We start from the raw sequence: 576716 nt of genomic DNA on the forward strand, positions 1-576716 counted from the left end.
AACAGTTTAAATAACATGACCGGTTAGCCGACAGGGAAATTAGAAATCATGTTGTCAGTACTTCTGAATTGAACTTTTTATTCTCAAACAAATATTTACTTAGGTAAGTTGACACATTTTAATGCATTTTTATAGACAACCATAAGGTATGATAGCATGCATTGTAATATACAGTGTACAAAGTTCTTTCAGAAAAACTTCAGCACTTGATCCTCACAACCACCCTGCGATGAAATGGAACAATAGTAGGTTTATTTCATGAAGGAAGAGACTCAGACCGAAAGTTCAGTGGATTGTCCTGAGTTTCTAGCTCCTACTTAGTGCTTTTTCCACTATATTGTGCTCTCATAAAATTTGAGACCATGAAAAGGCCCTTTTACACAAGGACATTTCTTTAATAAGCCTACCATGACACCTAAAATTATGCTATTATGGAATCATTCATTTTTTAAGTTTAAGTATTATGTCCCCAGATATAAAACATAAAGCCATAATCATGAGAAATAGTTCTAGCATAGCTGACTGTTATCTTTGATAGCTGCAAACAACGCAACTAAAGATTGAGATATAAGTCCCAAAACTACGAGTTTGTTGAAACACTAGTGGAAAAAAAAAAGAAAAAGTCCTTGAAAAATACGTATGTGTCCTGTCTTCATGACCTGATATTTTGTGATCTTGGACAAATTACCTTTGAACATCAGTTTTCCCATGAGTCCAAGAGAGATAGTAACAATACCAAAATGAAATAAAGTACTGAGACTGTACCCTAGTACACTCTGCAAACTGAAAGTTACTACAAAAATGTTGGTTCCCACCACCATAATAAGTTAAACTATCATGATCTCCTTGAAAGACTGAGTCTTTATAATCTAAGATGATCTATGGGATTTTAAAAGATCACCCTTGTAAATAATATTTAGAGAATTTACAATATTTAGAGAATAATATTTAGAGAATTTAGGGACCAATCATGATGGCAAACCTCTTTTTTGCTATCATGTTAAGTCCCTAAACCACAGAGCATTTTACTATTCCATGATTAGACATCTGCACTCACAGTGTGTTCCAAAGACTTAGGTCAGAATGGAAACAGACCTGGGAAGTTCAAAGCTGCTTTATGAGATAAGTTCTAGAACCAAGCTGAGCAGAGCAGGGCTACTTACAGAGCTTCCAAGGATCTCCAAGTAACTCTGGGAAAAAGGCAAAGCAAATCTGGCTGAAGGCACAACCAAGATAATTTTCGAGATAATCATTCAACCTCTTACTTATTCATTTATTCATTTGTACTTTTAACAAATATTTATTAAAAGTCAACTATGAGGGACTTCCCTGGTGGTACAATGGATAAGACTCCACACTCCCAAAGCAGGGGACCTGGGTTCGATCCCTGGTCAGGGAACTAGATTCCATATGCATGTCGCAACTAAGACCTGGCTCAACCAAAACAAATAAATATTTTTTAAAAACGTCAACTATAAGCTGGGTATTCAGTAACCTTGGGGACTTCATGAGTGAATGGAAGGGCCTGGTTCTTCCCTCAGGGAGCTTCATTTTCTAGTTTTCATGAATGTGGGAAATACTCCAATCACATAGTTCCTATAGTACTTCTTCAAGGCTTCTCAGAACCTTGTCCTGACACCTTAAAACAATGAAAATGCTCACTGAACTCTTCCCATCATATGTTTCCATTTCCTTGCCACCAATAGCCCTTCTCCTGCCCACCCTATTCATTACCCCCTTGACCTTGCTCTCAGGTATAAGACAGAACCACTCCCCTGTATTAACACACACGCATGTGTGCAAGCACACATACACACGCATACACTATGCCCTCCAACCTTGGCTAAGTCCTATTCATCCATCAGGCGTCAGTTTAAATATCAATACAAGAAAAATGGATGGCAAACAGGTACATGAAAAGATGTTCAGCATGGATAATTATTAGAGAAATGCAAATCAAAACTACAATGAGGGGCTTCCCTGGTGGCTCAGTGGTTGAGAGTCCGCCTGCCGATGCAGGGGACACGGGTTCGTGCCCGGGTCCGGGAAGATCCCACATGCCACGGAGCGGCTAGGCCCGTGAGCCATGGCCGCTGAGCCTGCGCGTCCGGAGCCTGTGCTCCGCAGTGGGAGAGGCCACGGCAGTGAGAGGCCCGCGTACCGGAAAAACAAAAACAAAAACAAACAAACAAAAGAAACTACAATGAGGTATCACCTCACACCTGTCAGAATGGCCATCATTAAAAGTCTACAAGTAAGAAGTTACACGAAGAGGGACTTCCGGGAAGATGACGGAGGAGCCATCTGTGGCGCTTCCTCCCCACAGATACACCAGATATACATCCACACGTAGAACAACTCCTACAGAACACCTACTGAACGCTGGCAGGAGACCTCAGACCTACCAAAAGGCAAGATACACCCCCACGTACCTGGGTAGGGCGAAAGAAAAAAGAATAAACAGAGGCAAAAGGATAGGGACGGGACCTGCACCAGTGGGAGGGAGCTGTGAAGGAGGAAAGGTTTCCAGACACTAGGAAGCCCCTTCGCGGGCGGAGACTGCGGGTGGCGGAGGGGGAAAGCTTCGGGACCGCGAAGGAGAGCACAGCAACAGGGGTGCGGAGGCCAAAGCGGAGAGATTCCCGCACAGAGATTCCCGCACAGAGGATCAGGGCCGACCGGCACTCACCAGTCCAAGAGGCTTGTCTCCTCACCCGCCGGGGCGGGCGGGGCTGGGAGCTGAGGCTCGGGTTTCAGTCGGAGCGCCGGGAGAGGACTGCGGTTGGCGGCGTGAACACAGCCTGAAGGGGGTTAGTGCGCCACGGCTAGCCGGGAGGGAGTCCGGGGGAAAGTCTGGACCTGCCGAAGAGGCAAGAGACTTTTTCTTCCCTCTTTGTTTCCTGCTACGCGAGGAGCGGGGATTAAGAGCACTGCTTAAAGGAGCTCCAGAGACGGGCGCGAGCCGCGGCTAAAAGCGCGGACCCCAGAGACGGGCATGAGACGCTAAGGCTGCTGCCGCCACCAAGAAGCCTGTGTGCGAGCACTGGTCACTGTCCACACCTCCCTTCCGGGGAGCCTGTGCAGCCCGCCACTGCCACGGTCCCGGGATCCAGGGACAACTCCCCCGGGAGAACGCACGGCGCGCTTTAGGCTGGTGCAACGTCACGCCGCCCTCTGCTGCCGCAGGCCCGCCCCTCACACCGTGCCCCTCCCTCTCCACGGCCTGAGTGAGCCAGAGCCCCCGAATCAGCGGCTCCTTTAACCCCGTCCTGTCTGAGCGTAGAGCAGACGCCCTCCGGCGACCTACACGCAGAGGCGGTGACAGATCCAAAGCTGAGCCCCTGGGAGCTGTGAGAACAAAGAAGAGAAAGGGAAATCTCTCCCAGCAGCATCAGAAGCAGCGGATTAAAGCTCCACAATCAACCTGATGTACCCTGCATCTGTGGAATACCTGAATAGACAGCGAATCATCCCAAATTGAGGAGGTGGGCTTCGAGAGCAAGATTTATGATTTTTTCCCCTTTTCCTCTTTTTGTGAGTGTGTATGTGTATGCTTCTGTGTGAGATTTTGTCTGTATAGCTTTGCTTCCACCATTTGTCCTAGGGTTCTATCCGTCCATTTCTTTTTTGTTGTTTTCTTTTTAATTTTTTTTCTTTTTTTCTCTTAATAATTATTTTTTATTTTAATAACTTTATTATATCTTATCTTACTTTATTTTACTTTATCTTCTTTCTTTCTTTTTTTCCTTCCTTCCCTCCTTCCTTCCTTCCTTCCTTCCTCCCTCCCTGCCTCTCTCCTTTCTTTCTTTCTTTCTACTTCTACTAATTCTTTCTTTCTACTTTTTCTCCCTTTTATTCTGAGCCGTGTGGATGAAAGGCTCTTGATTCTCCAGCCAGGAGTCAGTGCTGTGCCTCTGAGGTGGGAGAGCCAACTTCAGGACACTGGTCCACAAGAGACCTACCAGCTCCACATAATATCAAACGGCGAAAATCTCCCAGAGATCTCCATCTCAACACCAGTACCCAGCTTCACTCAACGACCAGCAAGCTACAGTGCTGGACATCCTATGCCAAACAACTAGCAAAACAGGAACACAACCCCACCCATTAGCAGACAGGCTGCCTAAAATCATAATAAGTCCACAGACACCCCAAAACACACCACCAGATGTGGTCCTGCCTACCAGAAAGACAAGAACCAACCTCATCCACCAGAACACAGGCACTAGTCCCCTCCACCAGGAAGCCTAAACAACCCATTGAACCAACCTTAGCTACTGGGGACAGACACCAAAAACAACGGGAACTACGAACCTGCAGCCTGCAAAAAGGAGACCCCAAACACAGTAAGATAAGCAAAATGAGAAGACAGAAAAACACGCAGCAGATGAAAAAGCAAGATAAAAACCTACCAGACCTAACAAATGAAGAGGAAATAGGCAGTCTCTCTGAAAAAGAATTCAGAAAAATGATAGTAAAGATGATCCAAAATATGGGAAATAGAATAGACAAAATGCAAGAAACATTTAACAAGGACCTAAAAGAACTAAAGATGAAACAAACAATAATGAACAACACAATAAATGAAATTAAAAATACTCTAGATAGGATCAATAGCAGAATAACTGAGGCAGAAGAATTGATAAGTGACCTGGAAGTTAAAATAGTGGAAATAACTACTGCAGAGCAGAATAAAGAAAAAAGAATGAAAAGAACTGAGGACAGTCTCAGAGACCCCTGGGACAACATTAAATGCACCAACATTCGAATTATAGGGGTTCCAGAAGAAGAAGAGAAAAAGAAAGGGACTGAAAATATTTGAAGAGATTATAGTTGAAAACTTCCCTAATATGGGAAAGGAAATAGTTAATCAAGTCCAGGAAGCACAGAGAGTCCCATACAGGATAAATCCAAGGAGAAATACACCAAGACACATATTAATCAAACTGTCAAAAATTAAATACAAAGAAAACATATTAAAAGCAGCAAGGGAAAAACAACAAATAACACACAAGGGAATCCCCGTAAGGTTAACAGCTGATCTTTCAGCAGAAACTCTGCAAGCCAGAAGGGACTGGCAGGACATATTTAAAGTGATGAAGGAGAAAAACCTGCAACCAAGATTACTCTACCCAGCAAGGATCTCATTCAGATTTGATGGAGAAATTAAAACCTTTACAGACAAGCAAAAGCTGAGAGAGTTCAGCACAACCAAATCAGCTTAACAACAACTGCTAAAGGAACTTTTCTAGGCAAGAAACACAAGAGAAGGAAAATACCTACAATAACGAACCCAAAACAATTAAGAAAATGGGAATAGGAACATACATACCGATAATTACCTTAAATGTAAAAGGACTAAATGCTGCCACCAAAAGACACAGATTGGCTGAATGGATACAAAAACAAGACCCATATATTTGCTATCTACAAGAGACCCACTTCAGAACTAGAGACACATACAGACTGAAAGTGAGGGGATGGAAAAAGATATTTCATGCAAATGGAAACCAAAAGAAAGCTGGAGTAGCAATTCTCATATCAGACAAAATAGACTTTCAAATAAATACTGCTAGAAGAGACAAAGAAGGACACTACATAATGATCAAGGGATCGATCCAAGAAGAAGATATAACAATTGTAAATATTTATGCACCCAACATAGGAGCACCTCAATACATAAGGCAAATACTAACAGGGTTGTAAAAAAAAAAAGTCTACAAGTAGCTTTCCGTGCTACACAGACAGGGGTCCATATGGAGTTGTTCTGGATCCCCACTGTAAATTTTTTTTTTAACATCTTTATTGGAGTATAATTGCTTTACAGTGGTGTGTTAGTTTCTGCTTTATAACAAAGTGAATCAGTTATACATATACATATATCCCCATATCTCTTTCCTCTTGCATCTCCCTCCCTTCCACCCTCCATATCCCACCCCTCTAGGTGGTCACAAAGCACCGAGCTGATCTCCCTGTGCTATGCAGCTGCTTCCCACTAACCATCTATTTTACATTTGGTAGTATATATATGTCCATTCCACTCTCTCACATTGTCCCAGCTTACCCTACCCCTCCCAGTGTCCTCAAGTCCACTCTCTAGTAGGTCTGAGTCTTTATTCCCATCCTGCCCCTAGGTTCTTCATGAACATTTTTGGTTTTTTTTTTTTTTAGATTCCATATATATGTGTTAGCATACGGAATTTGTTTTTCTCTTTCTGACTTACGTTACTCTGTATGACAGACTCTAGGTCCATCCAGCTCACTACAAATAACTCTATTTTGTTTCTTTTTATGACTGAATAATATTCCATTGTATATATGTGCCACAACTTCTTTATCCATTTATCTGTCAGTGGACACTTAGGTTGCTTCCATGTCCTGGCCATTGTAAATAGAGCTGCAATGAACATTGTGGTATGTGACTCTTTTTGAAATATGGCTTTCTCAGGGTATATGCCCAGTAGTGGGATTGCTGGGTCCTACGGTAGTTCTACTTTTAGTTTTTTAAAGAACCTCCATACTGTTCTCCATAGTGGCTGTATCAATTTATATTGCCACCAACAGTGCAAGAGGATTCCCTTTTCTCCACACCCTCTCCAGCATTTACTGTTTGTAAATTTTTTGATTATGGCCATTCTGACTGGTGTGAGATGATATCACACTGTAGTTTTGATTTGCATTTCTCTAATGATTAGTGATGTTGAGCATTCTTTCATGTGTTCGTTGGCAATCTGTATATCTTCTTTGTAGAAATGTCTATTTAGGTCTTCTGACCATTTTTGGATTGGGTTGTTTGTTTTTTTGATATTGAGCTGCATGAGCTGCTTGTAAATTTTGAAGATTAATCCTTTGTCAGTTGCTTCATTTGCAAATATTTTCTCCCATTCTTAGGGTTGAATTTTTGTTTTGTTCATGGTTACCATTGCTGAGCAAAAGCATTTAAGTTTCATTAGGTCCCATTTGTTTATTTCTGTTTTTATTTCCATTTTTCTAGGAGGTGGGTCAAAAAGGATCTTGCTGTGATTTATGTCATAGAGTGTTCTAGCTCTAGTAGTTTTCTGGTAGCATCTTGTAGGATTCTCTATGTACAGTATTATGTCATCTGAAAACAGTGACAGCTTCACTTCTTCTTTTCCAATTTGGATTCCTTTTATTTCTTTTTCTTCTCTGATTGCTGTGGCTAAAACTTCCAAAGCAATGTTAAGTAATAGTGGTGAGAGTGGGCAACCTTGTCTTTTCCTGATCTTAGCGGAAATGATTTCAGTTTTTCACCATTGTGGACGATGTTGGCTGTGCGTTTGTCATATATGGCCTTTATTATGTTGAGGTAAGTTCCATCTATGCCTACTTTCTGGAGTGTTATTATCATAAATCAATGTTGAATTTTGTCGAAAGTTTTTACTGCATCTATTGAGCTGATCATATGGTTTTTATTCTTCAATTTGTTAATATGGTGTATCACGTTGATTCATTTGTGTATATTGAAGAATCCTTGCATTCCTGGGATAAACCCCACTTGATCATGGTGTATGATCCTTTTAATGTGCTGTTGGATTCTGTTTGCAAGTATTTTGTTGAGGATTTTTGCATCTATATTCACCAGTGATATTGACCTGTAGTTTTCTTCCTTTGTAACATCTTTCTCTGGTTTTGGTATCAGGGTGATAGTGGCCTCGTAGAATGAGTTTGGGAGTGTTCCTCCCTCTGCCATATTTTGGAAGAGTTTGAGAAGGATAGGTGTTAGCTCTTCACTAAATGTTTGATAGAATTCATCTGTGAAGCCATCTGGTCCTGGGTTTTTGTTTGTTGGAAGATTTTTAATCACAGTTTCAATTTCGGTGCTTGTCACTGGTCTGTTTATATTTTCTATTTCTTCCTGGTTCAGTCTCAGAAGATTTTGCTTTTCTAAGAATTTTTCCATTTCTTCCAGGTGGTCCATTTTATAGGCATAGAGTTGCTTGTAGTAGTCTCTTAGGATGCTTTGTATTTCTGCGGTGTCTGTTGTAACTTCTCCTTTTTCATTTCTAATCTTATTGATTTGAGTCCTCTCCCTCTTTTTTCTTGACAAGTCTGGCTAATGGTTTATCAAGTTTGTTTATCTTCCAAAAAAAAACAGCTTTTAGTATTATTGATCTTTGCTATTATTTCCTTCATTTCTTTTTCATTTATTTCTGATCTGATCTTTATGATTTCTTTCCTTCTGCTAACTTTGAGGTTTTTTGGCTCTTCTTTCTCTAATTGCTTTAGGTATAAGGTTAGGTTGTTTATTTGAGATGTTTCTTGTTTCTTAAGGTAGGATTGTATTGCTATGAACTTCCCTCTTAGAACTGCTTTTGCTGCATCCCATAGCTTTGGGGTCGTCGTGTTTTCATTGTCATTTCTTTATAGGTATTTTTTGATTTCCTCTTTGATTTCTTCAGTGATCTCTTGGTTATTAAGTAGCGTATTGTTTAGCCTCCATGTGTTTGTATGTTTTACAGGTTTTTTCCTGTAATTGATATCTAGTCTCATAGCATTGTGGTCAGAAAAGATACTGGATACAATTTCAATTTTCTTAAATTTACCTAGGCTTGATTTGTGACCCAAGGTATGATCTATCCTGGAGAATGTTCCATGAGCACTTGAGAAAAATGTGTATTCTGTTGTTTTGGATGGAATGTCCTATAAATATCAATTAAGTCCATCTTGTTTACTGTATCATTTAAAGCTTGTGTTTCCTTATTTATTTTCATTTTGGATGATCTTTCCATTGGTGAAAGTCGGGTGTTAAAGTCCCCTACTATGAATGTGTTACTGTCGATTTCCCCTTTTATGGCTGTTAGTATTTGCCTTATGTACTGACATGCTCCTATGTTGGGTGCATAAATATTTACAATTGTTATATCTTCTTCTTGGATTGATCCCTTGATCATTATGTAGTGTCCTTCAATGGCTCTTGTAATAGTCTTTGTTTTAAAGTCATATTGTCTGATATGAGAATTGCTACCCCAGCTTTCTTTTGATTTCCATTTGCATGGAATATCTTTTTCCATCCCCTCACTTTCAGTCTGTTTGTGTCTCTAGGTCTGAAGTGGGTCTCTTGTAGACAGCATATATACGGGTATTGTTTTTGTATCCATTCAGCCAGTCTATGTCTTTTGGTTGAAACATTTAATCTATTTACATTCAAGGTAATTATCAATATGTATGTTTCTATTACCATTTTCTTAATTGTTTTCAGTTTATTATTGTAGGTCTTTTCCTTCTCTTGTGTTTCCTGCCTAGAGAAGTTCCTTTAGCATATGTTGTAAAGCTGGTTTGGTGGTGCTGAATTCTCTTAGCTTTTGCTTGTCTCTAAAGGTTTTAATTTCTCCGTCAAATCTGAATGAGATCCTTGCTGGGTAGAGTAATCTTGGTTGTAGCTTTTTCCCTTTCATCACTTTAAAATGTCCTGCCACTCCCTTCTGTCTTGCAGGATTCCCTTGTATGTTATTTGTTGTTTTTCCCTTGTTGCTTTTAATATTTTTTCTTTGTATTTAATTTTTGATGGTTTGGTTAATATGTGTTTTGGCATATTTCTCCTTGGATTTATCCTGTATGGGACTCTCTGTGCTTCCGGACTTGACGAACTATTTCCTTTCCCATGTTAGGGAAGTTTTCAACTATAATCTCTTCAAATATTTTCTTAGTCCCTTTTTTTTTCTCTTCTTCTTTTGGGACCTCTATAATTCAAATGGTGGTGCATTTAATGTTGTCCCAGGGGTCTCTGAGACTGTCCTCAGTTCTTTTCATTCTTTTTTCTTTATTCTGCTCTGCAGTAGTCATTTCCACTATTTTATCGTCAAGGTCACTTATCCATTCTTCTTCCTCAGTTGTTCTGTTATTGATTCCTTCTAGAATATTTTAAATTTCATTTATTGTGTTGTTTATCTTTGTTTGTTTGCTCTTTAGTTCTTTTGGGTCCTTGTTAAATGTTTCTTGTATTTTCTCCATTCTATTTCCCAGATTTTGGATCATCTTTACTGTCATTATTCTGAATTCTTTTTCAGATAGACTGCCTATTTCCTCTTCATTTGTTTGGTTTGGTGGGTTTTTACCTTGCTCCTTCATCTGTTGTGTATTTCTCTGTCTTCTCATTTTGCTTAACTTACTGTGTTTGGGGTCTCCTTTTCACAGGCTGCAGGTTCATAATTCCTGTTGTTTTTGTTGTCTGCCCCCAATGACTAATGTTGGTTCAGTGGGTTGTGTAGGCTTCCTGGTAGAAGGAACTGGTGCCTGTGTTCTGGTGGATGAGGCTGGATCTTGTCTTTCTGGTGGGCAGGACCACTTCCAGTGGTGTGTTTTGGGATGTTTCTGAACTTATGATTTTAGGCAGCCTGTCTGCTAATGGGTGGGGTTGTGTTCCTGTCTTGCTATTTATTTGGCTTGGGGTGTCCTGCACTGTAGCTTGCTGGTCAATGAGTGGAGCTGGGTCTTGGCATTGAGATGGAGATCTTTGGGAGATTTTCACCATTTGATATTACGTGGAGCTGGGAGGTCTTTGGTGGACCAGTGTTTTGAACTCGGCTCTCCCACCTCAGAGGCACAGGCCTGACGCCTGGCTGGAGCACCAAGACCCTGTCATCCACAGGGAAAAACAGAAAACGAAAAAAAAAAAAAAAATATATATATATATATATATATATATATATATATATATCGTTGTTCCAAAAGTCCGCTGCCTCAATTTGGGATGATTCGTCGTCTAGTCATGTATTCCACAGATGCTGGGTACGTCAAGTTGATTGTGGAGCTTTAATCCGCTGCTTCTGAGGCTGCTGGGAGAGATTTCCCTTTCTCTTCTTTGTTCACACAGCTCACAGGGGCTCAGCTTTGGATTTGGCCCCGCCTCTGCGTGTAGGTCACCCGAGGGCACTTGTTACCGCTCAGACAGGATGGGGTTAAAGGAGCAGCTGATTCGGGGGCTCTGGCTCACTCAGACCGGGGGGAGGGAGAGGTACGGAATGCGAGGCGAGCCTGCGGCGGCAGAGGCCGGCATGACGTTGCACCAGCCTGAGGCGCGCCATGCGTTCTCCCGGGGAAGTTGTCCCTGGATCCCGGGACCCTGGCAGTGGCGGCTGCACAGGTCCTGGGAGGGGAGGTGTGGATAGTGACCTGTGCTCGCACACAGGCTTCGTGGTGGCAGCAGCAGCAGCCTTAGCGTCTCATGCCCGTCTCTGGGGTCCGCGCTTTTAGCCGCGGCTCGCGCCCGTCTCTGGAGCTCCTTTAAGCAGCGCTCTTAATCCCCTCTCCTCTCGCACCAGGAAACAAAGAGGGAAGAAAAAGTTTCTCGCCTCTTTGGCAGCTCCAGACCTTTTCCTGGACACACTCGCAGCTAGCTGTGGTGCACTAGCCCCCTTCAGGCTGTGTTCACGCAGCCAACCCCAGTCCTCTCCCTGGGATCTAACCTCCAAAGCTGGAGCCTCAGATCCCAGCTCCCACCCGTCGCGGCGGGTGAGCAGACAAGCCTCTCGGGCTGGTGAGAGCTTGCAGGCACCGATCCTCCCTGCAGGACTCTCTCTGCTTTGCCCTCTGCACCCCTGTTGCTGCTCTCCCCTCCGTGGCTCTGAAGCTTCCCCCCTTCGCCACCCACAGTCTCCGCCGCCCGCGAAGGGGCTTCCTACTGTGTGGAAACTTTTCCTCCTTCACAGCTCCCTCCCACTGGTGCAGGACCCGTCCCCATTCTTTTGTCTCTGTTTTTTCTTTTTTCTTTTGCCCTACCCAGGTACGTGGGGAGTTTCTTGCCTTTTGGGAGGTCTGAGGTCTTCTGCCAGCTTTCAGTAGGTGTTCTGTAGGGATTGTTCCACATATAGATGTATTTCTTATGTATTTGTGGGGAGGAAGGTGATCTCCACATCTTACTCTTCTGCCATCTTGAAGCTCTAGCCCTCCCATCGTAACTTAAAGGGAAACTTCCACAATGTCTGGAGCCCTTGATGTCCTGCAGATGAAGGAGGAGGATGTCTTCAAATTCCTTGCAGCAGGAACCCACTTAGGTGGCAGCAACCTTGACTTCCAAATGGAATAGTACATGTACAAAAGGAAGAGAACCTAGGAGAAGCTTCTGTTGGCAGCTCGTCCCATTATTGCCATTGAAAACCCAGCTGATGTCAGTGTCATATCCTCCAGGAATACTGGCCAGCGAGCTGTGCTGAAGTTTACTGCTGCCACCGGAGCCACTCCTATTGTGAGCCACTTCACTCCTGGAACCTTCACTGACCAGATCCAGGCAGCCTTCCGGGAGCCAAGACTTCCGGTGGTTACTGATCCCAGAGCTGACCACCAGCCTCTCACAGAGGCCTCTTACGTTAACCTGCCTACTATTGCTTTGTGTAACGCAGACTCTCCTCTGTATTATGTGGACATTGCCATCCCATGCAACAAGAAGGGAGCCCAGTCAGTGGGTCTGATGTGGTGAATGCTCGCCGAGGATGTTCTGCACATGCGTGGCACCATCTCCCGTGAACAACCATGGGAGGTCATGGCTGATCTCTGCTTCTACAGAGATCCTGAAGAGATTGAAAAGGAAGAGCAGGTGACAGCCAAGAAAGCTGTGACCAAGGAGGAATTTCAGAGTGAATGGTCTGCTCCAGATCCTGAGTTCACTGCTTCTCAACTGAGGTGGCAGACTGGTCCGAATGTGTGCAGGTGCCCTCTGTGCCTATTCAGCCGTTCCCCACTGAAGACTGGAGTGCTCAGCCTGACACTGAAGACTGGTCTGCAGCTCCCACTGCTCAGGCCACTGAATGGGTAGGAACAACCAGTGAATCATCTTAAGCTGTTCTTCCACACTCTTAAAATGGAAATAGGTTGACGGAAAACAAAAAGTTTAAAAAAAAAAAAAGTCTACAAATAACAAATGCTGGAGAGGGTGCAGAGAAAAGGGAACCCTCCTACACTGTTGGTAGGAATGTAAGTTGGTGCAGCCACTGTGGAAAACAGTATGGAAGTTCCTCAGAAAACTAAAAATAGAATTACCAATATGATCAAGCAATCCCACTCCTAGGCAAATATCCAGACAAAACTATAATTCAAAAAGATACATGCACCGCTATTTCATAGCAGCACTATTCACAATAGACAAGACATGGAAACAACCTAAATGTCTGTCCACAGATGAATGGACAAAGAAGATGTGGTACATATATACAATGGAATACTACTCAGCCATAAAAATGAACGAAATAATGCCATTCACAGCAACATGGATGCAACCAGAGATTATCATACAAAGTGAAGTAAGTCAGAAAGAGAAAGATAAATACCATATGATACCATTTATAAGTGGAATCTAAAATATGACACAAGTGAACCTATCTACAAAACAGAAACAGACTCACGGACATAGAGAACAGACTGGTGGTTGCCAAGGGGGAGGGGGTTGGGATAGGGATGAAGTGGGAGGTTGGGGTTAGCAGATTAAGCTTTTATATATAGAACGGATAAACAAGGTCCTATTGTATAGCACAGGGAACTATATTCAATATCCTATGATAAACCATAATGGAAAAGAGTATTTTAAGAAAAGAATGTATATATATGTATAACTGAACCACTTTTCTGTACAGTAGTAATTAACACAACATTATAAACAACTGTACTTCAATAAAAAAAGAAAAGAAAAGAAAAAAGAAATGCAACTAGATGCACACCAAACATAAAAGAATGTTCTCAGCAGCAATGATGACCAAAAACTGGGAAAGATCCAAATGTCCATCAAAAGTAGAATGGATAGGGACTTCCCTGGCAGTCCAGTGGTTGACTCTGCGTTTCTAATGCAAGGGGCACGGGTTCAATCCCTGGTTGGGCAACTAAGATCCCACATGCTGCATGGCATGGCCAAAAAAATTAAAAATTAAAATTAAAAAAAGTAGAATGGATAAATCCTTATGTATTTATACAATGTAATACCATATGACAGTGATAATCAGGGAACTACAGTCACATGCAACAGCTATGAATGATTGTCATTGAGTGGAAGAAGCTACCACAAAAGAGTACATGTTGTAGAAATTCATTTATAAAAACTCTAAAAATTAGGAAAAATAATATTTGGTGATAGGATCCCAGTTCCCTTTGGGTATTGGAGGTCGGGGCTGGGAGAGGACATTACGGGGGATTCTTGAGTTCTGGTGATGCTTTACTTCTTCATCTGTGTAGTTACACCCATCTGTTCACTTTGAGAAAATTCATGGCAATAAACACTTAGAATTTTTTAAATAAATAAAATATCACTTCCAAGAAGGTGTCAACCCCATGATGAAGGTTAGCTCTTCTTGTTTTATACTTCTGTATATCGCATATGCTGTCTCTATATAATCTGTTTTATGACCCTCTTCACACTCATAGTCACTTGTTCAATATTTTTCTTAAGCTCTGTAAGGGCATAGAGTTTATGCACCAACACCTAGCACAGTGCCCACAAAGGTAGATAGTTAATAAATATTTTTCGCATGATTAAATGAATCTCAATGACACCTTGCACTAAGGTGAATTTTGAATATGCCTGCTCACTCTTCTGAGTTGATCTCAAACTTTTCTGCTTGCTTGAAAGAGTACATTCCTCCACACTAGTCTCCTGAGAGCACAACCTTTTTTTTCTTCCTCCAAGTGTGATTTCCCTGTCATGTACATTCATGGCACCCATAAATATTAAAAGCATGACCAAATGTTCCGCAGTTGGAATATGTTGAGTGAATGACTCAGTGAGAAGTGTCCTTCTGTTGTGTGATTAAACAAGACACATAACATTACATGTTGTCAGAACAGGGTGAAGTCAACATAGTCTAGATTAATGTGGATGTTACTGGCTTGTCCATGGCCAGAATGGATGGGGAATCTGGCATTGTCCCTGGCCAATGGAAAAAAACTTAGACAAGTTCTGAAGCTAATATTTTTTGATCTTTCCATACCCTGAGCAGCATTTCTTCACTACTGTGGATTGGGGAGAAGGTAGGATTATTCAGAACACATGGAGCACTTGGGGAAAGAGAACACGAAACACTTAAAACTCGACTCTGATAAACATAAAACTTGTGTCCTGCCAAGTTCAAATGCAGTTTTTCCAAGATACAAATTTCATGGATAAGTTCAGGGAACCAAAGGGACATTTGATCAGTTGGCAACTGAGCTGAAGCTGGTTCAGGATCCAAATTCTTTCCTCACATCTTCACATCCAACCCCTCCCCCCACTCCACTACTACTTGGGTATCCCATGGTGTCATATTTAGCCTTCAGATTCTTTCGCACAGGCTGTCTTTACAGGCCTTAATGAGGAGAGGAAAAAATGACAGAAAACAAAGAAACACATGAGCTGTTCTTTCACCTCTCCACCACCTGAATGGATCCAGTGTCCCCCCTCTTTATAAAATTCTGCCCCAAAATGGTGCTGCATCATACGTGTGCCAGCGAAAGTAGGCATGAGGGTGGGGGAGAGGAGAATTGGGGGTGGATGGTTCAGGTTATGGAGACAGTGTGTTCTTTCAAAAAGAGAAAGAGGGCTTCCCTGGTGGCGCAGTGGTTGAGAGTCCGCCTGCCGATGCAGGGGACGTGGGTTCGTGCCCCGGTCTGGGAGGATCCCACATGCTGCGGAGCGGCTGGGCCCGTGAGCCATGGCCGCTGAGCCTGCGCATCCGGAGCCTGTGCTCTGCAACGCGAGAGGCCACAGCAGTGAGAGGCCCGCATACCGAAAAAAAAAAAAAAAAGAGAAAGAAACCCGGGCTTCCCTGGTGGTGCAGTGGTTGAGTCTGCCTGCCGATGCAGGGGACACGGGTTCGTGCCCCGGTCCGGGAGGATCCCACGTGCCGCGGAGCGGCTGGGCCCGTGAGCGATGGCCGCTGAGCCTGCGTGTCTGGAGCCTGTGCTCTGCAACGGGAGAGACCACAACAGCGAGAGGCCCGCGTACCACAAAAAAAAAAAAAAAAAAAAAAGAGAAAGAAACCCTTTAAAAACAGGAAGAAGCCAGTCTGAAAGTCTGTAAAATGACATTCAACTGAAGTCCCTTTCTTTAAACATAAACAGATGTATAATGTCCAGAAGTCCTCAAATGGAATAATGCCTAAGTACCTAAAGGCAGAATGTGGCTGGATATCCAATAAGAAATTATGATTTAAAACATTGCATTGTCTAAAGAGCGATAGTAAAGATAATCAAATTCATTCTTTCATTCAACTAACATGCATTGAATATCTACACTGTGCCCAGAGACTGTGCGATGTGCCAGGGTATTCACATAGGTAAGAGGCCTGTACCCTGGAGGAGTTTACATTTTAGTGGAGGAGATAAGATAATAAAGAATTGTACTAACACTGTGAGCATAGATGGAAGGAAGGAAAGAAGGAAGAGGAAGACAGGTAAGGAGATGGTAGTATGGAAGAGAAACTGCCTAAATCTACCCGGGAAATTCTGGAATGACTTTAGTGGATGACACTAACATGAATAATTAATAGTGGCATTAGCAATAATTGTTATTGTTATTTTTATTGTTGTATCCTGGTGAATCTGGGGTGACATATAATGGTATGAATAATATGGGTCAAGTACATTAAAATAATCCCTTTTTTTTTTTTTTTTTTTTTTTGCGGTACGCGGGCCTCTCACTGTTGTGGCCTCTCCCGTTGCGGAGCACAGGCTCCGGACGTGTAGGCTCAGCGGCCATGGCTCACAGGCCTAGCCGCTCTGAGGCATGTGGGATCTTCCCGGACCAGGGCACGAACCCGTGTCTCCTGCATCGGCAGGCGGACTCTCAACCACTGCGCCACCAAGGAAGCCCCATCCCTTTTTAAGTTAGGAAGTTCATTGTATTACGTAAAAATATCTAAAACAGGCAGTGACATATTGTCAAAAATGATTTTCAGTGAATAGGAAGGTCACTGGACAACAGAATCCCTGACAAAATTACAAGAAAGTAAAGTTGTGCTGCTAATTGCTAATAATTAACCCTTGGTATTTTATAAGACAGTTTAAAAATAATAAAACATTAGAATTAGAAGAGACCTAGACAGACATCTAGCTTAATATTAGTATTCCTTTACTACACATATTTGTCTACCCTTCTATCTGCCCTATTAGCCTGTAAGCTCTTTGAGGGTAGGGCCTGTGTCTTATTTATTTTGTGTCATAGTACTAAACAAGAAACAAGAGCTCAATAACAGGGGCTTCCCTGGTGGCACAGTGGTTGAGAATCCACCTGCCAATGCAGGGGACACGGGTTCGATCCCTGGTCTGGAGAGATTCCACATGCCGTGGAGCAACTAAGCCCATGGACCACAACTACTGAGCCTGCACTCTAGAGCCCGAGTGCCACAACTACTGGGCCTGCATGCCACAACTACTGAAGCCCACATGCCTAGAGCCCGTACTCTGCAACAAGAGAAGTCACTGCAATGAGAAGCCCGCGCACCGCAGTGAAGAGTAGCCCCCGCTCGCAGCAACTAGAGAAAGTCTGCACACAGCAATGAAGACCCAACTCAGCCAAAAATAAATAAATTAATTTTTTTTAAAAAAAGAGCTCAATAATGTTTTCCAAAGGAAGAAACTAAGAGGATATTTATTCAACCCTTTTACTTCAAAAGAATGGAAACTGAGCCTCAGAGTTATGAAGGACTAAAAGGCAAAACAAAATTTTTTAATAGTAAAGACAAGCCTGGAACCCAGATCTCTTGACCCCAGGCCAGATTACTGTCCATCATATCATATTACCCACCTACAATCAATCACTAATCAGTGGAACATGTAGAGAAGAATGTTTTGGGGTCATAGTTTCTAAAGTTCTGTTATCTTCTTGTAGCGTTCCCCTACATCTTTCACCTCCTCCATGTAGATGCAAAAAAAAACAAAAAACAAAAAAACCCCAGAGAATATAAATTTGAAACCCCATTTTTAAAATGCTGCTAATCATTGAAACCCTAAGTGTCACCTCTGACATTGTCCCCAGACCCCATAGATCCCTAAGACAATTGGAAGTCTCACAAAGTATGTGAAACTAGCCCAGTTTCCCATGTTTTTTTTCACTTTCTACTGTAGGTCATTAGCAGGATTCTATTTTAGGACAGAAATGTTTTTACTACCCCTCAAATCATACCAAAGTAGGTAGTTTTCTACTGAATTGATTCTGCATAGCAAAAAGCACTGCTGGCTTATTTGTTCTTCCAAGCAGTAGAGGGCCTTTCTCTTAGCCTGATATGTTTTTTTATCCCTGTATACCTTGTACTGTGATGTTGAGGGTGGTGATGGTGATGATGGTTTTTATTTTCTATTTGTCTTTGGTTAACATTGATTGAGTTTTGCCTTAAGGATTTCAGGTTAAAAGTTAAGACAGTAGAGGAACTAACTTTTTGAGAGTTTCCATTCATAAATAAATAAAGCAAAAATTTAGGTAATGATCATGGTGCTGTCAGAATACCTTGACATACAGTCTTTCATCTAATCCACCCAGGGCAAGAGGTTTTTATTCTTATTTTACAAGTGAGAATACTAAGCCTCTGGTGATTACCCACACTCACGTAGCTAATGAACGGTGAAACTGAGACCCCAATCCAACACTTTGGACTCCAAATCTACTTGGAATTTTGCCCAGCACAAGACAGGGCAAAGGGTAATCAGCAAAATCCAGCAGGTGAAAATTAAATTTCCTTTATGAGGAAATTAAAGAACTAAAATCAAATAGATCAAATTAAACCAATTTTGTGTCAAGCTCCCAGAATTAAAACTGAATTCTTTTCACTCTCTATATAGGGCCACCGTATTGACCTTGGAAAACTATAAAGTTGGATTATTTTCATCATTTAGCAAGGAGGAAAAAGAAGCTGAAAACAATTAGGAAGGCCAAGCAAGTAGAAGGATGTTTTGACTCCAGTTGGTATAGAAATAGATTCAGAAAAAAATCAGAAGATGTGAGCCATTCCTTATGAGGCTCCAGTACTCATTTGTCGGGGTTAAATTTGATATTGTATCATAAGTGTGTATTACATAAGATTCTGAAAGCTCAGTGTTTCTAAGTGGTTGTTCCTTCTAGAATATCGTTCTGGCTGCAGAGGTGTACAGTCCTAAAAGCAGAAGGATACTTTATCAAGAAAGCAGAAACTGATTCACCATATTGAGTTTCTAAATTTTACAGAGTTTTCAACACCATTCTTTTTTAATTATGAGACATTGAGATAAATTTGAATCTTAAACTTATTTCACTGGTGTCAGCTGTTGATCCTTTTATGAGCAAACAATCTGATATTCTCACTCAATAGGGAGGCACTCTGACAGGGATCTTGTCCCAAGAAAACTTACTCTTTTTTTTTTTGACTCATTAGAGATCTCAATACATCTCCTAAGAGCATTACTTATTTTCCAGGGTCACACAGACCTTAAATATTCAATTACCCAGAAAAAAAAATCAGTGACTGGCATTAAAAACAACTGAATCTACAGATGGCTTAAATGAACATTCTGGGAATCACTAGAGCCACTCAGTATTCTCCAGGGAGCATTAATAATGTAATTCCTAACTGCTGTAACTTAATTCATTACATACTACTGAGCACCAGGTATATGCAAAGTACTACACTCAGTGTAATAGAGAGAAAACAGTGGTTGTCGTTCACAAGGAGTTCACTGTGTAACAAGAGACAGTAGATATGCTTATAAGAGACTATAAAACAAGTACCATAAGAAATGCCACAGGACTCCGATAGTCAATTTCTGCTCCTATTTGCTAACCTCAGATTACTTCCAGCAAAGCTGATGTTCATTTCTGCTATACTAAGAGCATCAAGAATCTTCTGACCGGGTCAGATTCTACCTCAGAGTCAAGGTTTTGTTCTTTGAATCTGTTTTCGCTCCTGCTTTGGTCTTCCTTCTTGTCCCTGACCCTTTCCCAGCTCTTCCTCTATCTCTACCTGCTAAGACTTTAGGCTATTGGTCCTGTATTGCTCTATACTGAGGGTTCTGTGCTCTCTTGATTTCTGTTCCTCTGCCCAGGTTTATTCCACTGCCAGGTTGTGACAACATGTCTGTGACACTGTCAGACTGCTCATCTGAATTCTGCCTCTTGAACCTTGACCCTTAGATGATCTGGTCTACTCTTAGGACTATGTCTGCCTATGTCTTTTCAACCCACACCTAATTCCTGTTCCCTACCAAACTCTTTGACACTGTAGGTACATTGATAGGATCTTAGAGATAAAGAATAAAATCACTGAGTAATACATCTAATCAAATTGTTTGAACAAAGATAATGAAAATTATTTCTGTCAGTTAAATGACTGACTTAGAAGAACCTTTTGAAAAGAGGATTCATGCTGTGAACTGACCCATGTAAAAGACCAAAATCACCAAATTAAATACCCTAACAAGAAAAATGTGTGTTATGTAGAAGTAGCTACTTTCTGAGAATTTTTTTTTTTTTTTTTTCGGTATGCGGGCCTCTCACTGTTGTGGCCTCTCCCGTTGAGGAGCACAGCCTCCGGATGCGCAGGCTCGGCGGCCAAGGCTCACGGGCCCAGCCGCTCCGGATCCTCCCGGACCGGGGCACAAACCCATGTCCCCTGCATCAGCAGGTGGACTCTCAACCACTGCGCCACCAGGGAAGCCCTACTTTCTGAGCATTTTATCTCAAGGTCCCCAATATAGCATAAAATCATGTATCTAAGAGCTAGAAAGAACTTTAGAGGTTGTCTAGTTAAACCTTGTACTCGTTAAAAAAAAAAAACCTTCTGTAGATAACCCTCTTAGGAAGGTCTTCAACCTCATTTATCCAACCCACACTTACTGATCATCCACTATGGGCCAATCTCCTGCTACAGCAGAAGATATAAAAATGAAACAAAGATCTAGGCCTCAAGAAGCTTCCAACCAGGCCAGGGATAAACAAGAAACAAATAATTGTAATACTGTGTGATGACTATTATGATAGAAACAAGTTCAGGATTCTGTGGGAACTCACAGGAGTAAAGAATGGAACCTCACTGAGATCAGCATAATTAAAAGTATGAAGGGAGATTAGAACTGACTTTCCAGTACTGGAGACTCTTGGGATGAGCTGGAATCAGCCAAGTCCCAGGAGGTAAACAGGTATACAAGACTGAGATGAGAGCATACACAAGAGCAAGAAGGCATAAGGAAGGAAAAGCAGGAGTGGTAAGCAACAGCTAGATAATAAAAGGCCATGTTTATTCAACAAGAAGATTGGATGGTACCTTGAAGACAGTGGGGAACCAATGAAGGACGATGAGTGGGAGAATACATGAAAAGATTTGCATTTTAGAAAAAAATGACTTTAGCAGTAATGTAAAGGATGGACTAAAGGAGTATGAGACTGAAGTGGTAGAAAAACTAAGCTAATGCATCTAACGTAGAAAAGTATGGCAGGACTGTGTGAGCTCAATCCCAGGGCCAAAACAAAATCCTGAAAAATAGATAGGAAAAGGAAGTAGTAGCGCCTGGGTAGTGTAGGAAAAAAACAGGATGAGTCATAACCTCTGATCAGAACCCAGTTAACTTCACACCTTCCCTTAAGTCCATACAAGTGCCCAGGAATACAGAAACTATATCATTCATGGTACCAAGGTATCTTTCTTCAAGTCTTTGGTACAGATGTGCCCAACATTGTATAAATATTTCCATCCCTCTCCAATTCCCTTATACATGCCTGCCAGACCATTGCTGGTCAATCTTACCTCCCATGCTTACAAGAGAATGTGAAATTTTATAGTGGCTGGGAATATCAATCTTGCATTGGGGTCCCATGTTTCTACTTTTGTCATGGAACTGGAGTTTACTGAGTGAAGAGACAATTACAGTAATCCAGATTAGAAATGACGAGGGCCTAAACCAAAGCAGGTTAGGTGTGACAAAGATAGAGAACAGATTAGGGTGGCCTTTTAAAGAAAGAATTGGTAAGACCATGGATGACAGAGACGGGAGAAGAAGGCTGACTTTGTAAGTGTCTCTGTACTGGTTACCTGCCTAATACCTCCCCTGAATGGAGACAGTGGTAACAGGAAGGCTGTCTAGACATTGAATTACTGTGAAGAGAAAGAGAAAGTGCTTCCTCCTGAGGGCTGTAGATTCTCTGTTGGTTTTTGATTAGGTGTAACACTGATAATCTTTCACTGAAGATGGCTTAATTCAGGCTCATCTACACTTCAGAAAAGGAAACGTAGATATCTTCATACAGTTGTTTTTAGCCTTGTGATTCTGTCTTTGGGCTTTACACCCTATGTTAAAACATTCACATTATGTACTGACAGCATTTGATCCTGTAGAACTGGTTTACAGACATTCTAATTGTTGAATTTCTTGTTATATGCATGTATAATGCACTCGTTATTACCCTTTGCTTTTTGTTGTATGCTGAATTCAAGGATTTCATATTAGGGGAGTAAATACATTTAAAAAAAATCTCCAACCAACTGATTTCCTTCCAGCCTTCAATATTATCTGGGCACAAGGTGAACCTAATGCTTTCTATCCAAAAATCTGTTACAAAGGAGCTATCCTGGATGGGCCTCTCTAGGCCTCTCCAGGCAGACTGTGATGGAAAATTCTGTGCTGGGTTTCAGAGGTCACACAAAGAAATGCATATGTGTCAACCCTGGAAAAGTATCATCTGCATTCCAGCAGCAAACTGTTTTGAAAATGTCATCCCTCAGAGAGTTCACGCCAGAGCCAATTAAAGTCATGGTAATAAAGAGTGGAAAGATGACACAAGTGGCCAGAAAAAAATCATAAAGCGATAGAACTGAAAGACTTATTAGACATGATCTAGTCTAACTCCTTCATTTTTGATTGTGGAAACTGAGACTAAAAGAGCTAAAAAGCAATGAGTTTGTGGCACTAACAAGACTCCAGATCTCCTGAATCCAGGTCCAGTTTCTTCCTATCACACATTATCACTTCATGGGATCCCAAAGTTGTATGTAGCAATGCACTCTGGCTGAGATTCAGATATGCTAGCATGTGGAACTAGGCGCCCTCCTGTCCAGAGGTCATCTATGTGCACCAGGCTATTAAGGGTAACTGTCACGGAATGTTTGTGGACACTTAGATAAGAATCTAGCTGCATCCTTTTACTGGTATGGGCCTAGGACCCCCATGGGAAAGAACTTGAACTGTGTTCATAATTGAGGTCTAGACAAATACAGACATTTCTGATAGATTGGGGAGGTCCCAAGGGAAGCTATGCTCCAAACAGCAACAAGCAGGCCACTGAAGGAAAAGTTACCATAAGTAGGGAGGAGTCTCAGGAGGGAGAGACTTAGTATCAGGGCCTGAGTGTAGAAAAGGGAACTGTTATTCTGGGTACAATATGAGGCTATTCTTAAAACACTCTCCATCTAACCCTAACCAGCCCCCTGGGATGTCTATATATCCAAGGCAGAAGAGAAGTGCATGAAAACAAATATACAAAAAAATCAATCACTCAAAGGCGTCTGCGTTTCTGACAAGAAAATGACCTCCACAGAGGGCTGGATGATGAAAATAAAAGCTTTTACCACTAGGGAAAGACCCCCATAAAGGAGAAAGACACAAGAAGGGGAACAGGTTTCCTCACAAGCGAAAGATTCAGAGAACAAATATGGGCAAAGATGGAGATAAGCTTCAATCAGACAGCAGTGAAAAGAACAGACATATCGAGGGAAGTAGAGGTTGAGAACAGGTTATCAACAGGGTCTAGCATAGCTAGCATGGCAGAGCCAAGCCAGTAGCATCAAGGTGACTAGTGGCACAGCCATAGGCAGTGATGAGACATGCCCAAAAGTACAGGGGCTAAGAGAGGTGCAGCAGCAGGACCCTGTGAATATCCGCAGCAAGGTTGACCTGTGCAGGCAGCAATATATTTTAACCAAGTCATAGCCTAGATCGGGGAAGCACAGTAACTGGAATAGATGAACTACTGAATTGTAGGCTCTTTTCTCACTGCCATATTCCGTACACTTAGCACTTGCTTGATACCTAAATTAAGACAGCAAGTATTCACGTTGCAGTTTGGGTTCTCTAGGATGAAGAAGACTTCTGAGACAGCAAGTCATATGCAGGACCTTTGCTGTGGAGTCCTCTTGGGACTGTACCTATGGGAACAGATGGAAGCAACACTGAACAGATAGAAAAATTGGTTTGTGGTGGGTCACAACAAAATCCTCAGCTGATCCTGGGACTTCCCTGGTGGTCCAGTGGTTAAGACTCCATGCTCCCAATGCAGGGGGCATGGCTTCAATCCCTGGTCAGGGAACTAAGATCCCACATGCCAGCATAGTGTGACATAAATAAATAAATAAATAAATAAATAAATAAGCTTTAAAAAAAAATCCTCAGTTGATCCCATGGGGAGATTTGGAACTGGGATGGCTCTACAGAGTGATCTCAAATTGGGGCAAATCGTGGGCCTTTATACCTCTGTATCAACCATGTGGGTTGCCTCCAGGAAGGAAGCATCACCTTGGGTGAGGAGACATTCATCAGAGGACAGTCTCTGGTGAGGGACTCCACTACAAGCCATAAGTTTCCAACTCTCAACAACTTGAGGAATGAGTGTTTCAGTCCTCAAGGAAGGACCTGGGCAGCATACCACACATGCACCACAATTTGTTTACATAAATGAAGGGCACAGCCTAAATTACATGAGAGACCACACCATCTTTCTGAGGATTCCTAAAGCCATAGGAAATATGAGATCCAACCATTTGATAGATGGGTATTATTGATCACCAGACCTAAGGACAAATTGTTCAAATAATATCAGCCAGATTCTGTAAATGAATGGGGACTTAAAGCATCCAGGCTCCATTAAGACTCTGAAAGGTTAACAGAGTCATTTAGTCCAACCTTCTACCTCTAGAGACTAGATGTCTGAGTACCAAGAGAGCCCAACTGCTAGTTTCCTTACATCACTCAATGAAAAACAAATATGTATGGATTCATGGGCCTACTACTCAGAACATGGGCCTGCTCTCCACCTCAGAACTCTGTCTGATAATGGAACTTTTAACCAAACAGAGATCCAAATATCAGCTTCTTAATGGCCTGGAAAGCATTCAGTGATCCTCAAAGCAGGTGTTCTAATAACTGTGCTGGAGAATACAGTTTATACCAGATGCTAAATGGGGCCCCTATTTTCCATCTTCAATATATACCTTGGCGCCTACACATTTGTGCCATGGGGTCCCACAGAGCAGACCCTGGAGACCCACACCCATCTGGATAAAGAGCCTGCATGTCTGACTCATACAGTCCTCACCAGCCTCTTTAAAAAAGCTTTATATGATGACCTGCCCATAGCAAAGCATGGCCTCAAAAATACCCCAGACTCTAACAAAACAGACCAGTCTCTCCCATGAGGAGAAGTGAGCAAGTTGAGAGAAAGGGGATAGAAGCATTGGTAGAAATGTCCCTCTTTGTGCTAACATGGGTCGTAGAATGAGAGGCATGAACATTCTTCCCCAAATCCCAGGACAGTTTCTTGTCAAGGCTCTTTTTGATCATCTCCAGGATAAGAAGTGCGCTGTTCAATAGGAAACCTATTCTGTTACTGAAACCCCTATTGTTAGAAAGTTCTTCACTGTTCTGAGTTGAAAACTGATCCCATTTAATTTCTACTCCTCACTTGTGCTAATTCTGCCCTCTACAACAACCAGAACTATCTGTGTTCCCTATACTATTGATACATGGCAGACAATCAAACAGACTCTGATTCTCCTTCCCATATGCTTCCTAAGCACATTAGACAAAACTCCACAACAATGTTTATCCAATTATGTTGCTAATATGTGTGATCCTAAAAAATGTAGCTTTCCAGACCTCACCCCTTAGGCTGATTCAGTAGATCTGATGTGAAGCCTAGTATGCTACACTGTTTGACAGATACCCAGGTTGTCCAATGATCCTGCTTTTAGAAACACAGCGTTAGACTATGCGGTTCTTAAGGGCAGAGATCTTATCTTATTTACCTCTGTATCCCTGGCACTTAGTATAGGGTTCTGAATAAAACTTTATTGAATGAATGATAAATTGAACATTAAAAAAATGAACAATTTTAAAGATAGCTATCATTAACAAATTATCTGTAAGTCTTTTCCTTTTCAGAATAAATATATCTAGTTTTCTTCACAACAGATTCTTCATAATCCTGTCACTCTCCTCTAAAGCGCTACAGTTGTCAATATTTTTGTTAGAATGTGGTGCTACTGTTGGTGGGAATGTAAATTGATACAGCCACTATAGAGAACAGGATGGAGGTTTCTTAAAAAACTAAAAATAGAACTACCATATGACCCAGCAATCCCACTACTGGGCATATACCCTGAGAAAACCATAATTCAAAAAGACAGATGCACCCCAATGTTCACTGCAGCACTATTTACAATAGCCAGGACATGGAAGCAACCTAAGTGTCCATCGACAGATGAATCGATAAAGAAGATGTGGCACATACATACAATGGAATATTACTCAGCCATAAAAAGAAACGAAATTGAGTTATTTGTAGTGAGGTGGATGGACCTAGAGTGTGTCATACAGAGTGAAGTAAGTCTGAAAGAGAAAAACAAGTACCGTATGCTAACACATATATATAGAATCTTAAAAAAAAAAATGGTTCTGAAGAACCTAGGAGCAGAACAGGAATAAAGATGCGGACGCAGAGAATGGACTTGAGGACACGGGGAGGGGGAAGGGTAAACTGGGACAAAGTGAGAGAGTGGCATGGACATATATACACTACCAAATGTAAAATAGATAGCTAGTGGGAAGCAGCTGAATAGCACAGGGAGATCAGCTCGGTGCTTTGTGACCACCTAGAGGGGTGGGATAGGGAGGGTGGGAGGGAGGTTCAAAAGGGAGGGGATATGGAGATATATGTATACGTATAGCTGATTCACTTTGTGATACAGCAGAAACTACCACACCATTGTAAAGCAATTATACTCCAATAAAGATGTTAAATAAAATAAAATAAAATAAAATGTGGTGCTGAAGTTCAGTTCGTCTTCCACACGTGGTCTGTGCAGGGAATAACCCCCTCCCTTGATCAGAACACAAGAATGCTTCTAAGAGAGCGTGAGATTGCAGTACATTCTTTTGGCAGCCAAATGACACTGTTGGCCTACATTGCACTTACATTCAGCTAAATCTACAAACCACCCCATCTTGAATAGAAGCAGTTGATTTTTTTTAATTAATCGTAGTATTTTTCTCCTACTTCTACTAAAGTTCATCTTATTACTTTCAGCTCATTGTTCCAGTCTGTCAAAAGCCTTTTGAATCTTGATTCTATCATCCAGTGTATTAGCTATGCCTCCCAGCTTTGTCATCTGAAAATTTAGTAAGAGGCTTTCTGTGCCTTCGTCTCCAATTCAATTATTAAAATATTAAAAGTGACAGTGACAGAGCCAGAAACCTGAAGTATACCATTATAGATTTCTTTTCAAATGACACAAATCTCTTAAACATTTTTGGAGTGTGGCTATTGCACCAACTATAAACCCACCTAACTATGCTTCATTCAGTCCTTACTTCTTCTTGTCTACAAAGATATCATGAGAAGAACCTGATGTTCTACAAAGAACTCAGACTAGGAAACTTGAGTTTATTCCAAGCTCTATCTGCCATAAACTTACTGTGTGACATTAGGCAATATAGTCATTCTTTCTGGTCTTCCTTTTTCACTTACAAATGAGTAATTTGAACTAAGTGATCTCTGAGATCCCTACCAGCTCTCCAATTCCACAATTCCTGGTATCTTGGTGAAATATGATACTCTCAACACAAGTAAACCCTCAGAAAGTAAAAGAAGTTGCTTTGGTATGACTTGCTGCTAGTGCATTTCTACTGGTTCCCAGTGAAAATAGCATACTTTTCTAAGTTCCTAAAGCTATTTGTTTGCAGTCCTATCTCCTCTCAATGGCAAATGGAAGCCAAGAGACTCTGATATTGGGCTGAGGTTCAAGAATTCCGGGGGCTGGCATGGGGTTAGGGCACCACTTACCTGCCAAGTCTTGAACATGGGCATGGACAGAACCAGCGTAGAAAATTGTGTGAGTCAACTTCAAAGTCTCCCATTTGTAATTTCTGATGTTTATCTTTTCCATTATAAAAGTTAAAATGTTTGCCTCCCTGAAGTGATTGGCAGTATTCTGCTTTGACTTTCTTTTTTTTTTTCTCAAAGATCATTAGTAGCAGCTATATGCATACTTTTCCAGGTTCATGATTTACTTCCTCTTGGTCTAAAGATTTGAGTATATTTAAAGCAGTCAGATGCCCTTTTGCTTTCACTCATTCATCTCAGTCTTTAATTCTTTATTCTATCTTTCAATTTGTTAATTGTTTTCTTTAAAAGAGAAGGAGGAAAATAAGAGTTAGGCAGGTCTGCATTATCCTCAACAAATGTTAACATTATCTCACCTACTTTTAAATAATGGAACAATCTTTTAATATATTTCTTGCTCCCAAATTCCATTTTTTTCAATCTTCATTTTACCCTTTTTTTTTTAGTCCTTTGGGATATGATGATCTTCCGTTTGGTGACTTGAAAATGTGCATGAGAAAAAGACTGGACCTTTGTAGACTCCAAGCCGAAAAGCAGAGCCATTAGGCAGAAAGGAGGACTCTAAGTTAGAGCATTAAGACCAAGCAGCTGTTTGAGAAGGACATTTCCGAGTGCTCAGAGAAGCACCCAGGAGACTAAACCACACAGAGGCTCTGAGCCTCAGATGGCAGACCAATAAAGAAATGTGGCTACCAGGAATTAAATCCACTTGTTCTCACAGAATAATAGGCATTTTAAAAGCAATTTAGTCCTTTCTTCTGAAAAACAACCAGATTCATGTTTCATTTCACCTTTGCTCTGAGACTTTTTTTAATTTATAAGGACAAATAAAATCAAATTATGTGTTGTTTATTTAACAAAGTTGTCAACATAAAATAAAAACCACAGGATGGTACAATCTAGTGTTATATCCCTGACTCTGTATTACTCATATCTAAAGAAGGTCTACACAGAGTCTAGTCTACTTTCAACAAGCTCCATTAATAATCTATTGTAACTGTGCACAAAACAGCATAATTTCCGAGAGAAGTTCATTTTCTAAAGAGTTAGTCTAACCCCTTTTAAAGTTATTTTAGTAATGAACTGTCACAAAGATGTTAACTATGTATAGCATAAAATTTGGATTTGGTAACCAAAAGATTAGCTAGCAAGGAAACTATAAGAAGACACCAAAACTTAGAAAGATTTTCATTGTTTTTTCTTACTATCTTCTTCCTCTTGAAGCAGCATAATTGCAGTCATCTAAGGGAAATTCTAGGTGGTATATTTTCCGATTCTGATCCCGGATGCCAGAGATTAGAGAGTTTCAGCCTGATACCAGATTTTTTTACTTATAAAGTGACTCTAAATTATTTTTATGGACCACATAGTTGTACAGAAAGTGGAGAGCTATACTATTTTATTCAAAGACCTCTAGATTTCAAATCTTTCCCTCAACTCAAGAGGAACAGTATAGTTAGTTTATACTGATTTTTCTTACACTGATACCAAGGTGGGATAGAGGACTTTGTTAATTAATTAATCAAAACACATATGTTATACAAGAAACCTATAAAAGCAATTATACAAATAAAGGCCCAAGTTCATCATCTTTAGTAATAACCATAAAAAAACTGGACTTCAAATAACTGATGTTCTTACAGAGTAGAAGAATTACTGTCTGACAAGAGGGATTTCCTTCTTCCAGACAACTATTTTAGACAACTGTGTTCAGTTTTCGTGACCCCAAAAAAGATGTGTCACTAACCTAGGAATAGAGGGGAACTTCCTCAACTTGATAAAGAATACCTGCAAAAAACTTACAGCTAACATCATACTTAATGGTGAGAAACTTGAAGTTTTCCCACTAAGGTCAGGAACAAAGCAAGGATGTCCCCTTTCACCAGTGCCTTTCAACATCATACTGGAGCCCTGGCTAATGCAATAAGATGAAGAAAAAAAATAAAAGGAACACATAAGGGAAGAAGAAAGAAAACTATCTTTGTTCACAGATGATATAAACATCTATGTAAAATATCCAAAAGAATCAGCAAAAAAAAAAAAAAAAACCCTCCTGGAACTAATAAATTATTATAACCAGATTGCACTAAATGACGAGGAGGATGTAGAGCAACAACAAGAACTCTCATACATTGCTGGGAGGAATGCTAAGTGGTACAGCCACTTTGGAAGACAGCTTGGTCATTTGGTTGTTTTTTTATAAAACTGAAAATCTCTTATCATACAATCCAGCAATCACACTCCTTGATATTTATCCAAAAGAATTGAAAACTCATGTCCACAAAAAAAAAAAAAAAAAAAAAACCTGTACACAGATGTTTATAGCACTTTATTCATAACTGCCAAAACTTGGAAGCAATCAAGTTGTCCTTTGGTAGGTGAATGGATAAATAAACTGTGGTACATCCACACAAGACGTTATTTAGTACTAAAAAAGAAATGGACTATCAAGCCATGAAAAGACATGGAAGAAATAGAAATGTATATTACTGAGAGAAGTCAATCTGAAAAGGCTACATACTATAGGACTCTAACTTTATGACATTCTGGAAAAGGTGCAACTATGGAGACCATAAAGAGATTAGTGGTTGCCAGGCATTAAGGGGAAGAAAGGGATGAATAAGTGGAGCACAAAGGATTTTTAAGGCAATGAAACTATTCTGTATCACTGTAATGGTGGCTACATCATTATAAATTAGTCCAAATCCATATAATGTATAACACCAAGGATGAACTCTAATGTAAACCATGGACTTTAGGTGATAAAGAGGTGTCAACATAGGTTCATCAGTTGTAACAAATGTGTCACTCTGGTGGGGGATGTTGATAAAAGGGGAGGCTATGTGTATGTGGGGACAGGGTGTATATGGGAAATGTCTGTATCTGTTCAACTTCTCTGTGAACTCAAAACTACCCTAAAAAATAAAGTCTATTTTAAAAATAAGTAAATAAATAAAATTATATATATATATATATATATATATATATATATATGTTTTTTAACTTCCACATTCTAAACTATGGAACTTGTGAATATAAATTTATTTGGGAAAAGGATCTTTGCAAATATAATTAAGTTAATGATCTCAAGCAGAGATCATCCTAGATTATCCAGATGGGCCCTAAATCCAATGACAGGCGTCCTTATAAGAGACAGAAGAGGAGAAGACACAGACACAGAGGAAAAGGCCGAGAGAGAGGCAGAGACTGGAGTTATGCAGCCACAAGCCAAGGAACGTCTGGAGTCATCAGAAACTGGAAGAGGCAAGGAATGATTCTTCCCTAGAGCTTCAGAAGGGGCACAACCCTCCCAACATCTGGATTTCAGACATCTAGCCTGCATAAATGTAAGGGAATAAATTTCTGTTTTTTTAAACCACTAAGTTTGTGATAATTTTTTGCAGTAGCCACATGACGATAATATACCAATCTAGCAGAATAATTTGGATTCGGCACGTTTCAAAGACTCAAGTCTTCCTTTCCTTTCTACCCGGGACAATCCCCTCTCTCCATCATCAAAGCCAGCAGTCAAGTCTTTCTTATATCACATCGCTCTAAAACTTTGCCTCCAGCAACATTTTCTTCTCTGGCTCTTCTACCTCCTTCTTTCACTTATAAGTACCTTTATGATTACACTGGGCCCACCCAGATAATAAAGTATAACCAACCTCCCTATCTCAGGATCCTTAACTTCATTACATCTGTAAAGCACCTTTTACCAAGTAAGGTAACAGATTCACAGGTTCCAGGGATTAGGATGGAGATACCTTGAGGGGAGGTGAATATTATTCTGCCTAATGCACGTAGCTAAAAATGTGCCCATGGATAAATTCACCACAAAACTAGATGACAGGAATTACCACAAGCCACAAAATAAAAAATAAGAGAGAGAGAGAGAGAGAGAGAATCAGCAACAACTACAAGGCCTGCATGGCATCAGTATCTACACAGAGGAAAATAGCAGGGTGTCTTGAGCTCCTGAGAATATGAGAACTCCAAAATCCCCAATAGACACTCACTGGAAAGGGCAATGGGCCAATTTAAGGTCAGTAGCTGAACTGGGAGAGGTTCAATGCTCAGGGTGAGTACAGGAGTACACGGTAAATTATGAAGAATGTAGATCAGTCTAAGCTATGTGAAATCTTGAAATTAACAAACTAAATACTTATCCAGGACAAATCCCAATAGTAAGGAGAAATTCCTAAGTCTATTCAAATACAGCATGACAGAGAAACAGTAGCAAAAGGGGAATGGGGGTAGGGGAAAACAATCTCAGAAAGTATAAGTCTATTTATCACTTTGTGAAAACAACAGAAGATGAAGCTCTTGAATCATGAAATTTGAAAAGTTATCTTGGCCCATTCCACTATCTTCAGGAAACACAGAAAATTTCATTTTGCTTAAAATGAGACCCAAACAAGGATCATGACCAAAACCCATTTTTAAAAAGAAATAAAGAGGAGAATAACATCCTTTTAAACAACAAAAGCACTCCAAAAGGTTATGTGTACAAAACAGATAAAAACTGTAACCTAATATTTCAAAATGAGCTAAAAATCAATTAAGAAAATGAAGGAAGTGTTGAAAGAACACATACATCATAACTAGAATCCTTAGAAAAGAGAATACAGAACTCTGAAAAGAATATAAATAAAATAATATATAATCTCAGTAATTATGACTAAATTAGAAGGGACAAATGAATAGATAAATAAAATAGATAATGCATTAAGATAAACATAAAATTTAAAGAATGAAATTTTTAAACTAAAATATGAAGAGTTTAGAATCTCCAATACCAGCCTAGATGGAATAAGAGGCCAAATTTACCATCTCATATGAACAAGTAAAAAAAAAAGGCAAAATATATAAAACAATGGTTATCAAGACATCAGACATCTAGCAGTGAAGGGCACCAATCTCTGAAAAAGAGGGAACAAATAGTAGCCCTACTATTGTCCCAGTGTACTGCCCAAAGACAGTATCCAGGCCACAGGGCATGTGGGGAACACTCAAGAATATCTCAGAGTCCTCATGGATTTGGGTAGAGGTGGAAATCTAGGGAGGTCAAGGCAGCCGGAGTTCACAGGGCAGAATACTAGACAGGAGAGGGGGGAGAGAGAGAGAGAGAGAGATAGAGAGAGATCTGTAAAGGGTCCTCCTTGAGTTTTCATATGAATACTAATCAATCCATTCATATAAGAAAACTACGCAGGCAGGGAAAGAGACACCTAAAAGCATTAGACGAAACAGTTCTTGGGGCTCTTGGAGTTTCTCTTCCCACCTGTCAGAGTGCAGAATTTAACACAGGGCATTGTGTAGAGTACTCAAAAGAGTTTTGCCACAGTATCAGGGAAAAACTAACCCTATGCTAAATGCTGCTCTGTCTCACCAAAAACAAAAGCAAATAAACAAAAAAACTTAAAATTAGGCATAAACGATGAAACTGTTTCCAAGAATTTAAATGGTGTCACCGAACAAGAGGCAATAGTATTTATAATAGTTCAAAAATATCCAGTACCCAAAAAGGTAAAATTTACAATGCCTGCCATCCAATCAAAATTACCAGCCATCAAAAGAAAGAAGAAGGTCTGACCCATAGTGAGAGAAAAATTCAAGCAAATTGACCCAGCAATGACACAAATAGAATTAGTAAATAAAGATATTAAGAGCATTATTATCCAGTGGTGTACTGAAGTCAGGTCATACTGGCTCAGGAGACCCCATTTTTCAATTATTCTCAATTACTGGGAATTACCATTGTTTAAAATTATATAGACATAACAGTTAAATAATTTATATTTAAAGCAAAGGTAACAAATACAAAAACTCATCACTTGCTAATTATTTTGCTACATTTTAGTATGATCTATGCTTCTGAGGTTAAGGTTATTGTATTTGTATGTTATGAACAGATACTATCAAACAGTGTGCTCCTATTGTGCATCTGTTCTCAACTCTACATTCAGTGATGACACATTGGTAGCTTGAAATTAGCCAGCGTGGGATAATATAAAGCATAGAAATTTTCAGATGTGACAAATCAAGGCTGTGTTATTTTTTTTGGCCAAAAAGCCAAATATTTTCCAGCACAACATAAATTATAACTGTATTCCCTATGTTCAAGAAGCTAGAAGAAATATGGAACATATTAACATCATGAAAAATCATATTAACATAAATATGGAACATAGAGACACAGAAGATGTAAAGAGAGATAGATGATAGATAGATAGATAGATAGATAGATAGACAGATAGATAGAATACTGGATAAATATAAGAGTAGGTTAGACTTTGAAGAAGAAAAGATTAGTGATCTGGAAAACAAAGCAATAGAAACAATCCAAAATAGAATGCATAGAGAAAAATATTTTTTTAATTAATAAATAAATAAATACATCATCAGTGAGCTCTAGGACAATTTCAAGTGACCTATATGTGTATGGAATATATGTGTGATTCAAGTCCCAAAGTGGCATAAAGGGAAGAAATAATTTTTTTAATAGTGGCCAAAAGATTGTCCACATTTGATATAAACTGAAACTCACAGGTCAGAGAACCTCAAAGAACCCCCAAGAACATAAAACATTAAGAAAACTACAGCAAGGGACATCATGATCAATTGCTTAAACTAGCAGTAAAGATGAAATATTAAAAGTGGTCAAAGAAAATTGGCACATTATATACAGAGGAAGAGGGTCTTTTCAGAAACAATGCAAATCATAACAATGGAGCAATATAACTGAGAGAAGAAACCTTTCAACCTAGAATTCTATAACGGGTAAAAATATCTTTTGAAAGAAGAGTTGAGAGACTTTGGGAGTGACATCAGTAAAATGATGGCATAGGAATTTCTAGTTCTCCTTCCCAAAAGAAAACATCAGTTTGAACAACTATCCACATGTGAAAATACCTTCACAAGAGCTAAGGATTCCAGGATTACAGCACCTGGATGAAGCACAGAAATAAGAAAAGATGCATTGAGGAGAGTAGGAAAGATAGATTCACATTACCCCCATCATCCCTTTCCCAGGCAGCCCAGTGCAGCAGAGAGGCACCATCCCCATGGGAGAAAGAGAGTGAAGTAAACACCCAACTTCACGATGGATGCCAGAGCCAGCCTGTCCCAGCACCAGGCCCACTCCTGCAGCCCTAGATGACTCCCATGAACACCAGTCCCCAGCCCACTCCAGTGCCAGGCTGGCCCCTGACTCCAGAAAGGGTCCCACAGACCCTGATCCCCAACCCACCATAGCACGCCAGCCCTGCAGCCTCAGCCTCCAGGCCAAACCCCAGGTTACAGGCTGACTCCAACAACCCTAAGCTCCAGGCTTATCCTAATGCCTGGCTAGCCCCCATGGCACCAGCTTTCAGGTCAACTCCAGTGAAATCAGGTTCCTAGCCTGTGCTAGTACCAGACCAACTGTCACAGACCAAGACCCTGGGGCCCACCCAAGTGGTCCCTAGCACCTGATTGACCCCTGTGAACCCAGAATCCAGCTGCACTCACAAAGACCCAGGTCCCAGACCCATTCCCTCAGACTCAAGCACCAGGCCCACTTTAGGGAACCTAGGTTTCAGGCCTGCCCCTGAGGACCTAGGCACCAGGCTGGTCCCCATGGACCCAAGCACCAGGCTGGCTCACCTGCTGACCCAAGCACTGTACCTGCCCACCCATGGACTCCAGCCACCCACAGACACCACCAGACAGCCTACCCAGAATCTCTGGAGGGGCTGACTGGTGAAGGACGTTGCCTGTCAAAGCTAGTCTGTAAAGCCTGTGAGAGGTACCTGCTTCTTCAAATGCACAGACACAAATGCAAGATGATAAGGATCATGAAAAATCCAGTAAACATGACACCACCAAAGGAAACTAACTAAACTAAACTAACTAACTCCAATGACTGACTCTAAAGAAATGGAGATCTATGTAAGTTTCTTATAGTATACTTTAAATGTTTAGTCACTTGAAGGTAAACAGTTGTAATTTAAAGATGTGTACTACAAACTCTAAATCAATCTCCAAAATAAAAAGAAAGAAAAGAAAACAATTATGGGTAAGAAATCAACAAAAAGATTAAATAGAATTATAAAAAATAATCAGTCCAAAAGATGGCAGGAAAAGGGAACAAAAACCAGATTGTATAAATCATATTCTGAGCTATTAAACTAGTCTCAATAAATTTAAAAGTACTCAAAGTATCTTCTCAAACAACAGTGGAGCTATATTAAAAATAAAACACGGAAACTATATAACAGAAACTATCTAAATAACCTATGGGTAAAAGAAGAAATCAAAAGGGAAGTTAAGAAGTATTTTAATTGCATGACAATGAAAAAACACCTCAAAATTTGTGAGTTGCAGCCAAATAGGGATTAGAGGGAAATTTATAGTAATAAATGCCTTTACTAGAAAGTAATAAAGGTTTCAATTAAATTACAGCTCCCAACTTAAGGAACTGAAAAAAAAGAGGAATAAATTAAACCCATTGTACACAAAGAAAGATAAATAATAGAGATTAGAGTGAAAACCAGTGAAATAGATAGTAGAAAAACAACACAGAAGATCAATTAAATGAAAAGTAGTTTCTTAGAGAAAACAAATAAAATTGATAACCTTCTAGCCAAACTGATTTAAAAGAGAAAGAGAGAGAAGGAAAAAATTGTTAATATCAGGAATGAGAGAAGTAACATTACTCCAAAATCGATAGACATTAAAAGAATAATAAGGAAATATTACAAACTACTTTATGCCAATAAGTTTAACAAGTTCGATGAAATGGGCTAATTTTGTGAAAGACATAAACTCGAAGTTCACTAAAGAAGATGCAGACAGGGCTTCCCTGGTGGCACAGTGGTTTAGAATCTGCCTGCCAATGCAGGGTACACCATTCTATCCCTGGTCCAGAAGATCACACATGCCTCAGAGCAACCTAAGCCCATGTACCACAACTACCTAGCCTGCTCTCTAGAGCCCACGAACCACAACTACTGAGCCCGTGAGCCACAACTACTGAAGCCTGAGCTCCTAGAGCCTGTGATCTGCAACAAGAGAAGCCACTGCCATGAGAAGCCTGTGCCCCGCAATGAAGAGTAGCCCCCCCTCGTCACAACCAGAGAAAGCCTGCACACAGCAACAAATATCCAACACAGCCAAAAATAAATAAATAAAAATTTTAAAAAAGATTTGGAACAAGAAAATAATGTACATTCTCACTTGTATTCAACATTGTACTGAAAGTTCTGGCCACTACAATTAGACAAGAAAAAAAATATCTATATTGGAAAGGAAAATGTGAAATGCACTTGTTCACAATTACAATAAAGTGCAAACATTTCTAAATACCAAATATATATGTATACTATAAGAAAAAGAGATTAAAAATAAAAGACCACATAGTGAAATATTATTTATATAAAAGATTTGTATAGCAAACATAAAATGAAAAGATAAGTCATAATTTTAAAAAAATAATTACCTATAAGTAAAGAATATTATGGAGTGGGCAGAGAAATTCAGGACTTCCCTGAGTATATTTTGTTTTATAAATTTAACTTTGGACACATGTACAAATTTTACATGACTGTAAAAAATTAAATTTAAAAATTCATTCCAAAAAAAAGTTAAAATAAAATGAAACTAAAGAACCTAAATGTGTATCCAACTGGTTACATAACCGCATAGAGAGAAAAACCAAAGGAACTTTAAAAATAGACTCCAAATCATATTGTTGGTGAAAGGGCTGGTATTATTATTCTGAGACTGTTGTGTGTGTGTATTGTGGGATAAAGCAAATGGGTAACTGTATGATATTCTATCATTCCTGTTGCAAACCAAGCGTTCTCAGAATACTTAGAGAGAGTATTGGACTTCCTACAGCCACATAACTCAGGGTCTCCAATTATTGCCATTCAATATCAAAGAAATCCAAAGTTTGCAGAGTCTAGAAAATTTAGGAATGTTAAGTTACATTTGGCTTCTAGGTAAATGTGAGTTTACTATCTTTGGAAGTTTTCTAAAAGTAGACTAATAGTAGAAATAAAGAGATAATGACATAAGATGTTCATTGGCATGGTAAGCTCCATTCTCTTGGCTGTATAAAGCTGTTTAATAATGAGACTTGATTGAGTTAAAAATAACATGGTAAAAGGAAAGAGTCAAGAACCCTGGTGTCAAGCCCTGGATCAGTTAAGGCTGACTCTGAACTGAGGGTTGTGAACTGGACAATCTCTATGGTCTCTTGACATTTTCAAACTCTGTCATGGTCCCAGTAAGCATATGAAATGCCATCAGCAGCCTACTCTTTCAGTCCTGTAGTTTCATTAGTAAATAAGCTGACTCATCAGCAAATGTCCAATCTCACTTGAAAGGTGTATAGTATACATGTAGATATATTTTTAAAACATTAATGATATCCCAAGCTTCAACAACCAGACCACAACAGAACATTGGCACCAACATGTTTATCTGGAAGAAAAAGTAACAGAGAATATATCATTAGAGAGGATAACTACAATAAAAATCTCAGGATTGGAAAGCCTGAACAATACCAATTTACCACAAGAGTCCACAAATTGAAGGCCACATTTGCCAGACATGGAATTCCTAAAAGGATTATCTCTGACAATGAGCCACAGTCGTCCTCAAAGGAATTTCCACATTTTGCCAAAACATGACATTTTGAACACTTCACAGGCAGTCCACATTACTACAGAGCCAAGCCCTTTGCAAGGGGTTAGTGGTGAAAAGCTGAAAGAATGAAACTCTAAAACACATTGGACCATGCTAAGACTAATGATGAAGGCCCCTGCCTCAGACTATTTGGAGCAAGGAATGTATTGTGGGCAACTTTCAATTCCCCTTTCCCAGTTATTATAGTCTTAGCATCTCCCCTCAACACTATTATCTATGCGTGGAATGCAAGGGCCTATGGAAGTGAATCTGCTCCTCACACAAATATTGTAAAACTGAATAAAAACAGATATGATAAACAACTCACACCACCAAGCCCTGGTCTAACCCCTCAGTCTGTGAAATCCTATCCCTTAGAAATTATGGTTGACACCAAACACTGAAATAGGAGATATTCTTGCTGGTGATGGTTTGTGTTTAAGATTACCCCAGAGTCCCACAGGGAACATTCTAGAAAAGATTGACATTTTGTTTAATTAGTACAAGTGTGGTTTGAAAATCTAATATGGGTCTAGACCTGTGCTGATGAAGTACAATCCTGCCTTAGTCAAGGCTTTTTCAGTGGCAAGTAACAGAAGTCACTCAAGCTATCTTAAGGAAAAAAATGATAATTTATTGCATAGATCATAGGGTTATATTATGGAAGCCAAGAGCAAGTCATGCAGTTGGTCCTCATTTTGAAGACTATAGTTAGGAACTGGAAAGGTATTAGAGTCAAGGCAGAATGTGGTCCTTATCTCTACATTTCTTGTACATTTTGTTTCTTCTCTCTCCCTGCTTATAGCATAAGATGGTTGCCTGTGATAGGTGGCCTCCAAAATGACCTCAATGATCTCCACATCTTCATATTAACACCCTTGTGTAATCCCTTAGACCTGAGTGTGGACTGGACCCTGTAACTCCTAGTATAGAATACAACAGAAATAATAATATGTCACTTCCAAGATCAGGTTAAAGAGATATCCTGCACACTTTCACTCTTCATTCATTCTGAGTGAAACCAGCTGCTATTTTAAAATCTGATCCATGAAGAGTCCCACACAGAAAGGAACTGAGGGAATCCTCCAAATAACAGCCAATAAGAAAATGAGACCCTGTGTCCAACAGCTCATGAGGAATGGAATCCTGTCAACAACCACATGAGTGAGTAGTTGGAAATGGATTCAACCTCAGGTAAGCCTTCAGATGAGACTGCAGCCCCAGCTAAAATCCTGATGGAAACCTTGTGAGAAATCTTGAGGCAGAGGCATCTAAACAACTTGCATGGAGATTCCTGACCCAAAAAAACTGAGTTAGTAAATGTTTATTGTTAAAAGCCATTAAATTGGGGGGCTAATGTTTATGTATAGATCCATAATACAGATTTTCGTACCATAACAAATACCCCAAAATATGGGAGTGGCTTTAGGCCCAGGAGGTGGATGGAGGCCAAAAGGGTTATAAGGAGCATGTTTAGAGAAAACCTAAATTGCCTTGAGCACATTTTTAGTCAAAATCTGGACTTTGGGGATGCTGCCAGTGAGGGCTCAAAAAAATTTAGGGGCATGTTATTGAAAACTGAAAAAAGGAGATCTTTATTACGTAAGGGCCAAAAGCTTAGCAACACTGTCATCTGTAGTTATGTGGAAAGCAGAAAATGTTCCTAATAAAGTGTATGATCTGGTTAAGTAGATTTCTAAGTAGAATGCTGAAAGCACCACCTGGTTTCCTCTTACAGATGTGAGAGAAAAGAAATAAATAGAAGGACTATTAAACAAAAAGAGACCAGGAATTAATAATTTTTAAAATTTGAAGCCACTTCAAATGGCAACCAACTCTAAAATTTAAAAACATGGTTTCCAAGTAAGGAGCAAATAAAGAGCACTGCTAGGAGAACATGGTTGAAAGATGAAGTTCAGAGTATGACTGTAAAACTTTTTGTTCAGACCTCAGAAAAAAATAGGCGATGCCTAATAGTATTATTCAATCACACAAAAGTGCCTTTACAAAGACTTTTGTAAAGAGTTTCTCAAACAAAAGTTCTCCTAAGGAGCTTACATATACTGTCCCTTGTTCATTTCAGCAGAGGCTCAATGTGAAGAAAGGCTTTTCCCAAAGATATTTATGAGTATGGACTTTATCTAATGGCAATTCTAACTCCAATGACATTCATGGGAAGCCCACAATATTTCTGAGAGAATTATATCAGCAGACTGCCATCTTAGACTCAAAGGGACAGAGGCAGTACAAAAAGAAAAGAGGGAGTTCAACACCCCCAAGTTAAACTAGTAGGAAGCAGGCTGAGAAAATTACTCAGCTGAAAAATGTTACCTTTTATACAAAAAGAAGAATGATCCACAGGTTGCATCCAAGATCCCCAGAAAACAGAACCATGGAGTACTATACTCAGGCCTTGAGACATAGTCAAGGAATTCCAACATTTGCTTGTCCAGATTTCAGAATTGCTATAAACTAGTGACTCCTTTGTGGCTTCTATTTCCCCATGTCTTTTTGAACAGGAATGGACTGGTTAATCTATGCCTGTCCCATAATTGTGTATTATGTGTAATGAGGGCAGATAATTTATCTCTTTAGTCTTACATGTCTACAGATTGAGAGGAACCATACTCAAGGAGCTGTACTTAAGGAACTAAGGTGCCTCATCCAAACCTGGAACTGATTTAGATAATGAGGTTCTAGACTTTGAACTGATGCCGTAATGCCATACTTCTGGGAAGGGGTGACTGTACTTTGCATGTAGGAGAGACAAGAATCATTGGGGGTCAGAGGGTAGACTGTGGTAGGCAACCTCTAAGATGACCTTCAATACCTGCTTCCTGATAATTACATCCTTGTGTAATCATCTACCCTTTGGTGTGGAACGGACCTAGTCACTTCCTTTTAATGGACAGAATATGGCAAAAGTTATGAAATACCACTTCCAAGATTAGGTTACAAAGAGACTGTAGCTTCTATTTTGTGCATTCTCCCTCTTTCATGCTCTTGTTCTCTGATCAAAGCCAGCTTCCCTGTGGAGAGCCCTATAAAGCAAGGAACTCAGGGACGCTCCTAACCAACAACCGGCAAGGAACAGAGACTGCCTGTCCAACAGCCCATGAGGAACTGACTCCTTCCAAAAACCATGGGAGTGAGAAGACAAACAGATTCTACCTCAGCCAACCCTTCAGATAATACCACAGTCCTGTCCAGTCAAAGTATATAGAACTTGGATTGCAGCCTTGTGAGAGGTAATAAGGTAGAGGTGCATATCTAAACCATCCCTTAGATATACACCTAGATAATCAATGTTTCTTGTTTAAAAATGTTAACTTTTGGGTGATTTGTTATACAGCAATAAATAACTATTACAATGGCCCAGCCCTGCGGCCCTGTGCCTATTGCTCTGGCACCACCAACTAATAGGTCCCAGTATCTGATTCCCAAATTCCCAAGAGAAAGATTCTGATTGGCCCAAATTGCCTTGGGTGCCTACCATTGGTACAAAGAGCTATGGCTGTGGAGACAACAAAGTTGTTTGGTACAGTTATAGCCACAGGGTTTCAGTCCTGTGAGTAGAGATCAGTTCTTAGAGAAAAGGAAGTAAGCCAGTAAAAAGTTTCTTTGAAAAGGAAATCCACCTCTAGTTGGGAAGATGAAACACTTGAAGTAAACAAAGACTTCTGAGGGCAATAAAAGATTAATTACAGGCCCCATGTCCCTATCACCTCAAACACAGTCTAGGGCTGTACCTACTGTGATGCTAAAACAACCAGGAAGTTCTGTTACTAGAATTACTTTGTTTGCTAGGGTTTTTTTCTAATCCATTAAGCTAGCTGTTGAGCAGAGTGCTGAGAAAACAATCAATTGATTGAATCCATTTGTTGACATAAAAAGAAAAGGAGGAAAGCAGGCGTCATACTAGCAAACAAATGCTCCTCTTTGATTGAAGGAAAATCTCTAAAATGTTAGTGCTCTACATGGCATGACTGCTCCAATAAATCCTCTTAAAATTGGTATCTTGTTATGATTGAACAAAAAATTGTTGGAAAGAGGATTATTAAGGGCTAAAGATCTCTCTGAGACCAGAAACATCATGGTTGGATGATGCCAGGAAACAAGCTTCTTATTCCTAACCTTGATATTAAAGTTTTCCGACTGATAAAGACTATATATTACCAAAATGCTGTCCCATAGATTACAAAAATAAGAAGTGAACTAGCAAAGGTGAGGACTGACAGTACAAAGAGGTGGGAGAAAAAAAAACAAAACTAGAAATAGGTCAGAAATGGGCTTTAAGTCTAGAAGCAATAGAGAATATAATCTGATTATTTATAGCATTAATTTATACCTAGAATTTTAAAAGTGAATTTAAAAGTTAGAGATAGAAGTTCAAAGAGTAGTGCTTCCAATCTGTCAACAAGGTAAACTGGGACAGAGAAAAGCTACAATCATTAGCTGCACAATCACACCCCATCTCCCCCACCACTACCAAAAGTTGTTTTCTCCAAGTCTTTGTTACAACCCTGTTCTGTTACATCACTGAGCAACTCACAGTTCTAATACCACTATTACTAGTAATATCAGCAACAGTTACTATTTATTGTGTCCTGGCCAAGTCTTAAGCAATGAAGTAAACACCTTTGGTACATAACATCACTTAATTCTCATAACACTTAATTCTCTATAATGTGGGTACTATTAAGTTCTTCATTCAGTAGATGAAGAAACTCATCTAAGGCTGAGGGAGATTTACAAAACTTGTGCAAAGATGCACAGCTGGAAAGTGAAAAGGCTGGAATTTGAAATAACTTCAAAGTCCATGACCGCTATGTTAGACAGCCTCCCATGATGTTTCATTTGCTAAGCACTTATATGCTATCACTGTGCTACAAGCTTAGCTTACATTATCTCATTAGGTTATCACAACTGCCTATAAGGTTTGATTATACCATTTTACAAAACAAGAATCTAAGTAAATGCACTGGTCACCAGACTATTGTCTATTGACCCTCAAGCTAAAATGAACTACTACTTAAGTAACTTACGTGTGCAAAGTGACTATTTAATAAGAACCAGCTTTGGGACTTCCCTGGTGGTGCAGTGGTTAAGAATCTTCCTGTTGATCAGAAACAAGAAAGAACTACAATCCTGCAGCCTGTGGAAAAAAAACCACATTCACAGACAGATAGAAAAGATGAAAAGGCAGAGGGCTATGTACCAGATGAAGGAACAAGATAAAACCCCCCCAAAACAGCTAAATGAAGTGGAGATAGGCAACCTTCCAGAAAAAGAATTCAGAATAATGATAGGGAAGGTGATCCAGGACCTCGGAAAAAGAATGGAGGCACAGATCAAGAAGATGCAAGAAGTGTTTAACAAAGACCTAGAAGAATTAAAGAACAAAAAAACAGAGATGAACAATACAATAACTGAAATGAAAACTACACTAGAAGGAATCAATAGCAGAATAACTGAGGCAGAAGAACAGATAAGTGTCCTCGAAGAGAGAATGGTGGAATTCACTGCTGCGGAACAGAATAAAGAAAAAAGAATGAAAAGAAATGAAGACAGTCTAAGAGACCTCTGGGACAACATTAAATGCAACAACATTCGCATTATAGGGGTCCCAGAAGAAGAGACAGAGAAAGGACCCAAGAAAATATTTGAAGAGAATATAGTTGAAAACTTCCCTAACATGGGAAAGGAAATAGCCACCCAAGTCCAGGAAGTGCAGTGAGTCCCATACAGGATGAACCCAAGGAAAAACTCACCGAGACACATAGTAATCAAATTGGAAAAAATTAAAGACAAAGAAAAATTATTGAAAGCAGCAAGGGAAAAACAACAAATAGCATACAAGAGAACTCACATAAGGTTAACAGCTGATTTCTCAGCAGAAACTCTACAAGCCAGAAGGGAGTGGCATGATATACTTAAAGTGATGAAAGGGAAGAACCTACAACCAAGATTACTCTACCTGGCAAGGATCTCATTCAGATTCGATGGAGCAATCAAAAGCTTTACAGACAAGCAAAAGCTAAGAGAATTCAGCACCACCAAACCAGCACTACAACACATGCTAAAGGAACTTCTCTAAGTGGGAAACACAAGAGAAGAAAAGGACCTACAAAAACAAACCCAAAACAATTAAGAAAATGGTCATAGGAACATACATATCAATAATTACCTTAAACGTGAATGGATTAAATGCTCCAACCAAAAGACACAGGCTTGCTGAATGGATACAAAAACAAGACCCATATAAATGCTGTGTACAAGAGACCCACGTCAGACCTAGGGACACATACAAACAGAACGTGAGGGGATGGAAAAGGATATTCCATGCAAATGGAAATCAAAAGAAAGCTGCAGTAGCAATACTCATATCAGAAAAAATAGACTTTAAAATAAAGAATGTTACAAGAGACAAGGACACTACATAATGATCAAGGGATCAATCCAAGAAGAAGATATAACAATTATATAGATATATATGCACCCAACATAGGAGCACCTCAATACATAAGGCAACTGCTAACAGCTATAAAAGAGGAAATCAACAGTAACACAATAATAGTGGGGGACTTTAACACCTCACTTACACCAATGGACAGATCATCCTGACAGAAAATTAATAAGGAAACAGAAGCTTTAAATGACACAATAGACCAGATAGATTTAATTGATATTTATAGGACATTCCATCCAAAAACAGCAGATTACACTTTCTTCTTAAGTGCACACGGAACATTCTCCAAGAGAGCCCACGTCTTGGGTCACAAATCAAACCTCAGTAAAATTAAGAAATTGAAATCATATCAAGCATCTTTTCTGACCACAATGCTATGGGATTAGAAATGAATTACAGGGGAAAAAACGTAAAAAGCACAAACACACGGAGGCTAAACAATACGTTACTAAATAACCAAGAGATCACTGAAGAAATCAAAGAGGAAATCAAAAAATACCTAGAGACAAATGACAATGAAAACACGATGATGCAAAACCTATGGGATGCAGCAAAAGCAGTTCTAAGACGGAAGTTTATAGCTATACAAGCCTACCTCAAGAAACAAGAAAAATCTCAAATAAACAATCTAACCTTACACCTAAAGCAATTAGAAAAAGAAGAACAAAAAACCCCCAAAGTTAGCAGAAGGAAAGAAATCATAAAGATCAGAGCAGAAATAAATTAAAAAGAAATGAAGGCAACGATACAAAGATCAATAAAACTAACAGCTAGTTCTTTAAGAAGATAAACAAAATTGATAAACCATTAGCCAGACTCATCAGGAAAAGAGGGAGAGGACTCAAATCCATAAAATTAGAAATGGAAAAGGAGAAGTTACAACAGACACCACAGAAATACAAAGCATCCTAAGAGACTACTACAAGCAACACTAGGCCAATAAAATGGACAACCTGGAAGAAATGGACAAATTCTTAGAGAGGTATAACTTTCCAAGACTGAATCAGGAAGAAACAGAAAATATGAACAGATGACTCACAAGTAATGAAATTGAAACTGTGATTAAAAATCTTCCAACAAACAAAAGCCCAGGACCAGATGGCTTCACAGGTGAATTCTATCAAACATTTAGAGAAGATCTAACATTCATCCTTCTCAAAGTCTTCCAAAAAATTTCAGAGTAAGGAACACTCTCAAATTCATTCTATGAGGCCACCATCACCCTGATACCAAAACCAGACAAAGATACTACAAAAAAAGAAAATTACAGACCAATATTACTGATGAATATAGATGCAAAAATCCTCAACAAAATACTAGCAAATAGAATCCAACAACACATTAAAAAGATCATACACCATGACCAAGTGGGATTTATCCCAGAGATGCAAGGATTCTTCAATATATGCAAATCAACCAATGTGATAAACCATATTAACAAATTGAAGAAGAAAAACCATATTATCATCTCAATAGATGCAGAAAAAGGTTTTGACAAAATCCAAAACCCATTAATGATAAAAACTCTCCAGAAAGAGGGCATAGAGGGAACGTACCTCAACATAATATAAGCCATATATGACAAACCCACAACAAACATCATTCTCAATAGTGGAAAACTGAAAGCATTTCCTCTAAGATCAGGAAAAAGACAAGGATGTCCACTCTCACCACTATTATTCAACATAGTCTTGGAAGTCCTAGCCACAGCAATCAGAGAAGAAAAAGAAATAAAATGAATACAAATTGGAAAACAAGAAGTAAAACTGTCACTGTTTGCACATGACATGATACTATACATAGAGAATCCTAAAGATGCCACCAGAAAACTACTAGAGCTAATCAATGAATTTGGTAAAGTTGCAGGATACAAAGTTAATTCACAGAAATCTCTTGCATTCCTATACACTAATGATGAAACTTCTGAAAGAGAAATTAAGGAAAGACTCCCATTTACCACTGCAACAAAAAGAATAAAATACCTAGGAATAAACCTACCTAGGGAGACAAAAGACCTGCATGCAGAAAACTATAAGACACTGATGAAAGAAATTAAAGATGATACCAACAGATGGAGAGATATACCATGTTCTTGGATTGGAAGAATCAATATTGTGAAAATGACTCTACTACCCAAAGCATTCTAAAGATTCATTGCAATCCCTATCAAATTACCAAATGGCATTTTTTACGGAACTAAAACAAAAAATCTTAAAATTTCTGTGGAGACAAAAAAGACCCCGAATAGCCAAAGCAGTCTTGAGGGAAAATAATGGAGTGGGAGGAATCAGGCTCCCTGACTTCAGATTATACTACAAAGCTACAGTAATCAAGACAATATGGTACTGGCACAAAAACAGAAACATAGATCAATGGAACAAGATAGAAAGCCCAGAGGTAAACGTACGCACCTATGGTCAACTTATCTATGACAAAGGAGGCAAGGATATACAATGGAGGAAAGAGAGTCTCTTCAATAAGTAGTGCTGGGAAAACTGGACAACTACTTGTAAAAGAATGAAATTAGAACACTCCCTAACACCATACACAAGAATAAACTCAAAATGGATTAGAGACCTCAATGTAAGACCGGACACTATAAAGCTCCTAGAGGAAAACATGGGAAGAACACTCTTTGACATAAATCACAGCAAGATCTTTTTTGATCCACCTCCTAGAGTAATGGAAATAAAACCAAAAATAAACAAATGGGACCTAATGAAACTTCAAAGCTTTTGCACACCAAAGGAAACCATAAAAAAGACGAAATGACAATCCTCAGAATGGGAGAAAATATTTGCAAATGAATCAACGGACAAAGGATTAATCTCCAAAATATATAAACAGCTCGTGCAGCTCAATATTACAAAAAACAAACAACCCAATCCAAAAATGGGCAGAAGACCTAAATAGACATTTCTCCAAAGAAGACATACAGATGGCCAAGAAGCACATGAAAAGCTGCTCAACATCACTAATTATTAGAGAAATGCAAATCAAAACTACAATGAGGTATCACCTCACACCAGTTAGAACGGGCATCATCAGAAAATCTACAAACAACAAATGCTGGAGAGGGTGTGGAGAAAAGGGAACCCTCTTGCACTGTTGGTGGGAATGTAAATTGATACAGCCACTATGGAGAACAGTATGGAGGTTCCTTAAAGATCTAAAAATAGAATTACCATATGATCCAGCAATCCCACTTCTGGGCATATACCTAGAGAAAACCATAATTCAAAAAGACACATGCACTCCAATGTTCATTGCAGCACTATTTACAATAGCCAGGTCATGGAAGAAACCTAAATGCCCGTCGACAGATCAATGGATAAAGAAGACGTGGTACATATATACAATGGAATATTACTCAGCAATAAAAAGGAACAAAATTGGGTCATTTGTTGAGACGTGGATGGATCTAGAGACTGTCATACAGAGTGAAGTAAATCATGAAGAGAAAAACAAATATACTCTATTAAGGCATATATGTGCAACCTAGAAAAATGGTACAGGTGAACCAGTATGCAGGGCAGAAGTTGAGACTCAGATGTAGAGAACAAACATATGGACACCAAGGGGGGAAAGCTGCGGGGTGTGGGGTGTGGGTGTGTGATGAATTGGGCGATTGGGATTGACATGTAGACACTGATATGTATAAAATTGATGACTAATAAGAACCTGCTGTATAAAAAAATAAATTAAATTAAATTAAAAAAAAAAAAAGAATCTGCCTGTCAATGCAGGTGACACAGGTTCGATCCCTGGTCTGGGAAGATCCCACGTGCCACGGAGCAACTAAGCCCACACACCACAACTACTGAAGCCCGCGCACCTAGAGCTGGTGATCCGCAAGAAGAGATACCACAGCAATGAGAAGTCTGTGCACCACAACAAAGAGTGGCCCCGCTTGCCGCAGCTAGAGAAAGCCCAAGCGCAGCCATGAAAACTTAACACAGCCAAAAATAAATTAATTAATTAAAATAAAGTTATAATGATACTTAAAAAAAATAAGAACAAGCTTTGTAGACAATGTGTTTTATGATGACTATAATTGGTGAACAATGTACAAATATCATACAGGCAACCCCTAGTTTCATGGAATACTAAACTCACAGTAAACTATTTCTCTTTGTCTTATTTTAGAAGTCAAAGAAGACTCCTTTTTGCTGGGTATCCATTTATATATAGCCCCTACACAGAAGTCAATGGGTGTTTCAAGCACAAGCAAGAGAGATGTAGCTGCTGGGGTGGGATAGAAGATGATTAGCAGCATGCAGACTGTTATGCTTATGTTGTTATGCTTATGTTGTTCTGTGTTGACATCTGATAAGGCTATTCTTGTCTGTGTTTACATGTCCCATTCATCTGGTTCAACCAGACGGGGTTTTATTAATATTATTGATGGTTACTATAACAACAAGCATGTGAATGTACTTTAGCTATGAAATTGTGACAAGTATTTGGTTGATCACAGTCCGTAAATTTCATCATAGGGATGATCTCCAAGGGTGAAAGGAGATGGAACAGGACATCACCGGATGGACACTTGCTTTGATCTCATTGAGGAAACTTACATAATGATTTCTCCTAGAAAAGTTCCTTTCCAGGGGCTTCCTCTGGAAATTTGGAGCTGTTTGACCCTTGGAGAAAAGCCAGTAACTCAACCAAAGATTCTTCCTAGACCATAAATAGCATTCTGAGTTTGCATCCTCCATCTTCATTACTTTTCCTCTCCTGTCCCTCTCAGCCCCTTCACTATTCAGGACATTAATGGAATAAAGTCAAATACTGGAAACTGGGTGATCTTCTTTGCTGCTTTTAGCTCTGGCATCTTAGGTGACATTCCTTTGGACTGCAGATACGTGCTAAAATAAAGTTTATGCTGGATATTGTGAGGAGGGAAAAGAAGGGGAAAGATGGTGGATATCTAAGACAGGTAAAACAATCTCTGCCGTTGAGGAATTTGTGGTCTTGTTTAAGGGATAGGATGACTGAAAGGGTTTAGGTTTAGTTTAGGACTTTGGCTTTTATAACCAGGAGAATCCAGGCCAAACCAGGATGAGTTAGCCACTCTATGAAGTTAGTCTGGGAAATTCACTTCATCTACATAGAACTCATATCTCCCAACTCTAAAAATGAATTTAAAATTTTAACTTCTTTGCCTTAATTCACAGTAACCCATATCCAACAGGAGAAAAAAAATGCATGAAATCTTTAAAAGACAGAGTACAGAGATGCCAGCCATGTCTGATCCTAGAGCATTGGCTCCAGAGAGACAGGAAATCGGGACATCGCAACGTCCATGACCTCAAAAGCTTAGTTTCTCCCTGTGGTACCCCTGGTCTCTTTGAAGCAATGGAGTACCATTTAACAGATTGACTCCATGAAGGTATCTAGTGATTCCCAGGATGTAGCTTATACACTGGAAGAAACTGGTTCAACCAATATTGAACAACCAATCTTAAAACTCCCAACACACAGCTGCATGTTTAGGATGAATGAGATATGATCGGTAAGGTATTTTGATTTTTGAGGGGTTACATCTTTAAATACAGCAAAGAAGATACCACATTGAGGTGTTCCATTTAATGTATTGGTTAAGACACATTGGTTAAGTGTATTGGTTAAGTGGGTGAGAGAGGGTAAGGGAAAGAGACAAGTCATCCTGTGTTGATTTCACATCACCATCCCTCTTCTAGTGAGAGAAGAGCAGTCACTGAGCTTAGAAGCATCTATTATTCATTTTCTCCAAAGAAATAGGAGTGCTATGAGAATTAAATGTTGGTGCAGGGGAGGAGTACACTAAAAGCCTCTCCCTCTTCCAATTTAGAACATAGTTGGGAGAAGGTAGGAACAGAGTCTTCTCCTCCAGGATAGTAGCAAAGGCAACACCATCCATCCATCTTGGCTCAGCTCAGCCAATAAAGAAAAAGATACTCTACCCAAACCATTGTCAGAGCTTATGGGCTCTGTGTGAATGAGGCTGAGGAGACAGCTATGACACTGTGAGGCTACACAGATGATCCATCACGTCCCTTTCTGTGGCCAGGAAGGCTGGGTGCATGTTATGGGTTGAATTGTGCCCTGCAAAAAGATACGTTCATGTCCAAACTCCTGGTACCTGTGAATGTGACCTTATTTGGAAATAAGTTCTCTTCAGATGTAATCAAGTAAAGATGAGGTCTTACTGAATTAGAACGGGCCCTAATCTAATGGCTGGTGTCCTTATAAGAAGAGGAAATTTGGACACAGAGACACAGAAGAACAACATGTGATGACAAAAACAGAGATTAGAGTGAGGCATCTGCAAGCCAAGGAATGCCAAGAATTACTGGCAGCCTCCAGGAGCTAAGAGAAAGGCATGGAACAGACTCTCCCTGAGACAGAACCTTTCCGACACCTTGATTTTGGAATTTTGACCTCCAAACTGCGAGAGAGTAAATTTCTGTTGTATTAAGCCACACAGTGTGTGGCAGCTTTTTATGGCAAACCTAAGACACTAATACAGAAGTCAAGGGTCTGTCCTTGGCAAAACAGTGAAGCAGGTATCTCTGGGAACTGAAATTCTTGCCTGATTTATTGTACTCACCTCATTCCACCTTGCTCACCTTCCCTCCACCCTCCATATCTATGCTACAGACATACTACTAAAATCCAAATCCTTCCGTGGCTCTCCACAGTTTGCCCACGGTAGAAGCAGACCTACAAACACTGCCGAACATGGACACCATCCATCTTTGTAGCCCTCTCTTGCCTCCCTCATTGTACATAGTCCCTTAAAGCTACACTTCTTTTTTACTCCTTGGTGATTTCATGCAGATGTGTTCTTTGCCAATCTAAAGATTCAACTCAAATATCACCTCCCTTGGAAGCCTTTCTCCACCTCTGTAGGTGAAGAATTTGATCTCCGTTCTCTGGCATAGAGCGTCAAAAACTCTTGGAATTTCCTGAGTGACAGAAGTGTCTTTGTTATGCTAATGTGTGACTCTTGGTAGGTCCCTAGATAGCTCCGGGATGGAGGCAGGTCACCAGAAGAAGGTTGTAACTTTCAGTCCCCAGACCTTCAGGGAGTGAAGTAGGACTGGAGATTGAGTTCAGTCATGTGGCCAATGACTTGATTAATCGTGCCTATGTAATGAAACCCCAATAACAACTCTGGATATCAAGCTCATGGAGCTCCCTGGTTGGTGAACACACTAATGTGCTGAGAGGGTGATATACTCTGACTCCACCAGGACAGGGTGTAGAAGCTCTGTACTCCCTACCAGAACCTATCCTGTGTGTATTCTTTATAATAAAACTATAATAATTATAGTACTTTCATGAGTTCTGTGAGTTGTTCTAGCAAATTTTCACACCTGAGGAGATTATGGAGACCCTTGAATTTACAGTTAGGCACTCAGAAGGGCAGGTGACCTGGGACCCCTCAAAATGCAGCTTGCATGTGAAGTAAAGGCAGCCTTGTAGAGGACTGACCCTTTAATTCGTAGAGTCTGAGTCTAACCCCAAGTGGTTGGTGTCAGAATTGTATAGTAGTACACCCAGTTGGGTTTTGAAACAGGATAACCTTCTATTCCTCCTCTCCACCTCGTCTGCAGCTGGTGTTAGAATCTGTGTTGCTTTTATATGTCCACAAGAAATCACCTCCGTAATCAATCCATGTTGTCTGATTGGGACTAATCCCATTTCTTCAGCTCCAGAATAAGCATTTGACCCAGACCTGGCCAATAAGAGTATTCCATTTTCCCTGGTTGCTTCAGAATAGGCATGTGATCCAAGTCAGCTCAAGGAGATCAGTTTGACAGAAAAACACCCTCTTTCCATTAGGGTTGTTAAGCAGATCAGCAAGACCACAGCTGCCTGACCCATCCTTGGCACTATTTGCAGAAAATTTGCCTGAGAATGATGTCAACACACACAAAAAAGAAAAGCTAAGAGACAATTGTCCTAATATAGTTTTTGAGACCCTGAATATAGCTGTGTTTGAAATACCTCCTGAACCTCCTAATTATGTTAATCAGTAAATTCTCTCTTTTATCCAAGTTGTTTTCAGCTGAGTTTTCTGTCACTTGCAACCAAAAGAATCTTGACAATAGACCGTCCTTCCAAAGCTCACCCATGCCTCTCATTTCTATCATCACACTCATTATAATTGTCGATTTGTTTGCCTAGCTCAAGAGAAGAATGATTATGTCTTATTTGTCTTTACAGTCTGCAATACCTACTTCAATGCCTAGAATGGTAGTGTCCAAAACATATTTTTTGCATGAGTGTTGGGTAACTAACCACCTCTTTCACAAGTGCTCATTTCCTCTCTCTTGGCATCCCTTTCTCCCTCTCATCATCACCCCCAGCATAGTCTCATTCACAGAACAAGAGAGGGGACAAAGGTACCACTCTAGAAATTGAAAAAAATGAATTGTAGCCCTTGTTCTGCTTTTTTCAAGATATGTAACCTGAGCTGATCCTCTTCTCTCTGTCTAGCCTCAGTAAAGTGAGCAATATCTGAAGACCCTCTAAGGGAAAACCTTGTGTGACTCTAATGCCCTGCTAAACTACTAGTTAAGAAGTAAGACAATACCTTACTAAGGACTAAGCTATGAGTTTTCCCTGGAATTGCTGCACTTTAATAGATGATTCCTGAAGACTGAGAAACTTTAGAGGATTAAAGAGATGAAACTACAAAGGTGGAATGATAAGCTATAGATAAAACTACCTGGTAGGTGTGCCCAGCTTAGTGGCCCCATACATCACCTCTTCCTTGGGTTTTGCCATTGAAACCACTATTGGAAAGATACAGGATAGGATTAACTGCAAAAGATGGAATCTGGTCAAGTCTCTCCAATATGTGCACTACCCTACTCTCAACTCAAATCATCAGAATAAAATCATAATCCAGAACTTGCCCAAAACCCACAGATTGGGTAAGTGGCTCATTCCAGGACATTGACACTATGTTCCCAAGCTCAAAAGGAAAACAGCTGTTACAAGAAAAAGGCAGAAGGACCCAGTGAAGAAAACAGGCTAAACTATGTCTTTCAACACTTACCAAACAGGAATAAGACCTATTGTCCACTTGGGAGATTGTCATAGGCCTCTAGGTTCTTATGGACAGCCATGTCTTTTTCTCCTGCAGGTATGAACTTAAATGTCTTTATTTTAGGCCAAATTGCCCTCAAGGGTAAAGCTAGAAGAATTTCGAGAGAACCATTGAACAGGACACATGTAATGAATCTGGTGTTCCCCACCTGCACCTGCCCACCCAGACTGAGTCTTAACAGGGCATCAAGAAAGTGAGCTTTGACTGTATGGAGTCCACTTTTGTTTCACCCAAGCTCTGAGGCCATGCCTAGTAGAAGCAAGTGGAGGCAAAGAGGATCATCTCAATTATTCAGGCCTTGGATTACTCCTGATACCCTCCCCGGGGTTGAGAGAGGATAGTTATTGTAAAGGGTGGCGGGGTGGGCCAAAATACAGAGGAAAGAATATGTTTTCAAATTATCCAGGCCAGATTATCACACAGTTTTTACTTTCCTCCTGAATAGACAACAAATGACACAACTAGGAGATTCCCAGAGATAACTATAAGGTAAAGGCCAAATACAAGACTGCTCACGAAAAAAAAATGACTTTTTAAAACTCCAGGGAGAAACTACTGCCCACCGATAGCCCACCTCTCTGTACAAAAAGACAAAATAAAACAAAATTTTCCCCACTTGCTCCATGTATCTTTAAAACTTCAATTCCTTGATTTAAGACCTTAATTTCTGTTACAGTACAGGATCTCCTAGGAAGGTAACATTTTAAGTCACTATCAGCTACCTTAACCTTAAGGGGAATGAGTTCCTATTCTTTACTGGAGTAACTTTGATGAGCGAGGGAAGCCAGAAAAGAACTAGAGGAAGACAGGAAAGGAGTGAGAGAGAAGGAGCGTGATCATGAAGGAAGCTGTTCACAGAAGAGAAAGGGAAGGCTAAGACTACTGCCTGCATAACTTTGCAAAGGAGTTGTCCTAGTGAGGCGAAATCAAAATTCTTAAACATGATCCTTTGAAAGTACTTACAATGAGGACCTACAAATCAACTAAGAATCATCCCTGGAAAGAACCCTAGAGTTCGTGGAAATAAATCCTGCATTAGCATAGCAGGAAGCACTCCTTCCATCTTCAATCACCGTAACAGCTTTATTTCTGAACTGTCTTGCTCCTCCCGTCCACACAGGCATAATCTGGATTTCTTTCAGAGAGAATTAAGCATCTCCCTACCAGTCTCATCTCTCTGACACAAGGTGTGGAAGGCTACAGGTCATTGCTCTACAGTTTGCAGTTCTTGGGCTACTGCCCTCAGGTTCTTCACACTGCAGTTTCTAAAGAAAGAACCTCAGAAAAGAAACACATTAGCAAAAGTTCTTAAACTGTGGGAAGAACTGCCAATTTTCTCTTGGGTAAGAGCACCCTCTGGTGGTGAATATCTGTATTGTGGCCTAGCATCTCCATCTGGACGTATGCTGGGCTCAACCATAAATCCCTCCAGATGGAATGTATTCCAAGATCTCTCTTGGTAGCATAACAATCCACTGAAATTGAAGTTATAAGGTCTTGGTCTATGGCCTTGCTCTATTAATCCTAGCGTGTGACTTTGGCTTAGTCCCCTTTCTCAGCCTCACTTCCACTATTAAAAGTAGGAAAACAGGGGCTTCCCTGGTGGCGCAGTGGTTGAGAGTCTGCCTGCCGATGCAGGGGACGCGGGTTCGTGCCCCGGTCCGGGAAGATCCCACATGTCGCGGAGCGGCTGGGCCTGTGAGCCATGGCCGCTGAGCCTGCGCGGCTTCCGGAGCCTGTACTCTGCAGCGGGAGAGGCCACAGCAGTGAGAGGCCCGCATACCGCAAAAAAAAAAAAAAAAAAAAAGTGGGAAAACAATGACAACATGAGGATCAAATGAAAATGCTTACTACTCAGTAAAGTACAATGTACATTTAAAAAAAAAAAGAGATGCCATTATGGTTTACCAGCTACACACAGATTACAATAGTAAGTTCTTAATATTACATTCTTATCCTTGCCAACTGCTCCCCTGTTAATCCTAACAGCTATGTTCATTGAGTCACTCCCCAATTTTGGGACCAAGGACAACCTCCCATGGCCTTGAGCAGGGTTCTGCAGGAACCAGAAGTGGCACAAACAAACAGACCTTCCACAACATGACCGGAGGCAGCCTGATGTTCCTCCCTGGCATCCCTGATGTGATAGGATGCATCCTATCCTTTTCTCCTTCAGACTACCAGGTAGTTCCTGGTAAGGGATACAGGGCTTTCATCATCTGGTCCCTGGCTACCTCTCCTACCTCATCTGACTTTGTTCCTTCATATATATATACATATACATATATATGTATATGTATATATATTGCAGTCCACCCAAATCAACCTACTTGTAGTTCTCCAAACAAGTAGATTGCCTCCATAACTTTGTACGTGGGTTTCCTCTGCCTAAAGCAAATTCATCACACTTCTAGTTAATCCTTGCCCACCTTTCAACGTATTCCTCCTGGAGGCCTCCATTCACTCCTTATGTCCAAGGCTGGATTAGGTATATCTCCCCCATGGGTCCCTGAGGCTGCTACTATCACAGTACTCATCATACCATATCCTAATTGTCTTTTACTTGTCTCTCTTCCCCTATGGCCAAGCATAATGCTTGGTATTCAATAGGCACTCAGTATAATTTGGTGGATAGATGATGGCTTCTGTGTTACCGAATTCAAAGCCTGCTTTTTTGTTCTAATCTTACTCGATCTCTCAACACCACTGGCTGACTACTCCACTTTCTTCCCTTGACCTTCATGACACCAAATCCTCCTGGTTTTCTCCCAGTTCAGGCTCCTCCACTGGAATCCCATATGTTGGAGTGTCCAGGGCTTTGCCTTGAGCTCCCATTCTTCTCTGGATTCATGCGCTCCCTAGGCGACCTCTTTTATCTCACAAATTTTAATGCCACCAATATGTTGATGACCACTAGCCTGTGTGTCTCCAGCTCTTAACTTTCCCAGCAACTCTATGCTCATATATCCAAATGCCTATTAGACAGCTTTGAGAAATTCTTATTACATATAGATCTTAAAGTCAATGTGATCTAAACCAGGGGTCCCCAACCCCTGGCCTGTTAGGAACTGGGCCACACAGCAGGAGGTGGGCAGCACGTGAGCGAGCAAAGCTTCATCTGCCACTTCCCATCGCTCGCATTACTGCCCGCACCATCCCCCCACCCCCACCCCCGTCCTTGGAAAAACTGTCTTCCATGAAACCAGTCCCTGGTGACAAAAAGGTTGGGGACCGCTGGTCTAGACAGAACTCTCCATTTCCAATCTCCCATTCCCAGCTTACTCTTGTCTCGAACTTGCCAATTTCAGTACATGGCCCCAGCATCCACCCAGATGTTCAAGTCAAAACTCAGACAGATGGTGGTGCTAATTTTGATCACCTGTTAAAGACGGTGCCTTCCAAGTTTAAAGTTATTGTACTTCTTAGTTTTGACATGTGAGAAAATAAGTTGAGACATTGTAAAATCTCACTTCTCACCCCACTAGTTTTAGCATTCACTGATGTTTCTTATGTAAATTAATTATTCCTCCGATGGTTGCCAGCGGTGATCATCTAATACCATCATGCCTTCTACACTAGTTGACTTTCTACTATAAGGAAGAGCTTTCTCTTCTCTCCTTTTATTTATTAATTCATTTGTGTATATCAATGCAGACTCATGAGTTAACTGTTTCATTCAGAAGGTCATAATCCATAACTCTCATTGTCATTTTGATGTTTAACTTGTTCTAGATTTGGCCCCTGGGCTTCTGAGGCTAGTTTCTGCATCCTTGCCATGCCCTCATCATTCTTTGAGCATTTTTTTCTTTCTAACACAACAAGATATTCCAGGTTCATCTTACACTTTTCCCCAGCCCTGGAATCCACCATTTCTTCAAGAAGAGAGTGGTGTTTGGAAACCAAGATCTGGACTCTAGATGCACTTTTACTACTTCTGAGGAATTTCTGTTCCTAGTCTGTTTCAGTGAACAGAACTAGAAAATTATGCACGTGAATACATACATATATATACACCTATGCAAACATATACCTGTGTGTATATGTACATGCATATATGCACACACATATATACATAAACACACTCACTTTACACTTATTTTACATATAGCCATAAGTTCACACCAGTACCTTCAATTCTAACCCAATACCGCACGGTCCATTTCACTCTAGCTGTGCCCTTTCCATATTTGCTTCTTCCTTCTCTGACAATGAGAAATGCATTTTCTCAAACTCTCATTTTGTAGCTAATCTCCTGACCCTGCCAAGCTGCTGCTCCCCTCTAGCCAGGATCCTGACCCCCACTTGTGCCTACCTGCCAGCCCCATTTTGTGCTATCCTCACATACATCACCATATTTTGATTCTCTGAAAAGTGCTTATTTTCAGTCTACCTTTACTAGAGCATAAAGGTATCCTCACACAATGCTTGGTGTATGGTGTGTCCCCTGTAAATATTTATTGAGTGAATGAATGAACTCCTGCATGCATGCTGTATATGCAGGATCCTGAAATAAAAATTAACTTGGGGGATCATGGTGGTAGAAGAAGGAGGAGGTGGCAAATTGTTGATAAGTAGTGCTAAAGCAGGTCCTGAAGTCTAAATTCCAGGAAAGTGAGCAGGTGCTATGCTCTCGTGGGCTCCTCTTTACGGAAAGATAATCATGTATGAAAGCAAGTGAAAATCTTTATACATTAGTGTAGTTAAAATAAAAAGGATGAAATGTGTGTTCCAGAACACGGACAGCAATCTTCAGAAAGTGAGAGAATTTCTAAAGCCAGTCAAGAACAATATGCAGGGCTTCCCTGGTGGCGCAGTAGTTGAGAGTCCGCCTGCCGATGCAGGGGACGCCGGTTCGTGCCCCGGTCCGGGAAGATCCCACATGCCGCGGAGCGGTTGGGCCCGTGAGCCATGGCCGCTGAGCCTGCGCGTGCGGAGCCTGTGCTCCGCAACGGGAGAGGCCACAACAGTGAGAGGCCCGCGTACCGCAAAAAAAAAAAAAAAAAAAAAAGAACAATATGCAGAGAGGATGATGAGAGGGGACTTCCCCTCTGAAAAAAAGAGTAAAAATTAAAAAAAAAAAAAACAGAAAGCTCCTGAACATGGAGCTGGTGGCCAAGCCAGTGAGACCTCTCAGCCACCTGGGAAGACAAGGGCCCAAATGGACACCATCACTGAAACCAAAAAAACATAAACAGAGGTGAAGTTAAAATTTCCTGAATAACCAAACCCATGACTTACTGATGACTTGGTTACCAGACAAAGCTGCTTTCCTCAGTTTACCAGAAGGAATGTGGGTCATCTTGAGGATTATGCAGATTATAAGAACTCTCAAGGAAATATAGACAATAAGGAATATGTTGTTAATGAAATTACGACATACATAAATGCATATGCAGTATAATATTGGACACTCAGCACTCTACGACTTTGAGACCACAGTATTCTGGAATCCTTGCAGATTATTCTGATATGGTCTAGGTGTATGGAACACCACATCTACTGAGATTATTTGTGTGCATCCAAGCAACATTGGCCTGCGTCTCTCTGGATGTAATCTCTGGATGAGAAGAGCTTTGATTTAATAGTAAACTATCTGCACAATTTTCAAATACCTGGCAGAGATTTTTACAACTCTGAATAGTGCCAGCAATTATGAGGTATCATCAGAAAGTTGTGATCTGTCGACACTCATTTATGTTTGGATCTCAGTGGTACGCAGGAAAATGTTTAACAACCTACTCTTTGGATGGGGGGGGCGGGGGGAGGTGTTGATTTGTAGCATTTGCCAATTTCCAAGGCATAAATACTCCCACCATGATAAATTTCACTGAAGGAGGAGTGGTCTCTCTGGAGCAGGTACAAGCCAACTCCATTCACCACCAGCCTACTATTGTGTATAAACTTTTTTTTTTTTTTTTTTTTTTTTTTTTGGTGGTACGCGGCCCTCTCACTGTTGTGGCCTCTCCCGTTGCGGAGCACAGGCTCCGGACGCGCAGGTTCAGCGGCCATGGCTCACGGCCGCAGCCGCTCCGCGGCATGTGGAATCTTCCTGGACCGGGGCCCGAACCCGTGTCCCCTGCATCGGCAGGCGGACTCTCAACTACTGCGCCACCAGGGAAGCCCTGTATAAACATATTTTTGTTCTTGATCCTTTGGTACAAATGGTGTACTTCAAAATTATTAGTGTAAACAGGAGTGATGTTTAAGCTTGCTTTCTGTTTGTTTTTAAATATAAAATTTAAAAGATACAGCTCCTTTTCTGATTTCATAATTGCTACCCATGTATGAAATGATAGACACAGTGGGCTTTACTGTCTAGTTGATAACGCTGTTCTTGAAAGGCTGGTGGGTCCACTCCTCATATACCACGTATTTTATAATATGTTAATGCTACATGACCAAGTACTGTGATCCCTAGTGCCCAAAGTTTGATTCAATGTATATAACTAAAAACATATCCATTTGTGCTCATTTTAAGTAAATAGCCCTTCCTTTGTAAGTCATGAAGTTTACTAAGATTATTGAATAATAATGGCTTATTTAGTGGTTTTTGCTGTAATGTGGTAATATGTAGTTAGTTTCCTGGTAAAGTTACTTTTTAGCAATTTTTCTTCATATATTCAGTATTTTCCTTGAAGTGTACACATAGGGGGGTGTGTGTGCTTGTGTTGGGTTTTCTCTTGTTTTTTTATGTAATCAGTAAAGAAGCCAGACATGAATGTGCGGTAAACCATTTTCACGTTGGCATGCTGGGATGTTGTTACTAAATTCCTGAAGAAGCTAAGCCTATGAACTAAAGTAAAACACACCTCTTCTGCAGCTACCAGAATCGTGAACCTTCTAATTCTAACATTAGCCCTCACTTTTACAGGGTTTTACAGTTTTCAAAGGGCTCTTAAATGCACGGCATCTTCCGGTGGATGCTTACCAATGTATAATCTTGAATCTAAGGTGCAACATCCTTTTCTTGCACGTTCCAGCATGTTAGCAGAAAAGCTGCCCAAAGAACACAAAAACAAATACTAAGAATTCAAAATTGAAAGAAAGAATGAAACAGGTTATTCATTTCAACCTTGGCTTTAACAAAGCAGGTACAATTATATATGGGGAGAGCAGCCAAATATGTTCATTTATTTATTAAATAATCATCATCTAGATTAGTCTAAAGCAGCAGGAATCGTCATCTCATCACACGTAAGAAGGGTGACCTCACTGGACAGTGCATGTAGTTGATTGGCATAACAACAAAGAAAAAGGCCAGGAGAAAACGAGTTTTGTAAATTGACAGACTCCTAGAATATGACCAGATTATGATATAAATAATGAGATTTCACGTTTAACTCAATGGAGCTTAAATTTCCAGGCAACCTCCAAGGGCAAAGTTGTGGCAGAAGTAGAAGATAAGACAATAGAAAAAAAAAATTCTGTGACTTGACCTCAAACTTTAAAGGCAGTTAAGAACTGGTACCTAGAATTCCCTGCAGTTGGAGCTATGGCTTATAAAGACTGCTGTGATTTGTTTTGGAGCTAGGTCTACTATGCAGCATTACAACCAACCAATGCAATTCTTCATCTGCCCCTGAGAGAACTGCCTAATCTGAACGATACTCTTTGAACCAGCGGTCATAGGGAATCTGGTATGTGCAGGGGGATTCAGCAAAATACAGAGATTTCCCTTGCCTTCAATGAAAATACCATCTTGTTGAGGAGATAAAGCAATCACACATTTAAAACTAAACAAAAGGGCTTCCCTGGTGGCGCAGTGGTTGAGAGTCTGCCTGCCAATGCAGGGGACACGGGTTCGAGCCCTCGTCTGGGAGGATCCCACATGCCACGGAGCAACTGGGCCCGTGAGCCACAACTACTGAGCCTGCGCATCTGGAGCCTGTGCTCCAGAGGCCGCGACAGTGAGAGGCCCGCGCACCATGATGAAGAGTGGCCCCTGCTCGCCACAACTGGAGAAAGCCCTTGCACAGAAACGAAGACCCAAACACAGCCAGAAAAAATAAAAATAAATTTTAAAAAATAAAAATAAATAAATTAAATAAAACTAAAGAAAATACGACATTAAAAGTTTAAGGGAAAAAAAATTTTAAGGAAAGGGGAGTGAATTCAGAGAGAGTGTTCAGAAAAGCTCCAAGGGACTTGATCTGGGTCTTGTAGGGCATCTGGACTGAGATGGACAAACAAAAGGCGAGGAAGGACTTTGAGTCAAATCGGAGCAAATGTGCAGAGGTGGAACATGCAGTGGGCACGTGGAGAACATTAAGTAAACCATGGAGTGGACACTGAGGCTTATTTTTCAACTAATGGTGAAAATATAAAGAACAGATGTCTTCTAAGTAGTTCCTATTCCTCTACCAGCTACAGCATGAAACTCTGAAGGCTGGGTGTATTCAAAGTCCCCAAAGCTTGAAGCATCCTCATTCCTTCATGGAACTGCGAGCAATGGCTGGGACAATATAAACAACAAACAAGCTATACAGCATGTCAATAATTTCTGAGTTCTTTCTAATAAACAGTACAGAAGGGAGAAAATATTGTAACTGCATCCCATTCTACAGTCCACTTAAGAAGAAAAATGGGTGATGGTAGCAACGAGGACCATGTTGTGATGGTGATGAGGATGATGATGATGATGACACTTAGAATTTACTGAGTGTTTATAATATCTCAGGATTTGTGTTTTCCCTACATTATTTCACTTTATCCTCACAGAAGCTTCAGGACTTTTTTTGGTAACAAGCAATGTAAAACTGGCTCAAAATAGCTTAGCATTAAAGAGAATTAATTGTCTGGCATAACTGGAAAGCCCAGGGGTAGATATTCTTGGCTTCAGAAATAGCTGAATCCAGGGGACCAGATAATGTTATCAGGATTCTGTCACTGTTTTCGTTTCTCAGATCTCTTTTACTCTGACTGTGGCTTCATTTGCAGCTAGTCACTCTTGGTATACCTGGGGAGACTGACTGCCTCCATACTTATTCTTAGAGGTCAAAAGAAGCAGACCTGGGCCTCCCTGGTGGCGCAGTGGTTGAGAGTCCGCCTGCCGATGCTAGGGGACGCGGGTTCGTGCCCCGGTCTGGGAGGATCCCACGTGCCTCGGAGCGGCTGGGCCCATGAGCCATGGCCGCTGGGCTTGTGCGTCCGGAGCCTGTGCTCCGCGGTGGGAGGGGCCACAGCGGTGAGAGGCCCGCGTGCAGCAAAAAAAAAAAAAAGCAGCAGCAGACCTTCGTCTCTTGTTCACTCCCTCCCTCTTGCTCTTCCTGCCCTCTCCCTCTCCTTCTCTCCATCATGGAAGGCTTTGGATGGCCCTGCTGAGTCATGTGCACAACACTCAGACCAAAGGCTCCAAGGGCCTTGAGTCCTGCAGCTAGCCCTTTCCACCAGAGATGGGCAGGTAATGGGATTGACAGACCCCTGGCACCATATGAGTCAGGGAGAGCCGTTCCTTGTGGAAAGCAAGCTGCCCGGCAAATGTCCACTACAGGTAAATACCAACATTATCCCTATTTGGCAATGAGAAAATTGAGGCCTTGGCTGGTTGAGTTTGGAACCAGGCTTTGGAATTAAGACTGCCCGTTGTTAAACCAATGGCTGTGAAGCTGAGAAACCTTTGAAAAGGACTGGGCCTGAGCCTCACCCAGATAATTAACCCAGAATCTAGGTGGTAAGAACTGGGTGGTAAGAACACTTTTTTTAATCTCCTCAGGTGGTTCTAACACTAGAAATATGAGAAAGCAGCCAGTATTGAAAACCTCTGTCCTAAGCTCTAGGCTCCTGTTAATAATAAACCCCAGAATACACACAGTACTCCCTTCAGCCACCTTTATCAACCAGCTCGTAAGAATGACCTGATGCTTTACCTGCCTGTCTCCCTCACTCACCTTTATATCATCCCATCTTTACAGCTGCAGTCCCTGGTACCTCACCTGACGTAGCAGGCATCCAATAACTATTTGTTAAACTGAATTGATGTAGCTCCCTGGATTTTCATGCAAACACTCATGCTGGAATGAAGGGTTCAGAGGGGGGAAAACAGTAAAACTATCTTCATGTCGTAGTAGCGATAATGATAGGAAGGAGAAAAAAGGAAAGGGGAAAGTAGTCCGTTGTCCATATTTTCTCAGTCAAAAAGAAACACAAAAATAAGGAACTCAGTAGGTAAAATTACCATGTGGCATACATTACATTTCAAGTTAACATAACCCTTCAAGGCGGCATTTCAGCTTTCATTCTACCGGGTTCCTTAATTACAATATCCGTATTCCCCAATTAAAGGCTCATTAAGCTTGTCAACACCTTTTTAGAATATTAACTATTTTATTCTTTAGAAATCTAGGCATTATTAAATCAGAATCCTTTATGGAAAAGCATATTCTAATGACTTCTTGATCTCTCATTCCATTCGATGACACCATGTTAAACAATCGCTTTAATCTGATCAAGTTTAATTTTTCTGCAGTCAAGTAACTGCCCTTCAGTTAAAAGCTTCTGTTAGAAGTACACTAACATAATAGCTCTTGGTTCTGTGTTCCTTTTGGTGATTTCTGTTTTTTTCACACAAAACAACTTGCTCTCAAACTTCCATTTTACCCTGTAGAAACCTGAGCCCACGTGTTTCATCTCTATCTGGGTGTGGAGGCGGGTGCAGGATAACTTTAATTTTTCCCTACTTGGCTGTCTGCTTCCTAGAATCTCTCTATTTTCAGCTGCCCTGGGATTTCCCTTTCCACTGCACCTGCCCTGACTCTGGGCTCTACCCCAGCACTGGCCAACCTTGTGAATGTTTTATGAGACTGTCTGCAGCAGAGACCCTTGGAGCCAACCAAGAACACCTGTTGTTTCCTTGCCCTTCTCCAGACCTTCAGTGCCCACCCTCTGCTGGGCTCAGGCATTCCTTCCATCCAGAAGGTTTCTGAGGTTTGCATATCTGCATAAGCATCTAATCATCAGTCTGCTGGCGAGCTTACTTCCAGAACAATGATTGGGCACTAAAGTGTGTTTCAGGCAACTCAGCTAGGCCTTTAGGCTAAAGAAGTATTTGCCTAAAAGGACACTTTATATGAAATCCAAAGGCTTGCTGGCAATCATATCCCCTTTGGTAATATTTTTTTCCCAAAGTTCTTGTTCTTCCATTTTTATTGTCAGTAACCACTAAAGAAAAACAAGGTCTGATTAGAGTCCAGGGGAAGAATGCATGTTTCTTCAGAGGAAGAATCTAGAATTTCCTTTAGGAACCTGACGTTCATGTACTCACTGCCCCTATCCCCATGACTGACACTGCCACCACTCTAGGACTTTAGACTTGGAAATTTAGGAATCTTGATCTCTTTGCTTAATTCTTTATGGACTCAAGTATTTCTTTCATCAGATAGTTTTATGTGTTAGTAGCACTTGAGTTCAGTAGACTTTGAAGGGCCAGCATGGGAACCTCACCGTTATTTGCAGTACTGCACCTATGGGAAAATGTGTTACACATACACAAAAATAAACATGCAGCAATAGCAACCTGTCTCCTTACCTCATCTCCACACTCAGGCCCTGCCCTTAACCCTACGCAAGGCACTGGACATCCAGCAGCAGTAAGAGGAAACACAGACTCATTTGCTCACCACTCCCTACACTTTTCTTCTTAGTTCAATTTTCTTTCTCCTGAATTACATCTTTCAACAGTTCCTTCAGAAAGGTTCTTTTGTGCTAAATTCTTTCAGTTTTATTTTGTCTGAAAATGTTGTTTTGGAGGGAGAGGAGATTTTATTCTTAAAGTTTAATTTGCTATAGAATTTAGGTTAATATTTATTTTCTCTTAATAATTTGAGGATATTTTTCCACCGTCCTTTGACTCCATCAGTCTGTTGAAAAATCTCCAGCTAGTTGAACTATCATTCCTTTGTTAACTTGTCTTTTTTCTAAAGTTGCCTTTATTATATATTTTTTGTCTTTGATATTCTGCAGTTTCATTAAGATGGATCTAGATGTGTATTTGTTTTACTTATTTTGCCAAGAAACTTGTTGTGCTTCTTGAGGCTTAGGACTCATGTTTTTAATCAACGAAAAATCAATGAAAAAATGCTTAGTTTCTCTATCTTTGAATATTACCTTTCCACCATTCTCTTTATTCTTTCTTATTGAAACCCCTAGTAGATATATGTTTCATCTTCTTATATCTTCAAGGTTTCTTGATGTCTCATTTTTCCAACATTTTCTTTTTTTTTCAGCACTTTCCTGATAATTTCCTCAGATTTATCTTCTGGTATACTAATTCTCTTTTTAGCCAGCATTTTTAACCTGTCTACTAATTTCAGTGTTTACACGTTTTCATCTCTAAGAGTTTTTTTTTTTTTAATTAATTTATTTTATTTTTGGCTGCGTTGGGTCTTCGTTGCTGCATGCGGGCTTTCTCTAGTTGCAGTGAGCAGGGGCTACTCTTCTTTGCAGTGCACGGGCTTCTCATTGCAGTGGCTTCTATTGTTGTGGAGCACAGGCTCTAGGCACACAGGCTTCAGTAGTTGTGGCTCGCAGGCTCTAGAGCACAGGCTCAGTAGTTGTGGCGCACAGGCTTAGTTGCTCCATGGCATGTGGCACAGGGCTTGAACCTGTGTCCCCTGCATTGGCAGGCAGATTCTTAACCACTGTGCCACCAGGGAAACCTTCTAAGAGTTTTATTTATTTTTAAATATGCCTATTCTTTTTCAGAATCTTATGCTTTATGATACTATTCCTTCTTTTATGTCACTTTAAGCATATATATTTGATAGTCTCCACCTAATAGTTCTATTGATGCACTGTCATTCATAAGGAATTGTTTCTCTAGTATTTGATAATTTTGGAGTATGAGCTTATCTTCATTGTGGCTTTATCTGTGGAAATCTTGCATACCCTAGGTTGAAGAAGTGTTCCTCCAGAGAGGTTTTGCATTTTCTTCTGCCAGCTGTGAGGCCCTAAATCATTTATATACTCTTCTCTCAGTTTAGGAGTTCCTAGCCAACCATTCATTTTCATAAGGTTTTTGTGTGCCCAGTGTTCAAAAGTAAGGACTGGCTATCCTTGCTTTGAAAACATTTCAATAAAGAATAAAAGTCCTTCAGCTGAAAGGTTCTCTGTAAAGAAGCCCAGTTTGGCCACTTCGTGTAGGAAGAAATTATACCTAAAGCATACAATGCCATTGGCAAGCTTCTAGTAAATTGAAATAAAACCAGATTTTTACTTTATTCAAATAGCCAAAATTAGGGCCTGAAGTTTCTGATCCTCCTACCTCTATGACTGGTCATAAAGATAAGTTATATAATTTAAATCCATCGTATCTCTGGGCAATACTACCATCTAAGTTTTTATGAGGATTAAATGGGATTGTCCATGAACAGTACTTAGCACAGTACCTGACACATAATAAGTACCCAATAAATGTTATCTATTAATTTACCATCTAATTCTCAATGAATCTTGTAATTAGGTGCTCTTTCTGATACCTTATCTGACTGTCCCTCCTCTTCTAGCAGATAATAACATCTTCCATAGTAATCTATCACATGATTGAAAGGTTTTATTCTTTATGCTTTAATCACTGAGCTTCTGCTCTTCTACTGTTCTTTTGCCATTTATTGAATTTACTTGAAGAGAAGTACAAAACTAGACTCAATGCTAAAGGACTGACAGACACTGAGTATAATGGGAAAATTACTATAATTCTGGATATATCACAGCTTACTCCATTTGAAATGTCCACGTATAACACTTGCTTTTATAATAAAACTATTGTCGACTCGTATTTGGCTAATAGTCCACCATGACCCTTGGGTCTTACTGGGTCTAAACATGCCATTCCCCTTCAGTCGTTTTTTCACCACTATGTGTTTCCTCCTGGTTGATCTGCGGTAAGTGTTTACATTATGTTCCACACAAAATAAAAGACATCTTTCAGAGAACTGCTTCAGATGCCTATGAATAAGAACATCAAAAAGAGAAATCTTGCTGTACAGCAGAAACTAACACAACATTGTAAAGCAACTATACTCCAATGATAATTAATAAAAAAAAGAAATCTTTCAAATATAAAATTTCATCAGCTTGATATCACAATATTTTCTTTGCAATTATATATAACTCTCAGCAATGATGCAAGGAATGTTACTGAATTATGTATGCGTATTACATGTCGATTAAAAAAAGATATTACGGGGCATCCCTGGTGGCGCAGTGGTTGAGAGTCCGCCTGCCGATGCTAGGGGACGCGGGTTCGTGCCCCGGTCTGGGAGGATCCCACATGCCGCGGAGCGGCTGGGCCCGTGAGCCATGGCCGCTGAGCCTGCGTGTCCGGAGCCTGTGCTCCGCAACGGGAGAGGCCACAACAGTGAGAGGCCCACGTACCGCAAAAAAAAAAAAAAAAAAAAAAAAAAAGATATTGCTACAATATCCACATCTTAGATGAGTGAAAAATATATAAATCATCCTAGTGTTTCAAAAGTTTTGTGTTCTTTAAGTGTTTTGCGATGACTTCTTTGAGCAATTCCTCAAGATAATTTTAATAACGTCATCTTTGTAATTAAGGCTGCATGGGACAATAGAAAGATCCCTGGCCTGGGAATTAGGTGAGATGGATTACAGCCTGTTAACTGCTGATCTTCTGTGCAGCCTCAGGCAATTGATGTGTTCTTTTTGAACCTCAGTTTCCTCTTGGTCCATACTGAACTTCGTAGCTCTGATGTTCTAAGCAGGGCTGATTTGGCCAAACTTAGTTGCATCCTGGGATTTAAAAATCTCTTCACAGGGCTTCCCTGGTGGCGCAGTGGTTGAGAGTCCGCCTGCCGATGCAGGGGACACGGGTTCGTGCCCCAGTCTGGGAAGATCCCACATGCCGCAGAGCGGCTGGGCCTGTGAGCCATGGCCGCTGGGCCTGCGCGGTCCGGAGCCTGTGCTCCGCGGCGGGAGAGGCCACAGCAGTGAGAGGCCCGCGTACCGCAGGGAAAAAAAAAAAAAAAAAAAATCTCTTCACAGCCCTGTGCTCATGCAGTGTCCACTCCAGTGAGGTACTTGGGGTGCTCTCCAAGCACGCATGCAAGCTCCTTCCCTTGGCAGTCTGCATCTGAGCTGTGTCTGTGTGATACCCTTTTGATCCATAGCTGTGCTGTCTGCTTTTATGAGTCAAAAGAGTAGTTTCTGGTGTCTTTTGTAGATGTGCTTCAGATACATGGAAATGCAACATTAGCAACCTCTGTTAATAAATACCTAAAGAAAGTATCTCAGCAATTCTGATGATGAAATGGCGCAGGGTCCCAGAGATCACTTAGAAACCCTCCCTCCATAAACATCCCTCATTTTTCATGTAAGAAAACATTGCTGCAGCAGGTTAGATACGGAGTAAGACTGGAATCCAAATCACTTGTCTTGGAGAGAGTGGAATTTTCACTGAAGCACGCTACTGCTTCCAAATATACCACAGCGTCAACATCAGGGATTAGGCACTGATATAAATAGAAAATAGAAAAATATGTTCACAAGGCTTTATGGTGGACAAGCAACTTACACCTCTATTATTTCAAATGAGCCTCACTGCAAATTGCAGGAAGCTGACACTTGAAAGTGTTAAGTAACTTGCCCAATGTCGCTTAGCCAGGTGGTAAAAGAGCCAGACTTAGAGGCCAACTCCTCTGATCCCGGTCTTGTATGTTTCCTGGACTTAGCCCTGCCTTCCATCAAACAGGCTGATTACCAAGGAATGAAGTAGATCTTTCCACTGCCTCTGGCTGCTGAGGGATCAACCTGAAAAGGGTTGGTCCAGTTGGCAAAATACTCCAAGCTATTCACATGTTCTAATCTACCAAGATCAACACTATAATTAAGTTTACTTTTAGGAAACTTCTGAACAGGAAACCAATCAGAAGCTACATATTCCAGCTGATCTTTTCTTTTCTTTTTTCCTTTCTTGATTCTCTGAAATGGCTCGTTTCTAAACATTTAGTCATATTAATATGCAATTACATGAATGGGTTGTTCACACAGGCAAAATCACTAGATAAGGTATTTTTGATCCAAATTTTTTCATCAGATAATATTAACAATTCCTTATATTTACAATAAGGAGCTACAGCATAGTGGTTAAGCAGGAGAGCTCTAGTGGTCACATCAGGGTTCAAACCACGGCTCTGTAGCCTCGTCACAGTTTTTGTTCATATAATGGAGATAAAATTGTCGCACATACCTCATAAAGTCATTAAGAGAATTAAATGTTGTAATACCTATAAAGGGCTTAACATTGTACCAAGCACACAGTAAGCACACAATAATGCCAGGTATTATTATTATTATTTATACAGTGGGGTGTCATATTATTCTTATTTTACAAACTGAGATTCAGAGAGGTTAGTGATTTTCCTAAAGTCACAAAGTTTTAAGCGGCTTTATGGGAATTAAGTTGCTAAAGCCTTATTAAACTCTAATTCGAAAAGATACATGCACCCCAGGGTTCATAGCAGCACTATGTATAATAGCCAAGATATGGAAGTGCCCGTCAACAGACAAATGGATTAAGAATGTGATGTATATGTACAGTGGAATATAACTGAGCCATAACAAAATGAACTTCTGCCATTCTTAGCTACGTGGGTGGACCTAGAAAATATCATGCTTAGTGAAATAAGTCAGACAGAGAAAGACAAGTGTTGGATGAGATCACATATGTGGAATCTAAAAAATACAACAAACTAGTGAATAAAACAAAAAAGAAGCAGACTCACAGATACAGAGAACGAACTAGTGGTTACCAGCTGTGGGGGGGAGGGGCAATCTCGGGGTGAAGGAGTGGGAGGTATAAGCTATTGGATGTAAGATAGATTCAAGGATGTATAGTACGATGCGGGGAATATAGTCAATGTTTTGTAACAACTAAATGGAAAGTAACCTTTAAAAATTGTATAAAAATTTGTTTAAATTATACAAATAAAAAATTTTAAATAAGAATTAAAAAATAAGAATAATACAAATGAACATATATGCCGAACAGAAACAGACTCACATCCAAAGAAAACAAACTAGTGGTGACCAAAGGTGAGAAGGATGGGGGAGGAGCAAATTAGGGGTATGGGATTAAGAGACACACACTATTATGTATAAAATACATAAGCAATAAGGATATATTGCAGCACAGGGACTTATAGCCATTACCTTGTAATAACTTTTAATGGAGTATAATCTGTAAAAATACTGAATCACTATGCTGTAGTGATTACCTGAACCTAATATTGTAAATCAACTATACTTCAATAAAAAATAAAAATTAAAAAAAACTTATTAAAGATGAATTCACATCAGGCTGAGAGCAAAAACAAGAATGGGGGAGAGAAGAAGAGAAATGACAGATTGGCTGGGTGGCAGGGACCCCTGAACGACCGCATGACAGAGCTCTGAGCTGAATGCTGCCAACGTCATACTTTTGCTATATTTAATAAGTGACCAGTCTGTGCCGCCCTGCTTTACCTGAAGTGACTTGGTTTTCCCTCAAAGCACGACAACCACAGAAGAATCAGATCAAACAGAATGACACATTTATTAAGATAGCCTCTAGGCGAAAGGCCAGTTGTGTCTAAGCCTCTACCGTGTGACATAAATCTGTTTAAATTTGAAAGCACACCAGTCATGTGGGCACAAACTTCTTTTCTGAAGGGTCAGGAATACTCTTAGCTGACAGTAAGAAAAAAGTCCACTGAATTATCAACTAAACTACCAATGGCATTGTTGTTGTCCTTTTAATTTTCAATCCATCTTGGACTGGTCAGTACTTTGTTCAACAAGTCTACTGTTGCTGGTTTAACAACAATGTCAAACAATGTACTATGGAAGTATCTAAACCCTTATTCTCAATTTCTGTTCTTATCTCTTTACAGAGCAGTAAGAAACAGTTTGTGTACTGACACATACTTCTAACATTTTGAGAAGCATTGGCATAAATAAAAGGACAGTTGTTATCAAGTTCATGAGAAATTCAGAAGTGATCCCAGGGTTAATTTGGAGGCTCCATGTCATTAAAAAAGACCCAGGCTTTTTTTTTATTATCCCATTTTGCCAGCCACAGGGTATTGGTTTCTATCCTCAGGCTTGTAATCTAATGGCCAAAAGCTCTCTGAGGCCCAGACAGCACCTCCTCACTCAACATCATTCAAAGCAGGAAGAGAAGAATGAGAGCAAAGGGGCTTTCACCTCATGTGGTTCTGTATTCACTCAAAGAGGAGTATCTTGTCTAGAAGGTCTAGAAGCACCCCCCAAAGATCCCCCAACTCATCCAGAACTGCCCCTATACCCAACATGCAAAGAAGAATAGGATCTCTGTGGTTGAATGAGGCCAACAAGGGTCCCGTCCCTTGAGGCTCCACAGCACATCGCCACATGAACAAAGCCAGGGACTCTGGCAAGGAAGAAACAGGAATGGCTGTTAGGTGAGAAAAGAAGTGCCTGCCACAGAAACCTTAGCTCTGTCCAGACCACAGGAGGCTTAAAGAAGTCTGCCCTCAGGGAAAACGTGGCTTTCTGCAAGGATAAAGTAGGTGCTCAACTTTTTTAACGTGATATACCTTCTTATCCTCTAGAAACTTCTGGAATTCAGAAACAACCAGAAGGCAGATCTCCCATCCATTACCTCCTGAGCTGATTTTTTTTTTAACTTCATAAGTCTCCTTTTCCTTGTTTTTAAAAGGGGCTTATAACAGGACTTTCCTCAGGGATGCGTTATGAGGATTTTAAAAGTTAATAGAAAGCACTTAGAAAAGGTCTTGGCATGTGGCAAGCTCTAAATAAACCTCACCTTACTGTTATTGCTAAGTGATTACTGAGACTAACTGTGAGTTTCTACATAACCCGGGGTCAGTGTTAGAAAACCCTGAGGGCTTGAGAGTTTGGAGACACGTAGGGCAGTTTCTGGGGCTCGTTTCACATGAACACGTGATAAGGAAGGACTGAGCACGCAGAGGGAAATGTTATGGGCAAACGTGTGACTTCTGAAAGAAGAATATCAAGGTACTCACTCTGAATCAGCAGAAACTCAGGAGACCCAAATTTGTCTTAGAGTCCAGCAAAACCCAGTGTGAAATTACAGGCCCTTACAGAGTCTTGCTTCCCCTAAGTCACTTTGGGGGCTTATTTGAAGAAGTTCCACGAAGAGCTGTGGAGCACTAGAGCTGTGATCTGCCCTTAGCGGTGGTGCTGAGGTTGTGACGCTGTGCTGTCTACTGGCCAATGAGCTATTCCAGGAAGGAAGAAATCCTGGAATGGCCCAGAGGACCTTGCAAACGCTGTTGACAGGAACAACTGGGAGTTACCACAGCCAGCAGAAAATGCTGCCTGGTGTTACTGCGTGCAACGATATAGGGTGGAATGGTCACCAGGAGCTGGGGCTACTGGCCTCTCCTATCACTGAGGGCCATAGACCACAAATTTCTAAAAGACAGTTCTGGAAACTGCCAATGGAACTGACTCTTATTATTCAAAGCAGCAGACCCTAGGTTGGAACTGGAGATCTTATCGCTCAGAAAGTCTTGCCCTCCTCACCATCAGTTCAGGGGATCGAAGTGGTGGTAATTAAATAGCAAACTGTAGAGGGAACAGCGTGGGCTCGGAGTCAAAAGACCTGGACCTGAGTTCTGTATTTTTCATTCTGTGACCTTGCTTAAGTCCCTTAATCCTCTGTGCTTCAGAGTATTTAATAGATTAATATATATATGAAAATGCTTTATAACATATAAAGTACCAAGAAAATTTAAAACATTGTAATCATTATTTTTTCAGTATGTTCTTAAATGAAGAGCAAGATTAACAATTTTTCACAAGAGAAAATGAAGGGAATAGAGCCCTAGAAAAACTGAGTGGGGCCCCAAGCCAGTTTTAGAGACCCTTAACAGGAGCCTAGCTGAAAGTTCAGGTGAGGTTTGGAGAATGAGAGCCTCACTAATGACTAGGATCAGATTCAACTTTGTGATCTCAAGTCCTTGAGCTTCTGCATAGATGTGGTACGAGTTTTCAGTTGCTTAATGGGCTTGAAATCCCATTTTGTTTCAAATGGAAAACTACCTGAATGTTTCCTGAAGAGGGTTTTTTAGAAAAAAAAAACCAAAAACTTAAGCATAACATATCTGTGGTTGATCTTCTGTCAGTATAGTTCCTTCCAAAGTTCCCTGGGGAAACCAGAAGGCAGCAATGCTCCAGCAGCTGGGAGAGAAGGACACATTACAAGATGTGATCACAGCTGCTGTGTTGAGTCAGGACGCCCTTTTGAGATGTGCAGACTGGTGCTTCTGTGAGGGCAGCCGTGCTCTGCACCCTCACCACTAGTCTGGAGGATTTCCTGCACACATCCAAGTAGTGACACTACCTACTTCCTTGGGCACCGTCTTCTGTTTTGGAAACTAGTGGTGCTTCTGAAAGACTCCATCTGCCTATCCACTTTGAGTTTCCACTGCACTGGCATCTGGGATTCAAAACTATTCAATCTACTGACAACAGAGTCTTTCTTTAAAAAGAGAGAAAGAGAGAAAGAAAAAGAAAAACAACCACTCAAGAATCCAAACACTATCTAAAATGAAACAGAGAAACAGCATTCTTTCTGTCTTGTTTTTAAATATATCTTTCCACGCCCCACATGTATATGCTATAATTAGAAAGTGTGTTGTAGAAAGGGTGTTATGATCACCCTCTAAAAATCTTGTTTTGTAATACTGACTTTACCATATGATATTAATTTGGGGAAAGAAAAAACAGGAGAGCAGCTACAGCACAAAGAGGTCTACAATGCAGTGCTATGGAGTATCAGAGATAAAAGGAGTAGCCAAAATAATAATAATAATGTCTATTAATGTTTTTAGGCATGAAAGGGATGAAATTTAGTTTAAGTCCACATTGACTCTTCTCCAGACTATTGCAATAGACTGAATTGATTATCCCATTCTTTCCCTCCTCTGATTCAATCTCCAGAAATCATTGTCCTGAATCCCAAGTCTGCTCGTGCCCTTGTTCTGGTCAGAATCATTTTTGTAGATGCTCACCACCTACAGAACTAAGGACTGCTCCCAAATTTGGAATCCAAGCCACCTTCAGTCATTTTCTTCAGAGGTGATACTGCCTGCCCCAGGATGTGTTTGAAAATCGTTGGGGATTCTTTTCAGTGGTCAAAATGCCATGCAGCACTGATGGCTTTTAGAAGGCTGGGACCAGAGATGCACACTCCCTAAGATGACAAAGACCCATCCACCTCAAAAAACCAGTAGCATACCCACTGAGAAACTCTGAGACTAACTTTTCAAATTCTCCAACTTTATTTTCTACTCCTTCCTTTGTCATATCCAACTCTGCAGCCACCTTGACCAGTCCCATCTCTAACCTCAATTGGTGTACCCACAGCGGTCTCTAGTCTGAAATGTCCTTCCCAACTCAATGATCTTTGCCATTCTCAATCTTTCAAAACCCAGAATAAACTATTCCCATCGTACAATCAACATTAATTTCTCCATTTCTGTGGTCCCACATCACTTTGCTTATACCTCTACACTTATTGTATTCTGCCTTATATTATTGCCATTTTTATTACTCTATCTCCACTACCAAATAATACATTTCTGGAGGACAGGACCTGCCTTATTCAGCTTTATATACCCTGAACACTAAACACTGACTTAGTGTCTGGTACTTAGTAGATTTGTTGAATTTAATTGAATTACACTCATTATTTGTGAATATTTTTTTCTGTCAAATGTATGTGAGGACATCCTAAATTTTTTAAACTACTAGTGGATTTAACATGTAAAGTCTTATTTTATTAGTTCTTCCTAGGCAAAAAACTGTTTGAATAACTTGAAAAAAAATGGTTGGTTTCCTGCCCCTGTAACTGAGACAGGGTTAAATCCTTTTAAAAGAAAGAGCCAAAGGATTTAGTCTCTCAAAAGTCACAAGGAAAAGGAAAATATATTTTTCTGTGTGTTACCCACTGAGATCTTTGTGTACACATACCTCCCCAAATGACTAAACTTTACAAATTTCACTTGACTTTAATTCAACTTTCCAAAAAAGAAAAAAAAAAATTTTAAGTCACCTTTGGACTGGGATGAAACGTGGAAAATTTCAACTCAAAGTCAGATTTTTTTTTTTTTCCCTAGGAAGCTGTGAGCAAATAAAAACGAGGTTTGGTGGTAGTATTTTACCCATCTACCATAGACGGGTCACTGCCAGCACGATACTTGTTGATGAGACATTTGGCAAAAGGCCTGCTGCAGAAATACAGTCTGTGACTTTATTTTGCTGGAGATTTCATCTGAGAGGATTTTCTTTTCCAGTTACAAAGTTCTCCCAAGAGGGACATAGCTTCTTTTTGGAAACCTGTGAAATGTTGGCAAGTCTTGCCCTGTTTACCATGGAAATTTGTACTTGGATGGAATTACAGTGTATGACCTGGTACAAACATAGATGGACGTCTGATGCCTGCTATTTTCTCTTCATATTGATTTGAAAATTATAAGTCATAGAATCAGATCAAGTAACTTTGATCTTTCCAGTTCATTCGTTCACCATGGCATACAGTCATACCTGTATAGACTTGAGAATAGATTGGCAGATGACAGAACATATGTTACTATTAAAATTTACGGGATTGGTTCTAATTAAACTACAAAGGGTTGCCTGAAAAGGGAGTAGACTGCTTGTAAGCATGGATGATTTAATATTGGCTTATCCATTGTTTTTTTCTTAGGAAGTTCTAAAATATCATATGGCTTCAAAATTGCATTGATGGGTTATATTGTTTTTAATGAGAAAGAAAAAAATGAACTAGCTTTGCCTGTAAACAGAAATTATCTGCTTTCCTCTAAATAACTGTTTAAAGCATCTGGCCCAGAATTGTGTAAGAAATTTGTTTTTATGTCTTTGGGAAATAGTTAACAGTCCCACTCAGGACCTCATCACTTCTTGCCAGGATTACTGCCATAGTTTCTAACTTGATCCTAGACCACGGTTCTCGCACCCCACCCTCAATCTATTTGCCACACTCCTATTGGCACTGTCATTCAAAAATCAGATCTGATCACCCCCAATCCAGTGGTTAAAACCCTTCAAAGGTTTTAGGAGGGCTTTTAGGAGAGAGTGCCAAATTAGCACGGCATGCAAAGCTCTAGCCTCGCCTTCCCCCTTGCCTCACACTGCTCTCACTCGATAGTCCACTGTATACATGTCACTCTCTAAGTTTTCACTCAGTTGTGCCTCTCTGCCTTTGAACCAGCCGCTCCCAAGCATATAACGTCACCTCTGGAACTCCCTGCTCTATCCATGGCTTGCTCCTATTCATCTTACAGCTCACGTGCTACTTCCTCCAGAAACCAACCCAAATTTTCTCATCTAGCCAGGGTGATGTCCACGAGTGTTCCAGTAACACTTGTGCTTATCTCCAGAATGGCAGCTATCACACCACATTGTATTTTAATAGCATGGAAATTCCAAGAGACCACATTTTATCCAGAGCCTAACAAATATCCTGGCATGTAGATGGTACTCAATAGAAACTGATCAAATTGTGAATGAACAAGAGGAGAATGAAGGAAAAAAATGTTGAGGTTTACATTATACTTGTTTTTCTAGTTATACTTTGAGACACTGATAGTCTTGAATTTGCCATTTTGAAAGGATCTCAATGATCAGAAATTATTTTTTCTCTTTTTACCACTTTGAGAAAACGATGTGAATTTAAGAACCAAGTTGACTTCAAAGAAAGTTTAGGCAAGCTAAAAAGGATTGAAGAATGCTCTTTTCATGGCTAGGACAGCCATGACTCATGATCCCAAGAAACATCTATAGCATGTAACAACTCCAAAGCATTGGATGCTGATAAACTGACCAATGTGTTCGTTCCTCGTCCATCTACCAGTCCTCACAAGCCTGAGAGAATGTCTCCCCCTCATCATTTTCTAAGGAACAGACCTAAGTATGCTCTGACAGGAAATGAAGCAAAGATCTGCATGCAACAGTTCATTAAGACTGGTGGCAAGGTCCAAGCTGATATAACCTACCCTGCTGGTTTAGGAGATTTCATCAGCCCTAACAAGACCAGAGAGCATTTCCATCTCTCTATGACACCAAGGGTCACTTTGCTGTTCATTGTAGTACACCTAAGGAAGCTAAGTACAAGTCGTACAAAGTGAGAAAGATCTTTGTGGGCACAAAAGGAATCCCTCATCTGGTAACTCATGATGCTCATACCACCTGCTACCCTGATCTCCTCATCAAGGTGAATGACACCATTCAGATTGATTTGGAGACTAACAAGATTACCCATTTCATCAAGTTTAACACTGGTAACCTGTATATGGTGACCAGAGGTGCTAACCTGGGAAGAACTGGTGTGATCACCAACAGAAAGAGACCTCCTGGTTCTTTTGATATGGTTCATGTGAAAGATGCCAAAGGCAACAGCTTTGCCTCCTGGCTCGCCAACATATTTGTTATTGGTAAAGGCAGCAAACCACAGATTATCTCTTCCCCAAGGAAAAGGGATCCACCTCACCACTGCTGAAGAGAGAGAAATAAGAGACTGGCAGCCAAATAGGGTGAAATCAGCTCTAGGTTATGTGATTGAAAAGGTCTTTGTACTTAACTGAAGATTATATGGCATTATTATTATTATTTTTTTTTTTTTTTGCTGTACACGGGCCTCTCACCGTTGTGGTCTCTCCCGTTGCGGAGCACAGGCTCTGGACGCGCAGGCCCAGTGGCCATGGCTCACGGGCCCAGCTGCTCCATGGCATGTGGGATCTTCCCAAACCGGGGCACGAACCCGTGTCCCCTGCATCGACAGGCGGACTCTCAACCACTGCGCCACCAGGGAAGCCCTATATGGCATGATTAAAAAACAAAAATAAGAATGGCACAAACCATTTAAGAACTTAATTATTAATACAATCATCATTCAAATGATTTTGTGACTCTTTGCACTGTGTACATTATATTGACCAACCCCGAGCATCTAAAATAAAAATGTCAACTTTACTTTGTGATGAATAAATTGCCTTTAGTTATTCCATAGATAGTGGAAACTATCAGGATAAAATCATTTTAAATTCACTTGAATATAAAACAATTAACATAAGTGATCTTGTTTAGCATTTTTGGTAAAAAGTATTTTATTAACTTGAACCAGCAATAGGGTTTACAAATCCCCCTCAGAATTGAAACAATCTGCTTGCAGGATCTGTGACTTTTCCACTTGTTTTGTTTCATTCCTGCATATGCATTGACAGTTCAAAAGCCCAGTCTTTAATTCTAGTGGCAATAAATTCAACTCCAGTCCAGAACTTGTACTACCTGACATCTTCCACCCAGTCTCCAAGGGATAAAAGCAGTGTTTGAAATCAGCCTTCTATGTAAAAAAAAAAAAATCTACAGTGTGATATGAAATGCTAGAATGCTACAGTGTGATACAAAATGCTAGAATTTCTAGCCCCCAAAATACATCCCTCCCCACCTCCTGCCCTTACCAGTCAATATCTGAAACTACTTTACCAAACAGAAACACACGGTATGAGGGAATAGTCTTAAGATGTCAAAGAGATTATTCACTGATTTAAATTCACACTGCCTATTATGTTTCCCTTTTTGCCTTATTTGCCAGGAGGCTCAGAGCCAAATTTATTATTCAGTTGTAGTAAAACTTTTCTATTTCCTGCTTCTGTTAGAAGTCCCATCCCCTTTTCTATATTTTATGGATTAATGTACCCTCAAAAAATCATATGTTGAAGCCCTAATCCCCCAGTGTGGCTAAATTTGGAAATAAGGGCTTCTAAGGAAGTAATTAAGGGTAAATGAGATCATAAGGGTGGGGCCCTGATCCTACAGGAGTAGTATCTTTACAAGAAGAGACACTAGAGAGCTGGCTACTCTCCTCTCTCCCTCCCTGCATACACACCAAGGACATGTGAGGACACTGCAAGAACACAGCCAGGAAGAGAGCTCTCACCAAAAACCAAATAAGCTAGGACCTTGATCTTGGACTTCTAGCCTCCAGAACTATGAGAAAATTTCTGTTGGTTAAGCCACCCACTCTACAGTTATGCCCAAGCTGACTATTACATACACGATACATGTCTTCTCTTGTTATCTCTTTATTGCTTACCTGGCACCCACTCTCATCTCTGGTCACCATAAACTCTGCTATGCTGCATCTCCTGTCACCCACTTACCAGTTACGAAAACTTTGAAAAAATATTTCATAAACTGAATGAAATTAAGAAAGATAATAACTCAGCACAATAATTTGGAGTCTACCCTCAAACTATACTTGCAACCTTAAAATTAACCTTGTTTATTGCTTTCCTAAGAGTGACCTCTATAATTTTATAAAAAGCAATGATGACTTTTTTTTTATTATACTTTAGTGTCCAGTTTTATAAGTGATGTTTCTGTAAAACTGGCAAAATTAACAAGCATGATACTGTGGCTTAATTTCATGGGATGATGTGTCCTTATTGAACACAGAAACCACCTTACTCCTACTCCATTTTCTTTTCATGTTTTTCCATTTTATCTAATGTTTAATGTGATCCACAACCCTGCCCCACCCCTCCATTCTCAGGCCTCTCCCTCCCAACACACACTGTCAGCAAATGATCTCAGTATTGCCTATTTCTTTGATATCATTCAGCTTAACTTGTGAAAACTGTCTTCTTCTCATAAGACATACGCCAGATAGCCAGACTGTAAGCATTATAAACTACAAGCTCTTCTAAAGGAAGTACAGAGGTTTAGAGCTACAACAGGCTAGTAGTGTTTGATTAATAGTTTTTGTGTCAAGAAAAACAAAAATCATTAAGATAATGTTTCCACTATAGCTCACATGCTTAAAACTTTCTTTAAAAATTCTGCTTGTAGGGGCTTCCCTGGTGGCGCAGTAGTTAAGAATCCACCTAACAATGCAGGGGACACAGGTTCGAGCCCTGGTCTGGGAAGATCCCACCTGCTGCGGAGCAACTAAGCCCGTGAGCCACAACTACTGAGCCTGAGCTCTAGAGCCCGTGAGCCACAACTACTGAGCCCGCATGCCACAACTACTGAAGCCCACACGCCTAGAGCCCATCCTCCGCAATGAGAAGCGACCGCAATGAGAAGCCCACACACTGCAACAAAGAGTAGCCCCCGCTCACCACAACCAGAGAAAAGCTCACGCGGCAACGAAGACCCAATGCCGCAAAAAATAAATAAATAAATAAAAATAAAGTTCCCTTTAAAAAAAAAAAGAAAAAACGGCCACTCTCCTACACCACTCACAGCATAGCATTTCTTGAGAACAATTTAGCATTATTTATTTAAAAAAAAAATTCTCCTTGTAAGTTAAAATGTTCTGTATTTGCATTGAATGAAAAATTGTATTACTGGAATATTTGAGAAAAATCCATTGAGACATTTTTTTCCTTAGGTGTGGAAGCAAAGAAATAATATTAATTTTTTCAAAATTCAGTTATTTTTACAAAAACAACTGAAAAGTTGTTGAACTTTGTTGATTCCCGTGTGGATAGACTTCAGTGTGAGGTAATTTTCGTGAAACACAGGAAAAGTAATAAACTAAAGTTGAATGTGATTTGAAAATACTTTATGAGCAACTAAAAAAAAATTCTTAAAGCTCTCTTGGATAAGCTTGTCAAGATTAGCCTCTTGGTATTTAGAAATTGAATAAAGTTAAATGACTCAAGATGTAATAGTGCCCAAATAGAGAATGATTATTTCCACTTAGCTGTGAAGCATGGATACAAGTGTTCCTCTATACAGGGTATTAGAAAAGACCATTGGTCAGGAAAGTGAGCACCAGATATCACTTCTTTAAGAATTAAAGTACTTAGTGTTTTCTAGAAATGTCCCAGAGGAGCTTACCAGGCCTGACATTCACAGTCATTGACTCTCCCATACAGATCTTTTTAGTTTTCTACCCGACAGTCCTATCACAGAACCTAATCTCCAGAGAAACTGAACCCCTCCCTGACAGCACTATCTAATGTCTTCTACCCAATTTATGCCCAATATCACCTTGCTCTTTTCTTCATAATACTTATCACTGTCTGAAGGTATCTGATTTATTTGTTTACCATCTGTTCCTTGTCTCTCAGAATGAAAGTCTCATGAGAACAAAGATTTTTCCTTGTTTAGTGCTGACTATCCAGGGTCTAGGACAGTGTTTGTCACATAGTAGGTACTCTATAAATATTTATGGAATGAATGGATGCAATTTTTATTTCCCATAAACATCTGAACTTCACTGCTTCTGTGTCTTGGCATATAAATTTTCCTCCATCTAGAACGCCTGTACTCTCCTTCCACTCTACATCTTCACGGTCCAATTAAAATTTTATAGCATCTAGGCCTGTGTGGGAATTAACAATGTGCAAGCTTCAGCTCCCTTCAAAGAGTGGAGGATATTTAAGGGATCAGCCTGTGACGTGTTCTTTTCACACACACAGACACACAAGTGCACAGGCACACACATACATACACACAAACTAGCACAGTATCACTCAGTAAGCATTTATTACATTAATTAATGAGACTAGTGTACCATTCAAGTTCTAAATGTGATTTCATCTTAGCTAGAAATATAACAAGAAAAGTGGACCCATCATTTGGTTAGTGCTGTGGCATGGCAGGAGAAATATATCAATTACTTGTGTTCAGTTCACACAGAAACAGCAAGGGTGGCAAAATTCTGATGTAAATTCAGATCATTAGTTAATAAACTTTTGCTCAGTTGTTCCCTGCCAGGCTCCTGGGACATATCCAGGACTCCCTACGGCATTCCATGAGTGTTTGGAAAGAGAGAAGGAAAGAAGAAAAAACAGAATCTTCCCAAATCTACATAAATCTTCAGGGGCCTCCTGTCCATGGGTTTATGTCAGGGTGACCTCTGTTTTGCCCTGCTTGGAGAATCCACCTTGAATGGGTCAGTCGTGGTTTATGAAGGCAGAAAGAGAAATGCATTTGCTCATCTCTTGGACTGAAGGATCTTAGTACCAGGTCAGTCATTCTAGTCCCACTTATTTTTCCAACCACCAAATTCTCTTTTCTCATCCCTATCCCTCCATGCACTCAGTGTCTAACAGCCTATTGAGTAATAAGTTCTTTCAACTACACTCTAAGAATTCTCATGACTTGTAATAACAGCGAGTCCTCTGACTATAAAAAGGTCGATGTTTAATCTCGTCTTTTTCTCTGTGTTACTTCTATGCTCATTCTTTGCCTTATAACACAAAAGCATGACCTTTTTATTTCAAGTTGCTATGTAAGATCTGTGGCTGGGTCTAGAGGTGAATGTAATCTGCAGATGATAGCATGGTTGGTGCATTTATTTTGTTTTTTTTTTGACAAGTGTGAATGGTGAGTTACAAACTCGCCAATGATTCCCAAGGTTCATTTTGTGATACCTATGTTGTAATACCCCAAAAGGTATCTAAAAACTCTTAAAACTAAATTAATTTGGATTTACCTTTAAATTTCTGAAATAAATATGGAACGATAGCATTCCTTGACACAAAACATAACAAAAGTTGCTGTATCTCCCAACAGATTAGGAACTGTTTATTGTTCTCAGAGACAGACTCAGTCCATTTCATGAATATTGTTCGGTTACTTAGCACCGAGTTTAAATGTTTTCTGATGATAATAAATGAATTTGTGTTTGTTGCATTCAAAGTCATTGTATTTTAAAATATTCACTCTCCTTTAAGCCCTTGGTTAGAAAGCTGATGCGTGGAAAGGTTACAGAGGCAACTGTTAGGAGCTGCGTCCTTACCTCCAGGCTTCAGGCTGCCTTGCAAACATTAAACAGTACAAGAGTTACCTTGTAGTCAAGGAAGAGAGAGCCATATCCAGTGACACTAATCCCTTCTACTGATGATGGTTAAGAGTGAGACATGACTATGGCCTGCTCACAAGACTGTCTTTAAAAATGGTTTAAAACAGGGGTTCCGCGGCCTGTTAGGAACCGGGCGCACAGCAGGAGGCGAGCGGCCGATAAATTTCATCTGTGGCTCCTCACCGCTCCCCATTGCTCACATTACCCCTCACACCCCGCTGTTCGTGGAAAAATTGTCTTTCTCGAAACTGGCCCTGGTGCCAAAAACGTTGGGGACCGCTGGTTTAAAACATCATATACAAATTGGAACATGAATTAGAAGAAGAGATAGGGAAAGGTTATTTGCACAGCCTGAGCCAACTGCACGTACACAGAGCTGGAAAATATTTTGCTTAGTACCAGTGCACTCAACACAAATAACATTTAGTACTTATTCATGATATTTAGAACTTATTACGTACTATTTATTTAGTACTTAGTATCTGCCAGGAATTGTTCAAAGTCATTTAACATATTAATCCTTTAAACCTCCCAGGAGATAGTAGAAGGTAGCTACTTTTATTGTTTTCAACATTTTACAAATGAAGAAACAGACACAAAGAGAATAAGCAACTTGCCCCAATGCACAGGGTTGCATTGCTGCAGACAACCTCAAAGAGGCAGCAGACTAATCTAGATCAGTACAGACTAATGTTACCAAAAAGGGTACAATACCTTCATCATCACTAGAGGAAGACATTCCACAGTTCCCAAAATAAGAAGCCATGTAAAACCATGCAGAAAAAAATCATGCATTTGTTATGGACAAATCAAATTACCAAGAAACTTGGTAAATACTATAATGACGGATTTTCCTCAATTATATTTAAGAGGGAGTTAGATATAACCTTCTTAGCATGTCAGCTGCAAACAGGTATGCAAGAAAGAAAATGAACAAATATCAAGTAACACCATCAGGCATCATTGAACAAATGTCACAATGATCATGAAGGTACTAGAGGTGTTTTGAAGAATCTTCAATTATTCCTTCAAGTCATTCATCTCTTAAGAATAATGGACTACCTCCAAGTCCAGCACAAAACCTCCTTCAGAAAATGTGAGAGGCTATAGCTACATAGCGATAGCTATATCAGCTACTTAGCTGTAATGGCTATAGCTACGTAGCTATAGCTATATCAGTTACTTAGCTATAATGTAGGTCAGAGTTCCGTTACGGGTTAATTGCTTTCTTCGTTTTTGTACGCGAGTTAAGGAAAATGAATGAAAGGAAACACTTGCCTTATGAGATACAGGTTTGATGTTATACTCAATGAAATGATCACAGGAAAGGCACCATTTCTAATCTATTCAATTTCTTAGCAGATCACTTGGACAAATATATAGCCTTAACTAAAAATCCTGTTTGGCACATAAGAACTACAAATATATCATTAATACTGATTAATTTTTTAAAAGGAAAATACAAAAGTAAAAATTGAAGTAAACCTGCAAATGAAAAAATAAATGATATAAACATATTTAATCATCTAGAAGCAATATTAAGACACTTGGAGATATGCAGAATATTTAACCATAATTTCAAATAACTCCTTTGTCCATGGCCCATGAGTTGCTAATAAATATTACATTTAATGCCTAACGACAGATGAATGGATAAAGAAGATGTGGTATATATATACAATGAAATATTACTCAGCCATAAAAAAGAATGAAATAATACCATCTGCAACAGCATGGGTAGACCTAGAGATTATCATACTAAGTGAAGTTAAGTCAGAAAGAGAAAAACAAATACTGTATAATATCACTTATATGTGGAATCTAAAATATAACACAAATGAACATATCTACAAAACAGAAACGGACTCACAGATACAGAGAACAGATTTGTGGTTGCCAAGGGGGAGGAGAGATGGGGGAGGGAAAGATTGGGAGTTTGGGATTAGCAGGTGCAAACTATTATATATATAATGGATAAGCAACATGTCCTACTGTATAGCACAGGGAACTATATTCAATAGCCTGTGATAAACCATAACGGAAAAGAATATATATATATATGTATAACTAAGTCACTTTGCTACATAGCAGAAATTAACACAACATTGTAAATCAACTATACTTCAATAAATTCTTTTAATTACATGTCTTCCTTATTTTTAATAAATTCATAAACTTAAAAGTTCAGCAACATAATGTTTTAGCATTTACTAACTTGCTCATGCCAGTGATTATATAAACTAATAAAATTATAAAAACAAGTTTTTTATTAGTATTAAAATCCATTAAGATAATATACCATTATTCTGACATATATTTCTTTATAAAAATAATTTAAAAGTAATAATAATGCTGAATTATATGATATTACAGCTAGGACAGGAGGGAGGGACAGTACAGTCAGATTAAGCTGCCTGAACTAAAAATGTTATGTTATAAAATCTTTCTGAGGAAATAATGTATTTCATTCATTCAACAAATATTTATTGAGTACCTATAAAACAGTAAAACATATGCTGTACTACAACTTTTGACAAATATTAATATATTAATTTATTATATTTTTTATGCACATAGTCTAAGCATGATAAACATGTTCTTCTTAGATATATTTAATAAATTCAATGATGAAACTCTTGAAAAAATTCCATATAGTTCTCCCAAAAATGTTGTCTCTGGGACCAATTTTTTTTCTGTAAAAAACACACAGTAAAAGATTTGGGGCAATGGGCCACATCAACAACTTCCTTACTCCCAAATATTTCAAAGAAAAACATTACTGTGCTATACTTGAACATTTGCTCTGTGAGATTTCTTTTTCAAAATAATTTTTTACATATTGAAAAAGGATAAACAGACAGGCTAGACATTGCATCCTTTGAGACTTTTGAGTAGTTCCACTGTAGAATTAAACCTTGAGACTCTAAGCCTTCTTGCTCTGCCTTCCACTTGATAAATCCTTTTCCACTTTGGGACCTTTGCACTTGCATTCCCTCTGCCAGATATTCCTTCCCCTGATTATGTCCATGGCTTTGTTACTCACTGCACTCAGGTCCTTGCTCAGATATCATCTCCTCTGGCAGTACCCTCCTCCATCACTCTCCATCCTTTTCCCTGCTGCAATAGACTATTATCTGAATCTGCCTTGGACCAGTGTGCTTGAAATAACAAAAAGAAATTCATGTGTAATAGATTCAGCATTAAAATGGCTCCATGACATGGATCCTGAAACAAATTGTAGCATTACTCATCCTTATACATCAATAAAGATTCTATTTCCAGACAACAACATTTATTGTTTTGAAAACTATTTTCACCTTAATATTAAAGAATATTACTTTTATTGGGACTTCTCTGGTGGCACAGTGGTTAAAACTCCATGCTCCCAATGCAGGGGGCCCCAGGTTTGATCCCTGCTCAGGGAACTAGAGCCCACATGCCACAACTAAGGAGCCCACGTACCACAACTAAGCAGCCAGCGAGCCACAACTAAGGAGATTGCTTGCTGCAACTAAGAGACCTGGTGCAACCAAACGACTAGACAACTAGTTCTCTTTTTAAAAAATAAAATAAAAATAAAAGAATAAAGAATATTACTTTTTAAAAAAATCTCTTGGAGGTCCAATGACATTTGCTGATTGAATTTGAAAGTCAAGTACAAATTGGGAGATTGGGATTGGCATATATACACTAGTATGTATAAAACAGATAACTAGTAAGAACCTGCTGTATAATTAATTGAATTAAATTTAAAAATTAAAAAAAAAAAAGAAAGTCAAGTACAATAAGATGTTCCCTCTCAGGCACTATGAATGTCAGTTTTAAAGTTAGACAGACTTGGCTTCAAGTCTCAGGTCTGCAGCAAACTAGCTATGTGAGCATACTTTTAAACTACTCTCATTAAAAGCACCAAAAACCTTTTTTTGATTCAATCTAATAGACACATTCCAGTTCTTATGTTATTGGACCACTCTGAATCATTTGATAAAGATGACAACCCTTTTTTTCCAGAAATTTTTTTTACATTTTTAGCTGCTCCTTATCAGTCAACTTTGCAGACTCCTTTCTTTGTCTTTCAAACACTGATGTTTCTCACTGATCTGAATAAGGCCCTCTTTTCTCCTCACTCTCCATTCTTTCTCAGTGCTATCATCCTCTCTCATGCTCAGACTTCCAACGCATCAACTTACCTTACAGCTCTCTCTTAAGGGCCAGATCCAGGTATACAGTTATCTACTCAATACTATCTTGTAAGTTTCCCAGAGATACTTCAAATGGATTGTGTTCAAACCGGAACTTGGCACTTCCTTCACACCGACCTGATATTCTCTTGTTCCCTGTGATACTCTCTTGTTCTCATTCTGTCACCCACTTCATAAACCTGGATCATCCTCTACTCCACTCTCACCTTCACCCTTCTGTTCTCCGATCAGTCACCAAATCTTGTCACAGCTACCTCTTATGTGTCTCTCAAATCTGTCCATGTCCCTTCACCCCCACTGTCATTGCCCTTGTTCAGGGGAAAATAATCACCTCTGTCCTGGATCACCTCTAGAGAATAGATGCTTAAACCTGTAGCACTGCTACAAGTAGTAGTTAATGAGAAACTTCAGGTATTTGGAGTAAATTAATGTTTTACTCTAGTGGTTTCTGACTCTCAGGGAAGGTGAAGGTACCCCAAAAGGCCTTTCTTGGGAGTCAGAGACCAGGAGCCTTGACAAGATTGCTTTATCAATCAATGCTGAAGCAGAAAATAAAAGCACTTACCATTCAGGGACACTGACTTGATCACCAAATGACACTATGCAAGTCCAGACAAAATCTAGCCAACCTGACTCTACTGGGTCCAGTTGGTTAAACTGAGTATATTAGCAGTTAAGATTTAGTAAGAGATTTAGGGCTAAACATATTTATAATAAAATGCTAATACCATTAATGATTGTGCCTTCATATTAATTAAAATGCAATGTCTATGCCTCTTGTGACTGACTCAAAAGCATCAAAATAACAATTATATAAATATCCCACTTTGTTTAAAGTATATTATGTTTTAGAAATAGTTGCTATTTAAGTAACTACTTAAATAGTTACCACTCTTACAACTTAATAATAAAAAGACAACCCAATTAAAAAATAGGCATAAGGGACTTTCCTGGTGGCCCAGTGGTTAAGAATCTGCCTTCCAATGCAGGGGATGAGGGTTCAATCCCTGGTTGCAGAACTAAGATCCCACATGCTGCAGGGCAACTAAGCCTGCACACCACAACTACTGAGCCTGTGTGCCACAACTACTGAGCCCATACGGTCTAGAGCCTGATCGACACAGCTAGAGAGAAGCCCGTGTGCTGCAACGAAGAGCCCATGCACTGCAATGAAGATTCCGCATGTCACAATGAAGATCCTGCATACCGTAACTAAGACCCAATGCAGCCAAATAAATATTTAAAAATAAATAAATAAATGACAAGGTATATTTTTTAAAAATAGGCATAAGATCTGAATAGACATTTCCCCAAAGAAGATATACAAATAGCCAAAAAGTCCATGAAAATATGTTCAACATCATTTTAGATGTTTGCATCATTAGAGAAATGCAAATCAAAAACCACAAAGAGATACCTACTTCATAACCACTAAGGTGGCTATCATCAAAAAAAAAAAAAAAAAGAACACTAACAAGTGTTGGTGAGGAGATGGAGAAATTGGAACTCTCATATATTGCTGGTGGACATGTTAAACAGTGCAACTTCTTTGGAAAACAGTTTGGCAGTTCCTCAAAATATCATCATATGACCCAGCAACTTCACTTCTATGTATATACATAAGAGAGATGAAAACATGTCTACACAAAAACCTTGTACACACGGGGCTTCCCTGGGGGCGCAGTGGTTGAGAGTCCGCCTGCCAATGCAGGGGACACTGGTTTGTGCCCTGGTCCAGGAAGATCCCACATGCCGCGGAACGGCTGGGTCCGTGAGCCATGGCCGCTGAGCCTGCACGTCCGGAGCCTGTGCTCCACAACAGGAGAGGCCACAACAGTGAGAGACCCACGTACCGCCCCCCCCAAAAAGAAACAAAAAATCTTGTACACAAATGTTCATAGCAGCATTATTCATAATAGTCAAAAAGTGGAAACAACCCAAATGTCTATTTATTCTTAGGGAATAAATAGGGAAATAAAACGTGGTAAATCCATGTAGCAGAACATTATTCAGGCAAAAAACAGAATGGTTTATATGCTATAACACATATGAACCTTGAAAACATGAAAATGTTTTTTCATTTCTAATTACTTTTCTTTGCTAAGTAAAAGAAGTCAGACACAAAAGGCCACATATTATATGATTCCGTTCATGTGAAATGTACAGAATATGCAAATATATAGAAATAGCAGGTAGATTAGTGGTTGCCTAGGGCTCCGGAGTGATTGGGTGAGGGAGGAGATAGGGAACGACTGTGGATGGATAAGGGGTTTAGTGGGGAGGAAACAAAAAGGATCTAAAATTAGATTGTGGTGATGATTGCACAACCCTGTGAATACATTTTAAAACACATTGAACTGTACCCTCTAAATGGATGAATTGTATAGTATGTTAACCATATCTCACTAAATCTCAATTTCTTAAAAAAAAAAAAAAGAAAAGAAAGAAACAATCAGTACACAAAACCTGTTTGTCAATAGTGTTGGTTAGAAATGCGTTCAACTACAAGTGTCAGCATTCAACTGATAACAAATGAAGCCAGAAGGAGTTGACTTTTCTCACAGAGCAAGAAGTCCAAAAGTAGGTAATGACTCTTGGCTCTATAACACCTTCATGGATCCAGGCTCTTGGATCCATGGATCCTGCTGTTTGACACCTGATAATTACGAGATGAATGCTGCAGCTCCAAACATCCAATCAAAGCAGGAATAACAGCAAAAGGGCAATAACAGTCACTTCTGTCCCCTGTTACCAAGAAAGCAAAGCTTTCAAAGACACACTGGCTGACCCCCACTTATATCTCATTGGTCAGAACTATGTCACATGGCCACCCCTAGCTTCACAGGAGGCTTAAAAGTACGTGATTTTCACAGAACAGCTCCATTCAAAGTAAGAGTTCTGTAGGCAATGAAGAAGGAAAGAAGGGATATTGGGCAGAGAAATAACAGTGTCTGCTGCAACATCTCTCTTCAGGCATATACCCTGAAAACTCTACTAATAGAGAATTACATTAACAATCTTAATTTTTAAAAACGAAAAACCTATATTAATGCCCTGGTTGGTACAGGACGTGAGAAAATCTCCCCTCCTTTCACCTTTCCTCATCCCTCTCCTGACCACTGGGATGGCTTTCTTGCCACTGAGACCGCCTTCTAGATGCTTTACTTTCTAGTCTGTGGAAATCCCCAGTTTGAGTGTCTGTCGACTAAAGAAGAAAAAAACAAAACAAAACAAACATCCTGACCAAATACGAAATGCTCTGATTTTCTAAGGAGGAAGAAAACTTGATTTTTCTTCCCATAATCTGTTTGCTTCATACCCTCCAGCCTCTCACCCCCACACATACAGACCCACAAAAAAACCCTTTTACTTTTCTCTTCAGAGAGTCACCTTCAGTCTCTCTTAGGGCTGCTCTCTTCACCTACTTATATGGTGGTTTTCTCACAGGTACATTCCTATATTTTAGCCATGTTAACATAGTTCTAACCTTATAGGAAAAGCAAAATGTGGTGGGATTATGGGCTATTATCAGTTACACAGGTTTCTCTCAGAAACCATTCTATTTCAGATGTTCGTGTGGACCTGACAGTTTCCACCATCATATTTGGAAGTTTACCTTTTAATGAGGAAATACCATGTGCCAGACACTATGATAAATGCTTAGGATACATTATCACTATTGCTCACATTACCCTTTAAGATTAGTGTGCTAGACCCTGAGTAGTTGAGTAACTTTCCCAAACTCAAACAACTAGCTAGTTGCAGAGCTGAGATTTGAAGCCAGGCCTGTCAAACTTTAAAATCCATATTATAGTGCCTGAGAGGGAACATCTCATTGTACTTAACTTTCAAATTCAATCAGCAAATGTCATCGGATCTCCAAGAGATTTTTAATAAAAGTAGTATTCTTTAATATTAAGGTGAAAATAGTTTCCAAACCAGTAAATGTCATTATGTCTGAAAATAGAATCTTTATTGATGTAAAAGGATAAGTAATGCTACAATTTGTTTCAGGATCCATGTCATGGAGCCATTTTAATGCTGAGTCTATTACACATGAATTTCTTTCTGTTACTTCAAACACAAAGGTCGAAAGCAGATTCACATAAAATCCTCTTCCCTAAAAATGAAATACCAAATGTATTTACGACATAATGTAAAATAAAAATTATCCACCCAGAATAACTGTATAACAATTTCCCTGATTAATTTTTTTTAAAACCTACTCTATTTCAAAACATAAGTTCACTGAATGTGTATTAAAGGTTATTTCCATAACCTTTAAGTTATAAAGGGATTTCAAGCAGAAGTTTATGAAAGTTAATTAAATAGAATGCCTTGGTAGATTTTTTTCAATTATTCAATGGCTAGAGATTTAGGTATGAAATATATTCCGTAACCTCATAAAGTATGAAGCTATTGACTTCTTTATTTACCAAGATAGACAAGTGTGCAGCTCATTTATTCTTAGAACAAAGCCTACCTTTGACATCTCGTATTATGTCACATTTCATTATATTGTAGGAAACAACCTCTAAGATAGAAAAGTAAAACAAATCTCCAGACGTTCCAGTACCTTTTTTAAAAAAGGTACAGCTAGGTCAGTATTTTAGAACTTGAGATGCTCTTTTACATGAGAATGTGATCCATATTAGGACAAGCCAGGTCAGCCCACAAATGCTATCTGGGAAATATATAACATTCCTGAAGCCAAGACCAAATGCTTCTAGTAAATCTATTTGCTGTACTATAATGTTTTAAAGGTAAAATACATTCTTAGTGATCATTTAGTCTTTTGAGGTCACAAGTTTCCCCACTGTACCTCCAAAATAAGATCAGAGTCACACTTTCAATGCATTTCATTTTAAGGAATATTTCTCAATCATCTGTACACCTACCCCTCCTTTCTTCACCTCCTACCAAATGAGCAAAGAGAGAAAGAAGTCCCTTAACACAGGTTATGGTTGAAGGCCCAAGAGTGCTGATTCTTGAGACTGTACTAGTCAAGTTTCTTTTCATTACAAATGTCCGACACCCAACTCAAATTAACTTACATTTAAATAAAAATTTTTAAGAATCTATTGGCATATGTATCCGAAAAGTCAAAAAATAGAACGAGATTTAGGTGTGACTTGACCTAGGGATCCGAATGATGTAATCGGGCTTCTTTCCTTTCCATCTTTTACTCTGCTTCCTTCCACAAATTGGTCTTCTCTAACCACAGGCAGTCTTCCTCCCTGTGACTGGAGAAAATGGCCACTGGCAACCCTAAACTCACTGTATCCTAGCACCATTACAATAAAGGAAAGAGACAGTCCTTTTTTTTTTTTAATAACCTAACTTTCCAGCTCATTTCTTGTATCTTTTTTTTTTTAAATATTTATTTAGGCTGCTCTGGGTCTTCGTTGCAGCATACAGTCTTCTTAGTTGCGGCATCCAGACTCTTAGTTGTGGCATGCGTGCTAGTTCCCCAACTAGGGATCAAACCCCTTGCATTGGGAGTGCGGATTCTTACCCACTGGACCACCAGGGAAGTCCCCGGAAAGAGACAGTCTTCTCCCACTTTTTCTAGCAGAAAAGTCCCAATTTGCTATGTCAGTTTGACTAACATACTGACACCCTCCAAGGAAGCTGGGGTATAATATACACTGATTGACAGTTCTTATATGATCCCATAGAATAAGAAAGGATGTTTCCCCCAAAAAAGATAAATGCTGGGTAAACAAATAAAATGTATGTAGAACAGAGAGTAAGAAGTGGAGGCAGAACTCTCTTAAAGAGATTAAATATGTAATTTAAAACTGTCCCACAGACAAAAAAAAGACCCTCCAGATTCAGATGGCTTCACTGTCCTGAATTCTACCAAACATTCAAGGAGGAAGGAATAACAATCTTACATAAACTCTTTATGGGAGGAAGAAAAACTTACCAGTTTTTTTTATGAGGCTAGCATAACTCTGATACCAAAACCTGAAAGCACACTTAAAAAAAAAAGAAAATTACAGGCCAATATTTTTCATGAATACAGATTCAAAAATCCTCACAAAGTATTGGCCAGTGGAATACAACAACATAGAACAAGGATAATATAACCATGACGAAGTGGGGTTTTTGTCTTAGGAATGAAAAGTTGCGTCAACATGAGAAAATCAATCAATGTAATTTACCACATTTACAGAATAAGAAAGGAAAAAAGCATAATCATCTCAATAAAAAGCAGAAAAGCATTTGACAAAATTCAGTACTCATTCCTGATAAAAATCACAGAAACTAGGAATCAAAAATAATTGTCTCAGTCTGAAAAAGGACACTAGCTAAAATCCAATAGGGGTATATTAAATGCTTTCCTCGTAAGACATCTGCTCTCATCACTTCTATTCAACACTGTATTAGAAGTCCTAGACAGTGCAATGAAATGTCTTCGTTACATTTTAAAAAAGGAGTTGTGGGTTTTGCATTAATGTGCTGTTTCCCCTGTCATTTTAATGTTATACAGTCTTGAATCTGTTAACTCATCCATCTTATCCACAAAATTATAGATTAAGGAAGCTATTCCACTGAAACAATTTTCAATGAGGTGAGATGGGATTGGATCATTTTGGAAGCACATATGATCCTTTATGTTTATCTAGCAGGAGGAAATAAAAATAACTCCTCCAAGAATAGACTGACTTTACTGCATCAGTGTAATTTGCCTACAATTGCCCCTTTGTCATCAAGCACATTCACATCATCACCTTCTGTGACCAGGGACAAATAATGAATATTTCAACTCTTCTTCCATTTCACCTTCTCACTTTTTACAAGCTTCAAATATCTACTTGAAAAGTAACAGTTCATTATCAAAAACTGCCTTGTTTTTTATTTTTACTATGTCTACATTTTATAACCAATTTATTGTTGTGTGGCATTTGTTGTGACTGTAAAGTTTATGGTAAGCGTGTAAACTTTAAATGTTACTGCATTCAAAGCAATTGTTTTTCAACAACAACATTAGTTACTTGGTAATTGGGAAGATGTTTTCAGCATGTTACATCCTAATATGATAGTTTGTTATGTGTGCATGAACAATGGACCAAATTATGATACATAGATAGATGATAGATAGATAGATAGATAGATAGGATGGATGGATAGATAGATAGATAGATGATGAGAGACATAGAGACACAGACAGAGACAGATAGAGATAGAGACAGACAGAGACATCCCGGCCAGATGGTGGGCAATGCTGCTGGACTGGCAAGTCTTTGAACCTTGAACAAGCCAGCAGATGCCCAGCACTCCCGGCCCTAAGGTGAATCCAGAGAGCCTCTCTGCACCAAGCTCTTGCACACCTGAAAAGGAACTCTCCATTTTGCTGAGATGATATTGCGCTTGTCAGTTCCCATCTGCTTCAGTGCCTTGCACAGTACCCAGGGTACTTCTCCCTGTCCGTGGTTGAGGAGGTTCTTGCTGCTTTCTAAGATACAGCTCATCAAGCAGCCCTGGAGTGCCGCCTTCTGAATCCTCAGAGCCGTGAACCTCTACCTGATCATTTCCATTATTGACCTGGTTAAAAAAGGAAACCTGTCCAAAATCGTCACCTGGATGCCTAATCACCACAGCCTCTTTGGCTGTGAATGGCTACTCCATCTTTCCTTTGGGACAGCAAAGACATACAGTAGGCTCTACTGCCTCCGCAGGCGGTGAGTAGGCTAATGCCCCTCATTTCTCTGAAACCTGCAAATAACTCCTCCGTTGGCAATAACTCCACCCAGAGAATTTGAAAAAGAATAGATACATGTATATGTATAACTGAATCACCTTGCTGTACACCTGAAACTAACACAACATTGTTAATCAACTGTACTCCAATATAAAATAAAAAGTTAAAAAATAAATACATAAGTAAACTCCGCCCAGCTCCAGCAACGCTCCCTGCCCACTTCCAGCCCACTACTGAGATAAAAGTGCCTTGATAGAGATAACTTGGCTTCCCATTTGTGGAGCAACCGTACCCTCCCAGGTGTGGCCACCTTTAGGCCTCAAGGAGATACCAGTTCTAGCTGGTTCCTGCCCCACCTAACCCACAAAAAGAATGGAGAGGGTGCCTCGGATTTTCGACTCCAAATTCTAGGCTATAACCCCACTTCAAATAACCTCCTCTGTGTAAGTGGTTCTAGAGAAGGATAAATAAACAATAAACAGATGGTTCTGCTTAGAAAACGGGATAATGAATAAACTAATCCTTTGCTATAAAAAAGAAAGAGTTCTACCAGAAGAAAATTTAACCAGAAAGACATTCATTAGGGTATACCTGCACTGCTTGCACTTTGAGGGAGAGGAAGGAGCAGAAAAAAGCAAGAAGACATTAACTAAATAGCTAACTATTCTGACTGAATGACTGGCTCTTTGTTTCACATGCCTATGTAAAATAGGCATCAATGGCAAAAGGACTTACCTACAAAAAACTGGCTTAAAATATAGTCCATTTTTTAGAAACTGAATTCAGTCAAATGCCAATTTTTCCCCTCCCTTCTGAGTCCATATTTCTCACACTGAAATAGATGGCTATGTCGCCATGTACTACACATACCCTTAAAAGTATAAACATTTCTCCCCTCCAACATCACTATTTCAAATTTAATTTCAAGTCTATCTAACAATGGACCAATGTTTGCAGTCCAATGGCTAATCCCTACTTCAGTCCTGGAAATGACCTCCAAAAGGCTGAGAGCAAAGGATCAGATAAAGACACTGAAAATGTGGACTTTCTTTACCTCTTTCCTTCTATCCTTATTACCACTCTCACCCCACTTTCCAATCATCTTATCTGGAGAATTTTCTCCTCTGAAGAGCCACACCAAAAGTGGCTTATTCTACAAGTCTAAGGGGAAATAGGATTGGAGTGAAAAGTCTGATCTTACACTCTGAAGTTGATTTCTGGCCATCACAAATGCATCTTAGGTCAAGTAAAATGGGATTGAATCGTAAAATGAATCATAAAAACTTGGTTACAACTACAAAGGTGTAAGTGAGTCACTGAGATATTTTATGATATGCTTTATTTGTAGAGTGGCCATTCTGGAAAATCTCAGCGAGATGGCTTTTCTCCACAGGACACCAGATTTCCTAAGATGATCAGTACTGTCAAGAGTAATTTGTTTATTCCTTTTTTTTTTAAATCAAATAGCACGCATGCAGGGGGAAATAACTTAGGGAGTTCCTTCCTACTCCAGGCCCTTGGCCAGTTCTGCATCTCAAAATTCCCTCCAACTGAAGTTTCTTATCTTTCCAGAGTTTCCATACATATATATGTATATGTGCTTTAATAGCAATCCATCTAATTTTAGTGTTTTATACAAATAGAGGAATATGATTTATTCTGTATTTTTAAATACAGCTATCCCTTTTTAAGAACTGTGTAATATTTCCCTATTGCTGTATATTTAGGTTGTCCCCCAATTTTTTTCTCATTACCAATTATGCTGCAACAACTTGCATATGCATCTTTTCAGACCTGTATGAAATTGGATAAATTCCTAAAAGTGGAATACCTGGATGAGAAGCTTTGTGCATATTGAATTTTAATGGATATTGCTAAATTGTCCTCCACAGAGTAATTTGCACCAATTTGTATGTATCTTATTATCCAATTTAAATCCTTTTCAATAATCTGATAGGTAGAAAATGACATCTCCTTTGTGTTCTTTTCTTTGTTTGTTCCAACATGCTTTGTTTTTTTTTTTGGCTGCTCCACACGGCTTGCAGGATCTTAGTTCCCTGACTAGGGATTGAACCCAGGCCATGGCAGTGAAAGCGCTGAGTCCTAACCACTGGACTGCCACGGAATTCCCTCAATATGCATTTTTTAATTTATGAACGAGGTGGACCTTTTTTGATGTGTTTATAATCTACCTGCATTTATTTTTCTGTAAAATACCTATATTATATGATAATTATTTTTTCTTTTTTATAAGCTTGTATTTTTCTTGTTAATTCTTGTTATAAGAATACTTGTGGGGACTTCCCTCGTGGTGCAGTGGTTAAGAATCTGCTTGCCAATGCAGGGGACACAGGTTCGAGCCCTGGTCTGGGAAGATCCCACATGCTGCAGAGCAACTAAGCCCGTGCGCCACAACTACTGAGCCTGCGCTCTAGGGCCCTCGAGCCACAACTACCGAGCCCACGTGCTGCAACTACTGAAGCCCACGTGCTCTAGGGCCCGAGCTCTGCAACAAGAGAAGCCACCGCAATGAGAAGCCCATGCACCGCAAAAAGAGTAGCCCCCACTTGCCGCAACTAGAGAAAGCCCGCACATAGCAACAAAGACCCAATGCAGCCAAAAAATAAATAAAATTAAAACAGAACATATTTCAATAACGTTAAAAAGAAGAATACTTGTGTACTAAGAAAATTAGTATTTTGCCTGAAATGTTAGATATATTAGAAATTTGCAATTTTCCAATTATCTTTTGAATTTGTTTAGAATATTTGTTGCTATACAGAAAGCTTCTTTTTCTTTGCTATATAGGCATTTATCAGTATTTTTCTATCTTTGTTTTTGTATCTTCATTAGAAAATTCTTCCTTACCCCAAATTATTAATTTTTTAAATGTACATATTTTTCTTAAATACTTTGTTTTACTTATTTCTGACAACTTAGGAGTTGATAGAGATTCAGCTATATTTTTCCCCAAATGGAAAGTCAGTTGTTTCAATACCAAGTTAATAAATAATTTATTTTTATTATTTATAATAATATATATTATATATTAAAACATATTTAAAGGCTATCCTAGGTTCAAATCCAGGCTATCTAGGTTCAAATCCAGGCTCCATCCTTACTGGTTGTGTGACCTTAGGGGGTGAATTATTAATTTACCTTGTTTGAAAGGTAATTAAAGCAATTTGCTATTATTATTGCTTATTTGCTTTTGTTTTCTTAGGAATGGATGTTAAATTTTATCAAATACCCATTCAGCATCCATGAAGATAGGCCTGGGCTTCTCTGGTGGCACAGTGGTTGGGAGTCCGCCTGCCGATGCAGGGGACACGGGTTCGTGCCCCGGTCCGGGAAGATCCCACATGCCACGGAGCGGCTAGGCCCGTGAGCCATGGCCGCTGAGCCTGCGCATCTGGAGCCTGTGCTCCGCAATGGGAGAGGCCACAACAGTGAGAGGCCCGCGTACCGCAAAAAAAAAAAAAAAAAAAAAAAGATAGGCCTATGTGTTTTAACCCTTTAACCTATTAACATATGAATTAAATCAACTGGTTTCTTAACATTGAAGCAAATGGTCATTCCTGGCAGGAACTTTGCTTAGTATGTATTATTCTTTTAAATTACTAATAGATGCTACTAGCTAATTTTTTTTTAGAGTTTTGATATTCAGAAGTTACATTTGTCAATGATTTTCTTTTTCTCCTGTACCACCTTTATCAAGTTTTGGAATAATTGCTTTCTGGCACCATAGAGAATATTTGAAAGCTGTCTCTATGCATTGGAACTGTTAAAATAGCATTATTTGTTCTTTGGAGGTTTGAGACATACCATATGTGAAGAATTCTGTGCTTAGTATTTCTTAGTAGGTAACTCTGACAAATTCCTCTATTTCTTCTAAGAAAATCAGTCTGTTTACATTTTGCATCTTCTCTCTCAACAATTTTGGTGATTTAAATTTTCCTAGAAAGCCATCTATTTTGACAAGCTTTTCAAATAGTTGATCAAAGAAATCTATGATAGTTCTTTTAATTTCCTCTGTGTCCATGGTGATATTTTTCATCCTGGTATACAGTGAAGTTGCACACCCATTCATATAATTTCTAAGCTAACTTTAGAATCTAACCCCTCCAACAAATCTATTGAGGTTACAAACCTTAACATTATAACTGAATGGAGTAAACCTAGCAAAACTCTAGCATTTTCCTTTTATCTTTCAGGATTTAATAATTATATTAGTCAACAAAATTTTTAATGAGTATCTGCCCAATACTGTTGTGGGTAATAGTAATAAAGTGGAGAATATGGTTTAAATATCCAAATGTAATGGGAACTTTGCCCATAGCATTCCAATAATCAGATTCATATATATCAGTTTACTGAGAGATATTCAAATTCAAACCATTTTAAAATAGGGCAAAAAAAAGATGTCTGCTGACTGGATTTAGTTTGGTGCTAACACCCTCATGTCCCTTCATACCACAAAGACACACCATCTGGCAGTCCCCAATGACAGCAGCTTGCCCAAGACAAGACTTGTTATATCTAAGGATCTACCTACCGACTTCCTCAAATACCTTCCTGGCATGTAAAGTACAAAGAGCACTTTTCTTTCTTCTTTCTTTCTTTTTTTTTTTGTTTTGCCGTACCTCACGGCATGCGGGATTCTAGTTCCCCAACCAGAGATGGAACCAATGCCCTCGCGGTGGAAGCGCAATGCCTCAACCACTGGACTGCCAGGGAAGTCCCTAACTAGCACTTTTCTTAAATACCATGCTCAACTTCATAGAATTCTTCTTTACATGAAAAATTCAACTCAACAGAATACTTATATAAATATTATACTCATAGAACTTGTTGATGACCTTGAGTGCCTGTCCTTGCAGGGTTCCCGGTCTGGACATCCCCTCTTACTATATTTTCTGTCCCATTTCTTCTTCAGTGACACTGATGGTAAAGACATTGAAACTCCTTTGCCTGTCGTGCCAGTTATTAATTCATTGCGTTTCCTCTCCTTCACTGCCTGTTCTATGACAATTAGGATGGACGTATAAATACTTTTCCTTTGTCAGTGGGCACACTAGAGGAGAAAGGGGTTTCTCTTCCTGGTTCCACTGTGCTTTTCCAGGCAGGCCCCTGCAGCACATGCAGCTTCTGCAGTGCCCTGATCCAGCAGCACACATGGTTCCTCCAGGAGCAGGTTCCAACAGCTCTCAGCAACAAGAAGCACACGGCACCTCTCGCCAAGGGAAACTTCCCCTAGAACGCTCTGCCTGCCCAGCACCTCGTGGTGGACAACTTCACAGCCTCAGTGAATTTGCTTTGCAGTGAGGCACAGCACACCCTCTCCACGAGATCTGGATCTCAGACCTGAAGGGAGGGAAAAGAGGTCTTCTAGAGCTTGGGTAATCTATCTTCCTCCACTCATATACCTCATTCCAAAGGGTAGTAACTGCCACCTGTATCTTCTATTTAAGTATTTAGAGTTCTTTTTACTCCTTCTTAGCTATTATGGGCTGAATTGCGTTCTCACAAAATTCATACTTTGAAGTCTTTAACTCCCAGTACCTCAGATGGTGACTATATTTGAAGATAGGATCCTTAGAAAGGTAATTAAGTTAAAATCAGGTCATTAGGGTGGGCCCAAATAAAATATGATCAGTATCCTTGTAATAAGAGGAAATGTGGACACAGACACAGAAGACAAAGGGAGAAGATAGCCATCTATAAGCCAAGGCGAATGGTCTCTGAAAAAAATAAACCCTGGTGACACCTTGATCTCTGACTTCTAGCCTCCAGAATTGTAAGAAAATTAATTTCTGTTGTGTAAGCCATCCAGTCTATAGTATTTGTTATGTGGCAGCCCTAGTGAATGAATACACTAGCCAATCCCTCATTACTCCAACCACTTGTCATACTTAATGATTTGTTATATTATGCTTTCCTAGCGCCAATTACTCTCTAGTTTCTGCTGCATGATTGGACCCTGTCTCCCATACATATTGTTTTCTTGAACATTTTATTTTTATATATATATATATTTATTTATTTATTTGTTTGTTTATTTATTTCTGGCTGTGTTGGGTCTTCATTGCTGCTCACGGGCTTTCTCTAGTTGCGGTGAGCGGGGGCTACTCTTCATTGCGGTGCTCAGGTTTCTCATAGCAGTGGCTTCTCTTGTTGTGGAGCACCGGCTCTAGGCGTGCGGGCTTCAGTAGTTGCAGCACGCGGGCTCAGTAGTTGTGGCTCGCGGGCTCTAGAGTGCAGGCTCAGTAGTTGTTGTGCACGGGCTCTAGAGCGCAGGCTCAGTAGCTATGGTGCACGGGCTCAGTTGCTCTGGGGCATGTGGGATCTTCCCGGAGCAGGGCTCGAACCTGTGTCCCCTGCACTGGCACGCGGATTCTCAACCAATGCACCACCAGGGAAGTCCCTCTTGAACATTTTAAACTCTTTATTCTTTTAATTACTTTTTGTATATGTTTTTTGCAAAATTTTCTTGAATCTGTCTTCCATACAGATTTCTCAGATCTGATTTCCCTACAAATTTTTTATTTGTTTTTAAAACTACTTTTATTCCTGGAATATGGTTTTTTTCACCCTGCCATTTCTTTCCTGCATGCTTTCAGATCACGTTTCATCTCTTTATGTTGTCTTAGGAATTATTTCTTTAATGCTGGTAATTCTTCCTATGTTCTTGTTTCAAAAACATCATTTAAAAAATTTCTTTGATATCACTGAAAAGTGTTTATTTGAAATGTTCGACTACCGCTTAACACATATTCTGCTGCTACGCATTCATCTGCTACCTTTTGTGCATTTGGTTCTTGTCCTCCTTTATACTCATTGCGCTCCGGTTTAAGCCCTGTGCTTTCTAATCCATTCTCTCCAGGCCTATTATTGGCAGAAGAAAAAGCCAGGGAGTTGTGTTGAGTTGCCACAACAGGCACGTTCAATAACGACATGTTTTGCTCAGATGTTTTCCCACCACGCTGAGTGCTCCACAGTACTCAGTACTCTACCTCTGTGCTCTCACTGTGCCTCAGGCCACATAAATAAGATGATTTTTATACCAATTGAAAGATCATTGTTTGCCCTCTTCAAGTCTGAGCCATCTATTTTGGGGAATCCTGAACACTGTTCAAAAATACAGAGCTAAAGTATCTCTTTCACATTTTTCCTTTCATCTGATTTTACTAATTTGTCAGTTATCCTTTATCATTAGTGTCGAGTGATTGTTATTTCCATCAGTGAAGATGTTTCCTACTCTTTAACCTCTGCGTTGCTTTTAATTATTTAAGAGATGAAAATGGGGTAGAATTACCTTTACCATCTTTTAACCACAATTCTTGCATGATTAGCAATTTGAACCATCACCCACACTTCAGACATTCAAGCCATATTTAAGCACAATAGAAATGCAAGCATGCTATCTCCCTGTTGCAGTGTGTTCCCTCTGATCAGTCATATAGCACTGGGATTGCACTTAGTCTTAAAACCCTTCTCAGCCTAGCTTTCCAAGCACCACTACCAATTGATCAAAGTTGGCACATGACAAGAAAATCATTTGCCATTCTGCGTCTACGTTTGTGATACTTGCATAAATAAAACATTTAATTGTGAAATTCCTCCTTTTTAACTTCAAAGAGCGCCGTTTGTCCAGTTAACCATAGGGAGATTTTTCCAGTGACGTTACTGGTGTATGATCTTTGCCGATGTTTGGACTCACAAAAGTCCCACTTGATTCATAGTTTTGACTGCCAACATGACCCACAGTCAGAACAAGTTTTAAAACTTCTGACTTAACGGCACAGACACATATCAGAGAAATTTGAGAGAGGAGCATTCCCAGATGTGACCCTAAGTGTCTTCCTCTGTGAGTCAGAGTCTAGTAAGTTCTACTCTTGCACAGTCTTCACAGACTCAAAAAGTTTTAGCTGGAATGTATGATCTGCAAATGGATGGGACAAATTACTAAAATAAACCAAATTTCCTATTTGTTCTGGAATGCCTAGGATTAGCAAACTTCTAGTTTTGGATTTATAGCCTTTGGTCCCTGAAAAATACATGTATTTTTTAACATCACTATTGAAAGATGATCCACAAGCTTTGTATTTATTCTATTTGTAAAAGATAATTTTTAAATTCATTCCCTCTGTCTCTGTCTCTATCTTGCTTCAACAGAAGTTCCAAAGGTTGAGAATATAACAGATGCCATAGATATATATATATATATTGCACAAACAAGGTGTTTGACTGTTTCTTCATTCACTCATGTGTTCAGCATACATCTATGGAGTGCCTACTATGTATCAGGTATTCTTCTAAAACCCAATGATACTGCAGTAAACAGAACAGACAAAATAGCCTGCTTTATTACTGCTTAGGTTCCAGTGGACATCGGAGACACTGTGAAACTAGCTCTTCAGTCACTCACCTCTTGATTGAGAGATGACTAAGAATCCATTGGGAGGGTGAAGAGGCTGCTAAGGAGGAGTTGTTTTTTGTTTTTGTTTTTTCTTTTTGGAAGACTGTTGTTAGATGTTACAACACAGATGAAGAGTGTTGTAAGTTTCCTCCCTTCTCACAAAGGGATACTCCCTCCTCACTTTAAGCCCATTGAAATCTCAAAAGAACCATTTGAAAAGCTAATATGCATTCTCTGGAATTTAAAGGGACATAGGAACAAATTACCTGATCCGTGACTGACCCGAAAAGCAAAGGTAAGTATAGCTAGAGCTGCCTAAAGAAGAAAAAGTTAGTATCAATATTAAGCTACACATGTACTGACAGCAGGGCAGGGGGTCTGTCTTCCCCGGATCAGATACAAACCCTGCAGAGTGGAGTGACTGATAGTCAAGTTGATTAGCTGGCCAGGAATCCCACCAAAATCCCCTGCCAAGAGTGAGGCAGCCACAACAATGAGAGGATAAAGATGCCCCATGGATGCCGAAGTGGAGTGGAGGGATGAAACTGGCCACAAGGAAGCAGCATCACTCCTGCCAGGAATTGCAGATGAAGGTCTCCAAGGAGAGCATTGCTAAACTAAAAGAGGCACCTCAGGGGGAAAAAAAAAAAAAGGGTAAGCCTTGGATTCCATCATGCTCACATGGCATCATTACCACATTATAACTTTACCAGTCCAGAAGGACTTTTCTGCCCCTTGCTACTCTTTCCCCTATTCTAATATTAAACAGCAACTATTAAGCGTAGAATGCAGTGAAGCAAGAAAAGGAAAAAAGATCAAAGCCTCTCCTTTTCCAAACCCTTCAATCCTCTAAGGCTGAGGTACACCTAAACTGGCAAAGAAGAGATCTTAAACTGAATGAGAGTTTGGACTTCTGATATTTGACTATAGGTGCTGTTAATTATTTAGTGAGACAGAAGAAACTTGGGACCCAGCTGAGATTTTATTCCAGGGGCTGGAAATATGTAACTAATCCAAAGAACAAGGGAAAACAATAATGGTGCTTTCTGCTTCATTCTACTGAATGTAGCTCGTTTAATAAACCAATTAAATAAGTTTAGCTTGTCATAGTAGGAAGAAATCCCAGTTAGGAAAAGTTCTGACCTAGACTTACTGGGAGAACAGGGTGACATAACTGTGAAGTCTTTTGATATGAAAAGTGAAGCTAAACAAAGCCTCCTTGACCAATTTCCAAATACCCTATGGCAATAGAAGAGTAGAGATTCATAGAAAAATAATAACATGTACTCCACTGTTGGGCATCTTCCTGAGTTTTTCCAAATACCACTAATTTTTTCTATCATCTAATCTCAGGATAGGGAGATTGTGACCTCTGAACTACAGAGCTCCTGTGTGGGTAATTGTTTTTCTTTTTTTCTAAAGCTGAATTTGAGTAGGAAGCCTGTAAAAAGGTTCAACTGTGGTCAAATAAACAAAGTTTCTACCACATTTGCAATAGGATACAAAGTTCATCCACAATAGGAGATAAATGAGTCAGGGATTAAATACAGTGTATGTTTTCAGATCAGCATGCCCTGATAGGTAGATCCAGGAATATTTAAGACATGTCCTGAATTTATCATAGAAACAATCTTTCTGAACACATGGTAGACAGCTATGAAGCCTAAAAACAATAAAGAACATGGGTAGGGCCTACTTCTAAAGAAGAAAATAAAGTAATAACCCTAAAAATTATAGCCTGGTCACCTTAACTTTGATACCTGAATAGACCAAACTCATCAATCATTTCATTTATAAAACACTAAAAGATCACAAGATGCCAGTGAAGAATAAGCAGGACTTTGGGAAGGATAAATCAGTCAGACCTGTGTAATATCATTCCATGACAGACTGCCAGGCATTTTGATAGAAAGGGGAGAAAAAAGTCTTTAATCCTATTGTTAAAGGACATACTCATAAATAAAGCTGGGAAAATATTTTCAAAGTATATCACTATATGAATTCTCAATTTATTAGAAGGCAGAACAGATGGAGTTTTACTCTCCCCTTTTCTTTCCTGGAGAGAGGACAACAAGAGGTATGGTTACGTCTTAATTAAATATACAAGAAAAAAAAAAAAAAACCTCCACCAATTTTTTGTAAATTGGGAGGGTGTCATTCATTCTGCAAGGGGAGAAAATGTATTTGAATTCACAGTATTCAAAGTCTGTAATATCCATCTGTAAATGGCTTTGCAGATGGATTTATTTTATGAAACATTAATCTAAAAAGAATCAAAGGCTAGAGAATGTTTCTCCCAAGAGAAAATGAGAGTGTGTCAAGGTAATTCAGAAAAAGAAAGCTAACTGGGGAAAACCAAAACAGACTGAACAAAAATAGAGGAATTCTTGGGATCTGAGTAAGGTTTTTCATACCAAGGAAATGGAAAGAAATTTAATCTGTGTTGATAGAACCATGTGAGAACAGGAAATGAGTGCTAGATTCCATTGACTCTGAGACACTTTTAATCTGAAGCCAAAGGGGTACATTCCTACATGGATCCAAGACACCTCAAGGGAATTACTCAAATTGTGAGAAAGACTAGTTTATATAGTCTCAGAATTTTCCACAGTTGTTTCCTCAACCAAAACATGGCTTTGCTGTGATAATACAGCTACCTCATGAATTCTTTTAACCAATGGAAGTCCCTCTCGTTAATTGGATGAGAGGAGATTCAGTTCTGAATGTTTCTTGCTCCAACCCACTCTATCAATTTATGACAGCTTTTCACCACGCTTATTACCATCACTTACAGGTCATACCCCCATTCCTGATGACTTTGATCAATGAGCTAATCTTTCTATTCAACCGATCCCCTACACAATACCATTCCCATTCTTATTGACTTAACACCTACTGCCCTGGCCACAGAATTCTTCAGTTCCAATGACATTAACTAACACTTCACTTCAGTTACAAGATGACACAGGCACACTCTGGATTTTATTATACAATGTTGCTCCACCTCCAAATTCATAAAACCTGGTTTCCTCTATATGACTTTAATTCCCTCACTTGTATTGAACCCTTTCTTAAACTTCATTGTGACTCTTTAACCTTGGACATTAAAGTAAACAAAACTAAATTTAAATACAAATGTTCACATTTACAGGCCCTATGACTTTATACGAGTTACTCCACAATTCTCGGTGTGCTTCGCTGTATAGCAATGTAACAGCATTGCCTGATACAATTCAACTCACACCCAGCTCACCATTAAAATATCAACGACAGGGACTTCCCTCATGGTGCAGTGGTTAAGAATCCACCTGGGGCTTCCCTGGTGGCACAGTGGTTGGGAGTCCGCCTGCCGATGCAGGGGACACGGGTTCGTGTCCCGGTCTGGGAGGATCCCACATGCCGCGGAGCGGCTGGGCCCGTGAGCCATGGCCGCTGAGCCTGCGCGTCCAGAGTCTGTGCTCCGCAACGGGAGAGACCACAACAGTGAGAGGCCTGCGTACCCGAAAAAAAAAAAAAAAAAAAAAAGGATCCGCCTGCCGAAGCAGGGAACACAGGTTTGATTCCTGGTCCGGGAAAGACCCCATATGCCACGGAACCACTAAGCCCATGTGCCACAGCTATTGAGCCCGTGTGCCACAACTACTAAAGCCTATGCGCCTAGAGCCCGTGCTCCACAACAAGAGAAGACACCGCAATGAGAAGCACACGAACTGCAATGAAGAGTAGCCCCCACTTTCCGCAACTAGAGAAAGCCCACGCACAGCAATGAAGACCCAACACAGCCAAAAATAAATAAAAATAGATTTTTTTAAAAAGAGCCAATCATCTTATTTATTTTTTTTAATATTTATTTGTTTGGTTGCACCGGGTCTTAGTTACAGCAGGTGGGCTCCTTTAGTTGCATCTCGTGGGCTCCTTAGTTGTGGCGCGGGACTTCTTAGCTGTGGCATGAGAACTCTTATTTGTGGCATGCATGTGGGATCTATTTCCCTGACAAGGGATCGAACCCAGGCCCTCTGCATTGGGAGCTCGGAGTCTTAACCACTGCGCCACCAGGGAAGTCCCGCAAATCACCTTTAAAAAAAATCTACAATATACAAAATGATAAAAACTAGCTACAACTTTGTCATATGAGAAGACCAAAGGACAAGTCCAAGGGGAATTTGCATTGCCAATCAAAATGGGTTAAGAAACATTTTTGGACTATAAATCACATTTCTATAACCAAAATAAAATACCATAGAAAATGCCCCCCAAAAAGAGAGGAAAGGTCTTCACCTCTCCCTCACTACGTGTCTCCAACTCTAAGACACAGTGAATATAATAAGCAGCAAAACAAATGACTGTCCATCAATGATATCAGCCAAAGCCAGAATCACAAATAGCCATGTTCTTTGATTTTTCTACTTTATTATTTCCTCTTTTTGTATATCTATTCAAAAACTACAATCTTTAGTGCTCAATTAGGTAAAAGCAGACAGGATATTTGGAGATACAGTCATCTAATCATTCTTAGTTGTCTATTTAGGTGAAAACATTATTGATAATATAACTTTTCATATCACACTATTCCAGAGAAAAAAAATGTATCTTATGCTTTAGTAAATCAGAGAACCCAATTGTTAAACCAAGCAAAGATCTAATGACAGTTCAGCCGGCCCACATAAGATAAATGTCTGCTAGTCATTGTACACACCAACCTATTTAATGTTTAAAAAGCACCAAATCTTTTTTTTTAACATCTTTATTGGAGTATAATTGCTCTACAATGGTGTGTTAGTTTCTGCTTTATAACAAAGTGAATCAGCTATACATATACATATATCCCTATATCTCTTCCCTCTTGTACCTCCCTCCCTATCCCAAACCTCTAAGTGGTAACAAAGCACCGAGCTGATCTGCCTGTGCTACACTGCTGCTTCCCACTAGCTATCAATTTTACATTTGGTGGTGTATATATGTCCATGCCACTCTCTCAATTTGTTCCAGCTTACCCTTCCCCCTCCCCGTGTCCTCAAGTCCATTCTCTAGTAGGTCTGAGTATTCCCATCCTGCCTCTAGGTTCTTCATGACCATTTTTTTTTTTTAGATTCCATATATAGGTGTTAGCATACGGTATTTGTTTTTCTCTTTCTGACTTACTTCACTCTGTATGACAGACTCTAGGTCCATCCACCTCACTACAAATAACTCAATTTTGTTTCTTTTTATGGCTGAGTAATATTCCATTGTATCTATGTGCCACATCTTCTTTATCCATTCATCTGTCGATGGACACTTAGGTTGCTTCCATGTCCTGGCTATTGTAAATAGAGCTACAATGAACATTGGGGTACATGACTCTTTTTGAATTATGGTTTTCTCAGGGTATATGCCCAGTAGTGGGATTGCTGGGTCGTATGGTAGCTCTATTTTTAGTTTCTTAAAGAACCTCCACACTGTTCTCCATAATGGCTGTATCAGTTTACATTCCCACCAACAGTGCAGGAGGGTTTCCTCTTCTCCACACCCTCTCCAGCATTTATTGTTTGTAGATTTTTTGATGATGGCCACTCTGACTGGTGTGAGATGGTATCTCATTGTAGTTTTTTTTTTTTTTTTTTTTTTTTTTTTGGCGGTACGCGGGCCTCTCACTGTTGTGGCCTCTCTCGTTGCTGAGCACAGGCTCTGGACGCGCAGGCTCAGCGGCCATGGCTCACGGGCCCAGCCGCTCCGCGGCATGTGGGATCTTCCCGGACCAGGGCACAAACCCGTGTCCCCTGCATTGACAGGCGGACTTTCAACCACTGTGCCACCAGGGAAGCCCTCATTGTAGTTTTGATTTGCATTTCTCTAATGATGCTGAGCATTCTTTCATGTGTTTGTTGGCAATCTGTATACCTTCTTTGGAGAAATGTCTGTTTAGGTCTTCCACCCATTTTTGGATTGGGTTTTTGTTTTTTTTGATATTGAGCTGCATGGGCTGCTTGTGAACTTTGGAGATTAATCCTTTGTCAGTTGCTTCATTTACAAATATTTTCTCCCATTCTGAGGGTTGTCTTTTCGTCTTGTTTATGGTTTCCTTTGCTGTGCAAAAGCTTTTAAGTTTCATTAGGTCCCATTTGTTTATTTTTGGTTTTATTTCCATTTTTCTAGGAGGTGGGTCCAAAAGGATCTTGCTGTGATTTATGTCACTGAGTGTTCTGCCTATGTTTTCCTCTAAGAGTTTTATAGTGTCTGGCCTTACATTTAGGTCTTTAATCCATTTTGAGTTTATTTTTGAAAAAGCACCAAATCTTGATAAAATAAGATTTGCCAGAAATTTTGGAGATGAAGCTAGAAAGGGGAAATAAATTGAAATAAAAGAGGAGGTAAAAAGAAGATAACTGAAATAAGAATGACAGAAGGAAATGTGAAATACAATGCCAAATTAAGATCCACATCTAAGATGGCAAAGAAAAGAATAAGTATTTTTTTTTTATAAATCTATTTATTTATTTTTGGCTGCATTGGGTCTTTGTTGCTGCGCATGGGCTTTCTCTAGTGGCGAGCAGGGGCTACTCTTCCTTGCAGTGCCTGGGCTTCTCATTGCGGTGGCTTCTCTTGTCGCAGAGCATGGGCTCTAGGCACGTGGGCTTCAGTAGTTGTGGCACGTGGCTTAGTAGTTGTGGCTCGCGGGCTCTAGAGCGCAGGCTCAGTAGTTGTGGCGCACGGGCTTAGTTGCTCCGTGGCATGTGGGCTCTTCCCAGACCAGGGCTTGAACCCGTGTCCCCTGCATTGGCAGGTGGATTCTTAACCACTGCACCACCAGAGAAGCTGAGAATAAGTATTACAGGAACTTGAATCAACAAATTTAATCCATCAATAACAAAAAGGATAACACTTCTCAACCAATTGAGGTTCATACTAGGAATCCAAGTTTATTCCAATATTCAAATAACAATCAATATAGTTATATTAATAGACTAAATAAGAAAAATCATATGATTATCTCATTAGATAGAGAAAAAGCATTGAACAAAACTCAATGTCTATTCATGATATAGACTCTCAGCAAATTAAGAATACAGGAAAACCTCCTTAACTTAATAAAGGCATCTACCAAAATGCCTACCACTCTGTCACCACTCCTATTCAACAACATGTGAATGGTTAAAGACTGAATGTTTTCTCTGAAGATCAGGCAAAAGGTAAGATGTGTTCTCTCACCATTCCTATATAACATCATACTGGAAATCCTGGCCAGTGCAATAAGACAAGAAAAATAATACAGATAGAAAAAAAGAAATAAAACTTTCTCTTTTCACACATGACAAGATTATGTAGAAAATCCCAAAGAATCTACAAAATATCTCTTAGAGCTAAAAAGTAAATTTAGCAAGGTTGCAGAATTCAAAGTGAACATACAAAAGTCAATCATATTTCTATATATCAGCAATGAACAGTTGGAATTTCAAATTACTAAAAATACGAATGACCATATCACAAAAAATTAAATACTTAGGAATAAATCTAACAAAATATGAATAGTTTCTGTATGTTTAAAACTACAAATCATCAATAAAAGAAGATCTAAATCAATGGAGAGAGGGATCACACTGATGAACCGGAAGACTCAATATTATTAAGATATTAATTCTCCCCAATTTGATCTATAGGTATAATGCAATCCTAGCAGATATCCCAGCAAGGTTCTTTTTTTTGAGATATTAACAAGCTTATTCTAAAATTTATGTAGAAAAGCAAAACAACTAGAATTTCCAAGACAATTCTGAAAAGAAGAGTAAATTTGGAGGACTCAAAGTTATAGCAAATCATGGCAGTGTGGAATTGACAAAAAGAATATAGTTGCCATGATAACCCAATAGATGCTAGAGACATGAAGTTCAGTTCTCTCACCATCCCAGACATATGAGAGAAATGATCTGAAACACTTTATATATCCCAACGATCCCACCATCTGACTGCAGTCACATGAGTGAGCCCAGGAAAGATCAGCAGAACCATCCAGCAGAGGTCAGCCAAAATTACTCACCCAGAGAATTTTAAACTAATAAATGATTTTTTTAATTTGGGAGGAGGTTTTTTTTTTTTTTTTTTTTTTAACATAGCAATAAATAACTGATATACCACAGTAACTCCAAGGCCAACTGACAGTAATAGAACTATGATAAAGGGGAAGCCAGCCTGGAAAGAAATGATGGTGATCTTAGCAAACTGTGTTTAAATATCTTACTTTTGCAAATTTTACAAAAATATGTGATCATGTGAACACACTGCCCAGGGTCTTGAAAGGGACATGTGTAAGTGGGAATCTCTGCATCTGAGGCTTCATTCAAGGTAAATGTACCTCTGGTAAGCATCATGTTTAATTTTGAAGCACTAATAACATCCTCTTTAGTGCCATAGAGAATAAAGGAATGCCTGCTACAACCTTACTGTATAACTCTGTTCTAGATGTCTTGCCCATAAAGTAACAATGACAGTATATTTAACACTTATTATGTATCATGTAGTACACTAAGCATTTCACCTGAATTGTTTCAAGCATTTCACCTGGATTATTATTACAACAAGATCACGCAGTAGGGACTTTAATAACACTCTTCAGATATAGAAACTGAAGCTTAGAGTGGTTGTTAATTACCCAAAGTTGCATAGTTAGTAAATGTAAGGTCTGTGTTAAAATCCGTGTTCTTAATAACTATACTTTGTAATGCAGGTAAGATAAGTGATATAAAATCATTAATCTTTCCTGCATTATATTCCTCCATTAAAAGGAGAATATTTTATTTTTGGTTATTACACATTTTTTTTGTAACTTGAAGGGGATTTTTCTAATATATTTTCTAGATATAAAGGAAAACTATGTATATTAAATTTATTTTAGAGATAACCACTTTACTGGTCTCTCCAATAATTTTAAGCAGATGTTCTGGGACTTCCCTGGTGGTGTAGTGGTTTAGAATCCACCTGCTAATGCAGGGTACATGGGTTTGATCCCTGGTCCGGGAAGATTCCCACATGCTTTGGAGCAACTAAGCCCATGCACCACAACTACAGAGAGTGAGCTCTAGAGCCCACGAGCCACACTGCTGAGCCCACATGCTGCAACTACTGAAGCTCGCTTGCCTAGAGCCTGTGCTCCACAACAAGATAAGCCACCACAATGAGAAGCCCATGCACTGCAACAAAGAGCAACCCCCGCTCGCCGCAACTAGAGAAAGTCCACGTGCAGCAGTGAAGACCCAACACAGCCAAAATATTTAAAAAATTAAAAAAGTAAATTAAGCTCATGTTCTAGGATTATACTGGTAGACAAACATATCATCTAGAAATAGAGATGAGAGCATTCATTTTCTCCCACACAGACAATTCTAGAGAAACAAGTGGAAAATGTGTTAGAAGTATTATAACTAAAAGATAATTTATTAAAATGAAATACACATATCTTCCATTGTTCTCTTAAGCAAATAAAAATATGTACTCTTATTTTCCCCCTTTCTTACTGAAAGGCCACATGCCATAAAAAAAAAAGTGAAATATACAATACAATTATTTTTTAAACTAGTTTTCTTCAAAGGCAGTAGTAAACAGTGAAAAAATATAATAGGAACATATGGTATTTAGAGTAGCATTAAAATATAATGTATCTAGGAATAATACATGAAATATACAAAGCCTATTAAGGAAAATTTCAAATATTAAGTCAGACATTAAAAATCCTTCAAATAAATGACTTTACATAATTTCCTATATGTGAAGTTTGAATATTACAAAGTTGTCAATTCTTCCCAAATAACTGTATGAGTTTAATTACAACCCAATAAAAGCCTCAATATTGTTTATTTATTAGTTTTCTTGTTTGAAGTTTTTAGAGGTGATACATTCATAGGGTTCAACATATCAAAGATACCATATGATGGATCAAAGAACCTAAATACAAGAGCAAAAACAATAAAACTCCTAGAATAAATCATAGGGGAAAAAGCTTCATGACATTGAATTTGGCCATGATTTCTTGGATACGATACCAAAAACACAGGCAACAAAAATAAAAACCAGGCTTCCCTGTTTTTCTTTCTTTAAAAAAGAAAGAAATTCTGACATATACTATAATGTGGATGAACCTGGAGGACATTATGCTAAGAGAACTAAACCAGTCACAAAAAGGCAAATACTATATGATGCCATTTATATGAAGTATCTAGAGTAGTTGAATTCATAGAAACAGGAATTAGAATGGTAGTTGCCAGGGGCTGGGAGAAAGGGGAGATGGAGATCTTTTTAATAAGCCTATAAATGTTGATTTTACAAGATGAAAAGAATTCCCGGAATTAGTTTCACAACAATGCAAATATACTTAACATTATTGAACTGTATACTTTAAAAAGATTAAGACGGGGAATTTTATGTTATCTGTATTTTACAACAATGAAAAAATTGTAAAACATACAAACACATGGTTCAACATAGCAAAGATACCAAATGATAGATTAAAAACTTAGACATAAAAGCTAAAACTATAAAACTCTTAGAAGAAACCATGGGGATAAATCTTCATAACCTTGAAATGGGCAATGGGCAATGGCTTCTTAGATATGACATAAGAAGTATAAGCAACAACAACAAAAATAGATAAATGAACTTTGTCAGAATTTAAAACGTACGTGCATTAAAGGACACTATCAAGAGAGTGAAAAGACAATCCACAGAATGGGAGAAAATATTTATAAATCGTATATCTGATAAAGGTCTAGTATTCAGAATATATAAAGAACTCTTACAACTCAACAACAAAAAGACAAACAATTCAATTTTTAAAATGGCAAAGGACTTGAATAGATATTTCTCCAATGAAGATGTATAAATGTCAAATAAGCACATGAAAAGACGTTCAAGACCTTAGCCATTAAGGAAATGAAAATTAAAGGCACAATAAGATATCCTACATTGTCTATCAAAAAAGTTAAAATATTAAAGAGTGACAACACCAAATGATGGTAAGGATATGAAAAACCTGGGTCACTCATACATTGCTGGTGAGACTGTAAAATGGTAAAGCCACTCTGGAAAAGTTTGTCAATTTCTTATAAAACTAAATATGTGATTATCATACAACCCAGCAATTTCACTCTTAGGCATGTACCCTAAGGAAATGTAAAATTATATTCACACACACATGCACACACACAAAGTGTACATGGATGTTTATAACACTTTTATGTGTAATAGCCCAAAGCTGGAAAAAATGCAAATGTTCTACAACAGCTAAATTGTTAGACAAATTGTGGTACATCTATACCAAGGAATACTACTGAGTAATAAACAGGAGCAAACTATTGATATATACACAATGATTTAGATGGCTCTCAAGGGAATTTTGCTGAGTGAAAGAAGCCAATCTCAAAAGGTTATGATTCTATTTACAAAGCATTTTGAAATGACTAAATTATAGAGATGAAGAACAGATTAATAGTTGGCAGATTTTGAATGACCAGGTGAAGGAGAGAGGTGTTGGTGACTATAAAAGGATAACACAAGGGATTCATGGATGGAACTATTTTGTATCTTGACTACAGGTAGTAATCACACAAATCTACACATGTAATAAAACTGCATAACTAATTATACACACACACACACACACACACACACACACACACACACATAGAAATCAGTGCATGCTGAATTGGTGAAAACTAAATATGATCGGGCTTTCCTGGTGGCACAGTAGTTAAGAATCTGCCTGCCAATGCAAGGGACATGGGTTTGAGCCCTGGCCCGGGAAGACCCCACATGCTGCGGAGCAGCTAAGCCCGTGCGCCACAACTACTGAGCCTGTACTCTAGAGCCTGCAAGCCACAACTACTGAGCCCGTGTGCCACAACTACTGAAGCCTGCGTACCTAGAGCCCATGCTCTGCAACAAGAGAAGCCACCGCAATGAGAAGCCCGCACACCACAACAAAGAGTAGCCCCCGCTCATCGCAACTAGAGAAAGCCCGCGCCCAGCAACGAAGACCCAACACAGCCAAAAATAAAAACAAATAAATAAATTTATTTTTAAAAATAGTATGATCAATAGATTATATTAATGTCAGTTTCCTGATTGTGATATCATACTGTATCTGTGTAATACATATGTAATACATGTGACCCCTGGACTAGCAGCATTACCAGGAACTTGTTAGAAACACAAACTTTTTGGTCTCAATTCTAGAGCTACTGAATCAGAAACACTGGGGTGGAGCCCAGCAATCTGTTTTAACAAGCTCTTAGCTGATTCAGATGAATGTGAAAGATTAATAATCATTGCTTTAGTTTATAAGTTGCTGAACCCCTGGAAACCATATCCCAGATAGAAAGAATTGTTTATCACCTGGAGATTAAGGTTTTCAGGCTGGAAGCAGTAATTGCACAGACTTTTGGGTTGTTGAACTTGGAGTAGTGATAACTATGTTCCATGAAAAAGGATAAAACGTGTGTAGAAAAATTGTATAGCCATAGGGATGGACTCCATTTGTTGGCTTGGCCAATTTTTTCTCCCTTCCTACCTTCAAGTTGGGAGTGGCCACTTGACACTGCTCTAGCCAATGAGATGTAACAGGAAATCTGTTGTGGGATTCCTAGGAAAGCTTGTTTTCTTAATCCCAATGTTGCCACTTTCCTTTTTTCAATCTAGTGAACCCACATGTAGGGGGGTCTATCCTAAGGAAATAATCAGATACGTATATAAAGATTTAGTTCATGTTGTTCATCATTGCGTATTTTACGGAAATAACCTTGATGTTTAATTATTGGAGAATAAATTAAAAATATTAAATAATTTCTGGTGTTTTCTCAAGATGGAATTTTTATGGCCATTAAGGATGATGACTACTAAGAATTTTGATGACATGGAAATACTTAAAATATTAGGTGAAAAAATCAAAATTAGAAACTATATACATATTTGATAAACAATTTTATACATATATATTCACATATATATAACCTTTAAAAATAAATGTATATTATTAATCAATCTTTTGAGGTAGGAGTGAGGATCATTCTTTAAGCATTGTTCAAATGACTGCAGTTTCAATGCTTCTTTCTTACGTAGAGCAAACTGATAATCATTTTTTTTTAACTTTCATTATTGTTACATATATAGTGACATTAATAATGATTTTTAATGTGCATCCAGGATTGAGAATTATCAGTATACTCTGTGTATGGATGTGTGTGTGTGTGTGTTTGCTTTTAACATGTAAGAACACTAAAATGTTAAGAAAGCTATAACTGGGTATAATTTCCCCATTCCAATGCATTTTATATTTTTGTGTACTTTTATAATTTTCTACCCCATAAGTATCATTATTTTTAATACCCCCCAAAATAATTTTTTGTGTTTTTTTGGGGTTTTTTTTTGCGGTACGTGGGCCTCTCACTGTTGGGGCCTCTCCCGTTGCGGAGCGCAGGCTCCGGATGCGCAGGCTCAGGGGCCATGGCTCACGGGCCCAGCAGCTCCGCGGCATGTGGGATCTTCCCGGACCGGGGCACGAACCCGTGTCCCCTGCATCGGCAGGCGGACTCTCAACCACTGCGCCACCAGGGAAGCCCCCCCAAATAATTTTTTAATATTAAAAGGGGAAGAGGAAATAATTCAAGCTCAAGTTAGACCAACAGAGCCATAGAAGCAGCTCAAGGAGTGAAACAAGTTACCTGAGAGGTATTAAATACCTGCCCTCAAATGGTAGCATCTCCTCACCAGGCTCCAGTTTATGGACTGACAGCTGCCTCCCTGTTTACTTGCTCTTCCATTGGTTCAGACAATGGAATTGTATTAATTTACTGAGCCATTCCAAAAATTACAGATAAAAAGGTAGATAGATAACACAGATATAGATATATAGATACACACACGCAGAATAAGTTTCTTTTATGCATGCATAACTTTTTCCCTAATTTGAGATAAATCCTTTCACTAACCCATGTTTTTGCCTTTAGGAAGCCCCTATTTTAAGATTCAAAAAAGGTAGAAAATAAAAAATGCATTGGGAAAAAAAAATAGCTCTTCGAGGAGTGGTGTGATCAATGATATTTCCATGCACCACCTCTTGGCTCCAGTTCCACTTAGAAGATGTAATATGGAAGGATAAACCAGACCCTTAATATTTTATCAGGTATTTCTCAAGCAGTTTATGATTCTAGAACTCAAATTGATTTTTTATTATAGAATAAGGATTTAAAACCATTAAAATTTGTCAGGAGTTTCCACTGCAGAGCTGGTGATAATGACTGATCATTGAAGTAAGAGCCACTCCTCCCAAGGCAACACTCCTGCCATATCCAGTTCATTCAATGACCATAGGAGTGAGATTTTGTTTCCCTTACTACCTAAGAGTCTTACCATTGATTCCAATAGAGAGTCAAACTTAAAAGGAATGCAGTTCATGGTCTGCTTTTTGCCATTGGTAGAATATAGAATATATATTGAACTGAATATGTAAATTCTAAAATGAGCCTTATTGATGAATTTATTAAAACACTGAATTATTAGATGACTTGTGGGAAATCAGGGTAAGTCCAGCATTACTGAACACAGAGCACAAACCAGAATTTAAAGAGGAAGGAAGAGATGATGAGATACTTACTACTATGCATACCTAGAAGACACAGATTTATTGATGTATATAGATGTCCAGAGCCACAAAATTCAGATGGCTGTTTATTGAACTTTTCTGTTCTTTTTGAAAAGATGACCTCAAGTTCTTGAATTTACATGACCAAAAAATACCTAGCTTTTGAGGAAGGGTATATTCAATTTGTTAACAGACATATTTTTAGAAAATAATGACAATTTTGCGAACTTTCAAGGCAGATATTATCGAAGTCACCTGAAAGCCAAACAGTTGCTGTCATTTCCACAGCGTGAGTCATGGGAACCAACTAGACTGTTTGAAGGTCATTTTTTCAAGACCAGGGATCTTTCAGAAACTCAATCACCCTACCCTTGGCTGATGCTTCTGACAGGCCGTACATTTATTCTTTTTAAACATCTTTATTGGAGTATAATTGCTTTACAGTGTTGTGCTAGTTTCTGCTGTATAACAGAGTGAATCAGCTATACGTACACATATATCCCCATATCCCCTCCCTCTTGCATCTCCCTCCCACCCTCCCTATCCCACCCCTCCAGGAGGTCACAAAGCACTGAGCTGATCTCCCCGTGCAATGAAGCTGCTTCCCACTAGCTATCTATCTTACATTTGGTAGTGTATATATGTCAATGCTACTCTCTCACTTCATCCCAGTTTACCCTTCCCCCTCCCCGTGTCCTCAAGTCCATTCCCGACGTCTGTGTCTTTATTCCTGCCCTGTCCCTAGGTTCATCAGAACCATTGCTTTTTGCTGTTATTTTTTTTTTTTTAGATTCCATATATATGTGTTAGCATACGGCATTTGTTTTTCTCTTTCTGACTTACTTCACTCTGTACAACAGACTCTAGGTCCATCCACCTCACTAGGCCATAGACTTGCCAGGGGATTCATGAGACTAATTAACTAGAAAATCTTTCAGTCAGCTAAATTCAGCGTGCCTTCTACCGTTATGCTTGTTCTGTCATGAAGCTGCTCTGGTCATCTATGCCTTCCTACTACACTGCTCTTAGCCTCCCCACTGATCCAATGCCTATTGCTACCCTTTCTCCCAAACCTTTCGACGGTGGCCTCTGAAATCTCCAGACCATGGAAGACAATCTTTTTTACATTATCAACAGTGAATGTTCCTCATGGACATTTCTTCTCTTGAATCCTTCTTAAATGGGTGCTTCTTATACCCCACTAACCCCTAAATCATGTGTAGAATTTGTGTTCTCCTTACTCCTCAATGTCATTTGAAGACCTTTTCCTTTGCCCTCATGTAATACATCTTTCTCTTGGTGTAATCAGGAATGTTGGTATGTGTTGGTATGTGTTAATGATAAAAGGTAGTATATAAGGACAATGCAAACTTCAGAAGGGTGTAGCCTTCGTTTGAATGTATTCACTATTTTTTATCATTCCATACTCCCAATTAGTTTGGAAATTATATATTGTTTTTGTACTTTTTAATAGTTACGCTAGAGATTACCACATCCCTCAATTCACTATAGTCGATCATTTTAACCTCTTCCAAGACAAAGCAAAGTCCTGATCACACTTTAACTACATTTATCTTCATTTCCCATTTATAAGTTTATTTCTGCATGTATTTATTTCTCTAGCTAGCTAGCTAAATCCTAAACACAAGACAATTATTTTATGCAATGTTCATTTAATGAATATTTCGTTGCTCTTCATTTCTTTCTAAATCTCTGACCTTCCATCCACGGTTATTTTCCTTAAATCTGAAGAATACCCATTAGACTCTCCTTTTTGTATGATTATCTCAGTTTCTGTTTGTTCAAAATTTTCTATATTTTTTCCTCATATCCGAAGGATTCTTTCACTCTGTAGAGTCTTCTAGGTTGGGTGCCATTTTTTTCATCACCTTGAAGATACTGCATTGTTTTCTGGTGTCTATTTTTGCTTTTGAGAAGTTAGCTATAACTCTGTTATGCCTTTAGGTAATATCTCTTTTCTTTAGCTGCCTTAAAAGGTTTTCTATTTGATTTGTTTGATGCAAATATTTGAAAAGATAATGGCTGAGATTTTCTAGAACTTATGAAATACATCAATACAGAGGAGTTCAATGAATCCCATGCTAGATAATAAAGAAATACACATCTAGATATTTCATGGAGAAGTTGCAAAATGTCACTCTTCATAGTTGTTAGTTTTATATTTTTAGATGATGCTTTTATTTATGTATGTGTATATTCTACTTATTTTTAGTTGTCTTCAGTGGGAGGGTTTGTCCAAATTCTCTAGTCTGGTATTACTGGCCTTTCTTGTCTACAATTAAACTCATCTTGATTTTGTGCCTCCATCCTCTAGGTAGTGACGGGAAGTAATGTAAACTTTCCAGCTAAAGGCATCTTAGTCTCTTTGGCTTTAAAACAGTAAATTCAGTCTCTTTTAGAAAAATTTGTCTTTGAGGGTAAATATTGAGTGCTTTAGGATTTCTCCTCACCCCCTCTACCCAAGATGTAATCAGGTGTATTTGGAAGATTATAAATCCTTAAAGAAATGAGGGAGGTGCCTTGAGTCCACATGTATGACTTTAGGTTAGACTCTGAAACTCTGAAGTCCCTGGGTAATGAATCAGTTGGTGTGTTTTCTAGACACAATCAGGGTCTGATGGTCCCACCTTAGCTCTTTCTGGGGCTGCAGATCCTCTGAGTCTCAGCCACATCCTCCATCTTGCCCTCAGATAAGACCATGAAACCAGAGGTGTCCACTGTAGAATCACCCTGTTCCTTGCCAAGGTGGCCCCATTGCAAGGGTACCTGTTCTCTACTTGTCTATCTTCTATGTTTTCTACATGAAGTACACTGGGATTTCTAAATCTTCTGTACCACACACAAGTCATGAAGCCCCTATCTTTTCCAATGCTGCTCTCTTGCTCCTGAATCGTTTTAGGTGTGGCCCCGTCTGAATGTGGGTCAAATTGGAAAGTTTTCCCTCATGTACTGCTTATGCCTAGAAAAGCTAGTCACTAGCTCTGATGTCTTCTGATTTCCCTATGCCCATCTATATGTACTGCCATGTCTTCTGATTCCCAAGATTTGACCTGAAAGGGTATATGATGATGCTAACTTCTCACTTCACTTAGCCTTTTTTTCTCTCCAGACCTCTTAGGTGGAAACGTTCCTCCTTTTCCTGACTATTGGATGTTTCTAGCCTTAATCCTGTTTTTTTCCATCTTACACTTATGAGAGACTTCCTATCCAGTGCTCCAAGTCTTGCTTTTGATAAAGAGAAGTGTTTGCTTGTTTGTTTAGAAATCTCTTTAGACACTTAACTCTCGCTGTCAGATTAGTGTTTTGCCAGAGACTCCAAAAAAATCAGCTATGAACCTTCAAGCTGATTGACTCTGTTTTAGATGGAATCTTCCCTGTTTCTGAATAGGAACAGTTTCTGGGCAACAAGGTTTACAATCAATGAGATTACACCTAAAAATACCTCAAATGTAGTTAGCTCAAAAATGGAATAATTAGCACTGAGATGTGCAAAACATGCAGGTTTCTTTTATTTTCCATAACAAATCCAGTGCTCCTCTTGTATACCTATCCTGGTGAGTGGTGCAGGAAGGCAGAGAGAAGATAAACTAGCCAGTTTAAAGTAGCTCATTCTCTTTTAATCATTTTTTTTTTTTTTTTTTGGCTGCGTGGCACAGCTTGTGGGATCTCAGTTCCCCGAGCAGGGATTGAATCCGGGCCACGACAGTGAAAGGCCGGAGTCCTAACCACTAGGCCACCAGGGAACTCCCTTAAAATTTTTTCTTTCAGCTTAAATACCTCATTTACCTTTTCCTGCTCCTCCTCCCAAAACATAAACTCTGGATTTAGTGGAAAGCTTAAATGCCCTCAAGCAGTGGAGAAGGGAATAGGGAATGGTTCCAGATGTTTCCACGTCAAAATGGGACAGTCACTCCAAAGTGAAATCAGCAGAATGAATTCGCCAAATGGATAGAAAGCCAGAGATAGTGCTAATATCCTAAAGAATCCAGAGATTCCTATGTGCCCTGTGGAAAGTTGTAAAATGTAGATGATAGTGAAGTTGCCGAGGGATTGCTACAGAAGGGACCAGCAAGAAATGTGGTTGAGAACCTGCGGGCAGGTTCCAAGAGGAATCACATGAAAGTCTTAGCCAGATCTCAGAGGGCCAGAGGCACCAGTAAAGGCTGAAGAAAGGCCTACTCATGTGGAAGTTGGTCAAACTCCCTGCAGATAATCCCCACACTGAGAGAGGAGACCAGGAGTTTCACCAGCAGAGCTGAACAGCAGAGTCCCCTGAAGAGCCAGGACAAAGCCTTCCCCTTCCCCATCACCAAAGAGCACAGTTTTCCAGTCAACTATATGCAGATGCTACCTTTGGGAAGAAGAGAGGTAAGAAACTCAGAAAGACCAAGCTTTTATCCAAAAGCTCCAGTTTCAAAGAAAAGAGACTCTTATCTTGAAGATAATAAGATATTTTTAAATACAAATATACGTTTACTTTTCCATCATTCACTGGTATATGAATTTATGAAAATACTCAGATCACTTGTAGAAAATAAAGAAACTATAGTTTTCAAGGTTTATAAAACTTGAAGCACAGTATATAAATTTCAATACCATTCCACATTTTTCAAATTTATTGAGTTATAAAAAATTTGCCTATAATTTCTTTCTTTTTTTTCCATAGCTACCATTTCTCCATCTTCATCCTGAGTTTTATGTGTTTGCATTTTCACCCTCATATCTTGATAGGTTAAACTAGTGAGTTTTCTATTTAATAAAGTTTGTTCTCAAGAAAATAGCTCTTAGGTTACATATTTATTCTATTGTTTCTAATTCATTAATTAGTACTTTTATTCTTACTTGTTCTTTCTGTTTTTGTTAGGTTTAGTTCATTATTTTCCCAACACCTGAGTTCAATATTAATTTGATTTATTTTAATTTCCTTGGTGCATGCAGGCAGAAAGAGAGATCTTGTGTCTTTTCCTCTGTATAAGAGCATTAATCCTATCATGAGGGTCCCATCCTCATAACCTAATATAATCCTTATTACTTCCCAAAGCCCTTACCTCCAAATACCATCACATTGAGGATTAGGGTCTCAATATACAGATTTGGGAGAAGCACAAATATTCAGTCCATAGCAATATTATATTGGAGGTTATAGCTACTGCAATAAGACCAGAAAAGGAACAAAAGGCATAAATTGGAAAGGAAGAAATAAAATGGTTTTTGTTTGCAAATGACATGATTGCCTACATAGAAAATCCAAAAAAACTGACATAAAAATTTCTGGAATTAAGAAGTAATCATAGCAAGCTTGCACGATACAGGTTAATATGTAAAAGTCAATCGCTTTCTTATACACCAGCAATGAACAGTTGGGATTAAAAAAAATTTTTAAACCACATATAACAGCCACCCCAAAATAAAATCCTTGGCTATACATCTAACAAAATATGTTCAAAATCTATATGCAGAAACAGCAAAATTCTGATGAAAAAATCAAAGAGGCTCTAACTAAACAGAGAGATATTCCATGTTTATATATTACAAGCCTCAATATTGTTAAGATGTCAGTTCTCCCCAACATGATCTATAGATTCAATGCAATCCCAATCAAAATCCCTGTAAGTTATTTTGTAGCTACTGACAAAATGATTCTAAAATATACAAAGAAAGACAAAATACCTAGAATAGCCAACATAATACTGAGGAACAAAGTTGGAGGACTCACATTACCTGGTTTCAAAACTTAGTATACAGCTACAACGGTCAAGAGAGTATGTTATTTCTTCAAAACTTAGTATACAGCTACAACGGTCAAGAGAGTATGTTATTTCTTCAGCAAGTGGTTTTGGGAAAGCTGGACAGCTACATATAAATCAGTGAATTAGAACACTCCCTCACACCATATACAAAAATAAACTCAAAATGGTTTAAAGACCTAAAGAAGACATGACATCATAAAACCCCCAGAAGAGATCATAGGCAAAACATTCTCTGACATAAATCGTAGCAATATTTTCTTAGCTCAGTCTCCCAAGGCAAAAGAAATAAAAGCAAAAATATACAAATGAGACCTAATCAAACTTACAAGCTTTTGCATAGCAAAGGAAACCATAAACAAAATGCAAAGACAACTTACACACTGGGATAAAATATTTGCAAATGGTGCAACTGACAAGGGCTTAATTTCCAAAATATACAAACAGCTCATACAACTCTATAACAAAAAAATCAAACAACTGAATCAAAAAGTGGGCAGAAGACCTAAATAGACATTTCTCCATAGAAGACATACAGATAGCCAATAGGCACATGAAAAGATGCTCAACATCACTAATTATCAGGGAAACGCAAATCAAAACTACAATGAGGTACTATCTCACACCAGTCAGAAGGGCCATCATTAAAAAGTTCACAAGCAATAATGCTGAAGAGGGTGTGGAGAAAAGGAAACCCTCCCTCCTACACTGTTGGTAGGAATGTAAATTGGTGTAGCCACTATGGAAAACAGTATGGAGGTTCCTTAAAAAACTAAAAATAGAGTTACCATATGATCCAGCAATCCCACTCCTGGCCATATATCTGGAGAAAACTCTAGTTTGAAAAGATACATGCACCTCAATGTTCATAGCAGCAGATTTACAACAGCCCAGATATGAAAGCAACATAAATGTCCATCTACAGATGAATGGATAAAGAAGATGTGATATATATATAACACACACACACACAATGGAATACTACTCAGCCATAAAAAAAGAATGAGTAATGCCATTTGCAGCAACATGGATGGACCTAGAGATGATCATACCAAGTGAACTAAATCAGAGAAAAATAAATACCATATGATATCGCTTATATGTGGAATCTAAACTATGATACAAATGAACTTATTTACAAAACAGAAACACACTGACAGGCATAGAAAACAAAAAGAATAGATATATATATACATATATACAGGTATATACATATATCTGAATCACTTTGCTGTACACCAAAACTAACATGACACTATACTTCTACTATACTTCAATTTTAAAAAAAGCAAGTAACAAACAAGACAGAACTAAATCCAACCATATCAATAATATCTTTAAATGTTAGAAAAAATAGGTTAAAAAGAATGAAAATGATACACCATGTAAATGGTATGCAAAAGAAAGCTGAGTTTTCTTAATATTAGACTTAATGGACCTCAAGACAAGAAGAATTATCATAGATAGAGACATTTATAATGATAAATAGGTCAATCCACGAAGAAGACACAGCAAACCTAAAATGTAGGTGGCTAATAACTGAGCTTAAAAATAGATGAAGCAAAAGCTGACTGAACTAAAGAGACCAACAGACAAATTTACAAAGTAGAAATATCAATTTCCTCTTTAATAACTAGATAAAAATCTAGAAGGATGTGGAAGATCTAAAAATATTAACCACTTTAACCTAACTGACCTTTACAGAACAATATATCCAATAAACCACAGAATTCACATTCTTTCCACATGCACATAGAGCATTAACCAAGACAGATCTTATGCTGGGACATAAAACAAGTCTCAGTATTTAAAATCTTAAATTTTACAGAATATTTTCTCTAAGCACAATGAAATTAAATCAGAAATCAATAATAATTAGATATTTAGAAAAGCCTCAAAAAACTAAACAACAAGCTTCTAAATAACCAAAGAAATCAGAAGAAATTAATAAATATTTGAAACTAAATGAAAATAAAAATACATCAAAATATTTTGGACAGAGCTAAAGTGTACTTATAGGAAGGTTATCAATCTGTCTTCAAGTTTGCTAATTCTTTATATTCTGCCATTCAAATCTACTGTTGAATCCCTCTAGTGAATTTTTAAATTTTAGTTACTGTAATTTTAGTGGACATGGACTGCCATATCAGTAAACAAAGGATGTTGTGGCCATCAGACACTGCAGCTGCCCCCCCCCCCCACCGCCCCGCTGTGCATGCTGAGGGGATTGAGGATGGAGAAAAACAGGATACTGGCCCTAGATAGTTAAGGTACATATCAAAGGAATGATTTCAATGAACCCAGACTTTTGCACCTTCCCATACACAGAAAAGCACAAAATTCATTCACTTGAGATGTCTGGTTTTCTTTAATTAGCAGTGATCTTTTGATGTTTGACTACTAGGTTTGTTTGTTTGTTTGAACTCCTATATATCCTGGCTCCTCCCTTACCTCTTCAGTGTAGCCCCCAGAGCTATCTGAGAGGTTGCCTCCTGTAGCTGAGTCTTCAGCAAGTCCATCGAATAAAACATAATCCTCAGCTTTTAGGTTGTGCATTTTTTTTTCCATCAACGCTTTCAACTTCAAATTCAAAGGAATTTGCATTTGGCTTTTCTTTATAATTTCTATCTCATCACTGATATTCTATTTGATGCCACACTGTCATCATATCTTCCTTACATCTTTAATCATGCTTTCGTTTAGTTCCATGAGCATATTTATAATGGCTACTTTGAAGTCTTTTTCTCTTAAATCTCTCATCTACTTACTCTTGCAGACAGTTTCAGTTGTATGTATACGTCACAATTTCCTGTTTTTTGCACACCACAAACTTTTTTGTTGAAAAATAGACATTTTTCATAATATATTGCAGCAACTGCAATACTGCAATACTGGTCCTCCCAGCCCCTTTCCAGGGCTATTTTTGTTATTATTATTTTTTTCTTTTCTTTTTTTTTAAGAGAGGGGTGGGTACCAAATTACTCTATTTGAAGGAATGGTACTAACGAAAAAACGTAGGTAGATGTTTTGGTACAACTTATAGAAAAGGTAAAGGAAACTCAGACATGCATGCACTGCCTTGGTGACCTGGGAAGTCACCCATGGCTACAGGAAGCCAGCCTAAAGCTTAGCTCTCGTTGTTGTCACTGTTTCCCAGGGTGTGCTTGTCAAAGAGATAACTCTGCCATGCCAGATTCGGGAAGGCCCCCATCCTTCGCAAGTTGGTTACATGGTTACTCAATTCTTTAATGGATTTCACCTACTCACTCAGGTAATGAGTCTCAGTAAAGTCACACAAATGGGGGTCATTTTTGTCAGTGGCCATTTTGTGCAGTTCCAGTAGTGACTGATTTACATTTTTTTCCAAGTGTAGCGCACATTCCATTGCATTCAGCCCATTCTCCCAGTCTTCACAGTCTGGTTTCTTGATATCCTGAAGGAAGATTCCGCCACCTCTCTGGTTCTGCAGCTTCATCAGTTTCTCTGCATGTTCCCTCTCCTCAGGAGATTGGTGAAGAAAGTATTTGGCAGAGTTCTTCAAAGCCACATCATCGCTGTCAAGGTAGTCTGACGTGGACAGGTGGCATAGAGCTCCAGGTTGATCTGGCGGGTGATGGCGGCCTCCGAGTCCAAATGGCAGCTCTGGCGCACCTGCGAGGGGGCCGCGGTCCTCTCTGCAGGCAGCTGAGGAGATGAGGCTCCGGGGCTGGAGCGGACGTGAAGGACCTTGAGGCAGTGAGAAGGCGGGCTCCCTCCAAGCACTGTTGAAGCAGGAAATCGAGGCGACTCTCCAGCGAAGACTGTGAATTGTTTTTTGTTTATGTATATAAAAGTCTTCTTTACTCACTACTCACTGAATACTTGTGTACTTTCAGTACTATTTCACTTTTAGTCGCCGTATTTGGGAGTTTCCCCACAGCAAGCAATTGTGCAAGGCCAGCTGGGTGTCCTACAATTTAATTCAGTTTTGTATCTACCCGGAGTCAACAACAGATTCCACAGGTTAAGGACACAGTCTCACAAGACTGCCCCCCTCCTTCCCCACCTCACTTTAGATACTACTTACCAAGTCCAGCATATTAGCTGTACTTCTGAAGGACTGACTGGCTATAAATCAGAGGGTTCCACAACCTCCTCAGGTTTGATTAATTTGCTAGAGCACCTCACGAACTCAGGAAACCAGATTACTTACTAGATGACCAATTTATTACAAAGGATGTTAAAGGATACAAATGAACAGCCAGATGGAGAAACATGTAGGGCAAGGTCCCAAAGGGTTCCAAGTTCAGGAGCTGCTGTCCCCATGGAGTTTGTGGTATGCCACCCTCCTAACACATGGATGTGTTCTTGTTCACCAACCTGCTTTTCAACCCTCTAATTACCCTAGTTGGTTCCCCTGGCAACCCGCCCCCATCCTTATCCGGAGGCTTTCCAAAAATTTCCTCATGCACATAAACTCAGGTGTGTTTGAAAGGGTTTGTTATGAATAACAAAATGCACCCACTTTACCTTTATCACTGTAAAACCATTGCAGGAATCAAAGGCAAAAACCAAATAAAACAAAAGATGCCCCCACTGCTCTAATCACTTCGGAAAATACAAGTTTTTAGAGCTGAGAGGCAGGAATCACAGACAAGCACCAAAATATATATTTCTTATTATATCTCAGTATCACGGGCCACCCCCTAGTTTTTGAACACAGGTCCCTTACAGCAAAATGATCATACCTATCAAAGCACTTACATTTGGTGTAACGTTTATATTATAGAACAGTTCTTGCAATAGTACTTACTGTTAAATAACAAAAATTCAAATGAGGAAATTTGAAGATCCAGTTGGCTTCATTAAATGACTCATGAAATGGGCACCATCCAACCTAGCAAACAGAAGGAGCTTCATCTAGCTGCAGAAAAGGAAAGGTTTTCAGTTTTTTTAAGGCAGAGAGGGAGCAGGAAAAAGGAAATTATTAGCAAAGAATGCATTGTTTTAGGTAAGGCCACTCTCCTAATGGGAACGGAAGGGCCTGTTGGCCGAATACCCAGCGCTAACCAGGTAATTCCAGGTTGACTCATTAAAGGTTACACTTCTGCGGGAGGTTGTAACTGCAGTTAGGTTAGGTATTAAGGCTTGGTTTGCTGATATGGGCTTGAACACAAGTGACTCCGTTTCAGACCTGTTGTTTATTTTTAACGGAACCAGTACAAATATGCCTAACATTTGAAGAAGCCAGTGTGAGGTAGGGACAGATTTAAGGAAACAACTAATTCAACTAATTTAAAGAAACAACTAATTCAACTAATTCATCCTCTAAAGCCATTATAAACATCTTCATATTTCATATTCTTGCACTAGTTTGATTATTTTTTTCCCTTGAGCTATTGCTATTTATACCTTATGATAAACGTGTGCAGAACTATTTAGCACAGAAATCAGCTTATGGTTAGCTAGATCTAGTTCCTCCTTAGGTATTACATCCCGAGGAGGCTTTAACTTAATCTCGCAATACATTTGATCATGAGTATCAGTATCATAGGACACACTGACATGAGGCAGTTACATCTTTCCAACAATACCACACTGCCATATGGTCAGTGCAATTCAGCTTCCTTACAGAACAAATCGGTAAGGATTACAGAGATGTATGCTTTGTGCACCCAACAAGATCTACCCTTGCCCACATAGCAGAAATTATTACGAAAAGACAGGTATCAGTACAGCTGGCCATGGCTTAGTTTTATCTGGGTTAATTCAAGTTAATTGGAGGGAAAAGTCAATCACCCTCCCCATCTCGTAGGCTTGTACTGAGACTGGTTTTCATTGTGTGTAAATATAGCAGAGCCCATCTTCCTCCCAAGGGGAGGATACGAGCAGTATTTAGAATAGTTCCTATCCCTGCTAACTATACTGCAGGATATGTTTTATTTCAACTTATTCTGGGGGCAAGCACAGTCATTATACATTGGTGTAAGTTACAAGTGCCGTGCCCACAGAGAACTTCCATAAGCTCGCAGGCCTTAAGATTTCCACAGGTGTACCCCCTTGAGGCCCAGGGACTAGGATAGAGGACCATTGTTTCCTGGCCACTTCAGCCTCTATCCATATTAAAATAGTCAAGAGGACCTGTCAGTTCAGGGTGCAGGCCCTTTCCCAACCCTGGGTTCTAGCATTACCAAGCATTACTTGTGGAGTCGGCCTGATGCAGTTTGCTGGTGCTTCTTTATCTCTCCAAGCTGCTTCTTATCCTTTACCTTCTGCCTGGAAGAGAACTCCCTCTAATATGTCTATTCTAGTGAATAAATCTTCTTTCTCTGAATGCTGCTCCTCATTAAAAGCAAACTCTGCTTGTCCCAGAATACCTAGACTGGCATCTATCTCCCCTTTTCTGACTTGTGGGCCATTGTTGTTTAATCCACCATGCACGTTGTTGCTATTGCCTATTAACAGCCTGGGTGCAGTTAGGATACATATTTTGTACCCAAAAATATCGGGCACCCCATAATAGGGTTGGTCGGTCAAAGCCAGCTGTAAGTTAGTTTGAGTATGTCATAAGTCCTCCCACAGCCTTCCTGTCTGAGTGGGACTGTTCCCCAGGGGACCCAGATCCACCACATGATGCCCACTGCTTTAATCCCAGTAGGAACCCATTGTTTTTCCCCATTCTGCTTATAGCTTTCCAATCCACAAAAACCAGGACGATTGTGTTTGTGCATAGCACACCACACTGTGGCATGTTGGGCAGGCTGCCATTGTATTCTGTCTATTATAACCAGGGACCTTTCTAAGCATCTGCTCATCAAGGTTTATAGCTACACGGTAATCAGTCTGCTGGGAGCCATCCACCACAGGGTCTGAAATTCCAGTAGGAAGCAGTTCTCAGAAATCCCTTCCCAAATGATATCTTTTATAGTATTGATAGATGGAGCCTGAAAAATAGTCAAAGATACTGGAACATTATTAGGGCTTGATTTAGTCAGTAACATTGATCCTGCTCGTCAAATATATCCTATGACCAGAACGTCTCCCAGACTCAGGTTTTCAGGCTGCCATCTGACTTTGCAGGATCAAAAGCAGGGGTGGTCTTGGCAAACATAGCTTTGCCCGTCTGGGCATTTGGTATAATTCTGCTAAGAAATAATATTATTCTCGTTCTCTGAGCCTCTCTTGAGGTTGGATTTCTCTCATTGCATAACCCACTTATACACTCCTTTACTCTCAGCTATTATTTCTCCTTCTCTCATTTGTCATTTATTTTCATCCAAACTTTTCCACATTTGGAAGGGATATTAAGTTCAGCCACTGTGCTGGCCCAGATTGCTAGCAGCAACACTAGTCTAGCAAGTGCCTCCCCACTCAATTTGTTTCGTGATTGGCTGGATTATTTTAGTGAAGTCTAGTCTCCCTGCCAACTCATGTGCATACACGCACACATAAACACACATATACACAGTGTTAAACTTCTCATATTGCTCCTTAAGGCGTGACAGTTTTGGATATGCCCACAGTCACTCTGGGATGAACTTGTTCTCTTCCTCTCTTTCCCTGACCACACCCAGATGTCCAACTCCACTAATCGCCCGTTAGCTGCTTTATTTATTTAGTTATTTTCATCAATGTCCTGGGGGCATAAATTGCTCGATAAACTAATCCCATCAAACTGTAACTCCTTTAAAGAAATAGTTTCTGAAGGCAGTGTTCTATATATTTTTCTGACTCCAAAAGGAGTCCTCCCAGCTATCCTGTTCCTCAGTCCTCCTAAACCAGCCAGCCTACAGTCTGGTCTGTATCCTTATTAAATGCACGGGTCTCTATCTAACTTCCTCTCATCACAGCCTCTACTGTTCAGGCTCTCATCACAGCCTCTACTGTTCAGGCCCGTAGACTTGAACTCTCCAAACTCTGCTACAAATGAAGTCATTTCCTTTGGGAAAAGATCAGGAGCTATCTGTTTTATGGCCCACTTCTCTCCCCAGGAAAAATTTCTGAGCCCAAGCTCTGAAGCTGGAGTTGGGAACAATGGCAAGTTTCTCTCTGAGCGACACCCCTGCTGTAAAAACTGAGTGCTCAGTGACGTTGGGGGGGAACCAGCAGCCTGAGACCCTCTCAGCTTGCCTCTCTTGGCATGGAACAATTGCTCCTAAGCTGGGGCCAAGACAAGTGGGCCCCAGTCTTCTCAGCAAGCTGTGACAAAGGCCCTGGATTTCTCTTAACTCACACAATAGCCCCTACTTCCTAAGTTGGCAGTCCTTTAAGTCCTTAATACGTCATTGCCACAGCAGTACCATAGACACCTACACAGATTCCTTTGATATTAATAGAATGTCTCAGTTCACTCTCTTTCTGCCTACTGCCATCAGGATGTCCACATTTATAAATTATTCCCTCCTAACAACCCAAAATTCTCCAGTTAACTTAGTGTAAGTTGTGGGAAGTTGGCTTTCCTGCCTGTTTCCATTGGAAAGTATGAAAAAATCATGTCCTCACTGACATGCAAGGCTTTCTCTTACCAGAATGAGGGATCACTTTCTCCCCAGGCTCTATTATACTTATCCATTCCTAAAAGATAGTGAAACAGAGCAGGCCCCTGTGGGACCCTCCTGAGTAAAAAAGCCTTTCCATGTCCCCTGTTTTCTTGCTTATAGGAAAAAGGCTTCAGCCTCCTAGAGCTTCCCTGAGTTCCAAAGGTCAGATTCAAACAATTACTAATTATGGAGGGAATGCAGAAACAAAGGAAAAGCAGTCAAGAAACAATAATGGAGAAATAAAGCAGAGTCCTGGCTCCTCCTCAAGGGATATACATAACAATAGATCTTTGAGTTCTTCTATAGGAACTAAGCCCTCCACCCAGGTGAAGGTTGGTAACTGCAGGCTGAGCACAAGATTTCTGGAACACCACCCTGTTACCTACCAGTCAGAAGAAAGTTAGACACCCTGTAGCCCTCACCCCAAATTTTGCCTTTAAAAACCCTTCTCTGGGGACTTCCCTGGTGGTGCAGTGGTTAAGAATCTGCCTGCCAATGCAGGGGACATGGGTTCTAGCCCTGGTCCGGGAAGACCCCACATGCCGCAGAGCAAATAAGCCTGTGAGCCACAACTACTGAGCCCACATGCCACAACTACTGAAGCCCACGCACCTAGAGCCCATCCTCCCCAACAAGAGAAGCCACTGCAATGAGAAGCCTGCGCACCGCAACGAAGAGTAGCCCCTGCTCACCACAACTGGAGAAAGCCCGTGTGCAGCAATGAAGACCCAATGCAGCCAAACATTTAAAAAGTAGAATAAAAAGTAAAGAAATTTATAGTAAAAAAAAAAAACTCTTCTCTGAGATCCACTGGGGAGTTCAAGTCTTTTGAGCATAAGCCACCTGCTCTCTTTGCTTGGCCTTTACAATAAACTATTCTCTGCTCCAAACTCTGACATTTGTTTGGCCTCACTGTGTGTTGGACTCTTGAACTTGTGTTCGACAACAATAGGACTTTCTGAGGTTTATTATAATAAAAACAAGGTAACATTTTGAAGGGTAGCAGAATATGTCATCCCAAAATATGCCTCTTTGGCATAAGGATTAATGTGAACTGATTATTTTTAAGAAACTGTAGATATAGGAGAAGCTCTGAAAACAGAGTAGAAATACCCTTTTGTAAGAGACAGCTACATTTATAAACGAAATCTACGTTAGAAGTGGAGCATACACCAGGAAGAGGCCTATTTCTAGAGATAATTTTTTCACTTGAGAGACTTATCTGCACGGCAGGGCAACCTTTATTTACCAAACACTTTCACTTGTCAACTAACCAAGAATTGACTTTTCCTCTTTGAAGCCCCATAAGTATATAATTAAAATCATTATGTTTCCTCCTGTTAATCTGTCTCCTTACTCCAGGCCCCTACACTTTGGCTCACCCTCAACCTAAGCCAGTATACATCCTCTCCTGAGAATAAACTGGCCTCAGGTAAAATAAAATATTCCCTGGTCTACTACCTGAATGTGCCACGCATTCACACACATCCTGTTCCCCACACCTAGTTCTTTCTAGCTTTGTTTACTCTTCTCGTTTTGCCTAACTCTGGAGTTGCTTACAGACCTTATGGTCAAAGCATTCTTTCTCCCTGTAAGGCCAGCAGGTCCGGGGAAGGGCCCAGGGAGCCAGACGGAAACCCCGCCAAAGTGGCTGATGCAACCGACACCTGACATTGCCACACCACTCGGTCCCGGTCTTCCCGCTCCCCGAGGGGCGGAACCAACAGCTCTGAGGCTGATGCAACCGACACCTGACATTGCCACAACACCCGAGAGATTACCAAAAAGGGGCTGCTTCACACAGCAAGCACCTCCCCTGCGTCCACCCCTATAAATTTTGTTCGCGCCCACACCCGGGCGGGACTTCTCTGGCCCCTTTCTCTCGGACCAGTGAACCTCGACCGGGAGCGTTCCCAAATAAAGCTTGTTTAAGCTCTCCTCCATTTTTCGTGCCGTTCCTTACACTCCCTGTGGCAATAACCTCCCTCCTCAATTTGCAATAGTTCATTTCCCTCACTTGCAATAATCCTTTCGAATACAGTCTCAACTTTACTAAATCCAGATTTGATTTTTATTCCAGTCTCATCAATGATTTCTCTTGGTATTGCCTACTCTGTGACATCCCAAACATAGGGTTTTATGTTTTATGGTTAACCTTGAGTTAATACTCAGGATAAAATAATGAGACACCACATAGAGTAGAGCAGATTGCTGCTGTTCCAGCTGAGGTCATCATATACCATCTAGCCTCCAGCCAATCCAGCAGACACAGGAGGGACTCCAAGTGAGACCTGAAGAACTTCCCAGTGGAGCTCAGTAGAAATTGTCAGCTTGTAAAGTTATGGACTCAAGTGACTGTTAGTGGTATTGTTTTAAGCCTCTAAGTTTGTGGGTATTTGTTATGCAGCAGTAGACTGATGATACATTGACTGAACACATGAATGAAAGAATGAACAAATGGATGAATGAACAAATGAATAACAACAGTCTGGAGACTGTATTCCTTCCCAAGTAGGAGGAAGGCAAACAAGGACTTCCAAAAGAGATCGCAACTGGGGCTTCTGATCTGAGATGATATATAGTATATAAACTGACAAGGATGAAAATATGACTTTTGAGTGTATTTTTGAAACTTCAGTTGCTATGGGGGTGTTTGGAAGTGTATCAAATATATCACCCACCAAAAATACGGAATCATGATACTAAGAGGATATTAGTTCTTTGAGTCATGCATTCACACTAGACTAGAAAATATCTTCATGATATTGTAAAAACTCAAAATCACAAAGGAAGTTGGATAAGTCTTTAAGGTATCTTGAAAATATGGGAGCATCTTAATTCAATATCTATTTAGTAAAAAATATATGAACCTTGTCCTCTATATACCACACACTTTGCCAGATGCTGGGAATAGACCAGAAAAGACATAGTCATTGCAATCAAGAATCTGACAGTCTAAATTTTAAATACATAATGTATACAAAATTTTATCCATGTCCAAGAGATCCAAGTTTTAAATTACCATTTATTTTGTGTAGGAAAGTCTATAAATTCCGATCTCTATCATAAACATCCGAGTCAGGTAATTCAAACTTTTCATGGATCTGGAGAGAGATAGAAATGGGGAAGATCAATGGGCTTTTGTCTCATTAAAGCCAATGCTGTCCCAAGCATTATTTTTTTTAATTAATTAATTTTTTTGGCTGCATTGGGTCTTCATTGCTGTGTGCGGGCTTTCTCTATCTGCGGCAATCAGGGGCTACTCTTCATTGTGGTGTGCAGGCTTCTCATTGTGGTGGCTTCTCTTGTTGTGGAGCACGGGCTCTAGGCATGCGGGCTTCAGTAGGTGTGGCACACAAGCTTCATTAGTTGTGGCACATGGGCTTAGCTGCTCTGCAGCATGTGGGATCTTCCTGGACCAGGGATTGAACTGGTGTCCCCTACATTGGCAGGCGGATTCTTAACCACTGCACAACCAGGGAAGTCCCAATCATTATTTATTTCACTCAGTGTTTTATTTCAAATTTACTCTCTGAGTTGTAATATGCTATGACCATTGTTAGTATACTTAATTTACCGAAGTCACTAATTATGATACCACATTGCCAAAACCACTGACGAGAAATTGATTTAAAAAAATTTTTGTTTCTTCATCACTCTAAGCAATCAGAATGGATGATTGGTCAAACTAAAACTGTTATTTTTATGTCATAAATTATATTTTTCTGGAGCTTTGTTGACAGAGAGTTCCTATAATTTTACATATGAATCAATAGAGAACCAGAAAATTTAAATGGCCTTCCCATGTTCAAACAGCTAGTGGGTAGTAGAACTGAGGAGGGGATCGAATTATTTTCTCTTGTCATGAGAAGTGTTGTCTCTTTTATATCATGTTTTCTCTGATTGTCTAAGGTTGCCTACTTTATGGTGACTTCTCCCCTTCAGAGTACAGTATTAAAAAGTGGTAACTTGGCAAAATATAATAAAGATGTAAATACATTTATATTCATTTATACTTTCTGGGAATGTGCTTTCAGGAAATAAAAGAGATGCAGAAATTTTAAAAAAAAAGAATCTGACAGTCTAGTTGAAAGGTACTGACGATTATAATGTTAAGTGCAATGAGAGCAGTAAGAAATTTATTGCCTGTGTAACTAAATACTTTGGGTTAGTGCTGATATCAGGTATGGCACGATTCAGGGCTGAAACGACTGGTTAGAATTTCATTTCTCTCCGTTTATTAATTTTGCTTTCGTCTATGTTGATCTCATTCTTGGGTTCCACATGGTAGCAAGATGGTACCAACATGGTGGCAACAGCTATGACTTCTTTGGCTTCAGATCCAAAGAGAAAGGAGCAAGCTCTCCTTCCTAGATGTCCCAGGAAAAGCTCCTCTTTCTTGAGTAATTTGTCCATTCCTGAACCAATAACTCTGCTGGGAAGGGTGGGGGAGGCACTAAGAATGTGATTCACTGATTTAAGTCTGGATTATGTGTTAAATTTGCTGGAATTTTGAGTTTTGGCTCTCTCTCCCATGGACCCAGTCTCATGGACCGAAAAGGAGAAAGGGCACAGATCCACACATGTCACCCGCTTACGGGATCTTAGTTCCCTGACCAGGGACTGAACCCATGCCCTCGGCAGTGAAAACGTGCAGTCCTAAGCACTGGACCACCAGGGAATTCCCACCACATCATTGATTATGCATTCTTTTCTCATGGGAAAAAAATGGAAATAAACTGTGAGTCTTAATACAATATCATTCTCTGGAAAGTCCCACCAAGTACACCATTAAAACAAATGGAACATATAATTTTGCACAGTTTCTATGAATAAAATCTCTATTCAAATTTTAACAGTTTACTATTAAAAATGGCTCCTGGCCACCTATTAGTTCACTAGGGCTGCTATAACAAAATACCACAGACTGGGTGGCTTAAAAGACATACATTTATTGTCTCACAGTTCTGGAGGCTAGAAGCCTGTGATCAAGGCATCAGCAGGGTTGGTTTCTCTTGAGGCCTCCCTCTTTGGCTTGTAGATGGCTGCCTTCTTGTTGTGTCCTCACGTGGTCTTTCCAATGTACATGCCCCTGGTATCTCTGTGTTTCCGCATTTTCTCTTCCTATAAGGACACCAGTCCTATTGGATTAGGGCCCACCCTAATGGCCTCATTTTAACTTAATCATCTCTTTAAAGACCCTATCTCCAAATATCATATTTTGAGGGATGAGGGATTAGGGCTTCAACATACAAATTGGAGCGGGGAGGAATATAATTTAGCCTCTAATATTACCTTTCTGACCTCATTTCTTCTCTCTCTTTCTCTTACTTTCTCTCTCCCCCTAACATGCTGCTCCAGCATACTGGCTTTTGAGTTTCAAATACTAAGCATTTCCCCTGCTCAGGGCCTTTACACATGCTCTGATAATCCCTGCCTAGAATGATCCTCCCCTGCTGTTCCCTTGGCCCACTTCCTCTTTTATTTCAGATCTCTGCCCAAACATTAGTCTCAGAGATGGTTTTGACCAACTTAAGAAAAATAGCATTTCCCTCAGTCAACTTTGTTTCACAGAACTTATCTGATTTAAATGTTAACTTATTTTTTTTACTAACACATAAAACACATGAGGAAGGAACCTTGTGTAAGTACTCTATCTCCAGAACTCAGTATAGTGGTTGATACATGGTAAGTGTCCAACAAATGCTTGCTGAATGAATGTATATAATTACTGAAGAATAGAGAAAGACTGACCCACTGAACCTCCTACAAATGAGTAATTAATTTATGATTGGATGTTATTTACTAATCATATCTGTCTCAGGAACCAAAAGTTATAAAAAAGGAACCAAGTGAAAATATTTGGTAGGAAAAGTATAATAATTGATAGGATAATAGCAGATGGATGTAGCCATAAAACACATTAGTGAGATAAGATAGAGAAACTCTACTAGAAGGTAAAAAATAAACAGAGAGAATATAAGTATAAAATTATATACATATATATATATGTAAGAGGTAGAGAGGATAGAAATAAAGTACTTAACTGAAATTTCAATTAATCGAAATCTTAGAAGGAAAGAAAAAGGAGGAAGTATGTGATGAAATATGCAATGATCAATTTTCCAGAATTAAGGAAAAATAAAATAACTCAGATTGAAAAGGTACATAGATTGGTAAATGAAAGAGATAAGAAAAAAGGATGTATATTAACAAACTGAAGGATAAAAACCATATGATCATCTTAATGGATGCAGGAAAAGCTTTCGACAAAATTCAACACCCATTTTAGGAACTTACCTCAACATAATAAAGGCCATATATAACAAACCCACAGCCAACATCGTTCTCAGTGGTGAAAAACCGAAACCATTTCCACTAAGATCAGGAAAAAGACAAGGTTGCCCACTCTCACCACTATTATTCAACATAGTTTTGGAAGTTTTAGCCACAGCAATCACAGAAGAAAAAGAAATAAAAGGAATCCAAATCAGAAAAGAAGAAGTAAAACTGTCACTGTTTGCACATGACATGATACTATACATAGAGAATCCTAAACACGCTACCAGAAAACTACTTAAGCTAATCAATTAATTTGGTAAAGTAGCAGGATACAAAATTAATGCACAGAAATCTCTGGCATTCCTATACACCAACAATGAAAGATCAGAGAGAGAAATTAAGGAAACAATACCATTCACCACTACAACAAAAAGAATAAAATACCTAGGAATAAACCTACCTAAGGAGTTAAAAGACTTGTACTCAGAAAACTATAAAACACTCATGAAAGAAATCAAAGGTGACATAAACAGATGGAGAAATACACCATGTCCTTGGATTGGAAGAATCAACATTGTGAAAATGACTATACTACCCAAAGCAATCTACAGATTCAATGTAATCCCTATCAAACTTCCAATGGCATTCTTCACAGAATTAGAACAAAAAATTTTACAATTCGTATGGAAAGACAAAAGACCCCGAATAGCCAAAGCAATCTTGAGAAAGAAAACTGGAATTGGAGGAATCAGGCTCCCTGACTTCAAAATAGACCACAAATCTACAGTAATCAAGACAGTATGGCACTGGCACAAAAACAGAAATATAGATCAATGGAACAGGATAGAAAGCCCAGAGATAAACCCACACACATATGGTCACCTAATTTATGACAAAGGAGGCAAGAATATACAATGGAGAAAAGGTAGCCTCTTCAATAAGTGGTGCTGGGAAAACTGGACAGCTACATGTAAAAGAATGAAATTAGAACACTCCCTAACACCATACACAAAAATAAACTCTAAATGGATTAAAGACCTAAATGTAAGGCCAGACACTATAAAACTCTCAGAGGCAAACATAGGCAGAACACTCTGTGATATACATTACATCAAGATCCTTTTAGACCTACCTCCTAGACAAATGGAAATAAAAATAAACAAATGGGACCTAATGAAATTTAAAAGCTTTTGCACAGCAAAGGAAACCATAAACAAGACGAAAAGACAACCCTCAGAATGGGAGAAAATATTTGCAAATGAAGCAACTGACAAAGGATTAATCTCCAAAATTTACAAGCAGCTCATGCAGCTCAATATAAAAAAAAAACAAATAACCCAATCCAAAAATGGGCAGAAGACCTAAATAGACACTTCTCCAAAGAAGATATACAGACTGCCAACAAACACATGAAAGAATGCTCAACATCACTAATCATTAGAGAAATGCAAATCAAAACTACAATGAGATATCATCTCACACTGGTCAGAATGGCCATTATCAGAAAATCTACAAACAATAAATGCTGGAGAGGGTGTGGAGAAAAGGGAACCTTTCTGAACTGTTGATGGGAATATAAATTGATACAGCCACTATGGAGAACAGTATGGAGGTTCCTTAAAAAACTAAAAGTAGAACTACCATACGACCCAGTAATCCCACTACTGGGCATATACCCTGAGAAAACCATTATTCCAAAAGAGTCATGTACCACAATGTTCACTGCAGCTCTATTTACAATAGCCAGGACATGGAAGCAACCTAAGTGTCCATCGACAGATGAATGGATAAAGAAGATGTGGCACATATATACAATGGAATATTACTCAGCCATAAAAAGAAACGAAATTGAGTTATTTGTAGTGAGGTGGGTGGACCTAGAGTCTGTCATACAGAGTGAAGTAAGTCAGAAAGAGAAGAACAAATACCATATGCTAACACATATATATAGAATCTAAAGACAAAAAATGCTTATGAAGAACCTAGGGGCAGGACAGGAATAAAGATGCAGACATAGAGAATGGACTTGAGGAAACAGGAAGGGGGAAGGGTAGGCTGAGACAAAGTGAGAGAGTTGCATAGACATATATATACTACCAAATGTAAAATAGATACCTAGTGGGAAGCCACCACATAGCACAGGGAGATCAGCTTGGTGCTCTGTGACCACCTAGAGGGGTGGGATAGGGAGGGTGGGAAGGAGACTCAAGAGGGAGGAGATATGGTGATATATGTATATGTATAGCTGATTCACTTTGTTATAAAACAGAAACTAACATACCATTGTAAAGCAATTATACTCCAATAAAGATATTAAAAAGAAATTACACTGTAAAAAAACGAAAAAGGATAAAGGATGTGATCTCAGGTTTAAATACTAAAAGAGGGTGAGAGATGAAGGTGGGGAATGATGCAAATACAGGCAGTCTTGCTCTAAAGCCTGAACCCCATTCACTGTGACCTAAATGTCACAGTACCCTGATATCACAAGTTATGAAAAAGGTTATATTAGGCTCAGTAATTATATATCAAAAATATTAGCTATTATTTGATAATTATTTTATATTTAAACTTCAATTTATGTTGAATATATATATATATATATTTTGCATGGTGTGAAGGACTTCATTTATAATCCTTTTAAACAGACAATTTCCCCAGCATGATTTATTGAATAATATTAGCACTGTCTCTGTCTAATATTTATATATCTTCCTTTTTTTTCAGTGCTTGCTAAGAATTTGAAAAGCATATTGAAATTTTGGTGAATTATTAGCTAGGGTAATTTGCACTAGTTGCTGCAATAAACTTTCACATTTCAATGACTCTTCCTCATTCTGTGTGAGCTTTGGGAGTTGTCCCCCTGGTACTTTGGGTGGTTCTTTCCCTAACTATCCTCAGGCAGTTTCCTCACATGCTTGTCCTAATCAGTATTGAGCTGAAGACTTGAGGAAGAAACTCTTCAGATTGTTGGAGCTCTCTCTTTGTACAGCCCTTTCCTCTCTGCAACTCTGCCCTGAAAACTGGATTCTCAGCCACTTCTCAGACTCCCACTTCTCTTTCCTTATCTGAGACCTGGGTCCCCCTCCCTGTAGTGTGGCCTGGAGCTGTTCTTCAGGCAGTAAGCTGGGGCAGTTGTAGGGCTCACCTCACTTTCTTCCCCTTTCTCAGGGATCACTGTTCTGTACTACCTGATATCTAATATCTAAAAGCATTGTTTCATTTAGCGTGCCCTTTTTAGTTGTTTCATGTGGAAGGACAAATTTGGTTCACGTTACCCCATACTGTTCAGAAGAAGAAGTTCCCTGAGTGTGTAAATTGGAGTTCATTCTTAAGCAATCTTTTTTTTTTTTTTTTTTCCCAGAATGTGTAGAGCATGAGATTGTGTTCCCTAGAAGCAGAGCCTGAGATGGGAATTCTTATGAAAGTGATTTAATGAGGGTTTGCTCTCAGAAGAACAGGAGTGAAGGAAGCAGGATAGGGTAGGGGAAGAAAACTAGGCAAGACTGAGGTCTCAACTGGAGACTACTTTCAGTCTAGTCCTCCAGGGAGCCTGGGAGCACCAACTACACTGCAAAGTTGGTCCCAAGGAGGATGGATTTTCATTTACCCTCGTGTCAATCATTGGCCATTGGCTGCCAGTGTGGGCGGGGTGGTAGAGGGATAGGAGCAGGTTAGTAAGGTTAACATTCCAATACACAGAAGAACAATTTTCCAGAGCCCTTGCTCCCAGCTCCAGTATCCACAATGGCAATCCTCCAGAGAAGGCAGCTGTCAGCCATTAGCAGCCAACACTCAGCAGCTGGGTGCCAGGTAAACAGAATCTGGGTTGGGCACCATCAGTATCTACAATACGTGGTAAGCATTTCATGTACTTTGATGTGTGAAAATATTTTTATTTTGCCCTCACACTTGACTGATAATTTAACTGGTTTAAAAACTTCAGGCTCAACATAGACTTCTTTCAGAACTTTGAAGGCATAGTTTTCTATTAGCGTGTAGCTTATAAGACATCTGTCTTAGCTTGGGCTGCCATAACAAATTTCCATCGAGTGGATGGTTTAAACAACAAACATCTATTTTTCACATTTCTGCAGACTGGGAATCCAAGATAAAGGAGCTGGCAGATTTGGTGTTTGATAGGAGCCCAGTTCCCGGTTTGTAGATGGTTGTCTTCTCCTTGTATTTTCACGTGGCAGAGAGCAGGGAGAGAGAGAGGCAGCAAGCTCCTCTATCTCTTCTTCTTTTTTTATTTTTATTTGTTTTTATTTTTGGCTGTGTTGGGTCTTCGTTGCTGTGCACGGGCTTTCTCTAGTTGCAGCGAGCAGGGGCTACTCTTTGTTGTGGTGCGTGGGCTTCTCATTGTGGTGGCTTCTTCTTGTTGTGGAGCACGGGCTCTAGGCGTGCGGGCTTCAGTAGTTGTGGCACTTGGGCTCAGTAGTTGTGGCTCACGGGCTCTAGAGTGCAGGCTCAGTAGTTGTGGTGCCCAGGCTTAGTTGCTCTGCGGCATGTGGTATCTTCTTGGACCAGGGCTCGAATCCATGTCCCCTGCATTGGCAGGCGGGTTCTTAACCACTGAGCCACCAGGGAAGCCCCTATCCCTAATCTAATTAGCCCCTAGCACTAATCCCATTCATGTGGGCTCTACCCTCATGACCTCCTGATCATTTCCCAAAGGGCCCACCTCTTAATACTGTCACACTGGAGGTTAGGATTTCAACATATGAATTTGTGGGTGGGCACACAGGCATTCAGACCATAACAACATGCAGTGTCAATCTGATTCTCATTATTCTTTTTTTTAATTCTGTATTTTTAAATTTTTGGCCACATCGTGCGGCATGTGGGATCTTGCCTGGGAGTGAACCTGTGCCCCCTGCAATGGAAGTGCAGAGTCTTAACTACTGGACCTCCAGGGAAGTCCCTGATTCTCATTACTCTTAAGTAATAGTTATCTTCCTCTATATTGAAAATAATTTAGTATTTCCTTTTTATCTCTGATGATCTGAAATCTCATTGGCAAAAACATTTTTTTCATATTTTTGCTTGGCACTTTTTGGGTCATTTGATCTCACTGTAAAGTTTTTATTCTGGTCTGGGAAGTTTTCTTCTAACATTTCTTTGTCTCTTTTTGCCCTTCAATTATCCCGTATCTAATACTCAAACCTCTGGAAATTTATTTTTATTTCCATGTGTTTTTAAAAATTATTAGACCTCATTATTTAGAGCAGTTTTAGGTTTACAGACATATTCAGCAGAGAGTACATACAGCTTCCATATCTCTCCTCCCTGCCAACAGTTTCCCCTACTATTAAGGTACTACATTAATGTGCACTTTTAATTTTATCAGTAGATTATGGATTATGTAGTAGGCAGATTAAAGCCCCAGGAAAGATGTCCACGTCCTAATCCCTGGAACCTGTCAATTGTTAATGGTACAAGGTAAAAGAGATTTTGCAACTGGAATTTGTTGACTTTAAGCTAGGGAGGTTGGGAATTCCCTGGCTGTCCAGTGGTTAGGACTCCATGCTTTCACTGCCAAGGGCCCCAGTTTGATATCTGGTTGGGGAGCTGAGATCCCACAAGCCTCCCAGCATGCACCGCCCCCCCCCAAAAAAAAGATAGGGAGGTTAATTTAGGTTGGTTCAATGTGATCACACAGGCCCTTAAAAAGTAGAGGAGGAAGGCAGAAGATTCAGTCAGAGAGATACGGTGTAAGACGGTCTTGACCCACTTACTGGGGCTGGTGATGGAGGAAGGGGGCTGTGAGCAAAGGAATGCAGGTGACCTCTAGAAGCTGAGGCTTTTCTTAGTAAAGAAAAACCAACATCAGTCCTATGACCACACAGAATTCAATTCTGCCAACAACCTGAGTGAGCCTGGAGGCAGAATATTCCCTAGAGTCTCCAGAAGTAAAGTAGGCCTGCTGACACCTTGATTTCAGTCTTCTGAGATGCAGGCAGGGAAACCAGTGAGCCTAAATTCTGTTACTATAAACTCCTAAATTTGTGGTAATTTGTTTTGGCAGCAATAGAAAAATCATACACTGCTATTGGTCCTGCAGTGGATACCAGTACTCAATTAGATTTTCAGCATGGAATTCAGCTTGTAACTTCTTCAGAGGTATTATCAACATTGGTTACATCTTGGTACCAACCAAACATTTGAGAGTTACGTAGTATTACACAGCAAAGGAAGAATGAAGAATGGTATATGATACTCAATTTTAATTTATGATTTGGGTTTAACTGACTCAAAACCATTACATGCTCTTGTATCAGTTCAACTATCATCAGAGATCACCCAGATTTAGCAAACCTCAGCTGTGGAACATAGGGTGGAGTGCTGGGATTTTGGCCAGCAGCTTTACTGCTTTGACCTAATTTTTCTAAACTGAAGATGAGGTAATACCAGTTTCTACTATTTCACAATAAATTGATAAGTGCAAATGCAGTTGATGAACTGGTTTAATGGAAGATGCCCAGGGCTCTGTGTGGGAGGACTCAATGAGTGTTGAGAAAAGAAATACCTGCTATATCTGAGTATTCACATTTAGAATATAAGAATTACCATAGGAACTCAGGAAAAAGAGGAAACATATTGGCAGATGGAATATTTTGTTTTACTTGACATCACCTTCAAAGGTTAAGAATAGACTCCCAAACTAACTTCTCTTCCAACCTGATATAAATCTAATTATTATATCCAAATACTCTTCATCCTTCATTCTAGGCTGTTTACACAAATTCATAATTCAGTGCTACTTTAGCATTCCCAGTTTCTTACAGAATTCAATGGGTGATAGGAGTGGGTATTGGAGGAGATATCATAGTATGATTTGCCAGCAAATACATCCTAGTATACTCAGGGTACTTGGCAGAAAGAAATATCACTCATGATCTAGGAAGAGACTTGATACAAATTACAGTGGATAAGGTACTGTTTTAAACCTTTCTTGATTCTAGCTATACATACGTTCCCAGATCTCTTAGGTATGTGACACTACATGCATGGATGGTCAAATCCCAGGGGCAAATGACCTGCAATGTTATATGCTTCAGTTTCAGTGTGAGGTGTTTTTTCTTTGGCTCTTTAATATTACCTGGTCTCCACCTCATGATGACATCAATTGTTCTGTTTTTGCAGAATGCATTAGACCTCATTTTGGTTTATGATCTTTAAGTGGATCTAAACCTACCCATATATTCATAAAATCTGTACACATTCACCACACATAAAACAAGTTTATGTTTTTCTAGTCAATGTTGGCTTTTCCCAATCTTGCTTTGTTTTTTTTCAGCTGACTAAACCTATTCAGTAACTTGCATTCACATTCATACAGCTCTACCTATAATTCTTCATTGTTACAATACTTCTGATTGGCTTAGGCCGTATTTTACAAGTACTTTGACTAAAATTGCTAGCAGTGGGTTGCAAAAGGAAATTAACTTCTTTTAATAGGGTGACTGACTTACTAAGGTATTAATGTTGTTAGTTTACCTTCTCTAAAAAGTGCTTGTAATTTTATACAGAAAGACTAGAAGGGCATAAAAGCTAATGATGCAATTCCAGCACTGAAAACAGCATGGTAGACATTTTCAGAAAAGAGTTGTCCTCAAATTATAAGAAATTAGCTCTCCACAGGTAACAACCTACCTCTGGTTTTGATGTATAAATTGGAGCTTTTAATTTTACCAGTGGATTATAGATTATTTTCTGCTGGATGCATTACTATGTTATTGCATTTCATAAACTCTTCTATTTCTTTCCTTCCATTCACATGGACAGAAAATATTTTTCTCCTTTTTCTTCTCAATTTAGCTGTTTTAGGTAGGATCTTTTTGGGAGATTGGTTACCAAAGGGCAGGGTTAGTTGAAGATGGAAACCACTGGCCATATTTCCCTAAAATATTGTATTTAGGTAAGACACCTTAGAAACAGGTCTGGGAAGTTCAATCCTCTTGGTAATTCCAATCCATCCTTAACTACATGAGACTTTACTTCAGAAGTGTTTTTGTAGAAGACTTTGGAATTATTAGGGCTTAGTTTTTATTTCACTTTTACTTTTATTTTTCAGTAATGTTCTCTTCTCTTCTCCTGTTAGCTACCTCTCCTGAATTGGCTGACTTCCTGTGTGTGTGTATGTGGGTGTGTGTGTGTTTTGCCATTCTTCCTCTCTTCTCTTCTGCTTTCCCAGAAGATCTTGCCATTAGAAACTAAAAAGGACTGTGTACTTTCAGAATAGTCTTTATACATTTATCTGGTATAAAAGGGAAATTCTATTGCATCACATTCCCTCAGCTTCCTTTTGTGAATTCAGATTTTACTGAAGATAGGTTCCAAAGAGATACAAATAAGCATTGATAATTTTTTCCTAGGAGACTTCTCAGCTGGGGTCATATCACTTTCTGTCCCCTGAATAAGATAACTGGAAGGAAGAGGCTATTTTACCTATTTCTCCTATACTCCCTACAATACTAATCACAGTATTTCTCAAAAGGTTACCTGCATCAGGTTCACCTGGGTGATGATAAGAATGCATATTCATAGGTCCTAGCCCAGAACCATAGATTCAATATCTCTGGAGACAGAGCTCAGGAACCTGAAAGTTTTATTTCTGTTACGTGCTGAATTTTCTCCTGTGCCTTAGCCTGAATTTTCAGTCACTGGCTAGATATGCTTACTTGAATGTATTTTCATCCCACGCTCACTTAACACATTCAAAATTAAACCATCCACTGTCCACCTCTAATTCTGTCATGCTGGTATACGTGAAGCCATCATTGGAGTCACTCATCCTCGTGTTCCCTCATTTTTACTTAATCAATTTATTGGCCTCTGTGCCAAGCACTGGGAAAGACAGTGATGAACAAGACAGACATGGGTCATGCCCTCAAGGATCACGAAGATTCTTTTACAGAGAGCAACTTAATCCTGTAGATTCTTTTGTGGTTTTGTTTGTTTTGCTTTTCAGAATACTCCTTTACTTTCCTAGTCTGCACCCTAATCTAGAATCTCATCAATTATGCTTGGACTGCTATAATCTTTTCCTAATTAGTCTCTTTGCTCCTAATCTCCCAGCTCTTCTCAAAGATTAATCTGCTGAAAACGTAATCTTCAAAACACCACTTTCAATATATTTATCCCCACTTAATGGCTTCATTATTTCCAACTGCTTGTAGGTTATTTTTCAAAGTAGAGTCAAGGCTCTTTACAATATGGCCCCCAAATGAATTTTTACTGAATGAACTCTTTTACCCCTATCAAATAGACATCTGAACTTGATGTAAGCATTTTTTACTTATTTATTTTCTGGGCTCATGACTTTAATTACACTTTGACCAAACCATACTTTTCTCTTCAGGCCTAACTTTTCCTCCCTCAGCATGGCTGGCGCTAAGCACTTGCTCTTGCTTCAGTTCCTACGTTGATTCTCTGCTTTACTCATTAAGCATGTGCACCCTGGTAATATTACTTATCTTTCTATGTATTTTTCTAATTCTTCAATTATTCCATAAACTTTCTGAATGTAGAAGCAATGTTTTATATACGTCTTTATCTCCTCCTTGCCTAGTCCAGGCCTATATGTAATAAATGTTCAATAAATATTCATCAAATTCTTTATATTCATTTATTCATCCATTCTTTCATAAAAAAATTATGGAATGCCCACTGAGAATATAGTCCTCTTTTGCATGGAGCTTAAATTTTAGTGGGACAGAGTTTAAGCAAATAATTAAGATAAAAATGAGATCAATTGCTTTATTTGTTTGCCAAGAAAAATTTAACAAGCACTTACCATAGGCCAGGAATTGTGTTACGTGCTGAATTCGCTGGGAATACAAAGCTGAAGTTGATAGGCTAGTAGAGGAGAATTATACATATAAGCTACTAAAATACAATGCTTTAAGTGCAAACAAAATATCCTAGGGGCACAAATGGGGGCAACTCTTTCTGTCGAGGAGTCAGTAAGGCTTCGTTTAAGACCCATTCTAAAATGGGTCTTAAAAGTGAATTTAAACAAACGACTGGATAACACAATATTCATAAAAGGAAGGGGGTTGTTGGAAATCTGACATGCCCATTCTTATATCATTATTCTGAGCAGAAACCTGAGCTGGGAACATGAAGGTGATCAGCTAAGGCAGACTTGAGCCTTACGATGGTTCACTGCCAGGTGAATGGCTAGCTATTGTTGCTGGGCCTTCATCTAGGCCCTTCCCTGGCTCTGTCCCCTCAGCATGGACAGCTGTTCCTAGGGAAAGGCCGTCTAGTTGCCCCTATAGTATTCAATACCCAGAACAGAATTAACTCTGAGATCTTTCCCTCTGAGAATCATAGAATGATAGCGTTGTAAAGGATACTGAAATCACAGTTTAGTTGTTTCTAATTTACATCCCCCAGAATCTTAGGGAGTCTCAAAATGGCAAAAGAAAATCTGAAATCAACTTTCAATATTTCAAAAAGCCTACCATAAATTGCATCTTTTGGTGGTATTAACTGCCAGGTTTCCTTGTTTTGTGCTAAAAATCATATCAGACTCACCTTAGACGGAGATTTTAACTGAGCTGTGGTCCGATTAGGCATGATTTGTTTTCCCATTATTATTATGCTTAATTTGGTAAATAACTTTTCAAAACAAGATATCATGGTCGAATGCATACAGTTGGTGACACTTGCTACAATGTTTGCAATTTACAAAGCACTAGTCACTGATTTCAATACTGTGGAACGGCTAACAGCAAAGCCCAGAGTCCTTGACTCTCAGTCCAGTGCTCTTTTCAACTGCTCAGAGCCTCTAGATTCTTTCCGTGTGCCCCAGTCTTCAGGGCCTTCAATCCCCGACTCGGAAGTACCTGTCGTACCCTCGCCACTGGGTTATACTGCCTGCCTCTCAAGCGACAGCTACCGCTCCCGGTTAACGTTCAGGAATGCGGCTCGCCCTCACGCATGCGTGGTGCAACTGCCCCGCGCCGGCGCCGCTCTTCTTGGCCTGGAGCGGGAACCTTGGGTAACCCGCAAGGGTCGGCGCCCAGGGCGCGCGTGCGCAGTCGCTTTTGGAGCGCTTTCCCCCCCTCCCCTTTCCCCAACCCCTTGCGCCACCCCTACCATCCGTTTCTCTTTCCGCAGCCCTGTCACCCACTGAGACGGCCCTACCCTCGGGCAAGTCACGAAGGAAACCAGCTCTCGACGAGGGCGGCGGTCGCTACTAGGCCGCCGCCGCCGCCGCCGCCGCCTAGGGCACGTTGAGCTTGTCTGAGCGCCGCCCGCGCCGTGTCTAAAGTTGTATCCCCCGCCGCTCCCGCCCCTTCCGCCGCTCGCGTGCGCGCACGGCCGGCCCACGGAGCGCCCGGGTTGGCTGCGGCGGCGATCGCGGCGGCGGCGGCCTAGAGAGCGGTAGTGGTTCCTGCTCTTGTTTTAATAGTTCCCTCCGCCCCCTCCCGTCGGACGCTGTTGTGTGGTTGCCGTACAAAAATCAACTTTATTGTTCCTCAGCCCCACCTCCCGGCGCGGCGCGCCTACTCAGGATGTACTGAGGCAGAGGGGAGGGAGGCGGCGGCGGGTCGCAGTCGCGGTCCCTCTCCTCCGAGCGCCCGGCCGGAGGGGAGGGAGTCACGATGTCTGGGAGCCGCCAGGCCGGGTCGGGCTCAGCCGGGACCAGCCCTGGCTCCTCTGCGGCCTCCTCGGTGACTTCCGCCTCCTCGTCCTTATCCTCTTCCCCGTCGCCTCCTTCCGTAGCTGCTTCGGCCGCGGCGCTGGGGTCCGGCGGGGCGGCCCAGGCCGCGGGCTCCGGCGGCCTCGGGGGCCCGGTGCGGCCTGTGCTGGTGGCGGCCGCAGTGTCCGGCAGTGGCGGCGGGAGCGGCGGCGGGGCGGTGTCCGCGGGCCTGTCCCGGCTCAGCTGCGCAGCCAGGCCCAGCGCCGGCGTAGGAGGGAGCAGCTCCAGCCTAGGGAGCGGCAGCAGGAAGCGACCTCTGCTTGCCCCCCTGTGCAACGGGCTCATCAACTCCTACGAGGACAAAAGCAACGACTTCGTCTGGTGGGTTGGACGAACAGCCTCCTCGCCCTCTCTGCGTTAGGAGTTTCTGCTCTTGGGGCTGCTGGGGTCCGGGGTGAGGGAGGTCTGTTGGGCGCTGTGGCGGTGTCTGCAGAGGCATTCGAGCGTTTGCAGCGGTTGGTGGGCTGAGGTGGGGGAATGTTGGAGTGCTGAGGCAGGGTGGGAGTACTAAAGAGGTCAGTGCTGGTGGGGAGAAGTGAAGGGAGATTAGAGAATAATAAATAGGGGGGGAGATGAAAGGCCAAATAAATGGCTGTGCATAAAAGGAGAAAGCTGGGCACGGAGGTTGGGCCTTGAATTTTCTGCCTCGCTGGTGAATTAGGTACCCTGTCAGTCCGGATTTCTCGTTGAGGTGAATTAAACTTGTAAAGGGAGAGGATTAAGCTTCCCGGGATGCTGAGGGAGGGAGCTGTGGGTCAGAATCTGCTTATTGAAGCATAGTGGATGATGCTCTAAACATGGGTATGGCTGTTTTAAGAAGTGGTAGTTGATGTAAATATCCATCCTGTGTACGTGTAAATTATCTCCTCCTGCTTCAAAGGCTGGGTCACTTTTAAATCTGTTGTTGAGGCTCCTGTAGTCAAGAAAGTCTGTTCACAACTTCCACCTCTCAACTGAATGTCTTGAAAGAGGGGACCACGTTTATTAAGTATCATCCATGTGTCAGATGTGACTGCACTACACTTGTATTAACGCATCAGCGTATATACTGGAACTTCGGATTTGAGAAAAGCTAGGAATTAGACGTGTTGTCATCGTAGTTAGCATCTTGAATGCTACGCAGTAGTCCTCCGTTATGACATTTGGCATAGAGGGATTATACATATTAAGTGAAAAATGGAGTTGATTGTCTTGCTTGAGAGTGTTTCCATTTTCGTTGGGTTTTGTGTTCAAAATCCAATTCAAATGGTAAGATTGCAAGAAAGGATTTGCTTTTAGCTGAGTGAGAACTGGTAGGATTTTGTGCTTTTCCTCTGGAGGAAATTGTTGATAGAATAGAATACTAGTGATGTAGGAAGTTGGCTTGCACTGTCACTATACGGGAAGTTGATTCACTTCAGGGTTGAAGATGGTCCGAGTTGTCATTAAATATGATAAGACTAGAAGTTGGGACTCTAGGAAAGTTATTGATTAGACTTACAGTTTCTAGTTCTTGCAGTAAAAATACCTTTATTCATACTTTTGCTTTCGTCATAAATTATTCTGGATTCAGAACTGATTCATTTTTCACTGAAACTGGGCTATAATTGTAATTTGTAAATAATTTGAGCAGCTTATCGTTGGGTATAAGATGTGTTTGTGTTCATAGCCAGTAGAGAATCCCATAAGATAAAGTAGAAGCTAGTGAAACAAAGTGAGGGTTTTCACAGTTTGTCTTTTTAGCCACCATTTGCATTTTACTTTTTAGTAGGTTAAAAGAAAACAAACATGCCAGCAACCATATAGGTATACTAAGATAGTGTAAAAGGTGTGAGAAAGAAGGAAATTAATCATTCATTCAACAGATATTTCTTTGGCACTCACTGTCTGCCAGGCACTGTATGCATCTCATTATACTTACTATAAGCCATTTTATAGAAAGTTGGAGAGGGATGGGAGAGTATAAGCAGCTGGCACTAATTTTTATTGTTTAGGGGTAAGATTATTAAAATTTTTATTAGTCTGTCAACTAATTTTTAAAAATTAAAATCCAGTCTCTTGAGTCTTAACCATGTTGTTTAGATTTTTCTGCTTTCTTTTTTTTTGCGGTACGCGGGCCTCTCACTGTCGTGGCCTCCCGTTGCGGAGCACAGGCTCCGGACGCGCAGGCTCAGCGGCCATGGCTCACGGGCCCAGCCGCTCCGCGGCATGTGGGATCTTCCCGGACCGGGGCACGAACCTGCGTCTCCTGCATTGGCAGGCGGACTCTCAACCACTGCGCCACCAGGGAAGCCCCTTCTGCTTTCTTTTATATTCCAAGAGGAAGTGTCCAGTGAGAGTCATGAGTTAAAAATTCCGAATATTTCACTTTCTAAGAATTTCATAGTCCTCTGTTTCTTTATCTGGTGAGGTTGAATATTCAGAAGAATTCATTAATGGAAATCAGTTTTCCTGATTCTCCAGCTAGATTTGATTTGGCCAAGCATTTGGGGTAGGGAGGTGAGGATTAGGCAAGGCCCAAGGAATCCTTTTCATTTCTAATTGGCTCTGGGTGGTTGGTCTGTCTGCTTCAAGGTCAAACTGTGAACCAATCCAAATTATTCTAAGCTTTTACATCTAAATGAGGCTTAAGTTTGAATAATGATAACAATTCCTTATTCATCATATTTTAAAGATATGTTTATACTTCATGTTTCATTTTATCCTAGAGCAATTCTGTGAAGTTATATAGAACTTCCAACTTTATATAATACTAATATAATTGTATTCTCATTGAGGTACAGAGAAGTTAAGTAACTTGGTTTCAGATTGGGTAGCTCAAGGACAAAATTAAAACTCATATCTCCGAATTCTCAATTTTGTGCTTTCTTTGTATGGAATTTAAAAATTTCATATCTATAAGTTGAAGTACATGTATTTAGCCTCGTGGTTGTTAAATGTGGTAGACTGAAGGGAAACAGCTGTTTCATAATCACAGGAGATAAATGTCTTTATCCTTAACTACTCTCTCCTCCTTGCCTGTCTGCTTGCCCATATCCCAACAGGACAAAACTGAATTGGAGGCTGGAGTGGGCAGTGTAGTTTGCAGAAGCTCCCTTGTTAATGACATGTCCTCTTCCCCTCCTTGAGAATGGTTGATTTAAGGTCAAATGCCTAATATCAATAATACATATTGGCCTCTCCTGACTCATATTTGAAAGTAAGTTTATATTTAATTGCAGAATTGATGAACATTTTAGGGATTTATAGTTTTTACTTTAATATTTCTTTCAAACAAAGGATTGAAAGTATCGTCAAGTTGCAGATAATTCTAACAGTGTTTTATAGATGGAGAATCTGTAGTACAGTAGAGAGTAGTATATAGCTTGAAGTTGGATAAATCTCGGACATTCAAAGGAAGTCTTCGTTACTTTGATTTTTCAAATTTTTCTTACATGATTTGTTTAAATTACGATTCGTTTAAATTCGTTTAAATTACGTTTAAATAGCCTGTGTTTGGAAGACAATTTCTTTCTTTTATGTTATCATATTACTACTGCCTCTGCATTAGCTTTTCCAACCCCCTGAAATAACCTTTTCTACCTCTTCAAGTCCCAGATACTCTCTGAGTTGTAGCAGAAATAAGTATTTTTAGGTAGATAGTAAGCCCCTTGTGGGAAGGTTACCTCTGCCTGATAAAATGTAGGTAGAATCTACATGAAGTCCATCTACCATTTAATAAATTCTCATGTCAGCTATTAAAAATGGACTATCCTGAAGGAGCTCACGATTTAATGTGAAGAAAGACTTTTAATCACATAATTATAGTATCACATCCTGGCATTATTGCTTCTCTTAGTACCATGGCAGATGCTAAATACTCTTCTGAATTCAGATGTTGTCTCACAGTCCTCAACATAGCACTGCAGGCAGCCACTACCTATTAATTACATTTAGCCCTAAAGATGAAATCTGTTGACCATTCTTGCTACTATAACTGTTTTCCAAACTATTAAAAAGTGAAATAAAATAGCAGGTATCATAGAACCTGTCATTATAAAGATAGTTTGATGAAACTTTTGGTTACATATTTATGTACAATGTATAAGTACTTACTGGGTATGAGGCCTCAGTTTAGTTTAAGGATGGGCTTTTGGCTCAAAGCTCAGTTCATATAGTTAATAATGGTGGTATCAGTATTTATATCCAGACGTTTTGGCTCAAAGCTCAAGTTCTTAACCACTATATTGCTTTGCCCTTCAGAGGCTGGAGATTTTGTTTAAAATCAGCTTTATTAAGATATAATTTGCATACCATAGCAGTCACCAGTTTTAAGTGTATAGTTCAATGAATTTGACAAATGAATACATCTATGTTACCACCCTAATCAAGATACAGAACATTTCCATCACACTAGAAAGTTCAGTGTACTACACCTTAGCACTCTGTCTTCGAACCTCATCTCTGACACCTGGCAACTGGTCATCTGTTTTCTATCAATATAGTTTTGCCTTTTCTAGGATATTATATTAATGGAGTCATTCAGTATGTTGACTTTTGTGCCTGACTTATTTGGAGTAATGTTTTTGAGATTCAATAATGTTGAATGTCTCACTAATTTTCTTTTAATTGCTGAGTAGTATTCCATTACATGGATATAACGTGATTTCTTTATATACTCATCAGTTAAAAGATATTTGAATTTCTTTGTTTCTAAAGTTTTCAGTGATTGTAAAGAAAGCTGTTGTAAACATTCACATTCAGTTTTCTGTGTGGACCTGTCTTCACATCTCTTGGGTAAATACATAGGAGTGTATTGCTGGGTTGTATTGCCAAGTGTGTATTTAGCATTATAAGAAACTGCAAAACTGTTTTCTAAAGTGACTATCATTTTGCATTTCTACCAGCAATGTATGAGTTTCAGTTCCACATTCTTGCCAACACTTGCTGTTTTCAGTCTCTCAAATTTCAGTCATTCTAGTAGGCGTGTGTAGTAGTATCTTATTGTCATAATTTGCATGTAAGTCCTAAATATTGTGATGTTTTCTCCCAGTCTGTTGTTTTCTTTTTAGTTTTCTGAGCAGTCTTCTGAAGTGCAAAAGTTTAAAATTTTAAGTCCAATTTATGGACTTTTTTCTTTTACAGTCTATGGCTTTTGTGTTCTATTGAAGAAATTGTTGTCTAAGTCTTCTTGTATATTCTAGAAGCTTTATAGCTTTTTTGTGGTTAGGTATATAATCATTTCATGTTAATTTTTATATACTGTGTGTGGTAAGGGTTGGAGATTTTTTCCCTCCACCGTAGATGTCCAGTTATTGTAGCACCCATTTGTTGAAAAGACCATCTTTGTTCATTGAATTTTCTTGGAACCTTTCTCAAAAATTAATTAATATGTATAAGTTTATTTCTGGAGTCTTTATTCTGTTCCATTGATCTATGTGTTTATCCTTATGCCAGTACCACATTGTCTGGATTTCTGTATCATTGTTGTAAACCTTGAAATCAGATAGTGTAGTTTTGTTCCTCTATTTCAAAGTTGATTTAGTTATTTAGGATGTTTGCATTTCCACATAGATTTTAGCTTACCAATTTCTTAAAAAAAGCATGCTAGGATTTTAATTTGAGTTACTTTGAATCTATGACCCAATTTGGGAAGATTTGACATCTTAACAATATTGAATCTTTGAGCCATAAACATAGTATGTTTCTCCAGTTATTTAGGTCTTTAATTCCTCTTAGCAGAGTTTTATAGTTATCAGTTTTTGGATCTTGCACATGTTTTGTTAAACTTACTCCTAAGTAGTTCATGTTTTTGATGCTGTTGTGTTATTTTAATTTCTAATTAAAAATTGCTAATTTGCTATTCAATTTCTAATTGTTGCTAATATAAAAATAAAATTTATTTTTGTGTATTGACCTTGTGTCCTGTGAATTGTTAAGTTCACTTATTACTTCTAATAGTTTTTTGGTAGAACCGATGTGATTTTCTGAGAAGACAATCATGTCATCTGAAAATCAATATAGTTTTACTTCTTTCTTTTCCAATTTTATGCCCTATTTACTGATTTTTTTAAAAAGATATTTTGTATTTTTATTTATGGGTGATATTGGTCTATGGTTTTCTTATAATATACATATATTTACTTTATATATTTTGGTTTTGATATCAGGGTGTATTAGTTTGCTAGGGCTGCTATAACATAATTACAGACTGGGTAGCTTAAAAAATAGAAAGTTATTTTCTCAACAGTTTTAGAGGCTAGGTGTCCAAGATCAAGGTGTTGTCAGGTTTGGGTTCTTCTGAGGCTTCTCTCCTTGACTTGCTGATGGCCACCTCTTGTTGTGTCTTCACATGGTTGTCCCTGGGTCTGTGTGTTGTGTGTGTCCTAATCTCTTATAAGGACACCAGTCATATTGGGATTAGGTCCCACATATATGACCTCATTTTACCGTAATTAGCTCTTTAAGGCCCAGTCTCCAAATACAGTCTTCTGAGGTATTGAGGGCTAGGATTTCAATGTATGGATTTGGGAGAGGATACAGTTCAGCTCATCTTTGTCTTCTGAAAGAGTTTGTGGATTGGTATGTTTCATTCTTAAGTGTCTGGTAGAATTCATCAGTGAAGCCATAGTTTTTGTGGCAAGGTTTTCATTTACTATTTCAGTTTCTTTACTTGATAAAGGGCTATTCAGGTTCTTTATTTCTTAAGTGAGCTTTGGTAATTTGTCTGCTAAGGGATTTCTCCGTTTCACCCGAGCTATTGAATTTGTTGGCATAAGTTCATAATACTTTTTTTGTTTATTGGAATTTTATTTTATTTATTTATTTTATACAGCAGGTTCTTATCAGTTATCTAGTTTATACATATTAGTGTATATATGTCAATCCCAATCTCCCAATTCATCCCACCCCCCCACCCCCCGCTTTCCCCCCTTGTCCATACATTTGTTCTCTATACCTCTGCTTCTGCCTTGCAAACCGGTTCATCTGTACCTCTTTTCTAGATTGCACATATATGCGTTAATATACAATATTTGATTTTCTCTTTCTGACTTAGGCTTTAATACTTCTTTATGTTTTAAATGTTTGTAGGATTTGGAGGGATGTCCCTTCTTTCATTCCTGATACTGGTAATTTGTGTTTTCCCTTTTTTTTTCCTTGAACAGTTTAGCCAGAGGATTGTCAGGTTTTTTTTTTTTTTTTTGGCGGAACGCGGGCCTCTCACTGTTGTGACTTCTCCCGTTGCGGAGCACAGGCTCCGGACGCGCAGGCTCAGCGGCCATGGCTCACGGGCCCAGCCGCTGCGCGGCATGTGGGATTTTCCCGGACCGGGGCACGAACCCGTGTCCCCTGCATCGGCAGACGGACTCCCAACCACTGCGCCACCAGGGAAGCCCAGGATTGTCAGTTTTATTAATCTTTTCAAGTAACTGGTTTTGGTATTATTGATTTTCTAAATGTCCATTTTCTATTTCCCTGATATTTGGCTTTATTTTTATTCTACTTTGAGTTTCATCATTTTCTGGCTTCTGACTACAGAATCTTAGATTATTTTGGCCTTTTCTAAGGAAAACATTTAATTCTATTAGTTTCCCTTTCTAATCCCTGCATTAATTTTCATTCAGTTTAATATATCTTTTGTCATTTCCACTGATTTTTTTTAAAACTTTTTTTTGGGTTATTTTTTTATTTATTAATGGCTGCGTTGGGTCTTCGTTGCTGCGTGCAAGCTTTCTCCTATTGTGGCGAAGGGGGGCTATTTTTCGTTGCAGTGCGCGGGCTTCTCATTGCAGTTGCTTCTCTTGTTGTGGTGCACGGGCTTCATTAGTTGTGGCATGTGAGCTCAGTAGTTGTGGCTCGTGGGCTTTAGAGAGCAGGCTCAGTCAGTAGTTGTGGCACACGGGCTTAGTTGCCCCGTGGCATGTGGAGGCTTCCCGGACCAGGGTTCTAACCCGGGTCCCCTGCATTGGCAGGTGGATTCTTAACCACTGTGCCACCAGGGAAGTCCCCATTTTGATTTCTTATTTGAAGAATGGGTTATTTAGAAATGTTTTAATTTCTAAATGAGAATTTTCTGGATATTCTGTTATTAAGTTCTAATATAATTCAGTTTCATTCAGAGAATATGAATTGTGTGAATTCAGTCCTTTTAAATTTATTGAGACTTGTTTCATGGTTCACGGTAAGCTTTATCTTAATGTTCCGTATGCATTTAAAGAAATGAGTTTTTTGCAGTGTGTAGACTGGTATATTCTATAAATGTCAAGTTTGTTGATGTGTTAAACTCTGTATACTCCTACTGATTTTCTATATACTTGTTCTGTCAATTACTGAAAGGGGTGTTAAAATCTTTAACCATTCCAAGTGTAATTGTGGGTTTTGCTATGTTTCCTTGCAATTCTGTCAATTTTGTTTCACGTATTTTGAAACTTTATTAGTAGGGCACATGCATTTAGAGTTGGTGGATTGATCCCTTTATTATTTTGAAATGTCCTTGCTTACTCCTGGTAATATTTGTTGTTCTGAAATCTATTTAGTCTGATAGCATAACCTCTCCAGCTTTCTTTAAGTGTTTACATGGCATGTTTTTTTGTCCTTCACTACTTCTTTATCTGTTTTAATTTTTAAAGTAGGTTTCTTGTAGATAGCATATGTTTGAGTCTTTCTTTTTTATTCATTATGACAATTTGCCTTTTAAGTGGCTTGGTTAGACTTTTTGCATTTTAACATAATTATGATGTGCTTGGTTTTATGTGTATGTCTTGCTTGCTCTTTGTTTTCTGTTTGTCCCCTCTATTCTTCTATTCCTTTTCTTTTTTTTCCTTCTTTTCCTGCCTTCTTTTGGATTAATTGGGTGTTTTTAAGATTTCTGTTTTGCTGCTACAGTTGACTTATTAGTGATAGCTGTGTGGGATGTGTGTGTGTTTTGGGGGGGAGTGTTTGCTCTAGGGTTTATAGTACTCATTTTTAATTTTTTATATTCTAAAATCATGTTATGTCATTTCACATACACTGTAAGAATCTTGTAATAGTATGCTTCCATTCTGTAGGATCCATTCCAGTTACTCCCTCAATCGTTCTCTATTCCTTTTTTTAAAAAAATTGAGGTAAAATTCATACCTCATAAAATTCACCATTTTAACCACTTAACCTGTGCAATTCAGTACATTGACAGTGTTGTGAAGCCATCATCACTATCTACTCCCAGAATATTTTCATCACACCAAAAGGAAACCCTATATGCATTAAGCAGTCACTCTCCTTCTCGTCCCTTGGCAACCACAAATTTGCCTTCTGACTCTATAGATTTGCGTGTTTTTTGGACATTTCATATAAATGGAATTATACAATATGTGGTCTTTTGTGTCCGGTGCCTTTCATGGCCTATGTTGGGTGCTCTTCTGAATTAATGACTAAAATATAGCAGTTAAATCTTGTTGGAATTGGCTTGAAACAATATATTGGGTCAATCATATTTTGTTTAAGGAATTTGAAATTAAAAAAAACACTTGAATTGGCCTATATGAAAAAAAAAATAAAGTTCTTGTTGTAGTGCTGGTGCTGGAAGGGCTATATAGTTGACCCTTGAGTAACGCAGAGGTTGGGGTGCCCACCTTCTGCCTAGTCGAAAATCCACTTTAACTTACAGTCAGCCCTCCATATCCGCAGTCCCTCTGCATCTGTGCATTCAACCAACTGCAGATTGTGCAGTACTGTAGTACTCATTATTGAAAAAAATCTGTGTGTAAGCCGACCCACGCAGTTCAAACCTGTGTCATTCAAGGGTCAGTTGTATACTGCAAGCTGATATCCTTGAGAAGCAGAAAAAGAAGCATTAGTCACATAAAGAGTAGAGCACTAGCTTCTCCATAAAAACACCAAATGGCGGATGACGCTGGTGCTGCGGGAGGGCCTGGAGGCCCCAGGGGCCCTGGAATGGGAGGCTGCAGTGGCTTCTGCAGAAGCTTCAGCGCTTGGCCTCCTGGCCCAGGGTCGTGGTCGGGGCCGAGGCCAAGGAGCTTGCAGAGGCAAGGCTGAGGTTAGGGAGTGGCTCCCTGTCACCAAGCTGAGCTATCTGGTCAAGGACATGAAGATCAGGTCCCTGGAGGAGATCTGTCTCTTCTCTCTGCCCATCAAGGAATCCGAGATCATTGACTTTTTCTTGGGGGCATCCCTCAAGGACGAGGTTTTGAAGATTATGCCTGTGCAAAAGCAGACCTGTGCTGGCCAGCGGATCTGGTTCAAGGCATTTGTTGCCATTGGGGATTACAACGGACATGCTGGTTTGGGTGTCGAGTGCTCTAAGGAGGTAGCCATTGCTATCAGTGGGACCATCATTCTGGCCAAGCTCTCCATCATCCCCGTGCGGTGAAGCTTCTGGGGGAACAAGATCGGCAAGCCCCATAACCGTCCCTTGCAAGGTGACTGGCCGCTGTGGCTCAGTGCTGGTGTGCCTCATCCCTGCCCCCAGGGCCACTGGCATCGTCTCAGCCCCTGTGCCCAAGAAGCTAGTGATGATGGTTGGAATTGATGACTACTACGCCTCTGCCGGGGCTGCACCACCACCCTGGGCAACTTCACCAAGGCCACTTTTGATGCCATTTCCAAGACCTACAGTTATCTCACTCCTGATTTCTGGAAAGGTGGTGTTCACCAAGTCTCTGTATCAGGAATTCACTGACCATCTTGTAAAGACTCACACCAGAGTTTTTGGGCAGAGGACCCAGGCTCCAGCTGTAGCCACCACATCGTTTTCTATGAGAAAAATAAAGTGAATGAAGCCAGTTTAAAAAAAAAAAGTGGAGCACTAGTGAAGATGTGTATTCCATATAAGTGCACTGAAGTCCCTAGATCCACCTTGAATCTAAGACTAGGTCCTGTGAGCCCTGGTCATGGTGTTTGCTATGAGATAATTCTAATTTTTCCACTTATATTATAGCTACACAAGCCTAATTAACATTATTCGCCAACTCTAAGCCTTTAGTCATTAGAACTGATGCTCTGTTTGAGTAGAGGAATGTTGGGAGTGTGTGAGTAGAATAAGATCCAGGAAGAGATTGAGAGCGTATTGCAGTCATTTCACACTGGGAGGAATCAGTAGTGACACTCTTTGGCCATATTTGGTTTCCTGATCCAGTCTACTTTTTGTTGGGGGGGGGGGTTGGGGGACAGAACACCAGAGATTGCTTCCCCTGCTTATCTTTTTTTTTTTGCGGTACGCGGGCCTCTCACTGTTGTGGCCTCCCCCGTTGCGGAGCACAGGCTCCGGACGCGCAGGCTCAGCGGCCGTGGCTCACGGGCCTAGCCGCTCCGCGGCATGTGGGATCCTCCCGGACTGGGGCACGAACCCGTGTCCCCTGCATCGGCAGGCGGACTCTCAACCACTGTGCCACCAGGGAACCCCTTCCCCTGCTTATCTTTTCATGCCTATCACTTGTATTGATCATGGTGTCCTTTTTCCCTATACTATGTGGTCTCTTTTTTTTTTTTTTTAAAGAAAACTCTGCCCCTGAAGCTAGCACACAGCTATTTTGAATACACTCCCCCCTCTTTTTTTTTTTTTTTAAAGATTTCATTGTTAAATTAGAGTCTAAGAAGTTTGCCTTCTATTCCTTTTCTTCCTTACCTTTCCTATCCTTATTCATAGAATCCTGTGACATAAACCAAAGTTAAATACAGGTCTTAGTGGAGATAGGAAAAAAAATCTCATTGCAAAATACCAAATAAACTTAATTTTTATTAAAAGAGACTTTTAAGATTTTTAGGGCTTTTTATCGTATCAAATGAAACTAGGAAGGAGTGAGATGAATGGACAGAGGCTGGAACTTAACTGCTGCCTGTGAAGATTGGTGCTGGGGATTTAGTGTTACCAGTGTAGGTGTTAAAAAATGATTTGAGGTTTATTATTTTCCTTTTCATTTATTTCCTTGTCTTTCAGTTCTGAATCCACCTGGGGCCAGTTGAGAATGGAGGATGGCTTGGGGATGGTCACAAAGCAGCTGGTTTAAGGGGAAGGAGGCAGCTAGAGAAATGTCAAGTTTTGGACATTTTGAGAGGAAAGAAGAAACATTTCTGTGGCTACTGACTTTTGCTGCGTGTCTTTCACTCTTGAAAGGATGTATATAAATTTCAGCATATTCAAAGTAGTTGTTTCCAAGGTGTTCTATATGTTGATAGTGATTTGAAATTTCATGGTCACAGTGATGCATGTAAGTATTTGTTTCCTTTCTCTTCTGAGATCATAGCATGAGGCAAAGGGCACTGGACTTGGCATTAAAAGCCCTGAGATTTAACTTCCGGCAAATATATGTTTGACTTAGAGTATGTTTTTTCATTTATAAATTGAGATACAATGGTATTCCATTATAGGATTGTGAGGTTTAGATTATATAATACATGTATAAAGACATCGTAAATTATAAAATCATGGAAAGGAATCAGGTGGTGTTTGCCAGGATTTCACATTTGGTACCAAAATATGAAAGTGGTTCTTTGGTCCTGTTAGGTAAGATGTAACCACTCCCTATTTTCCTAAATAACTCTAAATTGTACCTGGCTCTGATTATCTTGATGTTATGTTTTTTAGTACTTAACCTTTGAAAGATTGAATGCTTGGTTACTTAGAACCAGTACTACCATGAGACAATTGACACATTTTGTGGAACTGTAATGGAGTTAGTGTCAGTACCAAAATATATATGGATTGAGCAATGTCCTTATTATTGTACCATTTATTATTACTATACCATTTGATAAGTTTGGATACTGCTTTTGAAGCAGGTAATACATTAAAAAGTTAGGCAGAGTATAAATCTCAAGGCACTGATTAAAAGTTTAACTTGAGAGTCAAACTGATTGCCATAAGACCCTTGCTTAACTGAGATGATGTGCCTTATAAATAGAAAATAGTAGAATTAAATAATTTTCTGTATCTATATCTGTTCTGCATTGTTGGTTTCTAAATGCAGTTAAATGACACACATAGCCTTTTGGCAAGCTTAAGGTTGTGCAGTATATCTACCTTTAGTTTTGGCAGTTGGTATGAAAATGTCTTCTTCACAAGATTGAACTGAAGATCATTATTTTAATAAAACAGTGACAAGATGAAAAGTTCAAATAATCACTACTAATAATGGTTTGAATAGTACTAGGTTCACTTTGTGGTCTATCTAAAGTTCTGTGGTAAGGTTGCAAAATCAGATGCCTAAAATGGCCATCTAATTTTCTCTTAAATCAGTATCCATTGTGCTTATTTGCTCTTATGTCTTTCTTTTTCTTTATTTCTAAGTTTTTCTGAGTTCTTTCACCTCTTTTCAAATAAGCTTTTCTTCCTAATACTTGGTTTCTGAGGTTATCTAATTGAGAATTTTCTTTATCTTTCAATGCTTTTGTCATTTTCTTTATTTTTTTTAGTACATCTTAAAAATATTAGATTTTAATTTCCATTTATCTTGTTTTCCTGTTGTGCTTTCGTTGTTTCTAGGGATGGTATTATGCTCCATATTCAACGGTGAACTCTTTGTGCTGCTTATGTTTTAGAGTGATTAAACATAAAATATGTTTCATGCTTATATTCATTGTTAACCATTTTTAGAGCTCTTTATTTATTTATTTGTGTGTATTTGCTGTCCCACTTTGTATTCCTTCTTCCTGTAGAACTTACATCAATATATCATACAGTGAAGGTCTGTGTACGATGAATTCTTTAAGTTATTTGTATTTGAAAATTACTTGTTTTGCCTTCATATTCAAACATTTTTTTTTGCTGGGTATAAAATTCCAAGTTTAAAGTTTTTTTCATGTAGTATTTTGAAGATGTCACTCCATTGTCTTTGGCTATATATATACAGTGTTTTTTAGTATCAGGTATACAGCAAAGTGATTCAGTTGTACGTATATATATATCCTCTTTCAGATTCTTTTCCATTATAGGTTATTGCAAGATATGGAATACAGTTCCCTGTGCTATACAGTAGGTCCTTGTTGTTTACCTACTTTATGTATAGTAGTTTGTACCTGCTTGTTTCAAACTCCTAATTTATCCTGCCCCCTCCCCACCCCACTATCCCCTTTGGTAATCATAAGTTTGTTTCTATGTCTGAGTCTGTTTCTGCTTTGTAAATAAGTTTATTTGTATCATTTTTTTAGATTCCATGTGTAAGTGATATCATATAATATTTGTCTTTGTCTGACTTCACTTAATATGATAATCTCTGGGTCCATCCATGTTGCTGCAAATGGCATTATTTCATTTTTTATGGCTGAGTAATATTCCATTGTGTATATATACCACATCTTCTTTATCCATTCATCTGTTGATGGACAGTTGGGTTGTTTCCATGTCTTGGCTATTGTAAATAGTGCTGCTGTGAACATTGGGGTGCATGTTTCTTTTCAAATTAGAGTTTTCTCTGGATATATGCCCACGAGTGGAATTGCAAAATCATATGGTAACTCTATTTTTAGTTTTTAAGGAATTTCCAGACTGTTTACCATAGTGGATGCACCAATTTACATTCCCAACAGTGTAGAAGGGTTCCTTTTTCTCCACACCCTCTCCAGCATTTATTATTTGTAGACTGTTTAATGATGGCTGTTCTGACTGGTGTGATACCTCATTGTAGTTGTGATTTGCCTTTCTAGTAATTAGTGGTATTGAGCATCTTTACATGTGCCTGTTGGCCATCTGTATGTCTTCTTTGGAGAAATGTCTGTTTAGGACTTCTGCCCATTTTTTGATTGGGTCTTTTTTTTTTTTTTTTGATATTGAGTTGCATGAGCTGTCTGTCTATTTTGGAAATTAATCCCTTATTGATAGCATCGTTTGCAAGTATTTTCTCCCAGTCTGTAGGTTGTCCTTTTGCTTTGTTTATGGTTTTCTTTGCTGTGCGAAAGCATATAAGTTTGACTAGGTCCCATTTGTTTGTTTTTGTTTTTATTTCCATTTCTCTTGGAGAGGGATCCAAAAAAATATTGCTACGATTTATGTCAAAGAGTGTTCTGCCTGTGTTTTCCTCTAAGAATTTTGTAGTATTTGGTCTTATATTTAGGTCTTTAATCCATTTTGAGTTTATTTTTGTGTATGGTGTTAGAGAATGTTCTGATTTCATTCTTTCACTTGTATAGGTTTCCCAGCACCGCACTACAGCCGTTTAACGATTGTCACTGGGCAGGCAGTGCCTCTAATACTGGTTATGCTAGAGGTGATGTTTTTGGTAAACAGGCGGGGTTTGTGTTTGCCGAGTTCCTTTTACTTTTTTTAATCTTTCCTTAATGCAAGCCTGTGTTGGGTTAACAGTGTTTTTAATAAATAATTTAGTGTTGGGTTATATTTATTAGCTGTTAATTATCAGTGTACTATCAGTTACTGATGTAAGCTTGTGCGAGGAGAAAAATTTCTTGTTACTCATGTTAACAGTATTGCTTCTATAGTTATATAGATTAGTCCAATAGTCAGGCTAGGAGTTGATTTACTTATTGTTGGAATTAAAACATTGTTTTATTGTTGAGCTTGAATGCTTTTTCAATTGGTGGCTGCTTTTAGGCCAACTATGGTTTAAGTTTATTTTACTCTCTATTTAAGGTTGTATCCATTTCTAAAAAGCTGTACCTTTTTAGACTAACGATTAAATATACGTTGAGACTTGATGTGGTTTTTAGTATTATTTAGCATTGAACTGAAATTCTTTTCTTGGACAACCAGCTATCACCAGGCTCGTTAGGCTTTTCACCTCTACTTATAAGTCTTCTCACTATTTTGCCATATAAATGAGTTCGTTCTAGTTACTGCTCGTAAGTAGCTCATCTGGTTTCGGGTAGTTTAGCTTATGGTCTCTTTGCTAAGTTGTTACTAGTTAAGTCATTATGCAAAAGGTACAAGGGGTAAGCTTTGCTTTTTTTTACTTTTAGTGTTTCTTTCATCTTTCCTTTATGGTACTTTCTCTATAGCGCCATTGGTGGTTGAATTTCTATCTCCTATACTTTAGATGTATAATGCATGTTTTATTTGATTGGTTTATGGTAGGAGCGGTGGGGGGGTGTGGGCTAGATTTAGTTCAAGATATACACAGGTTGTGGAATGTTCTAGGTGTAAACTAGATGCTTTGTTTAAGCTACATCTTGTTTTATCCAAGCACACTTTCCAGTATGCTTACCTTGTTATGACTTGTCTCCTCTCGTATAGTTGCTTAGCATGGGTTAGTAAGCTGGGGCTTTGCTGTGGTACTTGAGGAGGGTGACAGGCGGTGTGTGCGAGCTTCATGGCCTTATTCAATTAAGCACTCTGCTCTTAATTTACTACTAAATCCTCCTTTGGTTTTTAGATTTCATAAAAACTTTCGTGTGAGTATGAGGGGTGTTCTTAGTATAGAAAATGTAGCCCATTTCTTCCCATCCCATAGGTTACACCTTGACCTAACGTTTTTATGTAGGGTAGTTATACTTACTTTCGTTTCCTTTTAGGGTTTGCTGAAGATGGCGGTATATAGACTGAAGTAGCAAGGGTTGGTGAGGTTGATCGGGGTTTATCGGTTACAGAACAGGCTCCTCTAGAGGGATATGAAGCACCGCCAAGTTCTTTGAGTTTTAGGCTGTTGCTAGTAGTGCTCTGGCGAATAGTCTTGTTCTGTGACTATTTAGGTTTACGACTAAGCATAGTGGGGTATCTAATCGCAGTTGGGGTCTTAACTGTCGTGTAGTCAGATTGTATTAAAGTCACTTTCGTGGTTTAGCTTAGTTTTAATTATGGCTTTTTACAGCTTAATTAAGATTTGACTTTATTCTGTGTGATTCCTTAACGCTCTTTACGCCGGGTCTCTATTAATTTGGGTCAGTTGTATGACTGCGGTGGCTGGCACGAAGTTTACCAACCCTAGTTATCCTGACATAGTCAAACTTTCGTTCGTGGCTTAATTTTTATCACTGCTGTGTCCCGTGAGGGTGTGGCTAAGCAAGGTGTTGTGAGCTGCTAGTGTAGCGTGCTTGATACCCGCTCCTTTTGATCTTTGTGATTTGGAGGGCATTCTCACTGGGATGTGGATGCTTGCATGTGTAAGTCTGTTAAGAATTAATAGAAAGGCTGGGACCAAACCTTTATGTTGATGGGGCTGGCGAGCCCATCTAGGCATTTTCAGTGTCTTGCTTTATGAAAAATTTAAGCTACATTAACCTATGGGATGTGAAAGATGTTCATATAATTTCATTATGGGGCTTGTGTCAGATTTAGTATTGATTTATGAATAAAATGGTTTGTAGATCTAGAGAGGAACCTGTCTAGGGGTGTGGTGAATATCTAAGCAGATGGTTAGTTTTGTATGGGATGAGGGGGGTTTGATCCACTACGAGATACAGTTTTTTGAGCCCGGGGGGGAATAGTGGAGTACTATGTCCTGTAACCATTAATTTAATTGCACATGTTGGTTGTGCTAGTCAAATAACAAATACATACAAGTCCAGCTACAATTTGCTTGACTGTGACGAGACCTTTTAAGGTCATAGCTGAGTCTGTGCAAATCCCCCCCCAAATATAAAAAAATACCAAATGTATGAAATCTCAGTTATGTGTGAGCATGGGCTGATTAGTCATTAACCCATCGAGATGTCTTATTTAAGGGGAACAAGTGGGCGATTTTAAGTTAAAATGGTCCTGAAGTAAGAACCAGATGTCTTATAAAGATCACCATTAGCTACCCCCACGGAGTATGGGCCCCGTGCGAGAAGAGGGATCCCTGCCGAGCGGGTTGCTGGTTTCACGCGGCATGCTGATTAAGCTCGTGATCTAATGGAGGGGCCATAATGTTAGTTGACTTAAACTGATTTAGGGACATGTTCTATGTACGACCAATAATTTATACGTAATATGTAAAATTAATGCAATTCAATACGAGCTTCAACTGCTCGTGGGGAAAATAATTGAATGCACAGTTATACATAGCATGTACATATATACATTTACAGGAAGACGCTATTATTGACATGTGGGAGTACATGTGTGTATGATTTATATGACAAAAGTATTATAAAATAAATTATTTTCAGTACTGACATAGCACTGTAGCCTTGTGGTTATTCTACAATAAACCTTTTTCAGGGAATAGTTTATGTAGAATTTCAGCTTTGAGTGCTGGCGGTGAGGTGTTAATGCTTCTTCCTTGAGTCTTAGGGAGGTGTGGTTTTCTCCTTTTCCGGTTTACAAAGTCGGGGTATTTTGCTACACTACAAAGACTCTTCATTTTAGGAGTTTATTCTCAATAAGACTAGTTACTAGGATTAGGAGAAAATATAAGATGGATGCTAATTGGCCTACAATTATGTATGGATGTTCTACGGGTTGGCCTCCAATTCATGTTAGGGTCAGGAGATCTGCGACTAGTACTCAGAATAAAAGTTGGCTGAAGGGTCGGAATATTATGCTTCGTTGTTTGGTTGTGTGGAGTATTGGGATGAATATTAGGATAAGGATTGAGAGTAGTAGGGCTAAAACTCCTCCTAGTTTGTTGGGAATTGATTGTAGGATTGCGTATGCAAATAGGAAGTACCATTCTGGTCTAATGTGTGGTGGGGTGTTGAGTGGCTTTGCTGGGGTGTAGTCGGGGTCTCCTAGTAGGTCAGGTGCGAATAAGGTTAATGTAAGTAGGGTTAAGATTAGTAGTAAGGCACCCAGGATGTCTTTGATTGTGTAGTAGGGGTGAAATGGGATTTTGTCTGTGTTGGATGGAATTCCTGTGGGGTTGTTAGATCCTGTTTCGTGGAGGAATAGTAGGTGGATGGCTGCTAGTGCTAGGATGATAAAAGGGAGAATGAAGTGGAAGACAAAGAAGCGTGTTAGTGTTGCTTTGTCAAGGGAAAAGCCACCTCAGATTCACTCGACTAGAGTGGTGCCGATGTGGGGGATTGCTGATAGAAGGTTGGTAATGACGGTTGTGCCTCAAAATGATATTTGTCCTCAGAGTAGGACATAGCCTACGAATGCAGTAGCTATAACTGTGAATAGTAGGATTACTCCAATGTTTCATGTTTCTTGGAAGGCGTGGGAGCCATAGTATAGGCCACGTCCTACGTGGGCGTAAAGACAAATGAAGAATATGGAAGCTCTGTTTGCATGTAGATATCGAATAATTCAGCCGTAATTAACATCTCGGCAAATATGTGTGACAAATGAGAAGGCAGTTGTCGTGTCTGGTGTGTAGTGTGTTGCTAGGAATAGGCCTGTTAGGATTTGTATGATTAGGAAGAGGCCAAGTAGGGAGCCAAAGTTCCATCATGAAGAGATGTTTGATGGGGTGGGAAGGTCGATAAATGTGTTATTGAGAAATTTTATTAGTGGGTGTGCTTTTCGAATGTTGGTCATTAGTGTTCTTGTAGTTGAATGACAGCGATGATTTTTCATGTCATTGGTCATGTTGAAGTCCATGTGAGAATAATGATGACATACATTGTTTTCATTATAAGCATTATTTTTGTAATTAGTTTTGTGGGGGTTTCTTCAAAGCCTTCGCCTATTTATGGGGGTTTAGGGTTGATTGTGAGTGGTGGTGTTGGGTGTGGGATTGTTTTAAACTTTGGTGGTTCATTTTTGGGTTTAATAGTATTTTTGGTTTATCTGGAGGGAATATTGGTTCTGTTTGGTTACACGACAGCTATGGCTACTGAGCAGTACCCTGAGGTTTGGGTTTCTAACAAAGTTGTGTTAGGGGCATTTCTTTTAGGATTAGTGGTAGAGTTTTTGGTAATATTATACGTTTTAGAGAGTGAGAAAGTGGAGATTGTGTTTGAGTTTAATGGGTTGGGGGATTGGGTTATTTATGATACTGGAGATTCTGGGTTTTTTAGTGAGCAAGCTATGGGAATTGCTGCTTTATACAGTTATGGTACTTGGTTGGTGATTGTTACAGGTTGGTCATTATTTATTGGTGTTGTGGTTATTATGGAGATCACTTGGGGTAATTAAATAAGAGTATACTAAGAGTAATAGTGATAAGAAAGATAAAAAGTAGAGTTTGATAAGGCCTTGTTGGTTTGAGGTTAGCATGGAAGCCTTTAGTTGAATAAAGGCTATGGTTTTGGGTAGGATGATTTCTAGTCAGGTTAGGTCTAGTAGGGAGGTTGCTAGTTTAGTGGAGTTTGAGGAGTGTATATATTTTAAGTTTTGTGTGTTGAGGTTGATTTCGAATGTGAGGATAAAGCCTAAAGTCGTTATTACGAGGGCGGTTAGTTTTAGGTGTAAGGGTGTGGTTATTAAGGGAGTGTTATTGGAGGAATGTTGTTGGATAGAATGAAGCCAGCAAAGATGCTTCTGATGTTTGATAGGGTTAATTAATAGGGGATTGTTTTCATTAATGTTCATGGAGGCAGGGAAGCGAGGTTGTCCTAGTAGTGTGAAAAAAATGATGCAAGTGCTATAGATAGCTGTGAGGGAGGTAGCGGTTAGAGTTAATAATAGGGCTCAGGCGTTGGTGTAAGATGAAGTGGCGGCTTCAATGATGGTGTCTTTAGAGTAGAATCCGGTGAAGAATGGTATTCCTGTTAGTGGGAGACAGCCAATGATAAGGGCAGTTGTGGTGAAGGGAAGGGCTTTGTATAGTTCTCCTATTTTTCGAATGTCTTGTTCATTATTTAGGTTATGGATGACAGAGCCGGAACATAAGAAGAATATAGCTCTGAAGAAGGCGTGTGTGCAAATATGTAAGAATGCTAAGTAAGGTTGGTTGAGACCAATTGTTACTATTATTAAGCCTAGTTGGCTGGAGGTGGAAAAAGCAATAATTTTTTTGATATCATTTTGGGTGAGAGCGCAAATGGCTATGAATAAGGTGGTGAGGGCGCCTAGAGAAAGAGTTATTGTTTGAATGAGTTAGTTGTTTTCTATTAGGGGGTAGAAACGAATAAGTAGGAAAATTCCTGCTACAACTATTGTGCTTGAGTGGAGTAGGGCTGAAACTGGGGTGGGGCCTTCTACTACTGAAGGGATCAGGGGTGAAGTACGAATTGGGCTGATTTTCCAGCTGCGGCTAGTACAGTTATTGAAGAGACTGTCTTTTCTCCTGTATACTCTTGCCTCCGTTGTTGTGGATTAAATGATCATAAGTGCATGAGTTGATTTCTGAGCTTTCTATCCTATTCCATTGATCTATATGTCTGTTTTAGTGCCAGTACCATACTGTTTTGATTACAGTAGCTTTGTAGCATAGTCTGAAGCCAGGGAGCATGATTCCTCCAACTCTGTTCTTTTTTCTAAGGATTGTTTTGGCTATTTGGGGTCTTTTGTGTTTCCATACAAATTTAAATTTTTTTTGTGAAAAATGCCATTGGTAATTTGATAGGGGTTGCATTGAATCTGTAGATTGCCTTGAGTAGTATGGTCATTTTAACAATAGTCTCAACCTTGGAGAAGTGACCCTCCGTAGGAGACGTCTTACTCATCCCAGCAGTGCACTCCCTTCTCATCACCCAAGGGCCAGGTGCCAGACGGTCCCAGGGTAGAATCTGGCCTGCCTTTGCAGACTAGGTCTGCAGGCTGTGGGACTGTCATTTTCTTGCTTCTGGTGTCTGCCTTCTGGTGAGTGAGGCTGGTCTAGAGGCTTGTGACACTTCCTGGTGGGAGGGGCCGATGCCTGCCTCCTGGTGGGTAGAACTGGGGCCCTCTGGTGGGCAAGACTGTGTCTAGGGGCATGTCTGGAGGGAGCTGTGTGCTTAGGAAATCTTTAGATAGCTTGTCTGCTGATGGGTGGGGCTGTGTGCCCACCCAGTTTGTTGTTTGGCCTGAGGCATCCCAGCCTTGGAGCCTATAGGTGTTAGGTGGGACCAGGTCTTGGTGCCAAAATGTCAGCCTCCAGGAGAGAGCTCTCTTGCCCTTGGTCCCAGTGCGTGTGAGGTTTTGTTTGTGCCCTTTAATAGTGAAGTCTCTATTTCCCCCAATCCTGTGGAGCTCCTGTAATCAAGCCTCACTGGCCTTCAAAGCCAAATGCTCTGGGGGCTCTTCTTCCTGGCGCTGGACCCCTGAGCTGCAGGACCCAACTTGGGGCTCAGAACTTTCCCTCCTGTGGGAGAACCTCTGTAATACAATTATTCTCCAGTTTGTGGGTCACCCACCCGGGAGGTATGGGATTTGATTATATCACGAATCTGCCTCTCCTACTGGTCTTTTTGGGGTTCCTTCTTTATGTCTTTAATTGTAGAAATTTTTTCTGGTACGTTTCAGTCTTTTTCAAAGATGGTTGTTCTGCATATTGTGATTTTGGTGTGTTCGTGAGAGGAGGTGAGCCCAAGGTCTTTCTATTCTACCATCCTGGCCACTCTCCCCAACCCAGTTTTTTTAAATGGGCAAAAGAGTTGAAATAGATACTTCCTTTATGGAGTATTGCAGCAACCAATTCCCCTCTTTGCAGATGATCCATCACCTCTAGAAGTTGGATAATGACTATTACTGGTTTAATATGAAAGGGTATAACTCAGGAACAGCCACATGGAAGAGATGCATAGGACAAGGTATCGGGAAAGGGTGCAGAGCATCCACGCTATCTCCAAGTGTGCCACTCTCCCCGAATCTACAGGTGTTAACCAATCTGGAAGCTCTCTGAACTCTCTTGGCTAGTATAGTTTCTGATGAGAGGTCTGCTGTATTCTTATCTTTGTTCCTCTATATGTGATGTGTCTTTTTTCTATGACTGCCTTCAAGATTTTCTCTTCATTTTTGCCTTTATCAGTTTAAATGCATTGTATGTGTCAGGGTGTTTTTTTGTTTTTTAAAATTCTGCTTGGGCAGCAAAGGAAACCATAAACAAGACCAAAAGACAATCCTCAGAACGGGAGAAAATATTTGCAAATGAAGCAACTGACAAAGGATTAATCTCCAAAATTTACAAGCAGCTCATGCAGCTCAATAACCAAAAAACAAACAACCCAATCCAAAAATGGGCAGAAGACCTAAATAGACACTTCTCCAAAGAAGATATACAGACTGCCAACAAACACATGAAAGAATGCTCAACATCATTAATCATTAGAGAAATGCAAATCAAAACTACAATGAGATATTATCTCACACTGGTCAGAATGACCATCATCAAAAAATCTACAAACAATAAATGCTGGAGAGGGTGTGGAGAAAAGGGAACCCTCCTACACTGTTGGTGGGAATGTAAATTGGTACAGCCACTATGGAGAACAGTATGGAAGCTCCTTAAAAAACTACAAATAGAACTACCATACGACCCAGCAATCCCACTCCTGGACATATACCCTGAGCAAACCATAATTCAAAAAGAGTCATGTACCAAAATGTCCATTGCAGCTCTGTTTACAATAGCCAGGACATGGAAGCAGCCTGAGTGTCCATCAACAGATGAATGGATAAAGAAGATGTGGCACATAGATACAATGGAATATTACTCAGCCATAAAAAGAAACGAAATTGAGTTATTTGTAGTGAGGTGGATGGAGCTAGAGTCTGTTATGCAGAGTGAAGTAAGTCAGAAAGAGAAAAACAAATACCATATGCTAACACATATATATGGAATCTAAGAAAAAAAAAAAAGTCATGAAGAACCTAGGGGTAAGACGGGAATAAAGACACAGACCTACTAGAGAATGGACTTGAGGATATTGGGAAGGGGAAGGGGAAGCTGTGACAAAGTGAGAGAGTGGCATGGACATATATACACTACCAAATGTAAAAAAGATAGCTAGTGGGAAGCAGCCGCATAGCACAGGGAGATCAGCTTGGTGGTTTGTGACCACCTAGAGGGGTGGGATAGGGAGGGTGGGAGGGAGGGAGATGCAAGAGGGAAGAGATATGGGAACATATGTATATGTATAACTGATTCACTTTGTTATAAAGCAGAAATTAACACACCATTATAAAGCAATTATACTCCAATAAAGATGTTAAAAAGGAAAACATTTGTGCTTGGGGTTTTCTGAACTTCTTGGATATGTGGTAAAATGTCTTTTTTTGTTGTTACTTAAAAAAATTTCAGCCACTGTCTCTTCATGTATTTTGATTCATTTTATATTGACCCACAGCCCACAGATGCTCTGTTTTCTTTTTTCCCCTTTGTGTTTTAATTTGGATACATCTTCTGATTCACTGCTTCTTTTCTTAACTTGTATTTCATGTTTTAATGAACCCATGGAAATGATCCTTTGTCTCTGATGTTGTGATCTTGTGGAGTTTTACCTTGGGCATGTGTGACTAGTATTCAACAATGAACTTGATGAGAACACTATGTAGACTTTTTAGGATTTTCTTCTTGTAGCTCGTCCGTCTCTGGTGTTCTGCCCTGTAAATTCTTTCCCCTTTATCCTTCCTGAACTCAGCAAGATTGTGGTGCTCTGCTTGTGTGCTCCCTCCTTGGGCCTGTGAAACTTTCTGTGAAGGCAAAAAGCTGAATCTATGATAGTGTTCACTTCATTTGTTCCCCTTCCCTCAGAGATCTCAGTACTGTGTTGCTTAGTGTCCAGTGTCTAAAAGCAGTTGCTTCATTTATCTTATCCCTCTCCCCCATTTTCTAAGTGGGTATAGTAAGAGGGTAAGTTCGTGTCAATTAAATTTTGACCTCCAGTGCTAATCATGAGCTAATCATGTTCACATTGTTCATTCACCACCCAAGCCTCCTCTGCTTTGTTTTACTTTGTCATATTTCTTTGATTCTAATTTTTGCTTCATTTACTTTGACATATTTGAAAATTGGGTTATATGTTATAGATGATGGAATTAAGAAAAATTCTTCTTGGCTAGGTGGCAGTTGGAGGTAGCTATCATTTCACACAGATGTGTCAACAGAGAAAAATGCCTGCCTCAAAATATGAATATATATTTCAGCAGATTGGAAGAAAGTCTCTCAGACAATTGTGAATTACTGTTTTATTCCCTGTGAACTAAATGTTTGAATGTGGGAGAGAGAGGTGGAGGAGATTTTGGAATTTGGTGAATTAGAAGTGTTTAGCAGCATTCCTAAAGCTGGAGTCAAATGTAGGTGAGCTGGCTGAACGTAAACTTGGCTTACAATCCCAAGAACAGTAGCTTTTAGTTAGTTCTATTATGGATTCTCTCAGTAAAGGATACTTTACCAAAGTAATAGACAATATTATGTGGAAAAATCTGCATATCAGTGACTTAGTCAAAAAGTGATTCAGAAAAGCTAGACCCTGAAGAATGAGAATTAGTTGGAAAACCTAATTATTATTATTATTTTTTAAATTTCATTTTTATTTATTTATTTATTTGGTTGGTTGGTTGCGTTGGATCTTCATTGCTGTGCGTGGGCTTTCTCTAGTTGCATCGAGTGGGGGCTACTCTTCGTTGTGGGGCGCGGGCTTCTCATTGCGGTGGCTTTTCTTGTTGCAGAGCGTGGGCTCTAGGTGCGTGGGCTTCAGTGATTGTGGCACATGGGCTCAGTAGTTATGGCTCACGGGCTCTAGAGCGCAGGCTCAGTAGTTGTGGCCCACGGGCTTAGTTGCTCTGAGGCATGTGGGATCTTCCCAGACAAGGGATTGAACCCGTGTCCCCTGCATTGGCAGGCAGGTTCTTAACCACTGCGACACCAGGGAAGTCCCTGAAAACCTAATTATATATAAGTATATGTGTGTGTGTTTTTTCCACAAGAGTGGTGTATGATAAAACTTGTTTAAGTCTAAAAGAACTTTTTAGAAAAGGGTAAAATTCCTAACTGATAAGAAAGTATTATCATAGTTTAATTAGCAGAGTTGTTTCTTTTTTAGTTGCATATGATGGTACAGCTTATTATTGATGTCATTTTTAGATTCTGTTGAATAAGGTATTGTATTCCTCCCCTTACTTCATTTCTTATTCTCCTGACCTCTTCTCTTGGTTTTCTATTCTATTGTAATTTATATATGTTTTTGAATGTGTGTATACCTGTGAAATATATTTTTTTGTATTTTAATTTTATGTAAATTGTATTGTGTCACAGATCTTATTTTAATTTCTATTTTCACTTGACAAAATATCCAGCAATGGTGCTCCATGTACCTTTGGTTCATTCCTTTTGACTGTTACATGATGTTTTGTAGTATTTATCTAGGTACATTTTATTTCTCCATCCTAGTAATTTTGAGCATTAAGGCTGCCTCTAATTCCCTACTGTAACAAGAAGTATCCAGTTTGTTGCAAGTATCCTCATAGGTATTCCCTGTTGACAGATGTGGATGTTTCTCTCTTAGCTGTACACACACATGCACAGACACACATATATATACATAAATGGAAACACAGCTATACGTATATATTTACATGTATGTACACACATGCTACACATATACTCCAGGATGTGTATATATTTATATCTGTACCTATTTACAAATAATCTCGAGAGTGGGATTGCTGGGTCATAAGTATATGAATATGCAATGTAAGTTGCTAGTTAGAGTAACTCTTCATGAAGATTCTTGTTTCTCCATATCCTCCCTAACATACTTGATATTCTAATTTTCTAATAACTTAATGGGGATAAAGTGTTATTTTTATTATTTTAATTCACATTTTTTGATTACTAGTGAGTTGGAACATCTTTCTACGTACTTGAAAGGCAGTGTGTTTTCCCCTGCTGTGAATTAGGAATTGACATTCTTTCCCATTTTTTCTATTGGATTTTCTGTCTTATATGTTGATTTACAAGAATCGCTTGTGTTATGGTGCTACAAGACACATGAATGGTCACAGCAGGGGCTTTAATCCATTTGTGATTTCTTCCCCCTTTTTGATGCTGCCACTTTGTCAGATGTCCATAAAAAGTTTTGAGGGGTGTCCATAAACATTTTGGGGGGTCTGTATAAAGTTTTGGGGGTTGTATAAAATTTCAGGTGTCTGTGTAATGTTTGGCCTGGCTGCCAATTCATATACTTGCTATGCTTGTACTTATGCTTAGGTCTTCTGGCTCATCGTCCTTCAATGCTATTGATAGGCAGAGTAGAAGGGGTTCTAAATTGTTTGTTTACAGTTTTTCCCAGAACCTACTCCGGGTATGTTCTTGCTATTCAAAATTGGGAAGAGCTGGGAGTTGGGAATTCCCTGGCAGTCCAGTGGTTAGGACTCACGCTTCCAACTGCAGGGGTCACGGGTTCAGTCCCTGGTTGGGGAACTAAGATCCCACCTGCCGCACAGCATGGCCAAGAAAAATAACAAAAACAAAAACAAAAAACAAAATTGGGAAGAGTTAGTTGTGTTTTGTTAGGATCTCCTCTGTATTTCTATATTTCCTGCATATTTCAACCCTTTCTTGGGAAGAGGAGTGATCAGTTAGTCCTTTTCTTCCTTTATTCTATCGTAGGTATTTCTTCAAAAAAAATTTTTTTGTTTTTGAAGTACAGTGTCTATTGAATGTGTACCATAAAGTCAAAAAATTGTAACTCAAATCACTGTAAGTCAGAGACCATCTGTTCAAGCTTTTTGCCCAGTTTTTTAATTGGGTTGTTTATTTTTCTGTTGTTGAGTTGTATGAGTTCTTCATATATTCTGGGTATAAGTCCCCTCTTGGATATGTGATATGCAAATTTTCTCTCCAGTTATGTGGGTTGTCTTTTGAGTTTTATGACAATGTCCTTTGATGCACAAAAGTTTTAAATTTTGAATAAGTCCAATTTATCTATTTTTTCTTCTGTTGCTCATGCTTTTGGGGTCATATCTAAGAAACCATTGCCAAGCCCAATGTCATGAAGATTTATTGTTCCTTTTTCTAATAGGAAAATTCTTCAGGTTTTTAGCTTGGGTGGATTCTACTCTTCCCACATTTGTATCATTGCTACAGATTTTTCCATTTTTTTTTCTTTTTGTGTATTCTGCCATTTATTTAATATTGTATACCAGGAATTGTACTAAGTACTTAGTAGATATTTTGTTAATCAGTACAGTGATTCTGTGATGTAAATATCATCCCAGTTATACCAAAGAGGAAACAGGGTTAGAGAGATTAAACTACTTGTCCAAAGTCAGAAAGTTGTAGGTAGCATAGCTAGGATTAATTTCAGTTGAATTCCATTTTTATTGGCAGTCTTGACCTTTAATGTGGTTGAAAAGCTAGCTTTTGGTGAAAAGAATGGAGACTTTCTTCTCTTTAATTCACATGGTATTCAGAAGCCATTCCTTAAAAACTACTTATTGAAACTGATCTGATAGTAATTTTTAGGTACTGCATGCAATTTTTACTATTAGTGGAACATATTATATGACAAGTTATATCATGTCCTGCTCTTCGTTTTTTTTTAAATAAACTAATAGGTGATAGAGCTCTATGTGAAACAAACCTATTGTCAATTCTTTTTGTTTTCAGGCCAAAATTTTTGATTCATTTTTCCCTCATACCCAACATCTAATCCATAGGAAACCAAAGCTCTACCTTCAAATTATATTTAGATTCTGACTAACCCTATTGCTATGCTACCCACTTAGTTTAATCCAGCACCCAAATTATTATAATAGCTTCTGTTTCTACAATTGCTTTCCTTAAGTCTTTTTTCAACATATAGGGTAGCGTGATCAAGTTCATCAGTGTCAAATCATATCACTCCTGTGTTCCAAATCCTTCAGTGAATTTCTGTTTTATTCACTGTAAAAGCCAAAGTCCTTAACTTGATTTAAGGAAGTTCTTTGATATGACCCCTTGTTACCTCTCTGGCTTCCTATTCTACTATTTTCCCACTTGCTTATTCTACTCTAAACTGACCATCTTGCTAGTCTTTGAACATGGCACCTCAGGATATTTGCACTTACTCTTACTGCTAGGTTGTGGTTGCCCCAGATTTTTGTGTGGATCATTTTCCTGCTATCTAGAAATAGTTACTCAAATGTCAACTTCTCATTGAAGCTTCTCTGACTACTCTATGTAACCCAACCCAACACTTCCTATCCCCCTTCCCTACTTAATTTTTTCCTTATCATTTATCACTATCTAGCCTTACTGAATAAGGTCATTCTTATTTATCTCATTTATTAAATGTGTTTTCCACTAGATTGTAGAACCATGAGGGACTTTTGTTTGTTTTATTCACCTCTCTGTCCTTGGTATCTAGAACAGTGTCTGGTATATAGTCAGTACCTAATATATAATTTGTTGAGTATATGACTGTTTTAAGATTTTTGGAATTTTCTGAGAGGGTATTGATAAGTATTCACAGTTGATTCATTCTGGTTGCTGAGGCCAGTCCTAAAAATACTTATTGTTGGCACTGTTGGAAGTCTAGACTGAGAGATCAGTCTGTTAAGATATTTTGCATCTTGCTTCTAAGCTTCATTTAATGCAGTATAAAACAGATGTGATGATATTGTTACTCAGACTTACAAACATACTTACTTTGGGAACAGAAAGATCTCTTCCCCCAAATCTTAAAAATACTTTATTAGTGGTTTAAAAGGTCGGTGTATTAATATCTAGACCTTCTGTAATAGAAGAATTGGAATGTTTACTCTTGTTCACTTAACAGCTGAGTTTTAGAAATTAACCATTATTGGGACAACAGAGTTTCATCCAAAGGAACAGTTCTTTAAAATCAAAATAATATATGGAGTTATTATGACAATGTGGTGTTGGCAAGAGTAGACAGTTCAATATGAACGAACAGAGAGTCCAGAAATAGACCCACGTAAATGTAGTCAACTGATCTTTGACAAAGTAGCAGAGGCAAAACAGTGTAGGAAAGATAGTCTTTCTAGCAGATGGTGCTGGAACAACTGTTCATCCACATGCAAAAAAAAAAAAAAAATCTAAAAACAGACCTTATCCCTATTCACCAAATTACCTCAAGATGTATCACAGACCTAAATGTAAAATGCAAAGCCATTAAATTCCTAGACAATGACAGGGGAAATCTAGATAACCTTGAGTTTGGTGATGACTTTTTAGACACAACACCAAAGGCATGATCTATGAAAGAAAGGATCAAAAAACAAAACTTCTTTAAAACTAAAAATTTCTCCTCAGGGTGAGAGACACTGTCAAGAGAATGAAAAGATAAGCCACAGATTTGGAGAAAATATTTCTAGAAGACAGATCTCATATAGGATTTTTATCTAAAATATACAAAGAACTCTTAAAACTCAACAGTAAGAAAGCAACCTGATTTATTTATTAAAAATTTTTTTAAAAAAATGTTTATTTATTTATTTTCTTATTAGTCACCCATTTTATACACATCAGTGTATACGTGTCAATCCCAATCTCCGAGTTCATCACACCACCACCACCACCCCCTGCCACTTTCCCCCCTTTGGTGTCCATACGTTTGTTTTCTACTTCTGTGTCTCAATTTCTGCTCTGCAAACTGGTTTGTCTGTACTGTTTTCTAGGTTCCACATATATGTGTTAATATACAATATTTGTTTTACTCTTTCTGACTTACTTCACTCTGTATGACACTCTCTAGATCCATCCACGTCTCTACAAATGACCCAATTTCGTTTCTTTTTATGGCTTAGTAATATTCCATTGTATATATGTACCACATCTTCTTTATCCATTAGTCTGTCGATGGGCATTTAGGTTGCTTCCATGACCTGGCTATTGTAAATAGTGCTGCAATGAACATTGGGGTGCATGTGTCTTTTTGAATTATGGTTTTCTCTGGGTATATGCCCAGTAGTGGGATTGCTGGGTCATATGGTAATGCTATTTTTAGTTCCTTAAGGAACCTCCATACTGTTCTCTATAGTGGCTGTATCAATTTACATTCTCACCAACAGTGCAAGAGAGGTCCTTTTCTCCACACCATCTCCAGCATTTGTTGTTTGTAGATTTTCTGATGATGCCCGTTCTAACTGGTGTGAGGTGATACCTCATTGTAGTTTTGATTTGCATTTCTCTAATAATTAGTGATGTTGAGCAGCTTTTCATGTGCTTCTTGGCCATCTGTATGTCTTCTTTGGAGAAATGTCTATTTAGGTCTTCTGCCCATTTTTGGATTGGGTTGTTTGTTTTTTTAATATTGAGCTGCATGAGCTGTTTATATATTTTGGAGATTAATCCTTTGAATGTTGATTCATTTGCAAATATTTTCCCCCATTCTGAGGGTTATCTTTTCATCTTGTTTATGATTTTCTTTGCTGTGCAAAAGCTTTTAAGTTTCCTTAGGTCCCATTTGTTTATTTTTGTTTATATTTCCATTACTCTAGGAGGTGGATGAAAAAGTGTCCTGCTGTGATTTATGTCAGAGTGTTCTTCCTATGTTTTCCTCTAAGAGTTTGATAGTGCCCAGTCTTACATTTAGCTCTCTAATCTATTTGGAGTTTATTTTTGTGTATGGTGTTAGGGAGTGTTCTAATTTCATTCTTTTACATGTAGCTGTCCAGTTTTCCCAGCACCACTTATTGAAGAGGTTGTCTTTTCTCCATTGTATATTCTGCTTCCTTTGTCAAAAATAAGGTGACCATATGTGCATGGGTTTATCTCTGGGCTTTCTATACTGTTCCATTGATCTATATTTCTGTTTTTGTGCCAGTACCATATTGTTTTGAATACTGTAGCTTTGTAATATAGGCTGAAGTCAGGGAGTCTGATTCCTCCAGTTCCATTTTTTTCCCTCAATACTGCTTTGGCTATTTGGGGTCTTTTATGTCTCCATACAAATTTTAAGACTTTTTGTTCTAGTTCTGTAAAAAATGCTACTAGTAATTTGATAGGGATTGCACTGAATCTGTAGATTGCTTTGGGTAGTATAGTCATTTTCACAATATTGATTCTTCCAATCCAAGAACATGGTATGTCTCTCTATCTGTTGGTATCATCGTTAATTTCTTTCATCAGTGTCTTATAGTTTTCTGCATACAGGTCTTTTGTCTCCCTAGGTAGGTTTATTCCTAGGTATTTTATTCTTTTTGTTGCAGTGGTAAATGGAAGTGTTTCCTTAATTTCTCATTCAGATTTTTCATCATTAGTGTATAGGAATGCAAGAGATTTCTGTGCATTAATTTTGTATCCTGCAACTTTACCAAATTCATTGATTAGCTCTAGTAGTTTTCTGGTGGCATCTTTAGGATTCTCTGTGTGTAGTATCATGTTACCTGCAGACAGTGACAGTTTTACTTCTTTTTTTCCAATGTGTGTTCCTTTTATTTCTTTTTCTTCTCTGAGTGCCGTGGCTAGGACTTCCAAGACTGTTGAATAATAGTGGTGAGAGTGGACATCCTTGTCTTGTTCCTGATCTTAGAGGAAATGCTTTCAGTTTTTCACCATTGAGAATGATGTTTGCTGTGGGTTTGTTGTATATGGCCTTTATTATGTTGAAGTAGGTTCCCTCTGTGCCCACTTTCTGGAGAGTTTTTATCATAAATCGTTGTTGAATTTCGTTGAAAGCATTTTCTGCATCTATTGAGATGATTATATGGTTTTTTTCTTCAGTTTGTTAATATGGTATATCACATTAATTGATTTGTGTATATTGAAGAATCCTTGCATCTCTGGGATAAATCCCACTTGATCATGGTGTATGATCCTTTTAATGTGTTGTTGGATTCTGTTTGCTAGTATTTTGTTGAGGATTTTTGCATCTATATTCATCAGTGATATTGGTCTGTAATTTTCTTTTTTTATAGTACCTTTGTCTGATTTTGGTATCAGGGTGAAAGTGGCCTCATAGAATGAGTTTGGGAGTGTTCCTTCCTCTGCAATTTTTTGGAAGAGTTTGAGAAGGATGGGTGTTAGCTCTTCTCTAAATGTTTGATAGAATTCACCTGTGAAGCCATCTGGTCCTGGACTTTTGTTTGTTGGAAGATTTTTAATCATAGTTTCATTTTCATTACTTGTGATTGGTCTGTTCATATTTTCTATTTCTTCCTGGTTCAGTCTTGGAAGGTTATACCATTCTAAGAATTTGTCCATTTCTTCCAGGTGGTCCATTTTATTGGCATAGAGTTGCTTGTAGTAGTGTCTTAGGATGCTTTGTATTTCTGCGGTGTCTGTTGTAACTTCTCCTTTTTCATTTACAATTTTATTGATTTGAGTCCTCCCCCTCTTTTTCTTGATGAGTCTGGCTAATGGTTTATCAGTTTTGTTAATCTTCTCAAGGAATCAGCTTTTAGTTTTATTGATGTTTGCTATTGTTTTCTTTTTTTCTCTTTCATTTATTTCTGCTCTGATCTTTATGATTTCTTTCCTTCTGCTAACTTTGGGTTTTGTTTGTTCTTCTTTGTCTAGTTCCTTTAGGTGTAACATTATGTTGTTTATTTGAGATTTTTCTTGTTTCTTGAGATAGGTTTGTATAGGTATAAACTTCCCTCTTAGAACTGCTTTTGCTGCATCCCATAGGCTTTGGATCATCGTGTTTTCATTGTCATTTGTCTCTAGGTATTTTTTGATTTCCTCTTTGATTGCTTTAGTGATCTCTTGGTTATTTAGTAATGTATTCTTTAGCCTCCATGTGTTTGTGTTTTTTATGGGTTTTTTTCCTGTAATTGATGTCTTATCTCATTTCGTTGTGGTCAGAAAAGATGCTTGATATGATTTCAGTTTTCTTAAATTTATTGAGGCTAGATATGTGACCCAAGATGTGAATTTTCCTGGGGAATGTTCCATGCGCACTTGAGAAGAAAGTGTAATCTGCGGTTTTGGGATGGAGTGTCCTATAAATATCAATTAAATCTGTTAGGTCTATTGTGTCATTTAAAGCTTGTGTTTCCTTATTAATTTTCTGTTTAGATGATCTGTTCATTGGTGTAACTGAGGTGTTAAAGTGCCCCACTATTATTGTTACTGTCGATTTCCTCTTTTAGAGCTGGTAGCAGTTGACTTATGTGGTGATGTACTCCTATGTTGGGTGCATATATATTTATAATTGTTATATCTTCTTCTTGGATTGATCCCTTGATCATTATGTAGTGTCCTTCCGTTTCTCTTGTAACATTCTTTATTCTAAAGTTTATTTTATCTGATATGAGTATTGCTACTCTAACTTTCTTTTGATCCATTTGCATGGAATATCTTTTTCCGTCCTCTCACTTTCAGTCTGTATGTGTCCCTAGGTCTGAAGTGGGGCTGTTGTAGACAGCATATAATGGGTCTTGTTTTTGTACCATTTCATGAAGCCTGTGTCTTTTGGTTGGACCATTTAATCCATTCACATTTAAGGTCATTATCGATATGTATGTTCCTATTACCATTTCCTCAATTTTGGGGGCTTTGTTTTTGTAGGTCCTTTTCTTCTCTTGTGTTTCCCACTTAGAGAAGTTCCTTTAACATTTGTCGAGCTGGTTTGGTGGTGCTGAATTCTCTTTACTTTTGCTTGTCTGTAAAGCTTCTGATTTCTCCATTGAATCTGAATGAGATCCTTGCTGGGTAGGGTAATCTTGGTTGTAGATTCTTCCCTTTCATCACTTTAAGTATATCATGCCACTCCCTTCGAGTTTGTAGAGTTTCTGCTGAGAAATCAGCGTTAACCTTATGGGAGTTCCCTTGTATGTTATTTGTCATTTTTCCTTTGGTACTTTCAGTAATTTTTCTTTGTCTTTAATTTTTGCCAATTTGATTACTATGTGTCTTGGTGTGTTTCTCCTTGGGTTAATCCTGTATGGGACTCTCTGCGCTTCCTGGACTTGGGTGGCTATTTCCTTTCCCATGTTAGGGATGTTTTTGACTCTAATCTCTTCAAATGTTTTCTCAGGTCCTTTCTCTCTTTTCCCTCTGGGACCCCTATAATGCGAATGTTGTTGCATTTAATGTTGTCCCAGAGGTCTCTTAGGCTGTCTTCATTTGTTTTCATTCTTTTTTCTTTATTCTGTTCTCCAGCAGTGAATTCCACCATTCTGTCTTCCAGGTCACTTCTTCGTTCTTCTGCCTCAGTTATTCTGCTATTGATTCCTTTTAGTGTATTTTTCGTTTCATTTATTGTATTGTTCATCTCTGTTTGTTTGTTCTTTAATTCTTCTAGATCTTTGTTAAACGTTTCTTGCATCTCCTCGATCTCTGCCTCTATTCTTTTAACGAGGTCCTGGATCATCTTCACTATCATTATTCTAAATTCTTTTTCTGGAAGATTGCCTATCTCCATTTCATTTAGGTGTTTTCCTGGGGTTTTATCTTGTTCCTTCATCTCGTACATAGCCCTCTGCCTTTTCATCTTGTCTATGTTTCTGTGGCTTTTGTTCCATAGGTTGCAGGATTGTAGTTGTTTTTGCTTCTGCTAGCAACCTGATTTAAAAATGGACCAAAGGCCTTGACTGTCACCTCAGAAATATACAGATGGTAAATAAGCATGTGAAGAGATGCTCCATATCACCATAGCCATCAGGGAAATGCAAATGAAAATAACAATGAGACATCGCTAAAACACCTATCAGAATGGCTAAATCTTGAGCACTGACACCACCAAATACTGAGGAGGATGTGGAGCAACAGAAATCTCATATTTTGTTAGTGGGGATAAAAATGGTGCAGGTACTTCGAAGACAGTTTGGTTGATTTCTTACAAAACTAACCTACTCTTAGCATATGATTCAACAATTTTACTCCTTGGTATTTACCCAAAGGAGTTGAAAACTTAGGACTACACAGAAGCCTGCACAAAGATGCTTGTAGCAGCTTTATTCATAATTGCCAGATCTTGGAAGCAACGAAGATGTCCTTCAGTAGGTGCATGGATAAATAAACTACCGTATACCCAATCACTGGAATATTATTCAGCACTGAGAAGAAATTAGCTATCAAGCCATGAAAAGATATGGAAGAACCTTAAATGCATATTACTAAGTGGAAGAAGCCAATCTGAAAAGGCTACATACTGTATAGTCCCAACTATATGACTTTCTGGAAAAAACAAAACTATGGAGACAATAAAAAAATCAGTGGATGTGGGTAAGGGGAGAGAAACGAATAGGCAGAGTATAGAGGATTTTTAGGGCAGTGTAAATAATATGTATGATATTATAATGGTGGGTATATGTCATTATACTTTTGCCTAAACCCATAGAATGTACATGAAGAATGAACCCTAAGGTAAAATTTGGAGTTTGGGTGATTATGATGTGTCAATGTAGGTTCATGCTTGTTTAAGAAAAATGCCCTGTTCTTGTGAGTGATGATAATAGGGGAGGCTGTGCACATGTGGGGGCAGGGGAGATCTCTATACCATTCTTTCAGTTTTGTTGCAAATGTAAAGCTCCTCTAAAAAAATAAAGTCTTTAAAGTGGGGGATAAATATTGCCTCTACTCTGGGTTTTGGGTGTTAAGATACCTGCTTGAGCACCCACTGTACCAGTGTGAAATAAAATTTGTCTATCTCAGATCTGTTCTTCAGCATCGTTGTAGTTGCAAACTGAGATCCCAGAGCAGCCTCCACAGCTCATCCACATGTCCTCAGGAGGGAGCCCCACCCCTGCTTCCTTAACTTCATCAGGCAGGAGCAAGATGGACTCTGTTCCAAAAGAAAAATTACCAAATCCCCACATTTAGGAGATTTCCCTTTATTCTGAGTCTGGGAGAGTAAAGACTGACAAAACCAGTGCAGTCTAAGCCAGCACACTATACATGATGAAACTCTGAGCTTGTGCAACATTGAGATTTTATAACTTATTTATAACCTCACATTCTAAGATAGTATTTATGCCCAGGAAACTTTTCTTGAAGGGAGTGGGTAAATTTTCATTTACAGTTTAATTGTCCCGTGACATCAATAAGCATTGGATTTGTATACCAGTAACAGGAAACTCGATAATTACTGGCTTAAGCAAGTTAGGATTTACTTTTTCATGTAATGTGTAGTCCAGAGATTGACAATCCATGGATGATGCAACTGCTGAAGGATGTTATCAAGGAACCCATATCCTGTCTTCTTAGCTTATGTTTGTTGTCTTCATGATCTCAAGATGGCTGTTGTATCTCTGGAGACTTCATCAGAGTTTTTGGAGGAAGGAAGGGGGAAGGATAAAGGGAAATTGCTTCTTAGAAGGCTTTGCATTCTTCTGGTAGACGGTACCCTCTCAGAGATTGATAACCCCCTTTCCTTGGCCAGAACATGTGGCATAGTTGGTATGACTTAATATTTATCTCATGGTATCTGGAAGTAGAATAGAAGAGTGGTTGAGAACATGGATCTGAGTTTGAAAATTGGCTGTGTTACTTCCTAGCTGTGTGACTTTTAACATTCTGTGTCTCAATTTCCTTACCTATAAAGTGGGTCTAGTAATAGGTAGGTACCTATGCTGTTGAAAGGATTAAGTGAGTTAATATATGTCATTGTTTTAATGGACATGCATAGTTTGTGTTAAGTATTAGTTATCATTAGCATCTTCACTACCTAGAAGAGTTATTGAGATTGGAACTAAATTTTTCACTCAGGAAATTCGTTTTCTTTGAGATAGGAAATAGAGCATTTAGATGGTTTTGTACCAGGGATGATTGAAAAAGATGGTAGAACTTAAGCACTCGTGATTGCATTATACTATCAAAATTTATGGTCAGGGTAAAGTATTGGAGTCAGTTAAATTATTCATTTAATTCATCTTAGAACTTGATGGTGCTTAGGGCCATCTTGAACAAATTGTCATTTTACCAGCAGTCCCCTAACGTTCATTCAGCTCAATAGAAATTTCATCTCATCAGTAGAAAGTTTGAAGACTTAGCTATGTATTGAAATATGATTTTGTTGGTATTGTTACTGACTTTTTCCAATTTGTAATCACTCTACTTAAAAAAATGTATTAATTATTTTTCTATTCTGTTTTTAGCCCTATCTGCTTTGATATGATTGAGGAAGCATACATGACGAAGTGTGGCCACAGCTTTTGGTAAGATGATTTAATTTAGTGACATTGTCTTTTGGCAATTTTTAACTTGTGTGTAAATGTAGCCAGTGAGAAGTTATGCTTTTAAAGCTACTGTTGGTTATTTTGAATCATATTTCCTTGACCGATACACCTTTACAGGTTTGAGAGCTCAAGGCAAACATGTGGTTGCTGGTATAATTTCTGTGAAATACTTAGATTTACTATCAGCCTTATAGATGAAACTATAATAATAAACTTTTAGGTTTCTTAATTGTTTAAAGAGCTTTGACTGCTGTTTTAGGAAATTGGGGGGTGCTGGGTAATTAGGATGAAGCATGAAGCACCTTTAACTCACTTGTGGCGGATAGATGCGAGGGCCATTAAAGCAGGGTGGAAGGTCATTGGAAAAGGATATTAGAGGATTAAAAAGTTCTGTGTTCTTTAACACTTTGCTCAGTGCTGTCTTTAGGTTATATGTCATGCTAATCTGTATATTTTAAAAGATTTTCAGTTGTCATAAAATATACTTAACATTTACCATCTTAACCATTTTTAAGTGGAGTACTATTGAGTATTGTAACATTGTTGTGCAAATCAGTCTCCAGAATGTTTTTATCTTGCAAAACTGAAACTATACCCATTAAACAAGTGCCATTTCCCTCTTATCCCAACCTCTGTCAATCACCATTCTACTTTTTGTGAATGTGACTACTCTGGATACTTCATATAAATGGAATCAAACAGTATCTGTCTTTTGTGACTAGCTTATTTCACTTAGAGTGTGCTCAAGTTTTATCCATGTTGTAGCATGTGTCAAAATTTCCTTCCTTTTTGAGGCTGAATAACATTCCATTGCATATACAGTTGGCCCTCTGTATCTGCGGGTTCAGCATCTGTGGTTCAACCAACCACGGTTCCAAAGTATTTGAAAAAAAATTCCAGAAAATTCCAAAAAGCACAACTTGAATTTGCAGCTCACTGGCAACTATTTACATAGCATTTACATTGTATTAATTATTATAAGTAACCTAGAGATGATTTAAAGTATACAGTAGGATGTACAGTAGGTTATATGCTAATAGTACACCATTTTATATAAGGGACTTGAGCATCCTTGGATTTTGGTATCTATGGGGGTCCTGACAGCAATTCACTGTGGATACTGAGGGATGACCATATATATCATATTTTGTTTGTGCATTCTTCTCTCTATGGACACTTGCATTGCTTTCAGCTGTTAACTATTGTTAATAATGTTTCTTTGAACATTGGTGTATAAATAGCTTTTTGAAATCCTGCTTTCAGTTCTTTCAAGTATATACCTGGAAGCAGAATTGCTGGATCATATGGTACATCTGTGTTTAATCTTCTGCAGAACCTCCATACTGTTTTTCATACCTGCAGTACCATTTTACATTCCCACCAACAGTGCACAGGGTTCCAAATTTTCCACATCCTTTCCAACACTTGTTATTTTCTGTTCTTTTTTAATAGTGGTCATCCTAATGGGTATGTAATTTGTGTATGTTTAATTCCTTTAGTTTATTTACCTATTTATTTGATTGGAGGTGGTATATTCTACTTGTAGTCAGTCATCTCCCTAAATTATTTACCCTCTTTGTTTAGTATTTCTGTTGTGTTCTAATATATCTTATTATTCTAATTCATGTTGAAGTTAGACCCACAATTTTATACTGAGGTTGAATATGATATCTGGTAGGTTGATATCCATTAGTGAAGACGAGTATTGTCACCAGTTTGTAAGTCCTTTAGTTTGATCTGGAGTGCAGTGCTTTGTTGATAGGTATATCCAATCTGCCAGTCATTGAGAAAGAAATTTTAGAATAAAAATAGCTTCCTTAGCTTGCATTATCTATGTCCTTTATTAAAATAAAAGTTATTAAAATGATAAGAACAATGTATACTGTTGGCTATAAAAACTTTCATTGTACAGAAAGGTATAATATGAAATGTAAATGTTTCCTTTCCCCTAGCCTTTCTTTTCTACTTTCTCAAAGATTATCTCTGGTAAGAAGTGACTGTGTATTCTTTCAGAATCTTTTTGTTGGTTTTTTAAAAAAGGCCATCTTGCCTTCTTAAATAATTTTTATTTCCTGGTATATATTGCATTTACATTATTATCATTTGTGAATCACTTTCTTCTATATATTGCTACTGAAATTCTGGTCATGTGGGTCTTGACACATGTATGGGCTTGGTCTTTTCAGGCTGATTGTTTAGCAGTAGTGTTCTCTTTGGTCCATTAATTGATCCAGCACCTTAGCATTCCATAGGAAATCATATACTTCTCTTAGAGACATTGGGTTTTGATTATTCTGGAAAATCGGGTGATTTATGGTAGGCTTTCTCAACCTTGGTAGTATTGACATATTAGACCAGATAATTCTTTGTTGTGGGTAGCTGTCCTTGGTATTTTAGATTGTTTAGCAGTATCCCTGGCTTCTGTAGTAACCCAGTAACAACTCTTTTACTCCAAGTTGTGACAACCAAAAATGTCTCCAACCATTGCCAGATATCCCTTAGAGGACAAAGTAGCCCTTAGTTGAGAACTACTGATATAAAGCTAAAAGAGCAAGTTCTTGAAGTTGGTGGACCAGGAATCTAGGTCTGGGTCTAAAACTTACCTTTGTCAAGTCAGTCAATATATCATCTTCTTCTGCTCTCTGGCCCCCAACCCCCATTGTCTTCCTACCCTTTCACTTCTCTTCTTTCATAGATTTGAAGGTGTTGAAGTGTGAAACAGATTGTAAAGTGAGGTTTCCATTTTTCCTAACTGCCCTTGTCTAACATATTCACTGTGGCATTTAAAAAAGCTTAAGAGTCTGCTGAATCAGTTCAATGATCTTGCTTCAGTATGTTGTGAAGTACAATAAATTACTAATTGACTTTATAACTAGACAGGCCGGGCCTTTTCAGTGAGTCCTGTAATCTTCATGGTGTGAGTTTAGTTCGTTGGTTTCTTAAATACCTTCTTTTTACCTTTAAATAAAAATAAAGGTTAGATCTTTGTTACAATTCAAGTTACTTTGTTACACTCTGATGTGATCGTGTTTTTTTAAAAAAAGTATTTATTTTTTTATTTTTAGCTGCGTTGGGTCTTCGTTGCTGTGCGCAGGCTTTCTCTAGTTGTGGCGAGTGGGGTCTACTCTTTATTGTGGTGCGCAGGCTTCTCACTTGTGGTGGCTTCTCCTGTTGTGGAGCACAGGCTCTACGGTGCGGGCTTTAGTAGTTGTGGCTCGCGGGCTCTAGAGTGCATGCTCCGTAGTTGTGGCGCACAGGCTTAGTTGCTCTGCGGCATGTGGGATCTTCCCGGACCAGGGATCGAACCCGTGTCCCCTGCATTGGCAGGCAGATTCTTAACCACTGTGCCACCAGAGAAGTCCCTGTGATTGTGTTTTAAAATACCTACCAGAAAGCAGGTGTTGGTAGGATAGGGATGATAACATTGGTAGGAGCCAATAAACCTGGAAGCTGACAGTCCCATTGCCAGGCTTGATGAACTGTGAGACATTTTGTTCTTTTGTTGAAAGCAAAAGCTCTTAATTATTTACGGTGAGACATGAGAGGCCTGTGGAACTTCAGTCATTAACAGTAGCCTGTTGTATCAACTGTTTGCTAAGTTGAACCCTGGCTGGTTACCTGGAGCCAAGCAGAATACCACTTCAAGGCTCCATCCAGATTATTAACACTAAATCAAATTGGGCCACATCAACTGTTTATTCCTTGTCCCACTTAAAAATGATATGTCTTTCCTAGTAACAGGTTGGAGACATTATAGCGGGAAGTTCTTTCACTTTAAATCATTCCCACTTCGCAGTGAGCCTGCTATTAGCTATAATCTAACTGAAACTCAATGATATAATTTTAAAAATCTGGCTTCTGTATGACATAGAGGTAAGGTTTGCTCTTTTTCTTTCCCCTTTGCTGCCTCCAGCTTGTCCCCTGCCCTCTGCTTCTCAGACCTCATGTACGTCAGCTCCTGATTTACTGTTTGCTTCAATAGAAACTAGTTATAATTAACAGGGTCCCTCAGTGTTGTCATCTTGCAGCATACCTGTGATCAAGCCTGGGTGTCAGTTTGCCTTTTGGGACTTTTGACTAATCCATCACCTCATACCTTACTATTAGTCTTTTTTTGTACCTGGTTCTTATATAGAACCACTGGTACTGATTTTTTTTTCTTTTCGTTTTATAGTTCCTTCTTTTTTGAGAATTTTCTAATTATTCAGTTTTCTGTATCTACTCATCCCTGTTGACACAGACAGAAAAATCAATTATATTTTGTAGGTAGGTATATACTTAATAGAAGAAACAGAGCAACTGTATACATCTGTGGAGGAATATTCATTCTTTGTGGTCAGATCTACACTTATCAGGGGACATAGGTACCGTTAGCACACTGTGGTACTGAATAAATTTTTTTAAGAGTTGCAGTGTGAGTAGCTATTGAAAATTTCTCAGGTAGACCCAAAATATATATCCTTCTTATCTCTTTTTGCCCACCTATTTTGATCACTAGTTTAGGCCTATACTCTTCTTTTGGAATCCAAAACATTGCATTTGGGCTGGTGATGGTCAAGGCGATAGATGAGTGAGAATGAATTAGAGTTACTGTATTGAGACTTTCTCGCAGTGTTTTATATGACCCAGAAGGCAGAAGAAGTACGTTTCTTTTTTGGTTATATCTATTTTCTCATGCATTCAGAATTTATTGAGTTCCAGCTCTTTAACAGGATATTGTGCTAGATATTGAGGGTACAGAGATGAGTAAAACAAATCTCTGCTTTTAATGAGCAAACAGAAGAGGGGCTGACAAACACATACACGGATTAAGTACAGAATAAGACAGTTACTATTTCTCAGACTAGGGAGGGTCTACCCAAGGTGGTAGTGAGGCAATAGATGTTATAAAATAAACTTGATGCATCTTGTTATCACTGCAGTTTTATACAGTGGCGTGTCATTTGATTCATTTAAATTTTATAGTATAGATGGTTATTATCAAGTACAATGCAGAAAAGTCATTTGAGCTTCTGTTTCTGAGGACAGTTCCTTCTGGTTGTGTCCTAGACTATCTTTTTCTTCTAAGAGAGGATGGTATGGTAGTAAGCTTACTGACAAGGGATATGATTAGGATGCTGAAGAAGGGAGAGGAGAATGTTCTATTGGATTCAGGAATAATTTCTTGTATATTGACAAACTCTTTATCTGGCTTAACAATTTAGCTTGTTTTTCTTGTCATTTTATTTGCTCATTTTCTGACTACCATTTCTTTTCAAAAGCCATTTGCTAAAACTCCAAATGTCCTTCTTCTGCTTATCTGTCAATCCCTGTCTCCTGTCTTTAATAACCCTCTCATAGTCTCTCCTCATGACTTGCTTTATTTGAACTTGCAGGTTTTTTTTTTTTGGTTGCACAGCACAGCTTGTGGGGTAGTAGTTCCCCAACCAGGGATTGAACCTGGGCCACGGCAGTGAAAGCACTGCTTGAGTCCTAACCACTGGACTGCCAGGGAATTCCCTGCAGGTTTTTTTTTTAAAGGATTAAATCTTGTCATGTATTCTGGTAATATTAACTCATTTCCTTTTCCCCTAAGCAGACTATAAATGTTCCCATGTTGGAGCTCTTAATCTATTGTATTTACATATCTTCTTTATGCTTTTCCCTTGCAATAAAATGAAAAAAAAATTTAGAATGTTATTTCTTTCATTGAAGTTTCCATGTAGGAAGTTTCCTCTCAGATATGGAGCCTATCTTTTGGTAATGTGGTATTCCTAGCCTTGTCATAGTTGCAGGAGCTGAAGATATTGTTTCTGGAACACTGTGCAAGTCATTTGTTCTGTATGTAATATTTGAGTACCTGTTATATGCCAGGTGTTTAATCTTTGGGCCCCTGTACTGTGCCAAAGACCTCACTACATTGATTCCCTATAATGTCCTTCTTTTTGCTTGTCTTGCAAGTAACAAATGTGAGATGAGAAAGTAGATGATAACTAGAACAGAGCAACCTGATGGATGTAGCATTTTGTTTTGATAAGGTGGAGGGAAGTAGGTAGATATAAAAATCTGCTTCAGTTTATGAAGCTGAAGCAAATTTATAGTAATTTGGACACAGGATAAAAGAGTTACTGTCTTTTTAGGAATCATCTTATATGTAAATCACCCTTTAAATTTCTTAGAAGTAATTTTTTTTCCTGATTGTTAGGAGCAGTACATGTTTACTATAGAAACTTGTAGACACCTACAAAGAAAAAGTTTCCCATAATTATATTACCCAGTGGCACATACTGTTAACATTATGGTGAATGTCTTTTTCGGTTTATTTTAAATGTTCACATTTAAATGCTTTCAGTTTTTGTGTGGAATCTTTAGGATTTTCTATATAGAGTATCATGTCATCTGCATACAATGACAGTTTTACCTCTTCCCTTCCAATCTGGATACCTTTTATTTCTTTTTCTTGTCTGGCTGCTGTGGCTAAAACGATTAGAACTAGTAAATGAATTGCGCAAGGTGCAGGATACAAGATCAATATACAGAAATCTGTTCCATTTCTGTACAGTAACAATGAAATATCAGAGAAAGTAAAAAAAAAAAAAAATTCCATTTAAAATCACATCAGGGCTTCCCTGGTGGCGCAGTGGTTGAGAGTCCGCCTGCCGATGCAGGGGACACGGGTTCGTGCCCCGGTCCGGGAAGATCCCACATGCCGCGGAGTGGCTGGGCCCGTGAGCCATGGCCGCTGAGCCTGCACGTCCAGAGCCTGTGCTCTGCAATGGGAGAGGCCACAACAGTGAGAAGCCTGCGTACCGCAAAAACAAACAAACAAACAAACAAACTAAAAATAGAGTTACCATATGACCCTGCAATCCCACTCCTGGGCATATATCTGGAGGAAACTGTTAATTCAAAAAGGTTCGTACACCCCAATGTTCATAGCAGCACTATTTACAATAGCCAAGGCACGGAAGCACCCTAAATGTCCATCAACAGATGAATGGATAAAGAAGATGTGGTATATATACAGTGGAATATTAGCCATTAAAAAGAGTGAAATATTGCTATTTGCAGCAACATGGATGGACCTAGGGATTATAATACAAAGGAAGTAAGTCAGGCAGAGAAAGACAAATATTATATCACTTATATGTGGAATCTAAAAAAATAATACAAATCAACTAACTTACAAAACAGAAACAGACTGACAGACCTAGAAAACAAACTTATTACCAGAGGGGAGTGATAAATTAGGACTATGGGATTAACAGATATACATTACTATATATAAAATATATAAACAGCAAGGATTTGCCATAAAGCACATGGAACTATATTCAATCCCTTGTAATAACCTATAATGGAAAAGAATCTGAGCCTGTTCATCTGATACTAACACAATATTGTAAATCAAACTACAGTTTAATAAATACAATTTAAGAGTTTTAAAAACTGTACACGTACGTAATTTTTTAAAACAAATGGAATTGTATCCACTGTGTTAGAGGTTATTTTTATTTACTAACATAATTATATAGTGACTTTTTTCCTAATGTCGATTTGATATTTCTCTGGGGTTAGTTGAATGACATTTTCAAAGTTTTTTGTTATAAGACAATACACAATTGTAAAAAAACAAACATTACAGAAATATATAATCTAAGAAGGCAAAAATTTCTCATAATCATATTTCTCCAGCTGTACCTATAAATAGTTATTAGATTATTTTTCATGGTGTATAGTTACATATTACAGTGTGACTTTTATTGGCTGTATACATTGCATTGGATTGATGTTTACAAATTTATGTAATCAATTTCCTAGTGTTTTGGTTGCTTCTAATTTATTTTGCTATTTACAGATAACTTTGAATGGGACATCTTTCTACATATATATATCTGCTTATTTCCATAGGATAAATTCCTAGAAGTAAAATCACTACATGAAAGAGGATACACAGCCTTAAGTTTTTCCATACAACTTGCCTTCTAGAAAATGGCAGTTCCTGCAGCAGTGCATGAAATTATTCATATCTACATGTACTCCTTAACTCTGACAGTTTTTTCTTTATTTTTCTATTCTGATTGGTAAAAACTAATATATAATTTTAAATCAATTTTTCATCCTAATGAAAGTGATGATTTCCCATGCTTAATGACTAATTTTTGTCTTGCTGATATTTCTGTTCTTCTCTTATTTTCTTTTCATTTGAATGAGCTCTTTTTGTATTGAGGATATCAGCACTCCAAGGATACAGATAGTCTGTTTGCTTAACTAAATTACAGGCATTTGTTTTTCTTGGTGTTGTTATATACTGTTTAAATTGCATAAACTTAAAAGTTAGTATATCTTTTAAAATTTTATATCTAGTAGGCTTGTTATTTGAGTTTATTTTTAAATAATATTTTTAAACAACTTTTGTATACTATTATCTAATAAATGCCCTATGTATCTTCTAATATAAAAGTATAAGCTGAAATAAATTTGGTAACTGCTAGATAACTTATGTTGAAAATGAGGAATAGAAAACTAATAGGCATTATTTTGTGACTAGTTTATTAATTTATCACTGATTTAATCAAGCTATTTTATTTTTTCTCTTGTTTATAGCTACAAGTGTATTCATCAGAGTTTGGAGGACAATAATAGATGTCCCAAGTGTAACTATGTTGTGGATAATATTGACCATCTGTATCCTAATTTCTTGGGTGAGTCTTTGGAATGATTTTTAATTTTTAAAAATATTTAGTTCCCAAAAGGGTGTGTTAGCACTAATTTATTTAGAGAACGTAGCTTAGAGGTAAGCAGTCTCTCCTACTCAGCAGGGTGCTTTTCCCAGTCTTCCCCGGGTTGTGACATTGATTCTATACCATATGTACCATATCATATTATATTTAAGTTTCATTAAAAAAAAAATTGACTGGTACAACTCTTAGATTCTTACATTGATGGCTGGACAGAATGTGAGGCTAAAGGAGAATGCCAGAGTTCCAGATACCTGTCTGTATATCATGTTGTGCATTCCTGTTGTTTCTACTTCTGGGGCAGAAGTGAGAAGCAATGGAGGAAAAGGTTAATGGAGAGGCGGAAGGGAGATAAAACTTGTATGTGAGGACTCCTAGATGGAGGAAGAGAGTCTATCACCTGGGGAGGTGATTGAAAAGTAAAACTGGGGAAAGAAAGACAATGGATATGGAATTTTTGAGGGAAGAATGGTGACTGGAGAAGAGAGGCACAAACAGGGAACCCTTAAGGTAAATGGTAAGTGATTGGGAATAGTATCTAGTTAGAGGCCAATTATGAAAAATCTAAAAATTCTACATGTTGAAAAGCCTAAGATATTGTGGAAAATCTTTAGTTTGAGTTTTTGGAAATGAAGATTAATTTTCCAAAGATTAATTTTCAGGTATGGGTAGACATGAAGTAGGGCACTACTGGATATGTATATCAGAAAGGATAATTCTTCATTCTAAAGAGTAACACACTCAGAGTTAAGGATGTGGTGTCTACTTGTGTATTAGATTCTGACTTGCCAGTGCTTTGGTTGCAGTTTGATTTGTTTGGTGGTTTATAATACATCATGAATTGGAACCTTTTCAGCCATGGCTTTCCTTTTTTATCTCTGCTCTAAAATTACATTGGCTTCAATCCTTTTTTCTCTTTCACTCTTCAGTACAATCCAATATATTTTCATACAGGAAAATCATCAGATGATTGCATAGCAGAAATGAACTCTGAAGGAAATATTTTGAAGATTTTCTGTTGGAATACCAAGTTCTTCTAGGTAGATAAAGTCTTGTGGCAAACTAGGAGAATGAACTTAGGAAAAGAAGAAACACTGAGTGGTATGATACTCTGTGGGACTGGACTTCATGAGCTAAGTTAGGTGAAATGGAAACCAAAGTCCCACAAAGCAGAACCCTTTGTCCGTGAACTCACAAACATGGATTGATGCTGCTTTGTGCATCTAGAATCACTCTTCTATGAGTTGTCATAACTTTCGAAAATTACTTCTTCTTTTGGAATGGTTAAATACAGAAAGGAATCCAGTGGTCTGAAGATTTTGGTATTGATATTTACCAAATTTAATGAGTCCAAATTCTGTTATGTGAATTTCTAAATAGTGAGATAGAGAGAAAGAGAGAGAGAGGAGAGAGAGAGAGAGAGAGAGAGAGAGAGAGAGAGAGAGAGAGAGAACACCATTATACTGATATGGAAGGAATATGAAAATACAGCCCTAAGATGTAAAGTAATTTCATACTTTATATATTCTCAAATGTATATATTCAGTGAATAGAAGTCATAATTACTGATTTCCTAAGCTAGAAATTATCTTGTCAATGATACAGTTTTTTAAAAAAAATATTTATTTATTTATTTATTTGGCTGTGCCAGGTCTTAGCTGTGGCACAAGGGATCCCCACTGCCGCACACGGGATCTTTGTTGCGACATGTGGCCTCTTAGTTGTGGCATGCAGTATCTAGTTCCCTGACCAGGGATTGAACCTGGGCCCCCTGCATTGGGAGCATGGAGTCTTAACTGCTGGACCACCAGAGAAGTGTTTTTAACCTTCTCTTTATATGGATAAAAATTTTTGGTTTTGGGTAATTGGAGTGTGTTTTATGCCCATATCTGAAATTTTTTAATTATAGTGCAGCTTCCAGTGTGATTATTTATGTCAGCCATAGAAATAACATTTCATCCTGATACATCTGTTTCTGTTTTACTGCCCATCACCCTTTCCAGTCTTTAGCTTTGTACAGTGATGGTCAAATCCTTTGGTTCCCATGCACTCAGGATGCTACTGAGATCTATTTCTGAAAGTGGAATATCATTTGTTTTTTCTGTACTGAAAAAACTATTCCCATTGTTTTAGTCTGATTTACATGATTTGTATAGTGCCTGTAGTTCTTGGTTGGATTAAAAAGACCTTGAACCTTTTAAAAGTAATTTCAGATTTCCTCTTGAGCATGGTGAAAAAAGTATAAGTTCTATGATTCTGAAGTGTTCTAGGTAGACTTGCACCTTTTTTATTGCTAGGTTAGGACCCTTCACTTTTAATGCTTTACGTTTACCTTAGTCATGGATAGAGGGCTGGGCTACCCATTTTCTGTAGCAGTGGTCTTCAAACCTTTTTGCTTGGGTGACCCATATAAAAATTCTGAAAAATAATGTACTTCTTCCCACATTGATGCCACATTTTAAATGAGCATCCACATTTTTTCTTTATAATTTAAGTGTTTGTAAAGGATATAATTTTAGGAGTATTGTAAATATGGTTATTTAAAAATAAGCTTTATCTCTTTTTAAAATATATCCAGTAGAATCTGAATAGTATAGTGATTTGATACTTATCATTGATTCAAAAATAAATACTTTTCATTAACAATGGGAAATTTCATTCTTTGTCTCTTTGAACTTATTCTTAAATTGCATATTGCTCACATAATTTTATCCTTATATAATATATTTCATGCTTGAAATTCTTATTGATTTATCTGTCATACTTTTCTGTAACAGAAAATAGAACTTATAGACCTTGAAGTTTCTTTTGAACATAATTTTATATTAAGTATTTTAAAAATCTTAAATGTTTTATCTGAGTTGTTATTGTAATTATTAGACATGCAATTGATCAAATAAATATTTACAAATTTTATAAAGTATTAGACATAAAAATTTATTGAAAATCGGCTGCTTAATGTGTGATGGTGTCCTCAATTAGTTCCATTGCCATTTGTGGTTATTACTAGGACAAGGACTCAGTTTCATTTGTATTCTTTTTATTTATTTATTTAGGATCATCACAGCTTTTTAAAAAATTGAGATATAACTGACATATAATATTATGTAAGTTTAAGATTTTTCCTTTTTATTTTTGAAAGGGTAAATCATGAGAAACTTTGCTTACATAAATAATTTGATGGGGATTGAAGGAACTTTGCTCCTGCTACATCACTTAGTTCTTTGATCTCCTTCTGAATTATGTGCTTCAATAAAAGCACTTACTTAGTCAAAAAAAATTTTTTAATACCCTATTAGTTAACAAGTCCACTCCTTTCTTCACTTTTAATGAAAGCAAAGAATTGGAAGCTAAACACTCAAGTAGGATAAGGTTTTTCTGGTCATTAGAGTCATGCGCTTTTTTGTCAAGACAGATATTTTGATTTTTCCTTTCATGCCCTAAGCACTACAGTAAAGTCCCTCGTTTTTCTTCTTTCTCTACCCCCGCCCCCCCCGAAAAAAGGCTCACTCTCACTCTTCACCTTTCTATCCCCTTGGTCTTGAGAGCTCTCTTTCTCTCTCCTGATCCTGGAAGGCTCATGTGGGGTGAGGGGGTGTCTCTCCTCCCACCTCTGCAGTTGCTCTCCTACACTCTTGCCAAGGCTTAGCTCTCCCAGTCCCTCCATGATGCATGATCTCTCTCCAGCTACCAACCCCCGCCCCCCACCCCCCAGCAATCTCTTTTCTAGTGTTCTCTGTGTATAAAATTTGCAAATTGAATATTTTTATCTCTCTAATGAATGACCCTCTTATTCTTTAATGTAAAAGGTAACGTACACGCAAAATTTAAAATCCTTGTTTAAAAAGATGTAGGCAGCTCACATAACGTCTTTACTACTGCCAAGTGCTTTCCCAGGTGCTTTATGTGAGTTAACTCATTTAATTCTCAGTCCTATGACATAGGTAATTGTTGTCATCCTCATTCCTCCAGCGAGGAAATTAAAGCACAGAGAAGTCAAGTAACTTGTGTAAAGTTCTACAGCCAGTAAGTGGCGGAATTGGGATTTGGTCCTAAGCAGTCTGGCTTGAGTATGTGCTTTTACTATACTATCCTGCCTCTGAAAAGACAATTGCTAGAATGAAAGCTTTAGCAGTAGAAAGGCATTGTTTGTTCTTAGTACTATGGCTATTATAAGGATCCAGAGAATTATAATTATGGATATAGAATATTCACGTTCAGTGGTATATGAGATTTCTTGGTAAAATCCAATGTGGTGTACATATTTAAGTATTACAATTATTTAAGTTACAATTTTTATTTAAATAGCTAATTCTGTAACTGAAACATTAAATTCTTATTCACACACTCCTGTTTATTCCCACTACGTTATTTCAAGTTCTCTCCTTTCTTCCCTGGATTATAATAACAACTGCTTGTGAGATAACAGACTCCTCAGAATCAGGCTCTGATCTGTCTATAGTTCCAGCCTTAGTTCTTAGCCCCTGTTAATCACTGACAAAATCACTCTGATCCTGTGTTTCAGCTATATTGATTTTAAATCATCTTATATCCTGGTATTTGATGACTTTACCCCCTCCACGTACACACCATTTTTTTTGGCCGTGGAATCTTAGTTCACTGACCAGGGATTGAACCCAGGCCCATGGCAGTGAAAGCGCTGGGTCTTAACCACTGGACAGCCAGGGAATTCCCCCCACACACCCTTAATGTGAGTTCTTTTCCACTTTTCGTCCTGTTTAGTAAGTCCCTGTGTGCCTGTTATGGCCCAGTTCTAATGTCACCTTCTGTGTGAAGCCTGCTTGTTAATATTTTAATTGATCCTTGTCCTTTGTTCTTTTAAAATCTATTTCAATGATAGTACTGATTATCATATTATAACTGCTGCATCACATATATTTCTCTTCCTACTCTGAGTTGCTTGAGTCTTGGATTAAGTCTTACTTAGGTTGAGTCTTACTTAATCTTTAAAGCTTGGCTCCTAGTGTGGCCCTGGAACCTCTCTGATTTGTTCGAAAATATTTGTAGTAGATTGTGGTATAGTGGGAAGTATTAGATAGTTGGGTTTGTTTCCCAGCTCTGTCTTGTATTGTATGTCACCATGAGTAACTTCCTTATGCTCTTTCTAATATTCCCTCATCTCTAAAATGTGAAGAATAACCCATAGGATAATGTCTATAAATTAAAGGCTAATAAGGTAACAAGCTTAGTGCTAGTTGTCCTTTTCTTTATCAGTTTATTTTTTTTATCAATTGGGTGTTAAACACAAAAGAATCCAATTAAAAGTGGTTTGAACATTAAGGAAAATGTATTGATTTATACAAAAAGAATTTTTAGAATTGGTTAAGTTGGTATCTCAGTGATATTATCAAGTTCTTTCCATCTTTCTGGCCTTCTGTCTCCAGCAGATGTGTTGGTTCTTTGGCTAGCTCCCCTCAAGATTGCAAGATGGCTTTAAGCAGTTCCAGACATCATCCCTTAATGAAGGGAGAAAAAGAACTTGTTTTCTTCTATCCTTCTCTTCTGAAAGACAGCATACCCTTCGTTGGTCAAAATTAGGTCACATAGTTAACCCTCCGTCAATTGCTGGCAAGAGTGTATGACTAGATTGGCTTAGGTTAGTCAAGATTCATACCATGGGGCCAGTGAAGGATCTAGCCTCTCTGAAAGTATGTGACAGTTGGCATTCTGACATTTGGAAAAAAAATCCTATTTTTATTTTTAAAAAAGCTTAGAATGGTTTATGAATAGGTAACTGACAGTGTTTGCCATGAAATTTATGGAAAAGTCACAAACAAAAAGAACAACAAATAAAAATCTTTAGTGCCTACCTCATAGAATCGGCCAGTTACCCTGTAGAGCATGGGACGATCTCATACAGTGAAGACTTGTCTTTCTCCAAGTGCTGATAGTGTCATCATTGAGACATGTAAGAGAAAGTACATATTCTGAAGAAGTCTCCTCTCGTAATAATAGTAGTGGTAATAATAGTAGTTGTAGTAGTAGTAGCTGCGGCAAAACTGTTTCTAATTTGAAGTAAAATAAAAACTTAGCATTTTCTGCTTAGCAGTTTTTAAGGTTTGGGACTTTTTAAAGTTAAATAGAATCCATGTAAACAGAACAATTGGACGATACATTTAATAAAAATATAGATTTTGTGTGCTTTTTGTTTTGTTTCTGTTTTCAGTGAATGAGCTCATTCTCAAACAGAAGCAAAGATTTGAGGAAAAGAGGTTCAAATTGGACCACTCAGTGAGTAGCACCGTATGTTTCAACTCTTACTACTATTTTTAATAAATCTCAATTTGCTGTTTTTATTGGTTTAATATTAATTAGGTATTAAAGCTTAGCATATTATTGATTTTTCTTAAAGGAGATTTAAGATTATTCTATTCAATAAAGAACTTTCTTACCTGCATTGTCTAAAATTTACTCTTATCTTTTGAAAGGTCTGGTGAGATTACATAGAGTCAGAGTTGGCTTGTAATACATTACATTTGAAGAATTATATGACAGGGTGAAACTATGGGTGGTAATTTGAAAAAAAAGACTCTCAGTTTAAGAGGATTAGCCCAAATTATTGAAGCAAATGAGCTTAAATTAATACCTTACCAAATACAAAGTTGCAAATATGGTTAGACAAGTAATTAAAATCCAGGCACTTATTTTGAAGAGAATTATACCTTTAGAGATGCTGACTTAACATGTCTTAAATATGCCTTTCATATCCATTGTTTAAATTTATTTAGGGGAGAAATAGTGATTAAATTATAATTAGAAGGCATTGGGGAGCCACAAGCTGGGGAAGGAATAGGTTGGAATGTCATAGTTTATTTTTGATACGTTATCTAATAAGCATATTAGGAAGTAGCAAACATTTATTTTTGACTCTCTAAAACAATTGTCTTAGGAAGTTGTTGTGTTTCTTCTTTTCTTTGTTTTTAGAATGGCCACAGGTGGCAAATATTTCAGGATTTGTTGGGAACTGACCAAGATAATCTTGATTTGGCCAATGTCAACCTCATGTTGGAGTTACTAGTGCAGAAGAAGAAACAACTGGAAGCAGTAAGTGGCCCCTGAACTTTAAAAAATTTTGTTTTAAATGGTGCTCTGTCAGTTGCATTGAAAAAGATCTAGAAATGTTTAAAAATAATAGGGTAGGATTACTCAGTCCATCCAGTTTTATTCAATAAGAAACATCTGCAAGCTACCACTTCTAACAGGTTCCCCTTTTTCAATTCAAAGAAAGAACAAATTCCTTATAATACAACTTACTGGCAATGGCCAGTTTGTATTAACAAAAGCTGAATGTTAAGATCATGAGAAAGTACAGTTTCATTTTGAAAGGGAACAATTACATTGGTTATTTTTTCTTCTAGTGAATCTTCCCCTCTTCACATATGGGATTTGGAGGAGAAAACAGTGATTATTTCTACCTACATAAAATCCTTCCAGCAGGTGTTGATTGGCAGTAGCAGCAGTCTGTGGCTTAACTAAGGGTATTTAGAAAGATGGGAACTGGAAAGAAATTATATTCTGTTTCATGTAATGGAATCTAAATACATGAAAAATTGCATTTATTTCTGGTAAATAAATGTAAACAATATAAAATGGGAATTTGCATGTGTTCGTTAGGAATTGAGTATGCTTCATTATAAAGAATATATACCTTAGCACAAGCAAATACCCAACCTGACCTAGCTTAAACAAAAATGGGATATAAATTGACAGAATAAGGGACTGAGTAGCTTACACACATAAAAAGGAAGAGCTTAACAACCAAATGTTGGGAAGATTGGAACCGTCACTTCTCTGGAGACTATATGCAAATGAAATCAGATACTTGAATGTTGTTGGGAGTTTTTCTTTTTTACTTTTCATGACTGTTTCTTTAGGACAGGTCTGATTTTCTTTTCTCGGATTTTTATTATGTGGCGGATAATGTGGTCACCTGTACTTCCTCCTTTATATTTATGTTTTTTTGATCAAAGAAGAAAAAGAGCTTTGTAGCTTGATTTTAAAAAATTCTGTGGATAGATTCTGATTAACATAGCCTGGATCTGGATACCACTTAATAGAATGAGAATCTCTTAGGAGGAGGAAGGAGTAGGTGAGGTTGAGCTGACCAAAATGAGTCTGCCATGCTGTGTCTTTTTTGTGGTGGGAATTTCTCCTGTGTTTTTGGTGGGGGGGTGGGGGGGACTTTACCTTTAATTTATTTTTTTCTTTCAGTTTTGTTGAGATGTAATTGATATATAGCACTGTGTAAGTTTAAGGTATACAGCATAATGACTTCATGCATATATTGTGAAAGATTACCACAGTAAATTTACTTAACATATATCATCTCATATAGATACAAGAAAAAAGAGGAAGAAAAAGTTTTTTTCCTTGTGATGAGAACTTTTAGGATTTACTCTCTTAGCAACTTTCAAATATACTTTACAGCAGTGTTAACTATAGTCATCATGTTGTATGTCATATCCTCAGTACTTATTTATCTTAAAACTGGAAGTTTGTGCTTCTTGACCTTCATTCAATTCCCCCATCCCCTGCTTCTAGTAACCACAAATCTGATATTTTTCTGTGAGCTTGGTGTTTCTAGTTTTTTTGTTTTCTTCTTTTAAGCTTCCACATGTAAGTGAGATCATGTAGTGCTTGTCTCTCTTTCTGACTTACTTCATTTATACTGCTCATAAAGTCCATCCATGTTGTCACAAGTGGCAGAATTTCCTTCTTTTTTATGGCTGTATAGTATTCCATTGTATATATACCACATCTTTATCCAATCATGCATTGATGGACACTTAGGTTATTAACATATCTTGGAAATTGTAAATAATGCTGCATGAACATGAGGGTGCAGATATTGCTCTGACATAGCAATTTAATTTCCTTTGGATATATACCCAGAAATGGGATTGATGGATCATATGGTAGTTTTATTTTTAATTTTTTTAGGAACCTCCATACTATTTTCCATAGTGGCTATACCAATTTACATTCCCACCAGCAGTGCACAAGGGTTTCCTTTCCTCCACATCCTCACCAGCATTTGTTCTTTCTTGTCTTTTGGATGGTGGCCATTGTAACCTGTGTGACGTGATGTCTCCTTGTGGGTTTTTTTTTTTTTTGCAGTATGCAGGCCTCTCACTGTTGTGGCCTTTCCCGTTGCAGAGCACAGGCTCTGGACATGCAGGCTCAGTGGCCATAGCTCACGGGCCCAGATGCTCCGTGGCATGTGGGATCTTCCCGGACCGGGGCACGAACCCGTGTCCCCTGCATCGGCAGACGGACTCTCAACCACTGCGCCGCCAGGGAATCTCCCTCCTTGTGGTCTTGATTTCTATTTCCCTAATGAGTTGTGAGGTTGAACACCTTTTCATGTACCTGTTGATCATTTGAATGTCTTATTTGGAAAATCCTTTGCCCATTTTTAAATTGGATTATTTGGGGGGTTTTTTGCTATTGAATTATATGAATTCTTTATATACAGTATTTTGGATATTAACCTCTTATCAGATATATGATCTGCAAATATTTTCTCCCATTGCATTGGTCGCATTTTCACTTTGTTGATCATTTCCTTCGTTGTGCAGAAGCTTGTATGTTTGATATAGTCATACTTGTTTATTTTTGATTTTTTTGCTTTTGCTTTAGGTGTCATATCCCAAAAATTGTTGCCAAGGCTCTCCTATGATTTTAAACATAGTTTTCTATTAGCATCTACCGTGTGCTAGATGTTGTGTTAAGTGTAGTGGAAAAGACAGGATCCTGCTATGTGTGTGTGTGTGTGTGTGTGTGTGTGTGTGTGTGTGTGTGTTGGGGGGGATAGGGTGGAGTAGCTGAGGAGATAAACTAAAGTAAATATTTTCACATAGTGATAAGTGATGTAAAAATACTTCTCTATGATAGACTGAACAAACAGTCTTGCTCCCTTAATGCTATTAAAATGACAGTAGAGAGGAACTTCAAGATGGTGGAAGAATAAGACGTGGAGATCACGTTCCTCCCCACAAATACATCAGAAATACTTCTACATGTGGAACAGCTCCTACAGAACACCTACTGAATGCTGGCAGAAGACCTCAGACCTCCCAAAAGGCAAGAAACTCCCCCATGTACCTGGGTAGGGCAAAAGAAAAAAGAAGAAACAGAGACAAAAGAATAGGGATGGGACCTGCACAGCGGGAGGGAGCTGTGAAGGAGGAAAGGTTTCCACACACTCGAAGCCCCTTCGTGGGCGGAGACTGTGGGTGGCGGAGGGGGGACGCTTCGGCGCCACGGAGGAGAGCACAGCAACAGGGATGCAGAGGGCAAAGCGGGGAGATTCCCGCACAGAGGATCGGTGCCAACTAGCACTCACCAGCCCAAGAGGCTTGTCTGCTCAACCCGGGATGGGTGGGAGTTGAGAGCTGAGGCTCCGGCTTCGGTCGGATCCCAGGGAGAGGACTGGGGTTGGCTGTGTGAACACAGCCTGAAGGGGGCTAGTGTGCCATGGCTAGCCGGGAGGGAGTCCTGGAAAAGGTCTGGACCTGCCTAAGAGGCAAGAGACTTTTTCTTGCCTCCTTGTTTCCTGGTACGCAAGGAGAGGGAATTAAGAGCGCCGCTTAAAGGAGCTCCAGAGACGGGCGCGAGCCACGGCTAAAAGTGTGGAACCCAGAGATGGGGATGAGATGCTAAGGCTGCTGCTGCAGCCCCCAGGAAGCCTTGTGCAAGCACACTTGTGCAGCAAGCCACTGCCAGGGTCCTGTGATCAAGGGACAGCTTCCCTGGGAGAACACACGGCACGTCTCAGGCTGGTGCAAAGTCACGTTGGCCTCTGCCGCCGCAGGCTTGCCCCGCATTCCATATGCCTCCCTCCCCTCAGCCTGAGTGAGCCAGAGACCCCGAATCAGCTGCTCCTTTAACCCTGTCCTGTCTGAGCGGGAAACAGGCACCCTCAGGCGACCTACACGCAGAGGCGGGGCCAAATCCAAAGCTGAACCACAGGAGCAGTGCGAACAAAGAAGAGAAAGGGAAATTTCTCCCAGCAGCCTCAGGAGCAACAGATTAAATCTCCACAATCAACTTGATGTACCCTGCATCTGTGGAATACCTGAATAGACAACAAATCATCCCAAATTGAGGAGGTGGACTTTGGGAGCAGCGATATATATATATATATATATATATATATATTTTTTTTTTGTGTGTGTGTGTGTGAGTGCGTATGCATATGCTTCTGTGTGTGATTTTGTCTGTATAGCTTTCTTTTTAACATTTGTCCTATGGTTCTGTCTGTCCCTTTTTTTTTAAGTATAGTTTTTAGCACTTGTTATCATTGGTGGATTTGTTTTTTGGTTTGGTTGCTCCCTTCTTTCTTTTTTTATTACTTTTTAAATCTTTTTTGATAATTATTTTTTATTTTAATAAATTTATTTTATCTTATTTCATTTTATTTTGTTTCATTTCATTTTATTTTATTTCATTTCATTTCATCATCTTTCTTTCTTTTTTTCTCCCTTTTAATCTGAGCCATGTGGATGACAGGATCTTGGTGCTCCAGCCAGGCGTCAGGGATGTGCTTCTGAGGTGGGAGAGCCAAGTTCAACACATTGGTCCACCAGAGACCTCCCAGCTCCACGTAATATCAAATGGTGGAAATCTCCCAGAGATCTCAATCTCAACGGCAAGACCTAGCTCCACTCAACGACCAGTAAGCTACAGTGCTGGACACCCTATGCCAAAAAACTAGCAAGACAGGAACACAGCCCCACCCATTAACAGAGAGGCTGCCTAAAATCATAATAAGGTTACAGACACCCCAGAACACACCACCAGATGTGGACCTGCCCACCAGAAAGAGAAGATCCAGCCTTATCCACCAGAACACAGGCACTAGTCTCTTCCTCCAGGAAGCACAACCTACTGAACCAACCTTAGCCACTGGAGGAGGACACCAAAAACAATGGGAACTACGAACCTGCAGCCTGCGAAAAGGAGACTCCAAACACAGTAAGTTAAGCTAAATGAGAAGACAGAAACACACAGCAGATGAAGGAGCAAGGTAAAAACCCACCAGACCTAACAAATGAAGAGAAAATAAGCAGTCTACCTGAAAAAGAATTCAGAATAATGGTAGTAAAGATGATCCAAAATCGTGGAAATAGAATGGAGGAAATACAAGAAACGTTTAACAAGGACCTAGAAGAACTAAAGAGCAAACAAACAGTGATGAAGAACACAATAAATGAAATTTAAAATACTCTAGAAGGAATCAATGGCAGAATAACTGAGGCAGAAGAACGGATAAGTGACCTGGAAGATAAAGTAGTGAAAATAACTACTACAGAGCTGAATAAAGAAAAAAGAATGAAAAGAATTGAGGACAGTCTCACAGACCTCTGGGAGAACATTAAATGCACCAACAATCGAATTATAGGGGTCCCAGAAGAAGAAGAGAAAAAGAAAGGGACTGAGAAAATATTTGAAGAGATTATAGTTGAAAACTTCCCTAATATGGGAAAGGAAATAGTTAATCAAGTCCAGGAAGCACAGAGAGTCCCATACAGGATAAATCCAAGGAGAAACAGGCCAAGACACATTAATCAAACTATAAAAAATTAAATATAAAGAAAAAATATTAAAAGCAGCAAGGGAAAAACAACATACAAGGCAATCTTCATAAGGTTAACAGCTGCTGTTTCAGCAGACACTCAGCAAGCCAGAAGGGAGTGGCAGGACATTTTAAAGTGATGAAAGAGAAAAACCTACAACCAAGATTTCTCCACCCAGCAAGGATCTCATTCAGATTTGATGGAGAAATTAAAACCTTCACAGACAAGCAAAAGGTAAGAAAACTCATTACCACCAAACCAGCTTTAAAACAAATGCTAAAGGAACTTCTCTAGGCAGGAAACACAAGAGAAGGAAAAGACGTACAATAACAAACCCAAAACAATTAAGAAAATGGTAATAGAAACATATATATTGATAATTACCTTAAATGTAGATGGATTAAATGATCCAACCAAAAAACATAGACTGGCTGAATGGATACAAAAAAAAGACCCATATATATGCTGTCTACCAGAGGCCCACTTCAGACCTAGGGACACATACAGACTGAAAGTCAGGGGATGGAAAAAGATATTCCATGCAAATGTAAATCAAAAGAAAGCTGGATTAGCAATCCTCATATCAGACAAAATAGACTTTAAAACAAAGACTATTATAAGAGCCAAAGAAGGACACTACATAATAATCAAGGGATCAATCCAAGAAGAAGATATAACAATTGTAAATATTTATGCACCCAACATAGGAGCACCTCAATACATAAGGCAAATATTAACACACATAAAAGGGGACATCAACAGTAACACAATCATAGTAGGGGACTTTAACACCCCACTTTCATCAATGGACAGATCATCCAAAATGAAAATAAACAAGGAAACATAATCTTTAAATGATACATTAAACAAGATGGACTTAATTGATATTTATAGGACATTCCATCCAAAAGCAACAGAATACACTTTCTTCTCAAGTGCTCATGGAACATTCTCCAGGATAAATCATATCTTGGGTCACAAATCAAGCCTTGGTAAATGTAAGAAAACTGAAGTTGTATCCAGTATCTTTTCTGACCACAACGCTATGAGACTGGATATCAATTACAGGAAAAAATCTGTAAAATGTGCAAACACGTGGAGGCTAAACAATACACTACTTAATAACGAAGAGATCACTGAATAAATCAAAGAGGAAATCAAAAAATACCTAGAAACAAATGACAATGAAATCACAGTGACTCAAAACCTATGGGATGCAGCAAAAGCAGTTCTAAGAGGGAAGTTTATAGCAATACAATCCTACCTTAAGAAACAAGAAACATCTCAAATAAACAACCTAACCTTATAGCTAAAGAAATTAGAGAAAGAAGAACAAAAAAAGCCCCAGTGTTAGCAGAGGGAAATAAATCATAAAGATCAGATTAGAAATAAATGAAAAAGAAATGAAGGAAACAATAGCAAAGATCAATAAAACTAAAAGCTGGTTCTTTGAGAAGATAAACAAAATTGATAAACCATTAGCCAGACTCATCAAGAAAAAAAGGGAGAAGACTCAAATCAATAGAATTAGAAATGAAAAATGGAGAAGTAACAACTGACACTGCAGGAATACAAAGGATCATGAGAGATTACTACAAGCAGCTGTATGCCAATAAAATGGACAACCTGGAAGAAATGGACAAATCCTTAGAAATGCACAACCTTCTGAAAATGAATCAGGAAGAAATAGAAAATATGAACAGACCAGTCATAAGCACGGAAATTGAAACTGTGATTAAAAATCTTCCAACAAACGAAAGCCCAGGACCAGATGGCTTCACAGGCGAATTCTATCAAACATTTAGAGAAAAGCTAACACTTATACTTCTCAAATTCTTCCAAAATATAGCAGAGGGAGAAACACTCTCAAACTCATTCTACAAGGCCACCACCACTCTGACACGAAAACCAGACACAGATGTCACAAACAAAAGTACAGGCCAATATCACTGTTGAACATAGATGCAAAATCCTCAAGAAAATACTAGCAAACAGAATCCAACAGCACATTAAAAGGATGATACACCATGATCAAGTGGGGTTTATCCCAGGAATGCCAGGATTCTTCAATATACGCAAATTACTCAATGTGATACACCATATTAACAAATTGAAGGAGAAAAATCATATGATCATCTCAGTAGATGCAGAGAAAGGTTTTGACAGAATTCAACACCCGTTTATGATAAAAACCCTCCGGAAAGTGGGCATAGAGAGGACTTACCTCAACATAATAAAGGCCATATATGACAATCCCACAGCCAACATCGTCCTCAATGGTGAAAAACTGAAACCATTTCCACTAAGATCAGGAATATGACAAGGTTGCCCACTCTCACCACTGTTATTCAACATAGTTTTGGAAGTCTTAGCCACAGCAATCAGTGAAGAAAACGAAATAAAAGTCTAAATCGAAAAAGAAGAAGTAAAGCTGTCACTGTGTGCAGATGACATGATACTATACATAGAGAATCCTAAAGATGCTACCAGAAAACTACTGGAGCTAATCAATGAATTTGGTAAAGTAAGAGGATACAAAATTAATGCACAGAAATCTCTTGCATTCCTGTGCAGTAATGATGAAAAATCTGAAAGTGAAATTAAGAAAACACTCCCATTTACCATTGCAACAAAAAGAATAAAATACCTAGGAATAAACCTACCTAAAGAGACAAAAGACCTGTATGCAGAAAATTATAAGACACTGATGAAAGAAATTAAAGATGATACAAATAGGTGGCGAGGTATACCATGTTTGTGGACTGGAAGAATCAACATTGTGAAAATGACTATACTACCCAAAGGAATCTACACCTTCAGTGCAATCCCTATCAAATTACCAATGGCATTTTTCACAGAACTAGAGCAAAAAATTTCACAATTTGTATGGAAACACAAAAGACCCCGAATTGCCAAAGCAATCTTTAGAAAGAAAAATGGAGCTGGAGGAATCAGGCTCCTGGACTTCAGACTATACCTCAAAGCTACAGTAATCAAGACAGTATGGTACTGGCACAAAAACAGAAATATAGATCAATGGAACAGGATAGAGAGCCCAGAGATAAACCCATGCACATATGGTCACCTTATCTTTGATAAAGGAGGCAGGAATATACAATGGAGAAAGGACAGCCTATTCAATAAGTGGTGCTGGGAAAACTGGGTAGCTACATGTAAAAGAATGAAATTAGAACACTGCCTAAAACCATACACAAAAGTAAACTCAAAATGGATTAAATATCTAAGTGTATGGCCAGAGAGACACTATCAAACTCCTGGAGGAAAACATAGGCAGAACACTTTATGACATAAATCACAGCAAGATCCTTTTTGACCCACCTCCTAGAGAAATGGAGATAAAAACAAAAATAAACAAATGGGACCTAATGAAACTTCAAAGCTTTTGCGGAACAAAGGAAACCATAAACAAGGTGAAAAGACAACCCTCAGAATGGGAGAATATATTTGTAAATGAAGCAGCTGACAAAGGATTAATCTCCAAAATTTACGAGAAGCTCATGCAGCTCAATATCAAAAAAACAAACAACTGAATCCAAAAATGGGCAGCAGATGTTAATAGACATTTGTCCAGAGAAGATGTACAGATTGCCAACAAACACATGAAAGAAGCTCAACATCATTAATCATTAGAGAAATGCAAATCAAAAGTACAATGAGATATCATCTCACACTGGTCAGAATGGCCATCATCAAAAAAATGTACAAACAACAAATGCTGGAGAGGGTGTAGAGAAAGGGGAACCCTCTTGCACTGTTGGTGGGAATGTAAATTGATACAGCCAGTATGGAGAACCGTATGGAGGTTCCTTAAAAAGGTAAAAATAGAACTACCGTATTACCCAGCAATCACACCTCTGGGTATATACCCTGAGAAAACGATGATTCAAAAAAGAGTCATGTACCACAATGTTCATTGCAGCTCTATTTAGAATATCCAGCATATGGAAGCAACCTAAGTGTCTATCGACAGATGAATGGATGAAGAAGATGTGGCAAATATATACAATGGAATATTACTCTGCCATAAAAAGAAACGAAATTGAGTTATTTGTAGTGAGGTGGATGGACCTGGAGTCTGTCATACAGGGTGAAGTAAGTCAGGAGAAAAACCAATACTGTATGCTAACAGATATATATGGAATCTAAAAAAAAAAAAAAAGGTCATGAAGAACCTAGGGGCAACACTGGAATAAAGATGCAGATGTACTAGAGAATGGACTTGAGGACACAGGGAGGGGGAAGGGTAACCTGGGACAAAATGAGAGAGTGGCATGGACATATATACACTACCAAATGTAAAACCGATAGCTAGTCGGATGTAGCCACATAGCACAGGGAGATCAGCTCGGTGACTTGTGGCCACCTAGAGGGGTGGGATAGGGAAGGTGGGAGAGAGGGAGACGCAAGAGGGAAGAGATATGGTGATATATGTATATGTATAACTGATTTACTTTGTTATAAAGCAGAAACTAACACACCATTGTAAAGCAGTTATACTCCAATAAAGATGTTAAAAAGAAAATAAAATGACAGTAAAGGGACTTTTAAAAGGCCAAAGAATGGGAGAAGAGACAATGGCAGCAGTGGATGAAAAGTAATAGATTAAGACATCTGAGAAAGCTGAGCTAGCAGTGAGGAAGATCTAGGAACGAACCCTTTTTATATTGTTAAACAAAGGCCTTGGAATTGGTAGCATGAGATAGCTCATACAGCAAAGGCTGAAAACAGGATGATTTGTTGAGGATCTGATCAAGAAGCAGTTGGATTCCCTGATCCCTTCTTGTACAACTCATAGCAAATGATTCTCCCTTTTCTACCTTAAGAGAACAGTAGAATTTTTTTTCCGTGGTGGTGGGTAAAGAGAGACTTTCTGGGCTATTGCACCACAGGCTCACTTAAGGGTGTGTATAGGCTATTTACTGAAGATAGGTAAGTTTACATACTGAATGTGAGAGCTGTTAACCTTATTCCCCCTTTGACGTGTCAACATTAATCTTTGCATGCTTTTTTTGTCTCTGTCTTAGAATTGAGGAAGTACAGGTATCTTAGTTTTAGAACTCAGGTCTTTTCTGTTATTTTTTGATGAGGGAGCCAGTTCAGAATCAAACTTCCTGTTATAGGTATTATAGCATTTTTCATTATTGTTTTCCTGTTTTACTTTGCATTATTATTTTACTTGATGAATATTTCTAACATACAGAAAAGTACAGAAAATAATGAGACTCTTGACTTATCTTGCAGTTTTAATAAATTGTAACACTTTACCATATTTGTCTTAGGTCTGCCTTTTGAGAATTAAATATTTTTTTATACTTAAAACCCTCTCATCTCATTCCATTCTCCCAGAGTAACCACCATATGAAGTTGGAAAGGATCCTTCTCAAGCGTGTATAAGCTTTTTTTAAACATATACTTGTATCTACAACTGTATATAAAGTATTGTCTGTGTAATTTAGAATTTTATATAAGGAGTTTCAAACTGTAGTTATCTTTTTGACCTATGCCTTTTTGTTTACTTTTTGAGGTTCCTGCTGATAAATGTAGATCTAGTTTAATTATTTTAACTTCTCTATAGTAATCCATTGCATGAACATTTCTATTCGCCTGTTGATGGACATTTAAGTTGCTCTGAATTCATAATTGTGAGTGTCAGTGCTGCATTTAGTATTGTTATTCATGTCTCCTTGTGCTCATATATATATACTTAGTGATTTAAGGAGTGGAATTGCTTTTCATAGGGTTTGAATGCCCATTTTAACCATATTAAATATTGCCATATTGCTCTTCTGTGGGTTTGTACCATATCGACACTTGGTATTTTTTTTTAGTTTCTGCCAGTCTGATAGTTGTCAGATGCTTGTGTTTGTGTGTGTGTATGTGTGTGTTTTGTTTTGTCATTTTGTATTTTTTGTATTTCTGTGATTACTAGCGAAGAGAGTTTCTTCATTTGTTTGTTTATCTTGGTTTCTTATTTGATGAATTGCCTATTCATAGCCTATAACCATTTTCCTAATAGATTGTTTCTTTTTTCTTATTGATTTGTTAGAAGTATGTTTGTGTGTGTGTGTGTGTGTATTTTGGATATTGCTACTTTGCCAAATGCTATTTTGGTAATTGAGTTCTAGTTGAATTGTATTGTGAGACTGATTTATATGATTTTTAGATTGAGTATTTTTCATGATTTCATTTATTTGTCTCGTTGGCTTGTCAGATAGAACATTTTGTTTGGTTTCTTAGTGGTTGCTTTTGGGATTTTAATATAATTGCTATTACATTGTACTTTTGAGTAATATTATCCTACTTCATCAGTATTATAAGAACCTTACAACAGTATACTTCCATTTCTTCTCTCTCAGCATTTGTACTATTTTTTGTCAAATGTTTTACTTCTATATATGTTATAACCATCCCCCCATAAATCATTATTAATTTTGGTTTAAACAATAAATTAATGTTTTTTGGAGATTTTTAAAAAGTTCTGTATATACATGTATTTATCATTTCTGGTGTACTTCATTGTCTTGTTTTCCATTCACTCTTTCATTCATTCTTTCGTGTGTGTTTTTAAAAAATATATATATATATATTTAGGGCTGCATTGGGTCTTCGTTGTTGCGCGTGGGCTTCCTCTAGTTGGGATGAGCGTGGGCTCCTTTTCTTTGTGGTGCATGGGCTCCTCGTTGCGATAGCTTCTCTTGTTGCAGAGTACGGGCTCTAGACACGCAGGCTTCAGTAGTTGTGGTGCACGGGCTTAGTTGCTCTGCGGCATGTGGGATCTTCCTGGACCAGGGATTGAACCCGTGTCCCTTGCATTGGCAGGCGGATTCTTAACCACTCTGCCACCAGGGAAGTCCCCATTCATTCTTCTGAATTCCATCTGTAATTTTCCTTCCACCTGAAGGACAGCTTTTATCATTTCTTTAGTGTAGATCTGGTGATGAATCTTTCACCTTCTATATCTGAGAACGTCTTTATTTACCCTTTATGCCAGAAAGGCAGTTCCAAATGAGTATAGAATTCTAGATTTACTTTTTTTCTTTCAGTATTTTAAAGATGTTGCTCCATTGTCCATTGTCTTGCATTGTTTCAGATGAGAAGTCTTCATCCTCAGAATGAAATGTATTTCTCAGTTTAAAATGTTCTTTTTGTGGTTTTAAGTATTTTGACTTTGATATACCTTGGTATAGTTCCCCCCCCCCCCCGCCATGTTTCTTGTTCTTGGGGTTCTTTGAGATTCTTGGATTGGTAGGATTATAGTTTCCATAAGATTTGGAAAATTTTTGGTCATTATTTCTTCAAATATTTTTCTGTCACCTTTTCCACTTTGGGAACTCCAATTACACATCTGTTAGGTTGGTTGAAGTTATACCACAGCTCACACATAAACAGTTCTGCTTATTTATGTTTTATCTTTTTCCCCTGTCTAGTTCATTTTGGATAGTTTCTATTTCTGTTGTCACATTCACTACTTTTTTCTATAATCTGTTGTCTCTCCTTAACTTGGAGAACACATATAGGTAGTTATAGTAACTTTTTTATGACTGTATTTGCTTATTTTATTACTTGTGTCATTGCTGCATCTGTTTTTATTGATGGATTTTTTTCGCCTTATTTTGGGCCGTATTTTCTTTATTTGCATGCTTATTAATCTTTTGATTGGATGCCAGAAATTGTACATTTTAACTTGTTTAGTGTTGCTATTTTTGTATTCCTTTACACATTTCTAAACTTCGTTCTGGCATGTAGTTAAGTATTTTCAAAACAGTTTGATTATCTTGAAGCTTGTTTTTTAAGCTTTGTTAGGTAGAGATAGAATAGATTTTTGGCAGTCTCATTGAGTGTTCTACCTGATGCCTGTGTATTTCGAGGTTTTTCTGCCTAGCTCCTGGGATAATGTATTATTTCTGGTCCTTTGTCTGAAATTCATCCATTCATATAACTAGCCTGCTGTTTTGTTGATTAAAGTAGGAATTCTATCTTTCTCATTGCATTTTAGCCAGTAACTTCAATTTGTTTGCTTTTGGTCCATTGAAATTTATTGTGATTTTTTTTTTTTTTTTTATGGCTCACTATATGGTCTGTTTTGTTAAATGTTCACCTTCATTTAAAAGCAATGTGTTATTTGCTGTGCTTTATAAATGTAGAGTTTGTTAATATTATTCAAAAACTTATTTTCTCCTTGCTCCATCAATTATTGATTGGGGTATGTTAAAAATACAATTTTTGATTGTTTATTTTTCATTGACTTCTATGATTTTTACTTCATGTATTTTGAAGCCCATTATTAGGTGCATACATGTTTAGGATTGTTACGTCTTCTGGATGAATCATCCCCTTTGTCACTATGAATTGTATATGTTTATTGCTGGAAATATACTTTGTTCTGGAGTCTGCTTTTATATTTTCTGATGTTAATATAGCCTCAGTAGCTTAGTTATGACTAGAGTTTCTATGGTATATTCTTCTGTACCCTTTTACTTTTCTTCTATTGTTTTTATATTTTAAAAATGTGTCTCTTAACTGTATGTAATTGAGTTTTTAATGCAATCTAGTAAGCTCATTAATTCAAATACTTAAGTTCATTTAAATGTAATATATAATAATTATCAATGTGGTCAGGCTTGAGGTCTACCTTGTTGGTATTTGTTTTCTGTTTTTCCATATATTCCTTATTTACCCTTTCTCCTTTCTTGCTTTCTTTAGAGATCATTGAGTTTCCAGGGTTTCATTTTAGTATAGCATCTTCTCTGTTTTTCGCATATATTATTGTATTTCTAGTGGTTTCTCTAAAGATTGCAAAATGCCTTTTTTACTTTGCACAGTCAACCTTGAGTTTATAGTATGCTACTTCAAGGACATTGTATTCACAGTCAACACTGAATATACAGTTGACCCTTAAACAATGCAGCTATTAGGCATGCTGACGCCTGCGAAGTTGTAAATCCACATCTAACTTTATAATCAGCCCTCCATATCCACGGTTCATTATCCATGGATTCAACCAGCTATGGATCGTGTAGTACTGCAGTTTGTATTTATCAAAAAAAATCCATGTATAAGTGGACCCATGCAGTTCAAACGTGTGTTGTTCAAGGGTCAGCTATATACCATTTTATGGAAAGTGCAAGACCTTATAGTATTTCAATTTACCAAGCTCCTGCCTTTTGTGATTCAAATTATATTATAAACCCCACCAGTTATTTTTGCTTTAAACAGTTAATAGTTTTTTGAAGAAATGATGCAAAAAAAGAAACAGAAAAGACCCTTTTAAACCAAAATATTTACCCTTTGAGATGTCTCCATTTTCTCTTGTAGATCTGAGGTTCCATCTGAGTCATTTCCCTTTTGTCTGTATAATTTTCTTTACTATTTCTTGTATAGACGATAGTTTTGTTCTGTATAGAAGTCTAGTTTTTTTTTTCTTTTAACACTTTAAAGACATATTTTCATTTTCTATTTGCTCCTTTGTTTCTGATGAAATTTCCAGTCATTCTTAATCTTCTTCCCCTAGTGTATCCTTTTTAGCTGCTTTTAAATGTTCTTTTTGACATTAGTTTTCAGTTTGACTGTGATATTCCTAGCTTTCATTTAAAAAATATTCATCCTGCTTCTGTTTCACAGAACAGGAGGATCTGTTTGTTGGACATGTGAACCATTATTTATTCAACCCTGTGCTCTCTCTCCTTTTCCTTAGGATTCAAGTCATATGTTTTATTGTTTCATTTTTCAAAAATAATTTATTTATTTTATTTATTTTTGTCTGCGTTGGGTCTTCATTGGTGCACGCAGGCCTTCTCTAGTTGTTGAAAGTGTGGGCTATTCTTCGTTGTGGTGTGCGTGCTCATTGTGATGGCTTCTCTTGTTGCGGAGCATGGGCTCTAGGCTCACGGGCTTCAGTAGTCATGGCACGCGGGCTCAGTAGTCGTGGCACACAGGCTTAGTTGCTCCGTGGCATGTGGGATCTTCCCAGACCAGGGCTCAAACTGGTGTCTCCTGCATTGGCAGGCAGATTCTTTTTTTTTTTTTTTTTTTGGCAGGCAGATTCTTAACCACTGCGCCACCAGGGAAGCCCTTTATTGTTTCATATTATCCCACATATTTCTGATGCTCTGTTTTTATTTTTTCTCTCTCTGAATTGGATTGAGTAATTTATATTGAACTGTCTTTGAATTCATTATTCCTTTCCTCGGCTCTGTCCATCTGTTCCTAACTGCATTCATAGTTTTTTTATTTTTATTTTTTTATTTCAGACTATTTATTCTTCATTTCTAGGTTTACACTTTGTTCTTTCAATTCTTTTCTAATTCTCCTTTTTTTCGCTCATTTTGTCCATTTTCTCAATTCTTTTTTCTTTTTTTTATACAGCAGATTCTTATTATCTGTTTTATACATATTAGTGTATATATGTCAATCCCAATCTCCCAGTTCATCCCACCAACCCCCCCTTAATTCTTTAATAATATAGAGAAATATTTTAAAGTCTTTTTTGCTCATTCCAGCAAGTGGGTCACCTGTGAATTTCATTCTTTTACCTGTGTTTTTTTTTTTAAATTTAATTTAATTTATTTATTTATTTTTGGCTGTGTTGCATCTTCGTTGTGGTGCATGGGCTTCTCATTGCAGTGGCTTCTCTTGTTGCAGAGCACGGGCTCTAGGCATGTGGGCTTCAGTAGTTGTGGCACGCAGGCTCAGTAGTTGTGGCTCGCGGGCTCCAGAGCACAGGCTCAGCAGTTGTGGCACACGGGCCCAGCCACTCCGCAGCATGTTGGATCTTCCCTGACTAGGGTTCGAACCCATGTCCCCTGCATTGGCAGGCAGATTCCCAACCGCTGGGCCACCAGGGAAGTCCCATTTTGCCTGTTTTTTTCTCTTGACTTTTCCTACTTCTTTCCCTGTCTTGTAATTTTAAAGTTGTATTCAAGAGCAGTAAAGAGACTAAAGTAGTTAATACTTTCTTTCTGAATGGTCTTGTCTTTCCCTTTGTCAGGGAGCAAGGATAAGAGACTCACCTCTTTGGTCTAATCAGTAATTTAGCTGAGTTGGTGCTCAGTTGTTGCTTGAGCTAGTTTCAGTTCATTGAAAGTGAAGTTGGGAATTCTATGACAGTCCAGTGGTTAGGATTCTGTGCTTTCACTGCCGAGGGCCTGGGTTCAGTCCCTGGTGAGGGAACTAAGATCCTGCAAGCTGAAGTGGCCATGCTTTTTTGTAGTATGTGCAATATCTCAGTGGGTCTTCAAATTTTGACTGGCCTATTCTTATCAATCTATAAACATATAGATTCCTGGAATCTTTTCTAGAGTAACAGAATCATATAAAATCCATCCCAGTGTCTATTTTAAAAAATGCCTCAAATAATTCTGTTGCATAGCCAGGTAAATGAAAGTTTTATTAATCTTTCTTATTGTTGTTTGTTTTAGAAATGCTCCGCTGGACTTTTTTATTCTTTTAAAATATGTATAGGAAAGTTAGAATTGTAGTTGTTCATAAACCATGTCTTATTGTTATTCCACTTTTAGCTTTTGATATTCTTTGTATGTATAGTTATCAGATGTAGCTGAAATTCATTGGTTCATTGTGTACATTTTAATACTAAAAGGTATCTTTTTGTAATTTTATTTAATTTATTTATTTTGGCTGTGCTTGCGGAATCTTAGTTCCCCTAACAGGGGTTGAACCCACTCCCTTGGCATTGAAAGGGCAGAGTCCTAACTATTGGACCACTAGGGAGTTCCCCTGTAATTTTATTTTTTGATAACAAAAAATGTTAAACTTATAATTACCATTTATCTATTACATCTTTGTTTCTGTTACCAATGTGTGTTATTTTACCCCCCCTCCACTTGATAATATTAAAATTTTGTTTTTAAATTTTTGAGTTTAACTGAAATCTTTCATAGAAATATATTAATTCTCACATCTGTGTGAGTAATTAATGACCAGAAATAGTAAATTAGATTTCTGAAAAGCATGAATTTCTTCCTATTTATTATGTTTCTTACTCCCCTGCAAGTTAAATTCTTATGGGGAAAGTGATTTCAGTGTTTAGAAACTACATTGGCTCCACTATGTTTTTGTTTTTTAAATTAAAAAAAATTTTTTTGGCCACACCACACAACATGTGGTATCTTATTAGTTCCCCAACCAGGAATCGAACCCCCACCCCCTGCATTGGAAGCACAGAGTCTTAACACTGGACCACCAGGGAAGTTCCTCCACTACAGTTTTTGTCTTGATGTTTTATTAGTTTGGTTGGGGAAGAGAAAGCCAGGACAGATAACAGAATTGCCATTTCCGATAAATAGTTTTTTCTGCATGGTCGATGAGAAATGTAGTTGAAAACACCCGTTTACCCGTTTTTTTCAAGTTAGTTTTAGGGGAAATGGCTTGCTTTTAAAAATGCCAGTTAGCAAGTGGAAAATGACTAAATAGAAATAAGAGACTAACTTAAGTGGATGAGTTAGGTTGCTTCATACTGATTATACTGTGGTGTTAAAGAAAACTTTGAACTCAAAGTTATGTTTTTAAAAGAACAATTATAATTTTCTATTATAGGAATCACATGCAGCCCAACTACAGATCCTTATGGAATTCCTCAAGGTTGCAAGAAGAAATAAGAGAGAGGTATATTATTTTGTGTATTTTACGTAATGTGTCATTTACTATTGTTGACTCTTCCCATTTTTTTCTCCATTTTTGTGAAGGCATTTCAGGTTAAAAATTTTATTTAAACATTTAAAAGCATTTGAGTTTTCAGGAGTTTTATTTCTTTTTAAACTTTGTTATTTTAACTTCTTTTACGTTTACAACTTGATATTTTAAAAATCCCTTTCTGGAGGTGTGCTAAAAAGTTTTCTATAGGAGTGAATATAATGATGTTACCTCAAAGCTATAAAGAATAGATAATAGAATTATCAAATGGCAGCCTAAATTTCACCCTGAAAAGAAAACGTAGGAAAATTTAGATAATGAAGTCTTAAGTAGAGAGGGTTACAATTTTCCTATGATTAAAATACATCGTGGTGGGGGGAAACAAGTAAAAATATAGCTACCTATTTAGAACTTGGAAAGTGTAAGTCATGCAGGATAACTAACATAACTTTTTATTAATAATTTTATAACAGAATGTCCTAATTTAACATTTATAAGATTCCTCAGTCATTTCACAATAGTATAAAATATGGGAAAATGAAAGGCAAAATCCTGTGTTCTTGGTAGCATGCTAAAATAACTTTGAAAACTGTTTTATATTTAAATTACCAACTGTTATATTTTTACTTTCAGCTGTCTAATTAGGACATTTTTACTCAAAAAAAAAATAACCTTATTTGTTAGGTTCCAGGCCATCTTTATTATTATTATTATTACTTTTTTGTGGTACACGGGCTTCTCACTGCTGTGGCCTCTCCCGTTGCGGAGCACAGGCTCCGGACACGCAGGCTCAGCGGCCATGGCTCACGGGCCCAGCCGCTCTGCGGCATGTGGGATCTTCCCGGCCCGGGGCACGAACCCGTGTCCCCTGCATCGGCAGGCGGACTCTCAACCACTGAGCCACCAGGGAAGCCCCATCTTTATTATTTTTGAAAATAAAAAGATGAGAACTTGTTTTGATGAAGTACTTTAAGTGTGCAGTGCCAGAACTTTACATTATCTTAGTTTGATATTTCTGCTTTTTTTGGACTATTCATGATGTCTGTTTTTAACTTTTTCTTACTTTGTTCAGATTGGATTTTTCTGTGTTGTGCTAGTGTTGATAGCTAAATGTTCTTTACCTGGTTTATGATTGTATGTTTCTTTAACTTTTACTGAGGTAGCAGTTGTGATTTTAATGTTTTAGTATCTATTAAAAGTTATCTTCAGTATGAATTTGAGTTTTATATATTCTTCTTGACTTTTAATTTTATTTTTTTGGTGGGTACTTTAACTTCAATTTGCATAAGAATAGCCTGAGGATCTTCTTAGAATCCAAATTCTGATTAAGAGGGTGTGTGTTTGAGCCTGATAATCTGCATTTCTAGCAAGCTGCAGATGATGATGCTATTGGTCCGTGGACCACACTTTGAGTAACAAAGCTGAACATTTTATAGCATACGGAAACAAAATTATTAATTCAGTATGTACACTCAACCGTCTTTGCTATAGCAAATTCTTTGAAAAGTGATAATTTTTTATATTCCGTACATACCTTCTCTCCTTTAAAAACAGAATGTGAAATTGTTTTCCAGTAGTTTTATGTAGTTCTTTTCACCTTCGACTTTGAACTCATCTAGTGAGATTTGGTACATAGGAAATAACCTGATAATGAATCAATTAAGTGAACAGTCCAAACATATGGATATCTGGGGGTTAAATGAAATGGCTGATCACTGTGTATGATCTGAATTATTTAAGGTTTTCATTAGCCTCTGAGGTTTTTCATACTTCTCTAGTGTCTGTTAATGCTTGCAATATATTTAGATTTGAAATTTTCTTAGGTAAGAAGGATGCAGCATATAACTATAAAATAAACAACTATGAATATTCTGGGATTTTTACTAGCAAGCTGACAAGTTAGTCCGCCACAGTTTCATAGATGCTGGCAGAAGACATGAGACTTCTGGGTTGGAAATAGTCTTGACTACTCATGGCATATCTGGCAGCATCAGCTTCATGACCTGCAGGTCCCTCAGGGGCGGTTTAGAGATGGGCCTTGGTAGATTCTGCATATACAAAGGATATATATTACAACCAAAGAACCTTGAACTTAGGAAACCCCAGTCTTTTAAAGGGGTCTGCTAGCAAATCTGTTCAGTCTTTGCCCTGCAGGGAGACACTATTTTTATCTTATTGATCAGAAAACAAATATGCCCCCTCTCCTGGAGGAAGTCAGTATTTCTGTCTTGCCAGGGTGTTCACTAAACAGACATCCTTGAAAAGATAATTTGGAACAAAAGTTATCAAAAGATGTGCAGAAATGGGAGAGATCAGTGGAGAATGTTTCCCAACGATAGCTCTTCCTTCTTATATTAATTTGTTCTCTCTCTGATGCAGTGGCCTCCAATAGCTTCTTCTGTGATATTGCCTTTGATCACATAGCCCTTAGTATCAGTGTTCCTATATTTTTGTTATTATGTCTGGGTTAATTGTGCTTTAGAATTTTTCAACTTGAGTTTAATTTGAATCTTACAAGATCCTTGTGAATGATAGATTTTTTTTCTCTCTTGGATCATATTTTCTTATGATAGGCAATTTAACCTAGAAACATACTGGTTCCAAGTACTTCTGGATATTGGTGCCTCTTAATATGCAATGATTATACTGTCATTAATACATTTTGGTTTTCTTGTTGTTAGTGTATCCATAATTGAGTGATTCTGAGTATATCAGGTTTAACTACACAAGGGACTCTGAGGAGCTAGGTTAACAAAGTTTTAAAACTTTGAAAATTTGGAGCTAGGATAACAGACTTAAAAACTTACCAGTTTGATTAAATTTCATTAATTTTTCTGTGATTGGAGTCAGGTACACTAGTGATTTGGAAATAGTAAACTTTAGTCTAGAAAATGTAGTTGATTAATACCTCATGATTTAGTACAGACAGAATGAAGTGAGTGGTTACTTTTTTTGCATATATTATAAAGTATATATTGTGTGTTTAATCCTCAAAGTGAATATGGTTGTTAAAGGTCTTATCTCCTGTAGTATAATTTATACTTGAACTTATTCAAGCAAAATACAGACTGACCAGGAGACAAACTACTATTTCTGATTTTCTTTTCCTAAGATTAACATTCAGACTTTGAAAATTAACTTTGTGATTTTATGCTTGACTTTTAATTGCAGTTATGATGAGTCTAAACCAAGACTCTGAATCTGCTTTTCAGATTTAACATACTTATTTGTTCCAATGTCACATCTTGCTCTTAGAATCCTACATTTAATTTTTATTTGTGATTTATTTTTTCCTTGACTCTCCTTTGAATATTAAGAGAAAGGAATGTGCAAGGCACATAGTAGGCATTTTCATTAGTTATCTGTTGCTGTGTAACAAGTTACCCTCAAATTTAATGGCTTAAAAACATCATTTAATATCTTGTGTCAGGAATCTTGGTGCAGAGTAACTGAGTGCCTTTGCTCAGGGTTTCTCACCAAGCTACGCTCCAAGTGTTGGCCAGGGCAGCAGTTATCTTAAGGTTCGACTGGGATAGGAATGCTTCCCAGTTCACTCGTTGGCTGTTGGAAAGAGATATCATATTCTTACCACATGGGCTTCTCCATAGGATAACTTACTGTGTGGCAGCTGACTTCCCTCACAGGGAGCAAGAGAGGGTTTTGAGGACAGCAGTCACATGCTTTTTGTAGATTAATCTTGAAAGTTACATCTCAACAAGTGTTCTGTTTTTTCCATTAGAAGCAAATCTTTGGGTCCAGCCTATACAAAGAGAGGGAATTACATAAGGGTGTGAATTCTGAGGTGGGAATCTTTGGAGGCTTTCTTACAGCCAGCCTCCCACAACACTTAATAAATATATGTTTTTAAATGAACATGTTATTCTTTCTTCATGGTCAGGTTGAACAAAAGGACTTTAGGTTCCATGTAAAAGCCAGTCTCCTCTGTGCAAATTTGTACCAGCATTTGAACAATTGCCTTATATTTCATACGATTTAATTTTAAAATATACTTTTGGATATTTGTGGTACCTGTTTAATTCATTGTAATAGGACAGTTTTGATGAGTCTTGGTTTCCTTTTGCTTTTTTTCGGAATTTTATTTTGAATATTTGAAAGAATTGAATTTTACAATGTTTTCATATGAAATAAAGCACAGAAAAGTTCGTAAAACGAATTTACAGTGTAAAGATTCATAGTAGAGTGATCATCCGTGTGACCATCATCCTGATTAAACAATAGATTTTTGCTAGGCTTCCTGAAGCTCCCTCCCTACCCTTTCCAGATTATAGCCTTCTCCCTTGCCCATTAGGTAGTCAGTATTCTGATATTTATGGTAATCACCTCTCTGTTTTTCTTTATTGTTTTGATGCCTAAGTATTTATAAGTCTCTTCTTTTGAACTAATATAAATGCACTTCTGCATTATATAATGTTTTGTTCTTGTCTTTGGCTCAGTGCTAAGATTCATCCCCATTGTTGTATATGGCTATAATTGATTCATTTTTGTTGTTGTATAGTATTCTATTAAATGAATACACCCCATTTTTGTTGTTGATGGACTTGTGCGTTGTTTTTGGTTTTGAGCTATTTACAATGTTACTATCTTATATATGTATCCAGGTATATATTAGTATATATCTTTCTGTGCTACACATGTAGAAGTGGAATTAATGAGTCATAGGATATGTACATCTTCAAATTTAATAGATAATGCCAAACAATGCCTGAGCAGTTGTATTGGTTACTCTTCCTACAGGCATTGTAGGAATGTTCCTATCGCACTATATTATTGCCAGTACTTGGTGGCAATAGACTTTTTTCAGTTTAGCAAATCTTAGGATATGTATTGCTATCTCTTTGTGGTTTTAAGTTGCATTTCCCTGAGACCAGTGAGGTTGAGTACACAGTACTATGAATTGGCCATTGGGATTTTTGTGTATGTGTGAAGTACTTGTTTAAAGCTTTGTGCATCTTTTCTATTTAGTTGATTTTCTTATTGGTTTATTGTTTATATATTCTAGATAAAAGTTCTTTGTTCTATCTATCTATCTCTGTATCTACTTATCTATAGCAAATCTTTTACCCCTCTAATTGGGCTGCTTTTTCCATTGTCTTAATGATGTCATTTGATGAGCAGAAGTTTCTGTCTATAATAGAGTCAAATTTATTAGTCTTTCCTGTTATAATTAGTACCTTTTATGTTAGGTAAAGAATTCTTCTCCACCTGAGGTCATGAAGACATTTTACTATATTACCTACTTGAATCTTTACCTTTTATTTTTCATACTCGCATCTATAATCTACTTGGGAATTTTTCATATGGATGTCCAGATGTCCAAGCATCCTTAATTAAAAAGTCCATCCTTTTCCCATTGCTTTGAAATACCACATCTGTCATACATCATGTGTCCATACATGTGTGGGTCGGTTTCTAGGCTCTCTTCTGCTCCACTGGTCTGTTTGTCTATCTTTCTGGCAATACCACATTGTATTAAACACTAGAACTTTAAAGTAAGTTACTGTTCTTTTTTAGGAAAGTCTCAGCTATTCATGGCTCTTTGTATTTCTCTATAAATATTAGAACCAGCTGATACATTTCCATGGTACACCTGCTGTGATCTTTATTGGGATTACTTTGACTCAGTAGATGAATTTGGGAGACTATCTTTACAATATTGAGTCCTTTAGCCTTTGAACGTGGTATTTCTTTCTGTATATCTAGGTCCTTAAGAATGTCCTTAAAAATTTTGATATTTTTCAGGGGATTATTCTTAACATGTCTTTATTTTAGAGTTGTTCTTAGGTCTTTAATCATTTTTATGCTATTGTAAGTGATGTCTGTGTCTTTAATTTCAGTTTCTTACTATTTGTTGCTGGTATATAGAAATGCAGTTGATTTTGACACATTTCTTTTGGTATCCAGCAACCTTGTTAAGATCATTAATTCTAATAATTTATTTGTAGATTATTTTATGTTTTCTGTGTACGCATCATCATCTGAAAATAATAACAGTTTAGTTTCTTTCTTTATGATCCTTATATCCTTTATTTATTTTTCTTGTCTTACTCTGCTGGCTAGGACATCCGGTACAATGATGAATAGAAGTGGTGATAGCGGGGCATCCTAGTCTTGGTGCTGATCTCAAAGTGAAAGCTTTCGACGTGTCACCATTAGGTATGATGTTTTCTGTAGGTTTTTGGTAGGTATTTTTTTTTTATCATTCAAGGAGCTAAGTTTCTATTCCCAGTTTCCTAAGAGGATTTTTTTTTTTAAATTATAAGTGGGGGTTGAGTATTCTCCAAAATTTTTGTGCAGTTGAGATGATATTTTTTTTCATTATGTTAAACTGGATAATTACATTGGTTTAACATTAAAAAGTCAATCAACTTTGCACCTAGGGTGACCAACTGTCCTGATTTGCCCAAGAGTATTCTAGTTTTATCACTGAATGTTCTGCATTCTAGAAACCCCACCAGGACAGTTGTTTGCCCTACTTGCCTTCCTTATTGCATCTGTATTCATTAATGAGATTGTTCTTTAATTTTTTTTTTACACTGATCTTGTCCAATTTTGTTATAAAGATAGCTTTATCAAATGAGTTGGGGAATGTACCCTCTTTTTCTATTTTCTGGAAGAATCTGTATAATCTAGGATCGATGTCTTTGCTGAATGTTTAAGGATTTTGCTGGAGAAGCTGTCTGGACCTGTTGTTTGCAGAAGCTTTTAAAGTATTGATTCAGTTACTGCTTATTCAGGTTTTTGTTTTAGATACCATTTTTGACATGTTATACTTTTTCTAAGCATTGTCTGTTTCATCTAAATTTTCAAATTTATTGCTATTAGCTTGGTCTTAATACTAAGTTTTTGATGTCCCCAGAGTTTTTAGTGATGTCTTTCATTCCTGACTCTGCTTATTGGTGCTGTGCATTTCTTTCTTTTTTCTTGATCAGTTCTTGCCAGGAATGTAACAATTTTGAGTTTTATCTAGGAACAAACTTTCAGTTTTATATTCTCTATTTTGTTTTCCATTTTATTAATACCCTCTTTATAATTACAGTTTCCATTCTTCTACTTTCTTTGGTTTTATTTTGTTGTTTCTTTTCTAATTTGTTAATTTGGATATACATATTAGTAGGCAGACTTTTTTCTAATATAGGCATTTGAGGCCACAATTTTTCTTTTAGTTGAATCTAAAAATTATGGTATGGCATTTTGTTTGTTATTCCTTAGTTCAAAATAGTTTCTAATTTTCATTATAGTTTTTCTTAGGCATGTGGGTTATTTAGAGATAAACTTATTACTTGGATGTGGGGATTTTCTTTTTTTTTTAATTCTGGATTTCTGTTATAATTGCATTGTTATCAGAAAATAATTAGTGTTTTTCTTAATATGATATTTGCATTATCACCCGTTAGTTCATTAAATTTTGAAATATTTGTGCTTGAAAAGAATGTGTTTCCTGCAATTGCATGGTGTGGTGTAAAGTTTGTTAAATATATGGTGAGAATTTTTTGCATCCTTACTGAGTCTTTGGTTCCTTGTTATATCACTTATTTATTTGAGGTGAGTTTCTTATAGACAGCAGAGGTTTTTCATTCACTTTGCCTGACTCAGCAGTCTTAGAATTTTGTATTTAGGCCATTTACATTTAATGTAAATTTAGAGTTTAAGCCTGCCATTTTATTATTTGTTTTATGTTTCTTTTCTCTTTTGATTTTTTGTTCTTATGTTTTTTCTTTGTTACTTGAATGTATTTATATATTTTTAAAGACCTTGTTTTTTAGAGCAGTTTTAAGTTCACAGAATTGAAAGGAAGCTACAGAGATTTTCCATACATGCTGTAGTAATATGCATTTAAGTTTCCTCCATGTCTTTTCATGGATTGAAAGCTCATTTCTTCTTAGCATTGAATATTATTCCATTGTCTGGATGTATCACTATTTATCCATTCATTTTCTGAAGGACATCTTTGTTGTTTCAACTGTTGGTATTATGAATATAGCTGCTATCAGTGTGTTTTGGAAATCTTAAGATTTCAACTCCTTTGGGTAAATACCAACAAGTGTAATAGTGGATCATATGATAAAAGTGTGTTTAATTTTTTAAGAAACTGCCAAACTGTCTTCCAGAGTGGCTGTACAATTTTTCATTCCTACCAAGAATAAATGAGAGTTCTTGTTGCTACACATGTTCGTCAGCTTTTGGTGTTGTCAGTGTTCTGGGTGTTGGATGATCTGATCGGTGTACAGTGCTTTCTGTTTTTTGAATTTTTTTTAGTGCTTTCTTGTTTTTATATCCATATATTAATTTTGCTACTCTCTTTTTAACCAACTTTTTTTCTGAAAGTATATCAGTATTCTTTTGTTCAGTTTTGAATATGTCAGATAATTGAAGAAGTCTTGGCAGCTATAATGTATTCTAATTATATTAGCTCTAAAAAACAAAATACTGAATTTAATACTTAAGCATATTTTTATCAAATCATAGTGATGGTCAAATAAATGAGTGCTGATGATACCTACCTGCACCAAAGCTAATGTCAATAAAAGGGGGCTCTATTTTTGAATTCTTTTCTGTTTTAGTCTTAAGGGTTTCTGAGACTTTCTTTCTTCACTTTTTAAATTTAAATTGTTTTAAAATTTTCTTTGGGTTTTGGTACAGTATGCTGTGTTAAGAGAGTGCTTGCTGTTGATGGCTTAGGACTGTGTTCTCAAATAGCATTTCTCCATCTTATGTATTTATTATTATTATTTTCAGTAGCCCCCAAACTCATAATAGTGTTAAGGCAAATTTGATCCAGAGGTTTGTTTATTATCATTCCCAATTTGTGATCGATTTTCATTTAGATAATGACAGTTCAGCTTTATAAGGACTTCCTTCATATATCTCCAAAACATTCTTGGACTCTGGTTCATGCTTTTATTCTAGATTCTGCCTCTCTGGCTTATGAAACATATTTGCAGAGTGAAGTTAGCCCAGTTTTCTTTCTGCTTTTTAAAATGGTTATCCTTTGTCTTTCTTCTGTTTCCTCATACTATAATGTCTTATATTGATGCCTGAAAGGAGAACACTTGTTTCCATTATTCATCACCACTCTCCATATTGCTGGCCACCGAATGTGTAGATCATTTCCCACACCAATTTTCCAGTTCTCTTTGGACACCAACTGAGTGTCCTATAGTTCAATTCAGTTCAGTTCAATTCTATCTAACACTGTCTACCTGGAGTTAGCCCCGGATTCCACTGGTTAAGGATTCAGTCCCACAAGACTGAGCTGCTCCTTCAGATGAAAATTGCAAGTCCAGGAAGTCACATGTGCATCTGACCTACTGGCTATAAATTGGTAGTTCCCATGTCTGCCTCCTTGGGTTTGATAATGTGCTAGAATGGGTCACATAACTTAGGAAAATAGTTTACTTACTAGATTACCAGTTTATGGTGAAAGGATGCAACTCAGGGGGCATGGAACTTCCATACCCTCTCCAGGTGTGCCATTCTCCAAGCATCTCCATGTGCTCACCAACCTACATGTTCACCAACCCAGAAGCCCTTTGAACCCCTTAAATTAGTGTTTTTTATGGAGGCTTCATTCCATGGACATGATTGATCGGCCATTGTTGATTCAACTCAGTCTCCAGCCCCTCTCTCTTTTCTGGATGTTAGAAGGTGGGGCTGAAAGTTCCAATCCTCTAATCACATGGCTGGTTCCCCTAACAACCAATCCCCATCTGGAGGCCCTACAGGAGGCTATATTTCTTATTATAAATCAGAATAACACAATGTCTTAATAATTTAGCGCTTTAAACTTCTTCAGAATTTCGTCTTGAAATGTAAACACCTCATTTAACATGTGCTCTCTAAATAGTTTCCATTCACTGAAATTTAAGAAAAAATTTCTTGTCTTGACACCTTTTCAGACTTTTTCACATAAGTAGGTTACATCATTTTGTTTTATCGATACACTATACCTATGTATTTATTACGGCAGCCCTTGTACCTTGGTTGTTTTATTTTAAATTGAACCATATGAAATTGCTGCTTTTGGAAGTAAAAATTGTTTGAACATTGGTAGTTTTATGTAGTTCATCTAATATACGGCCTTCATATATAGTAATGGATGTATTATCCAGCAAAGCTTTGGGGCACTGGAAGGATGGGACATTATCTTCAGAGGGTTGGGCATTAGCATTTAGTATTTTGAGATTTCAGGTGATACTGGATTTTTTTTTCTTGGTACTTCAATTGCAGAAGTGGAATGAAAATTGTTAATTTGATCTTAAATATGTATTATGTATCATACAAGTGATATTGGCTGTCTCTGGATGTTGATATTTTAGATGTTTACTTTCATCCTTCTCTTTAAATGTGTTTTGAAAACAATCATACTAAAGACCCCGTCAGCATTTGTTTAAATAGGGGTTTCAGCAGTGGAGCATTTCAAGCTAATTAAATGAAAAAAGTTAAGGGGTGACCATGGGATGTTTTGCTGAATTAGAGGTTAGGGTCAGCGGAGTCGAAAATGGCTATGGACCAAAAGGCAAAAGGATTTAGTGATGGTAGGAAATAACTGGGATATTTGTAGATGTCTTAGATCTGTTGACAGTGATTTGGCTGCTTGGATTGAGCCAGACCAGAGTGTTTTTTATGTTAGAGTGGAAGACTAATTATTGGGAATGGCCAGTGAATGCAGTAGAAGTGGAAGTCCCCATCTAGTCTGGGGCATGAGAGAATTTATCACTTGACCAACTTTTATTTGAAAGAGTTCCAAGGCAGACTGTGTCCTTGAGGGAGAGCAAAGTTTCAGTTAAGGTAGGAGTATTGTGTGAAAAATTTTAGGGTGGAGTAAAGTTTATTAAACTAGATGGAAGAATTGAAAGAATTTGACAATGCTAATCACTTTTTTTTTAACCCCCTCCCCCTGTCCCAACCATGGTTTCTGTGATACTGTGCTATCGTTTCTCCTGGCTTTTGCCCTTGCCCTTATTGATGGTTGACATAGAGCTGCTCCTTCTTCCTTTGCCTATCTCTTAGCTGTTGGTGTTCCCTACACCCAGTTTTTGTTCTCATCTCTTCTGACTATACTGATTGACATTGGGTGATTTCATTCATTGTCATAAATTCAGATTTATTATTTCCCTTTCTCATAGCTTTTAGGTCTTTGTGTGTTTTATTATTTACTCTGTTTATTCTGTCTTTTCCCACCTTTTTTCCACCTGGCAAATTACTGTTAGTCTTTTGATGCTCAGCATTTCATTTAATTTCAGATCCTATTTCAGTTATCCAGTTGCCTTTTCCCTCTCCCCAAGTTTTCCATCTAGGTTAGGGGCAGTCTGTGTACCTTTAATTCTTTGTACATACCATCATCATAATGTTTTCTATGATATTTCAACTATTGGTTTACTTTTTGCCATCTTCCCTAGACTGAGTTCCATGAGGGCAAGGGCTAGAGTTTTCTAAATCCTGTTTTTCACAGTGCTTAGCAAAATGCTTAGGATTGGCAAATATTTGAATTAATATGTTATCAATTGTGTATATATTGCCACAGAAGAAAAGGCGCTTAAAAATCTGTTTGTCTGCCATGTATTTGCTGAATAATCTTGGACAAGTCACTTAACCTTCCTGTGCTTCATTTTCCTGTGTAGTAGTTCCTATTTCACACCTGGCAATAAATATTATTACATAAGTATTCACTATTGTTATTTTACATTTTAAAAATTGGCTCAATATATTTGGGTTAGATTAAGACAGCCACTTATACATAATAGTGATAGAAATTTAAATTTGATAGTGTTTCTGAAAAGCAGTTTTTTTAATGCAGTGAAGATTTGCTAGCTTTTTCTTTTGATCGAATAATTTCATTTTTAATAATCAATGAAATTTGAAATGCAGACTAGTATGTTCCAGAATCACTTATGATAGTTTGCAAACAACTTAAATCTCTGATGGTTAAATATATTGTTGAATGTGATGCAACAATTAAAATGTTTGCATTTTAATGGCGTGGAGAAAGGTTATGGTGCAGTAGTAGGTAAGATATCAAAGATAAAAGATTATCTTAAATATGTTTTAAAAAATGCTTAAGAGGCTAATTTGTGATTGCTTTGGGGTGGTAGAATTTAATCTCTGAGACTTTTTTTATTTTTAAAATGGGGTTAACTGACATGCTGACGTTAATTGCTGACAGTTAAATGAGGTAATTTGAAAATTCTTCGGATGTCTTCTGTTTTTATTAAGTCATATTGTCATTGTTGTTCATCTTTAATATTTTTATTATAAAGCCAATCCTTGTATTAAAGAAAATACTGTTTTCTTAAATATTAAGTCTTTACATTTACTTTTTAACATAGGAACTTACAGCACTTTTTGTCTTCAGTATTTCACCCTGACAACCATTAGTGCAGATTTTCCTAGAAATCATTTTGTAAATGTTAAGTTATTTTATGATTGTGGTGATGCTTGTGTGGTTTGGTTTAGGCTTTTTATTTCCTCCTCTTTAATCTACAGCAACTGGAGCAGATTCAGAAGGAGTTAAGTGTTTTGGAAGAGGATATCAAAAGAGTGGAAGTAAGATATCAAGAATTTCTCACATCTCTAGTAATTTTTCAGTTTCATGAAATTTTTGCTTTTCCTTTAAATTGCTGCATTAAATTTATGGGATTGGTCTCCATTGTATAGAAAGTCACAGTCATAATTTATGCAGTAATAGTTTATTAGGAGGCCTTTTCCTCTAGTTAATGATCAAAGTTAGAGTTTAATCCATTGTTTACTAGAAAGCTAATATTTGAATCAAGAGGAATGCTACTTATCTTAATGTTTGCAGAGAATATTTTTGAAGTAGAGACTGACATATCATGTTTTTCTGTGCTTTGCAGAGTTGAACCTAATGATCCAGTTGCCATACTGTCATATTTATCGTAATATTTATCAGTAGGGTCTCACCTGGATTAATGATTAGCTAGTTCACTATTCACATAGTGTACTGTACATCTCATTCAGATTATTTACATTTGTCTTTTTCTGCATTCGGGAGCTTCATTAGTGATGAATATTTATTAAAGTGTTTCTGGTTCTTTAAGAATGTGTATCATACAAAAGGCTTGTCTCTTAACTTTCAGATATCCTTGCTTTTGTACTCTGTGGAAAGGCAGTCTTGAGAAATTTGGGTGTTGAGACAAAAAGGGACTGATAAAACCTGGGATTGGAAAAGAATATAATATCATAACTCCTTTTGATTTATACATCTTCTCTTTGGAGTGTCTGTAACTCTAATAATTGTGCTTCCAGGAAATGAGCGGCTTATACTCTCCTGTCAGTGAGGATAGCACAGTGCCTCAATTTGAAGCTCCTTCTCCATCACACAGGTACAAATCTTGAAACTTGTAATTGCTTAGGATTTATGTTACAGAGTGCACATATGGTATTAATCCTTAGGAGCCTTTTCCATGTAATGTACAAAAAACCCTGAGAAATTACTTTGGTTATGATCTAGAAATGAGATTGAGATAGCCTGTTTCCTTAATGCTTTGAATTTTCATGCCAGGGACAGTTAGTGAGTAGAATATTATAATACTGTGAATTCACTGTTGGATTAAAAGTTTGGTGGATTTCTTAAAATAATGGCACCTTTAAATACTTTGTGAGTTAAAATAAGATGACATTAGAAATCTACAACTGGAGAACATGAAATGGTAATATTAGGGGAGAATTAGATAAACTAATACCTTTAACTTTTCCACTAACCGGTTGAATTTTCTTGCAGATCTCATTCCCCAGATTTAAAATGAGGCCATTAGATAGATCTGTTAGTTTAGATATCCCTGGTATTTTCTTTATAACTCCCCATTATTAATTTGTCTTCCCTTCTGTACCCTCTATTAGAGCAGGAATTACATTTGTCTTGCTCGTGACTGTTTCCCTAGGTTTTTGAGTAGCAGTAGTGACTGGCCTCCTTCAGTAAGTTTTTGTGAAATAATAGTGAATGTCTGTGGTCCCTATATAGCTCTAAAGTTCTATTTGAAATATCTACTACCTAAAATTTGAATTTGAACTTTTTTGTTGTGTTCAAAGCGAGAGCCATTTTACATGTTTTTAACTTGCTAATCCATTTAGGATAGTGGTCTAATGTAAGCTTTTCGGACAGATAGTTTTAGGATAACACATGGATTATCAGGCAGTCCAATGACAGTACAAGAGATTACACTAACCTTCAGAGCCAGTGTCAGTTCAGGAGAGCTATTTTAGATCTAGTTTGGGACAATATGTGGGGAAGGGGCACAAGGGATATTCAGTTAAAGAACATTCCTGGGTTGTTTGAGATTTTTCATTAACCATTTTATGGAGAATCCTCGTGAGTACTAGGTGATTCTGGGGTCACTTTACCTGTGTAATTCAGCTTGTTTTTGTCCATATTTTATTTTCTTTAAAACACTTGGGAATGACTCAGCTGTGGGATATTATCTTTAAGCTTAACATTCACTTCCTGATACACATGGAATCTTTGTTAGTAGAATATTTATTATGTGAGTGCATGCAGGCAAGAAAAAGTTGTCATATCACAGAATCTTCTCTAATAAACTGATAGTTCTCATCGTCATATGACTCTCTGTCATAGCCTTTAACAGTAGTGTTTCTTTCTATCTGTGTGTCCAGGTCTTTGTTAATCTTACTGACGACTTTTAATCACTTGTTGACCATATAGTATTATATTCATTTAACTGGCTCTGTTTATTTAATGCCTCTGATGCACTGGGCACTGTTCGAAGTGTTGAATCTAGCTGGCAAATTTCCTGCCTTTATGGAGCTTACCTTTTGGGGGTGTGTGTGTGGAGGTTGGGGCAGATGCTAGATAAGCAAAAATATAATATAGTAGTAGTACAAAATATGTAAGTAGTACCCTAGGAAGGAAATTAGGTGTATTAGAGAGCTGACACATGAATGAAGTGAAGTGAAGAGATAATAAAAAGTCATGGGGGAGTTTTGAGTAGGATCTGTTTTAGATTTTAAAATATTTACTGGGGTTCCCATGTAGAGGATAGAGATTCTGTGTCCCTGTCAGCCCCCTGCCATTGGAAGCTAGAACAAACGTTAGGAACATTGCAAGAGTCCAGAAGAGAGGAAATGGTGGAATTTTATTGGATTTTATAGGATTTTATTGGTGGAAGAGAAGGGAAGTGGTTGTATTATAAAGTAAAATAGCTGATCTCATAAAAGATAGAGGATTTCATGATATCTATGAAAACTTTGTTGAATCGCTAAAATCGTATGGAACACTATTGTCAAATGAGATTTGGGCAGAGGTGAGACTGGTTAACAGTTGAAGATGAGAAAATAGACAAACATGATATTTTCTTCAAAAGAGTGTTTTGATATTTTCTTGAAACGAGTAATTTGATTATCACTCAAGGTTTGAGCGAGACACTTGGGAAAATGATGTGGCTTTAAATATTCTTGGGAAATGACCCTTAAGATTTGGATGTGAAATTAAACATGGGAAGAATGTTATGTTATACTATCAATATTTGAGTTTTTTTTATTTTTAAGAAATAGCATGTAGTTGAATTATAATTTTTCCCTCATAATTATTAGCTTCATTATTTAAATGCCAGACATATTTTTTTTATTTCTGTTGATCATAAATTTAATTCATTTTTTAAAAGATGCATACATAAGTTTAAATTGTGAATTGCTTATTGAACTTTTCTGTGGTGTAGACCAGGGATATTTATAAATAAAATATATAGATAAGACATTTATATAAGACACTTTTGATTATATTTAACTACTCTATCAGGTATTTTTGAGACTTAATCTTTCATTTGTGTGTCTGTCATTTTTTAATAAATAAATAAATAAATTTATTTATTTATGGCTGCGTTGGGTCTTCCTTGCTGCGCATGGGCTTTCTCTAGTTGTGGCGAGCGGGGGCTACTCTTCGTTGCGGTGTCTGGGCTTCTCACTGCAGTGGCTTCTCTTGTTGTGGAGCACAGGCTCTAGGCGTGTGGGCTTCTGTAGTTGTGGCGCGTGGGCTCAGTAGTTGTGGCTCGCGGGCTCTAGAGCGCAGGCTCGGTAGTTGTGGCGCACGGGCTTAGTTGCTCTGCTGCATGTGGGATCTTCCCGGACCAGGGATTGAACCCATGTCCTCTGCATTGGCAGGTGGATTCTTAACCACTGCACCACCAGGGAAGTCCCTGTGTGTCTGTCATTTTTGACAAAGGTCCAGATGAATCAAAATGAAGGAAAAAGCAAGGGGTCACTTTATGGATGTTACAAGTATTTAACTATTATAATATATATATATATATATAAATATAAATATATATATAATGGTGAGTTAGTACCTTGTGAATTTGTATATTTTATCATTTGAGTGAATAAACTAGTAAAATTCAAGGAATTTGATATTGTGTAATGGCTCTTGGACTAGGTTAAGAAATTCCTCTTTAACTCACCCACACAACTCTATGCAGTTATACTTACCCCCGTGACATGCCCCCTCCCCCAAGTTATTAAAAAAAAAAATGTGTGTGATGGGGAGAGGGTGGGTGGTGGTTAGGGATGGCTCTTTGGTATAGTGGATGAAAATGGACCCATCTTCTCTGTTATTGCATATTGGGTCTTTGGCTGGATTATGATCACTGACCAGAGCAGTGTTAATGGCTTCTTCTTCACATATTAATGCTTAAGTTTTTGGTACTTTTGGGCAATTATTATTGGTTTAACTGATTTGTTTTACTTGGGAAGATAACTTTTTAAATTTTATTTTATTTATTTATTTATTTTCTTATTTCATTGTCTTTTATTTATTTATTTTTTCACCACACTGTGTGGCTTGTGGGATCTTAGTTTCCCAGCCAGGGATCGAACCCTGACCCTTGGCAGTGAAAGCGCGGAGTCCTAACCACTGGACTGCCAGGGAATTTCCTAAGATAACTGTTTTTAAAACATAGGAATTGAAATGTTCTTACGGTCAGGTCTAACTCTAATCCTTACAGATTTGTCCCTAATTTATTATATATTTTAAACAAATGTTCTACATAAACCTAAAGAGTTTTTCATATAACATTTATTTCCCTTTATTGAGGAGGGGAATTATACAATATAGGAAATTCTCCATACACAGCCTGACACTATTTTCCATACAGTAAGTCTCCTACATACGAACGAGTTTCGTTCCTAGAGGGGATTCGTAAGTCCAATTTGTTCGTAAGTGCAAGAAAGTTGGCCTAGGTACCCAACTAACGCAATCGGCTATATAGTACTGTACTGTAATAGGTTTATAATACTTTTCACACAAATAATACATAAAAAACAAACACAAAAAATAAAGAAAACATTTTTCATCTTATAGTACAGTACCTTGAAAAGTACAGTAGTACAGTACAACACCTGGCATACAGGGGCTGGCATCAAGGGAACAGGCAAGAAGAGTTACTGACTGGAGGAGGGAGAGGAGGTGGGAGATGGTGGAGCTGAAGGATCGTCAGCAGTAGGAGTCGGAGGGCAAGCTGCTCACTCCTGACGTTGATGGCACAGGTTCTGGTTCCTTGCTGGATTCAATTCTATCTACTCTTGAAAAAACGATCCAGTGATGTCTGGGTAGTAGCTCTTTTTTTCTTTTCTTGTCACATGGTAGCACTCGATTGCATTCTGAATGGTAGCTGCAACCTTTGTGTACCGTTCTACATTCAGGTCTTATGCCTCAAAAACTAACAGTGCCTCCTCAAAGAAAATCCCTTTGCCATTTCCTGTATCGTGAATCTCTTCGGTTCTTCAGTTACTTCTTCTTCCTCTTGTCTCTCTTGGTGATTCTTAGCGGTATCAGCTACATCACCACTGCTTTTACCATTGCTTCTGGACATCCTGGGCTTGAAATAAAGATACTGTACTACTGTACGCTATACAGTACTGTACAGTAAAGTACACAAAAACACAACCACTTATGGAGGAGGCATGCGTGTGACAGTGTACACCAGACACGTGAACTAACTTATGTGATTGGACATGCGAACACGTTTGCATCTTTGAAAGTTTGCAACTTGGAGGTTTGTATATAGGGGACTTGTATTTCCAAGGTTAGATGATTATGAACAGATCTTAAGAAATCTCTGCTACACTTGTATTTATTGTTACGAGTACTGAGGATTACTTGCCTTAACTCTGACCCTATACCATGCAGAGGAGTTGAATTTGATGCCATAGGCGATGGAGGATACTGAAGAATCTTATGGAATTTTCAACTTGAACAAACACAAAGAAACGCAAACACAGAAAACAAATTTCCTTGGCAATAATGTAAAGGGTACTCTTCATACATCTGTAGTTTCTCATTAATTTGATAGGTAATAGAATTGCAGCAAGTAAAGAAAAATGTTTTTGAAATAGTTCAATTTCCTTTATTTAGAATATTTGAAGAATTCTTCAGTCACTAAGCCAGTTTTTGGAGGTGTATCAGGCATGTATAAAACACAGTTTTAGGCACTGGAGATACAGTTGTGAATATGACAGACCCTAGAACTCTGCTCACATGGTTATATAAAGGACGGAAAATAAGTTATGCTGTCAAATTAATTATTCTGCTTAAAATATGGTATAAATAGACTTTTTGATTCCAGTAATTAAAATAATCAAAATACATTTAAATTATGTTTGATGAGTAGGTATTTCAGGATTTTTGAAAAACATCTTTGGGTTCTTGTTATAAACTGTAATTGTCACTGCTTGATGAAGATACTACCAGTCCTTTCTAATTCTGAAATCTGAGGTGTGAATAGGACAGATTTCGATGTGCATGAGTATCAACCAAACCTCTTGTTTGACATGCAGATTTTTGAACCCCACCCCCGAAATCTGATCATTAGGTCTGAGGTGAGTTCCTGAGATTCACATGTAGGCCTGGAGGATCATACTTTAAAAATATGTAAATACTGGTTTAGTGGGTAGTGAATATGTCTGTATTACTGACATGTTTTAAAAATCTCTAAGTAAGATATATTTATTTTCTTTTTCATAAAAGAAAGCTCTGACATTCAACACTAACGTTTTATAACTATCTTAAGTTTATTTCATTTTTGGGGAAGATAGGGTAAAATTTTCTATTTACTCTCTACTTTGTAAAGTTACATATCCTTCTGTAATGTCTTAAAAATGCCTCGAGTTATGTTCCTGGGCTTGAGAGAGCCAAAACAGTTTTAAGTTTCTTGGAAGGAAGCAGATTATTGGTATTTACCAGCCATTCCCTGTTGGTTCCATTCATATTACTGTGATTAGACCCTCTTGCTTATGGCCTTTTGTGCTTTCAAGTTAGAGTCATGTAGGAAACTTTTCACCCCTTTGCTTATTATAGGTGTACCTTGATTCTGGGAGGTCAGGGATGGGAGAAGCTGGGAAAACCAAAGCTATACATTGTAACCCTAGCCTAGATGTAAGAATAATTGAATGCAAGCATAAAATTTCATGTGCTGTCACCATTTTCTGTTTCTGCTGTTTACTGTCTCTCCTCTACCCAAGTTCCAGTATATTTTTCCCATTCAGATCCTCTACCTTTGAATCTTTTGTTGCTGTTTTTGGAATGCTTCCTCTACTTTGTTTTTAAAACCTTTTTCTGAGATGATTTCAGAGACCTGGGTTTTTGTAACACTAAGATTTATGGCAGTTACATCATCTGATAATTAAAAATTTCTCCTCTGTGAATTATAACTAAATTGTAACTATTATAACTATTCCCACTCATTGATAAGTGGTTAGAATATAATGGAGTCAAAGGCAGTACTTAGCCTAACAAACTGGGACTTTTATTAGCTTTGTTGGAGACAAATGAGTTTTGTCAGTCTTTTTCTTTTGAGCTTATTATTCTGTTTTTGAAATTCTACCAAGCAAATTATTTACTTCCAAAGGCAGTAAGCAGTAGATTCAGACCTGCTCCATCTTTCAGAAATTTTCCGTCACATGTGCTTTTCACATCTGCCAGCAGTAAATTTCTCCCTGAGGAAGCTCTTATAATGAAAACTTTAAAATGAATTGCCCTTTTGCTTTTCTTTTTAAACTTTAGTAATATTATGGAATTACAGACCTTTTAAAAGGCAGCATAATATGAGGTTCATACAGTCCTCCTATGTACTGTATATCTACAACCCTTTCTAACCATCTACCATTAAAAGGGGACAAAGGGTGTTGGAGGAAGTTTTTCCTGGATATTTGAAATACTCTGATAACTTCTGTTCTTTGAAGAATAAATTAAATCTCTTTTTCCTAAAGATCATAGGTACGTACTCTGGAGCCCAATGTTTTTATTATTGAACTACCCTTACGTTCCCAAAGTAAATCCAAAGCTTGTATGATATATAGGTTTTCATAACCTTTTTGGGAAACCTTTGGAGTCAGATGTGTTTCATTATGTGGTGTTATGTCTTGCCCCCATACCCTTCCCTCCGCAATTTAGAAAGGTAACACAGTACATATGCCATATATTACATATACTGGAGGAGGAGTAAAACGCGGTTCCATATAATCAAGCACATTAATATTTCAGCATTGAAGCATGCATATTAGCAGTCAGTGAGATAAACGATATCAAAATCTGTTCAGGTCAGGTTTTCACTTCAAAAAGTTACAAAAAGTGTTTGATTTTCATAGTTTTGGGTTTTAGGAATTGAAGTTTTCTGTAATCTTTTTTGTTGTTGTTTAACATCTTTATCGGAGTATAATTGCTTTAAAATGGTGTGTTAGTTTCTGCTCTATAACAAAGTGAATCAGTTATACATATACATATATCCCCATATCTCTTCCCTCTTGCATCTCCCTCCCTCCACCCTCCCTATCCCACCCCTCTAGGTGGTCACAAAGCACCGAGGTGATCTCCCTGTGCTATGTGGCTGCTTCCCACTAGCTATCAGTTTTACATTTGGTAGTGTATATGTGTCCGTGCCACTCTCTCACTTTGTCCCAGCTTACCCTTCCCCCTCCCCGTGTCATCAAGTCCATTCTCTAGTAGGTCTGCGTCTTTATTCCCATCTTGCCCCTAGGTTCTTCATGACCATTTTTTTTTTCTAGATTCCATATATATGTGTTAGCATACGGTATTTGTTCTTCTCTTTGTGACTTACTTCACTCTGTATGACAGACTCTAGGCCCATCCACCTCACTACAAATAACTCAATCTCGTTTCTTTTTATGGTGGAGTAATATCCCATTGTATATATGTGCCACATCCTTCATCCATTCATCTGTCAGTGGACACTTAGGTTGCTTCCATGTCCTGGCTATTGTAAATAGAGCTGCAGTGAACATTGTGGTATATGATTCTTTTTGAGTTATGGTATTCTCAGGGTATATGCCCAGTAGTAGAATTGCTGGATCGTATGGTAATTCGATTTTTAGTTTTTTAAGGAACCTCCATACTGTTCTCTATAGTGGCTGTATCAATTTACATTCCCGCCAACAGTGCAAGAGGGTTCCCTTTGCTCCACACCCTCTCCAGTATTTATTGTTTGTAGATTTTTTTGATGATGGCCATTCTGACCAGTGTGAGATGATATCTCATTGTAGTTTTGATTTGCATTTCTCTAATGATTAATGATGTTGAGCATTCTTTCATGTGTTTGTTGGCAATCTGTATATCTTCTTTGGAGAAACATCTGTTTACATCTTCTGCCCACTTGTGGATTAGGTTGCTTGCTTTTTTGATATTGAGCTGCATGAGCTGCTTGTAAATTTTGGAGATTAATCCTTTGTCAGTTGCTTCATTTGCAAATACTTTCTCCCATCCTGAGGGTTGTCTTTTCGTCTTGTTATGGTTTGCTGTACAAAACCTTTTAAGTTTCATTAGGTCCCATTTGTTTATTTTTGTTTTTATTTCCATTTCTCTAGGAGGTGGGTCAAAGAGGATCTTGCTGTGATTTATGTCATAGAGTGTTCTGCCTGTGTTTTCCTCTGAGAGTTTGATCGTGTCTGGCCTTACATTTAGGTCTCAATCCATTTTGAGTTTATTTTTGTGTATGGTGTTAGGGAGTGTTCTGATTTCATTCTTTTACATGTAGCTGTCCAGTTTTCCCAGCACCACTTATTGAAGAGGCTGTCTTTTCTCCATTGTATATTCTTGCCTCCTTTATCAAAAATAAGGTGACCATATGTGTGTGGGTTTATCTCTGGGCTTTCTGTCCTCTTCCATTGATCTATATTTCTGTTTTTGTGCCAGTAGCATACTGTCTTGACTACTGTAGCTTTGAAGTATAATCTGAAGTCCGGGAGCCTGATTCCTCCAGCTTCATTTTTCTTTCTCAAGATTGCTTTGGCTATTTGGGGTCTTTTGTGTTTCCATACAAATTGTGAAATTTTTTGTTCTAGTTCTGTGAAAAATGCCAGTGGTAGTTTGATAGGGATTGCATTGAATCTGTAGATTGCTTTGGGTAGTATAGTCATTTTCACAATGTTGATTCTTCCAATCCAAGAACATGGTAATCTCTCCATCTGTTTGTATCATCCTTAATTTCTTTCATCAGTGTCTTATAATTTTCTGCATACAGGTCTTTTGTCTCCTTCAGTAGGTTTATTCCTAGGTATTTTATTCTTTTTGTTGCAGTGGTAAATGGGAGTGTTTTCTTGATTTTCACTTTCAGATTTTTCATCATTAGTGTATAGGAATGCAAGACATTTCTGTGCATTAATTATTTTATCCTGCTACTTTACCAGATTCATTGATTAGCTCTGGTAGTTTTCTAGTAACATCTTTAGGATTCTCTATGTATAGTGTCATGTCATCTGCAAACAGTGACATCTTACTTCTTCTTTTCCAATTTGGATTCCTTTTATCTTTTTTTGTTCTCTGATTGCTGTGGCTAAAACTTCCAAAACTATGTTGAATGAGAGTGGTGAGAGTGGGCAGCCTTGTCTTGTTCCTGGTCTTAGTGGAAATGGTTTCAGTTTTTCACCATTGAGGACGATGTTGGCTGTGGGTTTGTCATATATGACCTTTATTATGTTGAGGTAAGTTCCCTCTATGCCTACTTTCTGGAGGGTTTATCATAAATGGGTGTTGAATTTTGTTGAAAGTTTTCTCTGCATCTGAGATGATCATATGGTTTTATGTAAGTTTTTTGAGCCATATATATATATATATATATATATATGTTTAATTTTATTATTTATTTATTATTATTTTAAGAAATATTTATTTAGTTATTTATTTGTCTGCTTCGGATCTCAGTTGCAGGATCTTCGTTAGGGCATGCGGGATTTTAAGTTGTGACATGCAGGTTCTTAGTTGCGGCATTCGGGATCTAGTTCCCTGACCAGGGATCGAACCTGGGTCCCCTGCATTGGGAGCGTGGAGTCTTAACCACTGGACCCCCAGGGAAGTCCCAAGCCCAGTATTTTTAAAAGCAAACTGTATATTGCTGAAAAGGCCATTTTAATCACTGATGTTTATTTGTATAAAATCTTTTGTATGGAATTTGTTGTACTATCTTGTTGAAATTCTTACAAATACCACAATATGAGTAGTAGTACTGTCTATTCTAATGAGTCCGAGACACTGTAGAAGAAAAGATTTCACCTTAATTTTCAATTGAATTTTGCATCAAAATTTTCTCTTAGCTTCTTATTCATTTATAGATATAGCTTATATGTGAAACTGAGTTAACAGTCTTTTAAAAATTATTTATTTAAACATATTTTTTATTTCTTTTTTTTTTTAATTGAAGGATAGTTGATTTGTAGTGTTGTGTTAGTTTCAGGTGTACTGCAAAGTGATTCAGTTTTATATATATATATGTATACACACATGCGCACATATATACACATAATACACACATATACGTATATACACAAATACACACATAAATACGTATATATACACATAAATACATATACATATATATTCTTTTTCAGATTCTTTTCCCTTATAGGTCATTACAAAATAGTATAGTTCCCTGTGCTGTACAGTAGGTCCTTCTTGATTATCTATTTTATATATAGGGGTGTGTATTTTTTAATCCCAAACTCCTAATTTATCCGTCCCCCCCATTTCCCCTTTGGTACCATAAATTTGTTTTCTATGTCTGTGAGTCTGTTTCTGTTTTGTATATAAGTTCATTTGTAAAAGTCTATCTTTTAATTACAAAGTATATCTTTGCTTTTGGAAGCAAATAATTTAACTGACAGTAAGTAGTTTTGTGACATCTACTTGCATAACTGTGAATTTCCCTTGTAACATGGATTAACAGCTGTATAGTTTTCATATGTTTTTAGCTGAGCTCCTCATTGTCACCAGCAAGAACATTAAGAATTTTTTTATCATCTTATTTTCCCCATCATGAATAAAGAGTATTATTCCTAACTCAGTTTTAGTTACTATCTTGAAATTTTCTTCTTGCCCTTGCCATTTTTTGGTGGCTTTATTTGTGTAACTTATTTGAAATAATTTGAAGTTATTTATTTGACATTTATTTGAAATAATTGATGACTCTCATATTTATAGGTTGCCATTTTTTTCACTTTTCTCCTTAAATTATGTCTATGAAGTGGGTTGGGCTAATCCAGGATTTCCTCACTCTTCAGTTGTAGAATGTGATGTGCCTAAGGAGCATAGCATGGTGGTTCAGTGTAGACTCTAGAACCTGACTCCATGGCTTTGAATCCTAACTCTGCTATTGACTAACTTAGTTAACTTGGGCCAAATGTATAATCTGTCAGTGACTGAGTTTCCTCACTTGAGAAATGGGAATGATAATAGTGTCTACCTGAGTTATGAAGTTTAAATTACTTAGCTCAGTGCCTACAGCATGGTAAATGCTCAATAAATGATAGCTGTTAATACTGCTGTTGTCATTACCATCTGTGGATTGTGGCTAACTCAGAGATAAGCAGTAGAATAGCACCAGAATCAAGAGAACCCAGCCCAGGCAGTGCTTTCTAATATTCTCTTCTAATCATGTTACTTTATACACACATAGAAACACACACACACACACACACACACACACACACACATTTTAAAAAGCAGAATTAAAGGGATTTATTTTTTCAGATTGCTTCTGTTGTGGTTGTATATGCAATAATAAATTTCCTTAGTGAATAAGATTAAGATCTGAAATAAAATAAATTTCAAACTCTGCAGTTATTATTAATAAAATACTATTTAAAACCTGTAATTTCAATACCTTCAACAATCTGATGAGTACTATTTTTAAACATGTATTTGAAATGCAATGTTATCTCACTATATACACTGATATATCAATATCATCGTTCCAGCCTGCAGTCAAAGAAGTCTGAATTATAACACCATAAAATAATCATATCTAGAAATAGTTCTGTTCTATCAACCTCTAAATGTGCAACTTCATAATTTTATTAATATTTATACAGATAATAGGGAATTGGGTTTCATTAGTGGAAGGAACACAGATTTTTTTTTTAACATCTTTATTGGAGTATAATTGCTTTAATGTTGTGTTAGTTTCTGCTGTATAACAAAGTGAATCAGCCATATGCATACATATATCTCCATATACCCTCCCTCTTGCGTCTCCCTCCCACCTGCCCTATCCCACCCCTCTACGTGGTCACAAAGCACCCAGCTGATCTCCCTGTGCTATGCAGCTGTTTCCCACTTGCTATCTGTTTTACATTTGGTAGTGTATATATGTCAATGTTACTCTCTCACTTTGACCCAGCTTACCCTTCCCCCTCCTCATGTCCTCAAGTCCATTCTCTATGTTTGCATCTTTATTCCTGTCCTGCCCCTAGGTTCATTAGAACCTTTTTTTTTGTTTTTTAGATTCCATATATATGTGTTAGCATACGGTATTTGTTTTTCTCTTTCTGACTTACTTCATTCTGTATGACAGACTCTAGGTCCATCCACCTCACTACAAATAACTCAGTTTCATTTCTTGAGTAATATTGTATATATTGCCACATCTTTGCCACATTGCCACATCTATTGCCACATTGTATATATGTGCCACATCTTCTTTATCCATTCATCTGTCGATGGACACTTAGGTTGCTTCCATATCCTGGCTATTGTAAATAGTGCTGCAGTGAACATTGTGGTACACGTCTCTTTTTGAATTATGGTTTTCTCAGGGTATATGCCCAGTAGTGGGATTGCTGGGTCTTATGGTAGTTCTATTTTTAGTTTTTTAAGAAACCTCCATACTGTTCTCCATAGTGGCTGTATCAATTTACATTTCTACCAACAGTGCAAGAGGGTTCCCTTTTCTCCAGATCCTCTCCAGCCTTTATTGTTTCTAGATTTTTTGATGATGGCCATTCTGACCGAGGAACACAGATTTTTGAATGCATGACATTTCTTCATTTTTAGCCCTGTTAGTCCCTGGTTAGAGTATACTGAAAATAGCGTGTGATCCTGTCATACCAGTTCATGACTCTGTGCAAGGAAAGTGAGCATTGGTTACATTTCATCAAAAGAAATTCATTACAAGATTGTGTTAATTCTTTAATTTGTAGTATAAGTGCTTTGAAGGGTCTTTCTTACATAAGTCTTACTATAGGAATGGTTAAGATCACTGAATATCTATTATTATGTATTGCTTTATAAAAAAAGACTACTGTGAAGACAGTTGCATCTCACTTATTACATTTTTGAAAGCATAAGTTTGTATGTTATTGATGAATTTTATTCATAGAGGGTAAAATTTATTGAACATCTACCGTTTTTTGGCATTGTACTGAGAAATTAACCCACTTAACTAAATCTTATACCTCTCTGAAGTATCTTACTCATTTAGCAGATGGAGAAGCTAGCAGCCAAATAAGATCAATAACTTGCCCAGAGTCATTTAGCTGCTAACAAGTGAAATTCAAACCCACTCTGTACTCTTAAGAGTGCCTCTCATATTATAACCTTTGTGATTATTTGAGTACTAAAGTGAATAATGATTTTGTATATTTATGTAAAGAGACACACTGAAATTAGTATACTTAATTGCTTAAATTTCATTAGGGTAGACAAAAATATAAACATTTCTATAGTAGAAATAGGGAAGAATTTTTAAAAATGTAAAAAACTGTTGATCTATCATGGTTGATGTAGAAGTTATATCATTTTCAGGTGTTAATAGTCTTCATAAGCTAATTTATTTAAAGAAGGGAGGGAGTTAAGAGTGACGTGATAAGATAGATATGGTAAGATGGAACTCTTAGAAAGAAAAGCTAGTCGGGACTTCTAGAGGTTTTTCTAGAGTTAGGTAGGAAAATGCACAGAGAATATATATAATCAAATAGAAAGAACCAATGGAGAAAGTAGATTCTGTTCCACTAGGGCAGAGGTAATTAGAATATAGATTTTGGGTTATGAAAGAAAGATTATTGGTATTTTACCATTTCTTCCATTCCTTTGATAGTTTTCTTTCACGTGAGGTGATTATCATAACATTTTGGAGCTTGAAGGGACTCTAGATATAGCTAGAGATAGCTAGTCTCCACTCATCTTACTTTTCAGTTAAGGAAACAGTTATTATAAGGTATTTGTCCAAGGGCACTAGCTCTAGTGTCATAACAGGATCTGTTAACCATAGCTTTTGATTGCATGCTTGTGCTCTTTTCCCAATATTCTAAGTCCTCTTTTCCTTAGAGTTCAAACATATTAACCTATCTGAAAATGAAATTGTAGGAAATACTTCTGTATATACACCTATCTTATGATTATTCCCTACTGACATTCTTTCAAGGTGGGTATATTTAAGGTGGTGGGATGAAGGGGTAAGTTGTTTAAATATTTACTAATTTTTTTGTTTATGGGATATGTATTTATTTGATGTCTAATTAAATTATTGGTAATAAATATTTGCTTAGAAATTAGAAATATTGGATTTATATATGATATATTTTAGATTTACTTTTTCTGTTGCTAAGAGAATGTAAAAACTGAAATCACATTTTTCTTTCTTCATTTTGCAGTAGTATTATTGATTCCACAGAATACAGCCAACCTCCAGGTTTCAGTGGCAGTTCTCAGGTAAATGATACATCTAACAGTACGTTACAGTGGTACCATAAATATAATCACCTGAGTTGTAAAATCACAGATGAGTTTACTGGAATGTCCTGTCATAAAGACAGCTGTTTTGAATGCTGTGGCATTGATTAGGACTTGAATAGCTCTGATACATAATCAGATATATATTTGCTCATCACTGAGTTTAAATTTTTTTTTAATATACTGGTAACATCAGACCTTGAGAGGAAGGAAATACTATAAGAGGAAATTATGAGTAATCAGGGCATTGTTTCTCTCAGATAAGAAAGTTGTAATTTATTGATGAATTACCCATTATTATGTTGAAACATGTAGCTTTTCTGTGGAAAGTAAACTACAGGCTTGAGTAAAATAGACTCTGGCTTCTCCTTTTCTTTAATTAATTGTATGATTATTTTGATTTTTACTGTCTTCATCTCTGACTTGGGGATGTTGATATTTGTCAAATATAGTTTTGAGGCCAGACTTTTTTTTTTTTTAAACTTTTCACATTGAAATAACTTCAGACTTAGAAGTTACAAGAATGGTAAAAAATAATTCCTTTATATTCTGTATGCAGATTATCCAGATGTTAACATTTGATCACATTTGCTTTATCATTCTCATTCTGTCTCTCTTTTATATATACACACATAAAATTTTTTCTTTGGATGTTTGAGCAGGGTTCAGACATAATGTTCCTTTATCTCTAAATACCCCAGTGTATATTTCCTTAAAAACAAGGATATTGTGCTATGTAATCACAGTATAACTTTAAAATTCAAGAAGTTAGTGTTGATATGGTGCTATTATCTAATCCCTATATCTTACTCAGATTTTACAAATTGTCCTTCCACTATCCTTTATAATATCCTGTTTTCCTTAAAAGGAAAAAAAACATAAGGCATTCAAATGAGGCATGTTCATTTGTATATTCATTTTATGTAATAGTGCAGTTATTTTTATCAAAGTGGAAAGAAAATTCTTTCGGATCATACAGCTTTTATTTGTGTTTTTCTTTCCCCACTACTTAAATAACTGCCTCTATTACTTTTATGGTTAGTTTGTATAACTACTCTGTATATCCTGTGTTATCTTCAACTGCATGCTTGGATTTGGCCTGTTGTTTTTTTATAGTAAGTTTATAGATTGGTTTGTATCTGTTTCTGAACAGCCATGAAAACACCAGATCTAGGTGGTTTTTTTTTTTCCTTTTTTTTCGGTACACGGGCCTCTCACTGTTGTGGCCTCTCCCGTTGCGGAGCACAGGCTCCGGATGCGCAGGCTCAGCGGCCATCGCTCACGGGCCCAGCTGCTCCGCGGCATGTGGGATCTTCCCGGACTGGGGCACGAACCCGTGTCCCCTGCATCGGCAGGCGGACTCTCAACCACTGCGCCACCAGGGAAGCCCTAGGTGTTTTTTTAATAAGACAATGGGATATATCAGGAGAAATTTTTAAGAATTAAATTGAAAAAAAAGAAAAGAAAAAAAAGAATTAAATTGAAACATCCTTAAGAACTTGAACAGGAAAAGCAGTCTCTGAATCTGGAAACAAGCTTGGCATTCACAGCTGGGCCTTGATGTTCTCCTTTTAAACATAATCTCACAGAACATCAACATCAGACATAGTCACTCTGGGACGGTGATGAAATGAAGCAAAAACCGAGATCACTTCATAAATTTATTAAGCACATACAAAAAGAAGTCACTGTGTAAGCCACATAAAATACCAAACACACTTCCATCATGGCTAATATGAGCAGTTGCTGTTTCTTTACTAATTACAACTTTAGTCTCACTGTAGTTTTCTGTTTGTCTAGGTAAGATATATTAAGGTACTCAATCACAGAATTATCCCCACTTCTTGATAGTGTCCAATCTAGAGCAAAGCCTTACTTCCTTGAACCCTCCCCCAAATCACTTAACATGGGCCTATATCCTATAAGTAGTTTGTAACATCCTCTTACCTTAACCTGTAGTGTGCTGTATTCTTTGTTGCAATGAGCAATAATAAAATTTGTTCAACTACAGGTGTGTTCCTATTGGTCTTTGGCTGCAGGGCTTTGACAAAGTCTACATAGAGGAACAGAGAAGATTTTCTACTATTGCCATTTATAGAACATTGATTTGGAATTTCTAGCAAATTCCATAAGCTAGAAATAATAGAAATTGAATAGAAAAAAAAAGCAATCAGAATAGTTGTTTTTTTTTAAATTTTTACTGTTTGCATATAATAAAGGAGACTTCTGGTTTGAGATTGTACACTAAGCCAATGTAATCCCTCCAACCTCCACCCACTAGAAATCCCATTGACATATTGCTATTCTCACACTGAAAACTTAAAAAGAATTTGTAAAGATAAAAAGAATACTTAGGAAGTCCACCTAACATATGAGTCACTGTATGCAGAGTAAAAGTGTGCTTTTGGATGAAGTAGTCTGGGTCTCTCAGGAGACTACAACCTTATTATCTGCTGTAGGACAGGGAAGTTGCTGAGGAGGAAAACCTACTAGTGCTTATGGGACAGAACTAATATGACATATTGTGCCGAAATCCTTAGGCTTCATTTCTAGGTATACTCTTTAGAAGAGACAGACTTAAAACAGATTGACACAGAAAGACTTGAAAACAAAGGAGTAGTTGAGGATAAGCCTGGCAAATATAAGAATGGTAAGGAATACAACAAAAACAAACAAACAACAAAAAAGGAAAGAAGAGTAGACCAAAGTAGAACTCAAGGAAAAAATCATAGAAGACAGATACAGGTTTTCACATAATGAAAGGTATAATCCCACAAAATAGTAATTTGTGTGACATAATCTAAAGCATTGGTATTTATATAAAGCAAAACCTATTAGAAATTTTCAAAAATTGATTAAAAGTTAAACATGGTAAGAGATTTTAAGGTATAGTCATCCTTCAGTATCCATGGGGGATTGGTTCCAGGAACCCCTGCAGGTACCAAAATCCAAGGTTGCTCAAATCCTTGGATAAATTGGTGTATATTTGCATATAACCTGGGTATCACATCCGCCTATATACTTTGTCATCTCTGGATTACTTGTAATAACTAATATAATGTAAATGCTATATAAAAAGTTTTAAATACAATGTGAATACTGTGTAAATAGTTGCCAGTGCAGCTGCAAATTCGTTTTGCTTTTTGGAACTTCCTGGAATTTCTTCTTCTTTTTTGGGGGGAGGGTGGCGTGTGGATTTTTTTTGTCTGCATTTGATTGAATTTGTAGATGCAGAACGTGCGGATATGGAGGGCCTACTGTATAATTCAAGAAGTAATTGAAGTAGAAACAAAAGTATTTAGGTAACATTTATTTTGCATTTACTATTTATGGACATTGCTCAATGTACTTTACATGTATTAACTACTTTAATTCTTAGAATTTCCCTATGAGATAAGTACTATTACTATTATTTTCTGTTTTATTGAGGAGGAAACTAGGGCAAAGAGAAGTTGAGGAGGTTGCCCAAGGTAATATAGCAGAGATTTTAACTCAGGCATTATGGCTTCAGGGCAGGTTCTTTTAAATATTAATTTATTCAACCAAAAGTTTTTTTGAATACCTCCTATTTACCAGACACTATTATAGGCTCTGGTTATTGAACAAAAACAAAACAGACAAAAATTTATGTTGTAGCCAAACTTACAGTCTAGTTGGAGTGATACTAATAGTAATAAGAATAGATTACCTTTGAACAAAGAGGAGGTGAGGGAGCAAGCTATGTGAATATCTCCGAGAAGATCTAGGCTGAGTGAAAATAAGTACATGAGCCTTAAGGTACAAGAATGCCAGACACAGTCCAGAAGTCCAGTATGACTGGAGAGGAATGAGGAAGGAGGAGAAAAATAGAAATGAGGTAAGAACCATGACAGAGGCCACTTTGGTGCATGATTTTCTTATGTCATTATAAAGACATGGGATTTTTTCTTTGTTTGAGATGAGTCAAACTTGGTTTAATAGGTACTTGTCTCACTTTATACTTTGCATCAAGGGATATACATTATTTATAGTAATCTTAGAGCATTTAGAAAACTGGATTGATTCTGAAACAATAAATTGTACCATCTACATTCTCTGAATCAGAAGCTCAAATAAATAACTACTTAGACAATCTGGAAGAGAGAAAACTAAATACTTCTCTTAATACCTTTGTGTCAAAGAGTATACAGACGTTGCTACAAAACAATTCAGAAAATAATGCTAGTGAAAATATTATATATCAAAATTTATGAAATTTTGGTCAGAATTTTCCTAAAAATTGTATCATTAAATGAATTCATTTTTAGATGCAAATAAAAATAAATGAACTAGGCATTGAACTCAAGACACTGGGAAAAACTTAAGGCGGCAAATGTAGAGAGAAATAAAAAAGATCCTGTATGTTACAATATATAATTGAAATTGGCTATTATAATATTGAGTAGATTAAAATAACTTAGTGCTGATGCATATTAGTAAAAATAGCAGTCTTAATAAAATGTATAAATTTCAAGGAAAATAAAAAATATTAAAATAGGTTAAAGCAATTGTTAAACATTTTGAATAGACCAATAACCATAACTTAATGTGATTCCAGTTAAAAATCCTCAATATTTTTTAAAGGTCAGTAGAGAGTGTGACCAATTGACTTTAATGGTTATTTATAGAATGAATGCTGCGGAGGTATAATAATTACAAGGGCATTTACCCATTAAGTTATTATAATGTATTCTAAGACTGCTGTAACAAAACGGGCACAATAAAAAATGTAAAATCTAACAGGAAGGTAATGAAGAGTTTACCCTATGGTGAAGGTGGATATGCAGATCAGTGGTGAAAGGGAAGACTTTTTTCTTGAATTTTAGTTTATTTTTTTATAGAGCAGGTTCTCACTAGTTATCCATTTTATCCATTATACATGTTAGTGTATATATGTCAATTGCAATCTCCCACTTCATCCCACCACCACCACCCACGCACCCCCACTGGCACGTTCCCACCTTGGTATCCATACGTTTGTTCTCCTCATCTGTGTATCTGTTTCTGCCCTGCAAACCAGTTCATCTGTACCATTTTTCTAGTTTCCACTAATATGCATTAATATATGATTTTTTTTCTCCTTCTGACTTACTTCACTCTGTATGACAGTCTCTAGATCCATCCACATCTCAACAAATGACCCAATTTCGTTCCTTTTTATGGCTGAGTAATATTCCATTGTATATATATACTACATCTTCTTTATCCATTTGTCTGTCAATGGGCATTTAGGTTGCTTCCATGTCCTGGCTGTTGTAAATAGTGCTGCAATGAACATTGGGATGCATGTGTCTTTTTGAATTCTGGTTTTCTCTGGATGTATGCCCAGTAGTGGGATTGCTGGATCATATGGTAATTCTATTTTTAGTTTTCTAAGGAACCTCCGTACTGCTCTCCATAGTGGTTCTATCAGTTTACATCCCACCTTGCAACAGTGCAAGAGGGTTCCCTTTTCTCCACACCCTCTCCAGCATTTGTTGTTTGTGCATTTTCTGATGATGCTCATTCTAACTGGTGTGAGGTGATACCTCATTGTAGTTTTGATTTGCATTTCTCTAACAATTAGTGATGTTGAGCAGCTTTTCATGTGCTTCTTGGCCATCTGTATGTCTTCTTTGGAGAAATGTCTATTTTGGTCTTCTGCCCATTTTTGGATTGGGTTGTTTGTTTTTTTAATATTGAGCTGCATGAGCTGTTTATATATTTTGGAGATTAATCCTTTGTTGATTCATTTGCAAATATTTTCTCCCATTCTGAGGGTTGTCTTTGCATCTTGTTTATAGTTTGCTTTGCAAAAGCTTGTAAGTTTCATTAGGTCCCATTTATTTAATTTTGTTTTTATTTCCATTACTCTAAGAGGTGGATCAAAAAAGATCTTTCTGTGATTTATGTCGGAGTGTTCTTCCTATGTTTTCCTCTAAGAGTTTTATAGTGTCTGGTCTTACATTTAGGTCTCTAATCCATTTTGAGTTTATTTTTGTGCATGGTGTTAGGGAGTGTTCTAATTTCATTCTATTCCATGTAGCTGTCCAGTTTTCCCAGCACCACTTTTTGAAGAGACTGTCTTTTCTCCATTGTATATCCTTGCCTCGTTTGTCATGGATTAGGTGACCATAGGTGCATGGGTTTATCTCTGGGCTTTCTATCCTGTTCTATTGATCTATATTTCTGAGTTTGTGCCAATACCGTATTGTCTTGATTACTGTAGCTTTGTAGTATAGTCTGAAGTCAGCGAGTCTGATTCCTCTAGCTCCGTTTTTTTCCCTCAAGACCGCTTTGGCTTTTCGGGGTCTTTTGTGTCTCCTTACAAATTTTAAGATTTTTTTGTTCTAGTTCTGTAAAAAATGCCATTGGTAATTTGATAGGGATTGCATTGAATCTGTAGATTAGGTAGTATAGTCATTTTCACAATGTTGATTCTTCCAATCCAAGAACATGGTATATCTCTCCATCTGTTTGTATCATCTTTAATTTCTTTCATCACTGTCTTATAGTTTTCTGCATACAGGTCTTTTGTCTCCCTAGGTAGATTTATTCCTAGGTATTTTATTCTTTTAGTTCCAATGGTAAATGGGAGTGTTTCCTTAATTTCTATTTCTGATCTTTCATCATTAGTGTATAGGAATGGTAGAGATTTCTGTGCATTAATTTTGTATCCTGCAACTTTACCAAATTCATTGATTAGCTCTAGTAGTTTTCTGGTGGCATCTTTAGGATTCTCTATGTTTAGTATCATGTCGTCTGCAAGCAGTGACAGTTTTACTTTTCTTTTCCAATTTGTATTCCTTTTATTTCTTTTTCTTCTCTAATTGCCATGGCTAGGACTTCCAAAACTATGTTGAGTAACAGTGGTGAGAGTGGACATCCTTGTCTTGTTCCTGATCTTAAAGGAAAATGCTTTCAGTTTTTCACCATTGAGAATGATGTTTGCTGTGGGTTTTTCATATATGGCCTTTATTTTGTTGAGGTAGGTTCCCTCTGTGCCCACTTTCTGAAGAGTTTTGTTCATAAATGGGTGTTGAATTTTGTGAAAAGCTTTTTCTGCATCTATTGAGATGATCATATGGTATTTATTCCTTAATTGTTAATGTGGTGTATCACATTGATCGATTTGCATATATTGAAGAATCCTTGCATCCCTGGGATAAATCCCACTTGATCATGGTGTATGATCCTTTTAATGTGTTGTTGGATTCTGTTTGCTTGTATTTTGTTGAGGATTTTTGCATCTACATTCATGAGTGATATTAGTGTGTAATTTTCTTTTTTTGTAGTATCTTTGATTTTGAAATCAGGGTGATGGTGGCCTCATAGAATGAGTTTGGGAGTGTTCCTTCCTCTGCAGTTTTTTGGAAGAGTTTGAGAAGGATGGGTATTAGCTCTTCTCTAAATGTTTGATAGATTTCACCTGTGAAGCCATCTGGTCCTGGACTTTTGTTTGTTTGAAGATATTTAATCACAGTTTCAATTTGATTACTTGTGATTTGTCTGTTCATATTTTCTATTTCTTCCTGGTTCAGTCTTGGAAGGTTATACCTTTCTAAGAATTTGTCCATTTCTTTCAGGTTGTCCATTTTATTGCCATAGAGTTGCTTGTAGTAGTCTCTTAGGATGCTTTGTATTTCTGCAGTGTCTGTTGTAACGTCTCCTTTTACATTTCTAATTTTATTGATTTGAGTCCTCCCCCTCTTTTTCTTGATGAGTCTGGCTAATGGTTTATCAATTTTTTTTATCTTCTCAAAGAACCAGCTTTTAGTTTTATTGATCTTTGCTATTGTTTTCTTTGTTTCTATTTCATTTTTTTCTGATCTGATCTTTATGATTTCTTTCCTTCTACTAACGTTGTGTTTTGTTTGTTCTTTCTGTAGTTCCTTTAGGTGTAAGGTTAGATTGTTTATTTGAGACTTCTTGTTTCTTGAGATCGGCTTGTATTGCTATAAACTTCCCTCTTAGAACTGCTTTTGCTGCATCCCATAGGTTTTGGATTGGCCTGTTTCATTGTCATTTGTCTCTAGGTATTTTCTGATTTCCTCTTTGATTTCTTCAGTGATCTCTTGGTTATTTAGTAAAGTATTGTTTAGCCTCCATGTGTTTTTGTTTTTTATGTTTTTCTCCTGTAATTGATTTCTAATTTCACATTGTTGCGGTCAGGAAAGATGCTTTGTATTATTTCAGTTTTCTTATATTTACTGAGGCTTCATTTGATGTGATCTGTCCTGGAGAATGTCCCATGCGCACTTAAGAAGAATGTGTAATCTGCTGTTTTTGGATGGAATGTCCTATAAATATCAGTTAAATCTATCTGGTCTGTTGTGTTATTTAAAGCTTGTGTTTCCTTATTAATTTTCTGTTTGGATGATCTGTCGTTTGGTGTGAGGTGTTAAAGTCCCCCACTATTATTGTGTTACTGTCTATTTCCTCTTCTGGAGCTCTTAGCAGTTGCCTTATGTATTGAGGTGCTCCTATGCTGGGTGCATATATATTTATAATTGTTATATCTTCTGTTTAGATTGATCCCTTGATCATTATGTAGTGTCCTTCCTTGTGTCTTGTAACGTTCTTTATTTTAAAGTCTATTTTATCTGATATGAGTATTGCTACTTCAGCTTTTTTTTGATTTCCATTCACATGGAATATCTTTTTCCATCCCCTCACTTTCAGCCTGTATGTGTCCCTAGGTCTGAAGTGAGTTTCTTGTAGACAGCATATATATGGGTCTTGTTTTTGTATCCATTCAGCAAGCCTGTGTCTTTTGGTTGGAACTTTTAATCCATTCACATTTAAGGTAATTATTGATATGTACGTTCTTATTACCATTTTCTTAACTGTTTTGTGTTTTGTTTTTGTAGGTCCTTTTCTTCTCTTGTGTTTCCCACTTAGAGAAATTCCTTTAGCATGTGTTGTAGAGCTGATTTGGTGGTGGTGAATTCTCTTAGCTTTTGCTTATATGTAAAGCTTTTGATTTGTCTGTGGAATCTGAATGAGATCCTTGCCGGGTAGAGTAATCTTGGTTGTATGTTCTTCCCTTTCATCTCTTTAAATATGTCATGCCATTCCCTTCTGGCTTGTAGAGTTTCTGCTGAGAAATCAGCTGTTAACCTTTGGAGTTCCCTTGTATGTTGTTTGTTGGTTTTCCCTTGCTGCTTTCAGTAATTTTTCTTTGTCTTTAATTTTTGTCAATTTGATTACTATGTGTCTCGGTGTGTTTCTCTGTGGGTTTATTCTGTATGGGACTCTCTGCACTTCCTGGACTTGGGTGGCTATTTCCTTTCCCATGTTAGGGAAGTTTTCAACTATGATCTCTTCAAATATTTTCTCAGGTTCTTTCTCTCTCTCTTCTTCTTTTGGGACCCCTATAATGCAAATGTTATTGTGTTTAATGTTCTCCCAGAGGTCTCTTCAGCTGTCTTCATTTCTTTTCATTCTTTTTTCTTTATTCTGTTCCATGGCAGTGAGTTCCACCATTCTGTCTTCCAGGTCACTTTTCCATTTTTCTACCTCAGTTATTGTGCTATTGATTCCTTCTAGTGTAGTTTTCATTTCAGTTATTGTTCATGTTTGTTTGTTTGTTCTTTAATTCTTCTAGGTCTTTGTTAACCATTTCTTTCATCTTCTCAATCTTTGCCGTCATTCTTTTTCCGAGGTCCTGGATCATCTTCAGTATCATTATTCTGAACTATTTTTCTGGAAGGTTGCCTATCTCCACTTCATTTAGTTGTTTTTCTGGGGTTTTATCTTGTTCCTTCATCTGGTACATAGCCCTCTGACTTTTCATCTCATCTGTCTTTCTCTGAATGTGTTGTTAGTTCCACAGGCTGCAGGATTGTAGTTCTTCTTGCTTCTGCTCTCTGCCCTTTGGTGGATGAAGCTATCTAAGATGCTTGAGCAAGTTTCCTGATGCGAGGGACTGGTGGTGGGTAGAGCCGGCTGTTTCTCTGGTGGGCAGAGCTCAGTGAAAATTTAATCCACTTGTCTGCTGATGAGTCGGACTGGGTTCCCTCCCTGTTGGTTGTTTGGCCTGAGGTGACCCAACACTGGAGCCTACCCACACTCTTTAGTGGGGCTAGTCGTGACTCTGGGAGGGCTCACGCCAAGGAGTACTTCCCAGCACTTCTGCTGCCAGTGTCCTTGTCCTCCTGGTGAGACACATCCACCCCCCGCCTCTGCAGGAGACCCTCCAACACCAGCAGGTAGGTCTATTCAGTCTCGTATGCAGTCATTGCTCCTTCCCTTGGGTCCCGATGTGCACACTACTTTGTGTGTGCCCTCCAAGAGTGGAGTCTCTTGTTTGCCCCAGTCCTGTCGAAGTCCTGCAAACAAATCCCGCTAGCCTTCAAAGTCTGATTCTCTAGGAATTCCTCCTCCCGTTTCTGGGTCTCCAGGTTGGGAAGCCTGACATGGGGCTCAGAACCTTCACTCCAGTGGGTAGACTTCTGTGGTATAAGTGTTCTCCAGTTTGTGAGTCACCCACCCAGCAGTTATGGGGTTTGATTTTATTGTGATTGCACCCCTCCTAGCATCTCATTGTGGCTTCTCCTTTGTCTTTGGATGTGGGGTATGTTTTTTGGTGAGTTCCAGTGTCTTCTTGTCGATGATTGTTCAACAGTTAGTTGTGATTCCAGTGCTCTCGCAAGAGGGAGTCAAAAGCGAAGATTAAGTAAATTATGCAGTGTTAGCCAGGAAACATTTGAAGGAAATTTAGCTTTCTGTTTTATCTGTTACTGTAAGAGTCCAGATCAGCTAAATAATGATTTAAATAATAATAGAACTGTAGAAAAAAAGAGGGCTGTATATAAGAAAGCACCATAAACAAACTTTTAAACCCAAACTGGGAAAGGTTTTGTCAGTTGCTTCACATTGCTTCAAAATGAAAAAAGTTTCTTAAACCAATTTCATTCTTTTGATGAAGGCTCCAAAAATATTTTTTAAAAAAAGATAAAGAACATGGGGGAAAAAGGCAAATTCAGATGGTCAGCTCATATATGAAATAATACTCAACTTCCTAAATAATAAAAGCACAATATGAAGTAGTGTAAGGTACCAAAGAAGTCACCTAATAGTGGCTAAGGATGTTTCAAAATGGGAAATCTTCTTGCTTGCTGTGTGCATGTACATGTAGTGTTGAGGATGGGATGGGGGACTGAGAGAGGGGGAAAAGGGGAGGGGGGAGAGAGTTGGTTGTCTTACAGGAAGACTATTTGGCGATATATACATATGAGAAATGCTAAAAATGTGTGATTTGGTAGTGATAAACATAGGAATTTTTTATAAGAAATGATTCAAAGTACTATGTAAAGATTATATACCAGTATTATTTATAAAAGCAAAAATTCTAGAAAAATAAATATGCCCAATCATAGTAGAATAGCTATAGAAACTATGGTATAGCTATTGGGTATATTATTTTACTACTCTTAAAAATAATGTTTATAGTTGTAATTGAACTGAAAAAAATGTTAACAATATAATGTAGGTGAAGCCAGAAACAATTTTTTTATACCACTGAAGTTTTATAATTGCCTGTTCATTTTGCTTTAGAATTTTTATATAAGCTTAGTACAGTTAGTAAAATCAGGAAATTTAATGTTAATGCAATATTATTATTTGAGATAATATAGTTAAATTTTAGCAGTTTTGCCACTAATATTCTTTTATAGCAAAAGAAAAAAATTTTCCTTTTCCAATATGAATCCGGAATCACTGGTTACCTTTAGTTGTCATGTTTCTTCAGTCTCCTCTAAATTGTTATAGTTCCTTAGTTGTGCGTGATGTTGACGTTTTTGAATAAGTTATTAATTTTGTAGAACGTTCCTTAATATGAGTTTGTGTGATATTTCCTTATAACTAGATTCAGATTATCCATCTTTATCAGGAATACTACAGAACCGATGTGGTATCCTTTGTTAGTTTGTCATATCTCGAGCCATATTATATGAGTTTGCTCAGTACTGGTGATGTTAACTCTGATCACTTGATTAAGGTAGTGCCTGCCAGATTTGTCCTCTGTAAATTTACCATTTTCTCCCATTTGAGCATCTATTAATAAATCTTACTTGAAATAATTATTAATGTGTTTTGCCCAAATGATAATTTTTAATTCGTTTTTTCTTCCACATTTATTTTTTAAACTTTTTTATTGAAGTATAGTTAGTTTACAGTGTTGTGTTAGTTTCAAGTATACAGCAAAGTGAGTCACATATATATATGTGCACTTTTTCAGATTCTTTTCCATTATAGGTTATTATAAGATATTGAGTATAGTTCCCTGTGCTATACAGTAGATCCTTGTCATTTACCTATTTTATATAGAGTAGTGTGTATATGTTAATCCTAAACTCCTAGTTTATCCACCCCCACTCTTGTGCTATCCCCTCTGGTAACCATAAGTTTGCTTTCTATGTCTGTGAGTCTATTTCTGTTTTGTAAATAAGTTCATTTGTATCATTTTTTTAGATGCCACATTTAAGTGATATCATACAGTATAAGCTTCCTCTGTCTAACTTGACTTAATGTGATAATCTGTAAGCCCATCCATGTTGCTGCAAATGGCATTATTTCATTTTTTTAAATAGCTGAGTAATACTTCCACATTTATTCGTTAGCATTTCTACTGAAAGGGAGGATCTTTCCCTCCCTCCCTCTTTGTTTGTTTATATGGTTATGGAATCATGGAATTTTAATTTTTTCTGTTAATCATTTTGAAACTGAAGTTGTTCCCTGTTTGTCTAGTTGGAACTCCTTCAAGCTGATTTTCATGTTCTTATCATTCTTTAAGTGACTTATTACATTCTTAGACAACAAGATATACCAGCATCATCTTGTACTTACCTTGCCCCAGTCCTGGAATCAGCCGTGTATCCAAGAAGCCCTGTTTTCTTTTTTTTCTTTTTGCGGTACGCGGGCCTCTCACTGTTGTGGCCTCTCCTGTCGCGGAGCACAGGCTCTGGACGCACAGGCTCAGTGGCCATGGCTCACGGGCCTAGGCGCTCCGCGGCATGTAGGATCTTCCTGGACCGGGGCACGAACCCGTGTCCCCTGCATTGGCAGGCAGACTCTCAACCACTGCGCCACCAGGGAAGCGCAAGATCTGGGTTTTAAGTGTGCTCATTGCACTTAGGGCATCATTGCTTGTAGGTCTTCTCGGTGGACAGAGCTAGGAAATATGTATATCTGTATATGTAACATATTATAATATGTATCCATTAATTATATATTATTCACCTTAAGTGTTTGATGAAAGGACTCACAGGAATCAAGCAGTTTATACTTCTGGAACATCATTATAGGCAATGGATATAGTACAGCCAAGCAGAAGAAGGGTACTCATTGAAAGGGATATGAAGACTTCAGGCACAGTCTTCTTTGTCCTTCTACCACCGAGTCACAGAGGAATTGCTTTGTTTCCAGGTTCAGAACAATTGCTAGCTTGCATCTCAAGCACCTTAGTAATGGGAAATTCAAATTTGGCTTGAGGTCGGATCTCTTATTTTAACCTAGTCACATGGGCAGTGCATTCTAGTTATGTGACCAGCCATTAAGTTACAGGCTCCACTGAAATCAGGTGAATCATAAATTCACTTATTATTACTAAACAATGCTGACAGACTGATACAGTCTGCTCCCAAACAACTCACAGGCCCATGGTTATGGTATATCATTTATCTTCATTTAGTACATTTTGTGGGCTTCCCTGGTGGCGCAGTGGTTAAGAATCCACCTGCCAATGCAGGGGACACGGGTTCGAGCCCTGGTCCAGGAAGATCCCACATGCCACGGAGCAACTAAGCCCGTGCGCCACAACTACTGAGCCTGTGTTCCAGAGCCCATGAGCCACAACTACTGAGCCTGCGTTCTGCAACTGCTGAAGCCCACGCTCCTAGGGCCCGTGCTCTGCAACAAGAGAAGCCACCGCAATGAGAAGTCTGTGCGCCGCAACGAAGAGTAGCCCCCACTCGCCGCAACTAGAGAAAGCCTGCATGTAGCAACGAAAGACCCAATGCAGCCAAAAATAAATAAATTTAAAAAAAAAGAATTGTTAAAAAAACCCACAACATTTTGTAATGTAGGTAAGAGTCAGCTGTTCTGGAGATAACCATGTGGGCAATACAGACTAGCTGAGATTAATCTATGCTATTCAGTTTATGAACATAATATTTATGTAATCATATATGTAAATAACATGTCTGTGTTTCTGCATCTGTCATAAAAGCTATGAGTTCATACTGATGAGCTCTCATTGCAGTTCACTATCACAGGGTTCGTTGTAGCTTTACATTGTACCCTTTCTATATCTCTATTTCTCTTTTCTGACAGAAACCTAGCTCTCATTATCAAAATAAATTTTACTTATTGTCATAGTCTTAGAAAAAATATATATATAAACTAGTATGGAAGTTACTAAGAAAACAAATCTACTAACTAGTGATATTTAAATTTCTTTTTGTCTTTAGTCTGAGAGAATATAGTGTGAAAATATAGTGTGTTCAAAGTTTACTTTGTTTTGATTGTTAATTTTCATCAGTATAAACTGTGATATTTCTTTGAAATACAGTTAAATTCATTTGCTTCTGTTTGTGTTCCACCACCCCCCATTTTTATGACATACAGACTTTTTTGAATATATGAAATATTAACCTGATTCTAAAAGTCAGAGCTGTACAAAAAGTCATACTCAATAAATACCACCCGTCTAGCCCTTCTTCCAATTCCCATATCCTTTATCTTTTCCCACTACATTGTTTCTTACCCCCTGTTGGTAACCAGTTTTATTAGTCAGGTTTTCATGATACATATTCATATTCTCTCATTTCTTTTTTCTTACACAAAGGGTAGCTTTCCTAGTGATTCTCTTCTGCACTTTGCTTTTTTATTTTAACAATGTATCATGAAAACAAATCCACAGAAGTTCATAGAACTCTTCCTCATTGTTTTTATAGCTGCATAGGATTATTTAATCAATTAGTTACATAAAGACAGGTAATTTACATTATCTTGTAAATACAAGTAGTGCTGCAGTGATTAACTTGTGCATATGTATTTTCATATTGTTGGACAATGTATCTTAAGTGTAAATTCCTAGACATGGGGTTTCTGGGTCAAAGATGTAGATGGATGAATGGATGGATGGATGGATGGACGGACGGACGGATGGAGAGAAAGACAGAGATTGATATTGCCAAATCATCCTCTTCCCCCAAAGAATTGTACCAATTTGCATTTTCCCCAGCAATATATGAATGTGCCTGTTTTCCTACAGTCTTTCTCAGAGGCTCTCTAAAAGAATGAGTTTTACTTTAAAATTTTTGCCAATCTTTTAGGTGAGAAATATATCTCAGAATAGTTTTATGTTTCTGTAATTATGAATGAAGCTGAACAACCATCATATGATTACTTGTATATTAATATACTTATTAGTGGATTATGTATTCATATTTCTGGCCTTTTTTTTTTTTTTTTGCGGTACGTGGGCCTCTCACTGTTGTGGCCTCTCCCATTGCGGAGCACAGGCTCCGGACGTGCAGGTTCAGCGGCCGTGGCTCACGGGCCTAGCCGCTCTTCGGCATGTGGGATCTTCCCAGACCGGGGAACGAACCTGTGTCTCCTGCATCGGCAGGCGGACTCTTCAACCACTGCACCACCAGGGAAGCCCTGGCCTATTTTTTCTATAAAGTTTTTGATCTGTTTTGTTCAATTTTTAAGATTTGACGGTATATTAAGAATATTAGCCCTTTATCTGTGATAAATGTTGCCTATATTTTCTTCTGTTTTTCTTTGAAACTGTTCAAAATTTTTAAATTATTATTTAAAGTTACCAATCTTTTGTTACCTCTGGGTTTTGAGTCATAGTTCAAAATGTCTACCTGTAACTAGAATATAGAGAAATTTACCCATGTTTTCTTAAAATACTTGTCTCGTTTCATTTTTTACATTTAGATTCCTGTTCTGTTTGGAGTTTATTGTTGTGTATGTTTTGAGGTGTGGATCTAATTTTATCTTTATCCAAATGTCTAGTCAGTTGTCCCAGCCCACTTTTTAAAAATCTATCTTTGATCGAGAGTTGTGATATGCAGCCTTTCTCATATCAAAAATTCTGTGTGTAAAATGGATTTATTTCTGGTCTTTCTCTTCTATCTGCTGATGTGTTTCCCTTTTCACTATCACCTCTTTATGGTATGTTTTAATGTCTGATAGAACTAATTCCTCCAACCCCCCAGCACTTCTTTTTCAGTGTTTTACAGAATATTCTTTCCTGTTTGTTTTTTCACATGAACTTTATTATTTTTTTAAATTTATTTAATTTATTTTATTTTTGGCTGTGTTAGGTCTTCATTGTTGCACATGGGCTTTCTCTGGTTGCAGAGAGCGGGGGCTACTCTTCATTGTGGTGCGTGGGCTTCTCATCACGGTGGCTTCTCTTGTTGTGGAGCACGGGCTCTAGGTGCTCAGGCTTCAGTAGTTGTGGCTTGCAGGCTAAGTAGTTGTGGCTCGCGGGCTCTAGAGTGCAGGCTCAGTAGTTGTGGTGCACGGGCTTAGTTGCTCCGCGGCATGTGAGATCTTCCCAGACCAGAGCTTGAACCCGTGTCCCCTTCATTGGCAGGCGGATTCTTAACCACTGCGCCACCAGAGAAGCCCTCACATCAACTTTAGTATCAGTTTCTCTAGCTGCATAAAAAAGCTTCTTGGTATCTTTATTAGAACTGCCTTTAACTTATAAATTACCTTACGAGGAATTGATATATTTATGATATTAAGTTGAGTCTAGGTTTTATTTATTTCTTCATAAGTTTATTCCTAAGTTTCTTTAGAGTTGTAAAAATAAATTTTTAAATTTTGAGATAACTGTAGATTCATATGCAGTTGTAAAAATTAATACAGAGAGAGCCCATGAAAATTCCCTGGTGGTCCAGTGGTTAGGACTCCATGCTTCCACTACTGGCAGCCTGGGTTCAATCCATCCCTGGTTGGGGAACTAAGATTGCACAAACTGTGTGGTACGGCCAAAACAAAACAAAAAGCATTAAAAAAGACAACAAACCAGAGAGAGCTCCTGTACCCTTTACCCAGTTACCATAATGGTAACACACGAACAATATTGAGCTTTCCAGTCCATGAATATGGTATATCTTTCCATCTATTTTGGTCCTTTAAAAATTTCTCCTGGCAGTGTTTGTGTTTGTAATATAGAGGTCTTCCATGCTTTCATTAAATTTCTAATTCTTTTTGATGCTATTATTGATACAATTATTTTAAAATTTTTATTTTCTACTTTGTTGTGAATATATAAACGTAGAATTGATTTTTGTACGTTAGCCATATATTCTTATTAGCTTGCTAAATTTATTAATTTTCTTTCTAAATTTATTAATTCTAGTAGTTTTGTAGATTCTCAGGAATTTCTATGTAAAATCATATGATCAGCAAGAAGATATTTTTACCTTTTCTAATCTTTGTGTGTTCTTTTCTGTTTCCCCTCACCTCTTCCCCCCTTCTCCTCTCCTTCTTCCCTCCTTCTCCTCTCCTTCTTCCCTCCCCTCCTCTCCTCTCGCCACATCTCCCTTCTCTTCTTTTTCTTCTTTTTCCCTCCCCTTTCCCCCTTATACTTCAACTTACATGTTAGCTCTACATTTTGGTAGATGCCCTTTATCAAGTTGAGGAAGTTTCCTTCTGTTCCTAATTTGTTGAGAAATTTTAACATGTATAGGTGTTGAATTTTGTCAGATGCTTTTTATGCATCTCTTGAAAATTTTTTTTAATTTAATTTATTTATTTATACAGCAGGTTCTTATTAGTCATCCATTTTATACACATCAGTGTATACATGTCAATCACAATCTCCCAATTCATCACAACCCCCGCTGCTTTCCCCCTTGGTGTCCATATGTTTTTTCTCTACATCTGTATCTCAATTTCTGCCCTGCAAACCAGGCAGAAGTTTTTATATGGATATCTCCTTTATTCTGCCCACTTGATGAATTGCGTTGATTGATTTTCTAATATGAAAACAACCCTGCATTCTTGGACTGAACTCCATTTAGTCATGATGAGTTATTCTTTTTACATGTTGTTGAAATTGATTTGCTGTTATTTTGTTGTGGGTGCTTGTTTTCATGAAGGCCCTTATTCCCCTTCTTCTTTCCTTCCCTTCCCCAGTGTCCTCGCTGGGTTTGGGTATTACAGCTATGCTGGTCTCAGAAGACAAATTGGGAAGTGTTTTCTGAAATAGTTTGTGTACAATTGATGTTATGTCTTCCTTGAATATTTGGTAGAATTTTCATGTAAAAGTATCTGGGCCCTCTCTTCTGATGTGTATGCTGGTTTTCAGTGTATTTATTGTCTTATTCTTGAACCCCATAAATTAGATATTATAATTAATGTATGTAAACAATATTTAAAATCACTTACTTGGTTACTAGTTTCCTTACTTCTCTTTCATTTTGTGTCTCAGACCTTCTGGTTTGTGTTGTTGAACTTTTCAATTACATGGTTTCAGAAATTTTTTAAGAAGTAGCTTATTGGTGACAATCCTTGTTTTCATTTACATGAAAAAATATTTTGCTCGTGTTGTTGCAGGACAGTTTTGTTGGAATCTGAATTTTAGGTTGGGGTTATTTTATTTCAACTTTTAAGGATAACCAAAGTTTACTTTGTTCTAACTTCTCTTATTGCTTTTGAGAAGTATTTTGCTTGTTTAATTGTTCCTGTTAGGTGAATTAACTTTTCTGTTTGTCTCATTTTAAAATCTTTCTGTTTTGTAAAAAAATATACTTTTGCTTTAGTGTGTCTAATTGCAGATTTCTTTTTTTTTTTAATTAACTTACTTTTATTTATTTTTGGCTGCGTTGGATCTTTGTTGCTGAGCACGGGCTTTCTCTAGTTGGTGGCGAGCAGGTGCTACTCTTTGTTGCAGTGCGCAGGCTTCTCATCGTGGTGGCTTCTCGTTGTGGAGCATGGGCTCTAGGCGTGCAAGCTTCAGTAGATGTGGCACGTGGGCTCAGTTGTTATGGCTGTGGGCTCTAGAGCGCAGTCTCAGTAGTTGTGGTGCAGGGGCTTAGTTGCTCTCTGGAATGTGGGATCTTCCCGGACCAGGGCTCGAACCCATGTCCTCTGCATTGGCAGACACATTCTTTGCCACTGTACCACCAGAGACGCCTTGTGGATTTGTTTTTAATTATCCTTCTTGGTAGGAATAATTTCTATGTCTGTATTCATGTATGTTTTCAGTTCTGGAAAATTGTCAGCACCAACTCTTCAGATATGTCTTCTTCAGTCTGTTACTCTTTTCTGGGTCTCTGGGGGCCCATATTTTAAACCTTATTATTCTTTTTTTTTTTTAACGTTTTTTTTTTTTGGATTTAATTTAATTTATTTTTTTATACAGCAGGTTCTCATTAGTTATCCATTTTATACATATTAGTGTATATATGTCAATCCCAAGCCCCCAGTTCATCACCCCCCGACTGCCCACCCCCGCCACTTTCCCACTTGGTATCCATACGTTTGTTCTCCTCATCTGTGTCTCAATTTCTGCCCTGCAAACCGGTCCATCCGTACCACTTTTTAGGTTCCACATATATGTGTTAGTATACGATATTTGTTTTTCTCTTTCTGACTTACTTTACTCCGTATGACAGTCTCTGAATCCATCCATGTCTCTATAAATGACCCAATTTCGTTCCTTTTTATGGCTGAGTAATATCCCATTGTATATATGTACCACATCTTCTTTATCCATTTGTCTGTTGATGGGCATTTAGGTTGCTTCCATGACCTGGCTATTGTAAATAGTGCTGCAATGAACATTGGGGTGCATGTGTCTTTTTGAATTATGGTTTTCTCTGAGTATATGCCTAGTAGTGGGATTGCTGGATCATATGGTTATTCTATTTTTAGTTTTTTAAGGAAACTCCATACTGTTCTCCATAGTGGCTGTATCAGTTTACATTCCCACCTTGCAACAGTGCAAGAGGGTTCCCTTTTCTCCACACCCTCTCCAGCATTTGTTGTTTGTAGATTTTCTGATGATGCCCATTCTAACTGGTGTGAGGTGATACCTCATTGTAGTTTTGATTTGCATTTCTCTAACAATTAGTGATGTTGAGCAGCTTTTCATGTGCTTCTTGACGATCTGTATGTCTTCCTTGGAGAAATGTCTATTTAGGTCTTCTGCCCATTTTTGGATTGGGTTGTTTGTTTTTTTAATATTGAGCTGCATGAGCTGTTTATATATTTTGGAGATTAATCCTTTGTCCATTAATTCGTTTGCAAATATTTTCTCCCATTCTGAGGGTTGTTTTCTCATCTTGTTTATAGTTTCCTTTGCTTTGCAAAAGCTTTTCAGTTTCATTAGGTCCCATTTGTTTAATTCGTTTTTATTTCCATTACTGTCGGAGGTGGATCAAAAAAGATCGTGCTGTGATTTATGACAAACAGTGTTCTTCCTATGTTTTCCTCTAAGAGTTTTATAGTGTCTGGTCTTACATTTAGGTCTCTAATCCATTTTGAGTTTATTTTTGTGTATGGTGTTAGGGAGTGTTCTAATTTCATTCTGTTCCATGTAGCTGTCCAGTTTTCCCAGCACCACTTATTGAAGAGACTGTCTTTTCTCCATTGTATATCCTTGCCTCGTTTGTCATGGATTAGGTGACCATAGGTGCATGGGTTTATCTCTGGGCTTTCTATCCTGTTCCATTGATCTATATTTCTGTGTTTGTGCCAGTATCCTATTGTCTTGATTACTGTAGCTTTGTAATATAGGCTGAAGTCAGGGAGTCTGATTCCTCCAGCTCCGTTTTTTTCCCTCAGGACCGCTTTGGCTATTTGGGGTCTTTTGTGTCTTCATACAAATTTTAAGAGTTTTTGTTCTAGTTCTGTAAAAAGTGCCATTGGTGATTTGATAGGGATTGCATTGAATCTGTAGATTGCTTTAGGTAATATAGTCACTTTCACAATATTGATTCTTCCAATCCAAGAACATGGTATATCTCTCCATGTGTTTGTGTCATATTTAATTTCTTTCATCAGTGTCTTATAGTTTTCTGCATACAGATCTTTTATCTCCCTAGGTAGGTTTATCCCTAGGTATTTTATTCTTTTTGTTGCAGTGGTAAATGGGAGTGTTCCCTTAATTTCTCTTTCAGATTTTTCATCATTAGTGTATAGGAATGCAAGAGATTTCTGTGCATTAATTTTGTATCCTGCAACTTTACCAGATTCATTGATTAGCTCTAGTAGTTTTCTGCTAGCATATTTAGGATTCTCTATGTATAGTATCATGTTATTTGTAAACAGTGACAGTTTTACCTTTTCTTTTCCAATTTGTATTCCTTTTATTTGTTTCTTCTCTGATTGCTGTGGATGGGTCTTCCAAAACTATGTTGAATAATAGTGGTGAGAGTGGACATCCTTGTCTTGTTTCTGATCTTACAGGAAATGCTTTCAGTTTGTCACCATTGAAAATGATGTTTGCTGTGGGTTTATTTTATATGGCCTTTATTATGTTCAGGTAGGTTCCCTCTTTTCCCACTTTCTGGAGGGTTTTTTTTAATCATAAATGGGTGTTGAATTTTGTCAAAAGCTTTTTCTGCATCTATTGAGATGATCATGTGGTTTTTCTTCTTCAGTTTGTTAATATGGTTTATCACATTGGTTGATTTGCGTATATTGAAGAATCCTTGCATCCCTGGGATAAATCCCACTTGATTATGGCGTATGAGCCTTTTAATGTGTTGTTGGATTCTCTTTGCTAGTATTTGTTGAGGATTTTTGCATCTATATTCATCAGTGATATTGGTCTGTAATTTTCTGTTTTTGTAGTATCTTTGTCTGATTTTGGTGTCAGGGTGATGGTGGCCTCATAGAATGAGTTTGGGAGTGTTCCTTCCTCTGCATTTTTTTGGAAGAGTTTGAGAAGGATGGGTGTTAGCTCTTCTCTAAATATTTGATAGAATTACCCTGTGAAGCCATCTGGTCCTCGACTTTTGTTTCTTGGAAGATTTTTAATCTCAGTGTCAATTTGATTACTTGTGATTGGTCTGTTCATATTTTCTATTTCTTCCTGGTTCAGTCTTAGAAGGTTATACCTTTCTAAGAATTTGTCCATTTCTTCCAGGTTGTCCATTTTATGGGCATAGAGTTGCCTGTAATAGTCTCTTAGGATGCTTTGCATTTCTGCAGTGTCTGGTGTAACTTCTCCTTTTTTCATTTCTAATTTTATGGATTTGAGTCCTCTCCCTCTTTCTTGAAGAGTCTGGCTAATGGTTTATCAATTTTTTTTATCTTCTCAAAGAACCAGCTTTTAGTTTTATTGATCTTTGCTCTTGTTTTCCTTGTTTCTATTTCCTTTATTTCTGCTCTGATCTTTATGATTTCTTTCCTTCTGCCAACCTTGGGTTTTGATTATTCTTCTTTCTGTAGTTCCTTTAGGTGTAAGGTTAGTTTATTTGTGATTTTTCTTGTTTCTTGAGGTTGGCTTGTATTGCTATAAACTTCCCTCTTAGAACTGCTTTTGCTGCATCCCATAGGTTTTGGATTGTCGTGTTTTCATTGTCATTTGTCTCTAGGTGTTTTTTGATTTCCTCTTTGATTTCTTCACTGATCTCTTGGTTATTTAGTAACATATTGTTGAGCCTCTATGTGTTTGTGTTTTTTACGTTTTTTACCCTGTAATTGATTTCTAATCTCGTAGCATTGTGGTCAGAAAAGATACTTGATATGATTTCAATTTTCTCAAATTTACTGAGCTTGATTTGTGACCCAAGATGTGTTCTATCCTGGTGAATGTTCTGTGTACACTTTAGAAGAAAGTGTAATCTGCTGTTTTTGGATGGAAAGAAATCAATTAAATATCTATATTATTAAATATTAAATATCAATTAAATCTGTGTGGTCTGTTGTGTCATTTAAAGCTTGTGTTTTGTTATTAATTTTCTGTTTGGATGATCTGTCATTTGGTGTAAGTGAGGTGTTAAAGTCCCCCACTCTTATTATTATTATTTTTTTACATCTTTATTGGAGTATAATTGTTTTACAGTGGTGTGTTAGTTTCTGCTTTATAACAAAGTGAATCAGTTATACGTATATTCCCATATCTCTTCCCTCTTGCATCTCCCTCCCTCCCACCCTCCCTATCCCACCCCTCCAGGCGGTCACAAAGCACGGAGCTGATCTCCCTGTGCTATGCGGCTGCTTCCCACTAGCTATCTACCTTACGTTTGGTAGTGTATATATGTCCATGCCTCTCTCTTGCTTTGTCACAGCTTACCCTTCCCCCTCCCCATATCCTCAAGTCCATTCTCTAGTAGGTCTGTGTCTTTATTCCTGTTTTACCCCTAGGTTCTTCATGACATTTTTTTTTCTTAATTCCATATATATGTGTTAGCATACGGTATTTGTCTTTCTCTTTCTGACTTACTTCACTCTGTATGACAGACTCTAGGTCTATCCACCTCATTACAAATAGCTCAATTTTGTTTCTTTTTATGGCTAAGTAATATTCCATTGTATATATGTGCCACATCTTCTTTATCCATTCATCTGATGATGGACACTTAGGTTGTTTCCATCTCCAGGCTATTGTAAATAGAGCTGCAATGAACATTTTGGTACGTGACTCCTTTTTAATTATGGTTTTCTCAGCGTATATGCCCAGTAGTGGGATTGCTGGGTCATATGGTAGTTCTATTTGTAGTTTTTTAAGGAACCTCCATACTGTTCTCCATAGTGGCTGTATCAATTCACATTCCCACCAGCAGTGCAAGAGTGTTCCCTTTTCTCCAGACCCTCTCCGGCATTTAGTGGTTCTAGATATTTTGATGATGGCCATTCTGACTCGTGTGAGATAATATGTGTTTGTCGATTTCCTCTTTTATAGCTGTTAGCAGTTGCTTTTTGTGTGGAGGTGCTCCTATGTTGGGTGCATATATATTTATAATTGTTATATCTTCTTAGATTGATCCCTTGATCATTATGTAGTGTCCTTCCTTGTGTCTTGTAACGTTCTTTATTTTAAAGTCTATTTTATCTGATATGAGTCTTGCTACTCCAGCTTTCTTTGGATTTCCATTTGCATGGAATATCTTTTTCCATCCCCTCACTTTCAGTCTGTATGTGTCCCTAGGTCTGAAGTGGGTCTCTTGTAGACAGCATACATATGGGTCTTGTTTTTGTATCCATTCAGCAAGCCTGTGTCTTTTTGTTGGAGCATTTAATCCATTCACGTTTAAGGTAATTATTGATATGTATGTTCCTATTACCATTTTCTTAATTGTTTTGTGTTTTGTTTTTGTAGGTCCTTTTCTTCTCTTGTGTTTCCCACCTAGAGAAGTTCCTTTAACATTTGTTGTAGAGCTGGTTTGGTGGTGGTGAATTCTCTTAGCTTTTGCTTATCTGTAAAGCTTTTGATTTCTCCCTCAAATCTGAATGAGATCCTTGCCGGGTAGAGTAATCTTGGTTGTAGCTTCTTCCCTTTCATCACTTTAAGTATATCATGCCACTTCCTTCTGGCTTGTAGAGTTTCTGCTGGCAAATCAGCTGTTTACCTTACGGGAGTTCCCTTGTATGTTATTTGTTGTTTTTCCCTTGCTGCTTTCAGTAATTTTTCTTTGTCTTTATTTTTTTCCAGTTTGATTACTGTGTGTCTTGGTGTGTTTCTCCTTGATTTTATCCTGCCTGGGATGCTCTGTGCTTCCTGGACTTGGGTGTTTATTTCGTTTCCCATGTTAAGGAAGTTTTTGACTCTAATCTCTTCAAATATTTTCTCGGGTTCTTTCTCTCTCTCTTCTCCTTCTGGGACCCCTATAATGCGAATGTCTTTGCGTTTAATGTTGTCCCAGAGGTCTCTTAGGTTGTCTTCATTTCTTTTCATTCATTTTTTTAATTCTGGTCTGCAACAGTGAATTCCACCATTCTGTCTTCCAGGTCACTTATCCGTTCTTCTGCCTCAGTTATTCTGCTATTGATTTCTTCTAGCGTATTTTTCATTTCAATTATTGTATTGTTCATATCTGTTTGTTTGTTCTTTAATTCTTCTAGGATTTTGTTAAACATTTCTTACATCTTTTCGATCATTGTCTCCATTCTTTTTCCAAGGTCCTGGATCACCTTCACTATTATTATTCTGACATCTTTTTCTGGAATAAACCTTATTATTCTGTCTCCTATGTCTCTTTTCTTGTCTTACAAATTTTTCTTTCTTCTTGGCTTTATTCCTTCATTTTGAGTAATTTTTGCAGATTTGTCTTCCACTTTGGAAATTCTCTTTTTATTCTCCAAATCTAATACTTGTTCTTTCGTAGGTATTTGTCCTCAAATCAGATTGTCCCCTTGTTTCCCCTTTTCTACACTCTTATATTTTGTTTACTGTTACCTCTCTGAGTTCAGCTTACTGTTCGGTTGTTTATCTTTTGGAAAATAGTCCTTTTTTTCTTTTGATCCAAGCGCAGCTTTAAAATATATCTTAGTTACCATTTACTTTTAGCAGGAGTTCACTTTAGATAAGTGTTTTTTGTTCATTGTAGTAACTTAATATTTCTTACTTAATACATTTGCAGTTCTGGTATTCTTATTGGTGAACTTGTGTCATCTCAGGATCTCATTTTGTGTCTTATCTCTTTATCTGTTAATGTGCCACAAGCATAATAGTAACCATTTGTGGAAGGGTTTTCATACCCTTTTAATTAACATGGTGTTGGTAGTATTATATATTTAGGATTATAAACTTTTTAAATAAGATTTATATGCCAGTATATTTCAGATTTGTTGTTGTTCTCTAAGTATGTGTGTGTGTATATATATATATATATATGTGTGTGTGATTTAGTTATTTGGGTCTTCTAATGTATATGTCAAACTATACCTATTAACTACCCCTTAACCTAATAATCAGTGTTAATTTAAATACCTATTCTGTACAGCCAAGCAGTCTTCCTGTTATTCACAAGGTATAGGTTGCAATATAGGGATGATGCAGCAGTAATTAGTTTTCTTTTGGTAATTGTTTTCTAACAATTGATGCATATTAAAGTAAAATTCTCAAAATTATACTTTTTAGAATAGCCCTTATAATAGATTCTATCTTCATTTATTTTGGAGAGTTGAAAGAAGCTTCTCATTTTATTCTCATAAAATTGACCTATTTTCCCTTTAAAATAAGAATTCGAAATATGGTCTAAGAACTATGGGATTTTGCTATTTGTAAGTATTTTAATGTGAACTTTTGAAATTAAATATTCAAGCATTTGGATATTCTGTGCAGAGAAATAGTATGATTTGTTCTGAGTTACAAGTGTCTTTTCTTGTTATCACCTTAGACAAAGAAACAGCCCTGGTATAACAGCACATTAGCATCAAGACGAAAACGACTCACTGCTCATTTTGAAGACTTAGAGCAATGTTACTTTTCTACAAGGATGTCTCGTATCTCAGGTACATTCAGGACTTCTTAAAATATCTCAGATTCATGTTTCATATCCAAATCTAGCTTCTTATGCTGGATTTATGGAAAGCAAAAGTGTCTGTTTTCAACATAGTCTAGCACAGTATTGTGTAGGTTCTTAGACATCTTGGAGAACATTGCTTTTCCATATCTATTTTTGTTCTCTTTCTTTATTTGGGAATTTTTTATCTGTATATAGTGAGCTGTATAAAGTTAAAAACAAATCAGCCATGAATATGTAGCTAGCAAAAATAAGTTCCATTCAGTTGCCTTCTATTCTTCAACATTTATTAAGTTGTAAGCACTATCCTCTGTGCTAAGAATAAAAAGATGAAAGTACTTGTTCTTGTCGTCAAGCAGTATTATGAATTTAGTGGGGGGAGGCAACAGGTAAATAATTCTATGTGTCGGGCTTCCCTGGTGGCGCGGTGGTTGCGAGTCTGCCTGCTAATGCAGGGGACATGGGTTCGTGCCCCGGTCCGGGAGGATCCCACATGCCGTGAAGTGGCTGGGCCCGTGAGCCATGGCCTCTGAGCCTGCGCGTCCGGAGCCTGTGCTCCGCAACAGGAGAGGCCGCAGCAGTGAGAGGCCCGTGTACTGCAAAAAAAAAAAATAATAATAATAATAATAAGTCTATGTGATATTTTATGTTATATACATATGAAAAGGGCATTAAGGGAATAGAGAAGAATATCCACTAATATAACTGGGAGTGAAAAAGCCATGCCATGTTGAAAATGGAGAAATGTGAGAAAATGATTCCTGTAGGGATTTCAGAGATGTTGTATTTAGTCAAGGCTAGTATTAATTAACTAAAAAAGGTAATTAGAAACATATTCAAAGTAGAGGAAATAACTTATGCAAAGATTTGTACACAATAGTATAGAATATTTTTATTGCTATAGAAAAGTAACCGAGTTCTGTTCCCTTTTTGTTAGTTCTCTGATCTTTAGCTTTTCTTGGTGTCTTTGCTCACCAGTGCGGTAGGGACATTTATACCAACCCAGCAGGGTTTTTTTTTTTTAAGGTTTATAGATGATGCATGTAAAATACAATGCTTGGTATAAGTTAGATTCTCAATTAATTGATGTCATTTGTAATACACCTGCTCAAAATGAGGACCACCAAGGAAAAAATGTCTGTTATTTTATTAATTGTTAAAAATTTTTCCTTGGTTTTCTCTTGAATAGGCATGTTTGTATTATAATCCACACATTATAGAGAGAGAATCTTTGGAGAAATTTGCCTCAGGACTGGAGGTGGCAGAAAAATGTATATAGATTCACATAGCATTTTTCCTCTGAAGACTAGAAGAAAGCCAAACTTTGTTTTTAAGTGTGTTTGAAATTAATAGTCAACAGTTTTCATACAGATGCAAAGCTCTCATTGCATTGTCTTGAGAATTGAGCCCCTTATTAAACTTCTGTAATAGTCTGTAAACTACAGTAGGAAGCTGTTACATTGAAAGTGGTCTTAGACCTACATTCTACTGACTGGCAGAGGGTTCATGTTAACCCTTTCAGATGTTATTTGTTGGTATGATGTTGAAATACAACCACAGGCAAATGACAGACATTAAAAAAAGAGAGAGAGCAAGATGGGAAAGAGAGATTGGAGTAGGCTATTGATTAATAATTTGTAAATAACTATAGCATAAGCATGCTGTGGGATAGTAAAGGTAATCACAAACCAATTTAATTTATTTTGGAGATATAGCTTTATAGGGAGGTAGACTAGTAAGCTAAAACCAGGAGGAAGATTAGATTTTTATTTTTGTAGACATGGCTGTATTGTACTTAACACATGTTGTCTTTAGTTTTTAGGAATCTCAAATTTAACTTAACAAATTTGCAGTGTCTACACTGATCATATTGCTGAATATGGAGTCCCTCTTAGTGTCCTTGGCTGTCAAAGAGGAAATTTAAACTTCTTTGTAATGGGGTACCTAAGAGTTTGATTGTCCTTTTGTATATTTTCAAATGAGAACACACTCCCCATCCCCAACTTTTATTTTCATCTATGAAAATGAGACATGAAGACTAAGAAAAAATGCTTTGAACTCTTAATTGTAATTGAAAGAGAAACTAAATTATAAAGCATTAGAAGAGAGAAGAGACACTGAACACACTTTTACAAACTGATCTGTAATTAGAATAGGAGGGGTGATACGCCATCAGATATGTATGGGTATTGATCAGAAACCAACCAAGCAAACAAAATCCTACCTTTTTACAACCAGATAAGTGAAATCTAATCCCTGTGCTTTCAGATACTGAAATAACTGCTTTTAGTGTTATTTTTATAACTTCTGTTGAAAGTAGGTGTTAAATGAGTGGATATGATGGCTGGAAGTTCAGCTACCCTAGAAAAGGATTGTGATCTTCTGCAGAATAGACATTCTTGAATGCTTGTGAATTTTATATACTTAGGGATTGATGTCAAAATGTTGAAAGAATATATTAATATTAAAACAATTTTTAAATGGTTAGCTATTAAGTAACTGTCTTTTCAGTATTTACTGCATTACGTAGCTCACAGTAATAGGGTTATATATAAAAAGAACCAGTTACATGGTTGGATGCATGTTGTATCCAAACCACTTTGCAGTGCAGTTGATACCCCCCCCCCTTTTGCAATAACCTATGTTTTATTTATCATTTGTTGAATTTCCTGAGAATAATTTTTGTGGACCAAGTACTTTAGCTCAATAACATCTTGATATTTCATGCTAATTGGGTTTGTTCCTTTTGTGTTTTCTAGAATGGAAACACTACAAAATTGAGCCCTTTTAATGTAGGTTGTTAGATGACTATGTTAAGTTAGTGTTTAAATCTTTAAAATGTAAAATATTAGGGACAGAAGCTTACTTAGTTTCCTCAAATAATTGTTTGTTTTTCTTTATAATAATTGTTAGATAAAGTACTTCATGTCAGCAATTCAAGATAACTGGAAATCTCCAGATAAAATAAATAAATTCTTCATTATATATCATATAGTAGAGTAATAGTAACTCTTTTGACTTAATGATTCTTACAGCTTAATTTCTTTTTGCTTACTAGTATTTTCAGAGGACATTTAAGAAAGGAAATCACAAAAGTTTACCTTAAAAATGTTCTGTGTGTGTATATGTATATGAGCTAAGAATAAGGAAGAAGGTATGAAAACACTGTGTTATAACAGGCTTATTTCAAGTTTCAATATAGAAAGCTAACTAAAGTAATTGTGTTCTTTTCTTTCTTTGGAAGGGAAAACGCAAGTCCAAACTTTAAGCAGTTTTGAAAAACAATGTTTTTATTCATGCTTTTACTGTAGGCCTGTTTCTACATTGGAGAGTAAATTAGCTGTCTTCTCAGGTCCTTTATAACCTGATTTTGTGATTTAAATTCTACATCATTTAGTTATGAATAGTTTACTGAAATGGACTTTACTCAAAGTATTTGTAAAGAGTTCTATTGGATGGAATTATTGTTTTCCATATTCACCAAGACATTTGAGTGAACCAATTTTTATTTATTTATTTAATTTTATTTATTTATTTATTTTTATTTTTATTTATTTATTTATTTTTGCGGTACGCGGGCCTCTCACTGTTGTGGCCTCTCCCGTTGTGGAGCACAGGCTCCGGACGCGCAGGCTCAGTGGCCATGGCTCACGGGCCTAGTCGCTCCGCGGCATGTGGGATCTTCCCAGACCGGGGCACGAACCCGTGTCCCCTGCATCGGCAGGCAGACTCTCAACCACTGCGCCACCAGGGAAGCCCGAGTGAACCTATTTTAAGTTTGATTTTGAAAATTAATAATTCATACACTGCAGTTTTTACTCTCGTCCCATAATTGGATTTGAAACACTTCGAAGTATTATGTGAACAAATATTTCACTTTCTTTTTACTTAAAAATCTATTTTTAATCTAAATTATGTTATTATTGTGTTTTGACTATAAGTAAACATGAACATGAAGATGTATCCCTGTAAACATGTTCCTTTAACAAATACCCTGTCCAGTATATGTACTTGTCTCTCCACCCTCACCTTCTTCATTGATAAGGGATTTTGTTTTAATAAATGATTTAACGTCTCTTGATCAGAGGTACTTTTTTTTTGTTTTTGCAAGAAATTATTGCTTAAAAAAGAAAAAGAATTCACAGTATGTTCTTACTGGTGTTGAAAGAGACTGTGTCTTTCAAGAACCACTGAGAAATTTTTTTTAAAAGTTGAAAAATCAGCTCAATAATTTGTGTATGTTAGTCCTCTCTAAGTACTCTTGAAGAGTTGTTGTTTGTGTTTAGTATATAGTTTTTAGTCTGTGGATATTGCTGTTTGACTTAGTTTCAGTTCAATTCATTTATTTTATTTTGTTTTCTTCATATAGATGACAGTCGAACTGCAAGCCAGTTGGATGAATTTCAGGAATGCTTGTCCAAGTTTACTCGATATAATTCAGTACGACCTTTGGCTACATTATCATATGCTAGTGATCTCTATAATGGTTCCAGCATAGTTTCTAGGTAAGTATGGGGCAGCATACTATTTTCTTACTATTTTCTTTTGCAGGAGTGTCTAGAATTTAATTGAATTAGAGAAACAGTTATAGTGTTATGGTTAAGAGCCTCTGTTGTGAAATCCAGCTTGCCTGCCAATTTTTAGCTCTGCGGTCTTAGGCAAGTTTCTAAATCTCTTTAGTCCTCAATTTATCTCTAAAATGTAATGATTGTTAGTATCCACCTCATAGGGCTGCAGTTTGTTTTCTTGTAATTCTTTTGTGTGGTTTTAATGACAAGATGTGCTCTCCTAATAAATGCTCTCTCCTCTTTAGTTTTTTAGAAGAGTTTGTAAAGAATTGGTGTTAGTTCTTCCTTACATATTTTGTACAATTCCCCAGTGAAGCCATCTTGGTCTTGAGTTTTCTTTGAGGGAAGATTTTTAAATACAAATCCAATTTTTAGGAGAGATGTAAGGCTAATCAGGTTATCCATTTCTTCTTGATTGAGCATTATTTTTAGTTTGTGCCTTTCAAGGAATTTGTCCATTTCATCTAGGTTATTGAATTTACTGGCATACAAGTGTTTATAGTATTCCTTTATTATCCTTTTGATTTCTTTAGATTCTGTAATGATTTTTCCTTTCTCATCCTTGATTTCAGAAATTTGTTTCCCTTTTTTTTTATACTTAATAGTCTGGCTTAGAAGTTTTCAATTTTATTTATCTTCTCAAAGAACCAGCTCCTGGTTTATTGATACTGTCTATTTTTCTGTTCTCTGTTTCATTGATTTCTACTCTTAACTTTATTATTTCCCATTTTCTGCTTTCTTTAGGAGTAATTTGCTCTTATCTTTCTAGTTTCTTAAGGGAGAAACTGAAGTGATTGAGTCGAAACCTTTCTTCTTTTCTAATATAGATAATTTGTGTTATAAATTTCCCTCCAAGTGTTGCATTAACTGCATCTCACAAATTTTGATATGATTGATATCTTGTCTTTTTTCCAAATTTTTTTTATTCTGGTAAAATACACATGACATAAAATTTACCATCTTAATAACTGTTCAGTGGTATTAAATGCATTCATAATACTGTGCAACTGTCATCGCCATCCATCTCTTTAATACTTGACATCTTGTAAAACTGAAACTCAGTACCCATTAAACAACAACTCCTTGTTCCCTCTTGCCCCTAGTCCTGGCAACCACCATTCTACTTTCTTTGTCTATGATTCTGCCTATTGCAAGTATCTCATATAAGTGGAATGGTGCAATATTTGTCTTTTTGTGACTGGCTTATTTCACTAGTGTGGTGTCATCAGTGTACATCCATGCTATAGCATATGTCAGGATTTCCTTCCTAAAGGGCTGAATAACATTCCATTGCATGTATATAACACATTTTGGTCATCTGTCTGTCAATGGATACTTGTGTTGCTTCCATGTTTTAGCTACTGTGAATAATGCTACTGTGAACATGGGTAAGACTATCTCTTTGAGACCTTGCTTGCGATTCTTTTGGGTATATACCCAGAAATGGAATTGCTGGATCAAATGGTCATTCTATTTTTAATTTTTTGAGGAACTGCCATACTATTTTCCACCAGGGCTATACCATTTTGCATTTCTACCAGCAGAGCCTAAGGGTTCCAATTTCTCCACATCTTTGCCAGTATTTATTTTGGTTTTTTGATTGTAGCCATTCTGCTGGGTATGAGGTTAGGTTTGATTGCCTAGATTTGATTTGAATTTCTCTAATGATTACTGATGTTAAATGTCTTTTCACATGCTTATTGGTCATTTGTATATCTTCTTCGGGAAAATGTCTTTTCAAGTCCTTTGTCCATTTTTAAATTGAGTTTGTTTTTTATTGTTGGTTTCAGGAGCTTTCTATATATTCTGAATATTAATCCTTTATCAGATTTATAAATATTTTCTCTCATTCTGTGGGTTGCCTTTTTACTCTTGATATTGTCTGTTGTCAATGCATACAGTTTAAAAATTTTTATGAAGTCTTATTTGTCTATTTTTTCTTTTGTTGCTTGTGCCTGTGGTGTCATATCCAGGAAATCATTGCCAAATCCCAAGTTGTGAAAAGAGTTTTATGGTTTTAGATTTAGGTTTTTGATCCATTTTGAATTAATTTTTGTATATAGTTTTAGGTAAGGATCTAAATTCATTCTTTTGCGTGTGAATATCTAGTTTTCTCAGAACCATTTTTTGAAAAAGCTGTCCTTTCTCCAGTGAATGGTCTTGGCACTCTTGTCAAAAATCCTTTGACCACATATGCAAGGGTTTATTTCTGTGTTCTCTCTTCTATTCCATTGGTGTATATGTCTGTTTTTATCTATGTTTTTTGATTACTGTAGCTTTGTAGTAAGTTTTGAAATCAGGAAGTATGAGTCCTCTAGCTACTTCAGGTCCTTTGGAAGTCCGTGTGAATTTTAGGATGGGCTTTTCTATTTCTGAAAAAAAAAGTCATTGGGATTTTGATAGGAATTGCATTAAATCTGTAGATCACTTTGGGTAGTATTTGACAACAATATTCAGCCTTCCAGTCCATGAACATGGGGTATGTTTTCATTTATATCTTAGTTTCTTTCAGCAGTGTTTAGTACTTCTCATTGTACAAGTCACCTCCTTTGTTAATTCCTAAATATTTTTTTGATGCTCGTGTAAATGAAATTGTTTCTGTAATTTTCTTTTTAGATTGTTTATTGTTATTATATCAAGGATATGATATTTTTCATTTTCACTCATTTCAAAAATCTTTTAAATTTCAAATTTCATTTTATTTTGACTCATGGATTACTGAGACATTAGTTTTCAAATATTGGGGTTTTCTAGTTATCTTTTTGTTATTAATTTATATTATTTTTATCTTTATCATCTTGACCATTCTTTAAAATTTTTAAATAAATTTTCTAATATACATAAAGATGGAAAGAATATAATCCTTTATACAGTCATCTCCCAGACTCATCAGTGATCCAAATTTTGCTATAGTTGCTTTGTTTATACTCTTCATTCCTGATTTCTTTGCTTAAGTATTTTGAAGCAAATCCCAGGTATTACGTCATTTCAACTGTAGATTCTTAAGAATCTCTATGTCTTAAAATATGGATATTGTATAACCACGGGGCTTTATCACCTCTAACACAATTAGCAGTAGTCCCTTGGAATCATCAAATTGCTAGTCCATGTTCAAATTTTCTAGACAGAATGAAGAAGCCTTAAAAAAAATGTTTTTGATGTGTATCAGGAATTTGACAATTTTTAGCTTTTTAAAAATTACTGAAACTACATGTGCTTTTCCATTTTCATGACTGAGATTTTTATTTATGTATATGAATATTGATCTTGAACTTCAGGCCATTAGCTAAAGAGACTATTGCATTAAATCTTTTATTGTATTCAAGCTTGTTGTTTAACTTGGTAACAAGACAAAAATCATACATTTATTTATTTTTCTATATGTTGGCAGTGTAAGTTTTCCTAATCAGGCACTGGAGTGATTAAAGTTTTAAAATGCAGTAAATTGTGGGTTTTGTTTAATTAATTAAATTAGTAATTAACCTATTTAACAAAAATTCATTGACTACCTAGTGTGGGAGAGGCTAGGAGTGTAATCATGAACAGGCCAGCTTTGATGCTTGGATTCAGGAGACCTCTCAATTTTATTTCAGTGCCTTTATAGAAGAAATAATACTGATCTGGTATGTACACACTTATAATTATATGGCTCTACCCAACTGAAATGTAATGCAGATTAGAACTCTGTTGTAATAACAATTAATGTCCCTGACCATTGTGAATTCATCCTATATTGTATTTTCTTCTCCATTTAAAAGTGAACAAAAAACCAAAAACAAAATAAAAATTTCCTTCTTAACTTCATATTACAAAAGCAGCATTTCTAGTTAGAAAATGTAGGATTGGTTATACATCTCTAGGTATTCAAAAAAGAGTAAGAGCTAGCTATTCTTCATTCCTGAAAGCCATTTTAGCTTGATATAATGTAATTTTGTTTTTTAAAAAATAAGTAAACCTTGATCATATAAAGACATTTATATCAGAGTGCTATGTTTTCTGAGGCAGACATTTACTGTTATAGGAAGACAAGATTTCAGTTTAGAAAAATAACTTACTGAAGGTGAGATTAGTTATATCAAAATATGTCAAGCAAAATAAAAAATTTAAAGGTACCTTTAGTTTTTTCATCTTCATGTTGACATCCATTCTTTTCTCCTATTTACATTGAATTAACATTTCTGAAGGAAAAATTTCCAATTCAGGAAGTTTATCAGGCAGAACGCTTGAAGGACTATAGTAGGCAGCAGCAGAGGAACATAGTATCCATAGTATTGAAGGGACTTTGAAACTTTCACAATCCTGGTGATTTTTTGCTTTTTCTAGTTTCTCACATTCAGACACATCATTGATAATAAATTCATTTTAAAGACTTTTAATTCCTTGCAAATTAGGACATTTAATGAATTTCTTTTGGAAAGAGGGGTGAAGACTTGTTAGAGATGACAAATAATGTTGAATTTGGTGCATTATTTCATTACATTGTAAAATAAATTATTCTTACTGTAAAATGGCATGACATGTATTTAGTATTGGTCATTTATTGCAGTGAGAATCTCACTGAGAGAAAAAGCTGAACCGGAAACTTTCACTTTTAAAATTTGTCTTCCTTTGCTTATGGATCACTTTGGGTTATTTAACACCATACTCATGAGTCCACAAGGTGGCAGCATTTGTTTACTTTGACAATGTCTCAACTAATAGACAATAGACAAGGTATGGAAATCACTGGCTTATAGTGAAGTTCATTCTCATAAATACTAGATGGTCCTAGGTTAACGTCACCAAATAATAGAAAGGATAGAGAACTTTTCTTACACATAGCAGTAATGGAACATTTTGCATTTTTTTCTTGAATTAGGTATTCATGACCACCAGAGAGGAATGAAACTGTATTGTTTAAACTTACTGAATACTTAGTAGCAATGGCTGTTGAATTCTTGGTTTGAACGTTGCATACCTAGATTGTTTTGGTTAAAATTGTTATACACTCCCTCTGTAGTTTACAGATTATCTTAACAGTTTTGCTTATATTTTCTCAAACTCTTGAAATAGACTTAACATCAGGCATTAGTAAATTCATAAGAAGAAAATGATTATATATTGTGGCATTTTTTTGCTGCTGGTAATGTAGTGTTTGATTACTTTTCTTCAGACACCATTGTAAGTATTTTACATGACCTTGTAAGTTCACTAACTCATTTAATCTTTACTGTGGAGTAAGGCATTGCTGTTAATCTCATTCTACAGATGAGCAATTGAGGTAGAGAGAAATTTTCTAACTTGTCCAAGATCAACACAGTGCTAGTAAATGACAGAACTAAGATTTGAACTAAGGCATTCTGGGCCCTGTGTTCTGCTGTTCTTTTGTCCCTTCTGGATCTGTTGAAACCTTGGGAAAAGTTTCTGAAAGCACTTTACTTTTGAGACAAACAAAAGAAGTAATTCTTTTGAGTTTCTGATACTTTGTATCCTTATTACTGTCTTGTCTAACTTGGCCTCGATAATGAAAATTTTTTATTTTTAATTTAATATAGATACGACGTTCCAGTGTCACTTTTGCCATAGTTTGAAAGTATTCAAGTTAAATATTTATTTTTTTTGCAGTAGCCAGTTATAAGGATTGTTTTTTTTTACTAAACTTCAGTTTATAATGACAGTCAGTGCTGATCCAGGTTTAGGGTACCTTTTAATATATGCTTTATTGTAGAATGCTGTGAGTTTTAAATTTGTACTTAAAAATAGGTTGTCTCCAGGTAATTAACTACTTGGTAAGGATGTATGATTTTTAGGATGACTTATGCACTTCTCTTTTTGTCAGAAGATATTTCTGTTATTGTCTAAAGAGTTATCGGGCCATCTGGGGTTGATGAGAAATGGGAGGAGTGGGAGTGCAGAGGAAAGGATTTTTTTTTCTTCAGAATTTGGCCCAGGACCAGTTTTTTAAAGCAGTAATTTAAAAAATTGTGTTCTAGGCTTGAAGCTTCATCAGGGAGGGCATCTTATCTGCCTTACTTCCCGCTGCATCTCCATGCCTGGCACATGGTAGGTGCCCATTAGTAAATAGTTGTTGAATGAATGCATGAATGAATGGAAAACATGCTGCATGCTCTGGGAGGACCCAGAGCAGGCGGGGCTCTAGCAGTTGTCTACCTTAACCTGCTTTTACATATTTGCTTTCTGATAAGTATTCCTTTGAAGAAAGTATCCCTAGGCTAAAAAAGAAGTCTGTAAATCACCAATGACACATGACAGAAAAATAAGTTAATGTTAACAACTTAAAATAGAAGCGTCCAAGATTGTCAGCATGTGTTAATGAGTTTCCTACTTCTGTGACAATTCAAGATACAGGCTAAAGATGAAATACGCACAGTCTAAGTTTAAGCGTTAGAAATTGCTACATCCTCTCCCTTCCCCATAGCCTCTTTCCTATCTTTTTCCTCTTCTCATCTCAATTCCTCTTATTTTTCCTGTTTATTTTCCTTTGCCCTTGCTTATGCTGAGGCTTGTCAGTAGTACATAGTGAAACCATAAACTCAAATCATTTTACGCTTATTACCACAAAGAAAGTGTTAGTTAGGCTAGCATTTGAGATTTTAGTAGACTAGTAAGTTTGTCACTAATCAGAACATAAAACAGATGCCTACAACAAAGGCTTAGAATTAGAATGCTGCCTTTTATTCATGATAAAATTATTTACCTGGAGAAGAGTAGAGTTTGTTAACCTATGACTCTCTTCAAATAATCAAAGTAAAAGAGGAAGTAGAATGGTTCTGTTTGGTACCAAGAGATAAAAGTAGGACTAACGGCTGGAAGCCACATTTTAAGGTTAATATAAGGAAGATCTTTGTAGTCAGCAGTGTGTAGAAGTGGAATAGGCTTCATCGGGAGGTCGTTGCCGTATGCTCTTCTTAGTTTTAAAACTAAGCTCTAGTTTTTCTTTTCTTTTTTTTAATCAAGAAAAATTTTCTGTAATCCTGAGATCAGTTATATGTATATGTTCACCTGTATTTTTCTAGGATATTGTTTTTGTTTTAATTTTTTAAAATTGTACCTATTCATAACAGATATTTTAAGTGCTGAGAGTACAAATAAGAGTGATACACAGAATAGTGGAAAGGCAAACCTATAAGCCAATATATAGAATAAAGTGTTGTAAGTGCTATGAAAGCATCTAGTGGGTACAACATGGAGAATGGATTTGAAAGAAGCAAGAATAGGAAGTAGGGAGATCCAATATATAGGTGATTGTTGAAACTGGCCAGGCATAGCATCAGTACATGATGATGGCCTGTGACCTGTACTAGGGTAAGGTCAGTGGGGCTTAGGTGAAGAAGTATTTAAAAAATATTTGGGGACTTGGGACTTCCCTGGTGGTCCATTGGTTAAGAATCCTTCCTTCGGACGCAGGGGATGCGGGTTCATCCCTGATCAGGGAGCTAAGATCGTACATGCCCCGGGACAACTAAGCCCATGCACCACAACTACTGAGCCTGCGTACCACAACTAGAGAGCCCAAATGCCACAATTAGAAAGCCCATGCACCACAACTACTGAGCATACATGCGACAACTAGAGAGAAGCCCATGCGCCACAGCAAAGAGCCTGCGTACTGCAATGAAAGATCCCACGTGCTGCAGCTAAGACCTGATGCAGCCATAAATAAATAAATATTTAAAAAAATATTTGGAGACTAAGGTAGACAAAACTTGATGATTGATGGGTGTTGTCCTTGAAGGAGAGGAAGATACCTTCCAGGCTTTAAGCTTGAGGAGCTAGGCTGAAAAATATTGGTGTTATTTACAGAGATAGGGATACTGGAAGAAGAGTAGGTTTAAAGGTAAGGAGGCACATGGGAGATTATGCATAGGCTCTTTGGTTGTACAGAGAAGAGGTCTATGAATATGGGAATTTGTACAGTTGATAATTGACATCATGGTTGTAGACTCATAGAGCTCCAACATTTAAAGATCAGGTAGGCGAGGAGGAACCCATAAAGCAGATCAAGAAGGTTCTCAGATGAAAATGAAAAGTAGGAGACTTTATTGCCATGAAAACCAATGAGGAAACATGAGATAATTTGTAGAATTAGATCATGTGCAGGATTGAATCCAAAGCAAAGTAAGACTTTTTGCTTTCATTAGAAGGGAGGACACTTCCCCCTCCATAATAGGAGGGAAGGAGCAGAGAATGGGTTCAAAGGCAGGCATGTTTGTATATTTAGTGACAAGGAGATAAAGGAGTTCTTCTCTTAAGAGTTTATGCTTTTTCCATATGTCATCTCAGAGTGACAGGTAGAAAGGGTGGTTAGTGTTCATGTTTGACTGTGAAAGAAGAAGATATTAGATGACGAAAATGATTAAACTTATGAACCGTGGAATTTAAACTGCATACTGAAGGAAATAAAGATAGGAGAGGTCTGAGAAAGAGGCAGAAGTGGTGGAATCACCTTTGTAGAGGACAAGAATGAAGGGTTGTGAGAATAGAGAGCAAGTGGCGGGGGCGGGGGTGCTATGGAGACGGTGGTCAGAGAGGTAATTGCACCTTTGGCAGGGAATTCTTTTTCATCTTTGTACTTGTAACACTGGGTAGTTTACCTGATATCTAATGGACTCTCCTGTTTGTTGACTCAGTTGTAGAATAAACTAAAATGCAAGGTAAAAAATAAATAATAAATGCTTGTGGGGATCTGATAAAATGCTGAGGGAGTTGACTAAAGAGGGAGTTCACTTTAGGCTATGACTTTCAGGTTCCTGGAAGTATTTGAAGTGGTTCTTTTAAGTTTTTTCTTCTGAATTTCTATAGATTATTATTTCTCTACTTGATTTTTAAGATAGGAAGTGCCATTAATATACTTTTTGCTGTTACTTCATTGTGTTCAAAATCCTGTCTTTCATAATGTCTTGCTAAAGTTTGTGGTAGAAGTAGTAATTGTTGTTAAAGGCTGGCTATCATTGTACGTGCTTCAGTTTAGGGGGAAGATAAAGCTTGGTTTGCAGCTTCTCTGGATAAAACATGTGGAGGAGAAATAAGGGAATGTAATTATTCACACGTGTTGAATGATAGAGAAGAGAATACCTCTATAGGGGAAGACCTTTGTAAATCTTTATAGTAAAATTACTAATTTGGAATGGGGACAAAGAAGACCAATTTGAATGAGTGAAATCTCATGTAGTTTAAAAAAATAATTTTATTTATTTCAGCTATCTAGCCTAATTAGCAGTAGTTTCAATTCATCCTTTTAAAATGAGATGAAATGAGAACTTATTTGAAATTTTTTAGCATTTTGTGTGGCACACTGTAACTACTAAGTAAATGTTAGGCAATATTTTTACTGTTTCAGATTTACCAACATGCCTAAGGACAATGGTTCTCAAACTTTGGTAGGCCTCAGACATAGCTGGAGGGCTTGTTAAAACACAGGTTGCTGAGCCCACTCCCAGAGTTTCTGATGCAGTAGTCTGTGCTGGGGCCAAGAATTTCTAACATTCGCAGGAGATACTGATGCTGCTAGTCTGAGACAGCACTTTGGGGACACTGTCTTAGGTTAAGAGCTTTACAAAGAAGATATTTACTTCCAGTAGAAGAAATTTACTTCTAATAGGAAATATTTATCATTTTAATGCTTTAGGAGAAGACCATCATTATTTATTTTTTATAGTTCATGAATCGAAGAAAATAAGGTTAAAAAAAACCCATTTAGTCTATAGTTTCCTAACCAATAAGTTGTCATAGTGTGCTGTGAATGTGTTGCATTTGTACCAAGACATTTATTCCTTCTGTTCTTGGAACAGTTGAGTGAGGGCTGGGTTAGAGAACCAGCTTATAATCAACTGTCCTAAGGACAGAGGGGATTAATCACATGTTTAACTTAATTTGTTTTACCTGCTGCACAGTGATAGGGAGACTCTAGCTTAGAGAACCAAGAACAAATAAAGTATCTTTTTTTCTCTCCAAGTTGTTGTAGTAATTTTTGGTGAACAAAGTTTATAGTGAAAATTGGGATTGAGGTCTTTAACATATAAAATATTGATATTTCATGTTAATAATTAACCTGCAAAGCTGAGTTCTTAAAAGGAAGCCTACTCTTACTCTTGCTGGAGGACCATCTCACTTTGATATAGAAGTGAGTCACTGGGCTGCCAGTAAGTAGGGTGCACATTTTGTGGGGTTGAGAGGGAAGTTTTGAACCTTTTAAAATTTGAAAAAAATATGTTCTTAAATGTAATCTCTTTATTCACTGTTTCTTGCACTTTTGACTTAATCAGGAGGTTATGTAGGGGAGGAAAAATCCTTTTCCATCTACTTTTCTGAGATTTTGGCTGGGATCCCTATAACAAAAGAAAAACAGAAGTTTATTAATATTTATATTTCATATATACATGGGAGAAACGCAGGGAAGTGAGTAACTCAGAGAGGTGGCTTAGAACTCTGGCTTACATTGCATCTTTAACAAACAACAATAATCCGTAGAATAAAGACAGGACAGAGGAAAGCAGTTTTAGGCTTCCAAGGACAGCAAGCTGTGGGAAGGTAAATATACAGAGGGAACTAATTTGTTTGCAGATTCCTCTAGTGCCATCTGTGGGCTTTTAAGAGTCTAGAGTGTCCAGTAAAGAGCATTTATACCCTGCTTTTAGGCAGAAAGAGGGGAAGGATGGAGAGAGCTTTTTCTTCATTTGCTGCCTTTTAGTTGCCTTCAGCTCAAAATAATTTGTATGTCAAAGAGGCATATTTGGGGGTGACATTCTGGTTTCCTTCAAGTAAAATCAAAGTCTCTGTCCATCTTGTCACTAGTGTGAATTTAGTAGGACTGCAGTTTACTGCAACTTAGAAATAACTATGGTATCAGTATACAGAAAACAATCTGGTGAAGTGTTTTATAATATAAATATTTGACAAAGGCAACTTCAGTGTACCATTATTTGTCTTAGATGTGGTAATCTGCCTATATATTGCTAATATCAGACATTTAAAACTTAGGTAAGAATGGCTGTTACTCTAGGAGCAGTTGTACACATGTACTATTTTGATTTTTTTCCCCTTTATCTGAGTTAAATCTAGTGTTCATAATAGTTTGATATTATGCTTACACTTCACCTATACAGAATTTAACCTGTGGCAGTCTCATATGGCTAAAACGTAGTCAGTAACCAAGGCTGAAATGAAAAATAAAAAGGCTTTAGAACAAAATAAATGCTATTAAATTAATGACTAAAGCTCATACATTCACAAATGGCCAGCTTCTTGGGTTACTTCATGTCTATTGACTTTTTTATATACAACCCCTGTAATCTTAGTTGTCTGGTTTGTGTCTCTTCAAATTATAAAGGGAAGGGAAATTTCAATAGATAGGTTCAATGACAGCAGCAAGAAGTGATAGCTCTTAGCTTGACAAAGGGAAGAAATGATGAAACTGCAAATAGGAGCTAAAAAATAAAGCAGTTTGTTTCCATTTAATATGAGGTCAAGTGGTTTGCCGTATCTAAATAGACTCTGCAATCACTGAGATGTAATAGAGTGAGTGTGGTAACTAATGTCAGTAGGGCTGTTCACCTTACTATGCTCAGTGTGTTCATATAAAGATAGTAAGGAATATATTACATTTGACAGATTACACTCATAGGGAATCAAAAGTTGGTTCTGAAATGTATTTAACTAATATTTACTGGGCACATACTCTGTCTTAGAGCAATAGACACGTATGTCTATAGACAATGTCCAGAAAATACTATTCTATTATCCTTTAAAAGTAATTTTAAATGTAAATACTGCCATTGGTATAAATGTATTATGAAAAAATTCATATTTCTTTGTAATTACTTTAAAATTTTTGGTATTTGTAAGTTTCAAGCTTTGCACTGGTTCTACTTATATAAAAGAAGACATTATGAATAAGAAAAATACTGACTTTCATACCTAGTACAGGAATCAGCAAACTATGGCCCATGGGACTCGAATTTGGTCCATCACCTATTTTTGAGTGGCGCATGAACTAAGCATGGTTTTTATATTTTTAATTGGTTGAAAAATCAAAAGAAAAATAATAACATAATGATGTACAGTAACATGATTTATAATAATGACATGAAATTTAAATTTCAGCATCCATAAGTAAAGTTTTGTTGGAACATAATCATGCTCATTCCTTTACATATTGCCTATGGCCGATTTTGAACTGCAACAGCAGGGTTGAGTCATTTCAGTAGAGAACTGCGCAGCTTCTCTGACCCTTTTACAGAACAGGTTAGCTGACTCCTGACCTCGTAGATTTGCTGAGGCTCTAAGGACATACTACATTTGATTAAAGTTCTGTCATATTGGGGGGGGGCCTTAGTGTGTCTATGGGAAAAAAAGGGGTTTGTATCGGATTTTCTGATCTCTTAGTGATGACTAGCTATTTTATATGCTTCATATTACTTAGCACAAATGATCTATCACTCAGCCTGTCGATTGGTTGAGTGATAACTACAGATTTTTTTTTTTTTTTGTGGTACGCGGGCCTCTCACTGTTGTGGCCTCTCCCGTTGCGGAGCACAGGCTCCGGACGCGCAGGCTCAGCGGCCATGGCTCACGGGCCCAGCCGCTCCGCGGCATGTGGCATCCTCCCAGACCAGGGCACAAACCCGTGTCCCCTGCATCGGCAGGCGGACTCTCAACCACTGCGCCACCAGGGAAGCCCAACTACAGATTTTTAGTACTCTTTTAATAACAAATCCTGGTTTGTTCAGCGGAAAGTTTCCTGTGTCTTTTAAAAATTATTTATCAAGTGGAGCTGAAAAATACCTTGAAATAAGACAAAAGCTTGCACTATTATGATTAACTATATCATACTAATCTTGAAACACGGATGCTTTTCTACTACTAATGGTTTTTGTGTTTACATTCTTTCTCTTACCTTTTCCTCTCCCACATTAATAGGTAATTTTTGTTGATAGCATCTAAAATTATAAAACACTGTTCTTTGATCCATCTCTGAGAGGGCTTAATTTGTTGTTCTGTTATTTACATAACTTAAGTTTAATAAATGTAGAATCACAAATTGGGTAGTTTTAAAAATCACCCTTGCTGAGGTACAATTTACATACAATAAAGTATTAAGTTTTAATTTTGGCAATTGTATAAACCACAATCAAAATACAGAACATTTCCAAAAATTTTATTTCCTGCCACTTTGCCTTTAATTCTCCAGACTCCTGTCCCAGGCCACTGGTTATCTGCTTTCTGTCATCATAGAATAGTTTAGTCATTCTGGAGTTTCTTATAAATGGAACCATACAGAATGTACTCTTGTGTGTCTAGCTTTTTTAGCTCAGCGTGTTTTGAGATTCATCCATGTTTTCTGCATCAGTAGTTAGTTAATTATTTAGCAATATTCCATTTAATGAATATTCCACAATTTGTTTATCCTTCATGTGTTGATGGACATTTGAGTTATTTCTAATCTTTGACTATTATGAATAAAGCTGCTATGAATATTCACATACAAGTCATTTGGATATTCACATTCATATTTATTTCTCTTGGGATTGAAATTGCTGGGCTGTATGATTAGTTTGTGCTTAACATTTTAAGAAACTGCCAAACTGTTTTCCAAAGTGATTGAGCTATTTTAACATTCCAGTCAGCAATGTAAGAGAGTTCCATCTGTCCCAAATCCTCAGTAACTCCTGGCATTATCAGTCTTTTTATTTGTGGGTATATAGTGATATTTCCTTGTTATTTTACTATATGTTTCCCATACGACTAATGCTTTTTAATGTGCATATTGGCCATTTGTATATCTTTTATGAAACATCTATTCAAATCTTTTGCCTATTATTTAAAAATCAGGCCCTTAATAGCATTGAATAGTCAGAATTTTTTATATATTCTAGATATCAGAAATATGTATTGATAGTATTTTCTCTGAGTCTGTGACTTGCCTTTTTATTAATGGTGTCTTTCAAATAACGTATTTAATTTTTATGAATTCCAGGTCATCAGTTTTTAAAAATGATTTAAGCTCTTTCCTTCAGAAATGTTCATCTGCCCCAAATTGTGAAGATTTTTCTCCTTTTTTCTTCTATAATTTTAATAGTTTTAGCTTTCACATTTAAGTCCATAATCCATTTCAAGTTATTTTTTTTAAATTAATCTATTTATTTATTTTTGGCTCGTTGGGTCTTTGTTGCCATGCACGGGCTTTCTCTAGTTGCAGCAGCAGGGGCTACTCTTCGTTGTGGTGTGTGGGCTTCTCATTGCGGTGGCTTCTCTTGTTGCGGGGCATGGGCTCTAGGCACACGGGCTTCAGTAGTTGTGGCACATGGGATCAGTAGTTGTGGCTTGTGGGCTCTAGAGCGCAGGCTCAGTAGTTGTGATGCACGGGCTTAGTTGCTCCAGGGCATGTGGGATCTTCCTGGACCAGGGCTCGAACCCATGTTCCCTGCATTGGCAGGCAGATTCTTAACTACTGCACCACCAGGGAACTCCACAAGTTAATTTTTATTAGATTGTGAAGTAGGGGGTTGGAGTTCAGTTTTTCCCCCAATATGGATATCCACTTGTTCCAAGCATTATTTCTATAAAAGATGAATTTCCCATTGGCTTCTATGTTTAAAATCAATTGAGCAGATATGTATGAATGTACTTCTTGACTCTGTTCTATTGTATTGGCCTATATGTCTGCTCTTAGACTGGTACCACACTCTGTTGATTATTGTAGTTTTATAATAAGCCTTTAAATCAGGTAATGCAAATCCTACAACTTTGATACTCTTTTTCATAGTTGTGTTTGCTATTCTAAATTCTTTGCATTTCTGTAAATATTTTAGAACAAGAGCTCTCTCCCTCTCTATTTTTTCTGTTGTGATGGTTTGAAAGGACTAATCTAGTAAGAGTCAAATTTTCTCTTTTACATTTTTCTTCAGTGGTTTTGTCTACTTGTTTCTATAAGAAATATGAGATGAGTTTCTGATTTTATTAAAGTCTGTCTGGCTAACTGATATTTTGCGGACACACTTTTATATATTCATTATGAAATTTTTTCTAGATTGTACATTTTCACTTCAGATTAGCCCTCTGTAGCATTGAATAGTTTCTTTTTATCATAGTTATATTGTTTTGTGATGAAGCATCACAGCAGTGACATTAATGATTTAATATTGTAAACCTCATTGGTTGCTTGTAAATGCTACCCAAGGATACAGAACTGAAAAGTTAGATGTATCTTCTACTTCAATTTCAAAAGTAAAGAATTGGAACTTTTACTTGCATATCGTTCCCTCCACTTTACTAAATATAGACACATTGCAAAAAGGACAAAATGTCATAGTAGCTTTGGGGACAAAAGATATTTTGTTTTTTAACTATTGTTTTTTTCTCTAGTAGATGTTTTTATAAAATCTTTCTGTTAATCTTTGCTTCATAAGTTATTTTCAATTTTCCAAAGTTCTCTAATAAACACCATCTATCATAGGATATTGTTATACTGTGCACAAAAAGGTGTTTTAGGACAGATGAAGAGTCTACAACTAAGTTAATTTAAGTGAGTATAAATTATAACTTGCTGTAGACTTAGATGAGAAAAATTTGATAATCAGTATATTGATCTTAAAGTGCCTCAAGTTGCATCTTTAAATTTTTTTTTTTTTTTTTTTTTGCGGTACGCGGGCCTCTCACTGTTGTGGCCTCTGCCGTTGCGGAGCACAGGCTCTGGACGCGCAGGCTCAGCGGCCATGGCTCACGGGCCCAGCCGCTCCGCGGCATGTGGGATCTTCCCAGACCGGGGCACGAACCCGTGTCCCCTGCATCAGCAGGCGGACTCTCAACCACTGCGCCACCAGGGAAGCCTGCATCTTTAATTTTAAATGCTTCAGTAGAAAGACATTTTATCACAGTGTAAACACTTGGCATTCACAAAACTGTTCCAGAATATATGTCAGATAGTGTACATATTTGTTCTAGCTATTCAGTGATAGCCAGAGGGGACAGAAAGATTAAAAATTTTAAAATAGTTGTTTTAAAGCAAGATCTTGTGGCTTTATATGGGATTAAAACTAAAACCAGCAGCTAATGAAAATAATCATACAAATATATATGTAGACTTTAAATGTGGCTTCACTTTAGTGCCTGCAGAATAAATTCAAGTGTATCCATTCATTCAAGACAGGGGTCAATAAATTAAGACCTGCAAGCCAATTCTGACTCACTGTCTAATTTTGTACAGCAACAAGCTAAGAATAGTTTATATATTTTTAACATGTTGAGAAAATATAAAGAATAATTTTTTGTGACATGTGAAAATTATATGAAATTCAAATTTCAACATCCAGGAATAAAGTTTTATTTGAGCCTTGACGCTCTTCTGAAATAAAATTAATAGATATTGCAACCTATACACACATTAAAAAAATTATAGTGTCCTAACTGTAATATAAGGGAGAAATAAAAGGAAAATAATTTAAAATCGAATGTATATTTTAATACATAAATTTCTTGATATGACTGCATTAGATAGTATAATGGAGTCGTCAGATACTTGAACCTACTTACAATAAATAAGTTTGAAAGAGTCAGTGAACATTAGAAATGCATGGCTAGTTTGTCTTTATATGTATAATGGGATTCATTTCTATGCTCAGATAATTATTTATAGGTTTTTCACTTGCACAAGAATGAGTGGTAAAAATATCTTTGAATATATATATTCTAAGATAATCAATGTAATCAATAGGATGGGAAGAGGGAAGGCAAAAATAATTTTGTCCTCTGTTCAGATTAGAGACTTAATAGATACATTGAATCCTTTATTTCTTTCTATAGTAATTCATAAAGTCATAAAAATAGCCACTAGACAGAAATACTACAATTCCCATTTATGAGAATAGCACACAGAAAGCAGAAAGAAGTCAAATGGTCAAAGATATTTTTTAATTAAAAATGCAGTTGGGGACTTCCCTGGTGGTCCAGTGGGTAAGACTGCACGCTCCCAGTGCGAGGAGCCCGGGTTCAATCCCTGGTCAGGGAACTAGATTCCACATGCATGCCGTAACTAAGAGTTCGCATCCTGCAACTAAGAAGTCCTCATGCTGCAACAAAGATCCTGCGTGCAGCAACTAAGACCCAACGCAGCATGCATAAATAAATAAATAATCACAAAAGAGAAATAAAAGCAAACATGTCCTTGATAAATAAATGTAAATAGGCTAAACCTCCCATCCAAAGGGAAATACTTTCACATTAGATCATAATATGAAGCATAAATCTGTACTATATATAAGAGTTCCTAAAACTTGGAGCTGTGAATGTTGAAAAGTAAGGTTTACTTCAGGCTAGAAATCATTAAGGCTCATTTTCTCTCCACAGCTCCCCATACCCCGCCCCCCACCCCGGCTCTGGCACTTCATAATGAACAAGATTCAGTCCATGATGAAGTTTAAGTAGTTGTAAATATTATTATGCATTGGAAAATTTCTTTGTTAACTGTAAGACAAAATAAAAACACTAGTTGTATGAGACTTTAAATCAGATCAGATCTTAGTTCATGACAGGCCAGACACTGAGTGGACTAAAAATAAAACTGTAGAAGCCCTAAATAACATAACAAGTTAGAAGATACATACAAACATATATAAAGAAGATGACTTCTTTTAAAATGTCCATGTCAAATTACAGAAAACAAAAATAAAATAAAATAAAAATAGCAGATCACAATACAGTAAGATGAGACATTTATAACTCAATAGGAAAACAGAAAAAAACCCACCACATAGAAATTTAAAAGCTGTTTTGGCAACTCTAGAGTTAAAGTGGAAGTGAAGACACTTTGGTGAAGCTTTTATATATTTGAACCTATGGGATGCAGCTAAAAGTGCTCAGAATAAAATTTCTTGTTTTATGTTCTTAACTAATAAAGAAGGAAGTATGAAAATAAATATTTAACTGAAGATATTAGAGAAAGAACAAAATAAACCTAAGTAAACTAGAAGGAAACTAGTAAGGTAAATGTGAATAAATGAATGAATTATTTAAAAAAACAATGATTTTCAATCAACAAGCTTTTTAAAAGAAATAAAAGATGCATGTTAGCCTAATCAAGTAAAAACTAGGAGAAACTTCAAGTACACGAAATAAGAAATGAAACTAAGGAAATAACTACAGGTACACTGAAAGAAAAAGTAATAAGGAACTACTTTGCTGAAATCTATTGCAAATAATCTTGGGTTCTTAAATGACAGAGATTATTTTGTAGGCAATGTAGATAATCTGAACTGGTTGTAGAAGGGACAAAACTCCACACAGGCTAATTACAATGGGAAAATTAGGGGAAAGTTGTCAAATAGAAAATAATAAACCTAACTGGAAATGTAGGAGATCTAAAAGGAGAAAAATTTTAAAATACTGCTGAGGAAACAAAATTTGAACAAAGGAAAGATACAGCATATGCCTAAATGGAAAGGCTAAGCATCACAAAAATACTATTTTCCTTAATTAGTGTATAAACTTAACATGATTGCCATGAAAATATCATATAGGATACATTTTTTTGTTTTTTGGAAATAACTTGGTGTTAAAAATACAGTTACAAGATTCTTGGGAAAATTCTGAAGAAAACAGTTAATAAAAGGACACTAGTTCCTACAAGATGCTATAGCATATTTTGATGAATCAGTAATTAAAACTGTGTGGTACGAGTCCATGAACAGAGAATGTCTACAGTTATTCTTATAAGAACTTAGTTTATATGATATAAACTGCATTTCTAATAAATGGGGAAAAGAGATTATTCAGTAAATGGGGTTACTAGGTAATGATGTGGGAAAATATAAATTTACATCTCTTCTCATAGTTTAAAATAAATTCCAGATGGAATGAATATTTAAATGAAAAAAAGCAAAAGAAACTGGCAAGGTATTAAAAGAAAATACAGGATATAAGTGTTTTAAATCCTATGGAAAAAAATAAAGCAGAGGGAGATAATTCAGCAAAACAGGGGGTAGAGTGTAGAAAGCTGAAGTTTGAAACAGATTATACCACTTCAGGGTCAGAGACTATCAGGTGCATTGGCCCTGAGGTGGGATTAGGTTTGGAATTTCCTAGGGTTCCCATAAGGCCAGTGTAACTGGAACAAGGGAGAGGGGGAGGCATATCACATACACCGTTTTATAATCACTTTACCTTTTTCTTGAGACCAGGTAGGAGGCCATTAAATGATTTTGAACCAAAGGAATGTTGATTGGACCTGTTTGAAAATAGATTGTAAGGGTCAAGTATGGAAGCAGGGGTACCAGTAAGGAGCCTATTATGATAATACAGACATGCGATAATGGTAGCTTAGATGAGAGTGGTGGCAGTGAGAAGTGGTTAGATTCTGTGTGTATTTTGAAGGTTGGGCTGAAAGATTTGATGTTAAAGTTAATTAAAAGAGGGATGGGGTTAGTTACTAAGATGAAGAAGATTTTGATGGGGAATTCAGAAACTCATTTTAGGACAGATTAAGATGCCTGTTACATAAAATTGGAGCTGTCAAGTAGGCATGAACCAGTAGTGCAGAGAGAGGTCTTGTATGTGAGATAAACATTTGATAGTCATTAGTGTATATATTTAAAGCTTCAAGATTAGATGAGATTCCCCAAAGAAGTCCATGGAGATTAAAAGGAGGTGAGGGACAAGGGCTGAGCTCTGGGATACTTGAGTGTGAAAGTGGAGACAGGAGGAGGAATGAACAATGCATACTCTGATGGAGCTGCCAGTGAGGTGGGAGAAAAATCAACTCTGTTGAGGAGGAGGGAGTGATCATCTAAGTCAGGTGTTGCTGATATTCAAGTAAGATAAGAACTCAGACTTGACTGTTAGATTTAGCAAACTGAAGGTCATTGTTGACCTTGATACAGCATTTTCAGTGGTGGAGGTGAAAGCTTCATTCCAGTGGGTTAAAGGGAAAGGGAGGAGAGGAATTGGAATCGGTGAGTATGGACAACTCTTTTGGTAAATTTCTGCAATCAGAAAGGAAAAGAATAGGATGGTAGCTGAACAGAATTAGCTAAGAGATGTTTGTGTTTCACTTAAAGGAAGAAAACATATTGAAAGGCTTATTGGAAAGATCCAGGAGAATGGAAGAAATGAATGATATAGGAGAGAGGTAGAGAATTGAGGAAGCAATCCTAGAGTAAGCAAGGAAAGCTGGGATCTAGTGTACAAGTAGACATGTTGGTCAGGTCTAGGAGCGTGGATCCTTCACTCAGCGACCAGAGGATGTGATGGTGGTAGCCTTTGGAAATTACCTTCTCGTTCTTTTGTTTGTTTGTTTTTGATAAACTAGAGAGCAAAATAATCTGTTGAGAGTGATTGAGAGGAAAGAGATATGGGAAATTTGAGAAGAATGAAGAAAGTATGTACCTTTCTTTTAAGCAAATGGGAAAGTATATGGGACAAGGGAAATTTACCATAAACCTAGGCAGTGTTAGGGCTCCACCTGAGGATGGTGATCATGCATTTAAAATGTGATGGGAGAACATGTTTTTTTCTCTAGCCATGTTCAACTGTGCCAGTTCAAGCGTAGAGTGAGTAGAGAGCTAGATTTAACTAGGGTTAGAGTTTTGCCAAAGAAAACTTTTCTTAGGTATAAGAAATAAGAGAATTAAAAATGGTAAAGGAGTACAGAGTTATATGTGAGGGAGTCCTAATTATTGACTACATAACTTGTGGTGGGTAAAGAAAAAGTGAATATGCAAGGCATGGAGGGACAGTGGTGATAAAATCTGTGAATTTTTAGGTTCCCATGGGCTTAAAGGTCTGAAGGATTGTTGGAGCCAGCGAGTTAGCTGGAACAAATGGAAGTGGTTGTCAGAAAGCAGTGTGTCATATATTGAAATTATGGAGGGAATGAAGTTATTGGTAATCAGAAAGCCTGGGGTATGATCATGGTTGTGTGAGATGGAAGTGAGCAGAATAAAAGATCTTTGGAGAAGGGAAAGTCAAGAAACTGATAGACCAGAGTATTAGAATAATCATCTATGTGATTATTGAAATGATTAAGAATTATGACAAGGGTAGATTTGGAGAGAGTGCTATTGAGCTGAAAGTTAAAATTTCCAAGAACTAATGCATTGGTAGAAGGAGTAACAAGGACCAAATTGCATGATATAAGTTACAGGAGATTTTGAGCCTGGGAGGTTTTAGGGAGGAGGGAGAATGGCTGGAAGAAGCTGTGCATAGCAAGGAGGACACTGACTTTATTTCCAAGTCTATTTGAACATGGAACATGAGAGGGCTTTAGGGGAATCGGCATTTTCAGGGAGGAGCTGGGTTTCAGTTAGATTTAGAAAATAAATGGAACATTCAGAGACGAAATTGAAATTATTAGTGGTGTTAATCTGGATGGAGAAAGGTTTAGCTTTATTTAACTATATTAAAAAGCACGTGATTTTTGACCTAGCACTTCATAATCCAGGTATATTTAAGGATATTCTTGCATATGTGAAAAATGACACACATAGAAGGGTATTTATTTTATTGCAGCATTTTTTAACAATGCTAGATAGTAAATGTTCCTTGCTAGACTGGTTAAATAATTTATGATATACCTATATGTTGGAATTCTGTGCAACCACTGGGGGAAAAAATGACGTAGCCCTAATATGTACTGATGTGACATGATTGTCAAGATACTATTAGGGGTGGGGGGAAGAGGGTGATGTGCCAATCTGTATGTACAATATCATCCAATGTGTTTGTTTAAAAAAAAGAATATGAATACATATATGCTTATTCATGCATAGGGTAACTAGTAGGATGCACAAACTGTAACTATTAATTGTCTCTAGGGAGGCCAGTCGGGTGCTTATTTGGCAAGATTGGGAGGGAGAATTGCTTTTCTCTATACTTTTTGAACCATTGCCTATACATATATGTATTTTTTAAAATAAAATAAGTTTTAAGAAAAGATTCAAGCCAGGTTGTGAAGGATCTTCGGTAATGGAGTTTGGATTTTTCATGGTAGTAAATGAAGATAATTATGTGAATAGAGCTGTGTTTTAGGAAATTTTACCTAATATCAGTCCTTCAAATGGATTAGAAAAGATAAAAGTCAGGACTGGCAGACTTGTAAGGAGGCTATTGCAATAGTCCAGGTTTGTGTTAATGCATATTTATGCAAATTTATCAAATGTGTTTTGGTTTAACGTCCTGGTTTTCCATCAGCTAGGTCAATTTTTGGCACATAGCAGGCACGCTGGTTATTTGATGGATGAGAATATTCAAGCATTATCCATTTTCTTCCAGTGGGCCTTCGTAATCATTGACTCTTGACTCCTCTGGCATGTTTTGTTCTTATCATTTGGCATTTGCTTATTTTAATAATAATAATAAAAAAATTTTCCCACTAATTATAAACCCTGTGAGGCTACTTTGCTCTCTTTTTTTCTCCCTCTATTTAAATTGTTGCACAGGATGAATTATGATATGTCATTACTGTCATATATAAAATGTAGTAGGTACCATTATTTTATGTTGTTATTACTGTTTATCTTGCCTTTGTGTGTGTTCCTTGAAGACTAGCTGTTTTGTTCTCATTAAAATGGGAGTTTTGCTTAGTGATTGAGAGCATAGACTCTGAAACTAGATGACTTGACTTGGAATTATCCAGTGAACATTGAGCAAATTACTTAACTTTAGTATACCTCAGTTTCCTTATCTATACAGTAGAGATTTGAAGATTAAATATATTTTATGTAAAGTGTTTAAAACAATGCTTGACACATAGTGTTAATTATGTTATGGAAGTTTTCGCAGGTACTACTGATTTGGAAGAAAGTCAGTTGAATAACCTCAATTCTTAAGTACTTTCCCTGTGTTTGTATTCTTTAAAGGTCTGCTCATTTCTTTTCATTAAAAAGGCCATTTCTGAACCTTTCTTTGTTTCCTTGAAATTATAGCAGCCCCTGTCTCTTGGAGCACACTAACATGGTAATGAATTGGACCTTTAACAACTTTGTTCACTTTACATTTTCTTTTTTTAAAAATTTGTTTTTTATTTCATTCTATTTTTTAAATTTATTTTTGGCTGCATCGGATCTTAGTTGCAGCATGCGGGCTCTTCCTTGCGGCGCTCGGCTTCTCTCTAGTTGTGGCGTGTGGGCTTCTTTCTAGTTGTGGCACTCAGGCTCCAGAGCGTGCAGACTCAGTAGTTGCAGTGTGCGGGCTCCAGTGCACGTGGGCTCTGTAGTTGTGGCACACAGGCTTAGTTGCCCCGCGGCATGTGGGATCTTAGTTCCCCGACCAGGGATCGAACCTGTGTCCCCTGTATTGGAAGGTGGATTCTTAATCACTGGACCACCAGGGAAGTCCCCACTTTACATTTTCTTTTGATAAATTGGATTCTAGTGTTCAGGGATATTAATTCACCTTGTTCGCTAATACATGTTTTATAATTACATAAAAATATGACAGTGGGAATACTGACAAAATTCCCTTCTTGAGATATTGACGTCTTTACATTGCTTTGTGCTCCACGGTACTAGATGTATGCATTTATCAGGTGTCCTGTGTGGCCTGTTGCCTTGATGCTTAATCACGTGACTGATGGCCCTTTTGACAAAGAACATAGCCAGTTTCCCACAGCTGAATTACATTTTATAACTGCTTAAATAAATCACTTTTTAAAAACAGTTGAAACATTCCAAGTGTGAAAGACAAATGCAGTTTATTTTCATGTTTAAGTCCACATTCATATAATTTTTCAAAATGTCTTTTAAATTTAAAAAATTCTATGAAACTCAATTTATTATTGCAATTAACTTTCATAAACCACTTGTTTTATTACTGGTGATAGTGGATAGCAGAAATGAATTTTGTATAACAAGACTTCTTATAGTTCTTTTTTGAATTTCATTGCACAAGCAAGTATGTTTTAATTTGTTTACCTTTTTGTTTTTATTTCAGCCTAACTAATCATTGTTTATTATTTTTGTTTTATCAGATTTCATAAATTAAAACAGTTGAAATACTGTATTGTGAAATAAGAACCCATCTATTTTGAATTAGCTCTCTGCACCTGAAAACTACATTATTCTTTTGAGTTATTCCATGATCTATTTCTAGAGTCTAACTTTGTTTTCTTTGGGAACAAATATGATTAAATCTGTGTGAGGTTGGGAACAAATGATTCATGTTTGGAAGTACTTAAATTCTGAGTCTTAATTACGTGGAAGTACTTGCATTTTTTTTTTTTTTAAAGGAAGCTGTTTGTCTTCTTTTTCCTTTTAACCAGAATTTACTAGCAATAATACTATTCTTTATACTTTTTGATCAGTATTTCTATTAAAATCTTGTTTTCAAACTACAGAAAACCTCAATATCCTAGAATATTAAGAAAGGATACTATCTAGGTCCTTGTAATACTAACATATTAAGAAGAAAACAGAACCAGAATGTAAGAAAACGATAGCAGTAAAGTCAAAACAAAAAGTTAATTTTTTAGTATGGGAGTTAATAATGATCTGATATAGCTAAAAAATAACTTTGTTGAAAAAAGAGAGCTGTGTGGAATAACGAGGTAGCAAAGGAAGAAATAATAGACTCAATTTCTTATTTAATATCATCAAATCCATTCCTTTGACAGCATTTTAATTTATATGCCAGTTTTCTTCCTGCAGTATCTTTTGACTTTTATTTTAATAAGTTAGTGTTTAAACTTTTTTTGTATTAAAAACAAATAATTTGGAAGTGGCATGTTGACTTTTACTCGTACAACATTTGGAATGTTTTTGACTTATTAGCCATGCATGTTTGTAGGAGGAGGAAAAGTATTTAGAGATAACATAACTGGTATTCCCTTGAAGTCTCAGCCATAACAAAATTTCCTGTTAAGGATAGGATTTCTGATAACTCTGTCCTTTGACAGACACAGTAATATTTCTCCTTCTGTGGCATGAGGCTGTGAGTATAAATTGAGTTGGGATAGATGAATAGTTGCCATCAATACAGTTATGCTGGATTAGAGTCCGCAGGGCAGATGACATTAGCTGAGACAGCAGTTCAGCTGAAATTGTTGTACAGATAAATCTATTGCATTGCTACATAGTCATACTGTATTGGAGGGAGCATTTGCCGAATTGTGCAATAGTCAATGACATTTAATCAAATTCCTTTAAAAAATTTATAAAATTAAGGAAGGATTTAAAGCTATAATGAAAACTGAGCATTTAAAAGTGTATTTTTATGGGAAGTATTCTTAATGTGTCCTTATTTTCCTTATTTATTATCAGCTTAGCAAAGATTCTTACTATATTATTAACTAACCATATATTTTTTGGTAAAAGGATATCACAGTTAATCTATGCAGTAGAGTATGTCATGTAGGTATTTGTATGCATTTAGTAAATGCTTGAAATATGCAGAGTACTAGCATATCATTTTAGCCACTTACAAGATGCTTTGGGCAGGTTACCTCAACTCTAGTCCTCAGTTTTCTCATGTGTAAAATGTGGATAAATTAATACTTATCTCATAGGTTATGATGAGAGTTAAATGAGTTAATATGTGCAGTGGTTATAGTTAGTGAGTGGTCAATGAATGTTTATTATTATTATATAATTAGTTGAAGATCAATAAGAATTCTTTTGTATTCTCTAATTTTATGAATAAGCTTCTAGAAAGATGCTTAACTCATTGAGAAATAATGTATTTGATGATTCATTTTACTCTTAATTCCATTAGGTCACTTAGTATTCTTGCTGATTATGTAGCAACTTTTTTAGGACTCCAAGTTGAGGTCTATAAAGGTGAATAAAGCCTTGTGCTCTGCTTTGAAGTAGCTTATTTTGAAACTTCTATTAAAAAGTCAGTAAGAGGGGTGAATTTCCTAAGTAACTTGAATTGGAGAGATTTTTAGTTTTTCCCTTGTTTGTTTGTGGTTCATAAATCAGAGAGATCATATCTGATTGGGAGATTAGAAATGGATTGGGGGAAACATAATGATTATTCAAAGATTCCATTCTTATGTGTATTTTATCCTTTTGTCGTCACCTCTTCCTTAATCGCTTCAGTAATTCAGCTTGTGTACTCATTTATTTATTAAATAACTTTAAAAATTGTGAAATCCTATCATCCCCACAGTATGGTAGGAAGGGAAATAGCTAGAATTTATGGAAAGATTTATTGGCAATTCTCTTTTGACGTATTTTTAATGTGCCAAACTATTGAATCTTCCCTCACTACTTTTACAGTATTACTTGTTAGCCTTGACAGTTGGGTGTGTCGTTTGTAATATGGTTACTAAAGCCAAATTGAAAAACACGTCAAGTTACTAGGAACACAAGAACCATCTATGGTTCAGAATTGTGTAGCTGTGCACAGTTCTCCACCACTTGTAATTTTATATGCCTTGACAATGACTTAATCTGGACATAAGGTCTAGTACAATTTGAGGGCATTTCAAGTAGATCTATTATCCTTGTAGACAGAATCACTTTAGAAATAGAAAAAAACAAATTCTGAAATGTTGTCACTGTAAACATCACAAGGGTAGGTAAATAGTCTTACTGACCCACGTATGTACTTTTTCCCTTAGTATTGAATTTGACCGGGATTGTGACTACTTTGCAATTGCTGGGGTTACAAAGAAGATTAAAGTCTATGAATATGGCACAGTCATTCAGGATGCGGTGGATATTCATTACCCTGAAAATGAAATGACCTGCAATTCCAAAATCAGGTATTTACATTATTTCCTTGGCCTAATGCAGTGTGTATATAACAGTTAGTATCTATAATTAGTATGAGTTTGTTATGGTACCTTTTCGTGAGACTCCTTACTCATTCATGGTGAACACTTTAATTGTATACAGAGGATACGTCAGAATATCTTTTTTATAGACATGGGTTGCTTTTTCCCTGTGGGGGTTAGTAGTTAGTGTTTTTCTGTTTGCCAGATGAAAATCCTCTTTCTTTCACTTAATCAAATAAAGGTCTTTATTGTAGATGGCCTTTCATGGGGTATTTTTTTTTAACATCTTTATTGGAGTATAATTGCTTTACACTGGTGTGTTAGTTTCTGCTTTATAACACAGTGAATCAGTTATACATATACATATGTTCCCATATCTCTTCCCTCTTGTGTCTCCCTCCCTCCCACCCTCCCTATCCCACCCTCCCTATCCCACCCCTCTAGGTGGTCACAAGCCACCTAGCTATTTCCCTGTGCTATGTGGCTGCTTCCCACTAGCTATCTATTTTACGTTTGGTAGTGTATATATGTCCATGCCACTCTCCCACTTTGTCACAGCTTACCCTTCCCACTCCCCATATCCTCAAGTCTGTTCTCTAGTAGGTCTGTGTCTTTATTCCCGTCCTACCCCTAGGTTCTTCGTGACCTTTTTTTTTATTATTCCTTAGGTTACATATATATGTGTTAGCATACGGTATTTGTTTTTGTCTTTCTGACTTACTTCACTCTGTATGACAGACTCTAGGTCCACCCACCTCACTACAGATATCTCAATTTCGTTTCTTTTTATGGCTGAGTAATATTCCATTGTATATATGTGCCACATCTTTACCCATTCATCCGATGATGGACACTTAGGTTGCTTCCATGTCCTGGCTATTGTAAATAGAGCTGCAATGAACATTTTGGTACATGACTCTTTTTGAATTATGGTTTTTCAGGGTATATGCCCAGTAGTGGGATTGCTGGGTCGTATGGTAGGTCTATTTGTAGTTTTTTAAGGAAACTCCATACTGTTCTCCATAGTGGCTGTATCAATTTATATTCCCACCAGCAGTGCAAGAGTGTTCCCTTTTCTCCACACCCTCTCCAGCATTTATTTCTAGATTTTTTGATGATGGCCATTCTGACCGGTGTGAGATGATATCTCACTGTAGTTTTGATTTGCATTTCTCTAATGATTAATGATGTTGAACATTCTTTCATGTGTTTGTTGGCAATCTGTATATCTTCTTTGGAGAAATGTCTATTTAGGTCTTCTGCCCGTAGCCCAATGAATAGTGTCTCAGAGTTAAGAATTTTTCCTCTAGCATGCGTATATCTAAACATTATAATTGTTTACAGTTTTAAGAATTCTTTTCAGAAGAACATTTTGCTTCTTTTCATGAGGGCATAGTATTTAAGTTTCATGTGTTAGGGATTAGAGTTCATAATTAGTGCTTTTTAAACCCTGAGTACTGTTAAGGCTGCAGAAACTGGACCCTACTTCTGATCTCCACCCCCGCCCCATGCCCCACCCCCAAATCTTGGAGGAATCCTAGAATCTGTATTTTTAAAACAAGCTTCCCTGTTTTCATAGGCACTGGCTTAAAAGGGAGTGATGTAAGGAAATCACTTAATAATAAATTTATTTAGAACTTTCAACATTTTCCAGTCATCCTTGTACCTTTTTTATCTGGATGAATGACACATATAGTCAGTGTGTATATGTACTCATTTTAATAATGTTAATAATGTAGCAAGTATTGTAGTCTTTATTTGTTATAGCTTTCTTTTTTGTTTTCTAATTCGTTCATAAAAATGGTAGGCTGATAGTGCTCATTCATCAGTGGTGCTCATGATTGAGAATCTGTTATAGTTATTAGTTTATATACTTTATTCCTAAGTGAAAAGAATACAACGTGAGTAAGACATAACTTTATTGAAATCTAATGTGGCAGGCATTGTCCTAAGTGCTTTGTCTTAAGCTGACCGTTGTTGCCCCATTTTATACACAAGGGAGCTGAAGCACAAAAAGGTTCATTAACTTGCTTAAGATTGCACAGCTATTCTCTGGAGGAGCCAGGATTCAAACAGAAGTAGTTTGGTTCCAGAATCTGTGCTTCTAACCATTTCATGCTACTCATTTATAAAATAGGGGCTCTAATACTAATATGTATTTCATAGGATTGTACTTTAAGTAAATCCACATAATGCACTCAGCACAGTACTTGGCCCACATCAAGTAAATGTTACTATAATGAAAATATGGATTAGAGGGTTTACCTTTTCTGTCTTGACATATGTAAAAATTATGGCAGTACTCTATGCATCTTGGAATAAAGAGAAGGAAACAGTTCAAGGCTGGAAACTATGGGCTTGGGGCTGAAAGGATCAATATGTAAGCTTGCCTAAAACCAATTTGGAGCACACCAATTGTGAAAGTGAACTAAATTACCCAAAGCCGCAGCTAGTAAGTTGCAGATCTGGAATTTAAGCTCAGGTCTATCTAAATCCAAGGCTCTTAACTGTTTCATATAATTTCTCCCAGAAATTCTAACAAGTATACTTAAAGTTGCAAATGAACTCTTCCAACCCCTAAAATTTAGCATGAATGCAACTAGTAGAGAACAAAAAAGCTTTGTGTTCAAATGCTTGGAAATCACCTAGGTTAATTGCTTTGCTTTCTAGGTGACTTTTTTCTATAATATACATTAGCTTTACTGTATGCATGATGTGCATATGTGTCTAACCAAAAGAGTGTATTTTTAGATGTCGCATTCTCAGTTTTGAAACATTTGAGAATAGCTGAAACCATAAATGTTAAAAGTTTATTTAATTCTAACTGTTAAATGCATTTAATTGAAATTTCAGTCATACACTTACATTAGTTAAGATTTGGGTGTAAATACAGAAATCCAATTCAAAACCAGTTTATTGGTTTATATGATTGGGCACAGCTGGATCCAGGGGCCTAAATAGTCTGATTAGGTCTGTCATTCTGCCATGGCATGTTATTGCCCCCTTGGCCTCTATTATCTTCACTTACAGACGTGCTTTTCTCATGTATCAAGGATGGCCAGTAGCAACTTTAGGCTCATCATATCCATCTTCAAGCTCGTGACGAGCATGAAAAGTGGTTACAGGTCATAACTTGGTAGTTTCAGTTGAAAAATCTGGGAATTATTTGATACCTTTCTTCCCAGATGTATTGTGGGCAGAATAATGATTGTGAACTCATGTAAACCATTTTGAAAGGGTTCTAATCTTTCTGAACACATCAAAATTCTTTGTACCCATTGTTATTTATTTTTATGTAAAATGAGGCTTAACAGTATTCCTTTCTTTCAGCTGTATCAGTTGGAGTAGTTACCATAAGAACCTGTTAGCCAGCAGTGATTATGAAGGCACCGTCATCCTATGGGATGGATTCACAGGACAGAGGTCAAAGGTCTATCAGGTAAATAAGGTTACTAGTTACTTGTTTTAAGTATCACATTTTCACTTTTTAATAATTGTAGAGCTTCATGTGTTTTATAGTTACAAATTTAAAGTCATTATTTAGCATTTTCTATACCTATGTAATTCCAAAGAGATGCTTCTCTGAAGCATCTCTTCAGACTTCTTGCATTTGTAGAATGTATCAAATGAATTTCCAAAAGCAGTAATTTTGTAAATGTGTATATAAAAAGTTTAGGAACTACTTTGCATCTCATTTGTTTTCATAACCAGTTCTTTTCCCTCCCACCATAGTGATAAATTGGTATCAAGTTTGTTTGTTTTGCTTTATTTATTTTAAGATCTATATTCTGTTTGAGACTACTTTGTCTTCCTTCTCCATCCAGGAGCATGAGAAAAGGTGTTGGAGTGTTGACTTTAATTTGATGGATCCTAAACTCTTGGCTTCGGGTTCTGATGATGCAAAAGGTACTATTTGAGTTCCCTCCCCCAACTTAATTCCTTTTACTGACAGAGATGCAGATATTTATTGAAACTCATAACAATCCTTTGTGATTACTGATTATTCTAAACATAATCTACTAAGCACAAAAATCTATATTTCTTGGAGTGAAAGAAAAATGAATATGCTGCATCTTCATTATGATAATGTTTTCTGGGTTCATGCCACACTGTGACATTTTTATAACCAGTTCCTTTATATATACCATGAAATGAACTTCAGACATCTCTGTATTTTGAATTATATTAAATTCTGACTGCATACCAGAATCTTTTAATGAAGTTTATCATGTTTCAAGGCAAAAATTCTACATCTCTTTCTGCCAATTTTTTTTAAAATATAAATTTATTTATTTATTTTTGGCTGTGTTGGGTCTTCGTTGCTGTGTGCGGGCTTTCTCTAGTTGTGGTGAGCGGGGGCTACTCTTCGTTGTGGTGCATGGGCTTCTCATTGTCATAGCTTCTCTTGTTGCAGAGCACGGGCTCTAGACGCGCGGGCTTCATTAGTTGTGGCACATGGGCTCAGTAGTTGTGGCTTGCGGGCTCTAGAGCGCAGGCTCAGTAGTTGTGGTGCATGGGCTTAGTTGCTCCATGGCATGTGGGATCTTCCTGGACCAAGGCTCAAATCCGTGTCCCCTGCATTGGCAGGCGGATTCTTAACCACTGCTCCACCAGGGAAGCCCTCTTTCTGCCAATTTAATTTACCTCTCTTCTATTTTTTTTTTTTTTATTTTGGTATATCCATCTTTACTATTCATTCTTTTCTGTTAACCTTACTGTCTTGTTTTGGCCTGGTTCTTCTCATCATTATATTTATAAAGTCCTGTTAACAGGTTTCCTTTATCTTAATAGCCTTAATTTCTTTGCCCTTTCCTTCTTTTCAACATGTAACTTGCAGACTAGTGGATAGATAGGCAAGGGTGGCTCTACCATTGAAAACTTTATTTCACAATGATAGAGCTGTCCTATTCTGTAAAAGGGAAATGACATGACTGGCTTGACCCCAAAAAAGTTTTAGATCAGAAAGTAGCAAGTTGTTTACCCACAGTATATATAGATTGTAATACTTCGCTTCGCAATTGCTTTAAGAAATTATCTTCGAATTTCTGAATTATTTAGAGAATTGTGCTACAATTGACATTTTTATGTTGGAATACAAAGCTACATTAATGAAACTTTTTTTTTAAAAAATAATGTAGTGGGGTAGCCTTTATTGAGAATACTTGTGTACTTCCTCAGGAAAATAGAAGTAATTTAAGTAGGAAGAGCAATTTAAGTAGGAAGAGATTTTTTTTTAAATTACTTACTGATTTTATTTTTTTTAATTTATTTTTGGCTGCATTGGGTCTTCGTTGTGGCAAGCGGGGGCTACTCTTCTTTGCGGTGCGTGTGCTTCTCATTGCAGTGGCTTCTCTTCTTGCGGAGCATGGACTCTAGGCGCATGGGCTTCAGTAGTTGTGGCACGTGGTCTCAGTAGTTGTGGCACACGGGGTTAGTTGCTCCGCGGCATGTGGGATCTTCCCAGAGCAGGGACTGAACCCGTGTCCCCTGCATTGGCAGGCAGGTTCTTAACCACTGCGCCACAAGGGAAGTCCCTTGATTTTAAATTGTATTAAGATACACATAAAATAAACCATTTTAACCATTTTAAAGTATACTGCTCAATGGCATTAAGTACCTTCACATTGTTGTGCATCCTTCACCACTGTCAATCCATAGAACCTTTTTCGTATTGCAAACCTGAAACTCTGTGTCAGAAGCTGTTTCTGTTTTACTGAAACAGTAACTCCCCATTCCCCCTTCACCAGCCCCTGGCAATCACCTTTCTAATTTCTGTTTCTTGTGACTGGTTTATTTCACTTAGCATAATGTCTTTTAGGTTCATCCATGTTGTAGCATGTGTTAGAATTTTGTTCTTTTATAAGACCAAAAAATAATCTATTGTATGAATATACCACATTTTGTTTCATTCGTTGATGGATAGACACTTGGTTGCTTCCCCTTTCTGGCTATTGTGAATAATGCTGCTATGAACATGAATGGCAAAATATCTCTTCATATCCCTGCTTTAAGTTCTTCTGGGTATATACTCAGAAATGGAATTGCTGGATCATATGATACATACTTAATTTTTTTAGGAACTGCCATTCTGTTTCCCACAATGGCTGCACCATTTTATATTCCCACCAACAGTACCCAACTATTTCCATTTCTCCACATCCTTGCCAATACCTGTTCTTTTATTTTTCCTTTTTTTTTTAATAATGATTTTAATGGGTATGAAGTGGTATCTTACTGTGGTTTTGCTTTGCTGGCATTTCCCCAGTGATAGTGATGTTGAACATTTTTTCATGTGCTTATTAGCCATTTGTATATCTTCTGAGGAGAAAGGTTTATTCAGGCCCTATGCCAATTTTTTAATTGGGTTTTGTTGTTATTGAGTTTTGGAGTTCTCTATGTATTCTGAATATTAATCCCTTATCATGATTATCAAATATCCATTATATATGATTTATTAATATGTGCTTTGATGCACACAATTTTTTCATATTGATGAATTCCAAATTGCCTATTTTTTTCTTTTGTTGCCTGTGCCTTTTGTGTCATATTCAAGAAGTCATTGCCAAATCCAATGTAATAAAGCTTATGGCCTATTTTTCCGTCTAACAGTTTTATGGTTTTAGCTCTTACATTTGTGGCTTTGATCCATTTTGAGTTCACTTTTGTATATGGTGTAAAGTAAGGGTCTGACTTCATTTTTTACATGTGAATATCCAGTTTTCCCAGAACCACTTGTTGAAAAGATTGTCCTTTCTCCATTGAAAAGTCTTAGCACCCTAGTTAAAAATCATTTTATCATATCTCTGAGGGCTTATTTTTGGACTCTGTTCTTTTCCACTGGTCTATATATTTGTCATTATGCCACTACCATACTGTTTAGATTACTGTAGCTTTGTTTTGAAATCAGGAAGTGAGTCTTCCATTATTTTTTCTTCTTTTTCAAGATTGTTTCGGCTATTTTAGATCTATTAAGATTCCACATAAATCTTAGGATGGATTTCATTCTATTTCTGCAAAAAAAAACTTCATTGAGATTTTGTTACAGATTGCATTGAGGCTTATCGATTTAATTGATCTTTTCAAACCAGCTTTTGGTTTCATTGGTTTTCTCTATTGACTTCCTGATTTTAATTTATTGACTTTTGCTCTAATTTTTATTACTTCCCTTCTGCTTACTTTAGATTTAATTTGCACTTCTATTTCTAGTTTCCTAAATTGGAAGCTCAGATTATTGATTTTGCATCTTTTTTCTTTGCTTAATATGTGCATTCAGTGCTATAAATATTCCTCTGAGTGCTGCATCCCACAGATTTTGATAAGTTATATCTTCATTCTCATTTAGTTCAAAATATTCTTAAATTTCGCTTGAGGTTTTTTATTTGACTTATGTATTACTTAGAAGCATGTTGTTTGATCTCCAAGTATAATTCCATTGTGGTCTAAGAAATACACTGTATGATTTCCATTCTTTTAAATTTGTTAAGGTGTGTTTTATGGCTCAGAATGGATGAATGTTGCATGTGACTTTGAGAAGAATGTGTATCCCACTGTTGTTGGATAAAGTAATATGTAGATATCAATTATATTCAGTTGATTTATGGTTCTGTTGAGTTCAACTGTGTCCTTACTGATTTTCTGCTTGCTGTATCTGTCCATTTCTGATAGAAGGGTGTGACATTTTTTAGATTCTACATTAATCTGTGTATTTCTTCTTTTACTATACCACATTGTCTTGATTTGTAGCTTAAGTCTTGAAATCATTTAGTGTGAATCCTTCATCTTTGTTCTTGAAAATGATTTTAGCTCTTTACTTTCTCTGCTTTCCCATAAACAGTTTAGAATCAAGTTGCCAGTACCTACAGAAAATCCTGCTGGAATTTTGATTGAGATAGTATTGAATCTATAGATTAATATGGGATGAATTGATATCTTAATGCATTGAGACTTCCATTCCATGAACGTGGTTTATCTCTTCATATTTAGTCCTTTCTGGATTTCTCTTATCATAGTTTTATTGTTTTATAGTTTTTGAATGCAGATCTTGCACATTATTACAACTAAATAGTTTAATATTTGGTGCTATTGAAAATGGTATTTAAAATATTAATATCCATTCATTTTTTACTAGTTTATAGAAAAACAATTGATTTTTTAAATATAAATTACATTTCAACAACCTTGCTAAAGCACTCTTTACTTTTTTTTTTTTTACATCTTTATTGGAGTATAATTGCTTTACAATGGTGTGTTAGTTTCTGCTTTATAACAAAGTGAATCAGTTATACATATACCATATGTTCCCATATCTCTTCCCTCTGCATCTCCCTCCCTCCCAACCCCCCTCTCCCACCCCTCTAGGTGGTCACAAAGCACCGAGCTGATCTCCCTGTGCTATGCGGCTGCTTCCCACTAGCTATCTATTTTACGTTTGGTAGCGTATATATGTCCATGCCACTCTCTCACTTTTGACTGCACTCTTTACTTTTAAGAGATTATGTGTGGCGATTCCTTGGGCCAATCATGTTGGCAAACAGAAACATTAATACCTTTTCATTTTCAACATGTGTGCCTTTCTCTTTTTTTTGCTTGCTTTATTGTACTTGCAGGAACTTCCAGAACAAGAGTGGTGACAGCAAATATCCTTGCCTTGTTCCTGATCTTATGCGGAAAGCTTACAGTCTTTCATCATCAATATGATGTTAGATTTAGGTTTTGCATTAGGCATTTTTTTGTGTCAAGTTAAGGAAGTTCTGTTCTAGTTTGCTGAGAATTTTTTATCATGAATGGATGTTGAATTTTGTCATGCTTTTTCTGTATCTATTGAGATGATTCTATTGTTTTTCAGTATCATGAACTATAATGATCTGGTTTTTTTTAATTAATTAATTTTATTTTATTTATTTTGACTGTGTTGGGTCTTTGTTGCTGTGCGCGGGCTTTCTCCAGTTGCGGCAAAGGAGGGCTACTCTTCATTGCAGTGTGCAGGCTTTTCATTGCAGTGGCTTCTCTTGTTGCAGAGAACGGGCTCTAGGCACGCGGGCTTCAGTAGCTGTGGCTCGTGGGCTCAGTAGTTATGGCTCGCAGGCTCTAGAGCGCAGGCTCAGTAGTTGTGGCGCACGGGCTTAGTTGCTCCGCTGCATGTGGGATCTTCCTGGACCAGAGCTCAAATCCGTTTCCCCTGTATTGGCAGGCAGATTCTTAACCACTGCGCCACCAGGGAAGCCCTGTAATGATCTGTTTTCAAATCTTGAGGTAGCCTTACATTTCCAGGAAAAACCTCATCTTGGTCATGATGTATTATCTGTCTTTTCTATATTGTTAGATTTGATTTGCTAATTTTTTGGGGGGGAATTTTTACATCTATGTTTATGAGGGTTATTTTTTCTATGCTTGTAATGTCTTTTTGTATCAGGATAATGCTGGCCTCCTAAAATGATTTTCCTTTTTCTGTGTGTGTACCCCTGGGTGGGGTGGGTGGAGGGAAGTGATTATTTAGAATTGTTACTGTTTTACTCTTAAATGTTTGGTAGAATTTGTTATTGAAGCTTTCTGTCCTGGAGTTTTCTTTGTTTGAAGGTTTTAACTAAGAACTTAATTTCTTCAGTAGATTTAGAACTGTTCAATTAATCTATTTCTTTTTGAGCGAGTTTTGATAGTTTGTATCTTTCAGGAATTAGTATTTTGTGTCCTTTCTTTTTTTATTATTTATGTACTTAGATCAGTGTGATGTTAGGTTTATCAATCTTATTGATCTTTTCAAATATCTGATTTTATTGGGTTTTCTCTTTTCAGTTTCATTGATGTTTGTCCATTAATTTTGTGTTCTTGCTTTGGGTTTAATTTCTTCTTTTTCTAGGTTGTTACAGTTGAAGTTTATGTCATTGATTTGAGCATTTATCTTTTCTAATATAAATATTTTTTGTTATACATTTCCCTTTAAGCACTACTTTAGCTGATCCCACAGATTTTCGTATAATGTGTTTTTCATTCAATTTAAGATTACATCTGTGACTTCCCCAGTGGTCCAGTGGTTAAGACTCCGTGCTTCCACTGCAGGGGGCACAGGTTTGATCCTTGGTCAGAGAACCACATGCCACGCGGCACAGCCAAAAAATAAATAAATAATATAAAAATAAATAAATAAAATACATCTAATATCTCTTGTGATTGTCTTGCTTGGCTAAGAATTATTTTAAAATATTTTAACATTTTCCATCTTTTTAAAAAAATGTCAGAGCTCTTACTGTTATGGATTTATAGCTTAATTCTTTTAAAATTACAGAACATATTTTTATATAATTTTAATCCTTTTAAATTTGTTATGATTTGTGGCCCAGAATACAGTCTACCCTGGTAAATATTCCAAGTGCATCGAAAAAATCTATACTCTTGCTGTTTGATGGAATGTTCTATAAGTGTCAGATCAATCTTGTTGATAATATTTTTTTGGTTTTCTATTTCCCCCCTTTTTTGGTCTCCTTGTTTTATTAATTATGAAACAGGAGTGTTGAAATCTAGTTTTATTTCTCTTTTCAGTTATCTTGGGGAGGAGGGTGTTTTGCCTCATTTTGGGGGGAAGTTCTATTGTTAGGGTCAGGAACATTTAGAAATCTTATATTTTCTTGGTGAACTGACCCTTTTATCAGTATTTAGTGTCACTCTTCATCCCTATTGATATTCTTTCTTCTGAAACTGCTTTGTTAGATATTCATCAAACCAGTAATTTCATTCTTTTCTCCTTTGGGATTCCAACTGCATGAATGTTAGACCTTTTTATTTTGTCTTATAGGTCCCTGAGACTCTGTCCTTTTCTTGTCAATATTTTTTCCTTTCTTCAGATTGAGTAATTTGTCTTCTGTCTTCTCGTTCACTAACTTTTATGTGTCCATCTCCCTTTTGCTATGAATTTACCTCAGTGAATCTTTTATGTAAATTACTGTAATTGTTTTAAAATTTTCTATTTTGTTCTTTTTCACAGTTTCCATATCTCTCTGAATACATCTCTCTTTCCATTAATTTTAAACGTTTATTACTTTTACCCCATGGAACATAGTTACAATAGTTGCTTTAACATCTGTTTTATAGCATTGCTCTGTTGATTGCATCTTCCTTTGAAAATTCTTCACATTTTCCTGGATTTTTGTATGTTGAGTTATTTTGAGGTTATATGTTAAGCATTTTGAATATTATTTTGTACAACTCTGGGTACTGTGCAGATTTTCTGGAGAGTGCTTTGTTTTGTTTTTTTAAATCGGGTAACCAGTTGGTTTAGATTTTGACTGTGAGTTCTATCGTGCCTATGTGAGTGCTTGTTTTACTGTCAGGTCAGTTTTCAAAGCCTTTGCTGTGCTCCATTGGTTTGTCTGATGCATATGCCAGTCAGAGGTTAATCTGGAAATTAGTAGGTCTTTTCAAACGTAGTTCAATGCTCATAGCCTTTGCCATTCTACTTTGTGTCCATCTTGCACATAGAACTCAGAAGTAACTATAAGCCTTATGCTGTTCATACACAGAAGTATGGGATCTCCTTTTCCAGTGCTTTCTTTTTGAAGTTTCTCCTGCACACTCTTCATCCCCCAGAGTCTTTTTTACTGAGGGTTTCTCCAGAAAGTAGGGTTTTCTGTACAGAGGAGTTACTCCTTTTTGTGGCCGTGGAGATGGAGTTTCTCTTGGTGCATTAGCTTCCCATGCTGATGCAGCTCTGTGACTAAAGCCCTCCCTTGGGGAAGAGTTGAAAGAGAAAAAGGATGAAACAAAAGAAAAACAGTGAAAATTACTCCCAAACCTCTGGCTTGCAAGAACCCCTTTTATTAGTCTTATGGCCAGATACACAGGGATTTTCCTTAGTTTTTGCTGATTGAGGTACTGACTTTGCCTCTCTGTGGGAGAATAGAGGGAGGAGCAAAACAGTATTCTCACCTCCATGTTGGTCACTTCCTAAGTCTTGAATTTCCTCCCCCGCATGACTGGTTTTCCTTATTATTCACATTCCTCAGAGAGTCACTTTCTGTTTTCTTGATAATTGTCCAGAGTAAACTCACAGTGAGAGAGACTGACAGATTACTCTGTCTTGGTTGGTACTAACATTCCCAAGTGCATTTAAGCCTTTCTCAGAAGTGTTACAGACATACCTCGTTTTATTGCACCTTGCTGATACTATGTTTATTACAAATTGAGGGTTTATGGTAACCCTGTATAGAGCAAGTCTATTGGCGCCATTTTTCAACAGCTTTTGCTCATTTCATGTCTCTCTGTCACATTTTGGTAATTCTCACAAAACTTCAAACTTATTCAGTGTTTTTGTATGTGTTATGGTGATCTGTTATCAGTGATCTTTGGTGTTTCTATTGTAATTGTTTTGGAGTGCCACACACTGCACCTATATAAGATGGCAAACTTAATCGATAAACGTAGTGTGTGTTCTGATTGCTCCACCCCTGTCTGTTCCTCTGTCTCTCTCCTTCTCCTCAGGCCTCCCTATTCTCTGAGACATAACAATGTTGAAATTAGGCCAGTTAATGACCCTCTGTTGGCCTCTAATTGTTCAAGTGAACAGAAGAGTTGCACATCTCACTTTATTATTTATTTATTTTTTATAAATCGAAGTATAGTTGATTTACAATGTTTGTGTTAATTTCTGCTGTGCAGCAAAGTGATTCAGTTATACATATATATACATTTTTTTCACATTCTTTTCCATTATGGTTTAACTATACTGAATATAGTCCTCTGTGCTCTACAGTAGGACCTTATTGTTTATCCATCCTATATATAATAGCTTACATATGCTAACCGCAACCTCCAACTCCATCCCTCTCCCATTCCCCTCCCCCTTGGCAACCACCAATCTGTTCTCTAAGTCTGTGAGTCTGTTTCTGTTTCGTAGGTAAATTCATTTGTGTCATACTTTAGATTCCACATATAAGTGATGTCATATGGTATTTGTCTTTCTCTTTCTCACCTCGCTTAGTATGATGATCTCTAGGTCCATCCATGTTGCTGCAAATGGCATTATTTCATTCTTTTTTATGGCTGAGTAGTAATCCATTGTATGTATGTATGTATGTATGTGTATATATATATATATATATATATATATATATACCACATTTTCTTTATCCATTCCTCTGTTGATGGACATTTAGATTTTATCCATGTCTTGACTATTGTGAATACTGCTGCTTTGAACATAGGGGTGTATGTATCTTTTTGAATTATAGTTTCATCCAGATATATGCTCAGGAGTGGGATTGCTGGATCATATGGCAACTCTATATTTAGTTTTTTGAGGAACCTCCATACTGTTTTCCATAGTGTCTGCACCAACTTACATTTCCACCAACAGTTTCCACCAACAGTTCCCTTTTCTCCACACCCTCTCCAGCATTTGTTATTTGTAGATTTTTTGATGATGGCCATTTGACCACTGTGAGGTGGTACTTCATTGTTGTTTTGATTTCTCTAATAATTAGTTATGATGTTGAGCATCTTTTCATGTGACACATCTAACTTTAAATCAAAAGCTAGAAATGATTAAGGTTAGTGAAGAAGACATGTTGAGAGTCAAGATAGGCTGAAAGCTAGGCCTCTTGCACCAAACACTTAGCCAAGTTGTGAATGCTAAGGAGAAGTTCTTGGAAGGAAATTAAAAATGTTATTCCAGTGAACACATGGATGATAAGAAAGTGGAATAGCCTTATTGCTGATATGAAGAAAGTTTTAGTGGTCTGGATAGAAGATCAAATATTCCCTTAAGCCAAAGCCTAATCCAGAGCAAGGCCCTAACTCTTCAATTCTATGAAGGCTGAGAGAGGTGAGGAAGTTGCAGAAGAAAAGTTTGAAGCTAGCAGAGGTTGGCTCATGTGGTTTAAGGAAAGAAACTGTCTTTACAACATAAAAGTGCACGGTGAAGCTGCAAGTGCTGATTAGAAGCTGTTGCATAACTGATTCACTTTGTTATAAAGCAGAAACTAACACACCATTGTAAAGCAATTATACTCCAATAAAGATGTTAAAATAAATAAATAAATAAAAAGCTGTTGCAAATTATCCAGAAGATATAGCTAAGATAATGAAGGTGGCTCCACTAAACAACATATTTTCAATGTAGATGAAACAGTATTATATTGAAAGAAGATGCCATCTAGGATTTCCATAACTAGAGAAGTCAGTGCCTGGTTTCAGAGCTTTAAAGGACAGGCCGACTCTTGTTGGGGCTAAAGCAGCTGGTAACTTGAAATTGAAGCCAGTGCTCATTTGCCATTTTGAAAATTGTAGGGCCCTTAAGAATTATGCTAAATCCACTCTGCCTGTGCTCCTTAAATGGAACAACAAAGCCTTCATGACAGCACATCTGATTACAACATGGTTTGCTGAATATTTTAATAAGCCCACTGTTGAGACCTCCTGCTCAGAAAAAAAGATTCCTTTCAAAATAGTACTGCTCATTGACAATGCTCCTGGTCATCTAAGACCTCTGATGGAGAGAGACAATGAGACTAATGTTGTTTTCATGCCTGCTAATACAACATCCATTCTACAGCCTATAGATCAAGGAGTAATTTCAACTTTCAAATCTTATTATTTAAGAAATACATTTTGTAAGGCTATATGTGCCATAGATAGTGATTCCTCTGATTAATCTGGGCAAAGTCAATTGAAAACAGAGAAATTGTTCATGAAAGGACGAGTTAATAGATGGGGCAGACTTCACTGCTGTCTTACTTTAAGAAGTTGCTGCAGCCACCCCAAGCCTTCAGCAACCACCATTCTGATCAGTCAGCAGCCATCAACTTAGAGGCAAAACAGTCTACCAGTAAAAAGACTCAGATGATGGTTGCCATTTTTTAGCAATAAAATATTTTTTAATTAAGGTGTGTAAATTTTCTTTTTTTAGATATAACGCTACTGCACATTTAATAGACTGCAGTATAATATAAACATGGATTTTACATGTACTGGGAAAACAAACATTTTGTGACTCCCTTAATTACAGTACTTGCTTTATTGTGGTGGCCTGGAACAAAACCCTGTATACAGGAATGCCTGTATTTACTGTTTCTTAAATATATTTATCACTCCGTGACTGGTGATTTTACTTATAAAATATAGCCTTTATAATAATTTTATAGTAAGAATATTTTTTAAATTACTTTTAATGTATTTTACACAAAAATATTTAACATTTTTTATATTTGTTGTTTGATCAATTTTTAACCATTATTAACAATGGAAGTTATTTTTTCATTGCATAATTAAATACTCAGTCCTTACAAATGATATTTTTCTGATCTGTATATTTTAACAATAGTTTAATTCCTCATAAATGATGACTGAACTTTTTTCCCCGACAGATCAACCATGTTGATCTAACTTCTCTAAGCCAGTTATAAGACAAAAAGTTAAAAAATAAAAGTAAAAACAGTTTACTTCCAATTATATGTGCACATATTTGCATGTTAAAGAACTGTCAGTACCTAGCAAGGTAATCAGAAAAGAGTTTCATGTGCCATTTTATAAGTTCTTTTGGGAAAATGTATTTTCCTTTTAAAATACATAACCTAAGAGTCATCCAATAAATAATCTTGTTTTTGAAATAGAATAAGCACATTCTTTTTTTGTTTGTTTTTTGCGGTACGCGGGCCTCTCACTGTTGTGGCCTCTCCCGTTGCGGAGCACAGGCCCCGGACGCGCAGGCTCAGCGGCCATGGCTCATGGGCCCAGCCGCTCCGCGGCATGTGGGATCCTCCCAGACCGGGGCACGAACCCGTCCCCTGCATCGGCAGGCGGACTCTCAACCACTGCGCCACCAGGGAAGCCCAGCACATTCTTTAAAGGTTTTTTCCCCTCCACATATGAGTTTTAAGAATTTAGGCTTTAGGACACCCTAAATTTAGCCTGATTTATTCCAAATTTTCATAGTTGTATATGTTAATGTAAAAGTGCTGAATTTGAAATCTTGGTAAATTTCAAAAATTAATTTTACTTAACTCATACTGAATGAAATGCTTCCACTTCTTATCATCAGAGGACTAAAAAATGAACTGCAACATAATAAATAAACAGCATTATGATTAACAGTTACATTCCCATAAGTTATAACTCTACTAAGTATAATATCTCCTGGATCCAAAAGAAATTAAAAGGCTTGTGTTGGCCAGCATCCCAGATGGACCCCAGTGATCTTTGGTTTCTATTATTCCCACACTTGTTTAGTTCCCCTGCTTCCCCATTGCTCCAGTCTGCATGATAGCAGAATACTGTAGAAATGAAGGTATGTCCCTTCTGAAATTAGTTTATCTGTCTTCATTATTCTCTTTCCATTCACTTGGTTTGGGAGAAGCTAGCTGTATCATAAGCCCAAATGGTGGGGAACCGAATCCTCACGCCAAGAGCTGTGTTGAGTGAACTTTGAAACGAATTCTTCAGCTCAGCTTTACTGTGACCTCTGAGCCTTGACACGGGGAGCCAAAAGCACCCAGCCAAGCTGCCTGGAGATTCCTGATTCTCAGAAACTATGTGACATAGTAAATTTTGTTGTTTTAAGTTGCTAAGTTTTGGGGCAATTTGCTGTGCAACACTAGCTAACTAATGTGACAAGGCCTGTTTTCTCTCTGATGAAGTTTAAAAGAAAAACTTACGTTTGATAATTAGCATTGTCAAAGTACACATCTTTGTGTTTAATCTTTTACACTTTTTTAGGCTTATCAGATAGTATAGATGTTTATGATAGTTTTGGGTGAAGCAGCATTCTCCCTTTTAATTCATTCTGTTTTCTGTAGGATCTAGACAGTAGTTCAGAATTGGGTTCAGTAGTACCAGATATGAATCATACTCATACTTGCACATTCTCACTAAAGACAGGCTTTCTTATTGTGTCAAACTCCTGGGCCTGTTTCCTTTATCTTTTACAATGAATTCTTTCTTAGGAAGCTTTGTGCAAATAGATATACAGTGGACCCAGTCTGAAAAGCTCAGAAACATAAATCCTGCACATTGAAATTGGTACTGACATTATTATAGATATGTAATGTGTTCTGTTTTTGGAAAAAATAATTTTGAACAAAAGAACTTAGGGAGTGTTTAACCCAGACTTTAAAGATTTGTAGATGATAAACCTCACCAATCCTCTAGGGTAGTTGGATTTTTTTAAATTCAGGACTTTTTAATGGGACTTAAGATTCAGGTGATACTCAAAAAACCAGAAAAACAAAAAAACAAAAATTTTTCTTTACCTATTAACATTAATCAAACTTGTAATAAAACAGTTATAAGTAAAAAATTCATTTCCTAAAGGGAGCTAGATAGTACTCAGAACAAGTTTTTTTTTTTTTTAGTCTCCTACATTTTGACATGATTTTCCTAGGAGTCACTATTTTGATTTTTTTCTGAGTGTCACAGGAGACTAAATAAGGGCAGTGTGTTTTGTTTGATTTAATTGCTTTAGCTCTTCACCTTGAGGATATTTTCTTTTAAATTCGCCTTTGTTTTTTCTTGCCAAAAGGAATTTTCACAATAAATGTTGAGACTGTAATTTTGTAGTTAAAAGAAATTCTTACTATCAGACTTTTACGGAGAAAGGAACCATAGTTCCTTATTGTGAAGAACATCTCATTTATATTTGTCTTAGACATTTTTTTTTTTTTTTTTGGCCACACCATGCAGCTTGCAGATCTTAGTTCCTCTTAACAGGGATCAAACCCAGGCCCCTGGAGGTGAGAGCGCCAAGTCCTAACCACTGGGCCGCCAGGGAATTCCCAGTCTTAGACATTTTCTTCCGGTACTTTTATTGATTTCTTTCTCCAAAAGATTATACTATTTTACCTTTTGACCTATGACGTTATCTTAGGATATTAAGTTGATTTTAATGTTATTTCATCATATCTGTTATATTAGTTCCCTAGGGCTGCCATAGCAGCGTACCACTACATGCCTGGCTCCTACAATAGAAATTTATTCTCTCACAGTACTACAGGCTTAGAAGCCCGGAGTAAGGTATTGGCAGGGCCATTCTCCCTCTGAAGACTCTAGGGAAGAATCCGTCCTTGCTGCCTTCCTAGCTTCTGGTGGTTACGTAGCAGTCCTTGGCATTCTTTTACTTGTAGCTGCATCCAATTTCTGCCTCTCTCTACACATTGCCTTCTTCACTCTTTGCCTCTGTAGCCAAGTCTCCCTCGCCTTATAAAGGTATCAGTCATTGGATTTAGGGCCCATCCTATTCCAGTATGACCTCATCTTAACTTGATTACATCTGTAAAGACCCTATTTCAAAATAAGTTGACACTCATAGGTACCTAGTGTTAGGACTTCAACGTATCTTTTTGTGGAGAACAATTTAATCCACAATACCTGTTCTCTTTAATAACTAATAACTTAATAACAGTATTGTATTCCTTGTGCATTTTTCTTTTCTATGCTTTATATATTCAGTGTATCTTTATAGTATTTTAAACCTTAGGTATCCTTACAGTTCAGACAGTTATATTAGATTCTAATATCTTATGTGTTGAAAATTATAACCATGGTGGTTACCATTATGTCTTATTTTTAAAATGTAAATGATTACTCCATTGAGAAAATTACTTTGAAATAAAAAAGAAGACCTCACTTCTAAGTTAGCTGTTGTTCTGTTAGTTCTGGTTCATTTTTATGACTACTCATATTTAATAGTCATGAAACACTGATATATAATCCTTGTTTTTAAAGGTTCTTAGTGATTAGTAGTGAGGTTATGGGATTAGTAGGTGCTTCATAAATATTTGTTGTGGATTAACTTTGGCTTGCCACACTGGTAGAGTACAGTCCTACCACTTGATATTCTAATCTATAAGTACTATTTGACATGCAGACTTTTAATTACAGCTAGCCATCTCATCTCAGAATTGTGTATCTTAATTGCCTGAACAATTGTATGTTGACTGAAATAGCACGATTCCTATTGGAAAATAACATGAAACAAATCAAACATTTCTATTTAAAACTGTTATTTTTTTATTTTAGTAATGAGTATCTTATGTTTCTCTGGGAAGGCTAATAGATTCATCAGGTATTTTCTTTGGTTTTTTTTTTTGCGGTACGCGGGCCTCTCACTGTTGTGGCCTCTCCCGTTGCGGAGCACAGGCCCCAGACGCGCAGGCTCAGCGGCCATGGCTCATGGGCCCAGCCGCTCCGCGACATGTGGGATCCTGCCGGACCAGGGCACAAACCCGTGTCCCCTGCGTCGGCAGGCAGACTCTCAACCACTGCGCCACCAGGGAAGCCCAATTCATCAGGTTTTAAATAATTTTTTTTAATGATTAATTTTTATTCAGAGGTTTCACATATTTAAAGAAATTTTCTATTCTTGTGAAATTCTATTCATAGAAGATAAATGATCCTGTTCACACAGAGGAAGTCTCTATTCTTACGAACTAACATTCATAGAAGTGGTAGTTGTTGGAACCATTTTTATGTTTTTCACTCCTATTTAAAGATCACTGTATTAATAATCCTAAAAAGATTCTAAAATTTTATTATGTCTCCAGCTCTATATTTTGGTTTTCAACTCTGCTTTACACATTAGAATCACTCAGAAAGCTTTTTTTAAAAAATTAATTTATTTATTTTTGGCTGCGTTGGGTCTTCATTGCAGTATGCAGGCTTCTCATTGCGTTGGCTTCTCTTGTTGTGGAGCACAGGCTCTAGGTGCGCGGGCTTCAGTAGTTGTGGCACATGGGCTCAGTAGTTGTGGCACACAGGCTTAGTTGCTCTGAGGCATGTGAGATCTTCCTGGACCGTGTCCGCTGCACTGGCAGGTGGATTCTTAACCATTGCGCTACCAGGGAAGCCCCCGGAGAGCTTTTTAAAAAACCACCAATACCTGGACCCCATCTGGGCACTGTCCTGATGAGACATTGGGACCCATAGAATGATGGGTTAGGAAGGCTTTTGTTGTTGTTGTTGTTGTTAATGTTTGTTATTAATCCTAATGTGCAACCAGGATCGTAACCTGTATCTTGAAAGTCTATTTGTATTCTAGTGTCTACTAAGATATTTTTGTTTAAAAATGATATGGTTGCTCTGGTAACTCACAAGATAACATCTCACTTTTATACTTCTGTTTTCAGATCTGACCTGCTCTGATCAGTCAGCTTTTCACTCCCTAATCCTTACAAATCTCAATATATACCATTGGAATGGACTAAATATCAAATATTAAAGCAAAATTTTAAAGTTCAGCTAAGCAATTCTGTCATCTGTTACTTTAGACGTACTAAATCATACAACTAAGTTCCCATGTAAAATTTTAAAATCATGGAATTCTTAATTGAAAGATGAAATAAGAACTGCTCCCAGGTACTTTAAAAGATATTTGTGTTTATATCATATATACAATCTGATATATATCGTACATGTGAAAATGTGTGTGTATGTGTGTATGTGAGGTTCTCAAAAGTGTAATAGGTTGGACGATAAACCATGTAGTTGCCTTACTCATACACACACACACACACACACACACACACACACACACACACTATTTAAAGAATACTAAGGCAAATACACATGTATTTCAGATTGCTTTGTTTTAACCTGTCTTTTATGCCTTAGTTATGAGATATATTGATTATGTAATATTTTCTGACTTTGAAACTAAGTTCTGTTGGTTTAAATATACTGTTCTATTATTCGTTCATTCAGGTTAAACATTTTTGATCCTAGTAAACCAAAATGCTTAGATTAGCATGAAAAGACAGCTGTAGCAATAAGCAGACTTTCTCAGTTACAGAAGCACTGGCCTATGTATTGTTTATTTTCATTTTTATTGTTCCTTACTCTTAGTGAAGCTATGGTCTACCAACCTAGACAACTCGGTGGCAAGCATTGAGGCGAAGGCTAACGTGTGCTGTGTTAAATTCAGCCCCTCTTCTAGATACCATCTGGCTTTCGGCTGTGCAGGTAAGAAATGAAAGATTTGTCTTCTTTTGTTGTTGGTTTTCATGACTAAGATAAAAGAACGTTTTAAAATGAATAACTTTCTTTGTAGGTTTAAACTTTGTTTTCATTATTATACTCTAAATTAGAACTATGTGGTATGCCATTTTTACTCATTAATTGCTGTGCCTTAATTTCAGTGTTCTGTCTCCCATGTCTAATACATAGAGATGGGTTTGTTGATTATTTTTGTTGCTGTTCCTCTGAGTCTTTGCATGCATGAATAATGCTTATTTGTTTACAAACTTAGGTCATAATGATGTTTAAACAATGAAGCTGTATTGTTTAGACACAGGAAACCTTTTTTTTTTTAATTAAAGGAAACCTAATAATTCCTTCAATTTGTCTTACCATCATAATTACTGATAGGGCTTTCTTTCATTCTCAAAAGTGTTATGGGTTGGAAGATAAATTATATGGTCACTTTTACTCATAATTCCTTTGTCTTCTATATCTGAATTCCTACCTTGAATGTTTACTAAAGCAGTAAACAACTGTAATTTAACTTTAGCATTGTTAAATCTCCTTGATTCTTGATTCCTTTTTTTATTGATAATCTTGAGTAAAAAAAGATAATCTAGCACCATATCATGAACACAATATTACCTTGTAAAAAGGTAAATTTAAATCTTAATTTGTCATAACATCTTTTCCTTATTCCAACTTACTATTTATTTCACTTGCATACTGGCATAATTTCATAATTAAATTCCAGGAGGGTATGGATGAACATGTATATGTGGGTAGAATTCTCTTTTCATTAGCAGATAGATTTTTTTTCCCCCTCACATGCTGCTCTTTTCCATTGGGACCTACTATTCCCTTATTTAAATCCCTGTTTTGTCTCTGACTAGAAATGTTACTTTGGGCAAATTGATTAACTTCTCTCCGCAAGTTCCTTATCTTTAAAATAGAGATAGCCTTTTGGGTCTCTTATGACGATTATGAAAGGAAGATGCTGTCTGTAAAGCTCTTCGAAAATGATGCTCAATAATTATTTAGTTATTATTATTAATTTTTTATCAGTGATTTAATTAGAGTAGCTTTTTGAGTTTTTAATATTATAAACATACTCACCAATGGCCATCAATTTTTTTTTTTGGTTACGAGTTTTTATTTCTTTTTTAACATCTTTATTGGAGTATAATTGCTTTACAATGGTGTGTTAGTTTCTGCTTTATAACAGAGTGAATCAGCTATATGTATACATATATCCCCATATCTCCTCCCTCTTGCATCTCCCTCCCACCCTCCCTATCCCACCCCTCTAGGTGGTCACAGAGCACTGAGCTGATCTCCCTGTGCTATGAGGCTGCTTCCCACTAGCTATCTATTTTACATTTGGTAGTGTATATAAGTCCATGCCACTCTCTCACTTCATCCGGGCTTACCCTTCCCCCTCCCCGTCCATGTCCTCAAGTCCATTCTCTACGTCTGCATCTTTATTCCTCTCCTGCTCCTAGGTTCTTCATAACCTTCTTTTTTTTTTTTTCTTTTTAAGATTCCATATATATGTGTTAGCATATGGTACTGTTTTTCTCTTTCTGACTTACTTCACTCTGTATGACACACTCTAGGTCCATCCACCTCACGACAAATGACTCAGTTTCGTTTCTTCTTATGACTGAGTAATATTCCATTGTATCTATGTGCCACATCTTCTTTATCCATTCATCTGTCAATGGACACTTAGGTTGCTTCCATGTCCTGGCTATTGTAAATAGAGCTGCAATGAACACTGTGGTACATGACTCTTTTTGAATTATGGTTTTCTCAGGGTATATTCCCAGTAGTGGGATTGCTTGGTTGTATAGTAGTTCTATTTGTAGTTTTTTAAGGAACCTCCATACTGTTCTGCATAGTGGCTGTATCAATTTACATTCCCACCAACAGTGCAAGAGGGTTCCCTTTTCTCCACACGCTCTCCAGCCTTTATTGTTTGTGGATTTTTTGATGATGGCCATTCTGACTTTTGTGAGGTGCTACCTCATCAGAGTTTTGATTTGCATTTCTCTAATGGTTAGTGATGTTGAGCGTCCTTTCAAGTGTTTGTTGGCAATCTGTATATCTTCTTTGGAGAAATGTCTGTTTAGGTCTTCTGCCCATCTTTGGATTGGGTTGTTTGTTTTTATGATATTGAGCTGCAGGAGCCGCTTCTAAATTTTGGAGATTAGTCCTTTGTCAGTTGCTTCATTTGCATCTATTTTCTCCCATTCTGAAAGTTGTCTTTTCATCTTGTTTAGTTATTCCTTTGCTGTGCAAAAGCTTTTAAGTTTCATTAGGTCCCATTTGTTTATTTTTGTTTTTATTTTCATTTCTCTAGGAGGTGGGTCAAAAAGGATCTTGCTGTGATTTATGTCATAGAGTGTTCTGCCTATGTTTTCCTCTAAGAGATTATAGTGTCTAGCCTTACATTTAGGTCTTTAATCCATTTTGACTTTATTTTTGTGTATGGTGTTAGGGAGTGTTCTAATTTCATTCTTTTACATGTAGCTGTCCAGTTTTCCCAGCACCACTTATTGAAGAGTCTGTATCTTCCCCATTGTATATTCTTCCCTCCTTTATCAAAGATACGGTGACCATATGTGTGTGGGTTTATCTCTGGGCTTTCTATCCTATTCTGTTGATCTATATTCCAGGTTTTGTGCCAGTACCATACTGTCTTTTTTTTTTTTTTTTAAGGAATTCCTTTATTTTTATTATTTATTTATTTATTTTTGCTTTGTTGGGTCTTCGTTTCTGTGCGAGGGCTTTCTCTAGTTGCGGCAAGCAGGAGCCACTCTTCATCCATTTATTGAAGAGACTCTTTTTTCACCACTGTATATCCTTGCCTCGTTTGTCATAGATTAGTTGACCATAGGTTTGTGGGTTTATCTCGAGGCTGTCTATCCTGTTCCATTGATCTTTATTTCTGTTTTTGTGCCAGAACGATATTGTCTTGGTTACTGTAGCATGTAGTATAGTCTGAAGTCAGGGAGTCTGATTCCTCCAGCTCTCTTTTTTTCCCGCAAGATTGCTTTGGCTATTCAGGGTCTTTTGTGCCTGCATACAAATTTTAAGATTATTTGTTCTAGTTCTGTAAAAAATGCCTTTGGTAATTTGACAGGGATTGCATTGAATCTGTAGATTGTTTTGGTAGTATAGTCGTTTTCACAATGTTGATTCTTCCAATCCAAAAACATGGTATATCTCCTCATCTTTTTGTGTTTTTAATTTCTTTCATCAGTGTCTTATAGTTTTCTGCATACAGGTCTTTTGTCTTCCTACCTAGGTTTATTCCTAGGTATTTTATTTTTTGTTGTTGCAGTGGTAAATGGGAGTGTTTCCTTAATTTCTCTTTAAGATTTTTCATCATGAGTGTATAGGAATGCAAGAGATTTCTGTGCATTAAATTTGTATCCTGCTACTTTACCGAATTCATTGATTAGCTCTAGTAGTTTATTGGTGGCATCTTTAGGATTCTCTATGTATAGTATCATGTCATCTGCAAACAGTGACAGTTTTACTTCTTTTCCAATTTGTGTTCATTTTATTTCTTTTTCTTCTCTGATTGCTGTGGCTTGAACTTCCAAAACTATGTTGAATAACAGTGGTAAGAGTGGACATCCTTGTCTTCTTCCTTATCTTAGAGGAAATGCTTTCAGTTTTTCTCCACTGAGAATGATGTTTGCTGTGGGTTTGTCGTATATGGCCTTTATTATGTTGAGGTAGGTTCCGTCTGTGCCCACTTTCTGGAGAGTTTTTATCATAAATGGGTGTTGAATTTTGTCAGAAGCTTTTTCTGCATCTATTGTGGTGATCATTTGGTTTTTCTTCTTCAGTTTGTTAGTATGGTGTATCACATTGATTAATTTGCATATATTGAAGAATCCTTGCATCTCTGGGATATATCCCACTTGATCATGGTGTATGATCCTTTTAATGTGTTGTTGGATTCTGTTAGCTAGTTATTTGTTGAGGAATTTTGCATGTATATTCATGAGTGATATTGTTCTGTAAATTTCTTTTTTGGTAGTATCTTTGTCTAGTTTTGGTATCAGGGTGATGGTGGCCTCCTATAATGAGTTTGGGAGTGTTCCTTCCTCTGCAGTTTTTTGGAAGAGTTTGAGAAGGATGGGTGTTAACTCTTCTCTAAATGTTTGATAGAATTCACCTGTGAAACCATGTGGTCGTGGACTTTTGTTTGTTGGAAGGTTTTTAATCACAGTTTCAACTTCATTACTTGTGATTGGTCTGTTCATATTTTCTGTTTTTTCCTCGTTCAGTCTTGGAAGGCTATGCCTTTCTAAGAATTTGTCCATTTCTTCCAGGTTGTCCATTTTATTGGCATAGAGTTGCTTGTAGTGGTCTCTTAGGATGCTTTGTATTTCTTCGGTGTCTGTTGTAACTTCTCCTCTTTCATTTCTAATTTTATTGATTTGAGTCCTCTCTCTCTTTTTCTGGATGAGTCTGGCTAATGGTTTATCAATTTTGTTAATCTTCTCAAAGAACCAACTTTTAGTTTTATTGATGTTTGTTATTGCATTCTTTGTTTCTATTTCATTCATTTTTGTTCTGATTTTTATGATTTCTTTCCTTCTGCTAACTTTGGGTTTTGTTTGTTCTTTCTTTAGTTGCTTTAGGTGTAAGCTTAGGTTGTTTATTTGAGATTTTTCTTGTTTCTTGAGGTAGGATTGTATTGCTATAAACTTCCCTCTTAGAACTGCTTTTGCTGCATCCCATAGGTTTTGGATAGTCGTGTTTTCATTTTCATTTGTCTCTAGGTGTTTTTTGATTTGCTCTTTGATTTCTTTATTGATCTCTTTGTTATTTAATAATGTATTGTTCAGCCTCCATGTGTTTGTGTTTTTTACGTTTTTTTCCCTGTAATTGATTTCTAATCTCATAGCGTTGTGATCAGAAAAGATTCTTGATATGATTTCAATTTTCTTAGATTTACTGAGGCTTGAATTGTGACCCAAGGTATGATCTATCCTGGAGATTGTTCCATGCGCACTTGAGAAGAAAGTGTAATCTGCTGTTTTTGGATGGAATGTCCTATAAATATCAATTAAATCTATCAGGTCTGTTGTGTCATTTAAAGCTTGTGTTTTCTTATTAATTTTCTGTTTGTTTGATCTGTCATTTGGTGTAAATGAGGTGTTAAAATTCCCCACTATTATTGTGTCACTGTCGATTTCCTCTTTTATAGCTGTAAGCAGTTGCCTTATGTATTGAGGTGCTCCTATGTTGGGTGCATATATATCTATATTTGTTATATCTTCTTCTTGGATTGATCCCTTGATCATTATGTAGTGTCCTTCCTTGTCTCTTGTAATAGTCTTTATTTTAAAGTCTATTTTGTCTGATATGAGAATTGCTACTGCAGCTTTCTTTCTTTCTTTTTTTTTTTTTTAGAAGATGTTGGGGGTGGAAGTTTATTAATTAATTTATTTTTGCTGTGTTGGGTCTTCGTTTCTGTGTGAGGGCTTTCTGTAGTTGTGGCAAGCGGGAGCCACTCTTCATCACTGTGCACAGGCCTCTCACTATCGCGGCCTCTCTTGTTGTGGAGCACAGGCTCCAGACGCGCAGGCTCAGTAGTTGTGGCTCACGGGCCTAGTTGCCCTGCGGCATGTGGCATCCTCCCAGACCAGGTCTCGAACCCGTGTCCCCTGCATTAGCAGGCAGATTCTCAACCACTGCACCACCAGGGAATCCCTCCAGCTTTCTTTTGATTTCCTTTTGCATGGAATATCTTTTTCCATCCCCTCACTTTCAATCTGTGTGTGGTGTGTCCCTAGGTCTGAAGTGGGTCTCTTGTAGACAACATATATACGGTCTTGTTTTTGTATCCATTCAGCAGAGCAAGTTTTTTGACCTAACGGTAAAGGTGTTTATTAATTGTCTTGTTAGCTGATTACTACATGATGTTTTCTTATTGAGTAGAAAAAGGTAGAAAAACCATTTCTTTCCAATTCATCTTCTCTAAAGCCAGTTTGAGAGAACATTGTAAGACTAAAATAAATAGAACTACTAACCATCTGTGGTTTTAATAGAATGGTAGAGTTGCTTGCTTACTAACTTGAAGCATTTTGCAAGTTTTAAAACTGTAATTAGTATAACAGATAGGAAATGTGGGTACTCCTAAGTTATATTCTTTAAAGTAATAATAGTTGTGTTTTTCCCCCCAGAAATTAGTGATATAAATCAAAGGTAAGATTCATATTATTCTGATTCAAGATTGATATTTATACTAATAACATATTCACTGGGAAGGAATAATGTTTCTAGAACAAACAAACAGGAATTCTGAAATATTCTATTTAAACTGTGTTCTCAACAAACATTTTCAGTTTTGATTGCTGTAAACTCTTTGTTACTGTCAGCAAACTAAACAGTTCATACACATAAACATATACCATTTGTTTTCCCATTTTCAATACTTCCTAGTTTTTGCGATTGATATGTGATAACTCTTAGTCTTCAAAAGGAAAAAATGACCTTTTTGGTTGGTTTGGTTTTGTTGATTAATTAATTTTTAAGTACTGATATTACTTTCCTGACTCTCAAACTTGCAGTGGTTTCTTATTGTTTAAAGAATAAATACAGAGTCCTTTGCTTCCTGTTCTAGGCACTCCATGATTGCCTTCAGTGTTCCTTATACTTCACTTATGTTGTTTATTCTTTGAAAATTTTCACTGAGAAGAATTTTTATAAAGCTTCGTCTTTCATAAAGATTTCTTGATTCTCAGTAAAGTTGAGACTACGTATCTTACATATGTATCTTCTACTTTAAAAAATGTATGTAATCATTTAAAAATTGTTTATATTTAATTATACAAGTAGTACAAGGTTAAATCCTCATTCTCAACTTTGATATGTTACAGATAAAGCTTAAGTTCCCCTTGATCACACATTATTAAATTGTCTCTTCAGAGGTACTTCTTAAAATACTTTTACCAGTGTCTTTCCATAGATAGGGAGCTTTTTTTGTGGAGATGACCAATAAGTATTTCTCTTTTTTAGAATATTTGTTGTTTTTTAAAAATCAAGATGGATTCTAAAAGATGAACATGTACATTATGTAAAATACACATAGTTTTAGGTTATCTTTAGATCTCTGATGTGAATTTTTGGACTACCTTCTGCTCTTCCATGCCTTCCTCCTATATCTGTCCCCAAAATATAATTCATCCCTTTCAACTTAAGAACCTGGTGTTTAGTTTAGTTTCATTTTATAGAGCTAACATGGAGAAACTTGATAGATATGTAAGTGCTCAGGATATCTTAAACATTTTTTCTGTCTTCTTTATTTAATGGGAAATATTTTAGGTTTGTTAGGTTCATAAATCTGCCTTGTTTTTTATTTTATATAGTGGTTGCCAGTGGGGATGTCTTTTCCTTCACATTTAAATAAATTAAATGTCTGAATATTTATTTAATAAATCTTAATTAGCATCAGAGCATTCATGAACATGTGTTTCAGTTACCTATACTACATCAAGGACATTTTGTTTTCAAGTTTCTAAGTAATCTGTGTGAATGCAAATGGAGGTGGCATGCATAACGCCAATATTCAAGAAACAAACTATTCTATTATTTTGTTGTAAAATCTACTTTTGATAGTCTAGAATTTAAGAACAACTTTGAGGCACCTAGTAAATCTTTCACCTGTTTATGTCTGTCTTGCCTTCCAGGCTGTAAGTGTCGTTTAGCTAGATCTTTTTAAAAAATGTGCTTCACAGGAAATTTTATATTCATATTAAATGCAGAGATATTTTAAAGTCAGGCATTTATTATTCAGTTGTTACTAATATGATAGACATGATCATTCATTTTTTGAAACTAATATTGAGCAGTCACTACAAACACGGGAAAGTACGAAATACATGATACGCTTTCTAGAAAGATCATTAAAATAATAGAAGCAAAGCACAAAATTCAAATTATTACTGGGGTCGGGGGGGAGGAGTAGAATATTTGGCTAATCCTAAAGGAAATGAGAATGGAAAGGGGGAGAAGCATAGAATATTTGGGATAGCTAAAAAACAGAAAATAAGCTGATAGAAATTCAGATGTATCTAATTATTGTAAATGGAAACGACTTAACAGCTGCAAGTTAAAGGTGCAGATTAACAGACTAGTTAAAATGTTCAAAATGCAATAATATACTCTTTACAAGAGACACATTTAAAACAAGGATAAGGAAAGATAAATGAAAACAGTTTTATTTTGGCACAGGAATAGATAGACTAGTGGAACAGAACCAAAAATAGACTTACAAATGCATGGATGTTTGATACCTGGCAAAGATCATATTGCATAGGAGTTTGGAAAATATGGAATTTTCATAGTTGGACAATTGGTGTGGGAAAATGATGTTGTAATTCATGCGCCATACAATACACAGTCGATTCCAGGTCACCACACAACCTAGATGTGAATAGCAAAATATAAAGTATTTAGAAAATGAGTTAAGAGAGAATATCTTCATGATCTTGTAATAGGGACGGCTTTAAGATACAAAAAGTATAAGCCATAAATAAAAGGTAGATAAATTTGGCTACAGTAAAATTAAAAACTTCTATTTACCAAATAATACCTGGAAAATAATTTCTTAAAAAGTCATTAATTGGGAGAAAATATGTAGAACACATATAAATGACAGAATTCTTCATATCTATATTACATGAAGAACTCTTTCAAATAAATAAGGAAATGATAAATACATCCTACAGCTTTGCTCTTCAAAGCGTATTCTGCACAGCATCAGCATCACCTAGGAGCTTGTAAGAAATGCAAATTCTAACACCCTGACCAAGACCTACTGAATCAGAATTTCTGAAGGTGGACCCCAGGAACCTGTTTTTTAACAGGCTCCCCAGGTAATTCTAAAGTTTGAGAAACCTTGCCCTAGAGAAACATGTATTTAAATAATGTATGTAGTTGCATATTCACACTGTAGAACATTCAACAGTGAAAATGAATGAACTGCAGCTCCATGAACTGATGTGGATGAGTAACAAGCATAATAAATGTTGAATGAAAGTCACAGAAAAATGCACAGTACAATTCTATTCATGAGCATGTAAAACAAACTACAGTGTTTAGGAATATGTACGTTGACCATAGGAATATGTGGTCAAACCACTAAAAAAAAAAAAAAAAGGAAATAATTGTTCTAACTTCAAATATAGCAGTTACCTCTCAGAAGGAGGAAAAAAAAAATGTGATGTACAGGAGGCTTTAATATTGTAGTTGTAATCACTGTAGTAGTTACAAAGATGTTGAAACTTTTCACATGTTTATAAACTGTCTATATGCAGGCTACTTTCCAAATCAGAAAGAAATTTTTTTAAAAAGATGGAAAAGATGTAGACTAATTTAAACAAATGCTAAAAATTTAGCATATAGAAAATTCATAAAATATATCATTAAATACTTTTAAGATATTACAACAGAAACTTCTTATAATTGAGCTTTTGGCAGTTATAAGTGAAAATGGTTTAAGTGAATAAAAATACATGGTAGTCTTTCTTTTTTTTTTTTTAATAGAAGATTGAGACTTCATCAATTTTTGTTGTTTCTCTTCCCAGTAAGCCACTAACACTTCAGTTTCAGCTACATCATTTATGTTCCTTTCTGCAAGCACCTACAGACAGCTAGGATGGGTTATGTTTAAGGGAATTTTTAGAATAAGCTTAATGCCAGAATAGATAAGATTGTCATTGTTTATTCAGATATTCACTCAATAAGAGAAGGTTTTTACATCCTGATATACGTGATTTACTTAAAGCGTTCCAGAAAATGTGTTTTTCCTCATAGAGGTTTTAAAAAATTGACTTCTAAATGTGGCTTACTGTTTTAGATCATTGTAAATCTGTCATATGAAATACTTTAAATATTTTTGAAAAACCTATGTTAAAAAATTGAAATCATTTTTTCTGAATTTAAATATTTATTTGGTGTTTTCACATTTTGTTTGCAAGGTTAGTTTTTTTTTAATATATTGATACTTAACACAGTAGTAGAGTGATGAATCATGTAATTTATAGATTATTTCTTTAGTGGGAGAATTAGAATGAGGATTGGAGAATAGGCTATATTGTAAAGGGCTGCTCCAGAAAATATAAAATTTAGGTACTCGTGTCTGAGTTAGATATCACTAGACAGAGACCATGGTTAAAATATTATCTTAAAGGGCTTAATTGAATTAAATAAAATGTGACTATTCTTTATCCCCCTAGAGATCTTAGTTTAAAATAGAACATATAGATTGCATGTGAGTATTACAAACCAAAAGCTCGAAATCCTATCTAAGCTAGCTTTCTTTCTGTTTAGTGATAATCATTTCATCTTTCTGTGACCGTCTAAGGTGAAAATTCAGTGCTTGCACCTCTTAGTATTTTAAGAGTCACTTCTTCCTCTAGTGGTTCTGAATTCATCTTAAGCTATATAAACTGTGTTTTAGACTCTACAAATTTTACTTTAACAACAGAGCCAAGAGCCAATTTAATTGGTCTCTATTAATCAATATTAAGCTATTATAAGATGCTGAAAGATTTGTTTCAGATTTTAATATTTATATTAAATTGCATTTTTGGTTTCAGTTCTTTATCCTTCCCTGTATTTATGTACTTTGACACTAAACAATGCTTTCCCACTGTGGGAAACAACTCCACCCTGACTCTGGACTTGGCCATGTGACTTGCTTTGGCCCAAGTGATGGTTAGGTGTGAAATTGACCAGAAGTTTGAAATATGCTTTCACAGTTGGGCTTGCTTACTCTTCCCCCTCTGCCATCACCATGAAGAGAACATACTCAAGCTAGCTACTGGTCCCAGGGGGAGGAAGAAAGCCACTTGGGGTGGTACTGACTTGCCCCAGCCAAATCATCCAACCTCCAGACAAATAAGCTCTACTAAAATCAGCCAACCCTAAGCTGTCCCTCAGATCTGTGAAAATAAATGACTGTTCTAAGCTACTAAAATTTAGAATAGTTTGTTACACAGCAATTTTGTGGCAATGGCTAATTAGTTCACTGTTCTGGGAAATTTTATGATATTGAATGAATAAAGGCTATTTCTCTACATAATTATCAAGGCTCTAATCATCTTCTGTTTATAAAAAATCATCACTTATAGAGTATCAGTGTACTTTAGCCAACTATATCACATTCACTGGATTCCACTTGTCTGAAAGCACAGGAAAAAAAATCTATGTAAAAATACTCTGCTACCTTTAGGCACATGCTTTATAAAATCTTCACATATAGAAGTACATGCTTAAATACTTGACATGTAATCTGAAGCAAAGGTCTCCAAACTGGAGTAAGAAAACCCTGATGGAGCACTAAAAGCATTTAGGGTTTGTGTAGAAACTTACAGATTTAAGAACATCAACTTTTAGGTCCTCAAATTTCATACGTAAGTTGATATGCCTGATAGTGAAGCCTGAGGTATCATTCCAGTTCTCCTTTTCCACTTCAACTATTTTTTTTTAAGTTTTTTTTTTTTTTTGATGTGGACCATTTTTAAAGTCTTTATTGAATTTGTTCCAGTATTGCTTCTTGTTTTTTGTTTTGCTTTTTTGGCCACGAGGCATGTGGGGGTCTTAGCTCCTCGACCAGGGATCGAACCCGCACCCCCTGCATTGGAAGGTGAAGTCTTTTAATTTTTTAAATTAATTAATTAATTAGGCTGCATTGGGTCTTCATTGCTGTGCGTGGACTTTCTCTAGCTGCGGGGAGCAGGGCCTACTCTTCGTTGCAGTGTACAGGCTTCTCATTTTGGTGGCTTCTCTTGTTGTGGAGCACAGGCTCTAGGAGCGCGGGCTTCAGTAGTTGTGGCACTTGGGCTCAGTATTTGTGGCATGCAGGCTCTGGAGCACAAGCTTCAGTAGTTGTGGAGCACGGGCTTAGTTGCTCTGCAGCATGTGGGATCTTCCTAGACCAGGGTTCAAACCTGTGTCCCCTACATTGGCAGGCGCCACCAGGGAAGTCCCCAGAAGGTGAAGTCTTAACCACTGGACCGCCAGGGAAGTCCCCATATTTCAACTTTTATAATAGCTTTTTTCTGTTTTACAAGAGAAAAACATATTTCTCATTATCATGAACCTTAACATCGTACATTTTACCAGGTTGTAAAACCCTCAGGATTATCTGACAAAGGGATGTTTCTTCTAAATGTTACTAGAGTAACTTGCTGTCATTCTTTGTCTTACAGGTATTTCTATTAAGAAACATGGCATTAGAAAAAATATATTTTGTACTTTGAGTTCTTTTACTTTAGGTATTTGTTGAGTAAGAGAGTGAAGGTGGGTGAAGTTTTTTTTTTCTTTAAAGGACTTTTTTCTTCTTCTGAGTATTGTCAAAAAACGTTTGCATTGTTCCTTATTCTCAAGCTCCATGGGAGCAAAGCAAAGAAGCCATTAGCACCAAATATTGAACGTAGATCTTCTTACTTCAGTTGGACAAATAAACAGGTGTAATTAATACTGGTCCATAGTCCATTATCTGCGATTTGAAAATCTAGAAAACTCTGAATTCCAAAAACTCACTTTCATTTGATGGCATGATTAAATATAGAGCAGAGCTACTTATCTTTATATATCCTACTTCATGTAATTGTTCATAAGTTTTCCAGTAGAAATATTAATGTATTTGATTACAGAGTGTGGACATAGACCTTACTTGGAGTGTTGCATAATATGAAGCATATTTCCTTTCAAAGTCTGAAAAATTCAGAATTATGAAACTTATCTGCCCCAAGTGCTTGGGATAAGGGATTGTGTTTCTGCACATTTGATTTGATGTTGGTAAACCCTTTTTAGTACTTTGCAAAAATTCTGATTTTAAAATACTCTTCATTACTAGGTAGCAAGGTAGATGGTTCCAGTTCTTTGTATTCAATAAAAAATTAAAGACTGGTCCAATAAAGATGTCAGATCATTAAAAATATTTTTGATAATAAGTGGCTGTGTGAATTTTGGCACAAACTTGGGATTTAAAAAATTGAATGACATTAGTGAGGAAATTTTACATTTCTATGACTGTATCTGTATAAATATATAAATGAACTATAGGAATAGAATTAATGCTGAACAATAAGAATGGAATTCTAAGAGTAGGTAATATTCATTTGTAGTTACCAGAACACAGTCAGTACAAAAGGCAGAGAGAGAGGGTGTGCCACAACCTGTATTTCTAATAAAATATTACTTTTGTTTAATAATTATCAAGATTTGTTGTTTTTTATCAATTGTATACTGATAATTTTAATAGTAACTCAAATGGAGAAAATATCTTACAATTAGAGCATTTTGGTCACAGAAAATTAAATTAATGTTTGTATTATATACATCCTTTTTTCAAAGAAGAGAGAATGCTAAACAAGACTTAGCCTAAAAAGACAGTATAGGGCTTCCCTGGTGGCGCAGTGGTTGAGAGTCCACCTGCCGATGCAGGGGACACAGGTTCGTGCCCCGGTCCGGGAAGATCCCACATGCCGCGGAGCAGCTGGGCCTGTGAGCCATGGCCGCTGAGCCTGCGCGTCTGGAGCCTGTGCTCCGCAACGGGAGAGGCCACAACAGTGAGAGGCCCGCGTACCGCAAAAAAAAAAAAAAAAAAAAAAAAAAAGACAGTATAAAATCTATGGGATACATTTTATTTTGCAAGGGGAACAAAAATACAAATTCAAGGAAAAGATTATGTGAAGTTTTCCACTCTTAAAGAATATCTTGTTTCTGTATATTTTTTAGTGGATGATGTTTGACATCAAATTACTGTGATGTTTAGATTTCATTAGATATACTTAATTCATATTTTAAAATGTCATTTAAATATGTTATAAATGGCAAATGATGAAAAATTTTAGACATTGATTTAAAAATTTATGAGGGTATAGTTTTTTAGTATTCTTTTAGAAAAAAATTAGAAGTCTACTTGGTTAGTTAATTTTGGGACAGATATAGATAGATCATTGTAGGTGGCAGAGAATCAATGAGTGGCTATTACTAGTCAAAAATCAGGTGCTAAATGCTTTAATTGTTAGATTAGTCTTTAAATGAGTTATTGCACAACATTAAATAAAAAATTAAATATTTTAATTGTAAAGAAATATGTATTTTTATGATATAAATCAAGGAGTTTTAGTAAGATGTGGATTTTTTCATAAATTCATGCATGAATCTGAAAACCTGAACTCTCTCAACTATTGTAGAACCATCTGTGGTTGTAGAAAGAAGTTCAGAATCTCAGAAACTTTTTTCCTTGCCTGTACATGCGCTGACTCTTGCTTGCTCATGTTCTCTAGTGCTTTCTCTCAACTCCCCTTACTTCTTTTTCTCTTTCCTTCTTTTTCTCTTCCATGAGAAATGCTACCCTCATCTTAAAAACAGAAAAACTATATGAGCTACAAAATTATAACTTTTCTTGACCCCTGCCTGTCAGAGAGCTGAAGTCACAAGGCAGGGTAACTGAATTCCAAGGAATGCCAAGCCCCTCCAAGGAAAGATAGGACATATGAACATTTGCAGACCACAAGAGGAAGAAGTAGCCACCATAGAAGCTGGTAAGAAGAAATGAGCTAAAATGTTAACGCAGTCTTAAAGGCCAAGTGTGGGCTGGCATAGCAGTGTAGAATAATTAGAAGTCCAGAACAAAAGAGGAATGCACACTTACTCATAAGCTTTTCTCCATGGCCCTCCACTGGCTGCTCACAAAATAAATGAGGCAAGACAGTAACCTGCATCAGTGACAGTCAGAAGTTCATGAAGTGATGAGTTCTTGATGAAAGACCAGCACAAAATATCACCTTTTTCTCCAGACCCTCTTCTCATATCGAGCAGAAGCTTTAAGCTCTTAGGAGAGAAGCAGGAAAACTTCTTGGGCTCAGGATCCTGCATCATACAAAGCAGAGATCTACTACTACTGATTGAGTGGCATGAAAACTCTCTCTTGTCTAAGACCTGCCTCAGATGCTGTGTAGAATTTGCCTGCCATGATGGTGAGGGGTTGGAATGCTTAAGAAGCCCCATACCAGAAACTCAGGCATTTGCACCCTTCCTAGGACTCATGATGGAACAGAAGAACTGAGAACCCCTCTCCAAACAGAATCCTATCACCAGAAAAACAAGAAAGAGTCCTCTACCACCAGGGGAGGGGCAGTAACATGGAGAAAGACCCTCTCCTAGGCTCAGACATGCAGGAATTGTTGAAAAGTAACAGTAGAGCAGGAATACTGAGAAGAGTTTCTCTTGCCCCAGGACCACACTAAGCACAAAGTGATGACAGCTCATTGCTGGAAAAATTTGAAGCCTGTGATGCACTTAACAACAGTGAGCTTAACAACCAAAACCAAAACTCAGCTCAACCACTGACTAGGATAGTTGATTCCATCACACTAATTGCCTGACAGAAAAAGAGGTCCTCATTTCCAGGCAGAAATACTGTTTACCTCAGAGTCTACTGTTCTATGTATGATCTCTTACCTTTAATTTAAAAGTATGTGGTATACAAATAAGTAAGAATAAGCATCCTGTTGTCAAGACTCAAAGGACTCATTCGTTTTATAGATAACGCAGATGTTGGGGTATGAGACAGAAATTTTAAAATAAATGATTACATGTTAAAGGATCCAGTGGGAAAGATAAACAATGTGCTTGAAAAGATGAAGAATTTCACCTGAGAAATGCAAAGTATTTTTTAAAAGTGAAATGGAAATACTAGAAATACAAATCTTAATGTCGGAAACAAAGACTTCTTTGATGTGCTTATCAGCAGATTGGATACAAACTAAGAAAAAACTAGATGAACTTGAAGATAGGTCAATAGAAATTATCCAGAGTGAAACACAAAGAAAAGAGCGGGAGGGAAAGACAGAACACAGTAGCAAAGAGTTGCTGGACAATGTCAGACAGCCAAACATACTTGTAATTGGAGTTGTAAAAGCAGAAGGAAAGAAAAGGAAAGAAGAAATATTTGAAGAGATAAAGATCAAGAATTTTTCAAGATGGGTGAAAGGTAACCAACCTTAGATACCAGAAGTTCACAGAACCTCAAACACAATAAAAACAAACAGACCAAAAATACCTAGGTATATCATAGTCAAAATGTCCAAAACAAAGAAAAATCTTGAAGACAGAGAAATATACTGTGAAAGATAAAAGTTATAGCAACCTTCTCATTATAAACTATACAGACCAAAAACCAATGGACCCACCACACATTTAAAGTGCTAAAAAGTTTTTTTAACCCCTAATTCTGTATCCAGCCAAAAAATCTTTTTTTACAAATAAAAACAAAGATTTTTCAAGCAACCAAAAACTGTGGTTTAATTAGCTCTGGAACTGTGATAAGTTTAAGATATTAATAACCCTACCTGCATGGATGGATGGACAGATGGTTAGGTGGAGGATGGATGCATGGATACAAAAAGATGGTTCTATTCCAGATATAAATTGCAGAAAATAGAAACAAAAGCAGCCACTTGATTTTGTATAACTCTAGAATACTGAATTCTGAATAAAAGTATATTAGAAGACACATAGTAGGGGTGTGTTAGTATTAGGAAGCTGTGGTCATTCTGGGTTGAAACATCTTGTGAGACCACCAGGTAAGTGATACTTAGCTGCACTCCGGATCCACAAATAGAATGTTATGATACTGATCAGCCTAAGCACATGAACTTTGTAGTCTCCACTTTAATTACAGATCTGCTTATCCAATGTGTAACATATATCTAAAGATTTCTTATAGTCCCTAAAGGGAAAGTAAATAGTGATTAGAGGAACTAGACCATGTGCCATTAGAAAAAAAAAATTACCCCCTCTATCACATTAATCAGGATACAGAATTCTTTTCCTCAGAATTATATCATTGATTTATTAACTTCACAAACACTTATTTTTAAAATAACTTTGTATTTGTTACTATGTATACAAAGATAAATAATCCTACCCCTCAAGATGTTACAGTTAGATAAGGCAGACAAGCAAATAAGTTATAGTATGTTGTAAAAAAATAGCATTAGAATAGTGTTTTTACATTATGAGACATATCAGTCTTTTTTGAGAAGCTGAAACATTATTCATGTCTGGGCCCTATCATAGACCTACTGAATTAGAATCTTCAGAGAGGAGACCAAGCATTTGTATTCTGAAATTGCTCCTTATATCATTTTCATGTGTACCCCTCTGTCTTCTCCTGGGACAAGAATAACTATGCTAAAAATATTTACAGGTTCCTGAATTGGTGGAACAAGAATTTGGAAATGCAGATGTAGGCTAAATAATGAAGGCCCTTTATATGTCATAGTAAGAAAGCTGTTTTTGTCTGATGAACATAACTGAATTAAAATACTAAGTCTCTGTTTTAATAGCATTAAGCAAAACATAAGGACCAAATCTGTCTAGTAAAAGAGAAAAACCAAATTGTTTTTTCTTATGAACTGTTATTATTGAGATAATAGGATTCATTATGACTTTAAAAAAAGCATAAAGGAGGTCATTAAATAGACTGAACCCCAAATCTACATTATCTTTTGCACTTAAATTCTCCATTTTAGATTAGTTTTCAATCATTTACTTGCATGGAGTCTACCTATTATATTACTGCTATAGAAAGACACTTGCTATAGAAAGACACTTAATATAGAAATATACTTTATATTAATAATAATACCCTGGGTTGGATGAAAGTACCTCTGGAAATGGAGGGACAGCTGTGAAATACACCAGAAAAGTAGTTACTTGACGTAGTGAAGGGTTAATCAGTCTTTTATTTTGAAACTTGCCACAAATGGTTATGCCAATTGAAGTAATAAAATTCTCAAAAGGGAGTTCTGGTTCTAACAGTGTGATAGACTAGATAAACTGAAAATCCTCTGCCAATAAACATTTTATTTATTTTACATAATCATTATTTTAGATAAAATATATAAAATATTATTTTAGATGCATAGCTTATAAAGTATTGAAATCACAAAGGGTCACAAACAAAGCAGAATAGAAAAACCAGAGAAGTAAACGTGTGAGCTGAAGTTATGTTGCCTGGTGGTGATGGAAAGTTGCTGGCCTCAGTAATCCAGAGACCTGGATATTGAAGAGTTAGTGGGGAGGGAACAGGTGGTGTGGACCTGGGAAGTGTGTACCTAGGGTGTTGTAATTGCCTATCTGCGTATCTACATGGGGAAATCTCCAGAAACTTTGTCTTAGCCTGGGCTCTGAGTGGTAGAGAGGAGCTGGACCCCTGAGAATTCTAACCACTGACTTCATGGCATAGGATGCTTCTTCTTGCCCCCACCACAGAGAAACAGACAAAAGAAGAGAATTACATCAAGAATTGAATAAAATACAAGGAGTGAAATCTTGTGAGCAAAGAAATTCATAAATGTGGGTAAATCTTAGCATTGACTGAATAAAACAACAACAACAATAATAGAAAAATGAGACTAATTTGGATGTTTTAAAAAGATGGAAGTAAAAATTTGGACAAAGTGTAACCGAGGTTTTGGAGGAGTATTGATGAAATGGAAAATAATCTAAGGTTTTTGTATAATCTGTGTAACAATATTAATTAACTTTGTTCTTCAAGTCATACGTTCATTCTACAATTTTAAGCATAATCATTAAAGAATAGAAATAGAATCTCTACTTCGAAACCTACAGTAGGAGAGAAAACTCAATCTGTATTAAAAAGAACTCAATCTATAGCAGGCAGGAAACAAGGAAATGAAGAACCATAGAAAAAGCCAGGATAAAAAGTAAAAACTAAGGTGATGAGAGTTAATCCAAACATCTGACTAATCTGAACACAGTAAATTGAAACAAATTAAATTTACCAGTTCAAAGACCAAATCCCCTGATTGGGTTATTTTATTAAAATTTTAAAGGTTTTCAGCTAAATGCTGTATAAAAACTATTTAGTTTTTTTTTTTTCTTTTGGTTCTTTCCTACTACCATTAATTTAGACAACCATTTTGTGAAAAGAGATTGAAGTAAAGCAGATCAGTAAAGACTGAAGCAAATTAATTCTCACAAAGTAAATATTCACATATTTTTACAGGTGGTTAGTTTGGCTATACATAAACTTAGCAAACTAGGAAATAATTTTCTACTACGTTGAGGAAATAATTTTCTATACTGCATTTTGAGTATGTATTTCAGTCTTTTATTTCTAGTGTGGGCATGCCCATTTTATATTTCTACAGCCATTTAGATTTGCAAGACATTGCCTCTGAATTTAGATTTATGATGTTTGAATAATTTTATAAAAATCTAATTGTTTAAAAAATATCACCTACTAAGCAGAAGAGGAAAACAGATCCTTAAATTTCCCTGGTAATTAACACACATTTTGTTATGTAGAGACTGATTCTAAAGAAGGCAAACTGTGAAACCAGGAAATTTTGCCCACATTTTGTGCTTATTTAATGTTTTATAAGCCACTGTGAATATTTTAGATTGTGTGGTTTATGTTTATCTGTAACCTACTACAGCAGTATGGTAATAAAACTATATATTCCACAAGTAATTCATTGTGTATACTTTCAGATGAATTCAAATAACAAACACAAACATTAAGACTTTTCTATACGTGATACATATTTTTCTGCGTTTCCAACTGATAAAGCTTACAATGATATCATTGTTTAACCACTAATGTCTATGTATAGAACATTGTACTGGGTCATATTAGTGAGTATGAAGATTTAAACAATATTTTCCCTGTTGCCGATCTAGTTTTAGAGACAGCACAAGAGAAACTCTTTTAGGGGAAACACATTTTCTTCCATCAGAGATAATTAAAACCAACAAATCATGAACATACACAAATAGATATTGAAAAAAATAGGTGTTATTGATATTTTGAACTGGATTTGGGAGTGGTCATAGTAGCGATTTGTAAAAGTATTTATTTGCCCATGAACTTTGGAATTAAGCATTAAAAATTCATTAATATACTCTCTCCCTACCATAAATAGAGATAAATTTGGGAAAAAATAGAGGAAGTCATTTTTTCATAGTGATCAATAATAAAATTATTAATTTTCAAATTCTGTCTCTTCAGATTTCTCAAGAGTTGGCAGAGGGGAAGGAAAGCCAAATGTAGGGAGAGAAGAGGCTTAGAAAAGGGCTCCTGTTCCTCCCTGGGCTCTAACCAGAGCAGCTCTTACTTTAATCAGTTTTATATCCTGAAGTTCTAAGTAAGTTAAGCCAGGGAGGATATTATAAATGTTTCTGCTACTTTTTCTTAACTGAGTTTTTGTTTTTAATTTTGGGAAAATATATTGTTACATAACTGAGACTTCTTTTTAAAGACTTTTTTTTTTTTTTAGTACAGTTTTAGGTTCACACCAAAATTGAGAGGGAGATAACAGAGAGTTCCCCTATGCCTCCTGCCCTACCCATGCATAACCCCCAATTATCAATATCTCCCTCCAGAGTAGTACATTTGTTACAACTGATGAATATACATTGACACATCATAATCACCAGTTCACTTGTGGTGTTGTACATTCTGTGGATTTGGACAAATGTATTCATCATCATAGTATCATATAGAGTATTTTCACTGCTCTAAAAATCCTCTGTATTCTGCCTTTAAGAACCTGATCAAGCTTCTAGAAATAAATCTGACGAAATTATGGAGGACTCCTATGACTGGATCCTTCTGGAATTTTTAACTCTTAGACTTGTCCACGCTGAGCCTTCAGCAATTCACCTGTTACAGTTCAAATTTTTATACCCAGATTCTGGTTCCCCATGGCAATTTCTCCTTGCGAGTCTCTGCTCTGATAAGCTATGACTCCCTGTATTTGCTTTTGTCTTTCCAATCTTTGTGTCAGCGGTTGACCTTGGCCCTCACCTCTCTTATGGATCCTAGAATAGTTGTTGATTTTTTAGTCTGTTTACCTTTTAGTTGTTGTTAGGATGGAGTGTTAACTTCTAAGCACCTTATGTGTAGAACTGGAAAACTTATTCGTTTGTTTTTAACTGCTGCTGATTTGATGATTGTGGCTTAATCTCTAATGTACAGATATATAGTTGCTACTTCTGTGACACTAGGAGAATATCACAATTGCTTGTGCATCTTTTGCAGACTGGTAAGGAGGGGTGACTCATAAAGTAAAGCGTACATAACAGTGGGCTAAAGTTAATATGTCTTTCTAGGGTTTTATATACGGTAAAAAAATAAGCAATGACAGTTTCTGATTCTTTCTCAAATGATGAACAAAGATCTAACAACCAGATTCAGAGCTGGTGTTAAAAGCAAATGCTTCCAAAGTATTCCATGTGCATTTGTATTATTTAACTTATACTTGCTTGATCTTTCTGTTTCCAAAGATTAGCTTTCTTTCAGATCTCTGAGGTGGTATGTTAGGATATCATCAAAGGCTTAAAGGAGGTAAAAATGATTTAATTATTGTTTTTAAGAACAGTAATGATAGCTATATGAGATAAATATCAGTAACCAGTGAACCTGTGTGTTTTTTTGTGCGGTACACGGCCCTCTCACTTCTGTGGCCTCTCCCGTTGCGGAGCACAGGCTCCGGACGCGCAGACTCAGCGGCCATGGCTCACGGGCCCAGCCGCTCCGCGGCATGTGGCATCTTCCCGGACCGGGGCACGAACCCGTGTCCCCTGCATCCGCAGGCGGACTCTCAACCACTGCGCCACCAGGGAAGCCCGACCTGTGTGTTTTTAAATACTAAAGTTATTTGCCCTGCCTAAGGAATGCTTTCTAAGGATTTCTCCAACTTGCTTTCTCATCCCAACCCTATCTTGATGACATCCAAAAGCTGGAACATTGAGAATTTTTATAAATTCTCAAGCATCTGGGAAACCTGAAAATAGTATCGAGGATTTTAAAAATTCAGTTTGATCTCTGATTGGCCATATTGGCTTCTTGCTTTTTGGAACACAGTCTAGGGTGGCTGTGTCATAAACTGTATTTAAAAACTTTGACTTATCAGTTATACTTGGTTTATTCTTACTTTAGTAGAAGGTAATGAACTGTTCATTAAACATTAAGTTCAATAAGATATTTCTACATCTATTCCAGACAAATTATTTCCACCCTATTATTTTAGCATATCAGCAATGATTACCTTATTAATGGTGAAACTGTGTTTGTTTGGGTGTTTTGCTTTGTTTTGGTTTATTTTTTTTAGTATCCCTATAGGAAAATTATTCATTGTACTGGAAATTGTTCTTTCTTGGTATTCCTCTCCATGGTTTTACAAGTAGCATAGTTTGATTAAAAAGTTAAAGAAAAAGAAACAGATTCTGTTTACATTGACAAGGCCATGGGGCATTTAACTAAGCAATCAAATTTAGGACCACCAATGGAACAAACATTATATGCCTCCTGATGTGATGCAGTAGGAAGGACCATCAGTTTTATAGTAATCTTGTCAAAGCTATGTAATAAGAGCATAATAATGAGAAAACATTCAGACAAATTTAGACTTGTGGAACACTTTGCAAAACAAGTAGCCTAGATGCTTCAAAAATAACAGTATTATGAAAATGTTATATATAAAATGACAGTCGTAGAAACTAAATATAGTGTGTGACCCTTTAACAAAATTAAATAGTTTTCAGGATATTTTTTAAACAGTTGGGATATTTGAATACAGAATACATATTAAGTTATATTCTCATGTCAGTATTAATTTCTTGAGTATGACATATGATATTGTTGAAGAGTTTCCTTCTTTTTAGAAGGTGGGTGCTGACATTTTTATGGGTAAAGTATCCTGATATTTAAAACTTACTTTCAGATGGTTCAAGGGAAAAAAAAAGTACGTGTGCTTGTTTGTTTTTAGAAGGGAGAATAAAGCAAATTTTGTAAAATGCTTACAGTTGGTGAGTCTAGATTGAAAGGTACAAAGGTATTCATTGTATTATTCTTTCAACTTTTCTGCAGATTTGAAATTTTTCAAAGTAAAAAAGGGAGAAAAGAAAAATAGAGATGGGATCATATACTATATCTTCAAATTATTAAGACTATTAGAATTATAGTGACACTTCAGAAAGACTTCCCTTTTATAAAGGAAAGAAAATTATTGAGGACTTAACCTACTTACCTAAATTATTTATACCATAATATTGCTAAAGTATATGCACAAATGTACAACTGAAGATCACCTTTGTGTGTTCCTAGCTCTTAAAGCAACTATAAAGTCAAGTCAGATTCTAACTAAATACAGTGAAAATATAAAACCAAAAAAAGAAAAGAAACCCAACATGATGACATAATAACAGTAATGTGATAGCTAGTATATATTTTGCTGAAAATAAATCGCACATGGTAAGCTGGTTCTGAGTACTGCGGTACAGTTTCTTTTCAGGCTGCCATGTCTACAGAAACACCTGCATTTCTTACTCGGTCTCCACACTACTTTTCTCATTCCAGCTACTGCAAAATCTTTTTGCAATACACAATGACATAATTTAACCTTTACTTATACCCCTATATCTTTTACATATTACATCCCCTTTTGTTTTTTTATTAGCCTGAGAATGAGGTAGTATATCATTATACTGTAGTATGCTATTTTATAGTATCATTATTTTCAGATAACTTGAAAAATTAAAGACTTATTTTACTAAAATGTTTTTCAATTTTGAATTATTTACTGCAAGAGAGAAGTTTACTGTCTTTTACTGATAAATTTAACATGAGCACAGCGGATGAAGGAGGATTTTTTTCTTCCATTTTTACTCTAACACATGCCGAACAGATTACAGCTATACATTTGTACTTCCACAGGATAAGCTGAATGCTGTCATTTGAGGTGATCACTTAATGCAATTACAATAATAAACATAAACTGCAATGTGGGAATACTTTTCCATATAAGCAACAAAAATACTGGCAAATTTATAAAAATGAACCAACATTATAGTTATGGAAGCTTTGAAAACCAGCAGCCTTGTTGTCACCACTGGGGTAAAAACTGGTTTTGGAGCTTCTCAAAAATCCCCATTTCCAGATCACTTTCACTATTTGACCTGACTTACAACTCACTAGAAAAGAAAAAGCTCCATTTGCAAGATGTTGTTTCCGTTTGACCTGATTCAGAGTCTCCATGGGAAAAGACCTGTACCCAGGGTATTGTTAAAACAATCAGATGTAGTGTCACAACTATCAAAGTCTGTGATACCAGTTGGGGCAAACAAGAGCAAAACAATTTTGAGGAAAAAGAAAAATTTGGAGGACTTTTTCTTCCCAATTTCAAAATTACAAAGCTGTAGTTATTAAGGCATTGTTGTACTGGCAGAAGAGTAGACATCTGTGGATCAGTTGATTAGAATTAAGAATCCAAAAGAAAATCCTTATTTATAGTCCATTCATTTTCAACAGAGGTGCCAAAGCGGTTCATTGGGGAAAAAGTCTGTTCTCAAATGATACTGGGACAACTGGATTCATATCCATCCACGTGCAAAAAGATGACCTAAGACCTTTATTTCACACCATACACACAGAAATTAACTTAAAATTGATCACAGACTTAAGCGTAAGAACCAAAACAATAAAGCTGTTAGAAAAAAAATAGAAAAATCTTTAAGACCTTGGATTAGTCAGTTTTCGTATTTGCAACACCAAGAGTGTGTTCTATGAAAGAAAAAAAGATAAATTGGACCTTATCAAAGTTCAAAACTTCTGTACTTATCTAAAAAGATAAGCAACAGAAAGGTTGAAAATATTTGCAAAACACATTTCGGATGTGTTGCCAAAATTTTCTAAGAACTCAAGTAAAGGAATTGAAACCATCATGTATTGCTGGTGGGAATGTGAAATGGTACAGTGACCAGTTTCTTAAAAAGTTAAACACAGAATTATCACATGACACAATAATTACACTTTTCAGATATCTACCTGAAACCTAAATAAATGTCCATGCAAAGATTTGAATGCGATTGTTTATAGCAGCATTATTCACAATAACCAAAAAATGGAAACAAATACCCATAAACTGGTGAGTGGACAGACAAGATGTGGTATATCCATGCAATGGATACTGTTCAGCAATAGAAAATAATAAACTGCTGACACATGTTAAAATATGGATGGACTGCAAAAACATCATGTAAAGTGTAAGAAGCCATCCATACATAAAAGTCACATATTGTATGATTTCATTTATATAAAGTGTTCAGAAAAGGCAAACGTATAGAGGTAAAATACAGTGGTTGCCTAGGTGGTGGGTGGTAAATGTGCATGAGGCATCTTATTGGGATGAAGAAAATGTTCTAAAACTGATTTATGGTGTTGGTTGCAGCACTGGGTAACGTTACTAAAAATCATTGAATTATGTACTTACAGTGAGTAGATTTTTATTATATGTAAAATGTGTCTCAAGAAAGTGTATTTTAAAAAGCAAATGTGGGGAATAAAATTATATTTCATTTTGTTTAACCAGAAACCCAAAATGTTTACATTACTTTTATAAAGCCATGAAAATGTAAGGATACGTTAAAAATTTTCCAGTTATTTTGAATCCTTAATACTGTTTCTAGAGCCAGGATCTCAAGAAATATCAGTGGAACTCCCTTTCAGACTGACTTTGGCATATGTATATACACTTTTTTATACAACCATAGTCTCCTAGATTCAAAACAGAAAACCTGCTGTATCTTCTTATCTTTGAAAATGAGTCATTGCTCTTAGTTTTCCGACTGTTATAGGTGGGATATTGTTTCTTAAACATTTGATGAAAAACACCCAAACCAGTTAAAATAAGCTTTGCCTTCCATTTCTTCATTTACTACATTTTTCTCTTTTTGTTTTGTTTTATTTTAGATCACTGTGTTCACTACTATGATCTTCGTAACACTAAACAGCCAATCATGGTATTCAAAGGACACCGAAAAGCAGTCTCTTATGCAAAGTTTGTGAGTGGTGAGGAAATTGTCTCTGCGTGAGTATTACCCTTTTCAGAAGTTGAGCTTATTTAACATGCCATCATTTACCAGTTTGTAATGTCACTGTGGGTTTTGTGAAGAATAACACTGTGGTATATGCACTTTTTCTTAAATAGTAGATTTTTATAACTTGTCTAATTAAAATACATATATAGTCTAGTCTGTGTTGCTCACTTTTATATGTTATTTGTGAATAAAATCCAGATGATACTATTTTTTAATGTTACCCCCTTAAACATTTGAACTTCAGATTGGATTTCAGCCCCTGCTCCTTAAAAAGAGAGAAGCAATATAGTTGATGCAGTAGAATGAGAAGTGTTTTATTTATTTAAGACCACTAATATGTTATTATATATTGATCTATATTGCAGTATAGTAGTATCATTTTTGGTTTTCAACAATATTTGGTTGACTTTCATGATTCCATGTTATTTGATCTCCCAATGATTTCGTGGTGAGTTTTAAATATGTTTTGAAGAGAACTTTCTAAATGTGACTGCTTACACCTGACAAATATCCTTTGAGAAGCCTTCTGAACTAGAGAATCATAAAATAAGCTTTTAGTTGTCTTTTGTTTTGTTGAAGGAAACAAGATGTCAACCAGGTAAATAAAGCTCAGTTGCTACAATACTGTTAAGTAAGCTTTTCTACTGAGACAGTCCCTTCTTTCTGTTATCCATATCATTGTTCTCTTTATTTTGTATTATTCTAGTAAATACCCATTCTCAGTCTCCTTTTTTTCATACATATTATTTCTTCTCAAGCCTAATTGTACATTGTTTTCTTTCTTTCACATAGTTTCTAATATCTCTTAGGAGATTATTAATGCCAGTGCCTTATACTTGGGATCTCCCACCACATCTGCCTCCATACTGGTTGCTCTAGATAAGAACTTGGTAATTTGAGTTGATTTAACAAGGTAATTTGAATTGAGTTACAAAAAGGGAAAAAAAGAAAGTGAGAGCTGAGCTTTCTAAGAGGAGTTAATAGAGGAAATTAGTTCACAAATCTAAGTTAAGTGGTAACCAGTCAAAAAGTATCCCATCTTTAGGAGTAATAATGGGCAGTAAATTAAAATTTTATTCAGATTCAAATATGAATGATTATATGTTAAAAGTATTTTTCTTAAATTTCAGACTTATCAGTGTTGAATCAATTAGTTTGATTTCAACTAGTTGAAGTATATGTATACTTAATTGTATTGGAAATCATAGTTGACCTTTTTAATGCAGATTTGTGGTTTGTATATTCACCAGTCTTTTTTCCTTCTTAGTTTTTATAAATCATGATGATTTTCCTCTTGGACATTTTTGTGTTAGAAGTATGTAAGACATTTACCCACAAGTATGTTTGGAAATATTAAAAAGTAATATTAAACTATATACATATTGCTGCAGCCTCTGAATTCTTGGGCTGTGACACACACACACACACACACACATACATATAAAGGGATTTTCAATGCAATATTGTTGAGCAAAAAACAAATTTAAAACAACATAAATGTCAGAAATTCCCTGGCAGTCCAGTGGTTAGCACTCTGCGCTTCTACTGCTGGGGCCTGGGTTCAATCCCAGGTTGGGGAACTAAGATCCCACAAGCCACGTGGCGTGGCCAAAACAAAAAACAAAAAAACCCCATAAATGTCTAAGAATAGATGTTATGTTGAAAAATGATGAGAAGCAATAGAGAAGTGTTTGGAGTGTAGCCTCTGAGATAAGACAATTTCAATCTTGGCTCTACTAGTTACTAGCTGTGGTACCTTGAAAATATCCTTAACCTTCTAAATCTGTTTCCTCACCTCTGAAATGGAGCTAATAATACTACTTATGTTGTGAATCTCTGAGTAAAATAATCTATGTAAAACATTTAGCATGGTGCCCTATTCTGTGAATGTTAGAGCAAGAGAAAAGATGATTTATTGTGTAGTCATTAATAAAGATATGGAAACATATTTATTTTACATAAACAATGTAAAACAAATTGTTGAACAAGCAAGAAGCACTTTACAAAATAATATGTGTTGTTATGATCCAATTTTTGTAACAAAAAGTCAGAAGAAAACCAAAACTTGATATTTTATTCAAATCCTAAGACTGTCTTTGTGTGATAGGATTAGCAGTGATTTTTATATTCAATTATTTTTTGATTAATAGCTGCATTTGCGTATTATTTTATTAAGATAAACTATATAGACCATTCAACCATTCATAGTATTCCACCCCTGTAGGTACAACTAAGCTGTGAAAATATCAATAGTTTATATTCAGTATACTAATATAATTCAACAGTTGAAAAGTAAATCAAATCAACTGGAACAACTGAAATTAAGCACAGCTGCCAGTAGAGCTCTGTTGTTGTTTGATGGTGATGGTATGATGGCTAATATTTGTTACTTCCTACATGCCCAGGTACTATACTATTGAAAGCATTTAGAATGAATTAATTTAATTTTTGCAGTATCTTATAGAATTCATCTAATTCTATAAGATAGGAATCATTATATTTCACATTTAACTGATGAAAAAATTGAGGCCAAAGAGGTTGTATAACTTTCCTAAGGTCAAAAGCAAACTAATGGCATATTGACCATTCTGACTCAGACAGTCTAGCTCCAGAGTCTGCATTCTCAACCACCAAACCGGATTGCCTCTAATTAGTAGTGATGGGTTTCATGTAATGAGATCTTAAAGTTGTTCTAACTTTTTGTGTTTATCTCAGTTCAACAGACAGCCAGCTAAAGCTGTGGAATGTAGGGAAGCCATACTGTCTACGTTCCTTCAAGGGTCATATCAATGAAAAAAACTTTGTAGGCCTCGCTTCCAATGGAGATTATATAGCTTGTGGTAAGTGAAACTGTCGTTTCCTGGAACTTTTAAATAGATATCTGTCACTGAAATTGCATTCAGTGGAATAGACTACATACCAATTCAGGAAATGATCTATACATTCAGAAGATAGCATGTTGAATTTTCCTCAGATTAGAAGAAGCATTAGTCCTTCTCTCCTTCGCTGAGCACAAGCCCTGACCACATGAAATAGCATAAGATTGTTAAATACGTTTTGTAGTTGTTCTCCGGTAAAATATAATTTCTATAGATGTTATGTAGAAGACAGAAAATATTCGTTTCTGCTGATATCTTAATTTTGGAGACATTTGTCTTCTAAAGCTTGATGTTCATTTTCCCCTATATAATGTTCCCTTCAATAAACAGTCTGTTTGGGTAGTCTTGATCTGTTTTTCTAGGACTTTCATTGTTGATAATTTATACAAATTTAAATTAGCAGTAGAAAAGTCAAATTTGGTACTGTTCAAATGCTTTAATACATCTGATGCCTGAATATATGAACTTTCGTCAGTACTTTCAAGTGACTTGGCCTTTTATTCAGTAAAGTTGACTGTCTCTACATGTATATGAACCTAAACCCTGTCAAAGCAAATCTCTTACTTTGATAGACTGCTCAAAAATATAGGTTTCTAGACTACTCAACTTTTATTGGGGAATGGGAAATAAGTTTTGTAGATTATTAAAATCTGCCTTTTTAAGTGCTATAACTTTCTTCTTCCCCTCTAGATAAAAATCTTTATAAATGTAATTCAAGATCATGCTATAATAACACACTTCTGGTTCTTCTCTAGACCTCTGCTAAAATGATTTTTGTATCAGTATTGTTATATCATTTGACAGTGGGTTATTTCTTTAGGTTAGGAAAGTATAAGTTTTTTTCTGTGAATCCTTTTCTCATATGATTCCCAAGAAATCCTGTGCTCTGGTCTTTCATATTTTACATAAAAGATTGTTAGTCTTTGAACTTAAACATTGAGTGATAGTTACCTTATGAATGTGATATCCTAATTCTAAGTTCTCCCACTCTAAAAAAATTATTTTTAAATATTTTTCAGGAAGTGAGAACAACTCTCTTTACCTGTACTATAAAGGACTTTCTAAGACTTTGCTAACTTTTAAGTTTGATACGGTCAAAAGTGTTCTGGACAAAGACCGAAAAGAAGATGACACAAATGAGTTCGTTAGTGCTGTGTGCTGGAGGGCACTGCCAGATGGGGTGAGTTTTTATATCAGTTTTTTCACCTTGGTGTCTCATATAATGCATTATGTTTATGTATACACAGGTAAGTTTTTTTAAGTTTAAAATATAAATTGATATGTTATATACATTTTCTTTTTTGCTTAGTATTGCATCACCAAAGGAAACAGGCATTTTAGAAAGTAGTAATTGAAATGTCACAAATGGAACAGTAATTGGAATGTCACTTCATGCTGACATGATGTCCCCTGTGTGCCCATAGCATCATGTGCATACCTCTGTTACAGCATTATCACATTATCTCTATCTCTTCTCCTATAGGACTGGAAATTTCTCCAGAAAACACACTGTGTCTCATTTTCCTTATTAGTCACATGCAATATAGGCTTAGTAAACATTCAGCTGAACCTGGTATTGTATTAGAAGGAAAAAATTTGATGTAGGGAAAGGAGAGTGGCCTGTATGTATACCTAATTAAATACTATTTCAGGGTAGAATTTCTCTCTACAAAATACATTTATACACGAATATTTAAAGACATTCAGTTAACAAGCAAGTTGCACTTCTAGGTTGCCCAAAAAAACAGTTTCCTCAAACTTGTCATTTATTTATACATTTTAAAGTGCAGGCTTTCTCATAAGTTATATGAAGAAATAATCGTTTTTATTGTCTTGATTTTGTAAACATTAGTCATGCATTAATGTCATCTTTTTAAAAATAGCTTTTTAGGTACTGACTTGGTTTTAGTTTTGACACCAAAAAATTCTACTTGATGGTTACTTTAAGACATCTGTTTAATTAGGTATATTTAAGCTATCTTGTTTACAGTTCTATTACTCAACTTCAGTTTTGGCAATGGCAGACTAGGTGATTTGGACCAACCCTCCCGCTAAGTAGAAGTGGAAAAGTTAGAGTATTCAAGTATTCAATATATATATTTTAAAAACCAAAACCTGTTTTAAGTCATTGGAAAGTAAACAAGATAGAAAAGAATTACCAGTCTAGGAATGTGAGCCTGGCTTTTGAGTATTCTTTTCCCCTGGGAGCATTTGCCAATTTTGATAGAATGGCTGAGCACTTATGGTAGCTTCATGGGGGCACAGGGAATGCAGTCTAGTGCTCACCACCATTTGGGTGAACTTACCTTGGTTTAGGTCCCCAAAGGGCTCTAGTCTAGGGTAAAGCAGTAGAGGATAAGCCCCCAGTGATTTTGCAACTCAACTTCAGATCATATCAATCCTGAGTAAACTGAGGTGATCTTAGATTGCTAGTGTTAACAAATGCAAAATTAAATCCTCTCTGCAAGAAAACCTTCTAAAGAAGATCATCTCAGAATTTTATGTTTTTCAAAATTGCAAATATAACTAGGACACAACAAAAAATAAAGAGACACAGGAAAAGCCAAGACGACATGAATAAATTTAGTATAAGCATTGAACAATAGAAACAAAATCACAGCAGCTCTGTATATTATAACACATAGCCTGAAAATAACCATGCTGACAAGATGAAAGACAAGGTTGAAAATTTCAATTGGGAAATTAAAAGTATTTTTTTTTTTTTTTTTTTTTTTTGCGGTATGCGGGCCTCTCACTGTTGTGGCCTCTCCCATTGCGGAGCACAGGCTCTGGACGCGCAGGCTCAGCGGCCATGGCTCACGGGCCCAGCGCTCCACGGCATGTGGGATCTTCCCAGACCGGGGCACAAACCTGTGTCCCCTGCATCAACAGGGGGACTCTCAACCACTGTGCCACCAGGGAAGCCACTAAAAGTATTTTTAAAATGAAAATTCTAGAACTAAAAAAATATAATTACCAAAATTAAGAACTTAGTGGATGGGTTGAATGGAAGATAAGACACAGTTGAAAAGAGAATTAATGAACTTTTAGGAAAGTTAGAAGAAAATATACAGAAGGAAGCATGGAGAGACAAAAAATGAAGAGATGGAGAGATGAAAAAAAAAGAGAAAGGAGATAGAGGTTGAAGTAAGAAAGTTGAACATATTCAATAGGAGACCTAAAAGGAGGGGAGAGAAATAATACAGCCAAAGCAGATATTAGAAATCATTATTGTTGAAAGCTTTACAAAATTGATGAAAGACAGTAAGGCAGAGATTCAATAAGCCTTCATACCCCAGAGAATAAATGACTTGAAACCTACATTGTGAGTACAGATTTAATATCAGATCTGGACCCTGAACAGACCTAGGCCTGCTGAAAATCAGACCTTGGGTCTGCCTTCTCATAGCACTCTTCTGTGGAAATAAATTAAGACAAATAAGGAATGTTATGTGCTAAGAGCTAGTTATCTCTTAAATTTATTATGAACCCTCATCTGTATTGCCTCTGGACTGAGAGAATTGTGAGTTGACATGTTGGCCTTACATCTATGCAATGAGAGCGATACAAGACTGGCAGGAAACCAAGGCACACCTCTGTATTGAGGTGAACCACCTGCACTTCAGCTGTCCTTGGCAGCTGTGCTCACTCTGTGTGGTTTGATCTAAGAAGCTGTGCATGTGAATACTTGCTTGGCCTCCTGATGAGTGTGAAGATGCTGTGCACGCTGAATATCCTATCTTATATCCTTCTATAAAGCTAACTAGCTGCTAGATTAAAACTAACTGCGCCTGATCCTGTGACCCCTGCTGGTGGTGGGACACATCATAGTAAAACTGCTGAAAATAAAATACAATGGGGGATTCTTAAAGGAAGGCAGAGAAAAACTGTCTTCAAAGGATGAGTAATTAGACTGACAGCCAACTTCTCAGTGAAGCAGCAGAAATCAAAAGATAGTGGAGCCAGATCTTCAGTGTGTGAAGGACAATACCTGCCAATCTAAAATTCCATATCCAATGAAAATCTTTCAAGACAAAGGTAAAATAAAGACATTTTTAGATGAATGAAAATGAAGATTTTGCCACCAGCAGACTTACACTAAAGAAAATTTTAAAGGTAATTCTTAAGGCAGAAGGAAAAAAATGCAGAAAATGAAGACAAAGGCAAGACATGCAGAAAGGAATGGTAAGCAATAGAAATGGTAAATATGCAGTAAATCTAAATGCATGTCGACTGTATAAAGCAATGATGTCTTGTTGGACTTAATACACACATAGAATTAAGTACTTGACAATAATAGCATAAGTCAGAAGTATAAATGTAATTAAAATGTTCTCAAGTCCTTGTTTTGTCAAGGAAGGTGGCAAAAGAACTAATTAATGTTAGACTGAAAGGATGCATATTGTAGTTCATAGGATGACCCTCAAAGTAAGTTCTTAAAGTATGCTACCTAGACCAAAAGAGCAGCATCACCAGGGAACTTGTTTATTTCACAATAAAAAGATTAAAAGTTCTGTAACTCACTTCAGTACCATTCCAGATTTAATTTAAATCTGACTTTTATATAACTGTCACTTTGATTAGCTACAAAAAATGACTTCATTCCCTTATTTTATATGAGGCAGAAGGAGTGAGACACTCCTTTGTTCATTTATTCAGCAGATACTTAGTATGTGCAGTCACCGTTCTACATACTGGAGATAAACTCAGAACAAAACTGTAAGAAGTTCTGGCCCTCTTAGGAGACTTAGAATATTATGTGCTGGAGCAGACAAAAAAAAAATACATATATATGAAGGTGACAAGTGCTTTGGGGAAAAACTAAGCAGGAAAGTGGGATGGGGGTGCTAGAGTAGGGAGTTGTAATTTTCAATTGGTGGTGACAATGCCTTACTGAGTAGCTGAATTAGAGCAAAGACTAGAAGGAGATGAAGATGTATACCATATTTAAATGTAGGAAAAGAGTATTCCAGGTGTAGTAAACAGTTCAAAGGTCTTGAAGTAAGAATGCGATTAGTGTTCCAGGAACAGAAAGAAGGCCAGTGTTGCTGTACTACAGTGGTCTAGGTGGGGAGTAGTAGATAATTTCAGAGCAGTGAAGAAGAGCTGTTTCAATAGAGCACGTTTACCATTGTAAGGATTTTTGTTTTTCCTGGGAGTTGGGAGCCATTGTAAGATTTTGAGCAAAGGAGTGATACAATATGACTTAAATTTTTTAACAATCAGTTTGGCTGTTTTGTAGAGAACAGACATAAGGAATCAGGAAGGCTGTTGTAATAATCCAGGTAAGATTAAATAGTGGTGAGCCAGTGAGAAGTAGCCAGATCTTGTTCATATTTTGAAACTGGAATAAATAGAATTGCCAATAGATTACATGTGGAGAACGGTAGAGAAAAGTCTAGGATGACACTGAGGTTTTTTCCCCAAGCATCTATAAGAGTGGAATTGCCATTCCTTAAGATGGAGAAGATTACCAGAGGAACTGTCTTATGGGAGAAGATCAGGGGAGAAGACCAGGAGTTGACCTCTAGACCGGCCTGATTTGAGAGTTACTAAAAATACTAAGTGGAGATGTCAATTTTGGATTCACAGGAAAGTTGTGAACTGGTTAAGTTTGAGGTATTACTTGCCGTGTAAGTGGACATGCCAAGTTGGAGTTCACAGCAGATTGTGGGGCTAGGCATATAAATTTGGTAGCTGTCAACATATGATATTTAAGCAAGAAATGGGATAAGATCTCTCCAAGGGAGTGTAATCAGAGATTAGAAGTAGTATGAGTACCTTATTTGAGGGTACTTCAATGTTCAGTGATTTAGGCAATGAGGAAGAATCAACAAAAAGACCGAGGAGTGGTTATCAATAGTAGGAAAACTGGTGCCTGGGAAGCCAAGTGAAGAAGGTTTTTCAAGGAGGAGGAATTGGCCATTGATATGAAAGTCTAGAAGAGAGAAATCTATAGAGACTAAAAGTAGATTAGTGGTTACTTAGGGCTTAGGTGGGCGAGAGATAGGGAGATGATAGCTAAAGGGTACGGGGTTGCTTCCTGACATGATGAAATATTCTCAAATTGAGTGTGGTGATAGTTGCACATATCTATGAATATACAAAAAAACCATTGAATTGTACACTTAAAATGGATGAATTGTATAGTATGTGAATTATATCTCAAGCTGTTTTAAAACAATAAAAAGAAAAGAAAGCAGTAATGATAAAATTTGAATATCTCATTTTGCAACCTAACCAATGGATCTGAGCATCCAGCTACAGCATCACAAAGAGAGAGACAGATGCCATACATTGGGCCTCCTGAAGGAGGGGACCCTATGAAGTCAACTCAACCCATGTTTGATTAAGCCTCTAAACCTAACCACTTACAGGAAATACAGAGGAAAAAGGAACATGGTAAAGAACCATGGTAATGAAGCGGAAAAATCCCCAAGACTATCAGAAACTGTTAAGCAATCAAGTTTCTTCAACACATAAATTGCAAGGGAGAAAAAGAGATGAAAGGAAACCTATAAATTAAAAAAGAGTTATAAGACATGACAACTAAAAAGAAAAAAAAGTAGGAATTGGTTAAGCTTTGTCAGATGCTACTGATACAAGTAAGATGAGCAAAAAAATGATAGGAGTGGTAAGACAAAAGTTTGACTGGAATGGTTTTAAGAAAGAGAGGAAAGGGAGACAGAGATGGTGAAGTACAGAGAACTGTTTTGGGGAATAAGAAAATAATACAATGTTTAATCTCACCTAGATTACTTTTTTAAGACGTGAAATCAGTAGCCAAACATTTCATTGTCTTTCTATGCTTTATTTCTGTCCTACCTAATTTTGATCACAAGAAAGAGGTCAGTTTAAGGGCACTTATGAAATAGGTTAACTTTGAAAGTTTTTTTAGTGTTTGGACGTATATTAGTGGTATATCAAATCTACTGTATGAATGAATAGAAAGCATAAAACTATTCAATTAATGATGGTATAAAAATTGCATGTATCTTTATGTTACCATTTATGGTAGTGATTTAGTCATAGGGAGGGAATGAGAAATTAAGAATGAGTGGTAGAGGAAGAGGCACAAATACAAACAGATGTATTCTCTTAAGACAGTATCTTGGCTTTATAAAAATTTAGGATATTTTCCTGCAGATTAAATTTTTGTCTAGCCTTGTTTTTTCCTGTAATCTAGATACATTTATTTTTCTTTTTGGCTACTTCTGGCTGAAAATGAACCAGTAATCTCAAGTCCTGTTTTGAGTAATCAGCCAAGATTATATATAATTTCTACTCTTTTTATTTCTACCATTCTGCATATAAAATGGAAAGAACGCTATACACTGCCCTTTTTTAAGATACTGGTCAAGTTCATTGTGTTGCGTTTCTCCTTTTATTTCACAGTGCTGTGGAAGTTAGCAGGATGCTTCTCTCCCACCTTCACCTTTGCCATGTAGTGTACTTTTTCTTCTAGGCTTACAATATTTGCTTTTAATTACTTCTGTTTAAAGACAGAGAATATGTCTAAAGTTGTTTCTTTTAATCTGAGGGACAGTACTTTGTCCTTTCTCTTTTTCTTCCTAATACTTTCCCTGTTTCTAAAAGCAGTTTTGTTCAGTCACTTTAGGGTTTGCTGACAGTCTTCTGTCCTTTGTTCTTTAGCTTTGCTTGCAAAGGTAGTGGCTCCAGCATTTCTACCATTAAAGTGCCACAACCTCTTGTACCACATTTACTTTTCAAAGGAGTTTTAAGATAAGTTTTGTGTGAACTGTATTGAAAATGCTTCTTTTTAGAATTTTTTTTATTTTACAACATAGGTCCTCTCTAGAATACTTAGAGATGGTAATAGTTACTCTATACTAATGAAGAATGCAGAATCCTTCATTTTATATTTTGTTTTTACTTTATTATTTTAATTCATTTGAAGATATTTTAATTAAACTTTAGTAATTTAGAATTATTGACATATGGATATTCTGTTATTGCCAAATTCTTAGGATTTTAACCCCCAAGAGTAAATCTTATTTGCATTGCCTATTTCAGTTTTAACTTCATGATTTTTTTTTAAAAAGAAGGCGGAATTTGTGAGAAATAACTACTTGGAATACCACATATCACTCTATTTTTATTTGGGCTTTGGAATTTAATTTCCCCACTGCTTATTTTTTAAATATAGATGAAATGAGCTTGTTTAACTTGATGTAATAAAAGAAATTTACTATTCATTTATTTGAAGAAACAATTGTAAATTCTAAAACTGTGTACTTGAATGTATTATATCCATATATGATTGAACATACAAATACATTCCATTTGAATAATTACACTATCTTTGAAATAAGTGTAGTTTGCTTTTTATTTCCATATACAGCAGTCAACTATACTTTGAATATAGAGAATGGTGGGCTATTAGACTACAATCTCAATTCATTTTGTGACTTTACTTCCTTGAAAAATACCTCATAATTTATTTTAACCTCTTCTGTCCAGATGTAGTAATGTTTGCTGTCTGATACTTACTGGACACAGCCATTATCTGGATCATTAAAGTCTGTAATCAACAGTTCATGTTTGTTCTAGTTTCAATCTTTCTTTCTAAAGTATTCTATTTGCTCACAATTTCTAGCAGGTATTAATGTGGACTAACAAAAGATTTATTTCTTCCTTCCCTCCCTCCCTTCCTCCTGAAAGGCAGTAGTGATATGATTTGGATAATTCATTAACTAAGTAATTATCCTTAAACTAATTTAGAGTTGATTCAAAAAAAGTTTTTTGCAGCTTTATATTAGGAGAGTATGGAGTCAGAGTGAATCTCCCTGGCAAGTGCATTGGTGGAGAATAATGCGATCATCTTGGAACATTATCTTAGGTTTTGGGTTGGGTTTTTTTAATGATTATAGTAGCTTATTACTGAAAGAAATGAATACACGTATGTTTTAGAGAATTTAGAAAAACGAAAAAAAAGAAAATATCAGATAACACTTTTCCCAGAAATAACTAATATGAACATTTTAATGTAATTAACCATGTAATTTTTCCATTCAAAGGAACTTTTTTCCCAATAACAGTGAATCTTCTATATATTATCGTGTATTGTTTACCTTTTGCCTTTGTCACGAACATTTCCCAGGTCTGAATATATTTTGTAAAGAGTGTTTTAAATGGTTCCATATTATTCTAGTCTAAGGATTTACCATAACTGGTATACTGTTGTTTTGTTGAAGATACTCATGTTTACTTTTTACTACTTCTTGAATATTTTTCCAATAAATCTTTAAATTTCTAATTAATTCTTTAGAAGAGAACTTGAGATTTATTAAATGGATAGCTTTATTCATATAGCTTCTGATTAAAACTGATAGATTGCCTTCTAGAACAATCTATTTCCATTTGGTCTTGCACTGAGAAAGTCCAGGGGTTTCAGTTTGACCATGCCCATAAAACATGGAATATAATGTCAGTATCTTTGCCAGTCTGAAAATTTCTTGTTAGTAAAATAATCTTCTTTAATCATTTGTTTCAATAAACAATTTTCTAAAACATTAACTTTTGATTTTTTACAAATTGTGTGCTTACATACTGAGAACTGGTTTTTTTGTTTGTTTCTTAAGAAATTCTTGCTTGAAAAGGAAATACTATGCAACTGAGGTATTGTTTTATAATTATAGTCCTTTGGCAATTTGGTATTAGTCATTTATATCTATTCCATTATCTCCTACACCCCACATCTACCTTGAAAGTAATGCTACAAAGCAAAGGTAAATTTGGGCAATATTCTTTTTTTTTTTTTTTTTTTTTAAATTTACGAATATTTCATTGTTGTAAAGTTAAAGCCATAAAAATAATCAAATGGCCTACTATCATACCGTTAGAAGAAAAAAAAAAAGGTGTTCATGAGAGTTCCATATTAGAATACAAGTTTTCCTTAGGCACCTGTTTATGTATGCTATTCTGCTCTTTACAATAAATAATTAAATTTAAAAGACTTAATTCCTCACTTTTAAGACCTTATTAGTTTACAAATTACATATTGACCTATGCTAAATTTTATACCGACCCATGCTAATGAATTCAGTACAGAAAACAAAAAACACTGCACTCAAGCAAACTATATATATATATATATATATAAACATATATATATATAAAATATATATATATATAAATATATATATATAAAACTTATATGAGAATTGCTACTCCAGCTTTCTTTTGGTTTCCATTTGCATGAAATACCTTTTTCCATCCCCTTACTTTCAGTCTGTATGTGTCTCTAGGTCTGAAGTGGGTCTCTTGTAGACAGCAAATATATGGGTCTTGTTTTTGTATCCATTCAGCCAATCTGTGTCTTTTGGTGGGAGCATTTAGTCCATTTACATTTAAGGTAATTATCGATATGTGTGTTCCCATTCCCATTTTCTTAATTGTTTTGGGTTTGTTATTGTAGGTCTTTTCCTTCTTTTGTGTTTCTTGCCTAGAGAAGTTCCTTTAGCAGTTGTTGTAAACCTGGTTTGGTGGTGCTGAACTCTCTCAGCTTTTGCTTGTCTGTAAAGGTTTTAATTTCTCCATCAAATCTGAATGAGATCCTTGCTGGGTAGAGTAATCTTGGTTGCAGGTTTTTCTCCTTCAACACTTTCAATATGTCCTGCCACTCCCTTCTGGCTTGCAGAGTTTCTGCTGAAAGATCAGCTGTTAACCTTATGGGGATTCCCTTGTGTGTTATTTGTTGTTTTTCCCTTGCTGCTTTTAATATGCTTTCTTTGTATTTAATTTTTGACAGTTTGATTAATATGTGTCTTGGCATATTTCTCCTTGGATTTATCCTGTATGGGACTCTCTGTGCTTCCTGGACTTGATTAACTATTTCCTTTCCCATATTAGGGAAGTTTTCAACTATAATCTCTTCAAATATTTTCTCAGTCCCTTTCTTTTTCTCTTCTTCTTCTGGAACCCCTATAATTCGAATGTTGGTGCGTTTAATGTTGTCCCAGAGGTCTCTGAGACTGTCCTCAGTTCTTTTCATTCTTTTTTCTTTATTCTGCTCTGCAGTAGTTATTTCCACTATTTTATCTTCCAGGTCACTTATCCGTGCTTCTGCCTCAGTTATTCTGCTATTGATCCCATCTAGAGTACTTTTAATTTCATTTATTGTGTTGTTCATCGTTGCTTGCTTCATCTTTAGTTCTTCTAGGTTCTTGTTAACTGATTCTTGCATTTTGTCCATTCTATTGTCCATTCTATCTCCAAGATTTCGGATCAACCTTACTATCATTATTCTGAATTCTTTTTCCAGTAGACTGCCTATTTCCTCTTCATTTGTTAGGTCTGGTGGGTTTTTATCTTGCTCCTTCATCTGCTGTGTGTTTTTCTGTCTTTTCATTTTGCTTATCTTACTGTGTTTGTGGTCTCCTTTTTTGCAGGCTGAAGGTTCGTAGTTCCTGTTGTTTTTTGTGTCTGTCCCCAGTGGCTAAGGTTGGTTCAGTGGGTTGTGTCGGCTTCCTGGTGGATGGTACTAGTGCCTGTGTTCTGGTGGATGAGGCTGGATCTTGTCTTTCTGGTGGGCAGGTCCACGTCTGGTGGTGTGTTTTGGGGTGTCTGTAGACTTATTATGATTTTGGGCAGCCTCTCTGCTAATGGGTGGGGTTGTGTTCCTGTCTTGCTAGTTGTTTGGCATAGGATGTCCAGCACTGTAGCTTGCTGGTCGTTGAGTGAAGCTGGGTGCTGGCGTTGAGATGGAGATCTCTCGGAGATTTTTGCTGTTTGATATTATGTGCAGCTGGGAGGCCTCTTGTGGACCAGTGTCCTGAAGTTGGCTCTCCCACCTCAGAGGCACAGCACTGACTCCTGGCTGCAGCACCAAGAGCCTTTCATCCACAGGGCTCCTTAATTTGGGATGATTCGTTGACTATTCAGGTATTCCACAGATGCAGGGTATATCAAGTTGATTGTGGAGCTTTAATCCGCTGCTTCTGAGGCTGCTGGGAGAGATTTCCCTTTCTCTTCTTTGTTCTCACAGCTCCCAGGGGCTCAGCTTTGGATTTGGCCCCGCCTGTGCGTGTAGGTCGCCGGAGGGCGTCTGTTCTTTGCTCAGACAGGACGGGGTTAAAGGAGCCGCTGATTCGGAGGCTCTGGCTCACTCAGGCCGGGGGGTAGGGAGGGTCACGGAGTGTGGGGCGGGCCTGCAGCGGCAGAGGCCGGCGTGACGTTGCAGCCTGAGGCGCGCCGTGCGTTCTCCCGGGGGAGTTGTCCCTGGATCCCGGGACCCTGGCAGTGGCGGGTTGCACAGGCTCCCCGGAAGGGCGTGTGGCTAGTGACCTGTGTTCGCACACAGGCCTCCTGGTGGCGGCAGCAGCGGCCTTAGCGTCTCATGTCTGTCTCTGGGCTCCGCACTTTTAGCTGCGGCTCGCGCCCGTCCCTGGAGCTCTCTCAAGCAGCGTTCTTAATCCCCTCTCCTCGTGCACCAGGAAACAAAGAGGGACGTAAAAGTCTCTTGCCTCTTCGGCAGGTCCAGACTTTTCCCCGGACTCTCTCCCGGGTAGCCGCGGTGCACTAACACCCTGCAGGCTGTGTTCACACCGCCAACCTCAGTCCTCTCCCGGCGCTCCGACAAAAGCCGGAGCCTCAGCTCCCAGTCCCGCCCGCCCCGGCGGGCGACCAGACAAGCCTCTCGGCTGGTGAGTTCCGGTCGGCCCGATCCTCTGCGCTGGAATCTGTCCGCTTTGCCCTCCGCACCCCTGTTGCTGTGCTCTCCTCCGCGGCTCCCAAGCTCCCCCACTCCGCCTCCCGAAGTCTCCACCCGCGAAGGGGCTTCCTAGTGTGTGGACACTTTTCCTCCTTCACAGCTCTCTCCCGCTGGTGCAGGACCCGTCCCTATCCTTTTGTCTCTGTTTAGTTTTTTCTTTTGCCCTAATCAGGTACGTGGGGGGTTCCTTGCCTTTTGGGAGGTCTGAGGTCTTCTGCCAGCCTTCAGTAGGTGCTCCGTAGGAGTTGTTCCACGCGTAGATGTATTTCTGGTGTATCTGTGGGGAGGAAGGTGATCTCCGCGTCTTACTCTTCCGCCATCTTCCCGGAAGTCCTCTGGGCAATATTCTTATTCTTTATTTCTGTCATGTCTTTTTATCATCACTGCCTTTATTCAGAGATTGGAAGTTAGGTAAAGGAGATTATATATGTTCTGTATCTGTGGAACAATTCTGTGGAATAATTCTTATCTGAAACTATTGGAATGAAATATAAATTAATTCAAGAATGCAAATTACTTTCTGTTAAGTGATCATGTCTGTGTAAAGGGACACCATATTTTTGTTGGAGGCAGACCTTGAGTCCATGATGACTCCCGCTGAGGCTGTTACATCGTACAAGATTATCTAGCCTTGGGTCACCAATTCTAAATAGATATCTAATGGTAAAAGGCAATGCTTGTAAATGACACTAAAGACTCTCATAGCTCTTCAAAAGTGACGTGTGTGTGTGTGTGTGTGTGTGTGTGTGTGTGTACACACATTGTATCCTCAGAAAAAGCTTTGCTTATTAAGGGTGGGTTTTTTTCTCTTGTGGATTGAAACACCAGAAGTCATATTGAAAATTTCTCTAACTCAATAGTGAAGGATGACAGGATAATGATTTCCCTCCTTTGAAACCAAATCCAGCAAACTTAGCCTGGGAATTTGTTAACAATGTTATCACCCATACTGTACAAAGTTATAATTATATTAGGCAAGGGCATCTTTTTTAGTCAAATAGTGAAATATATTCTTTCTGTCCTTATTTCTAACAAATAAAACTTCATAAATGAAACATTTATTGTGAAGTGTTTTTAACTAAAACTTTGTGTTCTCATGGAGATCTTTTCTTCACCTAAATCTCTCATGATTCCTATCCATTAAAAATATTTCCTGAATGAATTAATACACTGCCTTGTACCGTTATTTGTGTTCATGTCTCCTATCCTCTGCTGGCTTGCAAACTACTTGAAAAAAGGCATCATAGTGTATAGAGTAAGAGCAAAGACTATGGAGCCAGACCACTGAGGTTAAAATCAGATTTTCCACTTACTAGCTCTGTGACCTTGCTCAAGTTCCTTAACTACACTGTGCTTCAGTTTCTTCATCTATATAGTGCTAATGATAGTAATAACCTCCCTTTAGGGATATTATAATGTTAAAATAAGTTAATGTACATAAAGGGTTTAGAATAGTTTTTGACCTATAGCGAAAGTTAAAGTGTTTGCTATTAGTAACATTCATTTTTAAATTACCACTAAGCAGATGGTTTTCACATAATGTATCATTAATATATAATTTTTGTAATGAAGGATACAATCCTTCAGACTTGTCCTTTACCTTGTTTGTTGCATGATTAATTAAATACTGGTTTTTGAAACCAAGGAAATGCTGGAGTAGAGGTGAGAGATAAAGTGCCTGCACCTATGGAGGAATTGGTATTTATTACCGGTCCTTCCCTTTCTCCACTGCATTTGTGCTATTTCACAATTCAGTCTTCCCTCAAAAAGACTTACATATCTGTTTTCCAATTTATATATGCTTTTATCCAAGAGATAGGCATCCCTCTCTGACTTACTAAACACTGTGTATAAAGCATCAGATTGCACTAAACTAAGGAAGCTAAAATATATGTGAAAAGCCAATCTGTGTCCATTAAAATGCAGAAGGCATCTATGATAAAATAATTATCTATCACAGTGATTCTCAAACCGACTGATCATCAGAATCACCTTGGGATCTTTCAAAAAATAAATATAACAAAACAGTTCTTTTCTTAGACCCCTGAGTCCATACTCTGGGGGAGGCGGGGAAGAGAGAAGAGATTTGTATTTTGAAAAGTTCCCCAGGTCTCCATAGAAAATTATGTGAACAGTCAATTTTGGAAACAGATGACTTATGTTACCACTGGAGATTTGTACACATGATAACCAAGAGGCATTAATGGCTCTCAAGCATCTGTTAAAGGGGGGATAATTATACTTACGAATATCTAATGTCTGTTAGATTTTGCTACTCCCTTACCCTTTTCAGGAAGAAGCACAGAAAAGAATAAGATGCGGTCTTTTTTCTTTTCTTTAATTAAAAAATCTTCCTTTAATATATATTGATTTCCCACATTTATAAACTATTTCTCATCCTAAATTCTTCAGTGAACACTGAGAAGACAACATAGGAACTTCTTTTTCTTTCTTCTCTCCTTTCTTCATTTCTGTTTCTTTCCTTTTCTTTTATCTTTCCTTTCCTTTCTTCTTCCCTCTAGCTGGATGGTTTATAACACTTTAGAAAATTTTCCTGACTGGAAGAGGGCCAATCTGAATGAACTCTTGTCTATCTTGGGCGTGGAAGGAAAGAAGATTCTGAGCATGGACCCTGACTTCCAGGAAGACTGTGGCTCCCGTCTTCTCCTAAGTGCCCCACTCATCCCTTAGTGTCCAGACTAGAGTGGGGTAGGGGAGTAGAAAATAGAGGAGACAAGAAGGTTGTGGAAAACTGAAGCAAACCTGTAATTTATCTCTTCTTTAAATCTACATTAAGTGTAAATATTCCTTAACCTTAAGGTGCACTACTGTATGGACAGTTCCTGTGAAAACATTTCTTGCATTAAATATTTTATGGTGAAAATGTAATGAAATCAACAAAATAATTTAGTGGGTCTGTAGGTCGACAGATATTTAAAATATTTCATTATTTTCATTTTTATATGTACTATAATGGAATTTGACTTATATTAGAATGGTTCTTATAATTTTTTTCCTCATTAAATACTTCTTTAAAAATAGTTTTTGTCCTGAAGTATGCCAATTTTGAAGAATAGAATCGACACAGATCTTTAAGCTACTTGGTTTTGGGTTTTGTTTTGCCATTTTTAAGGGAAAAAAGAAATATACTAATTTGAGAGTGCATTCTGAATTATGCCATTAACCTATAAATAATTTTCATTGTCATCCCACCATGTTTAAGAGTGTCCAAAATATTTTGAGATGGGAAGGAATTTAACTTTGGTATCTAAATATTTATCTTTTGATAATTCCTACAAATTTCCATAGCAGTAGTGAAAGGAAAGAGAATGAATATTGGATATCATTTCCTTGACTTAAACGTTTTTAACGAATACTACTTGAATTGGTTTCATATGCTGAAGTGTATATATGAAAAAATGTGATTATTCTTTTCTAACTGAATAAAAATATATTTAACAGTTACTTAAAGCAGAATTAATCAAGGGCAGCAACTGTTTAAGAGAAAAGTGTTTCCTGCTAATTCAAACTTGCATCTTATCTGGGGAAAAGAAATATATTTTTGTATTTTACTTCCACAGTCTCACATTAATCTCTGTTGTTCTTATGACAGCCTCCTATATTGATATGATCCCTACAGGGGTTTGTGCCTTTCGTATCTCTTATTACTCCATTGTATCTTAAATCCCATTTTATGCAGCATTTTTCCACTTAAAGCCATCAGAAGTAGGCATTGGCTATTCCCAGAATGGTAGAAAAGTTATTACTACTGAACACAGGAATAATTTGATTATGTAGAAGAGTCAGTCTATTATAATTACTGTAAAGAAGCCATTTAACTTTGTGCCTTGTTTAGTCCTTTTTTTTCTGTAGGTAAGAAGATCAACTTCGATGAAAATATAGATTCTTTATTTGAACTGTGATAGCCAACCATAAAATGAAGATGAGGTAGAAGATAAATCTAAATCATTTGGTTTTAATGACCAAGTATTTACACATTGTTGAGAATTAAATAGGTAGGTAGTTATGCTTGTATTTGCCTTCAAGATCTTTGACTCTCTGATGAAAGTAGGAAGCTTTAGGGATAGATTGTATAAAACATCAATCTGACTTCAAGATTCAGTTCCATTTTGTTAATTTGCTGTTTTAAATCCTAAGTATCTAGAGCTATGGCTTTGTGATTCACCACACATATCTTTGTAAGTTGCTTTCCAGAGATTGGGAGAGAAAAATAATAGTAGTTGTCTTTTCTTTTCTTTTCTTTTCTTTTTCTTTTTTTTTTTTTTTTGGTGGTACGCGGGCCTGTCACTGCTGTGGCCTCTCCCGTTGCGGAGCACAGGCTCCGGACGTGCAGGCTCAGCAGCCATGGCTCACGGGCCCAGCCGCTCCACAGCATGTGGGATCCTCCCAGACCCGGGCACAAACGCGTGTCCCCTGCATCGGCAGGCGGACTCTCAACCACTGCGCCACCAGGGAAGCCCTGTCTTTTCTTTTAGTGTCTTTTTATTTCTCACAACATTCCAAACATTGGTTTATTTTAGGAGACCCAAGAGTTTATCTTTTAAAAAAAATTGATAAGAATTATTTTATCTCTCAAAAAAAGTCTTTATGGATTGTATGGTAGTAGTATCACCTGGTAAATAAGAATTAAAATACTTTATTTCGTGCCAGAGTATCTAAATATCTTTGTCTAGTTTGAAATATGTAACTGAATATATATAATCCCTATTTTTAGCAGCCAAGAGTCATTTAAGTTTCACAAATCATACTCGTGAGCCCTTATAATTTTTTACTAACCAAATTTGTAGTTCAGATGATAATCCTTGATGTTTGTACTAACGGAAGACTGTAGTGGTTCAGAGTAATCCAAAATGTCAACTAATAAGAATGGATAATTGATCTAGAGATTTATTTGGGTATTTACATTTAAAAATATTTTTATCTTATATTTTGAAAAGAATAAAATATAAGAGGCTTTATGCCTCTTCCAATTAATAAGTTAGCCTTGGAACTTCAAATTTCAATAAGGAATCTCTAAGGAATATTTTCATTTCCTCAAAGTTTCTGTTTTATAAAGGGTTAAGACCTTTTAATTCTGTGCCTTTTACATTTTGCGGGATTTTAAAGATCTGACAACTATGTTTCTCTTCAGTAATGGAAAGGATAAGTTATTGATAGCAAAACAAATTGTAGGTTCCTTTTGGGGATTTCACTGGTCTTATTGGTAGGGAAAAGCCTGGTTACCCTGTAGATTTTATATTCTCCATCAGAGTACTCATCATTTTAAAAAACCAGTTTTCAGTCATTCTGTAATGAAGCAGAGTGAAGAAAACCACTTAATTTTGACCAGTGTCTGTTGTTCTATATATTTAGTGTGTGCTTTTACTTATTTCTCTTTTTCCTTTTCACTTTATCCTTTCCAAATCATTATTTTAGGGATATGGAGAAAAGGATCACTGTTCAAAGTTAATAACTTGGAAGTTTTGGGGTTTTGGTTTTTTTGTTAGTCTTTGTGTAAATGTCATTAACTTTCAACGTACTCATTTAATACAACTAATGTGGGGGAAAGATTTTGTTTTGTTGATAATATTAGTAAATTGTTGGAAGGTGTATTTTTTCTATTGGATGAGGTTTATCAAAAACATAAGTTACTTTTGAGCTTTTTACGCCCTGTTTTTTAGATGTAAGGGTTTTCATCAACCTAAGTTAAGAGTGAAACTATTGGCTCGGAATTGATGCGAATAAACCTTTAGGAAGAGATTCTCTCATAGTTTAGGTGCCATGTTTCTTACTAATTGATAAGTGGCAATTACTTTTTAAAATAAGCATGAGGTTTTTTTTGTTCTTTGCATGAACAATTTGCGTTTGAATTACTGTGCAGTTTTCTGGGTTTTTTGGGGTTTTTATTTCCGGTACACGGGCCTCTCACTGTTGTGGCCTCTCCCGTTGCGGAGCACAGGCTCCGGACGCGCAGGCTCAGCGGCCATGGCTCACGGGCCCAGGTGCTCCGCGGCATGTGGGATCTTCCCGGACCGGGGCACGAACCCGTGTCACCTGCATCGGCAGGTGGACTCTTAACCACTGCGCCACCAGGGAAGCCCCTGTGCAGTTTTCTTTTATTATTCTTGTTAAAATATACAAGTTATATATCAGTAGAGTCAAAAAAACTACAAGCTTCCTTCTCAGCCTGTTGTAATGTATAAAGTAATGTCTGACAAAGCAGAAACATTTTCAGCACTTGGACCCTCCAAATCCAGTTATATCTTATTCAAGAAACCTAATGACCTTTCTTAGCCCTTAACATCTTTGCTTCACAGTGTTATGTATTTCTCCACTAATCAAAACTTTTACAAAATAGAGAATAGGGAAACGACCTGTAATTCTACCACCTGAACAGAACTGCAGTTAACGTTTTGATGTTGTCCTTTCAGTTTTCAGCCTACAATTTTAATTTTACAGTATGTACAGGTATATTTTGTATCTAGCTTTTTACATCTAACTACATCTAAGCATTTTCTCACCTTGCATCATAATATTAGTAGAAAGCATTTATATATACTATCAATTACTATTTGTCTGTTATTATTAAACACTTAGACTACCTCTGATTTTTTTCTCAATTCTAAGTTTGTGCTGTTTTCAGACATATTGTTTTTCCGCTTTTATCTGGTAATATTATATTTGTAATATAAAATCCCATAAGTGGAGGGAAAAAACTGGAACAAAGTGTTCAGATATTTTTTTAGCTTTTAATATCTATTATTATTTTGATTTCCAAAAAAGGCCAATTTTTAAACTGCAATTTCCTTTAACTGTGCTAACACTGGTTTTTAGGGAGGGGAGATGATGGTAGGAAAAAGAGATGATTCATGTGTATATGTTTATATTTTCATGTAGCTCAGTCTTTGAGATCTGATCTCTAGGTATAAACCTTGGTTTTGTCACTAGTTATGATACCTTAGGAAAATTCCTTACCGTCTCTGAGTCTACCTCTTCATTTTTGCAGTGGGTTAATATGAATATTTAAAGTGTTGTTAGGAAACAAATGAGATCATGCACATGGAACATTTGCATATAGTAAATAAATGGTAGCTACTGTGAGTAATAAATTAATGTGTGAAATTTGGGAAATTAACATTTGGGTATCTATCCTGTTTCAGTATCTTGCTTATTACTATTTGCATAAGTTATCCAAATCTATTCCAGGTATTTCTAGACAGAGGGAACAGCATGTGCAAAAGCTTGAGAATATGGAAGAGTGCAGTGTGTTTGGAGACTGCTAGTACTTAACGACATAAGTGGAATGAAGTGAGAAATGGTAGATTAGGAGGAGTGATTTTTAAGGGTCATTCTAGACTCTGTTAAGAACCTTGAATCTTATCTGTGCAATTGTAAAGGACTGTAGAAGAGTGACTGACTTCAATTTTTTTATTTGTAGTTTTAGTTTAGTTAAAAAAATACCCACAAAGGTAGTGCTAGCAGAAGTGCATACCGTAGGCTAGAATAGAACGGCACTGCTGACAGGGTTTTCCTTTCGGTTCAAGAATTTGGAAGATAGGTTTGAGCTTAAATTGGCAAGATCTACTGTTTCATTAAAGGGATGATGCCTCTAGGTTTATAGCAATTAATTAGCTTTTTTCATTTTAGGTAAGTCACTTAACATGTTTGAATTTCATTTCCCTGTTTAATTTGAAGGAGTTGTATACTAGATTTCTGTTTCCCAGTGGCCATTTGTAAGACCAAATATGCTTATAGTAAGATCATATTGTTTATATGTAAGTCAACCAACAAATCGAACTTTGTTTTATGTCATGTGTAGCAAACTGTCTGAGAAACTCTTTGGTTTGCATTATTTCTCTCTTGATTCAGCTCTTAAACTCACAAATGAAATAACTGCTTCCAATTCCAGGGTGTCCTTTAACCCCAAGGAAAGAAATCCTCTGACAGTTGGACATAACTCACATCAGAATAGAAACTTTCTTGATGTTGAGAAGATGGGGCAAAAAGTTTACTAAAGGGCTTCCCTGGTGGCGCAGTGGTTGAGAGTCCGCCTGCCGATGCAGGGGACGCGGGTTCGTGCCCCGGTCCGGGAAGATCCCACATGCCGCGGAGCGGCTGGGCCCGTGAGCCGTGGCCGCTGAGCCTGCGCGTCCGGAGCCTGTGCTCCGCAACGGGAGAGGCCACAGCAGTGAGAGGCCCGTGTACTGCAAAAAAAAAAAAAAAAAAAAAAAAAAAAAAAAAAAAAAAAGTTTACTAAAGGCAGTTTTCAAAGAAAAAATGAATTTTGACTATTTTTAGAAAGTGAGTGAATTGCAACACCTTCCAAGGACTATAGCTCTTACATATGAATATTTTACAAATAACAGTGGAAAGAAAAATAAATATGTCATTAAAAAAAACCTCTCTAAAATGTTTTGAACATCGTTTGTTCCCGTGTTCTTTACTAATTAACTCTTAATGTGATATTTCTGTTACTGTAATTACTGCATTATTTTTTGCATTAATTGGCAAAAAATATCAGTGAATGTTCTGATAGACTCTTACTGCCACAGATTAATAGAAAGTGTTATATTTTAGTTTATATTGCACCTTAATAACCTCTGCTTCTGCCATGTTCCTCTAATGAAGAGTTTCTGTTCTAATCACTTAGTATCTTAAAGGATTATTATGAAATGGAAAAATCATAGATTGATGTTGTTTTCCTTTCTAACGTTGCTCTGAAGTTTTGATTGTACAACTTAACCTATGTGTAAAATGAAAGCACAGATGCAGAAGTGTTCACGTTTTGTACATATAACTAATAGTCTTTAAATATTTTCATGAGTTAGCACCCTTCTCACTGCTCTGTTAATATTGAAATACTAAAAGGGATAGAATGAGTGGTAATTCTGACACTTCAGACTAGTGCTGAGTTAGTTGATACAATTGACTAGTTTTCCAGGACTGAGCTTTTTTCTTAAAGCTCCTTATTAAATCAAATGTGTATATCAGATTAGCAGTTACCACATTTGATTACTGTTTATGGTCCTTTGGGGCTTTTCAGTTCCTCTAGTACAAAACTCTTAACTTTGGATTCATGGAACCCACCCCACAAGGATCTTCAGGTCCCACTAAAAGCATGTGAAAAGCTAAAAGAATATGAAAAACTGACTTTGAATTCATGGAACCCACCCCACAAGGATCTTCAGGTCCCACTAAAAGCGTATGAAAAAGTTTGTCATGTCCATGTAATTATTTTTCTAAAAAGAGAGTTTATTCCTTTTATTGGGTTCCAAAAAGGGATCAAAACATTAGTAATTAAACATCAGTGCTGAGCTTCCCTGGTGCGCAGTGGTTGAGAGTCTGCCTGCCGATGCAGGGGACACAGGTTCGTGCCCCGGTCCGGGAAGATCCCACATGCCGCGGAGCGGCTGGGCCCGTGAGCCATGGCCGCTGAGCCTGCGCGTCCGGAGCCTGTGCTCCGCAACAGGAGAGGCCACAACAGTGAGAGGCCCGCGTATCGCAAAAAAAAAAAAAAAAAACAGTGCTGAAAAAATGTAGTCTGGCAAGTTGTCTTGATAGGGCTGTGAATTAAATTGTACTAGCAATACCAGTTATTAAAAATTATAAATATTTTTTCTGCCCTCACTTTGAAGTTTACATTATTTTTTTAAAAAGTTGTATTGAAATATAGTTGATTTGCAGTGTTTCAGGTATATAGCAAAGTGATTGTTACACATATATATGTATATGTGTGTGTGTATATACATATATATATATATGTATTCCTTTTCAGATTCTTTTCCATTATAGATTATTACAAGATATTGACTATAGTTCCCTGTACTATGCAGTAGCTTCTTGTTGTTTATCTATTTTATATATACTAGTTTGTAGTGTGTCTCTGTTAAATTCAAATTCCCAATTTACCCTCCCCTCCCTTCCCATTTGGTAACCACAGATTTGTTCTCTGTGAGTCTATTTATGTTTTGTGAATGTTTATCTGTATTGATCTCGAAGAGACAGCAGCAAGTGGTCTTGAAGCAGGGTCTTAGTTCCCTGCCCAGAAATTGTACCTGGGTAGCCTGGCTGAAAAAACCAGGAATCCTAGCCGCTAGATCACCAGGGGCTAGAGGCTGGAAGCAAAGTTCCCCCGGCTCTTGCCCATTTGAAAACTGAATTCCTCAAAGAGGCAAAAACTGCAAAAACAGGTACAAAGTTTATTATTAGAGATACAGCATAACATGCGGGAGAGCACACAGAGAAACAGTTTATTTATTTAAGATAGAAGCAAGGCAGAAATACACACCCAGAGAGAAAGGGTGTGGGTGTCCTCCCTAATGAGGAGCGCAGTAAAGAGGGGGTTAAATCATTTATATAGGGCAGTTCTTCCAGGTCTTTGTTTACCTTTGGCCAGTTATCTTGTTTCTTTTTTCACACCTGACCTGCCCTAGAAATCTCTCCAACATGCATGCACATCTTTTTGCCAAGATGGATTTCAGTGCAGAGGCCTGTGGGAGATTTGACAACATTTATTATGGGGTCGTGCCCCTCCCTTTTTGACCCCTGAGGAGCTTTTCTGTGCGTGTGCAGTTGGGGAGGTAATAGATGTGGTCGTCTTATCTCTTTACTCTAGCAGAGCTCAGCTCGGGGCCTAACTTTGTCTTTGGAGTGTCAGGGAAAACAAAGCTCCAATTTACTCCGCTCGACAAACTCCAGCTGTCCAGCCCAGGGCCCCATCTACCTCCTATCTCAGTATCATTTTTTTAGATTCCACATATAAGTGATATCATATGATATTTGTCTTTCCCTGACTTAATTCACTTAGTATGAAGTTTACATTAATTTTTATATATCTTGACAGACTTAAACAAAGAAAAAGTCACAGAATAATTGTATAGAAGCTCTTTATTTTAATTCTTTTATTCTTTTCCTCTACCTCTTCCAATCTAGATTTGTGTTATCTATTATTTTATGAGAGAGAGAGAAACCTTATCACTTTGCCTCTGTTTATTTGTTTCCTCATCTTGTATAAAAGTAGGTAACACCAGATTTATTGCCTGTTGTAAAACTCAAATGAGCTTTTTGGCTGTGAACAAGCATTTTAACTCACATGACATTACGTTTATGCACGGTACATAATGTTACGTATAGAACAGAAGAGTTCTAATACATAGTTAAAAAGTAACTCCATAAAAATTGCTAATAATCTGCATAATCTCACAAATAAAAAGCAAGAGCAGGTAAATAAGACCATAAAAATATCTTTTTTTCCCATCTAAGATATTAAATGTGTTTGTGAAAATAAGTTTCAACCTCAATTAGCTATCTTTAAAGGTATATTTTATAGGGTTATGCCAAGGGTTATCAATATAACTTTGAAAAAATATAAAGCATGTTTTAACAGGAGCTTTGTAGGAAGAATCGTTTATAGTGAAATATCTGAATTTGAAATAAAAGGACTGAATCTATCATTTGTGTCCTGTCTTACAGTCTGTTGATTCAGTATGCCTGGTGATAGATTCTGTGAGTGTTTATAGGGTATATAAAAAAAAGAATGTGAAATGAAATGCTTGTGTTATTATATAGGTAAAAAGTAACAAAACAGGATGTTGAGCTATTTATATATATTGGCTTTTTTATATACTCGCTGTTTTTGTAAATGGAAAATCATTTATTGTTCTGTGCATAATTGCCTTGCTAACTGCTTTGCATTATCATGTGAGTTTTTTGATGTAATAATCTCGAAACAAAAGATCCTTCCTTGGGAAACTTAGTAGGTCAATGGTTAAGAAAATACAGTAACTGTACATTTTGCATGACCAGTTAACACACATATTTTTCAGTAAGATTCTTTTTTCTGTTTAAGTACATAAAGTTCCATTTTCGTTCCTCTCAAAACAAGTAGAACATGGTAGAGACATAGTAGATGTGCACCAGGGTGGTTTTGGAGAGGGTCGCTAGTCCCTTCCTCCAGCCAACACCACATGAGGTTTCTCAGGATTCTCTCCAGCCTTCCCTGGTGGGGTTCATGGAGGAAAAGTTTGAAGAGTATTCTACCACCTGCGCCCCCGCCCCATGCACACACACTGTTTACAGCAGCAGGGGCCTCACGTGCTCATGCTAGCTACCCTGTAGCATTTTCTTAAACATTAATCTCCCTACTGGCTTATCCAACTATTTCTGTGCCAGGTAAGCAAATACTCTGGTATTGTCTCTCCCTGCAGCTGCCAGTTTCTTCTCATTTTCGCTTATTGTGACTGTGACGCAGTTCTCTAGTAGTTTCAAGAAATGTCATTAATTTGAGGTTGTCTAGCTCTTGTTGTAAGCACAGGAGCAGTACTCTTTCCAGGTTTCTCCATCTCTAAGCTCAGCTTTCTAGTTTTTAAGACTCGAATTACGTCTACAGATATAAATAAATATAAGGAGTTTTTAATAATCAGTTATCATAGACTTCTGTTCTTGCTCTTTAAACTTGTGTATTGTCAGCATATTTCAGAACTGTGTTATTGTCAGCATATTTCAGAACTATGTTAAGAGTAAATAGATGTTTTATTTCTTGTAACATTTTAGAGATGATTACTTTTTCAAAATATGATTTACAGTATATATCCATCCGTAACCACCACCCCCCCATATCACATGTAATCATTCAATCTAGTGACAAAAGTAATCTCAATTACAAAAGGCAATCCAGTATCTGAATTGGTAGTGGCAATGGAATCATCTATTTGAAATTAGTTTTCTAATGAAAGTCTCAATATACATTTAGCCAGAGGCAAGAATTTTAAAAGTGTGAGGAAAATATTTAGGCTATCCAGAAATTGTGATGTGATCTGATCTTAACCATTAGGAACTTTTTGATTATTTAATCTCAAATATTGGGTGTTTCTATAAAAATTTGCCAGATTTATTTTATGCAGCTGACAGGTGTGAAGACACACATTCATGCCAATTTGGCATTCTACTTATGAATTGCTGTAGAAATTCCAATAATATAGGCTATTGCTATGATTTACTATCACAGGAAATGTTGGATTGATTTTTTTTAATTTTATTAAGCACAGTCCTATTCTTTGGCATTTTATAAATTCAAAATCAAATTTATTCAAGTACAAAGTTTTAACCATTAAAAACTGGAATCTTAAGTTTTGGTATGTGATCTAAGCACAAATGCGATCCCATTTTCTTTTTAACATATCTTGAATCCATCATCCATTTCTACCCCTGCTACTCTGACACCACTAATTCAGGCTTTCATCATTCCCTGCAGTTACTTCTCAGTAGTCCCAGGCTCATTTACCCTGCGCTGCTTAAACTCCTTCAGTGGAGTCCCAGTGCTTACAGAATAAAATCTAAGCTTCTTGATGTGACATCTAACAACACCCTCCTTCATCAGGCCCGCCACCTACCTCTCCAGTATGGTCACCTACCACTTGCATAGGCATTATTTTATACCTCAGCAACACTGAACTGCTTAAAGATCCTCAAACACCCCTGATGGAGTTTTTGTTTGTTTTTTTGAATTTTAACCTTTGTGCCTTTGACTTTGCTGCTCACTGTGCCTAGTTACCCTTTCCTGCACCTCTCTTTGTTACATATTGTAATGTCATTAGACTGAAAGCCCTTTAAGGTACAGTGCTGGGTTTTGTAGCCACAAAAGTAGTGGCGCGTTCTTTGAGCGGATGACTGCCATTTGATTGATCTAGCTGTACCTTTTGCCCATCGTTGAAATGATTTATATCATATTCCTAATGGAGTACCCTTCAAACTTTTTGAACACTTTTGGTGACAGGGAGCTCCTGATTCATAAGGAAGTCCATTGTATTTTTCCTTATCTCTAAATCTTACAGAGTTACCCTATAAAAACAGCTCTTATCTTTTTTTACCCATCACTTCATAAACAGTAAATATCTTTAAATGTGTAATGTTCAAGAACTTGTGGCTCTGCATACAGTAAAGGTCAACATTTTTTGAATAATTTTCATTATTCAAAAAACTCTTTACCTCAGATTTACTTGAACCCTTTGGGGGTATAATGTCACTTGAAAAAGTAGGCAAAGAGTTCAAAACTGTATTCTGTGAAGTTGTGCTGATTTCATGTACTTTACACTTTCATGGACTAGTTTAAAATATGGGAATAGGAGACTGAAAGGAAAGAGAAGAATAAGACAATTACTAGTGTATGTAAACTACACTAGTATAGGTAACAACCCAATATTGTTTCCCATTCCATTTTATTTCTTTTAAATTCTCATAGATTTCCATTTGGGAAGTTAACTTTACTTCTCAATTTCTGTGAGCCACTTGTGTAATTCAAATACCAGTACTGAATATAATATCTTTTAACCAAATAAATTTATATAGGTTTGTAAAAGTATTACGAATAACCTTTACATGTATAATCATTCTCATTGAACTCAAAAGCTTTCATAGGTTAAGAAGTCTTGTCCTATTTATCTTGGTATTATGTTGGCCTTGCATGGGATCTGGTAAATAGGCACTCAGTAAATTAAAACAAACAAACAGACAAACAAGTAAATCTTTTCTCTCTACTTCCCTCTCACCAGCCCCCTGACCAAAAGTAGAAAGATGCAGATTTCTCCTTTCTTTGAGTTCAGCATTTATAGAGAGTTTCCATTATCTATACTAGTGTTTTTCAAAGTATGGTCTACTGATCATCTACTTCAGAATTACTAATTACCTGAGTTATGTATTAAAAATGCAAATTTCTAAACCCCAAACTTACTAAGCCAGAGTTTGAGGGAGAGACCCAGGAAGCTCCATTTTTTGTTGTTGTTTTTTTTATGGGATGCATAATTCTCTTTCATTTTATTAAAAAGCCTAGAATTACATGAAAGAAGCAGATTTCCATTCCCTACATAATCAGCCTTGTGGAAATTTATAGAGATCCAATAGTGTTTTCATCTGGGAAGGGGGAAAAAAAGTGTTTTTAAAGTGTTTCTAACAGTGACCACCACAGACCTGTTCTTCATTTCACAGGAGTAATTAGGTACTATCTCAAACCCTTCCAAGAGCCACATAAGGAGGCTTTCCAAGGTTCCTTTGGAAGTTGATCACTTTGGAAGCTCTAAAGACCGACTGTAAGGGAAGCATTCGGTAGTAGGCTGGGGTTCTTGTTGATCTCCTCAGTGGCAGAAATAAAGGCTAGAACATTCTTCTGGTGCTTGTGGAAAATCAGGATCTTAAAGCTCATCAGAGCTTTAAGTCAAAGATCTATCTCCCAAAAGGCCGCACATCCTTACGTTTAATCAGCCTAATTTGACCAAATGTTTATCAATGTATGATAAAGGATACAACTCAGGAACAGCCAAGTGGAAAAGTTGCATAGGGAAAGGTATTGGTGGGGGTATAAGGCATGGGGCTTCTGTGCCCTCTCTGCGCAAGCCATCTTCTCATCACTTCCATGTATCTCCAAGCCAGAAGCTCCAGAACCTCCATTTTTAACACACTACTCATGGAATTCATGTGTAGTAAAGTGCTGTAAGATATCAGTTTTTGAGTTTTTTCCCCCTTATTGTATTTGCTTTGTAAATATTTGTTGAATTTAACAAATTAGATTTTATCAACCTATCTTTTTTTCTAATTATTCATCAAACAACAATACTTTTTTTCAAATATCTCCTATATTTGTCTCTTTTCATTCACTTATGCACTTCGTCTCCCCATTCCTGTTTCTTCTTTTACCTCCACTCCCATAGATTACTTCTAATCCCTTTATGTCCTTAATCATTTTTCAGAGGAATTCAGATAGAGTGAAACATTGCTTATTACTATTGCCTTTGATTGATCCAGAAAAGTTTCTTTCAAACTCAATATTTGCATGTAACTCCAACTTGTATATTTGGCCCTCGTTAAAAATTAGGGGAAAATTTGATAAATATATTACGTTAACTTGTCAATTATTTTAACTTTTTCACTTCAGATACCTTTGTCTAGTAAAAAAAAAAAAATTATATTTTGCCCTCATTATTAAATATGATCCTTTAAAAAATCCAATTCCAATTATAGAAAAAAGTATAATAGAAGAACTGATTCAAAGGTTAGCTCAGAATTAAATTTAGTAGTAATTAATTAAGAGGTCAACCTTTAAAATAAGTATAATCTTAGACATGATTTTTAATTGTTACTCCTCTATCTGCTTCTTTAATGATTCCTTTTTCCTTGTGTATTTGATCTTAGGCATCATATCTAAACTGTTGCCTGTGTTCAAGATTTTCAAGAATCTAGAATAATGCTACTTGTCCAACCTTATTTCTGTTTGTTGTTTTTCTTTAAGCACAAAACATCCATTAGAAAAGTTTCTTCACTGTCCCATCCTATTCCTATTTTTACCTTTGAACTTGTGCTCATCGTTGTTCCTTATATGTCTATATTGCCTTGTCCTCTCTCTTCCATTTATCTAAATCCTCTCATCCTGTCCCAACCCAACCCCTACTTTTCTAGTCCTCTCTTAAGCATTTCATTTCCTTGGTTTCTGGTTTCTCACAGGTACTCATGCACTTATAGAATGCCCTGTACCAGCTGTCATTCAAGTGTATTTGGTTCTAAGGTTGTATGTCATTAGTGTTGCCTTAGTTATATTTCTTGCTTCTACTTTGAGAGCAAAAAATGTCAACACTAGCAACTGCCATAAGAAAAGCTACTTCATTTTCTAGGAAAGAGTTACAGTTAAGATAAAATTTAAGTCTTAATCTGGAGAGTCTACATTATGTTTTTAATCAATTTTATAAGATCATAAATCTGGTGATGAAAATAATACAGTAGTACAGTCATACTTGAGAAAACTGCCCTTTAATTGTAAAGAAATTTAGGTTACAACGTCTTAATAAGAAAAACTGCCACTTATTTGTTTGGTGCCTAAAATATGCCAGATCTTTTTTGGTTAGGTACGTTACTGTGTTTTCTTTGAGTCTCATAAAAATTCTATGCAGTACTTAAGATTATCTGTTTTATAGTTGAAGAAATTGAATTTCTAAGAGGGTTGGACAGTACTATGGCAGAACCAAATGCAGGTCCAGTTCTCCTTGTCTTAAATTAATTGCTGTTTCTACTGCATTACATGGTATTCCTAAAAGAGTACAGAATTCTTGGAACAGCTTTGCCAGAGTACTCTAGAAGAATTTTGCAAATAGCGCCCTTAGAAATGCATAGTTCCATGCTCAGAGGCCCTCCTTTATATTAATCAGCAATAAAGAGTCATTTTTCCCTGTCAGATATGCCATTGCAAGCACCTCGTTCTCAAGCTTTATTCAGGAGCGCTTCCAAGGTCAAGAGGTATTGATACGTGAGGGAAGTTGTCTGGCATTGCAAGGAAAATTAAGTTGATTAGGCTGCTTGGTGAGAAGGGAGAAGACTTAGGAAAGATTTGGAACGAAGGAAGGGTCGTGAAAATGATGTGATATTTTTGTGTATTTCAATCCTCTTTCTCTTGTACATGGTTTTTACAACCTTTTCTTCCTGAATAATGATATTTTGAGTTTGTATGCTAAGTGTACCTTTTTAATCTTTCTATTCTCTGAATCATGATGTTTTTGGGGGGGTTTTGTTTTTGTTTTTCCTGTAGTTTATTTGAATGCATTAAAGTGTATTTAAAATGAGGATTTGATGCAGACAGGAGGTTGGTATAGAAAAGACTGGATAACAAAAGCCTTCTTAATAATGAAGCACAGCAAAAATGGAACCTGCAGGAACCAACCATGTGGACAAATGAAAAAATGCCTTTTGTCTACAAATTGCAGTGATCCTACATTAACATGGAGGTCTCTGTCTGGCTTAGGACAGCTGGCTAAGTCTGATCGTTCCCCTCCATACAGCCTTTAAAACCAACACTCCAAGTACTGCTTTCCTTGCCATTTTGTTTACTATCTCTACTGATTAAGTGTACTACATTATTAACAGACTACCAGGTGTGGTTACTTCTGCATCCATCTTAACTAGTTTTTGAGGTATATTATCGTTTCTAAAAACTAGATATTATTTTTTTTTGTTTGATTAAGGAAACTATAACCAGGAAGTAGAATGAACACAGAAATATTATTTTTCTGAGGGACCACATTGGCTTAACTAATCCAGGGTTATCAGAAAAGGTCAGTCAATATTTTAGATACGAAAGTATTTAGAGTTAGCTTCCATGAATCATTAAGAATTGATTTGTCATTAAGAAAGTGATTTTTCCAAAATACAGTTTATGTAATCTTATAAGTCTATAACCAAATTTCAGGAATGACTGTTTCCGGGGAAAAGCTTGCTACTAAGTATTAACCTAGTACTAAATTTGAAATCTTAGTTTTTCATCGTGTGTGTTCCGCAGTAAGTTGTGGGGAAGGGTACGGAAACAGGGGAAGGAGCTGCCGTGGCATTTCTAATGCACTGAGGTGTGATATACAGCACCAGGGTATGTAAGCCATTGCTGGGTTTATTTATAACTAATTGTGTGAGAATCCTTGTTGGTGGTTCTGAAATCCCAAATTTCTTATTCTGACCGGTTATTGCATTAGACCATTGTTGAGTAAGTAGTCTTATTTTTCTAGGCTCTTTAGAAGTCCTTATTCTACTCTGTTCTTCATTTTAATAAACCATTTCATGATTTTTTACTCACTTATGTTATTTTTGCTCTGCACTTTTATGGCCAAGGGTATACTAAAAACAGGGACAATCAGATATGTAATGGTATAGCTGTATGATTTTTTATGATAGCTTGGTGCCTATGCCTGTTGTTAAATTTGTTTTTTATTGAAGTATAATTGACTTACAGTATTACATTGGTTTCAGGTGTTCAACATAGTGATTTGATATTTTCATACATTACAAAATGATCACCATGATAAGTCTAGTTAACATCTGTCACATACAAAGTTATTATATTATTGATTATATTCCTGTGCTGAATATTACAATCCCATGATTCATTTATTTTATAACTGGAAGTCTGTACCTCTTAGTCTCCCTTACCTGTTTCACTCATCCTCCAACCCCCCTCCACGCTGGCAACCACCAGTTTGTTCTCTGTACTTGTTAATCTGTTTCTGTTTTGTTATGTTTGTTCCTTTATTTTGTTTTTTTACATTTCGCATATGAGGGAAATCATACAGTATTTGTCTTTCTCTGACTTATTTTATTTAGCATAATACTCTCTAGATCCGTGTATGTTGTCGCAAATGACAAGATTTCATTCTTTTTTATGGCTGAGTAGTATCCCATTGTGTGTGTGTGTGTGTGTGTGTGTGCGTGCGCGCGCATGCCACATCTTTATTCATTCATCTATTTATGGGCACTTTGGTTGCTTCCATATCTTTGCTATTGTAAATAATGCTGCAGTGAACATGGGGGTGCATATATCTTTTCAAATTAGTGTTTTTGTGTCCTGTAGGAAAATACTTAGAAGTGGAATTGCTGGATCGTATGGTAGTTAAATTGTTAATATTTTTGAGGAAATGTTTTCTATACTGTTTTCCATAGTGGCTAGACCAGTTTACATTCCCATCAATGACGCAGGAGGGTTCCCTTTTCTCCACATCCTTGCCAACAATTATTTGTTCTCTTTTTAATAATAGCTGTTCTGACAGGTGTGAGGTGATATGTCACTGTGGGTTTTATTTGCATTTTCCTGATGACTAGTGATTATATCTTTTTATGTGTCTGTTTGTCATTTTTATGTCATCTTTGGAAAAATGTAAGTTCGGTTGTACTGCTCATTTTTTAACCAGATTGTTATTTTTCCATGTTGAGTTGTTTTAGTTCTTTGTATATTTTGGATATTAACCCATATCAGATATATAATTTGCAAACATCTTCTCCCATTCAAGTAGGCTGCCACTTTGTTTTGTTGCTAGTTTCCTTCACTATGCAAAAGCTTTTTAGTTTGGTATAGTTCCATTTGTTTACTTTTGCTTTTCTTTCCCTCATCTGAGGAGACATATCCAAAAAAATATTGCTAAGACTGAAGTCAAAGAGCATACTGCCTATGTTTTCTTCCACAAGTTTTATGGATTTAGCTCTTACATTTAAGTCTTTAATCCATTTTGAGTGTATGGTGTGAGAAAGGTGTCCAGTTTCATTTTTTTGCACTTAGTTGTCCAGTGTTTTCAACACTGTTTACTGCAGAGGCTTTCTTTTCCCCATTGTATATTCTTCCCTCTTTTGTGATAGAATAAGTTACCATATAAGTGTGGGTTTATTTCTGGGCTCTCTATTCTGTTACATTGATCTATATCTTTTTTTATGCCAGGACCATACTGTTTTAATTAGTGTAACTTTCTACCATAGTTTGAAATCAGGGAGCATGATACCTCTAGCTTTTTTTCTTCGTTCTCAAGACTGCTTTGGAGTCTTTTGTGTTTCCTTACAAATTTTAGAAGTTTTTGTTCTAGTTAAGTGAAAAATGCCATTGCTATTTTGATAGGAATTGCATTGAATCTGTAGATTGCCTTGGGTTAGTATGGCCATTTTAACAATATTCTTCTAATCCATGAGCATGGTATATTTTTCCATTTGTTTGTGTCATCTTCAGTTTCTTTTATCAGTGTCTTATAGTTTTCCAAATACAGGTTTTTTTGTTTTTTAAACCTCCTTAGTTAGATTTATTCCCAAGTATTTTATTCTTTTTGATGCGATTGTAAATGGAATTGTTTTCTTAATTTCTCGTTCTGATAGGTTTTTTTTTTAACATCTTTATTGGAGTATAATTGCTTTACAATGGTGTGTTAGTTTCTGCTTTATAGCAGAGTGAATCAGCTGTACATATACATATATCACCATATCTCCTGCCTCTTGCATCTCCCTCCCACTCTCCCTATCGCACCTCTCTAGGTGGTCACAAACACTGAGCTGATCTCCCTGTGCTATGCGGCTACTTCAACTAGCTATCTACTTTACATTTGGTAGTATATATATGTCCATGCCACTCTCTCACTTTGTCCCAGCTTACCCTTCCCCCTCCCTGTGTCCTCAAGTCCATTCTATACCTCTGCGACTTTATTCCTGTCCTGCCCCTAGGTTCTTCAGAACCTTTTTTTTTTGTTCAGACTCCATATATATGTGTTAGCATATGGTATATGTTTTTCTCTTTCTGACTTACTTCACTCTGTATGACACACTCTGGGTCCATCCACCTCACTACAAATAACTCAATTTTGTTTCCTTTTATGGCTGAGTAATATTCCATTGTATATATGTGCCAAATCTTCCTTATCCATTCATCTGTTGTTGGACACTTAGGTTGCTTCCATGTTCTGGCTATTGTAAATAGTGCTTCAGTGAACATTGTAGAACATGACTCTTTCTAAATTATGGTTTTCTCAAGGTGTATGCCCAGTAGTGGGATTGCTGGGTTGTATGGTAGTTCTATTTGTAGTTTTTGAAGGAACCTTCATACTGTTGTCCATAGTGACTATATCAATTTACATTCCCACCAACAGTGTAAGAGGGTTCCCTTTTCTCCACACCTTCTCCAACATTTACTGTTTGTAGATTTTTTGATGATGGCCATTCTGACTGGTGTGAGGTGATACTTCTTTGTAGTTTTGATTTGCATTTCTCTAATGATAGTGATATTGAGCATTCTTTCATGTGTTTGTTGGCAATCTGTATATCTTCTTTGGAGAATGTCTATTTAGATCTTCTGCCCATTTTTGGATTGGGTTGTTTGTTTTTTTGATATTGAGTTGCAGGAGCTGCTTGTAAATTTTGGAGATTAATCCTCTGTCAGTTGCTTCATTTGCAAATATTTTCTCCCATTCTGAGGGTTGTCTTTTCATCTTGTTTATGGTTTCCTTTGCTATGCAAAAGCTTTTAAGTTTCATTAGGTCCCATTTGTTTATTTTTGTTTTTATTTTCATTTCTCTAGGAGGTGCATCAAAAAGGATCTTGCTGTGATTTATGTCATAGAGTGTTCTGTGTATATTTTCCTCTAAGAGTTTTGTAGTCTCTGGCCTTATATTTAGGTCTTTAATCAATTTTGAGTTTATTTTTGTGTAAGATGTTAGAAGTGTTCTAATTTCATTCTTTTACATGTAGCTGTCCAGTTTTCCCAGCACCACTTATAGAAGAGGCTGTCTTTTCTCCATTGTATATCCTTGTCTCATTTGTCATAAATTAGGTGACCATATGTGCGTGGGTTTATCTCTGGTCTTTCTATCCTGTTCCATTGATCTATATTTCTGTTTTTGTGCCAGTACCATATTGTCTTGATTACTGTAGCTTTGTAGTATAGTCTGAAGTCAGAGAGCCTGATTCCTCCAGCTCCGTTTTTCTTTCTCAAGACTGCTTTGGCTATTTGGGGTCTTTTGTGGTTCCATACAAATTGTGAAATTTTTTGTTCTAGTTCTGTGAAATATGCCAGTGGTAGTTTGATAGGGATTGCATTGAATCTGTAGATTGCTTTAGGTAGTATAGTCATTTTCACAATATTGATTCTTCCAATCCAAGAACATGGTATATCTCTCCATCTGTTTGTATCATCTTTAATTTCTTTCATCAGTGTCTTATAATTTTCTGCATACAGGTCTTTTGCCTCCTTAGGTACGTTTATTCCTAGGTATTTTATTCTTTTTGTTGCAGTGGTAAATGGGAGTGTTTTCTTAATTTCACTTTCTGATTTTTCATCATTAGTGTATAGGAATGCCAGCGATTTCTGTGCATTAATTTTGTATCCTGCTTCTTTACCAGATTCATTGATAAGCTCAAGTAGTTTTCTGGTAGCCTCTTTAGGATTCTCTATGTATAGTATCGTGTGATCTGCAAACAGTAACAGTTTTACTTCTTCTTTTCTGATTTGGATTCCTTTATTTCTTTTTCTTCTCTGATTGCTGTGGGTAAAACTTCCAAAACTATGTTGAATAATAGTGGTGAGAGTGGACAACCTTGTCTTGTTCCTGATCTTAGTGGAAATGGTTTCAGTATTTCACCATTGAGGACGATGTTGGCTGTGGGTTTGTCATATATAGCCTTTATTATGTTGAGGTAAGTTCTCTCTATGCCTACTTTGTGGAGGGTTTTTATCATAAATGGGTGTTGAATTTGTCGAAAGCTTTTTCTGCATTTATTGAAACGATCATATGGTTTTTCTCCTTCAATTTGTTTATATGATTTATCACATTGATTTGCGTATGTTGAAGAATCCTTGCATTCCTGGGGTAAACCCCACTTGATCATGGTGTATGATCCTTTTAATGTGCTGTTAGATTCTGTTTGCTAGTATTTTGTTGAGGATTTTTACATCTATGTTCATCAGTGATATTGGCCTATAGTTTTCTTTTTTTATTATATCTTTGTCTGGTTTTGGTATCAGGGTGATGGTGGCCTCGTAGAACAAGTTTGGAAGTGTTCCTCTCTCTGCTATATTTTGGAAGAGTTTGAGAAAGATAGGTGTTAGCTCTTCTCTAAATGTTTGATAGAATTCGCCTGTGAAGCCGTCTTGCCCTGGGCTTTTGTTTGTTGGAAGATTTTTAATCACAGTCTCAATTTCAGTGCTTGTGATTGGTCTGTTTATATTTTCTATTTCTTCCTGGTTCAGTCTCGTGATAGTTTTTTATTTATAGTTAGAAACACAACAGATGTCTATATATTAATTTTGTATCCTGCAACTTTACCAAATGCATTGATGAGCTCTAGTGGTTTTCTGGTAACGTCTTTAGGATTTCTGTGTATAGTATCATGTCATCTGCAAACAGTGACAGTTTTACTTCTTCTTTTCCAATTTGAATTCCTCTTATTTCCTTTTCTTCTCTGATTTCCATGGCTAGGACTTCCAATACCATGTTGGATTAAAGCGGCAAAAGTGCACATCCTTGTCTTGTTCCTTATCTTAGAGGAAATGCTTTCAGTTTTTCACCGTTGAGTAAGATGTTGGGTGTAGGTTTGTCTTATATGGCCTTTATTATGTTGAGATATGTTCCCTCTGTACCCACTTTGTTGAGAGTTTTTATGGTAAATGGATGTTGAATTTCGTCAAAAGCTTTCTCTGCATTTATGGAGATGATCATATGATTTTTATTCTTCAGTTTGTTCATGTGTTGTGCAAATTGATTTGCAGATATTGAGCCATCCTTGTGTCCCTGGGATAAATCCCACTTGTTCATGCTATATGATCATTTTAATGTATTGTTGAATTCGGTTTGTTAATATATTGTCAAGGATTTTTGCAGCTGTGTTCATCAGTGATACTGGCCTGTACTTTTCTTTTTCTTGTGATACCTTTGTCGGGGTTTGGTTTCGGGGTGATGCTGGCCTTGTAGAATGCTTTCTGAAGCATTCCTTCTTCTTCAGCTTTTTAGAATAGTTTGAGAAGTATAGGCATTGATTCTTCTTTAAGTGTTTGGTGGAATTCACATGTGAATCCATCTGATCCTGGACTTTTGTTTGTTGGGAATTTTCTTTATTACTGATTCAGTTTCATTACTGGTAATTGGTCTGTTCATATTCTGTATTTCTTTCTGATTCAGTCTTGGGAGATTGTACATTTCTAGGAATTTATCCATTTCTTCTGTGTTGTCCATTTTATTAGTGTATAATTGTTCATAGTAATTTCTTATGATCCTTTGTTATTTCTTTAGTGTTGATTGTAACTTCTCTTTCATTTCTGATTTTATTTATTTGGGCCCTTTTTCTTTTTTACTTGATGAGTCTGGTTAAAGTTTTTAAAATATTTTTGATAACCACCCCTGATAACAGTACATGTTAGGTATGTTCTAATTGTGAATACAAGTTCCTTCAGATACCAAATAAAATGATTAGGTCTTATCAGAAAAACAAGTAAGTTGGGGGCAGAGAGGATATATGGTAATCTGGTGATTCTGGTGTAGGTAGGTAGGTAGGTGATTCCTTCCTCTGTATGTGTGTGTGTGTGTGTGTGTGTGTGTGTGTGTGTGTGTGTATCTGTGTGTTTCTGTCTGTATATACATATCTTTCCAAACAGACACTTAGACATGATTTTTTACTACTTTGAAGTTTGAGTAAGTTCTTTCTGTATTAAGTTAGACTTTCAAAATAGCCAAACATCTTAGAGGAAGCCCTACGAAGAAATTATACTCACTAGACTAATCTGTATATGTGTATATGGCTGTATTCCCAGAGAGAGAAACACGTTATACCAAATTATGTTTAATGAATTCTGATTTTCATACTTATTTGGTACAGACAGATTCCAGTGGTAAAATTTAATGGGCTATCATTTTGTGTTTATATTCATGATCACCTTCGGCTCTTTTACCTTTAGATAAAATTTGAATTTCATATGCACTTATGTCTTCTGTCTGATTAATGCTACTGTTTCTTAAATCTAGTCATGCAATGTAAGAGATATCCAGCACCTAGAACACCATCTGTTTGCCATAAGAATATCTGGTCCACCTTGTCTTAGAATGATTATAAAAAATCTTCAACATGGAATACTTTCATTATTTATAGAAAACTCTTATTTATAAAGCTTTAGAATTGAAAATATAATAAGCCAGCCAGCAAATCTAGAAGTTCTTTCGATTAGCAGTATAATTCATTTCCTCCTATTAGGTAAGTTAGTTATAAGAGTCGGTATTTGTTTAAATGAATCAAAAAGAGTTGAAGTGTGATGAAGGTAATATATTTTACTAAAATAATGACCCATTGTTCTGTTAATCACAGATTATAACTATATGTTTTTATTCATAATAGCCTTTATAGTTTGGGATTAGAAAGGGACCCAGTATCATCCTAAGAAAGGATACCAATGGGGAGGAAAGAGAGTATTTGTGTTTAACTGGGTAATCTTGAAAGTGTTCCCTTGTGATGAAGAAGCTCCAGTCTCCAAGATCTTGAATTGGGTTGGAGGGGTGGGTATTAGCCTGGCACCGCCACTGACTGTACTGACTACATAGTATACTCCCTTCCACCTTATTTCTGTGGCCAAGTCCTTTTCTCTAATGATATTACTTAAAATCATACTTGTGGGGAGATAAATAAAAGACCAAATTCTTTGTATAATAAGCCTTTTAGGAATCTAGGTATATGAGACTTAAGATGTAATATCCATATATAATGTCTGAGATCTGAGGTTCTCCCATACATATCAAATGCTCACCTAAAACTCTTTTCTCCTTCCCTTCTGAGTTTATAAATTCAGGTCAGGGCCAGTCATATGATAAACTTACCAAATCAATATGCTAAAAACCATCAATTGGTGTATTTTATCAGTCTCCATATGTTGATCATGGCTTTGCTATGCTATAGTTGTGTGTATGGTTTTGGACAAATTATTAAGTCCCTTTAAGACCATGTTTTTCCTTTGTACATTGAGGATAAAAATAGATAAATATCTGTAATAGATATAACAGATTGGTATGTGCATTAAGTGAAATAATTTATATAGTCCTTAACAAAGTAACTGGCCTATAGTTCTCAATAAATAGTTATGTGATGATGGTAGAAGTTTGTTTTTTGTTTTGGGGTGTTTTTTTCTGTTCTTGTGTTTTTAACTATCGCTGTAAGATAGTAAAATGAGACAATGAGATAAGTAAAATGAGAACCTTAAATTCTAGGATCACAAATTTTATTTATTGTTTGTCTTGAAAATGATCACAAATTTTATTTATTGTTTGTCTTGAAAATACAGTACAAACAACTAATTCACTCAGTTTTAGATCCTTTATAGAATGCAGGAAGGCTGACTGTAACATTTTAAAGAGCAGGACCTCTTATTGATAGATTGTGGTTTTGTATTCATTCTCTCTTAGACATATTTACATACATTTTTACTAAGTCATTTCTGAAAAACCACATGCTGAAAGAAAGGTCAGGGACAAAAAAAACCTGTCTTACCAGTGGCATTTATTTAAAAACCATTGGAGATCATCTTGGAACCAATGTTTGAATGTCTTTCTGTGGGCTCTCGCCATGTGCAGCATAGATCTATGTCTGTATTAAGGTAAATAACCACCCAGGGCAAATTGGGGGACTCTCCTGATAAGTCAGATCCAGACAAAAGTAAAATGCGTGTAACTCCGAGATCCAAAAACAGGAATAACTCTGGCACAAAAACAGAAACATAGATCAATGGAACAAGATGGAAAGCGCAGAGATAAACCCACGCACATATGGTCAACTAATCTATGACAAAGGAGGCAAGGATATACAATGGAGAAAAGACGGTCTCTTCAATAAGTGGTGCTTGGAAAACTGGACAGCTACTGTAAAAGAATGAAATTATAACACTCCCTAACACCATACACGAAAATAAACTCAAAATGGATTAGAGACCCAAATGTAAGACCGGACACTATAAAACTCTTAGAGGAAAACATAGGAAGAACACTCTTTGACATAAATCACAGCAAGATCTTTCTTGATGCACCTCCTAGAGTAATGGAAATAAAAACAAAAACAGGCAAATGGGACCTAATGAAACTTCAGAGCTTTTGCACAGCAAAGGAAAGCGTAAACAAGATGAAAAGACAACCCTCAGAATGGGAGAAAATATTTGCAAACGAATCCACGGACAAAGGATTAATCTCCAAAATATATAAACAGCTCATGCAGCTCAAGATTAAAAAAACAAACAACCCAGTCCAAAAATGGGCAAAAGACCTAAATAGACATTTCTCCAAAGAAGACATACAGATGGCCAAGAAGCACATGAAAAGCTTCTCGACATCACTAATTATTAGAGGAATGCAAATCAAAACTACAATGAGGTATCACCTCACACCAGTTAGAATGAGCATCATCAGAAAATGTACAAACAACAAATGCTGGAGAGGGTGTGGAGAAAAGGGAACCCTCTTGCACTGTTGGTGGGAATGTAAATTGATACAGCCACTATGGAGAACAGTATAGAGTTTCCATAAAAAACTAAAAGTAGAATTATCATATGATCCAGCAATCTCACTACTGGGCATATACCCAAAGAAAACCATAATTCAAAAAGACACATGCACCCCAATGTTTATTGCAGCACTGTTTACAATAGCCAGGTCATGGAGGCAACCTAAATGCCCATCGACAGATGAATGGGTAAAGAAGATGTGGTACATATATACAATGGAATATTACTCAGCCATAAAATGGAACGAAATTGGGTCATTTGTTGAGACGTGGATGGATCCAGAGACTGTCATACAGAATGAAGTAAGTCAGAAAGAGAAAAACAAATATCCTATATTAATGCATATATGTGGAACCTAGAAAAATGGTACAGATGAACCAGTTTGCAGGGCAGAAATTGAGACACAGATGTAGAGAACAAACGTATGGACACCAAGGGGGGAAAGTGGCAGGGTGTGGGGATGGTGGTGTGATGAATTGGGCTATTGGGATTGACATGTACACACTGATGTGTATAAAATGGATGACTAATAAAAACCTGCTGTATAAAAAAATAAATAAAATTAAAAAAAAAAAAAAGACCTTGAGGGCAGGCCCCATCTGCTTTGCTCATGGCTGCATCCCCAGCACTGAAGCTAGAGCCTGACACTGAGCTCAATAACTATTTGTGGAACAAGTGAAACAGCTGTGCAGAGACTGACCCTGGGTCCTGGCGTCTCTGAAGACAGCAAGCCTGGGTAAAAAAAAAAAAAAAAGAAGAGAAACTTGATAAAAGAGAACCTCTATAAGTGGTTTTAATAGAAGATGATTCTGCCTGTCAGGAAATCCACTACAGCTCCGTTTGGTGAAGCAACAAAATGTTAGCACTTGGAGTATTTTCTTCCTTTGTATTTAAATCAGAGGGTACCACAGGGAAGTATATAAAGGCTTTGGGATGGTTTGAAGGAAATACAAAGGAGTGGAAAAATTGGACAATTGAATAGTATCACTTAACAGAACATGGCTAGAAGAAAACCTCCTAAGAATCTCTGCATATTATATTTGCATTTCATCTCACAGGAGAGGAAGAGGATGCTCATAAGGCAACTGTAGGTCATAAATAAACAGAAAAGCTTAAAGGGCAAATTCATTTGAAAGTGTTCTGTGGCTATAGGATCCTGAATGAAAATCAGATTCAGCTGTACACAGAATCCATGAACTCCTACGTGAGGAGAAAAGCCATTTTAATTTTCAAGATGCATTTTGAATACAAATGTTACCGATCTCTCACCCCACCTCAAAGAAAGAAAAGAATGAGGCAAAAGGCCCTACTTTTATTTTTGTGTTTATAACCTTGGTATGAAAAGAACCTGAAGTATGTATGGTCTTTTATTTGTAGTAACACTGCAGTCATACTCCAAATTAACACTCTTTATTGGCAATGAGCAAACAAGATATCTGTGTTCATAAAAAAGAGAATACCAAATAAAACAAGAGCCTCTATGGAGAGAATATTAAGGAACTAACATATAAGGTAGATTGTGATATAACAGATATAATGTGGTTGTTATTGTTTGAAGGCTAGTTATCTCAAATTTTTATATACTTCTTTCTTCATATATTTTTAATATTCCTCCTTAAAGATATATGTATATCTTTGAGGAAGAATATTAAATTCAGCCATCTTCTACACTGCTCTGTGTCCCCTAGGGAATTGTATTTGCAGATACTGTATGTCGTACATAGTGATTTATCTTTTTCATCATGTCAAGTGCTTGTCTAAAGGGCTTAAACGCACGTACAGTTTTAACTTAGTGAACGCTTTAAGAAGAAAGTTCAGTGCTTGTAGGACAAGCTTGAAGACAGACCGCTTATATTAGTTTTTGCTAGCTATCTCAACTGCAGCTCTTGCTTTTAGAGGACAAATGTGAATAGTATTTCAGTATACTTCACATTTGCCGTGTCACTAATAGTGTTCTATCACTTGAAAGAGAGACTCAGTTTTAAAGATTATATGTCTAGGTGTTTTTTTTCCCCAAAAAAAGAGCTTCAAGGAACTTTCCTTCCTTTGTTTTACAACACAGACCATAAAATTGTTTTGGGGGAGAAAATGTTTCTGAAATTTTTGAGATCCTTATTGAGCAAGGTTGTGCTTTAAACATCTAAATGGTAGGTGGAGGCGTGTGTCATTTCTAAATTCTGTCTTAGGGTGGTGTTCTGATTAAGATTACTGGAATCATGGGCTTCCCTGGTGGCGCAGTGGTTGAGAGTCCGCCTGCCGATGCAGGGGACACGGGTTCGTGCCTCGGTCCGGGAAGATCCCACATGCCGCGGAGCGGCTGGGCCCGTGAGCCATGGCCGCTGAGCCTGCGCGTCCGGAGCCTGTGCTCCACAACGGGAGAGGCCACAACAGTGAGAGGCCCGCGTACCGCAAAAAAAAAAAAAAAAGATTACTGGAATCAAGTTGCCAGCTTCCCTTCCTCTCCTCTAAATATTAGCTTTGAACCTTTGGGCAAGTTACTAACATTTTCATGCCTCAGTTTGCTCTTCTGTGAAATCAGAACAATGGTATCTTCTACATAATATTGTGGAATAAAATTAGAAAATATATAGAAAGTATTGAGATAGGTGGGGAACTCAAGGTAAATGATTATTGATAAATAATGTTGCTGTCATCTTCAATATTTTATACATTAATCGACATAGCTAGATAGCTACTTGTTTTTAATTGATCAAATATTAATTTTGCAATGTAAAAAATATAATGTCTGCATTTAGATGGTTTACAACCCAGTAAACACAAATATTTTTAAACAAATAACTGTGGTATAAGCCTGAATGAAAGAACTCCTTACAAGATAATTATCCCTGAAAATATTGGTCCTAGAGGGGAGAGATTACTTCCAAATGGGAGAATTATAAAAGGCTTTATGAAGATACTGGCTTTTGTGCTGGTCTTCATAAATACAAAAAGGGTTTCAGAAGGCTTAAGACAATGAAAGGACATATCTGGACAGAAGACCATAAACCAGCATCTGGTTACTACTAACCAGGCATTATATAATAAGTGTTATCTTAATTCAAAATCATCACTATAAATCTTTTAAGTTATATACTTTTGATGTCTGTTTACCAGTGAAATTGAGGTTCAGAGAGGTTAACTGATTTACCCAAGAGAACACAACTGAATAAGGAGTAGTAGAGTTGAAATTTGAATCCACGTCTACCTTACTCCAAAATGCATACTCTTTCTGCTACACTGCCTTCAGGTTGGAGAAAAGTGTGAACAAAGGTGTGGATGAGGGAAACCGTAACAGATGTGTAGGAAATTTTTAATATAGTACACGTAAGAAGTTGGGATAGAAACTCTTGGGGAATGAAGCTGGAGAGATACCAGAGTATACAGTATACAGAGTATACAGAAAAAGAAGTTTGCGCTATCTTCTATAGGGAGTAGTAAGCTGCTAAAGCCCACTGTACAGGGAGATGAGATTATCACATGAGAATATTTTCATAGCAGTTATGTAGAGTACATTGTAATGAGAGGAGATTAGAAGTAGAGAGTTCAGTTAGATAGGTTATTAAACGATTTAATTAGTATTTTTTCTGTATTCAGTTTCCTTTTGAAAATGTTAAAGTTGACCTCACATATTACAAACATGTTTATTTAAAGGTATTTCAATATATTCACTTCAAAAAAATCTTTTGAACTATTTTGAGGATACAGTTAATCTCTCACCTACTGGCACACAACTTACATTTTTTATTTTTTTACTTTTTCCAAGAATTTCAGTTGCTGAACTTAATACATTTGAATTGAAGAGTTTCGTTAAGTGTTAGGATTAAGGATGACCCTAGGGCCTGGGGGGTGGGTCAGGGGTTGAGACATCACTGAGGGAATAGAACACCAAGAGTAAATCTAATCCTATCTTCTCCTTGCTACTGACTCCTTGTTATCCATAAATAAAATCCTGACTCTGGTATAAGAGAGTTAGTTTGCATGTTTACCCCAACCTATTGTTCTTATCTCATCAACTAATACACAGGCTGATTCACAATTTCTCATCACCCCAAAGCACCATTTTCTTTCAAACTCATGGCATTTCCATGACCATGTCCCTTTGCCTAAAATATCCTCCATCTTTCCTCTTGAGAAATTTCAACTATTACTCTTCCATGTTCCATTTGTGGCCTTGTCTGTGAAACCTCTCATCTCTCCCACTTTCCTTCTTGCTTCCTCAATTACCCTTTGAACTCTGTATTTCTTATACTATAATAATATACGTAGTAGTTTTCTTTTTAAAAGTCCATTCTAGTTTATAATCTCAAGATCAGACATCATGTCTCATTTATCTTCAGAACTCCAGTACCCAGCACAATGTTTGGCATGTAATATCTACCCTAATGATGATAAATGGATGGATAATGATAGATGAGTTTAAATGGCATGAAATTAATTAACTTTATGGTGAAGCCACTATCATATCCTGAAAGTGCTGGGATAATGGACATTTATTCTCTCTGTAGAAGCAATTTGGTGAATTACCATATCACCTTGGAGATGAGGGAAAGCTTTTTCCAGAAGCTTCTGTCAAAGCTAAGTTCTAAAGGCTGAGTTAGCTCCAGGGACTTGTGCAAAGGCCCTTTATCCTACAGTTTTGACCATTAGGTAGAGTTGCCTCTGAGGTCACTAATATCATCTAATGCCCAAATCTAATAACCTATTATTATTAAACAATCTTTTATCTTCTCATGATTTTTAACAGTTTTGACTACCTTCTCTTTTTTAAAAAGAACTTTCCGTCACTTAAAAACACTTATAAGATGCATTCTATATGCCAGATACATGTGTCTCATTTAATCATAACAACAACTCACGTAGCTCAAGTTTTTCTTTTTTTTTTTTTTTAAATAAATGTATTTATTTATTTTTATTTTTGGCTGTGTTGGATCTTTGTTGCTGCGTGCGGGCTTTTCTCTAGTTGTGGCGAGCAGGGGCTACTCTTCGTTGCGGTGCATGAGATTCTCATTGGGTGGCTTCTCGTTGCAGAGCACGGGCTCTAGGTGCGCAGGCTTCAGTAGTTGTGGCATGCAGGCTCAGTAGTTGTGACTCACGGGCTCTAGAGTGCAGGCTCAGCAGTTGTGACGCATGGGCTTAGTTGCTCCGCGGCACGTGGAATCTTCCCGGACCAGGGCTCAAACCCGTGTCCCCTGCATTAGCAGGCGTATTCTTAACCACTGTGCCACCAAGGAAGCCCTCAACTTTTTCTCCCTTCCCTTCCCTCTTCCCTCTTCCCTCTTCCCTCTTCCCTCTTCCCTCTTCCCTCTTCCCTCTTCCCTCTTCCCTCTTCCCTTTTCCCTTCCCTTAGCTCTGTTAGCTCAGTTTTCATTAGCTCAGTTTTATTTTACAGTTGAGGAGACTGAGATTCAGAGAGGTTTGGTAACTTGTCCAAGATGACATAGTTTGGAAGTGTTAGAGCTTTGAACTCAAGTGTTTCTGACTACGGTGACTGTGTTTATTCCACTCTGCCACTTGAGCTCTCTGTATAGCATAGTTTGTCTGCATATTTTGTTAATTTGACTTTAGGGATACAGATTTAGGCCCATTTCGTTCTGATGGCCAATTACTAATATGTCCCAGAATACAGAAGTGAATTCTGTGGAGCTGCTTTTTTTGGTAAGAGAGGCTGAAAGACCTCTCTTAGGTGATCAAGGGGCTTAGAATTGAATATAAAATATAGCTTGTCACTTTAACAAGGATGAGATTCCAAATTGGAAGTAGAGTTGTTTGATACCCTAAACTCAAACAAGATAAGAAGAGGAAAGAATCAGTAGATAATTACCATACAATTGAACTTCACAGTAATGATGCTAATTTATCTGGAAAGATTTCATATCTAATCATAGTAATTGCTCCAGGGACTCAGAACAGGGAGGTGGGAGATGCTCACTTCTCCTCTATTCTTTTGTACTGTTTGGATTTTTACCACACATGTATTCTGTCTATTCAAGTAAACCATTTTTTTATTTTAAGAGAGAAAGAAGGTATCATAACAGTCCCTGAAGAATGGTGCATTACTGTCCCCATTTTTAAATCCAGCAATCTTGCTAAACTCATCAATTTTAATTACGCATTTCTACATTTTCTTGTATTTTTTATGTACATAATAATATGATCCACAAGTAATGAAAGTTTAATCTACCTTTCCAATTTTGGTACCTTGATACATTTTATTCATTTTGACTTATTCCAATGGCCAGGAGCTTTAGCATAATACTGAATGGAAATGTTGATATCTGGCACCGTTATCTTGTTACTCACCAAAGGGAAAACTTTTGAATATGTCATGATTATATATGATTTCTGCTTTAGGAGTTTTGTAGATACCCTTAGAAGGAAATTTCTTTTTCAGTTGTCAGCTGGTTAAGATTTATTATCATAAATGAATGCTGAAGTATATTATTGCTTTCTTTTGCACCTATTGAAGATGATATATTTCTCTTTGAAATATTGATGTAAAAATAGGTAACATTTTTTTTTTCTAATGTTAAACCAATCTTGCATTGTTGGAATAAGCCCAACTTGTTTAAGATGTATTATCCTTATACATTGTTAAAACTGACTTCCTGGGATTTTTCCATCTATTTTCATGAATAACATTGGCCTATAATTTTTCTTCATTGCATTGTCCTTGTCAAGTTTTGATTTTATAGTTACATTAGCTTCATAAAACAAGTTAGGGAATGCTCCTTTCTTTTCTTTCCTGTGGAAAAATTTGTGTACGATTGGAATTAATCCTTTCTTGACTATTTGATTGAAATTGTAGGTAAAATCATATAAGCCTGAGGTGGAAGTAGTTTTTGACAGTTGATTCTTTTTTTTTTTTAATGCCTATAGGATGATTCATGTTTTCTATTTCTTCTTGATCAACTTTTTATAGGAATTTTTCCATTTGGTTTAAATATTTGATTTGTTAATATAAAATATTTCCATTTTTTCTACAGAATTTATTATTCTCATTCTGAGAAGTCAGTTTAACATAATGCTTATTAACATTTGGAAAAAGAAACTAAATTAGGAAGGGGGTATATTCTGATTTTGTTTAATAGGTATCTATTTCTTCAGGTTAAAAAAAGTTGTTTATCATCATGAGTACCAAGATTTATACATAAAACCATCCTTATTTTATGGGAGTGTCTGGTCCATGAATATGGTATATATGTCAATTTATTTAGGTATTCTTTAATATCTCTCAGTGTTGTTTTATAATTTTCAACATGTAGGTCTTATATTTTAGGTTTGTCTCTAAGCAGTTTATACTTTGATGTTATTATAAGTGGTGTTTTTAAAAAATTTCATTTGCTAAGTATTCACTGCTAGTTATAGAAATAAATTGATTTTGATATAATGACCTTATATCTGACAACCCTACTAGGTCAGTGTATTAGTTCTAGCAGCTGGTTTTGAAGATTTTTAAAGATGTTCTACATAGGCAGCCATGTCATTTACAAATAGAGACAACTGCACTGGGTAGGACCTCTAATACAGTGTTAGATAGAAGTGGTGAATTCAGGCATCCTCCCCTTGCTCCCAGTCTGAGAGAGAAAGAGTTTAACATTTCACCATTAAGTATAATGTTAGCTGGAAGTTGTTCATAGGTATTCCTTATCACCTTGAGGAAATTCCTTTCTATTCTTAGTTTCCTGAGAGTTTTTATTATGAATATATGTTGAATTCTGTCAAATGCATTTTCCATGTCAATTGTAATTACATGATTTTTCTCTTCTATTCTGTTAAAAATGTTAATTACATTCATTGTCTAAAAAAATTGTTAAACCAACTAGAATATCTGGATAGAAACCACTTGGGCATGATATATTATTCTTTTTATATATGGCTGAATTATGTTTACTGAGATTTTGTTACAGGTTTACACATCTGTTTATAAAGGTAACTGGTCTGTAATTTTTTAATAATGTCTTTTGCTTTGTTTGACTCGCAAACTGAATTTGGAAGTGTTCCTTCCTCCTCTGTTTTCTGATGTGTTCTTTGATTTTGGGGAATTCCATCTTCCATAGGATTTATTTATTTCACTATATGTCACTTTTATTGGCATAAAGTTGTTTCTATTTATTCTCTATCTTTTTTAATATCACTAGGATGTCTAGTGATATACCCTCATTCCTGATACTGTTACCTTACATTTTCTCTCTTTGTAGAGATTTATCAACTTTATTTCAAGAACTAGCTTTTGGTTTTAATAATTTTTACCTATTTTTGTCTTTTTATTTTATTGGTTTCTGCTTTTTATTACTACCATATTTATACTTGTGTTTTGTGTAATTTGCTTTTTCCCTAGCTTCTTAAGTTAAGCTGCAAGTTATTACATTATTAATGTTAAACTTTCTGCTTTACTAATATAGACATTAAGAGATATAGTTTTCTATCTAAGCACTGTTGTAGCTGTATTACATAAGTTTTAATATATTGTGTTTTCAATATCTTTTAGTTCAATACTGTTTCTCATTTCCTTGTGATTTCTTTTTTGAGCCCTGAGTTACTGAAGAATGTGTTTTTAAATCTCCAAATATTTGGAGATTTGTGCCAGGTGTCTCTTGTTATTGATTTCTGCTCTAGGTCTGTTTGGTCAGAGACCACACTTGTAAAATTTCATTCTTTTAAATGTACTGAGATTTGTTTAATGGTCTGGCACATAGTCTGTCTTGGTAAATAGTTTACAGGCACTTGAAAAGAATGCATATTTTTGCCATTTAAGATTTTATGTAAATATTAATTTGTTCAATTTGTTTCCGATACTGTTTTTCATCTTTTATATCTTTTTTGACTTTCTCTCTACTTATTCTTTGAACTATTGACAGAAGAGTGTTGAAATCTGCAAACACAAGTGTGGAGTTATCTGTTCCAATTCAGTTCTGTCAGTTTTTGCTTTGTGTATCTTGAAGCTCTGTTTTACATATATACATATGCATTTAGGATTTTTTTAAGAATTGACCCTTATTTAATTATAAAATACTCTTATTCCTGGTTATGTTCCTTGTCCTGACATCTACCTTTTCTTTTTTCTTCTTTCTTTTTTTTTTTTTTGGCTTCACCACAAAAAAGCCTGTGAGATCTTAGTTCCCCAACCAGGGATTGAAGGTGGGCCACAGCAGTGAATGCTCCAAGTCCTAACCACTGGACTGCCAGAGAATTCCCAGAAGTCTACTTTTTCTTTTTCTTTTTTTACTTTTATTTTATTTATCAAGTACTAGTTCATTTATTATTTTTAAAAATTTTTATTGGGGGGCTTCCCTGGTGGCACAGTGGTTGAGAGTCCGCCTGCTGATGCAGGGGACCTGGGTTCGTGCACCAGTCCGGGAAGAACCCACATGCCGCAGAGCGGCTGGGCCCGTGAGCCGTGGCCGCTGAGCCTGCGCGTCCAGAGCCTGTGCTCCGCAACGGGAGAGGCCACAACAGTGAGAGGCCCGCGTACCGCAGAAAGAAAACAAAAACAAAAGTTTTTATTGGCGTATAATTGCTTTACAGTGGTGTGTTAGTTTCTGCTTTATAACAAAGTGAATCAGCTATACATATACATATATCCCCAAAACTCTCCCCTCTTGCGTCTCCCTCCCATCCTCCCTATCCCACCCTTCTAGGTGGTCACAAAGCACCGAGCTGATCTCCCTGCGCTATGCAGCTGCTTCCCGCTAGCTACCTTTACATTTGGTAGTGTATATATGTCCATGCCACTCTCTCACTTTGTCCCAGCTTACCCTTCCTCCTCTCTGTGTCCTCAAGTCCATTCTCTATGTCTGCATCTTTATTCCTGTCCTGACCCTAGGTTCTCTAGAACCATTTTTTCCTTTTTTTAGATTCCATATATATGTGTTAGCATATGGTATTTGTTTTTCTCTTTCTGACTTACTTCACTCTGTATGACAGACTCTAGGTCCATCCACCTCACTACAAATAACTCAGTTTCGTTTCTTTTTATGGCTGAATAGTATTCCATTGTATATATGTGCCACATCTTCTTAATTCATTCATCTGTCAATGGACACTTATGTTGCTTCCATGTCCTGGCAGTTGTAAATAGAGCTGCAGTGAACATTGTGGTACATGACTCTTTGAATTATGGTTTTCTCTGGGTATATGCCCAGTAGTGGGATTGCTGGGTGGTATGGTAGTTCCAATTTTAGTTTTTTAAGGAACCTCCATACTGTTGTCCATAGTGGCTGTATCAATTTACATTCCCAACAACAGTGCCAGAGGGTTCCCTTTTCTCCACACCCTCTCCAGCAATTATCGTTTGTAGATTTTTTGATGATGGCCCTTATGACTGCTGTGAGGTGATACCTCATTGTAGTTTTGATTTGCATTCCTCTAATGATTAGCGATGTTGAGCATCCTTTCATGTGTTTGTTGGCAGTCTGTATATCTTCTTTGGAGAAATGTCTATTTAGGTCAGAAGTCTACTCTTTCAGATATTAGTAGAGCCATCACAGCTTTCTTACAATTAATGTTTGCATGGTATATCTTCTTCTCGTTTTAAAAATATCTTTTTTTTTAATTTAAAGTGTGTTTCTTATAGACAGTGTAGAGTTGCTCTTGCTCTTTTATCAAGTCTTATCATCTCTGCCTTTTAATTGTAGTATTTAGACCATCTACACTTACTTGTTGGGTATTTGTCTGCCATCTTGCTATTTGTTGTCTATTTGTCCTATCTGTTCTTTGTCCCCATATTCCTCATTTCCTTTTTTTTAATTGAGTATTTATAATTCATTTTATCGCCTTTAATAGCTTATTAGCTGTACTGTTTCTTTTACTTTTCTAGTGGATTCTCTAAGGTTTATAATATTCATGTTTAACTTATCATAGTCTGTCATCAGATTATACCACTTTATATTATGGAAGAACCTTCCAATATACATCTATTTTCCCCTTCTATCCTGTGTACTTTTGCTGTCCTATATGTTACTTCTGTTTATTATAACATAACATAATGCATTGTTATTTATGCTTTAAACATGCAATTATCTGTTAAGAAAACTAAAAAATAAATAAGCAAACATCTTTTATATTTACCCACATATTGATCATTTCAAGCACTCTTCATCATTTTGTTTAAATCTGAGTTTTCATGTGTTATAAGAACTTCCTTTAACAGTTCTTACAGTGCATATCTGCTGCTATTTCAGCTTTAGTTTGTCTCAAAATATCTTTACTTTTAAATAATATTTCTGGGTTGACAGGTGTTTTCTTTCATCATGTTAAAAAGATATATCATATTGGCTTGCATTGCTTCTGATGACAAATTTGTGATCTTGTTCCTCTGTATGTAATTGTTGACCTAAAACAGATTGCCAGTTACTTCTCTAGTAAAAATGGGTTTATGCAGGATCATCAAAGAATTGCAATTCAGAGTTTGCAGCTATGGTGAGTCAAGTGCAAGTCCCCAGCAAAATGGAGAGAACTCTTTTATAGAGGGGAAAAGGAAGTTGTGAGGGCTATAGTAAACAAAGAGTCTTTGTCCTTTTATTGGCTGAGTTGTGACTGTCTCTCATTGGCTGAACTCTTGGCAGGCAAGAAGAAAGAGTCTTTCTTCTTCCTCTTGGGCTCTGCTCTCGTCATAGGGTGTGAGAGCTGCCCCTTCTGGTCTTCCAACTCTATTTTAATTGAGGTTTCTATTTAAGTCTTTTACATTTCCCCCTTTTGATCAAGACCTTTCTGTGAAAGCATTGCTGAACATGAATGAGGTTTTCCAGTTTCAGTAGTTTTTTCCCCTCGACACCAGGAAAGACTTTTCCTGGTTGTAGTGTCTCACACAGAGGGAAAGTGCAGAGACTGTAAATCTATTGAGGTCACATTTGAGTAACAAGGAGAGATAGGAGGGAGACCTCTTAGGCACTTTTTATGTAAAGACCATATGCTGACCAGTCGCTCCCATCAGGAAACATGCACAAGCCTCTTAGATAGCCTTATCCACCAGAGGACAGACAGCAGAAGCAAGAAGGACTACAATCCTGCAGCCTGTGGAACAAAAACCACATTCACAGAAACATAGACAAGATGAAAAGGCAGAGGGCTATGTACCAGATGAAAGAACAAGATAAAACCCCAGAAGAACAACTAACTGAAGTGGAGATAGGCAACCTTCCAGAAAAAGAATTCAGAATAATGATAGTGAAGATAATCCAGGACCTCGGAAAAAGAATGGAGGCAAAGATAGAGAAGATACAAGCAATGTTTAACAAAGACCTAGAAGAATTAAAGAACAAACAAACAGAGATGAACAATACAATAACTGAAATGAAAACTACAATAGAAGGAATCAATAGCAGAATAACTGAGGCAGAAGAACGGATAAGTGACCTGGAAAACAGAATAGTGGAATTCACTGCCACAGAACAGAATAAAGAAAAAAGAATGAAAAGAAATGAAGACAGCCTAAGAGACCTCTGGGACAACATTGAATGCAACAACATTCACATTGTAGGGGTCCCAGAAGGAGAAGAGAGAGAGAAAGTACCCGAGAAAATATTTGAAGAGATTATAGTCGAAAACTTCACTAACGTGGGAAAGGAAATAGCCACCCAAGTCCAGGAAGCGCAGCAAGTGCTGTACAGGATAAACCCAAGGAGAAACATGCCGAGACACATAGTAATCAAATTGGCAAAAATTAAAGACAAAGAAAAGTTATTGAAAGTAGCAAGGGAAAAATGATAAATAACATACAAGGGAACTCCCATAAGGTTAACAGCTGATTTCTCAGCAGAAACTCTACAAGCCAGAAAGGAGTGGCATGATATACTTAAAGTGATGAAAGGGAAGAACCTATAACCAAGATTACTCTACCGGGCAAGGATCTCATTCAGATTTGATGAAGAAATCAAAAGCTTTACAGACAAGCAAAAGCTAAGAGAATTCAGCACCACCAAACCAGCTCCACAACAAATGCTAAAGGAACTTCTCTGAGTGCGAAACACAAGAGAAGAAAAGGACCTATAAAAACAAACCCAAAACAATTAAGAAAATAGTCAGAGGAACATACATATCGATAATTACCTTAAACATGAATGGATTAAATGCTCCAGTGAAAAGACACAGGCTTGCTGAATGGATACAAAAACAAGACCCGTATATATGCTGTCTACAAGAGACCCACTTCAGACCTAGGGACACATACAGACTGAAAGCGAGGGGATGGAAAAAGATATTCCATGCAAATGGAAATCAAAAGAAAGCTGGAGTAGCAATACTCATATCACATAAAATAGACTTTAAAAAAAAAGAATGTTACAAAAGACAAGGACGGACACTACATAATGATTAAGGGATCAATCCAGAAAAAGATATAACAATTATAAATATATATGCACCCAACATAGGAGCACCTCAATACATAAGGCAACTGCTAACAGCTGTAAAAGAGGAAATCAACAGTAAGACCCCACTTACACCAATGGACAGATCATCCAAAGTGAAAATAAATAAGGAAAGAGAAGCTTTAAATGACACAATAGACCAGATAGATTTAATTGATATTTATAGGACATTTCATCCAAAACCAGCAGATTACACTTTCTTCTCAAGTGCGCACAGAACATTCTCCAGGATAGATCACATCCTGGGTCACAAATCAAGCCTCAGTAAATTTAAGAAAATTGAAATCATATCAAGCATCTTTTCTGACCACAACTCTATAAGATTAGAAATCAGTTACAGGGGAAAAAACACAAACACATGGAGGCTAAACCCTACGTTACTAAATAACCAAGAGATCACTGAAGAAATCAAGAGGAAATCAAAAAATACCTAGAGACAAATGACAATGAAAACACGATGATCCAAAACCTATGAGATGCAGCAAAAGCAGTTCTAAGAGGGAAGTTTATAGCTATACAAGCCTACCTCTAGAAACAAGAAAAATCTCAAATAACCTTACACCTAGAATGCTAAAGATGCCACCAGAAAACTAGTAGAGCTAATCAATGAATTTGGTAAAGTTGCAGGATACAAAGTTAATTCACAGAAATCTCTTGCATTCCTATACACTAATGATGAAATATCTGAAAGAGAAATTAAGGAAACACTCCCATTTACCATTGCAACAAAAAGAATAAAGTACCTAGGAATAAGCCTACCTAGGGAGACAAAAGACCTGTATGCAGAAAACTATAAGACACTGATGAAAGAAATTAAAGATGATACCAACAGGTGGAGAGATATACCACGTCCTTGGATTGGAAGAATCAATAGTGTGAAAATGACTATACTACCCAAAGCAATCTACAGATTCAGTGCAATCCCTGTCAAATTACCAGTGGCATTTTTTACATGAATTAGGACAAAAAAATCTTAAAATTTGTATGGAGATACAAAAGACCCCAAACAGCCAAAGCAGTCTTGAGGGGAAAAAAAACGGAGCTGGAGGAATCAGACTCCCTGACTTCAGACTATACTACAAAGCTACAGTAATCAAGACAATATGGTACTGGCACAAAAACAGAAACATAGATCAATGGAACAAGATAGAAAGCCCAGAGGTAAACATACGCACCTATGGTCAACTAATCTATGACAAAGGAGGCAAGGATATACAATGGAGAAAAGACAGTCTGTTCAATAAGTGGTGCTGGGAAAACTGGACAGCTACTGTAAAAGAATGAAATTAGAACACTCCCTAACACCATACACGAAAATAAAGTCAAAATGGATTAGAGAACTAAATGTAAGACCTGACACTATAAAACTCTTAGAGGAAAACATAGGAAGAACACTCTTTGACATAAATCACAGCAAGATCTTTTTTGATCCACCTCCTAGAGTAATGGAAATAAAACCAAAAATAAACAAATGGGACCTAATGAAACTTAAAAGCTTTTGCACAGCAAAGGAAACCATAAACAAGATGAAAAGACAACCTTCAGAATCGGAGAAAATATTTGCAAATGAATCAATGGACAAAGGATTAATCTCCAAAATATATAAACAGCTCATGCAGCTCAATATTAAAAAAACAAACAACCCAATCCAAAAATGGGCAGAAGACCTAAATAGACATTTTTCCAAAGAAAACATACAGATGGCCAAGAAGCACATGAAAAGCTGCTGAACATCACTAATTATTATAGAAATGCAAATCAAAACTACAGTGAGGTATCACTTCACACCAGTTAGAATGGGCTTCATCAGAAAAGCTACAAACAACAAGTGCTGGAGAGGGTGTGGAGAAAAGGGAACCATCTTTCACTGTTGGTGGGAATCTAAACTGATACAGCCACTGTGGAGAACAGTACGGATTTTCCTTAAGGAACTAAGAATAGAATTACCATATGATCTAGCAATCCCACTACTGGGCATATATCCAGAGAAAACCACAATTCAAAAAGACACATGCACCCCAATGTTCATTGCAGCACTATTTACAATAGCCAGGTCATGGAAGCAACCTAAATGCCCGTCAACAGACGAATGGATAAAGAAGATGTGGTACATATATGCAATGGAATATTACTCAGCCATAAAAAGGAACGAAACTGGGTCATTTGTTGAGACGTGGATGGATCTAGAGACTGTCATACAGAGTGAAGTAAGTCAGAACGAGAAAAACAAATATCGTATATTAACGCATGTATATGGAACCTAGAAAAATGGTACAGATGAACCGGTTTTCCGGGCAGAAATTAAAACACAGATGTAGAGAACAAACGTATGGACACCAAGGGGGGAAAGCCGTGGGGGGGCTGTGGTTGAGGGGGTGATGAAATGGGCGATTGGGATTGACATGTATACACTGGTGTGTATAAAACTGATGACTATTCGGAACCTGCTGTATAAAGAAAAAATTGTGATCAAATGTATTCTAATGGAAAGAAGCAAAAATAGACCATACTTACTGTCTAAATTGTATAATAATTTAATGAAAAAAAAGGAAAGACCAGGGCTTCCCTGGTGGCGCAGTGGTTGAGAGTCCGCCTGCCGATGCAGGGGACACGGGTTCGTGCCCCTTTCCGGGAAGATCCCAGATGCTGCGGAGCGGCTGGGCCTGTGAACTATGGCCGCCGAGCCTGCGCGTCCGGAGCCTGTGCTCCGCAACGGGAGAGGCCACAGCAGTGAGAGGCCCGTGTACCACCAAAAAAAAAAATAAAAAAAGAAAAGAAAAGACCATATGCTATCAAGATCATAGACATTGGAGATCATCTGAAGTTTTATGTCATCATCAAAGGTTGTGCAGGCAAATTTCCAACAGGCCTGGTCCAGATATCTTGGGAAAGCTGTTTCATCAGATATCATCTGCTTCAGTTCTGGGAAATCTTTACTTTCAGGTCACCAGATGATATACAGGTCCAGTTAGGGTTTGGTACTTTTTTTGTTGTTGTGTCACGTGAATCAAGAGTCTATTCCCTGGGGTTTGGCAGCACAAGGGTTGTTTAGTAGTACCTGATAGGGGACTTTCCAGCAAGGTTGAAGAGCGTCTTTCTGGGAGGTATCTTTTCCAATAGATGAAATCTCTGTGTTGCAAAGTGTGATGCTTAAGGCCTTCATCTTCTGGGAGCACATTGTGAAAAGACTGCTGTACTAAAACATGGTTAGTTTTAATAGAAACAATTGAGTATCTTTCCTTTTATTAGTTTTGGGTAAAGAAGCAGGAGCCAAGGGCATTGAGCATCCTATGACTATCTCAAAGGGTGAGAGTTTTTGAGTTCCAAAAGGGAGTGGATCTAAGATTTAGAAAGACCAATGACAGTGCTTTTGGCTAAGGAATTTGGAGGGCCTTTATGAATTTTTCCAGTTTAGTCTTAGTAATGCCATTAGTGCATTCGACTAAACCAGAGGATTAACAGTGGTAAGTGCAGTGAAAGTGTTGTCAAACCAGCCAAGCAGTGCAGACTTGTTGAAATACCTAACCAGTATAATGGGCTCCTTGATCATTATGAAGTTCAAGAGGAGTTCCCCAGGTAGGGATAATCTTTTCCAAGAGCACTTTAGCCACAAAAGAGGCAGTAGCCTGTCTGTAAGAAAAGGCTTCAGTCCAGTGTGAAAAAATACAGACCATGACTAAAATATATTTATTTCCACAAGACAAAGAAAGTTGTATGAAATCCACTTGCCAGACCTTGAATGGTCCATTAGGTAGTCTGAAATGTGTGGGAGCAGTATGAACAGGCTACCCTGTGTTGTATTTTAGACAAGTGGGACAAGTGAGTTAGGCACTTTTTGCAGCCTTTTTAATGTTTTCCCCACCAATATTGATTAATGAATGCTATTATTTTATCAATAAACCAATAGTTTAATGCATGTACAGTGGTCTGGAGTGGGAATTTTAGAGTCTCCAATAGGACTGGATTGTTACCTGGTCCAAACCAGAGGTTTCTTTTTTTATTAAACTAATAACTTTAATTTCCAATCTTATTTTTCCTTTTCTGAGGTCAATTGTTGGGCTTCTCTAGCCAGTTTTTCTAAGTTATCATTTGTAGAAATGTCCCTTTGGACCATGACAGGGGTTTCACTGCTCTTGGTTCCTTTAAAGACAGCATACCTCATTAAACGGGATCCCACAATGATTTTTTTGGTGGCCGTAATGGCTATAAGGCAAAGAAGTTATCCCCATTCCACAGGGTCCAGTTGCTGCCTATAATACCCTCTGGGTTGGTGGTGGTCCCTGTGTGTTATGGGGTGAATACCCCAAGGACATTTCTTTTTTTTTTTTTTAAATTATTTTATTTATTTTTGGCTACGTTGGGTCTTCGTTGCTGCGTTCAGGCTTTCTTTAGTTGCAGCGAGTGGGGCTGCTCTTCGTTGCAACAAAAAGAATGCGCGGCTTCTTTGCGCGGGCTTCTCATTGCGGTGGCTTCTCTTGCTGTGGAGCACGGGCTCTTGGCGTGCAGGCTTCAGTAGTTGTGGCACTCAGGCTCAGTAGTTGTGACTCGGAGTCTCTAGAGCACAGGCTCAGTAGTTGTGGCGCACGGGCTTAGTTGTTCCGCGGCATGTGGGAATCTTCCCGGACCAGGGCTCGAACCCGTGTCCCCTGCATTGGCAGGTGGATTCTTAACCACTGTGCCACCAGGGAAGCCCCATTTCCTTCCTTTTCACAAACAAAAAGGAAAAAGGGAATCTGGTAATTGGGATGCCCAAGGGTAGGTAGGTTCATCAAACTCTCCTTTAAGGCCTTAAAGGCTATGTCATCCAGTTTTTCCCATAAAATTGGTTCAGGGTTGTTGCTGTTGTCAAGTAAAACATATAGAAGTTTGGCCATAAGAGAGAAATTTGAAATCCAGCTTTGGCAGTAACCAACTAGACTGAGTTTGGGGTTTTGATAAACTTAGGACACCGTGAAACCTTCTGGATCTAGGTGTAGCCCTTGTTCTAATATTAGATACCCTAAATATTGAGTCTTCATCTGGGCAAACTGCAATTTTTCCTTGGCAGCCTTATGTCCCTTTTATGCTAAAAGCTTTTGCAAGTGGATGCTATCTTGTGAGGAGGCTTGAGAAGAAGAGTAAAGAAGCAAATCATCCATATATTGCAACAAAGTAGAACCTCTAGGGAACTTTATATCATGCAGATCAGCCTCCAGGATTTGTGAGAAGTAAGGACATTCAGTAAAACCTTGAGCAAGCATTACTGCCCAGGTGAGTTGTTTTTCTTCACAAGTAAAGGCAAAATGGTATTGGCTAGCTTCAACTGGAATACTAAAGAATGCATTATATAAATCTGTTACAGTAAAGAATCTGCTTCCAGTGGGAATGGATGTTAGTAACATACGAGAGTTAGGAACAACAGAGCATGGAGGGATAACAACATTGTTTATCACTCAAAAGTCCTAGACAAAACCCCACCCTCTGCCCTTAGGTTTTCTCACCAGTAAAATGGGAGTATTACAGAAACTAGTACAAGGGATAATGAGACCTTGAGCCTTGTAATCTATCAGGGATTTTATGCCTTGAAGAGCTTCTTTACTTAAAAGATATTGGTTAATTTGGAGGAGAGGTTTTGAGGAATCTGTTTGAATCTTGATGGGAGGTGCGCTGTGAATTTTGCCAATATTATTTAGAGATTTTGCCCATAAGGAGGGTGTTAGCTGATTCAGTAGTGATAGATGATCAGTGTTTCCAGGGTCAGCTCTAGTACCATCAGAAATGGAACAAATAAAAGATGTCAGAGTCATTTGTTTTTTGGGGTTTTTTAAATAAATAAATATATTTATTTATTTAGTTAGTTAGTTAGTTATGACTGTGTTGGGTCTTCGTTGCTGTACGTGGGCTTTCTCTAGTTGCAGTGAGCAGGAGCTACTCTATGTTGTGGTGCGTGGGCTTCTCTTGTTGAGGAGCACCGGCTCTAGGTGCGCGGGCTTCAGCAGTTGTGGCTCACGGGCTCTAGAGCGCAGTCATAGTAGTTGTGGCACGTGGGCTCAGTAGTTGTGGCTCACGGGCTGTAGAGCGCAGGCTTAGTAGTTGTGGCACACGGGCTCAGTAGTTGTGGCTCGTGGGCTTTAGAGCACAGACTCAGTAGTTGTGGTGCACGGGCTTAGTTGCTCTGCAGCATGTGGGATCTTCCCAGAGCAGGGCTCAAACCTGTGTTGCCTGCATTGGCAGGCAGATTCTTAACCACTGTGCCACCAGGGAAGTCCCTCATTTGGTTTTTATAAAAGTAAATTTAGGGATTTCAAAAGTTCCCTATAATGGCCATTGATGTTCTAAATTGTCTTTGGTTAGGTTGGTCCATTTAGTTAAAAATGTGCATGAAGGGCTTCCCTGGTGGCGCAGTGGTTGAGAGTCCGCCTGCCGATGCAGGGGACATGGGTTCATGCCCTGGTTCGGGAGGATCCCACATTGCCGCGGAGTGGCTGGGCCCGTGGGCCATGGCCGCTAGGCCTGCGCATCCGGAGCCTGTGCTCCACAACGGGAGAGGCCGCAGCAATGAGAGGCCCGCATACCACAAAAAAAAAAAAAAAAATGCTTGAAGAAGGACCTTGGTTTTTAAATATAAAATTGGCCAGAGTCCCCTCAGGGCAGGGGACACCCTCAAAATATTTAGGTAACTGGGATCCAAGTTTTTCTCTAGAATAAAAGAATAATTTTCAAACAGCTCAAATAGCTCAAACAGCCTGCAGACATGATACCAGCCAGTCCTAAGGGAGCAGTCTGGTACAGAAGGAGCCAGGCTGAAGACTGCACAGCTCTAATGAAACAGCCTAATTCTGAAGGAGGCAGGCTGAAAGCTTAATAGCACAGTTCCACTAGAGCAGCCCAATCCTGAAGGAGTCAGGCCAAAGGCTTAACTGGCACAGTTCCAATGAAACACCCCCTGTTCCAAAAGGAACAGACTGAAGGCTCGCAGTTTTTGCCAGGACAGCATGATTTCAATAATCAGCCCAAAGTGCCAAATGAGTACTTACCTACAGAACAGGCACTTAAGCAGAAAGGACAAAGCCTTACAATATATCCTGAATAAAATCTTGTGAGCTTCAAAACCACAAAGAGGGTGCAAGCTCAAATCCAAGAGAAAAACTTACCCTCAAACCCCAAGGTCTGCAAGAAAAGCAGTTAGTGACAATGGGTTCAGTGTGGGTACTGTACCTATTTGCTCACCAGCCTTGGAGTTGTTGCGGGGGTCTTGTCTGGATCCCCATATGGGCCACTGAAATGTTGACCTGAAACAAATAGACCGTCAGTTATTTCTCCAGCAAAAGTGGGTTTATGCAGGATCACAGAATTGCAATTCAGGGTCTACAGTCATGGCAAGGCACATGCAAGTTCCCAGCAAAAACGGAGAAGAGAACTCTTTTATAGAAGGGTAGAGGAAGTTGGGGGAGCTATAGTAAACAAAGAGTCCATGACTTTTTCTTAGCTGAGTTGTGACGGTCTCTCATTGGCTGAGCTCTTGCCAGGCAAAAAAGGGAGTCTTTCTTTTTCCTGCTGGGCTCTGCTATCATCATCATAGGATGTGGGAGCTCCCCCTTCTAATCTCCCTACATAATGTGTCCTTTTTTTCTCTGGCAGTTTTCAAGATTTTCTCTTTTTCACTCATTTGTAGTAGTTTATGATGTGATGTCTTAACGTGGTGCTGTGCTTTTTTCCCACTGGAATATTGAGCTTCTTAGATTGTGGGTTTACAGTTTTCAAATTTGGAAAATTTTTAGTCTTATATCTTCATATACCTTTTCTGCCCCTTCTTCTTTGTTTGGGATTCCAATTACACATTTACCAGATTGTATATTGTCCTACTGTTCACTCAAATACTAATCTTTTTTTTCTTTCTTTCTTCCCAGCCTTTTTTCCCTCTGCTTCAGTTGGGATTTTGTTTTTTCTGTGTTGTCACATTTATTGGTGTTTTATTCTTCACTGTTTTAACTATTGTTATGCCCACCCAATTAATTTTTCATTTCAGATACTGTACTTTTCAGGTGGAGAAATTCCATTTGGTTTTTATACTTCTGTCTTCCATTTCTCTTCTCATTAAGTTCATTGTTTCCTTTTAAATATTGGAATATAATTATACTTGCTTTAAAAGTCCTCATTTGCTACTTTTATAGTCTTTGTCGTTTCTAGATCTGTTTCTGTTCATTGAATTTTTCCTCGTTATAGGTCATGCTTGTTGCCGCTTGAATGCTGCACATTGTGAATGCTTTATTGTTGAATGTCTAGATTTTGTTGAATTTTTTTAAGAGTATTGAAGTTTGTTTTGACAGAAAGTTAAGTTTTTGGAGATAAACTTGATTCTTTTGACACTCTTTATTAGGATGACTCTAAAGTAGCAATTAGCAAAACTTTTTCTTAAAGGACTAATATTTTAGTCCTTGCAATTAAATATTGCAACTATTTTACACTTTGCAGGCCATATGGTCTTTGTTGCAGTTCCTCAGTTCTGCTACTTTAGTGCAAGAGCAGCTATAGACAATATATACCCTCAGTCCTTGGTATGCACAGGAATTGGTTTAAGGACCCCTGACAGATACCAAAATCTGTGGATGGTCAAGTCTTTTATATAAAATGGCATAGTATTTACATATAATCTAGCACATCCTCCTGTATACTTTAAGTCATCTCTGAATTATTTATAATACCTAATAGAACGTAAATGCTATGTAAATAGTTGTAAATGAAATGTAAATAGTTGCCAGCAAATAGCAAATTCAAGTCTTGCATTTTGGAACTGTCTAGATTTTTTTTTTCAAAATATTTTTGATCCACCGTTGGCTAAATCTGCAGATGTGGAACCAGAGGGCCAACTGTAAACTAATGACCATGGCTGGGTTCTACTAAAACTGAAATACAAAATACAGGCAGTGGGCTGGATTTGGTCCACAGGATCAGTTTGCTGATCCCTGGTCTAGAGAAACATTTGCCTTAAGGCTAGTTTAGCCCTACTGATAAGGCATGACCCTTCTGGGGACTCTGCTAAATGCCCTGAATGTTCATTGAGGGCACTGAATGTTCTCTTCACTCTGGTTGGTCAGAACTCAAACATCTCCTAACCCTGTGTGAACTCTGGCATTTGATAATGTTGTAGGTTCTCAGTAGTTGTACTTTGCCTGTTCATTGTTATTTGCCTGGTCTTGTGTAGTTTCACCCTGTGAACACACAGTTGTTTATTCTGATGTACAATCAAGGGGACCCCAGTACAGATTCCTGGAACTCTACTTTTAAGTAGCTTTCTCTTCTGTGGTACTTTGCCCTACAAATTCCAGCTGCCCTACAGATACTCTGTGCTTATACCTCTGTCTCCTCAACTTAGTCTGCTATGGTCTGCTCAGATTCCTCTGTGCTCTATTTGGATTCCCCTTCCCTTGCTATGTGTTCCAGAAACTGCCTCCAAGCAGAAAGCCAGGGGGATTATAGGACTGACCTGTTGTGTTTCTCCTCTTGTAGTGATCACAGTCCAGTACTGCCTGTTGTCCAGTCGTGTCTTATGTATTTTGTTCAGTTTTCTAGTTGCTTAAAGTAGGAGAGCAAATCCATTCCATTTATTCTATCACAGCCAGAAATAGAAGTGTTTTTAATTACATATTCATATATCTAGTGAAATTGCTTCACATTTAAAATCAATTATCTCTAGGAATAAATCCTCCAATTGCAAACTAAGTGAATAATTGTTAATTCTCAACTTGCTCAGGATTTTAATGTAGTAGCTATAATGGCACTTTTGTAGGCAAGCTGGCAAAGAGGAAACTGTTCCAGTGGATGCTAGTTTTGTTTTAGTATAAGTGGACATATATCTCTGACTTTATAAGCAAGTTGGTGTATGTTTATGTATGTGTCTTCTGCTTTTATAAAAAACTTGCTGCTAATTTTTCCATTGTCTTTTCTTAATCTCTTTATCTTAAGAAGAAAATAGTAGTTGCATTATTATCTTAACCTTGAGGAGGGCTTTGCAGCAAAACTGCCTGTTTCCAAGAAAGAGGGAGAAAATAATGAGAATTACTGGCTGGCATTTTAATTTTATTTCGCAAGTAAAAGCAACCTATTCAACCAGAACTTACATTAGGGCTCTGGCAGGGTACAGCTACAGCTAAGAATTACTAGTCATGCAAAATGCAAACAAGAATTACTCAAAACCTACAGTGATAACCTTGTACATATCACTTCTGTACCTCTATGCTAAAGTAAAATACCTGGTTTTGTTTTTCTGTTGCATGTAAAAATTCATTTATCTTAAGCTGATATCTAACTATCTGAAAGACAGTTTAATCCTAAATCCCTTTTTAATAAGTTCATGGTCTTTGGAGGGAGGGGCATACTGAGAAGTGAAGCTATTATTTTTCTTTCATTGTTTGTTAATTTGAATAGTTTTGAGTGTTTCTAAAATTTCCTTGGACACTCTGTCACCTATATGTTAGTCCTAAAAGACGATTCCAACTGGGCAATCACTTTCTGCATTGGCTTATTTGTAAATGAGATATTTATCTGTCTCCACAGGAAAAGGTGTTTAGAGTTAACTCTGGTAGCACCTAATATGGCCACCTCTTAATGCCATAATAGTCCTTGGGTTATAAAAAGACGTCGTTTATTTATGTTGGGTAGTCATCAGATGTCTTCCTTCTTGGTTTTAGTGTAGTAATTGTACAGACTTCAAATCCCTCTTATGTGGTGATCTAACTAGATTTTTTTTAATATGTATTGAGCATACTCTTTCATACTGTATGATAATATATCACATTTTTCACACATTCTTCCACTAAGAATTACAAATTTATGTCATGAAAAGAAGACCCAAGGATATAGACCTGTGTATTTTCTGCTGCGTTTGTGAAGAGTGGGTAGTCATGTAGCAATGTGATAGGTTCAGGGGTGTGAGGTAATTGCACTCAGGAGTAGTAAGCCGCGGGGAAACTTGGCAAGGCCTGTTTATTTGGATTCTTTGTAGCATTCCTTTGTCGTTGGAGATAAGGATGCTCCTTTACTCTGATTATAGGGAGGGCACCTCCCACATGAGGGTTTTATGACCTGTTTTAGGGGAAAAGGGTGAGGGATATGGGAGGTCAGAGTGACCTTCCTGCTTCTGCCATTTTCTCAAACTCCTTTGGCTTGAAATATTCGATATGCCACGGTACCATATTTGGGGGTTGTGTGTTCCAAACTCCATCATCAGCAATTCCCATGCCCACCTCCAGAAGAAACGTATGTCTTTATTCCTTCTTGATACAACTGACCATTGATGCTATCACCACTGACTGCATTCAAGGAATATTTTGATCCCCCAAATTTGGGGGTTAGTAGAAGAAATTATTTATTTCCTCTTCACCAGCAGCAACAAGGTGAACATTTTTCAAAAGTAACTCTACTAGGAATCAAAGAGAAAGTTAAAAGATAGGAATGTAGAAGTTTGTAGAGCACAGATGCCTTGTATCAAAGAAACTAAGGTTTAACTCAAGTTGGCTGAAATAACTTTCCCAGAATACAGATCAAGAGTGTTCTGTCTTCTCTTCATCACTTTCTGATGAAACCTGTAGGGTATTCAGACAGATCCTATCCTTCAGTGAAGTTTGACCACTTTCTCTGTTTTTGAAAGCTATTATTTGGGCTTGGTCTTCCCATCAGCCATATGGCCTCTATGGCAGTTTTGAGTCTGTTTACCTCCTTCTGGCCGCCTGCTCTTAAAAGCGAAAAGACTTGTCTATACTCCCAAGCTCAGAGCCTATTAGACTCTGTTTCCAATGGAAGGCATGTCCTAGCTCTTCCTACTCAATGAGATTCTCTCTGGTAAACTCAGTCTTGTCTATTTCTTTTTCTACCCTTTCTACCTTCCAGAGATAGTTTTTTCTTAAGGCTTAGAATATTTTTAAAAATATGTTACCACATGCATTCTATTTCAGGTAATCACCAAGGTTGTTAAAAATGCATATAGTGAGTGATAGAATAATTAAAAAGAAAGATAGCCTTCTTTCTCCCAGATGAATATTCACATTCTGTTTTATTTTGTTTTTCTAATACCAAATAGCTAGCAATAGAGATTTATGCCAATTACTGGTGTCTTATGGGAGAAAGTGAATGAAGGGGGAGTTTTCTGTGGAAAGGATTGTGTACTTTGTTTTTCTCAAGTTATTCTTATTTTTATTTCAGTCTTTGTTTCTCTTGGCTTTCCTCCTAGTGGCAATCTGTTTCTCTTTTATTTTTCTTTACATTTAAAAGTTTCCTACTCTGCTTCCAACTTAATTGTTTTTATTAAAACTTAATCCTCAAAATATTGGATTTTGTATTTATAATTCGTAGTTAAAAACATGTTAAAGTTGGTTTTCCAGTTTAGATTGTATTGGCGTCTTAGGGTGAAGTGAAGAAAGAAGGATGAAGATTAAATTATTCTCCTGGACTGCCCTCCAGGAAATCCTTCTCTGTACTCTAAAAGTTCTTGTTCTTTTCTAGGAGTCCAATGTGCTGATTGCTGCTAACAGTCAGGGTACAATTAAGGTAAGCTATTTTATACATCTCCATTTTTAGGCTATAACAGACTATAACTATAACATGGAAATGTAGAGTTGTACTAAGCCTTAGAGAGCATGCCAAATCATGGGTCTCTGTCTGCTTGGAAATGGCTTTGATTGAAGGGGAAAAGAATAGGTAGCTTGCAACTATGGGAAGATGATAGTACTTGTTAGAGGTTATACGAATGCTGAAGAGATTGAAAGGCGGTCAGGATGAAAAACAGATGAAGACTGTTAAGCATTCACAGTGGGGCGAGCACTGCTGAGCTTCTGTCACGCCAGTGCAGCTGCCCCACAGGGTGTTCAGGGAACAAGATCCAAGATACAGCATCAGATGCTTAGACGTTCACCAGGTTTTAAAATGTCTTACTCTGATTTTACTCTTCTCTTCCTCGCGTTTCTCTTCCATGACAAGGAGATTTTTGCTCAGTTGCTAGGGAAAGAAAAGGTATTCTAGTGTTCCGTTGAAAATTGATTGATCATGTGATCATGCCATTGGTGTAATCTGAAAACTTTCATGTCTCTTTGCTCACAGTCTCATTCCCAAATTCATACATAGTTTTCCACATACTTTTCTTCGTAGTTAGGAGTTCAAGGAAATAAAAATTTTATCTAGTTATACCATTGGATATTCAGCACTTGGGCACAATACATTGGATAAATAAATCCTGAGCTAAGCAGTGAGCTTTTAAACAAAACACCATTTTGGAGGAGGTTTTTAGTACCTGGGTTTGATTAGCACTTATTCTGTGGGTACCAGTTCTTTCCACATATTCTCTGCTGATACAGAAGTGTCAGGATGCATTTTTAAAAATAATATGTATCTATTTTCCTGCCAGTTAGCATTAATTTTGCCATGGCTTCCTTCCACTCATCCTGAACGGAGAATGACCCAGCAACCAAGAGAGCAAATCCAAGCCTCACACATTGTCCTACAGAGATGAAATGAGCAAACTCAAAGCAGAACTGCACTGTTAGCTAGTCAAATTAATTTACATGGTATACTTCTTTTTATGCAGCCAGTTTCTCTATTTGGAAAGCCTCATTAGAGAGCCAAGGCTGTGTTCTGGAAGCCTCAAGCAAGATGGTAGAAGGTCTTGGAATCTCTGTTTTAAGTGGCTCTCTATAGTCTCTCAGTTTTTCTTTATTCTCATGGCAAGACATGTATTGAAAAAGCTGTACTGTATTCTTCAACAAGTTTGGCCTTTGAGGCAATTGGGATTGCTAATGTTTCTACAGAAAGCTCAAAGCTACATACATACTTATAGGGTCTCAGCGACAAATCTAAGATTTTTGTTCAATAGCATTGACCTCTTATGTAAAGTAGCCTGCTTGGCAAATGTAAAGACAAAAAGCATTATGAAAGCACAGATATAAGTCAGGCCTTAGCACGGCAGAAGATAAGTTGCTCCTTTAATTCTTTGCCACCTAGAATTACAGTCTCCATCTAACATAATCCTTTTTGACAGTGCTCATAATTGTCCGCATGTTCGATGTCCTTTCTCAGCCATTTCTTCTACTCCTTTTATAACTGATCATTGCTTCTTCTTTATTTTATTTATTTTTTATACATCTTTATTGAAGTATAATTCTTCTTATTTTTAGTTTTAGCACAACTTTTTTGTATGATAAGGTACTACTCTAAGTCTAATAGCTAACAAAATATCTCAACATCCAGATGCTTGACTAGAAAATAAATTAAGCAATAGGAAAAGACAAGATTTTAGGTCCTGTATACCTTGATCACTATAAAATGTTTATCAGTGCAAGAAATAAGTGGATTAAAATTCTAAACAGCAGTACTTAAACTTTTTCTTATGAATGTGGAAAGATACCAACATAATATTCCAAAATGTTATATTCATGCTATGGATCAGTCAGGTCATTTATCTGTGTTTTATGTAGTTTATCTTGAAGGCTCCTTTGTTGACTGTGGAGATAACTAATCTGAAAGAGTTCATGCAGCTACTGAATTGAAAGTAAGAATGGATTCATGTCTGATCCCTTCAAATTCTTTGATTTTAGCCAAAGCAGTTGGGAAAAGTCTACTTGATTTGGTTCTCCATTTACAATATAATAAAGACTGATTAAACTCTTCCTATATTTTAAAACTATTTTATAATACTGATTCTTCTTTCTCCCTATTAGGTGCTAGAGTTGGTATGAAGGGTTTACTCAAGTTGAATTGTACTTGATCCGGCTGAAATACATCTGCAGCTGACAATAAGAGAAGACAGAAACTGTCGTGTGATGTCTCTCCCCAAAGTCATCATGGGTTTTGGATTTGTTTTGAGTATTTTTTTTTCTTTTCCTTTTTTCCCCTCCTTTATGACCTTTGGGACATTGGGAATACCCAGTGAACTCTCCACCATCCATGTAACTCTATGGACTTTGCTGCTGTTGGTGGTATGGTTATCTAATTTTTGTGATAGGGAAACAAATTCTTTTGAATAAAAATAAATAACAAAAAATAATAAAAGTTTATTGAGCCACAGCTGAGCTGGGAAACTTTTTGTCCAATGTGGCAAGAGATAATTTTATCTTTTCAAGAAGTAGCACACATGAACTATAGTATAATATACTGATGAATAATTTTTAAGGTCCATATTTCCCCACCTCTTCGGAATTATGCATATCAACATAAAGTATATGGATTCTTTCTGTGAATTTAATGTTTACAGTAGGTAGAAAGATTAATTACTTTATGAAGTTCTCTCTTCATTCTCTGACCAGATTTATATTATCAGCAAGTACCGGATTCCTCAGTCCCTCTGGATCTGGCCAAGGGTCTAACATTTTGACCTGTTGAGACCACATTCAAACAGAATATCAGTTTGAATTGATTGGAATTGAAGGGAATATCAGTCTGTGACAGCTATCTCTGTCTTTTCCTTTGAAATGTTACCCATAAGGCCCTAAATAAACCCTAAATGTACACAAACCAACTTATTTTATAAAATCATGGCTATCAGATAGTCATAGGTATTAGTACCATCATGGGGTGATCAACTGTGAGCAAAGGTCAGCAAACTTTTTCCATAAAGGGCCAGATAGTAAATATTTTAGGCTTTGCAGGTCATATGGTCTCTGCCACAACTACACAACTCTGCCATTGTGGCAGAAAAGCGGCCACAGACAGACCATATATAAACAAATGGGCATAAGCTGTTTATGAAATAGGTGGAGGCCCACAGACCATGGTTTGCCAGGCTCTCACTTAGAGGAAAAGAAATTGAAGCCCTATTATCCAAATTTCCAAGCCATATAATCTCTTAGACTGTCTAGTTAGTTTCACACATTGTTTTCAATTTGTAAAAGGAAAGAACTTAAGAGTAGCAGGTCAAGCAAAAGTAATGTGAAGCTTTCTGTTTGAGCTACTTTAAGTCTGAACACTTTTTAGAAAAAGATATAAACAGAATTATATGCCACATGTATTTTATAAAAATAGACACTTGGAAAAGCTTGGTGTGATAAGTATATGGATAATAAGGGTGATCAGAATATCCCATGTGTCCCTCTATTTAAAATTATTGAAACCTACTGCAGGTCCACATTTCATTATCTGAAGCCCTTGGGCCAAATGCGTTTTGGAATTTAGAACTTTCTGACTTTTAGGAAAGTAATAGGGTACATACACTATGTTTTATATAACACCCTCCAACAGAGTCTGGAGCAATACTGTTTTCAAACACATTAATATTTCTGCAGCAAAATGTATAAATGTTCACGTTATATGAGATTAATACAGACTAAAAATAGTCTTGCAGTAGTTCAGGTCAGTTTTTACTGCCAAATGAGTAAGCCTCAAACTTAAGTGAAATTTTTCAGTTTTTAGAGCTTCAAGACAATTATATCTTAACTAACTTCTGGGAGTTAAGAACCTGATAACTTTTGGACTCAATTCTGAGAGAAAAAGTCACTATCATTCAAAAGTTACACTTGTCATCAACCAGAACATGTCAGTTGGGCTTTTTTCTGAGATTAATGAATGTCCTTTTACAAAAATATAGAAAGAATATTCACATGTAGATTCTTCACTTAAAGAACTTTACTTAGGCAGATATGCCCAGAAAGTCATCAAAATAGAAGCAGAGAGTTAATGCCTCTTTGAATGTGTTTAAATAGAAGCAGATTATTATGGTTTTTGTTTGGTCTCTTTGTTTTATTTCAAGTTGTCAGCATTGTATGGTTATGTTAATTTTCATACATTTGGAAGGTTGCAGTAAGGTACCTTTAGTTATCAAAGGGACTCAATTTTTTAATAACTTATTATTTATTTTAAGAAGGCAGTGTTGTTTTATTTAAATTTGTGTTTAACTCTTTTCCTTGTAAATAGAAACCATTTTAAAATTTGAGTTAGTCTTTGCAGGATGTCAAAATCAAACAAATATTACTGTTTCTTAGAAAAATAACATATTAGTTAACTAAAGCTTAAAGATAATACACATTTTAACACCAAAAAAGCTTCTAACTCATGAAGAATATGGGTTTTTATGTTCTAATCTTTATTTCAGTGTATTTGTAGGAGTTTCTTAGACAAAGTTGCCTTTGTTCTTAGGTACAGAACTCATGCATAAGAAACATTAAGGACTGAAAAACTTTGAAAAGTTCTTGTAAGAAGATTGAGGTACTAGACATCAAAAATTTTATGGGACCATGCCACGACCTCAGAAAGATGAGCATGGCTGGACCATTACTAGTCAAGGAAGAGATGAGTGTGGGATGAGTTTGAAGAGGTGAAGGAGCCCAAAAGATATGTGGAAACTTCTAGGGCATGCTTGAAAATTTGAATTTTGTTATAAAAGCAGTTAAGTGGAAGTGTTAAATGGAATGACACAATCTCATTTATGGTAAATGGATAGATGAGGGCAAGAGTGCAGTTAGGAAGGTGATCAGTCAAGAGTTAATGGTGGCTTGGACTAGCATGATCCAACCTCAAAACCTGTTTCAGCTTATTAGAATTCGTCTTAACTCCTATATCTTGGAAGATTCTTGATTGATTTTTAAAGTCATCTTCTCATAATATGTATTGACAACAAAGAATGCAACTCAGCAAATTTATTTCTTCAGTGGTTATGCAGTCCTCAACCAGCAGCAAGTCACTTGGGAACCTCATGACCCAAATTCCTGTGTGCTGTTTTGAGGACACCACTTCTCTAAGCTAAGCAAAACTAGAAGCTGCCTACCCTTGGTTCTAAATATAAAGGTAATTTGTCATTGCCCTTAATGTAATTATGCCCATGTAACTGGGATTAATATTCAGGAAAAGTCTGCTTGCTTAGAAATGAGACGTGCAGAAGTGTTAATTTAGATCCTGAGCCTATCGTATTACATGTGTTTCATGACTGACATTAATACTTACAATAGTAGCACCTTGTAATTCCTACCAGAGCAGTTAGTAACCAGCTCCTTTGTGGCTTCTGGTTAAGATGTTAGGCACTCCTGGATTCTTGGACTAAAGAGAAAATCATAGTGATCATTCTAGAAATATTTGTTGAGCTCCTGCTTTGTGTAGGTGAGGCACTATGTACTATATACTAAGCATATAAAATAAATAAGACGTAATCACTACCCTCAAAAAGTTTATTGTCCAGTGGGAGAGACACATAAGTACAAATATGTAAGTACCATAGTAGACATAAATTTTAGATGTACCGGAAAAATATATAATCTAGAGTGGTGGGAGATTAGGATCAGGATAGGGGACTTAGGAATATTTTTCATCTCAGCTGAATCCTGAAAAGAGGTAAAGGAACATTCAAGACCAAGGGAAGCAAAGAAAAAGACTCGAGTAGCTTCTAGTAGCCAAAGTTGGAACAATTTGAGCAACAAAATAAACTAGTGTTGGATTATAGATTATAACCCCAAATATAAATATCCATGAGTCCATGCTTATATAAATAAATGATTGAATAAATAAATGAAAAGTTTCCCATGCAGAATTCCACATTATGTAGCTATTCCATCCTCAAGGAGATGGAACATAACTCCCCACTCCTTAAGGATGGGCTGTGCATAGTGACTTCCTTCCAAAGAGTCTGGTATGGAACGAGAGAAAAAAAAAAGATTAACTTTACAGTGGAGAAACCTGACAAATACTACCTTAGCCAGGTGATCCGGGTCAACATCAAAAGTTACGTCGTGTTGATACTATGTACTCTGGATATCATACAATGAAAATGACACTTTAACTCTGTGATCTTCCTCCCCCAAATTCATAAATCCAGTCTAAATGAGAAGAATATCAGCTAAATCCCTAGTGCAGGACATTCTGCTAAATACCTGACCAGTATTCCTCAAAACTGCCAAGGTCATCAAAACAAGGAAAGTGAGAAACTCACAGCCTAAGGAGACATGACTGAATGTAATGTGATATCCTGGATGGGATCCTGAAACAGAAAAGGACATTATGTGAAAGCTAAGGAAATTTAAACAAAGTATAGACTTCGGTTGACTGATCAGTATTGATTCATTAATCAATCAGTATTGATTCATTAATTGTAACAAATGTACCATACTAATGTAAGATGTTAATAATAGGGCAATTGAGTGTAGGCTATATGGGAACTCTTTCTTTGCAATTTTTCTGTAAATCTAAAAGTGCTGTTCTAAGGTAAGTTTATCAAAAACAAAAGTTAAGAGGATAGATCCAGTATGTACAAAACAAAGTGCAAGACAGTAGTGTGAGTTGAAGCTGGAGAAGAACACAATAGACCACAGTGATCTGTTCCAGCGACCACTTTCACACAAAAATGGAGGCAAACATGGAGTTTAGAGGAGATTTAAGTTACAGCCTCAACTTAATCACTAAGAAGTTGTGTAGTTTTGCAAAAGTAAACCTCTGTACTCCATATTTATCTCTACATATTAAATTCTACTTACTGAAAATGATATGCTAATCTGTTAATAAATAAGATTATACTATACAAATTCCATTGTCATTCTTATGGTTTAGTCACTAAGACATCTGAGTGCCTACAATTATGTTTCTTTTCACTTGAGATCATTACAGCTTCTCAGTATGAGAATTAAGAAATCTTCCCATTTGTTTATGGTTTTAATTTGCCCTCCATTCTCTGTGAGTCATCTGTCCTTGATCAGTTTTTGAATCAAACTCCCTAGTGCCCAAGTTCTGAAGGAGATCTTGCATTGGAACTGGGTAGGGGTTCTCATGAATTCTAAGTGAAACTTCCCAAAAGTGGTAACAGTCTAGGTTAATCAATTATTGTGTGATATATTTCGCAGTCTCTCTGCAAATGATTTTATGGATTTTCCTATATGCCCTGCTTTCGTCCTACTGTCAGTACTAATCTGTGACCAGAGGTTTAGGAGCCTTTCGGAAGAACCACATAAAAACTAGTCTTCAGGATTTTCAAGGGAAAAAACCAAGGCAAACACAAGTAATTGTATATTCTAAACGTGAGGCTTCACCTTTAGTTTTATACACCTGAAAGAATGTTTTATTCCAGAAACTTTCTTGTGAGTGAGCTTCGGTGGAATAGCAGCCTAATAATAATCCAGTTCACTCCCAGTTTGGTACCCTCAGCTAGTGGTCTGTAATGGATACGGGCTGTTGCTCAAAAGAGATGAGTAAGGTCCGATAGCCATTTGCGTAGGGTGACTCTATTCATTCAACAAATAGTGCCTATAATGAGGTAGTCTCTTCCAGGCTAAGGGTCATAAGACTTTTTCTGTAAAGACCCAGATGGTAAATATTTTAGGCTTTGTGGGCCATACGGTCTTTGTCACGACAACTTCACTCTGCCATTGTAGCATGTGAAAGCAGCCCTAGACATAATGTAAACAAATGAGTGTGGCTGGGTACTAATGAAACTCAACGAATGGACACTGAAATTTGAATGTCATTTAATTGTCATGTATCACAATATTTTCAAAAATTATTTCCCAAGCATTTTGAAATGTAAAAGCCATTTGTTGCTTATGAGCCATACAAAAATCCACCGGCTGGATTTGGCTTGCGGGCCCAGGTTTGCTGACCTGTATTCTGAAGTGCTCACCATACAGCAGAGACAGGGGAAAAGAAAAAGGAAAACCAGGAAAAATCCAATCGCTCCTGAGCTTGCATTCTAGTAAATAAAAGTATTTCTGCAGTAATGGGGTTCTCTTTCCATAATGGTGTGTCTCTACCACAGGAACCTGGAAGGCCATTTTGGAGGGCACACCACATGACTAAAGCTTTTTTGTTGCTGGATTGATAGCAGTTCCACAGGAGTGCGCACAAGCAGTGTTGACCTACCTTGGTACGTGTATTTGCACAGAACCAGGGGGCACTCTTTCTGTTAAAGCTCAGTAAACAGTAAGACATTTTAGATGTTTTACTGTTTGAATGGAATATGAAGATCTTTACTCCTTGAACAGAGAGACCTGAGAGGTCTGGGGTTGAGATTATGTTTACTGAATACTCTGAAAGATTTATGCTTAAGGCAGCCTGTTGTCTGTGGGAAAGCAGAGGATATTGTGCAAAGCTGGCTCCCCCCAATCCCCCCACCCTTTCCTTTCTGGTTCTTTCATCCTCAGCTATTGAAATTTCTTTTCTGAATATAAAAGGAGCTTCTCAAGCTCATAGCACTTTCATGGAGACTTGGAACCTGACTGATGTTTCTTTGGAATGCCTGAGTCTCTTAGAAGTATTCATACCTATTTCATGGCAAATTTTGAGGGTTAAATTTTGAAAGATGCAGCAAAATGACTTTTTTCCTAAATTAAGCAAATTAACCACTGTTAAATGCCAGCCCAGTTAGTAAGCACTTTATATTTTTTCAATATTTTTCATGTTTAAAGACCAAACTCTGGTCAGTGTTATACCATAAGAAAGAGTCCTCATTTCCACTTTTCAAATTCTGTTTGGCCAGTCCCAGGAGAGACTTCTCATGAGCTCTATGGTTCCCTTGGGAAAGGCACCCTTCTATTCTTAGAACTGGGGTGTGATGTTCCTGTGTCACTGAATTGCAAAGCTTTGCAGTTTCAGTAATATATCTTCTCTGGAAAGGCCTCTGGCAGTCTTGGAAATTAAAAAGCATTCCTTGAATACAGGGTAGTATTAGCATATGCATATTAAAATTGTAATCACTCTTCAATTTCTTTCCATTATGAAGAATAATTAAGTATAAATTATAAAAATCGCAATCAACAACAAAAGGATGGAAGGTTGAAAGGTTAGATTAGCTGTTCTGGAAATCTCAGTGTGTCCGTAAAATGGCTTTATTCCTGTGCTCTCTGAACAGGACATCTGCCTGTGAGCTGACCTGCCAAGAGGCCACCATCATAGCTGCCATGAAAAGTTAGGAAAATGCCCACAGTGAAATTTCTGAAATGTCCCTTCTCTTACCACATGCTTAGTGCATTCTCTCCCTAGAGTAGGATTTAGGTGACTGCAGGCTAAAAACCTGCATCACCTTTACTGGGGTCTTTTCAGTCTCATTTCTCAGCACAGGCAACAAGAGTAGAGAAGGGAGGGGGAATTGTGACTGAAGGCAAGAGAAGAGACTGGTTATCGTGGCAAACAGGATTCACATCCATAGAGCCACAAGTGGTGGCCAAAGATGTTTTCCCAAGGTTTCATTCCCCAGGAAGTGTTCTTATCTTCCAGCATCTAGCCACACTCTGGTTGTCTAATTGTGTTGTAACAAATCTTTATGGCAGAAGAGGAATGTCTCTTTGTCTCTCCCTTTCCTCACCTCTCCTTGGTATATGACGGTAAGCAGTCTAGTGACACCAAGTGTTTATTTAACTCTGCATTCTTGTTTCTCCATTATCTGAGAATCTCCAGAGAACCTTGATATTAGTTTCACCTTTCCTCTAGACTGAAGGGGATGGAGAGGTAAGGCCATTAGAGCAGAAATCCAGCCCTCGTGACCTCAGTCGCAGTACATTGCATTAAGTAATCCCTTCTTTTTTCCTCTCAGAGTCAAAACGCCAGTCCTCTCTCCAAAGCAACCAGTGAACTGAACACCCTACTCAATGTAGGAATTCCTCATAGGGTACCATGATTGGTAGTCTTGTAGTCTCTACTGAAGTACCTCTAGCATTTGAGAGAGCTCACTGGTTCCTGAAACATCCTGCCTGGATGGTTCTAATTGTTAGGAAGTTTTTTTCCTAGATTGAGCTGAATTCTGTCTCAATGGAATACCCCTTCCCCACCCCACTAGGCCTAGTTCTTACTGCTAGGTGTTCTGGAGGATATCAAATAGTACAGGACATGATCCCTTCATGGAGCTTTAGGCAGATAAGATATACACCTGTGAAAATAATTTTTATATAGCATAGTAATCCTGTGAAGTAAGCATTATTTTTTTAAACAAAACATTCAAAAGGGTTAAATTAATTACTGTATATATTATAGTGAAAAGGTTGTTAAAAGGGCATATTAGAGTGTTAAATGGGTTGTATAGAGGATGTAGGATTTAAGTGGCACTCTAAAAATTTTGAGTCTATGTCTAGATTACGTCCACTGACCTGCTAAATGCCACAGGTGAGAGTTATCTTCAAGGACGAGAACAGGTACACATCTCGACCCTGTCAAAACAGCGAGGAATCTTCTAGTTTTGATGATAAATTAATTAAATTTATCTAATACTATTTATCTGATAATTTATGGCAGAAAGGACTTCAAATAGGCAAAATAAAACTCTGAACCTATCAAGTTGCTAAAACACTGAAAGCCACTACCAACATTGGTGGGTGACATCTCCACCTGGGAGAACATCAGAGGTGATCAGACAACTATTGGTCCTAAATGATTTAGACACTCACTGCCAGAAGGCAGGGACCTAGATGGAATCATTCCTTCAGATCTATTTCAGATCTGAAAATACGATCCTATTTCATTTATTCAGAGGGAGAGAAAAACGGGTAGAACACCTGTCTGCCTACGGCAAGGGCAAATACAAATTAGAAAGAAGAGGCTTAATTCTTCCTGTTGAAAATAAGGGGAAAGACTTCCTCTCCTTTTTCTTTCAGAATTTCTTTCTCTGTCCTTTTCAAATATGTATAACTCTTCATAATGGCTAAATAAGCCTCTTGCCAGCCTCACAACTCAGGAATGTGGGAATTAAAGGTGTTTCCTCTTTGCCAGAAACCTCCTCCGCCTTTCTCTGCTGTCTCATCCCCTCTGTTCCTCCTGCCGCGCTTTACTCTCCCTGCCTCAAACTGACTCCTGAGAATGTGTAGATGATGATCTTTTAGACAGTGGTTCCCTTGGTGAGTGGGTTTCCCTAAGAAAGATTCGACTTTCCCAACTGATAATGTGTTACCTGCCCTGCTTGAGGATGCAGAACCGTGTGCCTGCTGGCCTAGCCCTGAGTCCACTTCATGTCCTAGACCATACTCCACCTCCAGGAGTCCCTTTTTATATACACACCATGTAGCTGGAAAGGCAGAAATGGGAAATGATCAAGATCCTGGGATGATTGACAATTGTGTCCCCCTATGAAGGTAGCAGGATGGAGAGTAGTCACACTGGTTACTTGGAGAAAGAGAAAAGAGCAAGGAGCTAGGCTGATAAATACAAAGATGGGAAAAGAAACCACGGTGCCATATAATCCTACCTCAATGTGAAGAAAACCAGCCCTTCCATTCGGATCTCCAGCAAAGCTGACGCAGCTGAGAAGCTACCCAAGCCCCTCGGACACAAAGGAAATGCTGAGTTTCTGTGCCCACCTCCCCTGCTGACGTCATTCATCTAAAGGCTTTTTTTGCTCCCACGCTCCAGGAAGATCCACGAAAGTTTGCAGTAATGCTCGTCAGCATGTTTTCAGTTTACAGCCCCGCATGGGGATGTGCACTAGCTGCTGTGGGGACTTCTGGCACCAGCAGATTTTGAGTATTTGATGGAGCAAGCTCGTTGTGGACCGGAAAGTGATCCACCTAGAAGAGGGCATAGTGCTGAGAGAAGTCGACTCTCCACCGCTCCCTACAACCCCGGAAGAATGGATGGCATGAGAGACCCATGATGGCAGGACTGGACACCTTTCCAATCAAGGTGAGCTGGGAAAAGTTGTGGGCAGTGTAAGCAGAGGATGTGAGTCCTCTGTTGATTTCCATCCTCAGTTTGCTGCTTTCTCTAATTTTATGGGCGTAGACCCAGGGGCAGATCAAATCCACACTCTAGTCATAACAACCTTTCTCTTGGCTCTCTTGCCAACTCTCCAAACCCAAATTAAGGAAAAGGTGTCAGGCAAGCATAGACTAGTGTTCAAATCTTAGCAGCTGCTACTCAATTTGGGGATAATCCAGAGAAAGACAAAGAAGAAAAGGAGAGATTAAAGACTGCTGTGTTGGCTGCTTAGTTAGAACTCTTCGCTAAAGGGAATAAACCCTACTCTGGCCAACCTATGAAGACAGCAAAGGAAGAGGAGAAAACTGCTTTGCAAAATGCCAGGGGTATTGGAAGGACCATAAAGGGAAATGGGAGCACGTGGAGGTTACAGAGAAAGGCAGATCCCTTTGCTAGGAAATACTTGGCAAATGGCTCAGAATGGACAGATTGAGGGAATCTCAGAGGTGGGAAGTGAGGAACCAAATATGTCAATAGCTTTTATTTGGGTTATCCTTGCCTTTTCTGGTAGATACCGGTGCTACTTATTCTGCAACTTCCTCAGACATTTCTCACTTTCCATCTGATAAAAGATAGTACAAGCTGTTGGTGTTTTGGGTTAGGCGTCTTGTTCCTTTTCCTCTGTGATTCCCATACAGACAGGAGCCTTACTGAGGAGCATGTGTGCTTTACTTTCTCCAGATTCTCCTGTAAACCTATTAGGGAGAGACCTGCTGTGCAAATTGAAGGCCACTATATTCTGTGCTCTGGATGGAGTGTTCGTGGAGCTCCCTGAAAAAAGGGGGATGCAGGTGAATTGGTTGCTATGTACCCTCTGGAAGAAAAGGGGGATGGCAAAGAGTGGCAGTTTCACACCATGCTGGAAAAGCACCCCGAAACAAATTGAGGCATCACTCAGAGCCCTAGGGATTAATGGGATTGTTTTAATTCGAGATTTGGAACCAGTAAAAATAGCTTACAGGAAAGATAAGCTATGGCCATGTATAAGCAATATCCTTTGTCAAGAGCTCAATTAGAAGGAATAAAGCTGAGTATAAAAGAATTAGAAAATTAGGGATAATTAAAAAGGAACGTTCACCCTTTAATACTCCCGATACTTCCAGTAAAGAAGAAATGTAAATGTGATAAAGATACTCGATCACTATATAGATTTGTAAAAGATCTTAGAGAAATAAATGTGTCGTCACATAAACCCCTGTAGTCTCTAACCCTGCAACTTCAGTACCATTGTCTGCAAAGTATATTTCTTTCTGATCAATCTGTGTTCTGCTTTTTTTTTCTGTCCCTCTAGTGGACAAGGCTAAATTTTTGTTTGCTTTTACTTATGAAGGAGCCCAATATTTGTGGGGAAAAAAATTCCTTAAGGGTTTCAAGACCCCCCTACTATTTTCGCTCTTCATTTACAGGAAAAGTGAGAAACAACTTGTTCCACCAGAGGGATCTGTGAGCATACCATGCATAGATGATTTGCTGGTAGCCTCAGAAACTAAAAAACAATGCAGAACTGCTACTTTGGCTTTATTGCAGTTCCTTGCTTCATGGGATCATAAGGCCTCATTAGACAAAACTGCAGTATTGCTGAACCGAAGTAAATATTTAGAGCATCTATTGTCAGCTGAAGGCCATAAAGTGTCACAGTCCGGGAGTCAGCCAAATTTGCATATAAAACAGCCAGCTACAAGAAAACAACTTGGACAATATTGGAGACTAGTTGGGTGTTATAGATAATGGATCCCAGCTTTTGCCAAGCATGCATAACCTCTGACAGAGCAATTCCATGATAACTCTCCGGAACCCCTGGTCTGGTCCTTAGAATCTGACAAGGATTTTGAACAACTGAAATTGGCTATAGCCTTTCCCCCAGCTTTGGGGATTCCAGATCTTGAAAAAACCTTTCCACTTGTTTGAACATGCACTACTACCTAGTAGAGTATTGGCTCAAAAACTGGGACTAGGCCATAGACAAATAGCTTATTTCTCAGATTTTCTAGATGCTGCAGTACTGGGAATGCCTAGGTGCCTCTGAGCAATGGCAGTGGCAGCAGCCACCATCCTTAGTGAAAAGGCCCAACCTCTTACCTTGGGGCATTTGACTTATATGCACGTCCATCTGCTATGACAGTGATCTTACAAGTGCATACACCCAGCATTTGTCAGTGCACCATCAAGCTAACTGTGAGTGAGCATTGGTATCCAGTCCTAATATTGTGCTTGGGAGGTGCAGTCTCCTAAACCCTCTTTCAAGATCCTGTCTAGTAGATGATCATGATTGTACATGAGTAATAGAAGAAGACACTAGGCCTCGACCTGATTCATCAGATGTCTCAGATCAAAATACAGATTTGATCATGTTTGCTGCTGGGTCATATACCCAGAATAAGAACGACAACTTACGCCTTCTTATGTAGTGACTTCTCACGAAATCTTGGAGGCTTATGTTCTGTCTGGAATTAAATCGGGACAAGCTGCTGAGTTAATAGTTACTAGAGCTGCAATTTTTGATTCTGGAATTTAAATGAAAATTTATATTTGCAGTAAATATGTGTTTGCTATCTGTCATGCAAAATTTTTTTTTAAATAGAGGACTTTTGACTTAGAATGAAAAAAATCTCATGTCAAATCGAAAGCTGATTTGTTAGGGGCTTTACAACTGCCTGTTCCGATATCAGTAGCTCATTTTGCTGACAGCTGCAAAAGCTGCTGTTAAAACATGGCAGAGCTCCACTTTCAACACAACAAGAAATGTTTGTTCATTTTTAAAACCATGCCTTGCAAAAGAAATCGGACAAAAAGAATATAATAGGGGCTAAAAGAAATTTGACTGGACTAGGGGAATTACCTAACACAAACTAGTGCCCTTTTGCTCGGTTGATGTTGTGTCATCCACAAAATCACCTGAATAAGAGAGGTATTTTAAAGGCACTGAACTCATACTACACTTACCAAAAAGGTAAAATTATGCAAAACATGTTAAAAAAAGATGTGTTATTTGGAGATGTGTTATTTGGCAACAGAATTCTTTACAGCCCACTCCCAAAGTAAGCACAGAAAGTTCTCCTTGACCAGCTTTAACAGGAACCTGGTGGCCGTTGGATTTCATAGAAGTAATGCCTGCAGAAGATAAGAGACTGTGTCTACTTATGGTGTATACCGTGTTTGGGTGGCCTGAAGTGTTTTCCTCTTCAAAAGCTGGTGTCCAGGCAGTGGCAGAGGCTCTCTTACTATATTGAATCAGAGGAAGTCACTTTATTTCTACATTGTTCAGGAATGATACAAACGTTTGCAGATTCCTATAAGCCCCAGTCCTCTAGACAAGGAGAACAAGTGAATCAAACCTTAAAACAAAACAAAAACACCTTGAATAAAATTCACCATCTAGCAGGTTAACACTGGCCTAGAGCTTTATCACTAGTCTTGTTAGAAATTAATTAGAATGACCCCTGCAAGCAGGCATGGAATGTCTTCTTTTGAGCTTATGTGTGTCAGGCCTATGAATTTGGGTCTGAGGCCATATTCTGTGTCCAATTTAATGGAATCCACTCATAATCATGTTCAATACTTAAAATTCTGTTCAAGACTTCTCTTTTCCCAGAAACCTTGAGACTTAAAGTCACAAGGATCTGAAAGGACCTGCCAAGAGGAAGTCGGCCACCCCTGTCAACTGGGAGACTTCATCTACATAAAGGTGTTCCAGAAGAAAGACAGCTGTCACCAAGTTGGAGGAGACCCTATCTGCTGCTGCACACCCATAGGCTACCAAAGTGAAGGGACAACTCAGCTGGATTCATGCTTCCCATGTGAAGCCAGCACCACAGGAGGACTGGACTGTGGTTCCCTCAAAGGACCTAACACTTAACTTTTCCAGAGGAACCCGTTGGTATTGACCTCAACTGAAACGAAATATTCTAGAAAATGTATTACTATTCTCATAGGCTGCCTGGCTGTCCTCCTCACGGCCATGATTATTCCACTTACTTTGAAAATCACATTTACAAGAAAACAAACCCTACTCTTTCTTTCTGCGCTTCCAGTAACGGTCCCCACACCACATATTTCTCATCAGCTCTAAATTGTACTCTCAGTATGAACACAGTCTGGACTTAAGTCCAGTAGCCCGATTATTAGCAGAGTCCAAGTGGGACCATCTTTAGTAGTAGTTTTTGATAATAACAAGGAAACTAATTAATATGCACCCAGGTACTCAAGCTCTAAATTTTACACACACACAAAAATGTTAACTGGTTTGTTTGGAAAGATGATGTAGAAAAGAAGAACATCTAATTAACAAACAGAAAGACTGAAAAAGACTGGTCTAATGTCACCAGTTTAACGTTGGGTTATTCTGTATATGCTATACTGAATATTTAAATTCATCCTTACGTTAAATTGCAATTCTGGTAATTGCTTTGTTAGCATTTTACTATGGACTTACTGGATATTTAGGCAACTGTAAGTTGCCCAGAGGAAGGTAGACACCACAATGGAAATAATTAGAAGATTATAACATTATTATTTTATAGTAACAGGGAGGAAATTGTAAGGACAAATAGAAATTATAAATGAGGCTTGGGACTTCCCTCGTGGTGCAGTGGTTAAGAATCTGCCTGCCAATGCAGGGGACATGGGTTTGAGCCCTGCTCCGGGAAGATACCACATGCCACGGAACAACTGAGCCCGCATGCGACAACTACTGAAGCCCGCGCACCTAGAGCCTGTGCTCCACAACAAGAGAAGCCGCAATGAGAAGCCCGCGCACCGCAACGAAGAGTAGCCCCCGCTCGCCGCAAGCCCGCGTGCAGCAACAAAGACCCAAGGCAGCCATAAATACATAAGGCTTAAATCTCCATGTTGAAAATAAGGGGAAATAATAATAATAATAAGGGAAAAGACACATGCTTTTTTTCTTTCAGAACTTCTTTCCGTGTCCTTTTCATATGTGTATAAATATTTATAACGGCTAAGTAAGCCTCTTGCCAGTGTCTCAATTCAGGAATGTTTTCTCCTGGACCTGGGAGACGTTTTTTGAAACACAAACGTCCAAGAAGATAGCTCCCCTGTCTCCGTAAGACCCTAACTTCTGTGGGCACCTTGCTCCAAGTTGCAAAACTACCTTTTGTTCTAAAGGTATGAGAAGTTTGTTTCTCCTCCAGATCAAACCAACACAAGTGGTCTCCCCAGTTACCAAAATAAAGTTAGGACGAGCTATGCACGACACAGATGTTGTCAAGTCCTCTTACTTGAAGACTGGTGATTGATCACCTTGGGAACATGTATGTAATGGGCCGTGTCCACTTGGCTAGATGAGGGGGAGATTCCTTTCTGTCTTTGCAATCTCTTAGTGGATTGCCTGTGATGCACATCACATTGTGGCTTCACACTTATTCAGTCATCGCAGGGGTTTCTTTCTCTGCTACCTTTGTGGAGAGGATGTCCGGGTTAGGAGACCTTGTTTGTAATTATATTGTATTATATTATAATCATATTTCTCCAACACTCTGCAAAATCATCAGCAAATATGCTACCTGTGGTATCACTATATTCTTACATATTCTTGTGGAAAAGGTATGAATTCCACTCCAAACAGCCATATGGTGGTGTAGCTTTTATAGCTGCCAACTCCACCATCACCCAGCCTGCAGATGACTTTACAGCACAGGCCTCGCCCAGCTTCAAGAAGAGTGCTGGGTTGTCACTGTTGTTTTCTTTCCTTATCTCTCTGCTTGTATGTTCAGATCCCGTTAGCGTTCTCCAGAAGAACGCTCCTTCTGCCAACCTTAGGTGTGAGGCATTTATCTTTCCTGTGGCAGGACTAGGTCCCCAAAGCCCCTAGAGTCCAAAGGCTTGATCGGTGGCAGGCTCCCTACACCTCCTCTGAGCATTGCTGTGACCCCAGTTTCCTTTGCCTTTTGCTAAGTTGGGTTTCCGCAGAACTATATTGGCTCCTCCTGCAATGAAGCTCTGTGTGTCCCCCTCCTTCCCTCATTTAGGGACTTCTCTTCAAAGGATCAGGCTCAGGACCCTTGGAGGAAAGGGACATGACCTTGGTCATCCCCTTGCTGGTGATCTTTGCCCCATCCCTCCTAGTTTGTTCAAAGATATTTGCTTTCTCAACTTGATTTTCAAAGTCCTCATAAAATGGGCAAGCCCTACCTTCTCCCCATTCCACTTCTGCTCCTGGCCCTGACATTTGAGCTTCTAACACCCAGCAGTGGCACATAATGGGCACCCAGGTATTTGTTGAATAAATAAACGGTTTCTAGCCTCTGTATCTACCACCCTAGAACATCCTTGAATCTGCCATTACTCAGCCTGCTCACAAGCTAAGCCCTCTGCCAGGAAAGCCCTTTCCCCGTGGAAACCTTCCATGATTTCACAGCCCACTGTCCCTGTCCCCGTCCCCCAACCAGCACTACGTCCACCGTAGAAATCAGCCTCTGCCGCGTACATCCACAGCACTCTGTGTTGGGTGCCATGAAAAGGGTGGATCTGTGATTCACGTAGGCACACGTGTCCCCACCGCACGGGCAGCATCACAAGGGCTCCATCTGCCGTTGATTCCCTGTTGAATTGCCATATGCCTGTGTGTAGCGGGCGATACGCGAATGTGAGAACTGAAGCGCTGTTTCTGCCCTTTCTGCGGGAGAGGAACGCACGGAGTGCCCACCCCTCTCTCCTCCGACCCTAGCAGCCGCCTGTGCCGGAGCTGCCCTTCAGAGGAGCAAAATGAGAGATTATGACAGCGTCACAGCGCCAAGGCACATTCGTATTGGGTTGGCCCAAAAAGTTCGTTCGGGTTTTTCCGTAAGATGCTCCGGAAAAACCCGAACGAACTGTTTGGGCCAACCCAATATTTACAGGCTGGGTTTATTTATAGACCAGAACAGCTTGACGGTTCTGCTTCAGTTTCCCTCGCTTCAGCCACGCGGGGAGAGGCGCCCAGGCAGCCCTCCCACCTTCCAGCTCCCCAGGCACCCAGGGAGGCTCTGGACAAGCCCCACCTGTGGTGCCGACCATTCTGGGCCCTGAGTCTTGGGCACCTGAGATGCTTGTGAGGCCGTGGGGTGTCTGCAGAGCCTGAGGTTCACCTGGAGGGAGGAGCTGGGTACGTGTCACCTCACCCAGCCAGTCACCAAGTCCCAGCCCTACTGTATCTAGGACAGGACCAAGTCGATAGCAGGTGTTCCATAAAATGTGTTGAATAAATAGTTGCTTCCAAGATAGTTGATTTGTTTTTTTCCTGTTGGGAACTCCATGTGTCCTGTTCTCACAGGTACCTGCATGCTCCAACTAAGTTTTAACCTGTCCCCACCTGGTCTGTCAGCATTATCCTCTTTATGTCATGTCGTCCTTGGGAAGTCAGAGGTGCTGCCAGTTTCAATAAAGGAAAAGATGGAGGGTGTCGGTTTCTGATTCCACCACAGTCCGGGAGGCACCAGAACTGATAACGCCTTCAGCCCTCCTGCCTTATTTCCCACTAAACTTCACGCCGTCAGTGGAGCGCTCCCCTGTGGGCAGCCACTGTATTTTTCATTTCGTTTTTTGTGTGGTTTTGTTTTCTTCCCCAGCACCTACTGTGGTACTTGGCACACAGCAGGCACTCAAGACAACTTTGTGACGGAGAACTAGGTCCCACACCCTGAGAGGATGCTCCCACCAGACTGCTGGAGCGCCAGAGCCTCGCCACTCTCCCTCGTCCATTGCCCCTCCTGCGGCATGAATGTGGCATCCTCAGGAGGGTCCCCTTGCCAGCCCACCAAAGGAGCCACTATCCCCAACACACACACACACACGCACGCACGCACGCACGCGCGCGCGCGCTCTGTTTTCCCAGTTACTTCTTTCAGAGCACCGTTCACCAACTGAGATGGCCAAATACCATCTTCAAGATCAACTAGTCCATTTTACAGATGAAACCCAGGCAGGTTAATGGGCACTTGCCCCCAGATAACAGCTGGTGGCTGGCGGAGGAGGAACAAGATGATGAAAACCTGGCTGCAGGAGGGTCTCCTTCCTCCCCACCCTGAGACCACCTTGTCGGCCCCTCTCGGCTTCCTGGAAAGAGATCTATGAAGTAGCTCACACCTGGCGAGGGCGGTTCCTGGTGGAGCCGGGCAGGGTGCGGTAAGAAGCACACCTCCTCCCCCCACCTGCCCTCCTCGACCCTCCATCTACCTAGAGGTCTCGGGACTACCGTGATGGTGGTGATAAAGGAGTTCGGGGTAGCATGTTCAGGACCCATATGGCCATGCTCTCTCACGCAGCCAGTTCTTTAGCTGCAGCTTCCCCTGCTCACTATCTTTTTTTTAAGTGGATAGAGAGAGAATTTCTGAGTTCGAGTTTGAAGTGGGAGAGTTGACTGACCTGATTAAAAACTAATCTCTCTTATGGCTAGCAGGGGGTGGTGGGGAGAGGGATAAACTGGGAGATTGGGATGGACATATACACACTACTATATATAAAGTAGATAACTAATAAGAACCTGCTGTATAGCACAGGGAACTCTACTCAGTGCTCTGTAATGGCCTATATGAGAAAAGAATCTTAAAAAGAGTGGATATATGTATATGTACAACTGATTCACTTTGCTGTACACCTGAAACTAACACAACATTGTAAATCAACTATACTCCCCCCCAAATTTAAAAAAAAACAAAGGAAAACTAACCTCTCTGTCCATGTTCAGGCCACCAACCAAACTGTGGTTTGATTCCCCTTGAGTCAACTGCCCACCACTGGTTCGGTCACCTGTAGGTAAGGATGGAGATGAACAGTCAGGGGCATGTAACTACCCAGCTGCCCATTCCACAGGGACTGGTTTGCTTTGCTTTCCTTCTTCCTGCAGAAATGGCAGAAGATGGATTCCAGCTCAAATCTGCCCATGCCCTCTGGATCCTAGACCCACTCACTTCCTACCCCCTCTACTCCCACCCTCCTTCCTCCACTCCCTGCCCTAGAGATCAGGGAGAGGGGCTCTGAGCAACTGTCCAGGATCTCCCTGGGTGGGACTTAAAAGCAAAGAAAGAGGCATCTAAAAGCAAAACAAAAAAGCAGTCCTGGCTCCGATGATTAATATTCATTTAGGTCTGGCTAAATTTGCAGCTCCCAGAGTGTCTGGGAGCAACATAGTTTACAAGCATTGGACTCAAACCTATCATAAGAGCCATTACATCCAGGAATGCATGGCCTCCTTGGAGAACCATCAGTGTTTCTGACTCTGGTTAGGAGCAGAGAAGCCAGGCCTGGGAGAGTCCTACCCCTCTCTGCCTCCCCTCAGGAGGCTCTCTGCTGCACACTTCCCCACCCTTTCACCAAAGGCCTGAGCAGCCTCCTGAGGGGTCACCTGGAGCCCCTTCGCTTGTCATCCCAGCACTTCTAAGCACCACACTTTTGATCCCACCCCCTCCCTATATGCCCATGACCTCACACTGAAGAGCACTTGGACTTCTTGCTGGACAAAGCCAGTGACATACACCCCATCCACACATGCCCTGGGGCTGCGTTCCTCCCTCTGGCCTAAAAAATGTATCAGAGCAAGAGCCGTGGAAGTGACCTTATTATACAGACTAGCCTGAGTGGTCTCTGACATCTAATATGTGTATGTCTGAAATATTTCATAGTTTTTAAAACATCATTGCTAACTTAGGTTCTGAGACTGTGTTTAGTAGCAGCTCATTTGTGACACAACTGGCAAAACTTGACACCTTATAACTTGGTTGAGAAAGATGCCGTAAAGGATTTCTGTGCCGGCAGGACAGACAAGATGTAGCAGGGCTGCATTTAGACGTTTGAGCCCTGGCACTCACACACTAGGTGCTGGCGACAAAAAGAGAGTGAATACAGCGCCTGCCCTTGGGGAGCACCCCACTGAGGGTATGTTTAGAGAGAGGTGTCTCCCACCTGCCACCACAGACAATTCAAGTTTAGCAATGATACACCATAAAATAACAGATGACAAAAACACACTTCTATGCTAAAAATCAAATGTCTTCTTGGACTGGAGCTTCGGCTTTCCTAGATGCCTGTCTTATCTTTTTGTTGGGTAATCCAGTGCTGATCTAGACTGTGGGTTCCCTGAGGGCAAGATGGAGTGGGTGGTGACAATGTTCCACGTGTCTATGGCTCACCTCACCCAAGACCTGGCATGTACCATGTGCTTCCTACATCTCTGTGAATAGAGTTGAACTAACTGTTCCTGGGTGGTTGTATTGATGCTGGAGGAGAAAAGGTCTGAGAAATCTTTTTCCCATAAGAAGTCAGTTTTTTCTCATCTCTGGAAGTACTGAGGGGACCTGAGAAAGTGGGCAGTTACAGACATGCTCCCATCTGTAACTCACCACTCATTGGCACATTTGCTGGACACCTCATCAAGGGATGATGTGGCTGGGCTCACCACTGAGCACAGTTTGAGGCAGGACTGGATTCAACATATTTATCCACCCACCTGCTTCCCTACTATTTGCAGCTTCATATCTTTGTGTCTTGAAGGCTTTTGGACCACTAAGTCTCCTCCTAAGGGGGCAGCCCCTTAAACTCTTGTCAACTTACACTTTATTTTTTTAACATCTTTATTGGAGTATAATTGCTTTACAATGGTGTGTTAGTTTCTGCTTTATAACAAAGTGAATTAGCTATACATATACATACGTTCCCAAATCTCCTCCCTCCCGCGTCTCCCTCCCTTCCACCCTCCCCATCCCACCCCTCCAGGTGGCCACAAAGCACCGAGCTGACATCGCTGTGCCATGCGGGGGCCTCCCACCAGCCATCTACCCCACGTTTGTTAGTGTATATATGTCCATGCCTCTCTCTCGCTTTGTCACAGCTCACACTTCCCCCTCCCCATATCCTCAAGTCCGTTCTCCAGTAGGTCTGTGTCTTTATTCCTGTCTTACCCCTAGGTTCTTCATGACATTTTTTTCCTTGAATTCCATATATATGTGTTAGCATACGGTATTTGTCTTTCTCTTTCTGACTTACTTCACTCTGTATGACAGACTCTAGGTCTATACACCTCATTACAAATAGCTCAATTTCGTTTCTTTTTATGGCTGAGTAATATTCCATTGTATATATGTGCCACATCTTCTTTATCCATTCATCCGATGATGGGCACTTAGGTTGTTTCCATCTCCGGGCTATTGTAAATAGAGCTGCAATGAACATTTTGGTACATGACTCTTTTTGAATTTTGGTTTTCTCAGGGTATATGCCCAGTAGTGGGATTGCTGGGTAATATGGTAGTTCTATTTGTAGTTTTTTAAGGAACTTCCATACTGTTCTCCATAGTGGCTGAACCAATTCACATACCCACCAGCAGTACAAGAGTGTTCCCTTTTCTCCACACCCTCTCCAGCATTTATTATTTCTAGATTTTTTGATGATGGCCATTCTGACTGGTGTGAGATGATATCTCATTGTAGTTTTGATTTGCATTTCTCAATGATTAATGATGTTGAGCATTCTTTCATGTGTTTGTTGGCAGTCTGTATATTTTCTTTGGAGAAATGTCTATTTAGGTCTTCTGCCCATTTTTGGATTGGGTTGTTTGTTTTTTTGTTATTGAGCTGCATGAGCTGCTTGTAAATTTTGGAAATTAATCCTTTGTCAGTTGCTTCATTTGCAAATATGTTCTCCCATTCTGAGGGTTGTCTTTTGGTCTTGTTTATGGTTTCCTTTGCTGTGCAAAAGCTTTGAAGTTTCATTAGGTCCCATTTGTTTATTTTTGTTTTTATTTCCATTTCTCTAGGAGGTGGGTCAAAAAGGATCTTGCTGTGATTTATGTCATAGAGTGTTCTGCCTATGTTTTCCTCTAAGAGTTTGATAGTTTCTAGCCTTACATTTAGGTCTTTAATCCATTTTGAGCTTATTTTTGTGTATGGTGTTAGGGAGTGGTTTAATCTCATACTTTTACATGTAGCTGTCCAGTTTTCCCAGCACGACTTATTGAAGAGGCTGTCCTTTCTCCACTGTACATTCCTGCCTCCTTTATCAAAGATAAGGTGACCATATGTGCGTGGGTTTATCTCTGGTCTTTCTATTCTGTTCCATTGATTTATCTTTCTGTTTTTGTGCCAGTACCATATTGTCTTGATTACTGTAGCTTTGTAGTATAGTCTGAAGTCAGGGAGCCTGATTCCTCCAGCTCCGTTTTTCATTCTCAAGATTGCTTTGGCTATTCAGGGTCTTTTGTGTTTCCATACAAATTGTGAATTTTTTTTTTCTAGTTCTGTGAAAAATGCCAGTGGTAGTTTGATAGGGATTGCATTGAATCTGTAGATTGCTTCGGGTAGTAGAGTCATTTTCACAATATTGATTCTTCCAATCCAAGAACATGGTATATCTCTCCATCTATTCGTATCATCTTTAATTTCTTTCATCAGTGTCTTATAATTTTCTGCATACAGGCCTTTTGTCTCCTTAGGTAGGTTTATTCCTAGATATTTTATTCTTTTTGTTGCAGTGGTAAATGGGAGTGTTTTCTTGATTTCACTTTCAGATTTTTCATCATTAGTGTATAGGAATGCCAGAGATTTCTGTGCATTAATTTTGTATCCTGCTACTTTACCAAATTCATTGATTAGCTCTAGTAGTTTTCTGGTAGCATCTTTAGGATTCTCTATGTATAGCATCATGACATCTGCAAACAGTGACAGCTTTACTTCTTCTTTTATGATTTGGATTCCTTTTATTTCCTTTTCTTCTCTGATTGCTGTAGCTAAAACTTCCAAAACTGTTGAATAAGAGTGGTGAGAGTGGGCAACCTTGTCTTGTTCCTGATCTTAGTGGAAATGCTTTCAGTTTTTCACCATTGAGGATGATGTTGGCTGTGGGCTTGTCATATATGGCCTTTATTATGTTGAGGAAAGTTCCCTCTATGCCTACTTTCTGCAGGGTTTTTATCATAAATGGGTGTTGAAGTTTGTCAAAAGCTTTCTCTGCATCTATTGAGATGATCATATGGTTTTTCTCCTTCAATTTGTTAATATGGTTTATCACATGGATAGATTTGCATATATTGAAGAATCCTTGCATTCCTGGAATAAACCCTACTTGATCATGGTGTATCATCCGTTTAATGTGCTGTTGGATTCTGTTTGCTAGTATTTTGTTGAGGATTTTTACATCTATGTTCATCAGTGATATTGGCCTGTAGTTTTCTTTCTTTCTGACATCCTTGTCTGGTTTTGGTATCAAGGTGATGGTGGCCTCATAGAAGGAATTTGGGAGTGTTCCTCCCTCTGCTATATTTTGGAAGACTTTGAGAAGGATGGGTGTTAGCTCTTCTCTAAATGTTTGATAGAATTCGCCTGTGAAGCCGTCTGGTCCTGGGCTTTTGTTTGTTGGAAGATTTTTAATCACAGTTTCAATTTCAGTGCTTGTGATTGGTCTGTTCATATATTCTATTTCTTCCTGATTCAGTCTTGGCAGGTTGTGCATTTCTAAGAATTTGTCCATTCCTTCCAGGTTGTCCATTTTATTGGCATAGAGTTGCTTGTAGTAATCTCTCATGATCTTTTTTATTTCTGCAGTGTCAGTTGTTACTTCTTTTTCATTTCTAATTCTATTGATTTGAGTCTTCTCCCTTTTTTTCTTGATGAGTCTGGCTAATGGTTTATCTATTTTGTTTATCTTCTCAAAGAACCAGCTTTTAGTTTTATTGATCTTTGCTATTCTTTCCTTCATTTTTTTTTCATTTATTTCTGATCTGATTTTTATTATTTCTTTCCTTCTGCTAACTTTGGAGGTTTTTTTGTTCTTCTTTCTTGAATTGCTTTAGGTGCAAGGTTAGGTTGCTTATTCAACATGTTTCCTGCTTCTTAAGGTGGGCTTGTATTGCTATAAACTTCCCTCTTAGGACTGCTTTTGCTGCATCCCATAGGTTTTGGGTCGTGTCTCCATTGTCATTTGTTTCTAGGTATTTTTTGATTTCCTCTTTGATTTCTTCAGTGATCACTTTGTTATTAAGTAGTGTATTGTTTAGCCTCCATGTGTTTGTATTTTTTACAGATCTTTTCCTGTAATTGATACCTAGTCTCATTGCGTTGTGGTCAGAAAAGATACTTGATACAATTTCAATTTTCTTAAATTTGCCAAGGCTTGATTTGTGACCCAAGAAATGATTTATCCTGGAAAATGTTCCATGAGCACTTGAGAAAAATGTGTATTCTGTTGTTTTTGGATGGAGTGTCCTATAAATATTGATTAAGTCCATCTTGTTTAATGTATCATTTAAAGCTCGTGTTTCCTTATTTATTTTCATTTTGGATGATCTGTCCATTGGTGAAAGTGGGGTGTTAAAGTCCCCTACTATGAATGTGTTACTGTCGATTTCCCCTTTTATGGCTGTTAGTATTTGCCTTATGTATTGAGGTGCTCCTATGTTGGGTGCATAAATATTTACAATTGTTATATCTTCTTCTTGGATCGATCCCTTGATCATTATGTAGTGTCCTTCTTTGTCTCTTGTAATAGTCCTTATTTTAACGTCTATTTTGTCTGATATGAGAATTGCTACTTTCTTTTGATTTCCATTTGCATGGAATATCTTTTTCCATCCCCTTACTTTCAGTCTGTATGTGTCTCTAGGTCTGAAGTGGGTCTCTTGTAGACAGCATATATATGGGTCTTGTTTTTGTATCCATTCAGCCAATCTGTGTTTTTTGGTGGGAGCATTTAGTCCATTTACATTTAAGGTAATTATCGATATGTATGTTCCTATTCCCATTTTCTTAATTGTTTTGTGTTCGTTATTGTAGGTCTTTTCCTTCTCTTGTGTTTCTTGCCTAGAGAAGTTCCTTTAGCATTTGTTGTAAAGCTGGTTTGGTGGTGCTGAATTCTCCTAGCTTTTGCTTGTCTCTAAAGGTTTTAATTTCTCCGTCAAATCTGAATGAGATCCTTGCTGGGTAGAGTAATCTTGGTTGCAGGTTTTTCTCCTTCATCACTCTCAGTAAGTCCTGCCACTCCCTTCTGGTTTGCAGAGTATCTGCTGAGAGATCAGCTGTTAACCTTATGGGGATTCCCTTGTGTGTTATTTGTTGTTTTTCCCTTGCTGCTTTTAATATATTTTCTTTGTATTTAATTTTTGACAGTTTGATTAGTATGTGTCTTGGCGTAATTCTCCTTGGATTTATCCTGTATGGGACTGTCTGTGCTTCCTGGACTTGATTAACTATTTCCTTTCCCATATTAGGGAAGTTTTCAACTATAATCTCTTCAAATATTTTCTCAGTCCCTTTCTTTTTCTCTTCTTCTTCTGGAACCCCTATAATTCGAATGTTGGTGTGTTTAATGTTGTCCCAGAGGTCTCTGAGACTGTCCTCAGTTCTTTTCATTCTTTTTTCTTTATTCTGCTCTGTAGTAGTTATTTCCACTATTTTATCTTCCAGGTCACTTATCCGTTCTTCTGCCTCAGTTATTCTGCTATTGATCCCATCTAGAGTCTTTTTCATTTCATTTATTGTGTTGTTCATCATTGTTTGTTTCATCTTTAGTTCTTCTAGGTCGTTGTTAAATGTTTCTTGCATTTTGTCCATTCTATTTCCAAGGTTTTGGATCATCTTTACTATCATTATTCTGAATTCTTTTTCAGGTAGACTGCCTATTTTCTCTTCATTTATTAGGTCTGGTGTGTTTTTATCTTGCTCCTTCATCTGCTGTGTGTTTTTCTGTCTTCTAATTTTGCTTATCTTACTGTGTTTGGGGTCTCCTTTTTGCAGGCTGCAGGTTCGTAGTTCCCATTGTTTTTTTTTGTTTGTTTGTTTGTTTGTTTTTCCCATTGTTTTTGATATCTGTCCCCAGTGGCTAAGGTTGGTTCAGTGGGTTGTGTGGGCTTCCTGGTGGAGGGGACTAGTGCCTGTGTTCTGGTGGATGAGGCTTGATCTTGTCTCTCTAGTGGGCAGGTCCATGTCTGGTGGTGTGTTTTGGGGTGTCTGTGGACTTACTATGTTTTTAGGCAGCCTCTCTGCTAATGGGTGGGGTTGTGGTCCTGTTTTGCTAGTTGTTTGGCATAGGTTGTCCAGCACTGTAGCTTGCTGGTCGTTGAGTGAAGCTGGGTACTGGTGTTGAGATGGAGATCTCTGGGAGATTTTCACCATTTGATATTATGTGGAGCTGGGAGGTTTCTTGTTGACCAGTGTCCTGAAGTTGGCTCTCCCACCAAGTCAGGCACAGCACTGACTCCTGGCTGCAGCACCAAGAGCCTTTCATCCACACAGCTCAGAATAAAAGGGAGAAAAACTAGAGAGAAAGAATTAGTAGAGGTAGGAAGAAAGAAAGAAAGAAAGAATGGAGGGAAGGAAGGAAGGAAGGAAGGAAGGAAGGAAGGAAGGAAGAAAGAAAGAAAGAAAGAAAAGGAAAGAAGGAAAGAAAGGAGGGAGGGAGGGAGGGAGGAAGGAAGGAAGGAAAAAAGAAGATACAGTAAAATAAAATAAAGTATAATAAAGTTATTAAATTAAAAAATAATTATTTAGAAAAAAAAAGGGACAGATAGAACCTTAGGACAAATGGTGGAAGCAAAGCTATACAGACAAAATCTTACATAGAAGCATACACATACACCCTCACAAAAAGAGGGAAAGGGGAAAAAATCATAAATCTTGCTCTCAAAGTCCACCTCCTCATTTTGGGATGATTCGTTGTCTAAAGGAGGGAAGGAAGGAAGGAAAGAAAGAAAGAATGAATGAATGAATGAATGAAAGAAAGAAAGAAGGTAAAGTATAATAAAGTTATTAAAATTAATTATTAAGGAAAAAATTTTTTTAAAAAAACGGACGGATAGAACCCTAGGACAAATGGTGGAAGCAAAGCTATACAGACAAATTCTCACAGAGAAGCATACACATACACACTCACAAAAAGAGGAAAAGGGGAAAAAAATCATAAATCTTGCTCTCGAAGCCCACCTCCTCAATTTGGGATGATTCATTGTCTATTCAGGTATTCCACAGATGCAGGGTACATCAAGTTGATTGTGGAGCTTTAATCCCCTGCTCCTGAGGCTGCTGGGAGAGATTTCCCTTTCTCTTCTTTGTTCACACAGCTCCCAGGGGCTCAGCTTTGGATTTGGCCCTGCCTCTGCGTGTAGGTCGCTGGAGGGCATCTGTTGTTTGCTCAGACAGGATGGGGTTAAAGGAGCCGCTGATTCGGGAGCTCTGCTCACTCAGGCCGGGGGGGAGGGAGGGGCACGGTGTGAGGGGCGGGCCTGCGGCGGCAAAGGCTGGCATGATATTGCACCAGCCTGAGGCGCGCCGTGCGTTCTCCCGGGGAAGTTGTCCCTAGATCCCGGGAACCTGGCAGTAGCGGGCTACACAGGCTCCCCGGAAGAGGGGTGTGGAGAGTGACCTGTGCTCGCACACAGGCCCCTTGGTGGCGGCAGCAGCAGCCTTAGCGTCTCCCGCCCCTCTCTGGGGTCCGCACTTTTAGCCACGGCTCGCGCCCGTCTCTGGGGTTCGCACTTTTAGCCGCGGCTCGCGCCCGTCTCTGGAGCTCCTTTAAGCGGCGCTCTTAATCCCCTCGACTCGCGCACCAGGAAACAAAGAGGGAAGAAAGTCTCTTGCCTCTTCGGCAGGTCCAGACCTTTTCCCCGGACTCCCTTCCGGCTAGCCGTGGCGCACTAGCCCCTGCAGGCTGTGTTCACGCCGCCAACCCCAGTCCTCTCCCGGCGCTCCGACCAAAGCCCGAGCCTCAGCTCGCAGCCCCGCCCGCCCCGGCAGGTGAGCAGACAAGCCTCTTGGGCTGGTGAGTGCCGGTCGGCACCGATCCTCTGTGCGGGAATCTCCCCGCTTTGCCCTCCGCACCCCTGTTGCTGTGCTCTCCTCCGCGGCTTCGAAGCTCCCCCCTCCGCCTCCCGCTGTCTCCGCCCGCGAAGGGGCTTCCTAGTGTGTGGGAACCTTTCCTCCTTCACAGCTCCCTCCCACTGGTGCAGATCCCGTCCCTATTCTTTTGTCTCTGTTTTTTCTTTTTTCTTTTGCCCTACCCAGGTACCTGGGGAGTTTCTTGCCTTTTGGGAGGTCTGAGGTCTTCTGCCAGCGTTCAGTAGGTGTTCTGTAGGAGTTGCTCCACGTGTAGATGTATTTCTGGTGTATCTGTGGGGAGGAAGGTGATCTCCGCGTCTTACTCTTCCGCCATCTTCCCTTCTGCCTCTCAACTTACACTTTAGATAACAGTAACTTCAGCTGAGTTTGGCAGAAATAAAAGTAGGCCCAGGAGAGTGTGATAACGTGGGTTGCCTGACCCAAGCCCCATTCCTATCCTATTTCCTACCAGTGCCCTTTCCCATGATGTAGCCAGGAGACACAATTCTAGCTAATAAGACACAGATGGGGGCTTCCCTGGTGGTGCAGCAGTTAAGAATCCACCTGCCAATGCAGGGGACATGGGTTTGAGCCCTGGTCCGGGAAGATCCCACATGCCATGGAGCAACTAAGCTCGTATGCCACAACTACTGAGCCTGTGCTCTGGAGCCCAAAGCCACAACTACTGAGCCCATGTGCCGCAACTACTGAAGTCCGGGCGCCTAGAGCCCATGCTCTGCAACAAGAGAAGCCACCGCAATGAGAAGCCCATGCACTGGGATGAAGAGTAGCCCCCACTCACTGCAACTAGAGAAAGCCCGTGTGCAGCAATGAAGACCCAACACAGCCAAAAATAAAATAAAGAAAGAATAATAAATTAAAAAAAGAATAATTTAAAAAAAAGACAAAGATGGAACTCTACTGTGAGGTTCCTGATCCTTTCTCCATTCTTCCTGTTGTGAATAAGAATCTGATGGCTGGTGCTTCAGCAGCCATATTGCAATCATGAGGGAATCAGGATCAGAAGAACCTTAGAGACGTTAGCACTGAATGAGAAGCCACCTAATTAGCACCAACAGCAATTATCCACCTCCAGACTTCTTGCTAAGTGAGAAGAATAAATCCTTATTTCAACCTCTATCATGAATTTTCTATTATTTTCAGCCAAAGCTCTATTGACAAATATACATAGACACCTGGAAAGTGGGAGGGGGAGCAATGCCATAGCCATGCTTGCCTACAGTGACCGAAAATAGTCATTCCCAGAGTAGTGTCTAGGTTCAGACTTGCTGGTTAAAAGACAGGGTCCTGAGTGACTCAGATCTCTACTCTGAGACATGATTTCCAGGACAGCTTGGTGTCCTGAGTGCCTGGAACATAGTTGGTGCCCAAAAACGTACTGCTTATGAAGCGAGGCTGGGACCCTCATGATCTGGTTTCTAAGTAGCACCCTATTTAACAACCAGTGTGTCACTTAAAACTTTTCTTGACTGTCTTGAAGGGAGATAGGTAGACCACAGCAAAAGTTCTTTAAAACCTTCATTTCCTCTCATAACTGCTTCCCTCACACACTGTGGTTCATCTCCTCACGCCCAAATCTCTCTAGGGGCAGGGGGATGGTGAGTGGAGAGCCGACATTGACCCCTAAGCGTGGCTGTCATCCCTGTCCCAATAGGTCCCTCTTCTCTGTGGCCCGGCTGCCAAGCAGGGCAGGCCTTTGTCTGTGGGCAGGGAGAGGAATACGCCACGTGGCACGGAGCACGCCTCCCCTAGTGATGTACGAGGAAGGGGAGGGGAGAGAAGAGAAGGGGAGGAAGGAGTGGGCTCTGCTCTTCCACTGACACATCCTGAGCCCTGGACAGGTCACTCCCCGCTGCGGGCCTCCGTCTCCTTATCCCTAAAACATGGCTTTTGGTCTGACTTGTAGCTAAGGGCCCTTTCCCACTTTTCAGCGTCTGGATTTATCTCATCGGGGTGTGCCTACTTGATCTCTTTTGTCTTTTTAGCTTCTCCAAGGAATGCCAAAGTCATACATGGAATGTATCTTTGAGAAGCACAGGGTGTTACCCCCGGAAACGGAGAGTGTTTAGAAGAAGGGAAAGCTGGGATCCGACCCTGGTTGTCTGGTGCCAATAGCTGGGCTGCTCCGCTGCCTCCTGCCGGGTGCCCGGTTCCCAAGGGCCTCTCCTGCCCGCTTCTGGGCACTGGCCTGTGTGTTGGCATGTGAGGGAGGGAGGGATGGAGAGGGCAGCGCCTGCAGTCCCTTGTTCATCCCGTCCACAGCTCTCAGGACAGGCTGAGAAAAGTGAAATAGACAGTGAGGTGCTGGCTTTGGTGTTGGACTCCGTGGAGCCAAGTCCTGGCCCCTCCACTCACTGTGTCACTTTAGGGCAAGTTCCTAAATGTCTCTGTGCCTCGGCCATCACCTGTAAAATGGGGACATGCCTACCTGGTGGCATTCTTGAGGACTATGGCACGGAAAAGCCTGTAGAGCAGTGTGGGCTCTCAGTAAGCCTCTCTCGGTGCAAGCTACAAGTTGATCGATTATCAGCAGATTTCGTTCTCCCTGTTCCCCCGGAGGTCTGGGTCTCACGTTCCCAGCAGCTTCTCTAGAGAGGAGGGAAGATGCCGTGATTTCCGCAAGCTGCCTGAACCATGGGGTTGGGAAGTGGTCTATTCAATATGAATGAAGTGGGCATCTGACAGCCCAGAGGTAGGAAATCACTTTTCAAAAACCAAACAGCCACATTTTAAAGGCCTACTGCACAAGCCCTAATCCCCAGAAGAGCAAATGTCTGGTGAAAATGCCTTTTAGAAAAGCCATAGGGTGGTCTACAGGGGTATTGTTTAAACAACCAGTGTATCTTGATTATGCTATCTAATCCAACTCATCAAAATTCCCAGAAGACAATTTAGGAGGAAAATAATAGACAGGAAGAGGAGGACCAAGGGGGTCCCAGGAAGCCTCAGCTGCTCTCTCTGTGACAACTGAGGTCAGCAGTGCCTGGGGCAGGGTCTGTTAGTTCATTCATTCATTCATTCGTTTGTTCCATAGGCATTAGGTGCTTCCTATGTACCAGACAGGGGACAAGACAGACTAGATCTGACCCCCATAGAGGTCACATTCTCCCGAGAGGAAGCACTAAATAAGTGACAGATGCCAACACCCTCAGTAATAAAAGCTACAGGGGAGTCGTGGGGGTGATGCTGGGATAGACAGGGGCCAGGAGCTCCAGCTACTAAAGGTAGGCGGGGGAGGCTTTTCTGAGGGTGATGCCTGGAGGAACCAGAGCTGAAAGAGAAGAAGAGCGGCTTTGGGCAGATGTGGGGGAAGAGCTTTCCAGGCAGAGGGAAGGGCAGGTGCCAAGGCCCTGGGGCGGGAGCGAGACTGCAGGGGCCGCTGCACAGACCCCCCCGGCTGGCAGATGAGAATGTCCCTCCCCTAGCGGGTTAGGGCAGGAGGGACAGAAAGAGGGCCCAGGGTGGGCCTGGGAGTCAGGGGAGCGCGGCAGATGAGGGACTGTGGGCAGGCTCAGGTCTCAGGAGCCTTGCAGACCATAGTAAGACCTGGGCTAAGGTGGTGGGACCCCCACAGGTGGGCGCAGAGAGTCCGCTCAGTCAAGGTCAGCAAACATTCTGGGGCACCAAACGTGGTCCGTGTTCTGAGCTAGCAGCAGGGACGGGAACGTCTTCAGCTTCGTCCTGTCCCGCACAGTGGCTGTTTCAGTCCCTCACCTCTGCCCTCAAGCTTCTGCCTGAGTCACCACCCGTTGGGGGATTACTGTCTCCATCACAGAGAAGACAGAAGTAGTAGCTGAGACTCCCTGGCTGCGTCTGCTGCCACCCCTCCCGCTGGAGTAGTGAGCGGGATCTGCCCCCCCAACGCCTGCAGCCCCACCCCAGCCCTGTGCTATTGATCGCCCTCCCTCCTCCCTCCTGCATCCTCCACCTCTCCCTCTGCACAGCATCCTTTCCCTCTGTATTTAATTATCCTCAAATGTCTCTCACCCAGAAAACCAAAGCAACAACCGAATCACCCCACTTTAGCCTCTGCTCTATTTCCCTTCCCCTCCCGGGAAAAGAGGGGAACATTGAAAATGTTGCCTGCCCCCTGCGTCTCCACTTCCTCCCTTCCCCCGACAAGCCTGGCCACGGGTAGCACGGACAGTGGACAGCGTGTTGACATCCACCAGGTCCCTAGCAGGCTCCCCTCCCCAGCCTCTGACCTTCTGGAAAGCTCTTCCTGACCATGGCTCAGCTGCCTGCCCCTGCCAGCCTCCTCTCTGTATCCAGCACCCCTCCTAGAATGCATCGTAGTTGATGATACTAGTTTCTTTCATTGTCTCGGCCACCCAGCCCTGCCACCACTGGCTGTCAGTTCCATGATAGGGACAGTGTGTCTTAGTCCCTAGCTCTTGCTCCTGGCACAAAGTAAGTGCTCAAAAAACACTTAGTAAATGGATCAATGGAAGGCATGCTCTCTGTTTTAGGGGTTCGACTTTTATTGGAAGAGACAGGCACTACACACACCATTACGAATACCAAGTGTAAAGTGTCAGAAGTGGTGCAGATCTTACACAGGCCTGCGGAGGCCAGGGGAGCAGACCCAGTGTTGGAGCCCAGCCTGTTCCTGCTCCGGCAGTGACGTCCCCATGTGTCTGTGAAGCTGCCTGTTGGTGGCAGTGCACCAAACGTTGCCCAGGACAGACAGCACCGGCAGCTGGTTAATGCTCTGTCAGTATTCTGAATGTAAATGGAGCTGTGTTTGTATGATAAATATGCAATTCAACAATTCTATATGACACTGGAGAGGGAGACAGCCTGGTGGCGCAGCCCATCTGGCAGCTCCAGCACCCGCAAATGCACTTGTGCTATCTTCTTCTCAGTATAGGTCCAGGACCCGTTTTTATCAAAACTAAAGTCCGTGTCACAGGCTGGAGAGTTGCTTTCATGCCCCAGATCTGCCTGGTTTTGCCCTTTTTAGCCGTGTGATCTTAATTCTCTGGCCCTTAGGTCCCTCACCTGTAGAAGGGGCGTAGTAATAGCATTTCCCTTAAGGGCTTGTTGTGAGCATTAAATGAATTAGTACTCGTAATACAGGTCTGCACTTACAACAGTGCCCGGCCCATAGAAAGACCTAGAAAGCACCGAGTGTTAGCTGTGACTGTGCTTTCACTACCTCTGTGATCCTCTCTGTACATGGGTGAACACTCTTTACAGGATTTGAAAAATGCAGGCTGGTGGTTTCCTGGGGGCCGTGGATCAGAGATGGGTGCCCCTGGGAAGTAGGGTTGCCAGATGTAGCAAATAAAAACGCAGGGTGAGTAGTTAAATTTTTTTTTTTGTGGTACGCGGGCCTCGCCCTGCTGTGGCCTCTCCCGTTGCGGAGCACAGGCTCCGGATGCGCAGGCTTAGCGGCCATGGCTCACGGGCCCAGCCGCTCCGCGGCATGCGGGATCTTCCCGGACCAGGGCACGAACCCATGTCCCCCGCATTGGCAGGCGGACTCTCAACCACTGCGCCACCAGGGAAGCCCAGTAGTTAAATTTTAATTTCAGATAAATGGCAAATAATGTTTTAGGACACATACGTCCCATGCAATATTTGAGATATATTTATACCATCACTGCCAGCAGGGTTTTTTTAGGGCACGGCCCTCTGACCTGATGGCCTGTAGTGATGTGCATGTGGACGAAGACAGGAGCCAGGGTATAAAACCTAATGGCCCATCCCGGAGTCTCTAAGCACTCTTCACTGTGTCTCCCCAGTGCTCTGATGGATTGACTGACTGACTGAATGATGGAGTGGGCCTGAGGCTTGTGGGTGTGACTTGAGGGGACTCGGAAGCCTCTATTTCACCCCAACATTTCTAGCTCATGTTTCCCTGGAGGTCTACAGAACTTATCACCAGAGGACCAGTCCTCCGAGCTCTCTGTCCCCAAGGAGCCTCCTTCAAAGTGGAGTGGCCCTGGAGGGTGGCCCTGTACACATACACCAAGCCACCATCAGCCACCAGGCTGACAGTCTCTGTGAGCCTCCCGGGGTGTAGTTAAGCTGGGGGGCTCTCGGGGCTCCATCAGAGATTTGAATCTGGACCCTCCAGGGACCTGAATGTAAATCCCAGCTCCACTCACTGAAATGTGTTTATTCTCCCCATCTCCCATTTCAGCCTGACAGCCTCAGAAGCTGCTGCACGCCTTGGTGCAAGATTTAACATGAACTTGTGCCAAATGCCATTGAGGGCACCGGGAGAGGGGAAGGACAGGGGCTCCCCCAGAACGGCCTGGGGCAGAGTGAGAAGCTGGGGACTATTTGGTGAAAGCAAATTGGGAAGATAGCAAGAGCTTAGAGGAGCTTTCTGGCTTCTTCCTGAATGTTCCTGGGCCCTAAGAGTGATGTGGGGGCTTCCCTGGTGGTGCAGTGGTTGAGAGTCCGCCTGCCGATGCAGGGGACACGGGTTCGTGCCTCGGTCCGGGAGGATCCCACATGCCACGGAGCAACAGGGCCCGTGAGCCATGGCCGCTGAGCCTGTGCGTCCGGAGCCTGTGCTCCGCAACGGGAGAGGCCACAACAGTGAGAGGCCCGCGTACCGCAAAAAAAAAAAAAAAAAAAAAAAAAGAGTGATGTGGGCCTGAAGGGATCATGAAGGCAGGAAAATGGGTGTCTCAGTAGTACACAGTAGAGACAGATCAACAACAACAGTAACAACGGTTACTGAGTGCTCTGTGCCTGGCCCTGGTCTACTTACCTTACAGGTATTAATTCACTGCCTCCTCACAGCAGCTTCTTCTGTTTCCCACGAGAAAGCTGAGGGGTGGACCGTTCCACTTAGGAACCACCAGAAGGTCTTCCTTGAAGCCTCGGATTGTGTGAGATCCTGGGCGACAGGAGCAGCTTTTATACTGACTGAGGGTAAATTTATTCAAGTTGGAGGAAATGGAGACTTGAACTTCACTCTAAGAAAAAAAAAGTGATATTCTGTTTGTCAGCTGACGTTCAGACTCTCCGCACACGTTCATCAGGAATATGCGGTTTCAACCCCGCGTTGCCTGCGTTTTGATCTGGCTTGGCGAGTGCAAGGAGGGAGAATTACGGAGCATCCGGACAGCTTCTTCCACCCTCTCCCAAGGGGGTGGCTGCGAGGGGCTCCCCATCAGAGCATCCCTGGGGTGGGGGGGGTGCAGGGGTTGCTGGGGTAGGAGGAGGGTGGCAGCTGCGCTACATGCAAGCACCAAGCCGAGCCCAGGGCCCACAGCTGCGTCTCCTCAGAAGGGCTCGGAGCACCGTGTCTCCAAGGCCACTAGGGGCAACGTCAGCCTGCGGTTCCCAGGGCCGGCCTCGCTCCCTGCCTCAGAACCCGGAAGAGCTTTCCCAAACACGCAGATTCTGATACAAGGCTGGAGACTTCCATTCAGTGGGTCTGGGGCAGAGCTCCAGGAATCCGTGTTTTCCTACCCCAGCCGACCCCCTCGGTGATTCTGATGAGCCAGGGATCCAGGTCCACCTCCCGTTGGCTCCTCCCGGCCCCTCCCCCGCCCCAGCCCCGTGACCGCCGGTCATCCGTCCATGGCTTCGCAGGAGGTTCTGAACGCTGGAAAGTTCTTTCTTAGGTGAGCCGAAGGTCGGCCTCGCTCCGCCCCCTCTGCTCCACATGACGCCCCCCGCCCCCCGCTCCTCCCTGGGGGTCAGGCTGCACTGCCTTCCAGCACCTTTTCACCTGGCAACTCTTCACCTGGGAGGACCAGGGAGGGTCGCGGCCTCCCACGCAGCACTCCTGGACTGCCACCTGGGGGGCCTGTTCATTAGACACGTTGGGCTCCATCCCCGTAAAATACACCTGCCGCCAAACCTGAGTCTCACCCTCCAAAGGGTCCGGTCAGGAGAAGAGGCAGAGACCCCAACCCCGCCCTTCGGATGAGGCACATTTATGTCGAGAAGCTAATGACAGTTCTTTCCTTAGGTGAAGTGTTTTATTGATCACAACTGCTGTATCAATTACTTAGGACCTCAACAGCATCATGGAAGTCTGGGAAACGATCATACTGACTTAAAAGGGCCCCATACAATAGTACTGGCAACCCTCAGGGAAGGCTTTAAAAAAACAAACAGGTTGAAAAATGGCTTACAGGAAGCAAACAGCACCTGCTGTATCAACTCAGAATAGTCCTAGCCTCACTCTCGCACTCGCCTAGTTCCACTATTGCTTTTTTTTTTTTTTTTTTTTTTTCGGTACGCGGGCCTCTCACTGTTGTGGCCTCTCCCGTTGCGGAGCACAGGCTCCGGACACGCAGGCTCAGCGGCCATGGCTCACGGGCCCAGCCGCTCCGCGGCATGTGGGATCCTCCCAGACCGGGGCACGAACCTGCGCCCCCAGCATTGGCAGGCGGACTCTCAACCACTGCGCCACCAGGGAAGCCCACGATTGCTTTTTTTTTAACCTTAACATTTTTATTTAGTTGCAACCAGAGTGTGTGTACTGCTTTATAATTCTGCCATTTTCATAAAGTACCATTTTCTTACATCTCTGCAAATTCTTCCTAATTATCATTACGGTGACCACACAGTACAGCGTCCTTCGGCCTGGGTTCAGATCCTCGTCTTCCAGGCTAGTGCTCCTCTCCATTCCCTGATCACATCTCCATGTGCCCAGCCCTTATGTCTGATCCATTGTTCTGTCCTCCAGCACCTGTGCTCTTAACCATGATGCATTCCTGCCACTTGGGACAGCGAAAGGATGTCACACCCTTTATGCCATTGTCCATTGGGGACCCCAAGAACAGCTATTTGAGATATTACCTGTTAGGACACCCTTTGCCTATAACCACCATTGCTTATGGAGCTAGGCTACCTCGGGCCAGCCAGAGGCTGGGCACCTGGTTTACCTTATCGCAGGCAATACTCAAGGCAACCAGGAGATAGCCACACACAGCTCCTCATTACAGATGAGAAAAGTGGGGGCTCAGAGAGGTTCAGCAAGCTAGCCAAGACCACGCAGCCATCACAAGACAGAGCAGGGCTTGAGATGCAGGTCTGTGTAAACTCTCAGCCTGTGCTTATGCCACTGTTCTACAGGACACATTCCAGGAAGCATGAGCTGGCTCCCTGGGTATTTGAGCCCTTGTAGAAATGAACTTCAGTATAATGGAGCTGCAGCAGACCTTGCCAGTTTTGTGCTTCTCCATTCCAGGCTGAGAGACACGCGTTTTCTCTCCTATGATGTGTGAAAGACACGCCTCTCAACCCACTGTGCAGATGGAGCCCTTGAGGCACAGACACAGGAGGTGGCTAGACCAGAGAAGGATCGAGGATTGGCATTCACACCCCACAGGCCCAGAAAGCAGGTGGAAGGTCATGGTGAGGGTGGGGTCATTGGTGAGAGGATGCCCATGGTGGGCGGACCCGTCTGCAGTTCAGCCCCTGGGAGCTCCAGGCATCAGAGCCAGACCTTCCCACCTCTGCCTCTTGTCAGGAACACCCTTCGCCCAGGCTGTGCCCTGCCCATCTCTGTCCTCACCGCAGACCCATCTCACACAGCCCTCCTCCCGGGCCTCTCCTGACCGAACCCACTCACAGCAATCACACACTCCTCTGAACTCCTCTGCAATTATAACTTCAATACTTCATTTGGCAATTAATCGTATCCTGCCTTGTGACAGCTCTTCTATTCCATGTTGAGCTGTTATTTAGAAGTGCAATTGTTTAAGTTCCCATGAGCAGCATATGCTGCCTTGCTAATCTAGCCGGGCTTTTTGTTGTTTATTTTCTGGCAGTCAGTCAAACCAGGAGGAGAGCTTTGAGGCCCACACTGAGGGGTGGGGGGGTGGTGAGGGGGTGAGCCGGGATCCTCACTGAGGGGGCGATGGGGGCAGAGAGTTGGAACCCTTCTGACAACAGCTGCTGGGAGAGCTAGACAGCTCATCGCACCCCTCAGCCTCCTTCCCTCTGGATTCCCCAGTTATATAACAGTCTCAGGAATTTTCCATGCATTTATCGTCTCCTTGACTGCATTACATTTCCTGTGGGCAGAGACCATGCATTCTCTTTTCACTGGAGCTGCTTAACGTGATGAGGCAAACTCTGAAATTAGAGAGGCAAGTCCCAGACTGGAGTCTGGGCTCTACCACCTCCTAGTTGGGAGACTGGGGAAGTCATTCATTCCTCTGCCTCAGTTTCCTCCTCTCTAAGATGGGGTTAAAATGCCTGTCTCATGCACTTGTTATGGGAATCCTGAAACAAACTCATTAGCGCTCTGCCCATTCTAAGAGCCTTACAAACAACTCCTTTCATCTTCACAGTAACTCTTATGAAGCGGATTCTGCTCTCATTTTCATTTCGCACAAAGAGATTCATGGGTGAGGGGAAGAGGGAGCATGGAGGGGTTGCTCTGGGGACACAGGGAAGGCCCACCAGGACTAACGGTGCAGGATGAGTTTCCACGCCTGCGGGTGTCTGGGTGTGAGTGGGGGACAGGTGGTCGGAAGGAGTGGTGGATGGGAGCTGGAACTAGCTGAGGGATGATGTCTCAGGGTTCCACAGCAGTTTCCAGGCTTCAGGTCTGGTATGGGGTAGTAAAGGGTGACAGTGGGGAATGTCCCAAGCTTAAGCAAACTCCAAGATCAATGAATTTGCTTGGAATGAACTTGACCAGAGCCGAGAGGAGCAATCTGAAGTGAGGTCACAAAATCCCGGGGAGAGTGAAGCGAAAGAAAGGGGTCAGGGGAAGCTTTCTCCATGCCCGTCCCTTTTGAACCCTAGATCCTCCTAAAGCCAAGGCCTGGAAGGGGCCATTGTAATAGAATTCCAGGCGGGAAGGGAGCTCTCACTCTTTTTAGCCTAATTAGGTGCGAGGGTTACACAAGTATGAAGGTCACCTTTGGCTTTCTGTTTTTTTTAAATAAATTTATCTATTTTTGGCTGCGTGGGGTCTTCGTTGCTGCGCGCGGGCTTTCTCTAGTTGTGGCGAGCAGGGGCTACTCCTTGTTGCGGTGCGCGGGCTTCTCATTGCGGTGGCTTCTCTTATTGCGGAGCACGGGCCCTATGCGTGCAGGCTTTATTAGTTGTGGCTTGCGGGCTCTAGAGCGCATCCTCAGTAGTTGTGACGCACGGGCTTAGTTGCTCCGCGGCATGTGGGATCTTCCCCGACCAGGGCTCGAACCCGGTCCCCTGCACTGGCAGGTGGATCCTTTTTTTTTTTTTTTTTTTTTTTTTTGCGGTACGTGGGCCTCTCACTATTGTGGCCTCTCCCGTTGCAGAGCACAGGCTCTGGACGTGCAGGCTCAGCGGCCATGGCTTACGGGCCCAGCCGCTCTGCGGCATGTGGGATCTTCCCGGACCGGGGCACGAACCCGTGTCCCCTGCATCGGCAGGCGGACTCTCAACCGCTGCGCCACCAGGGGAGCCCCACCTTTGGCTTTCTTAGATGCCCGCACAACACCCAGGCCAGCATGCTCTCTACTTCCCCCTCTGCCCCACACTCAGGATTGGAAGTGCCCTGTTTTCCCCTTCCCCAAATGCAGCCACTTACCCAGGCCATCAGACAGGGACTGTGACCATGTGCCAGGACAGAGGCAGATGGGATTTTGAAGAGGAAAAGAATGTGTTAAAAAGAGGGAGAGGATGGGAAGGGAGAGGGAGGGACCCTGGGGGAGGCTCCCTCCTGACCCAGGAGATGGATGGCCAAGTGGGATGCCCAGGGATTCAAGACCAACCAGGACCTGGGAACACCTGATAAACTGGGAAAGCTACCTGACCCTAACGCCTTCAGGATCCAGTATAGTAGCCACTAGCTACATGTGGCTACCGAGTCCTTAAAATGTGGCTTTTGAAAATTGATATGTGCTGTGAGTGTAAAGTACATACCAGATTTCCAAGACTTGGTATGAAGAAAAATGTACATCTCATTATTAAGTTTTATATTATAGGTTGCCATGATATTTAGGCTATATTGAGCTAAGTAAAATATACAGTTAAAATTACTTTCACTTGTTTCTTTTCATTCTTTTTCTTTTTTACTAGAAAATGCAGAAGCGGCTCACAGGATAGTTTTGTCAGGCCGGGCTGCTCAGACCCTGTGGCCCCCAGGAGGCTGACTGGCTGAGGGGAAGGTGTTCTGTCATAGACTTTACCCTATCCCCCCTTCCTCCTGAGCAAGGTCACAGGAATTGAAGGACTGCCTTTAAAGGAGCATGGCCTTGACCTACAGGGAGAGAACAGTGGGAGGGAGCGTGGGAGGACGCGAGGGAAATGGGTACAAGAAAAATAATTCTGGTTCTCCAGTCTGTCTGGTTGCCATCTACAAAATCCAAAGCACTGTTCTAGAAGCTATGGGGTTAAAGAGATGAGAACATGCAACCGATTGTTTCTTACAGTCAGGTAGAGGGTGGGTGACGTTGAGGCCTCTTAAATGAGCCTCTGTAAGAAAGTCATCAAAATAAACACACAGCCTGGGGGTCCTGGATGATTAAGAAGCATCTTAACTGGAAGTCAGACGCTGGAGAAAGCCGGGACGCGACATCAGAAGAGAAGAGAAGGGGCCTAGCATCTCTTTAGAGCCCCTTGTCTCATTTGATCCTCAGAAGAAAATCTTGTCTGATGTTACTGTTTGATGTGTGATGTCTGATCCAATCACAGATGAGGAACAGAGGATCCGGGGAGTAACGTGCCCGAGGTCAGGAGTCACAACCTCCCAGGAGACGAGTTCTTCTCTAGGCCCTTCTTACTGGCTGTGTGAGCTCAGGAAACTCGCTGGACTTTACTGAGCTTGTCTCCACCCAACTCTAAAGGCTGTGGTGAAGACCAGAGGACATGGTGAATGGGAATAGAGACTGGAAGGCCTCCGTGTGCAGCTCCACACCCATCATGCATGCCCACTCCCAAATGTGTCTGCCTGGCCTCCATGTCTAACAGGCATCTTAAACTTAACATAATGTACTCAAAATTAACCCCCAAGAGGCCCCTCCAAACCTGTCCCATCTTCTAGTTGCTGAGGCCAAGTCCATGGAAATATCTTTGACCCTTTTTTTTTTCTCAGCCCCTTGCTGAGCCACCAGCAAATCCTATTGGCTCCTACTTTGGAAATACACCCAGAATCAGGACTTCCCTGGCGGTCCAGGGGCTGGGGCTCCATGCTCCCGGGGCTGGGGGCACGGGTTTGATCCCTGGTCAGGGAACTAAGATCTCGCATGCTGCGCAGCGCGACCAAAACAAACAAATGAAACACCCAGAATCAACCACCACTGTCGCCGTGGCCTGAGCTGCGGGCAGCTCCTCCCCAGGATCCTGGCGAAGCTTCCCAATTTGTCTCCTGGCTCCCATCCTCGCCTCCTTGCATCAATACTCCACACAGCAGATGTGTGTTTAAAACACATCAGATCCTGAACTTCCTTGAATGGTCCCGTGGCCCTCAGAGTAACGGCCAGGCACTGGAGCAGCCCTCGGCTACAGTCTGATCTCCCGTCAGCTCTCCACCTCGCCCTCTGTCCCTTGTACTGTCTCACTTCAGACACTCTCACCTCCCTTCTGCCCCTCCAATGCAGCAGGTTCGCCCCACTTCAGGCTTCACACTTGCCGGTCACTCCTCCTGGATTGCTCTGTCCCCAGACACCTGCCCTACTTGAGTTTTCACCTCCTTCAAGTCATACTTAAACTTTCACACTGACCCTCACCTAGGACTCTATCCTTTCTCTCTGATCCAACGGTTCCTCCACCACACGTTGGTTAAGAATTGCGTTTCTTTTTTTCCCCTGCCATATCCCTGAGTTTTAGAATAGTGTCTGGCGTGTGGTAGGCTCTCAGAGAATACTTGATAAATGAGGGGTGCAGGAAGGGTAAGTGTAGGCCCTGCAGCGCTGGGAGGGGGGCCCCGGGCCCCAGGGGGGTCCAGCCTGCTGCTATGGAAACGCCGAGCCTGCCATCTCACCCTCCACCATAAAGACATATTTCTCCCCTTCCGGCACAATCAGTTCAAAATCAGTACAACAGAGTCTCTCGCTTGCTCTCTGTGGGACCCCCGTTCTTTGGGTAAACCCTGCAGGGCAGGTCTCTCTCCAGGCTGGGTAGGTCTGCACACTTGGTTGAGGCTGGATATCTGGGAGACCAGGGGAGTTTTCCTGGTTCAGTTGGAGCACAAAGCAGAGATGTCTGCCCCCCACCTCCAGGGCAGGGGCAGCCTGAGCTGCCAGGTTTGAATGGGAGGGCTTTTGAGAGGGGGGGCCCAGGAAGGAAGCAGAGGCCGGCTGCAGAAGGGGCCTCCCGGGACTCTTAGGGAGACAGGTGTGGGGAGGTGGGACGGGGCGTGGAGATGTTTCCTCAGACAGGTAAGGTGACAATAAATTGGGACCATCTGTGCTGTTGTTAGACCTTCCAAGGAGAGCCAGATTCCCAGAACAAAGAAAACAGCCCTTCAGAGAGAGGAGAGAGAGAGAGAACACAAACACAGCAGCAAGCCACCTGCGTATACACACACACACACACACACACACACACAGACACCCCTCATCTAATCATAAAAACATATTCCAAACAGGTTCCAGAGCTGTCTTTGAGAGGGATGTTTGAAATATATATATACACACACACACATCCCTGAAATGTTAACTGTCAGATCTCTCAGGAAGTGGCTCTGCCTGAACAGACTTTCCTGGACCTTCATTTCATGACTGTTGAAAACAGAATTTTTATAAGACGAGGCCAAACAGAACTGGTGACAATTGTTCTTGAAGGCTCTTTCTTATTTTTTTACACCAGTCACATTTCTCTCATGCCCAAGCCACCAGGGCTCTTCTGGAAGCTCAGAGGCATTTTTTGCATTACAAGGGGTCAGGGGAATGTGGAGGGGGAGGTGATCGTGGGGACAGGCCCAACCTCCAGTGCAGTGGGAGAGTGTAGAGCAGCGATCAGAAGTTCCGGTTACTGCAGGGCAGGTGAGCTCGGGCCCCTAACCACCTTCAGCCTCAGTCTTCTCATCTGTGTAATGGGAATAATGCCCAGGGCTAAGGTGAGGCTTTGAGGAGATAGTGCATGTAAAAGGGCGGTGAGTCGTCAGATCCTTGAGAAAGACTTTGCTGTGAGGACCCTTTTCTTCCTGAGCGTGGAGGCAACACCAGGAGGCTTCTCAGCCTGGAACTTCTCTGGCCTCTTCTTGACAAAGAAGAGGTGGGCTTGGACGCAGGTAAGGAAAAAGAGTGGAAGGGGATGAGCTGAAAGAGTTTGGGGCTGTTGACAGGGAGGGAAGGGACCAGAACAAACATGTATTTAGAAATCTCTCTGTGTCAAACACTGAGTGTGACACTTTATTGAATCTCACCCAAGCTGCCCACCTCCCTGCCAGGAGACTGACACCCTTACCCCATATTCCGGAGAGGGAAGCCAAGGCTCAGAGTTGAAATACTTTGTCCAGAATTACAGAGCTGGGATTCAATTCAAACCTGTCTCTTCTTGGCCCCGATCCCACATCTGAACTGGGAGGTCATCAGTACACTTGGCCTCTAGCCCCTCCTCATCCGCTGATTGCTGTGTGACCTCAGGGATATTTACTCCTGTCTCTGAGCTCCCTCCCCCGCACCTGTAAAATGAGAGGAGCAGGCTAGAGGACCACTGTGGGGACTGTGCTATTGTCGGGATACTCACTGTCTATCCCTGTGGGAAGATTATGACTCCTCTGCCTCTGTGGCCGGCTTGACCATGTGACTTGCTTTAGCCAGTGAAATAGTGGAAGCTATGGGGACTAGGTCCAAGCGGAAGCCTGAAGAACCGTTGCACGATCCTATCATTGCTTCTTCCTCAGCCAGGTAGGGCTGCTCTGCAACAGCCCTGGTCCTGGAGTGGACAGCGTGTGGAGCAGAGCGCTGCAGACCCACCAGGAACACGAGTGTGAGCGAGAAAGAACTCCTGGCTGCTCGAGCCACTGAGATTTAAGGCCATTTGTTACCACTGCTGCACTTGGCTTAAATTGATGGGTACAATGATTACGTGAGGAAAGGAGGAGGAGAAAGGGAGGGCAATGCCCTAGGGACTGATTGACTCTGACCTTGCTTGAGTAAACTTGGGAGCCATGGAGGGAAGGGCAGTGCCTAGGAGTTCCCCTGAGATGTGAATGGCTCACTGAGTTACCTGAACCTCTATTGATCTTCCAGAACAGGGTGTCCAAAGACTGTGGGACAGACAGACAGCACTGAGGGTGGGGAGGGACGCCAGCATCCCAGGAACGGTGGGGCAACATTGTTCTTACATGGTGTGAGGTCAGTAAACACAGGAAATAGACGAGAGATAGTACTTAGAGGATGCTGCAAGATATTTCTCTTGTTTCTAAGAGGAAACAGTATTTTGGAGGTAGGGGAGCCTCTCCAGGCTTGTTTAGGACTGCTCTGTTCTTTGACAGGTGAGGAGATTGAGGACCTGGGGGTGCTGAATGGCTTGTTCCAGGTCACACTGTGAGTCTCTGTTGGAGCTGGGACTCGGGCCTGGGCCTGATCAAGGCTAGCTCTGGTTGCATCTTTTCTGTTTCCCTTTAGTGATTAATGGTGAGACTTTTCCAAAGAAAAGGGCAAATTATTTGACTTGAGGGATAGCAAGGAAGGTGGGAGCTGGGGTTTGGGTTCCCCCAGCCCACTGGGAAAGTGATGTTTCGGGGAGACAGATTAGCGAGACAGGCCACCGAGTGAACCTAAGGTGCGGGCTCCCCAGGAGGAGAAAGGAGCCACTCAGCTACCTGGTGTTGGGGGCCTGGAACACACAGGCTTCAGATCAGCCGCTTACCGCATCTTACCTCCCACCATCAGAAGATCCCCGATGATTACAGGAGTCCTTTGAGGTTCAGGGAAGTTAAACAACTCGCCAAGATCTGAGTTTATAAGTGGCAGAGCTGGCGTTTGAAGCCAGGTCTGCATGATCCTGCTGAGGGAAGTTGGTCAAGAGAGCGTGGGAACGGACCCAGAGCAGGAGGAAACGGTTACTCACGCCCAGGCCCCCTAGAGGTCCCAGTAGCCCCAACTCGGGACGGGTGTCAGAGCTTTCAGTCAGCACCTTCCAGCCAAGACCCACTGGAGCTCACCCAGAAGGGGCTCTAGCCTGTGGTCAAACCAGCCTGGGCTCCTCAGTCACATTCGCTTTTGTGGCGCGGCCAGAGTCTCCCTGGTGGCGCCCCTGCCGCCCTTGCAGCAGCCGGGAAGGAGCCACGGTTGCCTGTTTGTTCTCGGCTGTGTGGAAACTTCCATTCGGACCCCTGCAGCCCCTAGGCCACCTGCATGTGACAGACCCCAGCCTATGCATCCACCAGTACCGCAGACCTAGAGGGCAGCCGAGGGAGGGCTTCATGGAGCTTGGCTTTGGCCCAAGGGCACGTGTGTGGCTGGACATTTTCTCCCAACTAATAAACAAACGATCATGGGCCAATGGAAGCCCTCAGCCAGAGAGCCGTAATACTGGGTTATGGACAGGCAGGGAGCGCTTAACAGGCCGCAGACCGATGAGGATCTGAGATGGATGAGGGCTGTGCTACAGATTATCGGGGCCCCCCCCCGGCCTTCCCAGGGGGACTCCCCGTTCTGTATTTTCTCTCCCAGGCTAGACTCCAAGAGCTCCCCCAAGAGACTAGCTGGATTGTGCGGAAGACTGCGCCTCCCGCATCCACGGCCCTCTGGGAAGGAACGTGTGTGTAACTGTGAGAAACGGGGCAGGCCGTCCAAAGGGCACGACTTCAGCCACAAATCCCGGATACGCCAGGCACGGTCCTATTTTTCTTCTACGGCAGCGCAAGAGAGCAGACCTTTCACCAGGATAGGAGACAGCAAGCACAGAAGGAGTGTCTTCTACCCATTCTCATCCCTTAGTGGCCAGAGTCAAAGAGACTGAAGGAAACTCCCTCTCGTCTGGCTGAGCCCAGGGTCCTCGGAACGTCTTGTTCCCGGGAGTTGGGGCAGAAGGAGGGAGGTGACTCCAGCCCACCCAGGAGTCACAGTGTGACCGCACTGTGCGGTCAGAGAGTCGAGTGACAAAGCAAGAGGGAACGGGGGAGGCCAGCCGGGCAGATCTAGATCCACGGGGCCCCGGGAGTTCAGCCACATCCCTAAAATCGTGGGCAAGCTTCTGTACGCGTGGTCCATAACATCGAGGACATTTTCAAAGGGGCCCATGCAAGCCAAGCACCAGAATCTGGGCCACCCCCTCTGCTTTACTGATGTTGGGGGTAGCTCTTGATGACTTAACTGCACGGCTGTGAGAAGAGGCCCAAGCTTCGCCTGTCCCCACCCTCCCATCCTCCAGTGTGCGGTGGACAGCTCCGTGTCCTGTTTCCCAAACACAGGGCCACCTCATGCTGAGCCAGGGAAGCCCCTTAGGCCCCATCCCATCTGCCCAGCAGGCTACAACCTCCAGACCCTCCTGGGGAGGAGAGCCCAGCCCCACCCATTCCTAATCTTCAGAGAACCAGAAAGGATGATTGGCCCGGCTAGGGCGGTTCCTGCTCACCCTTGTTGAGAGCCCGCCAGGCTCCCACTGGGAGTGGCCCAGGCCTCATGCCCGCAGGGTGGGCCGTGTGGCCTATGGGCAGTGCTCCTGGATGAGGAAACACCCAGTGGCTCTGATGTCGCTGAGGGGCCTCCACTCAGGTCACCCTAAAGGAAGGACTCACAGTCTGGGTTTAAGGATGGCTTTCGGAGTCTTGAGGAAAGAGTCTCCAGGATGATTAGGGCCCTGGAAATGGTCCCGGGGGGGCAGATAGAGGAGCTGGAAGTAGCCTGAAGACGGGCAGGTCTGGGGTGAAGGTGTGAAGGGTTTCTTGTGTGTCGGACGGCTGCCACGGGCCAGTGTCCTCCTTTGCCAGGAAAGCCTTGGGTTGGGCAGTGAGTTGGGAAGTCTCAGCTTCCTGGGGGAGACAGATGCTTCCAGGTGGCATCAACGGGGTGAACTGCCTGCCGTCTCCCTTCGGGGTCACTTTAACAGGTGAGAGCTCCATTGACTAGAATAGTGTGTGTGCAGTCCAGGTGGGAGACTGGACAGGATGACCTCCCAGGCTTCTGTCAATTTCTGATTGTGGGCGGAGGGGTCAGGGGCAGCCGCGGGAGGGGCCCCTGGTGACAGACAACAGGGCTGCCAAACACTACGGGGCTGAGTATGCGGCTGCTGCAGGAGCCGGGAGAGCCAGATGGACAAGCTCAGCTGCTTCCAGGTGGAGAATAACAGGGAATCAGACCAAAGCTCGAAATGGCACGAGCTGCACAAGATGGTCAGCTGAACTGAGAGTCTGGGAGAGGCTGCCAGGACAGGCAGGGAGCCGGGAAGTTACAGGCTTACAGGCAGCGGTGGAGGAGGCTAGTTTGGGGAAAGCCTCCGGGTAGCCGGATAAAGTGGCGGCATGAGCCTTGAGGGCAGGGCAGCCTGGGCTCCAACCCCGCCCAGCCCGTCACGGTTCTGTGATGCTGGGCACACTAATTCTCAAGCTCTGGTGTGTGAGTCAAGAAACTAAGAGTCCAGTCAAGGCTTTAGAGTCCTGCCTGACGTCCAGTCCCTGCCCCGGGCTCCTGCCCTGACTCCTACACTACACCTGGATGCCTGATCTGCGTTGCATCTGGCCTTCCTGGAAGGGAAGCTGTAGACGGTGCTGGGGCCCCCAGGAGCCACCCCAGCGGCATCAGACACCAAGATAAATGCAAGCTGAACATCTAGGCTTTGGGGACCAAAGTAAAAATGAAAGGATAATTAGCACGTTTCTAATTGCTCTTTCCCCCTGTGAGCAACAGGCACAGACACAAAGTGCCCGAGTCACACACACACACCTTGCACTAGATACAGGAAACGGGAGTAAGCAGAGCACCCAGACGTGTGTAAGTCAAGTCGAGGAAAACTGGAAAGAACTGTGACCAAATCCAGCCCACTTAACGTTTCCAGGCATGTCTCTCTCTGTGGTTATTGTCTTATCAAAGATTTATATCTGTCTCATAAGTATCTTTAAATCCTTGGTCTCTTGTGAGACCTAAAGCCAAGGATTGACATTTTTTCAATGTAAATAGGAAATATTACAGAATGAGTTGAGGTCGGTTTTTTTAAAAGTTGCTTTCTTGACTTTTAACCTGGCAGTCTTGCTGACTATTTAATTCTCCTTGCAGTGGCTGAGGAACAAGCCTGTGATTGCTTCAGTGTGACACAGGGGTTTCCAAATAAACCATCCACCTCTCCCAATAGTGCCTCAGGCCCACTGGTGCCAAGTCACAAAATAACTCCAGTTACCAGAGGGAGGGCGGGTGGGTCTCGAGAGAGGGTCACCGGCTAGGGACGCAGGGGACAGCCCCAAACGCTACAGGAATCGCGTTCATAACTCCCATGTCAGTCAGGTGCTGGGCACGAGGAAGGCCTTTCCCGGGGAACCAAGTCTGTGATGGGAGCTGGGTCCGCGTGCCCGTTTCCAGGCACAGATGAAACCCATGACGTGTCCAACGTCATTCTGTGCAATTGCTTCGCACCCCTTATCGAACAGCTGCCCTGTGCCATGAGGACATTATCCCAGGGCTCACAGCCGTGTGGGGTTGTCTCACGAGCACCCACCAACAGGGCAAACGCCGAGGCACAGGGAGGCTTAGGGTCTTGCTGAGGCCACATAGCGCTACGGCCACCTCTGACTACAGTCCCAGTCACTGGAGAACAAGACCCCACCCATGGCCACTGGAGAGCCTGGCCCATGTGCTGGTTTTTACATCTGTGTTGGGGAGCTCAGACTCCAGGATATGAGGTGGAGGGTAGTGTGGTGTGTGTGTGTGTGTGTGTGTGTGTGTGTGTGTGTTGTGTGTGTGTGTGTTGTGTGTGTGTGTTGTGTGTGTGTTGTGTGTGTATGTGTGTTGTGTGTGTGTTGTGTGTGTGTGTTGTGTGTGTGTTGTGTGTGTGTGTGTGTGTGTGTGTGTGTGTGTGTGTGTTGTGAGGTGGGTCTCTGGGGTAAAGAGCAGGAAGAGAGGAGAGGGGACTGAGGAAACAGATGGAAAGGAAAAGAAGTGAGGACCACTTACCTCCCCTTCTTCCCCTTCTGTCTCCCTTGAGGCCCATTTGTCGTCTCCTTGTCTCAGTCCTCCCTCTCCCCTCCTCTCTCCTTTCCCCCTCACCTCCTCTCCATCCCTCAGCTGCTGTCGCCGCCTTGGGTGACCTCCAGGGTGATGGAGAGGCCGTGGGGAGGCCCTACCTGACAGCAGCTAGAATGACACAAAGACACACCTCCGCGGCCAGTGCACAGGGGACGGAAGCCACCCAGGATGTTTTAAGAATTGGGGCTCCCTTCTTCAAAGACGTCCAAGCCTGAGGTGGCCAGCTTCTAGAAACTCATAGTGAATGTTTTAGGCTGATGAAGCAGGCAAAGTGTGGTGCCTCTGTGTGTGTGTACAGGGGGCACAATTAGCTTCATCACAGACAAGCTGTTGTAGGTCATCTTAAATATGGAGCCCCTCCGGGTGCATTTAAAACATGACTCAAGCAATTGGATTAAGAAGATATGATATATACATACACGATGGACTATTAGTCATAAAAAAGAATGAAATTCTGCTGTTTGCAGCAACATGGATGGACTTAGAGAATATTATGCTTAATGAAATAAGACAGAGAAAAACAAATATGGTATGATATTGCTTATATGTGGAATTTAAAAAATAATACAAATGAATGTATATGCAAAACAGAAATAGACTCACAGACGTAGAAAACACACTTATGGCTACCAAAGGGGAAAGGGGGAAGGGATAAATTAGGAATATGGAATTAACAGATACAAACTACTATATATAAAATAGATAAACAGGCTTCCCTGGTGGTGCAGTGGTTGAGAGTCCGCCTGCCGATGCAGGGGTCACGGGTTCGTGCCCCGGTCCAGGTAGATCCCACATGCCGCGGAGCGGCTGGGTCCGTGAGCCATGGCCGCTGAGCCTGCGCGTCCGGAGCCTGTGCTCCGCAACGGGAGAGGCCACAGCAGTGAGAGGCCCGCGTACTGCAAAAAAAAAAAAAAAAAAAAAAAAAAGATCAGCAACAAGGATTCACTGTATAACACAGGAAACTATATTCACTATCTTATAATAACGTATAATGGAAAAGAATCTGCAAAAATACTGAATCACTATGCCGTACACCTGAAATTAATATTGTAAATCACCTATACGTCAATAAAAAATATTTTAAAAACCCGCTTCACGCAAATGGTGGATGTCCCATCTACACACCCACGTGCAGAGATACTGGGAGAGGCGCCTATGGACGAGAGAGCTGAGCAACTACGTCAGTTTCTTTGCTTTTCTGAGGATCTCCCCCCTTCTCTCTTTAGGCTCCATTTCCCCAAACCATTCAGGTATTAGGTTTCTATTCCTCACTGAAGGACAGCGTTCTGCCTGACTGCCTGCGTCCTGCCCTGTGGGCTTAGCGGACTCCGAGCCCCCCGAGGGCAGGCCCGTGTCTGTCCTCACCATGTTCCTCCAGGCCTGGCACGCTGCCTGGTGGAGCAGAAGCTCAGAACACGCTTCAGGGAGAATGAACATCAGCCCTCCCGCCGCACCATCCTCCCTCTGGCTCGTGCCCCCTCCTTCTCACCCCCAAGCTCAGGGAAAGTGGTCTTATTTTCTGTCTTTGCCTTCTTCCTCCCTGCCCCCCGCCCCTGGCACCGGGGCTCCAGAGCAAGCTTGTGAGGTGTGGCGTGGCCCTTGGGGAGGAGGCAGGAGGTGGGGAGCTGGTGGCCCCGCTCAGTGTCCGGCGCTGCTGGACTGCCAGGGCTGCTGCGAGGGGCTGTTTCTGGATCAGAGGACAGGGCTGCTGAGGCCGGCTAGGTGGGTATTTATAGAGCCAACCTTGCAGAGCTGGGATGCTCACATGCCTGGAAACTTCCCTCATCTCAAGGTTTCTAAAGATAGAGCAGTGTGGCATCTGGTATGAGACAAGGTACACTAATTCCTTGTAAATCCACCAAGAGTTTTCTAATCAATGCTGACGACTTTTCCGGTGCTGCTTCTTCCTTCTCCCCTTGCTACTCTGCTCTGTCCTGCTGCTAGTTTCAGTTATTGGTGGATGATAGTCAGTCCACTGCCAGGGAGACTGAGGGATCAAAGGGGTGAGCACCTTGCTTAGGAGGAAGGTCCCCAGCCCAGGGCTAGAATCAGCAGCAGGGGAAGGAAGGGGAGAGCAACTCACTTTTTTTTTTTTTTGCCATTTGCGAGCACTGTGTTGGGTGCACTATGACATCTAATCCTTGCACCATCTCTATGAAGTAGGTGTTCTAATGCCCATTTTACAGATGGAGAAACTAAGGCTCAAGGACTTGCTTAAAATTGCTCTAAACTGGTGGAGTTAAGAAGTTACTCACCCCACTCAGCCTAGGACCCTAGGGAGGAAGGTAAGAGAATAGCATCACTTGTCTACATATTTCAGATGTGCATTTGGAATTCTTACGCCCAAATCTAGTGGGCTTTAAGGCCATGTTGGGTGACTGCTCTTCTCTCTCATCTTTTGCACTAAAATGAGAACAAACCAGGCTTGGTGGAGCACAGCTTCTAGGGGTGACAGATACTCCTCTTACCCCAGATGGGAGACCCTTTTATGTACCATATAAAATGCCCCATCCCACTACTTGTCCATCACCACTGAAAAAATGAGGATATAAAACAAATGGATGGATATTTACTGAGCGCCCACTGTGTGCTGGTCACCATCTTTGTCCCACGAGGGCACCCACTGTGTGCTGGACACCATCTTTGTCCCACGAGAGCACCCACTGTGTGCTGGCCACCATCTTTGTCCCACGAGAGCGCCCACTGTGTGCTGGCCACCATCTTTGTCCCACGAGAGCACCCACTGTGTGCTGGCCACCCTCTTTGTCCCATGAGAACACATATTACTCCATCTCCTCCTGTCCTCCTGGCAACCCTGTGACGTAAGTGTTTTCCCTCCCGTTCGCAGGTGAGGAAATTAGGGCTTGGAGAGGTGAACTCACTTGCTCAGTGTCCCCACAGATCTAAGAAGCACAGCTAGGGTGCCCGCCTCTGGACCATCTGCCCCAGTTAGGGCCCACTGATTTCCTGGTTCCAGCAGCATCTGGGCGTGGCAATCACATCCAGCACTGCCTGTTTTCACCACTTCTCAATCGACCAGTTCATGTCTGACAGCATCGCCTTTGTAGTGGGTAATGGGATTTGAAGGTTAAGGTGACCCACACTGATCCAAGCTGCAGTCCATTTGTCCCCATCACAAGCACATGGTGCCCTCCAACTCAGGCTTGGGGGGCAGACATCAGACTCTTCAGAGTCTGAACATGCAGCTGAGTGGCCAGGGCTGCGGCAGTGAGTGGTTGGAAGCCTGCCTCGCTCCAGGCCCAGGGAGCTCCTCTTGAGGCCTTGACTGCCTGACCTCCATGTGCTGTCTTGGCACTTCTCCTGGGAAGTCAGCAGCAGGAGGCCAGAGTGGCAGGACCACCCACGAGAAAAGGAACTGGTCCTGCAGCTTCCCTGCTGAGAACGTTCCAATCTGTCCTTTCTGATGACTCAAACTCCACTCATCTTTAAGGGCCTGTCTGAGGCCCCCTCCTCCTGGAAGTCTCCTCATTTCTCCCTTTCTCTCCCTACTAGATCACGTGTTGTGTGCTCTACACATTCTGGAACTATAACGTCAATGAACTTTGCAAAGCACAGTCTAGTCTCCCAGCCAACTCTGGAATTCCTTCCCCAGCATCCTGCAGTGTCCATCCTCTGCTTGGCTCCTTACCCCTCAAGGCAGCCCATTCCTTGATGAGATAGCACTAAGCATTCCAACAGTCTTCCTCTCTTTGAGCAGAAAAACATCTCCGGTGTCTTGTACTGACACCTGCCCTCTGGACTTGGTCCCTGGGTAGCCTCCAGGTCTTTGAAGAGAACTCTCAGAGCCCCTCCAGGTCTTCTCTTCCACAAACAAGACCAGGACAACCTTGGCAAAAGTGTGATCCAGTAGAAGTGAGAGGGAAGTAAACCCTGAAGGTGGTGTTGCTTCACGTACGTGCTCTAGCCTGGGCTCTGGAGAATGAGCTTCTTGAGAGAAGGGTCTGTTTTGTATTTTTGAAACTGAGCAAGACCCCGTGGGGCCTTCCTGGGGATAGCCCCCGCGTCCCCTGCCTCTTGTTTGTAGAAAAACTTTAGTCTCCTAGGCCTTCCCCAAGTTCCAAGGAGAAAACTTATTCAGAGAAGTGAGAAAATGAAGAAACAAAGGAAAACAGTTAAGCAAGACAAAAAAATATAATGGTTTAGCCATACAACAAAGTGAAGGACTTTTAGTTCTTCCTCAAGCATTCTAGATAATATCCTGGACCATATCCTTGAGTTGTTTTACAGATACTAAAACCGCCACCAGGTGGAAGAAGTTAACTGCATGCTGACCACCAGCACATAGACCCCAGGCTGGCTGGAACGGAAAAGTTGATGATTGAGATTTCTGAAACATCACCCCGTTACCTTACCACCAACCAATCAGAGAATTGAGCTCAAGCTGATCACACACCCCACGACCCTCTCCCTCACACTGTCTTTAAAACCCAACCCTAAAAGCCATAGAGGAGTTCAGGTCTTTTGAGGATGAACGGCCCATTCTCCTTGCTTGACACCCTGCAGTAAACACTGGACTTCGCTTCACTACAACTGGTATCAGTAGATTGGCTTTGCTGCACATCGGGTGAGCGGACCCAGATTTGATTCCGTAACATTCTTATTTTCTAGATCCCATTCCTGGAAAAAAGTGGGTGCCCACACAATTCATTCATCAAATCTGAGGTCGTTCATTTTATTCACTAGTTTTTTCACAGTTGGCAGGTCCTTGGCGTCACAGCTTGTGTTTGCAGAGGGCTCCCTGCTGCCAGCACTCCCCAGGCCTCCTCCTCAGGGAGAAACCTGGTGAGCCCAGTCATGGAGGGGACTTCCCTCCTCTGGACCTCAGTTCCCTCCACATAAAATCCTGTAGTTAGACTAGATTCTTAGCAGTTGTCCCAGCTGTGACATTCTCGAGCCTTGGGGTGGGACTTGCCGCTCTGGGACACCATTGCTAGCCTTCTGGAGCGGTGCTGGGACCATTAAAACCCTGCCACCAGCAGGTGATTCCTAGCACAGCTGGGAGAGGGAGCTGCTGCTTCTGCCCCAGATAGCAGGCGTTGGAATTTATTCAGGAATAACAAACAGGCCAGAAACATTTGCATAAGGAATCACGAAGAACAATACATGTTATTTAAACCATCTCTGGTTGGCAACAGAAGCAGAAAGCAGCTGAGACAAATCTGCAATGCAAATCAGCCTTCTCTGGAGCGGAGCCTCCGCTTGTTTTGGGGAGTGGTGGGCGCTGCAAGAGACTGGGAGAAAAGAAGCCTCGCCGTCCCCACCTCCTCAACTCTGCTTTCTCCGCCCGCCTTTCTCCTGCTCACGTACGTGTTCTCATTTCTCTCTTTCCCTCCCTTCTTCAGAGATTAATGGAGACAATTTATCTTCTAATGTGACTACAGCTTATGAATTCTTTGTCTCCCTCTAATCTTTTAAATTATCCACATAATAAAATATGTATCCAGTGATTTCAGGTCATAATTTGATCTTCTAGGGAAAGTGCGGAGGGGATGGGGAGCTGAAGCGAGCCCTTCTCATCGTTTGCTCCTCTCCATTTGTCTTTATTTGTCATTCCTTTTTTTTTTTTTTTGCTTACTGCTCTCTGACCTCGGTACTTCCTTAGTGTGTCTGGGGTCCCGCCTAGGGCACAAGAAGGGCTAATTCAGAATGTTGGAGGGCAATAGGCAGCCCCCCTGGGTCTCTCTCTCCTTCCTGACCTCAGGGCCCCCTCTCTTAATAGCAGCAGGAAGATTTCTGACTCGTCAGGGGCCAGTCAGTTCTAGAAAACTAGGCTTTGACTACCTAAGGGCCAAAGGGGTCTTTAAAAGTTCACTGGTCTGGGTGTTGCCCCTCATCTGCATAACATCAAAGGACAACTCCCTGCAAAACACACCCATCAGTCCTTCTGGGGAGTGTCTGGCAAGCTCACCATCAGTTTGCTGGGGATCCCCCATGTTGGCTGCCCATCAAGGCCATTTGAGAGAGGACTTCCCACTGTCTAGTCTGAGAGAGGCACCCCTGGAACTGCAAACCCACCCCCGGCCATGCACTCAGCCTGCTCCCCCCAAAGCCCCAGTATTCTACGTGAAACTCAGGAAGGCCACTTCCTGGGGCCACTGTGTACAATTACGCACCTGGTGGCCTGCACACGGGTGGGTGCGGAGCCAAGGGACGGGCTGGACCATGGTTCTGGAGGTGCCTGCCTAGAGGGGGAGCCTTTTTATAATTTGCACAAAAGCATCATAAGGGCAGGCTTGGTCCTGCCCTCACCCCCATTTTACTTTGCTCACTGTGTCCTGGGCTCCACAGTGGCCTTGCCTGTGCTCGTGACTCGGGGCATTCACTGGGCAAGTTGCTCCTTTGGCACCTGCCCTCAGGCCTCAGGCCTCGTCCACCGAGCAGGCAGTGCCAGGGGCGAGCAACACCTCAACATCTGCCTCCGTCTCCTTTAGCGATTCCTCCGTCTTAACAAGCACCCCGTCTACGCCCACCGCACCGTCAGTGTAAACCTCTCGCGCAACAGGACAAAGAATCGCCCAGCTTCACCCTCCGAGGAGCCTGTGAAATAAGAGGCTGCGCACTGCTGGTGGGAGGCCCGTGAGCCTGGCGCTGGCCTGGGGAAGAGCGGCCCAGAGAGGGGAGGGAGGGGACTTCTTGTGTTCTCAGGGCGGCGTGGAAGGTGAGCTGCAGGATGAGCCACAGGGGCTGCAGGCAACCACCAGGGCGTAGCGGGGACTCCGGACAAAGGAGGGAGGTGACGATCAGGAGGTGAGTGGGAAGAGCCCAGGTGTAAAGTGAGGCCAGGACAGACTGAGTCGGGCCCTCACTCTCTTATCTACGGAAACCAGAAAACAGTCTTTATGGAGCTCATTTGGAGGCAAAACCTGCCATGAATGAGGCTATTTATAGTCTTTTATTTATCCCCGCTTGGCGTGAATATTCATGGGTCTCCCTGAAGAGGTATTAATGTGCCTGGCTGCAGAGAGTTGGTCCCGACCTTGCTGGGATGTTAGACACCAGAGGAGATAAGCAACACGTCACCTCCCTAAAACCTGAAGCCTGAATTGTGAAGCACATCAGGCCCCGTGTGCTCGGGATGAGGGGTGGGGGCCCGTGATGTATGTGAAAGCACACGATGTGCAGGAGCGAGTGGTGTGGGGCACAGAAGGGCAGGGCCAGATGGGGCAGCGTCTTGGAAGGAGGCCTGATTGGGTCAGGGAATGAGAGGATGGAGTGGACCAGGTAGGGGCAAGAAGGGTAGAGAGCAGAGCTCGGTGAGTAACCGGAGGGCAGAGGCGGCAGCTCCTTTCTGTTTTTCCTGGAATGGTGATGAGTTTCAAGTTAGATATTTTTCTACCAGCAACTCTGAAGGAGGCGCTGCCAGGGTGGGCTCTGTCCCCTGTGAGAGCAGGCTTAGATTGTAGGAGAAGAGGCTTGGGAGGAGCTGCGGGGGTCCTGACCACTGAATGACAAAGGGCTCAGGGCGGCTGGTTTGCATCTGGGGTGCCTGGTGGCCGCAGGCCTCTTCTTGGTCTCTCCTATGTGAGGACGCTGCTCCCTGTGTGGAGTACCCAGGACAGATGAGCCCCCAGGCCCTTCGCTCAGAGAGTCACAGACGGTGGACCTTCGGGCTTGGGGCTCAGTGGATCTCACTTGGGAAAACAGGGCTTCAGGCAATGCCCTTTCCAGAACCAGGATTAAGTCCCTCCCCGGAGCGTCCCCCTCTGTCTCTCCATCCTACCCTCTCCCTCTCTAGGTGAGTTTCCTCACCTTGCAGCCCGGAAACATCCCAGCTCAAGTAGACCTTGAGGTAGGGGAGCCAGAAAAAGCAGGAGGTGCATCACGCGGTGGTGGTGAGACCCCGTGCCTGGAACCCTCTGGGCAACGGGAATTCCTCAGGGGACCATTCTTTTCTCTGCTTCCCCTGCGGGACAGGCAGCACCTTGACATCAGATGTACAAGCTGTGATGTTTTTCCAAAGAACACTCCAGACGTGGGCTGACCTCAGAGAACATTCAGCCAACACCCACCCCCACTCCCGCCCCGTCCACTTACAGGGGGAGAAACTGAGGCAGAGCCAGGGGAAGGGGCTGTGGGTCCGACATCCGAGTTCCTTCTCCTCCTGAATCCTGTAGGGTTGCTGCTCACCAGCCCCCTCCCCCAGTGCCTCCCTCCTCATTTCAGGCTAAAAAAAAATTCTCCTTCCTGAGGACTCACACATTTTAAATATTTGGAGCGTGTTGTCATGTCACCCTGGCTGTTGTTAGCCCAGCAGTCCAGCAGCGCACATTTAAAGGCTTTGTGTTTGGTCTCACGCAGGCTTCCCTGCTTCCCTTTTCCCTTCCTCCCATCCTGTGGTTGCCCAGCTGGTCTCAGGCCTCTCGCTCCAGAAGCCAGGGGATGCGGATGGGCTGGCCTCTGGTGGCGTGTGTATGTGTGTGTGTGGAGGGCGGCGGGTGGCTCTTGGGGTTGCTGGGAGCAGGGAAGAGCCTCTGACCACCCTGAGCAGGACCGAAGTCGTGTGGGCAGCTCTGGGTTTCCCAGAGACCCTTCACGTCAGTGAGGAAATTGGAGTATGGTCTCTGAATCCAGACTAGGCAGTGGAGTCCAGCTCTTGTGTGATCCTGGGCCAGTTACTCAACATCTGAGCCTCAGTTTCCTCATCTATAAAGTGGGATGACAATTGCTACCTTAAAGGGAGATCAGGGCTAGGACCTCTGTGGTCACCTGGATCTTGTTACTGATGGTATCTTCTGACACCCAAAGCAGGACAGGCTTGACAAGGCAACTTAGAGGAACAGTGGGGGAGATTATTTGAAACTGGATTTTCCGTGAAAAATCCAGAATGGGTAGTTTGGTTGTTCTTTGCATTGGTGAGAATAGGTACTTAATTATAGTTATTAACTAATAAATGTAATTATTTATTCTGCATGCTTTAGTTTAGTTTAGTTTAATTTACATACTATATTTTTATTTAATTCCCACAAGTATTAGGGCAAATATTATTGTTATTATTGAGATTCCCACTTTATGGATGAAAAAGCTGAGCTCGGAAAGGTTAAGCGACGTTACCAAGGTCATCTAGTGGACAGAACCAAGGCTAAATCACCAAGCCTTGTCTTCTTGGCTAGTTAAGGCTTGTCCCATGTCACCCCATTCTAAAACTGGGAAGAGAACTCACCTCCATACCTACCAAACCCATCCCCTCGTAACGATTTTATGCCTTCCAGAATTGGAGTTAGAATAGATAGGAAATTGCAGTATATTCACACTATGGAATACTAGACATCAGTGCAAATAACGAAGCTATCCACATGTATCAACGTGGCTAAGCTTGAGGGAACATGTGCTGAGAGGGAAGTCAGTTGCAGAAGAATAAACGCACAGTGTGATACCAATATATGTTTAAAAGAAGTGAATCAGTACCACATAGTAGTGTGTGTTCGCCTTACAACTCAGCAAATGCAATCTTAGCCATTCGCATCAGAAGAATAAAAACTTAAGTTCACACAAAAGCTTCTACACAAATGCTCATAGCATCTTTATCTGTAACAGCCCCAAACTGGAAAAAATCCAAATATCCTTCAGTGGGTGAATGAGTAAACCCACTATGGTACATCCATTCACTGGAACAGTACTCAGTAACGACAAGGAACAGATGAGTGACAGATGCAACAACTTGCATGGATTTCAAGGGATTTTAGTGGGGGAAAAAAGCCAATCTTATATGGTTACCTATTATATGATTCCATGTATATGAGTTAAAATGGCAAAATGATAGAAGTGGAGAACAGATTAGCGGTTGCCAGGAGCTATAGGGAGGGGAAGAGAGAAGATGGTCGTGACTGGGACAAGGATCCTTGTGATAGAACTGTTCTGTATCTGACCGCGGTCGTGGTCACACAGATTTTCACAGGAGGGAAACTTGCGTGGAACTAAATGCACACAGACTTGCACACATGCACCTACACCCACACCCACACACACACACACACACACAAATGCACGTCACACAGGTGAAATCTGGATAAGGTCAGTGGGTTGTTCCAACATCAATGATCTGGTTGTGATATTGTGCTAAAATGTTGCAGGGTGCGACCCCTGAAGGAAACTGGGTGAAGAGTATACAGGCTGGCTCTGTTATTTCTTATAACTGCATGTGAATCTGCAAGGATCTGGAGATAAAAAGTTAAAAGAATAATGTAGTATATAAAGACACAGGGGGATAGTAAGAACCTAATTTAGCATGGTAGCAACAACTGGGCAGGAGGCAAGGAGATGGGATGAGCTTACACTCGTAGTTTTCAACACATTCGTTATTTCCTTTAAGGGGGGTGGTGTGTACACGGTTGCTGACGATATATGATATTTCCTTAAATGAATTATTCCATCATTAAAATAATAAGACAATAAAAAAAATTCCCCGTGTTTTAAGAACGAGAACTGAAGCAGAGTTAAAAGGATTCCAATCTGGCTGTGAGTCTGCCTCGTCTTGTTCTTGCGTAAAGTCTTTTTTGAGTGAAAAGCTCCCGTCTTCTGCTATTTGGCGGACGATACTTGAAGTAGCCCTGGAGCTCTGCACCATTGAAACGGTGGATCTGCACATCCCAGCCAGGTCCACCCCTGGCATTATTGCAGCAACCCGATAAAGCCCTTACAAACAGGTGATGTTATTCTAAGCAGCATAAATCAGGGCCTGCTGTGCCATCTTGCCAGCTTCTCAGAGGGCTCTCGGAGCTTAACTTGGCCTCCCAGACTGAAGCAGAGACGGGGACATGGAGAGGGCAGGGAAGGGGTAGGATGGGAGGGAGGGCGGGAGAGCAAGGGACTCGCTCAGCTGGGGATTGTTGGCAATCGGTGAGGACCAGCTGAGCAAAGCCTGGGGAAGCAATGGAGTGTTTCCCGGGAGGCCTGGGATGGGAGCATCAAGGTTTTGTTTGGAAATTGCTAGGATCTGGTGTCTGTCAAGTGTCATTAGCGCATTGGGAACTGGGCCGGCCTTGAGAGCCAGGCTCTGTCCTCGCCTGGCTGGCTCACCGGATAAATGACTTGGGGGCCGAGACTCAACAGCACTCAAATGGAAATACCAGCAGCAGCAGCCTCCAAGGTTTCCTGCTTCAACTTCGCCTTGAGTAAAATACCTCATTATCCCCCAACACCCTTCTTCTACCTGCTGGCTGCTATAGCTCAGTCAGGCCCCCGAGGATGCAGGTGATCGATCCCAGGCCTGGGGCCAAGGAAGGCAGCACACTTGGTCTCAAAAATCAGCCACTGGCCCTAAAACATAAAAGACTAAAGATTTAGGTAAACCTTGAGAGAAGAAGGAAAGACACTCAGACTGCCTTCAGTTTTGCCCACAATGCCTTCCTGGTGGCTACACCACTTTGGTTTTCCATCAATGGAGTGATTAAAAGCTGGGGAAAGAGGAAGTGAAAGGATAGGAAGGCCAGCCGAGAGTCAAAGTCAGAAGGGATGGGCTAGAGCGATGTGTGTCTGTTCTGAGTCAGGGGCAGGCCCTCAGCAGGCCTACCACGTACAGTGGTGTGGGATGTGCACTGCCCAAATCCGGGAAGGGTCATGCACATCATAGTGTATGGGAACGGTGTCTCCTGGAGCTGGGCAGCGCACAACCTGAGTGGTGGCGTGTGAGTGGACCTGGGAGGGGTCCAAATGCAGTAACGTAAAGCTGACACCTGTTAAGCAGCTACCCTCTGTCAGGCACCTGGGGAGGGGTTTTATGTATGTGACTTGACCCTCACAGCAATTGGACAGATTTTGCCCACTGTTATAGATGCAGCAGGGAAGATGCCAAGTGTTCAGTTCCCACGTAAAGCGGCTCTGTTTTCCATTGACTTATGCACAAGTTTCGCACAGTATTAAAAGTGTGTGTCCAGTTTTAAAAGTGTGTGTCTTTGTAGGTATCCATGAGCACACATGTACCAGAGTGAGAGGTTGAACAAGGCATAGGCTGAGTCTGGATTCATCCTGAGTGTTGGTTATGAGAAGCCTGAGTCCTCACTCTTCCTAGGCCTACAATTCCCTTCAAGCCAATCTTTCTCTACCTGAGTTTCCTGCCCCCTTTCTCTGCCTCCAAAGGGCTGGGAAGCTGGGTGGGGTCGTGTCTAACGACAGTAGCTACGTCTCTTGGCCTCAGGGTGGGAAGCCCACAGATGGTGGCATCATCCTGTTGGCTTTCCCCTGTGCTCATCCACACGCAGGGAAGAGAAATCTTCCAGCTGCCTCTGCTTTGGCCTTTCTCTGACAGAGGCTCTGGGAGCTATCTTGTGGGGACCACGGGAGCTTGGATGATGGCTTAGCATCCCCACCTCCTGCACCCTCAGGTCCGGGTGGAGGGGTTTTCCTCAAAGACCATGGGTCTTCTAAGGGAAGTATGATGAATCTCCTTCCGTAGGAAAGGTGACTAAGGCTCAGTAAGGTTAAGCAGCTTGGCCTGGAATATCTAACTAGTACCTGAGTTACTAGCAGAATCCGTACCAAACCTGAGTTCGACTCAGGCTAAACCCTGTGTGACATGTTGCCTCCCTGCAAAGTCTGCAGGTGGCTCTTATTCCCAAGCGGAAAAGACAGAGGAGCAGACCTTCACTGTGGGCGATGACCGCCCCCACCCCAGGACCGCTCCCCATCTTAGGCTCGCCCCTGGAGCCATGACCTGCCTCCACCTGTCCTCCCCACCTGTGCTCTCATTTACAATACCTTTGGGCGGGGCCCAGGGCAGCGATATGTCGCTAACATCTGTTCAGCAGCTATTCTGCATCACGCACCGTGTGAAGGGTTTGAGGTATGTGATTGAATCCTCATAGCAGTTCTGCAGGCAGGGATTTTGCCCACTGTATAGATGCAGCAGGAAGATGCCAAGTGTTTGCTTCCCACACGGAGAGCCCATCAAGACTCTCGCCGACACGGCACGTCTGACCACTTATAAGACGGTGGGAGATGGGGACGGGGTGCTTCTATCATCTGTCAACTGAAACTCGAGAAAGTCACAGCTCCTTAAAAATCTACCACCGGGCTTCCCTGGTGGCGCAGTGGTTGAGAGTCCGCCTGTCGACGCAGGGGACGCGGGTTCGTGCCCCTGTCCGGGAGGATCCCACGTGCCGCGGAGCGGCTGGGCCCGTGAGCCATGGCCGCTGAGCCTGCGCGTCCGGAGCCTGTGCTCCGCAATGGGAGGGGCCACAACAGTAAGAGGCCCGCGTACCGCAAAAAAAAAAAAAAAAAAAATCTACCACCCACCAGCAGCTCTACCTTCTCGTCCTAGAATATCAGAAAAGCTTGTGAGAAACCTTCCAGGATGCCCTGAAATCAGAGGATCCCAGCCCTAGTTAGAGGTTCCATGCACTGGGGGACCAAGAAGCAAAGACAGGTCCCTTTCTGCAGAGCAGGTCCCTGGGCTATCACCTTATTCTCATGCTCCTCTTCTGGATTAAGGTACCCCAGCTGCTGTCCTCTGAGGCTCTATTTGGAAAGCAGGAATGATTACGGGGTTGGGGAGTCTTGGGGAAGAGACCACAGACTCCGAGCAAAGGGCAGGTAGGCAGCACTGACGATTCCCGGTTGGCCCAGCTGCCATCCCTCCGTAGATCTCCAGGGTTTATCCTCTGGACCAGCAGATCTCCCTCTCAGGGTTCTCAAGGAACCCAAGGGCCTTCCTGCCTACACTCCAGGCAAATCCTGTATTTCAGAGTGCTTCCTTTCTCTTTGCTGGAGGCCCCCAGCCTACTCTGAGTCCAGCAGCTGCCCTTCTTTAGCCCCTCTGTCCCTACAAACTAACACGCCTCTTCTTACTTCCCATCTCCTCTGTTAGCTGCATCCAAACCCTGGGCTGGTTCGTCTCCTCTCAGTCCCCGCCACCTCATCTTGGACTTCAGGCATCCCAGGGTGTCTGTTTGTATCATGCTGTTTTCAGTGGGTTAACTTCTTCCTCGTTATGCACACTGCTACTCACACCCAGAGTACAGCCACCTCTCACGGTCACGGGGCAGTTCTTCCAAAGAGTTCATAACATGTGCAGAAGTCTGATCCCCTACCTGCTCCTGGTGAGCTGGGGAGGGGCAGGGGGAAAGGCAATAGGAAGGATTTCTACTTCACTGCATTGCTTGCCAAAGAATTAATCAGTTATTTGACTCCAGATAACACGGTAATTAATAATGTAATAAGATGCAATTTATGGGCACTCATGCCTGAAGGCCTCTGGTCCCAAGGCCCTTGGTAAAAGGCAAAATTAAAAGCATCCATAATCTCTAAGAGGACAGCATGACCAGAGCTCACGGAGGCTGAAAAGAACGGGAGGCCTCTGAGGCTCCACACTCAGTGCACAGCAGCCCAGGCTCTCAGCTCGCAAGAGAACCCTCCACCCAACAGCGGAGTGGGAAGTCAGTCATGTGCCCGTGGCTGCCAAGCCCCCTCAACAGACTCACAAGAGACTCCTAAGAAGAACCCTCTCCTATTGGAAGGGGAGGGACAGGAAAGTCACAGCCAGGTATCCGTTGGAATCCCAGTTCTTATCGCTTAATGGCTACTGACCTCGGATATCTCTCTGCACCTCAGTTTCCACTTTACAGTGTTGTTGTGAAAGTGATTGAGAACAGCTGCAAAGCCCTTCTGAGTTTACCAAGTGCTTATTCGCGGGCATTACTTCCTGTAGTTCTTTTTTTGCGGTACGTGGGCCTCTCACTGTTGTGGCCTCTCCCGTTGCGGAGCACAGGCTCCGGACGCGCAGGCTCAGCGGCCATGGCTCACGGGCCCAGCCGCTCCGCGGAATGTGGGATCTTCCCGGACCGGGACACGAACCCACGTTCCCTGCATCGGCAGGCGGACTCTCAACCACTGCGCCACCAGGGAAGCCCTATTTCCTGTAGTTCTTTAACAGCTCCCTGAGGTTTCACAGCAGACTGCCTGCCCAGTATCTACACTCATCAGCTTCTTTCCTAAGCCTCCTCCTTTTACTCCTGGGGGCAATGTGCAAAACTAAAGACATTTCCCAGCCTTCCTTACAGCTACGAATGGTCAGTGAGATGTAAGCAAAAGTTGCTGGGGGGGTGGGGTCCCAGGAAAGTTCTCTAGGAGGCTGACTCAGCTGCAAGTATGCCCCTTTGCCCATCCCTTCTTCCTTCTAATTTCTACCTAGAATTCAGACATGATGTACGGTGCTCTGACAGCCTTCTTAGACTGTGAAGTGAACTTGGAGTTGGAAGCCATGTGCCAAGCATGGTGAGATAGGAAGATAGCAAGAGCCTGGAGCCTCCAATGACTATGAAACTGCCGTAGGACCGAGAATGACCTACTTCTAGATTTTTGTTACAAGAGAGGAGAATAAACCTCTGTCTTGTTTAAACCAGTGCAATCCATCTTCTACTGGTAGGTGTGATTATCCTGCCTTTCAAAGAGATTGCTGCTAAGCAGAGTTAAGAGACTTGCTCAAAGTCACCTTTTTTGGTTGAAGGGGCCATACTCACATTTCCTAAAAGAGAACATTTCCAAATGTTTTTCAGTCGGCAAAGATCCACAAATTTTAAATACCAGATGATGATCTTCTTTTGCCGGAAGATCGAAGCATCTTTTTGCTGCTTTTCAGAGCTGCCGTTCCCTGAGGGCTCTTTTTATCTCTGGCTTTCTTTTTTACTTCTCCCTCCTCTTTGCCCTTGGTCCTTCTGCCGTTCAGTGCTTCCCAAAGCCTTTTACCTACCAGTAGGAGAATTCTGTTTGGCAACCCTGAGCCCTGGACTAAGTGTGTGAAGTCAGGGACAGTGGCAGCCCCTGCCTTCAGCTCCTGTCCCTGGAAGAACTGAGACAGAGCGAGCCCCTCCCTGGAGCTCCCTCTGGGGTTTCACAGCCCTCGCTCCCCAGCGTTGCAGGCAGTAGAGGACTTGTCTTCCGGTCCTCAATCAACCTCCTCCCGCCTACTTGCATGTAGAAGGAGTGGACAGATATGCGTGAACTTCTTGGAAGTCCGTGGAACTTCTTGGAAGTCCGTGAGAGGTTGGCAGTGGGATGACAGGTGGCCTGGCACAGGAGGATGAGCTGGGGTCACTCAGGCCCCTGGCCCTTCGTGGCAGAAAGTGGAGCAGACTTTCCCTGTCCTGGGAAGATGTGCAATTTAGGAAGGAAATGCCTGGTTTTAATGCCTCTCAGAATGAAGCTTTGAAATGGATAGGCGGCTTTTGCCGTCCTCTGATCCATCCATGGGCTAAAAAAACTCTGCATGTTGGTCTTCGGTTTGGCAGGGTGGATTCAAGAGTGCTAAGTCAGGGGCTTCCCTGGTGGCGCAGTGGTTGAGAGTCCGCATGCTGATGCAGGGGACGCGGGTTCGTGCCCCGGTCCGGGAAGATCCCACGTGCCGCGGAGCGGCTGGGCCCGTGAGCCATGGCCGCTGAGCTTGCGCGTCCGGAGCCTGTGCTCCGCAACGGGAGAGGCCACCACAGTGAGAGGCCCGCGTACCGCAAAAAAAAAAAAAAGAGTGCTAAGTCAGACAGGGGCAACCTAAGAGAGTCTCCAAGAGTGGAGTTGGAGTGTACAGCATGTGAGGGGCAAGGCCCATTCTCTGACCTGGCTGGTGTTTGAATTGCCATGTGGCAGGGAGGGAGTGGTGATGTCCTCGAGAACGGGGGACTCGGAATATAATAAAGATATATTTTACTTCTATATAAAGTATTCCGAAGGGAGAAAAGAGGTCCATATTGAGTTTTGCACTCCTCACTCAGCCCCAAAGCAGAGGAGCTGAGGAAAATGTTCTCTCTACTACTGATCCACCAGGCAATTGAAGCGAATAGTAACATAGCCAGCACAGACCATCTGCTGTGTCAGGTACTGGTGTGTTTCACATGTGTTAACTCATTTAATCTTTACAATAACAGTCTGCAGTAGGTTCTATTATTATACCCATTTTATTTAAAAAAGAACAGTAAGAAACAGAGAAGTTTAGTAACTTGCCCAAGGTCACAGAGCAGGAGACCCAAACTGAGGCAGTTTGGGTTCTTAGCCGTTACAGGAACTGCTTCTCATTCGATGCTGGACTTCGGGGTTCTGGGAAAGCAAGGAGGCAGAATAACTTTGGTTCAATCCCTAGCTCAGCCATTCACTAGACTGATTTAATTAAATATTAAAATCTATTTCGTATGTGAAATGCCTGGACCCACTCATTCCATGATAATCCATTACTTTTGAATAAGGTCTTGTTTTTCTCCAAACAGGTGCTCATTGCTCCCTCATTCGAACCTTACAACCTCCAGTGAAAGAGCAAGGTCAGATGCAATTATCCTCACTTTATATATGAGAAAAATGAGGCCTAGCGTATTTCCTGAACTACTTCCAGAACATTCTACTATCTCTCTTTCTTATCTTTTAAATGGTTCGAACAGTACAGAAGAAAGCAGAGCAACTTTCCCACACCCTTCCTTGGAATTCACCATTATTAGTATTTTAGTATCATGTCAGCCTTTTTTTCTAAGCACAGAGCATGCTCATGTATGATTTTTAACGAGCACACACGTGATCGTGCTGTAGTCATTGCTTGCCTTGGGCACTTCACAATATGTCACTGACTAGAGGTCTGCTCCATTTTTTTTTAATGGCTCCATGATATTCTACAGCATAGATGTATTATTACTTATTTATCCCCTCTCCTCTTGTTGGTCATTTAGGTTAGTCCCAATTTTTATGTTTATAGTAAATGCTGTAATGATTACTCTTACTCAAACATTTCAGTGCACATGTTCACATGGTTTTTGTAAAATGAATTTCTAGGAGTGTAACTCTGGGTCTGATGGTGTGAACATTTAAAAATGTTAAGTTCTACCAAATTTTTAATCCAAACAAGTTTTGCCAAACGCACATTCACACAGGGTCTAAGAGTAGCCATTCTCTATTCTTTTGTCAAAGCTGAGTATTTTCAATTTTCTAAGTTTTTATTTCTCTAGTGGGTGAAAAATAACACCCTATTGTTTTCAATTGAATTTCCCTGATTACGAGGCTGAGTATCCTTTTAATATACTTATTAGCCATTTGTATTTCTTCTTCTACAAAATCTCCTTTGTATCCTCTCCCTCTCCTTCCATTGGGTTTTGGCTTTTCTCTATTGATGCAAAGTAATGCTCTATCTTCTAGACATTGATTTTTTGTTGTTGTGGTATATCACAAGCATCTTCCCTCTGGTATTTATCCCTTGTCTTTTAACTTTGTGATGTCTTTTAACTTTGTGATACCTTTTGATGTAAAGCTGCTTTAAATTGAGAGTATTGCCTTTCAATTTTTAAAATTATGAGATGTTCCCAGCTCATAGACAAATATAAAAGATAACATACAACCTGTATATTCAACACCAGCTTTGTAAAACCTTGACATTTTGCTATGTTTAAATATCCCCACCATCTTGTAATTTCCATTTGCAGTTTACTTTTACCCTTTTTAAAAGTGAAAAATAATATCTATCTTTTTCATCAAATTGCAATTGCATTTACTGACATGTTTTATACATTTCTCTGCTCCCCATCGCTTCCTGGGGTCCATATCTTCCCTCTGGGTTGACTATTTCTAAATGAAGTGCATCCTTGATAGTGCTTTTAGTGAGAGGCTGCGGACGCTAAATTCTTTTAGTATTTTTTTATGGCTAAAAGTGTCTTTATTTTGCTTGCACTCATAAATAGTAGCTGTGGCAGTTACTGTTAGCTGCCCAGCCCACATCTTGTCTTTCTCCTTCCTTAGAAATGGAATTGGAACACTGATTTTATTTAGGGCATCTGTATGCTCAGCAGAAAGCCTGTATTTTCTAGACTCTCATAGCCATGAGTGGCTAATGAGATGTAAGCAGAAAACACTGAAGGGGGGAGATCTTCCTAAAGGGAGCTGACTTATCTACGAGGAGCACACTGTTACCCTTTTCCTTCTTTTGTGGAACACAGGAGCCTTCATGGGACAATGAAGAGAGAAGCCACAAGCTAAGGAAAGTAGAGCGGAAGCATGGGAATGCACTTGGGTTTTGTGATGCCCCACCCACTCCTGGGCTGCCACTTCCATGCCCCCTTGATGTGAGACAGTGAAGCCTTTATTTGATTTGTTTAAGCCTGTTATTAGGTCTCTGATGCTAACAGCAAAATTCAATTTTAGGTTGATATTTGGTTTCCTCTTACCCTCTGAGGCTGACATTCTATTGTTCTTAGCATCTGTTATTACGGATGAGAGGTCTACTGTTAGTCTAATTGTTCTATCTTCCTATCTGATAATTTTAAAGATTTCCCCATGACCCTTGTTATTGTTTTTTAATGCATCGGTGATTGGATTTATTTGTATTTATCTTACTAGATTTTTAGAATGCGCTTTCTGTTTAATGACTCGTGTTTTATCCAATTTGGGAAATATTTCAATAATTATCCCTTAAAATATTGATTCTCTGTCATTCCTTTCATTCGCTCTTTTTTCTAGAATTAGATAAATGTTAAAACCCCTCTCCCGGGGCTTCCCTGGTGGTGCAGTGGGTGAGAGTCCGCATGCCGATGCAGGGGACACGGGTTCGTGCCCCGGTCCGGGAGGATCCCACGTGCCGCGGAGCGGCTGGGCCTGTGAGCCATGGCCGCTGAGCCTGCGCGTCCGGAGCCTGTGCTCCGCGATGGGAGAGGCCACAGCGGTGAGAGGCCCGCGTACCAAAACAAACAAACAACAGAAAAAACCCTCTCTCAATTGTTCCTTCTTGTCGCTTAACTACATTACATATAGTGTGTGTGTGTGTGTGTGTGTGTGTGTGTGTGTGTGTGTGATTCTGGGTGAATTCCTCAGTTCCTTCTTCTAGACTATGAAATATTTCTTTAACAGTGTCCTGAGTTTTTGTCAACTATTGAATTTGTAAAATTTACTGACATTTTTCTTTAATTTCTAGGATTTCTAATGAGTTCTCTCTTAGAACTAAATTTTAGGATTTTAGTATCCTTATTTTATTGCTGCCTAGTTTTGTTTAATGATATCTTATTCTTTACAATATGGAAGTTATAGCTTCCCTTTTCTCTAAGAACATACTAAAGATCCTATAATTAAAAGTCTTTGTCCAACTATTGTACAAATTAGTTTCATCTAAAACATTCTTATCACAAATTAAAAAATTTGTAACTATGTGTCGTAATGGATGTCAACTAGACTTACTGTGGTAATCACTTCAAAATATATACATGTATCAAATCAATATGTTGTACACTTGAAGCTAATATAATGCTATATGTCAATTGAATCTCAATTTTAAAAAAGTTGTACCCAAAAGATAGAAAAGCCATAGCTAGTTATTAAAATACTATTGGAAAAATACAAATAGAAGGATAGTTGCTAAGTACATACTCCGCTTCTACTTAGAACTATGTATAGCTTTTTACTGAACATAGAGTAAAATTATAAACCTAAGCAAGGTTTGCATGAACTCACCCCTGGTTACTATACAACCTCATATCTCACCAATATCCTCTTCACTCTGGCCATACCGACCCATATTTAGTTCCTTCAACACAAGACCTTTCCCATCTCAGGGGGAAAGGTCTTTGCACATACTGCTCTCTTTCTGCAATGCTCTTTGCCCAGTGCTTGAAAAGCCTGGCTTTTTTTGTCCTTCATGTCTTAATTAAAAAGACATCAAAATGAGAGCAGCGATTATCTATCTCTACAGGGTACAATTTGATATAATTTATTTATATTTCTTTCTTTTTATTATTATTATTTTATTTGGTTTGGATTTAAATCTTTTTTACTCCATAAACATTGTGTTTTAAAAAGCAAAAAGGCACAATGAGTTATTTTAATCTTTAGTATGCTTGAAATGTGCTTGGCAAGAAAGAAAATATTGATATTACATTTCCCCCTAATGCCATTTATCGAAAAAGTAATTTCATCAAGAGTGAATTTGTGTTGCAAATGCTTTGCTGGCTGTCTGTATTAGCGTTTTTTTCTTTTTAATTGAAATATAGTTGCTGTACATGTATTAGCTTTTAATTTCTTTATGTATATTGGGATTTTGGTTTAAAGATTCATTTTGAGTGGGAGGTTTTGGGGTTTTTGTTTTTTTTTTTTCTCTCTCCCTCTTTTTTTTATTCTTACCCCTCTCTATCTAGCTTTTTTGTGGTCGCCCTTACCTGACTAGAGCTGCCAGATAAAATACAGGATGCCCTGTGAAATTTGAATTTCAGCTAAATAACAAATAATTTTTTAGTGTAAGAAAGTCTTGAATATTGAATCAGATGTATTTATAAAATTGTTGTTTAGCTAAAATTCAAATCTAAATGGGTAAGCTGCATGTTTATTTGCTAAATCTGGCCACCTTATACCTGACCTTCTATGCCCCTATCCAGAACAAGATTTCATTTTTTTTATTTTTCACATCTTTATTGGAATATAAATGCTTTACAATGTTATGTTAATTTCTGCTATACAACAAAATTAATCAGCTATACATATACCCCATATCCCCTCCCTCTTGTGTCTCCCTCCCACCCTCCCTATCCCACCCCTCTAGGTGGTCACAAAGCACTGAGCTGATCTCCCTGTGCTGTGCAGCAGCTTCCCACTAGCTATCTATTTTACATTTGGTAGTGTATATATGTCAATGCCACTCTCTCACTTCGTCCCAGCTTCCCCTCCCCCCCCCGCCCCCGCCCTCAAGTCTGTTCTCTACATTTGCGTCTTTATCCCTGCCCTGCCAACCAGATTTTCTTATGGGGATTTGGGCTCCATATGATATCTAGGGCATCAAATAAATAAATAAATACATACATGAGGTATAACAAAACAAAAAAAGCTGCCTTTTTAGGGCCACAGAGAAAATTCTTGCTACCTGAGAAATGAGAATTTGCTCTTCTGGGATAGGACCTTTCTGCTGCCTACAACCTGGAAAAGACTGGTGCTGGAAGCTCAGCCCTTTCTCAGCTCTCCCCGCAGCCTCAGAACAGCGCCTTCTCTCTGATGTCACCACGATCATCACTTGTAAATCCACCCAGTCAATAGAGCATTGTCTGGTACACAGGTCAAGAGAGTTAGATGTTGTGAAATCGTGATTTACAAAAGAAAGAGAAGAGGCAGTTCCTATCCCCAAAGAGTTTATAATCTAGTTTGAAGTTCAAACAAACACAAGAAAAAAGATAGACTGAGTCTGATACTGAGGAAAGCAGTGAATTGAGACAGTGTTCTAAAAAAGGAACCAATATTTACTGAGCGTCTATTATAAGCTCTCTCGATCATCTCACTTAATTCTCATTTCAGTTTTATGAGGCAGGACTGATCATCCTGATTTGATAGAGCAGGAAATGGAGGCTCAGAATTAGTAGATGTCTTGTCCGATGTCACAGGATTAATCAATAGGTCTTCTAATGCCACACGCCTTTCACTAAGCCATGGACCAGTGCTGGTTAGTTAGTGCTGGGAAACGTTGGGAAGGGAGGTCAAATAATAGTGGTCACATTTTAAGACCTTAAAATGCAAAGTTAGAAAAACATTACAGCAAATCTTATTCTAAAAGGACTACCCTGCAACGTTTTCCATCAGTTTTTTCCTGGGGTTTCCAAGAGACAGACCTTAGATGGATCAAAAGGTATTGACCAACGTCTTGGTAGAACAGGAATGGAATTCAGAACTATGACTGTTGACTTTTTTGGTAGTCTGTTTAGATGTCTATCCCTGATTTGTTTGAGCCCTAGACTATTTCTGGAGGGCTTATAGTAACTTGAATCACCACACTAAATGCTGTTATGAAATAAACTGGATTTTGATGAATTCCCTTGGAAAGTGAGTTATCACGTTCTGAGAGAGCTGGGTGCTGTAACGTTTATATTCCCGAGCTGGGAATGACTATGTTTCATCAGAGTGGCAGGGATACCAGCAGCTTACTTCCGTCTCCTCAATTGTGTGGCAATGAAGTTTACGGCATCACACACCATCAACCTTTATGCAAACACAGCTCTTTTCTGATGCCTTCTCAGCCTCTTCCATAGGATGGGGAGCGCAAGACAGAGATAATATTTGCTACAAGTTGAGTTTTCAGCCTGCCCACAAGTAAGATGGAGATTTCACAAGTGCTGCCAATGTAGAAAATGATAATATTTATGTGAGGTTATTCTGAGGACTGAATTGGGGGAAGTGGTAAATTGTGCTGGGAACAAGTTGGGAAACCTTACAACTGTGTTTGTGGGCCTGAACTTTTTTCAAGTATAGGAGAAATCGGAGAGGCAGAGAATGTTTTCCCATGAGCTTGCCCCTCTCTGCAAACACCCTTGAGAAAAGCAATAGAGGGAATTAAGCCAGGAGAGTACAGACTTAAATTCTGCACATCACTACTTCCCAGTGTGAGCAAGTATGATTAGGAGATACGACTGAAGCTAATCATAATAGGACCTGATGTTTGTGCTTATAATTTTCCATTTCCATTCACTCGTTCTCTTACTCATGCATTTATTCAGTAAGTGTTTATTGAGTGCCTACTATGTAACAGGCAGGTTAGTGAGGCCTTGGAGACAATGATGAGGAAACACTGATATGGTCCCCACCCTGATGAAGCTTATAATTCAGTGAAAGGGGCAGGTATTACGCAGTCAGAAACCACTGTGAGGTTACTACCAATAAGAGTTCATGGTATTCTAAAGCTCTATTCTATGTATCAGGGATTGTTTTAGGAGCTGAGAATACAGCAGTAAACAGGGCAAAATCCTGTCCTCATTAATTTTATGTCCTAGTACAGGAGACAAAACACAACTGAACATAAAATTTCAAAATAAACAGAAAATGTAATTTCAGTGCTACGATAAAAACAGAGCAGAATAAGTGGTTAGAGTGTGACTCTAGGCAGGATGGTATGGAAGGGCCCCTCTGAAAGGATGACTCGTGAGCAGGGAACCAGAAGAGCTGTGAGAGAATCCCACAGAGATCTAGAGGAAGATCATTCCATGTGGAGAGAACAGCACGTGCAAAGGTCCTCAGGCTGGAAGGACAATGGCTGCATGTGGAAACAGACTGTAGGTGAGCAACAGTGGTGGGAAGGGGGTCAGCAGGAGGCTGTTGCAGGAGCCCAGAAGGGAGATGGTGGGGGCTTGGGCCCGGATGATGGTGGTGGAGGAGGTGAGGTGGTGTGAGCTTTGGAATTTCTTCTATCATAAGAGGGTTCCACCCGGTTAGGGAGGCCAAGGCAGACTTTCCTGAAGAAGCAACACTTGCACTGAGATCTGAAGGCTGAGTAGAAGTAGCTAGGTGAAGACGGGTGCGGGCCCTGTGGGGGCAAGTTAAGGCTGAGGTGCTGAAAGAAGATCTGGGCGCCTAGGCAGCAATGAGCAGGAAGGGGAAGCTGGAAACATGGGCAGCACAGACCCTGTGGGGCTGTGTGAGCCCTGTGGAGGACCTTGGGCTTTTTTCTAAGGGTAGTCGGGAGTCATGGAAGGGTTTTCAGCAGAACAAACCTAGCGGATGTGAGCCTTGGAAACGCTTCCGAATGCAGGAGGGAAGAAGCTCCGGTTTCTTCCTGACATTCACCCTCTGAGGGAGGCTCTCCTGTACCTATTTTACAAACAAGGAAACCGAGTCTCAGACAATTGATGGCACTGGGCAGGGGCCACAGCAATGGCTGACTCTGGGGTCCAGAGCCATCGCCCTTCGTACCTGTTTGCCTTTATTGCCCCTTCCCACCACCCCCAGCAACACCCCTACCCGTGGCCAGAGCACTCGATAGTGACAATACAATTATGGTTATTTCTGCCTGTTCCTTCTCAGTCTGGGCATTACTGTGTCCCCCTTTCCATATTTCCAGGGCTTTGACTTCTTTCTCTGCAGTGGAAATTTCCAGACTTGCAGATGTGGTCTTCATTTTCCTACCCCAATTTACATTTTAGAATTAAGCATTATTTTTTTTTATGGAGTCCAGGAGGAGTGACATACTGTTACTAACATTCATTCATTCCTACCAACAGCACCCCTCTCACCCTCCCTCCCTCTCTCCCTCAGACTTTCACTGGACTCCATCTATGCACCTGGCATCAGATTCACAGAAATTATTCTTGTCCGGTTTGGAGAAGAAGATATGAAAACCAACCGTCACAAATTAAATTGATAATGATGTGTGAAGAAGTTGGCCAGATGTTTACCTTGCTGGAGACCCGGGGAAGGTAAGAGGTGAGGAGAGAGGCAAGATTGGATCAAAAGAGGGAAAAGGATGCAGACAGAGTTTCCCAAAGAAACTTGCAACTTGGTTGCAATCTAATCCAATAGTAGACACTGTGTAGGAAAAGTCTCTTTAAAAATGTTCTTGGTGTTTCCGGTCCTCACAGATTGTGATAACAAGGAAGATGTGGGCTGACAGAGCATGAAATTTTCAGCAGCTATGGAATAAGAGGTCCAGAAACGGGGACTAGTGCTTCTTGAGACCATGTGGTGAAAGAGACCCCGAGAACAGTAGATGATGGGAGGGAGGGGTTGGGGTGCCCTCAGTCTTTCCCACGTCTGCCTCTGCTCCCCTGCCCTGCTAGGCACGAAGATCAGTTGATCTTACGGGGTGAGGAGAGCTGCTCGGGTGTTATTGTTTCCAATGGCTGCGGGTTGTGTTTATTTATTTACTGATTTATTTTGCCAAACTCAGGTTTATTGACAGGACTCAGCCAGCCCCTGGGCTCTTCCAGCCCACCGACCACAGTGCACAGAGAAATAATTAGTTGCTGAGGTGTCGGGAACAGATGTCCAACTGACATCTTCCCTTCACCAGAGTCAAATTCAGCAGTTTTCCTGCCTCCCGATAAATTACCAGCCTCGTGCTGCGTTCCTCTCCCCGCCACCTACCTGGTAGGGCTTTTCTCGCTCATTAAGAGCAGAGCCAACCCCCTGGCCTGACCTTGATCTATAAGGTGTCCCCCTTTTTGCCTTTTCAGCTTTTTCATCCATTTATTCCTTTCTGATGGGCGTGGGAAGGGGAGAGTGCGGCTTGAGTAAGCTCTGATTCCTCCCCACTAAGAAAAGCTGGGCTCTCACTGTTTCTCTTGGAGACCTCGGGAAGGGAAGCGGTAGGCTGTTAATTACTTCGTATCCGGGCAGTGACGTTTATCTCCTTGGGGGCATCCTGAGGCTTTTTTGCAGATGTGATCAAAGTAGGGTGCCCTTTCAAAAGCCATGCTCTGTTCTGAACAGTATACCACTTCTGTGTTCCGAAACCTCTAGAAAAGGCAGGGTGGAGTATTGGGGGGTAAGGAGAGGAATGACTGGGGCTGTGGAGGTGGCGGAGAACACCAGAATACAGAGATGTGCTAGGCATGTGCTTTAGAGACGTCAGTTGGGGCTGACAGAGTGGGTAATAACAGGGCTGGCAGGAAATTTGTTTATTCATTCACTCAGCTAATATTGGTGGAGCTCTTTCATGTGCCAGGTCCTGGGGATGCTGGAATTAGCTGAGTATGGTCCCTACACCTGGCCGGCTGGGGAGTCTGGGGAGTCATACTAAAGAAGTTGACCTTTATTATGAAGGTGCTGGACAGCCTCTGAACAAGTTTAAGAAGGGGAATGATGTGATCCAATTTGCATTTTAGAAAGATCACTCTGGAGGCCAGGTGGAGGAGGGATTGGGGGTGGGACACTGAAGGACACCAGAGACCTCATGAGAAAACTCTTGTAATAGTCTGACTGAGAAAGGACTAGGGTCCAGCAGAGGCTGAGGCAGTAGGTATAGAGGGAAAAGATGTTTTGGAAGTGCAGTCAGTAGGACTTAAGAGGTTGGGGTTAAAATAGGTTTAAACCTCTTATCTTACAGCTTAGAGAAAGTTCAAGGATCTGGTTCAGGTCCTGTAGCCTGACTTTCCCCTGAGGAGTCTGTTCACCACTTAGAAGCGGCTGCCTCTCCCCCAGACAAAGACCCGGAAATTGCCTCCCCTTACCTTACCTCACAGAAACTCAGGACTGGAAGATGTTCTTAAAGGTGGTCTCATCCAACAGTTTATATAATCACCAACCCTGTCTGCAGTCTTCCCACTTCCCACTTCTCGGGCTGTGCATTCTATCCTTGGAAAGCTTCCTTCCAAAACTATACCCAAATCAATCTCCAACAGATTCTGCCCATTATTGTTAGTTCCGCTTTGGGAGGGCACAAAAACCAAATAAAACACAACACACAGCAGATTGGAAAGCTCCTGATGGGTAGTGAATTCTCCTCCCAGAACCAGATCTACTTGGGAGAAGGATATGACTGCCAACGTTTGTCAAGCACCAAACATCAGGCGTTGGGAGGGTGGGTAGATCACCTTCTAAGAGCAGTCACTTGACTGAGCCACCCCTATCACTGGGTGAGGGCACTTGTCATCATCTGGGCAGTGCAAGAAACACTTTGATAAAACATTGCACACTCTAACTCCTGGATTTCTTGACTCCACACGCAGTATCTCCCACCTCCTGCTCTCTGCAATGTACAAAACAAATCCACCAGGACCTTGTTTCTTCCTGTGAACTATTCCCTCCTACCTGAGGGTGAGGAGTGAGCCCGCGTGAAATCAGAGAGCTGCAACTCTGCCCTCTTCACGAAAACCCTGCAACCAATCTAATGATCTGATGTATTGGCTTAGATACAAACAGCAGTTAGGCTCCAGTTCTAACTTTTAATTGGCTGTGCAGTAGTGTGCAGTCATGACCTCTCACTAAACTCTTCCTATTAAGCTTTCATGTTTACATAGCACCATAAATTCAGCTCATCAGTCTTCTGGAAACTTCTCCAATTTCTGCCTCTTTCTGTGGAGCCAATTATTTCCCTGTTTGTCTTGCAGGTCTATTTGAAGCCTGACTTCCTGAACTACAGACACAGAGTATGTGAATCAGCTCTTCCCTCTTCCTACTGCCCAAGCTGGAGATGTTCCAGGTCCGCCCTTTGCCCCATCAATTTATTGCTGCAACCATCCACTGGTTTCCTCTTCTTGAAGCATCTCTTGGTCAATGAACCCTTCTCCTCCTTGGGTCACTTATGACTTTCATTGCTTGGACCTCTTCTCAGCCGGTCAGTGACATATTTCAACCTTGTTCAAAGGACCCTGTGCCCCTCTCCCTCCTGAAGTAACCCAAACTTATTAATACAAGTTTTGCAGCAGAAAAAATAAATAAATAAAGCTGTAAAAGCTCAGGAAAAACATAAATAGTGACAGAAATGAAACCAACATGCCCCCAAGCCAGGGTTCAGGAAATAGAGAAAATATGCCTGGAAAAAAATAAAAGAAAATTTAAAGCTTTTTGATAATAATAATAATAACAAACACAGATAGGTGGAGACTATAGTTACATAATAGATATCATAAAAATAGAATATTTTTAGAAATGAAGAAAATACTAAAATTGACTCTGGATGACAGATGTGTGAGATGTAGGATAAGTTGGAAAATTAAACAAAAACATAGAAGGATTAAATAAACAGATATTATAATGCATGAAAAAAATAATAGACTAGATGTACAGGAAAATTCACTCTATAGAGAATAGGAATCAAGAAAGCTTAACAAATAAGGAAATAGTAAATAAAGATATAATGGTAGAAAGTTTCCTAGAGTTTTTTTAATAAAGAATTTAATCTGTATAGAGTCCCTTTTAGAAATAATGACCAGAGAAAGACGATCAGAAAATATCATTGTAAAGCTTTAAAGACAAAGAAAGGATATATCAAGTAAAAAAGGAGAGAAACAGAATTTAAAATCTCTGGGATCTTGCAACCTAAACGACAGAAGCAAAGGGGATTAGGAAGGTGTATAAGATTATTAATTACAATGTCACATAGCTACACTGTTACACTCCAATCAGAAAGAAGGAAATCTACTTTTTTTTTTACATATATAAATTTATTTATTTATGTTTGGCTACGTTGGGCCTTTGTTGCTCCGTGCAGGATTTCTTTCGTTGTGGCGAGCGGGGGCTACTCTTCGTTGGGGTGTGTGAGTTTCTCATTGCTGTGGCTTTTTTTTTGTCTTGTGGAGCACGGGCTCTAGGCGCCCAGGTTCAGTAGTTGTGGTGCACGGGCTTAGTTGCTCCACGGCATGTGGAATCTTCCCGGACTTTTGAATGACAAGGCAAGTACAGTAGATGACAGTATTCTCCAAGTTAACTTACAGTTTTGATCCTATTAAATAAACAGTGAAGATATGGAAACTACTGTAAATTATGATACTTAAGAATAAAAGTAATTTGGAAAGCTTTGTTCTTTTCTTCCATAAACATTTAATGAGCTTCTACTGTATGTCATGCTGCTTGCTAGAAACTTGCACTCACAGGTATTTTTTTATTTCACAGTGAGAATTACTAAGATGCTATGGTACTGACTTAAAAACAGAATACAGGCCATTTCATTGGGCGATAACAGAGATTCCAGAAATAGACTCTAAAGAGGAAATATTTTAAAAATATGTGACAAGTGAAGTATAAGGGACCACAAGGAAACACATAATTGTATATTTTGCTGGGATCACTAGAAGCAACGCGGAGAAAACTCCAGATCCATAACTTACACCATACAGCACTGTATGTCTGAGTGGATTAGAGGCACAATATTGAAAAAAAAAAAGAATAAAATAAATCTTATCCTTCCTAACTGTGGAGGGGAGCTGATTTCTTCCTTGCTTGAATCATAACATTTTCATTAATAAAAACGTCAGGTTAAGATCCATATAGTTAAAACTTCATGAAAAACAATAAAACCCAGATATTAAGGAAATGAATGGGAAATGGGCATCACAGATAACAATGGAGAAAAACCTGTGAAAAAGTTTTATATTCAACATAAACAGAGAGCCTACACATGTCTACAAGGCATAAAACCACATGTCTCTTGATCCTGTAGCTGGAGAATGTAAACAAATATCAAATGCAATATTCTATTCTGCCTGTTGAGGAAGATGACCCATGTCCTATGTAGTTGATTTCTTTTTTTTTTTTAATTTTTGGCCATGCCACACAGCATGCGGGATCTTAGTTCCCTGACCAGGGATCGAACCCATGCCCCCTGCGGTGGAGGCACAGAGTCTTAACCACTGGACCGCCAGGGAAGTCCCTGTAATTAATTTTTAAAAAAGAAAGATAAAGCAACTGTGAGCTCCCACTTCCCGTCTATTAGCAAAAACAAGCTAAAATAATAAAACCCAATGCTGGTGCAGCTCTCTGCAGACAGGAGTTCTATCACCAGTGTCAATGCTAATATTCTGGAGCACAGACCATAAGTAACCCGTATATGAGGGCATCTTCAGGCTTGTGTTTCCCCTTCTGGGAGAGTCTGTTCTTTAGGGGAACACTGCTTATAATAGTGAAGACCCAAACCCTCACACATCAAGGAGAGGTTAAGTAACTGGAACCTCAACCGTTCAAAGAAATATTGTAAAACCATTGGCCACAAATTGAAAGTTATTCGGATACCTGGGAAAAGTATATACAATGATTTTAAGAGCAAAGTACAGAATGCAAGATCCACTGAGCATAACAAATTTGAAATTCTATATATTTATAGAAATCCGTAGAAGAGACTCTAAGAAGTGGTGATGGCTGTGATGATAATAAAAACCAGTGTTCATTGACCCTTTATTTTTGCCATGCTCTGTCCTTCATATGCAGTAGGCATGCTCTCCAGAGCAAACGTGCAAAGGTAAGTAACTTGCCCAAGGACTGGGGTGTGTTTCAGCTAAAAGCCTGGAGAATCCTCATCAGAGGGAACCCGGCTTTCCTAACTCCCCCTCAGCTCTGTGGCCGAGGCCACATGGACTAACAGCCCTGTCCCCCTCCCTCCTTTCATATATACAAGCCCCCAGCCCCGTGACTGTGGAATTGTCTGTGGTGTTTACTGTCCTGTGACCCTCTTTTCCAGCGAAGCCATTTCCAGAAGACTGGGCTCCACAGCATTCTCTTCTAACTCACTTCTCTTTCATGCAACCTCCTCTTTCCCAATGAATATTTAGCACCAACCTTCTTTAAAATGATTATAAAAGCATTCTTTATAATCAGGTTCTCTGTCTGAGCCAAACATCTTCTGGAAGGCCCGTGGCCTCCCCACTCGCCCCCGGCACGCTTTCATCACATTCCAACAGGCAGAATAGAAGCACTTTTGAACACTTAGACAAGGTTTCCTCGCAGAATATTGCATTTGAGGTCAGGCGACAAAAGAAGCGTGAGCTGGGTGCAACCCTCCCAGGGCTAGTCAGCCACCCCCAGGGTTTGGGGAGCTCCTTTCCTGCTGTGAAGGGTGTCTGGACCTCGCACACAAGTGCGGGAAAGACTCCATCACAAAGCTGTTCAGTCCACATCAGGAGTTGAGAAACTAAGGCCTAATTTCATACAATCTGCTAGCTAAGAATGCTTTTTACATTTTTAAATGGTTGGGGAAAAAAAGCAAAGAGAATATTTCGTGTGACGTGAAACTAATGTGAAATTCAAATTTCAGTAACCATAAATAAAGCTTAATTGTGTACATGGCCACACTCATTCTGTGCCCATTTGGCCCATATGGCCCTCAAAGCCTAGAATGGTTACTACCTGTCCATTCACAGAATCTTTGCCGACTCCTGGTTTAAAGGAATGTCTGTTCTCCTTGAAGGCTGCCCCTGCGCCCTGACCTGCCAGCTCAGTGCCCCCCTTGGTAGGGCAGAAGGAGCCCGAGGCTGCTGTGGCTTCATTGTGCCCCTGGTCTCAGCTCTCCTATCTAGGTCTCAATGGAAAACACTCCTGCTCTCTTTCTATTGGACCTTGCTATTCAAAAACCTCCCATCTCCATAACCATGGAGTTATATATATTAATATACATGGTGTTTATTTTCCTGTGACTTCTTTTTTTTTTTATTCTAAGGCCATGGAATGAGTCCCTGCAGAGGAAAAATAGTATTTGTGACCATACAGCCACTTATTTACCCATGGCCCAGAGAGGGGACCTGGATGGAGAGGTGAAGGCTGTCCTTAAAGGGCTTAGATGTTGCCTCTCTGGTAGAAGTGGAATGATTCAAATGTTCCCAGAGCAAGAGATACGCGCTTGGTGTCCAGTGGGAGTTGAATCATAACCATCAGAGCAAGCCAGCCCACTTCTTCATCAAGAATGTGTCCAGGTCCACCCACTGGTCTTGATGTCAAAAGCTTGGTCTCTCTGCACTGGTGCAGAATCGAATCTCAGAGACAGAGTTCTGGGTGAAGTAGAAATGAAGAGCTTTATTGCTTTGCCAGGCAGAGGGGGACACAGTGGGCTCCTGCCCTCGAAAACTGTCTGTCCCCACCCAGGAGGATTTGATGAGGGTTTTGTTTTTTTGCAGTACGCGGGCCTCTCCCATTGCGGAGCACAGGCTCCGGACACGCAGGCTCAGCGGCCATGGCTCATGGGCCCAGCCGCTCCGCGGCATATAGGATCTTCCCGGACCGGGGCACGAACCCGTGTCCCCTGCATCAGCAGGCGGACTCTCAACCACTGCGCCACCAGGGAAGCCCCTTGATGAAGGGTTCAAGGGTAGGGTTGCTGATAAGATTAGTGTGTGTGCAGGGCTTCCACTCCCTTAATCCCCTCTCAGGTGGTTGTCTCCTAATCTTAATGAGCTTCTCTGGTCCCTTTAATCCTGCCTCCGGTGGTTTTTTGGCTTCTCCTCCCTTGATTAGCAATTGTTCGAAACTGCCCTTTGTAACTCAGGGAAGGTCAGGGAGGCTGGAGTCTTGCCTACCAGAAACGGGCAACCAAAAGGCCTCGGCGCCCAGGAGTCCCACAGGGCCTCCCTTGGTTTCAGTCTCAGCACACTAGAGGTCCTTTGTTTTTTTTAAACCTCCTGTCTCCCAACCCTTTCCTTGGAACTCTCAAGAAGAGGTTTTCACTTTAATAAAAAAAAAAAAAGTTAGGCCCTGCTCTCAGTCCAGAGAATTTATCTTACAAAGATGTCTCAGCAAGAGAATAGAGAAGAACTATGATTCATTGTAATAAGGTAGATATTGTGACAAGAAAGATGTTAACATCTTCATGAAGGCCCTGAGGGGAAATTTGCATAAAATAGTCTCTTTGTTGCTTAAAGAGCCACTGATACCTTATTAAAAAAAATCAAAACCCAGTTTTGTTAAATATTCAGTCTGGGAATGATTTGGAGTATTTCCCTTATCTCCTGGGTGTCTTTTTTTTTTTTTTTTTTCTTGACAGAGTCACAGATGCTTAGAGCTGAAAAGGTCCCAGTCATTCCTCAGCTCATTTTCCTTGAGGGCCCTGGGATGGCCACACTGTCTTATCCCTTCTGGAACCCATGCTTCCTGAAGTCTTGGAAGAACCAGAGGACAGAGACTTGGAACTCTGAAAAGATAACAAGAAATTCCTTTGCTCAAGCCTTCCTCCATTTATACACTCATCCATCTGTTCCTTCAACTCCATTAAAAAAGAAAATCTCAGTTGAATTTGGAGTCTCCTGAAATTTATTTTTCATTTTTGAAATTTGTCTAGTATTTTGGACAGATTGTTTCTTGAACACCCCCAGTGGCAGGGAGCTCACCACCTCTTAAGACAGGAAATGCTACTTTGGGCAGGAATCTGCCTCCCACTAACCTCCCCCAGTGGTTTTAGCCCTTCCTTTGGGATTAATGAATGACTTCTTCTTTGTGGCTGCTTTTCATATGGTTGTAGACAATGGTTGTATATCTTCGTAGGGCCCTACAATAGCAAAGTTTTTTTTTTTTAATTTTGTTTTTGTTTTTTCCCAATCATACAGTAACATTAAAAAGTTCCTCTGAGCCCCATCCCTCTAGCTGCTTTCTGATGGTATCACAATGTCAGTAGATGTTCCACAAGAGACCAGCTCCATCCCTGAAAGCCAGGTGGTTCTCTTTTCTTAAGCAGATGCTCCTCCAAAAGGAAAGACTGAAGGAAAAGCAGCGGCTAGACCTGTATCATCCTAGGGTTTGAGGCAAGTCACCCGAGGGCAAAAGACTTCAGCTGCAATGGCATTTAATAAAGAGCTGAATTTACACTCTGCACCTTACTGGGAGATATGGCAAATTCTTGGGGGAGCTGGACTCTATAGCTGTAGCTGGTGTCAGGCATGATGGGAAGTTTGGGGGAAATGCTCGTATCCTCCTGGGTATCAGATACCCAGGCAGGGGCCTTTGCTGAGTGCCAGGAGATAAGGAGGGCCAAGCGTCCTTGCTATGGGACAGGAACACTTGATCAGTGAGGGATCATTGGAAAGAATGAGGAGGGGGAAGGTCCTAATCGAATGAAGTCAATGTTTTTAGCCTTTGCCAAAGCCAGGAGGTGGCTCAGAAGTGGGTGGTGAGCAGAGGTTTCCTCCCTCATTCATTTACCTGGCCACATCCCCCTCTCCAGTCCAAAGAAGTCTATTTATCAGTTCCACACATCCAGCATGTATTTTTTAGCAGAGCGCCAGCAGCGCCAATGGCAGCCTGACTGCCCGTGGGCACCAGGAATCGTTACTGTGTTACCTGCCTCCGCCCGGTGTCCCAGCCCTGCACCCTGGCCCACGGCTGCAATCATTATTCTTTGCAGAGATTCTAGTGGGGACAAGAAGGAAATAAAAACAAATGACCAGCCCTTCTGTGGCCCCGTTCCTAAGGCAGGACATCTATATATAGCCCTTCCAGAGTAGGTTTGCGGCAGGGGTAGCTGGAGGCCGAGCCAGACCACAGAGGAGAGGTGAACTCCCAGTGGAATATTCTGACTCCATTTTATTTCAAACCAACAGCCAATCTCAACGTGACTTTACGAATCAGGGAAGAAACGCTGTAAAATGATCCCTATGTTTTTCTCCTACTTCATGGTCCTACCTTGCTCACTGTCTTATGAAGAGAGTACCAGTGTGATGGCCAGAATTTGTCCTTTACACTTCCCTTTCCTGTTTCCTCCTTTTTACTAAATGAGCATCCAGGGGCACGCAGAGCACTGACAGATACGCTTTGACAACTGTGGCTCTGGACCTGGAAAGGACTTCTAGACCTGGAAAGACCCTTGTGGTCATGTACTCAACCCCTGTGTTTTTTCAAATGGAACAAGGATGGGGGGGTGTTGAGAGTAAGGTTTCTCAGATGTTAAAAGAGACCTGGGGTACGTCAATTTTTCGAGACTCCTTGTATATTAAAATAAAAGAAACAATTAAAAAGGAGAGTTATAAAAATTGTACAATATCTCAAATGTTTATATTTTATAAATTAGAGCTCTTTACAGAAAACAGACAATGCAATATATTTTAAGAGTCACAAAACCTAGAAAAATATTAATCCACAGTCATCCTGCACTACAGGCAGTGTTGTATGGTCACAAAATCAAGTCTAAGTTTGAACCATGAACGTCTTTTTCCTTCAGTCCCATCAGTGTATCTTTAGGACTGTGTATAACTTTTTAAAGAGAAGGTCAAAAGTCTACTTTTAGGGCACAGTGAATGTAGAGGCCACCTAGCTCTCCTGCTCTCTTTGTCTCTTCTGAGTTCTTCCAGAAACCAGCTGTGTGACCTTGACCACCTCATCTTCGTCGGGGTAGAGGACCTAACTTTGTGTTTTTGGCTTTCTTTGATTTAACATCTTACTAAAGGTCTGCTTGTTTAAAACACATAAAAATCAAAACTTTTATTTCATGCTGGAGTCATCGATGAAGCAAACCTGGGGCAGAGGAAAGATCCTGGTCATAACAACCCACCAGTTTGTGGTAGTCACCTCCAAGATGGTACCCAATGATCCGAACTTTCCATATACCCTCCTACATTGTGTAGGACTGGCCTTGTTACCAACAGGATACTGCGGAAGGGAGGAAGTGTGACTCCCAAGGCTGGATTGGCAAAGACGTTGTGGCTTCTGCCTTGCTTGCTCTTGGAGCCCTCACTCTGAGTGAAGCCAGCTGCTGTATCCCGAGGACACACAAGTAGCCCATGGAGAGGGAGGCTCAAAGGGTGATGAACTGAGGCCTCGTACCAACAACTAGCACCACGTGAGTGCACCATCTTGGAAGTGGATCCTCCAGCCAGCCTCAGTCGAGCCTTCAGATGACAGCAGCTCCAATGGACAGCTTGACTGCAACCTCCCAGGACACCCTGAGCCAGACCACCCAGTGAAGCCACTCCCAGTTTCCTGACATTAAGAAACTGTGTGTGAAAATAAATGTTTGCTGTTGTTGTAAGTTGCTAAATTTGGGAGTAATTCATTATGCAGCCATAAATGACTAATATCGTCATTTTCCATACCATACATAAGCGACTAACCTGGGTCGCCTAAGTTACTGCCTGTAGTTATAAACCACCTTCTCCTTGTCTGGCCTGGTGTCTAAAATTCTTGCACTTGAAGGTCATTCCCTTCTAGACATCAATTTTCAGGAGTGTCATCTTAAAAGGCAAAGACCTCTGTACATGCTATTATCTTAACCCTTAAATTGCAGTGAGCTAGGCTCTGAATGAACATTAGTTCATAACCACCTGAGAGGAGAGTGCTCCTGGGAGATGGGACTTGTGGGTAAGAGATGGGAACAAGCTTTTGCTGTGATTAGAAAATAACTGAGTATAGACTCAAAGTCAGACAACCAGCTTGAGTTCTTGCTTCATCTACAAGCTGTGTGGTCTCAGGCAAGCCATGTAACCTCATGAGCCTTAGTTTCCCCATCTGTACAATGGGAATGATACAAGTATCTAATTCACAGTTTGCCCTCACTCTTCCTGCAACGAGGACAAGCAATAATAAGACATCAAAAACATTTTATAAATCAGAAAGCTTTACACAAAAGTTAGTTTATTTAAGGATAGTCTCTAAACAGAAAAGATGGGTTCTTCCCCCATTTGTTAAGTGCCTTTTCTGTGCCATGAATTATTAGGAGTGGGGACATACAAATGAATAAAATAAGTTTCTTGTCCTCAAGGGGTTCACAGTACTTGGAGTTATAAATAAGAAAACAGACAATCATTGTAGAGTATAAAAAGCACAGGGTAATTGATTCCTTTCTTCATCAAACATTTATTGACTGCCTTTCCCCACAAGGTAATGTGTTGGATGCTACTGATACGTGAACAATGATTAGGAAGCCCACCGAGAAGCCTGCCAGGAGGCGGTATCATTGAGCACGATCACAAAGTTTAAGGAGGAGCGAGCCCAGTGAAGTTTAAGAGTAGGGTAATACAAGTGGGGTGCATCAAGGCGTGGAGGTGAGCGCCAGCATGGTAAATTGGGGCCACTTCTCCCATCTCAGCACCCCGGGTAAAGCCAACACCATTAAGAGAAACCAGCCCTGAAGGATGGCTGGAGAGTTTGGGGTGCCTGGCTGACCCAGAACCTTGTTTAACCAGTTTACACTGGTCAACAGTGTGCTTGATGCCCCCAGTGGGAGTGCCTGTCAACTCCCAATTACCCGACAGTGTCATCTCAGACCAATGCTCCTGGTTCTGCATGGTTATGGGTCCTTGTGCACTGTGAGTGACTTCGAGAATACTACTAACTTAAATATTAGCCCAACCAATAATTAGGTTAATTAAGCTAATAATTAGGAGGATGGATTTATTATGCAGGAAGTCGTCTAGGGTATGCCAAGGCCAATTAAAATTAAAATTAAAAACTGCCGTTTGGGGTTCCCCGTGTCCCTGACCTCTCTGTTGGCTCAGACCATCCATCCTTGACTGTGCACATTAAGGAAGCCCCTTTTCCTTCATGCTCGCATCTGCTGCCCGGAGCTTACACCTAGCTGCCGAGGTGAAATGGAGAGAGCAAGTGTCCTTTGGGGTCACAAGCCCATTATCTGATGCAGAGACATGTCTTGTTGCCCCCAAATGAGCAAAGTAAAAGATCATCTGATTTCATTTCTTCATCAAGATGGATGATTTCCAAGTGTTGAAACTGAACTAGACGCTTAAACCCATTTCCTTCCAAGGCCCAGCCCTGGCAACGCCGTCTCCCTAGGCTGCTGTACCCAGCCCTCGGCGACAAGCAAGATGAGCTCAATACGAAAGGGCATTTAATTTGATTTCCAGGATAATGTGTCCCCCAAAGGTGCAGATTCCCCTATCCCTGGATAGAGTTATCCAGACATCCCTGAGTACAAGAGGGAGCAGAAACAAGTCATATAAATGGGTACTAGGAGTCTGATACCTTTGCCCAAATAAGACTCATGTTTTTGAGGGATTGCCCTTCTGGGCAAGGAGCCTGAGGATTGTGTGTCACTCCTGGCTTGTCTCCTACATACCAGCCTCTTCCAGCTATCGCATCCTGGTCAACATTCTGTGCTTTAAGTCATTTCTACTTAGGATAATAAAAGTAATGATTCTTCATGCTGATAGGGAAGTAAGGCTCTTGGCTTCTCTCTTTCGGTTGGTTCTTGTTGTAAGCTGCTCTGGGTCTCCATCTCAGCCTCAGACTAGCTTGTGCAACTCTCTTCTCTTTGTCAAAGTTCCCAAGAACTCAGTTTTCCCAAGATGGGCTCTGCCCACTAGCCACTCTTCCCCTGGGGTTCTTCTCCCATTGAGGTTCATTGTGAAGGGCAGTGTCACCATCTCAGCTTCTCCTTCCTTTTTACCTCCAGAATGACCAATACCTGGGCCCCCTTTGCCTTAAACCATTTGCTACCAATCCTGAGCTTTGGCCTTCAGTTTCCATTCCTGAGTGTATGACTCAGCAAACTCTAGGATGTTTGGCCCTCTCACTGCTAAATGATTCACTCACAAACAGCAGCCTCGTAGCATACGTGGCTGAGATTTGTGTCTCTGCAAAATCACACATCTCCACATGTCAAAGATCTTTGGGGCTGCTGGTACATGGTAGGTGATAATGTTAGCTTCTTGCATGCCAAGGGTCTACTGAATTAGAGTGTCTTTGGGCTACAAAGTGTAAATAGGAAATAAGGATTTAATTGGGAACGGCTGCCATTATTATTTGTCAATGCAAAAGATAACTAGAATAAAGAGATACCAGTTCTGGGAATTTTCCCAATTATATCTTATGCTCTAGGAGTAAAGCTTCAACCTTCTTTGGCATCCAGCGGTGCTTCAAGCCCCGTTGCTTCTGTATCCAAAGTCTCATTACATTGCACTGTCTGGGGTATATAGTTGTCAGGGGGCTGTTTTGTTTTAAGGTGACTTTGAATGTGGATCTGGTGTTACTTCCCTGGGAGAACCAATCGCAAGTGTATAGGAAGAAGAAGGAAATGTTAATCACCAGCTAAAAGATTTTTGTCTGGAAACTGATGATGTTGGACCAAATACAGGGAGATCAGGCAAAATGCTGTCATAAAAACATACGAGAGACAGTAAAGGCTTGAAATACTGCAGTAGTAGTGGGGTTGGAGAGGAGGTGGTGGTTCAGAAAGGTGCTTAGTAAGTCAATATTTTCCTGGCAATGTCCTGGACTTGATCTTAGGAGCCATTTCTTACTTTTGGCATCCTTTGCTGTTTAGAGAGGCTGAGAATTTTCAGAACCATAAATTCCCAGTTCCTCCTTGTTTAACAGTCCTTTCTTAATATATCCTTCACTTTTTACATTTCCTGTCAATACTATAGGCACTTGACCTGTAAATATCTCCAGCTAGATCACCCAGTTCATTGGGTATATTTTTTATTGTCCACATTACTGCAAGTGACAGTATTGCTAAACTTTCTGACACTACATAACGAAGATCCCCTTTCCTCCAATTTCCAATGCTCAATGAGCTATGTGTGAAATTGCCTTGTTTATAGGTTAAAAAAAATGGTTGAATATTGGAAATTTCATATAGTTCAAACGAGTAGATACCTCATTTCTGTTAGTTTTGTAAGTGGGAGGGGTTACTGACAGTTGGCTTCTATTTAACATGTTCTCAACCTTGCCTGCACTCTGGAATCACCTTGGGGAGATTAAAAAAATCACGACACTCAGGTTGCTCCTCAGAGCAATTAGGTCAGACCCTCTGCAGGTTCAACTCAGGCCTCATTGGTTTCAAAAGCTCCACCAATGATTCTAATATGTAGCCAACTTTGAGAACCATGGATTTAGGGTATGCAAGTAGCTTATTTTCTGGGAGAAGACTGTCCAAATGTCCCTGTAGCCTTAAGTTATTTGGGACAGTACCCTGATTCTCCAGCCCTAACACGGACTTGCAAGTTAAAACTTTAATGTTAGAACTCCCATTTTAGAGAGCAGCCCTTAAAATTTGACTGAGGTAAGCCCTGGAATACGTTGTTCTGAAAGTAAGAACTTAGAGAAGCTGTTCCGTCACTCAGTGACAAATTAATTTCCCTTATGTGAGCCTCTGGTGCCTATGATTTTAAGGGTTTTCTGCAGGACTAATGGAAAATTCACTTTTTTTTTTCCGAATTTTTTTTTTTTTTTGCAGTACGCGGGCCTCTCACTGTTGTGGCCTCCCCCGCTGCGGAGCACATGCTCTGGACGCGCAGGCTCGGCGGCCATAGTTCATGGGCCCAGCCGCTTCGCGGCATGTGGGATCCTCCCGGACCGGGGCACGAACCCGTGTACCCTGCACCAGCAGGCAGACTCTCAACCACTGCGCCACCAGGGAAGCCCGGAAAATTCACTTTTTTTGAAGCTTTCCTTTTTCACCTGTTGGATTTGTGACTTCCTTAGTTTTGCGGGCTTTGTTGTCAATCTTTTCCCTTTCACTTTTCAGAAAATTCTTCTGGTGTGGACTACTAGTTGGCACCTTTCTTGACTTTCCAGTGCTGCTTTGAATTTGTTTTTATATTTCTTTTGTCATTACATGATTTTGGAAGAGAAGAGAGGCCATATTATGTGTTCAGTCAGTTAACACTTATTGAGCACTTACTATGTGCCATCTTCTTTTCTAAGAGCCCTACATCTATCAGCTCATTAGCCTAACTTGGGAAGAAGGTGTCATCATTTGTATTCTCAGGGTTCTCCAGAGAAACAGAACAAATAGAGAAAAGATTTATTATAAAGCATTGGCTCACATGATCATGGAGGCCAACAAGTCCCAGGATGTGCTGTTGGCGGGTTGGAGACCCAGCAGTAAAACAGCAGAGCTGATGGTGTTGTTCTAGTTCAAGTCCAAGGGCCCAAGAACCAGGAAAGCCAATAGTGTAAGTTCCAGTCCAAAAGCCAGCAGGCTCAAGACCCGGGAAGAGCCAATGTTTCCGTCTGAGTCCTAAGGCAGGAAAAAGCAATGTTCCTGTTCAAAGGTTGTGAGACAGGAGGCATTCTCTCTTACTCAGGGGAGAGTCAGCCCTTTTGCTCTACTCAGGCCTTCAACCGATTGCATAAGACCTGCCCACAGTAAGGAGGGCAATCTGCTTTGCTCAGTTGACCAACAGAAATGTTAATTCTATCCCAAAATATCCTCACAGAAGCACCCAGAATGATATTTGACCAAATAGGCAGGCACCTTGTGGCCCAGCCAAGTTGACACATAGAGTTAACCATCACATTTTGATCTTATTTTATAGATGAGGAAACCAAGGCCTGTGACGAGTTAACTCAACCCAAGCTCATGCAGCTACTGAGTGGTGGAGCTGGGATTCAAACCCAGTTAGTCTGGCTCAACAGTACATATTCTAAACCACTACACAGATTACCTAACTATAATGCCTAGTTTTATATGCACTGTGAGGTAGGCCAGGATAGAGCAGGGAACTTGGGAGCACGTTGAATGTTTGGAATAACTGCTCTAAGTAAGGAGAAAGAGAAAATTCATTAGGGATAAAGGAAAATATTACCACCGACACTGAGAACACAGGTGAGGTTGGAGGGCTGGGGTCAGTAGCGCAAAGTAGCTTTCCAAATCAGAGCTCTAAGGGCTGACCATATTTCTAGAATGGGGTAGGACCCGTCGCCCAAGCTTCTCTCTTCTTTGTGGTCCCTTAAAATAGAACTACAGAGCTTTTATGCTCTAAGGTTTCTATTGCCAATACTTAAGAAAGGGCAAGGATAAAGGGGTTTGAGGTTGTTTTTTTTCTTTAAAAAAAAACACTGTAGGGAATAAAAAGGTTCTGGAACCTTACAGCATTCTTATAGGAACTTATCCTGTTTCTGACTCCTTTCCTGTGTTAGTAACTGGAAGGCCTGATGGTTCCCTGCTCTCGTTTTCAATTTATGAGGGTGGAACTCATCACACCTTCTCTCTCCTTCAGTTCACTGGATTCTTTAGACCAGCAATTTAAAAATGTCAGAAGCATGATTTTCTCTAGACAAAATTTCACACAGTATCCTAATATATAAAGCACATAAAGACACCATTTTATAAGTATAAACGTATTTAATAAATTCATACTTACACCTTTTCCTAATTATCATAAAGTCAGTCAAAGAGAGTACTGAATCTATTTTGATGAATGCAAAAACTGGAAATCATGATAGTGGCTGACACTTGCAGTCTTATACAAATCTCAATATCCAACTTATTTCTGTAGTCTGTTTTGGATATACAATATCAAGAAAATCCTGATTCAAACAGACAAGTAGCTTACCTTGCAATTCAAGATTCTCTTCGATCAAACTGATCCAAAGCATTAAAGAGGATTTGTAGGACTTTTTTGTTTCAAAGTTAAATCACCAACAACTAACAGCAAGCTCACTTCCTTATCATAAATATAAAAGTCATTCAATAAACACTCCACCCTTACAATAAACACTAAGCCTATCAATTTTATGACAGTAACACGATGAAAAGTGTTCTGATTTTGTTATTGCATATTAATTATGACTCAGTACAGGCTGAATGAATGTGCCTGAGCCTTGTTCATAGCTATATAAAAGTGCCCAGAGAAGAACCAACCAGACACAAAATCAATGTTTGTTGAGTGAATGAATGAACAAACCAAACTTGCCTGGTCTCTCATGGAGTATTGGATTATATATACATTTTTATTTTTACTTTTTGATTTTTATTTGTGCATGTTTGAATTTTAAAAAGATCAGTGCAGAGCTACAGGCATCATAATCAATGACTCATTTACAAGCCCTTCAAATATAACCCCCGATCTGTCAGTACAAGTTTTTCTCCAAGGTCTGCATGAAAACAAGTTAACTAGGCAGAATGGAGTTAACAACCCATTGGTTGGTTGTCTTCAATACCAAAGTTAGCACAGAGCCATTTGAGATTGTGTTGAGTCTTATTAGAGTTAAAAAAAATCATGTTATAAATTTGAGTCAGAACATTTGTGGAACCCAAAACATGTCATGGAACTCAGGGTACCCTTGGGTTCCAAGGAGTATGGTTGGAAACCACTCCTGAAGTGTATGTAGGCCACTTTGTCCATGAAGGCCCCTTTCTCCACCATGAGAAGCTCTGAATCCAGTGAGGGCACACAAAGGGTAGAAAAGAGTAACCATTCAATTGGCCTCACCTTGGATTGAAGAACTTGCCCATAGCTTACTAAAACCATTACCATTTCATGACTGATTTTTTTTTTTTAAACCTCTCTCTATGTGCCAGGCACTGTTATAATAACTTTACCTTTATTTACTCACTCATTTAGTTTTTGAAATAACCCTACTTAACAGGTGTTATTATTATTCCCACTTTATAGTTGAAGGCACAAAGGTAGAGAAAACATATAGCTGGCCAATGGCAGGGCAGGGATTTGCCCTGTGAGGAGTACCTCCAAAGCCTGTCCCCAGGACCATGACCTCACACTGACAAATGATGGGGCTTCCTGAAAGCTACTTTTTGGGCTAAAGGGGAGAAATTTGAAGGCTCACATTCACTTCTACATTATTTCTTTATTTTGACTTCAGTAATAATAATGACAAGAATGCATTTAAATATATTGGTCCAAACCATGTTGGGTAAATTCAGGGCCATGTTTGCTATTTCAGGACAATCAGGTCTACAAATTGATCAAAACGGCCAGCATGTAAATCTCAAACGCCAGTTCTGAGATGTTATTTTAAAATTCCTTAAAGGTATTCTATTTATTTGAAGAAAAGATTCACATGAAAGATTTTATTTAATGCAGAAAAGTAAATACAAACTGAATGCACTATTGTGGGAGAGTAGGTGTGACACCTCTGCTCTTACAACAATGGTCTTTTTGTTTTTGCTTGTTTTTAGGATACATCTATAATTTTTATTACAAAACCATTCTTTTGACATCAGGGGGTTCCAGTGATAGCAAAATACTGTGAGTGTGGCATAGCAGCTCTAATGTGACAATTGCATTCCCTGCCTCCCGAACCAAAATTTAAGTTACCTCATATCCTTTACGTACAGGTTACCTGCAATAGTTAATGCTGCAAAGCCTGACACGTATACCCCTTAGGGAGGAGTTGAGGCTAAGGGATTGGAGACAATGATTGTTTTGATGTAAACTATTTGGAAACCTTTGTTCATACAGCATGGCTTGAAACAACTTGGCCTTCTGGTGGCACAAACCTGAGCACAGAATCCCATAATGCCACTCGTAAGATGATTCCAGATTGTGATTTCGTTATTTTTGAGGTTATGATTAACACAAAAGTACAAAATTTAAAAAATGATGTAGAGATTTTGGGGGATACTGGGAATACATCCAGGACAGTCCCACATGTAGGTATCCTAAGATTCTGGTTTAAGAAGCATACTCTTTGTACTGTTTCCTTGAGTTTCAGTTCTCCAAATGAGGGACTGACCTCAGCTCCATGGAAAGAGATGAGCAAAAGCTTCTATATCTACATACCATACATCCACCTCCTTTAGTGGGAGAACAGCAACACTGAGGTTCACCCTTGGATAAGGAAGCAGGGAGGAGTTATATGTGAGTCAGACAGGAGCTGGGAGATGAAGGCTGGCAGCGCCTCCGTGGGCCCATCTGATGGACCCAAATGTCAAAGGATGCTGTTTGCTCTGCAGCTGTATAGATGAGAGGGGAGTCTTCACTCACCACCCCCAAATCAAAGAACAGATGGAGTTTTGACTTGAAAAGGCAGCAGAGAGGCATCTGAACCTTACGTTATTTATTTATTTATTTTAATTACCATTTTTCTTAACTGAGCTGGAAGTGGTACTTCTGATTGATCACCTGGGAGGCCCTAATTAACGTGCTCTCAGCACCGCACACTCCTCTGCGGCATCTTTGATTAAAGATAGCTGTTGTTTATACCGCCCTCAGCCCAGTGGCTTGCTTACACCTGCGCAGCGCCCTAGGCTTCCTCAGCCTAAAGTCGGGTGTGCCACCCTGGAGACCCTATAAGCAGAACTGAACCAGAATGCAGGGAAAAGCACAGCAGCTCCCTCCTTACCACTTCCAACCCCCAGGAGACTCTTAGTTGCCCCTGCGGTCTGGTCACCAGGTCCACAGATCCCCTGGTTTGAAGGATCGTGCTCCCCATGCCCAGCTTCTGGCCTCTGTCATCTTGCTCAGTCTCAAATCTGACGGGTGCCTTCAACCTCAGATCTTCCTGCCTCTGGCAAAAAATACACCACTGCTGCCACTTTGTGGTTTCCTAAAGCACGTCTTCCATGTCTTTGGTAATGGTATCCTTCTGCTGGAATGTTCTTTCCCACTCTTTATATTTGACCAGTGCAGCTTGAAGAAGCCTACCTACTATTTCTCCTTCACACTCCAAGGCTGAGTTGGATGTCTCTATTCCATGTTCCCATAATGCCACATCCTGTTATCATCATCTTTGTAGACGTCTGTCCCTCTCACTCAGCTTTGAGCTTCTTTCTTCCTCAGCAACCAGCACAGTGCCTGGCATGTAGTAGCAAGTACATAATATGTGTTTGTTGGTTGGGCAAACGAACGAATGAATGAGTTAATAAAAAGCTGTCTTGGCCTAGAAGGCCCCATCTTCCGGGCCATATCTAGGTCTCTCAAACCAGGCAAGGAGAATCCAACCCTATTCTGGTCTATTTCATCATCTTCTCTCTATCAAGCACCTAGGCCCATTACACAGGCTTACCCTCCATAGGAAATATGATATTCACCTTCACTCTCCTATAACTAAATACATTTGAATAATCGTGATGTTGATGAAAATAACTACTACAATAACAATCCCAAGTATTTATGTAGCATTACATATTTTAGATAGGTTTAATGTGAATTATTTAATGTTATAGGCTTTTTAAATGCCTATTTAATTTAAATAAGTGGAGTTATTATTCTGTCTTCATGGAGCAGGAATCACCCGAGGTCCAGGGAGGTTAAGGTGAGTGTTCCAGTTCATACTGGAAGCCATGTTTTATGATTCCTTATTTTGATTTTAGTTCAATAGAATCACACCACGTGTGATTTTAGGTTTTTAGCTTTCTGTCACCTAATGTGAATTCGTTTTTTGGATCATTTCTATGAGAGTGATTGCCAACTATTTCAAATATAAAGATCACTTTAAAAAAATTATATATACATGTATCTATTCTTTTTCGAATTCTTTTCCCATTTAAGTTATTACAGAATATTGAGCAACATTCCCTGTGCTATAAGTAGGTCCTTGTTGGTTATCTATTTTAAATATAGCAGTGTGTACATGTCAATCCCAAACTCCCAGTCTATCCCTCCCCCCATCCCCCCCAGGAACCATAAGTTCATTTTCTAAGTCTGTGAGTCTGTTTCTGTTTTGTAAATAAGTTCATTTGTACCATATTTTTAGATTCCACATATAAGTGATATCATATGATATTTGTCTTTCTCTGTCTGACTTAGCACAATAATCTCCAGGTCCATCCACGTTGCTGCAAATGGCATTATTTCATTCTTGTTAATGGCTGAGTAATATTCCATTGTATGTATGTACCACATCTTATAAAGATCACTTTTGTCAGCCTCAAAAAATCTTTATAATGGAAAATTTGCCACAAAACAGAGAGGAAAAAACAAGGAATCCCTCTGTACTCATTACCCAACTTGCTAACATTTGCCAAGATGGTTTCATCTATCTACGTGCCCTCCTGTCATTTTTTAGCATAATTAAACACCAAAACCATTATCCCAACTAATGAAATTAACAATAATCTCATAATATAATCTAGTGCCCAGGTTGTGTTCAAATATCCCCAGTTACCTCAAAAATTTACTTTTCTGTTTGTTTCAGTATCCAATCAAGGTTCATACATTGCATTTGGTTGATAGATCTGTAAATCTGTAACAGTTCTCCCTGTTGCTTTTTTTTTTTTTTTTTTTTTGGTACGCGGGCCTCTCACTGCTGCGGCCTCTCCCATTGTGGAGCACAGGCTCCGGATGCACAGGCTCAGCGGCCGTGGCTCACGGGCCCAGCCGCTCCACGGCATGTGGGATCCTCCCGGACCGGGGCACGAACCCGTGTCCCCTGCATCGGCAGGCGGACTCTCAACCACTGCGCCACCAGGGAAGCCCTCCCACTTGTTTTTTTTATTATGCCATTTATTTGTTGAGGAAACCAGGTCATTTCTCTACTAGATATGCTAAGAAAGAATTATATAAAATGCCCAGTTAAAACCATTAAAGGCAGATAAAAAGTGGAAGACAAAAATAGAAAAAAAAATCCAACAAGGGCAACAAATAGAAAACAGTAACAAATATGGTAGTTATATTACTAATCACTTTGTAGTTATATTACTAATCACTTTGACCATCATTGGTCTAAATGCACCAATTAAAAGACCACCAATTGCCAGAGTGGATCAAAAAATAAGACCCCACTACATGCTGTCTATAAGAAATCCACTTTGTATATAATGACACATATAGATTAAAAGTAAATGGATGAAGAAAGATATATCATGCTAACATGGTTTTCTGGGGAAAAACAAAACTATCAAGAAATAACTAGAACACCAGTAAAACTCCAAGGGGTTGACCCTTGGATTTATGTCTCTAGAATAAAGATCCCTGGGAGACTGCCCCATCCAGGGGCTTTAAGCTGAGGATTCTGACCAACTCAGAAAGGAGGAAACAGCATAAAACCGATACCTGGATCAAGCAGACAATGGAGTAAATTGTTCCTGCAAATTTCCACCTAAGACCCACACAACAAAATCCAGATTTCCTAAGCCATGGGTGATCATGGTTTAATTTGCATTTCTTGTTCTTTGTTCTCCTAGCTAGTTATTCTTTCCTCTCAGCTAGTTTAAAAAATCTGCTCACAGCTACTCGTTAACCCTTAACTGTGACGCCCATAGGCTCCTGTCTTCATACTGCTCTTTGCATTTTAGAGTCTAATATCTGGCTATGATTTGCTTAGGATTTGGCTAAAATATACAATAAAACCAACTGTTGCCTTTATACTCATTTTTCTTTGGTTGCCATCCATCTCTTTTCAGTACCATTCCTTCGTGATGAGGCATTTGGTTTCCTCAGCCATTTGGTGACTTTTTAGATGGCAAACATCAAAGATGGCCAAAGAGCTAAAAATCTAAGACTCGCTGTCACATCACACCTGGGAAGGAAATTTCCTATTTCCGCTGAAACAACGCCTGGGAACCTTTTATGGGAACTGGCCTATGTAACTGAATGCTCCCAGAAGCAGACCTTGGAAAGGGATTATGAAACATATGGGCCAGGGTACCATAAACGTTTGGGAGCTGCATTACTTTTGCAGACGCTTCCAGAAAGGCTCACAACTTAAGCCCAATTTCCTGCTCTTTTGTTTCAGATCCACCTAATGATCTCGTTTCTATAAATCTCACTGGCTCATGCCAGACCACGCTTGTCAAGTCCTGCCAGAACAAGATTCAACACCTTCACAGGGATACTTTGTCTGATTACTGATCATTGGGAGGCTCCCAATAGCTAGGATTGAATTTGTGGCCAAAAAGTCTGCAACTCACAAGCCAGATGGGGATTTGTTATCCAGAAAAATAATAGTCTCTGTTATCCTGCCTTCCAATAGTCTCTGATATCACCTAGAATTTGTTTTGGCCCATCCATTTTTCCCTCTTGGAAGAAGATATTTTTAGATAACTCAAAAAACTAAGCCTTGATTTGATACCCCAAATTTTAGTCATTAAGGAGAATTCTGAACTATTTTGTTTTTCTTCCAGCCTCTTTATTTCCTATTTTAAATAAAGGCCTTCAAATTCTGGAAATTTCTATATACTATGGCCCACTCATTGACCGGGGACCTGGATAATGCTATGAAGGCCATAGAAGTCCTGGCTCAAGAAGGTTATAGGATTGGACAGATGGTGATTCACAACAGAGAAACCCCAGATATAATACTGGCCTTTCAAGGTGGAATATGGGCTATCTCAGGGGGAGAATGTTGTATTTAAATTTCTAGAGGTCTGGGAGACTAGCGTGAAAAATACGCAAGTAGGTAACTAATGACTGCATATATGGTTTTGTAAGCTGTTCCGTCTGTAATGGGTCTTTTCTCTTGGACAGACTTGGCTCCTTGCTTAGGACTGGACTGATCATAATTCCTTCCTTTGCATTAGTTATGCTGCGGTGCTCAAATATTGATGTGTACTTGCTGTTCCGTCAAAAGACGCAACAAACGATCAGCCGGCAAAAAGCAGTGCATCGGTCTTCTGGCACTGCCATGACAGATCGCCACTCATTCAGTGGTCAAAACAATAGAACTTTATCATGTCGCAGGCGTGTAGGTCAGAAGTCTGGGCCGCTTTGATTGTTTCAGCTGCTCAATTTTCAAAAGGCGGAAATCAAGGTGCTGGCAGACTGGGCTCTTCTTGGGGGCCTTCGGGAAGAATTTGCTTTCCAAGAACATTCAAGTTGTTGCCAAAATCTAATTCCTTACAGCTATAAACCAGAAGGTCCCGTTCCTTGCTGTCTGTCAGCTGAAGACTACCCTTAGCTCCTGTAGGCCTCTCTTTGGTCCTTGCACATGGACCCCTACATCTCAGAGCCAACAAAGGCATGTCAAATCCTTCTCATACTTGTAAACTTTCTTACTTCCCCTGCAGCTGCATCTCTTCTGCTTCCAGATGGAGAGAGTTTTCAGCTTTTTGGGGGCTCTTGTGATTAGACTGGGCCCACCTGATAATCCATAATAATCTTCCTATTTTAATGTCAGTAACCTTAATTACATTTGCAAAGTTTCCCTTGACACGTATGGAATATAACCTACTCACAGGTTCCAGGAATTAAGGCATGGCCATCTTTGAAGGGCCATTTTTCTGCCTACCAGAAACAGGAAAACCTGATGTTTATAGAGGTAGAAATAGCTACAATCAGAATCTGACACATGATCATGACACCTCAAACAGCAGGGCAGATCTGGGTAGATCACAACCCTAGAAATTAATGGTTTATTTTCCAGCTTAGGCTGGAGAATGGCCACGAGCAGAGACTAAGAATTGAGACACCTGTGACTACAGCCTCACTACCTACCGACTTAGGCAAACAGTTTTCTTATATGTACAAACAGCTCTCTGATCAGAATACTAATTTGCTTACCTAAATAAACAACTTGCTTATCAAACGAGAGAGTGCCTATCAAGATTCCCATCAAAGCCCTCTCTTTACTGTGTCCACTAAACTTAAACTATTATGTCGAGCTTTGCCTAATTTTGTCTAAGTCCTTCCTTTAAAAGACCCACCTTAAACTCTCTGAGCCCAGACCCTAAAGTACTATAAATACTCTTCCTTAACTTCCCCCTTTGGGAACACTGCTAAGGCCCTGACAAGATGGTGCTCTTCTTTCTGCAGTAAATTTAAGAAACTCGCGTTTGTTTGTTCAACAGTTTTACCTGATGGGCCCTGAGGGGCAGTTGACACTCTTGTGAACAGCCCATTTCTCCTTGATTCTTGAGAAGCAGGAGTGGGGTTGGGAGGAGGGTACAGCAGAGACCCATCCAAGGCCTGGCCAATATTCGTAGCTCTAGCTTGTGTCCTTGGCAAGATGGAAAGCCTGAGGGGCCATTTCTGGATAATCATTAAAGCTCTGCCATGCTTTGACAGCTCTGTGCAGACTCTCGGAATCCATCTTATCTGCACAGCACCGTGCACTGTAGCCTAGGGCGAGCCTTCCATTGTCTGAGGAGAATGCCATTGCGTAACTGTGTCATCCAGGCGTGGGAGTGCTGCTCAAGTCTGGCCTCCCCCCCAAAGCTGGGTGAGTCTGAGGGAGAAAAATGAGAAAACAGTCCTGTCTTTGGGACAACACCCCGTTGTGGGAGGTTGGGAGAGGGTTGTTCACTGGGCTATGAGTTTGAAAGATCCTTAGTGTTCCCAACTTCATCCCTGAAGGGGGATTCAGGCAAGAGTTCAAGAAGTGAGGCAGAGGGTCTTAGGACAAGGCCTGAGAACTTCCTTAAAGTCTGGAGGACGTGGATGGTGATGGCTGATGGAACTAGAACTTGTTTTCACCTCTGAGGACTCAGGGATGCAGGTTCCTTTCAGAATGTTCAGATCTTGGGGGCAGGGGAAGATGGGTGGTGTGTTGGTGAGGGGAGGAAGGATGGTTAGAAGCTTGACTTCTGTTCATGGACTCCTGACTGCTCCCTAGAAAAGAGAAAATTCATTTCCCTAGTGGTCTATCACTGAGGAAACCCATCTCCCTCATCTTTTGTTAGAGCGAGATTCTGGTCCATTGTTTCTGAGAGTTGCGGGAAGGTGCACTGCTCACTGGGACTGAGGCGAGACCATGTGGTCCCTGCTCGGCTGGGCCTGTTCTGAACGGGAGGAAAGGACAGGGCATCCACACCACTGCGGTGATGGAGCCAGCCTCTTGGGTGCCATTGGCTCTGCACACCCTCTTCCTTATTCCTCCATTCCAGAATAAATAGCCCAGAAAGGAGGAAGGACGAAGACAAAGAAAACGAAAGTTCAGAGATCCTGAAGCTTCAGGGCTGAGACAGGTTGAACTGTGTCCTCCAAAAATTCATCAGTTGAGGTTCTAATGTCCAGAACCTCAGAATGTGACTCTGTTTGGAGACTGGGTCTTTAAGGAGGAAATTAAGGTAAGATGAGGTCATTAATGGCCTAATCCAGTGACTGGTATACTGATAAGAAGAGGGAATTTGGATGCAGGCGCATACACAGAGAAGACCACGTGGAAACTCATGGAGAAGATGGCCATCCACCAGCTGAGGAGAAAGGACTCAGAGAAATCAACCCTGCTGACACCTTCATCTCAGACTTCTAGCTTCCAGAACTGTGAGGCAATAAATTTCTGTTGTTTAAGCCACCCAGTCTGTGGTCCTTTGTTACGGCAGCCCAAGCACACTAATTCAAGAGCTTGAGGCTGTGGGTACCTGGAGGGGTTGGTAGAACTGGGGGACATCATCAAACTATCAATTAGGGCTCTATTTGTCGCCTTTCCTTCTGTTATTGTGACTTTTCTTCCTTCCTGTCTCCTGCTATTTCTTTTTTGTCACTCTCTCCTTTTTATTACCAGTGTTTCTACTTTGAGATTGGAGTATACAACAAGTGTTGACTCAGAGATTCAGAAAACTGATTTGTTCTTTTTTTTTGGTTGTGTTGGGTATTTGTTGTGGCGCGTGGGCTTCTCTCTAATTGCAGTGTGTGGGCTTCTCTCTAGTTGCGGCATGCGGGTTTTCTCTCTCTAGTTGTGGTGTGAGGGCTCCAGGGCTCATGGGCCCTAGTTTGCGGCACACAGGCTCTCTCATTGAGGCATACGAGCTCAGTAGTTGTGGCGCACGCTGGCTTAGTTGCCCTGTGGCATCTGGGATCTTAGTTCATGACTTGGGACCAAACCCGTGTCCCCTGCATTGTAAGGCGGATTCTTTACCACTGGACTACCAGGGAAGTCCCTGATTTATTCTTTTTTTTAACATCTTTATTGGAATATAATTGCTTTAAAATGTTGTGTTCGTTTCTGCTGTATAACCAAGTGAATCAGCTATATGCATACATATATCCCCATATCCCCTCCCTGAGTCAGAAAAAAAAAAAGAAGGAAAGAAAGAAAATAAAAGTAAGACATGAACAATAAGAGTAAGAAAGGGAAAGGCTAAATACCACATACAATTAAACTTAAAATATAACATAAAACTTCCTTTTGACTGTAACGTTGGGCCTTGGCAAGTTGCATGGGGACAGGGAGAATGGGCATTTAGGCTGAGGGATAACAATTCCTAAGCGTTAACAGAACATGTTGCTGGAGGAAATCTTAAACTCATCAGATCCAAATTTCTTGCTTCTGAACTGTTGATAGGATTCCCCTCAGGTGGTTGACCACATTTTTCTTCCCTCATCTCGCTTGGTTGGAACAGTGTTGGTAGGTAATGGTGTTTGGAGGTATCAAGCCAGGCCAAAACCATAGAAACGACCCTGCTAATCACAGCAGTGCTATACCCCACCGCCGGCCCCGCTTTTTGTCTGACACCTTCCTGCATCACGGATGTGCTCTTAGTGTATCTGAAGAGGGTGCAGAAAGGGATGAGAGGATTTGGGCTTACCCAGGTATGAGGATCCCACTTTGCTACTTCCCCACCAGGGGGGAGCAGGAAAACAAGACGGCACATTCAGTGGGGGCCCAGGGGTCCTTCAGTTGACTCTGGTGGAGACCGACCACACCACCTTTGAGAACCCCTGCCCTGGCACAGTGGCCAAATCTGAACCATCCCGAACCAGGGCGGGCTAGCGGTAGAATGTTCAGCTGAAGTCAATCTTCACTTCTTCCGGGTCTCTGCTCAGTGCCACCTCTCTGAGCCCACACTGACCATAGCGTATAAAAGATCAATTTCCTCTCCACTTCCAGGGACTCCCTTTTCTCCTTACCTGGCTTTATTCACCTGACATCTTATGTGTGTGGAAGGTTTTTTGGTTGTTGTTAATTTTGTCGGGGGGGATCTGGATCCGGTGGTTCCCTCACTGGAAAGTAAGTTCCATGAGGGCAGGATCTTTGTTATATTTACTGCTATATCCCTACGGTATGCCTGGAACATAGCAGTCAGAAACGTTTCCTAAGTGAATGAACTAATAACACTGGAACACTTATTCAAGTTATCATTTCAGCTAACCTTACAGACAGGTAGTCTAAGGGAATCAGAAGCCCTGAAAAGCTCCACTGTGGAACTCCATTTCCCCCTACTCCACAGCAGGGGAGGAAGCAGCTTTCTTTAATTCTTGTAGGGTTCCTGGCTGGGTCTGAAAGTTAAATGAAGACAGATAAACAGAAGAAAAGCAAACAAGTTTTCATGAATGTTTACAGGTACGTGGGAGCTGTCACAAGAAAATGAAGACCTGAGCAAGTGACCAGAGCAGGACGTTTTTATACCTTTCAGACAAAGAAACAATAAATTTGTGAAGTATTGACAAGACAGAGGGGTTTGTGCTAAGGGTAGTAAATGGTGAAGAAGTACCCACGAAGACAAGGTTTAGTTTGACAAGCTTTGTTTGTACAGATTTCTCAGCCCCCAATTCCCCATTTCTGGTGGTAAGAATGTCTCCCTTCCTCCTGGTACAGGGAAAGTACTTTTCACATGGGAGTTTAATGATCTGTTTCAGGGAAAAAGCGTTGAGGGGTGGTCAGAATGACTTTCCTGATTCTGCTGTTTTCTCAAACTTTTTCAGCTTAAGATATTTAATATGCCAAGGTGCCATATTTTGGGAGAGTGTGTCCTGAACCCCATCACCACTGTATATATGTTTAGGCAGGTGAAATCAGGTTAATTATTTAATAGTAATAATAATCTATGCTTCTTTATTTGAAAAATTTGAAAGAATTTCTGTTTTTTTAGTGTTAGCGAATCTACATCTTTTTTTCATTGTCTACTCCTTGAATCTCAGCTGCAGTTTTCCAACCATTCGAGAGAATTTACCAAGTCATAGGACTAACAAAAGGCAGCACCAAGATTGCACCCTTACCTCCCACCAGCCGGTGCTTTTTCCGCTCTGTGTCAGGATCCCAGCAGTGTGGAGGAGTCTAGCCGTGCACAGCTCCTCCCCCAACCCAGTTCTTAGATGCTGGTGGACCCAGGGGCCTGGGAAAAGCAGCAGTCTGTTCTTTATTTATTCAAAATATGTTTTTGAACCTCTACTCGTGGTTCATTAATAGAAACTAGGAAGTCACTAGGGGGTCCTGATTTTGGGGGGCAAGTAATAAAATCCAGAACGAGGCATTTTGAGTTTTAATTTAAATATTGGACCCACGTGGGCGGATCTCATAGGCAGTGGGGAGTAGAATGTTCAGGAGGAAGATCAGCCCTGAAAATGGAGAGTGGGGCAGGATCCTTCTGGAGGGCGGAGGATTTGCAGGAACAAACACGCTTTCCCTCTGTGAAAGCCTGAAAACCGCCGCCACCTTAAAAAAAAAGTTTCCAAGGGGAAGGTTTTACAGGTTATTTGTATACCAGGTAATTTCTAGACAAGGTCAAAAGAAAGGCTAAACGAAACTCCAGGCCCTTTTGAAAATTACTACGCTCACCTCACCACGCCTTCTAGCTTGGGGTTTGTGCCTCTCTGCAGGGTCCAGCAGAGGAAAGCCAGTCTGCCAGGAGGGTGATCAGGTTTCCAGGCAAACAGGAGGCTTATTCCACACCACTGTGCACAAGGATTCTCTCAGAGACCAGAGAGGTGGGAGGGAAGCCAGAATCTTAACAAAGGCTCAGGGGAGGGAGAAGCTTGTCTGAATCCACAGTGGTGGCGGGATTTTATTTAATTTAATTAATTTATTTATTGTTTATTTTTATTTATTTATTTTTTGCGGTACGCGGGCCTCTCACTGCTGTGGCCTCTCCCGTTGCGGAGCACAGGCTCCGGACGCGCAGGCTCAGTGGCCATGGCTCACGGGCCCAGCCGCTCCGCGGCATGTGGGATCTTCCCGGACCGGGGCACGAACCCGTGTCCCCTGCATCGGCAGGCGGACTCCCAACCACTGTGCCACCAGGGAAGCCCCCGTGGCGGAATTTTAAAAACGCTTATGCCCCCGAGGTTTCAATAGCCCCTCCCTCTAGTGAGGACCACTCTTAAGGTAAGCTAGGGCCACTGAACTGAGAGGGTGGGTCTGTCTGATGTGTTGGGTGGGTTCAAGACTGCAACTGCTGGAGGCCTGGAGGCTGAGCAATGAGTGATGGGGAGGCAAGAAGAGGCCAATCAAAGGATTCAGGGCAGGAGGAACCGGAGAAGGGCTCAGGCATTCCGAGGGAAAGCCCGACTGGTACGGAGGCAGAGTGCAGGGGAGTCTCATACAGGAGGGTGGGTTAAAAGTCTTGGTGCCTGGAGAGGACGAGGGCAGTGAGGCTATGTCAAGATGGGAATAAACCTTTGGACTGACTGCCCCACTGTGGTTATGCAACCACCTAAAACTTCACTCTTTTGAGGATGAGATACGTTATAAATAATTTATTTTAGGAATTGGTTATGCAAGAGTCAGTCTTAAAGTTAAAGCATTTCACTGAAAAGTGGTTAGTTTAATGACAATGTGTGGCCGCATCCTCAATGAGCAGGAAAAAGAAAATCAATGGGACAGAAATAAACTTTTCCATTCATTGATTTTGTTGCCCTTCAGAGTCACGTCCACTCACTCAGTTACTTTTCACCCTTTTGTGGGCTCCTCATGGGGAGTCCTGTCAACACGAGGGCACCTCAGAGACAGGAGGGGCCAGGACTTCTCCCCAGAGAAGGCGCCAACTGCTCACCAGGCAAGTGGGTGTGTTGGCCACAGGCCTGCCACCCTGCATTTGCGAGGGGAAGGAGGCGTGTGTGTGGGACCACTGGCTCCTGCACCAGCCCTGACTTTGCTGCTGCTGCCACTCTACCTCATTATCTCCTGCCAAGTCCCCGCCCAGCATGTTTCTGCCCCTCTCCCCAGGCCCCGGGTGGCCCTGGGGCACTGCTTCCTGCTCTTACCTGGTCCTCACTGTATTCCTTGGCAACCCTTCCTCTTTTGCATGTAGGCTCCCTCCACAAGGCTTACAGTGGCTCTTTCAAATTTTTCTCATTCCTCTTAACCTCCAGGTCTATTGTATTTCTGGGGGACTTGGGTAAATCAAGACCTTGTTAAAAAAAAAAAAAAAAAGACCTTGTTGTGACTTTTTTCACCTTTTGGCCCCCTTACTGATGCATTTTATCTCCATGTTTCAGAGGAGATGAAGGCGAGGAGACTCTGGGATATTGATTGCAAAAATGCCCTCAAGTCTTTTCTTTCCTGTATCTGTGCCCCTTGCAATGTGCCTTTGTGATTCCTCCACAAAAGAAACCACCCCTGCTCCCCTCGAATCGTGAATGGCTTTGTGACTCCCTTAGATGGCATGCTAGTTCGAGAACAGGCCTTAAGAACTTGTATGGGCTTCTGCTCTCTCTCTCTCAGAACCCCTCTACTGCCATGAGAGTAAGCCCAGGTGAGCCTGCTGGAAGATGGGGGACGAGGAAGAGGGAGGGTGAAGGTGTCCGAGCAGAGTGATCTTAGACCAGCCAAGCTCCTAGCCAACTCAGCAGCTGACCACCGATGTCTGAGCAAACCTAACTGATATCAGTCAGGCCTGGTCCAGAAAACAGAACTCCCCAGCCTCCATGTAGACAGGTGATACAAATGGAATGGAATGTTTTAAGTTACTGAGTTTGGAGGTGTTTGTTTTGCAGCAATAGCTAACTGGTACAGAGAAGAATTTCCTTTCTGGGCCTAATCTGTTCCCAGTCACCTCCTTTTTCATCTCTGGAAAAGCCTGGCTTGCTCTATCATTTCTCCCTTTTCTAAGAGCCTCTCCCCTAGGGCTGCCTCCTCCTTGCATGCCTCTGAATGCAAAGACAGACACACAACCTGGTGGTGTGTGGGGACAGCACACCACCTCTTCACAACTCCTGAGTTCCTTTGTGTCTCCTTCTTATTGCTGAATCTGATGACCTCTGATCTCTAGCAGGGTGGCCTCCATCCTCAGTGTCCTCCCCAAGGGCCACTGACCAGGCCAATTTCTCTCCAGAGCATCAGTCAAGGTCATTTTGGAGTCAAGGTTCGAAGGCCTCTCTGTGGCCACTGTCGCACTCCCATGGCCTCCGCTGCACAGCCCTCTCCTCTCCTCTTCCTTCTTCCCAAGCTGGACCTTCTCTAACCACCCTGTTCCTTCCCCTCCTGCAACTGCAGACACTTCCAATTTTCTATCCCATGCTTCCCTCTTGCAGTTTAATTTACTTTAGGCAAGTGACTCACAAACTCAATCTCAAGTCCTGGCCTTAATTTCCATCTTATAATTTTAAACGTCTAATTAGACACTTTCACTTGGCTGTCACTTCAGACTCAGCATTTCTGAGATGATCTTGCCTTATCCTTTTAAAACTACACACCCCCCCTTCTTTATTTCTACCGCTTTCACTAGCATTTTCCCTATCAGACAAGCTTGAAATCTTTGATTTCTCTCCTGCTCTAGGCCCCATACAGTTTGTGGAGACTTTGTGGAGATGCACCCGGTTTTATCCTTTCCACCATCAGCACGGCCACCTGTCTCATTCAGGGTTATGATTTCTGGTCCAACTGTCAACAGGAGTCATCCAATGCCTCTCCCTACATCTAGTCTCTTCACCAGCAACTCACCCTGACATTCCGGCCAGATCATCCTCCTAGAACATCTGTTTCATCTTGTCATCCTTCTGCTCCAAAACCTTCCATGGTTCCTATTTTTCTTTCTCCACCTGATTTCCCAGTACCCTTCCTTGGAGAGCTACCTAGAACTAGGCTATGGGAGCCCCCCACGTGGGAGGGGGGGGATGCAGGAAGATGTAAGCTGCCCCAGTTCCTCCTTTACACGGGGTCAGGTTCTGAAGATTTCATCCCATTAAACTAAACCCTGGAAGCTGAATCCCACAATGAAGTTCTCAGGGGTGACTTCTGAGCTACAGACCCCTGCCCTCCATGATGTCCTTCTCCGATAATGAGGCTCCTTTACCCAGGGCTCCCCATGTGTCCCACTTTGTCTGCACTCTGGTCTAACTTCTCCCTTTCCCCATAATCCACCTGGACAACAGGTGGATCTCCCCGGCCCTTAAGGTTTAGCTCCTATTTCTTCCAGCCTTCCACTGCAGGCCCTGTGGAATCGCAATGCCTGCATCAAGATGGTCCTCCTTTCCAGGACGTGTACATTTTCATTGCTGCCTCACCCTGAGTGCCCGCCTCTGTGGAATGAGCTCATTTAATGGATCATCACGTCGGTCCGTGGCATCAGCTGCTTCTCTCTGTCCCACATTGACCCCGCTGGGAAATGCATCTATTTTCTTTGATTCATGATCTTTGCCTGTACAGCAGACTTCGATGCCAATTTGGAAGATGCTTATTTATACTGCAGCATCCACATCTTCAAATTAAACAGTAGATATTTCCTGTTCTGAAAAGCTTGTTGGCCATCTGCCTCTCAGGCTTTTTCGAAAGCTTCTTTGCCTCTCCAGAGCACCCATCCTGCACCCATTCTCACCCCTCACTCCAGGCTGGGCCCCTGGACCTTGAACTCTTCTTGTTCTGTTTCTATAGAGCCTGACAGAAGGTGCTAGAGAAGCAAAGCTCACCCTTGCTTTATCCATATCCATCAGAGGCTCAGGCAAACTGAGAGCTTTCATGTAACCACACACACCCGCCTTGGGAAGCTGCTGTGGTCTAAATCCCCACTCTGTCCTCCCCCCACCACGCAGCAGTTCTTTCCCAGGTTTGGTGTTTACTCTGCTGCTTCCAGCCCTTGCCTGATAATCCCATTCCTGATTCTTCCAGGCTGGCTGCCACTCCAGCTCTGAAAATCGTGTACTGCCACCAACTGTGAGAATGATCTGCAAGTTCAAAGCTCCTAGGTAGACCTGGGAATTTGCCTCCTGAACCGGGTCCCATTTTGGGGCCCTGCATCTTTCTGAGGCAAGCTTGCTCATAGGGAGAAACATGCCTTCCCATCTGCAGGCAGAGTTCACCCAGATTAATTAACTGCAGGTTGAGAGCAGCTTGGCTCCCTGCCTCTGGCCCCTGACATGCTTGTATCCCTGGCAATGGGCTTAGAACATGGACTCTCACCTCTGAGTCCCAGACAGTGATGTCTCCTGCAAGACACAGTGAATTGGACTCCTTGGGGGTCTGGGAACTTAGTGGACTGGCTTCTTTCAGAGTGTTCCTATGACATTAACGTACGTGTTTTTCTTGGATTTAAAGTAGCCATTTATTTGGATGAGCTCATTTTAAAAATGGCTGTCATCTTTTGGAAGGCAAGCCGCAACTTTACCATCCATCGTAGACACTGTAACAGGGACAGAGTGTGAGCCAGTTGGGACTGTGGTGTTGTCCCTGCTTAAAGGGACTCCAGATCCTTGGCCTTAAAATGAACATTTCTAGCTGCTTAAATTTAGAAACTGGTGTTGGCTTTGCAAAGTAGGGGCTCACAAATTGCACAGTGGAGCACAAGCTGTAAGTCTAGCCTAGGAGGTGCAGGGAGATCACGGCCTCCTCACTTAACCCGGAGCCAGTGATGGGGTCTCTGGGCCCCTCCTTCCTCTTCCTTGGCTCACGACTGCTGGTGGGGAGGTCTAATGGATAATAATAGGTCACGCACACAGCTAGTCTGCTGTCTTCCCATGCTCCCCACACTAGGAACAGGATGGAGGCCCTTTTTCTCCCAGTGCTCCTGCTGTCTTTGTGACCTGACTCCCAGTGGGCCAGCGGGCCACTGCAGCTCCCCCAACTTCACTGGGCAACAGACAATGATGTCATGTGCTGTGCTTGTTTTTAATGGCTTCTTAAATTTCTGGTCCCATCCTAGCACCTACACAGCTATTTCTGAGTGCTTAATCGGTAGGTCCAAGATGTGGGCTAGAGGCCATGCTCAAAGGAGCAATCCTGCTTGTTGGCTTTTTACATTGGATGCGAACTTCTGTGTGCCCCATGCCAGCTTATCCTGGTGCTTGCCTCCCTTTACCTCCAGAGCAATTCAGTAGAATTCAATAAAGAACGAATGTTTACTAAGGACACACTCTGCGTCATGGGCTAGCGCTAAAAATGTGTGCCTTATTCTTTGTATTTTAAGAATTTAGAGTGAAACCTGGGAATGGAGAAATACAGCTGTCAGAAGCACTGAATGTTAGGCCCACCAGACTCTGCCCTTCATCTCACAGCCTGAAACACTCACAGGTTTTGTGAGCCTGGACATGACCCTTAGCTGAAAAAAACATGTATGCACATACACACATGCATACAACACACATATTTATATATTATGTTCTTTTTTCCTCAACCGAAGTGAGTAAAGCTGGAAGGAAAATCTGATCGCTCAGTGAATTATGGAGGGAGTCACCACTGGTATGATGTCAAATTGGTTTATCACATGAGCTGGTTGTCACCTCGGAAAGCAGATATCTTGGTCTTTGGAGGAAAGAAGATCAAGGGTCAAATTCCAGCTTTACCAGTTACCATCTGGGACATGGGGAGAGTTAATAATTTTGCCAAGCGAACATTGACCAGGTGATGACCGCTGTTATAAGCCCTATACACAAACCATCGCATTTTATCCACAAAACAACCAACAGGTAGATACCAGAGCACTGGCTTCACTAGGCAGTGATGGGGGTTAAACTTGGCAACGCTGAGGGCACCAACACAGCGCCTGCAAACCCACGGTAAACACAGCTAGTCTTTGCACCAGTAGGCTGGGACATAGGACAGGTAAACTCTGATGGCGTACACAGGACAAGCTGCCACTGGGTGCTGGGGTCAGCTCTGAGACCCTGGGGATGAGGGTGGGAATTGGAGGGGGAGGCTGTGGTCAAACAGGCTCTGGGCAGGCACTCAAGGCATCCTCTGCCGACGTCATACGTTTGTCTATCTTTGTGCCGGATGCTGGCCTGGTGTATCAGTCTACTCAGGCTGCCATAGCAAAATACCATGTCTGAGTGGCTTAAACAACAGACATTTATTTTTTTCACAGTCTGGAGGCCAGAAGTTCAGGATCAAGGCGAGGGCAGTGTTGGTTTCTGGTAGGACCACTCTTCCTGGCTTGCGGACGGCCGTCTTCTCCCGGTGTCCTCACACAGCCTTTCCTCTCTGCATCTCTTCTTATAAGGATCCCAGTCTTATTGGATTAGGGTCCTACTCCTATGCCCTCCTTTAACCTTAATTACCTCCTTAAAGGCCCTATCTCCAAATACAGTCACATGGGGCATTAGGGTTGCAGCATATACATTTGGAGGGGGACACAAACATTCAGCCCATCACACCTGGTGGTACCAGGAACAGATCAGCAGTCCGCATCTACACATGCTTTGCCTCTTCAGTAGAAAGTATGGGTTAAGAGCAGGAACTCTGAGGCCAGACTGGCTGGGTTTTTATCCCAGCTCTATCACTTATTCTCTGCATAAACATGGGCCCGTGTCTTAACCTCTTTGTGCCTCAGTTTCCTCATCAGTGAAATGGGAACAGTGATATTCCAACCTCATTAACGAATTGTGTGTATTGCATAAAATAAAGCATTTCAAGCTATTGGTGCAGAGCTGGGCAAGTATTGAGCACTCTGTAAATGTTTGTCAACAAACCTGAACCCAAGGGAATGGGTTGTTATTCACTCAAATCTGTTTTGACTGAGTATTCTCCCAGCCCGTGTAGCTGCCTGGCCCCATTTCAGATCATGTGTGTGTGTGTGTGTGTGTGTGTGTGTGTGTGTGTGCATAAGGAGGGGGAGATCTAGATCAATTTAAAGACACAGGCTCTTCCCTCAATAATCTGCAAGTGAACATTGACCATGTTTTCTCTGGGCACTTTATATCCAGGAAACTATTAAAGAGGAACAAGGACATAGCTCAGCATCTGTGGCAATTTCCCTGATGTCGTATCCAAGGGCTTTCTAACTCTGCAAGGCCAGTCCTGTTTACATTTCGCTGGGAAGGAAGTTCAACAGGGCCCAATTACAGTTGAAGAAATCTTGATTTAACCCCCCACCAGGATCTTATGACCCAAATCCTCCCTTTAAGGAGTTTTCTGAGTGTAGATTTCCTCTTTCTCCCCTATGGTTTTGGTATTGACTTTTGCCTGTAGCTGCATAAAGATATTTCATTTCTATTCTAAATCTTTCTAGGGAAGATACCCTACATCTTTCCCAACTTGCTTTCTTATTAGGGCCACAGAGCGGGTCTGTGCGTGCTTTCTAGTGCACCTGGTCCTTTACTTCACTTTCTTTTTTCCTGGGAGTTAAGTGTATTACAGCCCTGGGCAATTGTATGCCTTGGCTTTTGCCACCCAGCCACTACCCCTACACACCCAGGAAGCTTATTCCCCATGCATTTGATTTCTAGTTAATTAACTAATTATTTGAGCACTTGTTGAGCATGTGTAATGAGCTAGACATTGTGCTATAATGTGGGAACACAGAGGTGAATCAAGGCAGTCCTTACTCAGAATCTCACGGGGAGACAGAAAAGGCAACAGATGCAGAAGAGAATGACAGGTCCTATAATGGGTGTTGTGGGAAACCGTGTGTGGGGAGGGAGCATCTAAATGAAACCAAGCATTCAAGGAAGGTTTCCGGGAAGAGCTGATGCTTGAGCTGAGTTTGAAAGGACGAGAGTAGTTTGATCACCAAGGAAAGAAGTAACGGCAGGAGTCATTGCAAATACAAAAGCTTGGAAGCACAAAAGTTTAGCATGGCTGCAGAAGATGAGGCTCAAGAGATGGCCAAGATCAGCTTTTTCTTGCTCATGGTAGAGATGACATCGTTCTTACTTCCAGATGGGACAACGAAGAGGTTACCCCTGCTCACGAAGTTAGGTAGTAGCAGAACGGGATGGAGGCCCAGGAACTTGAGCATAAACCAGAAACTAGAAGTAGGAGGAAAAAGGAATTCTCACTGCTTCTACATTTCCATATTATTCAGGATGGCCTTTCTTCCCTCCTTACTTGACTTCCTTGGCTTAGAAAAATTACCCTTTTATTCTCTTCTGAGGACTTATTACTTTTTCTCTATAAACTCTGCTCTTAGAAATGTACAAACCAGCCCTTTCTCCTATCTCATCTTAGGCGTTGCTATCAAATGCACTAAATACTTTTTGTGGACTTTGTCATGTTCCTGTGCTCTGGCTCAGCACACCCACCCTCTGGGTAAGATATATTATAAAATAAAGGTCCTAACTGTAGTTTGGCATTAAGAATTCCTCCAGTTCCCCCAGATACTATTCTCAAGGGCGAATGGGCACTTTGAATGTTCAAACAACATTTCTCAGTACCTCCCATGTCCCAGGAGCTAGGCTAAGAGTCTGGGATACAGAGACGAGCAAGGTATATTTGCTTCCCTCAATGAATTTACAGACCCACAAACAGAGCATTTCCATGAAATGTGGCAGAGGCCTCTTCTTAGACACACTGAATCCGACGGTCATGAGTAGAGGTGGGTCTCGCAGCTGCTGTGGACTCTGCATTTCTATCGGGCCCACCGGGTGATTTTTCTGCTCACTGAAGTTTGAGAACCACTGTTCAAATGTCTAGGAAGGAATTGTCACTCAATCCTAATTGCTTTTCATCTAAGAATTATACATATGTTCTTCATTTGAGATGCTGGATGTTTAAGTTCCAAAATAATCCCCAAATGTAAAAATAGTGCTAGTCATTTCTTAATGTTTACTCTGCTCCAGGTGTTGGACAACATGCTTTACTTTAATCCCAGTTAATTGTCCCAACAATTTTGTGACATCTCTATCATTACCCCACTTCACAGATGATGGTTAATGAGGTTAAGGAAATGCTGGTAAGTGTCCCTGACTCAAGCCCCTCTATAATATACCAACCAGGGCACCTACCTGTCTTCCTGGAGCTCCTCGTCTCTGTGTGTGTAACTCCACGTCAACCACCCACATCCCTTTCCTGCCCCAAGGCCTCCTGGGAGGACGAGTCAATTAGCCTAGCAGTTGCCGGTGTGATGGAGACATGGCGGAGGGCTTGGTGTGTGGCAGCAACGGGCTGGAAAGCCAGTGGCCGAGGCGACCATGGAGAGGGGATCCAGTGACCCTCAGCCTCCCGTCCTCCCAACCCTGTTTGTTGTCTTCTCCATCTCTGTGTTTACATTCCACCTTGTAATTAGCAATCAGCCTTTTCTCAGTGATTATTCACGGTCTCAGCTGGCGAAAGTCACCGGATCTTTGACTCTATGCCTTCTAGTCAAAAAAAAAAAAAAGAGAGAATGTCGCCCAGTGCACGTGCTGATCACCCAGAAACCCCTCGCTTTGCAACCAGCTCAAGCATCGTGCCCTCAGGTGCAGCTGCCCTGCCTGGCCCGGCCAGGGGGACTGTCACCTGAAGTTTCTCCCTGGGACACTTTGTAGATTTTGTTGAGATCTGCTTGTGCCCACTGGATAGGGGTCAGGACCACTGCCTCCTGTTCTCACTCAGGAGGAGTTCGACAGGTAGGGCTCCCACTGGCGTGTCCTTGTGGAACTTGCTCTGTTCAGGACGGAGCGCTGGAGAACATATGGCGCCAAGAGAGCCCCGGGGAATAGACTTAGCAGCCGTTCACCCTCGACATTCAGAAGGCAGTTGAATGCACGGTCTGCAAGTTCACTGCTGAAGTTTCTCACCTGCTTACTAAGTAACTGCAAGGTGGAGGGCTTTTTTAAAATGTACATACTAAAGGTTTACAGTGTAACCATCTTATGACTGCAAAAGCCATCCTTTCTTCTTGGTCCTCTTTCTTCTCTCTCCTCTCCCCATCTCTACATTGTATCTTCCTCTTTGCCAGTGCAGTCTGTTTCCTTCTCTGAGCTTTCTCTCCCTTCCTCCCTCACCTTTTAATTATACTTTGACAATCCCTGCATCCTTGTGTCATCTGGCCAGGAGCTCAATTTGATTTCGTGCCGCTCCTATGAGAGGGCGCGCTATGATAAAAGAAAAGAGTAAGAAACAACTGAGGTATTTTAGGACACATTTCCTGGGCTTCTGCAAGCTCCTAGAGGGCATACTTTATTTCTTAGTATTCTGTATATCTTTTTCATCCCCTTCTCTGTTACTAGTGTTTCAAATGTGTGCATTTAATAAAAGGGTGAATGCAGAAGCAAACCAGAGCTCAGGTTCGGTGTCACTTGGAACCAGCCTTTGTTGTCCCTAAAAGGATTGTCTCCAAGTCATTCTTGGGGCCCTTACCATATCTGAGGTTTTGTCGGTTGATGAGTGGAGAAGACAGTGATGGGAGTGTGAGAGCTTTCCTGTTCCATGTGAAGGTCCTCTCTGTGGCTCACACGAGCAAAGCCTACAGCCTGATGCCATCTTCTGCTGGGGCCTCTGAGCCACCTCCAGCAAGCTCCTCTCCTACATACAGTCTGATCCTGTCCCCAGTGGCAGAGGAGGAGAAAAAAATGGGAATGGGAGGGACAAGGTGAAGGGGGGTGCAAGGGGTACAAATGTCAGAGGGCCTCTTAGAAGAGGGCATAGTACATGAAGTCAGAGAGAAAAACCCAGAGATCCACCCATCCAGTTAATATTTATTGAGGATCTACTGTTTGCCAGACATAGTGGTCAGTGCTGGGAACACAATGGGGCAAAAACGATCCCCGTGGAGGCTGTCAGGAATGCATCTTCTAATTCAGAGTGGAGTGGCCCAATCTTTACTGTGCACACAGATAATCTGGGCATCCTGCTGGGATCAGGGTTCTGATTCCATAGGTCTGAGTGGGGCCTGAGACCCTGTATCTCTAGCAAGCTTCGAGGCGGTGCCTAGGCAGTTGGTTTGTGGACAACACGTTGAATACCAAGGAGGAAGAGGAGAAAGGGAGTCTTAAAAGGGCTGAAAATCCTGGCGAGAGGGGGAAAGCCCAAACCGAGTCAGCAGCCAAACTAGACAGGAGAACGGTTTAGGAAGGGTGAGCATTTGAGGAATCAAGGAAGCAGTAAGTAGACATGGGGGGAGACAGAGCTTGATACAGAAAGGAAAACAGAGGAAGAGAGTGGTGGTAGGAGCAGGCCAGGAGGTGGAGTGTGCGCATTCTGGAGAAGAAGGTTTAAGACCTAATGCTGCTTTTCCTCCTGAAACAGGCTCATAATAAAAGCCAGGCGAGGACTGACAATGCCGTCGGCTGAAGTCAGACGACCCAGGATGTCAGGGATGGAAAGGCCTTCTGAATCTGGGCCCGGCATGTTGGAAGAAGAAAGGGAAAAACAGAAGATGATCACGTCAATAATACCCTGCAAATGTATGCCAAGGGTAGGGGAGAGCCAGCACGGATTAGTGAGACGCATCAGTTACAGAGAGAAACGATGCATCCTTCTATAGCCAGGGAGACTGGCTGCAGAACTCTGTAACTCAACATCGGTGAACAAAGCCTAGCTAGTTCTTAAGGGACCTCCTTAAATGAAGAGATGCAAATGGTTTGTAGTCAGCCTGATAATATACAGCTACCGTGGACCTTTCAAGATGGCTAAGGCTACCTGAAAACAGCCCTTCCTGACACAATTGAAATATTCTTCCCGTGGTGTAAAGCCATGAATTAGTGGCATCTGAAGGAATCAGGATCTCTTGTCTCCCCAGCTCCATCTCCATCACTACATCTCTGGCAGAGTGGGTAGTGGAGCCAATAGGAGTTTCAGAAAGTGGACCAAAGGTGGTTCTATATGAATCTTCCCTCCGCAGTTCTCCCTTCCCCTTCTCACTCCGCCCCCGCCTCAGTGTCCAGTGAGCCCACCCGGCGACAATAACACAGTGAGGAGATTCAGGGTCCTGTGTCCGGCTCTCAATAATCAGAAAAGTCTGTGAGACCAAGTGTGAGATCAGTGCCTCTGTCACCTGACCTCATTGCTGTTGAGAAAGCGCATCATTGACTTGGGGAAGGAAAGATCGCATCTGTTTACATCAGTGCCTGACCAGTCCTATCTTCCTAGAGCTCTTTGCTCTTTCTCTCCCTTGCCTCCCAGGTGGATTTTCTCCGGGTCTCTTGCTCTCATCAGCAAATGACACAGTTGTCACTAGAGAAAGAACAGCAGGCAGGAAGGGAAGAGGCCAGGGTTTACTGTGCTGGCAGCGAGGCACACAGCCACTCCAGTGGTTCCTGAAAGAGGCTTCCCCTGAAGTAGAATGCAGGTGGGCCGGCTGTCGTCTGTTCCCTTAAGGAGAGCGCTGGAGCATGATGGAGACAGGTGAGATGACAGGGAGAGATTCTGCAAGGGCACGAGTTGTTGGGACTGTAGCAGACCATAGGCTCATTCTAGGATCTAGAAAGATAGGGGGGGATTTTCATTTCTCTTGGGGATACTGGGAGTGTGATCCCACATAGAGACCACAGGAGGTGACTTCCTCCTCTGATGCTGGGTTTCTCCTACCTGCATCCTTTGGAGATGGCCAGGGATCCTTTGCCAGCTGCAGGACTTCTGGAGTCCCTGCCCCCCTGTCAGGCTTTTTTCTCTTTGGTGCAGGAAAGCATTCCCTGGAGGGGCCACAGGGGTAGGACACCTGGTCCTGGGCACAGTCCTGCTGTACTTTCTGCTCCGGTTGCTGAGGTGGGGCACCCAGTCCCAGGGGTGAGCTTTCTGGGTTCAGGAGCCAAACAGCCACTGAGGACAATGCTTTTTAGTCCCTGCTATTGACTCCTGTCCTTCTCCTTAGGACCCCAGGTTAGCACTCAATCTACGGGTGCAGGATTCCCTCTGTCCATGTGCCAGACTCTGAGTTAGGAATTATGGGGCCCACAGAGGAGCAAGAGACCTCATTCTTCTGTGAGCACGTCAGGAATATTCAGCCTACCTAATAAGACCACCCGTACTCACTGATAGGCAAAATCCAACCTGCCAAAGACCGTGAACCCCACACGAGGGCGAGATGCTATCAGAACATGAGTGCCTGGGTTGGAGCCAGCTCTGGCATGAAGGATGCAGACAACCACTGGGGTCATAGCACTTCAGTTGTGTCAACCAGCTGTCTGTTTAGGGCCTCCAAGCCCCTTGAAATGTAGTTGAAATTGCATTGAATTGTCTCCTATTTCCATGGATTATTAAAGTGAAAGCCTTTTCCAAGATCTTGACTAATCTCTGAAGCAGTGGATGGGTAGACTTTTGGCAAAATGAAATTTGTATCGTCCTTATTCCTTTTACCTCTGGGATTCTATTTTTCTTGAAGGACATCTCCATCACTCTTCATTAATCCCAATGTGAAACTTAGATCTTTTTAAAGTCCCTCCTCTCCAACTAAAAAAAGTCACTCTCTCTAATTACTGTGCTTTTAGTAGGTTGTACTACGGACCTTGGACAGCACCACCGGGCAAGACGGACCTGCCATCTCTGGGCTCCCTTTTTCTCCCCTCACTTTCTCTCTCCCCTTCTCACTCCCTGTCTCTGAGGCCTCCTATCCCCACTTCCATCCTCAGAGCAGCCTCTTCTTCCTCAGAGCCTGATGCCATTTGATTTCTAGGACATGGGGAGAAGGACCTTTTTCCTATGAGAAACACTTACCTAAGTCTACTCCCAACAAAAACTGCTCTCTTCTGAAGAGAGACTCAGCTACCAGCTATTACAGGAATACAGATTCCTCCATTCTGCCCCCTTTTAGTTGAATGGACTTTGGGGATCACCGTCTTTTCAGAAATGAGGAACCTGAGGCTCAGATTGTTTGGTGAGATAAGAGGTGACAGGGATGTACCATGTATTGGAAGGATCACAAGTTTGGGGACCAGACAGAATTAGTTTGAATCCCAACTCTGAACCTTACTAGTTGTATAATCTTGGGTCAATTACTTAATATTTATGAGCTTCAGTTTCCTCCTCTGCAACTCCTACCTAGCCCTCTTATTGGGAAGAGTAACTAAGATAATACAATATCTAGTATGATGCCTGGCATAGAAAACGTACTCTGTCCGTGGTGTATTTGGCCCAGAGTTACAGACTGGTAGTGCAGGCCATGTCTCCTGATGGCCAGGGCACTGCCTCACCGTGGTATCCCTACTGTATCAGCAATTTATTGCATGGCATTGGCTTATGCAATTGTGGGGACTAGCCGTGCAAGTGTGAGATCGAAAGGGCAGGCTGTCTGGGAAGGCAGACTGGAACTCTCAGACATCGTTGGAGTTCTGTCCACAGATGGAATTTCTGCACCCAGGAAGCCCCAGCTCTGCTCTTAAGGCCTTTCAACTGATGGAATCAGTCCCACCCAGATCATGAGGATAACCTCCCTTACTTAAAGTTAGCTGATTATAGACTTCAATCTCACTTACAAAATACCTTTGCAGCTACGTGCAGGCTAGTGTTTGAGTGAATAACTGGAGATTGTCTCCTAGCCAAGTGTGACACATAAAACCAACTGTCATACCCACGAAACTGTGAGCCCCTGCAGTGCAGGGGCCATGATTCCATTTCTGCATTCACAGGCCTGGCATCAAGCTGCCACCAGGCAGGCACTCAGTCACTGTTTGTTCAAAGAAAGTATCAGTGGAGGTCATATTATAGAGTCCCTGAGGGTCCTTCACAGTAGGGTGAGTTTTATCCTAAAGGCAATGGGGAGCCATTGCAGGACCTTGAACAGGAGTGGAAGGGATGTCACTGCTGCTTTCTCTGTTGAAGCCCTGTACCAGCAGAGAGCTCCTCTCCAAGAAAGGGAGGAATGAAGTCTGATGCCCGCATCCCTCATGGGTGTATTGCTCCCGCTTGGGAGACGTTTCTCTCCAGTTCTTTCTAAAGGGTAGAGACTCCCTGGGGAATGTGTTCCAGACAGGCCGCTATATTTAGCCCTCTGTGTTTTTCCAGAAGCAAAACCAAACCATGATATTTTACCCTGCAATTACGTCCGGGGTTTTGAGGAGAGTGAGTCCCCCATGTGACTGAGGCAGAGACTTCCCTCTCACACGTGACCGTGGAGGTTCCTTTCTCATGGCTACTTCTCTGGGAAGGGGGGGTAGTTAGATCATTCCTACTGAGGGCTGGATCGTGACTTGGATAAGGCAGCCCGTGGGCACGCAGGCCCCATGTGCAGAAAGGAAGTGAGAGCAGATGCCGGCCCCACTGGAGTCCCCGCCCTCAAGTCTTCTCTCCGCGTGAAATCAGACACGCTACAGTAGACATGAAGCAAGGGCTCTTCACATCTTGATCAGAAAGCAAAGAATAAGATATCTAATTTATGGCTGTACCTCCAAGCCCCTACACAACCCTCACCACCTCAGAGCCTCAGGAAAACCCCGTTGGAAAATCCCTGGCTGCATGGGAGAGCCAGGGATGCTACGGGAGGATGGAGTAAAGTAGAGGAGAGAAGAGCGTTCAAGGCAAAGGGACTAGAATATGCAAAGCCACGGAGCTGAAAACAGCATGGGATGGGGTAGAAAACGAGACTAGATCAGTGTGGCTGGAAGGCAAAGTGTGAGACCACATGGCAAGCATCCTGGCCTTTATCTGGGGAAGGGAGTGGCATGGTCAGACTTGGTTTTACAGATACTTCTGTCTGCTGTGTGTCCGCTGTGTGGAGGTTGGTTTGGAAGAAAGCAAGACCAGAGGCACTTAGGACTAACTCTGCTGTGTAGGTGAAAGTTGATGTGTCCTGAACCTTAGAGAAGAGAGGGCCAATTAAAGAAAGATTTGAGAGACATTATCAGGCCTTGGGGATTTGGATACCATTTCCTTAAACATTCTGAAACAGCGCGACTGATATTGTGACAGTCTTTCTTCTATCTAGCCTAAATCCTTCTGCATGTGATGTAAGCATATTCCCTAGCGCCTTTTAGTCTTCCCACTGAGTGCTACCTCTTCACGGTTTCAGGGAAGCCTAGAGCTGAGGCCCTCAGCGCAACCTCCATTCCATTCTGTTGGAGCTGATGCTTGTCTCCGATTCACTAAAATGTGTCGAGTATAGCTGGTGTGGGAAACCCTGGCTTAGTGCCTGTAAGTGTCCCTGACTCTTCTCCCAGGCCTCTCAACCCACGCTTGGCTTCTCAGCAGAGCCCTTCGCAGCGTCAGATGAGCATGCCTGCGGGGTCCTTTCAGAGTATTCCATCAGATAAGTCAACTGCCTAAACTGGGGTGCCGAAGCCCCAGTTAGCACACGTCTGCCCAAATCCCCACACGTGATGCAGGTCAAATCCTTATCCTTGGTGGACATCTCTTGCTCAGGGGAGCTAATGATACTCTCACTGTGCGGTTCTCACTGGAATCTGGTGGATCCAGAAGGTGCCTAGGGAAAGCTAGTCCCCGGGTGGGGTGATTCGCGGGGCATGGGCTGCTGGGGCAATGACATGATGTGACCGCTTTCAATTCTGTCCTCTGAAACCCCCACCCTCTCCCTCTCAGGCTTGGGAGGCTCTGGAGCTGAATGTGAGGGTGTCCAAGTAAGGCACCTGGACCCTCCTAGATGTCCCTCATCTCTAGACAAGCGAAAGGGGACGAATTGGCTTCTACTTCTCTGCCCATCGCCAGCCCTGAGGATGAGACCACAGCATTCCAAGCTCACTTCCACCTTACCCTCGGGAAGAGACGGAAGGCTGCTTGCTTATAGCGCTGGTCCTATCAGGGGCTAATTGAAGCCCTGGGCAAGGAGCGCTTCATCTTCTGGGAGACAGAGAGTGAGATATGAAGGTAATGCTTAGTGGAGGAGGCTGAGAGCTAAGCAGGCAGCCCTGAGGTACTTAATGCAGCTCCTCACAGCAAAACAGTAAGGAAATGGGACTTCTAAGAATTTCCTGAGAAACCTAAAGCTCCTTTTTAAATAGCGAGGAGACGTTCTGACAGCCGGCAGGAGACTTCTCGCATGGTGTGCTTCCTTCAGGGGCATTGAGCCCCACTTCCAAGGCACCTACCCGCCCTCTGCACCTGGAGTTGGGGACCCTCTAGACGGGGAGCCTCATATTGGTCTTTAAGCCCAAATCCTCAGTTTCCCTTTGCCCACGTGGAGGTGAAAGAGGAGTCTCTGAGCAGGAACAAGGGATGTTGAGGGAGCCTCAGGGAACACAATTTCCTTACTCTAGAAAAGCAGTAAAAGACCTCTAGGGTTTTCACTATGCTTTCACGTGCATTTGAACCTCAGAGAGCCCCTTGGTAGATGAGGCAGATGTTTTGGTTCTATCCCCATTTTAAAGATGAAGGAACTGAGTTGAAAAATGGCAAACTTTGTGGAAAGAGAATTGGAGTGGGGATGAGACATGGGTTCCAGTCTTTGCCATGGCTAGACTTGCCGGGTCTCAGAACCCTCATTTATGAAGTGAACGACCAGTTGGATGAGATCTGGAGCTTTCAGACTGGAATTCCAGGAACCACGAGTGCCTCTGAGCCCACTCAGGGGGTGGAGTGGGAGCCAGGAAGCCAGAACTAAGAATTTCTATGCCTGCTTCAATCAGAACATTCCAATTTTATCTGTAATATGTCAGGATTCCATATGGAATGCCATTTGAAGACAGAGTTTCTGAGTTTGAAAACTGCTGGACTAAGTAGTGTCTAAGGTCCCTTCACTTTTTATTTTTGTTTTTTATTTAGTTATCTTTGGCCGCACCGTGTGGCCTGTGGGATCTCAGTTCCCAGACCAGAGATCAAACCCACGTCCCCTGCAATGGAAGAAGGGAGTCTTAACCACTGGACCACCAGGGAAGTCCCGGTCCCTTTACCTTTAATTCTGTGACTCTCTTGAGTCAGGTGTCCTCAGCCATGATCCAATGCCCTTTCTATCCCTTCTCTCAGACAGGTGGGTGACTAAGAAGCAGGATGGCATCTCCTCCCTGGGTGGGAGGTCAGCCTCAGACTGGTCGCCTTCACTTTGCTCAGAAGCACCTTCCCCGTGGAGATGGAGTGTGGACTGATTTTTCCATCTCAATGTTTCCCATGCCTGTTACATTTGCAGGTGGTCACTAATGAGGGTGGGCAGCTCTACTCCAAGGGGAAAGACTTTTAGAAGGACCCGCTCTTCAAAACATTCACTTGACCTGACCCCTGATCTGGAGTGGAAAAGACAGTAGAGCAGTCTGTGGGGCTGAGAAGGGGAAGAGCCACTAGGGCACTGTCTTTAAGCTCCAAGACCAATAAGTTAAGACAAAATTGGTGCTAGTCAGTGGGTGGAAGTACCATTTCTGAAAGTTTTCTGCTAGCAAAGGGAGGTACAAATAAGGTAGTGGGTGGTCAAAACATCTGTTTAGCCCCATGGTTCCCTGGGTTTTGCCAACTTTACATCTTTTGTCACTTGCTTTCTTCTCGTTCGAAAACAAAGGGAGTTTTGATAAAGGTGAGCTCTCCTGGATTTCTTCAGTCATTGGTGATAGGTGGTGAGAGAGTTAGGTGACTTCTCAGGGTACTCTCTTTACTTCCTGTGCAGCTGTTCTCAGTCTTGCTTTCCACTCTAGAGTAAGGTGGTGATATTGAGACATGGTAGCACTATGGCACTGGGAAAAGAAGGATCAGCGGAGTGGGTGTGGCAGACAGAAATGAAGACATCAGCCTGGGCTCTGCTAATGACACTGGGCATGTGAATGCCCCCCCAGAGGCCATCACCACCACCGAGTCCCACCACAGTACAATAAAAATGACCTCAAGGTGCTCTCTCCGTCTCTTATGGCATCTTTTGTGTCTTGTTCAAGACTCAAAGTCCTGATGGAAAATATGTGATCGGCTGAGTTTAAAAGTGACTGTTTGGTCCCTGGCTATACAATCAGTGAAGAAGTTTCTTGGCCCCTCGGCTTCCCTAGTGGGAGGTGGCCAATGAAAAGGAGAACCAAACATTATCCTCTGTCATGATTTCACAAGATAAGGCAGAGGAAAGTCCACCTAAAGAATTTGGGACGTGGGCTTCCCTGGTGGCGCAGTGGGTTGACAGTCCGCCTGCTTATGCAGGGGACGTGGGTTCGTGCCCCGGTCCGGGAAGATCCCACATGCCGCGGAGCGGCTGGGCCCGTGAGCCATGGTCGCTGAGCCTGCGCGTCCGGAGCCTGTGCTCCGCAACGGGAGAGGCCACAACAGTGAGAGGCCTGTGTACCGCAAAAAAAAAAAAAAGAATTTGGGACGTGCAGCAGAAACTACTAGCTAACTTTCAAAGTTCTTTCCTTTTATTCCTGGGCACAGAGTTGGACTGTGTTTCCCAGCCTCCCTTGCAGTTGGGTGTGGCCATGTGACTGAGTTCTAACCAATGAATATGAGGGAAATTGATGCCATTCTGCACACATCACTTCCAGGCAGGCTCCCACACGTACTCTTCCAAGTTCCTTTCCTGTCTGGTAGCTGCGGTGGACATGATCACCCAGTGTGATCTTGAGAGCCATATGTTAGAGACAGCAGATCCATAAGATAAAAGGAGCTTAGGTCTCTGAATTACCTCCTGGAGGAGAGGTGCCTGTTTCAGCTGTTAGGTGGAAAAGACACATTACGTTAAGTCATCGAAGTTTTGAGGTTTCACTGTTACAGCTAACATTACCTTAAATGAATATACGGTGCTACTAGGAAGCGGGATGGAAGCCAGACAGTAAAAAAATTTACACATTTCCACCTGGAAGCGAGGCAAGGTCGATTAGCGTAGTTGGGATCAATCAGACTGTAGAGGGCCTTGAAGGCCTAGATATCCAACAATAAGTACAAGAAGTTGGGTCCTCATTGGTCATCATAACACCAATCAGCAGAGCAGCAGTGCTCTCTGAATGTAAGGTGACCTCCTGTAGGACGATTCAGACAGCTTTATTAACCCTCCAAGAGATGCTTTTCTTAGGCAAGCAAGAGTATCAGCAGTTCATCCATTTGGCTGGCAACTTGGGGACGCCTAGCAAGGATGAAAAGGGGCTACTGATCAGAGCCATCAAAGTGATGCGTTAGAATGTGCCAGTCCCTCAGTGGCCTAGGGTTCCCTATACCCCGTCCTTGCTTTACCACAATACGTATTATTTTCCCTTCTCTGGTTACAGGTCCAGAAAGTGTACTGGGCTGGGAGTCAGGGAAACTGGGTACAAGTCCTTATTCTGTCACAAGTGGTTGTATGGCCTTGGGAAGTGTTTTGGCAGCCTGTGGCAGCCTGGAGCAAAGAAAGTGCTGTTCTCTCTAGAGTCTTTGCCCTTTGTGTCTTCCCTTCAAGCCAGTAGCAGTTTGTTCTCTGGGGGCTTCTCTGCTCAGCGTTGTCTTAGTGTGTTTGCTCTGCGGGCACTTTTGGGGTGTCTCTTCCAGCTTCTGTGTCAGTCTTAGGGCTACTCTGCCACAGGAGACTTTGCTCTAGGATCAAAGGCCCAGTGTTAGGAATGTGTGGATCTTGGTCAAGCAGGAAGTAGCTCCAAGTCTAGGTTTGAAAATAACTTCCTGTTTTTAGAAGTGTGTGTGTGTGTGTGTGTGTGTGTGTGTGTGTGTGTATTGGGAAGGCAGGGGTGTGAGAAGGGAAGTGGCTATGGGGGAAAAGGAGAGATCAAGGAAGCGTATTCTTTCTCTAGGGCTGCCGTGACAAAGTACCACAAACTGGGGGGCTTAAAACACCAGAAATGTATTCTCTCACAGTTCTGGAGGCTGGACACCCAAAGTCAAGCGATCGGCAGGGCGCGCTTTCTCTGAAGTCTGTAGGGGAGGATCCTTCTAGCCCCATGGTGGTTGTTGGCAATCCCGGGTGTTCCTTGGCTTGTAGACATATCACACCAGTCTCTGCCTCCACCTTCACAGGGTGTTCTCTCCAGATGTCTCTGGGTCCAAATTTCCTTCTCTTAAAACGATTCTAGTTATTAGATTAGAGACCATGCCAATCCTATATGACCCCGTCTTAACTTGATTTCATCTACCAAGACCCTACTTCCAAATAAGGTCACATTCACAGGTCGCAGGGGTTAGGATTTGAACATATCTTTTAGGGGGATACTATTCAATCCGCATCAGGGAGGTACCTACTTAAGTAGGGTTCTCACCAGTTAAATCCTTTGAATGAGGTGAAAACTGGTTGATCTTTTATTTCGCTTAGGTGTTAATAGCAAACAATTTCCTGGTGCCAACTCTCCAAATCTCATTCCCCAAGGAGTCATTCAAAATGAATCAAGAACTAGAAAAGCCAGAGAGGAAGCTACTTTTCTGGTTGTGGTTGTTGCTGTTTGCTGAAGCAAATTCTCATGAGTAAAAACCGAAAGGTGAGTGGCTGGCCCTTCTGTGTGTCCATTTTTCTTCCATTCTCTGGTGTTTCATTCATTCTCTGGTGTTTCATTCATTCTCTGGTGTTCCATGGCTTACTGTCAGTCATTAAATTTGCTCAAGAAGATTCCTGTCCCTGAAGACAAGAGCCATGTCTCAAACTTCCTGCATCTCTGAAGCACATAACCTAGTGCTGGACGGACACAGTGGATTCTCCATGCCTGTGAAAGGATAGATTTATTACGAATTCTTTCCACTCCTGTTCCCATTGTGCCTATGTAGTCATTCTCTCCCCTTTGAGGGCCTCTTCTGAGTGAAGGATGAGGGTCTCGGAGTCTTCAAGCCAGATCCATGGGCTTCCTGTGCAAGTGAGGTTGGGGGAGGGGCTGGTTTGAGTTTGGTCCCATTATTAACAGGACGCTGCATTCTTAGAGCTCTTCGTAGCTCCTCAGAGCCCTTCATCCATGTCACACTCAGTCTTTCAGGTCAGGAATCTCCGGTCCTCAGTGAGTTCCAGGCAAGGACAGCCCAGGAGGTGTCTGCATTTCATCCAAGGACCTGCTGTGGCCTTGAGGGTGAGGTAGGGACTTGGATATTAGAGCTTCCTCATCAACAAAAAGTAAACAGATAGAATTTGATAAAGCCAGTTGTGTTCTGCCTTGGGAACGGTTTTGACAAAGCTAGCAGGCTACCTGCATTATAACCTTTATCTTACCCCACACCATTTGGGGCATTTCTGTTTGTACCTAGCCCCAGGCTCTTGTTCTTAACCAGTTTCCCAGAGCAAGGACTGTGGCTATAGGAAACACGTTCAGAGCTCCTGGAAAAGCTGCGTGGGGAGAAGAGCATGAAACCACAGGGCTTCTGTTTTTGCCCCCTGCTTAGCCCTTGTTAGACCGGCTGTGTGACTCTGTCCTCTTGGTTTTAGGCCCTGCCATTATGCTTTACTTCCATACCCGCAGAAATACATGTGAGGCAAAAGTTAAGTTTTCATTGACCTATTTGAATTTGTAACCTCCGTTTTACCTGAGTTTGGTCTAGTACTCAGGCCTGTTGGGATGTCCACTGAAGCGAAGCTCTGAAAGGCCTGCGGTAGGAAGGCTGGGGACTGACTGAGCGGAGAGAGAACGCAGCACCTGCACTAGGTTCAAGGGCAGCGATCCATCCCCAGAATGGAGGGGCCGTTCGGAAAACAGCCGCGGTCTTCCACTCAGATCACCTCATTCGGCCCCCATAGTCTCACACCTGAACCTCAGGGGGATGAGGCTGCCAAGCAGGCATTGTAAACACCGAGTTATTTCTAGATCCTCCGAGAGGCACGGAGAGCCCAGCCCGACCACGGCCTCGGGGCTGGTGATGGCCGCTTTGGCAGAAGGTTTGCTGACAGAGTTGGAGGTTTGGGCCATGGTGTTGGCTCCGTAGAAAGCAGTGCTGGTGACAGTGGTGGTGGCCTTGGTGCTGTGGCTCGGCCAGGGCAGCCCTGCCCATGGAGGTGAGTGGTGCAGCAGAAGTGTGAGCCCAGGGTCAGTGGCTGCTCTTTTAGCTTCCTGGTACCAACATCGACAGGAGCATCACCTGGGGGACACCAGCCATCCTATGGGGACAGAAGTGGGAATCAGTGGCATTGCTGCCATTTGGAGGGCAACTAGAGATACCACCCTAGTGAACCAAATGTGAAGCTGAGGGAAATGGCACAGGTACATACAGCTAAGAGGTTTTCTTGGAATCTGTGAGATGCCCCCTGACGAGGCCTGGATGGAGGGTAAAAGGAACCAGAATTCCCGTGAATGCAAGGGTGTGGAGTGAAGAGAGCCCTGTTTTACGCCTGTGGCCGCTGTGCTACCGGTGGAGGCTGGTGGGTCCCATTGAAAAGCTGGAGCATCCCAGCACTCAGCTTGAGTGGACAGAGACACGTTTCAATCAAACCAGATGCCAGGGATCTCAAATGGAGATGCCTTTTTTAAAAAGGTTGACATCGCTGAAAATGTAAAGAAGGTGTGGAACGTACATCCTTATTGAGAGGACAAGGAACCATGGGCCCCTTGAAAAGATAATAGTGTTCTAGAAGAAGAGCTGGGCATGTCCCCTTGATGCCCACCTGGTGGCCTCATCAGAAGATGGGGGAATAGTTTTGTCTTCATCCCAAGCCCTTGCTCTTCTTTTAACAAATTCCTTTCTGTTCACTTTCCAAGGCCAAAAAAGTATTGGCATGATTTTTTCCCCCACAACTCAATTTCATTCCATTCAGTTCAATTCAACAAATATTTACTGAGTGAGGCAGTCCTGAGCCAGGGATGCAGAGAATACACATATGAGCCAGACGCTATTTTTGCTCCCAAGAGTTTTATATTTTCTGTGGGGATGGAGGTGGAATAAGATGAGTGCACACATGTCAACCACACACACCCCCCTTTCAAGGGTCATCTCCCTCTAAAATATATTGGGAAAGAGAAGGGGTCAGTGAGGAAATCGCTGCGGCTCTTCTCAGCATCCCTCAAGGAGGCTTAGATAGGACACCTTTCTCTCCCCACTGTCGGGAGAGGGATGGGAGGTCGGACACACTTCTTGTTCTGTCCCTTTCTCCTCACAGGATAGCTCAAGGCTGTGTGAGGTTTACTAAAAGACTAAGGTAATCAGATGATGTTGTGAACTGAGCCAGAAAGATATGTTCAAAATCTAACCCCAGCTTCTTGTGAGTGTGATCTTGTTTGGAAATAGGGTCCAAATGTAATCGAGGAATCAAGTTAAGGCGTGGTGGCCCCTAATCCAATAATTAATGTCCTTATGAGAAGAGGGAGATTTGGACCCCGACAGACAGACACGGAGGGAAGAACTCCATGTGATGACACAGGCAGGGGTTGAATGGTTGCAGCTGCAAGCCCACTAAGAGGTGAGGAAGGATTCCCTCGGGCACTTGCAGGGGGAATCCTTCCTCTGCTCTTCCCAGCTTCTGGGGGTTGCTGGTTCTCTTCCGCGCGGCCCTCTGACGACTTGATGTTGGATTTATCACTTCCAGAACCAAGAGACAATACGTTTCTGTCATTTTAAGCCAACTGGTTGGTTACAGCAGCCCTAGGAAACCAACACTGATGGAATCACCACATAGCATGGGAAAAGTTAAACCTGTAGCCAAGTACCACCTTTCAGCTAGCTGAGGGAAGAAAATTACTCACGGAGCGTAATCCTTCCTCGGGATCCTGTCGTTGGCACACCTGGACCCCACTCTCACTCCCTCGTCCTCAGGACTGTGTCTTCGTGAATGTCCCACCTTGGCTATTATTCTTCTGGTGGCTCTCCACACATCCAGACATGTCCCACAAGGACCAGTCTTTCCCCAGGATTTGTCACCTCCCCCAGCGGTTCATTACTTCACACTTGCTTTATTCACCGTTCAGTGACATCCTGGGTGAGAGCCTTTAAAACAAGACGGTCACAAGACCTGCTTCCCTGCAGGGATGGTGGCTTGGATGGACATACACCCTCTGTGTGTGACACCTTTGGGCTGGTGCCCCAGTGTCCACTGCAGACTGCTTCATATTTGCTGTTGCCTATGGGTCCCCCCGCCACACACACACACACAATCAGTAATGCTCAGAGCCCTTACATTCTCTCAACTAAGGGTGGCAAACTCTTCGCTTGCGGTTCTGACTGAATTACATATGCAGTGCTCTCTTCACCTGTCTGGAGCCCTGAGCCCCTTACCACGTGAGCAACTGATAAAACAAAAAAAAGTTAGTGACCCATTTGGAATTTGAGCTCTTTGGAGGAGAAGACATTTTAAAAACCTGCCAGGGTTTTAGTCTAGATTCAGGGTGCATATTTCTTCCACTCTACAAGCCTAAGAACTGAGCAGACGCCAGGGGTCCACCATGATGGGGAAGTGGGTGAACCTATTATTATTGGACATAGAGATCTGGGATGGGAGAGAAACGAAAAGAATTTTTTTTTTCATTTCTTAATCCGTCATTTCTATTTCCATCCCCTCCTCAGGGATGGTGCCACACTCGTGTCACCAATCACAAGATACTGTGGACCTGAGGCAGCCCTTCCCCAAAGTACAGAGTCCCAGAGCTGGAGAAGCAGAGGATGGGGCCCACCATCCACCGTCCTGAAGGCTGGCGGGTCCCCACCTGCGGGCCTGCCTGGAGAGCTGACATCCCAAACCATGCTGTGCTAAGGAAGCCAATGCCATTCCCACCCCCATCCCGTAGCCCAGCTCTGTTCAAATACCTCACTTTATCTCCTGGACTTTCTTGCAAATCCTCTGTTTATCCTGCTTTTTCTCTCTCTCCTACCTGTTAACTGGAATGGTCTTTCCACCCTGGATTTCTCCTCTACCGCCCACCCCTTTTCTTGCTTGTACTTACTATCTACTTAGTTGCTCTTGATACCAGATACCTTGGTTTTTGATTGTAGGGCATTAGATGGATTTAAAGATATCAGTGTGCTGCTTTCTAGATTGCAGTCAAACCCTCTTAATATCACTGTTATTTAAGCGCACTGCCCCTTTCTGCCCAGCCTATGGGAGCCTTGGGCCCTGACACTTCCCCTCTTGACCTCTGGGGGGTGCCCTTGGCGCTGCTTGGCTGCCCCGTCACCCCAGACCCCTGGACATTTCACCCAGCTCACTAGGCTGCTGCGTGCTCAACTACAGCGCACCCGGAACAAGCAGTGCCTCTCACTGAGTGTTTGCCCCTCTCTTAAGCTGAATTTTCTTTCCTCTTGTTGTTATTAAGCTTATTAAGAAGGGAGATTCTGGATGACCCAGGAGAATAAAAAAGAGGTGCATGGAACCTCTTCTGGGCTTTGGTCCAGCTCCCTTTTGGAGTAAAGAAAGTGTGTGTGTGGGTGGTGCGGAGGCGGTGAGGGAAGGAGCCTTCTGCTTATCATTGGATGAAGTCATCTGATAAACAGTGAGCTGGGGCCAGATTCCACAAACGGAAAGCCCAGAACAAAGCATTGCTAATTGAATACGGCTTTGTTTTGAGCTTTGTTTCAACCTCTCTGTCCCTCAGTATTTTTATCTATGAAATGGGGATAATAGTGCCTAATGAGCCTGTTATGAAGAAAGAATGAGAACATATATGTATATATATCCTTTCTTTGGACTTTCTTTCTCTCTCTCTCTCTCTCTCTCTCTCTCTCTCTCTCTCTATATATATATATATATATGAACAACAGTATCTGGTAAATACTAAATAAATGTATTTATCATCTGACTATGATTGCATAGGAAACACAGCCCTAGAGACACAGGCCCTCAGGTTCTATAGCTTGCTGTGTGAATATAGCCCATTATTTAATAGTATATTGCTATTATTTATTATTTATATTAAGCTTATATTTTTAAAACATTATTCTTTATAACAGGTGAAGTGTTATCTCCGAGCCCACACATTCTCCCCAGGAAGTGGGGTGGAAGACGGCTGCCCTGCGTCCTTCGCAGGGTCACGTGAGATAGCCATGCGTGTGCAGTGAGGTGAGGGTCTGGGCAGACGCAGGGAGCGCTGCTGCTGGCAGGTGTGCAGTGGACAAACATTGGCTGCGTGGATGCAGCCCTTTCCCACTCCAGCCAGAGCCCCTCCGTCCTCATGTGTCATCCTGGCAGAGGCAACCCTCCCCCGCCCCCAAGACCCATCAGTGCCGGGAACCTACTAGAACTTGTAACTACAGCAATCAGCACCAGTGCTTTCCTATGGGAAGCGAGGATAGACACCGGCATGGACTAGTTTTCAGCTAGTTGTGTCACTTTGGGTAAGTCTTCTCACTGCTCTCTAGTTGGTGGGGTTGAGCCAGGTGACATGTGGGCTCTGCCAGCTCAAGTGTTCTGTGAATCTGAGGACAGATTCAAAGGACAGATGCTGAGTCCGGCTTTCTCAAGTCTGGGGACTTGTCCTCAGTAATGACACTGAGGCCCTAAACCTGGACGAAGCCCCCTGGCTGCATGAGCAGATGCACGTGGAAGTCAGGGGGAGCACATCATTCAAGGGCTGGATGGTAGCCTGGTGGTCAGCAAGAGCCCTTGCCAGGAAATGGGCCACAAGGACAACAAAGGGTAATGCCCCATTCATGGGTTAACAACGACCCTTCCGTCCATGGAACATGGTGACTTAACCTGGCCAGTGAGGGCACAGGGATACACCACTAGATTTCCCTGGGAGATCCCTGGCTAAGGAGGGGACATGACATGACCAGTTGTGCCAGGGTGGCTGTGTTGCTTCCCTTCTTGGGACCTCGGCACCTTCATCTGTAAAATGGAACCAACAGTGGCTGGAAAGATCCTGAGGCTCTTTCCAGCTCTGACATTCTACAAATTCATTACCTCCTTTCTTCTAGATACCTCTGGCTAGCAGCCCAGACTAAAGTTGGTTTCTCCGTAGGATTGTTTTTTTTTTTTTACCTACTTTCTTACCCAGTCTTTTCATTCATCTTTATTCTCTGGTACAGGATAAGTGTATGGTTTTAGCTACTTAGAAAACTCTTTTCCTCCATTTTTCTTCTTAAGCATTTAAATAAATGAAATCTAGTATGTAAAGTGCTTAGCACAATGCCTGGCTCATAATAATGTATTCATATGTGTGTGTGTGTGTGCGTGTATATATATATATATTCTCCTAATATATATCTTCCTCTTTTTCCTCTAACCTAAATATCTGTCATTTAAAATACATTTTATTTTATTTAAAAAAATTTTTTTTTAAATACATTTTATTTTTTAAAACTCAAGCCACTTAGCTTGTTCTTTGCAATAAAAAGATCTCTTTTGAAAGCAGCTCCTACATTTACGTTCACAGCATGGGCCCCGGTCACTTCAGGGTACCCAGCAGTGTGTCCGATTCTGACAAAGACAAGGCCCTGTCTTCAGATTTGACAAAGTTTCCAGGAGCACGTGCTTTCTAGAGACGCAGCCTTGGCTCAGGTCAGGTGCGATGTGTGAAGTTGGGATGTTGATACAGGAAGGAACGGCTTACCTATGAGGTCAAAGAAACTCAAAACCTGACTTTAAGCTGTTGAGTTAATGCTTTCCAACAGCGTTATTCCAAGTGAGAAAATACAACTCCATCTCAGATGGGGCTTAAGCTTGCTTCTCTGAATCTGGCCTACCCTCAAATCTGCACACACAAAAAAGTGACCTGGGCTCCAGTTCACCGGTGTTAACAGTGAGGAAAGCAAGATACCTTTATAGACTATTTCTGAGGCCCTTTCCTCCCTAGATGCTTAGACCCCCCCACTGCAGCCTCACATCCAATCCTCAGAACACATCCTAAGCGGTGCAGAGCCCAGAGGAAAGATTATTGTTCTCATTTTTCAGAAGAGGAAACGTAGACTCAAGAGGCTATAAGTGGATGGTGAAGGGGAAGGAAGGGAAAGGAGACTGGCCTTGTTGGGGAGAGCGGCAGGTCCCCGGGTGGACGGAGATTAGAAGTCGTGCCCTGTGAGCCGCCTGTGTGTGGCTTCCAAAAGTCTTACAGACTGACTCCTGGAAGGGGTAGGAAGACTAAGAAATAAACCAGCCTGGATACAACCAACCAGATCCCCTTCTCTAGAAGCCCCACAGAGAAAGCACCTTGCCTTTGTATTTCTTCTCACTGTGCCAGCTTTTCTACGTATTAACAGAAGCATCTAGAAAATGTCATGGCAGGGCAGACCCAGAGCTTACACCTTGACAGCTGAAATAGGGAGGGATGGGGGGTAATAGGGTTCACTGTCTCCCATGACAAAGACCTTCTATCTCCTCCCCATCTGAATCTTGGAATCTTAACACACTCTGACCATTTAGAAAGAGGAAGTCAAAGAAAGCAGGGTGGGGTCATGTGGGAGAAGATTGAACAGACAGAACTGGAAAGAGCCCCAGAGGGGCTTGCTTCTTCAGGAAGGAAGAAGAGGACAAAAGCCACCAAAGGGAGAGGGAAAAATAGAACAGCGGAGAAGAGGATGACTCTTTACTTAAGAGTGATTGATAGATAAGAAAGATGAAAAGAGATACGGGCAGTGAATATGAAAGGCCTTACAGAAAAACAAAACAGGAAGTCAAAGTGCCATTGGGCGCTGGTGATGCCTTTCTGAAAATCGGAAAAATGTTCTTTTGGCCAGTCTGTTGCCTCCAGCAAAATTTGTTCTATATTTGTGGCACTCGAGCTAAAGTAGTGGCCGACCCTTGGTTTAAAGGGTAATAGCTTCAAAGGCTGATCCAGATGGCTCCCGCCAGAGGGGACTCAGAGACAGAGGCCCTGTGGCTGAGGGATTAGCAGGGGTCCCAGCGTGCCAGCCTCGGGGAGGGGAAGGAGGGGAGGAAGCAAAGAGGGATAGAAGGGTTGGAAGGTGGGAGATCAGATAAAAGGCCGTTCGTGCAGTCTTCCTTCCTTCATTTATCCCTTCACCAAGGATCTGATGAGCTTCCTCTGTATGTCAATCACTGTTCTTGGTGCCATTATCTCGCTTCATCTTCACTATAACCCTACAGTATAAATATTTTTTCTCTGTTTTACAGATGAAAAAACAGGAGCTCAGTGTACATTTCTGAAGCTGGAAAAGGGAAGGTTTAAATTCTGTTCTGCCTGATTCCAAACCTTATTGCTCACAATAAAGCGTGCTGTGAGGGAGCTAAACTGACTAGGATATAAAATATGCTCTGAAGTGGCGATGTTTATTGAACACATTTGCAAGAATCAGGCACTGTTCCAGGCTTTGGGGGGACAACACAGGCAGAGGCCCTGCCCTCCTGGAGAGTAGCAGGTAGAGCGTGGTATCGGACAACAAGCAAACAGAAAGATGGATTATAAAATGTCAGCTGGGGTTAAGGGGTATGAAGCAAAGTAATGCTGGGAGGGGGCAGGGGAAGGTGGCAATACCGCCGGCCATTTGAGAGGAGGCTTCCGGGAAGCCTCTCTGAGGGGTAGCCTGTGAGCCGGGGGCGTGCAGGACCAGGCTATGCAGATGAGACAGACGCTCAACAAACAGCTTGAGTTTCTCCAGTGTTTTCAACACCGCTCTTGAAACTTTCATACATTATTTCATTTGATCAATACATACAGTACCATGGGGAAGGAGCTGTCATTATGCCCGCCTCTTTTTAAAATGAGGGAATTGAGATGTGGAGAGTTAAGTGACTAGCAGAGGCCACACACCTTATAAGTAGTTTAGCAGAAGTAGGTCTTGTCTGATCCCAGGTCTAGGCTCTCATCTTCAGACCACAGAGGCCTTCCCCTCTCAGGGCAGGACCTGATGAGACCCCCAGAACCAACACCATAGACCCCCATCAACAGTCAGCCAGGCAGGGGCCAAGGGGCAGGTGCTAAAACTGGAAAGCATATTTGTTCATAAAGCCAGGACCAACCAAAGCAAAGAGCAAGGGGGATTTTTTTTTTTTTTTTTTTTTTTTTTGGCCGCGTTGGGTCTTTGTTGCTGTGCGCGGGCTTTCTCTAGTTGTGGTGAGCGGGGGTTATTCTTCATTGCGGTGCACCAGCTTCTCATCGCGGTGGTTTCTCTTGTTGCGGAGCACACACTTCAGTAATTGTAGCGTGCGGGCTCAGTAGTTGTGGCTCGCGGGCTCTAGAGCACAGGCTCAGTAGTTGTGGCGCACAGGCTTAGTTGCTCCGCGGCATGTGGGATCTTCCCTGACCAGGGCTCGAACCCGTGTCCCCTGCATTGGCAGGCAGATTCTTAACCGCTGCGCTACCAGGGAAGTCCCAAGGGAGATTTTTTTTTTTAATGTGTGTATTCAAAAATGTTTGCTAAATAATAGCTAGCATGATGGAGTGCTCACTGGACAGTAGGTGCTGTTCTAGTGCTTTCCATGAATGAACTCACACCCTGCACAGCCACCCTACATGAAGGTACAATGATTATCCCCTACTTACACTTGAGGAAGCCAAAGAAGAAGGTACCTTTTCCAATCTGACAGAGCACAAGTGCCAGAACAAGGATTCAAGTCCAGGCAGGCCAGGGTGGGAACAAGCTTTCACTCTTACTCTCCGTAGCCCACAGGGAAGGTAAGGGCTGAAGAGAGGGAGGTGTGAGCTGGACCATCAGAGGTGGGAAAGTTTTGGCTGCCACAGAGTCAGACTGAGAAGCAGAGGAGGGTGGAGGATCTCAGAACAGTGGCAACGAGCCAGAATGGCCCCTGGCCCCTCCAGCCCCTTATGCTGCTGCTGAGGAACCTTGGATGGAAAGCAGTTGGAGAAGGGAGGAGGCCTAGTCTCTTGGACCAGAGCTTTCCCACAGGGGAGAGGACTCAAGGAGGAAGGTGGCCAGGGCGGAAAATGGGGGACAAGTATTTGAAGTTTCTAATATTGCCAACACAAAGGAAGATGAAACCTAAGATAAGGCCTTCATTTTCCTGTTCGGAGACCAAAGGAAATGACTCTTAGGGTTACAGGAACGAAATGAGAGTAAGAAGTTTGGGAGGAAGGAAATCCATACCTGGGACAGCCAGCGGTGGGGAAGAGTTGCAGGGGGTTGTGGGGTGGAAGGTGGTTGTGACCCCAGGCTGCCCCACATGGTGTGGTCCTGGAGCAGGAAAGTCACCCACCCTGAGTCCCTGAACTTGCCCTTGTCTGTAAGGGAGGGAAAGAGGCCAGCTGTACCCCATCTAATCCTTTGCTGCACGGAAGGGAGATGTCTGCTTTGCTCTTGCTAATTTAGTGTGGGAAGCCTGGCTCACTCTCGGTGTAGGTAACGATTCCCGCTGCTTGGCAAGCAGGCTGCAGGACCAGGGGCCTAGCCGCCTCACTCCTTGGCTGGCATTCCATCACCCAGCGGCCCATCACCCCAGGCAGGTGGCAGCTGGCCAGGCACCCTAGACGCAGCAGTCGAGGAACTGGGCAGGCGGTGGGGCAGGGTTCCTGCCTCACACATGCTCAGGGCTGCAGCCTCCCAGAATCACAGGACTCTGCTCAGAGCCCTCTGAGCCAGTTGTGCCCAGATAGGAGCCAAAGGACAGGGAGGTGTTTGAAGGAAATGTTCCAGGCTAGTGGGTCTGGAGGCTGGTGGGGATGCGGGGGGAGGTGAGGGGAAGAGCAGATTTGTCAAGGAAGGACATGGGCCCTGGGATTGCCATTCTTACCCAGGTAGGCACTCCACTAGCAGGGCAGCAGAGCCCTGTGATGCCAGAGGTCCTGGGCACAGCCTCTTTCCACCCGGAAAAGCACAAGTAACCACATGGGCTTCAGAATAAGCGTGTACTTAGAACACCAACAGGCCCACCCCATGCCTCCCATGTTCCACCATCTTCTACACTGACATAGCAATGGCTGCCTTATCATTTCTTTTTGTACTCCCCAAGAAAAGAACTCGGGCCTCATACCTGTCCTAGCAGATTGACAAAAGACGTGTTTATCCTCCTCTCGCCCCAATGCCCCAGAGGCATCTTCACTCATCCCCCTTTCCCCTCCTGCTTCCATGCTCCAAGCACTTATCTATTCTTAGGTTTCAGTTAAGTGTTCCTTTCCCCAGAAGAAAGCATACTGCTAAGAGGAATTTGAATTTTCCCAGAAACCTTAGAAGATTCAAACGTTAAGCTAGCTTGACAAAGACCCAACACAAATTAGCTTAGGCAAAAGAAGAATTTACCAGCTCATCTAACTGGAAGGTTCAGGACTGGCTGGATCTAGGGTCTCATACAACATTATCTTGGCTCCCTTTCTTCTCATCTTTGGCTGTTTCCTGCTGGGTGTCGGGATCATTGTCTTCAATTGTGGATGGGATTCCTCCATAAGGCAAGGGAAGATGGGCTATAGCCAACTCCAGAATTATACGCTCCCTGTTTGGCAACCCCACTAGAAAGAGAGCTCTTCATCCGTTCCTAAGAAAGATTCTGATTGGCCCTGCTTGGGACATGTGCCCAGCCCTGAATCCATCACTGTGTCTAGAGTAGGTCAAGTGTCCATGTTAGTGCCTGGGGTTGGGGATGCGCAGGTTCTCATTCTAGAAAAAAAAAAAAAAAGAATAGTTGGGGGAGAGGTATTCAGCAGGCAAAGTATTAACTACCACTGTCCACCACAATGATATCTGCTGTGGTACCACAGTAGGAGAGAGATTTGGGGAAGGGGTCCCTTCCCACCCATTCCACTAACACATTGGGCAGATTCTGACTCTTCAGTGGGTTGACAGCTTGGGATTATCCAAGCTGCCTGCCTTCTTCTCTAGTTCAGACAAGCCACCATGTGCAGGGAAAAGCTCTTCTTCTAGGCTCCTTGTACCCATCAGTGCTCTAAAAAATTCTTGGGGCCACTTTCCCCTTCTCCCTTCCCAACCAGTGTCTGTCTGGAGCTCCAGGCTTCCTGTCTGTGTGTCAGCCAGCTTGCTCTCCAAGGCCCTTCCCAGATATCATCACCATTGTGCAATGAGGTCACCAAGACCTGATGAGTCAGGCTGGGACTGAGCCCAAGCCTGCCCTGGCTTCAGGAGGACAGGGTCTTCTCTATCTCCTTGTGAAGGTAAGCTTTGAGCTGCATTATCCTCAAGGTCATCATTAAGATTCCTCACTCTACTAGTTCCAAATCCTTTGTCAGCAAATCCCTTAGCCATTAGGTCAATACAATCCCGCTTCATCCAGTTGGAAGGGAATGGACAAGTCATTTCTTGCAACCACCCAGCTAATCCTTGAATCTCCCTACAATGTCCTAAGAAGTGGCTGTCCTTCCCGAGCTGGTTCACTCTTAGGAAGTCCCCGTTATCAGGAAATTCTGAGGGCTGGCAACTTCTACTCTCTTCTCTTCCTTTTCTCCATGGGCTCTGGGAGCAACATCTAGCTGCAGACCCTCACTTTAGAGGCCTGGGGGTCCCCAAGGCAGCTTTTTCATGATAGTCTGAATATTTGATTCCAGATTTTGTGAGCTCCCAGCCATGGCAGGGTGCCCCCTAGTCCACACATGATCAGAGTCTGTGGTGTAGGAGTGGGGACAGGGCTCCATGGGAGTCAGTGGAACACTGAACCAATACTCTTGTCCTCCTTCCTCCAGTGCTGGGATAATCTGACCAGGCTGAGCTGCTTCATTGCTTTAGGGGAGCCCGTTATTTCCAGGGCTGCTGTGTCTAACACCCCTGGGCCCCCTAGGTACAGAATGTGGCCGTGAATGGTCTGTTTTCATTAGATGTGAAGGTGCATAGCTCACAGCGGGGCTCTTCTGGAGGGTAGAGTCATGTTAAGATTGCATGGGGTGGCCAGTGTCTTCACCTTTGCCAAGGGGAAAAATTGGGGGTGAGAAAAGAGAAAAGAGAAAAACAGTGTCTCCAACCTGGAAGAAACATTATTCTATCTGTGATACTCTCCCCCTCAACCCAGCAGACTTATTTGGGTCCTCAGTATCTCTTTCTTTTTCTCCCCTCTCTCACTCCCCTTCCTGACTTTCTCTTTCTCTTAAACCCAGTCCTGGCATGGAAGTGGACAGAACTCTATAATGTATCACTAGATGCTTCCTGAAGGCGAATCATGTCCTGGCCCTCAAGGAGTTTACTTCTTTATGGAAGGAAAGGGCAGTAATTTATAATCCTATGTAGCTGTGACCAGCAGACTTTGGGAAAGGAGAGAAGGCAAGGTCAGAAGTTGTGTAGGAGGGATGGATTGGGAAATAGGAAAGCTTGCTCGGGAACAGTTCCCTGAATAGGACGGCCTTGAGGTGGTGATTAATAATCTAGATTTTGCCCACTGCTTCTCTTCCCTCTCTGCTCCATGGCCAGAGCCCCAAGGCCATCACGTATTATTTGGTGTTTACATCAAAATTCCTTCCTTCTTATGCTCATTGCTCATTGAGGCGGGGTACGATGTTGGTTTAGGTCAGCCTGGGAGGTGAGGGCTTCCCATGCCTATTCTGGACTTGCCAGATTCCAAAGCAGAATTCTAGGTCCCCTTCCCTTTTCTGTAGAAAAGCCATAGCTGTACTTTCTGAGCTCCGGTGTCCAGACCTCATGTGCCGGAAGGGTGGATCCCAGAGGCCTTCTGGAATGCTGACCATGGTATAGATTTTTGTTGGGAAATCACATCATGGAGGTGGACCACACTGTGGCTCCTGATCTCTGGAGACAGCTGAGTGCCTGAGGAGATACTCAGTTTGGTCTAACAGCATGGTTGAAGAGCTAACACCAATGTGAAGGAGGGCTTGTGGACTGGAGTTTCGGGTAGAAAACCAACATCAGGGGCCAGTGGTTACCACCTTCCAAGGAGGAGACTGTGAGGGTGTGTCTTTGTCTCTAAGAGTGGATCAGAAGCTAGGGATCCAACAATTGATCTCAGTCCCCATATCAGCTTCAACTAACACCTGATATGAGTTGTTATGAGTTGTTAAGTGTTTTGTGTGTCTACTGGATACAAAGCAGTTTAGCCACAAGGACTAAGGCTATAAAACTTGATCCAGGGACCAAGGAAATAGAGTTGGGATTCTGTTCTCTGTCTCCTGTTGACAGTTTCCATCCAGCCACTATCATGTTCACACAAATGGCTCCAGATCTATATCACCAACCCCAGGTCTCTAATCTGAGCTCCAGAGACATACTCCAACCACTGTCAACATAAATAAAATAAACAAAAATAATGATAGCTATGGTGCTATCTTCTATTTATTTCAGATGCTGTTGCTTCTGAAGTGTATATTTACTGATATATTGGTTAACAACACAAGCTCTGGGGTTGGATGTCTTTCATCCCAACACCACTATTCACTAGCTGTGTGGTCTTGGGAAAGTCATTTCATCCCTCTGCACCCCAGTTTCCTGGTCTATGAAGCAACAATCGTAGCATCTGCATTATAGGGTTATTGTATGGATTGAATGAGCTAATAGCTGTAAGGGCTTATTACAGTGCCTGATACCTGCTAAATACTCTATAAATGCTAGCTATTATTATTTGCTAGGGATGAATCAAACATAAGAAAAGTGTTTGGCTAGGATACCTTTAAATTCCCTGTCAACGATGCAGTTCTACTTCTCTATATCATTCCAGTCCCTCAGCATTCCTATTCAGTAGGGAGGGGGCAGCATTACCCACATTTTACAGACAGTGAAATTGAGCCATAAAGAAGCAAAATGCCCAGGAAGCAAGTGGCAGTCTGAAACTAGAACTCAACTTTGCAGATGTAAGTACTAGGACTCTTTCCAGGAGGCTGTGAGACAGTACATTTAAAAAGGAGTGTAAGACATCCCTTGGGAGCCTGTGAGAAGTGACCCCTCATTGGCCCTTCTGTGCTGTGGTTCTCCATGGATGCTCAACAAGGTCACTTCTCTCTCCATCTCTGGGTTGATCTCAGGCCAAGTCTCCCCAGGTGGTTTTCTTCCTGCTTTCAAAAAAGTCATGTTAGGGCATTAGATGAAGTGCTGGCTAGATACTCTCTCCTTGGTTTCCTCCATTCCCTGACTCTTTAAACACTCCATTCCTGGGTTGTCCTGTGTGTAGACATAGCTCACCTTGCTGCAGACCCTGGCTTTTTGGAGACTGCCTTTTGCTGAGTCAGGACCTTAAACTACTTGGGAACCCTATAACTGATCTTCTTCCAAAACATCACTCCCCAACAACTCACCCCCACCCGATTTCACATTTTTACTTCTGCAGTCATGGAGCAAAGGATTTGCAGAAGCTCCTGTCCTCCCCCTATTCCTCCACCCCCCTCTCCCTTCCTATCTGGGTTGGCTAGAGGGAGGACCCTGGCTCTACAGGACCTTGTCTGTGTGGAAGCAGCCCCTAAGAGTTTGTGGGTAGGGAGCTTGTTCCTGTGTCTGAAAGAGGACTCAGGATGATTTCCTCTTCTGTCCACTAGGGGGCTGCTTGTAGGGGGATGGAAAAAACAGAGGCTTAAAAAAATATATCATGCTGCTGAAATTTCAGCAAGAGGGGAAAAGAGAGAGCGCGTGAGAGAGAGAGAGAGAGAGAGAGAGAGAGAGCAAAGCCGTCCCAGGCTTCCTCGTCTCTTTCACGTCAGAGGCAGGAACCGACTGTACTAAGGCTGTTGGCTCAGCACGCAGGGACGGAGAAAGGCGCAGACACAGAGTGAGAGAAGAGGGGTCCTCCCTGACCCAAGGAATTACCACTAGTGGAGTAAAGCCACCTGACTTTTCGAGCTTATTTTTGTTGCCTCCGCTTTCTCCTTCCACTCTAGCCCTGCCAACTTGGGTTTCATTTCTTTCGTGGAGCCTCCTCTCATCCTCCCAGGAAAGGAGGAAGGGAAGAGAAGAGAGAGAGGTGGGCTCTCTAGGTGAGCGCATCAGCTGGCTCCAGCCCGCAAGGACAAGAATTCTCTACACAGGAAGCTCCTCTAGCTCCCGTGCCACCCACCCCCAGCCCGGGTAAGTCCAGCGCACTTGCTCCTTCGATTTCCTCGCTAGCGTGATTTCAGCACCACGGAGAGCTATGAGATGCATTTTGGTTCCTGTGTGTCTCTTGTGTTCCTGCAAGGCGTTTGGCACTAAGGTTACATCTATCTCTCTGCTGCCAGTCGAGCCGGGTTCTGCGTAGGGAAAAGAAAGGTGCCAAACTATGTCTACCAAATTAAAGGGGGATGTGGACTCTGGCCTTAGGGGTGTGTGTGTGTGTGTGCGCGCACACGCTGTTGCATAAGACAGGTGAGGACCGAGCTAAATCGCCAGTGGGTTTCTGCGTGTCTCCGTGTAGGGCTGTTTTTCTTTTTCTATGTAGATAAGAAGGAGGGTTTGGGGAATTAGTCGCTCACCTTCTTTAACTCTTTCCCGACAAGCCATCCATGGAGGGGAAGTGTTGCCAAGGAAGCCTGGGGGGTTGAGAGCGGAGGTAGAGTTAAAAGTTATGCTCCTCTGAGAGACGTTGGAGGAGGTGGTCTTTAAAATGTCAGTTTCCCCAGGATTCTCTGGGTTCTTGCTGTGAAGAGAGCCCAACCTGACCTTTTGCTTTCTCTCCTGGTGTGAAACCATGGCAAGTGGGCAGGGGCAACAGGTAGGCATCAGGCTGGGGTGGCTTGGGGGCTGAGGTCCCCCTGCCTTCATGGTGATAAGAAAGTGTCAATAGCTTGAGCTTTGCAGAGGTTGTCCATGTGGATTATACTACGTCTGCAAGGAGGCAGGAAGTGCCCTCCACTTTTCTGTCATACTTGACTATGTGTGGTTGGAAAGAGGACAAAGTCTGTTCTGCCTTGTTTTCTGCCAGTGAAAGACAGCTCAGGAGAAAGATTTGTCCCTACATATCTGGGGAAGCAGAAGTGAATCTAGACTGGTCCTGACTCAGGAAGGCTTGAAATAGCATTATGTCCTCCAACACTGAAAGTCTCCACAAAGGGACTCGTCATTACTTTAGACTTCATTGCTATGATTTTTTCGCAAGGTACTGCTTTGTCTCCTCTGCTTCTGGCCCCTCTGAAATATGTTCAATTAATTCCCCGCAGCTGCCTTGGTTTTGCCTTGGAGATGCTATCTGCCTGTCCCTGCCCTTCAGTCCTGCCCACACCTGCTCGGGTGGGGCCATTCAACAAGTGTTATTGAGGATTTCCTTCAGTCATCTGAATCTCCATGGAGAGCATCCCAAAGGGAGATTTTTAAAGACGTGGTTTCTTGTAAGAGCAAACCTTGCCTCAAATTGGCCCTTAACTGGATAAGGTTCCAGTCATTTCCTTCAAGCACTTTGAGGCAGGAGAGAGGCAGAGGTGGGAGGTTTCACTCCTTCCAACTGCCAATAAACTCTAGGGTGGTGACTCTCTGTCTTGCTTTTAATTCAGTACCCTGGGTCCCCCCTCCAAGCTGAACAAAATACTCTCTGCCTCTGGTTGGGGAGGATTCTCGGTGAAAGACATAGTCCTCAGTGACATGGCATCATTGTTTGTTTGTTTGTTTTTGAGCTATGCTTACCATTGGATCCAGAAACCTCAGCATCTCCTTAGAATGTCAGAAAATAGAATAATGCAGTGAGGAGAAGAGTGAGGTTGTAATGGTGGGGGAAAAGATTGAAATAGACAAAGCAGGGTATCAGTAACCAGAACTGACTCATTCATATGTCAACTCTCCCAACCCCTTCCTTTCTCAAAATCTCCCGGCTTGAACAAGAGAGTAGATGGATTTCTGCATGACATGTCTCTGAAGGTTTAAAAAAATTCATGCCCCTGCAGTGGACCCTATCCAAAGCCACCATTTATTCCTGAAGTCACCACACTTAGTGGTCATTATTTTATTAATGACCTTATATTCGCTCTGAAAGAAGTGCTCAGTGCCATTACTGGTCCCATTTAATAAATGGGGAGATTTAGGAGTTTAAAGTGCTAGGCCAGAGGGTAGCAAAAGCGGAAACAGAACTTCTAGTCCCCTAATATCTCATTACCTGTGAAGTGCAGAAATGCTCATGTGTAGGAGAGAGCAGGGATGAATTGCTCCCCAGCGGACAGATTTGCAACCAGAGCCTTTCAGTGAATTCAGTGTGCAGTAATGCCTCCTCCCTGGTGAAGAGTGAGAACGGACCAGGAGTCTCAACGAGTTGCTGGCCTTTAATTCTCAGCCAAGAAGATTGTCACGAGCCACGGCCAGAAAAGCGAGGAACTCTCTGGACTTACTGAGAAGAGAGAACCCCAGGTTGGTGGCCTCCAGGCTGAAATGATGTCACGCACCTGCTTACCACACTCACTTTGCCCCAGAAATCCCAGCTGAAGGCACCCTTCCATGCCTTGGATTACCATGGGTGTCTTGGTAATGACATTACCAAGGTGTTTGATGACTTTTCTCTCCTATGAACCTCCTCTGGGAACACCTCCACTGAGTTCTTTGTGGCTCAAAATGTGGGAGGATGACTAAGAAGCAGGAGAGGGCTGGGCTCTAAGCACCTATAGAGACGCATGGAGAGGAGTGCGGGACTGGACATAAACCAACCTTACATATGAAACCTCCACTCCCCTGGCAGCTCTAGCCCTCACATCAGGCCAGCATTCTGGAAAGAAAGCCAGTGTAGTTTCATATCCAGCCGTCTTTCACTGAGCAGGAGAGACTCTTGCGGGGCTGTCTCTGAGATCTGGGGGGACGAGAGATGTGGGAAAAGGTGAGGAGAAGGAAAAGGTCGGCATCCCACTCTATTTTCCACAGCCATGGGTTGCCATCTTTTACCTGGAGAAGGCCACTGTTACATTTTTAAAAAAAGTTTTAGGTATAATTTGCGTATAATAAAATTATACTGGTCTTAAGTGTCAAGATTAGTAAGTCTTGACAACTGTGTACACCCATTTAACCACTCCCCCAAACAAGATATACAAAACTTCCCTTATGCTTCTTTCTGATAACTCTTTCCCTCTTCCAACCCCATCACTTTCTGACGTCTATCACCATAGCTTCAACTGATACATTTTGCAGTGGAAATGTATTGCTTAATGTGTCATGTAGACACTAGACTTCTCAGAGAACATTTCAGAGGTCTGATGCTACTGTTACCGGGTGAGTAGCATAGAGGTGGGGGAGGGGTTTATTCCTTGTTTATGGTCATGGTGTTGGAAGGTCAAGTGGTCATTTCGAGTGGTGTGTGTAGAAGCCAACAATCAAGCCCAAATAGGAACCATGGAAGCCCCTGTAGGTCCCTGCCTCTGAGCTGACCTGAGTTACTTGATGGTACAGTGCATGGAGAAGATGTTGAAAATGTCTATTAAAAACTTGCAATTCAGCATTCAGGTGGCTGGGCATGAGTCATTCCTTCTGGGTTCTAGGAGAGTGAGGTGAGGAAAGAGTACCCGTGTGAGTTTACTAGGGAAAGAGAGAGTAGAGTTCACTGTGACAGTGCTTATGCCAGGAAATTCAGCTCCATCCACAAAGATTGTGGCTGAGGAGGTTGCTGTTTCTCCTTATTTAAGAGTGGCTTTACAAGGTACCTTGCAGAGACTCATGTATTGATACTATCACATCATCATAGCTCCATCAAGAGATGTCACCATTCATCTTGCTCCCCTCCCTGGTTGTAGGACAGAATAGGGAATCTCTATTCTATTTTACCGTGAAGAAGCAGTGGCATTATCAGAAGGTTTTAATGACTTTGGTGAAAAACACACACACACACACACACACACACACACACACACACACACACACCCCTGTATGTAACCAGTCCTGATACCTTGCCTGTCCAATTCTCTCCCACCCTATATCTGTGGATGCTCTATGTTCAGGGAAAGTTGGATAGACATAGGGCATTTTGCGCACAGCTTGAACTAAAGTGTCAGAGTTTCTGGAAGATCAACCAATAAATTAGAGTCTTTAGTAGACCTCAAAATTTGTCCAAGTAGGTAATAGAGCTGTTTACATGCTTGGTGGGTAAGCATATCCCCTGCCTCCTTCCACTCAGAGACTTTACTAAGTACCTCCTTCCCAGGCTCTGCCCCTTTCTGGGTTTATCTGTCTCAGACAATGCAGCCAGCCAGCTCATTTATGGGAAGGCTCCTTCCTGAGTCAGCTCTCTCAGCTGGGAGCCCACAGAGGGGAGCATAGGTTGCTAAGCCACTGGGACATGGCAAGTTAGAAGAGTCGTGGTGAGGATTCCTTAAGGTCTAGGTTTGTGCAGAAACATAAAATTTGATCTCCACAAAGCCGATTCTAGTAGATGATTTGGGAAAAGTGCAGAGACACACCTTTGTCTCATCTCAATTATAGGCTATGTTAATAAAGATCAGATGAGATTCTCCACCTAACCGGAGTTTCATCTTCTTAAGAGCAAGTCCAGTGAGAGGGGGAAACTGGAATAGAGGTGTTTAAATGCCATCTCCAATTGTATATGAGACTCACCACATCTTTACCTTGGAACATGATTTTGGACTGGAACTGTATTGATAACATTTTGAACATAGCAGGTAATCAATACGTCAGGTGGAAAAGGGAATTTAAGCAGTTTTGGCCTCTTTCCTTTCTCCTCTTTTGTTTTCTTGTGATTAAGTATACATAACATAAAATTTACCAGTTTAACCATTTTCAAGTGTACAGTTCAGTGGCCCTACGTACGGATGCAACCATCACCGCCATCCACGTCCAGAACGTTTTCATCTTCCCAAACTGAATCTCTGTAGTTTTAAACAATAACTCTCCATTCCCCTCCCCCCAGCCCCTGGCAACCACCATTTTACTTTCCATCTTCATGAGTTTGACTACTCTTATACCTCATATAAGTGGAATCATACTATATTTGTCCTTTTGTGTCTGGTTTATTTCACTTGGCATAATGTCTTTAAGCTTCATCCATGTTGCAGCATGTGTCAGGACTTCATTCCTTGTTAAGGCTGATAACATTCCATTGTATGTATGTACCACATTTTGTTTACCTAGGCATCCATTGATGGAGATTTGGGTTGCTTTGTCTCTGCTTCTTTAATTCTGGCCGGTTACCTGTACTTTTCTCTGCAACCAAGTGGGAAAGGGAGACTCTCTGGTCCTAGGTCTCAGTGGGGTTGAAATTCTTCCCTTTCCCTATGAAGGAAGACCAGGCAGGTTGCTTTCTGGAGTCAAATCAAGGAGAAGAAGTGGGGGTGATGTACTCCCCACCAACCCAATGAACTAGGTCTGGTTCCTATACTCTGACCCTTTCTGGTAAGTGTATAACAGACACAGTTCAAGTAAACTGAGATCCTAAACTCTTCTATTCCCCCACTGAAGTGCCCCAATCTTAGCCCAGCGAGGTACCAGGAGACAGGGAGAGGTCAACCCTCACCCTTGGTGGGCATGTCTCTGGGTCATTCCTGGCTTATGTATTACACGGTGAGATTCCAAAATGAGAGATGGAGTTCTGGGGCCAGGGACAAATAAGCCAACAGACTCATTACAGTTTTACAACCCTGGGACCTCTGTCCTTAGAGCAGGCACTGCCAAGCTCACCCCCACTTGGCTCCCATAATAACATCTTATCCTCTGGCTGTAGATGATTCAGTAAAAGGTTATTACTACCAGGACCCAGGAGGAATTCATTTAATCTGGATGAGTGCTCATCATACTATATGGTACGCAGATAAAGAGGAAAAAGCCTGGAACATTGATCCCAGGACAGTATCAACCCAGAATGGCTAATGTTTGACAACAGCTTAGCAACATCTGTGGGCTGGAGTCTAGTTTTTGATCCGAGTCCACCTAAGAATTCACATCCCTGGGCCCTGGTAGCTTGAATCTTTCTATTGTTTAATGATAATACTAGCTAACATTGACTGAGTCCTTGCTATGGGCTTTAGCCAAATGCATGGCACAGAGAATGCCCTTAAGAAATGTTTGCTCTTGTTACTATTAATAAACGCTTTATATACTCTATGTCATTTAGTAACTAAAGCATATGACATATACTATTATGCCCATTTTACAGATGAGGAAACAGAGGCATCATAATTTATGTGACCTGTACAACTTTTTACAGCTAAGTAGTGATACAACAGGAACTCAAGCCCAGGTTTGAAGCCTGTGCCTTAACGTCTTTCTTTTCTTGCTTTTATCACCAGTTTGGCAGTTAAGGAGGGCTCTATTGTGATTCCTTTTAAGTATCTTTAGTGGAATCTTACACCTTGCATTATTGCTAATCTTATATGGGAAAACCTAGGTGCCTCTCCACCTAGATAACCAATCCTATGAAGGCTGGGAGAGCCCAGCACAGGGTCTGGCACACAGTAGGGCCCAAGAAAAACTTTCTCCTTTTGCTGTTGGTCCTGCTCTACCTAAGTACAGGAGTTCCTACACTTGTTTCCCTTGTTATAATGATGATGATGACGGTGATGATGATGGGTATTATTTATGTTGTGTTCATAATGTGCTAGGCACTATACCAGGCTGGGCAATAGAGTATTGCACTTGATCTTCACCATAATAGGAGAAAGAGCTCTCATGTATTGGAGGTTGCTATGTGGAAGGGGCTGAGCTAGGTGTTTAATCCTCATAACAACCCAGGAGCAAGGTTGGTGAGGAAAACCTTCTCCAGCCAAATGAGAAGGGAAAACCCTGGTCACGGCACAACCTGAGTTGAAACAGTTGCTTTTCTCTATGAAGACCACAGCGGACAGAACACATAGATGAAGAAAACAAAGCCCCTGAATTCAGAGAGGCTAAATAACTTGCCTGAGGCTGCAAAGCTAGTAGATGTCTGGGCTGTTTTTGATCTCTGTCTGACTGAAACAGAATCCAAGCTCTTTCACTCCTCTCTGTTGCTCCCGTCTTAGTTTTAGCCATACCTTTGCCACCCTGGGGCCACACGTACAACAAGAAGCAAGAACTGAGGTTTTTTTTTTTTTTTTTTTTTTTTTTTTTTGTGGTACGCGGGCCTCTCACTGTTGTGGCCTCTCCCGTTGTGGAGCACAGGCTCCGGACGTGCAGGCTCAGCGGCCATGGCTCACGGGCCTAGCCGCTCTGCGGCGTGTGGGATCTTCCCCGACCGGGGCACGAACCCGTGTCCCCTGCATCAGCAGGTGGACTCTCAACCACTGCGCCACCAGGGAAGCCCAAGAACTGGGGTTTTATTACCAGGAAGCATGGCTTCAAATTCCTGCTCCTGAGAATCTGAGGTTCCTCATCAGGGCTTCTTCACTGACCCCCACACACCCCCAAAAAGCCTATAAAGATCATCACATCTTTAAAAGGTTCTTATGAGAATCAAGTGGGGCACAAGTACACAGTGCCTAGGATAGCACCTGGCGTGGAGCATGAACGAATGTGCCATGAGCTATTTCCTGTGGCCTGGGGACTGGGGGCAGCCTAGGGTACTTGGCATTTTAACAGTCTGACAATTATCTGTGCTGACCTGGATCTTATATTCTCCTCAAGTGCTAATGGGCTGGGCAGGCCCTTGTTTTACATCACTTTGATTTTAACAGCATGTGTTGGTTATTTTTTCTTCTCCTTTAGCACCAAGAGCCGGGCAGGCTGATATTTAAAAATATCTGAAAGGTGCCTCTTGCCAATTAATTACCTGGAAATTGTACTAGACTGAAATTAATTTGAACCTTAAGGAGACACTGGGTGTTTGAACCCCACTCTACACTCAGCTGGAGACTGTGAACCTTTGGATGTCTTTTCTCTTTTTTTTTAAAATTTTTTAAATTTTTGCCGTACGCGGGCCTCTCACTGCTGTGGCCTCTCCCGTTGCGGAGCACAGGCTCCGGACGCGCAGGCTCAGCGGCCATGGCTCACGGGCCCAGCCGCCCCGCGGCATGTGGGATCTTCCCGGACCGGGGCACGAACCCG

General features: G+C 39.7%; 1 protein-coding gene, 1 long non-coding RNA gene, 2 other non-coding genes and 4 pseudogenes across 15 annotated transcripts; 6 read left to right on the top strand and 2 right to left on the bottom strand.

Annotated features, from left to right (window-relative positions):
• Positions 1-11906: 11906 nt before the first annotated feature.
• Positions 11907-12795, top strand: LOC109547066 (small ribosomal subunit protein uS2 pseudogene; annotated as a pseudogene).
• A 65295-nt stretch (positions 12796-78090) lies between these two features.
• On the top strand, positions 78091-78920 carry LOC101330172 (small ribosomal subunit protein eS4-like; annotated as a pseudogene).
• A 47944-nt stretch (positions 78921-126864) lies between these two features.
• On the bottom strand, positions 126865-150307 carry LOC101338952 (ferritin, mitochondrial-like; annotated as a pseudogene).
• Positions 150308-151077: 770 nt separating this feature from the next.
• On the top strand, positions 151078-427483 carry COP1 (COP1 E3 ubiquitin ligase). 12 transcript variants are annotated; one of them, XM_073804108.1, is made up of 21 exons: positions 163453-163540; positions 165264-165303; positions 188995-189054; positions 197662-197759; positions 203983-204059; positions 204741-204860; positions 222968-223036; positions 235568-235627; positions 236348-236424; positions 250985-251042; positions 277388-277502; positions 281883-282018; positions 308630-308773; positions 312116-312224; positions 312610-312691; positions 329606-329722; positions 355548-355665; positions 358391-358515; positions 359574-359734; positions 424931-424975; positions 427138-427483. In XM_073804108.1, the coding sequence occupies exons 3-21, from the start codon at positions 189011-189013 to the stop codon at positions 427153-427155; spliced, it is 1773 nt and encodes a 590-aa protein (XP_073660209.1). In that variant the 5' UTR covers positions 163453-163540; positions 165264-165303; positions 188995-189010; the 3' UTR covers positions 427156-427483. The 12 variants fall into 12 exon arrangements, with proteins under 12 accessions (XP_033710681.1, XP_019807901.1, XP_073660174.1 ...); XM_019952340.3 differs by lacking the exons at positions 163453-163540; positions 165264-165303 and adding an exon at positions 151083-151694; XM_019952341.3 differs by lacking the exons at positions 163453-163540; positions 165264-165303 and adding an exon at positions 151083-151694 and having other exon boundaries at positions 203983-204047.
• On the top strand, positions 161214-162463 carry LOC141278574 (small ribosomal subunit protein uS5 pseudogene; annotated as a pseudogene).
• LOC141278575 (uncharacterized) lies at positions 292263-301643 on the bottom strand. Its single transcript, XR_012331476.1, has 3 exons — positions 301237-301643; positions 293172-293237; positions 292263-292409 (listed from the first exon to the last, which is right to left on the bottom strand). It is a non-coding gene; the product is annotated as an uncharacterized lncRNA (long non-coding RNA).
• Positions 324101-324183, top strand: LOC117309976 (small nucleolar SNORD12/SNORD106). Its single transcript, XR_004524251.1, has one exon. It is a non-coding gene; the product is annotated as a small nucleolar SNORD12/SNORD106 (small nucleolar RNA).
• LOC117309974 (small Cajal body-specific RNA 3) lies at positions 388964-389104 on the top strand. Its single transcript, XR_004524250.1, has one exon.
• Positions 427484-576716: the final 149233 nt, after the last annotated feature.

This window comes from Tursiops truncatus, chromosome 1 (genome assembly GCF_011762595.2).
Source record: "Tursiops truncatus isolate mTurTru1 chromosome 1, mTurTru1.mat.Y, whole genome shotgun sequence".
NCBI classification, from domain to species: Eukaryota; Metazoa; Chordata; class Mammalia; order Artiodactyla; family Delphinidae; genus Tursiops; species Tursiops truncatus.

Excerpts from the sequence above, each read along its gene's own strand:
- COP1 (XM_019952340.3), top strand. The coding sequence starts at position 151,276 with ATGTCTGGGAGCCGCCAGGCCGGGTCGGGCTCAGCCGGGACCAGCCCT. Across the intron at positions 277,503-281,882 it reads AAGGATGTCTCGTATCTCAG|ATGACAGTCGAACTGCAAGC; the intron begins GTACATTCAGGA and ends TTCTTCATATAG. Across the intron at positions 355,666-358,390 it reads GGTGAGGAAATTGTCTCTGC|TTCAACAGACAGCCAGCTAA; the intron begins GTGAGTATTACC and ends TGTTTATCTCAG.